The sequence below is a fragment of the Vulpes lagopus genome, chromosome 15 (assembly GCF_018345385.1).
Source record: "Vulpes lagopus strain Blue_001 chromosome 15, ASM1834538v1, whole genome shotgun sequence".
NCBI lineage: Eukaryota > Metazoa > Chordata > Mammalia > Carnivora > Canidae > Vulpes > Vulpes lagopus.
The window spans coordinates 28912403-29410249 of record NC_054838.1 but is presented as its reverse complement, the minus strand read 5'-3'; the positions used below and the strand labels follow the sequence as shown (position 1 = coordinate 29410249).

General features: G+C 40.6%; 6 protein-coding genes, 1 long non-coding RNA gene and 2 pseudogenes across 18 annotated transcripts in view; 5 read left to right on the top strand and 4 right to left on the bottom strand.

Moving 5' to 3' along the window:
* The first annotated feature begins 21161 nt into the window (after window positions 1–21161).
* On the top strand, window positions 21162–143932 carry NARS2 (asparaginyl-tRNA synthetase 2, mitochondrial). Of its 8 annotated transcripts, XM_041730378.1 has the most exons (16): window positions 21162–21240; window positions 21513–21604; window positions 21953–22134; window positions 25398–25507; window positions 26555–26675; window positions 28990–29130; window positions 35431–35511; window positions 78136–78230; window positions 105403–105535; window positions 109458–109556; window positions 109664–109701; window positions 120243–120309; window positions 121958–122095; window positions 135419–135516; window positions 138024–138050; window positions 141782–143927. In XM_041730378.1, exons 5-16 carry the CDS (start codon window positions 26625–26627, stop codon window positions 141924–141926), a joined length of 1113 nt encoding a protein of 370 aa, XP_041586312.1. In that variant the 5' UTR covers window positions 21162–21240; window positions 21513–21604; window positions 21953–22134; window positions 25398–25507; window positions 26555–26624; the 3' UTR covers window positions 141927–143927. The 8 variants fall into 8 exon arrangements, with proteins under 8 accessions (XP_041586312.1, XP_041586311.1, XP_041586308.1 ...); XM_041730377.1 differs by lacking the exon at window positions 21953–22134; XM_041730380.1 differs by lacking the exon at window positions 21953–22134 and having other exon boundaries at window positions 21180–21210; window positions 141782–143929.
* On the bottom strand, window positions 29750–29837 carry LOC121476734 (annotated as a pseudogene).
* An 11203-nt stretch (window positions 143933–155135) lies between the features above and the next one.
* On the bottom strand, window positions 155136–161193 carry LOC121476391. Of its 3 annotated transcripts, XR_005983937.1 has the most exons (3): window positions 160472–161193; window positions 160018–160262; window positions 155136–158018 (listed from the first exon to the last, which is right to left on the bottom strand). It is a non-coding gene; the product is annotated as an uncharacterized LOC121476391 (long non-coding RNA). The 3 variants fall into 3 exon arrangements; XR_005983936.1 differs by lacking the exon at window positions 160472–161193 and having other exon boundaries at window positions 160018–160461; XR_005983938.1 differs by lacking the exon at window positions 160472–161193 and having other exon boundaries at window positions 155136–157982; window positions 160018–160461.
* On the top strand, window positions 159023–351886 carry GAB2 (GRB2 associated binding protein 2). Its single transcript, XM_041730373.1, has 10 exons — window positions 159023–159301; window positions 295432–295732; window positions 324623–324866; window positions 341588–342180; window positions 343427–343521; window positions 344594–344858; window positions 346132–346222; window positions 346455–346557; window positions 348012–348137; window positions 348733–351886. Exons 1-10 carry the CDS (start codon window positions 159227–159229, stop codon window positions 348874–348876), a joined length of 2037 nt encoding a protein of 678 aa, XP_041586307.1. The 5' UTR covers window positions 159023–159226; the 3' UTR covers window positions 348877–351886.
* Window positions 351887–352424: 538 nt separating this feature from the next.
* On the bottom strand, window positions 352425–405294 carry USP35 (ubiquitin specific peptidase 35). The gene is made up of 11 exons (XM_041729684.1): window positions 404874–405294; window positions 398429–399110; window positions 396966–397098; window positions 395236–395365; window positions 394731–394832; window positions 393043–393201; window positions 388372–388565; window positions 357461–357554; window positions 356443–356549; window positions 354651–355911; window positions 352425–353794 (listed from the first exon to the last, which is right to left on the bottom strand). Exons 2-11 carry the CDS (start codon window positions 399099–399101, stop codon window positions 353627–353629), a joined length of 3021 nt encoding a protein of 1006 aa, XP_041585618.1. The 5' UTR covers window positions 399102–399110; window positions 404874–405294; the 3' UTR covers window positions 352425–353626.
* Window positions 405295–405441: 147 nt separating this feature from the next.
* Window positions 405442–420935, top strand: KCTD21 (potassium channel tetramerization domain containing 21). Of its 2 annotated transcripts, none has more exons than XM_041730744.1 (2): window positions 405442–405487; window positions 417794–420935. In XM_041730744.1, the coding sequence occupies exon 2, from the start codon at window positions 417824–417826 to the stop codon at window positions 418604–418606; it is 783 nt and encodes a 260-aa protein (XP_041586678.1). In that variant the 5' UTR covers window positions 405442–405487; window positions 417794–417823; the 3' UTR covers window positions 418607–420935. The 2 variants fall into 2 exon arrangements, with proteins under 2 accessions (XP_041586678.1, XP_041586677.1); XM_041730743.1 differs by having other exon boundaries at window positions 405451–405529.
* A 26327-nt stretch (window positions 420936–447262) lies between these two features.
* On the top strand, window positions 447263–472909 carry ALG8 (ALG8 alpha-1,3-glucosyltransferase). Of its 2 annotated transcripts, none has more exons than XM_041730645.1 (13): window positions 447263–447399; window positions 450871–450949; window positions 454841–455034; window positions 457333–457442; window positions 458868–458935; window positions 461896–462022; window positions 462273–462376; window positions 463345–463465; window positions 466958–467097; window positions 468578–468717; window positions 470217–470314; window positions 470640–470712; window positions 472464–472909. In XM_041730645.1, the coding sequence occupies exons 1-13, from the start codon at window positions 447305–447307 to the stop codon at window positions 472693–472695; spliced, it is 1581 nt and encodes a 526-aa protein (XP_041586579.1). In that variant the 5' UTR covers window positions 447263–447304; the 3' UTR covers window positions 472696–472909. The 2 variants fall into 2 exon arrangements, with proteins under 2 accessions (XP_041586579.1, XP_041586580.1); XM_041730646.1 differs by lacking the exon at window positions 447263–447399 and adding an exon at window positions 447412–449614.
* LOC121476551 lies at window positions 464950–465865 on the bottom strand (annotated as a pseudogene).
* A 17789-nt stretch (window positions 472910–490698) lies between the features above and the next one.
* The window catches only part of NDUFC2 (NADH:ubiquinone oxidoreductase subunit C2), a 9585-nt gene continuing 2436 nt past the window's right edge, over window positions 490699–497847 (top strand). The window contains exons 1-2 of the mRNA XM_041730422.1: window positions 490699–491039; window positions 497552–497695. Of these exons, the coding sequence (XP_041586356.1) occupies window positions 490871–491039; window positions 497552–497695 (313 nt within the window). The 5' untranslated portion in view covers window positions 490699–490870. The remainder of the gene's footprint in view (window positions 491040–497551; window positions 497696–497847) is intronic.

Genomic DNA, 497847 nt, shown 5'->3' with positions numbered 1-497847 from the left:
TGCTCATTCTCTCTCTCTCTCTCTCAAATAAATAAATCTTTTTTAAAAGAATCAAATTTAAGTTTTATTTGTTATATATTTGTAATAATGCTTCAGATAGTACTCTATATATGCATAAATTTTCTGCTGCATGACATCAGGAGGCTTATAATGTCTCATTGCCACATTTTTAGTGATGCTAGGGTTAATCAGTGATTTCAGAGCTGTCAGCCTGATCCATTCTTTACAAAGTTCCCTCACAATATTTCTCCTGTTTTAGCACCCATTGATGCTTGTCTAGATATTTCATTAGAGAGTATAAAATAATTATTTTCCAATTCTATAATTCCCTTTGCACTTTTTAGTTGGAATTCTTCAACACAGAATAACTTTTCCCTTATTAATAATTTGATTACCTTGAAACACAGTTCAGAAAAGTCAGGACAATTGCTTCTTTATTTCTTGTTCTTTACCAATTTTCAGAATAATAAATTGGTGTCCTAACAATCTCCAGAGGTGGCCAATAGGGCTTTGGGGAATGTTTGTTGTTGCTTTTTTTTTTCTTTTAACATATATGATGTTTATGATTACTTGGAGATTTATGCATTTGGTGTGTTTCCAAAAATTTATTTTTGATGCACAAAGTGTCCCAACTTTGGGAGCCCCTGAAAATTGTTTTCCTTTTTTTTTTTAAAAAAGATTTTATTTATTCATTCATGAGAGATACAGAGAGAGAGAGAAGGGCAGAGACACAGGCAGAGGGAGAAGCAGGCTCCATGCAGGGAGCCCAACATGGGACTCGATCCCAGTTCTCCAGGATCACATCCTGGGCTGAAGGCCACGCTAAACTGCTGAGCCACCCGGGCTGCCCTGAAAGTTGTTTTCTGTACTCTTTTGACAAGACCTCATCAGTGTTTGATAGCTTCATTGCTCTTTTGGCACAACAAGCCATCCCATTCTGTATATTTCCTGCCTCAGCCCTGGAACTGATAATTTTTCCAAGAAGTCATAGTTCTATTGATGGTTCCAATCAGGTTTTGCCACCTCCATCCCCCTCACATAGCTTGTCAATGTCACCAAAGTCTCCATATTTCTTAAATCCAATAGTCATTTATCAGTTCCCATCTGACCTGACCTATCTGGCTTCTGATATGGTTAGTAACTCCCTACTTCTGAAAATGATTTTTTTAAAGATTTTATTGATTTATTCATGGGAGAGAGAGAGAGGCAGAGACAGAGAGAAAGGAAGAAACAGGCCCCATGCAGGGAGCCTGATGTGGGACTCAATCCTGAAACTCTGGGATCACACCCTGAGCTGAAGGCAGACACTCTGCTGAGCCACCCAGGTGCCCCATGAAAATTGTTTTTTTACTTGGTTTCCAAAAACATTACACTCTCCTGATCTTTTCTCTCTTCTGTATGGCCCTCTACTCAGTCCCCTTTGCTGGTTCTTCTTCCTTTCCCCAACCTCTCAATATTGGCTGCCCCAGTGCTCAGTCCTTGAAACAGTTTTTGTTTTTACCTACACTGACTTTCTTTGAGTAGTTATCATTTTATGATTTTAGATATACCTATGTGCCAGTTATCCCCAAAGTTATCTGCAACCTAAATGAATTCCCTGAATTCCAGACTTACATGTCCAACTGTCTACTAAAGATCTCTCATACTTAACATATCTAAAAGCAAGCTCCTAATCTTGCCAACTCCCACCCCAACAAGAACCTACTTCTCCCACAGTCTTCTTCATCTTGCTACATGGCAACTTTATCATTCCCTCACTCAGTTCAAATTCTGGATGTTGTCCTTAACACCTTCCTCACACCCCACATCCAGATAGATACCTCAGGAAATCCTGTCAGCTCACTTCAAAATATATCCAGAATCAGAACACTTCTTAAGACCTCTGCTACAACCCTGTGCAAACCACTATTATTTCCCTTCTGGATTACTGCAGTAACCTCCTAACTGCTCTTTCAGTCACTGCCCTTGCCCCTCCCCCTTTGACCTATTTTCAATACAGTAGCCATTTGGTTTTGCTTATATGTAAGTCAAATGATGTTACCCTCCCTGTTGAAAACCTTCAGATAGTTCCCCAACTTACCCAGAGTAAAAACAAAAGTCCATCTTTCAACTTACAAATCCCTATGTCTCATGGCTCCTGATTAGCTTTCTGGCCTCATATCTCTCTTTCTGCTCACCTCACTCCAGCTCCTGTTTGTTGTGCTTTGAGCCCACCAGGCATGCTCCCTGCACTTGCTTTTCCCTCTACCTAGAAACTTCTTCCTTCAAATATCCTCAGAGCTTACTCCTCATCTTCTTCAGATATTACCTTCTCAACAAGATCTTATTCCCTGGCCACTCTATTTAAAATGTAATTCTCCTTCAATATTCCCTGTCTCCTTTCCCTGATTTCATTCTTCTATATGGCACTAAAATAATCTAACACATCATATGATTTACTTTGTTATATGTTTACTGTCTGTCTCTACTACTAGAAGGTATGCTTTATGAAGGCAGGGATTTTTGTCTAGTTTGTTTACTGCTGCATCCATAGTACCTGTAAGAGTGCCTGGCTCATAATATCTTGCAAATAAGTGGGTGGATAGCATTGTTGAGAGGATTAAGTGAGATAATACATCTAAACCCATTCGCACAATAAATTGTACCTATTGGTTTTAACATTATTATAATGAACCATTCTATTTATTGTGTATGAATCCACTTATTTAAATCAAGTGACTTTTCAGAAAAGGAGAAAGGGTCAGTATAGGACTATAAGACTATTTCTTTCTGGGCTACACATTTGTAGCTCAACATCTATACCTCTTGCATGTGTTATTATGAGGATACTTAATAGGCTCTTTCAGAGAGCTTTAGTTTTTCTAAAGAAGGCTGTCCAGGGGGAGTGTTAAGATGGAAGAGTAATAGAGGGAACATGAGTTTACCTCGTCCCTTGAACACAGCTAGATTAATATCAAATCATTTTTGAATAACTAGAAAATTGATTGGAGGATTAAGAAAATAATCTGCACATTTGGAGGGAGAGAACATGGCAGATGCAAGGTTCAGAGATGTGAATTGGGGGAGAGAAAACCTGGGATGCCTCAAAGGGGAGGGAACCCTTTTTGTAGAGTGAAGTCAGGGAGAAGAGGGAGAGAGTGGGAGAGGGAGCAATGCACAAGGTTTGTGCAAGACACCATGGTGTGAAGATCCCCTGGGTCACACTAGGAGAGAACAAATGTTTCCCTTCCTGGAGTACATTTGGAAGAGGGTATATTGCCTCTCCAGGGGCAAAAGGCCCACTGGGTGTCATTGAGTGACTGCTCAACAGCAGAGGACAGAAGCGCACACAGAAGACAAATAACCTGGTTGCAGCTTTTTCCTGCGCTTCATCATAAACTCTGGGCACTAATGCAGGTGTGTGATTGTTTTCCTGGAACAGAATGGTGCTAGGCACAGTGCTTCAAGGTTCTCCTCTGGGGGAAAGGAGCAGGTCTGTGTCTTGCGATGTCCTTTAAAAGGATTTGGAGTTTTGAATCCCAACTACCAGCCAGAGATAAAACACAGGAGAACTGTGGTTCCAGACATGAGGATGGCTTGGTCACAGGTTGAGGGCAGGGATCTGATGAAAGCCTGGGACACAGGAGGGGAGATTATTCACTTTTCCATGAGGGCATCCTAAACATCAGTGACCAGGAGTTCTCATACCCGCAGAGAGAGGGTGCGGTGGTGTCACCCCATCTTCCATGCACACTGCCCCCTGCCCACCCACTCCCACCAGCACAGTGGGACTACAAAAAGAAACACAGTGCCTTCAGTGGAGGCTGGAGTCCCTTACACCAAACCCCACCCCCCCGTGCCTGGCAGGGACATTTTTACTACGGCAGGTGTGAGCCAGTGAGACAGGCCTTTCCTTCAGAAGACCAACACAAGCCCCCAAATGTACCAAGTCTACTGATCACAAAGTGCTCCAGCACCAGCTTCAATTCTGCTTCAGTTCTGGTGGAAACAGGACCAGGCTTTCTTTTCTTTTTTATCTTCTCTTCTTTTTTTCTTTGGAATCAGGCTTATAGGTTTTTGTTTATTTCCTTCTCTCATTTTTTGGATCAAGTTTCTTTTTTTCTTTTCTTTTTTTCCTCCTTTCTTTTTCTTTGGAATCAGACTTATGGTTTTTTGTTGATCTGCTTGCTTTTTTTCTTTTCCTTAATGGATCAACTTTTTTTTTTTTTTTAAATCATGCTTGTCTTAACAAATAAAGCAAAATTAGTTAAAGGTCCAAACACTCCTCACTGCAAGCAAGGAGGAACTCTACAAGGACTGACCTATGGGAACGAGCAGTGAAAATACAACAGCAGAATGCACATAGCATACACCAGAAATACTGCCCAAAGCAACAGGCCCTGGATGGTGTATGATGACTACTACTTCTACTTCTACTACTATTTCTTCTTCTTCTTCTCTCCTCCTTATCCTTCTCCTCCTCCTCCTCCTCCTTCTCCTCCCCCTAACCATCTCTCCTTTTTTTTTTTTTAAAGATTTATTTATTTATTCATGAGAGACACAGAGAGAGAGACACAGACAGAGGGAGAAACAGGCTCCATGCAGGCTCCATGCAGGGAGCCCGACGTGGGATTCAATCCTGGGTCTCTGGGATCATGCCCCGGGCTGAAGGTGGTGCTAAACTGCTGAGCCACCGGGGCTGCCCCCACCCCTTCTTCTTAATGGCATCATCTTTATTTATTTTTTTGGGGGGGGGTATTTTATTTATTTATTTATTTAGGAGACCAGGAGTGTGTGTGTGTGATTGGAGGGGAGCAGTAGCAGAGGGAGAGGGAGAGAGAGAATCTTAAGCAGGCTCCACACCCAGCACGGAGCCCAGCACGGAGCCCAGCACGGAGCCCAGCACGGAGCCCAGCATGGCTTGATCTCACGCCCCTGAGATCATGTCCTGAGCTGAAATCAAGAGTCAGATGCTTAACTGAAATATCCCTTCTTAATATAGTATTACACTCAGGAGCAGGAAACATAACAAGCTTTCATAACATACAAAAGACAGAAACCTCAACATAATGACAAGATGGAGGAATTCTCCCCCAAAAGAAGGATCAAGACGAAATCACATCCAGAGATTTGCTCAAAACAGATATCTCTAATATATCTTAAAAATAATTTAGAACAACAGTCATAAGAATACTAGCTGGGCAGGCACCTGGGTGGCTCAGTCAGTTAAGCATCTGCCTTCAGCTTGAGTCATGATCCCACGGTCCTGGGATCCAGTCTCACATTGGGCTCCCTTCTCAGCAGGGAGTCAGCTTCTCCCTCTGCCCCCTCTCCCCACTCATGCTCTTTTCTTTGTTCATCTCTCTCTCTCTCTCAAACAAATAAATAAAATCTAAAAAAAAAATATATTGGGCTTGAACAATGCATAGAAGACACCAAAGAAATGCTGGCTGATGAGATACAAGACCTAGAAACTAATCAGGCCAAAATAAAAATGCTATAACTGAGATGCAAAACTGACTAGATGTAATCACAATAAGGACAGAAGAAGCAGGGGATTGAATACGTGATATAGAAGATGAAATTATGGAAAATAGTGAAGCCAAAAAGAAGGAAAAAAGAACTGTTAGATCACGAATGTAGACTTAGGGAGCTCAGCAATTCCACAAAGCACAATGATATCCATACCACAGGAGTCCCAGAAGAAAAAGAGCAGGAAAAAGGACAGAAGATTCAACTGAACAAAGTATAGCTGAGAACTTCCCTGATCTAGGGAAAGAAATAGAAATTCAAGTCCAAAAGGCACAGGGAACTCTTCTCAAAACCAACAGAAACATGTCAGCACCAAGGCATATCATAGTGAAACTTGTACAATACAAAAATAAAGAGAATTCTGAAAGCAGCTAAGGACCAAAGGTTCTTAACCTACAAGTGTAGACACATAAGGTTAGCAGCAGACCTATCCACAGAAACTTGACAAGCCAGAAAGCAGAGGCATGATATATACAACACACTGGGAAAAATATGCAGCCAAGAATACTATATTCAGCAAGGCTGTCATTCAGAATAGAAAGAGAGATAGTTTCCAAGATAACCAAAAACTAAAGGAGTTTATGACCACTGAACCAGCTCTGGAAGAAATATTAAAGGGGAACTTTGAGCAGTAAAGAGATACCAAAAACTACAAAGACTAGAAAGGAACAAAGACAATCTATAGGAACAGCAACTTTACAGGTAATACAATGGCACTAAATTCAAATCTACCAATAATTACTCTGAATGTAAATGGACTAAATGGTCCAATCAGAAGACATAGGTTATCAGAATGGATTAAAAAAAAAAAAAAGACCCATCAATATGCTGCTTACAAGAGACTCCTTTGAGACCCAAAGACACCTGCAGGTTAAAAATGAGAGGGTGGGGAACCATCTTTCATGCTAGTGGACATCGAAAGAAAGCTAGAGTAGCCATACTTTTGTCAGACAAACTAGATTTTAAACCAAAGACTGTAATAAGAGATGAAGAAGGGCATCATCTCTTAATAAAGGGGTCTATCCAATAAGAAGATCTAACAATTGTATATATTTATGCCCCCAACTTGGAAGCAGCCAAATATATGAATCAATTAATAACAAACTGAACTCAATGATAATAACACAATAATAGTAGGGGACTTTAACACCCCACTTACAGCAATGGACAGATCATCTCAACGGAAGATCAACAAGGAAACAAGGGCTTTGATTGACACACTGGACCAGATGGACTTCACAGATATTCAGAGCATGTCACCCTAAAGTGGCAGAATACAAATTCTTTTCAAATGTACATGGGACATTCTCCAGAATTGATCACATACTGGGTCACATATCAGGCTTCAACATGTACAAAAAGGTTGAGACCATACCATGCATATTTTCAGAACACAATGCTATGAAACTTGAAGTAAACCACAAAAAAAAAAAATTGGAAAGACCATAGATGCATGGAGGTTAAAGAACATACTACTAACAAATAAATGGGTTAACCAGGAAATTAGAGAAAAAATTTTAAAAAATACATGGAAGTAAATGAAAATGAAGACACAACAGTCCAAAACTTTTGGGATGCAGCAGAGGCACTCCTAAGGGGGAAGTATATAGCAATACAGGCTAACCTCAAGAAGCAAGGAAAGTCTCAAATACACAATCTAATCTTACACCTAAAGGAGCTGGAAAAAGAAGAGCAAATGGAGCCTTAAGCCAGCAAAAGAAAGGAAATAATTAAGATTAGAGAAGTAAATGACATAGAAATTTTTAAAAACCAGAACATATTAACAAAACTAGAACCTGATATTTTGAAAGAATTAACAAAATTGATAAACTCCTAGCCAGACTTTTCCAAAAGAAAAGAAAAAGGACCCAAATATATAAAATCACAAATGAAAGAGGAGAGATCACAACCAACACCAGATCACAACAGAAATACAAACAATTATAAGAGAATATTATGAGCAATTATATGCCAATAGATTGGGAAATCTGGAAAAAATGGATAAATTCCTAGAAACAAGAAGAAATACAAAATTTGAACAGACATAACCAGCAAAGAAATTGAATCAGTAATGAAAATAATTTCCCAAAAAACAACAACAGCCCAAGGCCAGATGGCTTCCCAGTGCAATTTTATGAAACATTTAAAGAATTAATATTCTTCTGAAGCTGTTCCAAAAAATAGAAGTGGAAGGAAAACTTCAAGGCCAGCATTATCTTGATCCCAAAACCAAAGACCCCACTAAAAAGGAGAATTACAGACTAATATCCTTGATAAAAATGGATGCAAAAGTTCTCAACAAAATATTAGCTAACCAAATCTAACAGTACATTAAAGAGATTATTCACCATGATCAAGTGGGATTTACCCCTGGGCCACAGGGGTTCAATATCCACAAATCAATCAACATGATACACCACATTAATAAAAGAAAGGAGAAGAACCATATGATCCTCTCAGTAGATGCAGAAAAAGCATTTGACAAAATACAGCATCCTTTCTTGAAAAAAACCCTCAAGAAAGTAGGGATAGGAGGAACGTACCTCAATGTCATAAAGGCCATATACAAAAGACCCACAACTAATATCCTCAGCGGGGAAAAACTGAGAGCTTTTCCCCTAAGGTCAGGAACACAACACGGATGTCCACTTTCATGACTGTTGAGTCCCACCCTCAACAATTAGACATTGAAAAGAAATAAAGGCACCCAAATCAGGAAAAAAGAAGTCAAACTTTCACTCTTACCAGATGACAGGGTCTGTACAGAAAACCTGAAAGACTCCACCAAAAAAAATTGCTAGAACTGATACATGAATTCAGCAAAGTTGTGGGATATAAAATTAATGTACAGAAATCTGTTGCATTTCTATATACTAAAAATGAAGCAGCAGAAAGAGAAATGAAGGAATGGATTCCATTTACATCTGCACCCCAAACCATAATATACCTAGGAATAAACCAAACCAAAGAGGTAGAAAATCTGTGCTCTGATACAACACTTATGAAAGAAATTGAAGAAGACACAAAGAAATGGAAAAAGATGCCATTCTCATGGATTAGAAGAACAAATATTGTTAAAATGTCTGTACCACCCGAAGCAATCTACACATTCAATACAATCCTGATCAAATAACACCAGCATTTTTCACAGACCTAGAACGAACAATCCTAAAATTTGCATAGAATCAGAAAAGACCCCAAATGCCAAAGTAATGTTGAAAAAGAAAAGAAAAGCATAAAGCATCACAATCCCAGACATCAAGCTGTATACAAAGCTGTAATCATCGAGACAGTATGGTACTGAGACAAAAACAGACACATAGATCAGTGGGATCAGAATAGAGAACACAGAACACAGAAATGGATCCACAACACTATGGTCAACTAAACTTTGACAGAGCAGTAAAGAATATTCAATGGAGAAAAGACACTCTCTTCAACAAATGGTGTTGGGAAAACTGGACAGCTACCTAGGGAAGAATGAAACTGGACCACTTTCTTACACTGCATATAAAAATAAATTCAAAATGAATGAAAGACCTAAATGTAAGGCAGGAAACCATCATCAAAATCCTAGAGGGGAACACAGGCAACAACCTCTTTGACCTCAGCTGCAGCAACTTCTTACTAGACATGTCTCCCAAGGCAAGGGAAACAAGAACAAAAATGAACTATTGGGACTTCATCGAGATAAAAGCTTCGCACAGTGAAAGAAACAATCAACAAAATTAAAAGACAACTGATGGAATGGCAGAAGATATTTGCAAATGACATATCAGATAAAGGGCTAGTATCCAGAATCTATAAAGAATTCATCAAAATCAACAACCAAAAAATAAATAATCCAGTTAAGAAATAAGCAGAAGGCATAAACAGACATTTATCCAAAGAAGACATCCAGATGGCCAACAGACACATGAAAATATGCTCAGCATCACTCATCATTAGGGAATTACAAATCAAAACCACAATGATACCACCTCACACCTGTCAGAATGGTTAAAATTAACAACTCAGGAAACAACAAATGTTGATGAGGATGTGGAGAAAGGGGAGTTGCTGGGAATGGAAACTGGTGCAACCACCCTGGAAAATAGTATGGAAATCCCTCAAAAAATTTAAAAATAGAGCTACCCTATGATCCAGCAATTGCACTCTAGGTATTCATCCAAAGGATACAAAAATGCTGATTCAAAGGAGCACATGCACCTCAGTGTCTACGCAGCTAAGCATTATATATATATATATATATATATATATATATATATATATATATATATATATATATATATATATATATATATATATATATATATATATATATATATATATATATATATATATATATATATATATATATATATATATATATATATATATATATATATATATATATATATATATATATATATATATATATATATATATATATATATATATATATATATATATATATATATATATATATATATATATATATATATATATATATATATATATATATATATATATATATATATATATATATATATATATATATATATATATATATATATATATATATATATATATATATATATATATATATATATATATATATATATATATATATATATATATATATATATATATATATATATATATATATATATATATATATATATATATATATATATATATATATATATATATATATATATATATATATATATATATATATATATATATATATATTTGATTTAAAGTTAAAAAAATTAAATTAAAAAGAAGACCATCCAGAGAATAATCTTTTTAAAATCTTTAAATGTTATTACAAAGTCTCCTTTCCCAGGATGCTTGGCTCAGTGGGAAGAGCATGCAACTCTTGATCTCAGGATTGTTGAGTTTGAGCCTCACATTGGGTATGGAGATTAGTTAAAAAAACAAATAAACTTAAAAAAAAAGATGCAAACAACAACAAAATCTCCTTTCCCCAAGTTTTTAATAGATAAAAAAGTGAGAACAAGACTTTCCTCAAGCTCATATTTTATTTGTTAACTTCTAGCCTCTCAGTGGGATGAAAGTTCATTAATTGCAATTCTGTTTCTGCTACAGAAAGCGGGGAGCACATAATAAGTAGTCCTTTCAGGTTCTACTGGTTTCCTAATGAGGAAAAGATGATGAATGCTAACCTGGATTTCTTTTTTTATTTTGTTTTTAAGGATATTTTTTGTTGCCAATGTGTTACATTTCGGCTAAATTGTAGGTTAAATTGGCTTTGTTTTTTATCAACTTTTTAAAATTAATTGACATATAATATTGCGTCAGTTTTAGGTGTACAGCATAATGGTTTGATGAATATACATGTTGCGAAATGGTTACAATAAGTTTAGTTAACATCCATCACTGCATGTAGGTACAATTTCTTTCTTGTGATAAGAACTTTTAAGACTTACTCTCTTAGCTACTTTCAAATACACAATATAGTATTGTTAACTATAGTCGTCATGTGCATGTTACATCCCTAGGATTTATTTATCTTACAGCAGAAGGGGTTAACATTTAAATTGGTGGAATAAGAAAAGCAAATGGCTGTCTCCAATGTGAGTAGGCATTATCCAATCCATTCAGGGCTTGAATAGAACAAAAAGGCAGAGGAAGGCTGAATTGCTTCTCTGCCTGACTGAATGAGCTGGGACATCCATCTTCTCCTGCCCTCCTGCGCTCCTGGTTCTCAGGCCTTGAGACCTGGACTGGTATCTACACCATAGGGTCTCTGGCTGTTAGATTTCCAAATTATACCACTGATCTTCCTTGGTCTCCAGCTTGAAGAGGACAGATCATGGGACTTCTCAGGATCCATATTTACATGAGCTACTGTATATATATATATACACATTATATATACATATACATTATATATACATATACATTATATATATATATATATAATATGTAAAAACTCACTAACTCATTCACTCACTAAGTAATTCACTAATTCATTCAAGGTTCTCTAGAGAAATAACAAATAGAAAACATCTATCCTATCACAGTAATACAGTAGTGCTAACTACGGGCAGGATGCCTCAGTTCCTTGGCATGTGGTCATCTTTATAGAGCTAGTTGAGTATCTTTATGACATAGTACCTGGTAGCCCCTAGAGCAATTGATCCAAGAGAAAAAGCTGGAAGAGATGGGTGTTTTTTATGATTTACCTTCAGAAGTCACACACTAAGATTTTTGCTGTATTCTTTTGGTTATATGGACAAATCTTGTGTGACTAAAGTGGAGAGGACTCTACAATGGAGGTGAGGTCATTGGGGCCGTTTTAGAGACTGGCAACCACAACCAGTCACTCAAAATGTAAACTAAACTATGTAATTTTACTGGATTCCAACCAAATTGATACATAATAACTGTTTTTTTTTTTTGAAAGTAGGCTCCGCACCCAGTGTAGGGCTTGAACTCATAACCCTGAGATTAAGGGTTACATGCTCTACCAAATGAGCCAGCCAAGTGTCACAAATATTAAACACTTTAAATGGGGACGGCATCAACAGCTTTTTTGTTTTAACATTTTACTCATTTATTTGAGAGAGAGAGAGAGCACGAGCTAGGCGGGGAGGGATAAGCAGCCTCCATGCTGAGTGCAGAGCCCAATGTGGGGCTCTATTCTAGAACCCCAAGATCATGATCTGAGGCAATATCAAGAGTTGGATGTTTAATCAACCAAGCTACCCAGGTGTCCTGAATCAACAGCTTTCTAATGTAATTTGTGATTAATGTGTGTGTACACACACACCGTGTATGAATATATGCACATATATATCTCATACTCCTTTGATATATATTATGCTCTAGTAAGGAATGTTAAATTGCTTAATCTAATATATTGGAAAATAAATTTTACATTTTTATATCTGTCAATGCACATGATTCTGAAAATAAACCCTGAGAAGAGAAAAATAAATCAGTTCTGAGTAAAAGTTATATCATTAGTCTTCTTGCTACTGTTCATAGGGGGTGGTGGAGCTCGAGAAAGTTTTGCTGGAAATCTATGAAAGGAAATATCCAGGTCCCTGAATGTTCATGCATTACTATTCTTGGGGTATAGTCTACTTGCCATCCTAGTTTTAACACACATTTCACAAGCCCCTTTTATCGGGAGTACAAAACAGTTTACCATGGCATCAATATATTTTTTTTTCCTGTTTGAAAAGCCAGGGCATAAGCACATCTCCTTTTGGGGTCTTTAAGTGTTTACATAAATATTCATTTTAGACCAATGGTGAGTGCTGATTCTCCTACGAATTCCAGGAACACATCTCTTCCAGACTCTTTATCGTAAGGAAAAAAATTTCCTTAGAATTTGCATTTTTTAAGCAGAGCTATTCTTTTCCAAAGAGATCACTCTTTATTCATGACATTATGTACCTATATCTATCTGACCATAGATCCTGGGGTGGCAGGGTAGTAATCCCTCAGAAGCCTCAGGGAGCTTTCTTAAATGAAAAAGTATTTCTCAGAAGTCTATAGAAAATATCATGCTTAATATCAACAGCATACAAAGGGTGGGGCAGTGGGAGTGATCTGCCCAAGGTGCAAGCACTTAGGAGGTGTACACTATAGAAAATTTAAAAACAATAGTAAAATGCACCAAAAACCCATTTGCTTTTTATTTTCAGTTATAAACCAAAACTATCCATGATAAGGCACTCCTCTGTGGGAAAAAAAAAAAAACAAAAAACTAAACATTTGTGGAGTTTTACTCTTTGGAAACATTTATTCTTCATATGTAACATATTTGGAAACTTTGGAGGGGAAATTGCCCATTCTTTTCACTCTCACTTCATCAGTGGAAAGTGCTGCAAAAATGTAGGCACAAATGTAGGTATTGGCTGTGAAAAATGTTCCCAGACAAGATGGAGTGCTCATTATGAAGCTGTGTGGGCATTAAAGAAATTTTGAAAAGCTAACTTCATTCTTTGAAGTTCTGTGTGATCAAAGAGAAAATATGAGTATAGGAGGATCAGCTCAGATTGTATTGTCTCCTACGTGTAATTTTTCTTTTCTGAGTCATCTGGTTTTCTGGCGTGAAACCTTAGAGGTTGATTATGCACAAAAATATTTGCAAGCAGCCAGAATCAGCTTCAAACAATTTAAAGTGGAGTTCCTAGCCTTAAGGTTGTTCCCTTAAGATTACCACATAGAGATGTGTAGAAAAGGCCATTAACCATAAACCAAAAAATAAAAGGGATAGGGTGGGGGGGGCAGGGTATATAAAGAAAATAAACATTTGAATTTTTAAAAAATCATTTTTAAAGAAGAACAGTAACAAGAATGACAAAAGATGTTGGTCTTACATTGCCCAAATAAATCAAAAGGGTAATTTCGAGTGTCAATAATTTTCATCAAGAACTAGACACAATTTCTAAAGCAAAGGATCAAATAATGTCAAGGTTTGCTATCATTCAGCCATTTCTTCACAATATACCATGGTATAGGCAACCCACAGAGTGAGTGAAGATATTTGCAATACTTATAACTGAGAAGAGCTTATATCTAAATTATATATGTAAGAACTTGTATAGATTAATTGGAAAATAAATGACAAAAAAAAGGCTAATCCATAGAAAAACAGACCAAAGATTTAGTGAATTCACTAAAGAAAACCCAGTTAAAATAAACATTGAAAGATGCTTGACAAGGAATGATAATTGAGGAGATGCAAAGCAAATTGCGAGGAGAGATTAGTACACCTCCACCAATGCAGCTAAATTTAAAAGTCTGATGAGAGGGATGCCTGGGTGGCTCAGTGGTTGAGCATCTGCCTTTGGTTCAGGGTGTGATCCTGGGGTCCTAGGATTGAGTCTTGCATCAGGCTCCCCACAGGGAACCTACTTCTCCTGCTGCCTCTCTGTATGTCTCTCATGGATAAATAAAATCTTTTTAAAAATGTAAAAAAAAAAAAAACACAACCAAAAATCCATCAACAGAATGGATAAATAATTGTGTTATAGTCATAAAATGGGATATCATACAATAATGAAAATGAACAGTTTATAGGCAATGACATAGCTGATTCTCACAAAAATAGTAGTAAGCAAAAGAGTTCATAAACTAACACATACTGCGTGATTCTGTTTACATGAAGTTCAAAAACAGAGGAAACTAAATTATAATGTCCAGACTGAATACTGAGGTGGTGGTAAAATTATAAAGAAAACCAAAGCAAAGATTACCAAGGTCAGGAGAGTAGGAAACTTGTGCTTGCCAAGGGGTATGGACTGGGCTAGAAGAGTCCTAGGAATGTTCTTTTTCTTGATCTGGATGGTGGGTTAGATAGGCATTCATTTTATAATCATTCATTAACTACACATTTACATTTTATATATTTTTCTGTTTTTTGCATCATAACTAAAAACATTTTTTTAAAGATTTATTTATTCATGAGAGACACAGAGAGACGCAGAGACACAGGCAGAGGGAGAATTAGGCTTCTCACAGGGAGCCTGGTGCGGGACTCCATCCTGGATCCTGGGATCAGGCCCTGAGCTGAAGGCAGATGCTCAACGGCTGAGCCACCCAGGCATCCCATCACAAAAACAAAACATTTTTTAAGTCTCCTTTTATCCTCAGCAATGAGAACTCAGGCTATTACTACATACCAAATTGCCAAATAATAAGACATAAAAATTTGTATGCTTTACACATTAACCTCTTTGCAGAGGATGTTACAATTTATTTTCAAGCCCAATTTCAGAAATGCAAACATTTACCAATAAGCCAACCAATTAACAAGTATCAAACTCCAGAAGTAATTTTAAAATAATTAAAATTTGTAGTAACCTATCTAGTAGCCAATTGTGTCCAGTCTCTCCTAAATCTAAATTTTAACGGGTGGTAAAAACCTTGGCCACTCCTGAGAATAAGTATGTTTTCTTTCATCTGCGGTATAGTCACAAAGCATTATAGAAATCTATTTTCTAAAGTTTCCAGATTTTTCCAAACATACAGACACTAAAACCAGGTGGACGAGATCGAGATCCGTATCTCAAAATGAGCATGAGGAAAAGCAGCTAGGTACAAAAAATAACATTAAAGATATTTTTGAAACAAATTGTTGGTCTTATTTCTAGGAATTTATTCTGCAGGTATGAATTCCTGCATACATAATATGTGAATAAAATAGTCAGTGTAGATTGCATTGATGCCCCCAGCAGAGCCAGCTGAGGAAGAAGCTCCTTCTTCAATCCTGGGGTCATGCTCCAGCCACTGCGCACCGGTGCCTCCCAACCCTAAATGTGGAAGATGGCTTGGACTGCAGGTGGTTTTGTTACAGTTTCTTTGAAAATACATTGGGAGTTTAATAATAGTAGAGCAGTAGTAGTGCAGCATAAGGAAAGAAGTTCAAGTCTCAGAGGGCTTCCTGAAAGCAAAAGGAAGAAACCAGGGAAAGGATGAGACCCAACTATGAAGCCAGAAGTGTTTTTCAAAGTGATTCTGAGTCATCAGACAGGAGACCCAGGAATTTGCATTTTAATAAGACAGCTGGGGATTCTGATACATTGAAGAATTGCACCTAAAAGAAATGTATACAAAATAGGAATCGTCTTGAGCCTTCTACTTTGGGAATTAAAGAGAATGGGCTGGTAACATTTAGTGGATTCCTTAATTCTAAAACTCATAAATGATGAGGAGCATTCAGTCAGATATGACACTCATTTCTCTACCACAGAATTCACAAGACGCTACAGTTAATAGTGTTAACAGCCCTGTGAAGGAAGTCTAGAGTTTAAGTGACTTTCTAAAGATTCCACAGTTAGGCGGCCACAGATGAGATTTAAACTAGGACTGCTGATTGCCAGGCGAGTGCTCTTTTCCACTATGTTATTGACAATGATGGGTGTTACGGTCAAAATGGAATTTTGAGGAAAAGAGGAAAAAGAATAAAGAACATACAATCTTTAAAAACACTGAGATACTCTTTCTTACCCAACATTGGTAAAAATTCAAAAGTCTGAGTCTCTCCGTTGTCACTAAAGGTATGGAACTCTGAGAATCCTTGTAAGCTTGTTGGAGGATGTATAAATTACAATCTTCAGCTGGGAGAACATTTTGTCAGTACCCAGCAAAGCTGAAGATGTGTAGCTTCTGTACCTGAGGCATATGATGCAGAGAGACTTTGATGTGTCCAGTCTACTTTTTGCAGTAGTCTTATAATGAAGGGCTGATCCAGTTCTGTGGGTCTTGAAGCTTATTATAATAATATAGGAGGTTTTTTTTAAAGAAAATAATAAAGAATTACAAATATTAAGGTAAATATTTACTTAGAATGAGAGAAGTTACAAGAAATTTCTAGAACTTTGGAAATTCATGCCCCTCTCTTCTGAGTTCCTTAAGAAATGCTTCCTGATTGCTTCCCTTCTTATTTTACAACTCCCAGCAGTGTCTCGCATTGGGGGGGGAGGTAGGGGCCAGGGACAGGGAGACACATAAATGCAAATAAGGGGCTCTGAGTTTACCTTTCATTAGCTTCATGGTAAATCCACCACTGTTTATAATAGAAAAACGTTGAAAGCAGCCCAAATAACCATTAGAATGAGAATGAATTAATTGTGGTATAGTCATATAACAGAATATTACAAAGAATGAACTGCAGCTACATGGATATATGTCAAAAAGTAAATTTGAGTTGCAGAATAATTTATAGAGTAAGACACCATTAACTTAAAATTTAAAATATGCAAAACAATACAAGAGACTATAGATATATGCATATTATATATACATATATGTATGTGTACATATGTGTGTATTATATATAATTGTGTGTGTATAACTAAAGTATAAAAACATGGAAAGAAACGAAAAACATTGAATTCTGGATAGTGGTTACCTCCACCCAAGATGAAAAGAGGGGAATGGGATTGTAGAGAAGTACAAAGGAGATCCATTTCCTGGAACGAGAAAGATCTCTAAGAGGACAAAATATTAAGCTTTGATACAACAAACCTAGACGTTAGCTACCAGGTTTTATTGCATTATTTTCTAAACGCTTCTATATGTAGGAAATAGTTCACATGTTTTATGAGCAAAAAAAGTCTCTGTACTAACCAGGGAAATATAATGCTTTAATTCTAGCAGCAGACTTGATGCCTCTATTTTAATATTTAATTTATATTTTTATTGAGGTATATGTAAGTAAAATGCACAAATCTTAAGTTTACAGCTCAAGGAATGTTTACATATCTGGTACAGGTAAGGCCACCAAGATCACGATAGAGAATATTGCCAACTCTCTTTAGGACATGCAATTCCCCTTTCCCTGGCTAATATTCATCCTCTGGCTTCAGCTTAGATGTCACTTCCTCCAGGAAAACTGCCTTACTCCCCCAGCGTTTGGTTACTACTGCTCTTCTGTGCTTTTTCCTTTACCTGACCACTTACTTGTCATCTTTTCTTTCTAGATTATGAGCTGCTTTTCCGAAGGTTCCAAAGTACACATGCAATTTCTTGTTCTGTTTTGTGCCTTCGCCTTTCCATTTTTCAAGTTAAATTGTACTCACCAACTTTAGCTTCTTCAGAGAAACTCAGGATCCTTTACAATATTCACCCATTCCCTGTCTACACCAAATATCTCCATAATTTCTGCATCAGGTACTATGTTCCTCTATGTTTTGAGGTCATAACCTTGGTATCAAGTTTTGGGTGTTGAGAGTTTCATGAGTGGACTCAAGCGTAATGAAAACCCTGAACACAGAGTTGTATTTTATGACCACATGGAGTATCAGAGTAATGCCTGCCTTTTAGAAGCCAGGAAGCTTTGCAAGTGAAGCTGAAACCTGTCGTGCTGAGCCTGATTAAAACCTTCTCTAAAGCTGACAACTAATGCTAACGGTGTTCATCGCCTAGACCTGTATTATCAAAAGGTAACAATAAGGACGGTTCACTTCTGTTCCTCACTCCAGGGTGCCTCAGGGGACTCCCAGAATCATAGACTGGTAGGCATGCTGAAGAAGGCAAGTCCTCTCTATGTTGTAGGGGGAGCAAGTGAAGAGTACTTTAATCGCTGGAGTAATAAGTGGAGAAGAAAATGGACTCTGGTGCCAGACTGCCAGTGTAACTTGGAACCAGCTCAAAACCTCTCCAAGCTTCAGTTTCTCCTTTGGAAATGGAGGGTGGTGATGCTAACCCTACTTCAGAGGGCTATTGTGAAGATTGAGTTAATACATGAAAACTTCCTGGCATGGAGTAAGCATTCTACAGCACTAGCAACCATTAGTACCAACATAGTAATGTATTAATTGTGAAAAGATTACTCTGGCTACTGTCTAATGAATCTAAAAAGTGTCATTCCAACATTGAAAACAAAAACAAGAAAACGTAATTTGATATAGCACAAGATACATGGAGTGTTTTGGAACTTAGCACCAGAGGCACAAATGCTATAGTCAACTTGCATTGTATTCATTTTTAATGAACTACTGCTAGTTTTCAGTTTCACCCACTGGTTTCCCTTATCTTCATCAAACTAGTGGACACTGGTCCCCTGCTTAAAAATTAATTAACACTTTGGCTTAAACCAGCTGTAGATGAGAGAGTAAAGGAAGTCAGGATCACTGTGGTAAGGACCACAGTTCTTAAAATACACATTGAGGGGAAAGGAGTGGTGAAAGAAGGCAAGACAGAAAAACAGCCTGGGCAGGAAGTGAGCCAATTGGTCACCATTTTTCATCCCTTCGACAAGGTAGGCATAGTCAACACATTAATGCTGTGATCATTCCTTCCCAGATTTTGTAGCCAATACAGAAAAGTCATACTTATTTTTTTGTTGTTGTTAAAGTCCCAAAGCTACATAATTCTGAAGGTATTTGGACATTCCCATATTTTTAAAAATTTTATTTAAGTAATCTCTATCCCCTATGTGGAGCTCGAACTCATGACCCCAAGATCAAGAGTTGCATGATCCTATTGAGCCAGCCAGGTGCCCCTCCATATTTCTCTTTGAGAGTTTCAAGAAGTGCCCGAGAACTATGGTATTTTAGTGGGAGATATTTTTTAGTCTATCTTGAGAACAATTTTACAATGCTTCCAGGCTGTTTGCCCTCCTAGTAACCTTTCCTGCTCACCCCCTCATAGGAAATACTCTTTTTTACATCCCAGCACTGCAAAATTCTGAGCTTCCTCAAAAACTCCGTTTATTTCCTTCCCTAGACTACTACTTCACTTGGCTCATCTATTTATGTGTACTTACTGGTTTATTTTTTTTTTTAAGATTTGATTTATTTATTCATGAGAGACACACAGAGAGAGGGGGGGGGAGAAGGCAGAGGCAGAAGGAAGCTCCATGCAGGGAGCCCAACGCAGGAACCCCAGGATCAGGCCCTGAGCTGAAGGCGGCGCTAAACCTCTGAGCCACCCAGGCTGCCCAACTTACTGGTTTATGTTGCATTAATCTGTTTTGTTGTCATTCCCCATGTCTAGACAACGAGCTTCTTGGTGGAAGGGATCATGATTTTACTTCCCACCTTGAGATACTCTATAACATTACAGTTTAGTGGATGGAGCCAGAATTTCTGAGGTTAAATATCACATTTATAGGTTGTATTGTATCTTCTTGAACAAGTCATTTCACTTTCCTGTGCCCAACTTCCTGTATCTGTAAAATGGGCATAATAGTAGCAGCAACTTTAAGTTGCTAGATGGAAAAACCTTTTCCTGATTGTCAGTGAATTACAGGATCTTTTTTTTTTTTTTTTTTCGATTTGGGAGGGAGTGGTGGATACATTTAAAAGGGTCATTGTTTCCAGGTCAAACCAAAGCAGGTAACTGTGTTGGAAAAAAAGAAAGACTTGAAGATTCCAACAGGCAATGCCCAACATTCCCTTCAGTGTCTCTCCAACATCTTCTCATTGCAGTGCCTTCCCCGATTTGCATATACAAAGACTCTTCAGGGGTCAGAGGGCTCCCTTCTCAGCAAGCCATCTCTGGCATCCCACGTTGAGGCTCCGCCAGAGAACTGATCACCCTTTCATGCACTTGTCTGTTTAGATCCCGTATGACTATGACGAGCAAGGGCCTCTGTCTTGTCTTTCCTTGCGCTCAGAACTCAGGAATGACTAACATCCTCAGGCTCCTGTTCTCAACAACTAAGCCTCCTGGAGGCTTTCCTTCAGCATCAGCCACTCCTTACCTCTCAGCGTCTCTCGGCATCACCTGGAAGCGTTAGACATTAAGACCTCTTAGGGGATCCCTGGGCGGCTCGGTGGCTTAGCGCCTGCCTTTGGCCCGGGGAGCGATCCTGGAGTCCTGGGATCGAGTCCCACGCCAGGCTCCCTGCATGGAGCCTGCTTCTCTCTCTGCCTGTGTCTCTGCCTCTCTCTCTCTATCATGAATAAATAAATAAAATCTTAAAAAAAAAACACTAAGACCTCTTAGACCGGGTCCCTCGCGCGCTCCCCTTTTGCCCCCGCGAGAACGCTTAGAGCCCGAACGCCTTAGCTCCGCCCCCTCTGGGCCTCAGGCCCCGCCCCCTCCGCCCTCGGCCCGCCCCTCCGCCCTCGGCCCGCCCCCGTCTCTGGCCCGCCTTCTCCAGAAACCGGAGTCCCCAGTGCGCACGCTCCTTCTCAACCCGCTCGTGGCGTGATGACGTGGACGTTGGCGTGTGACGTAGCGGGGCGGCCGCGCGTGTTTCGGCTCGGGGAGGCGGTCGCGGCTGTGGGTTCCGAGCCCAGGCGCGACCGTGAGGTGTCCTGGCGCGCGTGGGGCTCTCGGGCGCGCGCCGCTGTGCTCTCACTCGGCCCCGTCCGGGGAGGGGGGCGGAGGGGGAGCTGGAGCCGCGGAAGGGGAAGGGAGCCGCGGGGGGTGGGGGGCGTGGGGCGCCCTGAGCGCAGGCTGCAGCGGGGACCCCGGGAGGTTCGCGGTAGGCAAGGTCGGCGCCCGCCGGGAGAGGCCCGGGGGCGGCCGCGCGATGTTCGGGGCGCGGTTCCTGGCCCGAGCCCTGCGCTCCTGTTCCTCAGCTCCCTGCCCGGGACACGGACCTCCGGCGCGGCTGAGCGTGCGGGACGCCCTCGGCGCCCAGAGCACGAGTGGGGAGCGCGTTAAGGTCCAGGTTGGTGTTCGGGAAGGGGGTGGGGCTTCCTTCTTTAGTGACTTAACGGCACCTGCAGGGTCAGACAGAATGACAGGCAGGGGAAGGAGAAAACGTAGGAAAAAAGAAAAATTCTGTAATTCACTGACCATCATGGGAAGGTTTGCCATCTAGCAGCTTAAAGTTGCTGCTGCTGCTGCTGCTATGCCCATTTTACAGATGCAGGAAGTGGGCACAGGGAAGTGCAATGACTTGCTCAGGGATGTACAGACGGTCGCGTACGTTCACGTTGGTCTCCCTTCCTTGCCTACCTTACTTTTTTCTTTTCTTTTTTCTTTTTTCTTTTCTTTTTTTTTTTTTTTGCAAAAGTGTCGGGATGCCTGTGAAGTGCTGGAACTTTGCCTTCACGGTACCGGGACATCGCCTGTGAGCTCGTTGGTCGTACAGCGGAGTAGACGTACGGGCCTCTGTGCCTGTATCCCTCATAATGAAGGTCCACAGTCAGCAGTGGCTGCTTTGACACTGTTTGGTCCGACTCGGTATTCACACAGGTCTGCCTGACAGTAAATGTTTGTTCAACCGAACAACGGATTTTATTCCACTTTTGACCATCCCAAGGCCTAAAAATGGGGGTTTGCATATAATGTACGTTTAATGAGTTAGGAGACAAAAGTAGAGTGTAGTAGTTTGAAACTCCGGAGTCAGGCTGCCTGGATTCAAATCTGGCCCTTAGTGCCTCCTCATTAATACAAGGCGTGTCTCCTATGTGTTCTGAACCTGTTTCCTTCTTGTAGCATAAAGCTTTAGCCTTAAACGCAGAGAGTCCTGAAGATTAAATGAGATGATAGGTATGAAGACATTCAGGACAGTGGCCCGCAGTCAATAAGTGTGGGCTGCTATTACTTCTCTTGCTATTATCATTTGGAACAGCTCCACATAGAAGATTTTCCCTCAACGGAGTAGACTAGCCAAGGTGATGTGATCATTTCTTACAGGTTGCTGAGACACTGATGAAGTCATTTTCTTGTCCTTGGATATCCTTGATTTTTAGCAGTAGGACACCTCTGTGTTTCTTTTGAGTTTGATTTTTTTTTCCATGATCCAAATCAAAAACTTTTCTTGCATTCACCTATTCATTTGACATATATACATTACTAATCCCTGCTGAGTGGTAATCTAGAAAGGATTCAAAGATAAAAACCTACTGCTCAGGGTAGAGGCTTTCATTTTAATACTGTGCAGTCTAAGACGGTAGCTACCTGCCGTTTGTGGTGCTGAGCCCTTGAAATGCAGCTAGTCTAAATTGAAGGGTAACTGTAAATGTAAAATACACCAATTTTGGAAAACAAAAGAATATAAAATACCTCAATATATATTTATGCTTATTATCTGTAGATAATATTTGGGGCATAGTGGGTTAAATAAAATATTAAAATTAATTTTACCTGTTTACTTTTAGTGTGACCCCTAAAACTTGGAAAATTACATATGTGTCTCACATTCTACTTGTGGGTCAGTCCTGGTCTAATGGCTAAGACAAGTAATTGGGGCAATGTGATACGTATTGGTGGTATAAAAAATTCTGAGAAAATAGAGATGTCCTTTACTATGTCAGGTCAAGGAAGACTGCTTGTATTATGTGACGTTTCACTTGAGTCCTGAGGACTGGGGATGGGGTGAAGATAGTGTTTCCTAGAAGTTTGATAATAATATAACCTTTGAGCTAAGAACTATATTCGAGGGGGATCCCTGGGTGGCTCAGGGGTTTGGCGCCTGCTTTTGGCCCAGGGCACGATCCTGGAGTCCCGGGATCGAGTCCCGTGTCGGGCTCCCAGCATGGAGCCTGCTTCTCCCTCCTCCTGTGTCTCTGCCTCTCTCTCTCTCTCTATGTCTATCATAAATAAATAAATCTTTAAAAAAAAAAAAAGAATTATATTTGAATTCTAGCTCTACTACTTGGGAACTGTGATTTTAATTATTTAGAGAGGTTATCTTAACTTCTCTAAATATATTCTTCATCTCTAAAATGGTAATCACTTCATTAAGTTCTTGTGAGAAATAAGTAGTAAAATATTTATAAAGGGCTTAGAACAAAAGCACATTTTTAAACAGTGCTTCACAAATGTTACTTTTTACCAACAAGTGAAAAGACAGTGATGCCTTAGGAATTACTGTTGGTTGAACAGCTGCCTTCAGGGAAGTGTGGGGAGATGAAACCAGAAAGATGGGCACACTTGTGCCCATACAGTTGTGAAAGGCCCTGTATAGGAGACTGAGGCAATTACACTTTATTCAGTGTAGCCCTAGAAAAAGTTCAAGGGTTTTCTGGTAGACTTGGTTTCAAATGGGACTTTATGGTAACCAGCAGTGTGACCTTCAACAAATTACTTAACTTCTCTGAGTCCAGGTTCTTGTAAGGCAGGTTATAATGATAATCCACTGAGCTGTTGTGAGGAAGGGATGAGAGATTATATGAAAAAGGTAGTAAAACACTTGTCCCATAGTAGATTTCTAGTGCATTGTAGATATTCCTTTCACTGAAAAACATTAATGGACTATTTGCTGTGTGCTTGACAATGGCCTTCAAAGCAACTAAAGCATAGTTCCTAAACTTTGAAATTATTATGGACATGCAAGGAAGTAATAGAAGAGTTTCACTAGCATTGTCTGTAGGGTATGGTGGGAACACACAGGGTCAATATAGTTTTTCCAAGTAGAATCCTCTCCCTTTTCCCAAGTGTGTCTGATAGTTAATCAGACACCATCAGTTGTTTCACAGTTGTTCACTGTTTGCTAGAAGTATATTCTCTCTTCTGTGCTAGTTTAAGTTGGATCTGATCTGTGAGAACTGGTTTTAGGTCTACCAGAAGACCTCTCATTTGTACTCACACATACCTGTCATTTAAACTCAGTGTCTTCAAAAGCTTATTTACTATTTAATACATATTCACAATGAAAAACTTCTTGAGAACTGTGTGATGCATTGTAAAAGGGGGAAAATCCCATAAAGATGTTTCTAGTCTATAACTACATAATTTCCATTCTGGGAATTTTATATAAAAGGAGATGGGGGCCAAAATATGTGCCCTGTTATTTGTTATGATGAGGAAAATGAGCAAGAGGCAGGAAGAAATACCTGAAATAGCCAATACTGGGGGAAATTGATGATGTGAATTAGTCTCATCACCTAGTGGAAAGTTAGGCATCTATTCAGAATGATGAGTTTTGTGGCACCTGGGTGGCTCAGTCAGTTAAGCATCTGCCTTTGGCTTGGGTCATGATCCCAGAGTTCTGGGATGGAGGCCCTCCTCAGACTCTGCTCAGCAGGGAGCCTACTTTTCCCTCTCCTTCTGCCTGCCTTCCTGCCTATTTGTGCTGTCCCCTCTCTGTGTCAAATAAATAAAATCTTAAAAAAAAATGATGAGTTTTATTAACAAAACAAAAAGATGTGATGCCAGAAGTGTATCTCACTGCAATAAGAATCCTTGAATTTTATAAATATATGGTGAACTAAAAGCAATTGATTTATTAAGGCAGGACTGAGGACATCTTTTTTTAAAGATTTTATTTATTCATGAGAGACACAGAGAGAGAGGCAGAGAGATAAGCAGGCTCCATGCAAGGAGCCTAATGTGGGACTTGATCCTGGGACTCCAGGATGATGCCCTGGGCCAAAGGCAGACACTTAACCACTGAGCCACCCAGGTATCCCAAGGACTTTTTTTTTTTCCCTTAGGCTTGTGTGTGAGTGTATAATGAAAATGTAAAATGTTAATGTGTTTTAAACTCACATTTAGAAATTTCTCTTCATTAGGGATGGATTCGTTCAGTCCGATCGCAGAAGGAAGTCTTGTTCCTGCATATAAACGATGGATCCTCTTTGGAAAGCCTTCAGGTTGTAGCAGATTCAAGCTTTGACAATAGGTGAGTTCTTTTTTAACGAAAGAATCCTTTTTTTCCCTTTCATCTCCTCTACTCCCCATTTCCCTAATCCAATGTTCATATTGCCCCCTGAGTGATCTTTTTCTTTTTCTTTCTTTTTTTTTTTTTTTTTTTAAAGATTTTTGTTTATTTCTTCATGAGCGACAGAGAGAGAGAGAGAGAGAGAGAGAGAGAGAGACATAGGCAGAGGGAGAAGCAGGCTCCATGCAGGGAGCCTGAGTGATCTTTCTAAACAAACCTACTTTTCAAAGCTTTGAGGCTCAAGTCCAAATATTTGGAATCAAAATCCTTCAAGCTCAGGCCTTTCTTTTTCTTTTCTTTTCTTTTTTTCTCTTTCTCTTTTATTTATTTTTAATTTTTTTTTTTACTATTTTTAAAATTTAAATTCAATTAACATACAGCGTATTCTTGGTTTTAGAGGTGGATGTCTGTGATTCATTAGTCTTATGTAACACACAGTGCTCATGATATCAGGTGCCCTTGTTAAGGCCCATCACCCATTTATTCCATTCCCTCAACCCCTCCCATCCAGCAACCCTGAGTTTGTTTCTTTTTTTTTTTTTTTTTTTTTTAATTTTTTTTTTTTCTGAGTTTGTTTCTTACGATTAAGAGTCTCTTGTGGTTTGTCTTCCTCTCCAATTTCATCTTGTTTTATTTCTCCCACCTTTCCCCTATGCTTTCCTTTCCTTCCCCTGTGCCCCTATGTTTTACTTCTTAAATTCCACATATGAATGAAATCATATGATAATTGTCTTTCTCTGACTGACTTATTCACATAGCATAATACCCTCAAGTTCCATCCACATCGTTGCAAATGGCAAGATTTCTTTTTCTTTTTCTTTTTTTTTTTTTTTGGTGGAGGCTTTTCTTTTTCTACCATTTTCACATAGTCTCTCTTAATTATTTGCTGCCCAAAGAAGGGTAAAACTTCTATCATTAAATATTGGAATGTTCTGATAGCAAGGTTTGTATTAAAATGGGGGTTCCATATAATGATATCTTGTTTATGCTTAATTTTTGTTATTGTAGAGAACTGGCTTTTGGGAGTTCTGTGGAAGTTCAAGGGCAGCTGGTAAAAAGTCCATCCAAAAAGCAAAATATGGAACTGAAGGCAGAAAAAATTGAAGTTGTTGGAAATTGTGATGCCACGGTACGCTTTTTCATACTTTAATGGAGACTATTTAGGCTTAATTTAAAACATTAGCAGTCGGTTTTAAGTGTGATTATTGGGAAGATGGCACTTAGAACTTGTTTCAGTTGTGACTTTGCAAATTATTAAAACAGGCTATAGAGCTTGAGTAATGTAGAGAGTATAGCAAGAAGTATATGGATGGCTGAGTTTAAAGAGTGAAAGTAAAGTATTAATTTATGCATCTTTGGACAACTGTCACAATTGAAACTTGCTGCTTTTACAAGGATGCCCCTGTTAGCCCCAGAGACATACAGGGGCAGACCATGTTCTTAGAAAATCCCTGCCTAATAATGACTTTTGCAGGATCTAGAACTGTGTTGTTCTATACAGTAGCCACTAACCACCTGTACATATTTCATATCAATGAATTTAATACTAAATCAATCAAAATTAAATTACTTCCTCAGTGGCATTAGCCACATTTCAAGGGTTCAGTCATAACCTGCAGCTGCTGGCTATCATAGTGGGTAGCACGGATACAGAACATTTCCATTTATCACAGAAAATTCTATGGGACAGCACTGGAGTGCTGTAATTACTGGGCTGAGCAAAGATAAGAAATTCTACGTTGAGACGTGTATGGAGTGCCTGGGTGGTGCAGTTGGTTAAGCATCTGATTCTTGGTTTCAGCTTAGGTCGTGATCTCAGGATCTTGAGATCAAGGCCCCCATTGGGCCCTGTGTTCACTCTGCTTGGTTTTCTCTCTCCCCCTCCTGCTCATGTGCACATGCTTTTTCTCAAATAAATCTTAAAAATTTTTTTTCTTTTCTTTATGCCTATTTTTGCAAGACTCTTTGCTAGTAGCTTTTATTTATCACCTGATAAAGAAGTTAGAGGATATAAAATCATAGGTTATCAACCCAGTTTCTGAATTGGAGAAAATGAGACCCAATCAGGTGACATGATTTGCATAACATTATATTGCTGACTAGTGCCACAGCTGAAATTGATGTACTAGCCATTTGACTATCCTGTAGTTTTGCTATACTTGTTTTCAAGTACTTAATGAATAAAAAATGAGGAAGTATAGGGAAATTGCATCATTTTCATTTTTATTTCTTTTGGATAATTGAAGGAAAATAAATACACAGAAATAGAAAGAAAGTAGGCAACTTGTAAAAAAAAGTCATTCAGAATAATTTTTAAAGAAATACAAATACTAATTGACAAGTAAAATCAGGAATCTGGTTTTAAGATTTCTGAAAAGTAGATGGTGAAAATAATTTGAAACTAAGAGAGGCATTGTAGAGGTAACTACTTTTGGTTTTGCATTTTTAGAGGAGTATAATGATTATTAAAATTTGCCATGTGTTTTACTCTTCTTAAATTTTTCTCACTTGGCTTCTATCGTTGTCATTCATCTTCCCCTTGATTTCAGGTTCATTTTTAAGTGTTCAGACATTAGAGAATTCTGATCCCCAGGTAGTCCCCAAACTCCTATTAATGTAAGCATATTTTGACTTTAGTAGATGTAGTACTTCTTTCTATTATGAAATAGATTAACGTGTACACTAAAAGAAATAGATAAGACTAAATGAAATAAGCTATCAATTTGGCTTTTTTACTTAGCTTTTCTGTTACCTTTTTATTGAAACTTTGGTTTTGGTCTGAAGGTTTGTTTGTTTCTTAATCTTAAAAAGTGAGGGTGGGCAGAGTGTAATATTTCTATGTAGACTCATAATTTGAAATTTTTGTAAATATACACTACTCCTCTGCCAGATGACAGAAAGCTGTTGACCCTCCCTTATGTTCTTAGACATGTTGATAAACAGTGAAAAACAGTGCTGATTGATTATAAACGATTGTGGGCTTTCAAGACATTTGGGTGATTTTAAAATTGAACACCAGCTGTGTGTACACAGCTGTAGAAAACATAATCTTTAATATCTACAATATTCTGAATTCTTATGTGCCAAACAGTAGACTATTTTACATAATTATATCCTAATCTCTCTATTTGTAAGTAGTGACTGATACAAACTAATGGATAGAAATTTGATAAATAACACATTAGCCTCAGTAATATTAACCTTGCCTGAGGTTCTACAGATAATAAGTAGTAGAGCTGAATTCAAACCCACATCTCTGATTCCACCTACCATTCTACTAATTTGGAACTAATGTGGACTATATTCACTTATATTAAGAAAAATAAAAGGAAAACATTTTAATTTTGTTCTGAAGCATTACTATTTAACAAGTGTCATAGAAACTGATTTTATAGAACATTATCTTTTTTAGCTTTTAATTTGTTTTTTCCATTTATTGGCAGGCGTTCCCTTTTAAGTATAAAGAGAGGCATCCTCTGGAGTATCTGAGACAATATCCTCACCTTCGGTGCAGAACTAATGCTCTGGGCTCTATACTGAGGGTTCGCAGTGAGGCCACAGCTGCTATTCATTCTTTCTTTAAGGTAAAGTGCTTTGTGTGCTTTTAGTTCTTTTTTGTTGTTGTTTTTTTCCACCCCCCTTGGCTATTCTTTCTTGTGAAGAAGTTGAATAATTGCAATCTTGGAGTAGTATTCTGAAAATTCTGTTAGTTACCATATTTATTCCAAGCATTCTTTACTTGTATGATACTTTTTTCTTTGGTTGCTTTAAAATTGTCTATCACTGGTCTTGAGCAATTAGATTGTGATGTGTCTTAGTGCAGTTTTCTTTGTTTCTTTCGTTTAGACCTTGTAAAGTTTCTTGGATCTATGTGTTTTAATTTTCAGCAAGTTTTTCAGCCATTATTTCTTCAAATATTTTTTATGTTACCTCCCCACTTTGGAGACTTCAATTGCCCATATATATGAAGTCACTTAATGATAGCTGCATAGCACACTGATGTTCTTTTCTTTTGTTAAATTCCTTTTTCCCTGTGTGTTTTTTTAGGGGGTAGTTTCTATTGCTATGCCTTCAAGCTTATTGATCTTTTCTTTTTCAACGACTAATTTGTAGTTATTTCAATCTAATGCATTTTCCATCTCACATTGTGGGTTTCATATCTAGATGTTTGATTCAGGCCTTTGTTTTTTTCCTTCTGTGTGGAAAAATATGGAACGTTTCATGAATTTGTATGTCATCCTTGCACAGGGGACACCCTCATCCAACTTTAGCATACTTGCTGCTGAAGCAAGCGCAATTTGGGCCTTTAAAAAAAAATATCTTCCATATCTCTGCTTAACTTTGTTAACATATACAATACAGTTGTTTTTTTAAAAGATGTATTTATTTATTCCTGAGAGACACAGAGAGAGAGAGGCAGAGACATAGGCAGAAGGAGAAGCAGGTTCCCCGCAGGGAGCCTAATGTGGGACTCCATCCCAGATCCCAGGATCTCACACCCTGAGCCGAAGATCCTCAACCACTGAGCCACCCAGGTGTCCCTATATCATACAGTTTTAATTAAAATTATTTACAGTTTTAATAGTTGTTTAATAACTATGTCTTCCTCATTATTCTAACATGTCAGTTATTTAAGTCCTTTTTGATTGATTTGTTAGTCTCCTCATTACAGGTTATGATTTCTTACCTCTTCACCTATGTGCTAATCTTTGGTTAGATGCCGGACCTAGAGAATTTTACTATGTTGGATATTAATAAGCTTTGTTTTGGTGTGAGGTTAAGCTTCTTGGAAACTGGTCCTTTTGGGCCTTGCTTTTATGGTTTGGTAAGTAGGTCTGGAGCAGTGCTCAGTCTAGGACTAGTTAATTTCTGCTACTGAGCACTTTACCTAGTGCCTTGTGAATTTTGAGTTTTTCCAATCTGGTTTGTGGGAACAGGTACTGTTTGCAGCCACATGCGAGTACCAAGCATTGTTTCCTCTAGTCTGTTTTGGATGTTTGTTTCCTTGGCCTTTGGTAGTTTCCCCACATGTATGTGCTTATGATTCTTCTACTTAATACTCCAAAGTGACCCTCTGTACATCTCTGGAGTTCTCTCTGCAACTCTGTCCTCTCTGATGTACTCTCCTATGAATTCTAGCCACTTTTGCCCTCAGACTCTCTACTCAGGAAGTCTGCTGGGCTACACTTTATTTCCCCCCTCTTCCTCCAAAGGCTTGGACAATTTCAAGGTAGTAAGCTGGACTGTTGAGAGGGTTCAACAAAGTTTATTTCCCACCTCAAGGATCACTGTCTGATATCCATTGTCTTGAAAATCATCCTTTAATGTGCTTTTGAGGGGTAAGGAATAGTTGGTTTCTATTGTTTTTGGTTGTTTCAAGGGGGATTTTTTTCCATCTTGATCATAGACATATTTTATATGTAGTAGGCACTACTTTTAAAGAACTATTGGTGTTAATCAAGTAGATTGGTACACAACTAAAGGCATTTTGTCTTATTTAGTGTTGCTTGTCAGCTACTTGCCTCTGTCTGTGAAAGCCATAGGGCAATATAGTTGTTAAGTTGATCAGGTGAATGAAAGAATGTGGATGAGAGAGCCCCAAAGCCCAGGATTGGCACAGCAGATAAAGTTCAGTATTGTTCTGGAGCTCTTCCTATCCCATTTCTACAGATCCAGCTGATTGGCAGAGTTTGTCAAACATGCTACCTTTCCCTTGGAGGCGTCCAAATTCATGCAGGCCCAGCCCTATTGTAGTTTACAAGGATAGTTCTTGCTGTTTGAAAAGCTTCTGCAGAGTTAATTGCTGGTGAAACAGCTAAAGAACATCAAGTGCTTCGATACAGAAACTTTTATAGATTTCTGACCACTAGGTGGTGATATTGGCAGTCCATTGACAAGTGAGCTTTACCTACTTGCTACATTTATTATGGGAAGCTTTTACAAAAATGTAAACAATTTAAAAAATAAACTAGGAAAATATTAAATAAAAAAGCAAAATAACATTTTAAGTGGTTGAAAATAATGAATTTTAGCACTATTGGTTATAATTATAAAGGCAGGTAATTTTGAGTGTTATAAATTCACTTTTTAATTGTGAAGCCCTAGAAAATATAATCCTGATAATTCTATAATGTTACCCATTTGTATGTATAACAGCATTGAATTGAAATCACAGGGTATTATAGTGCATATTAAATAATAGTTATATGTTATTTGTATTTGGTACTGTTTCTGTGACTTAATACTTTTGGCTCCCTGAAAGATGTTAAGACTTAAAATCTAAGTAAGAGTTTCATACGTTAAAATATCCGAACTTAAATATCCTAGCAACTTTTTTGCTGCTATTTTTTTCTAATATTTCTATATTAGAAAGGCATTTTTTTGTTTTGAGTATCAAAAATGTTTTGTATTTAAGTTGGGGGATCCCTGGGTGGCGCAGCGGTTTGGCGCCTGCCTTTGGCCCAGGGCGCGATCCTGGAGACCGGGATCGAATCCCACGTCGGGCTCCCGGTGCATGGAGCCTGCTTCTCCCTCTGCCTGTGTCTCTGCCTCTCTCCCTCTCTCTCTGTGTGACTATCATAAATAAAGGAAAATTAAAAAAATATATATATTAAGTTGGTTTATGCATAAAATTGACAAATTTGCTATGTTCTAAAACTTGGTAGAATCCTCAAGGAATGAATTATTTAGAAGAGCTGAGTTTCTCCCATAACAATTATTTTGTTAGGCACTATTTTTTCCAATTTCCAGTGGAAGTTATCCTAAAATATATTGCATATTTCCCTGGCTTCCTAATTGAGCCCATTGAAGAGTTTGCCCTTTCTGGATGAGTCCAGGTTCTTCCCTTGAGTATCAGATAGTTCCCTCTTCTGTATGAGAAAGTCTTAAAAAGCCTGTCAGGGTGTATTCTTTGCCCCTCTGTTGAACAACCCCAGACTATTGTGTCTTTGCGTCCCTATGACTGCTTTTTATGGATTTCTTTTTTTTTTTTTTGTCTTTTTGCTGTCATTTTCTGTTGTCATTGGCTAGCAATTATTGTCATGTTTCTTTGCTATTGATTCTGATTAAATAATGATGCATGCTTTGTGTAAGTGTAAAAGAAAAATACAGTCCAGGAGTCTTTGGTATGCATGGGCCTTAGTATGTGAATTTTATAATTTTCAGATACTCAGTGCCATATAAAATATCTAGTTCTAAAGTGTGTATCAAAAAAAAAAGTGTGTATCAAAAATACTTAGAGATTCAGAGGTGGTGGGTGGAAGCAGAAAAATTGAGTGAGTAGGGGTGCCTGGGTGGCTCAGTCAGTTAAGTGTCTGCTTTTGGCTCAGGTCGTGATCCAGGGTTTTGGGATCGAGCTTCACATCACTGGCAGGTCCCTCCTCAGCTACAGTTTCCTTCTCCCTCTCCTTCTGCCCCTTGCCCTGCTTGTGCTTTCCCCCTCTCTCTCTCAAATAAATAAATAAATCTTTTTCTTTTTTTTAATAAAAAAATCTTAAGAGGGGAAAAAAAAACCCTGGGTAAATGTGTACTTTTATTTTTGGCCCCTTCTCTGGTCTTCCTATCTCTAATTAGGAACCCCTTTGCTGAATGTAGGATGGGATAAATACCTGACACTGTTACCCTGGTGGAGGCAAACAGTACTCCTCCACTCCTTGCTGTTTATTTTCCTTTTTATTCTGCTATGTCCCTGTCTACTTGCTGTCTTGAATTTTGTTCTCTGTGCTTTCTTATTCTTTCTTTGAACTCTGTTCTTTATAGCTTTTGGCGGGAATGTTATAGACTTTGATAAAAGCCTTCTAGCAGTATTAAGACTTAAAAAGCTAGTGACACGTTTTGAAAGGTTTAGCACTAATTGAGTATTAAGAATAATTCCCACTACTTGAGTGATTTTTTTAACCCATATAATTATTTCCATAAGATTTGCAGTTTTGTTTCTTGTGGCAATTGACCAGTTCGTTCTAACTTTGGCAATTACATTTAGCCGTTAAATTTTCTCCTCCCTCTCCCCCTCCCTCTCACCACCCTCGTTTCCTTTGGATTTTTCACTTCCTTTCTTTGTTTACTGCACGCCTGCTCATAGTTGCCTGCATTCATGTGGAATAAATGATTCATGTCCATAATTCTGGTTCCTAGAAGATAAAAATTTTATGCAGTAATGTTATTGATTATATTTCATTCATTCTTATAATGTGCTTTGTGTGGCACCTCTAGGCATGTAGCTCCAGGTTAAGTATATATTTGAATATTTTCTAAGACTCCTAATTTATAGCTTGAATATTTAATCAGTCTACATCATTAGACAAGTTGTTAATTGGGCATTTTTGTATCATAGCCAGAATAGTTAAATTCACCCTTTTTAGAAAGGGAGGGGCAAATTTGGGAGGTCCCTGGTGTAATGCACTGAGACACATTCTACCAGTGATAGACACAATTTGGCAGAGATTAAATATGCACGTATGAATTCATTGTATTGATTTCAAGACCAAAACTTTTGTGTGAAACACATACTATTCTGCCTCTGCAGAGTAAGTTCACTTGAACTGCCTCTACACCCACCTGCAACATTTACACAGAATGTAACCTTTTGCCTACATCCATAGTCAAAATGAAAGAAGCATAACCTTGAAGTTGCTGGGTTATTTCGATCCTACTAGCAAACAGCTTTTGTGGTTCACTAATGGAAATAGCTCAGACTTTGGAGCGGAAGAATTGCAGTTGGGCGCCTCAGTAATGGATGGATTTGCTGCTCAGAATCTTCCTTGAGGCAAAGGAAATGCACTGCCTCTGCCATGTGTAGTGTACCGTGCCATCAACTGAATGACAGATTACCTAAAAATCATTTCTGCTTTTGTTGCTATTTATTTATTCAGTCCCTATTTGTCAACTTTAATTTTTCTCCTTTTTTGGTAGTTTGTGATAATTGGGGGTCTCTTCCCCAAATACCAAACTTCACGTTGATCACTTTGTAAACAGCAAAGGCAACATCATTATGTACTAGCCTTGAGTGAGTGAGTGAGTGTGTGTGTGTGTGTGTGTGTGTGTGTGTGTGTATTGAGTCACTACCAGTGTGTGAGAGAAGTGGGAATTAAAAATACACTAGAGAGATCCCAAAGGCCTAGGTTCCAGTACTGGCTGTCTTTGCGACCGACTAGTTGTGTGAATTTGTCATTAAATCTCTCTGGGGGGGATCCCTGGGTGGCTCAGCAGTTTGGTGCCTGCCTTTGGTCCAGGGCGTGGTCTTGGGATCTGGGATCAAGTCCCACGTTTGGCTCCCAGCATGGAGCCTGCTTCTCCCTCTGCCTGTGTCTCCGCCTCTCCCTCTCTCTCTGTGTCTATCATGGATGAATAAATAAAATCTTTAAAAAAAAAAATCTCTTTGGGCCTCAATTTCCTTATCTTTGAAATCACATTGGACTAGAAAGTATCTAAGTCAGTTCTTGATTTAAAATTATTTGTGGAAAAAAAAAATAAATAAAATAAAATTAATAATAAAATAAAATAAAATTCTTTGTGGGGATCCCTGGGTGGCTCAGCAGTTTAGCGCCTGCCTTCCGTCCAGGGTGTGATCCCGGGATCAAGTCCCACATCAGGCTCCCTGCATGGAGCCTGCTTCTCCCTCTGCCTGTGTCTCTGCCTCTCTCTCTCTCTCAGTCTGTGTCTCTCATGAATAAATAAATAAAATATTTAAAATAAAATTAAATTCTTTGTGCCTCTCTGCATAGTAAAATACTCACCTTGATACCTCAATAGTTATACTTTGGGGGTTATAGATTTGATATGGCATTCTTTTAGTGCTCTTTTAGTAGTATAATAAATAGTGTGTTCTTAAAATTGTTTTGTATACAAATATGCTAAAGAAAGGTGGGTTTTTTCTTTTCTTCCAGGACAATGGCTTTGTGCATATTCATACTCCAATAATCACATCCAATGACTGTGAGGGAGCTGGAGAACTGTTTCAAGTTGAAGTAAGTTGTGCTTCCCATCTTGAGGAATAGGTTGCTCTTTGATATTTTTCTTCTGTGGGTTTGCTTTAAATTTAGTAACAGTTGTGTGGATAGACCATAAGTAGAACCTGAAGTTTTGTCAATAGTAATCCTTAAAAAAATATATATAGAAAATTCAAACTTCTCTGATTTCCTGACCTACTGGCTGTATTACTGACATTGTGATTGAAAGGAATGAATTTTTAATTCAGTACTCCATTTGTTCTCCTTGTATAACTGTGAATTGATGAACTAGAGAAACTTGAAGAGATTATAATGAAGATTTTTAAGATCTCTTTCATGGACATTCAACCCGCAATTAATATTTTGGGATTTAAGTCATATTTTAAAAGATAAAATAAGAAAATACAAATGTAGATATTTTCTTTTCCAAAATCTTTAAGAAACACATTTATTTTATAAGAAATTATTTATGCTCTATGTACCTCATGAAAGCTCTGATTTTAGTTCTTTGTTCAGCAATAATTTTTTGAACTCCTAGTATATTCCAGGCATTGTCAGCTTGCCCTTGTTATACATTATTTAAAAGTTACTAGTTTTTTTTTTACTTGAAGGCAGTTGAAAGCCTTTCATTTACCAATTTCACAAGCTATTTAACATCATTGGCCAGTAGTATAATAATGGACAGAGAGAAATGGATGTTGATAAATGGTGCTTTCTGTATTTCTTTCATTTATTCAGTGATTTAAATAAGTCAAGATTCTTATTTATACATCTGGGTGATTCTATCAAATGACAAGACCTGTATATAACTGCTCTACTCTGGTTCAGTACTTTGGACTCCTGATAATGATGCTTTCCTTCTTGTTATAACAAAGTATTCATTGGGAGAAGTTGTCCTGTTATGTTGAAGTCATTATTCAAAATGATAATCAAATGCTGTCTATATTCATACATAGTTCAAAGAAATCTAGATAGCCTCTGCAAAAAGCAGAATAAAAATGCTTCATTTAACATTTAAACTGGGAGTGTTAGCATCTATAAATGTGAGTTCAAAGAAGGCAGGCAAATGATAAAATAACAATACATAAATTGTGAAAAACATTCTCCTCTAGGCGTTTATATTGTTTATTTTCTCTTTGCACCTTACTAGTCTGCTGACTGTTGAAGTGAAGAATTACCCACCTTAAATACATTTCATAATCCCTTAATGTAAACCACTGAATATTAAAAACAAAATGACAGGGAAGGAAAGTTATAATTTAAAGAGTTTTGCAAATAAGCAAGTAATTATTAAAGAGACCCAAATTAAGCAAGTAAAAAAAATATATATAACAAACTGAAATAGTGATACATTTGAAGATAACTCCTTTGCTACCAGAGAAATCCCATAAACAAGTTTGAATGATTACAGTATGTGTATTTTGGCCTAATTTAAACAACACAAGGCAAGTTACCAGATAAGTACAAATACAGAGGAAGGGAAAAACACATTTTTCTGATATTAAACAATGAGAAGTGTTTTATGTTTGTAGCATTTCAGGGCCAGGTGGAGGAATTTCACATAGTAGAATTAGACTTTCCTGTTCAGGGTACCAGAAAGAAATGCTTTTGAATTTGTTGGTCCTAGGCTCCTGCAGTAAGGCTCTAGATCTAGGTTTCAGCAATTTGTGGCTTTTTTGCTATGACCTACTGTCTTTGTTGCTTTCAGAAGTTTGGTTTTTAAGACTTGTCTTCTGCCCTTGCTCACCCTCTAAACTTTGAAAGTAGAACCTTTTTATTCACACCTCACACACCTCTGTCTAGTACTTCTGATCTTCATTGTGTTAATATTGTCCTGACTGTATGTAAAGGTGTTGGGGTTTGAATCTTGGCACCCTACTGTTAGGAGAAAGTTGAGTTTCATATTTAAATTCTTCCTTCTCTTGTGGTGTGTGAGTGGCTCAGTTGGTTAAGCAGGTTAAGCCATAGACTCTTGATTTCTACTCAGGTTATGATCTCAGGGTCATGAGACCAAGCCCTATATCGGGCTCCACACTGGGTGTGGAGCCTACTTAAAAAAAAAAAAAGGAAAAGAAAAGAAAAGTATGCCTAGTGCACACCCAGATTTGAGGACAGCAATAAAAAGCCACCTTGAAATAAACAGTGAAAACATACACTTCTCTAATACACTGTTGAGAAATGATAAATGTCCCATCATTTTAGTTTCCTTTTTCTTCCTTTCTGTTTCCTGTTTTAAGACTTTGGATATTTAAAAAAAAAAAAAAAAAAGACTTTGGATATTTGTTAAGGCTTGGGTACTACTGAACACGTATGTAGGAAGTTGCATTAAGACATGCATATGTTATTCAGTAGACATTTGTACCATCTGTGTTTAAGATGCTAGCTTGTCTCTGAGAAGATAAAAGAGATTAAAGGCAAGAATTAGAGATTATGGCAAAAATTAGCTATTAATGGGACATAAGATAAAACTGCTTTATGTATATATTTGGGATTACAGTCTTAACAATTGCAAGTGGTATGGACTTTAGAAGAAAATTCGGTCAATGAGGAATTGACTTGGTCAGGAAAATATTCAAAATAAATTTGTGACTGGAGTGAAATCTAGGGAGAATATTCCCAGTAGGGGAACAATGTGAGCAGAGTCAAGCAATGGATCCAGAATGAACAAAGTTGAAGGTTCATATTGGTAATATAGGAAATAAAGTTGGGTGGCTATAGGAACAAAATGATGGAGCAGGTTTTTAAAGACACAACTTTATTGAGAAATATTTTATATACCATAAAATTTACTCACTTAAAAATACAGTTCCATGGTTTTTAGTATATTCACAAGATTGTGCAGCCATCAATCACTACAATCTAATTTCAGAGCCTTTTCATCACCCCTAAGTGAAACCTAGTACCCAACAGTTGTCCCTTACCATTCCTACCCTCAGTTCTAGGTAACCACTAAAGTACCTTCTATAGATTTGCCTTTTGGAGAGCATTTCAAATAAATGGAATCATACAACATATGGTCTTTTGTGTTTGGCTGTTACTTCTTAGCACATTTTTGGTTTTTTGTTGTTGTTGTTTTTGTTTTATTTATGATAATCACAGAGGAGAGAGAGAGAGAGAGAGAGAGGCAGAGACATAGGCAGAGGGAGAAGCAGGCTCCATGCACCAGGAGCCCGACGTGGGATTCGATCCCGGGTCTCCAGGATCGCGCCCTGGGCCAAAGGCAGGCGCTAAACTGCTGCGCCACCCAGGGATCCCCTTAGCACATTTTTGAGGTGCGTTCGTGTTATAGCATTTATCAGTACTTCATTCCCTTTTATATTCATAAATATTGTATAGATGTACAATATTTTGTTTATCCATTTGGCAGTTGATGGATATTTGGATTGTTTCTATCTTCTGGTTATTATTAATAATGCTACTATGAACATTTATGAAAACATTTCAATAAGCAAATGATTTCATGTCTCTTGGGTCATATTGCTGAGTCATATAGCAACTCTGTGTCTAATATTTTGAGAAGCTGCCAAACCATTTTCCAAGGTGGATGTACCATTTTATAATCCTATCAGCAATGCATGAGTGTTCCTGTTTCCCCACATCATTGCCAACCTTTGTTATTGCCCTTCTTTTTTTTTTTTTTTTTTATTATAGCCATACCTAGAGGATATGAAATTTTATCTTACTGGGTTTGCTTTTTGCTTTTGGACATTCCACAATTTATATGTAAATGTGTAATTCATATCTGAGCTTTTAAAATTACAATTCTGTTATGCCAAAGTGTGATAGATAAATGGTCACACATCATAAAATTAAATTAGGCTGAGAAAACCTAAGAAAAGTACTTCATATAATAGGAACATTGTTCAAGCCTAGAATTTATACATTTAAATACCTTTTAAAGCTAAGAATGAACTGAAAGTATAAGCCTGTTAAATGAAACCCAGAAGACGTGTAATTTTGTATCTGAATCTCATACTGTGAAGAGTGTCATACTAAGATTTTCATGCTGCATCTCATACTGCGTGTTGAAGTTTGGCATTAGGTGTGTTTGTGTGTGTGTGTGTGTGTAGTTATATATGTTACATAAAATAACCATTTTAACCATTTTTAAGTGTACAGTTCACTACCACTAATTGTTATTATTATTTTTTAATATGGACATTTATTTTAATGAATATTTTTTTATTGGAGTTCGATTTGTCAACATATAACACCCAGTGCTCAATCCATCAAGTGCTCCCCTCAGTGCCCATCACCCACTCACCCCATCTCCCACCCACCTCCCCTTCCACTACCCCTTTCTCGTTTCCCAGAGTTAGGAATCTCTCATGTTGTCACCCTCTCTGATATTTCCCACTCATTTTCTCTCCTTTCCCCTATAATCCCTTTCACTATTTTTTATAATCTCCAAATGAGACAATATAATGATTGTCCTTCTCCGACTGACTTATTTCACTCAGCATAATACCCTCCAGTTCTATCCATGTCGAAGCAAATGGTGGGTATTCATCGTTTCTAATGGCTGGGTAATATTCCATTGTATACATAAACCACATCTTCTTTATCCATTCATCTTTCGATGGACAACGAGGCTCCTTCCACAGTTTGGCTATTGCCATTAATTATATTTACCATTACTACTGTCTATTTTTTAAAACTTTTTCATCACTTCAACTGAAACTCTATAGCAAAAGCTCTCCATTCCCCTTACCTAGCTCCTTATAACCTCTGATCTACTTTTTGGCTCTGTGGATTTCTCGTTATGGATATTTCATATCAATGGAATCATACAATATGTGTGTGGCCTTTTGCGTCTGGCTTCTGTTGTAGCATTTTTCAGAATTTCATTTCTTTTTATTACTAAATAATATTATATTGTGTGAATATACCATATTTTGTTTAACCATTCATTGATGGGCATTCAGTTTCCACCTTTTGGCTATTATGGATAATGCTGCTATAAACATTTGTGTCCAAGTTTTTGTTTGAATACTTGTTTTCAGTTTCTTTTGAGTGTATACCTGGGAGTGGAATTGCTGGGTTATATGGTTGTTCTTGTTTAAGTTATTGAGAAAGTGCCATATTATTCTCCACAGTAGCTGCACCATATTATATCCCCACTAGCAATGTTTAAGGGTTCCACTTCCATTTTATTTTTTTTAAGATATTATTTATTTATTTGAGAGAGAGAGAGAGCGCATGCACAAGTTGGGGAAGGGAGAAGGAGAGAGAGAGTATCTCCCGCAGACACTGCTGAGCACAGAGCCTGATAGGGGCCTCAATCCCACCAACCTGAGATCTTGAGCTGATCTGAATCAGGAGTCTGATGCTAATTGAGCCATGCTAGTGCCCTGAGGGTTCCATTCTTACTTCATCCTTGCCAGTGCTTGTTATTTTCAGTTTCTGATTATAGCCATTGAAATGGTGCAGTATCTTATTGTGAGTTTGATTTGCACTTCCTTAACAAAGGATGTTGAATATTTTTTTGTATGCTTTTTGGCCATTTGTATATCCTTAAAGAAATATCTATTTAAATCCTTTGTCAATTTTTTAATTGGCTTATTTGTCTTTTTTGTTGTTGAGTTATAGGAGTTTTTTTTCTATCTTAGAAACAAGTCTGTCCCCTCATCCCCCTAGAGTGTGAAGCCTCTGAATATGCCCTGGTTAACACAGCTTTGGGTATGCCTACAATCATCTAGAGATGGCATTGATTCTGGCCAGACTCTCTTTAGCTGTCTCTTTCCCAGACCACACCCAGCTCTGAAACTCCACAAAATTCCAGGCTGATTGCTCTATTTTTTCAGCATTATTCACAGACTGATCCAGTCAAATTCAGGCTCCTTTAAAGGTATGCTTCCCAAAGTCAATGTTTGAAATTTATCCTGGGCCCAAAAAGTCTCCTCCCTGCTCTCAATTTCTCTCCAGCAAATTAGCAGGTCTACAGTTTAACCTTTATCTCCAGTGTCCATAACCTCCCATTTGCCTTTCAGCATGACCTTTTTTATTTTTATTTTTTTGAAAAGAACCCTTAGGTTTGAACTTCTATACACTCTGTTGCAAATGAAGTCCGCTCCTTTTAAAAAAGAGATTTGGGGAAGTATTTTATGCTCTGCTTCTATCCCCAGGGGAAATCTCTGAACAAGGCTGTAATGCTCGAGGCTGGGACAATGGACACATCTAAGTGACATTCTGATACAGGAACCAAGCTCAGTGGAGTGGGTGGCTGCAGCTCCAGGTCTCCCAGACTTGCCTGGCCCACCTTGTGAGCCTGGGTAAGAGAATCAGGGCCTTGGAGTCTTAGTGCCTTGCTCAAGATAAAGCCTCCTGACCAGCAGCCCCTGGGCAGAAGGGAGCCTCCACTTCTTGGCCATGCTCACGTAGGACTTAGCTTCAGCAGCAGGTAGCCATGGGCAAGGTGAGAAATGCTGACATGCTGCCCCTCCTGCTAAGGTTAGTCCTCTGACTGGGAGCTGGGGTTCAAAAGAGCCCTTGTCTTTGTCTTCTCAGTCTGGAGTGGAATTTCTGTCCTGCTGAGCTGTGATAGGGAAAGGAGGGAGAGTGGGTTGTCATTCAAACACCACTTGTCCTTACCAAGCTTTAGTAGATTTTCTTGAGTAGATGGTTCTTCATCTGCTGTATGTCCTTAGGACCATTTCCAGGGACTTCAAATGGCTAGGGTAGGGGTATGGTTTGTTTTTTTTATTTTTTATTTTATAATTTTCATCAGTTTCACTGAGGAGTGGGTCTGCAGAACCACCCCCCCCCCCTCATGCCAAAAGTGAGAGTTTTAAAAAAGGAGGAAAAAAAAAAAGGCTGGTTACTTTGGACTACTTTTTACTACCACATTCTTCGATCTCCTCATTTGTAAACTGTGATTAACACAATGATTATAGGTTGTAAGGATTAAGTGAGATGACACATATGAAAACTTAAAATTGCTATTCAAAAATAAAGAAAACTTAATATGCAGGAGCAGATTGATGTAAGCACCAAAACTTTCTCTTTTCCAAATTGTTGTGCATTCTAAAAATGGTAATAAGTTACTGGACCTCAGGAATTTGGGTGCTTGTAAGTTTTAATGGCTAAACTATGGCACACGTCATTTTGATTCTGCTTGATGTTTGCACTTTTTAATATTCTTACCTGTTTCTTTTAAACTTTTTAGATGGTATGAGGACTAACCCAGGTCAAACTTCTTATCAAAATAGCTTTTTTAGCTGCCATTAAGGTTTTCCTTCTTCTAAGTCCTTGTGTTCAGTTGATATAGCTTCTTTGGACATTCACTTGTTCTTGACATCTATTTTATTTCCTCATCTAGATTGCAAGTTTCTTATAGGGAACTACCTGACAGTGGTGGGACACTTGGATACTTGTTGATTAATATTTTCTGTGGGCTCTTTTAGCTTTGCAGAACTTTCAGCCTTAAGATTAGTCTTTTTCTGTTGATGTTTATTTCTGTTAAGAAGGCCTAGTTTCTGCATGTGAAAAATGCCTAGGACATATCTAGGAAAATAGATAAGAACTCAACACTAGTGTTTGCCTGGGGCATGGGGCCTTCTGGTCTGTATGCTTTGAATTTTTAATCATCTGCTTGTATTGCTTAAAAACAAAAATTATATGGAAAAGTTACACTGTTCAAAAGTTACAAAGAGTGTAAAGTAAAAAGTTTGTTTCCCTCCTACTCCTGACTTCCAGCTACCCCAGTTCTCCTTGCCATAGACAGCCACTGTTAACTTTTTCTCTAGAGAGTTTGTACCAACTTTTATTTCTGTCAGTAATATGTGTGGGTGCTTTTTCATGAATCATCTGTCAGAGTGTATTACCAAATCTTTTAACTTTTCTTCTCCAGTTTTAACCAGATATATTACTTTTTCAATGAAAAAACTAAAGAGGAAAAGGAAAGCAAATGCCACACTAGATTAAGAGAAGCAAATCTGTTTTCAAGGGCACTGAGAAGAGAACTGACTCAATACCGTGTTTTTTGCTGCTTCTAGTGTGAAATGATGATTTTGTGAATCAACACCTTGGTTTGAAAAAAAAAAATCCCTCAGACTATGAACCAATACAGCCTACTACTAGATCTTATTCAGAAGACTGAGCTATTTCTTCCATCCTACATACAGCATCCACCAAGTGGTGTGCATTCTTAAAATGATCTAATCCCATCAGCCACACAACTGAACTAAAATTGCACTATTTGCTTCATCCTGTAAATATTTGTTAATCCTCCTTTCTTGTGAAAAGTACTGTGCTAGTGCTATTTGACTTACAGTTATTTCCGTTTTGCCTCTCAGCAACATGAATTTGCAAGATATTTTTAAATGGGAAAAACAAAATCCTACAATAATAAATCCCACCAAAATAATGTGACTTTGAAAGCTAGCCATATTAAAAGAAAATTGCAGATATTACAAGGATACATTTTAAGTCAAATCTTTAAAAATATAAAAACACTGTGAATCTGAATCCAATAATGCTTGGGTTCATAATTTTAAAATAGTTTTGCTTTGATTCAGGTGCCAGCATTTTCATTTGATGATAGATAAGACTGATAACATCTAATGTTTGTAAAATATGTTAAGTCAGCTAATATTTGTATAGTACTTTACTATCATAGATGTTATTTCACTGATGTTTTTTGTAATGTTAGACCACTAGACAGGGCTCTAAAAGGAGTAATCCCATTTTAGTAGCTTGAAATAATCCAAGGAAAAAAAGAAAGAGAAAAAAACATTTATTGAATATCAAGTAGATTTCAGGCACCATTTCAAATTCCTTTATATTATATAATATTTTCAGCAACCCTTTGAAATAGGAATTAATTTGCTTTTGGAAGAGCAGAAACCATGTATTTGTTTCTTGTACATTGTTGTAGAATACCTGGCACATTCTCTGGCACATGGTAGGTGTTCCATAAATGCTTGTTGAATAAATTATCTTTTATTTTTACATGAGGAAACCAGGCTCAAATTAAAAACAAACAAACTTACCAGAGCCACACAGTAAGGGACAGAGTTGTAGTTGAAACAAGATCTGTTTGGCTGTAATGTAAATGCTGTTTGTACATACCACATTGACTCCTAAAGTTGGCTTTTGAGAAAAGATACCAAAACTTTAGTTTTGAGGTTAAAGGTTCTTTATTAGATAGTAGACTACTGTTAAAGATGAATACCACACTAAAGTAAAGCATCCTTGCCTTTTCTTTTTGGCTGCTCTTCAAAGACAAACTTTTATTTTCCTGGGGGAAGGACAAATAATAGCATATACTGATAACTTACTGTTGATAAGAACTTGAAGTACTGCTCTTTTTTGTATAAGTAACCTGTTAGTAATGCTTAATTAATTTAATTTTATTTTTTAAAGATTTTATTTCTTTATTCATGAGATGCACACACAGAGAGAGGCAGAGACACAGGCAGAGGGAGAAGCAGGCTCCAAGCAGGGTGTCTGATGTGGACTTGATCCTGGGACTCAATCCGAGGACTCGAGGCTCACACTGTAAGCCAAAGCCAAATGCTCAGCCAATGAGCCACCCAGGTGTTCTACTTAGTTCATTTTATTAAATATCACATAGATACCAAATAATAAAAGCTATATAGACAGTATAGAAGGTACACCTGTATTCACTACTAAACTTAAGAACTAGAACATTATTAGTACCTTTGATCTCCCACTTTGTACTTTCCCCATTCCATCTCCCTCTTGGTCCACTGTGCCAATTATTTTTGTGTGTGCTTTTAAAAAAAATTAGTTTTATCACATGTGTGCCTGTAAGCAAAATGTTGTTTCCTTTTGCATGGTTTTTAGCTAATACAATGGAATCATACTATTCTACGGTGAGTTGGGGTTTGGGTTTGGGTTTGGGTTTTTCTGGTGGGTTCTTTTTTTCCCCCTCAGTGTCATGTTCCAATTCAGTCCAAATCTCTGGGAAATAAGGTTCAAGCATTAGTATTTTTTAAGGCTCTCTGGGTGATTCCAATATGACTTTGAGAGTATATACAAAATAGTGCAAGTGCATGTTTATAACTTCAATTGTGCTACATAAATCCAGATTTTTACTGTAAAGAATGAATTTAAACTCCCACCAGTAGGGTGTGCTGTTCCACATCCTTGCCAACACTTGATATTTTTGGTCTTCTAAATTTTTAAGGATCTCATGGATATAGAATGGGATAAAATGAGATCTTGAGGTGATTTCAATTTGCTTTTCTCTAACAAATATTGAGATTGGAAATCTTTTCTTATAGTTATTGGCCACTCATTTCCTCTTCTATATTTTCTATCGTGTTGTCTTTTCATATCAGTGTTTTTACATTCTGGATAATATTTACCCTTTGTTGAGTGTATTATTATAGATGTTTTCTCTTAGTTTGTGGCTAAGTTTTGTAGTTTATTTACACTGTTTTTTAATAAACAGTTCTTAATTTTAATGTTGACAAGTTTCAGTCCTTTTTTATGGTTTGTGTTTTTGAATCTTGTTTAAGAAATCCTTTATTATCTCCTAAAAATTTTATAATTTGTACATTACATATATATGGCTTTAACTAGACGAGTTCTGATTATAATGTAAGAGTCCAATTTTTTTAATGGATAACTATTTCAATAGTTCGTTGAATAGTTAATTCCTCTTCAAGTGATCACAGTTGCCAGCTTTATATAAATCAAGTTTCCATATATATGTGTGTGTTTGTATATTTTATTCCAGTGATTTATCTATATGCCAGTGCTTCATTCTCTTTATTGCTGTAGCTCTTGGAGACACTTTTTTTTTTTTTTTAAGATTTTATTTATTCATGAGAAACAGAGAAAAAGAGAGAGGCAGAGGCAGAGACACAGGTAGAGGGAGAAGCAGGCTCCATGCAGGGAGCCCGATGTGGGACTCGATCTCGGGTCTCCAGGATCAGGCCCTGGGCTGAAGGTGGCGCTAAACTGCTGAGCTGAGAAATCTTACTTTGTGGAAGACACATTCTACCTTTTTAAGGAGTCTCTTGGCTATTCATGATCCTTTTCTCCTCCATCTAAACTAATCAATCATCTTGACAGGCTCAAAAAAAAAATCCCTATTTGGCCTTTATTTGGGATAACACTGATTCTGTAGGTCAGTTAAAAACTGGTGTCTTCACAGTATTGAGTTCCTATCCCTGGACATAGTATATATCACTCTGTATATTTAGGAGTTTTTCAGATCTTTTCAATAGAGTTTAATCATTTTCTTTGTAAAGATCATGAGTACCTTTTTATGTTTATTCCTGGGCACTTTATATTTTTTGTAGTATTATAAATGTTCTGTTTATCTTTGGAAAGTATATTTTTCAAGTTACTGCATTCAGTGTTCAAAATATAGATGTTAGAACAAGATTATTAAATTATGCAGATATATAATATGCTTATTGATATTTAATATACTTTATCTGCCATTTACTGATATTTTTAAACCCTCTGTTCCATTTTTTCTTATAATTTTTGTTTTATATGTTTTTCAGGCCATGTTATTGGGTATACACAAATTTAGAACTACTTGTTGACGAAATCAGTCTTCTTTCTAGCTTTGTTTCTTGCCTTATTATCTATTTTGTTTGATAGTAATTTAACCATACCAACTTGGTTATGATCAGTATTTTTCTGGTATGCTTTTTACTGTTATTCATCCTTTTACTGCTAACCTTTTTTTTTTTTTTTTTTTTTGGTCCGATGTTTAAAATATGTATCTTGGAGATAGCATACAGAATAGGTTTCTAAAAACATTTAATTGCTTAGTCTTTGCCCTTTTCCTGTTTACTTTTGTCCACTAATGTTTATTGTGATTGCTCTGCATTTGGATTTTTGTAAACATTTTGGGCCTTTGTCATTTTTTTCTTTAAAAAGTCCCTCCCTGGGGATCCCTGGGTGGCGCAGCGGTTTAGCGCCTGCCTTTGGCCCAGGGCACGATCCTGGAGACCCAGGATCGAATCCCACGTCGGGCTCCCGGTGCGTGGAGCCTGCTTCTCCCTCTGCCTATGTCTCTGCCTCTCTCTCTCTTTCTCTATCATAAATAAAAATTTTTTAAAAATCCCTCCCCTTTTTAACCTTCTTTTGAAAAAAAATAAATGTTTTTTTCCATATTTTTTATGCTGTTTATTTAGAAGAGACTAATGAGGTACAAGAGAAGGGAGAATTTAAGGTAGTGATTCTCAATCTTGACTGCATATTTAATTCACCTAGAAACATTAAAAAATATGAATGCCTTGGCTCTTCTCCCCAGAAATTCAAATTAATTGGTCTGAGATATAACCTGGCATGGGGAATTTTTAAAGCTTACCAGGTGCTGTCAATATTGAAAGCTCCTGCCTCCGGAGAAACTCTTAAATATATGACACTAAATGTAGACATAAGCTTAAAAAGCTGGGTGATTATGACCAACATCCTTTTCTCCCTATAGCTCTTTTGCCTCTACCAACTAGGAGAATTCACTAGCTAGTTCATTTTTTTTTTCTGTTATGTTCTAGTATGCACAGATTTACATTGTGTCACGTGTTGAGAATTACTTATTAAAATTTGTTTTTTAAATTAAAATGAGCTGAGAAGCACCTGGCTGGCTCAGTGGAGCATGTGACTCTTGCCCAATCTTGGGATCAAGCCCTACATTGGGTGTAGAGATTACTTAAAAATAAAATCTTAAGAAGTAAAATAAAATTAGCTGGTCCTGAAATCATTCTTTATCCAGAAGATTAAACTGGCACATGAAACTGTAGGCAGAATAACTAAATGTTGAATTGGATTTTCTAGGAGAATTACATAGAATAATTTGTACAGAATTATTAAATGTCAGATTTGCTTCTCATTTTATTTTATAAGGTTACGAGGGGAGTTCTCTGTCAAGGAGAAATTAGGTGCTAGAGTGATCAGAGATGTCTTCAGGATAAAGTAGGCAATTTGTGATCCTTTTTGATATTTCTGTCTTTGATTTTTGCTCCCAACTTTGTCTTTCACTTTTTGCTCACCAAAGAACCCAGATTCATCTCAGGTCCCCTTCCAGAAAGTTAAATTGGTAGGAGTTTGGAGAAGGGAGAGAAGCCTATAGTGAGAAACAAGCCTGTTATTGAGTGAATATAAGGTGATGCATATCACTTACTTAACGCAATAATTAATTCTTTTCCTCAACTAATATTGAGTACATAACATGTGCAAGGAATATTAGTGGTGAAAAAGTACACAGAAGTTTTTTTCCTCAAGAATGTATGTATACTTGTATAAAGGGAACCACAGTAAGCAAAATAATGTAGTGTATTAGGTATTGTAGTAACCGTCTAAACATAGCTCCCTAGTGTACTCTGCTTCCCAATGTTAAAACCCTTCTGTTGTCCCTTCCCACACTTCATTTGGGCTATTTCTGTGTAACCAGTGGAGCAAGATAGAAATGAAGCTTCCTTGGCTAGGTCAAAACCTCACAGTTTCTGCCTTTGGTCTTTTGAAATATTTGCCCTGGGGGATGCCAGCATCTGTATAAAAAGACTGAGACTACCACGAGACCATCATGCTTTGAGCTAGCCTTGGGGCCTGTCCCAAGTTGGTTGGCAGGCGGGTTGCTGCGTCCTGTTTGCACAAGGGCGTCCCTGCGCCCCATTGACGCCGCGGCGAGAGGCCCTCTAGTGGGGACAGGTGGCACTGCGCGCCCCTGCCTCTGGCCACCGTGCTGCCCCTCAGGACGCCAAGCTCGTCGTGGACACCCCACCCCACCCCCAGGAGGCCAGAGAAGTGAGGAGGGGGCCTCCTGGGGTGCCCCGAGCGCGGTGATGGGGACACGTCGGGCCACCCCCGTGCCAGGCCTGGACAGCACGTGCAGGTGATGTGCCGTGTCCTTCGCCGAGAGCAGAGGCTTTCTGAGGATGCTCACCTGTCTTGTCGAGTGGATGCTGGTTGGTGAGGCCGTCGTCTTGCAAAGTTGCTCTTGAGCGGGACCAGCAGAGTGGCGCTGCCCGGTGGTCACGCGTGGTCGGGGCGGCTGGGGGCACGGGCACATGCCAGGGGGCCCCCCCTGCCCTGCCGTCAGTCCCCCGTCCCGCGCTGTGCGGTCTGCGGGGCCCCTGCTCACACTGGGGTTTGGATAATTCTCTACCTTTTTTTTGTAATTGCAGAATCATAAAATATTTTAATTTCAAGGTTTAAAAAAAAAAAAAAAAACCACTACACTAGTACACTAGTCATGTGAGAAAGCTAAGTGGTAAGATAAAGATTTCTTGGCCAGCCCCCAGCTGTTTGAACCATCCCAGCTAAGGTACCAGCCTTGCAGTTGAAGAAGTCATCTTGGATATCTAGCCCAGTTGAGCCTTCAGATTACTTCAGTCCCAGCAGCCATTTGGCAATAACCACATTAGACACCCTAAGCAAGAACCACCCAGATAGACCTAGGTAACCCATATAATCATGAAAAATAGCAATAGGTATTTATTTTAAGTTACTAAGGTTGAGAGTGCTATGTTACTCAGCAGTAATCAGAACAGATGGTGATTTATACTGTGGAATAAATTAAAGTCGGAGGAAAAAAGGTTAGGAAGTTGTGGGGGAATTCAAGTTTAAATTGAGTGATCAGAAAAAAACTCAGAAGATACTCAAACAAAAACACCATGGATGTGAGGGAGTGAGTAATGTTCTTCCCTGGGGGAAGAACATCCTCCAGTCAGAAGGAACAGCAAGTACAAAGGTCCTGTGCCTGAAGCTGCCTAAAGTTTTCAAGAAAAAAACATGAAGGCCAATGTAGATGTAGTGAATGAGGGGACAAAGAGCAGGAGATGAGAGCAGACTGATGTAGTAGGTTGGGAATCATCACAGATTATATAACGCTGTGATGATGTACTTTATGAGGTATAGCACTCTTCTTCATAACAAATATATTGTAATAATCCCTTTTCTCTCCTGAAGTGAAACATAGATAGTAGAGCTTTTCATGCACTTAATTTTTAAAAGAAAACAATTCAGTGTTCCCAACTTCCTTATAAAGAAGACATAAGATGAAAGTAATATAGTTTGCATATTTTGTTATATGAATGCTGTGGTATGACAAGTCTAGAATACAAGTAGCCATTATATAGAGTTGCTGACCTTGAGAGCTGTAAATTAGGACTTAAAGAGGTATGTTACAATAGTGACTCAAATGCCATGAAAAGTATTGCTAATGGTGGTAGGATTTTGTGATGTAGTAAATAATTTTTTCATTTTTTAGGGAGAGAAAGAAAGTGGGCAGGTGCTTGGGGTGGGAGGGGCAGAAGGAGAGGGAGAGGGAATCTTAAGGAGGCTCTATACTCAGCACAGAGCATGACGTGGGGCTCAATCCTATGACCCTGAGATAATGACCTGAGCTGAAATCAAGAGTCAGACACTTGACTGAGCAACTCAGGTGCCCCTATAGTGAATAATTCTTGATAGAATCCTATACCAGATGAAGCACAGATTTCCCTTGGAGGAACACATCAATTAACATGGAGGGTGCATTCTAGAAAATTTAGAGTATATTTAAAGAACAAAATTCACATAATGCACGAGTGTGCCATGGGATATTTGAAACTCTGGTAGTAACCTCTAAACTCCAATACCTCTCCCTAATCATTGTGATAATCAGTAGCATTCCCACTAGAAACCTCAGATATAAGGCTTTACAGGCCATTGTAAGAACTTTAACTATGAGTGAGAAAAGTCATTTCAGAATTCTAAGCAAAGAAGTAACATAAATCACTTAAGTATTAATGAAATCATTCTGGCTGCTGTATGGAGAATAAACAGTAGGTGGATAAGTACAGAAGAAGAAAAACCAGTTAAGAATCTAATGCAATAATCCAGATGGACAGATGATAGGGGTGTAGACCAGAGCTGAAATGGTGGATCCTAAAATGTGGTTGAATTCTGGATATATTTAGAAAGTAGTTTATGCATGTCAGTACCAGGCACATTTTCTTTTGTTTTTTTATCATCTCTATTCCTGGCCTATATTTTCCCAGTTAGTTGGGTTGGCTAGTTCACATCTCCTAGAGACCTTTAAACTTTTAATATGGAGATTGGGTTTTTTTTCTACAAATGGTTGTTTCCATTGCTAATTTTGTTTTTATTATTTTAATCTTTTTCATCATGTTAAGTATACTGTTTAATCCCTATCCCTTATTGCCCCCACCATCCCACCCACCTCCCTTCTAGTAAACATCAGTTCTCAGTGCAAGTCTGCTTGAGATTCTCTCTCTCCCTCTCCCTCTGTCCCTCCCCGCTGCTCTCTCTCTCTCTCTCTCAAGTAAATAAATAAAACCTTTTTAAAAATTAAATAATTAAAGTATAATTCTCCTTTTCTGGATTTTCCTTTTTTCTTTCCTTTTCTTTTTTTTTTAACATTGAACTTTAATGTTGCTAGTCCAGACATTAGAATTTAGTTAGTTCTTAACTAAAAGGAAAAGGAAAAGGTCAACTTCCAGTCATAAATGGAAGGAAAAGGTCAGCTTCGTAAATACTAGAAACCCTTTTGGTTTTATTCTCTTTAGGGCCATGGCCATTTAATTGTTTTGAGGAATGGGTTTTTGTTGAAAATCAGACACTTATTTTATGGATGCCATCCTTGAAGGAAGCATTCTTTGACATTGTTGACTTGAAATACTTTGATCCCCAAAAGTGATATAAATCTTTCTGTGATAATGTTTGAATAGCACCAAAATGATGAAATTTATATTAATACACCTTTTAATAGTTTATTCTTAAGCACCACAGCCAGCGTTAAAGGACAGCCAAGCCCTTCTGTCCCAAGTATCGTTATCTTGCTTTGTTCTACACAGGAACTGAAGGAAAATATGTTGTCTTGGGATACCTAGATGGCTCAGTGGTTGAGCATCTGCCTTCGGCTCAGGGCATGGTCCCAGAGTCCTGGGATAGAGTCCCACATCAGGCTCTTTGTGGGGAGCCTGCTTCTCCCTCTGCCTGTGTCTCTGCCCCTCTCTCTCTGTCTCATGAGTAAATAAATAAAATCCTTAAAAAAAAAAATGTTGTCTTTTAATTGTTGATTGGATTCTGTTTTTATACTGGGAGGAGGTATGGGACATAAGGGACTAGCTTTCATAGATATTTGATAAGGATTCAGGATGCTTGGTGCAATTTTATTTTATGAAGATTTGAGTGCCTATTATGATTAGTGGTAGCCAAGTACTTTAGGAGAGACAAAAGAAATACAATATAGTCCCTACCAAGAAGGAGCTAGGGAGGAGATGGGTATGTCATTGACCTAAAACCTAGGTACAAAGTCATATGCACAAGATCTTGATGGCAGTGGTAAACATGGAAAGGAGAGAGCAAAGAAAAGGTGGGTTTTTTTGTTTTTTTTTTTTTAAGAGAATGAGAACAAAGTTGGGAGTGTTGCGGGGGGGGAAGGGAGAAGCAGAAGCAGACTCGCTGCTGAGTAGGGAGCCCAATGGAGGCTTATTCTCAGGCCTTGAGATCATCACCGAGCTGAAGACAGCTGCTTAACCTACTGAGCCACCCAGGCCCTTGAAAGAAAAGTTTTTAAGTGTTAAAGATGAAGAAAAGGTTTGGAACCAATGCTTTTATGATCAGAAAGAACTAAAAGGCAATGTTTCTGATAAGCAATATTCCAGATTTGCATTTACTGCTTGAATATTTTCCTCTCACCTCTTCCTCCTCAGATTCTCACTTTTTCCCTTGTCTCAGTAAGTTGAGGGGGTGGGGAATGCTCATTTACTTGGTATGTACAAGTGGCTTAGGGACTTAACTCTGGACAGATTTCCCTTCTTTTGCAGAGGCTAGAAGATGGGATGAGAGTATAGTTAAGGAGCTATGTGCATGTCATATCCATCTTTACAGCACCAGCCTGACAACTAATATGCCAAAATTAATATTTTTTCAGTGATAATGGACAAAATGATTGGTACATTTTCCCTGACCCTTTCATATTTGGGAGCAAATTTGACTTTTGGCAATTAGCATTGTTTCTATTGGGAAAGAAAAAAAAGTAAGGCAGCATTCACCTTTTGTTTTGCCCCAGCCTCACCCTCTGATCTTACAGACATCAGGCCCCTTTCTAGATTCTGTGTTCTTTTTCTCAGACTGCTCAGCAGGAAAGCAGACTGTTTACAAACAGTCTGAGCTAACAATTTCCTTTTCTGCTGATCAAATAGTTGCCAAAGTAAAACCTTTCTCAGGGCTGAGGGTGGGTGTTCTAGTTAGTGGGTGTTCTGGAATGTAAATGGATCTTTATTTTAAGAAAGATTATTTTTATACCAGAAGTTCAGTGTACACCAAGATACAGATTCGTAGCAATCGGAAAGTATGGAAACATGAACTGGACTTACTGAAGATTATTAGATCATTGAAATGACTATTTACATGGCTTGTTAATAGCAGGAGCCTCTCAAAACTACCATGACCAGCAAAGTAGAATGCTACTTATTGAGCCTGTTTCTCTTGGCTTTAGTTTTTATAGATGAGATGCAGTCTATGGCATGTCAGGGCAATTCCTATAGCATGATAGCAGCCCCCTTTGAGACACAGCTTGACAGGAACATAAAACTACTAAACCACCAATCTTTGGGGACTATGTGACAGACTTAGTCTCTGTGTTTTGTTTTATGTAATCAGAATTCCATACTTAGGAGAGGTTTACATACTTTTTTAAAAAACATCTTGAATCCTATTGTGTTGTTTCTTTTTTTTAAAAAAAAAAAGATTTTATTTATTTATTAGAGACACAGAGAATGAGAGAGAGAGAGAGAGAGAGAGAGAGACAGGCAGAGGGAGAAGCAGGCTCCATGCAGGGAGCCCGACGTGGGACTTGATCCCAGGTCTCCCAGGATCACACCCTGGGCTAAAGGCCGGCGCTAAACCGCTAAGCCACCGGGGCTGCCCTGTTGTGTTGTTTCTACTGCACAGGAGAAAAAATAGGGAAGCATCCTAGTATATTAGAAAGATAATCATACTAGAAGCTAAGAAATCTGGATTTTACCACAAGTCTTGCCAAAAACTGGTTTGGTATGACATTCGACTTAACATTTAACACAACATTTTTAAGCATTAGGGTCTTTTTTTTTTAATTGAAGAGAAGTTATATTAAGGTCTCACTTGACTCAAAGATTCTTTGATTATTTATTATCTGTACCGCTAAAGGCATAGCCTCTCAATAAACCCTTAGGGTAAAGAAAGAAAATAGAATATTCACTGGTTTCATGGAGTGTATAGATGGCTAAGTACTCTTTTCCCTTCATGCTCTTTAAAGGAAATTGCAGATTAGGGTAAACAGGGCAGGGGCATGCTGTTTTGATTTTAGACCTTTTAGGTTTCTGTGCCATGCTTCATCTTTATACATTCTGTTCTTGACTTTTCCTCCCTGAGATTATGGGTAAACGAAATGGGGGGAAATGTGGGGGTGGAAGAGGGGAGAACAAACTAGAAGACAAAAAGGGTAAAAGGAAGTAAAATAGGATGTGGGTGCTTCAGTAACTTGGAGACTAAATAAATTTTCCATTGTTGATTACATTATTTTCCACTATTCAGTTTACTGCTCCTTACTCTCTCCTTGCTACGTATTTTACATGGAGGCAGAGTCAGATTTGTGTGGGTTTTTCTCTTTCATTCCCTTGAGATTTTGAAACTCCTCAGCTATATTTGTTCTGCTATGAGAACAGATAGCGAGAGGGCAATTTGAAATACTTATTTAATATTTTCTTGGAAATCTTCAAAGAAACAAATTTAGACCCCCATAATATGAAACTCCCTGGAATACTCGCATTTAAAAACTTTGGTAGTTCTTGGTTTCTCTCTTCTAGCACAAGAAAATTTTCTGTTGTGCGGGATAGAGAAAGGTGGGTTACATTGTGTTGCACTAATAAACGTTATGTGACCAGGCAAAATTAGTTGAATCACAGCCTATTTGAGTGGGAATAACTTTAAAATCATCTATTGTGATTCCCACATGTTTTTGCTCAGAAGTTGTTTCCAAATAAAATCTTATACCATGACCCAATATGTAAACTTAGATAAAAGTAATAACTGTTTATCAGGCAGCTCAAATCTTTATTGTTTGGTCATTTTACACCGACCACCTATATGAATATCTAGCAGAAAGTTGAGAGATTGCCAGAAAAGTCTATTACGTAGGAGTCTGTACATACTCCAGGACAACTTTGACTCTTGTCTACTAAATCCCCCTAGAAGTTTCCAAAATATTTGCTAGGAAACATCATCACCATTGAGAGGCACAAATCCATGATCTCTCCTCCAGTAATCTTACCCAGTTTCAAGGCTTTTTGTACTGTCTGAATGCTGATGATCACTGTTATTTCCAGTCCTACCCTCTCTTCGCTCCAGATTTATAGAAACAACTGCCTACCTAATGTTTTTCCTATGATGTCTAGTGTACACTCAAACAAAATGTGTCTTAAATATAACTCTTGATTTCTTCTCTCCAAAGCCTCTTCCTCTTCTAGTCTTTTCCATTTCAGTAAAAAATGAAGTTGCTTATTAAGTAAACAACCTAGAAATGAAACTTAATTTGTGCTTCTCCTGCCTGCCTGTCTTCCTCAACCCCCCATCTAATGTATCAGGAGATTCTGTTGATTTACCTCAAAGTCAATTCTCATTCTCTCCATTTCTATTTCCAATGTTACCTAATTCAAGGTACTGTCCTTTCTTGCCTGTGATTAGTCTCTCCATTTACACTTATTCTTTTGTTATCTGTACTCCTCTCAGACACTAGTATAATCTTAATACACATCATGCCAAAACCCTGCTTAAAATATTTCAGTAGTTACTCTGTGTTCTTAAAATAAAATCGTAACTTCTTATCATGATTTATGAAGGCACTACAGTGATCTCACTCCTGCCTGCCTCTCCAACTGAATCTTTTAACACTCTCTAATCCTTAATCTTCTCAAGCTACAGTAACCTGCCTTCTATTCCTCAAATATAGGAAGCCCTTTCCTAATTCCTGAATTCTCTCCACTGGCTGTTCTCTATGCCTAGAATATTCCTGTAGAGTACATTCTCATCCATGGATATCAGTTCCCTGCTGGTATGTTGCTGCTTCATGGCACTGCCCTCTCCACCCCCATCCCTGACTCATTTATCCCAACTTGTAGTTATCTTGAATCTTTATTAGTTTACATGCTCATTTTCTTTCTTCCTCATAAACAATGTAAGCTCTCAGAGAGGGCTCTTTTATTCATTGCCTTGTCTTTTGTCTAGCACAGTGCCTCGATAATGACTAGTTTTTACAAGTTATTGTGGAAAGTACATAGGAGGGTCCTCTTCCTAGCCTAGGCTTCAGAGTGGGCATTAGGGGTGGCTGTTAGTAGTAAGAAGTTTTGATGGGCAAATGATTTATGAGCTGAATCTTGAAGGACAAGTAAATTAATCCAGTTAGAACATCTGGGTAGGGGGAGCAATGTACTGTGTACAAAGACCTAGAGATTAGCAAGGACATTTGCAATTAAACTTGACTAGAGTGTACAGAGTAAGTACAAATTAGAACAAGAAAACTTTAGAAGGTCAATGGCAGAGAAGGAAGTTTCTTTTCTTTGCATTTTTTTTATAAGGAAGTTTCTTTTATGCTACTTCAAGGGAGGCTTTGGGGAGCCATCAAAGGATTTTTGTATTGTTTTCAGAGTAATCAAAATTTCAGTTTTATGAAGATTATTCTGGCAGGAAGTTTGAGGTTTGATTGGAAGTTTTCAATATTGGAGACTGTGAGACTTCTGCCTGTAATTCCTTTTGGACATCTTCTATTTATTAAAGCTTTCTTTTAGACCTTGATTGTGTTTAAAAAACTCACTTTGTTTCCTGTTAATGGCGACAAATTGTCTTTGTATAGCATTCCCTAGACCCCCTTTATGCTAAAAAGTTACAGAGGATCCTGACAAGCTTTTATTTATGTGAGTTATATTCTATTGATATTTGTCACATTAGAAATCAAAGCTGAGAATAATTTTTTAATTATTTATTTATTTATTAAAGATTTATTTATTTATTCATGATAGACACAGAGAGAGAGAGAGAGAGAGAGATTGAGGCAGAGACACAAGAGGAGGGAGAAGCAAGCTCCATGCCGGGATCCCAATGTGGAACTCGATCCCGGGACTCCAGGATCACACCCTGGGCCAAAGGCAGGTGCCAAACTGCTGAGCCTCCAAGGGATCCCTGAGAAATCAAAGCTGAGAATAATTTTAAAACTTTATTATTTCATTTAAAGTTAATAGACTCCTATTTTAGCATAAATATTGTCTATGAAAGTACACTATTTTCTAAAACAAAAAGAATTTGTAAAAATATTTAGATATTTGCACATCTCATTAATGCCTGACTAATAGAAGATGTCTGGATTCTCTTATTTGTGTCTGCTTTCATTCTGTTGTAATGTGTTGTTTTAGTTGAAATATATTGAGAAAATCTAGCCTCATGTAGATACATAATTGGAAAAGGAGTATTCTAATCCCTTTTCAGATTATTAGGGTTATTCTTCTTTGACAACAAATGGTAATTTTTTGAAGATTAGTTATATCATAGAATCTTTACTGATATTATAATGTACTGATGTCTTTCCTGGCTTTCACTTGTGCCTGGAATACTCTTCCTAGTTCATACTACATGCATACCTCAGAGACACTGCAGGTTCAGTTCCAGACCACTGCAATAAGATGAGTATCACAATAAAGCAAGTCAAATGAACTTTTTGGTTTCCCGTGCATGTAAAAATTATGTTATTACTCTATTGTAGTTTATTAAGTGTGCATTAGTATTATATCTAAGAAAACCATATATACACCTTAATTTAAAAATAGTTTATTGCTGGGACACCTGGGTGGCATAGTCCTTTAAGCATTAGACTCATGATCTCAGCTTAGGTCTTGATTTCAGGGTTGTGAGTTATTTTTTTTTTATTTTTATTTATTTATGATAGTCACACAGAGAGAGAGAGAGAGAGAGAGAGAGAGGCAGAGACACAGGCAGAGGGAGAAGCAGGCTCCATGCACCGGGAGCCCGACGTGGGATTCGATCCCGGGTCTCCAGGATCGCGCCCTGGGCCAAAGGCAGGCGCCAAACCACTGCGCCACCCAGGGATCCCCTCAGGGTTGTGAGTTAAAGCGGAGCATTGGCTCCACACTCGCTGTGGAGCCTACTTTAAAAACAAAACAAAACCCACTTTATTGTTAAAAAAAATGCTAATCATTATCTGAGCTTTCAGTGAATCGTAATCTTTTTTTGCTAGTGAAGGGTCTTGCCTTGATGTTGGCAACTGCTTACTAATCGTGGTGGCTGCTGAAGGTTGGGGTGGCTGTAATAATTTCTTAAACTGCTGCATCAGTTGACTCTTCCTTTCGTGAACAAGTTCTATATAACGTGCAATACTGTTACTAACTTTTTTCCCCTCTGTAGAACTTCTTCAAAATTGGAGTCAATCTTCCAAAACTGCTGCTGCTTTATCAAATAAGTTTATGTCATATTCTATATCCTTTGTGGTCATTTCAACAATCCTCATAGCATCTTCACCAGGAGTAGATTCTATCTCAAAAAATCACTTTCTTTTCTCATCCATGAGAAACCACTTCTCATCTGCTCAAGTTTTATAAGATTGCAGCAATTTAGTCACATCTTCAGGCTCTGCTTATAATTCTAGTTCCCTTGCTATTTCTACCACCTCTGCAGTTACTGCCTCCACTGAGGTCTTGAACCCTCTCAATCAGCCATGAGAATTGGAATCCACTTCTTCCAAATTCCTGTTCATGTTGATATTTTGAATTGTTCCCATGAATCAGAAATGTTCTTCATGGCATCTGGAATAGTGAATCCTTTCCAGAAGGTTTTCTGTTTACTCTGCTCAGATTCATCCAAGGAATCACTATCTATGGTTAAGTATAGCCTTATGAAATGTCTTTCTTACATAATAAGACTTGAAAATCAAAGTGACTCCTTGCCTACAGAACAGATGTTGTGTTAGCATGCAGGAAAACAACATTCATTTTGTTATGCATCTGTATCAGAGCTCTTGGGTGACCAGGTGCATTGTCAATGAGCAGTAATATTTTGAAAGGACTCTGTTTTTCTGAGCAGTAGATCTCAACAGTGGGTTTAAAATACTCAGGAAACCATGTTGTAAACAGATGTGCTGTCATACAGGCTTTGTTGTTCCATTTATAGAGCACAGACACAGTAGATTTAGCATAATTCTTAAGGGCCCTAGGATTTTAGGAATGGTAAGTGAGCCCTGGCTTCAACTTCAAGTCACCAGCTGCATTAGTCCCTAACAGGAGAGTCAGTCTGTCCTTTGAAGCTTTGAAGCCAGGCACTGACTTCTCTCTAGCTGTAGAAGTCCTAGATAGCATCTTCTTCCAATAGAAGGGTTATTTTATCTGCATTGGAAATTTATAGTGTAGTGACCATCATGATTTATCTTAGCTAGATCTTCTGGATAAGTTGCTGCAGCTTCTCCATAAGCACTTGCTGCTTCACCTTGCATTTTTATGTTGTAGAGACAGCTTTTTTTCCTTAAACCTCATGAACCAACCTCTTCACACTTTTCTTGTGCAACTTCCTCACCTCTTAGCCATCATAGAATTAAAGAGAGTTAGAGCTTCCTCTGGATTAGGGTTTGGCTTCTGGGAATTTTGTGGCTGGTTTGATCTTCTATCCAGACCACTCAAGCTTTCTCCATACCAGTAATAAGGCTGTTTGGCTTTCCTATCATTTATGTGTTCACTGAAGTAGCACTTTTAATTTCTTTCAAGTACTTTTCCTTTGCACACAAAGACTAACCTGATTAGTTAGGAGGCCTGATTTGAATGGACACCAGTTGTATTATCCATTTTTACTGCACTGTCAGAATATCAACAGAATGACAAAGACAAATAACTCATTACTATTATTATGACAGTAGTTTTGACCTCATGAGTCTCCTGAAAGGATCGTGGGAAGCCCCATGTGAGCACAGACTATCCACTGAGAATATCGATATAATGCAGTATGAAATATTATACACTGCTGGTGGCAAAAGACATTGGTGTAACTAACTCCTTTGGAAAACAGTTTGGCCTAATCTGCTAGTGTTAAAGATAGGCATACCCAATAACTCAACAGTTCTCCATACAAATGCATATCACTAGACATATAGAAATGTACATAACAGTATTATTCATATTAGCTTCAGAAAGTGAAAGCAGTTCAAATGTATATGAACAGCAGAATAAATTGTCATAAAATTAAACAATGGAATACCCTACAAAAATAAAAATTAATGAATTTCAGCAAAACACATAACAACATGGGTAAGTCTTACAAGTATAATTCGGAGTGAAGAAGTCAAACATACTTTGTGACTGCTGTTATATTAAGTCAGAAACAGAAAAGTAATAGAAAGGTTTTTCTTAACTTTACTGACATATAATTGATCTGATATACTTACACACTATGAAAGGATTCCCCCATCAGGTTAATTAGTACATCTACCTAACCTTGCCTATTTACCTTTTTTGGTGGGGAGAACATTTAAGTTCTCTTCTCTTAGTAAATTTCAATGATATAAAATGATGTTCTCAATTACAGTAATCATATTATGCATTAGATCCTCAGAACTTACTTATCTTGTAGCTGAAAGTTGTACCCTTTTACCAACCTATACCTATTTTCCCCACTTGCTAGCCATCACTTTTCTACTTTTTGTTTCTATGAGTTTGGGTTTTTATTTTTGTTTTTGTCTTTAAGATTCCACATTTAAGTGATACCATGAGATATTTGTCTTTGTCTGGCTTTTTCCCTTAGCATATTGCCTTCCAGATTCATCCATGTTGTTGCACGTGACAGAATTTCCTTCTTTTTTTTTTTAACACTCAATAATATTCCTCTGTGTGTGCATGTGTGTGTGTACATGTATAAATATACACATCTCACATTTTCTTTACCTGCTATCTGTTGACAGACACATAGATTATTTGCAGACCTTGTCTATTGTGAATAATACTGTTGTGAACATGAGGATATAGATATCTCTTTGAGGTGATGATTCCATATCCTTTGGATATAGACTCAGAAGTGGGATTATTGTATCATAGGGTAGTTATATTTTTAATTTCTTGAGGTGTTTCCATACTGTTTTCTAGAGAGGCCTTGCCAGTTTACATTCCCACCATCAAATGTAGGAAACAAGGGTTTCCTTTACTCCACATCTTCCCTGGCATTTGTTCTTTGTTACCTTTTTGATAATAGAATCCTAACAGATATGAGGTGGTATTTCACTGTGGTTTTGGTTTGTATTTCCTTGATGATTAATGATGTTGAACACCTTTTCCTGTACATGTTGGCCATTTGTATATCTTCTTTAGAACAATGTCTCCCTAGGTCCTTTGCCCATTTTTTTAATCGAGTTATTTATTTTATTTATTTTGCTATTGAATTATATTGAATTCCTTGTATATTTTGGATGTTAATCCATTATCAGATATGTGATTTGCAAGTATTTTCTCCCATCTCATGGGTTTCCTTTTCATCTTGTTGATGGTTTCCTTTGCTGTGCAGAAGCCTTTTAGTTTGATGTCAAATCAAAAAATCATTGTAATGACCAGTGTCAAGGAGTTTACCCCTGTGTTGAAGTTCTAGGAGTTTTATGATTTCAGGTCTGATGTTCAAGTCGTCAGTCCATTTTGAGTTGATTTTTGTGTGTGGTGTAAGATAGTGGTCCAGTTTCATTCTTTTGCATGTGACTGTCCAGTTTTCCTAACACAATTTATTGAAGGAGACCATCCTTTTTCCACTGTATATTCTTGACTCCTTTGTTATAAATTATTGACCATTTATACATTAGTTTACTTCTGGACTCTATTTTGTTCCATTTACCTATGTGTTTTTCTGCCTATAGCATACTGTTTTGATAGTTTTGTAATAGTTTGAAATCAGGAAGTTTGATGCCTCCAACTTTGCTTTTCTTTCTCAAGATTGCTTTGGCTATTCAGAGTCTTTTGTAGTTCTATATAAATGTTGGTATTGCTTTCTCTATTTCTGTGAAAATGCCATCGGAATTTTGATAGGGATTGCACTGAATCTGTAGACCACTTTAGGTAGTATAGACATTTAAAAAATTTAATCCGGGCAGCCCCAGTGGCTCAGCGGTTTAGCGCCGCCTGCAGCCCAAGGTGTGATCTGGAGACCCTGAATCGAGTCCCACGTCAGGCTCCCTGTGTGAAGCCTGCTTCTCCCTCTGCCTGTGTCTCTGCCTCACTCTCCTCTCTGTGTATTCTCATGAATAAATAAATAAAATCTTTTAAAAATATATTAATCCTTCTGATCCTTGAGCATGGAATACTTCTTATTTGTGTCTTCCTCAGTTTCTTTCATCAGTGTCTTTTCATTGTGCAGATCTTTTACCTCCATGGTTAAATTTTACTTCTTTCTTTCCAGTTTGAATGCCATTTCTTTCTTTCTTTCTTTCTTTCTTCCTTCCTTCCTTCCTTCCTTCTTTTCTTTCTTTTCTTTCTTCTTTCTTTTCTTTCTTTCCTTTTTTTCTCCTTTCTCTTCTTTTTCTTTTCTTTTCTTTTCTTTTCTTTTCTTTTCTTTCTTTTCTTTTCTTTCTTTCTTTTTCTTCTTTTCTTTCCTGCTCTGGCTAGAACTTCCAGTACTATGTTGTTTAAAAGTGGTGAGAGTGAGCTTTCTTATCTTTATCTTCAGTTAGAGGAAAGACTTTCCACATTTCATCGAGTATGATGTTAGCTGTGGGTTTGCAATAGATGGCCTTGTGTTGAAGTACATTCCTTCCAAGTTATTGAGAGTTTTTAACATGAAAGAATGGTGAATTTTGTCAAGTGGTTTTTCTGCATCAGTTGAGATGATCATATAATTTTTGTCCTTTGTTTTGATCATGTGGTGTATCACATTGATGCATTTGTGGTTATTAAACCATCTTTGCATTCCTGGAAGAAATCCCACTTGATCATAGTGTATGACCTTTTAAAGCAATGTTGAATTTGGTTTGCTAACATTTTGTTAAGTATTTTTATATCCATGTTCATCAGGAATATTGGCCTATTGTTTTCTTCTAGTGTCCATGCCTGGCTTTGGCATTATTGGGGTAATGCTGCCCTTGTAAAATGAGTTTGGATATATTCCTTCTCCTCATTTTTTGGGTGAGTTTGAGAAGGATTGGTATTCTTTAATTGTGTGGTACAATTCATCAGTGAAACCCTCTGGTCCCGGACTTTTATTTTTTGGAAGGTTTTTGATTACTTTTCTTCAGGGTAGGTGTATGTTATTAGGAATTTATCTATTCTTCTAGGTTGTTCAATTAATTGTTCATGGTCATCTTATAATCCTTTTTATTTATGTGTTACCAGTTGTAATATCTCCTTTCATTTACAGTTTTATTTGTGGAGCCCTCTTTTATTCTTGGTTAAGTTGAGCTAATGGTTTGTTGATTTTGTTAATATTTTCAAAAAACTAGCTCTTAGTTTTATTGATATTTTCTGTTTTCTTTTTAGTTTCTATTTCATTTATTTCCGCACTGATCCATTGTTATTTCCTTCCTTCCACTAACTTTGGGCTTCATTTGTTTTTCTTTTTTTTTTTTTTGTTTTGTTTTGTTTCTTTTTTTTTTTTCCTTTTTTTTTTTCATTTGTTTTTCTTAGAAAAGTAATATAATGTTTTGATGATCAGGTTAACAGTTTGGGGAGGAAAGATGAATTATTGGAAACAGGGTTACTAGAGTTTTATCATATGTTGTTACTGTTTTGTGTTCTGGACAGTAATCACCAAGGCATATATTTTGTGATAAATCGAGCTGTACTTTTCAAACATGTGTTTTGTGTGTTGCAATAGAATATTTAAAGAAAAAAAGATTAGTAGGTTTTTAGTGTTCTTTCAGCAAATACTTTTAGTAGAAACATGCTATTTTTGTTTCATAATTAAATTATTACCAATTTTTGAATGCATTAAACCATGCTATCCCAAGCATCTTCTCTAAAGCTTTAACATGCTTACAAATTTTTTTTGTTGTTTTTTTCAAGTGAGATTATATTCCTTATTGACAATATAGGAAGCTTAAAAATTCCTAAAGGGGAATGTTTTAAGTAATGAGGTGATAATTCAGTTCTGTTCCTCTGTATTTATTTAATTAATGGTTTTATCACCTAATTCTGAAACCTCTGGGCACATTTACAAAGTGTAAAAAAATAAACACATTCCTATTTCTGAATCTTATCTTTGTGATAAAGAAACCAGAGTAAAGATCAAGATGTGCCCTATATGAATACAGACAACCTCCTCAGCTCCCTGGTGCTGCATGTATTCTGTGTGAGTACTTTATCTCTTTCTTGTTTACATTTGCTGAGACTGATAGAAATGAGACCATTTCTCTTGGCAGATGAAGTATATAGCATGTTGATCAGAGAGATCCATGCATTGATGGAGTTTTTTTTAAATGGTCTTTCCTTTTTAGAAACCTTTAAGATTGAAAGCAAAATTGAGCAAAGACACAAATACTTCCTATAAACTCCCTGCCCTACACATACATAGCCTCCCCCTTATCAGTGTCCCCCACCAGAGTGGTACATTTGTTAAATTGTTGACTCTGTATTGACACATCATTATTCCCGAAGTCCTTAGTTTACTTTAGGATTCATTCTTTGTGTTGTACCTCGTGTTTGGACAAATGCATAATGATGTATAGCTACCATTATAGTATCATTCAGAGTAGTTTCAGTGCTTTAAAAAATCTTCTGCATTGTACCTATTCATCCCTCTCCCCATCCTTCCCCCTGGCAACCACTGATCTTTTTTATTGCCTCCATGGTTTTGCCTTTCCAGAATACCATACAGTTGGAATCATACAGTATGCAGCCTTTTTATATTGACTTTTTTCACTTAGTAATATGCATTTGTAATACGACTTTGCATGGCTTGATAGCTCATTTCTTCTTAGCTGAATAATATTCTGTTATCAGGATATACTACAGTTTATCCATTCAGCTAGGGTGTCTTGGTTGCTTCCAAGTTTTGACGATTGTGAATAAAGCTGCTGTAAACATAATGTGTGCAGGTTTTGATGCAAGTTTTCAACTCCTTTGGGCAGGTATCAAGCAGTGCAATTGCTCACGTTTACTTAGTTTTGTAAGAAACCACCAAACTATCCTCCAAAGTGACTGTGCCATATTGTATTCCCAACAGCAATGAGTGAGAATTCCTGTTAATCTCTATCTTTGCCAGCATTTGGTGGTGTTAGTGTTAGGATTTTGGTCATTCTAATAGATACGTAGTGGTATTGACTGGCTTTTCAGCATGCTTGGCCAAGATGCTGCTTGTGAGTCATTTTCTGTGGATCATGTGACTTGTATACCCCCCACCCTCGGCCATTAAAATGAGCAGCAGTTTGTTTTTCAGCAATCTATGAGCCAGGTTTTGTTCTGTTTTGTAATTTTGGACACCTTAAAGAATAAGAAACTTGGGGAAAGTTCTGTAAGTTCCTTTGGGATTTTAGGCCAATTGATAAATGAGTGAATAAAGTAGGACTTTGTAGATGTAACCTCCAGACATATTCACAAGTTACCAAAGATCAAGGTTAGTGCTTCACATTAAATAACTTCTGTTTCACAGTGTTAACCTGCAAAATTGAAAAATATTGGGGTTCCTCAGGGATCTTTTCTCTAATTCACTATTGTATCCCTGCATTTAGTCTAATACCTGGCACATAGTAATCATTCTGTAAGTATTTGTTCAATTGAAAAATGACTTGAAGTAGGGCCTGAAAATACGGGCAATATCTATATTTGAGCTGAGATACACATTTATTTTTCAATGGAGAGACCTTGGAAAAGGCTTCATTCATGTTAATGCTAAGGAATACAGTGATCAAAAATGGTAGGCTATAGCAACTTCTTTCTAGATAGGTATCCTGAGGCAAGGTGATAGGGATTAAGGAGTACAACTTGTGATGAGCACTGGTTGACATATGGAAGTGTTGAGTTACTACATACTACTACACCTGAAACTAATATTACACTGTTAACTAATTGGAATTTAAACAAAAACTTAAAAAATAAAGTTTTTAAAATTGTGGAATAACCAGAAACTTAAATATGCTATAAAGCCTCTAGATTAAAATAGTGTGTTATGCAAGCCTGGGTGGCTTAGTCGGTTGAGCGGCCAGCTCTTGATTTCAGCTCAGGTCATGATCTCAGGGTCCTGGAATTGTCCTGCACCTGTTGGGGAGTCTGCTTAAGGACTCTCTCTCCCCTTCACTACCCCCCACACCCTGCCCCCACCCCCGCTTTCTCTCATGCTCACTCACATGCTCTCACTCTCTCTGTAAAAACATAAGTCTTAATTTCATTTTTTAAAAAATAGTGTTATTGGTACATAAATAAGCCAGAGGATAGAACTTAAAGCTCAGAAATAGACCCAAGTTATATTACAAAGAGAGTATCTCAAATCATTGAAGAAGAGGCACTAGGTCAACTTTGTAATCATATAATTGTATCAACCAGAAATGAGTTGCAGAATTTCACTTACATTGTGGCAGATGGTGTGATGTAGATATATGTTCTCCCCCCACCCGCCCCAAGAATTTTGGGATAATAATGCTGTGGTAATTTCTAGTTTTGCAGCACATCAGTAATAATTTCAATGATCCTAAGAATTATGGTACATAATTCATCTATTCTTAACCTACCTCAAACATATTTCTTTCAACCTCTTGAGTATTTTATTTGGGAGAAATAATAAAATATAAGAGAATATAAAGAATAATATTTTTAAAAATATTTATATAGTTTTAAAATTTTTTCAGGTAGGCTCCACACCTATGTGCACCCCAGGGTGGAGCTCAAATTCACAACTCTGAGATCTAGACCTGAGCAGAGATCGAATCAGACAAAAGAACATAAAGACACTTTTTAAAGTACTTGTACATGAAACACATTTTTAGAATCAGAACATTCATTCATTGTGAAAAATATTTCTGAACATAAACTAGGAAGAGTGCTTGGTATCTTGTCACTTGCCTCATACTTACTGATTTTTGCTATTGTGCTTTTTTAAAAATTTTATTTATTTTTTTAAAAATTTTTAATTGGAGTTCAATTTGCCAACATATAGCATAACACCCAGTGTTCATCCCGCCAAGTGCCCCCCTCAGTGCCCATCACCCAGTTACCCCAATCCCCCGCCCAACTCCCTTTCCATTACCCCTTGTGCTATTGTGTTTTGATAGTGCATAAAGTAGTTTCTGTTTTATTTCTTTAATTACATTTTAGTTATTTTGTTTTCTTTTTTTAGAATACAGCAGAAACATAATATTCAGAGATTTAGAAAGTTTATTTTTAAGATAGCTATTTGGATCTTAGAGCTTATTTTCCCTCACAGAAATAGGTAATAATTATATTCACAGGACAGCCATAAGACTATTTAGTGCATCATGTGGGTAAAATACTGTAACTTTTAGTGACAACTTACAAAACACTGGTAATTAAGCAAAACAAAAATGGTAAAATTGAATAAGAAACTATTTTATGCTTGAGGAAAATTGGAGAATGTGAAGTATTGACATAGAGATCATACAGTCATATGCTGGACATTTTTAAGAGTTGTAAATATTGATCTTTGGTTTTTTATAATTCTAAACATACAGGAGAAGCACAGAAAATAACAACCAAATGTCACCCAGCTCAGTATTTTGCTTCAGAAACTTAAAAATAAATAAAACCTGAAGCTTTTAGTATTAGGCTTAATTTTTATTTTAAACCTTAGCACTCTCATAGTGCTTGACGTAAATTTGGGCAATTTTAAGACTTGCAAGCATAAAGAAAGGAGAAAATAAGGAAGTTGTCCCAGAGGTAACTGGGGTGATTTGTTTAGGGAGAGTAAAGGTTATATAAGAGAGTATATAGATATATACCTTCTCTGGAACTGAGTGAGCCACATCCATCAGAATGCAGAAACAGATGAAGTTGAGATTTTTTTTTTTTTCAGTTATCAGAAGATTATATTGATGGTAGTATCTTGTCCTTTCCAAATTTGTCTGTTTGATGTCAGATGTTTGAAAGGTGGGTGAGAGAGTACATGTCTTTTCATATTTAGCCAAAAATGATATTTAATTATATAGGATGTCTGTAAAGTATGTGTTTGTGAGTGGGAGTGGATAGGAAGAAGAGTCATAGTAGGCACACAGTTTATTTCTGTGCAGAAAATGAAAATTTTTCTCTAAGCTACTTTAAACTTAAAATCATATACTCAAAATACATTCTCTACCTTTTGTATTTTTAAACATTCTTGTAGATGTTAAGACGATGGTGACATTAAAGAAACAATAAACACCTATTTTACAGGTCTACTAGGAAAGTAACAGTATTAATTATAAGCAGTGTAGTTATAAGAATTAAGATAAGAAACTTCCTGCAAAACTATATGCTTATCAGTACCTATATTGGAAAACAAACATACCACCAAAAGTGCACTAAAGCTATCTTTTAGACCAGCAAAGCTATGACATTGCTGCTAGAAGCTTTTATGGCTAAATGTGTCACATACGCTTTTTGTGCTTTCCTTGCTTCTTTATCAGACTTTGTCTCTTCTGACTTCTGATGGCTAACTCCCTCTATTCACACTTGACTCACTCTTGGTCAAAAAGCATTTATGGAACAATTACTTATCCCTGGCACTGTGATAGGTACTTAGCATACCAAGGTATATAAACTCATTCCCTCCTCAAAGAACTCGGTGATCATTTGGCCTTCTCTTCTCTTGGCCCTCCCCCAACTGTGTTTTTATTACAGATAGTACAATAGAACCACCTATATTCTCCTGGTATTTGATTTTGTTCCATGCTTTGTTCTTGGTTTTAAATTTTTTATTGGTGCTGATCAAAGGAATCTGTGCCACCATAGGACAAAAGATAAAATCATTTGTGTTTATGTGATAAAGAATGCACAGGGAATGGAGCACCTGCCTAGCACATTCAGTAGAGCATGTAACTCTTGATTTCAGGGTCGTTGAGTGCAAGCCCCATGTTGGGCATAAAGCTTACTTTAAAAAAAAAATTATAATAATAAATGAAATCTGCTTGTATCAAAAAACAAATAAAAAAAAGAATACATGGGATAAACCCATATACCATTTGAGTACCTAATAGTACCTAAGATTACCTAAGATTATACTTTTTAAAAATATTATTTTAAGTATCTTTTTTGAATGGATAATATAGTTCATGGTTCACAGGTGCTAATTTAAAAGTACAAAAGGATTCTATCCCACCTTTGTTCCCCAATGATCTACATTCCTTCCCCTGAATCAACCATTGTTATTTCTTGTGAATCCTGAAAATATTTTGTGGCACTATCACATTGTAGTTAAAGATAGAGATTCTGGCCAGACCACTTTGATTCATATTGTGCCTCACATTAGGCAAGTTAAATTAATAACTTCTTTGTCTCATTTTCTCCTCTGTAAATGGGAATACTAGTACTTTTTTAGGTTGCTTGTAAACTCTTTAGCACAGTACATGGCACATGGTGTTTAGAGCATATTGGCTATAGTTAGTTTCTGTAAATATGTATATATCTGAATGTGTATTCTTTTAATCTCAGGAAGACAAAGTTGAAATAAAAACAATTTTCATTCATGGTATACTGTTGTTATTGGTCTTGGAAAGGCACTTCTATTATATTAACTGTGTAACAAAACCATTTATTCTTTCCCATTAAGTCTACAGGTCATTTGGGTGATTCTGATCCCTGTTACAATTGGTTAGCTGTTGGTTTGGTGGGGAGCAGGCCATTTGAGGATAGCCTCACATGTCTCTTAAATTTCTCTATCATGTTAATCAGGGCATGATCTCTTTGGTGGTCTAGGTCCAAGAAAGAATATGGAAATGCACAGGCATCTTTCTCAAGCCACTATTTTTGTCAATTTTTGTTACCATGTCATTGATCAAAATAAGTCACATGGCCAAACTCAGATTTAGTGTGCAACAATTTTCCAAGGGGTGCTGATACAGAGAGGTGTGATAAATTGAAGTCACTAATGCATTTAATCTAATCTAATTACTCTGTAGTAATTGCAGTCCAGCATTTGGTGGTTATCTTAGAGCAAGATAGTAATACAGAAGACAAGCTAGAAACTAGAGATCACTGAGGACCTCAGTATATGTGTGTCACTGTGTCAGACTGCCACAATCTTCTGAGAGTCATGACTTCAGCTTTAGTTTCTCCTCTCAGATCTTTTGTGGGTTTTTTGTTTGTTTTTTAAAGATTTTTATTTATTTATTCATGAGAGACACACAGAGAGAGGCAGAGACCCAGGCAGAGGGATTAGCAGGCTCCCTGCAGGGAGTTCTTGCAGGACTCCATCCCAGGACCCCAGGACCCTGACCTCAACCACTGAGCGACCCAGGTGCCCCACCTCTCAGATCTTTTGCACATTCCTAACAACAGATGGCCAACCATAACCTGGAACCAAGCAGGAAACTTAGTCCTCCATTCCAATGGGAACAATAATGCCACGCCAACAAAGCACAAATTCAGCATAGACCCTTTCTTGTTTTATTTATTCCTCTTTATCCCAGTCTCTGCTCCCATTCTTTTTTGTCTGTCTCAGAGGTACGCACTTTAATGTAGTTGCTATATCATCTTTTATTATGTATATAGCCTCATAAAATAGGAATGATCTTTTGTATGTGATTTTAGTTCACATTAATAATAATGCATTATGTGTCTTTTCTGTTTCCTATTTTACCTGTTTAACTCTGTTGAAATTCTATGTAGGTATATTTATTTGTTGCTTCTCGTTGCTACAAAATATCCAGTGGTATTTGCTGTATTTTACTTATTCTTCCAGTTAAGGATTCTTAGGGTGTCCAGTTCTAAATTACCCCCAGAAAAAAAGTAATTAGATAGTCTTCAACATATTCCCTAATGGACTTGTGTAAAAATTTCTCTGGAATATATATCCAGGAATTCCCAGGTCATAGGGCATATATATTCTTAACTTCATGAACTTCTCTGGAATAGTAGTACCAGTTTACACCATATGGACCTTATGAGAAGGTTCCAGTTTTCCTATGAATTAGTTTTTTATGACCTTGTAACAAATTGACTCAAACCCAGTGACATAAAACAACACCCTTGATTACTCAGTTCTGTGTACCATTAGTCCGTGATGTTGTAGCTGGGTTTTCCACTCAGGATCTTACAAGGCTGAAACCAGTGTGTGTACCAGTTGCATTGTCTGTTGGAATTTGACATTTTCTTTGAAAATCATTTATTCTATCAGCCAAATTCAGTTCCTTGCATTCTAGGACTGAAATTCCCATCTTGTTGGTGACTATTGGCTAGTTTGCTCTCAGCTCCTAGGGACTGTCCTAAGTACCTTTGCCTGTGGCCTTCTCCATCTTCAAGCCAGTGACAATCTTTTGAATTCTCCTGCTTCAAATCTCTGACTTCCTTTTCTGCAACCAGCTGTAGAAAACATTTCTGCTTTTAAAGGGTTCATGTGGTTCGGTCAGGAATATCCAGAAAAAATCTCCAAATCTTGAGGCCATCTGATTTGGAATTTTATTTTTTCACTTTTGGATCTTTTAGTAAATGAACTGTAAGGCAGAACAAATAAATATCTTTTTATTTTTTTGCTCATTTCTTTATTCTTTTCATCATGGTAAGTGTGCTCTTTAATCCCCAACCCCTATTTCACCCATCTCCCCACCTGTCTCCCCTCTAGTAACCATCAGTTTATTCTCTAGAGTTAGGAATCTGTTTCTTGATTTGCCTCTCTTCCTTTTTTTCTTTTCCTTTGTTTGTTTTGTTTCTTAAATTCTGCATATGAGTGAGATCATATGGTATTTGTCTTTCTCTGACTTATTTCACTTAGCATTATACTCTGTAGCTCTGTCCATGTTGTTGCAAATAGCAAGATTTCATTCTTTTTTACGACTGTATAATTTTCCATTACATATATGTGTATATATATGATGTATGTGTGTGTGTGTGTGTGTGTATACACACATATCTCCCACATTTTCTTTATTCATTTCATCTGTTGATGGACATGTGGGCTGCTTCCATAGTTTGGCTATTGTAAAGCTGCAATAAACATAGGGTTGCATGTATCCCTTTGAATTAGTATTTTTTGTGTGTGTTTTGGGAGTAAATGCCTGGTAGCCCAATTGCTGCACTGTAGGGTAGCTCTGTTTTTCATTTTTTGAAGAACTTCCATACTATTTTCCACAGTGGCTGCACTAGTTTACATTCCCACCAACACTGCAAGAAAAGGTTTCCTTTTTTTTTTCCACATCCTCACCAACACCTGTTGTTGCTTGTGGTTTTTATTTTATCCGTTTTGACAGGTGTGAGGTGATACCTCATTGTGATTTTTTTTTAAAGATTTTATTTATTTATTCATGAGAGACAGAGAGAGGCAGAGAGGCAGAGACACGGGCAGAGGGAGAAGCAGGCTCCATGCAGGGAGCCTGATGCAGGACTCAATCCTGGGACTCCATCCTGGGACTCCATCCCGGGACTCCAGGATCACACCCTGGGTGCTAAAATGCTGAGCCACCCAGGGATCCCCTCATTGTGATTTTGATTTGCATTTCCTTGATGATGAGTAATGCTGAGCATCTTTTCATGTGTCCGTTGGCTACCTGAAAGTTTTCTTTGAAGAAGTGTCTGTTCGTTTCTTTTGCCCATTTTTGAATTGCGTTATTCATTTTTTGGGTGTTGAGTTGTATAAGTCCTCAATATGTTTTGGATACTAAGCCTCTATTGGATATGTCGTTTGCAATTATCTTCTCCCATTTAGTAGATTGCCTTTTAATTTTGTGTTTCCTTCAGTGTTCAGAAGCTTTTTATTCTCATGTAGTCCCAATTTATTTCTGCTTCTTTCCTTTGCCTTAAGAGACATATGTAGAAAAATGTTATACAGCTGATGTCAGAGAGATTACTGCCTGTGGTCACTGATTTGGACTTTTATTTTATTTTTTTTAAGATTTTTATTTATTTATTCATTCATTCATAGAGACACAGAGAGAGGCAGAGACACAGGCAGAGGGAGAAGCAGGCACCATGCAGAGAGCCCAACGCGGGACTCGATCCAGGGTCTCCAGGATCATGCCCTGGGCCACAGGCGACGCTAAACTGCTGCGCCACCTGGGCTGCCCTGATTTGGAGTTTTAATTACAAAATCCCTTCATGACAGTACCTGGCTTAGCGGTTGATTGAATAAACCAGGGACTGAGAATCTTGGGCACGTCTAAGATATCTTCCTACCATACTCTTGAGTCTACAACTACACTTGACATTAAACAACTTTCTAATCTTTGTCATTCTGGTATATATAGTGAATTCTTTTTAAAATGCCTTATTTTCATTTGCATTTCTTTAATTTGTAGGAAATTTGAGTGTTTCCTCCTACATCTTAGCCATTTGAATTTTTCTTTTTGTAAATTTCTTTTCATGTCCCTTGCCCATTTGGGGAACAGCTTATTTTCTTTCTTGTTTTCTTGTCAGTAGGTCCTTGTTTGCCCTGTCCATTAATCACTTGTCAATCTTAGATGCTGAAAATATATTTTTTAAGGTTTTGTTTTTAATAATCTCTACACTCAACGTGGGGCTCAAACTCTCTATCCTGAGATCAGGAGTCACATTATCTACTGACTGAGCCAGCCAGGCACCCTGAAAATATTTTCTTCTTAATAAGTCATTCTTTTGACTTTGCCTATACCTTCCTTTATTAAACAGAAATCTTTAATTTTAATGTTAAATTTGTCCATTTTTCAGTTTATCATTTGCAGTTTGGGGATCTTGTTAAAGAGAAATCCTACCCACAAAATTAGATGCATAATTTTTTTCTTTCTTCATTGCTACAAAGTATTTAAGTTTACAAATCTTAAATTTGCAATCCTATGTAGGTTTTGACCCTGTCAAATCCAATAGCTACTTATATATATGCTCTTTTAAAAATTGAGGTGAAATTTATATAGCATAAAATTAACCATTTTGAAGAGTACAGTTTGTGGCAGTTAGTGCATTTATCATGTTATACAACTACCTACCTATATCAAGTTCTAAAACATTTTCATTGTCCCAAAACAAACCCCATGCCCCATTCCCATTTCTCCTTCTCCCTCCAGACCCATGGCTCTCACCATCAGTGTCTGTGGATTTACTTCATTTAGACATTTCATATAAATGGGATCATATAAGATATGGCCTTTTATTTTTTTTTCTTAATTTTTATTTATTTATGATAGTCACAGAGAGAGAGAGAGAGAGAGAGAGAGAGGCAGAGACACAGGCAGAAGGAGAAGCAGGCTCCATGCACCAGAAGCCCAATGTGGGACTCGATCCCGGGTCTCCAGGACCGCGCCCTGGGCCAAAGGCAGGTGCTAAACCGCTGCACCACCCAAGGATCCCAAGATGTGGCCTTTTATGTCTTACTTTCACTTAGCATAATGTGTTCAAGGTTTAGCCATATTTTAATGTATATAGAAGTACTTCATCTTATGGCTGAATATCATTCCATTGTTTATATTATATTACATTTTTTTAATCTGTTAATGGACATTTGAATTGTTTCTGCCTTTGGCTACTGTGAACAGTGCTTTTATGAATTGAAGGTACATATATGTATTTGAGTGCCTGGTTTTAATTCTTTCAGATATATACCTAGGAGCAGAATTGGTAGGTTGCATAGTAATTCTTTGTTTTACTTTTTAAAAGACCATCAAACTGTTTTCCTAAGCAACTGCACCATTTAATGTTTCTAGTTTCATTCTATTACAGGTAAATAAAAGAACTTTTATGATTTCAGTCTTTTTTAACATTGAATTTGTCTTATGTTGTAACATATGGTCTATCCTGATTAATATTTCATGTGTGCTTGAGACAGTGTGCCGTCTGTTGTTGGTGGTGGAGTCTATCATTTTTAAGTTTCCTCTCTTGATTCAGCATTTGTTTGGTTGCTATAAACCTTTGACTGTTTACCAGAGTCCCCACAGTTGATTTTGATGGTTTTTACAAATTCTTTTCAGTTTTTCTTTGGAGAAACAGTGCTTCAGAGCTGCCTATCCCTCCATGTTTGCTGACACTACCCTCAACAATTACTTTTTTTTTTTTTTTTTTTTAAGATTTTACTTATTTATTCATGAGAGACAGAGAGAGAGAGAGGCAGAGAGGCAGGTAGAGGGAGAAGCAGGCTCCATGCAGGGAGCCTGATGCGGCACTCAATCCTTGGGTCTCCAGGATCACACCCCAGGCTGCAGGCGGCGCTAAACCGCTGCGCCACCGGGGCTGCCCCAACAATTACTTTTTTTTTTTTTAATTTTTATTTATTTATGATAGTCACACACACACACACACACACACACACACACAGACATAGGCAACATAGGCAGAGAGAGAAGCAGGCTCCATGCACCGGGAACCCGACGTGGGATTCGATCCCGGGTCTCCAGGATCGCGCCCTGGGCCAAAGGCAGGCGCCAAACCGCTGCGCCACCCAGGGATCCCAACAATTACTTTTTAAAATATTTCATAATGTTCCTTTAATAATTCTGAAATAAAATGTATAGATAATATAACTTAATTCATACAGAGGTTTTAAAAAATCAATGTGATGCATAAGTTGTAATAAAAAGGAGAAATAAAAGGAAGTAATTTTTTAAAATGTAATACGAATTTCAGTATGTAAATATGTATAACACTGGAAGGCATGATTAAGTGGTGATATGTTTATATGTATTTAAATAAGTTGGATTTAAGAGATGTAAGAGGATTAGATTCCATTTTGTCCAAATGCTAATAAATGAAAGAGTAAAGTATAGTCATAAAAACTAGACTTTTTGGGTAGCCCGGGTGGCTCAGCGGTCTAGCGCCACCTTCAGCCCAGGGCATGATCCTGGGGACTGAGGATCAAGTCCCACGTCTCCCTGCATGGAGCCTGCTTCTCCCTCTGCCTGTGTCTCTGCCTCTCTCTCTCTCTCTCTCTCTCTCTCTCTGTGTGTGTGTGTGTTTCTCATGAACAAATAAATAAAATCTTAAAAAAAAAAACTAGACTTTTTTATATGCACATAAAATGAGAGAAATCACTGTGTAGAAGTCGAGATATAACACCAATACAAATTATAGATTAAAGAGGTAAAGGAAAGGAGAAAATATAATATTCTAATAAATGTGTTGGGCCTTACTTGAAACCTAATTATTTAGTAAATAGGAATTGTAAAGAGCATATTTTTTTATTTTGGAAATCGTAACATATATCAGGGCAAATATTTTTAGTCTTGAGTACTTAAGTCCTTAGAAACAGAATCCTCTCAGTGAATATGGGATTCAAAGATGGCTTTTAAAAAGCAGTGATAGGACGTGTAAGACCAGTATCAAAGTAAGTTTGAAAAATAACAGGCAGTTACAAAATAAATGAGTGATTTCAACTGGTAAGTTTTACACTAGATTTCTTACTCATATATGCCTGTATATGATATGCAATATTTTTAGAACCAGTTGAATTAAATAAAATGCCTTCATTTCATGTGTTTCTATAATTCAGTATTTGATACTAAGTCTTTTAAAAGGAGACTCACATTCTCTATTGCATATTTAAAATTGACTTTGTTGCTTTTATAGTAACTGCACTATTATACTAAAAAACTTTCAAATAAATGCACAATTTGAAATAACAAGAGTAGGGAAGTTAACTTTCTTCGCAAAAAGTAAGTATAATAGTTATACTTCGATCCAGAAACTTTCTTAATTATACTATTTAAATTGCATTTAGGAAAAAAACATAATAAATAAATAAATTGCATTTAGGGGGCACCTAGGTGGCTCTGTTGGTTAAGCCTCTGCCTTCAGCTTGGGGTCATGATGATCCAGGGGTCTTGGGATCTGCTGGCTTCTGGCTCCCTGCTCAGTGGGGAGTCTGCTTCTCCCTCCCCCTCTGCTGCTCCTGCTTGTGCTCTCTCTTTCTGTCAAATAAATAAATAATCTTTTTTTAGAATGTAAAGTAAGTAATATTTGACCCCCAAATAATTTTTTAGCTTGCGATAAATGCTGACTGGCTTGTTTCCTACCTGTTTCAAATGAAATAATCACCTTATCTATATTGTAAATTTATAAAAATCTTAAATAACTCTCAGTACCTTTTAAAGATAGGATTCTGCTCTTCTGAGTTATGGTGGGAGTTAATGTATGTAAAAGCTTATAATGTGTTTATAAGAATCTGCATTTAAAAGCATTAAGAAAAATTTAATAATATGACAACACATGTTCTAGAGGCTATTCCCTTCAGAAAATCAAATCTCAATCATAGGTCAGAATTTTAAGAGGTTAGGTAATTTTTCACATTAAAAATTTTTAATCTATAATCTTTCCTTGACTTGTCTCTCAATCAGAATCACTTTTTAGGGAGAAGTATATCTTGTGACAAAAGTACTATGTCCTTTAGTTGTATGTTTTGAAAATATGGAGTAAATGTCTTTGACCTTAACTGTTTCTAAGCAGGCATTTTCTCTTTTAGGAGTGTACGGAGAACTGCATTTATTTTCATGAAAATGACCTGTCCTCACATATATTTAATTGCATTGTGATTTTTAGTTGTGGCATGTATGTGAATGTGAAAGCAGAGCAGAATACCTCATAGCTTTTTGTGGCTCATGTTTTTCATTTGCAGCCTTCAAGCAAAATTAAGATGCCTGAGGAGAATTTCTTCAATGTTCCTGCATTCTTAACTGTTTCAGGACAACTTCACCTAGAAGTGATGTCAGGGTACAGAATTTTCTTTTTTCTTTTGCTTTAATGGACTACTGATTATGGGTTGGGTGAGAGTGAAGTAATGCATTTTTTCTCCAATGCTAAAATCTAAAAATTGAAATTAGTGTTTACTGTTAGTCCATTTGAATTCACTGAAGTATATTTAGGTTTGACAATAACCAAGTTTCTTCCTTAAATCACATTTGTTTAGACTTTTGGTTTTAGTGAAAAATGTGACACTGGAAAGAGGTTGTGATTTTTTTTTTTCTTTTTGCTAATTTTTTTTTCATTAAATCTCCTAGTATGTAATCAGAATGTAAGTGTAATTAATCATCTTTTTGAAAATAAAGGCAATTATAGTTCACATCCAAGCCAGGTATCAGCCCCTTTCATTAAAAAAAAAGGGGAGGGAGATCCCTGGGTGGCTCAGCGGTTTAGCACCTGCCTTTGGCCCAGGGTGTGATGCTAGAGTCCCAGGATCGAGTCCCACATCAGGCTCCCTGTATGGAGCCTGCTTCTCCCTCTGCCAGTGTCTCTGCCTCTGTGTGTGTGTGTGTGTGTGTGTGTGTCTATCATGAATAAATAAATAATATCATAAATAAATAAATAAATAAATAAATAAATAAATAAATAAATAAAATGATTTTTAAAAAGGTACCCAGAACAAATGGAAGAAAAAATGTTTTAAATCATCAGTTTATGGATCCCTGGGTGGCGCAGCGGTTTGGCGCCTGCCTTTGGCCCAGGGCGCGATCCTGGAGACCCGGGATCGAATCCCACATCAGGCTCCCGGTGCATGGAGCCTGCTTCTCCCTCTGCCTGTGTCTCTGCCTCTCTCTCTCTCTCTCTCTCTCTCTCTCTCTCTATGTGACTATTATAAATAAAAATAAAAAAAAAATTAAAAAAAAATAAATAAATCATCAGTTTATAAAGAAAACTAGCCTACAAAAGTACCATCAGGAGCGACATGTAACTTTAGAAAGTCTTAGAAGTCAGATTACATGGTCTTCAAAATAACATAAACTTTACTTAGCTTCTTTTCTGATTTATCTTTGAGATAAAGTGTTATTTGATCATTCCAATAACAAGATAATTGACAATGTTATCAGAATACTGTACAGAAAACTTATCATCGTAATAGCCCTGTGAGACTGTAGGATTTGCAGAGCAGTGTGTAGAAAAGGTCATGTCAGGCATGTCATGGAAAGTTCCTTAATGCCTTTGAAGGCATAATTTTAAAAAATTAAAATCATGACTCATACAAATATGAAGAAACATGTATCAAATATTTTATTCATTAATTACTAATGGAACAAGTAAAGTAGTAAGGCTAGTTAAGAGAGTGAAGAGCTGTGTATTCACAGGCAATCTAATAAAGGAATTTTAGAATAAGATGCTAGGTTAGTTACAAACTGGTTAATGTCCTACAGACCAATAAGCCTTAACATTTGGCATTTTCTTTTCTACCTGACAGAAATGATTTGCACTCTACTAGACAGAAATCTACAAGTTAACATGTAACTTTACTTAATCTGAGATATTTAATTCAATAGTAAATAGAATCGTGCAACAAAGTACTTCCTTTTTTTTTTTTCAGGATTTATTTATTTGAGATGGAGAAATCATGAGCAGGGGGAGGGGCCCAGGGAGAAGCAGACTCCCCGTGAGCAGAGAGCCCATAGCCTCCATCCCAGGACCCTGAGATCAGGACTAGAACAAAGGCAGACACTTAACTGACTGAGCCACCCAGATGCCCCTAGAGCAATGTACATTCTGATAAGTAATTGAATAACCTTTGAATGAGTCTGTGTCCTCAGATTCCATTGAAAGGGCATACTGATCTTTTGGCCTTATAAGGATATATCCAAGTTTTAGATAACCTTTCTTAAATTTTTGGTATTCATTTTTTTAGTCTATGAAGTTAGAGGCAAAGTACCTTCCCCTCAGAAGTGTCATAAATATGTGAAAGGTGTAAATTTACGAGGTTTGCCATTATACTACTAGTAGTGGATTAAATATATTCCTTCTTTACCAGTAAAGTTCAGTGAACCACAGAACACAGTGTACAGTAAAACTTGACAGATTAAATTGGCAGTATTTCAGGTTCTGTATTTTTTAATGTGTTTTGAAGTATTTCTATTAATGTCAGTCAAATGTATCTAATTGAATATGCATAGTTCTAGGACTATTAATATGCAGTACCTCATGTTTCAGATTAATGCCTGATTTAATCTCCAATAAGAAATTGTTAGTCTTCCCTCAGCCTTTAATTTTATTTAACATACTTTCAAAATGGGGTAAATGATAGTTAAATTAGAAGTTTAATATTTTCCAAAAGGATATCTATGTTGGTTTAGTGGTTTCATGGCTCCATTTTTAAGTTCAATTTTGTAGTTATTGTTGTTTTTAATAAACTTTCTATTTTTGAGTAATTTTTAAATATATAAAAGTTGCAAAGACAGTGCAGACTTTTTGTATACACCTTTTGCCCAGTTTCCCCCATTATAAATATCATATATTGCTATGGTACATTTTGTCAAAACTAAGAACCTGTTGTTAGTACATTACTGTTAACTACATTCCAGACTTTATTTGGATTTCACTTTTCCATTATACCTTCTTTCTTCTCCCAGGATCCAGTTCAGGGTGCCACATTACATTTAGGTGTCATATTTCCCCAATCTCTTCTAATCTGTAGGAATTTCTCAGTCTTTCCTTGTTTTTCATGACTTGTAGAATGTATCCCAATCTGCATTTGGCCAATGTTTTTTCTCATGTTTCAACTGGAATCATATGGGGTTTTGGAAGGAATACCATAGAGGTGAAGTGCTCTTACCATCATCAGGGAGTTTGTGATATCCATATGGTGACATTAACCTTTATGACTTGAATTAGACAGTGTTTGCTGGTTTTCTCCACTGAAGATGTACTATTTTTCCCTTTCTTTGTCCTTTGGAAGTCAGTTATTAGATCTAGCCCACCCTTATTGGAGGTGGGAGTGAGGGGTTGGGAAGTAGGAGATAGAATTAAGCATCACCTCCTGAATGTAATGTCGTTAGAATCATATTCGTATGTAACCTTTTCAGATTGGTTTCTTTAGTTTAGCATAATATACATTTAAGGTTCCTCCACAACTTGTCATGGCTTGGTAGCTCATTTCTGAATATTCCATTATCTGGATGTGCCAGTTTATCCATTCACCTACTGAGGAACACCTTGGTTTGCTTCCAAGTTTTGGCAGTTTATCCTAGGCTTTTCATTTTCCCTCCTGTGGCCCTTGAAGCAACCATTTCTCCAGAGAGATGTGGTTCCTTTTATTGGAAAATGTTATTTAGAAACCAAGATTTAGTCCTTGAGTATCTTGCTGCTCTTGGGGGATTATTGCTTCTAAACCCTCTGGGCAGACAGAGCTATAAATAATTTTTTTTAAGATTTTTTATTTATTTATTAGAGACATAGAGAGAGAGAGAGAGAGAGAGAGAGAGAGAGGGGCGGGGGAGGGGGGGCAGAGGGAGAAGCAGGCTCCATGCTGGGAGCCTGACGTGGGACTCAATCCCAGTTCTCCAGGATCACACCCTGGGTTGAAGGCCGTGCTAAACCTCTAAGCCACTGGGGCTGCCCAATACATTTTTTAAACAAGAGAAAGCTAAGTGTTTTCATTATATTTTGCCTATAAATACAATTTGTAAGTGATGTATTCTGAGAGAATTGAAGTATACTAAGTTGCAAAACCTATATTCAAAAATGTCACATAATAAAATTCTCCATTTCTTGTCAGAACCAGAATTGGAGGAAGGTTCAGCCTAATGTATTTGAAAGAGTGTTTGATTATTATTGTTTTTTTTTGTTGTTGTTGGTTTTGCTTTGCTTTGCTTTTGGTGTTTTGTTAACAGGTGTTTTTTCCTTATTATTATTTTTTTTAATAAGCTATGAAGGTAAGCATATTTAACAATAAAACATGCTTTCATCTTGAACATTGCTGTTGGAAATATAAATTGGTACAGCTTTTCTAGAGAAATACCTTTTACCAAGAATCTCATTTCTAGGAATTTTTATTGAGGGAATGATCTTACAACTCTGTAAAAGTGTATAAACAAAAATGTTGAAAGCAACTTTGCTTATACTAGGGAATAAATACTAACGATCTAAATGTCCATTTAGGAAGATAGATTAACCATCAGTGTACCAAGAAAACAGTCATCATCATTTACCATCTAGGTATAATGGACCTTATTTTTAATAAATATTTTTAAGCAATCTTAATAATTTGCAGAGGTAAAAATAAGGGGTTAGTGAAAATCAACATTTTTAGAATTTTAATAAGAACATACACATGCAAACCCAGATTTTTGAAAGCTGCTTTATTGAGAGAGAATTTATTTACCATAAAATTCGTCAATTTAAAGAATACAGTTCAGTGGATTTCAGTATATTTTCACAGTTCAAATATCACCATAATCTAATTTAAGAATATTTCTATCAGGGGTACCTGGGTGGCTCAATTGGTTAAGCATCTGCCTTCTGCTCAGGGTCCTGGGATCAAGTGCCATGTTGGGCTCCCTGCTCAGCGAGGAGTCTGCTTCTCCCTCTGCTCTTTCCCCCAATGATTCCCAACCAATGATTAAATTACTTATTTTTGTCATTTTTACATTTTCTTCCAGACACTTTTGTATACATACTTGCCTTCAGCCTTTGTTCACTTTTAACCTATCAAATAACCTCTGGTGCAAAATGTAGATGATAAAAGAATATTGTCACATATCCTTTCAGCAGACTGGTGTGATCCAAGTTCTTATTGCATGTTATTGCATGATAAAGTCCTAACTGTAGAATAACTAATTGAATAAAAAATATCATATTTCCTTTTTGCCCTTAGAAATATATTATTCACTTATTAGTTCTTGGGTTTGAGAAAATTCATTTAGGGTATCGTTATCTGTACGTTCACAGTCTGAGATTTCACAAATATAACCAATTTCACCATTATTATTGGAGGCTAGATTGTTACTTCTGTCTCTTTGCATTCATTTCCTGACTTGGCTAATATTTATGAAGCATCTTTGTCATTTTTCTTCTCTTTTGTCATTGTGAGTGAAAAATAAAAGATCTCAATTCTCAACTGTGTTCTTTGATAACTACAAAAAGATAACATTTGTATTCCCAGGCTTTTCTTAGAGTGTACTGTAGTAAGAAAACTGAAGATGAAATAATGGTGATGATTTCTCTCACTCTACACCTTCCTCTTATCCACTATGCATCCTAGACATCCATCATTTCTATTTTCAATGTTTCACTCTTTTTTAACTTAATTAGGAGTAACTGGTGAGTAATGATGAAATAATTTCTAGGATGATGAAATAGCAAAATGTTTAAATATACAAGAAAAATAAGATCAGTAAACACCATATATATCTTAGATTCATGAAAGGATTCAATGAGTTTTATTCTATTTGAATAAAATGCTATAAATTTCTCTGTCTTTTGGATGACCTCTGTAGTGGCTTGATTATGTCCCCACAAAGGACAGTCCCTGTGAATACAATCTTATTTGGAAAGAAGGTATTTGCAGATGTTAAAATAGTGGATTAGGGTGGGCCTAAATTCAATGACTATTATCTTTATAAAAGAATGAAGGAGATTTGGATTCAGAGACATGGAGGAGATAGGCACAGAAGGAAGGAAGACATGAAAAAGGCAGCAGAGACAGGAGTGATTCTGAGGAATGAATGCTAAGGATGCTGAGAGCCACTGGAAAGTAGTTCTTCCCTAGAACCTTAGAAGGAGCATGGCACTGCCAATACCTTGATTTCAGATTTTTGGCATTTATAGCTGTGAGATAATAAATTCCTGTGCTTTAAGCCACCCAGCTTGTGGTAATTTATTTTGGCCACCTTAGAAAATTAATATAACCTTTAGGAAAGTATAAATCATGAGATACTGATTTTAGGAAATAGTTAAAACTGCTCAACAAAAGACTCCTAACTATAGACAACAAACTGATGGTTACAGAGGGGACGTGGGTAGGGGATGGGTTAAATAGGGGGTGGGGGTTAAATGCATTTGTTATGATAAGCTCCTGGTAATGTATGGAAGTGTTGAATAACTGTTCTATACACCTGAAACTAATATATCACTATATGTTAACTATACTGGAATTAAATTTTAAAAAATTCTTTCCCTTTCAAAAAACAACAAAAATTGCTCAACAAAGAAATTTAAAAATTAAAACTGGGTATAATGGAGTGGCAATAAACTGAGGGTGAAATTAATTATGAATCGTCCAAACAATGGATTACTGTACAGCCATTAAAATTGGTGATAAATCTTTACATGTTATAAGAAAAACAGTGGTTATGAAATAGGAAGTAGAATGTGCCTCCAGGTTTTACAGTGTGTGTGTGTGGTGGGGGTAGTCTGGAAAAATATACACCAGTATTCAACTAGTAAACAGTGGCTGTCTCTACTTATATTTATTTTCTTCTTTAAACTTGTCTTTTATTCAGATTCAAAAAACTAGTATTTATTACTTTTTTAATGAGAAAAGAATTAGCTGTTTCCATGGTAGGTGGGGAGAGGGATAATCGACTTGGGCTTCAAGTTGATTTTATTCCAGTTTGATGAATTGTTTGCTTTGTGTTTGGTATGAGCAATCTTAAACTCATTCCCCTGGGTCATCTCACGAGTGCAGATGCTAAGCTCAGAAGCCATGAAACATTCATACTCAGGATGTACTTATTCTGTTAAGTGGCTTTGGTAAGAATATCAACATGTGAATCTGAGTTAGACTGAGGTATCCTTTATAACTAAGTGTGAGACTGTCTTCCAGCCTATATAACTTTCTCATTCTTCTTCCACTTGATGCTTATCTGAACTTTGTTGATTTATACTCATTTGATTTTCAAGAGTTTTACGATTATGGCTATTTTATTTGTACTGTGCATTTTCATGCACCTCTGTGTTTCTAATGCCCCTCGCTATACCATGAGAGTCCTTTTTCCATATCTCCTTCCTCCAAGGCTCAAGTGAAAGAGGGCTTTCTCCTTGATTCCTTCCATTTTTCTCAATAGAAATTATGTTACTCTTTTTCTCCTCTCTTAAAGTACTCCTCTAATCTCATGTTCTAAAGAAAAAAAGCTCCTCTTATTTTTAATGTTTAGCCAGGTCATACTTCTTTTCATGTCTATCTTACAAATTATAAACATCCTGTATATCTATGTCTTCCAGAAATAGTAGATATTTGGTACATATTGTTAAATTTGTAAAGCACAGATTCTCATTCTTCTAAACTTTCCTGTATAGTTTCTACTATAAATTTAAGCCCACAACAGAATTGAATATGTTCATCACTTTTTTAACTCTTTTCATGGAAAAAATATCACCATGAAACTTTGAGATCTTTATTTCCTGAATGAGTGTGATTAATGATCTTACTTTATGCTATTTTCTTTACAATGGGACCTTAAGACAAAGAGATTTCTTCTTTTAGTGTATTATATATGTTAAAAATTAACTATTTTGATGGAAATAAGAATTAGCAGACAATTGGTATAAAAGACTCAGGAACTTCGTTATCACTTTATCAATTTATTCATTTGTGCAGTATAGCTAGGGAATGAGCATTTCAGGCAAATTAAGCAGCAAGTGGAGAGGGTTTTTATAATGGAGAACTGTTGGTGTGAAAGTGCTAGGGTTAAAACCTGTACACATTCGAGGTAATGATCAAAGAATGGTGTTGTGAAATTCCTATCTCCAACATGAGACCTCTCTTCAGCTCCCATCTGTAAAGTGCTAGTTGTCTTCTCCAGTGGCTGTTGTATAACCATCTCAACATGCGCAAACTAAATTCATCATCATTCCCTCAGTCTGTTTTTTCCTTCTGAATTCCCTGTATCAGGAAATGTCACAACCATCTTTCCAGTTTGTCAAAGCAGCTGTGTGAATACCATCCCCAAATTTTCTTTTTCCACACTCATTTCATCTTTTCACCCATTTGTGCCTACTTCTCTTTGCTTCAACTATCCTGAACTGCTAATAAATTTCTAATAACATATAAGTGTTTCTTTGCAGAAGTTGTTTTTCTACATGGAATGCCCTTTCCCCATGCATTTGTCCAGCTAACCCATGCCCATCCATCTAAACTCAGCTTAGAAATGATCTCACTCAGAATCCGCACTTCCACCCCCACATCTTGCTTATTTAAATACCCTTCTGTTAACGCATGTTGCTTTTATTCTTTCTGTTTTATAACACTGGCATCACTTTTTTCTCTATAGCTTAGACTTAGTTTTTGGATTTAGGGACTGTTTAATTTTATAACTTTATTAATACAGAATAAAGACTTGAATACCTGTTGGGAAGGATTTCCACCAATTCTATTTATTAAAAAAATTAAAATTGTCTGCTTACACTGCTTATCTTCCTATTAGCCCTCAAATTCATCAGACTGTATCTTGTTCCTCTTTGTCTTCATAGTTTGTATTACTACCATTTGCCTGATTCAGAGCTCAAAGATCATTCTCAATTTGATTGAACATTTGTTGAGAGTGAGCTGTGTGCCAAACACTAGGTTAGGTGCTTGGTTACAAAGATGAACAAGACAGATATGATCTCAACCTTCATGACCCCATACAATCTAATGAACAAGATAGGCATTAAATAAGAAATTCACAGTGTGGTAGCTATTACACAAAAGCCTGTCCTGAGGCAAGAACAGCATATGGCAAGGGAATTTCAACCTTGTGTAGGTTGAATTGAATTTAGAAGTAACCTTATCAGTAGAATTATTACACGAGAGTGCATTTTAAAAATGTCATTTATATTTAATAATGAATGGCTGTTATATTTACTTTGGATTCTGTTACTTTTCTGTTCTTGGGATAACAGGAACCTGTTAATACAACTTTCCCTCCCTATTATAGAACATTTTATGATGTACAGTCTTTTAGTTACCCAAGTACATGTTATCTGTATTTGGTTATGGAATGTCTTTTGGTCTTTAATGTCATATTTGATACTTTATCCTTGAATGAATTATATTTAGCCAAATCATGAAAAGATAGCAGACTATCTAGCTTCTCTGTCCTGTTCCTTTACCTACTACCAAATACTTGGACTTTTTAAACTAAACTTTATATGAAAGGTTGTGATTTTGTATTCTGACTTTAGGGCAACAGCCAAAATAAGAGAGATATAGACATCATGGTCTAGAGAAATGCTCGAAAAAACTGAATAGGTTTAACATAGGAAAGACAAAGGGGAGCCATACTTTTAAATTTTCTCACATCTATTTGCTGGACTTTGGTGAGAGTCCTGGGTGCAGATGAATAAATGATTTTTTAAAGAACAGCTTTATTAAAAAAAAAAAAAAGAACAGCTTTATTGAGATGAACTGACTTACCATAAAGTTCACCCTTTAAAATGTACAGTTCAGTAGTTTTTACTATATTCACAAAATAGTGCAATTGCATTTAGGGCCCAGGGGTGCACGAGTACCTGGCTCTGAGTGTCCCAAACAGACCAGCTTTGGCCACTTGCTGCTGGCAAAACCCAAAGGCAGAAAGACAGGTTATGGTGAAACAAGAAAGGAATTTATTTCAGTGAGCCGTTCAATCCCTGGAAGATAGTGGTCTACTATACCAAAGACAATCTCCAGCGCTGAAAATACTTCCAAGTATTTATAAGGAAGATGTGGAACAGAGGTCCATGAGTGTGTGCGGGTGGGCAGTAAAGGTCAAATCAGTCATTGTCATAGGGGTCAGTCATGTGAGGGCTTGCTGATGTCAGGGCAGTTGGTGCTTCAAGGGGGTAGTTTTGGTTCTTATCACGGGATGCTTTATCCACTTGGCCTTTTGCCCAAGTGAAAAAATAAGCTGGAAAGAACATCAGTTAGAAAGTACAGTCTGAAGTAAAAATGGTGGCAGTTTAAGACACAGCTGGGTCTCCTTTCACAAACCATCACCACTATCTAATTTTATATTTTCATCACTTTAGAAAGAAATCCCTTACTCATTAGTAGTCCCCTCCCACCTTCCCTGCAGCCCTGGCAACCACTACTACTGAATCATCAGAAACAGTAGGAGTGCTGCCGAGCAGTCTGTGTCATGACAGACCTATCAGATGATAATGATGCTGAGGACTACTGCCCTAGAGAAAGACTTGCTATTCCCTGTTTGGTGGGGGCATCTGGCCACCACTGATTCTGGTGGGATGTGGAAGAAGGCTGACAGTTCCATATGCAAAATTTATCAATGAATCTCCATTTCCTCCATCTCCAGCCTCACCATGGTTCTGTTTGCAGGTCACCTTTCTGCTGCGGTGTACTTACTCTGTATTCTAGATAACGGCTTCCATACTTTGACACATTGGTCATCACTCAACCACTGTTTTCTGTCCTCCAAATATTGGTTGAGATTTCTTGTCTACTGAGGGCCCTCTCCCTCTTTCTTCCTTGTAACTTACTGTTAGTTTAAGATTGTCTCAGGAAGGAGTGAATTAAATATCTGCTTTTTTTTTTTTTGAAGATCTAATTGTATATTTTAAATGATTCATGAATTGACATTCCCCATCTAACAAGCTTCTGTAAATATCTGTGCTTAATTCACTATTTTTTTTTTTAAAGCATGCCCTGCGAAATTGGTAAGATGTCATATTTTTCTCTACTTGCATGCAACCCTTGGTTTTCTAAATGCCTATTTCTCATACTTTGCCCGTCAGCTCATTTTATTTTATTTTTTTTTTAATTTATTTATGATAGTCACAGAGAGAGAGAGGCAGAGACACAGGCGGAGGGAGAAGCAGGCTCCATGCACTGGGAGCCTGATATGGGATTCGATCCCGGGTCTCCAGGATCACGCCCTGGGCCAAAGGCAGGCGCCAAACCGCTGCGCCACCCAGGGGTCCCTAATTCACTATTTTTTTAAACGTATTTATTTATTCATGAGAGTAACAGAGAGAGAAAGAGAGAGAGAGGCAGAGACCCAGGCAGGGGGAGAAACAAGGCTCCATGCAGGAAGCGGGGAAAAGCTAGCAGACTATCTAGCTACGTGGGACCAGATCCCAGGTCTCCAGGATCACACCCTGGGCTGAAGGCAGCGCTAAACCGCTGAGCCACTGGGCTGCCCTTAATTCAATATTTGAACTTCATTTTTACTGGCTTGAGTGGTAATAGTTTGCTCTTTAAATACTAGTTAGGCTAATGTGTTATTTGCGTAATGAGTTAGTGTCTTTGATGCATTAACACTGCGGTATCTGCATACCACCTTGCAAGTCAAAACATGGGGTTCTCTGCCTGTTTCTAGTCTTGCATTCCTTTTGAGGGCAGTTACTACTTTTCTTAACTAAAAGTGTATGAGAGAATAGCCCTATTATCTCACTCAGTCTGGCTGAGCAAAATATCTGAATGATTGAATGCTTTTGAAATAAGCAGGTTTGGTGTGAGTTAAAAAAAATTACCAGTCAATCTTTTGAGGAATGATACAAATAGAACTCATTTTGTATAAAATGCAATGCCTGTTGGCATTGTCTAAAAACAAATGCAGGTTACTCTAGTAAGACACCAATTAACCCTTAGTAATTTGACCATTATGGATAGTAATTGGAGCTATAAAAAGCAAAACTGATATTGTTACTTCTTACAATTAATGTGTAATCTTGTCCAAATTCTATTTTTACTCTGGTGGGTTTAATTACTTTTTTTTAGGAAAGGGGGAAAATCTGTGTTTGTTACATGTTTGCAGAATTTAGGTTGGGTTGAGAACAGAGAAAATTTATGTCATTTTCACTTTTTTTCCCCTAGCTTGTTTTCTTCTACCTAAAAATAACTATGGGTACTCATTTATTCAGCAGTAATTTTAGTGTTCACCCAAATGGTATGTAACTGTGTTGGACACCAAAGAGGATGTTAAAAATATGGGACAGACTTGTTGATTGACATATAGAGGGTTGCCAGTGATGTTACAGAATGAAGTAGCTACTGAGATAATGTTATCCCTACCAGAAGGTGCTGAATTTGTCCAAGTAAACAGTCATATAGTTAGACTTGAATTAGAATTCACCTTCTATACATACTAAATTTATGTTTAATATCTGAGCCTCCAATTCCTAACTATAAAAATGAATAAAAATGGCCACCTTGCCAAGCCAATGTGATAATTAGATGCTATGTAAAGCCCAGCGTTTATCACAGTTTGATGCTGAAATGGTAAGTGCTGTGATGATGGTCGTCATGACAGCTGAGACCCGGAGAGCCCAGGGTGATTATAATGAAAGAAGCCAAGGTGTTGTAACCAAGAAGAATAGCTGGCAGCCAGTAATCCAGTTGTTTTACAAGAGTAGCAGCCCTGGAGTTGACACAAAGTAGAGGATTGCAACAAATAGTGAGTCTGCCAGGATTCAGATCTCGTAAGACAGAGAAGGTTAAATTTAACCAGTGCCTTGGGATGAGGGATGGAATTAGGACACAGAAATACAATACCTGTCAGAATTTGAAGACTAAATCAAAAGTAAACTCTGAGAGCAGATTAGATCATAATCTACCTTAAAGAGCTGTGATCACTTGACAGTGATCTATCACTGTGTTCTAGATGCTTTTGTTCTTTGAAGTAGATCATTGCTGTGTCCCATCTGTGTTTCCAGGAGCCTGATGTTTCATCCTTAATAATACTATAGTAAGGGTGTGATTATAATTTAAGTAATTAGGTAATAGGACAATTGAATAATTAAGCCAATGCATGAATAAGCTCTTTTTGTTATTGTTGCTTCTCAACTTTATTAAATATACTGTATATACCAAAAAAACCCACGCATTTTAAATATACAGTTCAACAAATTTTGTCAAATTTACAAGGGCTTATAACCTCTATTGTCATAAAAATAAAAAATTTATTCCCTTATTTCCCTTCACAGTCAGTCTCCCTTCCTGGTCTCAGCCATAAACAACCATCGATCTACTTTCTGTTGTCACAGATTAGAATTTTCCTTTTCCAGAATTTCATATCAGTGTTTTTTATATAATATTTTATTTAAGCTTATTAAATGTTATCATACAGTATTTACTCTTGTATCTGACTTCTTCCACTCAACATAATGCTTTTAAGATTCATCCAGTAGGCTTGTTCCTCTTTATTGCTGAATACTATTCCATTGCATCAATATACAATTTTTTAATTCATTTATCTTTTGAGGACATTTAGGTTGTTTCCAATTTGAGGCTGTTATAAATGAACTCTATGAAAATTTATGCACAAGTCTTTGTGTGCACATGTTTTCATTTCCTTTGTGTAAGTACCTAGGAATTGCTGGGTTGTATAGTAAATGTATGATTAACTTTATAAGAAACTGGCAAACAAACAAAAAAAAAAAGAAAAAAAAAGAAACTGGCAAACAGTTTTTTAGAGTACTTGTACTATTTTGTATGCCCACCAGCAAAGGATAAGAGTTCTGTTTGCTCCATGTGTTTGAGAAAAATTGGTGTTGTCAGTATTTTTTAGTTATTCTAGTAAGTATATCTCATTACAGTCTTAATTTGCTTTTCGGTGATGACTCATATTGTTGGACTTTATTTTCTCATGTGCTTATTGGCCATTTATATATCTTCTTTTGTGAACTATCTTTTTAGTTCTTTTGCCCATTGTTGTTAGGTTGTCTTTTTATTATTTAGTTATCAGAGTTCTTTATATGTTCTGGACACTAGACCTTTATTGTCTGTATTTTAGATACTTTCTTCCAGTGTGCCTTGCCTTTGCATCTTTTTTGTAGTACCTTTTGAAGACGAATTTATTTTGTTTATATATAATTTATCACTATTTAAATGTGATTCATGATTTTTATATCTTATTCAAAAGATTTTCTATTTTTTTCTCTCAGGAGTTTTGTCATCGTAGCTTGTACATTTAGATCTGTGATCTCTTCTGTTAGTCTGTATAGGCTCCTAGAAGGCAAAAGACCATGCCTGATTTATGTCTCTATTTTCCATAGTGGTTAGTAGTCTAATAAAAGTTTGTTTAAAAAAAAAAAAGTTGGGCAGTCCCGGTGGCGTAGTGGTTTGGCGCCGCCTGCAGCCCAGTGTGTGATCCTGGGGACCTGGGATCAAGTCCCACATGGGGCTCCCTGCATGGAGCCTGCTTCTCCCTCTGCCTGTGTCTCTGCCTCTCTCTCTCTCTCTGGGTCTCTATGAATAAATAAATAAAATCTTTTTTTAAAAAAAGTTTGTTTAATGAAGAAATATAAGAATATGACTCATGATAGATAATGCCAATTGTAAGATAACAAATAGTTGGCTCTAGGCTACTGTATCTATTTCAGAAAATGAATTAACAAGGGGTGCCTGGGTGGCTCAGTCAGTTTAGCATCTGCCTTCAGCTAAGGTTATAATCTCAGGGTCTTGGTATCAGGCTCCCTGCTCAGCAGCAAGTCGGCTTCTCCTTCTGCTTCTCCTGCCTCTCCCTCTGTGATCTCCCTCACTTTTGCTCTCTCTCAAATAAATAAATAAAATCTTAAAAAAAAAAAAAAAAAAAGGAAGGAAAATGCATTAACAAACTTGGAATAATAGGGCCTAGTTAGATATTTTAAAGTAACTTTATTATATGAAAGTAAAATTTCATTTTACCTTCCCATGTTGTTGGTATGAATTTCTCTTTGTATGAATTTAAGAAATTTAGTATTCTTAGAAATTTTTTAAAAATAGCCTATAAATTGCACATGAATTCTAGAAACCCCTGAAAAACTTCTATGTATTTAGCTTTAGTGAGACAGATTTGCTTCCTTTTTTACAAAATAAAAAGAAACTTCATCTTTGCTCCTGTAGAAGAAATTGATAATAAAGAAACTCAGGCACCCATGTTCTTTGCCAGTAGAAATTAGATAAGCTCAGTCACATGTTTGTTGATAATCATATTATTTTTATTTCTCTTGATATCAACCCCCACTTTATCTTCTGTGATATACCCATACACTGAAAAAATAAAACCTGTGCTTTGCCACTTGAAACAGGTGGATAGGACAGATAAACATACATATGTCACATAATCTCTACAATTTAGAGAATATGCAAAATCTGAACCAGCTGTATTTCACATTTAAGAGGCAGATTTAATGTGTGAATTATGATGGAGGTTGGGAAATAAAGATAAAAACCTGAATGTTTTTGTTTGTGAAACATCTTTTAGTGACTTTTACATAGTTTCTTCAACTGTGCAGTTATTCAACTTTCCTCATGATTCTACTTCAGGATAGTATGGTGTAAGGTTCGATGGCAACATTTTAACTCTAGGCAGACATTTGAACTCTGGGGATTACTGTACAGAGAATTATCTCAGAATTTACAAGCATACCCCTCTTAGCCAAAATATGTGTTTGATTTGATAATACTGGTATTTTATATATAGCAGAGAGTTAAGTGTGACTTGGGAATTTGAAGGCAACAGCTCAAAGTAGTTCAATCCAAAGTCTCTACCTTTTATGTAGATCATACCATAATCCATATCATTAAAAGTATTTGTTTTTAGTATTTTTACAGCACTCACTGTTTTCCTTCTGGCATTTAGCGACATATTTAAATGTGAAATAAAAAAGGGAAGAACTATCTGTTGTATCATGTATGTTTTTAATGTTCCTTCTTAGGGAGCCATTATCACTGGAGAATAATTGGTTCATCCTTATCTTTAGAAGGTGATGAATAAATTGGCTTATAAGTTGCCTACAGGATGATTTAATAGCTTATCAAAGCCTGATTCTCAGAGTTAGGCATGCACATAGATGGAAAGTTAACAGAAGCTGGAAATGTGAATTACTGAATAAGTCTTAGATTGTGTGTCAGTGCCTTTTCAGAAAGACAGCCATTTTATCAGAAGAGGGGAGCTACCCCTCAAACACAAAGAGGTAGGCCATTAGTTTTCAAAAGCAACTGATAAGAGATGAGAGGAGAACCACAGAGACTTCACATGGCAGATCAGTAGCTGTGGGAAAAATAAAATATGTATGATTAGGCACTGGAACAAATTCAGAAGCTGTACCCAGAGTTCTGTCCTCCATTGATCTCTTCCCTCATGTTGCATTGTCTGAGCACATATTTTTTACAGTTGATTATCTTCTATATGTATTGGGATTTCAACAGTCTACGTTGGTGCTGGACAGAACTTACTGCAGTTATGGAAATGTTTTGTATCTGCACTGTCCAGTATGGTAGCCACTAGCTATATGTGGCTATTTAACACTTGAAATGTGGCTAGTTTAACTGAGGAACTGAATTTGTATTTTATTTAACATAGTGTGGATTTAAGTAGCCATATTTGGCTATTAGCCATCATATTGAACAGTGCAAATTTAATTGGTCTCTTATTCAGATTGTAAAGCATTGGAGTCACCATGTCATACACTGTTAGAAGGTTTGTGTTGCCCTTAGCATAGTAATAATGCTGGGCAAATGTAGGTACACAGGGTATGTTAATATTTGTTGAGTACAATTGAATGGATAGAAGGGAAAGGTAGGAAGCATGAAGAACTGAGTGGTGTCCTGGTAAGGTGTTTTGGGCTCTGAAGCCAATGCCTAACCTTTAATTTTAGTCTAATTTTGTCATTTTATTTTTTATTGTATTCCATTGGCTTGTCCATCCTGTGTCTTTTTTGGTGTCTAAATATCACATGGACACAAAATTACTTTTCAAGCAGCTGTATATATAAAGTATAAAGAATAATGATACATTTACCACCCCTGTCTTCATAAAATATTTCTTTAGTCTCCTGTACTACTTTCCCCTTGCCTTCCCATGAGAACTAGCCTCAATTTTGTATGTATCATTTTTTTCTTTATAGTTTCTTTTTTCTTTTTAAGATTTTATTTATTCACAAGAGACAGAGAGAGAGAGGCAGAAACATTGGCAGAGGGAGAAGCAGGCTCCCTGCAAGGAGTCTGATGCAAGACTCAATCCTGGACCCTGGGATCACTCCCTTGGCCGAAGGCAGACACTCAACCACTGAACCACCCAGGCATCCCTTCTTTGTAGTTTCATCACATATATTCATAAACAATCCATTTTTTTAGTTTTATAATTTCTTGAATTTTATATGAATAGACTTATCTATATGTATTCTCTGACTTCTTTATTCATTTAACATTATATTCCTAATAGCATCGACGTTGTTACATTATGTTCATGTTGTGTAGCCTATTCATTTTCACTATCACGGGATATTCCTTTGTATGAATATGCCACAGATCATCTATTTTATTACTGATGGGTATTTTTTTCCTAGTGGTTTGCTAGTGCATTACCGTGTAGCTGTGAAATACCTGTATATGTCACTTGGTACACGTGGGAAAGACTTACTGCAGGTCCAAACTATAGAGAATAGTTTCTCTATTCTTTGTCTTCTCTTCTCCTCTCCCCCATCCTCTTCCCTGTTCCCTCCCTCTTTCTTCTTCCTCTTCTAGAATTCAGGAAAAATGAATGCTGAGAAATAGAGGGGTGTTTTTGCATTATTTCTGATAAACTAAGTACTCCTTTAAAAGCATCTTGCCTCAGTTTCTTGTCTGCCATGGTCCTTTTATACTTTTGAGTTCATGAAACAAGTTCTGATTGGGAGTCAGTCAAAAATTCCAGCAATGTCTTACTTCATTCATAGTCTGTAGCTCTTATGTAGATGGTACCTTTTGTGAAATGATACCTTTGTGTCAATTATTTGTCCCTTTTACTTTGCATTATAATTGGTAATTAGAAGATCTAGATCAGTGGTTCTCAACTCTTAGCTATCCATTAGAATGTCTTGGAGCACCTTTTTAAAAAATATGGATTCATCACATTTCAGCTCACACCCCAGAAAAACAGATTTATTTGGTCTGGGGGTGGGACTGGGCCTCATAGTTGTACATGAAGTATGTAAGTTATTTTATAAGCCACGATTGAAAACCACTATAGATCAGTTGTTCTCAAAGTGTTGTCCTTGGACCAGCAACATCAGCATCACCTAGGAACTTAGAGAAATATAAACTCTTAGGCCTACCCTAAGACCTACTGAAGTAGAAACTCTGAGTGTGGGGTCAGCAGCTGTATTTTAACAAGTCCCAGGTGAGTCTAATGCATGCTAAAGTTGTAGAACCCCTGCTGTAAGTCATTTAAGCATTTACAACGAGGCTTCCTTTTCCTCAAGTCCAGCCTTTTAGAATCCAGTATTCCACAACAGCTCTGGACCTGAGAGTAGCTAAGGGAAGTGCGGGGAAAGAAGCATGCCACAAAAGAAGTCATTTTTGGTAAATGCCTGAGCCTGAGCAAAAGGGGTCATAAAGAGAGCTATAAAGCATATTGGATGTGTTATCATTTTTTTGTAATCTAAAATGAAATGATGTCCTGATTCACCATGAATGCTTATAAATGAACATTCCCTTTCACTAAGAAGGGACGGTAGGTATAGGAAAGCATAAGATAGAAAAGGGCAGCCATAAGTAGTAGGAAGGGGCAGTTTCAGAGATTGCAAGTGGATGAAAGGTGAGTCAGAAACAGCCACCAAGAATAAGATGACCTTATTATACAGTGTTTTGTGGGGGTAGCAAGGATAAAATTAAACATATGAAGTGCCTCAATTCATTTCCAATAAACTTTAGAGATCTTTTTTATTGTGATAAAATGCACATAACCAGAAGTTTACTATTAGTGACATGGTGCAACCAACACCACTATCTAGTTCCAGAACATTTTTATCACCACAAAATGAAATCCCATACCCCCACAGCAGTCACTATTCCTCCTCCCTAGCCCTTCACTCTTTTGCTTCTGTCTCTATATTTTTGCCTGTTCTGTATATTTCAGAGATATGAAATCATACAATATATGGCTTTTTGTGTCTGCCTCCTTTAATTTCAGCATAATATTTTCAAGATTTATCTGTATTGTGGAGGTATAATTAGTACTTTATTCTTCTTTCTGGCTGAATAGTATTCCATTATATGGATATATCTCATTTGTTTTTCCATTAGTCTGTTAACATATATTTGAGGTTTTTTTCTACTTTTTGGCTACTATGAATAATGCTGCTCTGAACATTCGTGTACAAGGTTTTGCTTGAACACCATTTTCATTTCTTTGGAGTATGTACTCAGAGGTAGAATTGCTGGTCATATGATAGTTCTATATTTAACTTTTTGAAGGATCACCAAACTTTTCCACAGGCTGCACAATTTTACATTCCCACTAGCAGGGTGTGAGGAGTTTCTCCATGTCCTCACCAACACACATTACTGTTCATTTAAAACTTTTGGTTATCAAGGGACTTTCTGAAAGGGATATTGATTAGGGAATCTAAACATCTTTTTAGAGTAGTGATTCCTAATAAGGGGTTCACATAATAATTACTTATGGAACTTTTAAATATACTTAATGGTCCGTACCTTCCCTAGATTTTCTGAATGGGGGTTTCCAGAGGTAACGCCCAGAATTAATACTTCTCGTTAAGAACCATTGCCTGAGATAGTGGTTCTCAAAGCTTGGTCTGGGAATCCCTGAGGCCTCCTGAATCCTTTCAGGGGAGTTATTTGGGATTAAAACTGTTTTCATAACAATATTAAGATAGTATTTGCCTTTTGCATTCTCATTTTCTCATGAGTGCACATAGAAGTTTTCCAGAGTCTTCATGACATATGATAGCATAGCCGATTGAATGCATAAGCAGGTATGAGAATCCAGCTGCCTTCTATTAGGCCAGATATGAAAGAGATTTACAAAAATGTGAAACAGTACCACTCTTACGAATTCTTAAAAATTCTTCTTTATGACTTATAATGGGTTTATCATTGTTTTTAAATCAGCTAATACAGTTTTTTAAATTTCTCAGTTTTAATGGTACACACTGGTAGACATAACCTACGTAAATGAAATCTCTTTGAAATCTTCAGTAATTGAAAGTATAGGGACGTCTGGGTGGCTTAGCAGTTGGGCTTCTGCCTTCAGCTTGGGGGCATGATCCAGGGGCCCTGGGATCTAGTCCTGCATTGGACTCCCTATGGGGAGCCTGCTTCTCCCTCTGCCTGTGTCTGTGCCTCTCCCTCTGTGTCTTTCATGAATAAGTAAATAAAATCTTAAAAAAAAAAAAAGTATAAAGGTCTGGAGACCAGCCAAATGAGAACTATAGACCTTTGAGGGGACAAAAGAAAAAGAAACACTATTATACATTTGTTGGGCACTTACCGTTTAGTTAATATTAGTAAGCTTTTCATATATTTTGTTTCATTTTATCATTTTATCTTTTTGTTTTAATTCATGAGAGACAGAGAGAGAGAGAAGAGACATAGGCAGAAGAAAAAGCAGGCTCCCTGCAGGGAGCCCGATAGAGGACTCAATCGCAGGACCCTGGGATCATGACCCAAGCCAAAGGCAGACGCTCAAACACTGAGCCACCCAGGTACCCCTATCATTTTATCTTTATAACAACTCCATGACATATGTGTATTTAACCTCATTTTCAGATGGAGAAATTTAGTCTCAGAGAAGTTAACTTGACTAGTTTATAAGTGAAAGAGCCAGGATTTCAATTTAAATCTTTAGAGTACATGTTCTTAATCATTACCATAACTTAAAAAAATGGTCATCTGTACAGGAAATGGTTGATAGTTCAATGCCATGATGACTCATCCACCTCTAGCATCAGGCCTCAAAAAGATAACCTTTGAAATCTTTGTAGATTTAAATAATATATAAATACCATGTGGTGCACGTACTGACATATTGTTCTCTTTAGTGATCCTCATTATAAGGACTGTTAAATATGAGAAGTATAAGAGAAATGATCTAGACATGAATAGATGCAGTTGACAAAATGGTAATCTCTTTTGGAAAAGTGATTTAACGTCTTATTAAAACATGAGGATAGATATTCAGTTAGAACAGTCCACAAATTGTGACCCTTTACAAAAACCTTATTTTTCTAAGATATCCTATCCAGTCAGTCCTCTGAAGAGCCCATCATTGCAGGAATGATGAAGTGGAGTAACTGCTTTAATTTGTTAGTATCCTCTCTCACAAAAGCCAGAAACTTAGGTGCTGCTTTGTTTATATAGAGTAAGACTTAGGGTAATTTTTTTCATGTGATAATATTTCGATTCATCAAGAAATAAAATCTTTGCTAATTAGAGAAGTTCACAGGTCTAGTCCTTTTCAAAAATTTGCTTGCTGCCTACAGAGTAAAAACTCCTATGTGGGCAGTCGCTTTTCAAAAAACTGATTCTCTATCTCATTGTGTCTTCTGTGAAAAATTATTTCAGAGAATAGCAGATTTTTTTGCTTAGTAATTTGCATTCTGTTACTGTCTTCCTCTTACTCCTCTATCCTCGCCCTCCATTCCAATGCTGTTTCAGAAATCAGTTTGTGGATCAGCATATTTTATAAAAAATAAGTTATTTGCTTATTTGACAAATAGTACTTGTCTAGTGTGTGTTGGGCACTGGGATAAGGCTAAGGATACTAAAATATAGATAAAGTCATGAAATCTACAGTTTAGTGAAGGAGATGGACAGACGTTAAACAAATGATCACATCTATACATTTCTTCATTTTAATTTTTTTATTTTATTTATTTATTTTTTAATTTTAAAAGGTGCTATGAACAATAGTATGTAGTGTTATTGAAAAGAGCCTGAAAGGCTCAGGTCTTGATCCCAGAGTCCTGGGATGGAGCCCAGTGGCAGGCTTCCTGCTCAGTGGGGAGTCTGCTTCTCCCTCTCCCTATGCCCCTCCTCCTGCTCCCCCCCCCCCCCCCGCCCTTTCTCTTTCTCTTGCTCTCTCTCAAATAAATAAATGAAATATTTAGGGGGAAAAAAAAAAAGCCTCATGGGAGGATTGACCTCAGAAATTTGGAAGAAGACTGAAGCCAAAGTGGGGATAGGGGAAGGCATGAGTTCCATTTGTGACAAGTGAAAGGATCAATGGAATAGATGATACATGCTTTTGGAGCTTAGAGAAGACATCTAGGCAGGAGATATAAATGTGTGAATTGTGTACCAGTAGGTAGTTAATTGAAATTGTTGGCTGAGGTGAGATCATTTAGAGAGAATGTATACAGTGAGAAAAGAAGAGGGCCTAGGCAGTAAGTTTTGAGGAATTCTAGTGTTTACCTAACACAGTAGAATGTAGAAGAAGCCAGAGATGGATATCAAATAAATAGGAGGAAAACTAGGATTTTAACAACAGTGTTAAATGTTTCAAGAGGAGAGAATCTTCCAAGGAGAATCAAAGGAAATCAAAGATTCATGGTAATAATAGGGTTATTACCATGGCTTACAAGGAGTACCCTAATAATCCCTTCCCACCTCATTGACCTCTGACCATTCACCTTAATGCTGACCTACTTTTGTTCTTCAAACATGTCAGGTTCATTCCTACCCTAGAGCCTGTGTGCTTCTTATTCCCTGTTCTGAAATGTCTTTCCCCCGGTTCACATTTTATCTTCTCAGAGAAGAGTAGCCAAGCCTCCACTCCTTTAGCAGGATTGTTGTCAGACTCTATTAATCTTCAAATCTCATTATACAGTTAAGATAAAATTTTGTTTGGGCCTCAAACTCCATGTTCCAGGTTAAATATTTAGACCATGTTAAAAAAAATTAATTTTTCAGAAATGCTGAGCAATGATGGTAGAGAATAAGTTTTAGATTGTAGATGTATCCTCCTTAAGGCATTTTGACATGAATTGTTGAAATGGTGAGAGCTATCCCCTTCCACCAAGCATTTGTAGGATGGTTAGAGGAATAGGGAAGAGCCAAAAAGGAGATGCCTGGAGTCTGCTTTATAGAAATAATGACAAGTATGTGACAGTATTGATAATCCAGTGGATTCAAAGCAGTGGGAAAAAAATGATTATTTTCCAAAAGATGAGAATGCCACTGGACAAAGACTGTTTCAAAAGGTAGTTTAGAGCTGTGAGTTCAATTGAGTTCAGCGAATGTTTACTGAACTGACAGCAGAGGAGTGATAGGAAGTTGGGAGTGAGGGCCTTAGGGAAAGTTGCTGATCCACCTTATGCTGAGTAAGTTCTTCTCCAGCTAAAGAACCGTAAGTAATTCCTTTACTCTTTCAAAATAGAAAGATTAGCTCTTGAATTTAAGGGCCAGAAAGAATAAATGGCCAATCAGTGACCATTTTATAGTAATCCATTTGCCAGTTTAGAGCTTCATAAAACTCCACTGAAGGGATAAAATGACCTTTGTAGAACTTTTGGGTGGGAGTAACTTTATTTATTTTAAAAAGCCATTTTTGTAATTAACTTGGTTGATGTGTGTTGAATGTACTTTTGTTATCTTAAACATCAACTCCAAGCTCATGGACTTTCCTTATATAGTTTGCCTCTCTCCATAATCTGGCACAAGAATGCTTTTAAGTGCTGAGTGTTTTCTTTTTCTGCTGGTTGCTTCTCACAGCAGTACTGGCCTTTCACCTGGTTTTCTATCTTATTTTAGAAGTGGCCTTGTTCTCAGATCTTATTTTAAGTATTGGTTAGTCCAAGCCTTGCTGCAAATGGCTTTCATGTCTGTGGAAGACAGAAAAGAAGTCAGCATAAATTAAAATAAGAACGATTTCACATGGGCCTACAAACAAAATTGTTGTAAAAGACACTAGAGATTAATGCCAAGCTGCCCTCGTCTTCCACTCATGTAAGAATTTGAAAACCAGAAAGGCTAAGTGACTCGCTCAAGGTTATAAAATATTGGTGAAAATTTATCATTCTCATTATTTACATGAAGGCAGTATACCCTTAGTAAGCTATAATTTTAACACATAAAACAAATAAGCTATTCATAAAGAAGGTAATTATGCCCTATCTTTGAGAACGGTGGAAGGTACATTACAAAGTATTCTTTCTAATTCCCCAGTTTTGTCAGTGTTCAGTTATGAACATCAGTATTTTCATATCATAATAAAGACTGTGACCACTAGAGTAAGATCTGGATTTGAATATGGCCGCTACACTTACTGGGCTGTGACTCTGTACCTTGGGGGAAGAAAACTTCTTAACCTCTTTGCATTTCCATGTCTTAGCCTGAGAAATAGAAGTAACAATACATACTTAATTGAATTAACTTTAAAGGAGTTAACTTTGAGGTTCTCACAACTGATGCCTGGCGCATGAGGAGCACTTCTGATGGAGTGACCATCTCTGCTACTACAAATGCTATCTCTGCTTTATCATAGAATACTGGGCACTGGCATACGATGTTCATTATCAGATCCTTTAAATATTCATCTGTTTAAAGACCAGATGCTGAATTAGGAATGTTTTTAACATACTTTTCAGTTCGTTTTATCTTTTTATTAATTCAGAGGAAGCACCATGGCCTTCAGTTTTTACTTATCCTATTACAATAATACTTAACTCTTGGATACCTCAGTCAGAGCCCAATTCTTAAAATGAAAATCTCTGACCCTCATTATTTTATACTAGAGAGCTTACCTTGCATTGCTAGAAACAATTAATTACTCATTGTGAAAGTAAACATCCCTATTGCTACTCATCTTTGAGCACCCTACAAAGAATGGCCATGTGAGAAGCAGATGGCTTTGTGACTTGAATTTATAGTTCTTTTTAAAAACCACTGTTTTCTCTGTAACTGGTTTCTTAATATAAATATCTCTTTTGAACAGCAGGCTCATTGGCTTTCCTTGTATTTCAGGAAGATCACTGTCCATTTCTTGAAAGCCTCCCTCAGAGCCCCCTAAGTAAATTTCACCTATGCCCCCCTAGTTTCTGATTTTGCCCAGGAAAATCTCAATAAAAATATCCTTGTTGTTAGTGAACATCTGTATATACAAGTTTTTGTAATGCAGTCCCAGAAATGTCAATTCATTTATGTAGATATACTATTGCCAACCTACCTAAAGATAGCATAGTCACAGATTGGAAGCTCAGGCCTTATAATTTTTTAATTTATTGTTTGGGACAGGCGTAGGTTATATGACCTATTTTAGGTTCTAAGTAACAGCTACCGTAAAACATATCTGAGTATTTTTTCTGTACATTATTTGTAATGTTACTGTTTGTGAGGATGCTGTACTTTTCCAGTTTACAACTGAGGAAGCCTGTCATCATCATTAGTACTCATTCATTCAGCATGAGCACCTGTTTTATCTTAGGCACTGGAGATCTAAGTATGAATAAAACATGATTCCTGCTCTGGAAAATTTCATAGTTTATGGGGGGGGGGGCGGAGAAAGATACAGACGTATATAATTGCATTTCAAAGTGATACAGAATATATAATGAATATACGAACAAAATGTCAGAGTCATAAAGGAGAGAACAGTAAATTTGGGGGTGTATGGTAAGGTTACAAAAAGAAGATGGCATTTGAGCCAAGTCTTGAAGGATAGATGAGAATTTGCCATTTGGAGAGAGAGAGAAGCTAGGAATGGTCATTAGAGGCAAGGAGCAGCCTAGCAAAGGCCTAAAGGCTTATCCTGGCAAGCTGTGTGAGGGGAGTATCTTCAGTGTAACTAGAGAAATATGAAGGAAAGTGAGTCAAAGTTAGGAGTTTGAAGTTTATCATTTGAGCAGTAGGAAGTCATTGAAGACTTTTGAATTATGGCTGATAAAATCAGACTTGAGTTTAAAAACTATTAATAGTTTAGGGCTAGAGGAAGAAAGACAAGTGGCAGGCACCAGGTAAAAAGTTGCTGTAGTTCTCTAAGCAAAACACAAGAGTTTACAGTAAGACCGTACTTGTATAGATTAAAAAAAAAAAATCTCTAGATTTGAGAGAGTTTTCCTATGTGTAAACAATATGATTTTGTGATCAACATGATATGGAAAGTGTGAGCAGTGGAAGACCTGGTTTGGGTGATGGCATAGCATAACTGAATATAATAGAACTGGGAAAAAATGAAAAAGGAAAAGAAGGATTGTTTCTTGTTTTGTTTTTTATTTGTTTTGGGAGCAGACTAGGGTTTTCATTCTGCATAACGTAGGGTCAGTGTTTTCAGGAACATTCTAGCAGACATGTCTGGATCTGAATCTCAGCAGAGAAGTTACCATAGTAATATTTTTGAGTTCATATTGTTTATTTTTCCATTAAAAACTAAAGTTCTCAGAGGTTAACTGATTATAGTCTCAGGAAGGTGGCTGTAGAACCAAAGCATAAATTCCTAAGCTTCTTACCAACTAGGCCTTAACTAAAATAGCCTTTTGAAAGAAAAAACAAATCTCTTGATTTCCACTATCATTGTTTTACTGTTTCATTTCCCAAAGTATCTTTACTTAACAACAATATAAAGCCCAACTGGTATATATATCCACAATCTGTTTTCTGCACTGTTTTCTGATCTTAATGTAATTTGACTGATGCCAGTCAAATGAAGAGTGCTCAGGATAATAGCTCAGGAGCCCCAAACCTCTTGTTTTGTTCTAACAAAACCTTAAAATTCAAAGATTAGATAGTCCTCAGGAAATACTCATTATTTCATTTATGTTTGATCTAATCCCAGTTGGTGCCCTGATTCCAAAGGAGGGAGATGGTAAGTGTTCAAGAACAAAGATGTGGTATCTGCTTTTCTGCAGAAATTGAAAAGTAAGATTTTCCTCCACTATTTGGATTGTAGAACTATGAGCTATTCTCTTGAACACCACAGAATAAAGTAGACAGTTCTTCAAAATCCATCCTCACCTCCAAGTTTCAGGGGTCATTCAGCATTCATTAAAACACTTGGGTGGTTGTGAAGGACTCAAGTAGGCTTCAAACAAGGCAAATCATCATACACATCTGACACTCCTTTCCCACATATTTAAAAAAAATAATTAACATACTCTATCCATGTGAAATTCTAGTTTTAACTGTTACTGTATAGATTCTCTGTGAAGCTTGTTGGGCTGTGGTATTTTTCCCTTACTTTGTTCTTGATTGCTGTGAAATGTAGTTGCCTGCTGTTTAAGGCAGCTGCAGTAGAGTGCACCCAGAAGTGGTTATAATTCTATATTTAGTAAGCCATAGGGTTTGTAAAGCATTTGCAAATTCCTTTGGGATAAAATGGTTTCTATAAATGTAACATTTTTAATGAAACTATTATTATCACCCATTAGAGAAATATAGCAGCTAATATGTGCAGATTTGTGGACAAGACAAAGGCACAAAACTTTTTTTTTCCTTAGGAGTATACTGAGTTTTAAATACTTAAAGTTAATCATGTGAATCCTATTTTTATATTTTAATCTTGAATTGCAGAGCTTTTACTCAAGTGTTTACCTTTGGTCCAACATTTCGAGCAGAGAATTCTCAGAGCCGGAGACACCTGGCAGAGTTTTATATGGTTGAAGCAGAGATTTCTTTTGTTGAGAGTCTTCAAGATCTCATGCAGGTAGGTACATAATACTGTCATAACAGATATCTATGACATTAAAATGCTTCTGTATACATTTTTACCTTGGACATCTGTGCGTTACAGGTGTTAGTAGAGTGAAGAAGATGGAGAACTACTTAATGTGATAAACATCTACTGAATCCCTTTAAAGTATAAGAGTCAGATAGATTTAAATTCATATCCCAACTCTGCCATTACTTTTGTTTGGGTGTTACTGAATATTGGTGATCTTTAGCTTTCTCAACTATAAAATTAAAATAATAGTAACTATTTTATAAGATTATTGGGAGGAGTAAATGAAATAATGTATGTATAATGTAAAGCATCTACTATTGGGCCTGGCATATAGCAAGCTCAGTAAATAGTAGCTCTTATAATTTGTTATGCAAATAAATGAAACATCTTTATAGTTAGAGAAACATCTACATAGCTATAGAATCTACAGGAACCATCAGAGTTCTGTTTTGGAGGCAAGAAGTAAGGCCAGAAAGATAGTCAAGAGTCAGATCTTGAAAGAAAGACTTTGTAAATGTCATGCTAAGTAGTTCAGAAAGTAAAAGAGTTCTCAGTTGGGAAAGACTATGCTTGATTATAGTTTAAAAACATCTCTCTAGTAACAATATAAAAAATGATTCAGAGGGGGATAAAAATAGAGTGAGAATCCTTTGGGAAGCTGGGGCCATAATCCAGATAGAGCACAGAAACTCTGAAGTTGGATGGACCAGGAATTTTTTAGCTTCACCAGTTATTTGCTATGTGACCTCAGACAAGGAAAATAAGAATAATAATTACTACTTTATAGAGTAGTTCAGAGGATTATACAGAATATATATATGTATATATGTATATTACATATACATATACATATATATATTTTATAAGATTATTGGGAGATTATTGCTATAAATGTATATGTATGTATGTGTATATATATATATGGCACAAAGAACAGTTTATGGCACTTTGTACCCAGAAATTATTGGCTGTTATTAGGAATTCTCCATCCAGTACCATTAATATCTTAGTTTGTGTTTGAATCACAGGATGTTTATTTTAACAATTTTCATCACCTCTCACTTCTCTTCCTTTTGTATCTTTCTACTCTTACCTGGTAAATGACCCAATTCCACTTAAAACATAAATACCACATATATCATCAACTAGAATGGACTTACTATTTTATTATCCTGTCTTGGTTGGATATCCTAGTAAACAAACTCTAAAGCAGAGATTTGGGGGTTGGGGGGATTATTGGGGAATTCTCTAGAGAATAACATCTGTAAGGAAAGGAAGAAAGCAGCACTGATAGAAAAGTTGAACTATGATGAACGTACAGAGGCCTTAGCTCATTCTTTGAGGAATTTTGGATCTGGAATGGTCCTTCATCGTTGTCCCATAGAAAGACAAGGGGGAAAGGGGAAGGTCTTTGTTCTTCCCCCAGCAAGCAGTTACCTGACATGGGCCAGCCTTGGGAAGAGGCATATTCTTGGGTAAGATAGCACTCTTGGCCTGGCCACTTCCTGAAGAGGGACTCAATCAGGAGCCATCAGCAATTAATATTCCCAGTGGATAAAGCTCTTGGTCCTGAAAGGGTGTTCTGACCACACACTACAGTTTGCATTTATATACCCCTTTAACATCTCCCCCTGATTATTCTAGATCAGTGTCCCCCAGGGGGCATTTTTGGTTGTCCCAACTAGGAAGTGGATGGAGGAGAGGGGAGAGTGGTTGCTACTAGCATCTAGTGGGTAAAGACTAGGGATGCTTTCAATATGCTAAAATGCACAGGTCCCTCCCCCCTCAACAAAGAGTTATTCGGCCAAAAATGACAATAGTAACACTGTCAAGTAATTCTTTTCTAAAATGTGGGGATTCAGGATCTGAGCCTCACAAGGAGTTAGTAAAATTCCTTAAGCAGCTTTTGGTACCAGCCCACCATCCAGTTCAATATTACTCATTCACTTAGGCAATGAACCACACCCTTTACCTTCCTGTTTCTGCCTTGACCCTGTCTCTCCCGCCCCAAGGTAAATACCAGAGAAAAGTTCCAAAGACACAAATTATGTTAGAATTTATTAAACATTATAATTACATATTCTATAACTAAATAATTTGTATTTAGTATTCCATCGAGTGGTACTCAGCATATACTGTTCAATGATTTTTAATTAATTGAATTAAACTTTTTCTTAAAGGCAGAAAAAAGGTATGCTCTCCCCCAAAAGTAATCTGCTTCTCTTAATTTTCTCCCTTCTATAAATTACATTCTGTGGAAATTATTATCTTGATGAAAATATTAAATCAGAATCTTATGACAAAGTATTTTTCTCCTAACATATAAACACTTAAATATTACTATTTTAGTGCCATTGAGTAATATATTTTTTTAAAACATCTGAAGGTTATGCTAACCCTTCAGTTAAGTTTCTGGTTTCTTCAAATATATTTATAGAGCATAGTCTAAAAGTCAAGGTTAGAGAAGCCAATGATTTTCTTCTTCAAATGGAAATTTACTGTTCATATGAAAGATACCAGTTTAACAAGCCCAGTGGTCAAAGTCTTCATCTTACAGATAGGTGTGGTGTGCCCCTAAACAGTGCCGGCTTAGTATCCAATCTTCTTGTTTTTGTTTGCTCCCCAAATGTGTCAGCTTTTTTTAGTGATTGAGGATATGACCCTTCATAAATCATTCAGTTATTTAGTGATTTGTCTCATAACTCTCAGATCAAAGGTAATATAACCTCGAGGTAAAAGATTTTTTGGCCTCCTTTTGCTCTTGTTTCATCAGGTTATTCCTTCTACACAAAATATATATGTGAATATGAAAATACAAAATATATAAAAATAGATATAAATACTATATGTGTGTGTGTGTGTGTGTGTGTGTATATATGTATACACACACACACACACATACACACACACACAAATGTGCCTGGATGTTCCTTGGTAATTAAGTACATTGCTGTATCTAGTTATACTAAGTTAGTGCAGTAGATGCTTGCGCTCCACCCTGTGTCTCCAGACTTGATAGGGTACACCAGGAATGCAGGAGAGGAAGGGAAAACCCCTGCCTCTGGGGCAGCTTGTACTTACCGAGTGTGTCTATCTTTCTGAGTACAATATTTAGGAGGGCCTAAGAGGATCTCACTGACTTCAAACCAAAAATTTTGGTTTTGATTAGAAATATTTTCCATTCCAATCACTTACTTTCTTCTAACAAGTTTTTTTTGTTTTGTTTTGTTTTTTTTTGTGGGTTGTGTATGGATAACCCCTGGTAGAATGCATTCTTGCATACTGATTTGTGTTGGATCATGATTTGTGTAATATTTTACTGTATGCTTTAGCAAAGCAAAAATATACATATTTAGATGTAGATCTATCTCATTGCTCCTTTAATTTTAAAGTCAACTTTCATTTAAGCACTTTTCAAAGTGTCTCATTCTTTGCAACAGCTAATGTTTGTTGTGTCCTGGTCTGAGCCAGGTACTAAAGCTAAGTCTTATACATGGATTATCTCATTTAATTATCACAACAGTCCTGGGAAGCTAGGGACTGTTATTGTCCTGATTCTACAAGTGAGTATATTGCAGTTTTGAGAGGCATTAGTCAGTTTTGGCTGTTTATTTAACATCCCACTTCAGTACTATTATTGAAACTATTAACAACAGATTCGTACATTTTTCTTTCTTTCTTTCTTTCTTTTTTTTTTACCCACTCTGGGAAGAAGATGCACTGCCTCCCCTAATCAATCTGGAAAACTGAACTAACTTGCAGCAGTATATTTGGAGATTAAGAGGCCTAATGGATTTATAGCTGCTAAAACCTGGAGAGCAGTCCTTACAAGACTCTAAATAGGTTTTTCTAAAACCTAAAATAAAATAGCTTACTAGTCAGACAATTCTCTCATTTCTCTTAGGTTATGGAGGGGCTCTTTAAGACTGCAACAATGATGGTTCTCTCAAACTGTCCTGAAGATGTTGAACTCTGTCACAAGTTCATAGCTCCTGGCCAAAAGGTAATTAGTTTGGTGGGTAAAGTCCAATACATATACTCTTTAAATATGTTAGTTACATATAATAAATATAATTACATTTAATAATTTTTTTCTCTTTTCTTACCAAGGAAAGATTAGAACATATGCTAAAAAACAACTTTTTAATGTAAGTAGATATTATACTTTCTCTGAATTTTATTCATACTTTATCATAGTATTTATCACACTGTATTAAATTTTGTTTATGTATCTACTTATCACAAAGAAGGCCCATGTTTTAAGTATTTTTTAGCTCTTATATCTATACACAGTGGATAATCAATGTTTTGTGAATAAATAAATGAATAAATCATAGCAAGATAAATGAATACAGTAATTATTAACTGAAGCAATACAATTCAAACTAATATTAACTTTAGTTATAAAAATTTGGCTCGATTAAAATACTTAGTTTGAGGTGTCTGGGTGGCTCAGTCAGTTAAGCATCTGACTGTTGGTTTCAGCTCAGGTCATGTCAGGATTCTGAGATCAAGCCCTGCCTCGAGTTCCAAGTTCAGTGCAGAGTCCGCTTGTCCCTCTCCCTCCCCGTCTGCCTGCCCCTTGTCTGCTCACACTGGCTCACATACTTACACTCTCTCTTAAATAAATCAAATCTTTTTTAAAAAACTTTTAAATCCAGTATAATTAACATAGGGTGTTATATTAGTTTTAGGTGTACAATATAGTGATTCAACAATGCTATATGTTAGTCAATGTTTATCATGGTAAGTGGACTCTTAATCTCCTTCACTTATTTAAACCTCCCCCTTACCTCTCTTCTGGTTGTTCTCTGTAGTTAAGAGCCTTGTTATTTTTTATTCATCTGTTTTTTTCTTTTCTTTTTTCTTTTCTGTTCTTTTCTTTTTTCTTTTCTTTTCTTTTCTTATTCTACATATAAGTGAAATCATAGGTTGTCTTTCTCTGACATTTCACTTAAGATTATACTCTAGATTCCATCCATGTTGTTGCAAATGGCAAGATTTAATTCTTTCTTATGGCTGAATAATATTCCATTGTGTATATGTACCACATTTCCTTTCCATTCATCGATCAGTGGACACTTGGGCTGCTTCCATAGTTTGGCTATGGTAAATAATGCTGTAATAAACATATAGAGGTACATCTATTCTTCTCAGATGAGTTTTTTTGTATTTTTTTGGGTAAATACCCAGTAGTAGAATTACTGGCTCATATGGTAGTTCTATGTTTAATTTTTTGAGGAACCTTCATGCTGTTTTCCACAGTGGCTGCACCAGTTTGCATTCCCACCAGTAGTGCATGAGGGTTCCTTTTTCACCACATCCTTACAACACTTGTTGTTTCTTGTGTTTTTTATTTTAGCCATTCTGACAGATGTAAGATGATAGCTCATTGTAGTTTTGATTTGCATTTCCCTGATTAGTGATTTGAGCATCTTTTCATGTGTCTGTTGGCCATCTGAATGTCTTCTTTGGAGAATTGTCTGTTCATGCCCATTTTTAAATTTTTTTGGGGTATTGAGTTGTATCAGTTCTTTATATATTATAGATACTAACCCTTTATCAGATATGTCATGTGCAAATATCTTCTCCCATTCAGTAGGTTCTCTTTCAGTTTTGTTGATTGCTTCTTTTGCTGTGCAGAAGCTTTTTATTTTGGTTTTATCCCAATAGTTTATTTTTGTTGTTTCCCTTGCCTCAGGAGACATATCTAAAAAAGTGTTACTGTGGCTGAGGTGAAAGAAATTACCTCTGTGTTCTCTTCTAGGATTTTCATGGTTTTAGGCCTTACATTTAGGTTCTTAATCCATTTTGAGTTATTTTATGTATAGTGTAAGAATATGATCCACTTTCATTCTTTTGCATGTAGCTGTCTAATTTTCTCAACACCATTTGTTGAAGAGACTGTCTTTTTTCTAGGAGATAGTCTTTCCTGCTTTTTCAGAGATTAATTGACCATACTATTGTGTGTTTATTTCTGGGCTCTCTTCTGTTCCATTGATCCATGTGTCTATTTTTGTGCCAGTACTATACATTTTGATTACTACAGCTTTGTAGTCTATCTTGAAATCTAGGATTGTGATACCTCCAATTTTGTTCGTCTTTTCAAGATTGCTTTGGCTATTTGGGGTTTTTTGTAGTTCCATACAAATTTTAGGATTGTTTGCTCTAGTTCTGCTATTGGTATTTTAATAAGGATTACATTAAATCTGTAGCTTTCTTTGGGTAGTGTGGACATTTTAACAGTATTTGTTTTTCCAATCCATGAGCATGGAATATCTTTCCATTCGTTGTGTCATCTAAAAAACAAACATCTAAAAATACATATGTGTAATGTCTGCCTGTCAGTTTCTCTGTTTCAGTCTTCTTTTTATTAACCTTCAGTTGTTCAAGTCTCATAAGATATTCTAAACTGTTTTTTAGCCACTTTTTAAAATCTAAAGACCTGTATTTTAAGTATAACACATATGTTGTCCCTTCATTTCCACTATAATCCTATACAAGTAGTACTTGATATTGGACTGGTTATTCTACTAACCGTACTAATCAGATAAGGCATTCTATTTTATTGCTTATTGTTTATTATAAAACAAACACATACTTGATATGGAAAAAGAACAATAAGCAGTCTTTCCATAAATAGTACAATTTATATAAGGCTTGATGTATTTACAGCGAGTAAAGGAGGTAAGTTTGATACTAAGAAGAATAGAAAAATTATTTCTGAACATAATTTGGTATCATTCTTCACTTACTGTCATTAAGTTTAGGAAGTTTTTGTTCTAGGACAATTAAGAATTCAACCTGTCCTCGAGGAGGGTAATAATACAAATTTGGCAGACTTGACCAAGCTGAGTTTCAGAAATCAGTGTAGACCTTCAGGCTACAAGTTAAAAGTGATGAGTCATTGAGCATAGCAAGGCAACAGATGTGAGATCAGAAAAAGAGGAAATGGGAGCCCTATGATAGAGAATCAAAAAGCAATGAAGTACAACTAAAGGCTTTTGAGGTTTTTTTCCTTTCACTTACATGTGTATTGAGTATGCTAACTGAAATTTAAATAAAAACTTGAAAAAAAGAAAAAAAAGTGTATATTGAATACACACAATGTGCCAAGCTTGTTCTAGAATCTTAAAAAAAATAAAATAAAATAAATAAATAAACTGTCTTAAAGCAAAAACAAAGCAAATAAAATTCCCTGCCTTCATTGAGCTTACATGGGGGTGGGGGGGATGAGTGATAATAAGAAACAGAATAATAAATAAAACCTATAGTCTGTGAGAATGAGTTGTATTAAGGGGTAAGAAACCCATAAAAGAGAAAGAAGATGAGACAAAAGAGTGAGGAAGTAGAAGTTTTATTTTATTTTATTTTTTTATTTTTAAGATTTTATTTATTTATTCATGAGAGACAGAGAGAGACAGAGAGAGAGAGAGAGAGAGAAGCAGAGACACAGGCAGAGGGAGAAGCAGGCTCCACGCAGGGAGCCCGATGCAGGACTCGATCCCGGGTCCCCAGGACCATGCCCTGGGCCGAGGGCAGGCACCAAACTGCCAAGCCATCCAGGGATCCCCTAAGTAGAAGTTTTAGATAGTGTGACAGAGAAGATCTCCCTAAGATGATTTTTGAATAAAGATTTAAAGACAGTTAAGAGAACTAGCTGTATGGTTATGTGGGAAAAGAATATTTTAGGCAGAGGTAATAGCAAGTACAAGGGCCTCGAATTTGGAGCTGCCTGGTATGTTCAGGTAATAGTGAGGAGTGAAAAAGGGAAAAGGAAAATAGAAGTTGAAGAAAGGAGGTGGAAGGTGGGAAAATCATGTAGGGCCTTGCAGGTCACTGTGAAGAATTTGGGGTTTTGCTTGAGTGACGTAGGGAAGCCACTGAGGGGCTCTGTAGAGGACTGATAAGATCTCAATTAGATTTAAGAGGATCACTCTGGCTGGTAGTTGAGAACAGGCTTTAGAATGAGAGCAGGCACAAGAGTGAAAGCAGAAAATCAACCCAGGACATCATTTCAATCATCTGGGTGAGAGTTAGCAATTTTTTGGACCATGTATTAGATTTATACAGAGAAACAGAACCTACATGATGTATATAGAGAAAGATCTATTTTTAAGGAACCATCTCACAATGTGGAGACTTCTTGAGTTCAAAATTTGATGGTGTAGTCAGCCGGCTAGAGACTCAGGGAAGAGTTGGCAGCTGGAATGAAGGCATTCTGCTGGCAGAGTTCCCTCTTTCTTAGGAGAGGCCAGTCTTTGTCCTATTAAGGCCTCCAACTGATTAGATGTGGCCCACTCACATTATGGAAGGTAACATACTCTACTCAGAGTCCCTGATTTAAATGTCAGTCTCATCCAGAAACACCTTCACAGAAACTTCTTGAATGTTTGAACAGACACCTGAGTACCATAGCCCAGCCAAGCTGACACATAAAATTAACTGTTGTAGGCCAGGATGGTGGCAGTAGAGGTAGAAAGAAGTTGTTCTATTCTAGATATATTTTAAATATAGAGCAAACAGGATTTGCTGAGAATGGGAAAGAGAGAGAAGTCAAGTGTGACTTTAAGCTTTTGTCTTAATACAGCTATAAAAATGGAGTTGGCCATTAATTGAACTTGGGAAAGCCATTAGAATAGCAAGAGGTCTGGGGGCAAATGAGATGGCATCAGGATCATCAACCTCACGTATTATGTTAAGATTCAGACATCCAGTTGTAGATGTTGAGTAGGCAGCTTCAGTGTACAGATAGATCTAGAATTTATGGAAAAGTTCTGGACATTGCACATTGATAAAAGTAGTAAGCAGGGAAGGAAAGAATTAATTTGGGGGTCCTAAGGAATCTGTGCTAGTGACAGAAAACCAAGGAAAACATCTTAAGAGAAGTTATCCATATCCTATCTAGTGAATAAGATGGAAGATGGGAAAAAATATCTATCATTTATTAAATATTTGCTTATGTGCTAGACAGTGATAAACTTTACATCATAGTTCATTGTATCTTTACAACTCTGTGAGTAGTTATCATTGCTCTTCTGTGGAATAAGAATCAAAGAGATTAAGCGAGTAAAAGATGAAATGGGAATTCAAACTCACTTATCTGATTTCAAAGCTCATGCTTTTGACCACTGTGCTTCAAAAGGGCACTGCAATTAATGCTAGAGCAGTTATAGCTCTTCGTTGTCCTTATGACCCTCACATATCACTTGTGCTTTGAAGTCCAGGTCTGTGAAATACTGAGGTTGGGAAATGAATTCATGGGCTGTGCCACACTGGTCATTGCTGGCATCATCGTCCATTCCACAATGCAAATCATAGTTGTGGGTGGTGGTTTTTTTTTTTTTTTTAAAGATTTTATTTATTCATGAGAGACACACAGAGAGAGGCAGAGACATAGGCAGAGGCAAACAGCTCCCTGCAGGGAGCCTGATGCAGGACTCGATCCCAGGACTCTGGGATCACGACCTGAGCCAAAGGGAGTTGGTCAACCACTGAGCCACCCAGGTGCCCCCATAGTTGTCATTTAAATGTATACCTGTAATGATTTGTTTAGTGTTTGTCACCTCTGTGTGATATGGGACTTGTTTATTTTGTTTATTGTTAACACTCCCAGTGCTTAGTACTGGGAGCTCGGTAAATATTTATTGAATAACTGAATGAATGAGTAAATGACATTTGAGTAGCCACGGGGGTGGGAGTATTCTCCTTAGGTTAGGTCCTCTCCCTGAGGTTTCCTGTTAATTCCTATCACTGTTTACTTTGGGCACTGAGTGTAGTGAGCCTGGATTCTAGTTCTAGCTATACTCCTTATCAGCCATTAATGAATGTCTTAGTTTTTTTTTTCACCAAACTATCTACTATGAGTTAGGCACTGTGCTAGTCACAGTCACTGATGATCCATGATATAGGCATGGATTAGTTCTTTTATGGAATTTAAAATCTAGAGAAAAAGATGAATAGTTAACTTTTTACATGAATGATTGATTACAACTATAAACTTGATTAATAGTAAATTTTTAACCTTTCTAAACTTGCACTTCCTCATCTATAAATTTGTAACTTGTCTGTCATTTTGTTGAAAAGTTCAAATGACCAAACTGCTTAAGCAATGTGCCAGACTAGATAACTAAAATAACATTCCTGCTGCAAAACATCTAAAAATGGTTGTTAAAAATTATAAAAATTTGTTTAAATACATTGTTGAGTCACTAGAAAGTAAGAGAAGTTCCAGGAGCTACAAATAAAGAGGGAACTGAGTACCAGAGGGAGATACATAAATGGCATGGTGCAGAGGTTTCTCGAGATGGTGAGGGCAACCTGGGTGGCTCAGCAGTTTAGTGCCGCCTTCTGCCCAGGGCGTGATCCTGGACACCCGGGATCGAGTCCCACGTCAGGTTCCCTGCATGGAGTCTCCTTCTCCCTCTGCCTGTGTCTCTGCCTCTCTCTCTGTGTCTCTCATGAATAAATAAATAAAATCTAAAAAAAAAAAAAAAAAAAAAGATGATGAGGGGAAGGGTTAGTTGCCGATCTTTGAAACCAGAGATTTTAACAACCATAAGACATGAAAGTAAACCTAAGTGTGATGAATTAGAAGGGAGATACTCGGGATCCGCCTGCCTTTGGCCCAGGGCGCGATCCTGGAGACCCGGGATCGAATCCCACGTCAGGCTCCCAGTGCATGGAGCCTGCTTCTTCCTCTGCCTGTGTCTCTGCCTCTCTCTCTCTCTCTCTCTCTCTCTCTCTCTCTCTATCATAAATAAATAAAAAAATTTAAAAAAAAAAGAAGGGAGATACTCCCTGAAGTACACATATGCATACACACGCACGCGCGCACACGCGCATGTATGTACATGAGATACCACGTGACTTGTATTCCTTTGCATAAATAGATTTCATTGTATTCTTGACTACTTATAATTGTTTTATATGAAAGTAAATTATGTAAAGGACTTGTGTAGTAATTGAATTTAGTCTTTACTAAGGAGAAATAGAATTCAATTATTTATTGTCTCCTTTATAGCATTAAGGTTTTTAAAATGTAGAGTACTTACCTTCTTTTGCTCTTCATGTATCTGTGAATTTGAGTCAAAGAATGCCAATAATTGTAGCTAAGCAGTTTTAATCCAACAGCTTCAGAATAATTTCCTTAAATCATAAAAAAATTTAAATCTGAAGGTAGTTTGGTACTGCATCAAGCAATATCACTATGTCTCTTCCTTCTTTCCTCAAAGTACTTTAGAAATAGCTTCTGGGAAGAAGAGATATTATTCTCTGTACATATCAAAAGAAATTAGGAGAGTTGATAAAGGCCATTAAGGATATCCAGTGTCAGAACTGTAATTTGAGCTGAAAAGCTCTGCTTCAACTTAAGCTGTGGGAGTAAGGCAGGAGATCCAGAATAACAAGAGATACTTAGAAAGTCATTTTTTAGAATAATGTAGCAAACATATCCATGGACAAAATCCCTGTGCTTCCCACTTTGACTGCTCTTATATTTCTCAGTATAATGAGTAGATCGTATCAAGTAATTGATGGAATAGAACAATAGAATGTCAAAGCAGAAAAGAACTTGAGATAGCATAGTCCAATCTCCTTATTTTACAAGTACAAATACTTATTTTTAAATGTTTATATAAAACATTACACAAATTTATAAAATGCTTTCATTAAGTTGAAGTGATTTACATAGTAGCCAATAAGGGGTAGCATCAGAGGGAGAACTCAGAGCGCCCATCTGTCTTTGTTTTGATTGAGTATATTAAACTCCAAGTGTTTTAGGCACTATCTTAGTAGTTAAAAGCTGAGGCTGTGGAGTCAACACATCAGGCTTACTACTTTACATGAGTGATTTTGGGCAAGTTACTGTCCCCTGTAACCTTCCTTTTCCCTTCTGTAAAATGCTTGTTTAAATATGATTACTACCCCCAACACCACTTTCATTCTTGCCTTAGAAATTGTGATGTAATACTAGATTCTAATTTGAATAAAATTTTCATCTTGGGAAAATATCACTCAAAACATAGCTTTGGAGGCTTTTTTTGTACTATATACACAACTCCTTCCAATTAATTGTTATAGGTTTGAATTTAATTTTTCCTTCATAGAATAAATTTCTGTTGAGTAACTTATTTTTTGAGTTTTTTTTTTTTTTAAGGTTTTATTTATTTATTCATGAAAGACACAGAGAAAGAGGCAGAGCCATAGGCAGGCTCCTCACAGGGAACCCGACGCAGGACTTGATCCCCAGACTCCGGGATCATGCCCTGAGCCAAAGGTAAATGCTCAACCACTGAGCCACCCAGGCGTCCCTATTTTTTGAGTTTGCTTTTTTTTTTTTTTTTTTAAGATTTATTTATTTATTTATTCGTGATAGACCTAGAGAGAGAAGCAGAGACACAGGAGGAGGGAGAGGCAGGCTCCATGCCGGGAGCCCGACACGGGACTTGATCCCGGGACTCCAGGATCGCACCGTGGGCTAAAGGCAGCTTCCAAACCACTGAGCCACCCAGGGACCCCCTATTTTTTGAGTTTAAAGACTTCAGGAAGTTTATAGACTTTTGGATCTTGTTTGTTTTGTTTTGGGGTTTTGGTGGGGAATTGAGGGGAGATTTTTGGACGTTATTTATTGTAGATTTTTGTTTTTAATCATCCAAAGTACTGTTACAAGGGCTCCTGGGTGACTCAGTTAGCTAAGCATCTGCCTTGGCTCAGGTCATGACCCCTACATCAGGCTCCCTGTTTAGCAGGAAGTGTGCTTCCCCTTCTTTCTCCCTGCCTCCCCCCCCCCCATGCTCTCTGTCTCACTCTAATGAATAAAATCTTTAAAAAAATGTTCAAAGTAATATTGCAAAGGGCATATGGAAACTGACATTTTCATATACTACCAGTGGACATAGATTAGTATAACACTATCAAAGGGAAGCAGTATCTTTAGCAGTATCAAAATATCTAAAAACTGTAAACATAAATACACTTCAATCCAACAATTCTATTTTTTCCATATGCAAAATTCATGTGAATCATTTGTGACAGATGTATGTAGTCATGATTTATAATAGCAAAAGATTAGAAACAGCTGAAATATCCATCAATAGATGAATGAGTAAACTATGTTATAGTCACAAAATAGAATATTATATGATAGTTCAAAAAATGGAGAAGCTTATATATGGATATGAAAAGATCTGCAAGGTATATTACTGAGTAAGAAAAGATGTGAAAGAACGTATATGGCATTTATACTATGGCTGCCATCTATTAAACAAAGGAGATTATATGTTAATACTTGCTTATAGATGTATAAAACCTGGAAGGATACACAAAAAACCAGTAACAGTGATTGTATGTGAAGAGAGGAGCTATGGGCAGGCGGCTAACTGGGCAGCTATGGGACAGGATGAAGGGAAATAGATGCTTTTATACCTTTTCTTTTTTTTTACTATGTTCATATATTACCTATTCAGTTAAATTCAAACAAATGTGTGCGTGGCTTGCTTTAGATATGAGTGTTTCTTACTGAGGTGTAATAACTAATGATTTTTTTCCTAAACAGTCTTACAATGCTTAGCATATATTACAGAGCCCTGACCGTGGCCTGAAAGAATCCATAAGATCTGACCTCTGACTATCTTTCTTATTTGATTTCCTGGCATTCTTCCCCTTGTACAGTGTGCTACAGGCACATTGACCTTTTTGTTCCTTGAATGAGCCAAACTGTTCCTTCACTTCAGGCCTTTGTACTTACTGTTCCTTTTGCCTGGAATACTTACCCTCAGATATTTATATGGTTTATTTCCTTATTTCACATATCCCCAAGTCATTGAGTCCTTTCTTGACCGTCGTATCTAAAATTACACCACCAAACACCCTATGTCTTCTTCCCTTGCTTTATTTTTCTTACAGCATGGAAGATTTCTGGCTTTATATTCTGTTTGTCTATTCTCGAACCCCAAATCCCAGCACTCATACACAGATGCACACACACAAATATCAGTTCCATAAAGGCTTTGTTTTGTCTCTCCAGTGTCTAGAATAATGCCTAGCACATAGTAGGTGTTCAATAAATGTGTTATGAATTAATGAATAGGGATCCCTGGGTGGCGCAGCGATTTGGTGCCTGCCTTTGGCCCAGGGCGCTGTCCTGAAGACGCAGGATCGAATCCCACGTCAGGCTCCTGGTGCATGGAGCCTGCTTCTCCCTCTACCTGTGTCTCTGCCTCTCTCTCTCTCTGTGTGACTATCATAAATAAATAAAAATAAAAAAAACAAAAACAAAAAAAATGAATTAATGAATAAATGATGACTTTGTGAAAAGATTTTTACTCTTTCAGCCTCACTATTTCACACCTTTTATTAGGGCATTGGCGTAACATGAATTCAGAGAAAATCTTTACTTGCTTAAATGACAAGGTTCTCTGTATACACTGCAAGTAGGTCAAGAATGGGACTACTGAATGACCACTTTTCATCATACTGATCAGTTCTCATACAATTAGGTCAGCCTTAATTCCTGATTACTTAGTGATGATTTATTTACAATTATTCCTGATAGCTCAATAATCATTTAGTACTCCTTTGTGATCTCAAAAATTATATGAGAATAGACCCTTTGTAGTTTTTCAGATGAAGTAATTAACAACATGCCATTATATTGACCTTTCTCTGCTTTTACTTTCTTTCTTTCCAGCATTTCTTATACTGAAGCAGTAGAGATCTTAAAGCAGTCATCTCAGAACTTCACCTTCACTCCAGAGGTAGTATTTATATTTGTATTTTCCCCTCTTGTCCGTATCGTATTTCATTGAGAATCCTGGGGCACCGAGCTGGCTCATTCAGTAGACCATGCAACTTCTGATTTAATTGTTGTGAGTTCCAGTCCCACGTTGGGCATAGAACTTACCTTAAAAAAAAAAAAAAAAGAAGAAGAAGAAGAAGAAAGAAAGAAACTTAAAATAATCTTATTTTTCTGGGGTGCCTGGGTGGCTTAGTCAGTTAAGCATCTGATTCTTGGTTTTGGCTCAGGTCATGATCTCAAGATCCTGAGATTGAGCCCAGCCTCAAGCTCTGCACTCAGCACAGTCTGCTTCTCCCTCTCTCTCTACCTCTCCCCCTGCCTCTCCCCACGGAATAAATAAATAAAAGTAAATAATCTTACTTTTCTTATTAGCATTGTTTAATATTTGCCCATCTTTAGATTGTCTTTTTTGATGTTTGCTCAACCTTGTTAAAATATTTAGAGTAAATAATTTTGAAGTAGAGTCATATCATTTTTAATAGCAGTGACTAAAGATTATAAAGAAGTTTATAATCTTTAAACTATCTTCCTAAACCTTCTGGAAGGATAGGAAGATGAAAATCCTTTAAAAGAATGGTAATATGTCCAGAGAGGCCACATGATTTCTCATTGGGCATACACATAATATTAGAAACAAGTCTCCTCATTCCTATGCTAGGGCCTTTAACCTAAAATTAACATATTGGCAGACAGGTAGGGATAATATAATGTTAGGAATGTACTGTGATTACTTTGTCTTCAAACTATTCTATTCACCAGTCCTATCCCCAATTAAGTCAGATCTTCTTATGAGTTATAGTAGTTGTGCTTGTTACATTTATAATCAGTTAATTTGTATAATTTTTTATTTAATATTTGTCTCCTACCCTGGAAGCTTCATGAAGTCAGGAGTTCTATTTTTCTTACCACTGTGTTCAGTACCTAGCATGGTACTGGGATTTTTTTTTTTTTTTAAATTTTTTTTTTAATTTTTTATTTATTTATGATAGTCACAGAGAGAGAGAGAGAGGCAGAGACACAGGCGGAGGGAGAAGCAGGCTCCATGCACCGGGAGCCTGATGTGGGATGTTAGTATTTGTTGAATAAATAACAGTGTTATTAAATATTCATCAGAGCATCTGATATATGAATTGACTTTCTTATTAAAAAAAAATCACTGAAAGAAGCCATCTAGCCAGAGAGAGACTCAATATTAGGAATATTATCTTTCATCATTTAATTTCCTGCGACTTAGGAACAGTAACCATAGAAGAAGCTCTAGGCAATATTAATAAAAACTATGATTTTGAAGCCAGCTTTTATACACTGTGGGAAGGGTACTTTGTTTTCCTGCAGATGCGATTCATCTGCTAAATGCTGCTTCGCAAGATATGGGGGACAGAAAGCATAATGTTTATCTACTCGTTTCAGCTTTCATCTTTCCAGGCCTTCAGATGTTCTTGTAACACACCTCTCTGGCTTAGTTATCTGAGTAACCTTAGCAGACAGCTCCACACATCACTGATCTCAGAGGAAGCCCTTGGAACTGATAGAGGTTATTTTTAGATACTGCATTGTATATTTCTGCTCTTTCTTCTCCTTTGATAATTTCATTTTTCTCATTACAGTGGGGTGTTGATCTACACACTGAACATGAAAAGTACTTGGTGAAGCACTGTGGCAACATACCAGTCTTTGTCATTAATTATCCATTAGCACTCAAGCCTTTCTACATGAGGGATAATGAAGATGGCCCTCAGCACACAGTAAGAAAAATCACTAAGTAAATCAGGGTTGGTGGTCTCAGAATCTTGAGTTTTTCCCCTTGACTTAATTTCATTTATCCTTTGGCATATTTTTAAAAATTATATCCATCACACTTTACATTTCTTAAAATGATAAACTTTTTTTTTAATAATAAACTTTCTAAAAGGTATCTCTTTTTAAAATAGTGTTCCTAAATAAGATCCTGATGTTCTCTAAACACACCTATCACATGGTGTCCTGCTTAGTTTAGCAGATGCAAATATAAACGTGTTTTTTTTTTTCCTTTTGTTTTTTAAATAATTGAGAGGAAGTGGCCCAGAACACTGTTTAGCAGTGCCTGGTCTACTATCAGCTGAAATACTGGTAAGGAGACTGAGGGACTGGTGTATGCTGGGCAAGAAAGGAAAGCAGTGGCAGGATCAGACAAAGCAGGAGGCTCAGAGTACTTTGGTTTTGTTGTCATATAAAAATTGTGAGAGGAGGGGATAGAGGGATCTGAGAGGTCTGGGCAGATTCTCCTGTCCCTTCTCTTCTGACTATTTCTTCTTGTCTATCTTGTCTCTGTCTTTCGGTCTCTCTCTCTCTCTGTTCTCTTTTGCCTCCCTTATGCTCTGTCCTTTTTTCACACTTTGTTGCTTTTTTAATTCTTCTAGTTTACTTTTTCCTTTTTTCTTCTTTTGTCTCTTCTTTCACTTTGACAAAATTAGCGGTAATATAAAATAATATATTTGACTCTTTAAATATTAATTGAATAGTTATATCCTTAACATCATTAATGTAAAAATCTGTGAGACAAATATATTATATTTATCTCACAAAGGGTCCAAAAACAAAACTTTGCTTTCTGATGTTTTTCAGTTGTCTCTAGATAAACATCAGTGGAAAAATGTAGATCAGGGCCTACCAGTAAATAAAATATCTCCATCTTAGGTATACAAGGTACCTCTTTGAATATATTTCCTGTTTTCTCTGTATATTATAGTATTACTAAAATGGTATTAGCCATCAGTTAGTAGATTCCTATAAAGCAAGCACTATCATTTCATCTCTAAGTCCTGGAAAAATCTTGCCAAGAAACTTACTGTTTCTCCCATTTTACAGATGGGAAGCTAGGGTTTAAGGACACTGGTTGCACTTCCCAAGCTCACATAGGTAGTGAATGACAGTTAGTGAGGGACCTTACTCCCTCTGGTTCTGAAATCTGTATTCTTCTGCTTCAAAGCCATAAATACAAAGCTACATTGATTTAACACATCCCAACTTTTTACACAGTGTTATCCAGAACCAATGAGCAGCATGGTTGATTTATGATTCTTATTTCCTTTTTTTCCTACCAACCCTCTGGTATAATTGATTATAAGAAAGGAATTGACCCATAGGTTGGCAGCAAAAAAACAGGAGAAACTAGGGCATAGATTATCCAGTCCTTAATAATTCAGTGTTGAACCTACATCACAAAACAGGACTGCATCCATATCTCTTGGCTTTTTTTTTGATCACTTTACCTTATACCACTTCCACCTCCCCCTCACCACACATACACACACACACACCATGTAGTCTTTGCATGTAATTTCCCAGCATTCAGCACTTTTCAGTCATTCGGTTTTGTACTTCTTAAATACACCCCTTAAAGCTCTCCGTCTTTCTCTTATAATGTTGTATGGTGACAAATGGTGACTACACTTACTGTGGTGAGCTTCAAGTGGTGTATAGAATTGTTGAGTCACTGTGTTGTACACCTGAAATTAATAAAAACATTGTCAACTACAAGAGTTTGAAAATTAATTTTTAGTTTAATTAATTTTAATTTTTTTTAATTAAAAACTTTGCCTCTCTGTAGACTTTCCTGGGTTACCTAGTCACCTTGATTCTTCCTTTCTGGATTTCTACAGCATTTAAAGAATTAGTAAAACTGGTAGCATTGGGTCTATTTTTTGTGCTATATAGGTGTTGCTTTCTCAAATAAAAGAAACTCTTAACTTCTTCAGGATGGGAATGACTTTTTTATAGCCACAATGGCTTCTACTGCGCATCCCTCATTCCCTCTAATATGACTTCCACCCCTGTCGTACCACTGAAGCACCTCTTTGTAGGATGAGTAATAATTATCATGTTATTAAATCCAGCAGACTTTTTTTTTTTTTAACTTCTCAACATTACTCAGCACAATTAATGACTTTCTTGTTCTAAAAACTGTCTCCTGGCTCCTGTGACATGGTATTCTTCTCTGTTCTCAGAGATTATTCCTTCTTAGTCTTCTAGACAAGTTCATCCTCTTCTACTAATCCAGTAGATGTTGGGATTCCTCAGGGTTCCATCACAGATCTTTTCTCTCCTCAAAGTGATGTCATCTGGACTCACAGCTTACTATTTATTTTCAGACTCGACAGTCACATCTCTAATCCTTACTTTTGCTCAGAGCTCTTACTGCCATTTATATATCTCAAAGGCATCTTAGAATAATCTAAAACTGAACCCATCCGTGATTTCTGCTCTTCTCCCCTCTTCTTACCAAATTTGATCTTCTTTCAACGTTCCCTGTCCATCTAATTGTGCAAACCATATCCTAGACTCATCTTTGAAATCTTCCTTACTCCCTATATCCAAGTTGTGACTAAGTTGGCATTTTTATATGTTTATATAAATATCAAATCTAGCTACTTATCTTCATTTCCACTTTTACCTTTTTATTTTTTTTATTTTTTTTAATTTTATTTATTTATTTATGATAGTCACAGAGAGAGAGAGAGAGGCAGAGACATAGGCAGAGGGAGAAGCAGGCTCCATGCACTGGGAGCCCGACGTGGGATTCGATCCCGGGTCTCCAGGATCGCGCCCTGGGCCAAAGGCAGGCGCCAAACCGCTGCGCCACCCAGGGATCCCCTACTTTTACCTTTTTAGATTAAGATACCATCATCTCTTGCCTGGATTACTTTAATAGCTTCCTGACTGGTCCTGCTGTATCTGCTCTTTCCTCCTCTGAGTCACTTCTCCCCACTTCAGCATAAGCTTTTAGAAAATGTAAATCTGTTCATGTTATCTCTCCTTTTAAAACCATTCCATGGCGGAGTGCCTGGGTGGTTCAGTTGGTTAAGCATTTGCCTTTGACTCAGGTCATCATCCTAGGGCCTTGGGATCGAGCCCTGCATCAGGCTTTGAGCTCAGTCGAGAGCCTGCTTCTCCTTCTGCCTCTGCTGCCCCCCATCCCCCGCACTTGTGTGAGCTTGCATGCTTACTTTCTCCCTCTCTCTCTCAAATAAATAAACGTTTTTTTTTTTTTAATTAAAGTGAAAAATTAAATTAAAAAAAAGCATTCAGTGGCCTCCCATTGCTTTAGTATCCAAGTCAGAATCCTTGATCTGGCCTCTAGGCCCCAGTGACATCTGTCTGCCTGTGTCTCTCTTACCTGATGCACTGTGCTGCTTCTCTTTGCTGTCTCTGCTCCATTCATATCATGTCACCCTTACCTGTCTTCAGACATTCACTGCTTTCTCTCACCATCGTATCTTTAGACATTGTGTTCCTTCAATCTAGGACACTCTTCTTTACCTAAGTAATTTTACTATTTCTCCAAATCTCTATTCAGCCATCATTTCCCTGGAGAAACCTTCCATGACCCTCTAGATTGAGTCAGAGACCCCTGTTAGACACTAAAATATTACCATGTTAAATTTCAGACCCAGAACTACTAACTCGTAATTCATTATACTCCTTATCACAGTTGTAGTTTTACATTTATTTTTATGACTATTTAATTAATGACTCTCCTCTTTGCCACAGGACTTGAGGACTTTCCTTTTCACTTGTTGTATCCATAATGTCTAGCATAGTGCCTGGAATATAGGAGGCACCTAATATCTATTTGGCAATAGGTAGGGGATTGGACAGATGGATGAATCCAACTCTACATAGTTGTAGACACACAATGGACAAGTAGTGAGTGAGTGACTTGATTTGCTAAGGAAATTTCTGGGATGTTAAAAAACAGCTTTTACTCCAATTTTTTTTTGAGTGATAGTAACATAGTATAAAGGAAAGTCCAGTAGCTTTAGAATCAGACACTCTTGGGTTCAAGTCCCAGGTCTGTGTGTTAGAGACCATGTGATCTTAGCCAGCTAATGTCTTTGTCTTACTTTCCCAGTCTGTAAAAATAAGTTTATAATCTTATCTCAGAGTTGTGAAGATTAAATTAGATAGTATATGAAAAATATATATAGCACAGTGTTTGGGGTGATAGGTAGTTGATAAGTATAAAGCCCTCTTTCTTTCTAAATTGTGATGAAGTCTTTATTATGATAAAGCACAGTAATGTTAAAATATGTTTGTGTTTTACAGCATCAAACATACTGTTACACAAGATTCTTTAAAAGGCAATTCCTTCATAGACTGCAGTCACAAACATTTTTTATCTTTAGAAGTACAAGGAGGCCTTCTTTATGACAAGTCTCAAGTAATGTGGTCTCACAGCTTGAAACCTGAAAGCATTATAATGGTACTTTAATGTACTCATATATTTTATACAGTACTATAATATATAGCTTCTCAGAGATAAATTATTAAAATATCATTTATTTAAACTGCATATATTAGACGTAGGTTATAACATTGATTCATTAACACCTAGATTTCTTTTCAACCCACTTGTATAGAGTGCCTGCTTCTACTTATTTTTTTCAATGGGGAATGAACAGGCTTTGGGCCAAATAACTATTTCTTTCAGAAGGACTATAATAACAGGTTGTGAGTAGGGTTGCAAGAGTTTCTGCAATTGGTGCAATGCAATCTAAAGAATTAAGACAAATACGTTTCATAAATGCCTTCCCTAGGGATCAAGAGAAGGGTAGAGAAATTTTTAACCTACACTTGTACCATTGGGCTGGAGGTCATAAGTACTAAAATGGCACATTTTTAGAGCTACTATACCTTTTTCTTTCTTTCTGCCCTCCCCCACCACCCCCTCCAAAAAAAAAAAATTGAAGGTATGCAGTATATTATAATGAAAAGCATACTGGACTAAGGAGTTAATAGTGCCAGGTTTGAAATCCATCTTTCTTACTAGTTAGCTATATATATGACCTAATCAAGTCCAATCACTAAGCCTCAGTTTCTCTTTCTGTAAAATCAGAGAGTTGGATTGGATGACTTCCATAGTACTAAAAAGCTCTAAGATTCTCTGATTTCAAGTTTTTCTGCCTAAGTTTTTCCCCACTTGGATATATAAGAATAACTTATAAATTAGCAAACATATTTGATAATTTGAAGATGACAGATCATGGGCCTAAATAAAGTGAATCTAAGCAAACATTCAAAATACTATATGCTCCTGAGTCTAGGTCCCTTAGTAACTCCCTCAAAAGCAGGTGCCAAGTATTCAGCTAGGGAAATGGCTTTGCAAAGAAGAATATTCATTCATCCTATCCATTGTGATTAGGAAAAAGTGACTGCCAACATCACCAGATAATATCGTAATTTTTAAAAAATTATATCAGTATTACTTAGCAAATCATAAGAATTTAAGCATTAGTGGGCATTCAGTAAAGTATCACTATGAAGTCAACTTGGAAGGAATAATACCCAACCAAGGGATATCTAATGAATTTCCCTGTCTGGTACTAAGTAACCAGCCTGCATCAAACTAACAGAAAATAGTAATGAAGGGAATGGTAATTTTTCCTACAACTAGGACTAATGACTATCCTAGGAATTTATGTTATAGTTGAAAGTATGCATGTCAGTTCATCTACAGTGTTCTCAGACTAACCATTTACTAGCCAAAGTTCATTTTTAGCCATTGCTATCTGCAGCCCATTTGAATCTTTACACTCTCATGTCCGGAAGGTTCTCTTTCCTACCTGTGCCTCATTGTTTTTAGGGGCAAAATATTGTCTGTCAGCAGTAAGAGCAAAAGCTCAGAGAGATTGAAACCACAAACATGTTTCCTGTGGTTTGTGGAACATTCTTCTTCTCTTGATAATAATACGTAATGTTGCTCCATTGTTGGTAGCAGCCTGTCAGAAACTGAATAGGGAGGTGTTCAGTTTGTGTTTTTCATTAATACTTAAAAATACTGAGGTAGGAAGAGAAGGTGGAAGAAGAGACATTCAACTTTTTCCTCTCTGAAGTTAGCATAGAAAAGTTTTTTTTTTTTTTTTTAAGGTAATGTATTAAAGGCCTTGTTCCTTTCCAATCTATTTGTTTTTCAATTCAAGGTTTGCATTTTATTTTCAGTACATTGAGTGGAATCAAAGAGTAAGAGTCAAAAATGAGTGTCATAAGTAAAGAAAGACCAGGGCTTTTTGAGCTTGAATACCAACACAGACTATTTCTAGACAGCATGCCACCGCAGCTATGTGATTTAAACAAAATAAAAACACACACAGTAGAGGAAGATGTGCATTCTGGCCTAGAAGATATGCCCAAAGTGGAATGAATTTTACTTAAGACTAAGGGAGTTAGCAAAGACTGTAGTACAATTACTTGTAGCCTTCATTGTTATCTGTGTAGAAGAGTGAAAGGACAGCAGAACTAAAATCTTTCCACTTCTTTCAAGTCTTCCAAAGATGCGTAGGAACATACAGGAGATTGTAGCTACAGAAGTGCTTAAATTTGATCAAACTTGGGAGGTAAGGGGACATTTTATAATCCAGCCTGTGAATTTTAACTTTCCCGAATGAAGGGCAGGATTGCTCAGCCCTAGCTCTTTAAGCGAGCCTCAGACTCCCATAAACCACAGATCTGCCAACCCATAAGGGCAAATTGTAATGATGAGCTCATGTTCTATCTAGGCCACTTGCCTGTTTCCAGCCTCTTTGCACTCTTAACTTCTCACCACCTGTCACTGGGCAAACACACAGCCATGTTTGTCTCATTAGTTCTTAGATTTGTGTGATTCTGTCCATGTTTCACATTTTGTGCACCTTTGTTTCATGGTTTGTACTCTCTTATGTCTGTATGTACTCTCTACCTCTACTTGAGCCCCAGAAAGAGTAATAGGTTCTGTAGTAATTAGCTCAGCAGTTATCAGGGGGAGACACAACATAGAAGAATCCTGTTGGAAATTTCAACTCTCACTTTAAAAGGTATGGAAATTTGAAGGAGCTGTGTCAGTAATCTTCAGGGAGTGCGGTGTTTTCTGTGTCATATCAGAGGAAGTGCAGCTCTCTGTTTATCAAATGTAAATGTCTTCATTTATAGTTGAGGAATAGTTTGCTATATTATAGCTGCTCAGGAAGTGTGCAGAATCCGTAGAGAGATTAGAGGATATCGTAGTAAAAGGAAAGCAGGAAGTATAACTAATAGAGTGGAAAAGAGATGCAACCTAAAGAACAAGAGAAGAGAAGAAGATGACATGGAGAAAGAAGGGAAAACAAAGCCTTCATGGGCCTTTCTTCAAAAGAGATAAATCTGTCCTTGATAAAAAAGAAACAATATTGCTTTGGTCATAGAACATTTATGAGGCACCGTGAAGGAATGTCTTACTCAAAGGATCAATCTCTCTCAAAAGGAGAAGCAACTTTACTCTTTGTCAAGAAAAGATACATGAATTCGTGCACCTGAAAGTGTGAGTTTTCAGGCCATCCAGACAAAGAAAGGACATAGATGATGTGTGTATTCCTTCTGCTTGTCACAAAATTAAGAGTGATATATGGGACTTTATCTGGATGTCTTCTAAAATTTTTATTCAACTAAAATAGCTATTTTGTTCGGTTCTTTTCTATTTTGGTAAGTTCTTTACTTCTTTTCCTTTTCTAACCCCCTCTCCCAGAGTACAGAGGAAGAAATAGGAGAACTATTCTGACCTTAATTCTCTAATTAACAATGAGGATTTGGTTGGGAGAGTGGAAGTGAAAGATTCCATGTCAGTTCGGGAGAGGGGAGGCTACATAGTAAACTGCTGTACTCTACATAAATAGTGGCCACTACTCTCTCAGAGGAGATTATATTTTCCTGCCGCATCAACATCCGTTTAGTGACTCACATGTGACTTGTATTGGCCAAAGAATAGTTAGCAAGTGTGACCTATATCCATTACTCCTGGACAAATGTTTTTAGTACATACTTGTCTGTGTTCTTTTTTTTCTGTCTGCCAAATCAGCAGTACCTCACAAAGCGGCTTTTTTTATCAGCCTCAAGCCAGGATGGACATGTAGCATAAGTTTTAAAAAGCCAATTCATTGTGGTAAAGCAGAAGTTGTCAGTCATGTACTACTTTGTGTCCTCTGCCTCCCCATCCTGCCTCCTCACCTCCACTCCTATGCTGGAGACATTTAGCAGTATCTGATGACATTTTTGGTTGTCACAACTAGGGCATTGAAACTGGCATCTGGTGGTAGAGGCCAGGTATACTGCTAAATATCCCACGATGCACAGGACAGACCCTCACAACAAAATTATCTGGCCAAAAATGTCACTAATGCTGAGATTGAGAAGCCTGTTATAAGCTTCTGGGATTGTTTATAACTGGGTTATTAGGATAATGTAACCTATCCTGACTAATACAGCAACTACCACAATTAATTTTATGATAATTAATGTAGAAATAACTGGGCTTAACCATCTTAATGTCTTGGTTATTAGGAAAACAGGTTTGAAAGAAATCCAGAAGAAAAAATGTAGATATCGTACTATAGCATAAGGTTTTAAAGGTGACTCAGATGGCTCAGTCGGTTGAGCATCTGACTCTTGATTTCAGTGCAGGTCATGATCTCAGAGTTGTAAGATGGAGCCCCAAATTGGACTCCATGCTGGGCATAGAGCCAGCTTAAGATTATCTCTCCCTCTCCTGCTCTCTCTCTCTCTCTTTCTCTCTCAAATAAAAAAATAAAAATAAAATAAAAAAGATTTTGAAGGTTACTGAAAAGATTCAGAAGCTATCAGTCCCACAACTGTTACTGTGCAGTTGCAAATATTCCAGATAAATAAAAACTAAATAGGTCTAAAACCAGTATGGTTGTACATTGAATTCCCCAGGGAGCTCACATATTAAAATAAAGAAGGTTTGTAATCAAAGATAAATATGCATCTTTCATGGTCCTCTAAAAATAGCATTAAAAAAAAAAAAACCTAAGTTCAAAATTAACATAATTGAGACCTACAGAAAATGCTAAGATCTCCAAAGGGCTTTGTGCTTGTTTTAGTTGTATTAGCAGCAAACCAAGCAAGAAATGTGTCTCTTATTGGATTCTTATGAACTTATACAGACAGCAAAACAACACATTCCCTTGTGGCCCCAGCTGGGGATTACCTGTTTCCTGTTCTTCCATGATAGCTGATTCTCCAACATCTGTTTTTGAGGCAGTGAACTTTTATAAACTTTGCCTATACTTACAGTAGCAGAGGCAATTACTGCTCACCTTTGTGGCTTGGAATTGCCTCAACTTCCAAAGCTTAGAAATGATAGATTTTGGATATACCTGTCCCTTCTTAATAGAACTACACAAAGATGGAATGCTATACTTCAGGGATAGTGATTTTCAGTCGTTAAATGTTTTCAGGCAAAGCTCAGAGAGCCACTTGGTGTCTCTTCTTTTCTAATCCAGATGGCCTGTAATTCTAAATTTAAAACTCTGGATTAAGGTTAAGAACAGATTTTTGATCAGGTGTCTCTCAACTTCTAATATATGTTAGCCATATCTAAAAGCAAGATACTAAGAAATAAAGATGCCAGTCATTCAGGAGCTCAGTCAATTAAGGATCTGCCTTTGGCTCAGGTCATGATCTCTGGGTCCTGGGATCAAAGCTCTTGTTGGACTCCTTGCTCAGCGAGGAGTCTATTTATTTATTTATTTCTCCCTCTCCCATTGCCCCTCCCTTCTGCTCATGTTCTCTCTTTCTCTTTCAAATAAGTGAATACAATATTAAAAAAAAAAAAAAACACCTCTCCCTTGAAACTTCTTTCTCTGAGAATAGGAAGGGTAACTGCAGGGTCCTGGTCAGAGTCCAACTCTATTAATTGTGTAGCCTGTGAGAATTTCCTCTCAAGGCTGTCTTGTCCACCTGTCCAAAGCTGTGTGTTTCATTCCCTCTCATCATATCTGAGTCACCAAATCCACATTCCGAATTATCTGCTTATTCATTATAGTTTCCCCAAGTTCACAGAAGAATTACTAAGATGTGGTCAACAAGCAGTGTTAGTGTGACAAAATCTGTTTGTACATTTACTTCTCACCAGCTGAGCAAGTGGTAGGAAATTTAGTAAAAGTAGAAGCTATTAGTGAATTTCTGTTTTCTCTCGCTGTAATTCACACCAAATCATATCTGATGTTTTCTTTTTTAGTGATATAATGAAGATGAGGCATACAGTATTTGGGGTGCACTCTTGAATTATTACAGTTTTATTAATTTCAATTATTTATAAGAGGTACCTCAGTCAAAAGTTCTGAAATCAAAACAGGGCAATGGCTTTATAGTAAAATAAGGCTATAAGTAAGGCAGTGTTTAAGAAAAGAGTTTATAATGTAATGTGACATTTAATTAAATGTGAGGGGCCCCTGGCTGGCCTCAGTCAGTAGAACATGCAACTCTTTTTTTTCTTTTTTTTAAAGAGGAAATTTATTTTATTTTTTTATTCATTTATGACAGTCACAGAGAGAGAGAGGCAGAGACACAGGCAGAGGGAGAAGCAGGCTCCATGCACCGGGAGCCCGACGTGGGATTTGATCCCAGGTCTCCAGGATCGCGCCCTGGGCCAAAGGCAGGCGCCAAACCGCTGCGCCACCCAGGGATCCCTTTTATTTATTTATTTATTTCAAGATTTATTTATTTTAGAGAGTGAGAGCATGCCCATACTGGCATGCCCTCGACTGGGGAGAGGGACAGAGGGAGAGACTCTCCAGCAGACCCTGGCCAATGGGAGAGCTGGAGGTGGGGCTTGGTCTCACAATCCATGAGGTCATGACCTGAGCCGAAATCTGGAGTCAGTTGCTTAACAAATTGAGCCACTCAAACACCCTAGAACGTGCAACCCTTGATCTTGGGGTCGTGAGTTTGAGTCCCACATTGGGTATAGAGCTTACTTTAAAATTTTTTTAATTGAAGATTAAAATATATTTTATGAATTTCTGATTTTTCATTTGTTGTAATATATATTTCTTAGTTTTATCTTCTTTTTTAATTTTTTTTAAAAGATTTTATTTTTAGAGCACAAACAGGGAGAAGGGAAGAAAGAGAGGAAGGGGGAAAGAATCCCAAACAGATTCCCCACACAGATCCTGGGCAGAGGGCCTCCATCTCATGACCCCCAGATCATGACCTGGGTAGAACCAAGTTGGACACTCAACCAGCCGATCCACCCAAGCACCTCAGTTTTGTGCCTTCTTAATAATGCTTGCTACCTGCCCCACAAAAAAGAATCACCAAGTCACAGAATAATACAGATAGCAAATAAACATAAAAGTTAAATATTACTAGTAACTGAAAAAATAGAAATTAAAATATAAAGCTACTATTTTCCTTTATTGAAAGTTTTTTGTTGTTTTCTTAGTATAAAAGTGTAAAACACATCTTCATTGTAGAAAGTAAGAAAATACCAGACAGAGAACAGAAGACATCATAGTGGCAGCATAATTAACATCTCATGTAGATGCCAATCTTTTTTAATTCATGTCTAAGATTTTTTATCCATGTTTAACAGTTGTCTCCTATTGACACGACTTGAATTTTTGTTATTTTAGGTAATGCTGCAATAAAGACCCTGTGTGGTAATCTTTTTTGGTTTGGGGGTTGTTGGTTTTTTTGTTTTGTTTTGTTTTTTGCATCTCTGGCAGTTCCTGGTTGGTAGAATTGCCAAGGCTGGGTCAAAGCATGTAGCATTTTTAAGGGTTTTGATGATCTTTCCCCAAGTTACTGACCAGAAAGGTTCTATCAGATATAAGAGAATACTGGCTTATGCAACTTCTAATCCATGTTGTTTGTGTTGTTTTCTTACTTTTATATTTTGATAACTCCAAAATGCTATCTCATTCAGTTTTTACTTTTTTGATTAATAATCAGAACATTTTCTTTTTTTTTTTTTAAAGTAGGCTCCATGCCCAGTGTGGAGCCCATTGTGGAGCTTGGACCCATTACCCTGAGATCAAGACCTGAGCTGAGATCAAGAATGGGACAGTCAACTGAGTCACCTAGGTGCCCCAATAATCAGGACATATTTTACATGTCCTACCAAAATACTATAAGTTAAAGAAAAATCTTCATTGCCAAATTATTTACAAGAAAACAAACAAAAGACACACACTAAAATGCTCAACAAGAGAAAAGCAGTTAGATAAAAACTGTTACTTTTAAACAATAAACTATGCAGGTATTAAAACATTCAGTATTGGGCTGCCTGGCTGGCTCAGTCAGTGGCATATGTGACTCTTGATCTCAGGGTTTTAAGTTCTAGTCCCATGTTGGGTAGAGAGATTTTTATTTTTTTTAATTAAGTATGCAAAGTATACTAACATCGGAAAAAAATTTATAATACTAAATAAAACATTAGAATGGTAAATTTTTAAATTCTTTTTTTTTTTTAATTATTTATTTATTTATGATAGTCACAGAGAGAGAGAGAAAGAGAGAGGCAGAGACACAAGCAGAGGGAGAAGCAGGCTCCATGCACCAGGAGCCCGATGTGGGACTTGATCCCGGGTCTCCAGGATCGCGCCCTGGGCCAAAGGCAGGCGCCAAACCGCTGCACCACCCAGGGATCCCTAGAATGGTAAATTTTTATGTGTAATTTGATCTACTGTACTCCATAAACATGGAAGAAAAAAAATCAGAAAGAAAATATGCCAAAATGCAATTGCTTCTGCATGGTGATAGATGACTTTTAATATCTCATAATTTTTAATACTTGCCACATTTTTTATAATTAACATACCACATTTGTAAAGAAAACACATTTCTGGGGGCACCTGGGTGTCTCAGTGGTTGAATGTTTGCCCTGGGCTCAGGTTGTGATCCCGGGGTCCTGGGATCGAGTCCTGCATGAGGCTCCACACAGGGAGCCTGCTTCTCCCTCTGCCTATGTCTCTGCCTCTCTCTCTGTGTCTCTCATGAATAAATAAATAAAATCTTAAAAAAAAACATATTTCTGTTAAATATACTGCATATATGGTGCAAGAGAGGAAACTGTCCATCTGTAATTTGTGTATCATGTATTCTAAAAATAATACAAAATATTTGATTTTGAAACAGATAACATAAACAAGATTCTGGTAAGCAGTTAAATAGCCACTTGTTAAAATGTTAAAAGTTCCACTTCCTTGAGATGCTGACAATTGTTGGAATCCCCTGAAAATGTAAAATGTGAAATTGTTCATGACGTTTTTCCTTTTTAGGTTGCTGCTGTTGATCTTCTGGTTCCTGGAGTTGGAGAGCTCTTTGGAGGAAGCCTCAGAGAGGAACGGTACCATTTCTTAGAGCAGCGACTGGCCAGGTATTGATCAGACATAAACAAAATTCAAAAATTGAAGATGGGGCACTCGAAGGCAGTCTTGGCAGAGTCACAAAGAACAGCAAATGGGCCTCAGTGCCTGACTGACCTGAATCTCAGACTCTCTGTGGCCTTGAGCAAGTTGTCATGTGACTTCCCTGAGCTCCCCTTTCTTAAAGATTGGAACTGCTATGTGAAATAAGGCCACAGTGACATGTGCCCACTATTTGGTGCATATTTCTCCCTATGGAAATTGCTTTTTAAAAAGTTAATGGTAAAAGTTAATGGTAGTTAAGGTAGAAAACCTTAAAGGTTTTCCTTCATTTTCCCCCTTCTTTCTGTTCTTTTTTATTTACTCTAAATTATGATTGGGAACATAAACTAAGACTCCTTTAGAGCCATAAAGAAAAGACAGACTCTGAACCAGAGAAAGGATAAAGATGGAGAAAGAAAGATACTAAAAATATCCACTAAACTAACATTTAGAATAAGCAGTTTTTCCTTCCTCAGGTTTTCTGCTATGTAAGGGTCTTGATTAAGCTATTTGAATAACTCATTTTAACTTGCTGCTTGAGACCTAGGAAACGAATCCATAAACACACAGAAAATGTTTTGGAGATGAGAAGTAGGGAATCGTGTTTCTAATTGAACTACCACTCCTATGTATGCACGGTCTGCCAACAAACCACAATGACTTCCTAAACTAACCAAGGTTATAAACCTCTGTTTTCCATGGTTTCCACTTTTGCTATGCCAGACTTTTAAAAAAAAAGGTTTTTCCCATGTTGAAGGCTTAATCCCACTCTCCTACTCTCCAGATAATACTGGATTTCGTAGAAACCTGGAAAAGCCTTAATAGTTTGAAAATATCCTTTTAAAATAGCCATTTATAAGGCCTTCTTTTCCTAATGGAGAAATGCTAAAAGTTTATGCTTTTCCACAATCCCAACCTATAAATTTATTGGGTAACTTGGCTTTGTAATCCAATCATTTGAACTGCTCTATTTGATTAGGGTCCAGAAGAAGAAAGGAAATAAATATGTTCTGAGAGGCCTCTATTTAGTTAGATTACTAACTCCTTACTATTACTATACTGTTAAGAAAGTCCTGGGAAAATCATGAAAATGAAGTAAAGGTCAAACTCCTTAGATGGAAAGAATTTGAAGATTCTCTGGGTTTTTTTGAAGCACAATAAAAATCACACATGGCAAGAAACCTCATCTGTTGAAAGATTAATTGGTCTGTTTTCTTTGCTTGCTTCCTTCCTTCAGGAAACCTTTCCTCATAACATTACATGTTTACCCAATATCTGATAATATCCAAATTTATCTTTCCTAATGAAATAGTTCTATGTGTTTCCCTGTCTCAGGGATCTATCTGTGACTTCGGTTCATGTTTTCTGTATATCTGATTTTTTCATAGTCCTTATCACTTCAGGTGTACTGTGATCCTAAATACTTTTAAAGGGCTGAAATTAATTTTTTATAACATTTTATTTTTATTTTTAAGTAATCTGTACACCCGATGTGGGGCTGAAACTTACAACCCTGAGATCAAGAGTTGCACACTATACCAAGTGAGCCAGCTAGGTGTTAAAGGGCTGCAATTAATTTTAATGAGTATTAAGGGCTTAAAATTTTATTAACATTTTTCACATTGGCAAAACAAAAACCAATTTACAACCATATTTTGAAGGCAGAATCTATATTATTAATGCTATAGAATGAAATGTGTTTTTATGTCCCTTGTGTGTACCTCCCAGCAACCTTAAGTAACAGTAAGCTTTTCTTATGTCATAGAACAAGAAGCTCATCTGAAATGAACCTCTTCTTTGGGCTCTGGACTATACTTTCTTTCTATAACATTTATTGTCTGTACCACTTACTTGATTATACCTAGGGCTATTGGTTAACTTACCTTTCTTCACCATACTGAATGGTCAGCCTCTCAATCATATTGTATGTTCTTTGAGAGCATAGGTTCACTTCTTTATTTTTTTTTTTAATTTTTTGGGGGGAATGCCTGGGTGGATCAGTGGTTGGGTGTCTGCCATTGACTCAGGGCATGATCCAGAAGTCCCAGGATTGAGTCCCACATCAGACTCCCTACATGGAGCCTGCTTCTCCCTCTGCCTGTGTCTCTGCCTCTCTCTCTCTCTCTCTCTCTCTCTCTCTCATGAATAAATAAATAAATAATCTTTAAAAAAAAATTTGGGGGGGAAAGATTTATGTATTAGAGACAGCGAGTGCACACCTGAGCAGAGGGAAGGACAGAGAGAGGGGAAGAAGCAAACCCCACTGAGTGGGAAGCCCAACGTGGGGCTCGATCCCAGGACTCCAGGACCATGACCTGAGCTGAAGGCAGACGTTTAACCGACTCAGCCACCCAGGCATTCCTGTGTCTACTTCTTTATAAAGAACACTGCACACAACCCAGGATAAATGTTTGGTGGTTGGTATCTTCGTTTTATTGCCATTGTTTGAAAGAATTTTGTTTCTTTCATCTTACAGATCAGGACTAACAGAAACCTACCAATGGTAAGAATGTGGCCCTTAATCATTCTTATTCCAGCTATTGGTCTGATTGTTATGTAGGTTTTATATGTATTCCCTAAGCACTGTGGAAGAGTATTAAGAATGAATAGGTAGGTTCTCAGAAGATTACTTATTCCCTTTTAGTGCTGGAAAAATAGATAATATAGGCTGCCTTTTATTTATTACTTATTGTGTGCCATATAACTGTGTTAAAATTTTAATGTATTTTTTAAAAGATTTACTGATTTATTTGAGAGAAAGAGAGAACGCAAACCAGGAGAGAGGCAGAGGGAGAGAGAGAATCCCAAGCAGCCTCCCCACTGAGCATGGAGCCGGATGAGGGGCTCAGTCCCAGGACCCTGAGATCATAACCTGAGCCAAAATCAAGAGCCAGACCCTCAACCAAGTGAGCCGTCCAGGCACCCCTGAACGTATATTTTCTTACGTAATTATTATAACACCTTGTGAGTTAGGTACCATTTTCATCTCTTTTTTTATTACCCCTCCAGACCTAAGGCTGAGAGATATTAACTAACTTAAAACCACACAGAAGCATAAAGCTGAGGCTTTGTTCCTATCTTTTTAGCTTCAGTTTCTCTCTGTGTGAAACTGGGGTTTGAGCTAAGTGATCCCTAAAATCTATAGAAATCTAAGCTGCATAGGGAAGATCACTTGTCTGTATTCATACATTTACATCTCCAAAATTGTTCTGATTTTCTTTCTGCAGACCCTTTCTTCAAGTACTTTTCAATATATACAAATTACGTAATTATATTTTTATAGTAGCATTCCTTCATATTAATTATTAGTATTCTTAATTTGTTTGCTATCCTCAGAAGAAGGAAGAGTCAAATTACACACCCTACTTTTGGTAATGGAAGAGCTAGATTATAGAAATGCCAAAGCCTAAAATTACGTTCAGGTCATGACCCTTGAATGCCTTATTATATACCAGTAGTGACCTTAGGCATACTTAAATCTCTCCAAGTCTTGGTTTTCTTGGCTGTGAAATGGAATAATAGTATCTACTTAACAGGATTATTGTGAGGATAAAATGAAACAATGTAGGTTAAGTATCTACCTAGAATGGAACCTCAGTTTCTTTTCAGTTTCTTTTCCTTTTCTTTCTTTTATTCTCAGCCTTATTAGGTAGATGAACCTAGCCAAGCAAGCTTATGCATTTGCCTGTTTTTGTCTGTCTACAAGATAATCTTCATAGTGGGGAAAAACTAGCTAGATCACAAATTCTAATTGTTGGTTAAATAAGTTTAGGCCTTTTTAATCTTTATTAACCATCCCAATACTATTCTTGTCCCAGCTAAAGTTTTCAAACTTTTAAAATTTCTTTTTTTTTTTAAAGATTTTATTTATTTATTCATAGAGACACACAGAGAGAGAGAGGCAGAGGCACAGGCAGAGGGAGAAGCAGGCTCCATGCAGGGAGCCCGACATGGGACTTGATCCAGGGTCCCCAGGATCAAACCCCGGGCTGCAGGCAGCGCTAAACCGCTGCGCCACTGGGGCTGCCCACTTTTAAAATTTCTAAATAAAAATATCTAGTATTTGAATCTGCTTCCCTTTATCTGGTAATCATATAATATTTTAAAGGTGGAAGGGATTTAGAAATCTTCAAGTTTGTAGTCTCTACTAGTGTTCCATTCCACTGTGAGTAGCCACCCCAAGTGTCAGAAAATTTACTCACTTCCTATTTCTACATGCCAAATGTAAGTCACATTTATAACTAGTTCCACAAATTTCATACCATCTCCTCTACAGTCTGGCTACCCTAGAATCAATTTAACAACAATCAAAAATAAAAAAATCCAACAAATGCGTACTTGTTCGAAAACTTGTTTTTTATAAGTGGATTCGTCTATATATCAAAGCAAAGGCAAGAAAAATGCTATAGACTGAATCCATCTGCTGAATTCATTTTCTAGACATGTATGCCCATGTATGCATTGACGTATGAGAAATTTAGAGATAGCTAAAGCTATTGTTGGACTTCTAGCAGCCAGCCCAGATCCTGCAGATATTTATGGCAGGTGGTTTGATAGGCCTTTCATCTCATTTTCTCAGTAAATGAAAGTATATCCTGTCCTCATGCCTTATAAACTTAAAGTTAATTCAACTACAAAATATTTCATTCACTCAAGATTGTGCTTCTTCCATTATTCCTGATAGTTCTTAATAATCTGAAGTTTTATACTAGATATCCTATTTATTGATCCCTCACTTAATTGTAATTCACCTTGTTGCAATTCATCTTTTAGAAAGATAAGTATTCAGTCTTAACTGTCTAAAATACTGATACATGTGGTCATTATTATTAATAGTGGGGAAATAAGTGATAGTCTTTTTTTTTAATTTTATTTATTTATTTATTTATTTATTTATTTATTTATTTATTTATTTATTTATTTATTTAAGAGAGTGAGAGCACGAGGGGGAACAGAGAAAGAGAAGCAGACTCCTTATTGAGCATAAAGACCCCCAGCGCAGGGCTTAATCCCAGAACCCCCATATCATGACCCTAGACAAAGATAGACGCTTAGCCCACTGAGCCACCAAGGCAACCCATGATAGTTTTTATTCTTAAAAAGCATATGAGTACTAGCTATGGCACTTAAGTTTTATTCTAGAACTGATTTTACAAATTATTCAAGAAGCTATAACTGGGACGCCTGGGTGGCTCAGTGGTTGAGAATCTGCCTTCGGCTAAAGGCGTGATCCTGGAATCAGGATTGAGTCCCCCATTGGGTTCCCAGCAGGGAACCTGCTTCTCCCCCTGCCTATCTCTCTGCCTCTGTCTCTCTGTGTCTCTCATGAATAAATAAATAAATCTTTAAAAAAAGAAAAAGGAAGAAGCCATAACTTGCTTTTAATCAATATTGTATAACTAAAGAATTCCCCCACCAAATGACATAGTAAAAATACTTACAAGGTCTTCCTCCTCTTCCTTTAGTAAAATAAATTTATTACAGGATGGTGTGTTGAATTCTGAATTCAAATCATGACTGCACCATTGTCTAGCCATGGGATCTCAAATGGGAATTGAATGAGTATAGACAAAGCTTCAGAGCCTATCTAGCCTTCCAGGAAAATGACTCTGGACTTATTCTACTAGGTTTGAAGCACAGAACTGGAAATTTCACTCTAGCATTCAAGAGTATATTTTTGTGCCTTCAAACAATAAATCGTCATAGAGTTAGTAAAGCATCTACTCTAGAGCAGACCCTGGAGATAAAAGGTTGAATAGGGCACAGTTCCTGCCCTTTATAGAGCTTATAGTCTAATCAAGTAGGGGCATCTTTTTATGATTTATCAGGCAAAACCCTTCACTCTCCTATGTGTGTTAAACAACATGATTTTAGTAAGAAAAAAGCATTAACATATTAAGACATAGAAGTAGAATGCATTTTCAAGAAAATTAACATTTTTTGTAACTTTGTGAGGCAGGTTTTCTATATGTAAGTCCATAAATGACTTAAAAAGGATCAAGTGACCAAAGCCCATTAATGCATGACAGAATTTGCTGCTGTTTGAGTAAACCTTCAACAGATCATTTTAATTTTTCTGTGTCCTTCACCTGTCCTTGGAAGGAAAAGATTCGTTTACCACAATGATGTGAATAATAACAAATGTTTGCAGAATACTTTTGAAACAAAATCCTGTCACGACGTCTGATTCAGCACAGCATGTATAGATGAGGATTCTCTGTTTTTCAAAATCAGGTACCTGGACCTCCGTCGATTTGGATCTGTTCCCCATGGAGGTTTTGGGATGGGATTTGAACGCTATCTGCAGTGCATCTTGGGAATTGACAATATCAAAGATGTTATCCCTTTTCCAAGATTTACTCATTCATGTATTTTATAGCCGGAAGACTGGTTAAGGAAAATTACCCTGTGCCAGACGTACTGCATGTGAATATGCATACAGGAGAATGCATGTTTGAATTTTAGAAATGCAGAAGCTTTCAGTATGTAATTGTCATGCCATAAGATAGAGCATATGAAAAATAGAACTGATCATAATTTTCCTAGAAAGTTGAGAGCATTTCATGAGAAGATGAACTCCCTCAAGAAGAGGTACTTGTAGCAGGTAGCATCTCAAATCTATTATGTGAAGTAAGAAGAAATGAAGAGACTGAACCATAGTCTGAAAGGTCCTTTCAAACTCTCAAGACATGATGAGATGGTATTTTAATTTGTCTTTAATCATTAGATCACTGCCCTCTGTGACCTTTGAGAAACACTTGTAGCTAAAAAGAATGTTTTTTGGATCATTTCTCACGTGCCATTTAACCTATGATAAATGCCCATCTTATTTTCATCAACTTACTAGACATCACAGAAAAAGATATTCCTTTCGGGGTCCTTAAGTTACTATTCTGAATTGAAACCTTCTTTCATCAGACTGGGTGAAAACAGTCACATTTAATAACTGTTGATCTTTAATTATAAAAATGAATGAGATGTATTAATTATCTAAACTAACGACTGTTGTTATAATTTGTTTATAATAGATGTTTATAACTTCCCTGATAATAAAATAGATTTTTGATACCTATGAAAGAAAAATACAGTTAAATTTTAAAATTCCACTTGGCCTTTTCCCAATGAAATTTGGAAGAAAAGTATTTTCATTGCAAGATAATGATACAAATATAGCTAAACCTAAAGGATGGGTAATTTGGGATTCAATAAGTTAACACTGTCAGGACGCCTGGGTGGCTCAGCAGTTTAGCGCCTGCCTTCAGCCCAGGGTGTGATCCTGGAGTCCTGCGATCGAGTCCCATATTGGGCTCCCTGCGTGGAGCCTGCTTCTCCCTCTGCCTATGTCTTTGTCTCTTTCTCTGTGTATCACATGAATAAATAAATAAAATCTTTAAAAAAAAAAAGTAACATTGTCTATTAGAGTTATTGAGAGGATTGCTGATTTGGGAGTTGAGACCTGACAATTGTAGCACTTTATGTGTATGTTTTTGGACAAGCCACTTACTCTGTATGAGCTCATACATCATTTTTCTCAGAGTTGATATAACAATTACATGAAAGTGTGTGTATATGTGTGTTTAAAACTGTGAAGTGCTACACAAATTATTTTTAACTCTTTTAGTCCTTATTGAGTTACATACCTGTGGACTTACAGCAAAGTTGTATACTCAGTAGAGTTTGTATGTATCAAATCATGGTAAACGGCAGGCATACCTGAATAATCAATTTTCTCTATCTCATTAGATAAATTTATCTTAGGTTATTTCCTAATGACTTTGTATGTGTACTTTATTTTATTCTAACTCAAAGCAAACAACTGAAAAGTTCAACTGGAGAACCTTAGAGCTGGAAATCACAGAAGTTACTGAGATGTTCTCATGACCAAACTTCTGCCTGATGCAGAGAGATCCTGTACACCTGGGCAGCCTCTTCTTGGCAAAATGCTCAGTGTCCCACAAACTAGCTCATTCCATTTCTGCATCTCTCTAATTGGTAGCTTTTCCTGAGCTAAAATCTACTTTCCTAAAACTTTAATCCCCTAGGCTTAGATACCAAGTTTAGGATAGTACAAAGAGGTAATTAGGGCTTTCATAAGGCTTGCCTCAATCATGAGTTAAAGATAAATTCATTTGTTTTTTTGACAAATATTATTTGAGCTTATTCTATATGCCAACAATGGCTGGATGCTAAATAAATGATAATGAACAAAACAGAAATGACCCTTGCCTTCATGGAGTTTACATTCTATTAGAGAAGATACACAATCAGTAAGCAAACAAATATTTTATTTCAAAATATGATGTAAGCTATAAAATTTTATAAAGAGCAGGGCAGGCACAGATAAGGTTGCTAGAGATGACATCTCTGAACAGGTGATCTTTTTTTTTTTTAATTTTTATTTATTTATGATAGTCACACAGGGAGAGAGAGAGAGAGGCAGAGACACAGGCAGAGGGAGAAGCAGGCTCCATGCACTGGGAGCCCAACGTGGGATTTGATCCCGGGTCTCCAGGATCGCGCCCTGGGCCAAATGCAGGTGCCAAACCGCTGCGCCACCCAGGGATTCCCCATGAACAGGTGATCTTTAACCTTAGACCTGGGAGATAAATGCAAAAGCCATTCTAAAACATTTGCAGGATCAATCAGTATTGATTTGACATTCAGGTCTTGATGCTGTATTAATTTTGTGGCATGAGAATCACAAACACTCACAGGTCCCCAACCTGGAGGCACTAATATTTTCTGAGGCTATCAGGAATCATGTCTCCAGTGATTCTTGAGGAACCAGATAGAATTCTAATGTTAACATTACATCCTAAGTAACAGTGATATAAAGAATCATGAATCAGAGAAACCCCAGGTTCCCATCTCAGTGCCACCATTGATGTCACTGTGTAGCACTAATCAGGCGGGGTCATCTTTGTGCCCTCCATTTATGTCACCTGCAGAATTGTTGTTTCCAAGTGCATCAACTCTAAGGATTCTTCTTCTGTCTCTTGATCTTTCAGGAATTTGTGCTACAGATAGTCACTAATAATAATTGATTTAGAGCCTAACCTTTACATTTTTAGTACCCACTACATCTCCCAAAAATGGACAGTGAAGTTAAATCACTGAAAGTTTTATGATAGACTCCAGTATGTTCATTGTATATGTATGGGGTGGGATGAGAGAAGGTCCTTCTCAAATAAACGTTGTTCCTCGCCTTTTCCATAGTTTTCAGGAGTATATTTCCCAACTTTCATACTTACTTATTCTTTTCCTCTGCATTTGATCACAGAACAGGTATCTGGTTGAAGCCAAACACTTGCCACTCATAACAAGCCTCAAAATTTGCATCTTTGGCTCAATACTTTTATTTTACCAGTAATTGAACAACAAATACCAGTATTAGACAAAGATGAAAATGCCAGAACTAAGCAGCAACAGCAGGAAAGAAACTTTAAAATGTCCATCTGTCAACTGGTGTATATAAATATCCAAATTCTACAGATAAACAGCATCATATAATTCTGTATAATGAATAGAAGTATAGATTTAATAGTTGAAGACTGCCTCTACTATAATATTCTTAAAGGACTTTGTGAGAGAAAAGGTGATTTGAGGGTGTCTTTATTTGAATAACCAGTTTCCAATGAGGGAAAAATGAGATTCTGTTTTCCCAAGATTTCCAAACATCACCTCAAAATAGTAACCCCAGCCACCAAAGAAAGAGAGTATTTTGAAACTTTGAGATGGTTTTTCCATCATTAATTTCCATTCTCATTTCAAATTTTGAAGTAGGTGGAGAAAAATAGTTACTTTCCATCTGGCTGTCCTCTTGCCTGGGGAAGTTGTGCTGTCTTTTTTTTTTTTTTTTTTTTTTTTTTCTTTTTTGGTCTGACAAGAACTTAATTGTGTGAGTGATCCATTCCAGATCTAGACATAACTCTCCCACCCTCTGACCCAGCCCAGAGACTAACTGTCACAGAACAGCAAAGGAACTGTTTGACCTTTTGTCCCTCTCAGACAGGATCTGCCAGAAGCACCCCTCTACAATGTTATACATTCATACTCTCTATAAATTGAATCTAGACATTCAGGCATGACTGAACAGGCATTGAAGATGCAATTGGTGAGATGGATTAACTCTACTCTTCTTTAAACCTCTTGTTTCAGATAATTATAGATGAAAGATGCTTATTTGGATTGGATTGCTATTTATTCATATATTTATTTTAGTAAGTGGTGAGGCAAGAACATAAAAATGCAGAGTTGAAAGACAGATTGGCCTGGATTGAATTGATAAGAAATGTGTGGGGCTTTTTGGCTTCTGATCAATATTTGTATTCAGTCTGCAATCTAAAGTATGTGTAATAAAAAGAAAACAGGTGGGAGTAATATCTGATGGTAGTTTCTTCCCAGTGTAGAGTCCAAATTAAAAGAAAAAGCACTAAGGACAAAAAATAATCTTAACCTACACCAAAATGATTAATAGGACTTCCATAAGACGGATCTTGTTAGATCATAGTCAACACACCTCCAGAAACCCTAGACTTTTTGCCATTACCAGGAGCCCTGGATTACCCCTATGAGTAGCTAAGGCCCCAGTTAGCTCTTAGTCTGATTTGGAGTCCAGTGAATTTACAGCCATTATTAGCACACTGTGTGGGAGTTTCTAGAGGAACTTTGTAAAGAAGGCAGGAGTTTTTGTGTTTCTTAAACTGTCATTCAGGCAGCTGTTGAATTAACATAGCTCCTGACTGTTCAGTAACTTTATGCTGCCTCCTTTATTGTTCATAATTGTTATCATTTGAACATCGCTCTACAGTTTACAAAATGTTTTAATGTATTCACAGTGTATTCTGGATTTTGTTCTTTTGTAGCTTACCATGCTTCAAATTCATTTGATTTAATAAAAGATTAGTTTATTTGTTATGAGGATTGGTTATTAGGGATTCCTGGTATCTGAGAAGAGTAAGACTGCAAATAAAGCTCACCACTCTTAGCCTGCAGAGAAACTGAAAGCCCAGAGCTCTGTAGTAACCAAAGAATTTTGTATCTTTGGCCCCAGAGTTTAGTGGACATGTTGCAAAACACACACTTTGGCCTCTGATTTCCTTGTTTTACACAAGATTTAAGAGTGTGCTGGGAAATGACAATTGAGTTCAAATGCATTCTAGTAAAGAGAAACACTGACAATGTAATAAAAGGTCCTGGACCCAGCAGTGTGCTAAAGCTTGCTATGTCTCATTTTTTAAAATGAATGTATTTATTTCTGCAAAATACAGCTAGAACTGTATTTTTCAGAATGTGGGCCATTTGCAGCTTTGACTCTTTGACTTACAATCTCTGCACGCTGGCTGAATAGTAACTGCTTTGCTGTTTTTGTAGGATCCTGGATTTGAAAAATCTCTTAGAGATCTTTCTTCCCCTTGTCTATGATGTGTAACCTATCCTCCCCTGTATTTTCCCAGCTCCTGGTAGTTTACCCACTCACTATCCCTTCAATGAGTAGGGGCTTTCTACCTAAGACAGAACTTTTTCTATGCTTGGAGAACTCTGACCTAATAGTACAGAAACCTGCCTGTCTATAGCAAGTGTAGAAAGCCAGAAACACAGCAACACTGTTTCTTCTTCCCAGCCTTCTGTTCTCCAGGATAGAATCTCTGTAACTGCTCAGATGGACAATCTGCCCTCCTCTGAAGGACTGTACCCCCACTAGATTATTCATCAGGCATTGTTATCCTTAAAATGGGCCTTTTTCTTGGCAGAGGAATGCTTCCCTCCGCTGTCCACCCAGCTGCTACCCAAGTACGGTCTGATACCAGTTTTGGTATTAGAAGAGCTTCAAAGTCTCCAATGCCTCCTTGCCAGCTGTCTTGCAGCCTGTAGTAACGTTCTTCTGCCTGTATGTGTAATAATTGCTGACGAATCCTAATTGCAGCCTCACAGTGTTCAGGGCAGTCCCAGCCCCTTCCATTTGAAGATTGCAGTAATGGATTTGGGTTATACGCACATTTGTTGTTGAAGAACAGTAAGTTTTTTCACTGAAGACTTCCATTAATATGCAATTTCTTTGCATTGCCCAAAAGGCAGGAGCTCATTCCTGTTAAGATATAGCTGACCGATGATCCCTTTCCGTCTTTCACATTCTGTGTAATTTCCGTCTTTCACATTCTGCACTACAGGTTTTACATCAGGAAACTGTTGGGTCAAGTTCCTGCCAGAAAATGTGGTGCATGTTCAGTGTCTTGGAAAGCACATTAGAGAGGGAGAGAGGACTCTGATTTAAGTGTTGACGTTCTACTTTTGAACAGTGGGACCTTGAGCAAGTTATTTTACCTGTGGGTTTGGATAGGCATCTGCAGGATGAGGGTAGTCCTTATCTTACAAACTGCTGTGAGAAACAATGAAGGCATGTAGAAGGGTTTCATAAACTGCACTAATGGGCAGCCCTGGTGGCTCAGCTGTTTAGCGCCACCTTCAGCCCAGGGCATGATCCTGGAGACCTGGGATCGAGTCCCACATCAGGCTCCCTGCATGGAGCCTGCTTCTCCCTCTGCCTGTGTCTCTGCCTCTCTCTCTCTCTCTCTTTCTCTCTCTCACTGATGAATAAATAAAATCTTTTTTTAAAATTTTTATTTATTTATGATAGTCACAGAGAGAGAGAGGCAGAGACATAGGCAGAGGGAGAAGCAGGCTCCATGCACCGGGAGCCCGATGTGGGATTCGATCCCGGGTCTCCAGGATCGCGCCCTGGGCCAAAGGCAGGCGCCAAACCGCTGCGCCACCCAGGGCTCCCAGAATAAATAAAATCTTTAAAAAATAATAAGAATAAACTGCACAAACTTCATAAGATCTCCTAAGGGGGAAACCTTTTCAAAACTCAAAAAAATCTGTATGAACTAAGATGTTTATTGCATGTTGAATGAAATATTTATAGCCATTAAAAATTATAGGAGACGGGATCCCTGGGTGGTGCAGCGGTTTGGCGCCTGCCTTTGGCCCAGGGCGCGATCCTGGAGACCCGGGATCGAATCGCACGTCGGGCTCCCGGTGCATGGAGCCTGCTTCTCCCTCTGCTTGTGTCTCTGCCTCTCTCTCGCTGTGTGTGTGACTATCATAAATAAAAAATAAAAAATAAATTATAGGAGAAAATATGTTGAAAAAATGTCAAATTGTAGTTTGTAACTACAATAGTGTAAAATCTGTATACATGGACAAAAAGCGTATGGGGAAAAAATGAGATCAACTGTTTCAGAGCATTGGAACTGAGCAACTTTTTTTTTTTTTTCCAAAACCTCGTTGGTATATTCAGTTCAGTTCAATAAACTTACTGAGCACTCACTGTGCCCAGGTCCAGTGCAGGATTGCATATACAGAGATAAATAGGACATGCTTCTTGCCTTAGGGACTCCAGTCTTTGCCAGAGTTTACTGTGAATAGGAATCACAGGGGGAGCTTATTAAAAAATTCAGATTACCTGTCCTACCCTAGGAAGTCGGATTCAGTAGATGGAATGGCCCACAGTTTGTACTTCCCAAATAGTGACCCTGCGTGATCCTAATGTAGGCGGCTTATTTCCATACTGTGAGAAAGCTTCAGTGACACTTTAAAATTTTTACAGTAAAAGATAATAATTGCACAAATATGCTCACTAAGGAACATACTGTGTTTCTGCCCGCACCTTTGAGCTGGTTTTTATCCCTCTGTACCAAGGAGGGAAAGCCAGCTCACAGAGTGATATTACTCTTAAACCCATGTAGCATGAAGCCTACCACACCTCTTGACCTAGATCTCTTCCTCCCTTTTTTGTCCACTACCTCACCCATGTTTGGTTTTTTTCTCCATGCATGTGTTTCTCTGCCACTCTGATTCCTCCTATACCCAGTAATATATCAACATCCAGATTCTTCCTCTTCCTTTCTCCAGCTGACCCCCCAACCGGGTATGTCCATTTTATTGAAACAAGCATATCTGCTTCACTAATTTGTTCTGGAAGGCTCTTATGTATGGTTAATGTTTCTCAAAAAACTCAGTAGTGGTCTTTTCATTGATCAAGAACTACAAAATTATCATATGTGGAAACTTTGGTGTTTTGGTGCTTGATTGACTGTCATTTAGCTCTTGATTAACTTTCTTCCAGTGAGTTAGCAGCACTCAACAGATTCCTGTCCTGCCAGTGGAATTAGAGTACACCCTGCATTCTGACACAGCACTACTTGTCTCGACATGCCTGTGAATGGGTTTGGGTAGCTTTCTCAGTCTGCACACCTGTCACCTCTTAGTCACCCAGAATCAAAGTATTACAACCCTGATCACACTGTCTGAGATTATGAGGCTTTATTTCAAGAAGAGTGACACTCTAAAATGCAGCTAGGATTTCTACATTTTCACGTTTATATTACTTGTACTTCAAGATACCAGTGGTTGGACAATGGCTGCCAGGCTCTCTTCATTATGCTCCCTCAGCACGATATGCAAATACTGGCCATCTTAAACTGTCATTTGTCTTCTCTGCCAGAACAAGAGCTCTGTAACACAGAGGAGACTGCATCCATCTTTGTATCTGCAGTACCTTGGAGAGTATCAGGCATATAGTGGGTACTCACCAAATAACTCTTGAATGAATTAACTGTCATTGAGGTGTCCCCCAAAAAAAGAGGAAATATGTTCATCAGACCAAAGGAAAATATTCCTTAAAAAGTAATTCCTCAGCTGTCTTTTCCCTCTTTATGTGTCTGAAATATTTCATAAATTTTTAAACCTGCCCTTTCAGCATAAAAATCCAACTCTGGATCCACTGCCTGAATAGAAACAAAGAGTCAGGAGTCAAAAGTATGTGAGTTCAGCTAGTAATTTGTCCTTAGGAGCTATTACTGAAGCTGAACTTCTAGGGCACCTCTCCTGGCATTGCTTCTGGAGTATGGTAACTTAATAGACTTCTCAAGAACCTTGCTCTACAGGTGCTCAGTAAATGATGAATGATGTATTTGATTGATAGAAGAAATTCAGAAGCAAGTCCCAGATGAACTTACAGTTGCTCAGATTTTCAGTTCATGTTCTCTGCCTTGCTCTCCAAATCTAGACAAGCTTCTTGCCTCCAAATTGAAGTAGCTTACATCATTAGTTCAGCAAATGTGAATTAATGGTAACTCTGTGCATCCCTCTGGGGCACCCCAAAACAACCAAAACCTAAGATCTTACAGTATCGGTTCCTGCTGGCTGAAATTTCAAATGATAGGTACTGGCTATGTCCTGAAAGGACCAAGATTGGTTTTCATGCCTCTTAAATACTTCTCGAGGTGTCAACTTAGTTATCAAACCAATTCCTCCTCTGAGAATTCCCCCCATCCCATCTTAGCCAGTGGATCCCCAGCAGACAGACGGGGGACAGGAGCTTCCCTTCCTGACTGGATAAGGGGTGGACACCTGGCCCAAAATGGGCCAGTTTCATTTTCTCTTGGAAAAATGGGGTTGAGAACACTAGAGAATCTGGACTGGTTGCTTGAGCCAGGAATATGTAAATTTACAAGATGTAGGGCAACCATGTGCCTCAAGAGACAGAGAAGGCAGTCTGCAGAGAGAAAGAAATGAAGGCACATGTTCAGAGATGAAAAACCATATGGCCTGTGAAAGAGACAGACACACACATACAAACTGGCGGCCTAGTTTTTGCTATATATAGTTTTCGATTGCCAGCCTTCCTGAGGCCAGATTATTCAACTTTTTCTTGGGTTCTATGGGATATAATTCATTTTTCTTACCAATAAATTTCCTATTTGGGCTTAAGCAAATTTAAAACTGCCTTTACCACTGAAAAGAAAACATACACTATCTGACTTATAGAAAGAATTCTCATTACTCTTTTTGTTTTGTAGTCTGAGCATCTTTTAGTCATATCCATATATTCCTGAGAAATTTCTAAGAAATAAGATGCCATAGGAGGGTGAATGACTGCTTTTCAAGTTTCTTGATACCCGAAGTCACAAAAACAGAAAAATGAATGGAGGCTTATTTACAGAGGGGATTGGACAAATATCAGACCTTTTTTGAACTACCAAATTGGATTAGAGTGGTTTTGAAGAACCAATACATTTGGCAGCTTTGCAAGACATCTATTTCTGAAGATTCTTTCCAGAACTGTGTTAAGAATGGCTTTTGTCATGAGCCTTTGCTGTGCTTCAGACTAGCCAAAACTGAAAACTGTAAGAGACTAAATAAAAAAAAAAGCGTGTGTGCCTAGAGCAACCTAGACCCTGCTACTGGCTGGCCATAAACAATGAAAGTAAGATTCCGTATTTTGCCCTTCAGAAACAGTTCCAAATGTGTGTAGAGCTTTGTATGTACCACATTCATTCAGCCCTGGCATGCCGCACCCTGAATTGAGTCCTCGCTCACAATCATCATTTTGAAAACATGCATGGAAAACAGGGAACTGTGGACTGCTAGAATCATCATTTGGTTCAGGAAAATGTTTTTGAAGAAAATCTTAGGGCTTTTTCCTAGAATGTAACGACAATGTTAAGTTACAATGATTACTGCTAACATATTTCTAATCACTCTAGGAAAAGAAAACGCCAACAAATAACTTTCCAGCTCTTTTCCAGTCAACACCCTGGACCTTGAAGAAGCTTGCATGTAATTTGACTGCAACTGACTTTCCTTTTTTAGTTAATTGTGTTAAATGCGCCTCATAACTCCTAATCCCAGTGGGGCTGTCATTTAGAAGGGGCTGGGGGCGGGGGGGGGGGGGGGGGGGAGCCATTTTAATTCTGGCTTTTGTTTCAGCCACTAAGTGTAATAGCACATGATTGTTGACCCAACAGTAATCCAGTTAAAAAACAGTCTTCAGAGTCACTGCATCATCAAAATTAACCCTGATTACATCAAATTATGTTGAAACAGACCACAGCTGTTTGCCCTGTTGAAGCAACTGCTTGAGAGCTCATCCAGAAGATCTATCTGGGTGTCAGGAAGATACATTTTGTTTTTTATTTTTGTTTCTCAACACAAATGTAGGAGGGAAACACTCTGTTCTTCCCAGAGTGCCTGGTGGGAGTTGAAAACTTTGTGATACTCCAGATACTCAAAAATCTTATTAATTGCAAAATAGAAGAAAACCTCAGACATTTTAAGGTTTTGGTTTTCTATAGGAAGGATGTAAGAAGAAGGAAACGTAAATCTATTGAGTATTGCTCTTGTCAGCAAAAAAGAAGTGGAACTTACTACTACAGAGAAGGATGGTGGGACTTTCTGTGGTAGGCTGTACACGGATGCTAAGACTGGCTCATACTAGCCCATGAGAACAAATTGTGGTGAAAAATTCTGCAAGCTTGTTAAATAAAAGGGGGCATTATTAAAATAATTTAAAATGGAAATTAACAAGTATTGGAGAAGATGAAGACAAATTGGAACTTTCATACATTGCTGGTTATGTAAAATGGTGTAACCCACCGTGGGAAACAGTTCAGCAGTTCCTTAAAAAGTTAAACACAGGAGCCCTGGCTGTCAGTTAGTAGAACATGTGACTCTTGATTTCAGGGTCACGGGTGTGAGTCCCACGTTGGGTGCAGAGATTACTTTAAAAATGAAAGTTAAACACAGACTCAACCCATGTTCCAGCAGTTTGACTCCCAGGTATATATATATATATATGTATGAAAACACAGGTCCACACAGAAACTCATACAGGTATGAATGTTCACAGCAACATTATTCATGGTAGCCAAAAAGTGGAAATAATGGAAATATCCAACTGAAGAATGAATAAAATGTATATTCAGTCATTGGGGTATTATTCAGCTAAAAAAAGGAAGAACTGATGTATTCTACAACACAGATGAACATTGAAAACATTATAGGAAGTGAAAGAAGTCAGACGCAAGAGGCCATATATAATTGGAATCATATGGAATGTCCAGCAGAATTGCAAATCCATAGAGACAAGGTAGATGAGTGGCTGCCAGGGGTTGGGATTCGGGGAATGAGGAGTGACTGCTAATGAATATGGAGTTACTTTTGGGGGTAATGAAAATGGTCTGAAATTAGATAGCAATGATGGTTGCACAACTCCGTGAATATACTGGAAACCACTGAGATGCACACTTTAAAAGGTGACTGTTATGGCATATGAATGATAGGTTACTAAGAAATTAACTCATAAACTTACAATAAGTAAGTTACACTAAAAACAAGGGAATAAATAACCAAAATTCACCAGTTACTAATTATTTTACTACACTTCACTGCTATCTCTGCTCTTGGCGTTTTTGTCTATTGTATATGTTGGAAGTACTAAACAATGATGGATTACTTAGCATCTCTTAATTGTGTTTTACACATAAAGTTCATAGCTTGAAATTGGTCAGGGAGGTGAGGAGGGTAGCGTTTGCACCCTCAAAATTGTCGCATACTACAAATCGAGGCCACTGCCGCCGCCGCCGCCGCCACCACCACCACCACCACCATGTCACTGGCTGTATGGGTCAGACAGCCATTTGGGATAGCTCTGGTAGTTAAATGAGATGGTCTCCTATGGCCTTTGGATCCCCAACAAAACAAAAACTAGCAAATCTGCAAAGCCACTCTGCATGCATTTGGTGCAGAAGAATATGGCATTTCTGGTCACCTGTTGGAAGAAACCCACTTTGACTCAGGGAACACAATTTCTCCTGCTTTGCTACTTTGTGTGTGGGTACAAAGAGCTAAGTGATACGCCCCTATAGGACTTGTCAGAATGAGGCCAGATATCAGACCACAAATGATTTAATTCTTAGTCCCCGAAAGGAGAGCATCTGGGGAGCCTGCCCAGCAGTGTCAGGGTTAACAGTTAACCTCTCTGGAACCCAGAGATAGAAGTCAAAAGGTCTAAGGAGCCGTTGTTTTAGAAACGACCCAACAATTTCAACCACCTCTAAAAGTGAAACCATGTAGGATTACCTCCACTTGCTCAACCCATCCCACGGGCCAATCCCTGTGGATTTAAACACTCCAGCTGGCTTGTAACTATCTTCACAGGTATTGTTTTCTGGTGTGGATGGATCAGAGACTTCTGGATGCTCCAGGAGTCCACAGCTTCCACGTGCCATCCTTTAAAGGTTGGGTTTTTGTCATCTCACAACATTCAGTGGGCATTGTGTGCCTGTCACCATGCAGGGAGGCTTCAGGGATACAAAAGTGAGGATGATACAACCCTGCCCAAGTATTTGCAGTATAGCGTGATAACAATTTATACAGGTGCAATGTGAATTCAGAAAAATATGAGCAACTCTGCTGAGGAGTGGGGATGGTGAGTTTTAAGGAAAGCAATCTTGACATATGTTCGAGATCTAATTCAAGGTAGGACTTTTCTCTGAAGGGAGTAAGGGGCCATCACGGAAAGTATGGTCTGGAGTACCAGGGCCCTTTGTCAGGGACGTGACAAATCTTTGTTCTTGGGAGAATATGGTAACTGTGCGGCATGATCTGTGAACGCAATGAAGGTCCATCCTCACCAGTGTTAGCAAAAATGTCCCAGAAGTCTAGCTGGCCCAAAGCAGTTAGCACAGGTTCTAGTTTCTTACAAAGGAGAAATTGGGAAATTGGACTTGCTCAAACTTTTCCCCATAAGAAAGTTTATTTCCAAAATATCTTCCACTGGGTATAATGTCAAATAACTCAGATTTTTAGCAGCTGCAGACAGGGAGGAAACCCAATAAGGTCTTCAGCCACCCCGCAAGGCCACTTTCAGATCTCAGTCCCATTCAGATGCCTCAAATTGATTTGAGTAGGTCACAGTAATTTGATGGAACCAAATGGGCTCAAAGCGTCCAGGGGTTAAAGAGGCACACACCTCAACATTCATGAAAGTCCAGTGTCCTGAAAGTCACCAGCTGAGGTGGCTCAGCTGGCCACACTGACCTTGGCAAGCAGCACTCAGCTCTGAAATTAACCTGTCAACTAAATTGAAGGGGAGAAAAGGCAGCATGACTAGGACACAAACATCCATCCCCCACCCCCGTTCCAATCACTGACGTCAAGCCTGGCGTGGGTGGTATTAATCATGCCAGCCTGGTGTGCAGTTGAGGACAGCTCTCCTTCCAGCCCTTCCAACCCGTTCCTGGGACTGTTCCATCAGCCATGCACCTGCCGCTGGCCACAAACCCTCAACTCCCAGACAGGCACGGATGCAGGGTGTTGCCGATGACACTCAAAGCCAGAGTGCACCCTTTAGAACCCAGGCTTGGGGGGAGTGGGGGAGCCTTGTTGCTCATGTTTTCTTCCCAGGTATACAGTTCTCTAATCTCTGCAATGCTTCCTCCAGAGAAGCTCTTGCCATAAGATGGCCATTTCCTGAGGATTTAATGAGAATATAGAATTAATGGCCCAAAACTCTCTTTGCAGCCGGTCATTAATTCCCCTCAGGAAATACCCGTGATCTTTCATCAAAATTGCCTAAATTATAGACTAGTGATGCATGTCCTCACAGGTTTGGGGGGCTGGGGTTGGGGGGCTGTCATCCCTACTGGTTCCGATAGATGGCGCCTATCTTCGTGTAAATAAATCACTCCTAAATCATTTTCCATTTCCCACCAGCGAAAACCAGAGGGTATTAAAACAAACAAACAAAAAAAAAAACCCAGCAGGGAGTGGAGAGGACTCAGTAAAGGCCCAAACAGGGACGTTCTGTCCAAGGGCTGTTCCCAGGCCTGGCACACACCTCAGGCTCAGACTGAGCCACAACACCAGGGTGCAGCCAGGGACCTCAGCAGCACTCCTGCCTCCTATGTGCAGCCTGATCTGGGTGCTGGCAGCTAAGTCACGAGAAAGGTGGGGTGGGGGGCAAGAGAGCACCAAGAAGAGAGCCTTTTTTTCTAACTTTTGGGAAAGGAATGGTATGTTCAGAGAAGACTTCCTGAAGCTGATACAAGTTTCCCCCACTATCCAAAAGTTCGCCTTATGCCCTTTCACTTTTACAAAAGACCTACATTACTACTTGTTTTTGCCCACCAAAAGAAATTTAAGGAGGACTTTCACTTTTAGGAGATGTTAATTGCTTCTTCGCTGTACCCCATTTCAGCTTACTGAGAAGTTTCATGGGCACGCACCGCTTTTGGATTGCCAGGAAGACCTGTACTCTCTGTCGTCTTTCAGGCCCCTCCTGTCATTGGCCCAAAACATCAAACTTTTCTGTTTCCACATGGATTTATAAATAACAGGGAGAAGAGAGTCTTTCGAAAAACAACGTAAGACGCTCAAGAGCTTCTTCTGGCAGGATGCAGCCCAACCACCAACTAACCACTTCTGAACTGGCTCCCAGTTTGTCTTAAATCATACAATCATCAAAGGGTCTGTATTAGAAGACTACTCTTCTAAGGAAAGATAAGGACATGGATGCCTGACTTGCATCATACACCTCAGCTGCAAACCAACCATGCAGATCTCTCCGACTGCAATCACTGAGACTTGGCACCATGACTCAGATGTGAATGAAGTCAGAAAGGTTGCTTTATTTTGGTTGGGAGTCAACCTCTTGATTGATTTGGCAGACTTGAATATTTTGATATTTGTCTCACAGGGTTTCAAAATACTTAAAGCCAGAGGTTAAAATGGCCATAATTCTAGGAGTGCCCCTCCGCCCCCCCCCCCTTTAAATTGGAAGGCTAAGGGAGCTCTGGTCCCAGCTATATCCTGACAGTTCTGGCTTTACATTCATTGGAGCAGCACACTGGATACTGAAGAAAGTCAATGAAACGATGGGTGCAGGGGAGCTGATCTCGACCTCTCAGGACGCTTAGAAAAGCTAAGCACATAGTAAAGGATTAGCTTTTACAAACTGAAGAGAGTGAACTTTCTCCAACCCAGGCAAGATCTGTAAAACCAGAACAGTGTCCAACAGCTTGGAAACAACTAGCTTTGCTGCACAGAGGCAGGAAAAATGAACAAAATAGCCTCCGTCTCAAGTTGTATGGGAAGTGTGAGACGCTGTTTCTCCCACTCATCTGCCCCACAGCACAGTTCCCTATGATGAAATGGGAGACTATCCAATTCTCAGAGAAACTGGGGTAGGACCTACCTTTGAATGCCGCTCCTGAAGATACTTAGTGAACTAAAGAGGGCCCCGGCCAAAGGTGGGGTATTGTTTCCCCTCTACCCTCCCCCTGAAGTACTGAGGTTCTCAAGTGTGTGCTTATACATACTGTATTTCAGTGAAACCGCCTCACAACGCGGCGAGAGAAGTATCACTGGATTCCAATTTCCGTAGGAGCCCCAAGGAAGCTTTATGACCTGTGTCAGCGAGTTGGGACTCGGGGGAGTTTTGGCCGCGGTTCCTCGTTCTGCACCACCTTGCCTTCCAGATCACTATGAATACACTGACTCATTTTTGCTTCGATTCTTTACATCACACGAATTTTCTTCTCCTGAATTCTTCTTCCCAGAGGCAATGCGGGGAGCCAGCTGGACTTATTTCCTGGTAGTAAGAGGCCCCCACGTCGATGTGTAGACACTAAAGCAATTATCCCACTTTAAATAGCAGATGAGCAAGCCCACCCCCCAGCCCCAGCCCCAGCCCCAGCCCCAGCCCCAGCCCCAGCCCCAGCCCCAGCCCCAGCCCCAGCCCCAGCCCCAGGCCCAGCCCCAGCCCCAGCCCCAGCCCCAGCCCCAGCCCCAGGCCCAGCCCCAGGCCCAGCCCCAGCCCCAGCCCCAGCCCCAGCCCCAGGCCCAGCCTAGAAGCTCGCCCCTGCGTTGCGCGGGCTCTGGGGCCGACTGGGCCGCCTGCACGGCGGGGACACCGCGGCGGGCCCAACTCCTGGGTTCGCGGGCACAACCGCGTACCCAGGCGTGTCGAGGCGCCGGCACCTGACCGTGTGTTTTCTCCTCTGCTTCTCCCGCCCAAGGGGGTGCGAGAGTTCACGAAACTCTTGCTGGGAAGCGGATCGCTCGTGTCTGCCAGAACCGGGCCCGCTGAAACCTGAGACTCGGGATGGAGGGGAGACGCCAGCGGCCCCGGGGTCCCCCGCCTGCCCGCCCCCGGCCCCGCCCCGCCCCCTCCCCGCCCACCCCCCGGGGCGCGGCCGCCTCGCGGGCTGGCGGGGCTCGGGGCCGAGGGGAAGCCGGACCCCGGGGCGCGGCGGGCGGCGGGCGGCGGCGGAGCACACCCGGGCCTCGCGGGCCCCAGCGGCGGGCGGCGTCGGCGTCCCCGGGGCGGCCCGCAGGGGGGCGCGGCGGCCGGGGGCGTGGCGAGCGCGCGCCGCCCTCTTCCCTCTGCGGCGGGGGCGCGCGGGGCGGGGGCGCGCGGGGCGGGCAGGAGCGCGCGGGGCGGCCGGGCGGGGGCGCGCGGGGGCCGGGAGCGCGCGGGGCGGGCAGGAGCGCGCGGGGCGGCCGGGCGGGGGCGCGCGGGGGCCGGGAGCGCGCGGGGCGGGCAGGAGCGCGCGGGGCGGGCAGGAGCGCGCGGGGCAGCCGGGCCCGCGCCGCGCCGCCTCGTCCTCGCCCTCGCCCTCGCCCTCGCCCTCGCTCCGCGGCCGCCGAGCGCCCCTCCCGTCCCCTCCCCTCCCCTCCCGTCCCCCGCCGTCCCCCGCCGCCCCGCCCCGCCCCGCCCCTCCCCGGCCCTCCCCTCCCCTCCCCGGAGCTGCGCGCCGCCGCCCGGCTGACCCAGCGGCCCGCGCCCGCGCCCTTGTCCGGCCGACCCCGCGGCGGGCTCCAGGCGGCGGCAGCATGAGCGGCGGCGGCGACGTGGTGTGCACCGGCTGGCTGAGGAAGTCGCCCCCCGAGAAGAAGTTGAGGCGCTACGTGAGTGCGAGCGGGGGGCGCGGGGGGCGCGGGGGGCGCGGGGGCGGGGGGCGGGGGCGGCCTGGCGGGGGCGGGGCGGGGGCCGGGGGCTCCGGGCGGGGCGGGGGGCCCGGGCTGTCGGGGTGGGGGGCGGGCGCGCCCCGCGGCCGGGGCTGCGCGGGGCACCTGCACACCTGTCACAGGTGCGCCGCCGAGGGGCGGGGCGGGCGGCCGGGCAGGTGGAGGCTGCGGCTCCTTCTCCGCCGGGCGGGCGGGCGGCGGCACCTCCCCAGCCGGCCTCCCCGCGAGCTAAACACGGTATTGAAGTTTGCATCGATTGTTTTCGGAGACCGGGAGAGTTGGTTCCCGGGGCTGGGGCCGGAGCAAGCCCGGCGGCTTGGGCCTGCGGGGACGGGGCGCGGGCGGGGCGGGCGGCCCCCCACGGGCGCGGCGCCCCGCACCGTGTCCCCCCCGCCCCCCCGCCCCTCCCGCCTCTCCCGGGGCGCCTGCTTCCTCCCGGTGCACAGCCTCCGCATCACGGGCAGCGTCAGCGGCATGTGCAGCTCCCGTATTAAGTGACTCACTCGTCTGTCCCCCGCTTTCCCTCCGTCCTGCGTGTCCCTCACATACCCCCCACCCCACGGGGTGACACTGCACTTTGGCCTGGTGCAAGGGGCCCGGGGTCGGGAGGAGCCAAGGCGCTCGCTTGCCAGGTGGCGTTAACCGACGGTGTTTACCGGAATTGCTGGGACAGCCTCTCCCTCCTGGGGGAGAACCTGGCGACGTCCGAGGGAAGGCGGCGTGCGGTCGGGAGCGGACGGTGGGAGGCCGGGCCAGCCACCCCGCTCCCCGGGCGGCGCCTCCTGGGGTCCAGGTGCAGGACGGTGCTGATTACAGATCTGCCCTGGGCTGCTTGCAGGCGTTTGGAAATGGAAGGTCGGTAAAAGGTGTCAAGGTCTCTCCTGGGCGCCCTCTCCACTTCCTAGGAAATGCCCTTGTTTCCAGCGACTCTGGGTGCTGGACTCCCAGGGATCATTCCCACAGCATGAAAGTGAGCTGTGGCCTTCCAGCTGCAGTGCATCAAGGGAGCTGGGGGAGACCCTGCCCTGCCCTGCCCTGCCCTGCCCTCCCCTCCCTCCCCTCGGTCAGCTGCACCGGGGGCTGTCCGTGGGGGGAGAGGCAGAAGCTTACCAGAGTTTCCTGTCTTGGCTCCCCAGATCAGAACGGAGGGACTTCTGGCCTCTGGATTGAGGAAGTGACATTCTGTTTTTCAAAGGAAGTGTTGTTGGGGAGTGCAAATGTGTGTGTGTGTAAATGAAAGCAGGCTCTTATTTAAATCACTTGCTGAGAAGACTCTTAAGAATTTAACAATGACTTTTGAAAGTGGACCGAGATTCAAAACGCAGCACGGAGGAGGCAGTCAAGTGTTCACCCCAGTTCTAAAGCCCACTTTTCAGGGATGCCTGGGAAGCCGAACTCCGTATGATTACTAAGAAAGAGACTTTTTCCCCTTTTCACAGTCATCTCAGCTCATTAGGAAACGTGAATTTTTATATAATGTTAAGGATGAGTAATTTGCTATTAATGTTTTTATAAATATATATATATATATTTTTCTTTAAATGAAACAAATCTTTGATCCCAAAGAGCTTCTGAAAACTATTAGCAAAAGTGTACTAACCTACCGACTGGTGGAATAGAGTATCCAGTGAAAATGTGACTGTTAATTTTCAAGTTAGAACACTACCCTAAAGAACCTTGAAACTTTGTTTTTGATACAGTTTGCAAACTGTTTGACACCTTATCTGTGTTCAATGACTACTCCAACTCTATCACCCAGACTCTTTTTTTTAATATATTTTTTTAATTTTTCTTTATTTATGATAGACATAGATAGAGAGAGAGAGAGGCAGATACACAGGTAGAGGAACAAGCAGGCTCCATGCACCAGGAGCCCGATATAGGATTCGATCCCGGGTCTCCAGGATCGTGCCCTGGGCCAAAGGCAGGCGCCAAACCGCTGCGCCACCCAGGGATCCCCACCCAGACTCTTTATGACCCATTTGTTTGGTATTTTTGTTCTCGAGCAACTTACCTCAGGAAAAAAAACACAAACAAACAAAAAACAAGTTTGGAGGCTTTGGAGTCAAGCATCTTTTTCACCCATCTGCAGTACTTGACACCCTACAGTCATAGGATGACCTCAGCCTCTTTCCCATCCTCCTTATGGCTCCAGCCCATAGACATCTGATCAAGCTAGTTACAGCTTTTCTTAGGCTTCGGGGTGATGTGTTCTATTGGTATGCCTGGAAGTCTCCCCTACTGTGGTAGTTCAATTCTCTTAGTTGAAACTGAGCTGATCTATCTAACCCCAGACTCGCGGGGTTAGAGTCTACCCTTACATCTTATTTTCTTTTTACGAGTGGAGAATTTTTGCACCTTGTTTTAAGTTAGAACTTTGCCAGTTCCCTGTGTTCATTTAGAGACCCAGATTCATTAGAATCAATCCAGGAGGCAAGTAATTTCCAGCTCTGTTGCTAAACACACACCCCAAAATAGCTGCTTATTCTCATGTATACCATAGGCATGTGGTATTATGGATCAATAAGTCTTCATTATAAGAATATGTCAACCATCAGAGGTAAAGACAAAAGAAGCTGATGAAATGGATTGCAGCTACTTATAGTTAATGTTAAAAACTTCTCTCGAATGTGAGGAGAAGGTAGGTTTAAGGGGGAAAACCATTTAAAAGAAGCTATGGCAAATATTACCTGGGATCAGGTTTAGAGATTTTTTTCATCTTTTTTTTCAATCAATTATAAGAAAATGTAAGGATCTATTCAGTATTGCTCTGAACATTGGGGTAATTACAAAAAGTGACCTCTGGGAAGTGGTGAGTATTGCCTCTGGGCCATCGTGATACCTTTGCAGTGCAAGGCCAGCAGAAGGAACAGCCCTCCCATCGTGCTGTAGTATGCCTATATATGAGTGTGTGTGCATACACACACACACACACACACACAAGGCTGAAGCCAGATTTTCTCAGAGAAAAACATTTTATGACCTACACTGCTCTGTAATTTTCTGTTAGTTTCAATAGATTTAGGGGAAAAGATTGGTAGTAACACTGCCCTCTAGTGACTGTTTGGAGAAAATTGTGTATTGGTTCTAATGAACAACTGCACCGAGGAGACTTTATTTTTATTAAATAAATTTATTTATTAAATGTCTCTCAGACACTGGATTAGATGCTGGGGATAAAAATTAAGCCATCCTGTCAGTCTTAGCACATGACCTTGCCTTCTCCACAAAGATCATTGAAGCTATCAGAGAGCGGCTATATGCACATACCACAACCATATTTCCAAATATACCTGTATCTGCATGGTTCCTTTACTTTTTCCCTCTTCTTAGAGTAGGTGAAGTGTCGTTATCTTTTTTAAGATTTTATTTATTTGAGCGCAGGAGTAGAGGGAAGGGCAGAGGGACAAGCGACTCCTCAGAGAGCCTGAATGAGGGTGAGGGTTATTGTTGCTGAGAGAATGACTGAACTGAAGTCAGACACTTATCTGACTGAGCCACTCAAGTGCCCTGATGAGATGTCCCTTCTAACTGAGCAATGCTGCTGCCTGTGCTTTGGATCATATCCTATCCCATCTATTCGGATCATTATTACGTTTTCTATCGTGAATCTTCTGTCTTAGCGTTTACGTGTTCTTTTCTATTAACGTGTCAGTATGCTTCCCTTTAACAAAATCCTCCCTCATATTATATCTCTTCCTTCTCACGATGCTTTTTCCTTTTCTTCAGGGCTAAACTTATTCATGGTGGTTTACACTGTCTCCATTTCTCCGGCCTTGTCATTTGGCTCCAATCTGAAACCTACTTTGTCATTTCACTACAGCTGTTCTCTGAAAGACACCAGTGACACCCAGGTCATTAAACTCAGAGGTCTGTTTTTTCATTTTAATTTCTTCACTCATTATTCATAGCAGATCACTCTTTCTTGAAGCACCTTTCTCTGAAGTGATACAATAAATGCCCCACTTATCCCCCTTTTTTGGCCACTCTAAGTCTCTTTTGCTAAAATGACCCTCTTTACCCAATCCTTCAAGTTGGAAGCTCAATTATCATTGCATACTTGTCATTATCAAGTTAAATTTCCATCCCGGAGTTGTGTTTTGAACTCCAGACGTGCAAATATGGTTGTTAACTGGACATCTCTACTTGAAGGCCTCTCAATCATCACAAACTCATGACACTCAAAACTATTCTTCATCCCCCATCTTCTCAGTAAATGGTGCCACTGACTATCCACTTGGGACTCAATCTTCACTCCCTGTCATCCACTACCGCACATCTAATCTTTTATAAAACCCATAGTAGTGCTATCATCTTAATATCCTTTTCTCTATACTTCTCCATCCCCACTGCCATGACTCCTAAGATTGTCATTTTAATAGTCATCTGTTGAAGACTTAGTCTGTACCAGGCACTGTGCCTAGACCATTGATCTCTTCATCTTTTTAGCCCTAGGAGAAAAGATGTGACTTGTCCGATGTCTCCTGGTTTTGTCCCAAAGCCTATGCTTTTTAAAAAAATTATTAAACTTCCTACTCTGACATAATCTGAGATGCACATGTATTTGTAAAAATAGGAAAGAGAGATGTTTGTTTACTCTTTACCCAGTTTCTCTTGATGGTAGCACTTTGCAAAACTAGAGTGATACCACCATCAGGATATTGATAACGATAGAGTCCAGATACAGAACATTGCCATCACCACATAACCCTTCAAGTTGTCCTTTTACAGTCACACCCACTGTCATCCTATTCCCACCATATCCTTAACCCGTGACAACTACTAATCTGTTCTACATTTTTATATTTTGTTTTTTCAAGAGTGTTATGTAAATGGGCTCGTATAGTTTGTAATGTTTTGGGATTGGCTTTTTTCATTCATCATGATTCTCTGGAGATTCATCCAAGTTGTTGTATGTATCATTAGTTCATTCTTTTTTTTAACTACCAAGTACTAGTCCATGGTATACGTGTACTGTAATTCATTTGTTAAACTGTTCACTTATTGGTTTTATTTTTTTTTTAAGATTATTTATTTTTTTGGGACAGGGAGTGGGCAGAGGGAGAGGAGCACAAGCAGACTCCCCACTGAGCAGGGAGCCTGATGTGAGGCTCAGTCCTAGGACCCCAAGATCATGACCTGAGCTGAAATCAAGAGTCTAACACTGAACCAACTGAGCCACCTTAGAACCCCTCACTTATGGTTTTAATTTATATTTCCCTATGGCTAATGATGTTGAACATCTTTTCAGATGATTATTTGCCATCTGTATGTCGTCTTTGGTCCTATGTCTCTTTCAGTCTTTTGTCCATTTTCTTTACAAATTGTTTTTTTAATTTTTTGAGTTTTGTGTTTTTTTAAGTTTTTTTTTTTAAAGATTTAATTAATTTATTCATGAGACACACAGAGAAAGAGAGAGAGGCACAGACACAGGCAGAGGGAGAAGCAGGCTCCATTCCATGCAGGGAGCCTGATGACTCGATCTCCGGTCTCCAGAACCACACCCTGAGCTGAAGGCGGCGCTAAACCACTAAGTCACCTGGGCTGCCCTTTTTTTTAAAGTTTTTATTTAAGTAATCTCTACACCTCAGGTAGGGCTCGAACTCATGACCTTGAGTTCAAGAGTTGCATGCTTCTCTGACTGAGCCAGCCAGGTGCTCCTGGACTGTTTTGTTTTGTTTCGTTTTTTTTAACTGCTGAATTATGAGCATTGTTTATATGCTCAAGATACTAAGCCTTGTAAAAAAAAAAAATATGGCTTGCAAATATTTTCTTCCAGTCTCTTTTCATCCATTAGGGTCTTTAACAGAGCAAAACTTTAAAAAACCAAACAACAGCAACAACAACAACAACAAAAAAAAAGAGCAAAAGTTTTTGATTTGGATGAGATCCAGCTATCAGTTTTTTCTTTTATGGGCCATACTTTCTTTTGGTCAAGTCTAAGAACTCTTTGCTAAGCTGTAGGTTGCAGAACTTTTCTCCCTCTTTTCCCTAAACATGTTTTAGTTTTAAGTCCAGTGATCCGTTTTGACTTCGTTTTTGCATTAGGTGTGAAACTTACATTGTTGTTGTTGTTTATTTTTGGCATTGGATGCCCAATTGTTTCAGCACCATTTGTTGGCAAGGCCACGCTTCCTTTATTGAATTGCTTTTGCACCTTTGTCATAAATCAGTCGGGAGTATCTGTGTGGGTCAATTTTCTATTCTCCATCATTCTGTATTTCTACCCTAATACCAATACCCTGTAATCTTGATAACTTGAGCTATAAGGTAAGTCTTAAAATCTGGTAGACTGATTTCTCTACTTTATTCCTGATCAGATTAATCTTAATTTTTTTTTAAGGTAAACTTGAAAAGTCAGCTCATCATTAGAAAATGTGAACAGTGAGACGCCTAGGTGGCTCAGCAGTTGAGCGTCTGCCTTTGGCTTAGGGCGTGATCCCAGTTCAGGGATCAAGCCCCACATCAGGCTCCCTTTGAGGAACCTGCTTCTCCCTCTGCCTATGTCTCTGCCTCTCTCTCTGTCTCTCATGAATAAATAAATAAAATCTTAAAAAAATGTGAATAGTAGTAAAGTATAAATAAAAATTATAATCCCATTGGTCTTGAATTTTTCTTTAAACTCATCTTTTCAACACAGAATGTGAGTGGAGCAAATATATTTAATAATTTACCAAGCAGCTATTACATGCCATGCATCCAAGTTCTGGGACTACAAAGAAGAAGGAAACCTTCCTGGAGAGGTAGCCAGAACTAGAAGCCAAGAGAAGAAAGTCTTCCATCCAGCCAGGCTGCTCACAGTGAAGCCCGTGGCAAGGAACTGCAGAGTATGTGTAGGGGTGCTAAACAGAGTGTGGTGTTGCTGGACCACCTGCAGGATGATGAAGATAGTGGGCTGTGAGACTTAAGAGGTAGACAAGAAAGAACATGTGGCTTGGTAAGAACAAGGGAGAGGAATATATGGCCAACAGGTACATGAAAGGGTGCTCAACATCGTTAATCATCAGGGAAATGCAAATCAAAACCACAATGAGCTATCAGCTCACACCTGTCAGAATGGCTGTAATTAAAAAGAAAACAGTAGGGAACTTCCTCAAAAAAATAAAAATAGAACTATCATATGATCCAGCAGTGCCATTCTGAGTATATATCCAAAGGAAATGAAAACAGGATGTTGAAGAGACATCTGCACTCCATGTTCATTGCAGCATTATTCATAATAGCCAAGATATGGAAACAACCTAAGCATCTTTCAGTGGATAAATGGATAAAGAAGGTGTGTGTGTGTGTGTGTGTGTGTGTGTGTGTGTGTGCGCGCGCGCGCCGTGCTTGGTGTTTTCTGAATATTCTTCACCTGTGAGAAGGAAGGAACTCCTGCCATTTGCAGCAACATGGATGGACATGATGCTTGAGGACATTATGCTAAGTGAAATAAGTCCGAGAAAGAAAAATACTGTGTGATCTCACTTATATGTGGAATCTAAAAAAGCTGAACTCATAGGAGTGCCTGGCTGGCTTAGTTGGAGGAACACGTGACTCTTGATCTTGGGATTCTGGGTCAAGCCCCACACTGGGTGTAGAGATTACTTAAGTAAATAAAACTTTAAATAATAATAAGCAAGATGAACTGATAGAAGTAGTAGAATGGTGGTTACTGGAAGTTGGAGAGCATGGGGGAAATGAGAAGATGTTAGTCAAAGGGTACAAACTTCCAGTTAAAACATGAATTAAGTTCTGAAGATCTAACACACAGCACTGTGATTGTAGTTAAAGTGTACCATATTGTATACTCGAAAATTACTAAGAGAGTAGATCTTAAATGTTCCCATTAGAAAAAAAAAATGCTAGGGATGCATGGGTGGCTCAGCGGTTAGGTGCCTTCGGCCCAGGGCGTGATCCTGGAGTCCTGGGATCAAGTCCCACATCAGGCTCCCTGCATGGAGCCTGCTTCTCCCTCTGCCTGTGTCTCTGCTTCTCTCTCTCTCTCTCTCTCTTTCATATGAGTAAATAAGTAAAAAAAAGAAAAATGCTAATTATGTGATGTAATAGAGGTGTTCGCTAATGCTGTGGTGGTAATCATGTTGCAATATATAAGTGTATCAAGACTTTGTTATACACCTTAAACTTATACAATGTTTTGTATCAATTAGATCTCAATAAACCAAAGGGGGGGTGGGGGGGGGGGGACAAGGAAGAAGAAGGTCTTCAGAAACAAGCGAATTTAAGATTTGTTTCTAAGCCATCCTAAGAAGGCAAGACTCTTACAACAGACTATTGGAATATTTAAATAAAATTTATGTCTGGCCCAAATTCCTGGGACAGATAATCAGGTGGACATTCCTTTAGTAGTTTTCTGTTCTGTGGTCCTAATCACTGGATTGATTTTTTGATAGTGTTTGTAACATCAAAGAGACTGCTCTAACCCAGGGCCAGTTACTGAGCTTCTTATCACTAGCACTGGATCAAAGTTCCTCATTTGGAATCAACCACATGTCTATCAACAGATAAATGAACAAATATATTTTACAGAAATATATACAATGGAATATTATTCAGCACTAAAAAGGAAGTTCTGACATGCTACAGCATGGATGAATCTTAGTGACATTTTGTTAAGTAAAATCATTCACAAGAGGATAAAAGCTCTGTGACTCCACTAATGTGTGACACCTGAAGGGGTCAGATTCATAGAGATGGAAAGTAGAATGGTGGTTGCAGGAGAGGAGAATGGGGAGCTATTGTTTAACGACTACAGAGTTTCAGTTTGGCAAAATAAAAAGTTCTGGGGATGGCTGGTAGTGATGATAACACAATAATATGAATACTGAATGCCAGTGAACTGTACACTTATAAACGGTTAAGATAAATGCTATGATTTGTGCACTTTACCACAGTTTACAAAGAACACAACTCCTCATTTGCTAAGATTTGGTACGTGGCCCAGCTAATACTTCTAATCCAAGGGAAAAGACAGGCTAGAATCTCCATAGCCTTGAATGAGTATGGAATGTTCTCTCAGGGATATCTGAGGACCAGAGGCAGTAAAATTGTACAAAGCAGGAATGCACGCCTGCAGCTTTGCTTAATGAAATGACTTTGAAGTTGCTTTCTATTTCTCATTGGCCTTTCTCTAGCTAGAAGGGAATAGTGGAATATGGTAACCTCAAGCTTACAGGAAATGCTGAGAAACAAAGGGTCCTAAGCAGGCTATTGCCTGTATCCAAGTAATATTCAGCAGGACTTAGAGAATATGTTTTGTGTCCTTTGTCTTCCTAAAGGAATAAATCAACATTCAACCCTGGCTTCAAGGAACCAGGTGCCCAGGGAGACCAGAAGTACACATGCAAAACAGAGAAATACCATTATATAGAGATATACGGTCCAGGTATCATGTTCATGAAGGCAGGAGCTATGGAGATAGAAAAAACTGGAAGGGCTTCCTGGACTAGGAGGTGGGGATATGAGTTGGACTCAGAAGATTGGGGCCCAGGAAGGAAGATAGCGATTGAAGTGGAAAATCCCCACACTGTGCATGGGTTGGGGGGCAGTGAATTTCCATCCAAGGTGGAGTCTATAGTAGAAATCAAAAAGGTTTGAAAAGTAAGTGGAGAGCTGTGGGGGAGAGTCTATAAGGCCTTAGATGATAGAACATTTATTAATAAACAGCATCACTCTAACCAGGGGCTTTTCAGCCCCTCCTTCACTGTGAAATGTCAGTGGCATGTTGACATTGTTTGGCTTCAGAAGATCTCTCAGTATTTCAAAGGCCTTTGGGTCCCTGAGCAAATGACTTGATTCTCTGAGCCTATTTCCTTGTCTATAAAACTGGTGTAATATTGCTTCACAGGGTTTAAGAATTTACTAGATTAACAAATGAAAAAAAAATCTTAATGCAGTGTCTAGCCCAGAGGAGGTATTTAATCTTAGAGGATGTGGCAGTCGGGGCCAGTGTTGATGTATAATTGTTAACCCTCTCATAAGAACTCTGAACATGAGCATGAGTGTCTTCACATCCTTTTCAAATTTGGGCCAGACCTGAGTTTTGTAACATCAAAATGCAAGTGGAATTCCCAAGCTAGATACTACATCAAGTTCTAGGAAGTCAAGTTTTTCCTGAAAGGAACATCTCAAGGGTCTTCTGACCTCACAGAAGGGAGATAAAACCATATGGGGGTTTGTCTGAAGCTATAACTTTGGCCAGTGTCTGGGAAACTTGTGTGTACTAGGGGATACAAAGATCAATGTGTGAGATTGTGAAGCCCATGTTCAAAAATGTTGAGAAAACTTCCCAGTAAGTGGTAACGCCTTAAGCCTACATTTGCCCCTTATCCTCTAGGCTCCTCCAAAGTGAACCCACTTCCTGGCTTGTTTCCATGGCATTTTGCCACCTGTAGTTCGGCATTCTCACATCAGGCTTGTATCTGTCTCCCTTTGCTAGATTATGAGCACTTTATGTGATGGTGTAAGTATCTCACTTAGAGCCTGGTGCAGGCATGAAGCCACTTGAGCAGTACCAGCTGCAAGGAAGGCAAAGTTGTTGTCATTTATCATTAACAACCTCTTCCCCTGTAGCACCCCCCCCCCCCAGCTTTATATTTGCTTCCTATTGTTTGTCTGCCAATTGTGAAAATAGTGAGCAGGTTCCTTAGGATTCTTCAAAGTAATTAATTAGAGCATTTTTTAGAGCATTTTTTAATATCATTATAAGCTCCCAAATTTAAATACATCTGATGTGTTTGAATCTTTTCCAGTTCTTTTTTTTTTTTTTTTAATTTTTTAAAGATTTGATTTTTAAGTAATCTCTATACTGAACATGGGACTCAAACTCTCATAATCCCAAGATCAGGAGTCACATGCTTTACCGACTGAGCCAGCCAGGCACCCCTAGTTGTTATTCTAATGGATGCTCATGTTGTAATATCTTTAGCCAGTGGCTAAAATATCTTGGGTCTTCTGAGTCCTCTGACATGCCCTTACTAGTATTTGATAGTTTCTTTGTTATCTGGTATGACAAGATGTTTCAGGTTTGTCTTGTACATTTTTTTGATCCAGACCTAGGATTAGCCATTTGCTTGAAGTATCCTTTTCTTTGAGTAAAAGTGTTATCTAGAAACCCACATGGGTATTAAGGGGTTCTTACTGCTCTGGGTTGGTCATATATATGATTTTACATGGTTATAAGCAACATGAACTATCGGTTTTATGCTGCTTTTTTTTTTTTTTCACAATCCACCACTGTGAATATTTTCACTTCTGCATAATATTTTTCCAGTTGTTAGTTATGAAAAACTTCAATCATACACAGAAGGAGAGAAAATGGTCTAATGAACACCAATTCACACGGTTTCAAATCTATCAAGATTTTATCACATTTGCTTTATCCTTTTTACTCTTCCTTTGTGAGAATATTTGAAAGCAGATCCTGAACGTGTTCATAAGTTTTAAAAATAGCACACAAGTGAACATACCATGCTTTACGTACACATGTCCTTTGGTTAGACATATATGTTACTTCCAGTTATTCACTGTTACATACTGTACACACCTCCTCTGCTATATAGGTAGGACTTATGAGAATTTCACCCCTGCTAATAAGACATAGCATTTAGGTATCATACAATATCACTGCCGCTAGCTAGGAAAATTTTCTTGGACAGGCTATCACTGTGTCTTTCCTTAGCTTGCCTTGGAAGAGTGTTCTGGTTAGAGCTCTGCTGGCTTGCAAAAACTCAGGGAAAGTGCTAAGTTTTATATATATAGTAGACTGATTTCCTTGTAAGGATTATAGGAATGAATCTGTTGCTCTGATCTTTTGGTACATCTTTCTAGAGGAAAAAATTGATATAGGCTGGGTGTATGTCTATATTTTTTGAGTATCAGCATAGGCTACAGTTTGTGGAGTTTAATGCCCTTTAGAAATCTTCCTGAAGACACTCTCATTAACAAATAATAAGAGTCTACAAAGTACATAGTATTCCCCTCCAAGTTCATAATCTTGCTGGGGAACATGCTTGAATTATAATGGCAGGCAGTACACCTGGCAAAGACCAGTGCTGTAGGAACCCAGGAGACATCGGACTAGTGTGGTCAGCCAGTTCAGTTTCACATGACCCATGTTTGTATTTTACTTGCTGGGTAATCTTCAGTTTCACATTTCTACACTTATTTCCTGATACATTCTTAGGACTCACTTCACATTTTTTGTTTTTAAGATTTTTTGTTTATTCATGAGAGAGACAGAGAGAAAGGCAGAGACATAGGCAGAAGGAGAGGCAGGCTCCCTGAAGGGAGCCCAACACAGGACCCAATCCAGGAACTCTAGGATCACAACCTGAGTGGAAGGCAGATGTTCAACCACTGAGCTACCCAGGTGTTCCTCACTTCACGTTTCGTTTTGTGGTAACCTTTGATCTTGCCCTCTGCATCAGAAAGGATTTTAGAACCTCTTCTCCTGTCTCTTGTGTTATGATGCCTTAGTACCATGGACTAACTTTTGGTTTAGCTTCTAGAGTGCGCCACATTTTTGTTCACCATTGTAGCTCTGGTATCTAAAGCACAGTGAATTATTGCTTGGCTAGTACTTTATATGCTTTTAAGTTTTGATAAATTTTACTTTGGGATTGGTTACTTTTTTTTTTTTTTTTTGGTTACATTTCTTTGGAGAAAAAAGAGCTCAAGCTAGAACTGGATTGAAAACTTTTTTTTTTTTAAGCAACAAGTTTAGGGAATTTCTGTGGGATAGGCTATTAAAAAGTTAATTTTTTGTAATACTTAAATTTCACTCTTATGATAAAGTTATTGGAAACAGAAGATTATAAAAAAACAACATGAATAAGGAGCACCTGTAATACACCTCCCATGGCAGAAACAATGTTAACATTTTAGTGTGTTCCTTGGTCTTTTTTTTCTATATTTCAATGTGCTTTGTATGTTTATAAAGAATAAGACTGTATCACCTTTTGTATGCTTTAATATATTGAAAATATTTCCTGTGTTATAAAATAGTCTTCTAAGACATAGCTTTAATGTCTGCTGAAGCAGAATAACATAACACAGAGCTTCTCAAGTATATGTAATATAGAGACACTTTAAACATTTTTACACGTTTTTGATGTTGAATTAAATTCTCTTTATTATTATGTTACCAAATTGTATAAACAAAAACTGTGAGATATAAATATGTACTTTGAGCTCTTCTACAATTGTAAAACCAAAACAGATTAACGAATTTAATGTAAACCTTCAGAACCAATATAATTCAGGTGAACAAGAATAGATACTTTGCTGAAACTAGATTGCTCCTTGAAATGTGAATATGGCCTACTCCTGTGAAGCCTGTCTTCTCTCCCACTGCATTTCTATGTTTGAGCTATAGTGAAACTGGTTTGTTTGGCAAGCCAAATACTTTTAATTGATATGACCACATTTATATACTGTCACCTCTGGCTTTTCTCATTAGTCATTAGTGTATAAAAGTGAAAGAACTTAGTACATGATATTAATAAGATTATAAATGCAAGTGCTGATAATCAAGAAGCAGCATTCCCTCATAAGATGATCATTCAGATGATCCAGAATATATGTTTTAAAATCACCTTTAAGGCAGCCTGGGTGGCTCAGCGGTTTGTCACTGCCTTTGGCCTGAGGTGTGATCCTGTAGACCCAGGATCAAGTCCCATGTCAGGCTCCCTGCATGGAGCCTGCTTCTCCCTCTGGCTGTGTCTCTGCCTCTCTCTCTCTCTCTCTCTGTGTCTCTGTCTCTCATGAATAAATAAATAAAATCTTTTTAAAAAATAAATAAAATCACCTTAAAGTGAAAACTCAGTATTGAAAAAATGTTTGAAATGCATCTGCAGATCCCTGGGAATATGCCTTTGGGCCCTATATTGAAAAAATCCTGGTGTACTGTAAAAGGTGTGGGCTCTGAGGTCAGCCCTGGGTTAGTTAGAAGCCAAACCGAGCCTCCCACATTCTTTGTGATCTTGAGCAAATTTCCTTATTTCAGGACTTTGATTCCCTAATTTGTGAAGTGGAGATAATGGTAAGTTTAACTAGTTAATTGAATAATGCTAACTCAGAGAAGAGTAAACATGAATGCTTTTATCTTTGTTCAGTCAGAAGTCCCACTTGTGCTTTGTCAAAATCTTCTCTACAGATCTCTTGATACCTTTGGCAGAGATCATCGCCGTTTGGTCACTCTGGGTTCTTGAAAGTCCTCGGTCTTTTAAAATTGTAGTATACCATTTTAAAATTGTAGTATACCCAATCAAAAGCTTTTCCTACTCCTATTAATGACCAGACTTGTGGTTCTGGTGATATGAAGTGGAAGAAGGTAGATTTGGCTTATTTGTATACTCCTATTCTCCGTTCCTCATTTCAGAGAGTATAGGGATGGGGAACAGATAGTCTGTCTGGCATACTTCTCCTGTGCCTGTTCTAGGCCCCAGTTGTTCTGTTGTGTAGGGACAGGCTAGAGGAAGAGGGACAGGGATAAGTGTCTCATAAATGGCTACTGTTGGGTCCTCCTTGATGGCATTTACTGTTGCCTAACTGGCACTGCCTGTGTGTATGCTCCCTACACTGGGAGGGTAGATTTTCCCACTGAGTGGTCTCTAGACTTGCAGAGGAAACTGGTGGTGTTAAGTCCTTTTAACTCCTTTCAGGCCATCCCCCCCTTCATGTATCTCACAGCTGGGCTCCACTTGCTCATTTGATAGCCCTCTTGGGGAGAGAGGGGTATCTGATAAGAGAGCTCAAGACCAGCAATTTCCATGGGACTGCTTGACCCAGGGGACTCACTCCATGCCAAACAATGAGGGCATTGATGCCCTTTCTCCACTTCCCCTTTCTTTGTCCAGAATGGTGCAGGATAGATCTGTAAGTTTATTGCCTGAGCAGATATTCATTAGGCATTATAATTAAAAAAAATTCTTGTCCCAAATCATTTTTTTTTTGGCACATCTAATCTCTGTAATGGATTCTCTTAGAAGAACCCTCCATAGGGTACAGCACTATCCACCAGGGTGGGATCCATGGTTACCCCTCCTCATCTCTGTTCTTCCTTTGCATAGTGGGGAGGGAGAGAGGCAGTGTGGAGGCCAGGTGATGATTACCTTTGAAGGTCTAATATTATAGCTTCTTCATAAATTCTTAAATTGGCCCAGCCTAGTTATTGACTGCTCTGTTTACCTTGTGGGAAAACTTACCTCCTCTCTAATCTTAGCTGTGGGTTCTCTTTACCACTTTTGGGGTGACTGGAAAAGTTTCACTCAACATTCACTTCTATAACTGCCTTATAGATTGCTGTGGTATTAAATGTGCTAATGCCAGGCACATGGTAAACATTCTATAAATGGTAACTGTTACACTCATTGCAAAGCCAAATTTATTTGACTATTCTATGTTTGACATTTAGGTAGTTTACTATTTTCTGCTATTTTAAATAATGCTGTGGTGATCTTTATAGCAAAGACTTATACTCTTAGAATGATCCCTGTAAATGGAATTTCTAATTCAAAGAGTACAGTTATGGGGCATCTGGCTGGCTCAGTCTATTAAGCATCCGCCTTCGGCTTGGGTTGTGATCCTGGAGCCCCTCAGATCTCCCTGCTCAGCAGGGAGGCTGCTTTTCCCTTTCCCCCTATTCATGCTCTCGTTCTCACTCTCTCTCTCTCCCAAATAAAATCTTCTAAATAATTGTACTCTTTATTTTTTTTAAGTTTCTGATATACCAAATTGCTACTCAGAAAGGATGAAGTTTTGGTTTCCCTGATTCTTTTCTGATGCAGACAGTATAATTTTTGAAAATACTTGACAATTTGACAGGTTAAAAAGTAGTTCCATGTTTTAATTTTTATTTCTTTGCTACTTGTTTGAATACATTTTTACCTGTTATTGACACTTTTTTTAAATGAGTTGCTTCTTCAAACGATAGGTACTTTCTGTTATAAATAGTTGATGTACCTGGAAAGGAAGACTGAGTGGCTTTGGGTATGGTAAAAAGGGAACTTGGAATAACCTGAGCAGGGAATCTCCAGCAGTGGGGAGGGAGAGATTGACCAGACTTAACCAAACGTTCCTCTTATTTAGTGGTTCCCTTCTTAGACCCTGTTAGCTCTGATTCCATAGATTCCCCACCCACCCCACCCTGCCCGCCATGCAGCCTTCTGATCTTAATTTGGTTTCAAGGCCTACCTCAGATGTCACCTACTTCGTGCCACTTCCTAAATTCCTTCTGATGGAGATTGTCTTCCCACATCATCTCATTATATCTCTGTACAGCTCTTATGACATTGCTATATGACTGTTTTTAGATCTCTTTCTCTCTCCTTAATTAGGTGCGTTCCTCAAAGGCAGTGATTTTTCTTTTTTGACCTAGTGTTTGGCACATAGGCACTCAAACAGGAGATAAGATGATGAATAGGAATCATCCTTACTGTCTGGTAACCCACAGTTTATCACGGAGAATAGACATCTAAACTTATTAAATATAGTGAAGAGTATTCTCCTATGCCAGAGGCTGAGGAAAGTATTGCAGAAGAGTGGAGTACAGTGATTGATTCCACTTGGAGTGGAACAATAAGAGGGAAGGCTCAGGGAAAATGACACTTGAGGTAGGGTTTTGAAGAATGAGTAGGAGTTCATCCAGCAGATGGGAAAAGAACATTTAAAGTAATGAGAAAAACTTAACGAAAGATATGAGAGCGTGAATGTTGAGGGAAAGTGTTTGGGGGAAAGAATGAGGTTCAGGTGGCCTACTTAATTCTCTCCAGAACTCCAACTTTATCCTTTACTCATCATGAGCTCTTTGCTTTGTCTAGAATTTCTTCTTTCTCCCCTGACTTGTCAGACCCTATCAGTCATTCTGGAATATTGCCAAATACCTATCATGTATCATCTGCCAAGGGAAAGAGGCAAAACTGAGTTCATAGACAGCTCTGAATGGCATTATGGCAATGTTAGCCCCATATCAAAAAGGTAGACAAGAGAATGGTGTCTTACCAAATTCTTAGATGGCCCAGATTATAGCTGCTGTAGATAAAATAGGTATCTTTTTTTTTAATTTTATGATTTATTTTGAGAGAGAGAGAGCACACGTACATGAGTGGGGAGAGGGGCAGAGGAAGAGGGAGAATTACAAGCAAACTGTACACTGAATATGGAGCCTGATGTACGGCTCCATCTCACTACTCTGAGATCACGACCTGAGCTGAAATCAAAGGTCGCACGTTTAACAGACTGAGCCACACAGGTGCCCCAATAAAATAGATATTCTTAATAATAAAAAGAGTGTTACAATTTATTTAGTTTCCTATGATGAGATAAAAGTTTATCTCAAACCAGGCTTAGAGAAAATAGAGCTGCTGCCTTTTTTTTTTTTTTTTTAACTGATCTGTATCAGTTCCCATCTTCTGTTCCAGTTACTTTTGCTTCATGGTAAATTTTTGGATGTGATAAAGCATGCCCAAAACTTAGTGGCATAAAATAACCATTTTGTTTTGCTCATAGATTCAGTGGGTTTCGAATTCAGACAGGCACGGCAGGAACTTGTTTCTGTTCCCCAGTGTCTGGGGCTTCATCTGGGAAGATTTGGATGGCACAGGTGCCTCGGCTATCAGGAACTAGAGTCATCTGAATGTGTCTTCACTCACATAATTGCCACTAGGGCTGGGATGACTCAGAGACTGTACCCAGCTGGAGCTGCTGTCTGGAGCACCTATGAGTAGCCTCTCCATGCAGCCTCCAGGTAATCAGACTTTTTACCTAATTTCTCAGGGGCTCCAAAATTGAATGTCTTAGAGGCACAGATGGAGACTTCGTAGCTTTTTTTTTAATGAACCAGCCTTAGAAGTTATGCAGTGTTCCTTTTGTCATAGTCCAGTGGTCAAAGGAGTCACAAGCCCACTCCCATTCAAAGAAAGGTGAATAGACTCACAGCCTCTTGCTAGACAGAATGTCAAAGAATCTGTGGCCATTTTTAAGTCTGTCATGATAATATCTTAATTTTTTAGGATGAAGTCTCCCTCGAATCTTTTCAAAATTCAACTTCCTAAGAAGTGCTCTTTGAGTAAAGACTCCATCTCTCAGAGTTCCGCCCACTTTCCTTTCCCCACCCTAAAATCTAGTTTGGTCAGGGCAGGGACTTCACATCATGTATCTCCAAAATCCTTATCAGCCTGGAACAGTGTATGGCAAACAATCGATGCCTAACATCTGTTAGTGACTGTTTAAGAAGAAAGCTCACCATGTCTTCTTTGTGTGAGTTAGACGAGAATCCATGTGGATAGCTGCATTGATATCTGTGTGGGGTTTCTCTGCTTCATTGTCTGGTTTGGAATATATCCTGGAGTTGTTTGCTGAGTGGTATCTAATTCTGTTTGTCCTTTGGATGTGATGTGCAGAAATGCACGATAGAGGTGGCGGTGTGCCGTCTCAAAGTTTCTGTACATGGAGAACGCTTTGCTTTAACAACAGACCTCCACTGGTCCAGCAGTCTCTTAGTAACTCCTGAATGCCCAGCATGCCATTCTTGGGCTTTAGGGAGTGAGCAGTGCTGCCCCAAGCTCATCTTTGTCCTCCTCCTCCTGCTATATCCAAGCCTTTGCTCTCATACCATACATATATTAGCGGTATATATGAACAATGACCTTGAGCAACCTGAAGCCCACCCCATGTGATGTCTGGGATTCCGGAGTCTTGATATTCCTGAAACTCCACTGCTCCCTGAGTTGAACCTGCTTTGATGAGAAGGAGTGTGTATGTGGGGAGCAGGCCTATGAATGGAGATTATGTACTTATTTCTCCTACCCCTTTCCTTCCCCATAGAGCCAGAAGGGACAGGCAGGCTTCTCTTTTACTTCCCCTTCCATGGCCAGAGCTTCTCCTGTATCACATCCTCCTTTCTAGCTCAAGCTTAGCTGCTAATTTAGGAGGCACGTTATAGATGGTGTACATGAAGAGAAACTGCTCTGTCAACAAGAGGACACAAGTTAGGAAACATTGCAAAGATATTGAAGTCCAAGTAAAATGATATTATATTGAAGTGCAAGTAAAATTACTTAAAAAATTGGTTATAGACTTGTTTCCTTTCCCTAAACCACATTTTCACAACTTCAGTACCATGAGGGAGTTTGGAAACTTTATACCAGGAAGATGTAGAGCATCGTCAGGACTCTGAAGTGTTGCCCTGTCCTTGCTGCTGACTTTAAAGGGTGAATTCTTAAGCCTCCGTTTCCTCTTCAGTAAAATTAGGATATACTGCCACTCTTCTGATTGACAGCTATAACAAGTTTAACATGATTGTTCAATGAATACTTGGACGATTTGCAGGGAAACCAGTTTCCATCCCATTCTTCCTAAAAGTTCCTAACCCTGAGTGTTTCCAGTTGATCTGGAGAGCTTTAAAAAATTCAGATGCCAGCCTGTTGTGGTCTTAAGTAAATCAGAACCTCTGAGGGTTGGGGCCCAGGGGTGTGTTAAAAAGTTAATTCGTGTGACTCTTAGACGAATTCTCTTTGTGTGTACCCACAATTAAAAACCTCTGCCAAAAATAAAAAGATTAAAAATAACAACATGCTGACATTCTGAGAGTCTTTTTATGAGATTGTCATATGTTTAAGTTGGACTTGACCAAGTTAGAAATCATTTATTTATAGCTTGCTCTTGTAGCCTCCAAAGTAGTAATAGCCTTGCCAAACCCGATTTCATTTATTCCAAACTCTTTGTAAACCAAGAGGGCAGATGCAAAGTGCCTTCCTTATTTACATGAACATTCATATCAGAGTTTTCTGTTAACTGGATTTGTGATCGATAAGCTTTCAGCTGTATGCCTGTAAGTGCTGTATGCTTTTGGTATTATACTTGGTGTGTGTGGTGTTAATGAAAACAGTGCCACTAAAGTTGCTTGATCCTGAACTAATGAATTTGTGTGGTGGTGGATACAACAGGATCTATATTATCCTGAAGGGAACAGAACAGTATTCTCTTATCCTTGTACAAAGGTAACGTGCAACAAGTGCCTAAAGTACCTCCTATGTGCAAGGACCTCCGCTGGGCATTGTGAAGAACCAGGGTGTTCTAACAAGGAGTCCTACTAAGCTGATAACGTTGGTAACCACTGGGGATTTGGGTAGGAGGGACAGTCAGAGGGGCTACAACTTTATAGTGTCTAGGGTTTTTTTTTTTTTTCCACTAGCAGATTTATTTGAGATAAAATTCAGATACCATAAAATTTACTATTTTGAAGTGTATGATTCATTGTTTTCAGTATATCCAAAAAGTTGTAAAACCATCACCACTGTTTAATTCTAGAACATTCTCATCCCAAAAGGAAACTTCATACTGAATAAGCCGTCACTCTCCATTCCCTCCTCCCCAAAGCCCACAACAACCACTCTTCTGTTCTCCGTCTATACAGATTTGCCTATTCTGGATATTCCTTATAAATGGAATCATATAATACGTAGTCTTTTGTGACTGGCTTCTTTTACTTAGCATAATGGTTTCCAGGTTCATCAACGATGTCGTGTATATATATTTCATTCCTTTTTACATCTGAATGATGTTCCACTGTGTTAATATATTGCACTTTATTTAATAAGGTTATTATGATTGTTAAATGAATGCTTGGATAATTTGCATGGAAACCAGTTTCCCATCCCATTCTTCCTAAAGGACCCAGTGGAATTGCTAGGTCATATGGTAAGTCTATGTTTAACTTTTCAAGAAGCTGCCAAACTATTTGTCTCAGTTTTTTAAAATAATAATATATTCATGTGCTATTTTTGGACTTACAAATCCATTTTAAATTACTTTTAAAATAGAACAGTAAGTATTATAGGGAATGCTAAGAGTATATACCCAGTTCTGATAGTATTCTCTGGAACTTGCCAAGTTCTGTTGCCTTTATAAAAAATTAAAGTCCAAGAATCAAAACAGTAGAAGATCTACTCCCCTGCTATTAGAGTCTCTAAAAGAAAAGAGAGGGAAGAACATGGGCTTGATGTCAATCTTAGATGTTTTCCCCACAGTAAAATGTTATCTTCTCTGTTCTGATCTCAGAGCATGTTGATTGAAACTCTGTCCTGGCACGTAGGACATTCTGCCCAGGAGCTAGTAGCTTTAATCCTGCTAGATTATGAGGAATTTGAGAGCAAAGACGGTCATGGGCTCATTCATACATATAGTACCTGTAAAGCATATGCTTAATATATACCCATTAAAATTAACCTGAACTTTATTAACATCCTTAGACTTTTCAGGTTGATCTTAAGAGGAAAATTCTTTTCTGATGAAGATATCCATAGTTCACTTCTCTGTTAAGTGGAGTTTCTCATTCTTCTGTTTCTACCCAGAGGTATGGTTTAAGGCAAACTAAGAGTTAACTATTGTTTTCTTTTTTTTTTTAAGAAAAGAAATGTAAACAAGACCGGTGGTAAGAATAAGATCGTTACATATAAAACTATGTTCTCTCAGGATATCCATAGCTCTGAGGGCAAAAAGTTGGTAAAGAACATTTGAGTGAAGATAAGAGAAATTCCTTTTTAAGAATATATTGTAAGACAAACACAGACACACTTGTGTATATGGACTTGCCTATTTGTATAGGTAGATTTGTGTATTCATACACAACACATAGACACACACAAACTCATGTATTATCTCAATCTTCACAGCAACTGTAAGAGATAGGCACTTTTATTTACCCTGTTTCATGGATAAGGAACTGAAGAACAGGGAATTTAGGAGACTTAGTAAGATTTCTCCATTAGGAAAGAAAAGATAGATTTTGACTCCAAACTATTTTCCCCTAGTGCCTGGCTGGCTTCTCTATGTAAAATAAGCACATGTTCTTGTCAGACAAATCTGAGTCTGAATCTTAGCTCTACTATTTAATAAGAATATGACCTTGGACAAGTGATCTAATCTCTTTCCACCTCCTTTCCGCATGGGGTAGTTGGCACGTTGTGCGTCAAGTTCCTCCTTCTGTTTTAATTCCCTCTGCCAGGTCTTTGTGGTCTGTCTTTGCTGTCATCACTGCTCAACATGTCCTCTTCTGGTACGTTGACAGACCATCATCTCACCTCACTGATAGACCATCATTATTGTGGACTTAATTCTGACCCAGTGAGAAATACCTTGGTAATATGAACTTGATGAGAGCTTGGGAATGTGATAGCCAATTTAGTTTGCTATCAGTGAAGAGAGAATATTGTACCCCAGACTTTAGGAATGCATATTTCAGAAAGTGGGTAGCTTAAGGTCTTGACCAATGCTAGTACATCTGGAAAAAGACAATCAAGGGCTCATGTGGGAACCAGGTCAAAAAAGGAGTAGTTGGAGCCTCAGAGCCCTTTTGGTGTGAGGGAAAGGAAAAGAAGTAGATTTATTTTCTTCTAGCTATAATATTTCTTGTGCTTCAGTATTTGGGTTTATGAATTCTGTATCTTATTCTTACTTCCCATGGAAATAGTAGTATGACCTTCTGCCTTTGCTGGAAGCCTATTTATAAAGTGAGACCAATGTTCCATTAAACGTGAGAAACATTAGAGAGTCTGAGAGAAAACTTTCACTATGAGTAGAAGAACCACAGCTCATAACCACTAGTTTTGATCTCATACCATTGATCCTATTGGAATTCCTGATTATTAGTAGACACACAAATAAAATGAATGTTTTCTACTCTTAAATCTGTATTAGAACTGCATGAACAGTATTTTCCAGTGTTTTGAGCTGTTAGAAGAATAGATTTTATCATGGCTAAATCTAGGAGGCGTTCATGATTGCAACTGGCTGTGAAAAGATAGGAGTTGATCTCCATGTATGGCGACTTGGCTTTGCGTAGGGAACTGTGCATTACACAGATATATCAATGCTGTTCTTAAAAAATCCTTTAGGCATAAAATATAAGTACTCCTCTTGTTAATTGTGCTAGGGAGAAAAAAGGCATGACTCAAGTCTTCCTTTTTGTGCATTCAGGGATATGGAAGCCCTGGCAGAAGAGGACTAAGGAAATATAGCTTTTACTGAATACCTTCAGGATGCCTTTCACTGAGGATGTAAATGATACAGTCTTTGGTTTTCAGGAGCCTAGATTAGAAGGAAATCGATCAGTCAATCAATAGCTAACTGAGACCCACTGAGAAAAAGTGCTGCAGCACAGACATAAAGTGCTGTGAGAACACATGGGAGGGTACAACTAATTGAGTGGGAAAGATTGGAGAAGGCTTTAGTGAGGTCTTGTATGAACCACATCCAGAAGGACCTGGGGCAATCCAGCCAGAGAGAACACCTTGTGAAACTGGCCCCTGCCATGATCAGAATGGAGCTGATGGGAGCGGGAGGGAGGATTGAAGGTAAATGGCCCCAAGTTATAAAGATTCTTGTATGTTATGCGAAGGAGTTAGAGTTTTTATTCTTTAAGAACAGGGAATGATGAAGATTTGTGCATAGATTTTGACCTGAGACATCTGGTGCAGCAACCTTTGGTTTTATGGTCAAATAATTTGGGAAACATTTCATACTATATTTCTCTTTCTTGGAGATTTTATGTACATAAGCAGATTGAACGCTCTGAAATGTCATTTGTTTAAAACTCAATCAAATGTGTTCAAAAGTGGAATTCTTTTAGTTTTCAGTTATCATGGTTAAGACATCTGATATAGGAAAAAAGACACCTGATATAGGGAAAGGAGGAGGAGGAACAACAGGTTTCTAGAAAAAGAGGAAACTTGCTCACTAATCTATCAGTATTTGGGGACAGGGTGGCCATTAGGGAAGGGGAATCACTTCTCTTTTTTTTTTTCAGTTAAAAAAATTTTTTTTGAATTTTATTTATTTATTTGAGAGAGCAAGAATACAAGTGGGGGGAGGTGGTTAGAGAGAAGGAGAAAGCAGACTCCCTGCTGAGCCTGATGCAGGGCTTTGATCCCAGGACCAAGGGATCATGACCTGAGCCAAAGACAGATGCTTAACCAGTTGAGCCACCCTGATATCCCTAGTTTTTTAAAGTTTAACTTAAAATCAAGTTAGTTGGGATGCCTGGGTGGCTCAGCAGTTGAGCGTCTGCCTTCAGCTCAGGGTGTGATCCCGGGATCCGGGATCGAGTCCAATATCAGGCTCCCTTCAAGGAGCCTGCTTCTCCCTCTGCCTGTGTCTCTGCCTCTCTGCGTGTGTCTCTCATGAATAAATAAATAATTTTTTTAAAAAAATCAAGTTAGTTAACATATAATGTAGTGTAGTATTGGTTTCAGGGGTACACTTTAGTAATTCATATAACACCCAGTGCTCATCCCAGCAAGTGCCCTCCTTAATGCCCATCACCCATATAGCACATCCCCCCCTACCCACCTCCCCTCCAGTAGCCTTAAGTTTGTTTTCTATAGTTAAGAATCTCTTCTGGTTTACCTTCCTCTCTGTTTTTATCTTAATTTTCGTTCCTTTCCCTATGTTCATCTGTTTTATTTCTTAAATTCTGCATAGGAGTATAATCATGATATTTGTCTTTGACTGGTTTCACTTAGAATAATTCACTCTAGTTCCATCCACGTTGTTGCAAATGACAAGATTTAATTCTTTTTGATGGCTGGGTAATACTGCATTGTATATTTACCACGTCTTCTTTATCTATTCATCAGTCAGTGGACATTTGGACTCTTTCCATGATTTGGCTATTATTGATAGTGCTGCTATAAACATTGGGGTGCTCCTTCAAATGAACATTCTTGAATGTATGTATCCTTTGAATAAGTACCTAGTAGTCCAATTGCTGGGTAGCTGTATTTTTTACTTTTTGAGGAACCTCCATACCGTTTTCCAGAGTGGCTGCACCAGTTTGCATTCCCAGCAACAGTGTAAGAAGGCTCCCCTTTCTCCATATCCTCACCAGCATCTGTTGTTTCCTGAGTTGTTAATTTTAGCCGTTCTGACAGGTGTGAGGTGGTATCTCATTGTGGTTTCGATTTGTAATTCCCTAATGATGAGTGATGCTGAGCATATTTTCATGTGTCTGTTGGGCATCTGGATGTCGTCTTTGGATAAATGTCTGTTCATGTCTTTTGCCCATTTCTTTACTGGATTATTTATTTTTTGGTTGTTGATTTTGATGTGTTCTTTATAAATTCTGGCTACTAGCCCTTTATCTGATGTCATTTGCAAATATCTTCTGCCATTCCATCAGTTGCCTTTTAGTTTTGTTGTTTCCTTCACTGTGCAGAAGTTTTTTTTTATCTTGATGAGGTCCCAGTAGTTCATTTGTGCTTTTGTTTTCCTTGCTTCTTGAGACGAGTCTAATAAGTTGCTGCAGCCGAGGTCAAAGAGGTTGATGCCTGTGTTTTCCTCTAAGATTTTGATGGTTTTCTGCCTCACATTTAGGTCTTTCATCCATTTTGAATTTATTTTTGTGTATGGTATAAGAAAGTGGTCCAGTTTCATTCTTCCCCATGTAGCTGTTCAATTTTCCCAATACCATTTGTTGAAGAGACTGTCTTTTCTCCATTGGATATTCTTTCCTGCTCTGTTGAAGATTCGTTGACTATAGAGTCGTGGGTCCATTTCTGTGTTCTCTCTTCTGATCCACTGATCTATGTGTCTATTTTTGTATCAGTACCATACTGTTTCAATGATTACAGCTTTATATATAGCTTGAAGTCTGGGATTGTGATGCCTGATGCTTTGCTTTTCTTTTTCAACATTACTTTGGTTACTTGGGGTCTTTTCTGATTCTGTACAAATTTTAGGATTGTTTGTTCAAAGTCTGTGAAAAATACTGGTGTTATTTTTATCAGGATTGCATGGAATGTGTAGATTGCTTTGGGCAGTATATTTTAACAATATTTGTTCTTCTAATCCATGAGCATGGCATGTTTTTCCATTTCTTTGTGTCTTATTCAGTTTCTTTCATAAGTGTTTTATAGTTTTCAGAGTACAGATCTTTTTACCCGTTTGTTAGATTTATTCCTAGGTGGGTTTTGGTACAATTATAAACGGGATTGATTCCTTGATTTCTCTTTCTGCTGCTTCATTATTGCTGTATAGAAATGCAATAGATTTCTGTATCTTGGTTTTATATGCTTTGGCTTTGCTGAATTCCTGTATCAGTTCTAGCAATTTTTTTGGTGGAGTCTTTCGAGTTTTCTATGTAGAATATCATGTCATCTGTTTAGAGAGAGTTTGATTTCTTTGCCAATTTGGATGCCTTTTATTTCTTTTTGTTGTCGGATTGCTGAGACTAGGAATTCCAGTACTATGTTGAACAACAGTGGTGAGAGTGGATATCCCTGTCATATTCCTGACCTTAGGGGGAAAGTTCTCAGTTTTTCCCCATTGAAGATGATATTAGCTGTAGGTCTTTGTATATGGCCTTTATAATGTTGAGATATGTTCCTTCTATCCCTACTTTCTTGAGGATTTTTAATCAAGAAAGATGCTGTATTTTGTCAGATGCTTTTTCTGCATCTATTGAAGGCATCATGTGGTTCTTATCCTTTATCCTTTATTAATGTTGTGTATCACGTTGATTGATTTGTGGATATTGAACCACCTCTGCAGCCCAGAGATAAATCCCACTTGATCATGGCTAATAATCCTTTAATGTACTGTTGGATTCGATCAGCGAGTATCTTGGTGAGAATCTTTGCATCCATGTTCATTTGGGATGTTGGTCTATAATTCTCTTTTCTAGTGGGGTCTTTGTCTGGTTTGGGCATCAAGGTAATGCTGGACTCATAGAATGAGTTTGGAAGTTTTCCTTTCATTTCTGTTTTTTGGAACAATTACAGAAGAATAGGTATAGGGTCTTCTTTAAATGTTTAATAGAGGGGCAGTCCGGGTGGCTCAGTGGTTTAGTGCCGCCTTCAGCCCAGGACCTGATCCTGGAGACCCGGGATCGAGTCCTGCATTGGGCTCCCTGCATGCAGCCTGCTTCTCCCTCTGTCTGTGTCTCTGCCTCTCTTTCTCTCTCTGTGTGTGTCTCTCATGAATAAATAAATAAAATCTTTAAAAAAAATGTTTGGTAGAATTCTCCTAGGAAAGGGGAGCCATTTCTTAAACATAAAGAGAGCCCTGCACTGAGTATGAGGTGCTCTTGGTTCTTATCCTGGCTTTGCTGTGAAATAAGCTGAGTGTCCTTGGCCAGTTCATTGTTTTGATTCTGAAGTCACAGACAATGCTGCCTGACCACAATTAATTGGAAAGTATATTAAGCACTTCGCATGCATTAGCTCGTTAAATCCTCAAAGCAAACCTAAACTTAGATTCCCATTTCTGAGATGAGGAATTAAGGGATTGAAAGGGTGATTCAAGGTCACCTTTCTAGTAAATGAAGGTTCTGGAGTCTGTGGGGGACAGGGCATTTTCAGTGAAATAAACCATGTAAAGGCACAGAGGGAAAAAGGGGCAGGCAGTCTTCAAGGAACCACATATGTTATAATCTAGTGTATAGCCTATTTGGAAAAATGGTAGGAAACAAGAAGGGAAAGGTAAGTTTAGGTCAGGTCATAGAGGGCCTTTGAATGCTATGGAGTTTTTTGTTTTGGTTTGGTTTTTGGTTTTTAAGCAAACTCTACACCTAAAATGGGGCTTAAACTCATGACCCCAAGATCAAGAGTCAAATGCCCTACCAACTGAGCCAGCCAGGCACCCCATGAATGTAAAATGTAAAAACATTTTTTGGCCATTACAGCGTCTTTCTCATCCCAGTTTCCAAATGAGGCCTTACGAAGGCTTTACTTTTCATTCCGTGTTCATTGACTCTAAGATGGTATATATGTAAACATTCACAGTTATTTTATATACCACTAAGACAGAAAAAAGTGCCTTATTGAAAGAGTGCTCTTAGAGTTACTTGGACATGAATCTATGGTTGTCGCCTATGTCTCTGCCTCTTTCTCTCTTTCTGTGTCTCTCACAAATAAAGAAATCTTAAAAAAAAAAAAAAAAAACTTCTTGACACTTGATTCCAACCTTGAATCACTTTCTGACTCATTTTCCACATTTTTCTGCTTTTTTTTCCTCTATGCCATCAAGAGCACTGATAGTGCAACATTTCTTTAAAAAGTTCCATTTTCCTCCTCCTTTTCTTCTAAGTCACTGACACATACTCTTTAGGTTTCAGTGCTGGCACTTTCTTGATATTTCCAGAAGATCTTAACAAAAAGTCTTCTCACAGCAACTGGGATTTGTATTTCTCTCTGAAAGGGACCTTGAATTATTTATTCTGGGTTTACTTGAGCAGTCACCACCAGAAATGACAACCAGGTACATCCTTGTTGACATCTATGTCCTGACTGTGGCTTGAATGTAGGAAACATTCTGATTTTGATGTTGAAATAGCCAAGAAAAAAAGAAAAGGGTTTTAGAATTAATGAAATATGGTAGCCTATTCACAGTCACATATTGGTAGAAGTAGCTGGGCCAGTATTCAGAAGTAAGGAATATGGATCCAGGAGACCCTCCACTTAGAAGCTCTGCGACATTGGGCAGGTTTTTCCACCTCTCTGAGTCTATTTCCTCTCCTGTAAAATTAGGATAGTAACACTTGCCTTCTAGAGTTGTTGAGAGGAAAAACTACAAAGTGCTTGGAATAGTGCCTGGTACTTATTAAGCACTCTCTCTGTATACCTCTTATATTCTGCTGTTAATAACATTTATATTTGACAGAACAAATCAATATCCATGGAGCATTTAAGTTTATCTTCAGTGCTTAATCTTTGGGCCTATTTAGTAGATGGAGAAACTTGAGACTCAGATCAGCTCCTTCACATCCTCACAGCTAGTCAGTGGCAGACCTGGACTTCTGGTTTTATGTGGTGCTCTTTCCATTGTTCTATTCTGTCTCCCTTCCTACTGGTTATATCAGAAGCATGGATACTGGATTAGATCCTTTGCATGGCTTTGTAGTGAGTGCTAGCCAGTGGTCAGCGTGAATAGTGCTCTTAGAAAAGACATTCACAAGCGCCCCTTTGCAGTCATGGAGGAATTAATACCTTTGGCTGCCAGATAGGTATGTTTGCAGTTTATGTTTATCTAGACATCTTAGGGCATCAGAATAATTCTTTCTCCAGCTCTGTCTATAAGATTGGATCTGCTCTGTGTTCTTGAGGATCACTAGATTTCTGAAGTGAGGGTAATGTACGGGCATTATCCACCTAGTGTGGATGTCTTCTGATGTTAAAAATGTAGCAGAAAAGCCTAATCTGGCATGCCAGACCAAGACTTGGATGCTGTGACCTGAAGGATGGGACATGTCAGAGCCTATCTCCTCCCTGAAGAGGCCACTATAGCTTGCTCTCAGTGTCAAGCATGTCTAAGGTCTCCATGTCTGCAGTGATGTCTCAGAGACTATTTGTCAGTATTTCTGCCATGTCTTGTCTTTGGGAAGAGGTAAAGACAAAGTCCCTAGAAAAGCAAGATACAAAGAAGAGCTCTTCTCTCTTTCTTTCTTTCCCCCAGGCTCGGATCTTCCACAAATAATCTGATCCTCTTGCCATCTCTCTTTTCCACCGCATCGCTGGGGCTATAGGATATAATAAGTTATCTGGGGGCCATGTCTTTCTCCATTTGTTACATTTGGCTCTTTAGTGTCCCTTTTTTCACCAGCACCCTGGGTCACTAGTTGCCTGACAATGAGATAGAGGACACAGTCAGTACAAGATACCAGGGCTCAACTGAGGCCCTGAGAGCAACCTCCCTTAACAAGAAAATGATGGCAAATATATGAGTCTAAAATACAGATTCTGTTTCAGAACCAAAGGGCCAGATAAAGACAGGAAACAAACAAGAGACCTTGGCTTTGCTGGTCAGAGCCAGGTTCAAAGACAAGGTATTCCTGACCTGAGGTCCCACAGCACATAGCATTTCTCTCTAAATTGCTTTTCTCAGCAGAACCTCAGAAACCTAGATGCATCTTCTCTTTATAGCCAGATGTTTTTCTAGAAAGGTAGAAGCTTATTTTGGACAGGTGATTATATTTAGCTTAACTGGATGTCATGCGTTGTTGTGGCTGAAAGACTGAGCCTCAGTCAGACCCAACTGTGTTTAATCCTGGCTGTTCTACCTAATAGCTATGTACCTTAGGAAAATGTACTCAATCTGTTAAGCTTTGCTTTCCACAGCTACAAAATGGGAAGGAAAATAATACCTATCACAGGACTGTTGTATTAAGAAATAGTATAATCTAAGGTCAATATAAGGCATTTAGCTCAGCCTCTGACTTACAGTAAGCAATCAAAGAAACTATTTGATATGGCTTTTACTGCCTCCCCAATTCTATCTCACATCACACTGCCGTCTTGTTCCCTGTCAATCAGCTACAGTGACCCCTTTCCTCCTCTTTGAAAGAGGAGGAAAGTTCTTCCCCCACTTCAGGGCCTTTGCACTTGCTTCTCCTTCTGCCTGGAATGTCTCACCGTCCCTTGTGCCCATCCACATGTCTGGCTCCTTCTCACCTTCCTGGTGTCAGCTAGTATCTTCAAGGTACATAGCAAGGTGGGTAAGAGCATAGACTCAGGATTGAAATCCTGGTTGTCCGATATTCTGACTGTATTCTTGAGTGAATGACTTCTTTGCATTCCAATTTTTTCAACTATAAAATGTAGTAATAATATATATTTCATTAGGTTGTTGTGAGGATTAAGTGAATTATTATATGTGTAACACTTAGAAAACTACATGGCATGTAGTAAATAAATCTCTGTAGAAGTGACTGCTATTACTATAACGTGTCACTATCTCAGAGAGATCTTCCTTGACCAGTTTATCTAGAGCTTACCCCAAACCACTGTTACTTGTTGTGATCACTGACATATTTGGGTATATTTTTGCTATGGTACTTTATGCTATTTATCCTGCTTTTTGTCCCCCCTCCCTTCCATTGGATTCATCTGGTTTCTTTCCCCCATGGTTTGGAATTCACACATTTCTATTATTTCTATTTCTATTTCTATTTCTATTATTTTAATAAATGGGCTTGCATTTTTTTATACAATTTCCTTACTTGAAGCCAAAGTAAAACATCTTTCTCCTCCCTAAAATTCAAGATCCTTAGAAATTTTTGCTTTAATTCTGCTTGCTCCTTTTATGCTCATATTTATTATTGTCTAGTCATTTATTTCCAATGTATTTTTCCACTCCACAAATTAGTTGTCATTCTTATTTTACACTGTCAGTGTCTTAGATACCTAGATTTATCAATTTCTTTTGTTATATTAGGCATGTTGGTTGGAAGAATAAATGACCATAGTCGTGGAAGGTAAGAGTATAAATCAGAAATGCAGTATCTTCTTAGCAAAACCTCTATATTCAATGCCACTGGTGAAGACTGAGGAATCATAAAACATATCTGGTTGTCACATGATATTAAGTGATGTCTTATAGCTGATCATGTTATATTAATTCAGCAAATAGTTATGCCCCACTGTGTTTATAGCATCAATAGGATGTACTAGTGATGCAGCAGAGGATGTCTCTTCCTTTGAAGAAGCTTGTACTTTATATGTGAATAATATACACTAGTATCTATTCATGGTAGGTAGTTTACTCATAGTAAACACTCTATGAGGCTGTATCCTGAATAAGAGAGACAAGGTGCCTGGTGGTGGTGCTTACATTCGGGGTGGGGGTTGTGCAGTGAAGGCAAAATTATAGCACAGAAGGGGATTAGGAACTGTGTATGTACAGAGTACAGGTTCAAGAAATATAGGAAAGATCTCTGAGAAACTGACTTTTGAGTAAAAACTGAAAGGAGGTGAGAGAGGAGCCATGTCATTGTCTGAACAGGAATTTCAGAAAGAAGGAACTGCAGAGCAAAAGCTCTGAGTCCAAAGATCATTTGGACAGACCCAGTAAGAGGAAGTATTGTAGGAGATGTAGCCAAAGAAGTGATGGGGAAATAGAAAACTTGGGCCATTGTGAGGAATTTCATATTAGCTAAGTGAGGCAAGGGTGAAATAAGTGAAATAAGGCAAGAGTGAAGTAAGCATTGTGACAGAGTTAAGTGGTTAGCTAATTGAATAAAATCTCAATATTCAATAAGTATATTGATTATATATTCAATATATAATATACATTCAATAATACATTGAATATATATATTCACTAAATATGTAAACAAAATACTCAATATTCAATCACATGTCTATAACACTTTTTCTTCATACTGTTTTTTGTATGTCTGGATTGAAGATGGTTTATCTCCATGATTTTGGAGTTTTTCATCCTTAAATTTTGAGGTGGGAGAAGTTCCAGTTTCAGTAATGGTGAAGTCACTTTTATCAGATTAAATCCGCAGAAAAAAAGTTATAAGCTCTTGGCAAAATAAATGATTATCTGAAGCCACTGAAGAGCAAGCAGGGCAGGCAAAAAGTAGACAGGGTTTGACTTGTAAAATAAGGGATAGACATTGGATAACATCTACAGTTATGTGGCTTTTATTCCTCAGTCGGCCCAAGGCAGATGGCTGGAACTCAAATAGAAAGCTATACTCTTGACCTGAAAAGTTTGGGGTTGATTAAAAAAAAAAAAAAAAAAAAACAACTGGAGATGGAGAGGGAAAGTCCTGGGAGAGGGGAGCAACAGAGCCTGTGTATAAACACCCCTCAAATATTTGGTTGACCTCTGAATTGTATGTGGTTGTGTGAGACCTTCAGGGCCCCAGGAGGAAACAACAGCTGGAAGGCAGAATCTGCTGATCTGAGATTTCAGCTGCTGCCCAGCAGGGAGATCGATTTTATAGTCAGAGACCTGCTGGGTTGGAAGGGTGTAGGTAAACACCTCAAGTTTTCATTGAGACTTTGGAAGGCCCACAACTTGAAGTTACAGATGCTATCCCCAGACAAGAGAGGGAAACACCCTACAACTAAGGGCAAAACCAAAACACACCTGTTCCGACAAAGCACAAAATAAAACCTCCACAAGTTGAGGTTCTCCTTTAGTAAATCAACTGCCTGCCAAACAAAACTACTCTTCAGAGAAAGATAATGGACTCCAGGATCTCTTCAGTGTATCATCCACATAAAAAAAAAAAGAAAGAAAGAAAGAAAGAAAGAAAGAAAGAAAGAAAGAAAGAAAGAAAGAAAGAAAGAAAGAAAGAAAGAAAGAAAGAAAGAAAGAAAAGAAAAGAAAAGAAAAGAAAAGAAAAGAAAAGAAAAGAAAAGAAACAATAGATGACTGAACATGTGAGAGAACTGGAAAATATGTCCATACTTGAGGGAAAAATCAGTTTTTAGAGACCTACAAACAGCTTAGGTGTTGGAATTAGGGGACAGAAGCTTTAAATAAACTATGGTGGGGCGCCTGGCTGGCTCAGTTGGTAGAGCATATGATTCTTTTTTCTTTTTTCTTTCTTTTCTTTTCTTTTTTTTTTTTTTTTTTAGAGTATGTGATTATTTTTTTTTAAGATTTTATTTATTTATTCATGAGAGACACACACAGAGAGAGAGAGGCAGAGACACAGGCAGAGGGAGAAGCAGGCTCCATGCAGGGAGCCTGATGTGGGACTGGATCCCGGGTCTTCAGGATCACACCCTAGCCTGAAGGCAGGTGTTAAACCGCTGAGCCACCCAGGGATCCCCTAGAGAATGTGATTCTTGATTGAAAGAATAAAGAGGAGAAACAAAGTCTACTTAAACCCAACTATATCAATAAATATATTGAATATAAAGAGCTAAGCTAATATAAATGAACTAAACTAATTATGGAGATTAAGAGACCCACGTTGGTTGGAGTGTTTACTTTAAAAAATAAATAGGGGATCCCTGGGTGGCTCAGCAGTTTAGCGCCTGCCTTCGGCCCAAGGCATGATCCTGGAGCCCCGGGATTGAGTTCTACATCAGGCTCCCTGCATGGAGGCTGCTTCTCCCTCTGCCTATGTCTCTGCCTCTCTCTCTCTCTTTATGTGTCTCTCTCTCTCTCTCTCCCTCTCTCTCTGTCTCTCATGAATAAATAAATAAAATCTTAAAGTAAAAAATAAGATGGGGAAAAAAGAAATTATGATAAACATATTTATGTGGATGGCAAAAAAATGGACATAGGTGAATAGGTTGGGAATTTCAGTAAAGATTTGGAGATTGAGGGTGGGAGACCAAATGGAAATTCTGGAACTAAAACAGATAATGTGAAATAAATTAGTGGGATTAACTGAACATTGGGGGGGAAAAAAACAGGAGAAATGACATCAGTTCAAGATAAATTATTCAAACTGAAGTACAGGAGAAAAAAAGATTTAATAGAGAATGGATAGAAGCTCAGTGACTTCTGGGATAATATCAAGAAATCTAACTTATGTATAATTGGAGTTCCAGAGAAGGAGGAAGATGAAGAGGTGGAGGGGGAGACTAGAGCAGAAAAAATATTTGAGGGAATATTAGCTGAAATTATGCCAAATTTGACCAAAAATAGCAACCCACAAATCCTGGAAGCTCAGCTAATTCCAAGCAGAAAAAAAACACAAAGACATATGTAGGCATGTCATGGTCAAACTACTATAAAAATAATAATAATATTTTTAAGAATATTAAAAATAACCCAAGGTGGGAAACACACACACACACACACACACACACACACACACACACACACACATTACCAGAATGACAGCCAACTTTTATCAGAAATAGTGGAGGCTGGATGATAATGCAGTAACACCTCCACAGTCCTGGAAGAACACTATCATCTTTGACTCTATACCTAAGGAAACCTTATTTTTTATATATATAAGGGCAAAATAAAAACATTGTCAGATTAAAACAAAAACACAAATAAAACATTTGTTACCAGATGGCTCACACTATAAAAAAAATGCTAGAAGAAATAATCCAGGATGAAGGAAATTAGTACTGAATGGAAAATTAATTCTCTAGAAAAGGAAGACAAGTGGGCCAAAGAAATGATATATATGTGACTAAACTAAAAAAAATTATTTTTGTCAATTTTTAAAAGTCAATTAGCTTTTATTTATTTTTTATTTTTTATTTTTTTTTTGTCAATTAGCTTTTAAACCAAGACTAACAACAGTGTATTTTGGGATTTGTAACATAGATAGAAGTAAAATGTATGACAGAAAAATATATGTATATATGATAGCACAAAGGAGGGAATGGTTTTATGTTTTTTTTTTTTTTTGAAGATTTTATTTATTTATTCATGAGACACAGAGAGAGAGAGAGAGGCAGAGACACAGGCAGAGGGAGAAACAGGCTTCATGAAGGGAGCCCAACATGGGACTCGATCCGGGTCTCCAGGAATACGCCCTGGGCTGAAGGCGGCCCTAAATTGCTGAGCCACCCAGGCTGCCCTTGAATGGGTTTTAAACAGAATTTGAAGTTTCTTGCATTACAATCTAAAGTGATATAATATTTTAGCTCTACTGTTATTAATTCAGGATGCATATTATAATCTTCAGAACTGGCACTAAAGAGAGGAGAAGAGGGGGATACAGAGCTTTAAAACTCGATTGAAACAAGGAAAAACAAAGTCTACTGAAACCCAACAATATCAATAAATATATTGAATATAAATGAGCTAAACTAATTAAATGACCATGATTGTTACATTGGATAAAAATCCAAGACTCAACTATAGTTGTATATCTCAATTTGAAAAGAAAAAAAGGCTTTTGTAAGAATGTTTATAGTAATCTTATTCATAGTTGTCAAAAACTGGAAACTCCCGATATTCCACTGGCACTGTATTCCACAACTGCAGAATTCATTTTCAATTATTCAGTAATACATTGTTCAGGTAATACATGTATCTAATCAGCCAAATGAGATAGACTGTGTAAGACTTTGTGTAAGTCAGGAAACAAGGCTCAGAGGAAGACTGATCTCGTCCAAAATGGCAATCATGATGAGAAGTGGACATGTCTCACCATGAAGATAAACAGTGAACATCTGTTCAACTTGAAAATTGTTCTTTCGACTCGAGTTTTAAGAGTGGGTTAGAATGTTGGATCTAGAAGCCAAGTCTCCTGAATCTTAGTCTAGAACTAGAAATTTATGTTACCTTCTTAACACTCTCTACCAGAAATTTTTGTAAAAAACCATCTGCTCACTATTGTCATTCCAACCAGTAAGAATCGGTTTTATTGGTCAGCTGGGTGATAAAACCATTTCCTAACAGAAAGTCTTCCCTCTTTTATTTTCCCTTTTTTTGAGTTTATGCTTACTAAGGAGGAAGCCAAAGCAAGGAGATAGCCAAGAACATTTTAATTGAGTCAAGTGGGGCATGCTTTAATCAAGTCTTCAGTGTTATAACTTCTGGAAAGTGCCTTGCAATCTCTTATTAATCTTGCCAAATCAGCATTTCAGTTTGGTACTCAACAAATGTTTAGAGAATCATTGATGAACTAACTAGCTTTCCTGTGGAGAATAGTTGAAACCTCTGGAGGACAGCAGTCTTAAATTAGACTGAAGAAGTGTAGGGTCACATTAGAAAATAATATGAACTTAGGGAGTTATTAATTGATGGTTCAGAAATCTAGATAATCTTAAAAACTTGTTTATTCCAGATTTCCTTTTGGGTATACAGTGAACAGTTGTTGATTGTTTCCCCTATATCCACTGTCTCCTTTCTCCTTTTTGGAGTGCCTTTATTTCTGTTAAGACATCTGTGTGGTTCTCGGGGAAGGTGGCTCCATCTACCCTTAAGATTTGGCCAGTCAGCCCATTCTACTCCATGATTATTTTGAATTAGGTGTATGGCCAAAAGCAGGTACAACCTGGGTAAACTCTGATTGAGGTAGTATGTGGTTATGATTTGGTTGATATAAGAAGCAACTATGAGGGGAAGCCCGGGTGGCTCAGCAGTTTAGCGCCACCTTCAGTCCAGGGTGTGATCCTGGAGTCCCGGGATCGAGTCCCACGTCAAGCTTCTTGCATGGAGCCTGCTTCTCCCTCTGCCCGTGTCTCTGCTTCTCTGTGTGTGTGTCTCTCATGAATAAATAAATAAATAAATCTTTAAAAAAAAAAAAAACAACTATGAGTGGTGACTCTGGGCTTTTTTTTTTTTTTAAGATTTATTTATTTATTTATTCATGAGAAACACACAGAGAGAGAGGCAGAGACACGGGCAGAGGGAGAAGCAGGCTCCATGCAAGGAGCCTGATGTGGGACTCAATCCCGGGTCTCCAGGATCACACCCTGGGCTGCAGGTGGTGCTAAACCGCTGCACCACCGGGGCTGCCCTGACTCTGGGCTTGTAAGAGGATTCACACTATGTGGATGTGCAGTTGGAGGGAAGGGGGTAAGAGAACCAGGGCCTTGCCATCAGGGCTGCTTTGATGGTTGAATGGGATCTTGTCCATAAAGCACCTTGCAGAAAGTCTGGCATGAAATATAAATTCATGTTTTAAGGACTTCTGAGTTACTAATGACAGAAACTACCTCAGACAAATTTAAGCAAGAAATAGAAATGTAGGGATGCCTGGGTGGCTCAGAAGTTGAGCACCTGCCTTTGGCTCAGGTCATGATCCTGGAGTCCTGGTATTGAGTCCTGCATTGGGCTCCCTGTATGGAGCCTACTTCTTCCCTCTGCCTATGTCCCTCATGAATAAATAAATAAAATCTTTAATAAATAAAAAAAAGAAATAGAAATGTTTTGGGACAGTATTAAGGAAGGTCTGAAAATTGAAGAAAATGTTCTAGATACTTGGACAAGTCCAAGGACTTTGACCCAGAATTATATTTCAGTACCCCCCAATACTCTCCTTGTGTCTCATCACTGCCTGTCTATGGTAGGATTTCTTTTCTCAGAGAGGTGATAAGAAAGTCACCAGCAGCCCCCAGTCTTCCCATCTTTGTGATCCAAAAGGCAAGGACCTTACTCCTAGAACTCCAGAGTGAAAAATCTTGGGAAAGGATGCTGATGCCTTTGGTCATACTTACACACCTGGACCAATGGGTATGGCCAGGGATTGGACAACTAGATAGGTTAGAGCAGGGTTACATGTGCTCCACCTGACACTCCCTAGGAAGGTGCAGGGGGGCTGCGAGTGTTAGCCTCACCCAGAATCATGTTTGCATTGCATAAAAAACTATTTCTCCTAAAATGGTGCTGAATAGTAAAACAAGTATCCATAGTTATTCAGTATTGCTTTTCTTTCTAAACAGATGCCTCTTCCTTATCTCTCTAATGGGGGCCAGGTGGGAAAAATGGGAAGAAGAGGTAGCTAAGTGTGGATTTTATTGTTCACTCACTATGTAGTAAGAAACTTTTGCATGTATTATTAGCCCATTACATCTCATTTAATCTGCAATACTGTATGGTAGATAATGCTGCCATTTTGGCCAGAAACAAGCTCAGGCTAAGTAAATATCCCAGGACCACAAAAATATACATGTAATAGAGCCAGAAGCTGAAGCAGGGCACACTTGCCTCCCGAGTGTACCATGCTCCTCAGAATGAAGTAAGCCATACTTACCTGATCAACCCTAGTCACTCTCGCCCACCCTCCCCATCACGAGCCTGCATTAGAACTTGAAACTTGGGTTTCTCCACACTTATAAGGGCATTGTTGTCTCATCCATCACAGACAAAGGATGTGTTCCTCATTTTATAAACTGAAGTGCTTGTGTGTTGACCTAAAACTGGAGAACACATTTCTGAAAATAACTTTTTACTTATAGTGAAAAATTTGTTGCAAGATCTATGTGGCCTGTATTTGAATCCCATTACTTACTGTCTAGGCAGTGTATTCTGTGCCTCCATTTGCTCATCCATAATGTGAGACTAGTGAATATTAAATGAATTGATACATAAAGTGCTTAGAACAAAGTCTAGTATACAGCAAGTGATATATCAGTGTTAACTCTCAATTAGAAGTATTACTGTTGGGGCACCTGGCTGGCTCAGAGTGTGCAGCTCTTGATCTTGGGCTCATGAATTTGAGCCCCACATTGGGTATAAAGATTACTTAAATAAAAATTTTTTAAAGTATTACTGAATATTACTTATCATTAATGCAACTCTTCTGATTAATGACAAAACAGGCAACCTTTTTACTTAAGCAGTCTTCATTTTGCTACTTGGGATCACATATATGATGTATGCACTTGGCTCTCAAAGGAGTTAAAACCCATCTTACTATAAGCCAAGGTAGAAATTATTTATGATACAGGAAATACAGTTCTAAGAGGGGAAGCAGTCTCCTGACTAGTCCTGTTCATGTACCTCTTATTAATGTTTCCCCCATATATCCCCTAATCATAGCTACATGCTGATCTCTGAACATACAAGTTTAAATAAACTTACCTCTGTCAGATCATTCAAACTATGGGAAACACGTGAGTCTGGAGTGCATAAAGTTACTGCCTCTAAGGGATTTGGGAGAAGTGTGGTGTAGAGTGGGAAGGTCTGAGCTTATGTGGTAGGGGCTTGAATACCAGAGGAAGTCTGTATGTAGCTTCTGAATGAAGTGGAATACGATTTCCTCAATGAAGAGCTAGGACCACACGGCGGAATTTCAGGGTTACAAGACCCCCAGAGAGAATTTGAAGAGCACTGTGTGTGACACATCAATCATGGAGTCAAAGAAGGAAATAGAAGACTTATTACTCTCTCTATGTAAACTTGACAGGTTTAGGGATGGCCCAGTGTTAGGGCCCTTTCTCTGTCTCTCTCTAGCTCAATTCAGATTAGCACCTCATTCAGGGATTGGCTCTGAGTCATCTGTAATTGATAAATCTCAACATTCTGCCTCTACTTTCTCAGCAAAACTGAGAATTACGCCTCCATATGTTGTTAAGCTGTTCAGTGATTGCTCTGGTCTGTTTATAAAGCTTTGTAATTTTGCCATGTATTTGCTATAAAGTTAAATGATTTTTCCATGTTAAATATTGACAACAAAAATTCACACACACCCCCCCCAATGTCTCTGCAATTGAAAAGACATTTTATACAGAGGCAGAGCTTTGGATTTTTCAAACTGTATCTGGATCAAAAGTGATCCTACTTCAACATCAAAGTGAATACTTGTAGCCTTTATTTTAAAAAGCTCATAGGATGGACAAGGATATTTTGTAATATTAGTTTAATTCAAATACCTTAATATTGCAAAGTGTGCAGTATGTGGTCTTGCCTTGGTTGCAAATATCCCTGTGTATGAAATAGAATTTTCTTTATAGCAGTTAAAACAATATTTGAATACATTTGGTGCTGTTCTTGCACCATGAGATCCAGCTTAGCAACTGCATTCTGGCATTTGTTCCCCTTCTCACCCCTCTGCTTGTTGTATGCACAGAATTCATAAACCCCTAGTGTGTTCTTTCTTAGTTCTTAGTTCCCAGATGTGTCTATCCACCCATTTAGAGAGAATAATGGGTGTCCTCTTTATACTTCTGTAGAACTATGTATATCCTCATGTTACAGTACTTACCACATTGCATAACATTTATATATGATCTTCTCCCACTCTAGTAGAATATCACAGTCTTAAAGATAGTAGTAATATTCTCATTCATCCTTGCATTTTTGGTATTCAGCACAATGCCTAGCACATAATAGGCATTCAGCAAATATTTGGATGAATCATCATTTTATACATAAAGAAATGGATGATTAGTGAGGTTCAATGACTTTGGCAAGTCAATGCAGGACTAGAAATAGAACCCCTGCCTTGTCCTGGGTCTTGCCATTATAGTAGGTGGTTTTTGGACATGGGAAGTACACACTAAGTCCTATAAAGATGTAATTTTATAATGAGTTCAGAAATGGCACAACAAAAGCCAAACCTGTGACAAATACAAGTTTGTTTGTATTATGAAGCCTGGTCTTTAATTTTTTACTTTTCTTTGAGAGTTGGGATGAGGTCATGAGATCAGAGAGACACAGTAGTCAAGTGTATGGAAAATCTTTATTGAGGAAGTGGTATTTTTGAATTACAAAACTCAAAACTAAATTGGGATCAACTTGACTTTTTAAGTCACTTGTGTTGGAATGTGTGACTACACTTGGTCTGTTGATCATGTGTTCTTGTACAGTATTAGCTCAGTTAGACCTTCTGATTTGTCAGATCTTTGCCAAGTAGTCTCACAGAAGTCTCACTGAGACCCTAGGACTGGACTGTTTCACTTAACAAAGGCATGTCCCTCAACAAGCATGTGTTGATACCAGCTGTGTGGCAGGCACTGTGCTAGGGTGGAGCAACAAAGAAGCTCCTTACATCAGAGGAGCTATTTAGTCTGTTTTCTCCCTAAATTGAACTACGGCACAAAGTTGTAAATTCTGTTACAGAGTTATATATGTAGATAATCTAACAACAAAGGAGCTGAGGGTGGAGAGGAGCTGGTCAATAATAATAACAATAATGGCTACATTGATTATCATGTCAGCACTGATTGAAGCAATTTTGTACACATTACTTAAGTATTTGCTTATGTTTTTGGACACTTTCCTTGTCTTGGGCCCCTTTGATATATTAAAGGATTTTTATCTGCATTCAGAACCTTTGACCTTCTTTGTTTATGACTAGGGCTGTCTTATGGATGAGAGAGAGTCATTTCAACCACCTGGCAGCTTTAGAGTTGGCTGTTTACAAGCTATATATCACAGGGAAACATGTCACTATTAACTGTTTTCCCCCCTACTTTCTCCCTAGCTTCCAAGGTGCACAGACTCGTGCTTTCTGTGTCTTCTCCCAGGAGTCTACTTTAATAGGTTAAATAGAGTGAAAATGTCAAAATTAGGAAGATGCGCAATCTCCATAATAGAGAACTGGTAGACAAAGAAGAAAGAGTGCAGATGGACAACTGGGTTTTGAAGGTTGGGGGGCAGGGTAGGTTAGTGAGTGAGGGATCCTTGAATAACTGTAGTAATTGGTGAGAAGATAAAATGTGTGGGTTATAAGTTTGATTGCTTTTGATACCCATTGAGAGATTGCAAGTAAAGACTAGAATTTCTTTTCTGTTTTTTTTTTTGGGAGGGGGGGGTGGCGGGGTGTTGTTTTTTTACCGTGGATTGCTGGAATGATGGCTTCAAATGCCATTCTGCTCAGGACTAAAGCGCTTAGATTGCTGGGGTTTATTCAGGTTACATATATACTGTCTCTCCACTTTAGCTGGCTTTTTGTCCCTTTCTGTACTTAATAGTTTCTCTCTTTAGGAAAGTAACTGATAAATGAGGAATTCTTACATTCTTTTCAAGAGTTTTTCCTGAAAGGAAAAGTTTTAGAGTGAGCCTAGGGAATAACAGAAGCCTTAAGTATCTGCTATTGCATCTTAAGGGGCTGGTGGCATTTATTTGAAATACTGTTATTTTTTTACCGTAGGACCAACTAAGACTTGGATATCTTTCTTATTGATTGCATTTGTGGATGCAACAGTCCACTTCTGTTCCAGAGGCCGCAGAAGCTCTTAATATCTCAGCAGCTCTAATGGGTATCTCTGACAGGTCTGAAGGAAAGGCAGGAGAATAAGAACTGAAAGAAAGAAGCTGGTATGAAAGCACTTTGTAAACTTTCAAAGAACGGTATTTTGTACGAAGCCTGGCATATAGCTGGCATTCAGCAATAGTATTGTTGAATGAAGAGGGGAAGAAAACCAGATACTGCTTTTCTGATCCTTCCACCACTACCCTCACCATCATCACCACCAAAAAAAAAAAAAAAAAAAAAAAGTCCTTCTATTAACTTGGGACATCTGCCAAAGAGTTGCCAAATCACCCTAACTGGTGATTTTCCTGTGTATGTATGTATGTATGTATGTATTACCCACATTGTGGGCCACCATTCAGTAAATTAGAATTGTGTTTCATTGCTACTAAGAAAAACTTAGCTATAGTGTCTTAAACATGCAGGGGTTATTCTGTCACATAAAAGAAGTTCAGAGATTAGAATCCAGGTTGGTATGATGGATCTAAGGAGTCTTCAGAAACCTAGGCCACTTCTGTCTTTGCTGCTGAGGACTTTCATCCTTAGCTGGGAAAGCTCTTTTCCCTTTCTGTTGCTACCTGGCATGTAGAAATAATGGTGGTGCTCCAAAAGTCAACTTGTACCAAAAGGTCCCAAACACAGAATGAACTGTTGCTGAACCTATTCTATCTCTGCTGTCCATGTAATGTTTAACAACAACACTAATGCTGAGGGAAATCCATGTTCTGGAAGATCCCTGTACTATTTCAAAGCAGTGTCTTTTTCCTAGAGAGAGAAATAGGCCATTTATTCTCTCTGGCTGTAAGTAATCAGAAAAGAAAGAAGCAACAACTTAAAAGGTGCTGTTCTCAGGGCTCAGGCGTCCTCCTCTTGGAGCCTCCTGGGTACTGTATTATGTCCCTCAAATGAATAAGAGAACCTTCTATCCCAGTGGAAGGAAACTGTCATTTCTATATGTCCCTTATGTGGTTTGAATGGTCTCCTTCCAGCCTAAAAGTACCTTTAGGAATTTGGAAAATGATGAGGCCTCTCAAAACACAGGAGCTGTGGAACTGAGCAACCTTTGTCAGAGTTAAGCGTGTAAGGGGGTTAAGAGTGCCCTACGGCATAGATTAACACCATACCAGTCATCATTTATATTACTTCAGTCCTTAAAATATTCTTTAAGAGGTAGTAGAATCCCTATTTTATATTTAAGGGAACTAAAGTTTTAGAGGGTTTGTATCAGTTGCCCAAATGTACTGTGTAGTAAGGGATGGAACTGATATTGAAATGCAAATCTACCTTTGCTTTTTCTTCCCCCTCCACCTTTCTGGCCAGAACAATTGTTAGACTAAATTAAGGAAGACTCATGGCTCTCTCAAGTGACTTTACTAATAGTCATATGAAAAGGGATCTCCCCTAAGAATTGGTGTTTGGAGTTTTGGTACATTCATCAAATGTGTGCTCAGGCTCACTTATGAACATGAGCTGTGCTATAATAAGCACCAGAGGGGGGCATGAAAGAATCAATAACCTTCTCCTCAAGAGGCTCCCAGTGAGTTATCATAGTATAAATAATCCTGTGCAGAATTAAGTTAGTGTAGTCTGAGGTCTCCTGGTGGAGCATGAAGGGCATTGAATGAGGGAAAAGAATCAGCCTCTCTGGTCTAACAGGCAGAGCTATGTTTGTCAGAGGATGCCTAGCATCCCTCTTAGCCACCTGGGCTCGTTTAATCTCCACAGTAGCCATGAAGTATCCCATAGCCCAATTACATGGATGAGCAACCTGCCCAAAGTTTCCTAGCAAGTACTAGGTGGATAGGAGTCTCAAACTCAGAACTGTCTTGCTCCAAGTCTCTGCCCTTTGCATTAGGCCACTAAGAATAGGCTGTATTTTTTCTAATATTTCAAAAAAAATAATACATACATGTTGGTGAGAGTTTCCTATACACAAGCATATGTATTGTATGGGACTTAGTACATGTACCCAGATTCCCTTGTTCTCCCTGACCCTCAGGCCTTAGTTGGCTTGCAAAATGGCAAGTCTCAGCTGCTGCTGCTTTGGCCTTACTCCCTAACACCACTGGCTATCTCAGCCTTTCTCTGAGTGAGGGCTGGGCTTTGGTATGGCCTCTGCTATGCCCACTGTGGAAAGAGCCACAGCTCAGAGACCTAGGTTCCATCCCACCAGGCCCAAAAGGCCTCTGTCTGCTCCTACCACTTCCAGATTCTAAGGTAGAGCCTGTGCTTCCCCCAGTGAACGTCCAGAGGGGCTAGGGAGCACAGCCTGGAGGTAGGGGTAGCTAGTACCTCTGACCAAAGAGTTGGAAGCTAGGGAAGGGAAGGAGCCAGCAGGCAAATTGCTCACCTTCTGCTTTTCTCCACCTTCCTTCCCCGTTTCCTACATATGCTATTCTCAGGTACAGAAGCTCTGTACAGTCTTTTTTTTTTTCTTTTTTTCTTTTCTTTTCTTTTCTTTTCTTTTTTTTTTAATTGAGAGAGTATGGCATGGAGTGGGATAGGGGGAGAGAATCTTAAGCAGGCTCTGAGCCAAAATCAAGAGTAGGATGCTTAACTGACTGAGCCACCCAGGCAATTTTTCTCTGAAAAATTCTTTTTTTTTAAATTTTATTTATTTATTCATGAGAGACACAGAGCACAGAGAGAGAGAGGCAGAGACATAGACAGAGGGAGAAGCAGGCTCCATGCAGGAAGCCTGATGTGGGACTCAATTCCAGGACTCCAGGGTCATGCCCTGAGCCAAAGGTGGACACTCAACCACTGAGCCACCCAGGTGTCTCTTCTCTGAAAAATTCTTAAATGATCTTGCAATTGATTATGTTTTCATATTAAGCTATAGTCAGGTTATCAATGCAGAACCTTGTGTTTCCTTTCCTTCCTACTCTGCCTTGCTAGTGTTTATTCCCTCTCTGCTCTGAAATTTCAACACCTGAATAAAGCAGGTAAGTTTTGCCATAGGCTCTGTTTTCTAGGGAACCTGAAAAGGGTGAAGGGTTCAATGAAAAATTTATATCTTTCCCATGTCAGAACCTTGTCCAGTTTACCCTATTTTGTGCCTTGTTATTCTTCAGTATATTTAACAGTATAATAGTAGATAATATTTGAATGCTTATGTACCAGACTTTAAGCACCATAACTCTATAAGATAAAATAAACCATGGAGATAGTTCCATATGAGAATGTACAGATTTGCATTTGTTTAATTTTTTGAAGGAATGATTATCACTGTTAAAATAATATATGTTCATTATAAATTGAAAAATGGTGAAGAATTCAAAGAAGCAAAAATTCACCCACACTTGACCACAAGTAGCCAGTAAATAAGATTCCATGAAGTTCTCATGAACCTCAAGGTTTCATGGCAACTATATAGTATACCACAAGTGTAAATGCCTTTGTTATTTCCATAATTTGCTGACAAATAAAGCGTGTTATCCCCTCTAACCCCAAAATCATACCCGGGATATTACCTGTGTCAAATACACCTGTAACACCAGTGAAAGTCTCTGAGCCAAAACAAAAGGTAATCAAAGCAAGATGAACTGTGATTTCTCTGAGGAGAATGAGAATACAAAATATCACAGAGATACAAGTTTCACATCCTAGAGTTGTAGTAACCAAAACAAGCCATAGGCCACACACATAGCTGACCAGAAGTATATGTGGAGTTATTCCATTGCATTTCAGATTTAAATTTTGCTACAGTAAGTCATGGCTCAAAAGTAATACAGGCACTGATTTATCATTAAGATCGTGGACACTGCAAAACCACCCCAGTTAAAGGGCAACAGAACCCTGTTTTGAAGGCAGGGGTGACTCAGTTTCTAATGTAGTGAGTGCCAGTGATTAAGAGAATCATCTGGAGATCAACAGGGATGATGAGTTTTCCTGGCCCTGAGGATGAACTACCTGACTTTGAAGATGATTTTCTAGGGTCTGAGGTTGAAGAATAAAATTTATACAATTTTTTTCTTATTTTTTATTCATTATCATGCTGTATAGTTCTACCTATAGGTATATAATATTCATATCCATTTAAATACCAGCTTCTATTAGAGTGCATTGTTTCTTCCCTCACTTGCTATGTTTGAATAGTGACGTTCTTTATATAATATGCTTTGTTACAATTATTATGGAAGTATTTGCTTATATTGTGGCTACCTGTATAGTAATTTGTGTACATTTATTTTATATTGTAGCTTGCTTTTTAATCACTGGTATCCTATTTCAGTGACTTCTAGGCAAATGTAATTTAGCTGTAGGATCAGTTTCTAGTAGAATTGGAGTTGAAGAGAAAATGGGTGAAAATATCAGTGAGGGTGACAAAACATGAGAAACACTTAACTCTGGGAAATGAACAAGGGGTAGTAGAAAGGGAGGTGGGCAGGGGGTTAGAGTGACTGGGTGATGGGCACTGAGGGGGGCACTTGGCGGGATGAGCACTGGGTATTATGCTATATGTTGGCAAATTGAATTCCAATTAAAAAAAGTTTAAAAAATTTAATTTTAATGAAAACAGAAAAAAAAAGCATGTACATTTAAATTTTGATAGACATTTTCAACTTACATTTGAAAGAAGTAATGAGAAATAAGGAGGATGGACTGGGTTCACTTTTCCCATATATTTTTAAGTTTTTTGTTGTTTTGTTTTTTTGCCTACAATAATAGACATAAAGTCTCTGCTTTGAGGATTTGAGATGACAGAACTTTTCTGAATATCTTTCCAGATAGCAAGCCTTTTGTAGAGCAGATGGGTGCTAATCTGTTGATCAGAGAAACCAGCAAGGCAGCTGCTTAGATAGTATTGCTGTTTGTAGACTTTCTGGTTGAAAAAAAGAGGTCTTGCCATTTTTAGCAAGGGAAGTACTTACGCAGGTGTTCACAGGTCAGTGTAGCCAGTAAGTACTGTGAGAAACAATGAGAGAATTAAGAATAAGAATATTCTAGAGTATTTTCTGAAGGAGGCCTTCACCTCCTTGATGCTGGCTCAGACCTACTTAGCTGAAACTGGTTCCTCCTCAAGTCCTGTAGCATTTAGTTTATGACACTTATATATAGTGACTATGTCTCTAAACCAGAAGTCATAGGATACACGTTCCAAGACAGAGGTCTTAGCTGGTATCTCTGGCCTGAAATCTATTTACAGAATGTTTTTCTTTGCCTATAGAGTTTTAAACAGTTTTAATCAGTGATACATTATTAGAAGCACAGAGATTTTACATAAAATTTCCAGTGTCCAGATCTGAGAACACTGGGCCTGAATTTTTGCTTTGCAGTGATTAGTTAGAGGTGGGTGGCCACTGCTCACTTTAGCCAAAGGATAGGATTTTCTAATACATTGTATACTCTCCCCTCTCCCGCCATTGGATCACACATGTATATACCAGCTTGGCTCTTGGTTCTACACCTGTTGAACGTATGTCCTGTGAAGGCAGGATTCTTGTGTTCACTCCTTTTTCCTGATGACCAGAATGTTGTCTGGCATATAGGTTAAAGAATATTGTTTAATGGAAAGAATGAATTTTGACTCTTGGTCTAACTTTATGGGGGGAGGGGAATGAGGCAAAATTTTTTACTTTAAACTCTTCCAGAGAGGGTTAATGTTCCCCTTTACCCTTGAGGCATTGTAGATGGCTTAGCATTATAATTTTAATCTATGACTTATTTCCTCTTTTGGATAGTAGACTCATTGGAGTCAGAGACCTGCCTTGTAATATTTTGTATACTAAGTAATACCTTGCACATAATAGATGCTTAAATATTCTTTGAATGATTGGCAGAATTTTTAAATTTCTCATGAAAAAGAACTTTGTGAATAAAGGCAGGGAGATGTTAATGAATATGTTCTAGTGAGGAATCATGGAATGGCCCATGTGAATTTCTTCTGCAGCTATATTTTTTCCAGACCCTCAGCCCCAATTATATTCTGTTCACTATCAGGGAGGTTTTGGACAGTCCTACCCCTATTCTGTAGTGGCAGGACAAATTTATGTATACTCTTTATATATACTCTTAGTACTTCTACTCTACTGGAGATCTTGTCTCCTAATACCAGTCTGTGATTTGCACACAGGTAAGAATTCTGTTTGGTTTATTTTTGTATATCCAAACAGCTAATTTTTGTGCACCAACTCTGAATAAGCACTGTTCTTGGAATTCAGTAAATGTTTGAATTTAGCTGTATTGATATTAGTTGAATTAAAGCTTTTACACAACTTCATAGAACATTTCTATATCATCTCATTTGATCTTGAAATCAACTCTGAGAACTACAAATGACAAAATCAAAGCCAGAGAAAACTGTGACTAGTATAGAGTCACATGGCAGGAATACTGAACATTCAGGCTACATTTTTGCCAGTCAGTGGCTGAACATTTGCTAAATTATGGTGCCTAAATAGGAAGGGATAGAATTGTGGAAGACTTGTCATTCTTGGCTGAGCAGTTTGGACCTGTGTCTTGAAACAAGAGAAAGGGAAATGTTTCTTGATAACTTATTTTTGGATGAGGGCTCTTTGCCATCCAAGGCTTTATCCCCTCAATCTGGACGACAATAGCATTCCTTAGGGGGGTGAGAACGATGATGAGTATTCATTAGTTTGCTTGCCTCACCCAGATTCCATTCCTACCTCCCAGAATTTTCCCTGTTTCCACCCAGCTCTTCAGTAACAATCAATTCCAATCAGTGGCTGTACTCCCCTTTTTGGATCAAGGAATACCCCTCCCTTCTCCGTCTTCCTCCTTAGGGCTTTGGATAGGAGCCCTTTAATTGCTGTTGACTAAAGAACTGGAGGCCAGCCCCTGCATACCGGGAATGCCAGTGGCTTTGTTAGCTGCTGGGGTACTGCATTAGCACTGCCTGCTAAATCCCAGAGCAGGTGGAGGAAATCTAATTAGCACTTAGTAAGCTAAGGCCCCTTGGAGAATTTCTGATAAAGAAAAGGTCAGTGCAAATGAGAAGGAACACTGATAGAGAGACTTCGTTTTCCTAGTGGGAACTTTCTGAAATGCACTGGGAATCGAATGAGTTAGATTCTAATCTTTGCCTTACCCGTGGCTTTTTGGCGCCTGGCAAGTCCCTCTATTTATCTGAGGTTTCATTTTTCTTGTCTGTGTCTACTCCTTTGCTAAATCTTCTTTCCTAAACCAATACTTGTTTTGTAAGAGTGGAAGAACCTCAGATCATCAATTCACTACCACCTGAGAAGTTTTCCCCAGCATTCACATATTCACATCTCATCCTGTATTCTCATAAATTCAGTAGGCACATAGTATATATGAATGGTTTGACAAATTTACCAGGAAAATTTGATAATATCCTTGGTTTATCTTTTTGCAGAATTTAGCCATGAACAGCAAGCTTGAGCCTAGCACAGTGTTTCCTCTGCACACAGTAGTTGCTCAGCAATATTTGGATGGGGCTTTTCCTGGGCTGTCAAGTGGGGAGCTAGAAGTGGCATTCCAATTAGGAGAAACAACAGAGAGAATCACATTATAAACCATCCCAAGCATTAATGGGATGCTTTTATAAAGCATTTTTATAATTTTATAAAATTATAAAATGGGGTTTTATAAAATGGGGTTGAGAGTTATGGGATATGAAGTCAGCAGTAGTGATTTGTGACTAGCATTCTTCTAAACTGAAACAGAATAGAGAATATGGTTACATCTCTGTTCTAATTATAGAGAATAACACTCATTGTATCCCGTAAAGACATCTAATGAAACTTTTTTTTTTTTTGGCATCCCTGGGTGGGCACGAAGACATCTAATGAGACTTAAAAAAAAAATCTTTTTTTTTTTTTTTTTGAGAGAAAGAGAGCTAGCAAACAGGTGAGCAGGTGGGGAGAGACAAAGGGAGAGGAGAGAGAATCTGAAGTAGGCTCCACACTCAGCTCAGTGCAGAACCTGACACAGGCCTTGATCCCATGACTGTGAGATCATGATCTGAGCCAAAAACCAAGAGTCGGATGCTTAGCTGATTGAGCCCCAGATGCCCTCATCTAATGAAATTTTTAAATTTATGAGTACTGTGCTATGATTTTAAAAGAATTCCTTGTCAGATTGTGGTCAAAAGCCATCGATCTAGACAGGTATCTATCTACTCTTGGGGAAAGGAGTGTTGAGAAGCCATGTGAAAAAACACTAGGAATGTAAGTTCTGATCTTTACCCAACTGTTTGACTTTGAGCAAATCATATTTTCTCCTGAATTTCTTTCTCATTGCCCTGAATATCCTCTGCCTGACTTCACCCTCACATCTACTTGACAAGACTTAATTTAAATGTCCCTTCTCTAACACCTGCCTGATTCTGAAATACAGTAGGCACTTAGAAATAAATGTTAAATATCTGAGAACTTTCCCCTCAAATCTCCAGGCACTTTGTTAGGAAGGATGTGTCCACTCAAACCTCCATTTATAGCTTTTTAAAAGATATATTTCTGTTTCTCTTCTACTGGAGAATAGACACTGTTTTATTCATGTGTATATTGGTAGCACTTAACATGTTGCCTGGTATGTAACAGGTGCTTCATAAATGTTGGAATGAATAGTATCTTTAAAAGGGGTGTGTGATAGATGATTCAATCAAACATTGAGCACTTATTATATATACTGGGCATATGGTAGGTGCTAGGGATAAATGCAAAAATGTATAAAAGATCATTTTCCCTTGGGGATAGATGCAAAAATGTATAAAAGATCATTTTCCCTTAGAGATTAAGAAATTGAAAGCATAAGCACATAGAGCTGCTGACAAAGCCATTAGTATTAATATCTGGCTGTAATGGTCACTGTGCAGATAATGTATAACTTCCCATTTCTGCATTTGTATACTGACCACCAAAACCAGACAGGAAGCATGTTTCTCCATTCTGACTTATTTTCTCAGGAAGTAACTGAGAGAACTTGTTTCCAATATGGTGATCTATCAGTTCCAAAGTCTGTTAATATGAGGAGGCAAAAGGAGCCTCATCCTTTTTATATCGATTACTGGGAGGCTGTTTAAAATCTCCCATTGTGATAATGGATTTGTCAGTGGTAGTAATTCTTGCAGTGATAGCAATTCTTATTTTATATATTTTGAGGCCATATTTCAGACTTCTATATCTTCTGGACGTTTGAACCCCTTGTTTTCGTAAAGTGACCCCTTTGCCTTAATATAAGTCATATAGCTATAACACCATTCATCTGAGTAGTATTTATGCCCCATGTAATTTTTTCTATCCTTTGAAATTCAACCTACCTGTGCATTTGTATTTTGGGTATCTCTTTTAAGAATGGTGTGTAGCTAGATTTTGTTTTTGTTTAACCTGAAAGTTTTTGTCTTTTAACTGAAAAGTTTAGGTAATTGATGATTATTATGGTTAATACAGTGAGACTGTCTTTGTCTTTTAACTGAATTTAATTGATTTACATTTATTGTAATTATGGAACTATTTAGATTTATTAAACATTTTTCCTCCTGTGTCTTCTTGCCTTTTGGATTGAGTATTTTCCTTTTTTTCATTTTATTTTTTTTCCTCTACTAATTTGGAAGTTATACTCTGTTTACTTTCTTAACAGATATTCTATTATGCATACTTACTAAATTTTTTTTAAAGATTTTATTTATTTTAGAGAGAGAGGGGTGCCAGGTGGCTCACTCAGTTAAGCATCTGCCTTTGGCTCAGGTCATGATTCCCAGGGTCCTGGGATCCAGCTGGGCTCCCAGCTCAGTGGAGAGCCTGCTTCTCCCTCTCCCTCTGCCCCTTCCCTCGCCTTCCCACGCCTTCGTGTGCTCACTTGCACACTCTCTCTTTATCTCTCTCTCTCTCTCTTGCTCTCACTCTTGCTCTGTCTCAAATAAATAAAATCTTTGAAAAGAGAGATCTTTTTGATCTTTCTGATTGAGCACCATCTGCTCAATTCCAATCCGTGTGTGTGTATGTTGGCCTATATATTTCAACATAGATTATAAATATTGATGCAAATATGTGTTCTCTTTATTTCAAGGAAATGGCAACATAAGGTACAACTTTTTCCATGTTTAACATTTTTCAGTTAATAGTTTATCTTGATACTCTTTACATACTGGTACATGAAGACTTACCTCCCTTTTTAATAGCCAACTGGTATTACATCAGTTAATGGAAACATAACAAATGTCTTTGTGGATGGACATTTACATTTGTTTTCCATCTTATTCTTATAAACAGATCTGCAAAAATATTAATTTGTCTGTAGGTAAATTTTTAGAAAGAAATTTCTTGGTTAAAGGATAAGTACTATTAAAATTTTAATATATTACATGTAATTTTGCCACAATACCCTCCAGAGGGTTTGTAATTATTTCTACCCCCACCAGCACTGTATAAAAGTGTCTGTTTTCCCACTGTCTTGCCCACATAGCTATCAAACTTCTGGATTTTTGCCCATCTAATGGAAGTAGTATTTTTGTTTAGTTTTAATTTGTATTTCTCTTTTGGTAAGCAATCTGCTCATATGCTTTGTTTATTTTTTCCACTGAGTTGCTAGTCTTACTGATTTGTTGGGACTCTTTAAGAAATTAGCCCTTTATAATAGAAATTGCAGTTTTTAGCACAATATTTATGACTTCCAACCCAGTTTATCATCCTTTTTTTGCTTTCCTTGTTTTGTATGTATGTGTATGTGCACTTGTGTGTTTGTGTGTGCACATGCACTTGTGTGCTTATTTATGCTGCCATGCAGGATTTGTAGATTTTTGTGTAGCTACTCTAATAATTTTTCTTTTTTATGGCTTCTAGAGATCATGTATGAGTTTCCCATTCAGAAGTATAAAACAAATTGTACTATGCTTTATTCTTTTACTTTTATAGTTTCATTTAATATTATGGTTAAATCTCTGTTCTATTTGAAATGTATTCTAATCTATGCTTAGAGGGACAGATTCAACTTTGTCACAGTGTCATTTAAATCTCAAATACCATCTCAAATCTTTTTCACACACTTTGAGATGTAACTTCTATCATAACCTAAGTATTTTATACACCTAGTACCCATTTGTGGACTTAAAATAAATTCCAATAGTTGGTCTGTCTATATATATGGCAAAAACATATAATAAGGGTCTGTCTATATATATATGGCAAAAACATATAATAAGGGTTTTTTTTAAGATTTTATTTATTTATTCATGAGACACACACACACACACACAGAGAGAGAGAGAGAGAGAGAGAGAGAGAGAGAGGCAGAGACACAGGCAGAGAAAGAAGCAGGCTCCATGCAGGGAGCCCGACATAGGACTCGATCCTGGGTCTCCAGGATCACACCCTGGGCCAAAGGCTACGCTAAACCACTGAACCACCCAGGCTGCTCCATAATAAGGTTTTATGGTATTTTTTTAATATTTTATTTATTCATGAGAGACACAGAGAGAGGGAGAGGCAGAGACACAGGCAGAGGGAGAAGCAGGCTCCATGCTGGGAGCCCGACGTGGGACTCGATCCCTGGTCTCCAAGATCACATATGGTATGTTTTTATCCTGTAATTGCCTAGGTCTTCCCTCACTGCTGTTCTCTTTTATTTTTCCATATGAACCTTACAGCTACCTTTCCTATTTAAAAGAAAAAAGATCATTTTTACTGAGTTCATGCTAAATTTATAAATCCTCTTAGGGAGGCTTGAACTCTTTTATTAGCACATACATTTTCATTTGGCCTAAACTAATAGTCTTTCTGTATTGGTTTCCTATGGTTACTGTATAAAATTACTACACATCTGTTGGCTTAAGACAACACAAATTTAATTTCTCACAGTTGTGGAGGCCAGTCCAAAACAAGGTGTCAAAGGGCTGTGCTCCCTCTGCAGACTCTAGAGACAGACATTCATTTCTGTGCCTCTCTTAGTTTCTAGTGGCTCTGGATGCTTGGCTTTTAGTTGTATCATTCCATTCAGTGTGTCTATAATCACATTGTCTATTCCTCTTCTTCTTTTTTTTTAAGATTTTATTTATTCATGAGAGAGAGAGAAAAAGAGAGAGAGAGGCAGAGACATAGGCAGAGGGAGAAGAGGGTCCATGCAGGGAGCCTGATACGCAACTCCATCCTGGTCCCCAGGATCACACCCTGGACGGCACTAAACTGCTGAGCCACCCAGGCTGCCCTGTCTACTCCTCTTCTGTGTCTTCTCCTTTATATGTCTATTCTCCCTCTATCTCTCCTTCAAAAGAATACATATGATTGCATTTAGAGCCCACCTGGATTGTTCAGGATACATGCCTCCTCTCACGATCTTTAACATAGTCACATCTTTTGCAATGTAATATTCACAGATTCCAGGGATTAGGATGTGGACATAGATTTTAGGAAAGCCATGATTCAACACTCTCCTTCTGAATTATATAATAATTCAAATAATATTTAAACTCCCACCACTTCTCTTGTGTTATTGTTACCTACTATTTTAGTTCTATCTTGTTTCTTTATAACCACACAAATTAAGTAGTATTCTTGTTTCACACTGGCAGTGTGCAGATTTCCCACAAACTTATCAATATCTTTGCTCATCTTTGTTTCCTTTTAGTTCAGACATTCCATATGGAATCAGTTTCCTTCTTCCTCTGGTACATCCTTTAGGATTGCTTTTAGTGACAGTCTATGTGGTAGTCTCTTTGTTTCCTCTGAAAATGGTTTTATCTTCCTTTCATTGTTGAAAGAGTTTCACTAGCTATAGACTTCTGCACAGACAGTAAATATTTTTAAGATTTTATTTTTTAGAGAAATTTTGGGTACACAGCAAAATTGAGGGGGAGGTACAGAGATTTCCCATATAACCTCTACCCCACACATGTATACACTCCCCCATTATCATCATCCCCCACCAGAATGGTACATTTTTTTAAATTGCTGATCCTAAAAAAAGAAAAAAAAAATTGCTGATCCTGCATTGATATATCATGATCACACAAAGTACATAGCGTATTATGTACTCACTCTTGGTGTTGTACATTCTGTGAATTTGAACAGATGTATAATGACATGTATCCATCATTATGATATCAAACAGAATATTTTCACTGCCCTGAAAATTCTCTGTGCTTCACCTATTCGTCTCTTCCTCCTCCCTGCTCCCCAACCTCTGACAACCATTGATCTCTTTACTGTCTCCATAGTTTTGTTTTTTCCAGGATGTCATAGTTGAAATCACACAGTACATAGCCTTTTCAGATTGGCTTCCTGCACTTACTAATATGCATTTAAGATTCCTCAGTCTTTTCATGGCTTGAGAGTTCATTTTATTTTTTTATTGAGTTATATTTGACATAACAACATTGTATAAGTTTAAGGTGTACAACTTTGTAATCTGATAGGTTTATTTGCAATTTCATTGCCATAGTAGCATTAGCTGACACATCTATCATATATAATTATCATTTCTCCTAGTGTTGGGAATAGTTCATGTCTTTTAAATGCTGAGTAGTATTTCACTGTCTGAAAGTACCATAATTTATCCATTCACCTGCTGAAGAACATCTTGAATAAAGCTGCTATATATATCAGTGTGCAAGTTTTTCTATGGACATAAGTTTCCAGCTCTTTGGGGTAAATTACAAGAAGCATGATAACTGAATCATATACTAAAAGTATGTTTAACTTCATAAGAAACCACCAAACTCTTTTCCAAAATAGCTTACCATTTTTGCATTCTCAGAGTCATTGGTACCATTGGTACCATTGGTACCATTCTGCATCCTGTGGTTAGTGGTACCATGTACCATTTTGCATTCCCACCAACATTGAATGAAAATTCCGGCATTCGTTGTTGTCAGTGTTCTGGATTTCGGCATTTGTAGTAGATGTGTAGTGTTATCTTATTTTAATTTTGCACTTCTCTGATGACATATGTTGTGGAACATCTTGTCATATGCTTATTTGCTAATTGTATATCTTCTTTAGTAAGGTATATGTTAAGGTCTTGGCCCATTTTTTTTTAAAGATTTTATTTATTTATTCATGAGAGACACACACACACAGAGAGAGAGAGAGTCAGAGACACAGGCAGAGGGAGAAGCAGGCTCCATGCAGGGAGCCTGATGTGGGACTTGATCCTGGGTCTCCAGGATCACGCCCTGGACTGAAGGTGGCGCTTAAACCGCTCAGCCACCGGGGCTGCCCTTTGGCCCATTTTTTAAATCGGCGTATTTATTTTCTTACTGTTGAGTTGTCTTATTTTTATTTTAAGTTTTTAAATTTTAATCCCAGTATAGTTACCATACAGTGTTATATTAGTTTCAAGTGTGCATTATAGTGATTCAGCAGTTCTATCCCTTACTCACTGCTCATCATGATAAATGTATTCTTTAATCTCCATCACCTATTTCACCCATCTTCCCCACCACCACCACCAACCTCCTTTTGGGTAACCATCAGTTTGTTCTCTATAGATTAGTGTCTGCTTCTTGGTTCACTTCTCTCTCCTTTTTTATCCTCTGTGCTCATTTGTTTTGTTTCTTAAATTCCACATATGAGTGAAATCATTGGCCGTTTGTCTTTCTATGATTTATTTCTCTTAACATTATATTTCCTATCTATGTTGTTGCAAATGACAGGATTTCATTCTTTTTTATGGCTGAATAACATTCCATTGTGTGTGTTATATATATATATATATATATATATATATATACATATATATATATATATATATATATATATGCCACATCTTTATTTCTTCGTCAATCGATGGATACGTGGCCTGCTTCCATAATTTGGTTATTGTAAATAATGCTGCAGTAAACATAGGGGTACATGTATCCTTTTGAATTAGTGCTTTTTTACTCTTGGGTAAATACCCAATAGTGGGATTACTGGATTATAGGGTAGTTCTATTTTTAAATTTTGAGGAACCTCCATACTATTTTCCATGGTGGCTGCACCATTTGCATTTCCACCAACAGTGGAAGAGGATTTCTTTTTCTGCCTATCATCCCCCACCATTTGTTTCTTATGTTTTTCATTTTAGCCATTCTGATAGGTGTGAGGTGATATCTCATTGTAGTTTTGATTTGCATTTCCCTGATGATGAGGGTTGTTGAGCATCTTTTCATGTGTATTTTGGCCACCTGTCTGCTTTGGAGAAATGTCTGTTTATGTTTTCTGCCCATTTTTAATTTGGATTGTTTGTTCTTTTGGTGTTGAGCTGTATGAGTTCTTTATTTATATATTTTGGATACTAATCCTTATTGAATATGTCATTTGCAAATGTCTTCTCTCATTCCATAGGTTGTCTTTTAGTTTTGTTGGTTGTTGCCAGATATTGAATCCTTGTCTTACATGTTTTTTTTTTCCTTTTATTATTTTAAATATGTCTTCTCACTGCCTCTGGCCTCTGTGATTTCTGGTGATAAATCAGCTATTAATCATATTGAATATCCTTTGTTTACAATGAGTCTCTCGACAGTTTGATTTTAATGTGTCTCAATTGGATCTTTTTTTTCTTTTGCAGTGCTAATTTTTTTACGTAGTCCCAATATTTTACAGTTTATTTTCACTCCTTGCCTCAGGAAATGTATCTACAAAGGTACTGCTATGACCAGTGTCAGAGAAATTATTGCCTATGCTCTCTTCTAGGATTTCTATGGTTTCAGGTCTCACATTTAGGTCCTTAATCCATTTTGAATTTATTTTTGTGCATGGTATAAGAAAGTGGTTCAGTTTCATTCTGTGCATGTGGCTGTCCAGATTTCCCAACACTATTTATTGAAAAGACGGGTTTTTCCCATTGCATATTCTCTCCTCCTTTGTTGAAAATTAATTGACCATATGATTGTGCATTATTGTTGAGTTTCAAGAGTTCTGTTGTATATTTATCAGACGTGTGCATTCCAAATATTTTCTCCCAGTCTGTGACTTGTCTTCTCATTCTCTTGACAGTCTTTTCATTCTTTTTTTCTTAGCACATTGAAAATATTATTCTATGGTCTTCTAGATCTTGCTGTTGAAAAGTCAGCTGATAGTCTAATTGCTGGTGATCTCTCTGCTTTTTTAATATCTTCATTTTTGTCTTTAATGTTCTTAAGTTTCATCACAATATGTTGTTTTGTTTCTATTTATCCTGCTTGATGTTTGCTGAACTTCCTTGATATGAAGTTTGGTGTCCTATCAATGACTCTGGAAAAAATCTCAGCCATTAGCTATTTGAATAATGCTTTTGTCCTTCCTCTCTAATCTCATTCTTGAACTTCATTTAAAAGATTATATATATTTTAGACCCTCTTACTATATCATACACGTCTTTTAAACTCTCATATTTTTCATCTTTATTTCTTGGTCACCTTCTATGGAATTTTTTTGGATCACTCTTCCAGTTTACTAATTACTTTTTTGGCTGTGTCTGATTTGTTTAACCTAGCCATTGACTTTTTCATTTTAATTATAATTTCATTTCTGGAAGTTCTGTTTGGTTTGTTTTCAAATGCACTTGGTTCTTTTTTTATACTCTCTTATCACTACTTTTTTCAAGCCTTTCTTTTAAATCTTAAAATATAATAACCACAGACATTTTATATTCCATCTCTAATTCCAATATCCAGAGCCTTTGAGGATCTGATTTTGCTGTGTTTTCCCTGGTTACCATTCATGTGCTTATTTCTGTGTGTGTGTGGGGGGGGGGTTGGGGGTGTGTTTAAGATCTAATGTTTAAGACTATACCTGTAGAAATTGTATAAGGTCTGAGTTAAGTTTTTATTCCACCAGAAAGGATGAGGAGTTGCTTCTGCCAACAGCCTGAAGACATTACTAACTGAACTACTTTTAGATCTTCACTTGAGTTTGTGTGGATTTGGTCACAAATTAGTATTTAGTTAGCAGTTCCAAGGAAATACATTTTCCTTCTCTATTGGTTAAAAGAGGGCAGTTTCTTTGTGGTCCCTTTCAGTGCTACAGGTTTATTTGTGGTTCATCTCTGCACTGAAGGTATAGTCCATTGGTATCCCAAGTGTATAAGGGGCTTCATATAAGATTGTAGGTCCCAGGCTTTACCTTCTGTTATCTATACTCAAGCAGCCATTGCAGTGATCACCAATGTTTGTTACATAGCCAAAGGGAAAAGACTGTCTTAATGTTCTCTTTCCATGATTTCTGCTTTCATGTAATTCCATTTTATTGTGGTAAAATATATAAAACATAAACTGTACCATCTAAAGTTGAAATGTGCAATTCAGTGACATTAGATACATTCACATCGTTGTGTAACTGTCACCACCATCCATCTTCAGAACTTTTTTAACTCAACCTGAAATTGTATACCCATTTAACAATAGTGTCCCTTATCCCAGCCCCCAGAAACTACCATTCTACTTTTGGTCTCTATGATTTTGACTACTCTAGGTACTCCATATAAGTGGAATCATAGAGAATTTGCTTTTATGTCTGGCTTATGTCAATTAGTATAATGTTTTCAAAGTTCATCCATGTTGTATCATATGTCAGAACTGCCTTTCTTAATGTGGCTGAATAATCTACTGTGTATTAATCATATTTTCTTTATACTTTAATTGTTGATGGACACCTGGCTTGTTCCTACCTGCTTTCATTTCATTTAATTTTCGTTTTGCAAAGATTCTTTACTTTCTTGACAGCTCAGCATAATGCATTTTAAAAATAATTTTTAGGAGTATTTTATTCAGCTTTTTAAATTTTCTTTGGGAGGGTTCATCTAGATTATCTAGACCACCTTACTCCTAAAAACTAAAGTCTCATCCCTTATGTGTGAAGACCAGAAGACAACTGCAGAGAACACATTTTTTACATTTTGTCTTTTGGGGGACTAGAGAAGACAAATTCTGAGATATGAAACAAATTAATACATAGTTTTATATGTTTAATTTCCTTCCTTGAGGTCTGTTAGGTAATTTTTTTCCTTTTCTGTGAGAAAACCTTTAGACTATCATACGAAAACCCATCTCTTTCTTGTAGGATTTGGCATTCTTAAAATGCTGTTTGTGCCAACCTCCACCCACTCCTGCATGCTACAATATCCAGTAGTAGTATTTGAAATTTGTACAAAGATACCAAAATCATAGACTGCTTGAACTAAGAGGATCTAATTCTAATCCCTCTCTTCACCATAGTGTCTTGAAGATGAGTTCATCAAGGTTAAGTGACTGACTAAGGGTCACAGGAGGAGTCTATGATAGCTAGAATTTTGATTGCCTTGCTTCTGTCTCAGCATACTGTGTGCTTCTGTGGCCTTTCTCTCTTTGGGGAGACTTTCTATGATCTATTAATGAATTCTGAGCTTGATCTTTTGAAAAGTTGCTGTGGATGTTGACGAAGATGATCTGACACTAAAACATGGGTCAGAGTGGAGGCAAAAGTCCTCAGCTAATTAACTGAAGACCAAATAGAGGTGACTTTACAAATTTACTCCAGTCTTGTCTCCCCTATTCATGGAGTCTTTTTAGATAATAGAATGTTAGAGCAAAGAACTCATGTGATCAGTTCAATCCCAAATTGCCTAAAGTGGCATTTGAGGATCCTCTGCCTGGAGCTTTGCTGTTACAGATGAGAAACTGAAACCTAAAACATGCAAATGATTTCCCCAAGGAACCCCAAGGTGTTCATAGCAAAGCTAGAGCTATTCCCAGGTGTCCTAATTTCTATTCCAGTGGAGGATTTTTTTTTTAAGATTTTATTTATTTATTCATGAGAAACACATAGAGAGAGAGAGGCAGAGACACAGGCAGAGGGAGAAGCAGGCTCCATGTACCAGGAGCCCGACGTGGGACTCGATCTCGGGTCTCCAGGATCGCGCCCTGGGCCAAAGGCAGGTGCCAAACCGCTGCGCCATCCAGGGATCCCTGATTACCTCCTCAGAATCATCAGGTGGCACCCTGCATGTTTCAGAAGAGGTGCACAGAAAGGTTAAGTATTTGTCCAAGGCACTAGGGCCTATTTCTTATTCTTCTGTATTTAAAAATATTATCTCATAAATTGTTTAGATCTAAGCATATCTGTAGAAGAGTGTGCATAAATATGCACATATGTATTTTATATTTTACATAATTACATAGATAATACGTAACTTACATATAATAATATTTTACATATACATATATATACTAGTACAGAAATGTTGAAAACTAAAATATTCAAGAGTGAAAAAGACTTGACATCATAACAGTGGTATGAAAGACAACAGTCCTGATAATCTGGACAGGGACTATACCTTCTCAAATAATACCGCATAGGAAACCATCTACGCCAAAGACCTGGCTGGGCCAGCAATGCAGCTTTCAAGCATGAATGGGAAAGGCAAGAATCAAGGACAAACACACAGGGGACTTTCCTGAAAGGTCAAAAAAGCAACAATAAATACCATGCCCAGAAAAGCTTTTAAATCTGACCTTTCCCTCTGCTGAAGCCATTCGCCTTCCAGCATCTTCAATCTAATAGACTGAAGTAGGCTGAAATGGCTCTTAGGAGAGAGCTGGGCTAGTCTTTTCTTGAATGCGCCTCTCCACCACTACTCCAGAAGCATTACTGGTAATTACATCATTATACCATAATGGAACACATGTGGTGCAAGTGAAACAGCCCAGCAGCTCCCTAGTTGGGGAGAGGAGGAAAGGGCTCCCACTTCATGGTTCAATTTCTATTAACCCTTCAGGTTCTGGCTTATTATCAGAGGCAAACCACCTCAGGACATTTCACAATCTTAAAACACAGACCATGAAAGTGGAGCACAGTTGAAGATCAGGAGTGAAGTTAAACTCCTTAATGTGATGGAAATCCTCCACTAGAGGGACAAGTGGGTGGCTCAGTGATTGAGTGTCTGCCTTCCGCCCAGGGCACGGTCCTGGAGTCCCGGGATCGAGTCCCACATTGGGCTCCCTTCATGGAGCCTGCTTCTCCCTCTGCCTGTGTTTCTTTCTCTCTCTCTCTCTCTCTCTCTCTCTCTGTATGACTATCATAAAAAAAAAAAAAAAAAAAACGATTCTGAGGAGGTAATCATGGTCTTGGAAACATAATAGACTCTTTTCCAAAGTTTTTCTCTTTGAGGAGTAGCCATTATTCTTTCAGTAATATCATGTACCTGCTGGACCCAAGGCACTGAGCTGGTGTATACTATGGGACATACATAATCAGAAGATTTTAGCTCCTGTCAAGAACTTTGCTTTTTTTGTTTATTTGATGAGGATAAAGGAAAACACTAATTAGAATTGTAGAAAAGTGACTTTGCTATAGGTTATAGGAATGCACAAAAAAGTTTTGCTTACTTCATTGCTTCTCAAAGTGCTATCCCTGGATCAGTAGCATCAGCATCATATAGGTACCTACTAGAAGTGCAAATTCTCATGCCCTAAGGTAGGCCTACTGAACCATACATTCCAGGGATTGGTGCCTACAATCTAGTGATTCTGATGCATACTGAAGTTTGAGAACCACTGCTTATTTTATGGCTTAATACTAGGAACCATTTGATAATGTGAAACCCTTATGTTTATGTTTACCCTGTGTCCAATACAGTAGCCACTAGCCACAGGTGATTATATAAATTTAAATAAATTGAGTAAAGTTATAAATCCAGTTTCTTGGCTTCACTAGCCACACTACAAGTGCTCAGTAGACACATGTGTGTGTGTCTACCACACTGGACAGTGCAGATACAAATATTTCTATCATTACAGTAATAATGCTGAGCTCAGGGCAATGGACATCAAATGATAGCATGAATCAAATCACTTGGAGAACTTAGTAAAACACAAATTGCTCAGGGCACCTGGGTGGCTCAGTCCATGGAGCATGCAACTCTTGTTCTCAGGTTTGTGAGTTTCATGTCGGGTGTATAGATTACTTAAAAAACTAATTTTAAAAACTTAAAAAAAAAAGCTAACAAAACACTAATTGCTGGAGTCCATTGAAAGAATTTCTGAAAAAAAAAAAAAAAAAAAGAAAGAATTTCTGATCTGGTAGGTCTGGGTTTAGGCCAGAGAAACTATCCTTTTAACAAGTTTCCAAGTCATGCTGATGCTCCTGGTCCAGAGAGCACACTTTGAGAACTGATGATCTACAGTAAGGATTACAGGTTTACCTGAAACCTGTAAACCTCCAAAAATTGAAGGCAAAATGTTGCATATATCCATATAATAAAAGTTATAAGATATAGGGCTAGTAATTTTAATCTGCTTTCAAATGAGTCAGCAGATCAGTCAGGAAAAATTTCTAGCTGCATTTAACAAAAATCTGAGTAGTAGTGACTTAAATGACAAGGACATTGATGTTCATTTAGCAAAATAAGAGGGAGAGGAAGTTTCAGGGTTCCTTCATTGATTTAAGCATGTCACCAAGAAAATCAGGCCTTTTCCCTCCTCTTTAGGGAATTCCTTTTTTTTTTTTTTTTTTTTATCAGAACTGGATTAGCTGTCCACCCCAGCAAAAGGAAATTGGTTTGCATAATTGCTTTAGACCAATTGTGATTCAACCCCTGGGACTGAGGATCAGAGGGTTTACCTTCTCTTCACCCTCCCACCCCGCTGACCGTGGAGCCTCTACCAATTCTCTGAATAAAATATCAGTTCTATAACAAGATATGAAGAGAAATGGCTCTTGAGTTGATAGGGATTTGTGTCTATCTCTGCAAGTGACTTGGAAAACATAAGGAACATCTGTTCTGCATCTTTTCAGCTCATCATAGGTTTTCAGCTTTGCTAGACGCAAGTAGTGCCTGGACATGCTCAACTGTGAAGATTTACTTGGCTCTGTCCTCTCATACCTCAGGATAGGTCTGCAGTTTTGCTTCTAATGGGGGTGAAGTGGGGTAGGATTTAAAAACCCAATCCAGACCTCTGGGAATCAGCATGAAGTCAGCCTGCAGGCTAATACCCCTTTGACCTTGGCCCCCAATTCTAAGAAGAGTTCTCGCCTTGTTCCATTTAGTTAAGTCCCTACCTTGTGCTTAGATTCTTGAGAGATTCCCATTATTCTTTCTTTCACTACTCCTTTGAGGACTAGAGTGCTATCCTAAATTTTGGGACCAAACACTTGGATTCTGCTGCCAGGCTGTCTGCATGTCTGGATTCCTGCTTGTCTCCTTTCATCACTATGCTTCAAATGCTCTGCTATGGAAAGAGATCATGTCTTAAAATGTACAATTTGAGTCTTCCATATAGAAATGATAAGCAAAACCCTGGGATTTAATGAGATTATTGAAGGAGATATAAGAGAGGAGGAAAAAAAAGACTGAGAACACCTACCGCAGCCTACTGAATGAAATTACGGGCATGGTCATCTGTGTTTTTACCTATGAACTCTACAAATCAATAGACCTATCAGTCACACACAAACCAACACACATTCATAGACCTAATAGTGTTCATTGTGGGCTTGGGAATCCAAACAAAGGTTCCTTTTTTTTCTCTCTTTTAAGATTTTATTTGTTTATTCATAAAACACACACTGAGGCAGAGACAAGGCAGAGGGAGAAGCAGGCTCCCTGCAGGGAGCCTGATATAGGGCTAGATCCCAGGACCCCAGGATCATGACTTGAGCCAAAGGCAGACGTTCAACCACTGAGTCACTCAGGTGCCCCGAACAGGTTCCTGATGAAAGAGATGATGGCAACTGAGCTGGCAAAGCTCTCCCTCAATGTCCCTCACCCTTAGAGCAGTTCTGCTTTAATTTATTTTTTTGTATTATGGGGTTCTGCATGTTTTGTATGTAAAAAAGGGTTCCACCTCTTTAAAAGAGGGGGAGGGGGCACACACTGACTAATCACAGACAAGTTGCCTTCCAACATAGACATTGAGCTCCAAAGCTGGAAGCTAGAAACAGGTACTAAGCTGTAAACATGTGAAGCAGAAGTATTGTACTTCACTGTTTTAGGAGCAGGAACTCTGACCCCTTTATTCTCCCATGGTTTTGAGCTGACAGTTGCCTCAGTCAACAGCTGGATACAGTACTCAATTGTTTGCAACAAAAGTCCTGCAAGTCTGTTTCCTCTAAAAGCTTCTTCCGTAACTTCCCTGCCCCCATCCTCCCAGGACAGAAGTGGGCACAAGGGGAGAATGTTTCAGTTCCCCTGCTGGGTTGTGGGTCTTCCTTTCACGCTCTGTCCAGAACGTCTAGGGAATTTTTACTTTCCAGAGTTGCTTACCAGAAACAACTTGGCAGAGTGTAGTTTGGGGGAGGATGCTCCAGTTAAAAGAGCACAAAAGCACATGTCCCTGTGACTTCTTAACGTGTGTGAAGGGGGAGCCAAGGAGCTTTAGTAAAATTGCAGTTCAAGCCAAATCAGGAAAGGAAATGAAGAAAACCCAAAACACTACAGTTTGCATTTAGGGCATTTAATCCCTGACTCTCAATAACACACCCTTTAGGATTATGACAGAATTTCAGTATATGTTTGTATATCCTTTCTTAAAGTTCTTACTTGGTATTATACTATACTCATACACCGAAGTCAACTGTTTTTATAATAAAGTATGAACTTCAGAAAGTGAACTTTGGCTGCTGGAGATTATACAGGCAGCAGAACAATTCTCAAAGAGGAAATGCATGAGAATCTGAGGGTTTAGGGGGAAGATTATTTTTGGTTATAAATGGAGGGCCTTTGTTTAAAGTTGAAAAACATGATCAGTCCAATCTTACGAGGCTCAGAGAGGGGCACTTACCTGACAGAAACTCAAAGTTGATTATACAAAGTTAATCCCATAACCTGAGTCTCTTTCCTCTCTGTCCATACAGTCGGTCCCCATCTTGAGTTGGTCCTGTCCAGACCCTGGTTTCCCAGGGCCCATTTTCTGCAGCTCAAGTCACCTTCTAGATCTGTTGGCCTGGCTTCAGGGGAGATGGGCTACAGCTGGTCTGAGATAGGAAGACTGTGAATTTATTTAAACTTTCAGCATGACCCATTTGCTTCACTTTTTCCACTGTGATGAATGAAAATAGAGACAAGAAAATGTTTCACAAGATGGGCAACTCAAAGAGAATAAGGAAAATGCAGAATAAGGAAGTGTGCGATTTGTTTTTGCTTTTAAAAAGAAGCATATTTACAGAACTTCTTGATTTTTTTTTTTTTTTACCTCTGTCATCTGTGACCCATTCGCCTGTTCAGCCAAGATATTTTGGCTTTTTTTCCCTGGGAAACCAGTGGGTGGGTGAATATGGAGGAGCCAAGAGTTAACAAAATACCAGCAGATGCTGGAGCCGAGTGAGAGGATTCTCTCCGGCCTCCCAAGCAGAGGCATACCCCATTTCTCATCCTCCCAGCATCCCTTGAAAAACATGGCTAAAACTCCCCTTCTTGAGAGGATTTCCTACCCTTCACAAGGAAATCTTCATAACACTTCTGTCTCTGGGTAATCTTGGCTTTGCCTTTCGAAGGATGCCCTAAGCACTGTAGGAAATAATAGCATTGTCTTTGAAGTCAAGCTTACTGTTTGGAGTCCAGATCCATCATTGAATCCAAATCTACCATTTGCATCTGGGTGGCTTTTTTTGATAAATTTATTACTTTCTGAACCTGTTTTCTCATCTGTAAAAGAGATATAGTGCCTATCTCATCAGATTTGCTAGATTTAAATTAGATAATCTGCATAAAGTGTCTCACACATTGCCAAACACCTGATTAATCTCACTAAATTACAAAGCTTTTGCAATACCACACCTTTATGTACAGCTTCCTGTTTTCCCTGTAACTAAGAAGTGGACAATAGTAGCCCCCCCTTTTTTTTAAAGAGAGAGAAAGGGGGGCACCTGGGTGGCTCAGTGGTTGAGCATTGGCTCCGGGCATGATCCTGAGATCCTGGGATCAAGTCTCAGTTCAGGCCCCCGCTTCTCCCTCTGCCTATGTCTCTGCTTCTCTCTGTGTGTCTCTCATGAATAAATAAACACAAAAAAATCTAAAAAAGAGAGACAGAGAGTGTGCATGAACATGGAGGGGTGTAGGGGAGAGGCAGAAGGAGAGAGAGAATCCTAAGCAGGCTGCGTGCTCAACATGGAGATCGATTCAGGGCTCAGTTGCTTAGGACCCTGAGATCATGACCTAAACTGAAATCAAGAGTTGGACACTTAACCAACTGAGCCACCCAGGCGCCCCAATAGTAGCTTTTAACTTGATTCTAGTGGCAGTAGGAGAAGCAAAGTGAATTAAATGTTTTTCCTTATCAATGTTAAGGAATAATGTACACACAATAAATCTGTTTAAATTCAATGAGTTTGTCAGTTGCTTATGCCCATGAAATAGTCAAGATACGGAACATTTCTCTTAGTCCCGAAAGCTTCCTCTTGTTCCTTTCCTGTCTGTCCCTTCTTTTGCCTTCAGCCTCAGGCAAACATTCATCTGTTGTCAGAGGAGTTTGCATTTTATATAAATAGAATTATACAACATGCACACTTTTGGTCTGGCTTCTTTGAGCATCACAATTTTTAGATGTGTCCATATTGGTTCATAGATCTTTTTAATCACTGAGTAGGATTCCATTGTATGGATATACTACCAATTGGTGGACTTGGTATTTTTTTCCCAATTTCTGGCTATTTTATTTCTTTAATTTATTTATTTGGGTGGGGGGCAAAAGGAGAAGGGGAGAGAGAATCTTGAGCAGACTCCTTACTGAGCATGGAACCTGACATGGGGCTCAATCTCATGACCGTGAGCGAGATCATGGCCTGAGCCAAAATCAAAAGTCGGCACTTAACCAACTGAGCCACCCAGGTGCCCCAAGTATCTGGCTGTTTTAAATAAAGCTCATATGAACATTTTATTTGCAAATCGTTGTGTGGATGTATGTTTTCATTTCTTTTGTGTAAATACCAAGAAGTCAAATGGCTGGGTCATATGGTACTTGTTTGTTAAGCTTTTTAAGAAATGCCAACTTCTTTTCAAAACATGCTGCCCCATTTTACATTCCCAGCATCACTGTGTGCAATTTTCCCTTGCTCTGCTTTCTCATCAATACTTAGTATGGTCACTCTTTTTTTTTTTTTCCTGTTTTTACTTTTATTTGCATTTACTTTATGCAGAATTTACTCCTAGGCCATAAGTTTTTGTTTCTTTGGTTTCTTCTGGGAGATCATTTCCTTCTGTGCAACCTCCTCTTCTGCTCTTTTCAGTAAGGAGCATCTCCGTGTGGGAGGAAGAACTCATGAGTGGGTGAATCCAACCATGAGCCCTGTAAGTTCTACTCCACTCTTGATGGCTCTGTTCAACTGGATGTGTTCAATGATCTGAGAATCTACAACTAAACTCTTAAGCTTAGCGTTACTCTCTACATTTTTAAGCATGTGCAGTAAAAATTCAGCACTCTTTTTGGGCCACCAATCCTGTGTGCAGCCCCACTGTTTGGCCTGGGCACACCTACCAACTCCACCATTGTAGCGACAGAATGGCACATATTGCTTCTGTAAAGTGACATTTCTCACATACTTGGTGGCTTTTCAGAGATGCATACCCTTGATGGTCTGGTCAGTTTCATGTGCATTCTTAAAGTCAACACGAAGATTTGAACCTCTCGATTTGCATGATTCTGTAGGGTTTTCTGGGTCAAGTAAATAGTGACCCATTTTCAGAGATCACCTTAGGCTGTTTACAGGAAGAGCAGAGTTGTAAGAATTTTTTAAATAGTCTGGATACCAGCTTTTTATAAGGTAGAAATATCTGTAATTTTTCTGCGAGTCTGTGAAAACATGTATTTTCTTCTAGTCAGGCTTGCCTTTTCATTTTCTTTAATGGTGCCATTTGAGGAGCAAGAGCTTTGAATTTTGATGATCTGTTTATCGTATTTTTCTTTTATGCTAATTTTTGGGGGGTTTTTTTGCTTCAAGGTCACAAAGACTTTTCTCATATTTTTTTCTAGGAGCTGTTTAGCTTTTACACTTAGATCTATGATCTATTTCAGATTAATTTTTGTGTATGATGTAAGTGTTAATATGGAAATGATCTTTGCAGAATCTCTATTTAATTCTCAGTACGTAAGTATTCTCAGGCAGATAATTATCCCTCATTTTAATGATTTGGAATATATATCTCAGAAAGATTAACTTGTTCAAATCATACAACCAGGATTCACACCCATGATGGCCCAACATCCCATACTCTTTCTACCCTATAACATTGGCATTTTGTTTTCAACATTGAATAAGAATCTATATTTTAAAAGCTCAGTTGTAACCTGTGAAAGGATGTAAAAATATGGGATGGCATTGCCATTGTCAGGACACTCTTAATGCCAGAGCACAAGCTTATGACATTAACTGTAGCAAGGATGTTGGATCTGGGGCCTGGGGCTCCTTGTCAGGTCATTTGCTTAGGTCTGTATTTCAGAAGCTATAAATATGTCTTGGTGGTGTCTTTTTTTTTTATTTTTTTTATTTATTTATGATAGAGAGAGAGAGAGAGAGGCAGAGACACAGGCAGAGGGAGAAGCAGGCTCCATGCACCGGGAGCCCAATGTGGGATTCGATCCCGGGTCTCCAGGATCGCGCCCCGGGCCAAAGGCAGGCGCCAAACCGCTGCGCCACCCAGGGATCCCTTCTTGGTGGTGTCTTGACAAGAAGCCTTCTTCCTAGTTCTTCTTCCATTTTACAGCTGGTTCATCAGAAATATGAAGTTAAATGCCTGGCCACACACACAGTTAATCCTTAAGAGCACTCAGCTGGATAGCTGAATCTCACTGTGTTTTGCTTGAGTTTTTATATTTGGAAAACAAACAGTGAGTCAGTGTCCCTTCTCTCTCTCTCTTTCTCATTCTCTCTCTCTCTCTCTCTCTCTTCTTTACCACCCCTTCTGGATTCTCTTAGATGCTGTGGTCACAATAGGTAAATATCTTTGCCCTAAAACATCCTTTGAGCCATGACAGAATCATGTGAAAGAAGTCCCCTGCATCAGAGAAGATGCCCCCTCTTCCCCTTTGAAAGAAAGGTCTATTTAAGACTATTCACTTTTGTCCTTAGAAGAGTCTTGAGTCTTGAGTTTATTCAGAAGGATCATATTGTTTCTTTAAAAAAATGGGAGAGATTGTAAAGATAACAGCTACATCTCTGTGTCCTTGCTTTTCAACAATGTAGCTTTGGTAAATTCATTCCTTTTTCTTCCTTTCTTTCTGTGAGGCTGTATGGTGTAGGGGGGAGAGCAAAAAGTTTGTAGGTGAATCCCAGCTCCAGTATTTACATAGTCAGTAAATCACTCAGTCTCTAAGAAGTTAAACTTCCTTTTTCTTGTCTATAAAATGGGCATAACAAGTACCCTATGGATTTGTTGCAGAATGTCTATACAGGGGATCCCTGGGTGGCGCAGCGGTTTGGCACCTGCCTTTGGCCCAGGGCGCGATCCTGGAGACCCGGGATCGAATCCCACGTCGGGCTCCCGGTGCATGGAGCCTGCTTCTCCCTCTGCCTGTGTCTCTGCCTCTCTCTCTATCTCTCTGTGACTATCATAAATAAATAAAAATTAAAAAAAAAAAAGAATGTCTATACAGTGTCTGGCAAATTGTATGCTATATTATCCCCTCCCATTCTCTTCTGTTAGATCACTTTCCAAAGAATAAAGACCATTTTTATTGGCTATTTATAAAAAATCCAAAGTAGGGGTGTTTGAGACTTATAAAGAATGTTTTTGGAGTACAGAGCCTTATTTAAAGGTACGTTAACAAATATACTGCTCTCTTTGGCTGAGCTGGGCAGTCTTATTTCAAAGTCCAGTCATGGAAGATGAGGCATTGTAGTCAATTCTACTTGGTTGTTTTCTCCCTTGAGGCTGCTAAGTAGATTGTCCTGGATCTCTAGAAGCAAACTCTGCTGTCTGTGATGTTATTGTTTGCTAGTGAAAAGCTTATTTTCTGGACAGAAGTATAAGCTCAGAGAAGAATGGAGAAGAAAAGGTAGTCTATCTGGATAAAACAGAGAGGATGAAGTATAGGCTGATAGGAGAAAGAAGGGAACTCAGTTTACACATTTGGAAGCTATACCTCCATCTTCTGAAATATAGCCCTAAAAAACATCAATCTCTGGGTCAATATGGGATGAGGACAAGTCAGTGTCTCTCAGTAACTTCTATCTACCACACCTTGAAAGTGGCTTCATTTTTCCTCTCTTACTTGAGAGCCTCCTTTGCATTTTCAGTCTGGGGCTGGCCCTTTGCCCATTAAGGAGTCTGTGGTCTCCCTAATCACCATTTCAAACCTGTACATCCTTTGAGATACAGTTCAGGGCTTTGCTCTTCCAAAAAGATTTCTTTAGCTACAATGTCAAGTTGGATGGTTCCTTGGCCATCCTACATCATTCAAGTAGCTTTGAGAATTTAAATCTGTGAATATTTAATAAGTACAAACTGCATATTGGAGAAGGGAGATTGATTACAGAGATAGATCAGACGTAGTACCAGTGGCACTTACACTTGACTATTTGTTGTACCACTTGTGTCTCCTCAGCTGGATTCCCAAGCCTCTCAGAAGTCTGGTGATTATTTATCTTTAACCTAAATCTCTCCTAATACATTTCATTTGCCCAGACTTCTTACTGTCTGCAGTTTTGGATACAGTTTATTTCACTTAACATTATAAGTCTAAAAATGCTTATTATAAATTTTGAAGATAATTTAATGACTTCAGTGTGACTCACTCATTAGACCACTTTGTAATACCAGAGTATTAGAGCCTTAATGTTCCTGGATAAAGAAATGGGCATCCTTGAATCATTAGAGCCCTTTAGTTATTTGTCTTTTGCAACTTAACCACTTACACCAAAAATTCTGTTTTTTCCCTCCCTAGCCGTATATAGAATATTTTGATTCTCTAACAAGTAAGATGAGAAGGTTAGTTCCTTCCTATCTCAAGGCATGTATTATATGGCTAAGTAACATTTACATTCAGATCTATAAATTAAAGAAGTCTTAAATTTCACCTGTGGGTTGATTCTAAGAATTAAAACTAATAAATATCTTTCTTTAGTGATATTACAATTATGTAAATATATACAGCAGATCAGAGTTGCATAATTTGACTCATAAGAAGAAAATAAAGTTCTATGATACTAAATCTGTGATACTTAAAGGAGACTATTCCAAACGTCAAGATCAAATAGATTCTCTTTCTATATTCCATCACTTGCCACATTTTCTTTGCTTCATATTTATACCTTGTCCTCGTTTTTTGTTTTCTTTGGAGTTTTGCATTGCCTTTTTTTCCTGACTAAAGAAAGAAGCCCCTGACTTTACCTTATGACTAATATCACTTGGCTTCCTAATCACGCTGTTTGTTTTAGGGAAATACTTTTCATCTTGACATATTCTTCTCTCAGTCCACAGAGTTCCTATTCGAATCTCAAAGCTTACTATCATTTCACTGAAGTTCTGGGTTAAATCTGCTTTCTCGCATGCCATGCCACCTCTTTCTTAGAATTCTTTTTAACTTTGTTGTAAAACATCCTTGGTAATTTTTCAGAAAGAATGTATAGAAGTTAAACTTTCTAAGTTCTTGCATATCTAAAATGTTTCTGCCCACTGGTTCTTGAGACATTTATTCAATTAATCACTTTGATTTCTGCTCCTTTTCACCTCACTTTCCTTATTCTCTCATTCTGTGATACCAATTATAATAGCTACTAGTCACAAGTGAGCCTTTGAGCCCTCGAAATCTGTTTCATCTGAATTAAGTGTCAAATACACACCAGATTTCAAAGAACAAAAAAACAAGATAGGAAAAGATCTCATTTTTACATTGATTATATGTTGAAATGATAATACTTTGGATATACTATTAAAATCTATTTTATGTTTCTTTTTACTTTTTAAATGTAAAAAGAAATTTCAAAATTACATATGTGGCTCATATTACATTTCTATTGGACAGTAACATTGGCTACTACATGCAGCTGTTTTCAATGTTCCTTTACCTGGCTTTCTTCACTTGGAATGAAAATATATCTACATTGTAGTACGTCTACCAATGCAATTCCATCTACTTGCCATCTTTTGAAAAGTGTTAAAAATTTCTGGTCTGGGGATGCCTGGCTGACTCAGTCAGTAGTACATGCAACTCTTGATCTCGGGGTTGTGAATTCGAATGCCACATTGGATCTAGAGATTACTTAAAAAATTATAATAAAATGCATTTCAAATAAATATTCTGGTCTGCTCCTTTTCTTCCTTGATTCTTCTTTCCCACCCTAGGCACAGGTATTAATTTATTCATCCTTGTACTACTTTGTCATGTCTTTGGGATTTGGGAGGGAGGAGAAGTAAACATATTTTCAGTCTTTCAATTGGGAAAAGGAAGATCTTACTGATCCTGTCATTATTTTGAGCAATAGTACAATGGTCATCTTTATGCATAAGTCTATATGCATCTCTGGATATTAAGAAATTCTGGAAGTAGACATATACAAGCTTAGATTGTATGATTTTTTTATGACTCTTGATAGACATAACAAATTTACCAAAAGTACAACTTATGTTCTCATTTGATTATTAGGTAAAAGAAAGCTGTTATCCAAGAAGTACCCAGATTTAATCTCAGTCCTCTTTTTTATTTTTAAAGATTTTATTTATTTATTTATTCATGAGAGACACAGAGAGAGAGAGAGGCAGACACACAGGCAGAGGGAGAAGCAGGCTCCATGTAGGGAGCCTGACGTGGGACTCGATCCCGGGTCTCCAGGATCATGTCCCAGGCTGAAGGCAGCACTAAACCGCTGAGCCACCCTGGCTGCCCAGTCTCAGTTCTCTTATATGAGTCTTTTAGCTCAGCTTTTGTGGAAAGCATGGTCTGTTTTTCGAATCACTTAAATTTTATAGCCTTCATTTTCTTATTCGTAAAGTAGAGATAATCATGCCCTGGAGTAATGTATATAAATGCTCATTGCAAGTAATATGTTCATTGATTTATTTCAGCAAGTGTTTGAGAGCTTCCTACTTGGGCTAAATACATATGCTACACTAGGAACCATGGGAAATGTCCAAATGATATAGACCCTGGCTTCAAAACTAATCTTTTATGGAGAGAATAGAGTGGAAATCAAGACCTATTCATAAGAAACTATCTAACAAGTCTTTTTGTGATTTGTAAGAAAAAGTACAGACAAGGTGTTAAAGGGGTTTAGATGAGAAGGTTTCATATTCCACTTAAAAATTAAAGGAAACAGGGGGGCTGAGGGGCTCAGTCAGTTAAGGGTCTGTTCAGGTCATGATCCTAGAGTCCTGGGATTGAACCCTGGGTCAAGCTCCATGCTGGGCAGGGATCCTGCTTCTCCCTCTTCCTCTGCTCCTCCCCCCCTGCTTGTGCCTTCTGTCTCTCAAATAAATAAAATCTTTTTTAAAATATCATAGGAAACAACCTAGAGGAGGTGGCACTGGAGGTAGTCCTTGAAGGAGGAGTATAATTTCAACATGGTTGGGGAGACATGAGATATGAAAATGAACTGTAGCAAAGGCACAAAGGTGAGTTCTAGGCAGATCAGTTGATAGTGTTCACTCCAGTGTAGGCAGAAGGCAAGGAAAAATTGTGGGTATAAGTGTTTTTCTGAGTATACTTATTTGCATATGTCACAGAATGAGGTACTCCCTATATTTATTTCTGCTGTGCCTTGATAGAGAAGGCAGAGAAATCATTTTACTCTGCTTTGGCTCTGACCAGAATTGAGTAGGCAAAGTCCATCTTGTCCATAGGGACAAGAACACAATATATTTACACTGGCCTTTCTCTCACACAGAAATTAGAAATTCTGAGACATTTAAAAACAGTTCTAAGGCTATGACACATTACACTTATCCAATCAAATGATAATTTGCATCAGAAATTTTGAGATCAGAGGAAAAAGATCCTTGAGAATAATTGAGACAAGGAAAAGATGGCAATATATATAAAGAGAGTAGTGAAGGAATTAGACCTTTGGTATTATCATGAAATGGTTAAGAGTTTCATGAAACAAAGGCAAAGATTCTGCTTTCTTTCCATCTTTCTGGCCCTCTCCCTTCTGGGAGTTCACTGTCCTTCAACTGCTGTTTGGTAACTTCAGGCTGTTCTCTGACAATCTAGAACCATTTTGATATTACCCATCTGCCCCCTACCATCATGCTCATGATGTTTTCATCCTCAGCAACATTCAGGATTCTCTTTCTTGTTACCCTGTAAAATGAAGTCAAGTTCCTATGCCTAGTATTCGGAGCTCCCTCAGCCCATCTGGCAGCTCCAGCTTGTATTTACCATCTTACTTTACATTGTACTCCACTACTCTAATCTTGAGTCTCTGACTTAACATCTTTTATCCACCTCTTCCAATAGAAGTGTCTAGTTCATTTATTTACTCACCAAACATTTATTGAATGCCAATTATGTATTATTTCTTCAGTTAACTTTTGTTAAGCAACTGCTGTGTCTAGACCTTATTTTAGAGCCTGTGAATAGAGAAATAGGAAAGGGGATAATGGTGGTAAATGGAAAAAGACCCTGAGATATAATTGGGGAATCTGTATGGCATATAAAATTTAGATGTGACAGGAGATACCCATGTAGTCTCCTCGAATAATCATTGCCTTTAGCCATACTGAGCTATATCCCTGTTACACACTGAGATCAAGGCTCCTGTAATATTCAGATTCAATTTGAATATATTGCCAAATGGAAATGATCAAAGAAGTAGCTATCCTGATCCTGAACTAGAGTCATCAACATCAGAACTAACTACTAATGGTTTCTTAAAAGACATCATTTATTCTTGATACATCTTGTCAGAATGATCAACAATTCCACTGTGTTTACACCTAGTAGCACTGTTGGGATCTGTGTCAAGGGGCCCTTTTTTTTCACTGGTGACTCCCAAAGAGCAGATACTCAGAAGCTGCTACACACTCACCCACCATATTGACTCCATTCTCATTCCCTAAATGAGCCTTGTTCTTTCCTGCCTCCATGCCACTACTCATCAGTTTGGTGAGGAAAGAGAGGATTTAGAGCTATATCTGGGTTTGAGACCTACGTTCACCTCTTGTTTGTTCTGTAGCCTGGGGCAAATTTTTTAAATTGGTAAAAAGCTTTGAGAGAATAATAATATGTGCCTTTCCCAGTGTCATCTGTTATAAGGTTTTGGTTTTTTTTTTTTTTAATGTAAACATGTCTTTATTTTGACTTTAATTTGAGGACTAATTTGCTGAATATAGAATTATTGGCTGATTTTTATTGTCAGCACATTCGATATGTCATTCCATGTCTTTTGACATCAATATTGTTGGGATTTTTTGTTTGTTTTTTGTTTTTAAAAATATTTTATTTAAATTCAATTTGCAAACATATGGTATAACACCCAGTGCTTATCCCGTCAAGTGCCCCCCTCAGTGCCCATCTTCCAGTCACCCTATCCCCTCCCACCTCCCCTTCTACAACTCTTTGTTTTTTTTTCCCCAAGTGTTATAAGATATTGATGAAGATTTATGTGAAAGTACTTACCATAGTTTCTGTCACATGGCAAGTACTTTTTCTTTTCTTCTCTTCCTAGGGAGCTTTTCCTTCTTCCCCCGTCTGTATTTATTAAAATTCTGTCACATCCCTTATTGAGCTCTTATATCTCTAGTAAAACTTTTCTAATATTCTCAGATGCAAGAGATATGGGCTTTCTGTTTTGTCTGTGCTTTGTTTGTAGGATTTTAGACTTTGGAAGAAGGAGTTCTTTTTTTGTTTTTTTTTTTTTTAAGATTTTATTTATTTATTCATGAGCAACACACGGGAGTGGGGGAGAAGGGGGAGCCCGATGTGGGACTCGATCCCGGGTCTCCAGGATCACGCCCTGCACTGAAGGCAGATGCTCAACCGCTGAGCCACCCAGCATTCCCTGGAAGAAGTAGTTTAGACAGAATGGCACAGGAGAGGGTATATGTCTGAACAAAATAGCACTGTATTTGGAAGAAGGAAAAATAAAGGTCAGTGAGAGATGATGTGCAAATGGTATAAATAAGGGTGTCTTGTCATTCAATGCAAAGTGACTGATTCTCTGCCCATCTCATTCCAGTGGGCCAGAGGCGAAGATTATCTCCAGTTCCTAGTATTAACCACAGAAAAGGGGCCACTCACTCCTCTTTATTCAGTGAGAGCCAGCTACCAATCACCCAGATAACCCTGAGCTTTTAAAATTTGGTGCAGTGTCTTGATTAGAACTGGACAGTCTGTAGATTTTTCTAGGAGAACCAAGCTTGGTCAACAGAATAGGAAGCATCCAGAATGACATCAGTCTCACAAGCTTTGAAGGGATCAACCAAAGGTGGCCAACACAACTGCCTGTTCTTTTATTTATCATTTTACACCTGGTGTAGTCAGGAAGCTACATTTAAAAAACAATTTTCTTTAAAACAAAACAAAACAAGAAACCCTGTAGTCAAAAAAGCACTCATTTGCTGTAAATCTGGAAGGATTCATTCATTGGAGCTGATTGTTCACATTTGTAGAATTTAGAATTTTGTAGATGGAAGGGGCCTTAGAGTTGAATAGGGTCTTCAGAAGGAAACAAAAGGCTCTTGCTTTCTGGATGAACAGAGTTCATTCACTAGACAGTTTTTCTTGATCTATGAGGAGTGATTTCAGACAATTAGCTAATTGGTTGAAGGAGGTGACCTGTCAGCTTTGCAGAGAGGATGTCTGCTTTTAGGGATCCACACAGAGAACACATCTTAAGCTTTCCATGACAGCCAAAAGCAAGCCCATTAATCCTCCTATGTAATGGCCAGTTATAACCACAGATAAGTGCATTTCACTGGAGAGTGAAGCCATGAAAACCCAACCAGCTGCCAACAGCTGATCACTGTGCCATTTCAGCTCAATGTTGTTTTAGGCTTTGAAATATTTCTGAACAATCTTCCAATTTGCTCTATTGTAAAGAGATAAGTGACCCTTCAGAAACAGTGTACTGTTTATTTTTAAGTGTTATCAGAGGCTTAGTTTGCTGAAATGACACTTGCCTATTGTATAGAAAACAAGGACAGAACTCATCTGTGGCCATCTTGAAAGTCCAAATGGGTACAAAAATAAATAAATAAATAAAGGGGAAATGGAAAGCTTCTGTAGGGAAATGTTAAATTTTTCTGGATTTCAATGTGAAAGAAATTCAGAACAGAAGAAGAGGATCATGGACTCCCAAGAAGAGAATCTTAGAAGATAACTGATATAAGTCAATAAACTGAATCTCTTTGCCCCTAGTCTGAGAGCCAGTGAAATTGGTGTCATTGTTTTTTTGGAACATATTATTAAGATGTATCCAGGACATGCAGTTTTATGATTAGAATGGCTATGACCATCGTAGGATGAGTAGTACCTCCAAACAAAACAAGCACAGGACTAGTCATTAAGACACTAGAGTTTTAATAGCACATATGCACCCTTGTTGTTAGCATAGTGGTTAAGAATCAGGGTTTTGAATCTGTCAGACATAAGCTTGAATTGTTTCTGTCACCTACCTACTCTATAACCTTGGTTAAACACATGGTAAGTATTTATATCAGGAATATTTATAATTTATTAAGCTGAGAATGATTTAAATAGCATACCACATTACAAGAAGTCTATAAAAGCAGTTGCTGTTTATTCTTTGTATCTTACCATTCAACTTTCCATAGTGTTGGCATTTTACTTCATGGTAACAGGAAGAGCTTTCCCATGAGTCCCCCGCAGATTTCTGCTTATATTTTTATTGTTTAGAACTGTGGCACATGGATGCCTCCAGTTAGAAGGAAGGCTAGAAGAAAAGGAAATATTCTGCTTCTCTAGACTCTGTAATGAAGGCAAATGAGGAAGACAGAGATTGTGAATGGATATGACATTATCCAGCCAATACTGCTATGTCTGGCATAGCATTTGGTTCACGTTAAATGTTGTGATGGTGATGATAGTAACAGATAACCCACCTCATGCTCTTCTGCAGATTCCAGTGATAGGATATTAAATATTTTATATTTTATGAGGTACTTTTACTTACTGAGGAGTTTCTTGATGGTATTGTTATTGCATGTTTGGAAGTTCCTTGATGATTGATTCAGAGAAGATGTCGACCAGGAAGGATAGGGTAATCCAGGCCTTCACATTGACCTGGCCCAGCTCCAGGTGAGTTGCTTTCAGAGCCTTTCTAGACCACCCAGAACCACAGCAGTTGCTTACCACTCTAAACTCCTAACATCACTTATGACATAATGTTTATTTGCTGCTTTGTAGTTTTTAAATACAGATAGCTTCTTAGCTAGATTTGGAGCTCCTTAATTTCAGGGTCTGCACAGAATGTGCCCTCTGGAATGTAGGGCAGAACTCGATTGCTATTCATTTATTTACAAAACATTTTCTATTTCTCACCATTACCTGAATTTGGGGTAGTGTGGGATTGGGGAGTGATTAGAATGATGGTTTTCTGTTGGGGAGGAATTTATTTTCTCTTGCTCACATCTCCACCATTTTCCCCTTTAACATCCCCCCTTCTTGCTCTTGTCCTCCTAAGAGAGTAATATGGATTCTCAGGGGATAGAATAAATCATTCCATCTTGTATACTCTGTAGTCTCTTCTTAAGTAAGTCTCAACTTTGCCTTGGCTATAAGGGATTTTGCCCTACTAGAAAGTAGGGCAAATATTCCTGCCTCCTTACTGCCATCTGTAAGACTGTAGCTATGCAGCTTCTTTCGTGATTTTTGTACACTTTAGCACTGCTGCTGTATATTTTTGGAGAGTTGACTTAAGAGGCAAGGAGTATTGGGCAAGGAAATCAAACCCATTGAAATCTACAATAAAGTGTAAATGATTATCTGATCTTTTGCTGAGACCAAATGCTAAGAATGTCTAGGGATCTTGGAGCTTGAGGATATTAGATGAACATCTAGCAAAGAGTATTTAGTAGCAAAGCCATTTGGATAACCCTACTGCCCAGTCCAGGGTTCTTGTAACATTTCTCTGCTAGTGCTTTAGTCTTTAGAAGTCCATAGTGGAATATAGATGCCAGAGTAAAACATAGCCAGATTTCTGAGCACTTGAATCCAGAGGAGTTCTTCTGTTTACCATGACACTGCTGCAATTTTAGAAATAGAGATGAGAGTAGTTGTTAACATATTTTAGTTTAATTTATATCACTTCCTAAGTCACTAATACAATTTGTTTATTTTGTTTCTAACTGCACAAAATCCAAGAATTTCCAAACATCATGTTTGTCATATTCTTTGGCTAATTTTCCTATACTTTTTATTCCTGACTGATAATGGTGGTGGTTTAAGCATAGCAAATGAAATGACAGATGTGGTACCTATATGTCCCATGTTCTAAAATAAACTTAATGTGCAGACATCCATAGACAAAACACAAAATCCTTATTATTATCTATTTATATTATGAAGCATTTCATCAGAGCTTGGAGATTTGGGGGTGCCAGTTACTTATCCTTCCCATTCTTCTGATATAGAAGGAGCCAAATGGAGAAGGTGTATCAACTCTACTTGTGGATGCTTAATAGCTCCTAAGGTATAGTCTGCAGATGTAGATTTAGGACTACTCTGTGCAATGAGAGAAATCTAAATCACTAAGAAGTCTATTCAGTAAGAAAAGAGGAAGCTGAGGATCATAGACCTTAAAAGGATCCCCATGATGACTGAAAAGGAGCACAGAAGTGTAGGAAGTTATGGTGTCAGATAATCCAAAGGATTTAGGAGCAGCTTTCAGGAAAGGAGTACTTGGCTGCCTCCAATGCTGCCAGAAATCAGTGAAGGTAGGAGCAGCAATAATAAATGTATCCATAGAATTTTACAACAAAGGAAGTCTCAGATCATCCTTGTTTATTAAAAATAAAAAAGAAAGAACAAAAAAAGCTGTTTTCCCAGCCCTGCCTCCCTAGACTGTAATCACATAGGACCACCTACGTTTTGTTTTCCAATGTACCTGCACATCTGGCTCCCATTGGGTATAAAAATATGATATTGAAGGATATTTGGCCTCATATCATTTCGGATAAACCTGGAAGAAGAACTTAGTGTATGTGTCTGTGTTTAAAGGATGATTGCGGGACATCTGGGTGGCTCAGTGATTGAGCGTCTGCCTTTGGCTCAGGGTGTGATCCTAGAGTGCCAGGATCAAGTCCCACATCAAGCTCCCTGCATGGAGCCTGCTTCTCCCTCTGCTTGTGTCTCTGCCTCTCTCTCTCTCTCTCTCTCTCTCTCTCTCTTTCTCTCTCTCTCTGTCTCTCATGAATAAATAAAAATATTTTTTAAAAAATAAAGGATAATTACTGATAAGACTTTCCTTTGTAATCAAGGTTCCAAATTTCTGTGTATGAGGACTTGTAAATCACTCGACTAGGAGGAGAGTCCTCATAAAGTAGCAGGGTGATGAGCTCTCTTCAAAAGAATGGCACGTCCTAGGCAGCCCAGCCTTGTTGTCCTCCCTTCTGTTATTTGTAGGACCCGTCTTTCCTACCAGACTCTGAGGTTCTTGATCCATTGTTGTTCAGTGCTGTGGGCTAGGGTGGGGGTTACACCATTGTTGGGGCTTAATGTTTGGCAGAATTCGATTTCTGGAAGTATAAGAGAAGGGGAAGATGCAGCCTCTGGAAAGCAAACTCCATCTTCACATTTCTGCCCTGGCCCTGGGGTATAGAGGGAACTCCATGGACCTGCTTCTGCTTCTAAGCACCTACCTGCCTCCATGCATCTTTCTCAAAATCAAAGGACACTCCCTTAAAGCTACCTGTTGGTCTGCTAGTGTTGCATGTTAGTTTCCCTGCTCTTCAAGCCACGCTTTGATCTGTCATTACAGATGACTTCAAGGGCAAATCAATTTCCTGCATTCCAGTGCCAACCTCTGTGCAGGTTTTCCAGCCTTTTAGATCTTACTAACTCCTAAATTTTGGGGGTTTATGACTTGCTAATCAAAATTCACTTAAACATAGAATAGCATTTGTACAATCGCGCTACTTGCCTCATCATTTGTGTCAAGCCATGTGTCTAAGGCAGCGGGGCTCTTATCTTCCATGCTATAAGGATTTACGTGACTAGAGAGCCTAGAACTCAGTGCATACTTGATGAATGTTAAATTGAAATTTTAATCACACCAGGTGCCTGATGTGCTTTTTTGGGAAATAAAGCCAATGCTAAGGTGATCTCACTAGGTTTGAGGGCAAGCATGGTGGCTTCCTCAGACACTTCTTGAAGAACGGGGAGCTTTCCCACTAGCATCCAATAGCCTGTGTATTTTTAGTCCTCGCTTTTCATGTAAGTTTCCCGTTAACTGCTTGCAGGAAATCTTTTCTTGGACATAATCTGCCCATTTCCTGAAGTCTTCCTCTCCACATTGTGTCAGTTTGGGGATGAATCAAGTCAGCAGTTTTGGAGAGTGTGTATTCTCTTCCCTGCCACAACCTCCCCCTTTTGTGGGATACCAGAAAGCTGCCTTTCTTGCCTGTTTCTGGGGGTGAAGAGAGGAGGGGCGAGCCCTTGGTGTGTGTCAGCCTCTTAGGCTGCCTGACACAAATGTCCTTTTGTATGTGGAGGGGGCATGTGTGTGTTTTTCCCCTTCCCAATGGACACTTTCATTTATTAGGTCCGGATGGTGTCCTCTGAGCTGTACACAATGGTGTAGGAGATAAAGAGCTGCCTTAGTGAGGAGGCTGTGGAGGCAGCAACTGGTTTTTCTTCTCTGTCCCCCACTCCCTTTGTCCATTGTGAGTCTGGTCTGATTTGAGCCAGGCTAGGATCTCTGTGATCCCTTTCTAGGGCTGGAGCAGCATGGACACTGTTGCTTTTACCTCAAAGACTTCAAATTTGGAGAAAGAAGTTTTCTGTGATAAGGATAACAAACCCTCATGTTTTTACAACATTAGTTTTTAAGCATGTTACAGCTTTTGAGGAAATGAGATTCTGGCTTTGGTATCCCTTAAGAATGTAGGATTGGGATCAAAAGACAGGAGTTTGAGAGCTGACCATGCTATTTAATAACTATGAGACCTCAGGCAAGTTATAGTGCTAATAACAGTCTCCACCTCAGAGAGTGTTCCAAAGTTTAAATCAAAAAACATATGTGAAAGCCTGCCACGTAGGAAGCACCCAAAAGTTAATCTGAAAAAAGAGCTGGTAGGTAGAGATGTCAGATGAGATTATGGAGATGAATACGCTATGTGTGAAATGCTAAACATTTTAATTACTCTTTGCTTTGAGGTCTGAGAGTAAGCATTTTCTCTCTCCTCTAAAGCTCCCCCTTCACCTGGATTCTCATTCCTTCCTGCTGTCAGTCATTAATCGCTATGGGTTCCTCTTTCACATATTGGCATGGATCTTCTCTCTCTGAAAGCAAATCGCTGGCTCTCGAGGCCAGCCCAGTGTTTGGCACAAAGCAGGTTTCAACAGTTGCTTCAATAGATCCTCATTGTTAGACACTCCAAAATCCAGTCCTTTTCCCAATCACAGGGGCCTGCCCTTAATCACTCAAACTTGTTTGGTTTTGTTTGTTTGTTTGTTTGTTTGTTTGTTTTCTTTTGTACTCAGGGATTAGTGCAAGAGATGAAAACCATTCCAGATACTTTGAACAGGAAAGAATTTAATAACAGGAATTAGTTGCTTCCCAAATGGTATGAAGAACTAAAGCTGTGTGTTCTGGTCTAGAACTCCTCGAATGCTACTCCTCCTTACCCCCACTACCACTACAGCGATCAATCTAACACCCCACTCCCCCGAAGTGGCAGTGAACTATGATTGGAAGGTCAGACTTGAGATGCCCCTGCTACAATGGCCCCACGGTACTCAGGATGCTGGAACATGCCCCCACTGTGTAAAACCCTTTCCTATCCATACCCTTGCAGCCAAGAGCACAGAAAAATGGTCTTCCTTTCTCTTTCATTTTACCAGGTTTATATAAATGGCAAATAACTGGCAGATTTACTGCAAGCAAATCTGGAAAAGTTTATCTTTTAGTTTTCCAGAATTTCCAACTGGAAGGAGGGTGGATTGGAGGTTGAGGGAGTCAGCCTACCATATATTCCACACCAGCTTCATCTCAAGAGTATTTCAGGTAGTGATATGACAGGATAAAAGCTAGATAAGAAAATACAAACAACTCCTTCTGAATCGACATGTTACCTTCCGAGTACAGAGCCGCTTTCCACAGAATGTGTTCTGGATCATGTGTCTCTATGGGAATTCTTCACCTTTCCTTGGCCTTAAAAAGAGCTGGCCCCAGCTACCTCTTCTTGGTAACCAGTGGGTTGTGCTCAACAAATGTTTGAATGAAAGCCTTCTGTATTTGTCAGACACTGTGCTATGCAAGGGGGACACAAAGTCAAAAAAGTAAAATCAGGCTCTGCCTTCAAGGAGTTCTAGGAGGATGATCAGAGATGAATTGTAAGTACTAACCTGAGGGTATTCTCCAGAATAGAGATGAGAGGTCCACAAATCAGGAGATAAATGAGGATAAATACTGAAAAGCTATCTGTATTCATGTAAAGAGTTTAAATGTAATTTTTATCAATAAGAGCCCACAAGCCTGGCTTTATAAGCTTAAATATAATTTCTTTTTCTCCTAATTACTGAACCCAGACCTAAGACCTCAAAATGTTCCTATTTTTCTCAATATTTGTTAATGAAAAAATTTCAAACACATAGCAAAGTTGAAAGAATTTTACAGTGTATGCCCATAAATTCACCATCTTAATTCTGCCATTAGTATTTTACTATATTTGCAGTATCACATCTTATCCATCTATCCATCCCTTTGTCCATTCATTATCGATCTTATTTTTAAAAACATTTGGAGTAAATTACAGACAGTATAGTTCTCCCTAAATATTTCAGCATGCATATCATGAACTCACTTACTAGAGTCTAGTATTTGTTTAATATTTTTCTGTAAGATAAAACTTACATAGAATGAAAGCTGAAGTCATAAGTGAGCATACTCTAAGATTTGACAAATGCATGGACCTACTTAACTTAGGTGCCTATCAAGCTATAAAACATTACCAGCATCCCAGAAAGTTTCCTCATGATCCTTCCCAGACAGTTTCCACAGGCAACCACCATTCTAATTTTGTCTACACCACAGATTATTTTTGCCAGTTTTAGAATTTCATATAAATGGAACCTTATATGTGCTTTTTAAAAAAAGTTTTATTTATTTATTTGAAAGAACATGAGTTGAGGGAAGGGGCAGAGGGAGAAGGAGAAGCAGGCTTCCTAAGTGGCGAGCCCAACATGGGGCTTGATCCCAGGACCCCAGAATCATGACCTGAGTCAAAGGCAGATGCCCAACCGACTAAGGCAACCAGATACCCCTAGTATGTGCTGTTTTGTGTAAGACTTGTTTCTTATTTCTGAGCATAATACTTTGAGACCCAATCATGTTATAAGTTGTATTAATAGCTCATTTTTTTATTGTTGAGTAGTATTCCATTGCATGAATATACCACAGTTTGTTTATCCATTGTCCTATGGGTGGATACTTGGATTGTTTCCAGTTTGGGGCTGTAATGAATAAATCCACTCTGAACCTATCATGTCTTTTTCTTTTAAATACTTTTATTTCTTCAAACTGTTTTAGGTTTACAGAAAAATTAAGAATATAATATAGAGTGTACCCATTTACCCCACAACCAGTTTCCCCTCTTATTAACATCTTAAGCTTAAGATGTTTTTTAAGTATTTTAAGTAAGGTCTTTTTTTTTTTTAAGACCCCCTTTGGCTTAGTGTTTTTGGCTGACTACTTAATGGATTGCTATTTGGGGAAAATGCAAGTGCAGTGCTGCCAGTAAATAACCTGTAGCAGGAAATCACTTTTATCATCCTATTATTGACACAGGACCTGTGTCAATAATCAACTAAATTGGATCTGTGTCAATTTACCAACTAAATGGGAATCATGAACACCTAGGGGTTGATATGTATATCCATACCTGAGAGTCTTACTCATGGAATAGTTCAGGGTCAGGTCTTTGGGTTCTTGGGTTTGTAGGTAAGGGTCATAGGTCTGTGTCTTCATGTGTACTAGCAAATGAGCATTCCACCACCACACTCTCTGTCTTCCACTTCTAGACTTTCTTCTTACTTCCTAACAAATCCTCAACAAGGTTGTAAGATTTTTTTTCTGAAAGCAGTTTATATTGCATTTGCCAGTTTATAAAGATCTTTAACATCCATTTTATTCTTCATTCTATCTAGTAAAGTATCTATTATACTCCCAGAGGAAGTATTAAAAGTCAAAGAGATTAAATTACTTCTCTAGAGTCACACTGCTAGTGATTAAGAGTTTAAGATATAAGTCCAACTCTACCTTGCTCTTAAATCCTGATTTTTTTTTTCTTAATATCACATTATTTCTATTCAGAATTTTGGGGCTTTGACATTCTTTTTCAAGGCAAACCATTAGTAGATCATGTAAGACCCTCTGTGATTGAGACTTGACCTACTTTTTATCATTCTCATCTTTTCCTGGGCTCCCCATACAGTCACTTGTATGTTGTTTCCTGAACACTTTATGAATATTGCTACCTCCATGCATTTTGATGATGAGATCTTCCCCCTTATATTCAGAATGTTTTTTCTTCCTTCCATTTTTTGTCTCTTATTACCAGAATTTGTCTTGGGGAGTAGATTTCATCCTTTAAGACCCATCTTGAATATTATTACTTTTCCACAAAGCATCCCTGACCAGTCAGTTCCCTCCATCATTCCCTCCCTACCACTGCCAGTTCCCAGCATGAGGTACATGGTCCCCTATTTGCTCATATAATAGACTTTGAGGGCCCAGTAGCTCTATTCCATATTCAGATACAAAGATGATTAAAACATGATCCCTTGAAGTTATTTACAGTCTGTTAGGGCAATTAGACAGGCACAGAAGTGATGATAAATTATCATAGGGATTAGAAGTTGACCCAGATATAGATTTATTGAATTCCCGCTGTTTATCCAGCACAGATGCTCAGTATATATTTGTAGAATTGCATTGAATAATAGACACATGTATTTGGGCTAAGTAGGAATGACCTTGAACATAGGCAGAGGTGGTGGCTTATTTGCTAGACTAAAGATCAGAGAAGGGGTCTGTGCCCAAATTTCTGTTCAACTTCTCCTTAGTCTCCATCCCACAATGTCAGAATGATGTCTTCTTTGGACATATTTGAGGATAGTAAACTGATGACTTAAACATTTTCTATAATATCATTTTATCTATTCAACAAAAGTCAGTGAGTTCCTAGTCTATGTTGTATCTTTGTCTATGTCTGACGATACAGGGATGAACAAAATGTTTCCCTCAAGAAGCTTAAGTAACTCATAGCAAAATATAGATAACTTTACAGACAAATCATAATAAATAATATGAATCTTTTTAGAATAAGAACTAATTATTTTTAAGTTTTTATTTAAATTCCAGTTAAATAAAAAAAAATAAAAAAAATTCCAGTTAAATATAGTATAATATTACTTTCAGGTGTACAGTATAGTGACTCAACACTTTCATACAACATCCGGTGCTCATCACCACAAGTGTGCTTCTTAATCCTCACCATCTATGTAATCCATCCTCCCACCCACCTCCCTGCCTGTAACCATCAGTTTGTGCTCTGTAGTTAAGAGTCTGTTCCTTGGTTTGCCTCTCTCTATCTCTTCTGTTTTGTTTTTTTCCTTTTGCTCATTTGTTTTGTTGGAATAAGAAGTAATTTAAAGTAACAGTTTCTTTCCTTATAGGAAAGCCCTTCAAAGTTCTTTCACAACCATAATTTCAGTTATTTGCTCTTCATTTAGCCTTTTTTTTTGAGAACCTACAGAAAAAGATTAGTACACATATGATTCAATAGAATTCACTATTCTTACTGACCTATGATCACAATATATCATTTGGTTTTATGAGGAAAAGCAAAGAAATACAAAAACAAAATTTTATCAAAATGAACTTAAGTAATTTTCACATTTGGATGGTGTTTGTGTCTGCTAGTCCTCCTCTGGCATCAAGTTGTGATGATTTTAAGTAAGACATTTATCTGAAAATATCACCTTTTCTATCTCACAAAGTTGGAAGCATCTTCCATAAAAACTAATGGACTTCTTTAGATATTGATATGGAATAAGCTCCTAGATAGAATTTGAGTGGAAAAAGTGAGCCCCATTTATGCTATACTGTATAATAATTTGTATACAATATTTACTATTGCATACATAAAATTTCTCTGAAATGAAACACAAGAAACTTACAACAACTTATTTCCATAAAGCAGAACAGAATGGCTGGGTTAGGGTGCAAGGAGACTTTTTACTGTTTGCCATTTTATACTTCTTGATTCCTGAGCTGTATTACTTCTTCAAAAATACAGTAAACAGAAATGGTTTGGGGATACTTTATTATGAAAGTTCATAGTAATAGACTATTGTGAATATTCTTCTTTATTCATGGTATTACTCATTTCGTTTCTTCTGGTAAAAGCCTCCTTTGGGTATAATCTCTAGATCTTTTGACTACTGATACAGTAGTGGTTGTCAGGATGTTCCTAAGTCATGTAAGATTCTTAGAAATCACACACTTTAAGTTGATAGTAGTTTCTGTGGTCAGGAAGAAGGCACGTAAAAGCATAGATAGGGTTCTTAGAAACCTAGCCTTATAGACTTTCAGGGCTAAAATAACCAGTTCATTCAAGTCCACCCCTTTTTCTGTGTCTGCATGCCCTCTGCAACATTCCTGCTTAATGGTCATTGTCACTATGTTGTTGCCCAATATTATTAATAGAAATGCTAGCTAATCCAGAGAGCCTCAAGTGTATGATCTCTGTACTACCCTGGAAAGATCACTGGATTAGAAGTTAGCTTATTGAACTTCTAGCCTCAGCTTTGTCCCTGATTCACTATGTGGCTTCAGTCAAATAACATTCTCTCTCTGGGTTTCTGTTTCTCCATTTCTAAAACTAGAGCATTAGACCATGTCAGGCAGGTACATGGCATGGCTGCTTCCAGTTCTCCCTCCTTACCTATGACAGACATCACTATGACAGACATCACTTCACAGTTCTGGTAGGTTCTTAATGAAGTATCAAACTCCTCAGCATGCACAGACTTCCAGACAACCAGACCAATAAGTGGAACTTGAATGGGACTTGGCAAGTGAGCTGAAAGTCATTCCCTTCCATTTTTAGGGTTCTCAGTAGCATGCTAGTAAGTGTTTAACAACAGCTTCTCTGGGGAAAAAAAGAAGATGCTCTGCTCTGCAGCATCTACAGTTTCCATGATGTAAATACCCTCACCATGGCTGATTTCAAATTACTAAGGTGAGGTCAGTTGGGTTGCAAAATTCCTGAAAATTTAACAATCCACTTTCATGAGCTGATAGAAGCTGACTCTCACACATCAGTTAAAATCAACGATTTAGGATTAACTGGGCATAGTCATAAGTTGGGGGTGGAAATGACTATTTTCCCTAGAGGCATAATCCTTACCTTATCGCCTTTTGGCTCTGGAAATACTTGAGTGTTGTGAGACCTTGGTGAAATTATTTTACTCCCATAAAGCTCAGTTACACCGTCTGTAAACTGGGACTAAAGATTCCTATCTCATTGGATCACAGTCAGTAATGAGAGACTGCATATAGGGCACCCCGAGTGGCTCAGCGGTTTAGAGCCACCTTCAACCCAGGGCATGATCCTGGAGACCCGGGATTGAGTCCCATGTCGAGCTCCCTGCATGGAGCCTGCTTCTCCCTCTGCCTGTGGCTCTGCCTCTCTCTCTCTCTCTCTCTCTCTCTCTCTCTCTCTGTGTCTCATGAATAAATAAATAAAATCTTTTTTTTAAAAAAAAGAGAGAGACTGCATATAAAGTACCTCGCACAGTGCCTGGAACATCATCTAACCTCTCAAATATTCACCTCCCCTTACCAGTGTGGGGGGCTGTTATATTAGATTGTGTTTATCTTCTCCTAACTCACAAAAGGCAAGCCATTGCTTTCCCTCCAGCCCTTCTCTTTTTCTAACTGTTGTACTCCCTTGGCAATCCCTTTTCCTCTGTCCCACCTGCTCCAGTGTATTTAATTTTCTTTCTGAACAGAATACAAATATTTAACCTTATGTATTCTTAACATTTTATCTGTATTTATCTTCTCTCCAGTCCTCTCTTACTAATCCATGCTGCCAAAGATTACAGATGCACTTGTGGGTAGAGACCAGCCTTGTGTAAGTCTCTTGGATTATCCTGCATCACTACACCATAAGTAAATAAGTGCTAATAAGTCACTACTCTTCGGATCAAACTTGTAACAAGGCTGTTGCCAAAAGGAGCTTTTCTTGCATGAGTACCAGAGGAGGCTGCTGAAGATCAGTCCAGAGTTTAGTTGGCAGACACCAAGTTATGTGCTCATGACCAAAGAGCTGAAAGCAGGTGGAAGTAATTTCACAATTTAAGGACATATCATTTTTTTCTGCAAGTGGAATACTTCTGAAAAGTTGTCCAGAAACAAAAGTCTAAGTAAAACATACATTGAGCTGTCTCCCTCCTCCAGTATAATGTCCATAAGACAAGAGGTGTTAGAGGAAATGTGGTATCATCTGTGTTGGCAACTGCCAATTTAGAGCATCAATTCCCCTAATACTAAACACACATACTATACCCCAGATTCTGCTGTGGGCTGGGAGGAAGAAGATGTGAGACATAGTTGTGCCTGCAAGGAACTTACAATCTATAAGCAAGAGATAAGCCAGCCAACAAGTCTGGCATAGGGTGGGGAGTGCAAGCAGTCACAGAGGCAGTACACGTAGTGATTGCCATTAACCTAGGATTGTGCAAAGGCACCCTGGGAGAAATATTCTGAGAAAACTCTTTTCTCTTTCTGTGCTCTCTCATAATGCTTAGTACTGTGCTAGACTCAATAAATCCTCAATACAAGTGTGGTCATATCTGCACCCATTGCCTAAATTACCATCCATATATAATGATGGTTTCCAAATCTTTAACTCCAGTCTGTCTGTGCGCTGAGAGGGCCAAATACTTGGCTTACAGTTCAGCCCGACAAGAATGTCTTGAAGACTCTCCATTTCTAGATCTTTGAAATTGAACTGAATGTGATCTGCCCTGTACCACATTTCCTCATGCTCCAGGAAACCTTCATTAGTAGATGTCACAGCTTTCTCAAGCCTGAAGCCTTGAAGCCATTCTTCTGTTTGTCACTCCCCACATTCCAGCAACCGTTAAGTTGGTTCTAGCTATTAAATATCTCTTTCTCATTACCATCCCTCTCTCTCCACTGCTCCATCATTGCCTAAGCCATCAGCATTTCTCACTGGGACTATAATAGCCTCCCAGTGGATGTGCCTGACCCCAGTCTTGCTCTTCTCCAACTTTTCACACGACAATCTGTGATTTTTCCAGAACACAGATTCCATCATAGCACTCCCCATTTAAAAACTCCAGTGTTTTCTGTGGTCCTTAGGATGAAGTCCAAATTCCTTAAGTTCTCCCCACTGGCTTTTTCTGACCCCTTTAATAAGGATAAGATCCTCTTGCTGTTCATTCCACTAGCACACCAGATCTCCCTTTATCATAATATTGATCAGTTTCATTATAATTACTTCTTATTGATACCTCTGATTAGATACTAGTCTTTGAGGTCAAGGGCCATGTATGTATTGTCTACTGCTATAACCCTCAGCCCCTAGCACAGTACCTGGAACATGATACAAAACTGAATGTGTAAACAAGTTCATTATTTTACATGAATTTTTAACTAATTACTTGTTACCCTGTAAAATGAATAGAAAGCGTCTGATAGAACTCATTGGTAAGTTTGGTTAGTCATGTAGTGAATTTACTTACAGCAAGCCTTTTTAAGTTGTGTACTCAGGTGAGACATTGTACTTTCTGTCATCATATCTGGTTCTTTTTTTTTTTAACTTTATGGAGCTTTTATAATGTGTCAAGTACGATTTTCATTACTTTATGGGTTTTTTTTTCAAAGACTCCATTCATTTATTCATGAGAGACACAGAGGCAGAGACATAGGCAGAGGGAGAAGCAGGCTCCCCATGGGGGGCTCAATGTGGCATCGATCCCAGGACCCTGAGATAACTACTTGAGCCAAAGGCAGACGCCCAACCACTGAACCACCCAGGTGCACATATCTGATTCTTTCGAGAGCCATAGAGATGAGCATCACAAAGCCTAAGGGAGAGTTAAAGGGGGAAACATGGGAGGAAAAAAGTCTGAAGAACAGAAACTACCACCTTTTTTTTTCCTTGTAGTACTGTAGATATATGCTTCATGCATATATCATTTTTTTCTTTCCTTTGAATTATCAGTGACTTGCCAGAAATTACTGGGTAAAAGGGGCTGAACATTTTTAAGGCTCTTGAAATACTGCCAGATTGTTTCCCAAACACATTATATCAACAAATAGCTTTGAGCAATGGATGAGGGTGTCTGCTTAATCACATTCTTACCACCACTGGGAAATGTCATTAAAATCTCTTTTGCTAGTTTAATAGCAGGGGGACATGGTCTTCCCCATTCCTTTTATTTAGTGTTTGGTCTTTTCAATCTGATTCTTCACGCAGCTCCTCCTGAAGGAGCATCCTGCCCCTCAAAGACTTGTTCAGAGGCTGTGGGGCTCACCACCTCAGCAGCCTCTGGGGCACAGCATCTCCATTGTGCCATGGGCCAGGGGAGAGGGTGGGAGGGAGAGGAGCTGTGAGGGAGGGAAAACATAACACAAACCACACCATTGTGAGGGGATGAGGTCGCTGGGATAATGCTGTTAGAAGAGATGAAAAGGACGATTCTCCATTCTTGATTGTTGTGATTTCCAAGGATGAGCCAACAGCTCCAGCACGGGAAGGGATGGGTCTTTACTGCAGCCAGATGCTCCTTTTTCCAGTGCTGCCTTCCATTATCTCTGGTGAGAAGGGGTGGGGGGTAGCCTAGCAGCTGAAACAGATTAACTTTTATGCCAGTTTCCTCCCTTTGAGTGATTACCCTGGACCTGGGGACATTCAGAATTAGTCAGAAACTGTTTAGAAATAAGAACATGGCTCAAGGTTCATGGTGTATAAGAGCCAACCTTCTGGAGTTTGTGTATCATTCCTGCCTTTATCCATGGGAGCTGTGTGAAGCAAATAGAGCTTTCTTTCCTCTCCTTCCCCACTGCCACAGCTTGCGTTCAAGCCCTCATCCTGTTTTGTCTGAGCCATGGCAAGAGCTTCCTGTTTCCCTTAATCTAGCCTCTACACTATTACCAAAGTGAGATTTCTACCATGCACGTGGGATCTTGTCACTCTCCAGTTTCTACGGTCACTGCTTCACCCACTGCCTTCAGGGTAAAAGCCAAGCTCCTTCCCCCAGCTTTCTGGGCATTTAGCAACCAGATTGCAAACTGCTTTTCCAGACTGGCTTCCACCTCTCCTCAGGACTGTGCTCTGCCTTGTGTCTTCAGTCTTTATAAGATGCTCCCTTGTGTTGGTCTCCTGCCCTGCTTGCCCTTCCATCTTTGTCCTACCTGATTGACTCCTCTCATTCCCTCACATCTCTCCTCAAAAAGCAAGCCCCATCAGTTATCACCACTTTGGTGGATTTTTCCCGGGGTTCCCCTGGCAGCTAATCACTCTCTTCCTATAACCATGGAGTAGTACTTAAATGTAGATCATGATCTCTGTGTTTGCTCCTCCTGAATCAGGAATTATCACCTTTTTCTTTATTGGTGTTTGTGAATCCTCAGCCCCTACCACAATATTTTGCACATAATAAGTGCTCAAAAATGTTTCCTTCCTGTCCTTTCTACTAGCCTATTCTTAATCTCTCTTTAATTCTCAATGTGTGTTTTAGAGCTGAAAGGGAATATAATATAGCTTAATCTCCCCCCCTCCTTTTTTTAAGTGGTTGAAATAAGCAAAGCCCGGTGAGGGAGGGAATTCACTCTGGGATGCACAGCCAGATTTAATGGCAGAAATGGGGAGCTCTAATGGTTGAGGCTGAGCTCCTTGGATGAATTGAAAAGAACCTTGAAATAAAGGGTTATGTCAGAGGAAAGGATGGAGCTAAGGTACATTGCTAAGTTTTTTTGCTGAGGGCTTGATATATATTACCTTATTTTTTTTTAATTTTGGAAATTACTCCTTTTTTCAAGTTGTGGTGAAATACACATAACATAAAATTTGCCATCTTGATCATTTTTAAGTGTACACTTCAGTGGCATTAAGTGCATCCAAATTGTCATATAGCCACAACCACCATCCACCTCCAAAACACTTTTCTTAAAAACAAACAAACGCTTTTCTTCTTGCAAAATTAAAACTCCACTCGCTTAACCTAAGTCCCTATTTCCTGTCCTCCAGCTGCTGGCCACCACCATTCTACTTTTCCAGGTCTACACTTTTTACTACACTAGGTACTTCATAGAAGTACAATCAGAACTTGTCTTTTATGATTGGCTTATTTTACTAAGTATATAGTCCTCAAGGTTCAGCCACATTTTTGCATGTCAGAATTTCCCTCCTTTTTGAGGCTGAATACATTCCACTGTATGTATAAACTGCACTTTATTACTCCATTCATCTGTTGATGGACAGAGTTGCTTCCACATTTTGGCTCTTGTAAATAATGCTGCTAATACCTGTTCAAGACCATGCTTTCAGTTCTTTTTAATATATACCCAGAAGTGGAATTGCAAGGTCATATAGTAATTCAATTTTTAATCTTTGAGGGAACTGCCACACTGTTTTCTGTAGCAACTGCACCATTTTATGGTCTCAACAGTGCACAAGGATTCTGGTTTTTCTCTATATCCTCAGAAACATTTAGTATTTTCTGCTTTTTGTGATAGTGAGCCACCTTATGAGGTGGTATCTCATTGTGATTTTTATTGTCATTTCACTAATGACTAGTAACGTTTGACATTTTTGAATTTTTTTTTTTTTAAATTTTATTTATTTATGATAGTCACACAGTGAGAGAGAGAGAAGCAGAGACATAGGCAGAGGGAGAAGCAGGCTCCATGCACCGGGAGCCCGACGTGGGACTCGATCCCGGGTCTCCAGGATCGCGCCCCGGGCCAAAGACAGGCGCCAAACCGCTGCGCCACCCAGGGATCCCATGTTTGACATTTTTGTGTGTAACATTTGTATGTCATCCTCGAAGAAATGTCTGTTCAAGCCCTTGGCTCATTTTTAAATCAGGTTATTTTGTTACTGTTTTAGGAGTTCTTCATGGCTATTAATCCCTTATCAGATAAATGATTTGCAGATATTTTCTCCCATTCCATGGGTTGTCTTTTCACTTTGTTGTGTCCTATGATTCACAGAAGTGTTAAATTTTGATGCAGTCCAATTTCTTTTTTTTCTTTTGTTGCCTGTACTTTTGGTGTCTTATCCAAGAATTTATTGCCAAATTCAGTATCATGAAGATTTTTATCTGTGTTTTCTTCTAAGAGTTCTATAGTTTTAGGTTTTATGTCTAAGTTTTTTATCCATTTTAATTTTTGTGCATGATATAAGGGTCCAGGTTCATTTCTTTACATGTAACATGCAGTTTTCTCAGCACCTTTGTTGAAAAGATATATGTTGCCTCATTTTATGCATGATAATCCTGGGATGTATTAAAAACTATTTTATGGATGAGAAAAGAGAAGTTAAAATATCCCCGAGGACACCCTAAAAGCTGCCTCCTTTGTAACCTCGGTGTGCCAAAGACATAAAAGAAGAAGGGGGGAAAAACCAATTATGGTAGGTGAGAAGAGGATAATGGAGAGAAAAGGGGGGAAATTTGCAGCTAGCCCTAAGCAGAGCCATGAGATGTGTTTAGGGTTCACTTAAGAGTCCTTCTCCTTCTGGCCTTCTCTCCTCCATCCTCCTCTGTCTGTGCTTCTCTGACCCTTTCAAGGTGACTCTGTGCTGTCTCTTTTTTTTTTTTTTTTTTTAAGATTTTATTTATTTATCCATGGTAGACAGAGAGAGACGCAGAAACACAGACAGAGGGAGAAGCAGGCTCCACGCCGGGAGCCCGACTCGGGACTCGATCCCGGGACTCAGGATCGCGCCCTGGGCCAAAGGCAGGCACCGAACCCCTGAGCCACTCAGGGATCCCGTGTGCTGTTTCTTTTGATGTTCTTTTAAGAGGGTTGTTTAGTTTTTCCACAGTCTGTCCCCAACCTGTTTTCTCAGGCTTACCTAGTGTCACTCCCTTCCTGTCACTGTGAACATGTATTTGAGCTGCTCCAGGAGCGTGCCTTGCCTTGACACACCATCGGCATTTTATTCATGCTATCGCTAGTGCATTTCATTATAATGATATGCATATTTGTACTGATACCATATACTCATTCATAATGATTATGAATGTGTAATATTCAGCATATGCAATATAGTCTTACTTGTAGGGATTTTAAAAGACTAGTGACTTTACATACACTTACTTGACTGTTCTTTATAACATGTAGTCCTTGCAGCATTCATGAGTGGCCAGAAGGATTGGTTTTACCTCCGTTTTACTTGTAGGCCACTAAAGGACAGCCACGTTGAGGGGTTTGGCTGACGTCACCTAGGTAGAAGATTGAGGTAGGACTTGAAGTTGGGTGACTGACTTCAGGCAAGAGGCTCAGCCACTTTAAGCAACTCCATTTTGTCACCTATAACATGAAGATAGTAGTGTCCACTTCCTAAGTGGTTGTGTGAGTATCGAAAATCAGCACACACGAATAAAGAATTTAGCACAAAACTGGCACATTGTGTAGGAGCTCAAATGCTGGCAATTATTTGTCTCTCTATCTGGGGGTATTGTCCCTGTTGTAACATACTGTATTACTTTGGAAAAAAGGCTTGACAAAGTACCATCTCAATGATTTTGCCTTCAGTTGTTGGGAATATTATTAGCCACCCCTGATTAATGTGTGAGTCCTGTGCAAAGCACCTCACGTGATTCCTGTCTGACTCAGGTGCTCAGTGAATGGTTCCTTTACTTTTCCTTCCTGGCTCTGTGCTTTTATGGCTGAATTACATGGTACTCGATACTTCCAAGTACAGAGGCTAAGGAATTAACCTGGCTAGGAAGAGAACATAGAACCCTCTCATATTTTTCAGACAGTGAGCTCCTCTCAGTTACTCTTTCTGCAGCTTGTATTCCCTGCACCTTTCTTGTGGTAGGTAGATTGAAGTTGGTAGGATCCCCAAAGTATACTAGAAGCTAATCTGTCCCAATGTCCTATTTTCTGTTTGTAGAGGCCCCAGGGCACTTGTATGATAAACAGTGCTGTGTAAATTAAGATGCAACTAAGGGTCTCTTCAGTGTTTCTTGAATTAAGTTTATTATGTGGGGTAATTTGCTCCTAGAGGCTTTTGTTGTTATTTGTTGTAGTGACTGTGGCAGTAATGAGCCTGCTCCCAGCCTAGCTTGGCACGTGCGGCATAGACAGTTTATTTGCATTTGGCAGGACTCCATGGTGTACCCTGAACAAATGAATCAGCCTTTAGGGGGGATGGGGAAACTGAATCATAGGGAGATTTGGGTCTTGCTCAGGATCCCAATGATCCTGAGATGAGGGAATACCAGAGAGTTCTGTGTTCTCTTCCTAACGGGATTAATTCCTTAGCCTGTGGAATATCAAGTCCTTTATAACTCAGCCAAGCACAGTGCCAGGAAGAAGTAAAGGAACAATTCACTGAGTGCCTGAGTCAGACAGGAATCACATGAGGTGCTTTACACAGGACTCACATGTAAAGCAGGAGTGGCTAATAATAGTTCAACAATCCAGGATTGTGATTCAGTCTCAGGACTATCTGCTTTATTGTAATAAACACTTTATCTGGCAGCATTGACCCAAACCATTTGAACAACTTTAAAAAGTGGGGGGGGGACCTGTCAGAGTGCCCCCAAAGCTAATACACTAAAGCTTATACACATCTGATTCTCATAAACAACATCATAAGATAAACAGAGCAGGTGATACTCCATGAATCAGAAAGGTCATGGATCTTTCTGGGGTCATGTAATAAATAGCAGATTGAGGATTGAACCCAGATTTTCTGATAGATCACCACTCAGGTTTCTCTAAGATTTCATGTGAAATCGTATGTCACATTGTAATCTCATATTTTCAGCTCCGGTGCCCACATTCCTTGTTGAGCCTTCATATGTCAGACCTGGAAAGTTGCAGAAATTCCTGACTGGGAAATGTAATGCAAGTCTGAGTTAAAGAGGGAAGCCAGGGCACCTGAGTGGCTCAGTCAGTTAAATGTCTGCCTCTGGCTCAGGTCATGATCTCAGGGTCCTGGGATTGAGCTCCACATGGGACTCTCTGCTCAGTGGTGAGTTTGCTTCTCCTTTTCCCTCTGTGATCTCTCTGGCTCTCATTCTCTTTCAAATAAATAAATTAAATCTTAAAAAATAATAATAATAAAGAGAGGAAGCCTCAGTTAGCCAAAGGAGCCTAGAAGATAGAGCATGAAGTCCTTCCTTTGTCACTTCATAGTTTTATATCTACAATTAAGTAACTTAGCTGCTTTATGCCCAATTTCTTCATCTTTAAGATAGGATAATCATAGTAACTATTCAAAGAATAGTTGTAAGGATGAAATGAGTCAATATATGTAAAGTGCTTTGTTCAGTGCCTTGCACACAGTAAATGTATTTAGTTTTTATTGTTATGGTAAATACCACACAGCTTGTGGAAACCACAAAAAGTAATCTCCTTCTTGCTTTCTCCATACTTTCTCATTGAAGAATTACAGGGAAATAATCTATCTGTTCTTCAACTTCCTCCTCCTCCTCCCCCTGCTCTTCCTCCTTCCCTGCTCTTCTTCCTGTCTTCCTCCTCCTCCTCCCCCTGCTCCTCCTCCTTATCTCCCACCCCTCCCATCCCCCTGCTTTTCCTCCTTCCCTCCCCCTCTCCCCTCCTCCTCCCCTTCCTCCTCCTCCTGCCCCTCCTCCTTCTCTTCCCCTTCTTCCATAGGTCAGCCTGGCTCAGAGCTTACAGTAAATACCAGGGGCATTCATTTGGTTCAGGGCATCTTATATAACGTTCTGCCTTGTGACATAGGCATGGAAACAGAATTGTTTTTTCCAGGCCTAGAATTGGGAGCGAGGTTGTTTTCCCTTGTGTCTCCCACCCCAGGTCAGGACCCTCATTTGTCTGGCCTCCCCATGACCTGGCCTGACTGAACTCCTAGGAGGTACCTCTTTCAGAGCCCACTATCCTCATCTGATTGCCACCTGAGTCCAGCTGCCTTAATGTTTCTGGGTGTCTGGTTACTCTGACAAACTAATTGCATCTTAGGTATTTGTGGAAAGCATTAATGAATAAACAAATATATTGAGGCAACATAAAAGCAATGTAATAGCAGTATCAAGTTATTAACATCCTCCAACTGACCCAGGGCCTGGCACAAGGCAGAGGCTCAACAAAAATTTGTTGAATAAATTATGACTTTTGGTGTGAAATACATTTACTATCCTAACCATGTGTTTGAAGCCTAGTTCAAATACTTCCTTTTTGTAAAGCTATTCTCATATCAGATATAAATTCTCCCATTTCTGTACTCTAATAGAACTTTGTGGGATCCCTGGGTGGCGCAGCGGTTTGGCGCCTGCCTTTGGCCCAGGGCGCGATCCTGGAGACCCGGGATCAAATCCCACATCAGGCTCCCGGTGCATGGAGCCTGCTTCTCCCTCTGCCTATGTCTCTGCCTCTCTCTCTGTCTCTCTGTGACTATCATAAATAAATAAAAATTAAAAAAAAAAAACAAACAGAAGTTCTAAAAAAAAAAAAAGAACTTTGTGAGAAAGTTTGTTTAAAGTTTATATTATATTATTATGTTTATATTATTTGTATTTTATATACAAATATAAACTTTACATAAACATATTTTAATATTATTTTTATATAAACATATTATATATGTTTAAGTTATATTATATTCTTTAGGGAAAGGAAAAACCGACCTTTCACTTCTAATTCTCATATGAACTGTGTCAAGATTATCATCTTCATTTTATAGTTGAAGAAACAGAGGCTTAAGTGGTAAGAAAGATCCTGAGTTTATACCATTCATAAGTAGCAAAGCTGACCCCAACACTTACTTTCAGCTATTAAATCATTTCTTTTTTTTTAAGAATTTATTTATTTGTTCATGAGACACAGAGAGTGAGAGGCAGAGACACAGGCAGAGGGAGACGCAGGCTCCATTTAGGGAGCCCGACTTGGGACTCCATCCTGGGTCCCCAGGATCACGCCCTGAGCCAAAGGCAGATGCTCAACCACTGAGCCACCCAGGCATTCCTCTATTAAGTGATTTCTGTTGGAATATATTATACAGGTGAATGTGTACTTTATGTTGTGTGCATGTTTTAATTTCACCACAAGAAGAGAAGCTCCTTATAATCTAAGCGCTGTCTCTATCTCTTATGTTTGACTATGTTCCCCAGGGCTGTACACATAAGTGTTTGAAAGTGCCGGGGTTTGTTGTTGTTGTTGTTGTTTTTTTGGTTTTTGTTTTTGTTTTTTAAAGATTTTATTTATTTATTCATGAGAGACACACAGAGAGAGGCAGAGACAGGCAGAAGGAGAAGCAGACTCCATGCAGGGAGCCCGACGTGGGACTCGATCCCGGGACTCCAGGATCATGCCTGGGGCCGAAGGCAGCACTAAACCGCTGAGCCACCCAGGCTGCCCAAATTGCCGGTTTTAACAAGGTTCTTCAACATTACAATCAAAGGGGTGACCCATGGCAGAATTTCAGACAGAATAAGTGCAGAAGAGAGAAAAAAAGTTCTAGGGAGAAGACAGACCTCTTTCTCTGTGTAGAGCTCCCTGATGGCACTTCTTAACTTTTTTAATTGGGCTGTAGAGTGTACCCCTATGGGTCCTCTTTCTGACGGTTTATACTCTGCCTGTGGATTGTGCCACTAAGCAGAGCCCTTTTTGCTCTCTTGTACCTGAAATCACAGCTCTGACACATGGCATAGCCTCGAGAGCAGTGATGGTCCGGCACTACCAGTCCTGGCCAAGGTCCTCCAGGGCTAACTGAGACTCAGCACTATTAATATCGGAGTTTCTATTAATACCCTCTTTTCACTGTGAGCTAATTTAAATCTTCTGTTCTCTAAGCTATTCTTAGCTAAATGTTCTTGGGCCTAGGCCTGGTTCCCAATTACAGATCATAACTCTCCATTTTGGTTTCTTCGTGTTTGCAGAAATAAAAGGGATGCTGCCCCTGTTGATTCTCAGAGGGGAGGTGGGGCTCTGTTGGAATTTTGGGTAGGAGAGTTCTTTCTTATGCAGAACTGTACCTGTCCTGTCATGCCTGTAGTGGTCCCCAGGCCCTGGAACAACTTATCACTCGCCTAGCGCACATACACATTTCCAAACCCTTGGAGAGTGGACAGTCCTGTCACTGGTTGAAATCCACTATAACCTGATGCCTACTTCTTTCACCTTGATTCATGTTGACTGGAGTCCCTATCCAGAGTAGAACTAGGAATGGCGATGTTCCTCTCTACATTTTGAGAAGAGGTTTTCAGCTTCTCCAGAGCTTCTGGCTTTGGGCAAATTAAGGCTCTGGAATAGGATCTCCTCAAGGTTTGGGGGGCTGAGATCATTACTCTGTCAAGACAGATTTTTTTAAAAACTATATTTTAAAGATTTTATTTATTTATGAGAGAGAGAAAGAGACAGAGACACAGGCAGAGGGAGAAGCAGGCTCCATGCAGGGAGCCCGATGTGGGACTCGATCCTGGGTCTCCAAGATTACGCCCGGAGCTGAAGGCGGCGTTAAACCTCTGAGCCACTGGGGCTGCCCTCAAGACAGGTTTTAACCATACATTGGGACAAGGTGATGACAATAGGTAGGGAATGAGAGGTGACTGCTAATGAGTAAATGAGTGTGGGATTTCTTTTGGGTTGAGGAGAATTAAGGTAGAATTAGGTGCTGGTGATGGTTGCACAACCTTGTAAATATATAAAAGCCTCTGAATTGTATGCTTTAAAGACTGAGCTTTATAGGTTGGGAATCACATCTTAATTTTTAAGAATGCATGAGCCTGCTCTTAGTATTTTCCCCACCTATCACCCAGTTTGTCAAGCTTGAAACTTAACAAATCTTATAGTCACTTTTGACACTTGCCTTTCCCTTAGTTTCCATTTCCAGTAGGTCATAAGACCTAACTTCTAAGTCATTCTCAATCCCCTTTTCCTCTCTCTGACTCTGTCACCAGTGACTACTCTCAGTCTCTCTTCCCTTGCCTGTACTGTTGTGACCAACTTAGTTTATAATCTTGTCTCTAGACTCTGCCCACCCTCATCACCTTTCCAGGATCCTTCTAACATTTTAATGTGAAATATAATACACATAAAAAAATGTGTGAAACATACAGTACAGGGAACACTTGTATTACTACTACTCAGGTCAAAGAAATTGACAGCACCTCTTGATTAGGACACATTCGCCTTCACTCCTGCCCTCTCCCCCTGCCCAAGTGTGGTGGCTTTTGTGCTTTTGCTTATAACTTTACCATAAGTTTATGTATCCCTAAGCAGTAGTGTTAGTTTTGTCCATTTTTGAACTTTATATAAATGAAGTCACATTTTCAGTCTTGCTTCCTTCTTTTAAGATTCTTCCATGTTGTCTGTAGCTCAGTTATGTATTTTTTAAAGTATGTATATATGTATTTATGTATTTTAAAGAGAGAGCATACACAAACAGTGAGGGGCAGAGGGAGAAAGAGAGAATCTGAAGCAGACTTTCTGCTGAGCATGGAGCCAACACAGGGCTCAATCTTGTGACCCCGAGATCATGACCTGAGCCGAAACTAAGAGTCAGACACTCAACAGATTGAGCCACCTAGGCGCCTCTCAGTTATAGATCTGATCCTGTTTCTTCCAATCACCTAGATGGTAAGTCCATGCTGTTTGCTGTGGCAACATTCATGGCTTTCCATGATCCGATCTTAACCTGCCTCCCAAGCCTCATGTGACCTCTCCCCCTACATCATTTCTTCTAATCACACAAAGAACTTGCCATTCCCAGAAGATGCCATGTATTTCTGTGACTCCCATCTCAAGGTACAATAAAGCAGTCTCTTTCCTGTGTTCCATAATTCTTTATTGCCTCCTCTCCTTTTAACAACAATATGTCTGAATTAGGATAACAGATAATGGTTATTGAGCACATAGAGTTGGCCAGGAGCTGAGATTGGATTGGAACTAAGTAGATGCTCAATAAATGTTACTTTCTTCCTCACTTTGCATGGGGATGCTCAATCCTATAGTTGAATTCTTTGAGTGTGACATCATTCCATCTTTACATCAGCAGCATAGGATATTGTAAACTACTTTCTCTACTCAGGGGCAACCTTCCCTAATGGTCAGATTTCTGGCTGATGTGAACAATCTCTCAGATATCTGGAGCTTCCAAGATACTTACTTAAAACCTTGACAATGAATTTTTTTTAATTAATTTTTATTGGTGTTCAATTTACCAACATACAGAAAAACACCCAGTGCTCATCCCGTCAAGTGTCCACCTCAGTGCCCGTCACCCATTCCCCTCCAACACCCGCCCTCCTCCCCCCTTCCACCACCCCTAGTTCGTTTCCCCGAGTTAGGAGTCTTTATGTTCTGTCTCCCTTCCTGATATTTCCCACACATTTCTTCTCCCTTCCTTTATATTACCTTTCACTATTATTTATATTCCCCAAATGAATGAGAACATACACTGCTTTGACAATGAATTTTATTGCACTTTTAAACATTAGTTACTTACAGACTTGTTTAAATTCTCTCAATATAACTGCAGTTATAAGTTTAATATTGCTGTTTCTCTTGAATACTCCAAAAACCTTAAAATAGTAGAAAAGACATATACAAATATAGTGATTACAAATCCTGTATGTATATTTATGCTTAATCTTACCCTAAAACATTAATTTCATTACTTTCATCTTTGTTTGCATGTTCTCCTCTGGCATCGCTATATTTATTTTGATATCATCCCAAGACTTAAGTTACAATTTTGACTTTCCCAGAGAAATAAAAGAAAATAATCTAACTGGAATGAAAAGTAAAAAGAACACCTTTTAAAATTGGCAAAGTCCTGGTGTCTGGTGACAGACTAATTGAATTTGATAGAGGCAAGTGGCTTGGTTACTTTCTCAGTGTTGTAGATCTGCCACTGGTTATGAAGCTGAGCTTTCTTTTTCTATACGAACTTCAGCTACATTAATGTGACATGAGCTAATGACTTTCATATATGTTTTACTTTCTTATATTTTAATTTCTGAAATGAAGAATTTCATGAAATGAAGAATTTTTTAGTCTCTTGCTTGGCCAGAGTTACAAAATGCTGTCTTATAATTATGACCTGAATGTTAGCCTTATTCAGAACTTAATTATGCCTCAATATTATGTCATTGTAGTTAATGATGTATCTAGGGGAGTGGTTTTCAAAGTGTGATTCTAGGACCAGCAGCATCAGCATCTTCTGGAGAGTTTTAAATGCAAATTTTCAGACCCTCCCCCCCCCCACTCTAGACCTTCTCAATTAGAAACTCTGGGAATGGGGCCCAGAAATCTGTATTTTAATCTGCACGTCCTCTAGGTAATGCTAATGCATTTTTTTCTTTTCCTGATGCATGTTAAAGTTTGAGAAGCCCTGCTAGGAGATGAGAGAATATGAGTTCATGGAGTCAGCTATCTTTTGCAGGCTGAAGTATTATCTCAAAATGTACCATTGCATACTCATTCTACCTGGTCAGGGTGCATGATCACTAGGACTTTTTAAAAATTAGTCCCCTCTGCCTATTGTTAGCTATCTGTGTGACCACCAATGCTGATCTATTGTCCCTGTTATTTGTATAATTTCTACTTTTTCTTGTACTTCTTAGTACCTTGTAGTTTCCTAATTGATTCTTTCTCTTATGCAGATAGAAATAGATATGCCTCTATACTTTACATCACATATACTGCTCAATAGAAGAGAGGAAATGTCTGAGGTATGGACTCCCTTCTTATGAAACTCAACAAAAATACCAAACAAATCCTATAATAGTTGCCTATCTTTTATATCCTTAAAAAAAACCTTTGTACACTTTATTCCTTTGAATATCGTAAACTCATATTTTCACAGGCTCAACTGTTAAAAGGTTATGACTTGGACACTAGGAATCACTTTAAATCTGATCCTTCTGATTTTCTACAGTCCTTAATGTTTTTTTCTCTGTACATTGTTTTTTAGAGATTTATTTATTTTAGAGAGAGAGAGTGAGCGAGTGAGGAGAGGGGCAGAGAAAGAATCCCAAACAGACTCTGTGCTGAGCACAGCAGATCCCACAACCCCAAGATCATGACCTGAACTGAAATCAAGAGTTAGAACTCAACCAGCTGAGCCATCAGGCGTCCTTCTCTGTATATTTTAAGGCAGCCCTTGCTTTTATTATTAAATAAGCAGCACCTACAGACCTATCTCTTTTTTTTTTTTAAGATTTATTTATTTATTTATTCATGAGAGAAAGAGAGAGAGGCAGAGACACAGGCAGAGGGAGAAACAGGCTCCAGGCAGGGAGCCTGACATGGGACTCAGGTTCTTTTTTTATTCCATGGAATCAACTCACTCAGTGAGGAGTCTGCTTCTCTCTTCTCTCTCTCCCTTTGCTGCTTCCCCCGTTTGTGTGCGTGCTCTCTCTCACTTTTTCAAATAAATAAATAAATAAATAAATAAATAAATAAATAAAATCTAAAAAAAAAACAAACAAACCAAAGCAAAACCATATATATCTTGCCTTATTCTTTCCTCTCTATAACCATGTGAAGTAGGTGGAATTTGTTCTGTTTTACAGATAAGGAAACTAAGGCTCATAGAGGTTAAGTGACTCATTAGGGTCATACAGCTAGTAAGTGATATCTGGATTTGAACCACAGTTTCAAATTCTAAATCCTGCTTATTTTCCATTGTCCCACGCATTACCATGCATCTTTTCCGTCTTTTGTTTTTAAGAATTTTACAAAAACACTTGTGCATCTGAAATAACATAAATAACACTTAAAATGAAACTTGGGGCTATAAGCAAGAACTGCTTACACATGAAATCTCTACTTATCCTTTTAGAGAAATTTTCTATTCTAATTTTGCACTACATTGATTGCTTTAGAAAGTGGATAGGTTTGGATTTGGTTAGGTTTGATTAATGCAGATTAATAAATCATGTTATATTCTGGTTTTGGGAAACCTCATTTCAGTTTGGAGTACAGTAAAGTGGAAGGTTCTTACAAAAATAAAGTACCAAATTTCTAAGTATGAGTCAAGCATGGTGAAGAGATATATATAGTAAATATAGGGGTATGCATTCTAGAGATTAAACTGCTGGAATCAATTCTGTATTTTGTACTGCTGCAGTGTAACATTTTTTAATCAAATAAGGGCTAAGGTCAGAAATGATTTGTTTCAGTCAAAGAATTTTGGTTAGAAAATCACCGAGATTGAGCCTGGGAGATACTTGACTTTTCCTTGAGGAAGCCATAAGACCTCAATTGGAATCTGCAACCTTTTGCTCTGAAGTCTTGGAAGAAATTGGAACCTTGGGAAAGTTTCTAGAGCCCCAAAGGATACCATGCCACAGAGTCAGGGTGCCTCAAGATGGAAAAATTGTCTAAAAACTGAGTCCGTAGTCTAGTATTTATTCAGCTTTATTGTTCACTCAGGTGAATTGGGTGCCTAGAAATGAAAGGATTAGGTGGTTTTTACTTAAAATGGGAGGTTCTGTTACTTCTGCTTACTGAAGTGGTCAGTACTAACTCCACAGAGACAACTCTGAATCAGCTAAGAGACTGCCATTAGACTATGCTGTTATAAGTAGGCTTTTTTAAAAAATTTTTTTAAGATTTTATTTATTTATTCATGAGAGACACAGAGAGAGAGAGAGAGAGAGAGAGAGAGGCAGAGACACAGGCAGAGGGAGAAGCAGGCTCCATGCAGGGCTCAATCCCAGGACTCTGGGATCACGACCTGAGCCAAAGGCAGGTGCTCAACCGTTGAGTCACCCAGGCATCCCCTATAAGCAGGCTTTAAGGCACCCAGAGCTCTAGTGTGCCACTTCTTCTCTGTCAGATCTTCTCTTCCACATTCAGGATTCATTCCTATCCTCAACCCCAATATCCAACCTGTGATTGTTCTAAAGTACACATAAGTCATTGTTGACCACTGCTAGGAAACTTGGGGAACTTAAAAGATAGGTTGTATATGTATATCAAATCACCATGATATATACTTTGAATATCTTGCAATTTTTTATGTCATTTATACCTCAGTAAAGCTGAAAAAAATAAATTCCCCCAAATTAAGAAAATATATATGGGACCCATTTTATAATAAAAGATTTTGGGTCCTATCTTAAAAAAAATACTGGTATATTGATAAGTGGCATGGCAATAAGGAGAGTTGGATTCTTGTTCCAGCTCTCTATGGAACTTACATGTATGAGGTTATTAGTAGGTCATTCCTATTTTCTGGATGAATGTTCCCTTGATTTACAAAATGATGATAATCCCTTTCTTGCTTTTTCATAAAACACTTTCTCTTTTTTTAAGATTTTTAATTTATTTATTCATGAGACACACAGAGAGAGAGAGAGAGAGGCAGAGACACAGGCAAAGGGAGAAGCAGGCTCCATGCACAATGTGGAACTTGATCCCGGGTCTCCAGAATCACGCCCTGGGCTGAAGGCAGTGCTAAACCACTGAGCCACCGGGGTTGCCCCATCTGAGTAAATTTAATAATTTATATGCAATTGACAAATTTCATGAAAGACAAAGCTGATACAGAAGAAAGTAAAACTCGAAATAGCTCTTTAATCTATCAAATAACTTAAATTCTAATTAAAAACCTCCCCCCAAAAAAACTCCAAGCTTGACAACTTCTCTGGTAAATTTTATCAAACGCTTAAGGAAGAAATGATACCATGCCATTTTTCTCCAAATTGATCTCTAGATTTAATGCAATTCCAGTCAACACCCCAGCACTATGGAGTGTTCTGGTTTGGGTTTGGTTGGTTTTTTTTTTTTTTTTGGTAGAAACTTACAATTCTAAAATCTAGAAATCATATGGAAATGGAAAGAAACTAGAATAGCCAAAACGATTTTGAAGAAGAGCAAAGTTGGAGGACTCACATTACCTAATTTCAAAACTTACTGCAAAACTACAGTAATGAAGACAATATGATATTGGCATATTGATAGAGAGAGAGAGAGAGAGAGAGAGAAGTTGAATATAGTAGAGAATCCTGAAATAGACCTACATATATTTGGTCATTGATTTGCAACAAAAAGGCCAAGCCAATCTCTTATGGTAAGGATATTTCTTTTTTTTTTTTTTTTGGAACACTGCTGGAACAGCTGGATATCCATTTGAAAAACACAGACTGGGCAGCCCCGGTGGTGCAGCGGTTTAGTGCTGCCTGCAGCCCAGGGCATGATCCTGGAGGCCCCGGAATCGAATCCCACGTCAGGCTCCCTGCGTGGAGCCTGCTTCTCCCTCTGCCTGTGTTTCTGCCTTCTCTGCCTCTCTCTCTGTGTGTCTCTATGAATAAATAAAATAAAATAAAAAGTCTTAAAAGAAAAGAAAAACACAGACCATGATTTTTACCTCACAGCCTGCACCAAGATGGAACATAAAAACTGAAACTATAAAACTTCTAAGAAAAAGCAAAGCAGAAAAGCTTTTTGACCTTGGAGTAGAAAGGAATTTTTTAGATAAGAAATAGAAGAATGAAAAAAAAAAAGCCTGAGCAATTTAAAAATGATAAATTTGATCTCTTCAAAATTAAAGATACTTGCTCTTAAAAGATACTATTTTAAAAAATGAAAAAGCAAGCCACAGACTGGGAGAAATATTCTCAGTACACATATCTGACAAAAGACAGTACCCAGAAATATGTAAAGAACTCTTACTTTCGGGGGCACCTGTATGGCTCATTAGTTGAGCATCTGCCTTTGGCTTGGGTCATGATCCTGGTGTCCTGGGATTGAGTCCCACATCAGGCTTCCCACAGGAAGTCTGCTTCTCCCTCTGCCTATGTCTATGGGTCTCTCATGAATAAATAAATAAAAATCTTTTTAAAAAAGAACTCTTACTATTCAATAATAAGGCAAAACAAACAAATGAACAAAAAAACCCTCAACTTAAAAATTGGCAAAAGATTCAAACAGACACATCATAAAAGAATATCAATGACCAATAAGAACCTGGAAAGTTGCTCAACATCATTAGTCAGCAGGAAAACATAAATTAAAAACATAGTGAGATACCACTACATACCCACTAGACTAGCTATAATGGCAAAGTGTTTTTGGAGAAACTGGAATTCTCCTAAGTTTTTGGGAGAAGCTCAAAAATTGATAACCACTTTGGAAAAAAGTGTGGCAGTTTTCTTACAATAGCAGATATATACTTACCATGTGACTCAGCCGTTTCATTTCTAGATATTTACCTAACAGAAATTAAAACATGTTCAGAAAAAGACATGTACGTGAATATTCCATGGCTACTTTATTCATAATAGCCCAAAACTGGAAACAGCTCAATTGTCCATCAATAAGTGGATAAAGAAATTATGGTACCTTCATAAAATGATATACGATTAGTAATTTAAAAACTACTGATGCATGCAACAATATGGATGAATCATAAAACTTTATGTTGTATGTCCAGCCACAAAAGAATATATGATGTGTGATTCCATTTCTGTGATATTCTTGAAAAGACCAATCTAATTTATAATGATAGAAAGTAGATCAGTGATTGCCTAGGGTAGAGACTGATCTGGAAATGGGACAATGGGAACCCTTTAGGGTGTTGGAACTATTCTGTCTTGATTGTGGTGGTGGTTATATAATACACACATTTGTCAAAGTTCATACACCTTAACTCTTTAAATGGGTGAATTTTGTTGTATATAAACTATACCTCTATAATGTTGATTTAAAAAAAAATACAAGGGGAAAAGAAAAGCATTAGCCCAGAGATTATTCTTCTAATGCTGTATAAAGACTTACAAATTAAATGAAACCCTTGGGGTACTGGGGTGGCTCAGTCAGTTAAGCATCCAACTCTTGGTTTCAGCTCAGGCTGTGATTTCATGGATCTTGAGATTGAGCCCCAGGTAGGGCTCCACGCTCAGCAGGTGTCTGCTTGAAGTGTCTTTCCCTCTACCCCCAACCTTCTACACACACACTTGCTTATGTCCTCTCTCTCTCTCTCTTATATTAAAATAAATAAATCTTTAAAAAAAAAAAACCCTTTAAAATAGATCATAATAGAGGCCATAGAATAGTCTCTATATGGGAATGTGTTTCAGATATACATACTTCAGGCAGCCAGATTGATGTAAATTAGGGCTTCCAGGAGGCAAGCAGGGCATTTATTTATCACCTGAGTTAATCTTCACAATTAGTCATAGTTTCTCCTTTCATCTTTTGTTTTTGGTGTCTTTTTAAAAAGATTTTCTTTTCTTTCTTTCTTTCTTTCTTTCTTTCTTTCTTTCTTTCTTTCAGAAGGAAAGAGAGCACAAGCAGGGGGAGTGGTGGGCAAAGGTAGAGGGAGAAGCAGGCTCCCCATGGAGCAAGGACCCCAGTGTGGACTCAATCCCAGGATCATGACCTGAACTGAAGGCAGACACCTCACCAACTGAGCCACCCAGGCACCTTCCTTCCATCCTTTGAATTACTTCCCTGCAAATATATTGGTAGTTTGATTAGGGAAGAGAAAGCCACCTTCCAGAAGAGCCTCGTGTTCATCCTGTACCTTAGAAATAGGTTTTCACAAAATTCACTCATGACTGGCAAATTCCAGAAAGCACTGGATTCTGTGTTCTTTTTCATGTATATCTACAATCTGAGTACTTTGGGAGATTATGTCTAGTATGGTGGGGAAGGAAGCTCTAGTGACATTGCCAACACTTTGTCTTTTCCTGTGGCTTAAAATGTCAAAACTATGGACCATAGCAGTAATGTTCTCCCCCACACCTGGGTTCACATGCCAAGTTAACTGACCAGAAACAGAACTGGAAGTACAACCCAGATCTCCATGATCCGCTTGTTCTCCCAGGACAGTTCACTAAATTGTAACCACATTTTATCAACCATTATTAATAATGCAGTTCATTGTTTCTCCAAATGGGATTCTTGGACATTTTGTAGTATCGCTGGACCCCAAGTAAGTCTCAATCTCTATTGGTCCTGGGACCTGGGAATATCTGCATTTGAACATAAGTTTCAGAAATTCTGTTACATACTCGGGTTTTGAGTACTGCTGTTGAAGCAAGAGAGTCACACAGTCAGGTATGTGTTTAAGGAAGTATGAAACCAGATCTTTAGGGAAGCCAAAAACCCAGGCGTCTTCTATTCTCCCAGTACTTGAAGTGGGATAGTCTGATGACAGAAACCTTTGTCCTAAAGGAAAGGAACAGTTTAACTGTATTTATTGATGGACATTATTTGTCATCCTTCCTCCAACTTTGCCCTGTTTTTTTCTGGTAACCTTTACTTAATTTAGAGCTTTAAATACAACTTAGATCGGAGCATTCAAGGACATGAAAGGGAGGTTCCTCAATGGAATGACCTTTGTTTCTCCGAAACACAAAGGGTTGGCAACAACTCATTTGTTGTATTGTCAGTGGGAGAGGTAATTCCATTAATGGATTCCCTGAGTCCTCTACAGAAAAATCGACTTGGTCTTTGGGGAATCAATCTCATAGAATTTACTCAGTGTAATCACTCATACAACGCTCTTTGGTTCCCAGATGTGACCCTCGTTCTCTCACACATGTCAAATTCATTTTACTCCTTCGTTTTTGATGCATTCAAGGCAAAGAATGGGCAGAGCACATTGTGATAGGTTTGTCAGAGAGATGTGGCTGTAGTTCTCACTGTAAGTCATGACACAGCCCAACTATTTGCTCAGGCAGGAAATCTTGGGAGTCTGTCTTTATTCTTCCTCCCATATCTCCTATATCCTCTCATATCCCCCATATTGCCAAGGTTAGTCATTTCAGTCTCTGGGATATACTTGGATATATATGTCCTTTGCCACTGGTCCAAATAGCCATTATTTCTTAAACAGCTCTCTGCTCTCCTCATTCCATTTCCACAAGTCCTTGAAAACATGTACACACACAATACAATTCACTTATGCACCAAATTTACAAGTATTTATACTTTTTAAAAAATGTAGACATGGTAATCAATAAATGAGTTAATGAATTCATAGGAGTTTTTATTTATTAGCTAATAAATACTGTAAGTCACTTTGTGGGGGAATTCTCAAAATTTAAATTTTACATTAATACTTAATACCAAGAATGATTGACCTATACACCCAAAACTAATATAGCATCGAGTGTCAACTACAACGTTAAAAAAAAGTGATTGACCTACAGAAAAAAAGCGTGAAACTCAACATGTGAAGCTTTTAAAATAATTCCACACCACTTTTCCAGCCTTCCTTTCAGTGATTTCCTTTCCACACAGTTTTTTGTCATCCTTTCTTCAGCTTTACCAAACTTAGCTTTATTATTTGAACACACCAAGCTTTTCCATATATAGTTGTTCCTCCTAATCACAGGTGTCAGATTCTGCATTAGAAAATTCACCTACTTGCTAAAATTGATTTGTGACCCCCAAAGCAAAACCCACAGTGCTTTCCTTCATGATTTCTTTACACACACGTGTAGTGCAGTGAAAAATTTCAGTACCTCAGCTGGGAAACTCTGCTCATCCACCAAGACCCAATCCAAATGTTGCTTGTTCTCTGCAGCCTTCCCTGACTCATCCCAGCAGAGTGCTTCTCTGTTCAACCACTAGTAGAGCAGTGACCTCAGAGTACTGAGTTACCTGTGTCCTTACCATAGATTGTGAGGTCCTAAAAGACCTGACACTGATAGGTTTGATAACTGCTGACTGAATGATTGGAAGGAGGTGAGGGACTAAAAAAGGAGTGGAAAAGGAACTGGAAGTGAAGGATACTTCAAAGTGCATTGGATAACCAGTATGATAAGAGCCTCTGGGAAGGACCCCTGAGTTACTCTTGTGATAGCAAACAGTTCTGGGTCTCAGTATGGGATTCATGCTTAAAACCTGTGCTGACTAGATAGTGACCTCAAGTGCCTTAAATGAGGAAAGAGTTTAAGTCACCTAAGCCAAAAAGGAGGAAACCTGGCTGCAGGATCAGCTTGATTTAGGACTTACATTTCATCAGGATCCATCTTTATAACTCAGCATTCTCTGGATTAGCTGTCATCAGACTCCAAATGGTGGTCACTACAACGTCAGGCTCATATTGTTACAACTTTCTGTCCAGTGAAAGAGAGAGCCCACCTTGAGACACACTGAAGTCCTGATGTGGAATCTTAACAACTGTTCAAGCTGGCTTTGATCCTTTGCCCATAGCTGAACTAACTAGCCTAACCTAGGATCCCATAATTTTTACCCCCAAAGCTTAGAGCTAGAATCAGTTTCACATAAAAGATCACACAGAAGTGATCTTTTGTGTTCATGGTGTCTGTGTACCATCTCTCCCAGGATAGAAATGGTTAGAATCCTGGAAGTGTTACATTAGCAGGTCATCTGACTAAAAGGTTTTGTTTCTTTTTTACCTCTTCTTTTCCTGTGCTTTTATTGAAGAGTCCTAAAGCACATAACATGTACCAAGTACTTTCCTAATGCTAGAGGTACAAAAGCTCTCTGACTTCACAATGTAACAGTCTTGTAGTGAGAGATAAGGTTTATTCTCTTCCCCAGGAACAAATAAGGTTAACTGGAATCAGAGGAAAACTTTATTACTGAGATGAATGAGTCAAGAGCATGTAATTATGCTTCCCTCTCTTAGGGGATTTGGATTTGAGGAGTGGAAATAATTCTGGACTAGGAGCTGAGACCTGCACTCTAATCCTTCTATTGCTATTGCCAACTATGAACTTGATCTTTCATAGACACTCTGGCCAGTGTGTCTCAAAGTGTAGTCAGCAGTCTATCTGTATTAGCTTCTCAAGTTCTTTCTGGACCCTAGCTCGAAGCTCTGGGGTTGTGATCTCTGCCAGTTGTATAACCTCAATGAAACTCATTTTTCTGGTCTGTAAAAAAAGGGGATCATATATGCCTTGCAGCATTGGTTTGGATTAAAATGTGATAATGGATACAAAGCATGTGATATGTAGCAGGAGCTCAGCAAGTGCCTTTTTTCCCCCTCCCTCGGAGTGTAAAGTCACTGTGGTCTACAGTAGTTGAAGGATTCCTAGAGTAAGAATAGCAAGTCCTTCCTCACTTAGGAAGAGTTCCTCCCGAGATATGTGACCGTTACGTGATCCACTGGACTCTCTTATTGTTTGTTCTTAACTGTTATGGCACATAAGATGGGCCTTGCATACTTCATGCTGCACTGTATTGGGGTATGGCTGTGCCTCACATACTAAGCCAAGCACATTCTTCTACATCTTTGAAAGTGAATGAGAGCATGCGTGTGTGTGTGCATTTGTGATATTGATGAATTTTTTTTACGTATAAAACGAACTTTTGGATGATGAAAATATTATGTTTCTAATATCCCTAACAAGGTCAGTCAGTTGATAACATCTAGTAACCTTAGATTCTGAGGTTATAACTAACTATTATCTTCACTTGACAGGATTCTCCTGGTTTATTGGCAGTTTTGGGCTTTACCCTCATCAGAAAGAGGGAAGTTCAAAAGACACACCCATTTCTAGGAGTTACACAAAACCCTCTTCCAAGAAATGCCTTGACCTTTCTACAATTTTAACCACAAGGCATGTGAGATTTGGTATCTAGAAAGATGATATGAGGCTCTAAGTCCTTAGTCATCAAAGAAAAGTTCTGTTATCTTTGGTATAATACCTAAGGCAGGGCAGGAGATTCTGGAGTTTTAGAAATATTTTCAGCTGTTAAAGTTGCAAGTACAAGGGGATTCTAATTAATAGTGGGTTATTTAGAAGCACACATCCCTCTGTTTTAAGACTGAATAATCCGATTGAATGAGATGTTACCATATTAGATTTTCTTGGCTAAAAATACATAAGATTCTCAAAATTGAAAGAGACCTTCATCCCTAGTCTATCTACTGATCCACTGCTTGAGCCCCCTTTCAGTCTCCTGCCCCACCCCTAGCCTAAGCCAAGGGTTGGCAAACAGATCTTGCCCAATATCTCTTTCTCTACATAGTTTTTCTTGTGTTTTTTTTTTTTTTTAAGATTTTTTATTTATTGGGCAGCCTGGGTGGCTCAGTGGTTTAGCGCTGCCTTCAGCCTGGGGCGTGATCCTGGAGACCCGGGATCGAGTCCCACGTTGGGCTCCCTGCATGGAGCCTGCTTTATCTTTCATAAATAAAATCTTTAAAAAAAGATTTTTTATTTATTTATGAGAGACACATAGAGAGAGAGAGAGGCAGAGATACAGGTAGAGGAAGAAGCAGGTTCCATGCAGGGAGCCCGACGTGGGACTCGATCCTGGGAATCTAGGATCACGCCCTGGGTAGAAGACAGGGGCTAAACCTCTGAGCCACCCAGAGATCCCTTCTTTTTCTACATAGTTTTAAACACAGCCATTCTCATTTGCTTACAAATTATCCATGGCTTCTTCCCTGCCACTATGGATTTGAGTAATTGTGACAGACTATACTATGTGCAAAGCCTAAAATATTTACTCTCTGCACTTTATAGAACAAGTTTGCTGACCCCTGGCCTGGGCGGTCTCCTCTTCAGTGTCTTCAATGCTGAGTAGTTCTCCAGTTTCCAAGGGCCCTGCTTTGGACCACTCTTTCAAAAAATTCTTACCAACACTCTCAGCAAAAATCTGCTTTTCAGTAGTCTGTGCCTGCTGGCACTAGTTCAACTTTGGTATATGGGATCACCCAAAATAAATCAAATTGCTCTTCCACATGTTAGCCCCTTATGTCTTAGAACACTATAATCGTGACTCCAGGCAGAACCTAACTGAATCCTAGTAACATAGGATTTAAAGTCTCGTTATCACCACCAGAAATGAACACAACATCCTGTGTGTTATGGCCCGTGTAAAGCTAAATTGAGGCCCGCCTGAGTTTTCATAGGTGCCAAAAGCAATAGGAAGACGTCATGGCCTCATGCTACATGCTACCTTGGAACCTAAAGAACAAATTCCTGTGGAACATGCACTCTCTGCTCAGAAGCAAGGCATGATGCAATTTCCAGGTCATACATACCCATGGTACGTGTCTGTGGTCTGAATGGTTGTGAAATGGTTTGGTTTTTTTTTTTACTGGATTTGGGTACAAAAAGAAGACAGTCACTTCTGTTTCATCAGAGAAGATGGTGGCATTCTCTTAATCACAGACACAAATGGAAAGTTCTTTTCTGAGAGTAGACCCCCCCACCATATACTTCTTTAAGCCCCATTGTTGAATAAAGTGACTTACATTGTCTTTTCCTTTCTGTCTTCTTGCTGTCTTCTTTCAAGATTGCAGATTACTATAATAACTTTCTAAATAGTTTTATTGACCTCTTATTTTTCCTTTCTCTGATTCATTATCATCATTCTGCCAGATAATAGCCCAGCAACAACAGTCATGTCTCTACTGAGCTATACTCTTTGGTGGCTCCCCATTACCAATAAGAGAAAGGCAAAATTTCTTAGCATGATGTTCAAGTCTTTCTAGAACTACCAAGCTCTTCCTTTTCTCCATTTCCACATTTAAAAGAGACTTTTCCATATTCGTTGAACTTGTCTTACATTTTCACATCCCCAGGCCTTGGTCATACTGTGTACTCTATAAGAAATGTACATTTCTCTTTCCTTCCCTAAACCATATATTATACCCTATCTTCGTCATTGTTCATATTCATTCATATTTCTCTTTCTCTCTCCCTGCTTCCCCCACTCAATTTGATTTCCCTGCTTCAGTGGCCTAACTGGTCTAACAGCATATTAGTCTCTTTTTATGGTAGTTCTAAAAATTTGCTTTTTTTTTTTTAATTAAGTAGGCTCCACATGCAAAATAGGGTTTGAACTGAAGGACCCTGAGATCAAGTGTCACATACTCTACCAACTGAGCCAGCCAGGTTCCCCCAAATTTGCTTTTTATTTTAGGGACATATGTTCATTTCTTTTGTTCCTGCAACATTGTTAAACACATAAATTACTTGAAAGGAGTGGTTAGATTTTTCCTCTTCTGTATCCCTCAAAACACCTAGCAGAATTGGCTTGTTTTCCTGAATACTGTAAAAGGACCTTGTTGATTTGGCATGAGCAGTGAAGTAGCAGGAAGAACTGAGTGGAAGTAGATGATTCTTGTACCTGAAAGACTGAAAGGATAGTCACACGTTTGACCCAGAAAGGCAAAACTCAGAGGAGTTGCTGATGTATGATACAGGGCAAGAAGAAGGAAAAAAAATACTGGCTTCTTAATGATGAAGTAGAAAGAACAATGAGTGGGGAATGTGAGGATCTGTTATAATGATAACTCTTTTGCCAATTTCGTGATTTCAGAATCTCCCTGGACTGCTTTAGATTCAGGAACTATGTTTTTGGCACTACCATGCCAAGTTTAGTTCTTTTTTTTTTTTTTTAAGATTTTATTTATTCATGAGAGAGACAGAGAGAGAGGCAGAGACAGAGGCAGAGGGAGAAGCAGGCTCCATGTAAGGAGCCTGACATGGGACTCAAACCTGGGTCTCCAGGATCAGGCCCTGGGCTGAAGGCGGCGCTAAACCGCTGAGCCACCAGGGCTCCCCGCCAAGTTTAGTTCTATCTAGATGCTTTGATGGTTTTGAATTTTACTTTATTACACTGTGTAATCATATCAGCTTTGTATTTTCCCTTTTTATATGTGTGGTTATTGAGGCTTGGGAAAATTAAAAATTTGTCCAAGTTTATAAGCAGAACCAGGACTATAATTCAGGTCTTTTCACTCTGGCCTGAAGGTTTTCTCCTCCTACTCTGCAGCATCTCCCTCATTCTGCTCTCCATATTTCTCTGCCTTTGTGCCTTGTTGCTTTGAGTTTTTGTTGATCTGAATAAATAGTGTTTCTTCTGCCTGGCTGGGTTACACCAGGAATTAGGTAGAAAGTGATATCCTGTAACTCTTCATATTGTCTACTTGGCATTTTTAAGTGACTTAATATAGTTTATTATTGAAAACAGGAAAAAGGGGCAACCCCGGTGGCTCAGCGGTTTAAGCGCCTGCCTTCAGCCCAGGGCGTGATCCTGGAGACCTGGGATCAAGTCCCACGTCGGGCTCCCTGCGTGGAGCCTGCTTCTGTCTCTGCCTACGTCTCTGCCTCTCTCTCTCTCCCTCTCTCTCTCTCTCTCTCTGTGTGTGTGTGTGTCTATCATGAATAAATAAATAAAATCTTTAAAAAAAAGAAAACAGGAAAAAGTTTCATGAGATATTTAAGCATAAATATGTAGACTTGTGTTTTAATGAGATTTAGCTACTTTGAGTAGTTCTATAAATAAGAGTACTTATGTACTGAAAGAAGGCCCTGTGTGAGGATCTGGGGAAGACGAAGACCAGAACCTCTATTCTGAAAAGAGCTCTACATGTTGGAACCTTGGGCGAAGGATGATCAAAAATGATGACATTATAGGGTAGCATTGAAATATAAGCAAAACTTTGGAGAATTTAGAAAAGAAGGAAGATTGGGAGTCTTTTCAGACATAACGAAATTGAGAGTGTGGAGGTGAAAATGTATGTCCAAGAAGCAGTGAAAATTCAACTTGATTTTAATAGTTACAGTGTATGTGTATATAGATATGTGTGTGTGTATATATAACAAAGTATAAATAAAGGAGTAGAAATTAGTTGGAAAAGTAGGTTTGAGCTAAGTTATAAAGGCCCTAAAACTGAGCCACAGAACCCAAGAGTCCATCAACAGATGGAATGGATAAACACAATGTGACATATACGCACAACGGAATATTATTCAGCCTTAAAAGGGAATGAAATTCTGACACATGCTACAACATGGATTAACATTGAGGACCTCATGCTAAGTGAAATAAGCCAGTCACAAAAGGACAAATATTGTATAATTCCACATATTTGAGTAGTCAAATCCCTAGAGACAGAAAGTTTAATGGTGGTTTTTAGGGACTGAGTAGAATTACTGGGAATACTGAGTTTAGTAGTTAGTGGACTCAAAGTGTCAGTTGGGGAAGATGAAAAAGTTCTGAGGTAGGATGGTGTTGATGGCTCTGCAACAGTGTGAATTTACTTAATGCCACAGAACTGTACACTTAAAATAGTTAAAAGGATAAATTTTCTGTTCAGTATATTTTAACACATTAAAAATAAGCTTTAAAAATTTTAATTGAAAAAAAAAAAAAAACCCTAAGCTACAGAAACTGAACTTTGCTGTGAAGATGATGGAGAGTCATGAAAATTTTGGAGATTTTCAAAACTTCAAGATTAAACTGGACACATTTATAAGTATTTTATTAGGATAACTAGTTAGGAAAGTATGGCAATAGTCCCGACTATCCACAATAAGTGTTTGAAATGGAGCAGAAAGGCAAGCATGATATAGTACATGTATTTTGGTGGATATATGTACATAATTACTAGGAGTAGAATTGTGGGGTCCTGGGATGCATGTTCAGCTGTAGAAGATACTGCCATAGTTTCCCAAAGTGTTTATACCAATTTACACTCTTACTAATAGGGTAGGAGAGTTTTAGTTTCTCCATATTCTTCCCAGTGCTTATGATGATTATCAGTCTTTGTTGTTATAACCATTCAGGTGGTTGTGTAGTGGTGTTAATTTGCATTTCCCCAGTGACTAATGAAATCAAGATCTTTTTATATGCTTATTGCCTTTTGAATTTCTTCTTTTGTATAGCGGCTATTCAGATCTTTTGCCCATTTTTCTATCAAGGGGTCTTTCTCTTGCTAATATGTAGGAGGGTTTTTTTAATATATATTTTGAATTTGAGTCCTTCATTGGATATTTGTATGGCAAGTATCTCCTCTTACGCACTTGGCTTTTCATCCTCTTGATGGGGCCAGACACTAAGTTTAATGTAGTACCATTGATTCCTTTTTCTCTTGTGTTAGTAACTTTTGAATATTCAAGAAAGCTTTGCCTACCCCAAAGTCATGAAGACATTTTCCTCTAAATGCTTTATTGTTGTATCTTTCACATTTGGATTTATAATGATCTGAAATTAATTTTCACATATGGCATGAAATAAGGATTAAGAATCTTTCCCCATAATTATCAAATGACCGCTCACTGTTTATTAAAAAGACCATTCTTTTCTCTAAAGCAGTATCACCTTTTTCTTTTCTTTTTTTTTTCTTTAAAGATTTTATTTATTTATTCATGAGAGACACAGAGAGAGAGAGAGTCAGCGACACAGGCAGAGGGAGAAGCAGGCTTCATGCAGGGAGCCTGACGTGGGTCTCGATCCTAGGTCTCCAGGATCAGGCCCTGGGCTGAAGGCAACACTAAACCACTGAGCCACCCAGAATGCCCCACCTTTTTCTTTTTTTTTTTTAATAAATTTATTTTTTTATTGGTGTTCATGCCCCACCTTTTTCATAAAAATAGTGACAAAGTATGTGTGGATCTGTTTCTGGATTCTTCTGTTCCATCGGCCTATTAGTCTACCTTTTAGGCTCTGCTTTTAGTTTTCTAAATACACAAGGCTTTCTTCTCATTGGTTACCTTTGGTTATACCCACCTAGCCCTGGAAATGGAAAGTAGAATGTACCGTTATCTATAGCAGCATAACAAATTAAAGCTTACCAGCTTAAAACAACAATACTTAATATTTCTTTTTTTTAATACTTAATATTTCATATGGTTTCTGTGAGTCAGGAATTCAGGAGCACTTTAGCTTGGTGGATTTGGTTCAAGGTCTCTCATGAAATTGCTGTCAGAGAGTTGCCTACAGCTGCAGGCATCTGAAGGCTTGACTGGGGCTGAAGTACATGCTTCTAAGAAGGGCTCATCTATACGGCTAGCAGGAGGCGGTAGGTCTTTACCATGTGCACTCCTCCTCAGTACTGTTTGAGTATCCTTACAAAATGGCAGCCAATCCAAAGGAGAACAGGAAAGAAGCTGTCATGTCTTTAATTACTTAGCCTTCAAAGTCACACACTGTCATTTATGCAATATCCTGTTGGTCATCCTTATTCAGCATGAGAAGGGACCACATAAGGCTGTACTAGGAAGTGGATATCTCGGAGAGTGGCTACTACACAGAAAAACAAGAGAATCTAGCTGGCATCTTATGTATATTTTTATTGTCTATCTGGGAACTTTTATTCTCTAAAGCCAAAAATCATGCCCTGTCTTTATAATACAAGAATCCCTAGTGTTGGTATGTAGTTGGGAAAGTTGAGAAATACCAGTGACTCTTAGTCTACTACAGTTTGTGTCCCCCTGTTCAGAAGCCCAGACTCTGAAGTTTATTCACATTTTCACATTGTGATTTCCTGAGATCCTACCCCCATCCCTGAGTGGGAAAGATTGAGGACAGCTGGATCTGGTCATGGTCATTAGCCAGCTATTAACAACCTTTCTCTCCATGATGTTTACTTTTCTTCTCTGAGAAATAGTCATTTCCTCCTTATGGTTTTCTTCAAATACATTTCCTATGAACATTCTTTTCTCTTTTTTTTTAAGATTTTATTTATTTTAGAGAGAGAAAGCACAAATGGGAGGAGTAGAGGGAGAGGGAGAATCTCTAGTAGACTCTATACCGAGTGCAGAGCCGGTCATGGGCACATGATCCTGAGATCACAACCTGAGCTGAAACCAAGACTCGGACACTTAACCAACTGCACCACCCAGGCACCCTCCACCCCATCTATGAACATTCTAATTCTCTTATAGAACAGTTTCTTTTTAATTAAGCTTTATTTTGAGATAATTTTAGTTTCTTAGGTACTTGTAAAAATAACACAGAGACCCCACTCGCCTTCTGCTGGTGACTCCCCAGTGGTAATATCTTCTGAAACTATACTACAGTATTACAACAAGAATGTTGGTATGAATACAGTCTATATCCAGAACATTTCCATCACCATAAGAATCTCTCATACTTCTCTTCTATTACCATTCTCACATCTGTCCTACTCTTAAGCCCCTCCTTAACCACTGACCTCTGCTAATCTTTTGTCCATTCCTAAATTCTGCCATTTCAAAAATGATAGGTAAGTGCAGTTATGCAGTATGTAGCCTTTATATAGCCTTTTGGGATTGGCTTTGTTGACTCAGCATAACTCTCTGGAGATGAATTCAAATTGTGTGTCAATACTTTGTTCTTTCTTTCTTTTTTTTTTTTTTTTTTTATTATTCCTGAATAGTATTCTATGGTATGGATGTACCACAATTTATTTAACCATTCACCCACTGTGAAAGACATTTAGATTGTTTCAATTTGGAGCGATTATAAATGAAACTTAAATAAACATTCATGTACAAGTTTTGTATGAAATCCACTGTATGGATTATTTCTCTGGGATGAATACCCAGGAGAGCAATTGCTGAGGTATATAGTAGTTGCATGTTTAGAAACGGCCAAACTAGGGGTGCCAGGGTGGCTCAACTGGTTAAGTGTCAACTCTTGATTTCGGCTGAGGTTATGATTTCAGAGTCATGAGATCAAGCCCTGTGTCAGAAAGCCCTCTCTCTCTTGAAAAATAAAACAAAGGGCAGCCCAGGTGGCTCAGTGGTTTAGCGCCACCTTCAGGCCAGGGTGTGATCCTGGAGACCCCAGATCGAGTCCCACGTCAGGCTTCCTGTGTGGAGCCTGTTTCTCCCTCTGCCTCTGTCTCTGCCCCCCTCTCTCTCTCTGTGTCTCTCATGAATAAATAAATAAAATATTTAAAAAAAGAAACAACAGAAAAACAGAAAAAAATGACCAAACTATTTTCCAGAGAGGCTATATCAGTTTAGATTATTACCAACGATGTTTGAGTGACCCATTTTCTCTGCCTGGTTGCCAGCATTTTGTGTTGTTAACAGTTTTTTATTTTAACCATTCTGTTAGGTCTGCAATAATATCTCATTGTGTTTTAATTTGTGTTTTCAGAATGACGAAAGCTGTTGAGCATCTTTCTATGTGCTTATTTACCATCTGTATATTCTTTCAGTGAAATATCTTTTCATGTCTTTTGCCCTTGTCCTAATTGGATTGCTTGCCTCTTTTAACTGTTAAGTGTTGAGAGTTCTTTATATGTTCTAGATATTATTCTTGAATATGTGGTTTGCAAATATCTTCTCCCACTCTTCAACTTGTCTTTTTATCTTCTTTTTAAAAGTTTTTATTAAGTATACTTGATATACAATATTATTAGTTTGAGGTGTATAACATAGTGATTTGACAGTTCTATACATTATGCAACATTCATTATGATAGTATAGTTACCATTTGTCATCATACAACATTATTACAGTATTACTGACTATATTCCCTAGCCTGTACTTTTCATCTCTGTGGTTTATTTATTTTATGACTGGGAGTTTATATATCTTCAACCCCTTCAACTACTTCTCACATTATCCCCAACTCCCATCCCTCTGGTGACTACCAGTTTGTTTTCTACATTTATGAATCTGTTTCTGGTCTTTTATTGTTGTTTGCTTGTTTTGATTTTTAGATTCTACTAGTAAAAGAAATCATGTGGTATTTATCTTTCTCTGACTTATTTCATTTAGCAGAATACCTTGTAGCACCATACATGTTGTCACAAATAGCAAGATTTCACTGTTTTAATGGGTGAGTGACATTCGTGTGTATGTGGGTGTGCACACCACATCTTTATTCATTTAAGTGTTGGCTATTGTAAATAATGCTGAAATGAATATAGAGGTACATATATCTTTTCAAATTAGTGTTTTTGGGGGCTTTTTTTTGCAGGGGTGGATAAATACTCAGGAGTAGAATTCCTAGTTCATGTGGTAGTTGTATTTTTAATTTCTTGAAGAACTGCCATACTGTTTTCCACAGTGATTACACCAATTTACATTTTCACCAACAGTGCACATCCCTTTTCTCCACATCCTCACCAGCGCTTGTTATTTCTTTTAATTAATAATCATTCTGACTAGTATGAGGTGATAATTCATTATGGTTTTGATTTGGATTTCCCTGATGATTAGTGATGTTGAGCATGTTTTCATTTGTCTGTTAGCTATCCGTATGTCTTCTTTGGGAAAATGTCTACTCAGGTCCCTGTTTTTTTGGCCATTGAGTTGCATAACTTCTTTATATACTTTTTATATTAACCCTTTATTAGATAAATAATTTGGAAATATCTTCTCCCACCCAGTAGGTTGTTTTTTTGTTTTGTTGATGGTTTTCTTAACTGTGCAAAAGCTTTTTATTTTGATTTAGTCCTGCTTGTTTATTTTTGCTTTTGTTTCCTTTGCCTAAGGAAAAATATCCATAAATAATATGGCTAAGGCTGATATTCAGGACACTACTGCCTATGTTTTTGTTTAGGAGTTTTATGATTTCAGATCTCATATTTAGGTCTTTAATCCATTTTGAGTTCGTTTTTGTGTATGGTGTAAGAAATTTCATTCTTTTGCATGTAGCTGACCAGTTCTCCCAATACCATTGAAGAGAATGTCTTTTCCCCATTGTATATGCTTGCCTCCTTTTTCATAGATTAATTGACCATATAAGCATGAGATTTTTTTTCTGGGCTCTCTATCCTGCTCGATTATCTATGTGCTTATTTTTGTGCCAGTACCATACTGTTTTGAATACTATAGCTTTGTAGTATATCTTAAAATCTGCGGCTGTGATGCCTCCAGCTTTGTTCTTTCTCAGATTGCTTTGGCTATTCAAGATCTTTTTTTTTTAAGATTTTATTTATTTATTCATGAGAGACACACAGAGAGAGGCGGAAACACAGGCAGAGAGAGAAGCAGGCTCCATGCAGGGAACCCAATGTGGGACTTGATCCTGGGACTCCAGGATCACGCCCTGGGCCAAAGGCAGGCACTCAACCACTGAGCCACCCAGGCTCCCTATTCAGGGTCTTTTGTAGTAACATCCAAATTTTAGTATTATTATTCTAATTTGTGAAAAATCTTTTTGGAATTTTGATAGGGATTGCATTGAATCTGTCATTTGCTTTGAGTAGTATGGACATATTAACAATAATAATGTTTCCAGTTTGTGAACATGATGTATCTTTCCATTTGTTTTTATCATCTTCAGTTTCTTCCATTAATTTCTGATAGTTTTCCAAGTATAGGTCTTTTGCCTCCTTAGTTAAGTTTATTCCTAGGTATTTTATTTTTCTTGGGTAATTGTAAATGGAGTTGTTTCTCAATTTCTCTTCCTGCTACTTCATTATTACTGCATAGAAATACAGCAGATTTCTGTATATTAAATTTTTTATCCTATAACTTTACTGAATTCATTTATCAATTCTAATAGTATTTTGGTAAATTCTTTAGGGTCTTCTACACATCGTATCATATCATCTGCAAAAAGTGAAAGTTTTACTTCTTCCTTATCAATTTGGATACCTTTTATTTTTCTTATCTGCTTCTAGTACCGAATTGAGTAAAAGTGATAAGAGTGGACATCTTTGTCTTTTTTCGGTCTTAAAGGAAAAGCATTCAGTTTTTCACCATTGATATGATGTTAGCTCTGGGTTTTTTATCTGTGGCTTTTATTATGTGGAGGTATGTTCCCTCTAAACCAACTTTGTTAAGAGTTTTTACCATGAAAATGGATGTTGAATTTTACTGGGTGCCTTCTTTGCATCTTTTGAGATGACTATATGATTTTTATCCTTCATTTTGTTAATGTGATATATCACGTTGGTTGATTTCTGGATATTGAACCATCCTTGCATCCCTGGAATAAATGCCACTTGATTGTGATGAATAATCCTTCTTTTCCCTCACTGCCTTTGATCAGATCTTTATTCAAAATTAGCTGTCCAAAATGATTTGACTTTTATCAAGTAAGTTTTTATGTTTTTTTTTTATTTTAATTTTTTTTTTTTTTTTTTAGTTTTTATGTTTTTAAAAACAAAGTCAAGTTTTTCTGCAGTAGGCTTCTTTTCTTCTGTGGTAGGTTTCTTTTCGGCAGGCTTCTTCTTGGTTGCTGGTTTCTTGGCAGCTGCACCAAAGGTTTCTTCTGCTTCTTAACACCAACAACTTTCTTTCCTTTCTTTTCTACCACAGGCTTCTTGCCTGGAACCCCCTTCTCATGTGATTTGACTTTTAGGGCTTTTTGCTCCCTTATCTACCTGGAGTTTGTGATTCTTAGCCTAGCAAAGAATGGTGCTCCAGCACCATGGTCTTTGCATATGGGTTTAACTTCAACATGATTGTCAGGTTTTTCAGTGGATTCTTCTTCAGGACTCTGTGATGAATCTTCTTGCATGGTTCGTGGAGGGCTCTTTGGATCGCTGGGCTTTTCAAGATTCTGCTAAGGTCTGTATGAAGCATCTTATGCATTGGAAGGTTGTAGTTACTCTTCAGGGACACAGGCTTACACCACGTGCCATATACATCATCGAACTTGCAGAATGCACTTTCAGTCCAAATACAGAAATGTGCCACATGCTCACCAGGAGCAAGTTTCAAAAATGTTCAGTTTGCTTACATTAAGTAAAGTAATTCTAGAGATGTTTCTTAAGGTCTTGATGAGACCATTCTCATTATAAATGATGCAGGGTCCCCTGGGCTGAATATGATGACAGTTTCTCATTTTGCCCTTGCTAGCTCTCATTCACTTGAGAGGCAAAACCTTTTTTTTTTTTTTAAGATTTTATTTATTCATGACAGAGACAGAGAGAGAGGCAGAGACATAGGCAGAGGGAGAAGCAGGCTCCCTGCAGAAAGCCTGATGCAGGACTCAACCTCAAGACCACGGAATCATGACCTGAGCTAAAGGCAGATGCTCAACCACTGAGCCACCCACATGCCCCGAGGCATAGACCTTTTTGACATAATTCCAGGTTTTAAGTTTTGTAAGAAGCAAAAACGCCAGCTTCCTTGGTCTTCCTGTAGCCTTCGATGCTATCTTCAGCCAGCAAAGTAAGTTCAGGAACTTCCTCAATACAATGACCTTTAGACATGAACAGTCTGGTAAGGCTGAGGCAGCCAGTGCAGAGCAGATGGCATATCGCTTCTGTGTTGTGTTCACTCTGTGGTGCCAAGAGCACCACGTTTTGGTTGGTGCAGCATACGGCCCCAACAACACGCATTTCCAAGAGCACTCTCGCCAGAATGGTAGGTCTCACTGCCTTGGATTCTGGGAATTTGAACCATGGTTTCACCAGTACAAGACTCAGCACTGGATTGATGACCTGCTAATTCAGTTACAATATATGGCTGTCTGTTGTTTTTGTGCAATAACAGGCCAAATGGGAGATTTGAACACAGCAGGCAAGTAATATTTTTGCTATATGATTCCCCTTTTTGGAGTACACTTATATCAGGATGAGTATATACCATCTCAGGGAGAGGACAGGATCATGCCCCTCTCCACCCTGTGGCTCTTATGGGAAAAGTATGAATGATCCTTTTATTTTTTATTTTTTTGAATGATCCTTTTAATGCATTGTTGAATTTGGTGTGTTGATGTTTTGTTGAGGATTTTTGCATTTATGTTCATGAGAGATATTAGCCTGTAGTTTTGTTTTGTTTTATCTTTTTCTGGTTTTGGTATCAGGGTAATGCTCATCTTCTAGAATGAATCGGAAGCTTTCCTTTCTTTTCTATTTTTGGAATAGTTTGAGGCAAATAGGTATTTACTTTCCTTTAATATTTGGTAAAGTTCACATGTGAAGCCATTTTGGCCTGGACTTTTGTTTGTGAGAGTTTATTATTATTATTATTTTGTTACTAGTAATTGAGATATTCTGACTTTATATTTCTTCTTGATTCAGTTTTGGAAGATTGTGTGTTTCTAGAAATTTATCCATTGCTTCTAGGCAATTGTTTGTCCAGTTTGTTGGCATATAATTTTCTGTAGTAGTCTTTTACAATCTTTTGTATTTGTATGGTACCGATTGTTATTTCTCCTCCTTCATTTCTAGTTTTGAGTCCTCTCTCTCTCTCTCTCTTTTTTTTTTTTTTTTTTTTTTTTGGTGAGTCTGACTGAAAGTTTATCAGTTTCGTTTATCTTTTCAAAGAACCAACTCATGGTTTCATTCATATTTCCTACTATTTTTTCTCTCCACTTCACTTAATCTCTGCTATGGTATTTATTATTTTCTTCCATTTACTAATATTGAGCTTTATTTGTTCTTCTTTTTCTAGTTCCTTTAAATGTAAAGTGAGATCATTTATTTGAGATTTTTCTTATTTCTTGAAGTAGATCTGTAATGCTATAAACTTTCCTCTTAGAACTGCTTTCACTGTGTCCCAAAGATCTTGGGCCATTGTATTTTCATTTTTGTTTGTCTCCATATGTTTTTTTACTTCGTTTTTTATTTCTTTGTAAACCCATTGGTTATTTAGTAGTATGTTGTTTAGCTTCCATGTGTTTGTGGTTTTTCTAGTGTTTTGCTTTTTATAAGTAGGTTCCATACCCAGCATGGAGCCCAGTGTGGGGCTGGAACTTAACACCCTGAGATTAAGACCTGAGGTGAGATCAAGAGTTGGACACTTAATCAACTGAGCCATCCAGGCACCTCTATTTTATTTTTTATTGTAGTTAGTGTCTAGTTTCCTACTGTTGTGGTCAGAAAAGATACTTGATATGATTTTAGTCTTTTTAAATTTATTGAGACTTTTTTGTGTCCTATCATACAAATTTTCTTTAAGAAAGTTCCATGTGCACTTGAAAAGAATGTGTCTTCTTCTGTTTTTTGATAGTATATTGTGTACATATCAGTTAAGTCCATCAGGTCTCTTGTGCATTCAAAGGCACTGTTTCCATATTGATTTTCTCTCTGCATAATCTATTTATTGATGTAAGTGGGATGTTAAAGTCCCTTACCATTATTTTATTATTATCAATTTCTCCCTTTATGTCTGTTAGTGGTTGCTTTCTGTGTTTAGGTGCTCCTATGTTCGGTGCATAAATATTTATAATTGTTTTATCTTCTTTTTGGATTAATTACTTTATGTAATACTCTGTTGTCCCTTGTTACTGTCTATTTTAAAATCTATTTTGTCTGATACAAGTATTGCCATCCTGGCTCTTTTTTTTTCACTTCCATTTGCATGGATTATCTTTCTTCATCCCTTCATTTTCAGTCTGTGTCTTTTTGTTATCTTACAAATACTTTTGCAGAGCAAAATTTTTGCATTTCATTGAAATCTAATTTATAAGCATGTCCTTTGATGGATTATGCTTTTGGTGTCAAGTCTAAGAACTCTTGCTTAGCCCTAGATCTGATAGATTTCCTCCATTTTTTTTCCTAAATGTTTTAAAGTTTTACATTTAATTCATGATTCATTTTAAGTTAGTTCTTGTGTAAGAGATGAGATTTAAATTGAGGTTCATTTATTTCTTTATGGATGCCCAATTGCTTCAACATTATTTATTGAAAAGACCATCTTTCCTCCACTGAGGAAATTGCTTTTTCACCTTCATCAGAAATCAGTTGGGCATATTTGTGTGGATCTGTTCTTGGGTTCTCTGTTCTATTCTTTTGTTCTATGTGTGTGTCCTTCTGCCAACACCACATTCATTTTGAGAACTATAGGTATATGATAATTCTTGGAATCTAATGAATTAACTTCTCTTTTATCTTCCTTTTCAAAATTGTTTTAGCTATTGCATTTTCTTTGCCTTCCCATATACATTTTAGAGTAATTTTGTCTACATCTATAAAAAACTCTTGCTGAGACTTTGATAGAAATTGTGTCAAATCTGAGTATCAGTTTGGGGATATGTACTATGTTGAGTCTTCTAATCCATAAACATGGTATGCTTCTCCATTTGTTTTTTTTCTTCTTTCATCAGCATTGTATAGCCACCACCATACATGTCCTATACATATTTTGTTAGATTTATACCTATTTCATTTTAAAAAATAGACTATGAATGGCATTTTATTTTTATTCTCTCTTCTCACATGTTCATTGCTAGTCTGCAAAAGCAACCTGATTTTTATATGTTCATCTTGTATCCTGTGACTCTAATGGGCTCACTTAGTACCAGGAGTTTTTTGAATATATTTTTTCTAAATTCCTTGAGATTTTCTATGTGGAAAATTATGTTATCTGCAAATAGGGACAATGTTTTTCTTACTTTTTAATCTGTATGCCTTTTATGTCTATTTCATTATTGCCCTGACTAGGACTTTCAGCGCTGTGTTGAGTAAGAGTGGTGCTTTTTTCTGCATCAACTGATAAGACCATGTATTTTTTCTTTCTTTTTTAAAAATTTTATTTATTTATTCATGAGAGACAGAGAGAGAGGCAGAGACATAGGCAGAGGAAGAAGCAGGCTCTGTGCAGGGAGCCTGATGTGGGACTCAATCCTAGGACCCCAGGATCACAACATGAGCCAAAGGCAGATGCTCAGCCATTGAGCCTCCCAGGTCCCAACTATGTGTTTTTTCCTTAGCCTATTAATGTGGTAGGTTTCACTGATTAATTTTTGAATATTGAATTAGTTTTACATCGCTGGGATAAACCCTACTTGCTTATGTTATATAATGCTTTTTTTTTTTTTTTTAAGAAAGGATAGGGTCACCTCTCACTACCATGAATTTTATTTTATTTTTCAAGATTTTATTCATTTGGGAGAGAGAGAGAGCACAAGCAAGGGGTAAGGGCAGAAAAAAAGGGAGAAGCAGACTCCCTGATGAGCAGGGAGCCCGATGCAGGACTCGATCCCAGAACCCTGAGATCATGACCTGAGCCAAAGGCAGAAGCTTAACTGACTGAACCACCCAGGCACCCAATGTTCTATAATTCTTTTTATATCTTGCTGAATTCTCTCTATATTTTCTATTTAAGTCCATGATCCATTTGACTTAATTTTTATGAGATTTTGTATAGATAAAAGAGCAGTCCTGAAAGAGCTTTCTTCTTAACATTAACATATTCAAGACTCATGTTCTCATGTTCTTCTTGCATTACGTGTCAGTAATCCAACAGTAATTTTTCATTTCTGTATCATGGGACACTTTAAAGCTGAAAGTCCCAGATTTCATTATAAATATTTATTACATGGCCACTATTCTTATGATAATGAAGGGAATAAGATGCTAAAGAACTCACATCATAAAGAATCCACAGTATAGCTTTATGTTTCTTAATCTCTTTGCTGTAATTCTCTTGCTGTCCTCCTTTCCTGCTTCCTACCATGAAAGTTTATATATTAAAATTGCATTTATTAGTTTGAGTAAATTAATGTATTTATAGAATGAAGAAAGTCAACAGATCTTTACTGAATTCTCATATAGGATAAGTATTTTGCCAAGTAAGTTTTGATAACATGGGACCCTAGCCTCAAGATGTTCAGAGCTTAAAGGGGAAGAAGATACATAAACAATTGAAATGCCAAAGTTGAGGGAAGAAATGCCAAAGAAAGCACAAGTTATTAACGGAATATAAGATAGGAGCACCAGCTCTATCTAGCTGGGGAAGTTAGTGAAGACCTTCCAGGAAAAGTGACACATAAGCTGCCACTGAGGGGACATAGGAATTTTCTAAATAGACAGAGTGAGGTGAAAGTCATTCTAGGAAGATGCAGTAGTTTGTGCAAAAGCACGAAGTCATGCAATTATTTGGCATATTTGGAGAATAGTATATAATTTGTTACACACCCATAGTAAGTTCTGTGAGACCAGGAATTTAAGCTGTATCCTCAGCATCTAGAATAATGCCTGTAAGCACTAAAATATTTTTTGGTTGGATAAATGGAAAGAAGGAGGGAAGGAAGCATAAATGAGGCCAGAGAGAAGAATGTTTCAGCAATAAAAACCCTTGCTTAGTAACGTTTCGCAAATGCCTACCATAAAGATTCATAGAAGAATAGATGTTCATAATCTACTTGTAAAGAAACAACAAATACCAAAATATCTGTAATATGTTGTAAAAAATGACAGATTGTAAAAAGTACATAAAAAGTGTATGAAGGTTCAGAGGAAGTAGAGGTCCATTTTGGCTTAGAGGATCAGGGAAGTCATTGGAGCTAGACTTTTTGGAGTTGATTTTATGTGGTTCTCAATTGTTTGATTTTTTTTTAATTTGCATAGACTTGGAGAGAAAATGGTGTGGCAGAGGCGGGATGTGAGTTTCAGACTAGATTAGACAGTCTTGCCTGCTCTGTCATAAATTTATCAGTATTTTATAAGCAGTCATTTATCAGCCTGCACCACTTCCTTGGAAGCAAAACCTAACAGGCTCCGATGTTATCTGTAGCAAACACCTTTGACTTGTTTATGAGGGTGTGTCTGTGTATGTTTATGCTTGCACCTGCACACGAGTGATTTGGAGACAGCTCTTTCTACAGAGACAGGCACTGAAAGGGAACACGTGAACTGAAACACAAGTTAAACTATTAGCAATACATTTTTTTAAAATGCCCCTTGCTACCCACACACTTGTATATGCATGCTTCTGCTGCATTCACCTGCACACAAGCACACATAGAGTTCTATAAGCAGTAGCCTGGGCAAGATTTTAGGTGACTATAAATAAATACTGCTTATTTTTTTAATTTTCCTCAGCTCTATACTATCTGTCTATATCTTTATTTAATTCTGAGGCTTGTTAGGCACTATTTATATCCCTGTAACCTACTAGATGCTGTAAAGAGTTCATGTAAGAAAATGAGTAGTCAATTAATTAATCCAGCACATATTTATTAATAACCAGCTACATGTCAGGCACTATTCTAAACATTGAAGATGCAGCATGGAATAAAAAGAACCAATCCTTGCCCTGGTGCTTACATTTCGGGAGGTAGATACAGAAAATCAACAAAAATGTGATATTTTAGATAAGTAATAGTAAGACCAGTATTACAGAGTAAGGAGGAAAGAGAGTCTTAGAGTTGGGTTCCCCCTCCCCTCCCAATGATGGACATTTGAATAGAGACTTGAAGGGAAGATGTCTGGGGGAGGAGTATTCCACACAGAAGGAACACCTAGAGCAAACACCTAGAGGCAGAAGTATGCACCAGTGTGGCAGGAGATGGCATAAGAGATGTAGGATGGGAGAGAGATGACTGTCCTGGCAGACCCACTGGCCATTTTGCAGACTTTGGTTTTTACTCTAAGATGGAAAGCCTTTGGGGATTTTGTACAGAGAAGTAACATGATCTGATTTATATCAGCTTCCATGTTGAGTCTTTATTGCAGGATAGGTGGAAGCAGGAAGACTACAAAATGGTGGTTTAGACCAAGTGAATAACTGTGGAGATGCAAAGGGACCAGAGTGTAGATATATTTTGAACTGTTTGAACAGACAGGATTTGCTGCTGCTGGATTAGATGTAGAATGTGAAAAGGAGTCAATGATGACATCAAGATTTTTGGTCTGAGCACCTGGAAGGCTGGAGTTGCTGTGAACTAAGACAGGAAGAACTGCAGGAAGAACAGGCTTGGAGGGTATCAGGAGTTTTGAGCACATTGGGTTTAAGATGCCTATTAGTGAAGAGTTGGATTGTAAGACTTTCTGAATTCAATAGATGGATCTGGGCGGGAGGAATAAATTTGGGAATTACAGCAAGTAGATGGTTTTTAAAGCTGTGAAACTGAATCAAATAACCTAGGGAATGGGTGTAGAGAGAAAAGAGAAAGAGTCTGAGAATTGAGCATGGGAGCATTCCAATATTTAGAGGTCAGGGAGATGAGAAGGAAGCAGCACTGGAGTCTGTAAAAGAGAAGCCAGGGGAGTAGGGGAATTGAGGTTGAGTTCTGAAGCCAAGGGAAGAAGGTGCTTCAAAGAGAACAGAATAAACCGTTATCAGGTGTTGCTGAGAGATCAAGTTAAACTCAAGATTTGCTTTAGCAGCCTTGAAGTCTTTGAGACCTTTGTTGAGTTATGTCAGTGGCAGGGGTGGGCAGCCTGACTAGATTGCTTTCCCAAAAAGAATGGGAAGAGAGGAAATAAAGATCCAGTAGTATAGAGAACTCTTTGAAGTTTTACTGTAAGGTGGCTCAGAAAATAGAGCCAGAGCTGGAGGGGAATGTGGCTTCAAGTCAAGCTTTAAGTTTGTTTTCCCAGCATGGGGGATGTTTCCTAGCAAGTCCTGATGGGAATGATTTAGGAGAAAGGAGAGATGCGGTGATTTCGGGGAATGAGAGGATGATACAGTGGAGTCTTCTTATAGGTGAGAGGGGGTTCACAAATGGAAGGATGTTGGCTTTAGATCAGATGGACTGTGCATGCTCCCAAGTAACAGGCTACTACTTTGCTTTAGACGCAGGCAGGTCAGTAAATTTGGTGCTGGAGCATGTGTAAATTCTCATAATTGCTTCTATTTTCTCACGAAACAAGAGTAGACATGTTGGGGGTTTATTAAAGAGAGAGAGAGAGAGAGAGAGAAGTTCAGAGACTGTTGCCAAAAAAGCAAGAGAAAATCATAGGATAGGTGATGGTAGTAGGATTTTTGCATCTCGGGGCCCATTTGCAATCCAGTAATCCAGTCCTTGGCATTTGTATTGCTTCAGGCCCTTGTACAAAGTGCTCTCTAAGTGCATTTGCATGATGAAGAACCCTGGCAGGCAGGTAGGGCAGATAGTGATGATGTTGATTTTCATCCTACACATGAAGCAAGCCCCAAAGTAAATGACTTAATCTGCAGATCGTACAGTGGTTAAACATAGACTCACCCCAAAGCTCCCTTTTCCACGTAACATCTTTTTACTACTTTGTAATGGCGTCTGCTCACAGATTAGGCAGTCTTGTTGCAGAGATGGAATGCAGAAGACAACATTGGAGAATATGTAATTAAGTGTTAAATTCCCTCATGTGGAATGATACAAGGAGTTTATCTACTCAGTGATACATATTGAGTGCTTAATATGTGGAAGGCCCTATTGTAAATACTTGGGCTATCGCAGAGAGAGAGAGATAGTGAAAAAAGTCCTAAATTTAGGTGCTTCAGAGAAGTTTTAGAAGGCTTTCTATGTGATTCTTCCAAGGCATCATATTTGGTAAAAAGCACAATATACTAAAAATTAGAAGACTTGTTTTTCTGCTATTTGCTGTGGTGTGACATTGCTTCAACTCACTGTGCCTCGGTGGGGTCCCTGTCCATATACTGAAATGCTGTGGTTTTGCAAGTTCCACTTAACTAAAGTACTGGGAGTTTGGGTCTGTATTCTAGCCTAAGGAATAACTGCTCTGAAATGTTTTAGTCTCTATCTAACTTCTTGATCTGAAAAATGGGAATGCCACATCTCATTTCACAGTGATAAGACCTTGTTTCCAATGTGATGATCCCCAAGATCACAACGTGAGCCAAAACCAAGAGTCGGATACTCAACCAACTGAGCCACCCACACACTCTGATTAGCCAACTTTTTTAACTAACCTTTAAGTTGCAGAAATGCTCTCTGATATTTGTTTGGGCTCATCTCCAACTAGGGCATGATTGAGAAACAGGTTTCTTCTGAGGCAGGTGGAGAGCCTAAATCAGTAGTTCTTAAACCTGGTTGCATGACAGAACTAAAAAGAAGGAAATGTGAAATATTGCACTAACATGCATTCTAAAACCATCCTCCATTTTTTAAACTCCGGAGAAGTATTAAAGAGAGGGGCCATGTTAGGCCTGCAGGTACAGCAGTCTCCATCCTTAATCTGGTGATTTCTGAGCACCTGTGAGAAGCTTTGAAAAACTAATGACCTTTTCCCTCTTTTCTTCCTCCTCCTCATCCAGGCCTGGAAGAAACGCTGGTTTATCCTGCGGAGTGGCCGGATGAGCGGTGACCCAGATGTTCTGGAATACTACAAGAATGATCACTCCAAGAAGCCCTTGAGAATCATCAACCTGAACTTCTGTGAGCAGGTGGATGCAGGCCTAACCTTCAACAAGAAGGAGCTGCAGGATAGTTTTGTATTTGACATCAAGACCAGTGAGCGCACCTTTTATCTGGTGGCTGAGACAGAGGAGGACATGAATAAGTGGGTCCAGAGCATCTGCCAGATCTGTGGCTTCAATCAGGCTGAGGAGAGCACAGGTAGGAGAACAAACATGAACCTTTCTCCCAAGGGGCAGGATGCTTCCTGGAGGGGGCTAAGCACTTGGGGCTAAGATGAAGGCCTTCAGATCCTTGAGCAAGGATAGCAGACTGTAGCTAAAGGCTCTCCTCTTTGGCCACTCTAGGTCCAGAGGGATCCCTGGCCCTAATTACATTTAAATGGGAGTCTGAGATGCGTTGAAGTTATAATGAAGCTAAAGGTACTTGGTGGTATTTCTTCGGGTACCTTAACACCCCCCACTTTGTCAGCCCTGCACCTTCCACCCCTCTCCTCAGCTTTCTAGCACTCTGTGCTCTCACCTATCGCTCAACCCATAGGCGGCTCACACCTCGATTCCTTCCTGGTCCACCTCTGTCTGGTGGATTTCAGACCATCAGACCATCCTGCCCAGTTACTTGCCACTTTTTTTTCCTTTGGTTTGAGGTCCTCTGTGATTGTTCTTGATATCTAACCCAGTGTTCTTCTGTATTCACTTGAAAGGAGACAGGTGGAAGGGGGAAATACGGATTTATGTTTCAGTTTTGTTAACTTTCACAACACAGTAGCCCAACTTTTTATTTATTTATTTGAGAGAGAGAGAGAGAGAGAGAGAGCGCACGTGTGTGAGCATAAGCAGGGGTGGGGGCAGAGGAAGAAGTAGAGAGAGCCCCAAGCAGATCCCCTGCCACATGCAGGACTGGACATGGGGTTCCACTCAGGGCTCATCGTGGGGCTCAATCCCATGACCCCAAGCTCACAACGTGAGCCAAAACCAAGAGTTGGATACTCAACCAACTGAGCCACCCACGCACTCTGAGTAGCCAACTTTTTAAACTAACCTTTAAGTTGCAGAAATGCTCTCTGATATTTGTTTGGGCTCATCTCCAACTAGGGCATGATTGAGAAACAGGTTTCTTCTGAGGCAGGTGGAGAGCCTAAATCAGTAGTTCTTAAACCTGGTTGCATGACAGAACTGAAGAGAAGCATTTTTTAAATGTTGATGCCAAAGATCCATGCCAAGTCAGCTCTCTAGGAATCTCATGGGTGGACCTAGGCGTGATTGTCTTTTCACAACTTCATTCTGAGTAGCGAAGGTCCAAGGCACCCTTGCTTATTTTTTATTGCTGAATAATATTACATGTATAAAATTTTCTTTATCCATTCATCCGTTAGTGGACACAGGTTGTTGCATGTCTTGGCTATTGTAAGTAATGTTTCAATGAACATGAGGGTGTGGATATCTCTTCAAGATAATGATTTCAGTTTCTGCAGATTATATACCCAGAAGTAGACTTGCTGGATCATATGGTAGTTCTATTTTTAATTTTTTGAGGAACCACTATACTGTTTTCCATACTACCTATACCAGTGTATATTCCCACCAGTAGCGTACAAGGGTTTTCCTTTCTCTGCATCCCTGCTAGCACTCCATATCTTTTTGATAATGGACAGTTAACAGGTATGAGGTGATCGCTCATTGCAGTTTTGATTTGATTTACACTTCCCTGGTGATTAATGATGATGTGCACCTTTTCAGGTAACTTGTCCATATGAATGTCTTCCCTGGAAAGATGTCTATTCAGATCCTATGGACATTTTTTAACTGGGTTATTTGTTCTTGTTTTCGTTTTCGTTCTTGGGTTGTGGAAATTCCTTATGTATTTTGGATATTAACCCCTTATCAGATATGTGGCTTGAAAATACATATTTCCTTCCATTTCTTTGGTTGCTTTTCATCTTGTTGTTACTTTTGCTGCACAGAAGCTTTTTAGGTTAATGTAGTTCCATTTATTTGTTCTTGTCTTGTTTGTGCTTTTGATGTCATATCCAAAAAAACTCATTGCCAAGACCATTGTCAAGGAATATTTTTTGTTTTCTTTTAGGAGTTTTATGGTTTCAGGTCTTACGTTTAAATCTTTAACCCAGGGATGCCTGAGTGGCTCAGTGGTTGAGCAGCTGCCTTTGGCTCAGGGTGTGATCCTGGGGTCCCAGTATGGAGTCCCACATCAGGCTCCCTGCAGACAGCCTGCTTCTCCCTCGGCCTATGTCTCAGGCTCTCTCTGTGTCTCTCATGAATAAATAAATGCAATCTTTAAAAATAAAATAAATCTTTAACCCATTTTGAGTTAGTTTTTGTGATTGGTATAAGATAGGAGCCCAGTTTCTTTTCTTTTTTAGCATATGAATACCCAGTTTTCCTAGCACCATATTTTGAAGACACTATCTATTATCTTTTCTCCATTGAATATGCTTAGCAACCTTGTCAAATATTAGTTGTCATACATGTGAGGCTCTCTATTGTGTTCCATTGAGCTGTGTGTCAGTTTTTCTGTCATACCATATTGTTTTGATTACAATAGCTTTGTGATATAGTTTGAAGTCAGGAAGTGTAATGCCTCCAACTTTGGTATTCTTTCTCAGGATTGCTTTGGCTACTTGGAATCTTGTGGTTCTATAAGAATTTTAGGATTATTTTTTCTACTATTGTAAAAAATGCCATTGAAATCTTTATTGAGATTTCACTGAATCTGTAAATGGTTTTGGGTAGTGTGGACATTTTAACAATGGTAATTTTTCCAATCCACAAACATGAGATATCTTTCAATATTATTTATGTCAAAGTTCTTAATTTTTTAATAAGGGGATACATTTTCAGTTTGCACTAGGCCCTTGAAATTATGTAGTCTATTGTGCCTGGATTGGTGTCCTCTCCAGGAATTCTCTGATTTTCATCTTCCTTGCAGAAGGATTATTAGTCCCCATTTTACCCTTAAATCTTTGGTATAATCTTTGTTTCCTGTATAGAATTTCCTGTTTTCCCCAAATCTTTGTCATTTATAGGCTTCATGGACTTTGGTTTTCCCTTCATTTTATTCCTGATGAAGGAATAAAAGCTCATTGCATGCAAGAAGAAACAGACAAGGAGGGGGAGAATAAAAAAGGAATCAAAGGACCATAAATGTGAGAGAGAGGTCCAAAGAATATCTCAGCTTTTTAGAAAATAGGTATAATTGGGAGGAAAGTAATCAGAAAGCAAACTATTTTTAAGTCTTTTAATTCCAGTATGGTTAACATACAGTGTTTTTTTTTTTAAGATTTATTTATTTATTCATGAGAGACACAGAGAGAGAGGCAGAGACATAGGCAGAGGGAGAAGCAGGCTCCATGCAGGAAGCCCGACATGGGACTCAATCCTAGGTCTCCAGGACCACGCCCTGAGCCAAAGGCAGACACTCAACTGGTAAGCCACCCAGGCGTCCCAACATACATTGTTATATTAGTTTTAGGAATACAATATAGTGATCCAGCAATTCTCTATATTATTCAGTGCTCATCATTATAAGTGTACTCCTTAATCCCCATCATCTGTTTCACCCATCCCTCACTCCTCTCCCCTCTGGTAACCATCAGTTTGTTCTCTGTAGTTAAGAGTATTTCTTGATTTGTCTCTTTTTTCCTTTGCTTATTTGTTTCTTAATTCTACATATGAGTAAAAACATAAGGTATTTGTCTTTCTCTGACTGACTTGTTTCGTTTAGCATTATACCCTCTAGATCCATCCGTGTTGTTGATGTTATTGCAAATGGCAAGATCTCATTCCCTTATAACATATATATACATATATATATATATATATTCCTACACACACACATACACACCACATCTTCCTTATCCATTCATCTTTAGATGGACACTTGGGCTGCTTCTATAATTTGGCTACTGTAAATAATGCTGCAATAAATATAGGAGTGCATGTAGCCCTTTGTATTAGTGTTTTTGTATTTTGGTGGTAAATACCCAGTAGTGTGTGGTAGGGTAGTTCTATTTTTAACTTTTTGAGGAACCCTTATCCTGTTTTACGCAGTGGCTGCATCGGTTTGCCTTCCCACCAACAGTGCACAAGGGTTCCTTTTTCTCCACATCCGCACCAACACCTGTTGTTTCTTGTGTTTTTGATTTTAGCCATTGTGACAGGTGTGAAGTGATATCTCATTGTGGTTTTGATTTGCATTTGCCTGATGATCTGTGGTGTTGAGCATCTTTTCATGTGTCTGTTGCCCATCTGTATGTCTTATTTGGAGAAATGTCTGTTCATGTCTTCTGCCTATTTTTTAACTGGATTGTTTGGTTTTGGGGTGTTGCATTGTATCAGTTCTTTATATATTTTGAATACTAACCCTTTATCAGCTATGTCATTTGCAAATATCTTCTCCCATTCAGTAAGTTGCCTTTAGTTTAGTTTTTGTGACATGTATCCTTTGCTCTGCAGAAGCGTTTTATTTTGAAAATGTCCCAATAGTTTATTTTTGCTTGTTTCCCTTGCCTCAGGAGACCTATCTAGAAAAAAGTTGCTACAGTCAATGTCAGAGAAATTACTGCCTGTGTACTCTTCTAGGATTTTTATGACTTCAAGTCTCACATTTACATCTTTATTGTGAGTTTATTTTTTATGTATGGTGTGAGAAAGTGGTCTAGTTTCACTCTTTTTGCATGTAACTATGTAGTTTTCCCCAGTACCATTTGTTGAAGAGATTGTGTTTTTCCCATTGCATATTATTTCCTCCTTTACCAAAGATTAATTGACCCTATAATTGTGGGTATATTTCTGGGTTTTCTATTCTGTCCCATTGATCTATATGAGCAAATTGCTTTTTTTTAAGATTTTATTTATTTATTCATGAGAGAGACAGAGAGAGGCAGAGGCAGAGACATAGGCAGAGGCAGAGACATAGTCCCGAAGCAGGACTTAACCCTGGGACTCTAGGATCATTCGCCCTGAGCCAAAGGCAAATGCTCAACCACTGAGCCACCCAGGGGCTTTTAATTTTTTTTTTCAGGGGCTTTTAATTTTACTATTTCCTTTTGGGATTAGAGGTATTCCTACCAAGAGAAACATCCTTGAGATGTTACAAAAATTACTCTCGGTGCAAATATATTTTTAATCATGTATTTAAAAAATAATTATTGTTTGAATCCTTACTTTTACTGTATAGGAGGTAAGTACAATTCAAATACAAATGTGTGGAACCACAGTATCTGGGCTTGCTTTCTTTGGTAGAAAGATTCATTCACCCATTCACACATTTTTTATTCAATTATTCATCCAGCAAACCTTTATGGAACATCTGTCTTGTGACAGTTCTTATCACAACCACTGAGGCTACAAAGATGACCAGTAGGGTTCCAGTGCTCGGATATCATAGTCTAGTGGAAGGGACAGACTGCTAACCAGGCAATCACAGGGAAGTGCTATAACAGGCATCACCACAGGTGGAGACCCTAGCCCATGCACCACCAGCTCAATGAGGGGGGAAAGTATTAAGGAAGTAACAAAAGATCAAGTCCGTATTTTTTCACCAGCTTTGTCTAGTAAAAAAATGTATCCCTTAAACCTTTGACATATTTATTTAAGGGGATTATTTTGTTAGTTGCCAGGTGGTTTCTTTACCAGAGCAAGGATGTTTGTCTGCGACAGAAGTTTAGGATTCTTTGTGAGATCTTTCTGAGGGAGATAGTAGGCTTTTTTTTCCCTCTTATAGGAGAATCTGGTGTGTCAAAAGATTCAGCCACATAATGGGTTATGTTTTAATTTAGGACTTTCTTAAAAATGGATTCTATCTATAAAGATATACAGAATTAAAAGCTTAATCGCCCAATTCAGTGGGAATTATTTAGCTGAGAGTCAGGATCAAAGACAAAGCAGGAAGGAAATTAACATTTGACTACCTGCTTTCACTCATTTAATCACTTTTATCATCTGTGCTTCCATTTTTTTTTTTTTTTCAAATAAGGAGACTGAGTGCTTCTTCTTCACTGCTTAGCACTCCAGGACTCCAGCTTTTCTGTCCTTACACCCACTTTGGCCAGATTCACATGGCCTATGCAACTGTCATCTGTCCCTGAGGCTTCCTTAACACAACACTGCTCTCATTTTGCTGGGCTTTACTGAGAACAATCCAGTCTCTGAGGTGCCTACATCAGCATCCACCTTGTGTGGAAAGAACCCTGTACTGACACCTAAACCCCAGTGGCCACAAAACAGTAGGAGCTATATATATTCAGCATCTATTCTACTGCATAAATTTTCACTAAAAATTCATAGGAATCCTTTGCGGTAGGAGCAGTTTTGATTCAAAATAGATAGCTAGAAAATGACAGAGCCAGGAGTGTAGTCTAACCCAGATCTGACCTTGCATTATCATATGCTCTTTGCCTCTGACCTCTTGGTTCTGACATCTGCCAGAACCAAGCCCAAGCATTTTTGCTCCCATGGACACTATGTGTTGGACTGGAAGCACATTCTGACTCCTTCCAGCCAGTTCAGGTTTCCCTTCTCACCAACCCGTATTGCTCAAATCCTTCGGCTGGAATATTCCAAGAATTTAGTAACTTCTGGGACTTTAATCCACCCATCACACTCTATCAGTAAATCTGTAAGCTGGAGGTGAGGACACCTGAGTTCAGATCACAGCTCTGGAATTAGATGAACAGGTCACATGATTAAAGTCTCAGTTTCCCTTTGTTGAATAGAGATAAAATTATCTTCTTGCCCAATGATTCTGCTTCTCCAATCCATAGATTCACCAAGACAGAGCCCAGACCCCCAGCAGCCTCTGGAGTTCCGTATTTCCCAGAGGAGTATTTGCATCGTATTCTCTGTAGAGCTATCTCCTGAAGGTGTGCAATGCAGTATCCCTGCTCGCAACTTGGACCTGGAGAAATTTCTTCCTCCGGAAAGCCTCCTTCAAGCACACACTATTTTTCTTTCTTTATGTAAGAGTTGTGATGGGACCCAGAAAAAGAAAAAAGAGGAAAAAAAACTTCTGTTTTTCACTTTCATCTGGAAGAGGTTCTGTGGCAGATGGAGCCTTTTCTTTTAAAGCCTTCTTGCCACCCCCAGCTTCTGGATACTGCCACCCTCCAATTCCTCTCACAGTCTAGCCAGAAGCGTCTAGGATCAAGAACAGACCAGGAGTGAAACTGAATCTGAATATTGACATAAGGGTGGAAAAAACAACCTCTTGATAGAGAACTCTAAACAAAAGGAAATCAGGGATGAGCTCAGGAAGAAAAAACAATTCCAAGAATAAGAAGGTTTCATATCACATGTGTGGAGTTTAGTGTTTGTTTGTGGGGCTTGGGGGAAGGGCAGTGTGCACACCAAGCACAGGAGCAAAAATAAGAACCCCATATTCCTCTGGGAATCAAAATAGCCTTCAGTCCCCAGAGTAAGGGAGCAGAAAGCTCTAAGCTGTGTTTATGAGCAGGCGGGTCCAAGTCCTCACATTTGTGGCCCAGTGGTGGGCAGCTGTCCCTGACCAGATGCACTGCACACAAAAAGAACCAGCTCTCAGCACAGAGCTTTGATGAATTATTCATGGACTCAGGAGCCATGCACTGTTAGGAAGCCCTCATGCCTTTGAGTCCTCTGAGCTGAGGACTCCTCCTTCCCTTTGTCCCCTCCCTCCCTTATGTATTCAGAAACTACTCTGTCCACTCCCACATGGACTCTGAAAGGCACACTAGCTGTGCTTGAGCCCCAGCCCTGCAATTTTTTTGCTCTTTGGTACTGAATAAGTAACTTTATCTCTTTGAGGTTTTGTCATCTATAAAGTGGAGGTGGTGCTCCCTATCAGTTTTTGGGAGGAAGGTAAGAAATGGCTAGGTGCACAATGTGAATGCTAGCTGCATGGTTCACTGTTTTCCCTGTAGTGGTTGTGGCGGTGATGATTTTTCTATTTCTAGGTCAGGATGAGCAGGACATGATTTAACTATCTGGTGTTCTTAGAGGAATTTACAGACAACAAAACACTACTGCAGTCTCATTTGAGTGTAAAGAAGCAAACAAAATAAGAGAGGGCAGCAACATTATTCCTCTTGCACAGGTATGGATGCTAAGGGTTAAACAGTACAGAAAGAGTGTTGCCGGGGCTCCAGGCCAAGGCTTTAACTCCGTCTGTAGGCTGTGCACTCTAACTCCTCATTAGTCCTAGCTCTGCTTCACAGACCTGTTTATCACAGCTGTTGTAAGTCACAAAATAGCCAGCAGGAGGGAAAAGCAGAAAGTTTCTAAGTCACCAACAACAGACCATTTAGAAAGTAAAGCACCATCTATACATTAATATTAACCTTTTGAGGGCTAAATTAGCAAGGTAGCATGATCCATTTTAGTTTTTAAGATTTATTTTAATTCAGATATGGTTAACATACAGTGTTATTTTAGTTTTGGGTGTACAATATAGTGATTCAATACTTTTATATAACACCCAGTGCTCATCAGAACAAGTGCACTTCTTAATCCCCAATACCTGTTTCACCCATCTCCCCTCTGGTGACCATCAGTTTGTTCTCTATGGTTAAGAGTCTGTTTCTTGGGGCACCTGGGTGGCTCAGTTAGTTAAACATCTGCCTTCAGCTCAGATCATGATCTCAGGGTCCTGGGATTGAGCCCCACATCAGGCTCCCCACTCAACGGGGAATCTGCTTCTCCCTCTGCCAGTCTCCCTACTCATCCTCTCTCTCTCTCTCTCTTTCTCTCTCCCTCTCTCTCAAGTAAATAATTTTTTTAAAAAAGAGTCTATTTCTTGGTTTCTCTTTTCTTTCCTTTGCTCATTTTTTGTGTTTCTTAAATTCCACATATGTGTGAAATCATATGGTATTTGTCTCTCTCTAACTTATTTCACTTAGCATTATACTCTGTAGCTCCATCCATGTCATTGCAAATGGCAAGATTTCATTCTTTTTTATGACTGAACAATATTTCATTACACACACACACAAGATCATCTTTATCCATTGTCAGTCGATGGACACTTGGACTGCTTCCATAATTTGGCTATTATAAATAGTGCTGCTATAACATAGGGGTCATGTATCTCTTTGAATTAGTGTTTTTGTATTTTGAGGGTAAATATCCAGTAATGCAATTACTGAATCACAGGGTGGTTCTGTTTTTAACTTTTTGAGAAGCCTCCATACTGTTTTCCACAGTGGCTACACAAGTTTTCATCCCCACCAACAGTGTAAGAGGGTTCCTTTTTCTCCACATCCTTGCCAACACTTGTTGTTTAGCATGATCCATCTTAGAGTAGCCAACTACTGTGAATTAAAGCTCAGGGAGTATAGTTAGTAATTCTTGAAGATCTTGAAGTGAGGCCAGAGCCTCCCCCGTACCCTGGGTATTATTTTAGCATCTTCCTTTCTTCTGAGCTCCTTGGCAAGAGTCTCACAGTAGTCGCATATCTAACTCTGTAAAATGAGGACTTCCCAGAGTTCCAACCAACTGTTATCTCCTCCCCACTTTCTCTCTACCACAATTTTGGGTATGGCTGCCCCACTGATAAGTATTTTGTAAATACTGAACTTCTAATAATCCATGAGTTTCCTCAGTAACCCAAGAGTAGAAATGTTTTAAGTCCTGAGTCCCTTTGGGGACCCAGAGGAATGCTTTTGGGGAATCTTCAACCTCCAGTGGTAGAATATTATCAGGGTTGAGGGGTGGGGATAGTCTTCAAACAGCTCTTTCCTCTCTAGAAAGAAGAATTGGTGCCTTAAATGTCAGTACCGGGCCCCTTTTTCCAGCTGGAAATCTGACAGTAGGCAGGGCTGTGGTGGAGCCACGCAGTCCATCCAGATGCCTTCTGGTTGACCTTGGTCCTTTCCCCCAGACACAGTGAGTGGGAGAGCCAGGGGAGAAGCTGGGAGGGGAGGTGGTGGGGAGGAAAGAGGCCTTTCTCAGAGACCTCACCCTTTCTCTCTTGGGAGGACCATCTCCTTCCTTGTTCCCTCCCCTACCTTTTGCTTTTTGGTTTCTTTGACTGAGCTCAGATCTCTCAGCTCCTCTGGGAGATCCTTATTGGAAGTTTAGAGCAAATGTGGGAGGTAAAATGCAGCTTCTCCCCATGCTGACACAAGTCCCTTGAGGAGCAAAGAACAGACTGGAGACTGACCCGGGCCCCAGCCCAGAGGCGGAGGCTGCTGTCTGAATCACTCACCCTTTTTTTTTTCCACTGAGACAATGAGAAAAATAAACATCCAGACCAGTTTCCAGCCAGATCTGAAATCCTCATGCCTTTTTAAAAAGAGAAATGTTATTCTAAATAACCCTGAAATATCAGGCCATCCTCTTCAATCTTTTGTTTGTTTGTTGTCTTTTGTCTTCAGCTGGATCTGGTCACCCCAAGGATAGGCTTTGAGTTGGGACATGAACTCCATAAAACCCCCAACAGACACCCCTGCATCATCCCAGAGCAGGCTCCAGCCTTGGCCTGCAGGAAAGCCCAGACCCCTCTGGAGGAGAAGGTGACAGGGAGAAACCCGACCCTCCTCTCTTCATTCTAAGCTTTGATCTCTCTTTCTGCTTTCCCTGTTATACCAGACACTCCCCCCACCACCAAACCCAGGCAGCCAGCATGGATCAGGTCTAGTGTTACCTGCCAAAACCCACAGACTGCTAGAGAGGAGAGCGTCTCATCCTGATTCTTCAACCCCAGGAGCCATCGACAGCTCGAAAACATCTCTTGAGATGTCCCTCCCCCACTTTCTTGTTCTTTGAGTGCTTCTGATTATCTCTGGAGAAGGAAGGTAATAAAGTATTGTTGAATTGGTCCCAGACCAGATTCCAAAGCCTACTCTAATTCTAATTTTTCAATAGAGGTAGAATTAGGACTTTGACTTTAGGGGTAAGGTCACCTTGGACCTCAAGAGATCTTGATTATGATTAAACATCCACTTACATACGGCTCTGGGTAGGATTATGAGCTTAACAAAATCAAGAGATATGGTCATCTCTGTCTAGGATCTGAATTGGGAATCAAAGGCCCAGTTTTAAATTTCAGCTTTGTTACTGATCCACTGTGTTGATCTCAGTTTTTTCAACTGTCAACTAAAATTTGAGGACCAAAATGGTAATTTTCAAACTCTTTTCTTTACATTGTTAACTATATCGCACATGGAACATAATACATGAAATAGGTGAGAGGAAGCCAGCTTGAAGAGTGCAGGGGAGAGAAAGTCAAGTGCTGCCAGCCGGAGCCGCACCCTGGCTTCGCCCTCTCCCGTGGTGGCCTGGGAAGGCTGAAACCTGAGGTGAAAATACGGATCTGCCGCCAATATTTCAGAAGACGGAATGCAGATCAGGGCTGAGCTATGGAAATTTTCCTTTGTCCACAATAAACATGAAAAACATGAGGAAGATGTAGTCAGTTTCATAAAACTAAATGTAATCAGATTTTAAAATTTCCCTTCATTCTGAGATTCTCTTTGCATGGGTGCACACTTCTGTTCAAGTATTCGTGTGTGTGTCTGTGTGTGTGTGTGTGTGTGTGTGTGTGTGTGTGTGTCTGTGTGTGAGAAAGAGAGAGAGAGAGGGAAGGAGGGAGAAAGAGAGAAATGACCACCATAGTAAATAATAATTTTTCCATATTTGACATAATTAAAAATGGTTAGCCCTGTGTGTTCATTTTTAGAAATAAACAAAACAAAGAGGCAGTGCTTTAACTCATTCATAAAACAGAAAAGTCTGGGAAAGGGTGCTCTAGAGGGGACACTGGTGTCAAACCTCCAACCCCCTAGCCTCTGTCTACGCTCATGGCCAGGGGCCTTTGAACTCTGCCTTTTTCAAGTGCAGGCCCTCAGCGCACTTCAGCATAAAGTGGGCGCTCTGGGATCCTGTGTCACTTTTGCTCAGTTTTCACCCTGATATTGTGTGTAAGCTGAGGTTGACCCAGGGATCTTGCCTGCTTTGCCAGCTCTTGAGTCACTTGCCTGTTAACCTGCTTGTGGTTTCTAATTCCACCCAGGATTGGATCCTATCCTTTTTTTTTTTTTTACTTAGCCCCTCTCAGAGACGACAGGGTCACCCAAACCCTTAAACCAGAGGCTGGAGCCCCACTGCCCAGTGGCAGACTGCTGGCTTACTGGTGGTCTGTCTGCCTGAATTTCTGAAGAAAATCTGCTTCTGCTTTCCCGCACATGCTTCCTCCTCCTTGTGGGCTCTGCTGTCCACGTTTCTAGGTGATGCCCAGTTTCTATTTCTGTTCTCTCATTCCACCTGGTCCTGTTGTAGGGACAGGTGCCCGGGGGGAGCCTGAGATGCGGAGCAGGAGTTCTCTGGGAACTCTTGAGCCTTGCCATTTTCTCTCATGATGTTCTTTCCTCCACACTACCCTGGGAACTCTTCCCAGGGATGGCCTGCCTCCTCTATAAGCAGTTCCTGGTCCCAGGACCCCCCAGTGTGCACCAAGACTTACCTGCTTTCAACTGAACCGTGCCTGGCTATGTGCCGAGATATGTTTAGCAGAAAAAAAAATTTGAGGTTAACCTCAAGTGTGGGAAAAAAAAAACTTTTTTAATTTCTGAATTTAACTTCATTATCAAGCCCCCCATCTAGCCAGTGATGAAGATTGAAGTTTTAATCAACCTTGGATAAAACATCAATACAGGATTTTCTCATTTCAGATTTCTCTCTCACACACTCTCTCTCTCTCTCTTCTCTCTCTCTCTCTCTCTCTCTCTCTCTCTCTCTCTCTCTCTCCCTCTCTCCATAAATAGAATTATACATACCGGGGCAGCCCCAGTGGCTCAGCAGTTTAGTGCCACCTTTAGCCCAGGGCCTGATCCTGGAGACCCAGGATCGAGTCCCACGTCAGGCTCCTTGCATAGAGCCTGCTTCTCCCTCTGCCTGAGTCTCTGCCTCTCTCTCTCTCTCTCTCTCTCTCTCTCTCTCTCTCTCTCTCTGTATGTCTCTCATGAATAAATAAATAAAATCTTTTTTATAAAAGAATTATACATACCAGGTTTTTTTTCCCCAGCTTTCAAGGTGTAATTGGCAAACTGTGTCTATTTAAAGCATACATAGTGATGACTTGATACCAGCATACATTGTAAAGTGATTACCACAATCAGGTTGATTAACACAACCATCACCTCAGAAGTCAGGTTTCTCTTGCTTTCTCCAGGGGCTGCTGTTCAAGTTCCCAGAGGCTTGAGGAGCTAGAAATGGTTCTTTGAGGCCAGAACACAGACTTTAGGAATGAGGGAGGGGATGTGTGAAAGGCTTGAGGGTGAAAATGGCTCTTTCATCTTTCTGACTACACATTCTAGAGACACATGGTAGCTGCCCAGGGAATATTCAAATGATCTGGTTGCTGTTTGGTTATGACTTTGTAAATAGTTACACACAATTACTTTGAAAAACTCCAACTTATTTGTAAATATTGTTGTTTTGAGAAATTCACTGTTGTGGGGGGTGGGAAGGAAGCTTCAAAAACATTCTAACCTTATTTACAGAACATAGAGAATAAAATTCCCTTTATGGAAACAATGCTATAAAGTACAACCATAAACAAAAATAAAGAAACAAAAAAGAAAAACTCAAGATGAATTATGTACTAACTAGGCTGAAGAGACAGGGTGTGCCAATGATCTAAACTTCATTTTATGTATCTATCATTTGTTTATTGTTTGCTTTTATTCCCCACCTCCTTACCCCTTTTGTGGATGAAGTCAGTGAACAAAATTTCTCATGGCTGGTGAATCATATTAGCCAAAACACTCAGCCAAGACAGAGAAGGAAATACATTTTGTAGAAAGAGAAAATTCTAGAATTTGAGGTCTTGAAATGCTCTGAGAGGAAGTTTAGTTCCAAACTCCTCAAATAACAGAGTATCTGGAGGTCAAAGGAGGGGAGCTAATTTGCTCAAGATCATACAGCTAACTGGCAAGGCTAGAATTGGCACCTGGGTTTCTTGGCTTCCAGCTAGTGTTCCAGACGATGTTGATGGTGATACCGTCTTGAATTTACATGAGGCCATATGATTTATAAAATGCTTTTATATATACACTGGTTTAGAAGGCCAGTTTAGTACAAAGAGCATAGGTCTTAGCATCATGTAAATACATGAACCCACAACATTGATGAGTTCAATCTAAACATGGGTGAGTCAACTTACTTTTCTAAGCCTCAATTTCTGCCTCAGTAAAATAGAAACAAGATCTTCACAAGATCATTATGAAGATTAGATAAGGGCCCACTTCAGTTACATGGAACAGTGTTTGATATATGTTAAGTGCACACTGAATATCACCTAAATGTATGGCCCAGAAATTGTCTCTGCCTTCCCAGTTATCTTCACGGCAGCCCTTTGAGTAGATGGACCAGGCTCTTCTGTCCTCCAAACTGAAACATCCGTTTCAGTCTCTGTTTTACCCAAACTCAAGAACATTTTTTACCATGTGTGATTAGTATGTTTATCAAATAAACCTTGTTGACTTGCTTGGTTTGAGATACATTACACTTAATTTATTGAGGTGCTCAAAAACAAAGGTGTCTCTTTAAATATACCACTGCTAATAATAAAAGCTAATATTTACGTAGAGCTTACTGTGTACAAGGCAGCATTCTCAGCATTTCACAGATCTTCACTCCTGTGATCCTACAAGGTAGATGACTACTAGTATTTTCATTTTACAGAGGAGGAAACTGGGGCACAAAGAGGTTCGGTAACTTTCCAAGTTCATACAACTAGAAAGTAGAGGAGTTGGGAATCAGACCCAGACAGTCTGGTCCCAGCATCCATGCTCTTCACTATTTAATCATATTCTGAAATTCTAGATGTAGTTCCTGCCTGAAGTCCTCACATTGCCTATGCAAGATCTTTGGCACATGCACAAAGACATGGGCGAGACTTGCTGCCACTTTCGCCCTCTCGTGATGACCATCTCTGGCCCTGCCAGGGTAGGTACTCTCCTCAGAGTCCTTTCAGAGGGTATCACACAGAGTTCTTGCTGCTTCTAACTTAAACATAAGCCAGATTTTCTTCACTGACCTAACCCATAGCTTCAGTTTTCTCTGAATCTAAGGCAGATGTTCTTACACCCACTAAAGTCCACATAATTATAAACAGAGCTGAGAAGCCAGCTGTGGGGCTTGGCCATTAGTGAATCATTTTCCCTTCAAAGTCATCAGACCAGCAGCCTCCTAGACACAGGCATCAAGGACATATTTTTCAGGTGATAGGTGATCAGAGTGTAAAGGGCCTTGGACGGAGGGACCAGAGACCTGAGTTCTAGTTCTGGGTCTGTGGTCTGCTTGCCAGTGTGAACCTGGGCCCACCATTTGGTCATTAAGCACTGTTTCAGACCATGAGTATGTGAGCTCAGGTTCCCTGAGAAGCATCCATAGGATGAGTTAAGACCTGCAAGAGATTTATTGGGTGAGACCCCTGTGAGGGATGATGAGAAGGAGCCAGAGAAGTGGCAAAGCCTTCAGTGGAATGCAGGGCTGACACCTGTGATGGAAAGAAGGCAGAAAGGAGGATTAGACTGCAGTGCAGTTCTAGGACAGTTTCTGCCACATTGGTGAAGGTTCTTGAGACCCATTAAAGGGGTCCCATGTCTCACAAGAACAGGCCTGTTATTAGTAGTCCTACCTTTTCTTTGACATTGGATGAGAACAGCCAGGGTAGTTGAGGGAATCAGAAGGCCAGCAGCTGGGGCTGTCTTCTGTTATGCTACCTACAGCAGGAGACCGAGAAGCAGATTTTTACAGCCAGGCCACTGAAGCATCAGTGGTGAACACAACATGTGAGGTTCAAACTCTTAAAGGCTTGACCGTCAAGTGGGAAGAGACAGGTGAAAAAGTGTTTAAGTGGTAGCAATAAGTAAGCACTGTGATGAAGAGAAGACAAAGCAACATGATAGGAAGTGACCAGAAACCCGGTTAGGTCATGTGATCAGGAAAGGCCTCTCTGGTCCTTGGTCTCCTTATTAGTCCTATCAAAATAGCTTTCTTTTTTTCATTCCATTGGATATTTGTATAGTACTTATAATTTATAAGTAGCAAGTATATGCACCTCATCTACCCTCAGTTAGAGGTGCACAATATAATGATCCTTCAGCGTGGTGTGAAAAAGACTTGAGTTTGAGTCCTGGTTGGGGCATTTCCTAAGAGCTCTATAACACTGAAGTCCTTTTATTTCTCTAAGTCTTAGTCTCTTATGTGAGATGAATCTGGAAAGATCACTGCCCTGCCAACTTTTCAGGGCTGTTTTAAATGTCAGAGTTGTTGAGAACAGCCTACAATTGGAAATCAAAATAAAAACTTCTTTTACAAAAATAAAAACACTTAGGAAACTATTTAACAAAAAACATACAAGATCTCTATACAGACAATGGCAAAACGTTGCCAGGAGAAATTCAAGAAGACCCCGTAAAGGGAGAGAGAGATCGAGAGAGAGATCGTGTTGTAAAGTGGAACATTCAATTTTGTTACTATGTTATTTCTCCCTAGATTTATCTATAGATTTGGTCCAGTCTTTGTCATGATCCCAGCATGGTTTTTTTTTTTAATTATACTAAAGCCAATTAAAAGGTACTGTATACACATATGAAAACAGTACTGTTTTATCAAAGAATATGTCAATAGTAATTCTCTTTCCAGCCATAATGTTGGACTTTATTGAGAACTTCAGGGAATGGTGTCAGGTTATTAAATGAAAGCTCTTTTCACTTTCCTTAGAAGTTGAAAAGTACACTCGAGCTTATACTGTTTATTGTTCTTCCAATTTGATGTATTACTAGAAGAAACATTGAAGTGAAAAACAAGAGACTGACATTCTTGCTCAGGTCTACAAATCAGTCACTGGTAAGAAAATCACTTGGTCTCTCTAGACCTTAGATTTCTTATCAGTAAAATAAAATATTGAACTAAATGATCCCTTGGTCATTTCCAGAACTGTGCATCTGTGATACGGAAGAAGAATGAATCATTACGGATCAGCAAGGACAATCAGGCGATTTCTTCCAAGCCTGGTTCAATACAAGTTTATCATGTTACTCTCTGAATCTTTTCATTCCATAAGTTAAATAGCAGTCAGCACGTTGTTTGTGACAAGACATCCTAAAACGAAAACGAATATGATTTCTTATAATAATACTAATGCACTCTCCAAACTGGATTTTCTTATGATTCCTCCTCTTTATTATTTTTTTTTGTGGGTGATGGGTTATGGAGGGAGAGAAAGAAATTTTTTTAAAGATTTATTTATTTATTTTAGAGAGAGAGAGCATACACAAGTGGGGAGAAGGGCAAAAGGAGAGGGAGAGAATCCCAAGCAGACTCACTGAGAAGCATGGAGCCCTACAGAGGGCTTGATCCCACAACCCATGAGATCGAGTTGGACATTTAACCAACTGAGCCACGGGGCACTTTGGGAGACAGAGAATCTTAAACAGGCTCCATACCCAGTGTGGAGACCTACTCAGGACTCAGTCTCACAGCTCTGAGATCATGACCCAAGCTGAAATCAAGAGTCAGACACTTAACCAACTGAGCCACCCAGGGGTGCCCCTCTTCTTGATTTTTTTAATGCATAAGTTTGGTATTCATTGGTCTTGTTTTCAGTTTCTGTCTCCTTAATGATGAACTTAAATTAGATTGTAATATTTTGAAAGAGGACATGATTATGCAAACCAAAATGAGAACTTCTAGTCCAGGAATTGGCAAACTTCCTCTGTAAAAGGCCAGACAGTAAATATTTTAGGTTTTACCACCCTTCTCTTCTCTCATAAGTACTCAACTTCACTGTTGTACCATATAAGCAACCATAAACAGTATGTAATTGACATAGCTGTGTCCCAATAAAACTTTATTTATAAAAACAGCCAGTGGACCCAATTTGACTTATGGTCCACAGTGTGCCACCCACTGTTCTAGTGTAAGAGTATATTCTCAGTGGGCATTCCAAGACAATGTTCATGTGGCCCTTCTAGAAAGGCCAGTTAAAAAGACAGCACTTCTTTTTGGATGCTAGCAGAAAAAACCTAGAGTTGCTGAGGCATCAAGATACAAAGCTAGAAGATGAGTAGGAAAATACACTTACGAAGCCAGGAGACTGATGTGATGCCAGGACAGGAGAAGCAGCTAAAAAAGAGCTGCCCATTAGAAGTTGGTCCTGCCCGGCTCTTTGCCTTTAGGATCTTCTGCTCATGATGCAAAGGCCAACTGAGTCCATTTGCACTCTCTGGTACCAGTCCTGGCTCTGAGCAAACCCTGAAGGTCTGTGAACACAAAGCTTAAGCTCTCCTCCCACATCAGGTCACCTCCCACAGTGGAGTGCTGAGGGAGAACTTCCCTCTGTGGAGCACTCTGTGCAGGGCCTGGGACATCTCTTGACTCCCCAGGACAAACCCTATAGGTTGCTGTTCCACAAACCATACAAATTAGGACTCTTAGATTCACATATCATCCTTAGGTTCCATAGCTGGTAAGCTGAGATTCAGATTTTAAAATCCGTGTTCCTCCACGGATCCATTTGGATCCTCCACCATGCTACCTCTCCTAAAGACAAAGTTCTGCTTCACAGAGTACTCAGATCTCATAATTCCCTCAGCAAGCTGGGGCTCCAACAGTCCCAGCCTCCCCACCCAGAATAGAACAGTTTCAAGTGATATTCTGGTGATTTTTGCAGCTGCTAATGATTCTTTTTTTTTTTTATTCTTAAGGAATCTCTACACCCAGTGTGGGGCTCAAACTCACAACCCCAAGATTAAGAGGCGACTTGATCTTGAGCCAGCCAGGCATCCCACTGATGATTCTTGATAAACTCCTTCCATTTTAGCATCTGACACTTGTGTTTCCAATTGTTTGCCAGTTATCTCTTAAATGAAAGTCGATGCTAAAGAAGGCAGGGGAAGTTCACCTCTTATGAAGTTGGTTAGCTTAAAAATACAGTGATATATTTTTTATATTTTCGTGGGAGGGTCACAGGAGTCAAATGCATCATTGCCACATGAGCTTAGAGTACCTACTGGATTGATTGATTCCTATGGGAATACTGTTAGGTTCCCAAAGTTCCTTGGGAGAAGGGAGAAGTGCTGCTCTGAGGAAAAACATGGTCTTTCTAACTGCAGTATGAACTCCCAGAGCAAGGACACGATCCATTCTTTCTGATGGGCCTGCAGCTCCTGGCATAGTACCTACTGTCAGTCCTCATGACTGTATGTAAATGACAAGAGTACTTCCTCCCAAATATGAATTTACTTTAAGAGGGACCACCAGCCAACCCAGCCTCACCCAAAGGAGCAGTAGTTCCATCACAACTAAGGTGCACTGCAGTGCAGTAGGTAAGGGGAGAACCAAACGTGTAAATTAATCTTTCTAAAATGGACAGGATGAGGCATGACTAAATATAGACTGGCTATCCTAAAACAGATACACACAACCCAGAAAACCTCACAAAAGGATAACAGTGTCTCCCACCCTTCAAGAACAGTTTACATTTGGATCCTGGAGCTATTCGTTTACTGTTCTGACTCAGGGAGGAATAACCTACCCCTGTGGTATGTGTACTGAACACCTTGTTCGCAACCAGACCTTTACTGGGCACAGAACATCACACTAAACACTGTCAGAGAAACAGAAGGGCCAGATCCTGGCTTCTATCAGCTCATAGTCCACTTCTGTGGGACAGATTTGTGGACTCCCAATATAGAAGCAGCAGCAGAATGAGGTACTGTGAATGGTTAAGAGGAAGGCGTTGAGGGCAGCCCAGGTGGCTCAGCGGTTTAGCACCGCCTTCAGTCCAGGCTGTGATCCTGGAGACCTGGGATCGAGTCCCACATCAGGCTCCCTGCATGGAGCCTTCTTCTCCCTCTGCCTGTGTCTCTGCCTCTCTCTCTCTCTCTCTCTCTCTCTCTCTCGAATAAGTAAGTAAAAAAAAAAAAAAAAAGAGGAAGGCATTATTAATTCTAACTGGAGGGGCACCTGCATGGCTCAGTGGTTGAGCATCTGCCTTTGCCTCAGGTTGTGATCCCGGGTCCTGGGATCGAGTCCTGCATCATGCTCCCCACAGGGAGCCTGCTTCTCCCTTTGCCTATGTCTCTGCCTCTCTCATGAATAAATAAATAAGATCTATAAAAAATAATTATAATTCTAACTGGAGACTTATGGTAAAGCCTGGCATTTGCTCTAAAGTGAGGTGCCGGGCAGCCCTGGTGGCCCAGCGGTTTAGCGCCGCCTTCAGCCCAGGTTCCTGGAGACCTGGGATCGAGTCCCATGTCGGGCTCCCTGCATGGAGCCTGCTTCTCCCTCTGCCTGTGTCTCTGCCTCTCTCTCTCTCTCTCTCTCTCTCTCTCTCTCTGCCTCTCATGAATAAATAAATAAAATCTTTTAAAAAAATAAAGTGAGGTGCCCCGGGGCAGAGAGAAGGTTATGTAAGGGTGTGTGACCAGAGACTGTGACATGCCTCTCAGCTATAGTCACTCTCTTTCCCCTGCACCCTTCACAAAATCGATTTCTGCTAAAGTATACCGAAAGATCCTCTGTGTCAAGGTCAGGATGTTCTGACTTAGCTCTCAGAGCCCCCCACCCCCACCCTGGGAGAGGTGCAGGGAGGGTGTTCTTTCTCAGATCCTTCCCTGGAAGGGGGATGCTTGGGCAGCCTAGTGCCTAAAGGTCTCTCAGGGTCTCATGTTACTGCCTGTCTCTGCCTCCCCTTGTTTCGTCCTCTGCTTTATAGATTTTATAAACACAAGCACTATATTTTTGAGCTTGGAGAATTATTTATACTAGTCTTTAGTAGTTTGATCCAGGGAGTGTTTACTTACCATGCAAATGTAACATAATAAACTCGAAACAAAATAACGGCCCTACTGGGTAGTGTCCTGGTGATCAGATGCCCTGACTTGATTGCCACTCCCCACCCCACCTCCACATTACACAGACTATGTCTTTGTTCACACTGATATGTACTGATATATCTTTCTCGCGGTGCGGTGGAAGGACCCCAACACAAGGAGATCTGAAATCTTATTCTAGGATTCAGGTCTGACCTGCTGTGTGGCCTTGGACAGTAGCCTCACCTTCCTGGGCCAGTTTCTCCAACCAGAAACAAGAGCTTTGGGAGCATGGGAAGGACAGTGGTGATAAATGAACCATTAGTCTCCAAAGCTCCTTCCAGTTGCCATATTATATGAGTTCTTATGTAGAGTGAAGTGATTTTGTGTTTTGCTTTAAATTTGTGAATAATTCCTCTAATTATGATGTGTCAGATGATTTTAAGGATTATTCATTCTTAATTTTTTTTATTTTTAAAGATTTTATTTATTTATTCCTGAGAGACACAGAGAAAGGCAGAGACACAGGCAGAGGGAGAAGCAGACTCCCTGCAGGGAGCCCGATGTAGGACTTGATCCTGGGATTCCAGGATCACGCCCTGGGCTGAAGGCAGATGCTCAACCACTGAGCCACCAGGGCATCCCCATTTTTAAAAAAATTTCTTGTGATTGCAAGTTAAAATGATCTGGAGCTCTCCATCCAGTCTTGCCCTCAGCCCTTGTCAACATGCTTTTGTTTTTCGAACTCTTCACCCTCTAGTTGTTTCTTGGACAGGTTTTTGCAGGGACCACTCACCCCATAGAGTCATACACTGTTCAGTATTTTTTCACTGATAATCTTCTCTCCATTGGAACCCTTAGAATTTTACTGCCATTCTACTTTTGGGTGTCAAGCCAACAAGCATTTATTGAATATTTAATAATTATTGTTTACCCATATTCCATCTCATCAGATCTTCAAAAGAATCTTGTAAGGTGGATGTTCTCTTTGGCGTTTGACAGCTTGATAAAGGAGGTATGGAGAGATTAAATCTTTGGCATAAGGCCTTGTAGTAGAATAGTGTCAGAACCCATGTTTCTGAACCCATGTCAGGGCTCTGTCTGTTACACATTGTACCTTTTGGAGTTGGCCATAGACAGATGGTATGAAAAGCCAGTGAGAACAAGGGTGGTTTCCAATTTGTAATTTTGAGATCCAAAAAATGATTTGGGGAAGAATTTGTTTGTTCATTTGGCTTTTCAAGCTTGCTTTACCCCTGATTTTTCAGCTGACCCCATCTGTTCTACCTCTGCCCTGGGATTAAGAACCAGAGATTGTTAAAAGCCAAACCAGTGGATCTTATCTAAATCCCTGTGTAAATGACTCATTAGGTCTTATATGGAACAGCTCTCTTATGTTTCCCAAAGATGGCTTTGATATGTATCCCCAATTTCATCCAAGTTCCTTTTTTGAATAGAGAAAATGAGGTCCAGGAAGGTGATATGGCATTCCTAAGGTCACTCAGCCAGTTGACAGCAGAGCTTGGCCTAGACCCTCATTCTGTCATTTGACTCTGCCTCTCATAAAGCTAATACCAGGGATCCCTGGGTGGCGCAGCGGTTTGGCGCCTGCCTTTGGCCCAGGGCGCGATCCTGGAGACCCGGGATCGAATCCCACATCGGGCTCCCGGTGCATGGAGCCTGCTTCTTCCTCTGCCTGTGTCTCTGCCCCTCTCTCTCTCTCTGTGACTATCATAAATAAATAAAAATTTAAAAAAAAAAAATAAAGCTAATACCATTCACCACATAGGGATCTTGTGGGAACTCTTTACGTGGATGAAAAGAATTGGTTTTCAAAAAAGTAAGATCTGTTTCAGATAGACTCTGCTACTTTCTAGCTGTGTGACCACAGAGCTCATTATTAACTTCTCTGAGCTTCAGTTTCTTCATCCAAAAAAGAAGAGGAAAGGGTGGAAATAACACCTGCCTCACAGAGTAGACTAGAGGCATGTAATAGGTGCTTCACAAATAGCAGCTGGGATTTCTTTCTTTTTTTTTTTTTTTTTAAAGCATTCTTTTTTTTTTTTTTAATCTTTATTTATTTATGATAGTCATACAGAGAGAAAGAGAGAGGCAGAGACACAGGCGGAGGGAGAAGCAGGCTCCATGCGCCGGGAGCCTGATGTGGGATTCGATCCCGGGTCTCCAGGATCGCGCCCTGGGCCAAAGGCAGGCACCAAACCGCTGCGCCACCCAGGGATCCCCTCTTTCTTTTTTTTTTTAAGATTTTATTTATTTATTCATGAGAGACAGAAAGAGAGAGAGGCAGAGACACAGGCAGAGGGAGAAGCAGGTTCCATGCAGGGAGCCTGATGTGGGATTCGATTCCCGGTCCCCAGGATCAGGCCCTGGGCTGAAGGCGGCGCTAAACCACTGAGCCACCAGGGCTGCCCTGGGATTTCTTTCTTAAAGATTTTATTTACTGGGATCCCTGGGTGGCACAGCGGTTTAGCGCCTGCCTTTGGCCCAGGGCGCGATCCTGGAGACCCGGGATCGAATCCCACGTCGGGCTCCCGGTGCATGGAGCCTGCTTCTCCCTCTGCCTATGTCTCTGCCTCTCTCTCTCTCTCTGTGTGTGTGTGACTATCATAAATAAATAAAAATTTTAAAAAAAGATTTTATTTACTTATTCATGAGAGAGAGAGAGGCAGAGACACAGGTAGAGGGAGAAGCAGGCTCCATGCAGGGAGCCCAACATGGAACTTGATTCCAGGACTCCAGGATCACACCCTGGGCTGAAGGCAACGCTAAACCACTGAGCCATTCAGGCATACCAGCAGCTGGGATTATTATAGTTAATGTTGTCCTTTTTGTTCTCCTTCCACATATACCATCATAGAGGGTGTATAGTTGGGACTAAAACAGAGACAACAGTTACCTTCCAAGCATTTACTGTTGCTTAGAAAGCAACTCTGTACCTCTTGGCTAATTTCAAGGTCTCAGTAGTTCTATGTATACTAAGGAATGGGAACAGTAAGAACAGCAGGCACTATGCTAAATGTTTTATATGTATGATCTCAAACCTCACAGCAGCCCTAGAAAATTATGTATTTTCCCTGTTGAACAGGTGAGGATCAAAGAGGTTTATGTAACCTCTCCAAGGCCATCAAGCGAGGAGTTAGCAGAACCAGGTTTTGAGTCCAGCCTGGGCTACAGCATATGCTTGGGTCTCCCACTTCATGGGTTCTGACACCCACTGAGGCTTGGGGTGGGGATTGGGGGAGGGGGGGAAGGATAAAGATAAAAAGGGCATTGAGATAAGGGAACCAGTCATTATTTGGCTAGTCATCTTTTCCAGAAACTCCCGCCAACCGCCCCTTTCCTGCTCCTGTTATCACTAGCCAGTTGATGGCTGGGCTGGGTTGGGCCCCTCTACTAAAATCCTTCAGAGCTTTCCTGTTCTAGAATTTTGCAAGAAGGTGGGCGGAGTGTTTGTGTGCTGGGCAGGCTTCCCAGGGGTGATTGTGGAAAGGAAGGGGAGTGATTTTTAGGGCCTAAAAAAAAGCCAGGGAGAAGAGGAAAAAATAAAACCCTGTTTAAAAGAAAACAAATTTGACTCAAGCATTTTCTGGCATTATCTTTAGTCTAGACTTGGAGATGGAAGTCCAGGCCAGAAGTCTGGAAACGTCCATTTTCTTCTAGCTGTATAACCGCCCTTCCTAATGACCCAAGACACATCATTACAACAGCCTTATGGCCACATACCAAAAACAGCCCAGCCACACATCGCATAATGTCCCTTATCATTCTTGTCTTTCCTCAAGGGGTACCCAGGCAATAAAAACAAATCCTATGCACGTTTTATGCAAGTGTGCAGATTTGTTTTCACACCAGTATCTCATTCAACCCAAAAGACATTGGGTCTTTTGACCCCAAAGAGTTCTTGCTGTTTTGTTTTGCTGAAATTCCCACTGCCTTGCTATGATTGTGCAGTAAAGGCCTGAGCCAGTGGAGTTGGAGGAGGTGCAGGGAACTGAAGGTAGGAAAAGGAGAATGTCTCTTACTCGGTCTACTTTAGCAAGGGCTTGGTATTTACTGAGTGTTTGGTATTCTCTTCAGAGAGAGAATAAGCTAAAGGTCAGGTATATTTAATTAGACCATTAATCTCTTGCACATAATACTTCAAATGCTGCAGAAGTGTTTGTGCATGTGTATATGTATGTTTTTTTTAAATTCAGTTACCATATATCACCTATTTAAAGTGTACAAGTCATTGGTTTTTAGTATATTCACAGGGTTTGCAACCATCACCACCATTGAATGTTGGAACGTTTTCATTACCTCAGAAAGAAACCCTATACTCATCTGCAGTCACTGCCCGTTCCTACTCCATCCCACCCCCATCCCTGAGCAACCACTGGTCTACTTGCTATCTTTTTGGATATGCCAATTCTAGACATTTCACATAAATAAAATCATTACAACCAATAGTCTTTTATCACTGCCTTCTTTCACTTAGCATAGTGTTTTGAAGATCCATCCATGCTGTAGCATGTATCTGTACTTCATTCATTATGTGGCTGAATCATATTCCATTATATAGCTACATCACATTTTCCTTATCCAGTCTCTGTGTCTGTTATCACATGATGTTCTCCCTAAATGTCTGTCTGTTTGCTGTTCTTATAAGTATCACCACCAGTGAATTAGGACCTACCCTAATCCAGTAGGACTTCATTTTAACTAATTAGATCTGCAAAGACCGTTTTCAAACAAGGACACATTCTGAGGTTCCATGTAGACAGGAGTTTCGCAGGAACACTTCAATCCAGTGTAGACCCTAAGGAATAATCACCTACATTCAAGTAGAAATCTTTTAAAGTAGCAAGCAGAAGTGAGATTTTGGCAAGATTGAGCACCAAAACAGCTTTTTTTTTTTTTTTTTTTTTTTTTTTTTAATTTTATGATAGTCACAGAGAGAGAGAGAGAGGCAGAGACACAGGCAGAGGGAGAAGCAGGCTCCATGCACCGGGAGCCCGACGTGGGATTCGATCCCAGGTCTCCAGGATCGCGCCCTGGGCCAAAGGCAGGCGCCAAACCGCTGCACCACCCAGGAACCCCCCAAAACAGCTCTGAAAGAATTTTTCTGAGGCTGCAGCTCATTATGGAGCTGACTGATTTCATAGACATGGCTTCAGATTTATAGAATGGAATTCCAAGTGGACCCAACTCATCATAACCCCTACTTCATCTTCTTAGCAGACCTTGAAAGCCCCTCTTATTTTGACCACAAGAAACAAGGATATTTGGTTTTCTGCTAGTGAAAACTCTTTTATTCATTCTGCTAGTATATATTCAATACACACAGTGAGCCGAGACTGCTTTAGGCTCCAAGACTACAGAAGTGACTAAAACACATTTTGAGTACTTAACAGTGTGCCAGATTGTCTCGACCCTTTATGCATTTCATCCTCCTGACCACCCTATGTCAGCTTATAAATAAGGAAACAGACTCAGAGAGTTGAAGGGATTCCTCTGACTCTGCAAGAAACAGCCTGGGTCATAGATGTGTCTCCATAGCCTGAGCAGAGGGCCCTGCTTGAACCAGCCATGAGAACAGGTCACTCCTCTCTTAGACCCACAGCCCAAAGCATGCAGCCTAGGGGGGCATGTGGGATGTATGAAGTGATAAGCTGGGTAAGGAGATTGTGACAGAATGGCCTTTCTTGTCAGACTGGAGAACCTAGACTTTGTTCTGAAGGCAGTGAGGAATCAGTGAGCAGTATTGAGGAAGTACACTTCATGCTGTGTACTTCATTTGTTTAATCAACACATATTTTGGAGTTATGTAACACAATGTGTCTGATGCTAGAGAGAAGACTTAGAGAAGAAGCAGTATCTCTGCCCTCACTGAGTTTACAGCCAGAAGTATGGAGTGATTAGAGAAAAAGGTTACTGTCTTCCTAAAATTCTGTTTGAAACACAAGGAAAGCCTGGTCAGAAACAAGGTTGAAGAAATAAACAGGAAAACAGTTTTAAAAAGAGAGAGCTTTGTAGGCCATCCTGAGGATAACAGGGAGCCACTGAAGAATCTGAGGCAGAGCAGTGACATAACGACATGACATGGTTGTTGAGAAAGAGAAGAGTCACAGATAATGCCTAGGTTTCTGGCTCAGGACCAATCGGATGGTGGTGTTGATGTACTTCATGGAGTGGGAGAGCATAGGAGGAGGATCCCTGAGCTTGACCTACATGTGGGACGTCTGAATGGTGATGCCCAGCAGGCAGAGGCCTATAGGACAAGAGCCCAGGATAGAGAACTGGGCTAAAGATTGATTTTTGAGAGTTGTTATCACCAGCTGGAGAAGATTACCCCGGGGGAGTCTCATGAGTTAAGTGAAGCTATAGGAGGGTCTGGAGTGGAACCCTGAAAAACGCCCCCACTGAAGGGGTGGCAGAGAGGGAGGAGTCCAAAAAGACCATGGGGAAGGTGGAATTGCTCCAGAGGCTTTTTCTTTGCACCTTCCCTGTGTCTTCTCTGGCAGCAGCTGTGTTCATCCCTGGCGCCATGGCTACTCCATCCGCTAGCATAAACCTTCCCCCTCTGCCATTAGAGAGTTCATCTTGCAAATCTAATGGAGTAATGAAGCCATTGATTCTGTTAACAAACATCCAGTTCACTACAAGACCTGTAATGGGAATTCATTTTGGAGGTCAATACAGCTGTCGATGGAACAGTTTTTCCCCAGAGGCCTGGGGCTTTTTCTGTTGTACACTGGCAGAAGTTGTTCTGCTAGCATCAGAGAAGACCAGAGAGTAATTAATGCAATGGAGCACTAATGAGCGGGTGACCCTGTTTAGGGCCATGAGAAGGGCCCTAAAATAGGTCAGATAACAGGAAGTAGGAACAGGAGTGTGTCTCCTCCGAAAAGATTCGAATAGCCCCAGCAAGCCACCATGCCACCACTGCAACATCATACCCCACTAGCTGTCACATCGCCAGAAGTTAGATCTTTAGCCCTTTATTTCGTTTGAACATGAAATTTCACTGTGGAATTATTATATGCTGAATGAACATTTTTACTTGTTCTACAAATACGGACTAAAAACTTTGTGTCCCTGGCCTTTATTGAGTAAATCCTGGGACTGTAGGTGTTAGGGCACCGGTCACTATCTCCGAAACTCATGGGCTGGGTAAGGAGGCACAGAGACAGTGGATCTAACAAAGCATGGGCCAAGTGCTGTTTGGCAGCCAGAAAAAGGGCCGTGTCCAGGAAGGTTTCAGAGAGAATATGGTATCTGTGTAGGGTCTTAAAGTCTGCATATGAGTGCCAGTAGAGTAGAAGTGAAATCCAGGCGGAAGGAACAGCAGAGGCCGTAAGACAGAGCTGTAAAAGGGGCTGGTGTGCCTGGGGATTGATGAAGCTTCCGAATGCCTCGGGTCCGGGAGGAGAGAGGCAGGAAGTAGGTCAGACTGTAAAAGGCCTTGTATGTTAGGCTCAGGAACTTGGACTAAGCTTAGAGAACCAGCCAAATGAGTAATCTTTGGCTTGGGGTGGGGTGGGGGTGGCACTGTCAGCTGTGATCTGTCTTTAATACCTTGCTGCTTTTCTAGCACAACAGAGGGGAGTTTAAGATGAGAGTTAAGAGAAAGAAAAAAAAAAAAAAAGACCAATCAACACAGAGTGTGGGCACAAGAGTTGAAGAATGGGGAACATCATTGTCCTGAAGAAGACTTGGAAGGGCAGCCAGGAGGAGCTGGGACCAGTCTTACAAGACAGTCTGCTCCAAATACATTTGTGCTTTTATCATTAATACAGCAAGGCACAGTCTAGGGTCTGGCTTAATGGTTTTCAGGAAGCAAAGCTCATTTAGCAAAGCCAGCCTTAGTTTTGATGGAGCTGATGACAGCTGGAGCCTCCAAAGAAGAGGAAGGCAGTAGCACTTACTGCTCCAAGGGCTGGCCTCGCCTGAGGGCTAGAGGCACACTCCGGAGCTGTAGGCAGCCACACCCCCTGGGAGCTGGGCAAACACCATCAAGGTTGTGACAAGGAGTGGCCTCCAGGCGACTCCAGGAGCAGCACAGAGGGACAGGGCATCTCCTTTTCCAGCAGGAGGCCACAGCCCTCCTCTCCGGGAGGCAGAGGAGGAGCAGGTGTGTGCGGGGGAGAGAAGGCTGCTGCTGGACCGTTGCCTTGGCTCTTAATATCTCTTCTTCCTCTGACAGCCTACTTTGGGGTGACGACACCTCTCTTTCCATTTCCAGTCACAGAGCTCCTTCTTTTGTTTCACAGACTCCCTGAGAAACCTCTCCTCGGCCAGTCACGGCCCCCGCTCCTCTCCAGCAGAGCTCAGCAGCTCCAGTCAGCACCTTCTCCGGGAACGGAAGTCCTCAGCCCCATCACACTCCAGCCACCCAACCTTGTTCACCTTTGAACCCCCAGTGTCGAACCACATGCAGCCCGCCTTGTCCACCAGTGCGCCTCAGGAGTATCTCTACTTGCACCAGTGCATAAGCCGGAGAGCGGAGAACGCAAGGTAGGAGACTGCCCTGAGCAGTGCTGGGTCCGACGCCCACTCACAGGACCTAGGAGTAACTTTCAGCCCAAATGTTTTTAATTGTAAAGACAAAGAAGTAAAATATTTTATCTTCTCAGGCAAACAGATATATTTAGTAACAAAGCATCATTCTTTCACCCCGGTAACCTTCACATTTTATTGGTATCAGCTATGTTGCTCTACAGTGATAATTAGATTCCGGAGAAACCTCCTGTTATCAAAAATCATACTATAAAAATGTTTTGTTTAATCTGGGTGAAAAAAAGGCATTAGGGGCTAAGGTTTCAGATTTGGAAAAAACACATCAATTTTTGGCAATAAGAATATAGCTATAAAGTCTTAAATGCTTGAACCAATTCTTCACTTTTGCTCTAGAGCTGCACTGTTCTGTATGGGAATTAACTATCCACATGTGGCTATTTAAATTCGAATGGATTCAAATAAGATAAATCTTAAAATTAAGATCCTCAGTTGCACTGGCCACCTTTCAAGTGCTTAGTAGTCACATGTGACTAGTGGCTCCCATAGCAGACAGCACAAATAAGGAAACCTGTCATCACCACCGAAAGTTCTAGAGCAAGGACTCCCTGCTCTAGAATAACAGTCTTTGTATTTCTAACACCACTAGCTCTCTCACAGGTGTGGAGCTTGCACATATTTTTATTACCTTTTATTCCCATCATTTGGGGAAACAAAAGCACAGAGGTGATAGGCTTTGCCAGAGCTATTTCCTAGTTGTTACCATGGCCAGCAGACTACAAATCATGTTTCTTAATTAATTTAGAAATACCTAATTTGTGTTATAAAAACTAAGGCAATTAGATCACTGACTGTATTGCTGTATCACATCATAGAACGTTTTCAAGCATAATCTTATCTAACCAGTCAAATGTACTGAGAGATAGCCAATATAGATAATTTCTCTCCATCTCATAGATAAAGAAAATGAAGCTCACAGCGAAAGTGACAGAGGCAGGACTAGACCCCAGGTCTGCTCGGTTCTGGTCCTGTATTCCACACTATGCTACCCTGCTTCTGAGTGTCCAAGTCATTTACCATCACACAACAGGGATTCCAGCACTCTGTCTTAATTTTCCCAGAAGTAGCAGGTTTCATTTGTGAACTTTTACTAGTCTAAACTCCATCAACTTAGACATGAACTGCTGAGCTCTAAAACAAAGGTAGGATGAGTGAGGCGACATCACTAAACTAGTTAGTGGCAGCGCTGTAAATAGTACCAATGCTCCTGAATCACGCACAGAGACAGGCAGTGTTCTGTACTGAAAACATATTACAGGCTTTGGGGTTGGTCGTATATGGGTCCAAATTTAGCTTCCGCCACTTTCTTTGTGATCTTGTGCCACTTATCGAACATACTTGAGTTTCCGTTTCCTTATCTGCAGAATGGAAAGAACTAATTCTGAGGCTTACTGATGAGCATAAAGCGACAGAACAAATAGACCCAGCGGCACATCCTCAGTACATATGACCATTTGTTCTTGTGCCCCATCCCCCTCTACTACTACGCATGTTGTTGTCTGAGAGTAGAGAAGGTGAAGTCTTAAAATCACTGTTCTCTTGAAAGCATACTTTCTGTTAATGCCTCTCGACTTTAAGTGCATATGAAATACCTGGGGATCTGGTTAAAAGGCGGATTCTGATCCAGTAGGCCTGCCGTGGGTCCTGAGATCCTGCCTTTCTGCTAAATGCCAGAGGATGCCAGTGCAGCTTGTCTGTAGATCACACCTTAAGAAGAAGGCTTAACGTAATACTAACAACTATCACCACTTCCACTGCCATGATGCTGCAAGAGCAACAGAGAGCAGATATGTAAATACCTCTGCTTGAATTAACACTTTGGGCCCACTCTCTCCACCCCTCTCCCCCGCCACCATAAAACCTTGGTTAATTTTCCTAGCTGAAATCTGCCACTTCTCTGAATGCCTACAACAAATTTTTATTCTCTCTCCCACAGCATTTGGAGCTTCTGCTTCATAGTATGGATATTTATATCAATATATTACTGCACTTTGAAGATAGTACCAAAGGCATATAGTAGGTACATAAAAAAAATATCCAAACAAATCTGTATTATAGAGAGAAAACCTAAAAGGGGAGACAAAGCTTATTTGCAGTTGGGAAAGCAGCTTTATTGTGTGGTCCTGAGAAAGCTGTGCTTTTCTCTGTGTCTTTGCGTTTACTTGCATGGGTGTGGGAGCAAGACAGTGATGAACAGGATCTCGGAGATTTTTTGGAAAAAAATAAGTTCAAACAACATTAACAGAATTCCCAAGTAATGGAGGGTGGGAAGGAAGCTTTCTTTGGTCAAGAAACACCATATAATTTCTGGAAGTAATGGAATAGTTTGCATGATACTAAACATACTGTAACAATTAAAAACTCTGGACATATTATAAAAAAACAACTGTTTGAAGGCACTGAAGAGCAGCCAAAAAGCAGGCAGAAGTTGAAAGAGATGTAACTCTTAAAAGGAACTAGCAGTGGGGGCACCTGGATGGCTCAGTTGGTTGAGCATCCAACTCTTGATTTCAGCTCAAGTCATGATCTCAGTGTCATCAGATTGAGCCCCGAGTCAGGCTCTACTCTGGGTGTGGGGTCTGCTTAGGATTCCCTCTCCCTCTGCCTCTGCCCCTTCCCTGTTTGTGTTGCATTCTCTCTCTCTCAAAAAAAAAAAAAGAGTTAACAGCGTACAAAGGCATTAGGTGTCTAATTGCTAATTGCTTTAATTTGTGATGTTAAGAGGTGGGGCTGGACATACTGAAGAGATGGTGAAATTTAGGAGAGAGATAGAAACTAAAGAATAACTGGGGAGTGCCAGTCACGGTATGATGGCAGAAGCATTACAGGCTACCTCTCTCACTGACCACAAGTAAAAATTGTGGACAAAATACAATTACCCTGTAATCAGTCTGATTCTATAAAAATAAAATGAGGCAAATTATAAAGGGAAACAGGGCAGCCCGGGTGGCTCAGCGGTTTAGCGCCGCCTTCAGCCCAGGTTGTGATCCTGGAGACCCGGGATCAAGTCCCACATTGGGCTCCCTGCATGGAGCCTGCTTCTCCCTCTGCATGTGTTTCTGCCTCTCTCACGTGCACTCTGTGTCATGAATGAATAAATAAAATATTTTAAGAAATAAAAAAAATAAAGGGGAGCAAAACTTGGAGATAGCAGCTACATAGAGGTGAATCTTTATCTCATGGAATTACCCCAAGGGTGGACCTATTCACACAGCTGCACATTGGGGCAGACAGCTGGAACTGTGGTAGAAACCCCATCTTTCTTAGTAGAGGAACCTTGAAAGAGGAGCCCTTTAGAGACTGGAAAGGAATGGAATACCCAGAGAGAAGATTGCTGGAGAAGAGATTTCCTAATTCTGGGTATGAAACCACATAAGTCTCAGGCCTACTGTGAGCCGCACATGGGTAGGATGGACCAAACCAGCAGAACACAGGCTTTGTGAACTACACAGAGATCCACACCACCACAGACCAAAGGAGAGACGGAACTTGCAGCTTGAATCTAATAACCACAGTGATTGCCTGCAAAACAAAAACCTCAGTGTTCTCCAGAAGATTATAACAGAACCCAGCATCTACACAACATAATATCATAACACTAAAGATATAATCCAAAATTTCTCAGCATACAGAGAACCAGCAAAATGTAACCAGTTCTGAAGGGAAAGCACAGATGCCAACCCCAACATAACCTAGATTGTTGGAATTATCAGACAAATTTAAAAGCCTGTATTATAACAATATTCCATAAAAATTAATGGAGAGAAAAGAAAAACTATGAACCCACAAATTAATATCCTGAAAAAATTAATATCCTGAAAAATTATCCTTTAGGAATGAAAACAAAATCAAGAGATTGTCAGATGAAAGAAAAGAATTTCCAAGAGATCTGATTTAAAGAAATGATAAGGAAGGTCTTCTGGCTGAAGCAAAATAATACCAGAAAAAAACTAAAATCTTCAGGAATGAAGGAAGAGCAGCAGAAATAGTAAATATCTGCATAATTTTCCCTCCCACATTCGTTAAAGTATGTGAGTGTTGAAAGCAAATATTAAATGTTGTCTAGTGTGGTTTTCAGCTGGTTTTCTCTTCAACCTGAAGAGCCTAGTTTATCATTTCTTACCATAAGAGTCCCCTTGTGACAGGTTTTCCCAGTTTTCATTTATCTGGAAATATCTGTATTTCACCTTCCTTGTTAAAAAAAAGATTTATTTGAGAGAGAGTGTGCTCATGTGTGGAGCGGAGAGGCAAAGGGAGAGGGAGAGAGAATCTCAAGTGGACTCCCCACTGAGTGCAGAACCCAGTGCAGAGCTCAGTCTCACAACCCCGAGATCCTGACCTGAGCCCAAACCAGTCAGCCACTTAACCACCTGTGCCACCCAGGAGCCCCTCACCTTCATTTCTGAGAGATATTTTGCTGAATATAAAATTCTGGAATGATGGTTTTATTTTCTTTTGGCATTTTAAAGAATGTAATTCTATAGTCTTTTGCCCTTCATTGGAAGGTCAGCTGTTATTTTTATTGTTAGAATCCTATATGTAATGTATCTTTCTCCTAATGGGGTTTTTTCCTCCTTTATATAAAAATTGTGGTGAAATACACATAACGTAAAATTCATCATCTTAGTTTATTTTTAAGTGTCCAGGTCAGTAAGTGGTAAGTACTTCCACATTGTTATGCAACCAATCTCCAGAACTCTTCTCATCTTACAAAACTGAAACTCTCCCCAAGTTAAAAATTCTCCATTTCACCTTTCCCCTGCTTCCCAACACCCCCCTTTCTACTGTCTGTATGAATTTGACTTCTCCAGGTAACTCACATAAATGCAATCATATAGTACTTGTCTTTTCGCGAGTGGGTTTTTGCACTTAGGATAATGTCTTTAAGGTTCATCCATGTTAAAACACATGTCAGAATTTCCTTCCTTTTTATGGCTGAATAATATTTCATTGGCTATTTATGCCACATATGTTTATTTCATCCATCAGTAGACACCTTGGTTGCTTCCACCTTTTGGCTGTTGTGGTTAATGCTGCCGTGAACCTGGATGTACAAGTACTCTTCCAGGACTCAGCTTTCAATTCTTTAGGGTATATATCCAGAAGTAGAATTGCTGGATACTCTGGTAATCCTGTTTTCAATCTTTTGAGAAACTCCCATACTGTTTTTTCATTATGGCTGCACCATTTTACAACCGTGCACAAGGGTTACAGTTTCTCCACATCTTTGCCAATATTTGTAATTTTTTAGTAGACCATCCTAATGGCTGTGAGGTAGTATCTCACTATGGTTTAGAATGGGGGGAGTGAGCTTCGAGTTTGTTTGGTTTGGGTTTGTTTGTTTGTTTGTTTGTCTGTTTTAGAGGGGGAGGGGCAGAAGGAGAGAGAGAGAATCCAAAGCAGGTTCCATGCCCAGTGCAGAGCCCAATGCAGGGCTTGATCTCGCAACCCTGAGATCATGACCTGAGCTGAAATCAAGAGTTTAATGCTTAACCAACTGAGCTACCCAGGCACTCCTCACTATGGTTTTATTTATATTTCTATAATGATTAGTGATGTTCAGCATCTTTTCATGTGTTTGTTGGCTATTTGTATATCTTTAGAGAAATGTCTATGTAGGTCTCTGCCCATTTTTTTTTTAATCTGGTTGGTTTGTTATTGTTGTTGTTGCTGTTAGGTTGTAGAAGTTCTTTTTATATTCTGGATGTTAACACCTTGCCAAATATGATTTACAGATCTTTCCCCCATTCTGTAGATTGCCTTTCATTCTGCTGATTGTGTCCTTTGGTGCAGTTCAATTTATCTATTTTTAATTTTGTTCCCTGTGCTTTTGGTGTCATGTATTTTAAAAAAATCATTGTCAAATCCAATGTCTGGAAGCTTTTTCTCCAGTGTTTTCTTCTCAGAGTTTATAGTTTTAGCTCTGAGGTCTTTTTGTTAATTTTTTATATATGGTGTCAGGTAAAGCTCTAACTTCCATTTTTGTGCATATGGATATCTAATTCTCCCAGCACCATTTGTTGAAAATATTGTCCTTTTTCCCATTGAATGGTCTGAGCACCTGTGCTGAAAATCACTAGATCATATACGTGAAGGTTATTTCTGGGCTCTGTATTCTATTCTATTGGTGTAGATGTCTATCTTTGCGCCAGTACCACATTTTTAATAACCATAGCTTTGTAATAATATGTTTTGAAATCAGGAAGTACGAGGCCTCTCACTTTGATCTTTGTTTGCAAGATTATTTGGCTCTTTGGGCTTCTGTCTGTTTGATGACTTTTTTTTTCTTTGTTTTTTTAGCAATTTGACTATGATTGTTTCATAAAACATCCCTTGAGATGTTTTTATTTGCTTTCTGATTCTATTTGTTGTTCTTTTTGATCTAGTACAGCAAAATTTCTACCAATATTTTTTCAAGTTTTTTTTTCTGCCCCATTCTATCTCTGCTTTCCTTCTATTCCTCACATTAGACCACTTGATACTGACCCATACATCACTGATACTGTAGTATCAATGATACTATTCATTTTTTAAAAATCTGATTTCCTCTCTGTGCTCATTTTGGATAATTTTTTAATTGATTTTTCAGTTCTAGAATCCTCCCCCTTTTCACCTACCCCACAATTTTACTTACCTTTTTTAAAAAATAATTTTTGAGGGGATCCCTGGGTGGCTCAGTGGTTTGGCGCCTGCCTTTGGCCCAAGACGTAATTCTGGGGTCCCGGGATCAAGTCCCACGTCAGGCTTCTGCATGGAGCCTGCTTCTCCCTGTGCCTGTGTCTCTGCACCCCCCCCCCCTCTGTGTGTCTCATGAATAAATAAATAAAATCTTTTAAAAATAATAATAATTTTTGAGAGGTATTTGAAGTACAATGTGAATATACATCAAGTTTCCTCATGCCCCTTGGTAATCCATACTTTCTTCTACCTCATTCCTCAGGGACCACTGACAATATTTCTATCACTACATTAGTTATCATTTTCTAGAATTTTGCTTGAGTGGAATCATATAGTATTTACTATTTTCCTTATTTCTTTCACTCAACACGATGCTTTTGGGATTCATCCATGTTGTTACATGTATCATTAGTTGTTCCTTTTTATTGCTGAGTAGTAATTCATTGTACCTTTATATCACAATTTACTGATCCATTCTTGGGCACTTGGATTTAGTTTTAGCTATTACAAATTAGATACATTTGTACATAAATAGTCACTAACAAGTGTAGACATTTGCTTCATTTCTCTTGGGTAAATCTACAAAACCAGGCCTAAGTGGTTTTATTGGTAAATTCTATCAAACAGGGTAACACAAATATTACCCAAATTCTTTCAGAAAACATAAGAGGGGATCCTTTTGCAACTCATTTTTTTTAAGGTGCAACTCATTTTTTGACACAAAATAACCCTACTACCAAAACCTGACAAAGATTACAGGAAAGAAAATCAGAAGGTAATATTCCCTGTGGATATAGATGCAGAAATCTTTTCTTTTAAAAAAAAATTAGTAATCAAATCCAACTTAAAAATATATATTTAATATGTATATGTGTTCCCTAATATGTATTTAAATATAGTAGGGAATGTATGTGTGTATATACATCATTAGGGATAATAGTTCATGATAAAGTAGTGTTCATCCTAGGAATGCAAGATTGGTTTTACATTAAGAAACCAACCAGTGTAATTAATCACATCAAGATCATAAGGAGATCATAATGCCTGGGTGGCTCAATCAGCTAAGTGTCAAGTGTCTTACTCTTGATTTCCACTCAGGTCATGATCTCAGGATTGTGAGATCGAGCCCCGAGTTAGGCTCTGCATTGGGCATAGAGCCTGGTTTACATTCTCTCTCTCCCTCTCTCTTTCCCTCTCCTTCTGCCCCTCCTCCCTCCCTTTCTCCTTCTCCCCCCTTCTCTCTCTATCCCTCTCTCTTCTATCCCCCACCTCTCTTTTTAAAAAAGGAGAGAAAATAAGGAGAAAAACAATGTAATCATCACATTAGTAGGTGCAGAAAAAGCATTTATCAAAACTCAATGCTTCTTCATAAAAATTTTCTTAGCAAACTGTAAATAGAGGAGAACTCCTTCAAATTAATAGCAGACTGCTAAGGATAACCTACAGCTAATATTATACCTAACAGAGAAATATTAAACATATTCTCATAATACTAATGACAAGGACAGAATACCTGCTCTCACTTCTGCTCAACATTGTACAGAGGGGATGCCTGGCTGGCTCAGTGGTTGAGTATCTGTCTTTGGCTCAGGGTGTGATCCCGGGTCCGGGTATAAGTCCCACATTGCGCTTCCCTGCATGGGGCCTGCTTCTCCCTCTGCCTTTCTCTCTCGAATAAATAAATAAAATCTTAAAAAAAAAAAACATTGTACAGGGGTTATAGCCTGTCCAATAAAGAGACAAAAAATGTAAGAGGCACAAAGATGAGAAGGGAAGACATAACACTGTCTCTACTTGCAGGTAACTTGATTGTTTATATAAAAATGTTAAAGAATCTAGAAAACAACTATTATAATGAAGAAGTGAATTTAGCAAGGTCACAGGATAAAGGATTATTATATACAAATTAATTTTTACATACTAGCAGCAAACATTTGGAAAATGGACTTTAAAAAAATTCTCCATATAATGATGCCAAAAAAACATGGAGTGCTTAGGAATAAAAAAAGATACACAAGACCTCATCACCGAAATCACTATCAAACACTTCTGAGGGAAACTAAAGACTTAAATATGGAGAGTGATATGCTATAGTTATGAATTGGAAGACCCAATATTATTAAAATGGCAGATCTTCCCAAATTGATCTATAGCTCCAGTGCAGTCCAAATAAAAATCCCAGCTAAGCTTTTTCATAGAAATTCTCATAGAAATTGAGAAGCTAACTCTAAAGTTGATATGCCACTCCAAACAACTTAGAATAACCAAAATGATTTTTTTAAAGAACATGATGAAGTTGCAGGATTTATACTACCTGATTTCAAGACTTGCAAACAACCAAACTTTGTCTTTCTTTGTCTTTCTTCTTCAAGACCATGTTGTATTGATGAAAAGGTAAACATACAGAGCTCACTAGAACAGAATAATGAGGTATGTGTGTGTGCACACACACATGCATGTGTTGACAAAGGTGCCAATAGGGACTGAAAGGCTTTTCAACAAATGGTGCTGGAACAGCTGGATATCCATATAGGAATTAAGAAAAAAAAAAAAAAACTTTATTGTTACCACACTACTCAAAATTAAATGTGTTTAGAGACCTAAATCTGATTCTATGAAATGTCTAGAAAACATCTTTGTGATCTTCGGGTAAGCAAAGATTTTTATCATAGGATACAAAGGAATCATAAAGGAAAATAAATTGATAAAGTGCTGAACAAAATTAAAACTTTTGTTCTTAAAAAAAAACTTTTGTTCTTCAAAAAGCCCCATTAAGAAAACAAAATGCCAAGTCACAAAATATGAGAAAATACTCAAAACAAATATATCTGACAAAGGATTTATTTCTAGAAAATATAAAGCACTATTATAACTTAAGACAAACAACCCAATTTTTTTTTTTAATGATAGTCACACACACAGAGAGAGAGAGGCAGAGACATAGGCAGAGGGAGAAGCAGGCTCCATGCACCGGGAGCCCGATATGGGATTCGATCCCAGGTCTCCAGGATCGCGCCCTGAGCCAAAGGCAGGCACCAAACCGCTGCACCACCCAGGGATCCCCAATTTTTTTTTAATGGGCAGAAGATTTGAATAGACATTTCACCAAGAAAAGATACAGAAATGGCAAATGCAAGGATGTCAAATCAGCAGGGAAATGTAAATTAAAACCTCTGAGTTTTGCTTCATCTCCACCAGAATGGGTAAAATAAAAAAGACTGACAATGCCAAATGTTGACAAATAGTGTGGCCATACTGCTTCTGACATTCACGTTACATAGGTGCTCTGGAAAAAAGGAATAATGCTTTACAGTTTACAAAACACTATCATGTTAGTTACCTCATGAGATCTTTGAAATAATCTCATAGAGCTACATCTTTAAAAAAAAAAAGATTGATTGATTGATTGATTGATTGATTGATTGATTTTAGAGAAAGCACAAGCAAGGGGAAAGGGAGAGGGAGAAGCAGACTCCCTACTGAGCAGGGAGCTGTATGCAGGCTGGATCCCAGGACCCTGAGATCACAACCTGAGCCAAAGGCTGATGCTTAACTGACTGAGACATCCAAGAACCTTTTTTCTTTCTTTCTTTCTTTTTTTTTTTTTTTAATTTTTAAGTAATCACACCCAACATGGGGCTCAAACGCACAATCCCAAGATCAAGAGCCACATGCTCCACTGACTGAGCCAGCCAGGTGCCCCTCATAGAATTACTTCTGAGTGAGGACTTGGGAGAGAGAACCATCATCTCTGCCTAGCATAGACATAAAGATGTCTGTTTGGATTACTATCATGAAAGAGTATTTACTGAGGCTAATAATAATCAATCTTTTATCTATTCCTTTTTTCATTTTTGGGGGAACCTCTCATATTGTACAATAAATTAAGCACTTCAGAGATTAAACTAGGAATTATTTATTTTTTACTGTAGTTGCAGCCACTGTTCTTCCTTCAAGTACTGGATATGCATTCTGGCTAAAATGACTACAGTTCTCAAAATCTGGCTTTTCCACTGAGCAAAAATAAGTAACTCCTCAAAGTAGTAACTATTGCCAAGGAAGGAGTTTTGAACTGACACCGTCAAGATGAGCAAAGTCCTTTTTGTCTTTGGGGACCAGTTAGCTTCCCTGGATTTATTTTTGCCCTCCAGCTTTTAGGGCCTCATTTCAGATTCCAGACCTTCTCTGTCTTCCTATTTCAAGGAGGCTGTTAAACCTGCAACAGGTGATACATTGTGGTGAGTCACATGCCTCCAAAAGCCGTAATTCTGGGGAAGGGTGGGGGGCAGGGGAAGTGAAGTGTCAAGTGATGAGATTCCAGACTCAGTGCATCACTGACCCTGCAGCGATACTCTGCAGAAAGATGGTGGGTAGAAAGTAAAATCAGAAATGGCAAAAGAGAACTTACCTTTGATTAGTCATTTGTAAGAGGTCTTAGCAACTCATTCACCCAGTAGCTTTGATTGACCAGAGACAGAGAATATTACAACTTCTAGTTTCACTCATTTCATATATATAACTTTGCTCCAAAACCACAACGAGAAGGCAAGCTCAAACTTGCAGCCAGAAGGCCTTGAGATGCAAAGATCACCTCACCTCTTAGAGATTAGGAGACAGTATTTTCTGCATTTTCTTCCCTCACTGGAAGGATCCCTGTGGAATGGGTTAAATGCAGAAGGATGGTCCACATGACCTCTTAAGATTGCCAGTGACAGTTACAGAGCTAAATGGTGGTTAATTTACTTACAACCATTTGTGTATTCGCTTTCTTTAAATAGGAACAGATCCATTAAAATCAAACTGGGCTCTTCATCATGAAGGTACTAGGAGTAGGGTGGAAAAGAGTGAAATGTGGTGTCATGTGGTACATTAAACTATATGGAAAAATGCCAAAGAGCTATTGCCAAATAAAGTGATGAGGAAAACTAGGAAAGCATTCCTTTAATTTAATTTTATTTACATTTGTTTTTATTTAAGTTTGCCAACATGTAGTATAACACCCAGAGTTCATCCCGTCAAGTGCCCTCCTCAGTGCCTGTCACCCAGTTACCCCAACCCTCCTGCCCACCTTCCCTTCTGCTACCCTTTGTTTGTTTCCCAGAGTTAGGTATCTCTCATTGTTTGTCTTCCTAATTTTTCCCACTCAGTTCCCCTCCTTTTCCTTATACCTTTCACTATTCCTTATATTCCACATATGGTTTGAAACCATATGTTTGTCCTTCTCCGGCTGACTTACTTCACTCAGCATAACACCCTCCAGTTCCATCCACGTTGAAGCAAATGCGTATTCGTCCTTTCTGATGGCTGAGTGATAGCCCATTCTATACATAGACCACATCTTCTTATCCATTCATCTGTCAATGGGCACCGAGGCTCCTTCCACAGTTTGGCTATTGTGGACATTGCTGCTAGAAGATAAGGGAGAGGTTTCTGGTCCGGGTGAAGATGGGAGTGCCAGCAAGAGGTGATGTGCTGGCGCCCCCACCAGCTGGCGTTCCCTGGCGTGGGAACGAGAGGCAGGGGCTGCTGGCTGGAGGGAGCGCCTTCTCTCACTCGCCGCCTCCGCGTCCTCCAAGGAGCTCCCCTGCTCACTGTGCAGCATCTCCCCGCACAGCTCAGCTCGTCCATTTGCTGTTTTTCTCGTGTGATGTGTGAGGGTCATACCTGTCTCTCAGAACCACAAAGGGGATTCAAAATGACCTTGTGTGTGGTGCGCCCAGCACAGTCCCGTGCTGCTTTTATGAGGCCTCTGGCCAACCCCAGCCTGCAAGAGAAGCCTCTCTCTCTCAGGATCCACCCCTTTCAGGTATTCGTCTCAGGAAAGCGGCTCAGGACACCATGGTGACATAGACCTCGGTAAAGGTGGACACGGAAATGGTAAAGGCCACAGAACTCACGAGTGTCAGAATTCCACTCGGGATCACTGCTAAAGAGGGGGCACACCGTAGCAACGGCTTTGAGCCGAGCCAGTTCTACTGCCATCTGTCTGTCTGAGTGCATGGCTTTTGGCAATGGTTTCCCTTGTGTAACTCCTTTCAGCTCATTCTTGAAGCAGCAGCCCACGCCCCTCCACACAGGGCACGACACCGTGCCAGGGCACTGGAAGGGTTCCCTGCCCCCTAGGGGCGCAGGGCCGGGTGGAAGTGCTGGACCCAGGCCCCGACAGCTCTAACGCGAGGCAGAGCAAGTGTTTTGGTGGAAGCACAGCCTGCGGTGGGAGCAAAGGGAAAGGAGGAGGCCTGTAACAACTTTGTGGAGCTAAAAGGCTTTTTTTGATATTTTGTGTAAAATTCTGATGCCTCAGTGAAGCATTCCAGAGGAAGGTAAATAAGACAGGTCCAGCCAAAGACCAGGTGGGACACATTTAGGGATGAGTGAGTAGCTCCGGGAGCTCAAGAGGAGGATGCCAGGGCAGCATGACGTCGGAATGTGAGCTGGTGGGTCCCTAAGGGGAAGGATTTCAATCTACTGACCAGAGCATAGGCCAAGCTCAGGAAACAGGATGGCAGCACCGACACTTTATTTATTCATTTATTTATACATTAATTTGTTTGTCCACTCAACAAACCTTTATTCATCATTCTCCATGTGACAGCACTAGTCCAGGTGCCAGGGAGAGAACAGTGATAAGACAGTGTCTTTCCTGGAGGAAATCTCGGTCTGGGCGGGAAGACAAGTGCTGGTGGGATATGACACAGATAACACTTGCTCCCTGCTTCAAGTTGAGCAAGTGATTGATTACGCTTGGAGGTGGAGGAGGGTGAGAAACAGCTTTAGAAGATGTGCTGGGGTACCTGGGTGGCTCAGTTGGTTAAGCATCTGCCTTTGGCTCAGGTCACAATCTCAGGGTACTGGGATCAAGCCCCATGTTGGGCTCCCTGCTCAGTGCGGAGCCTGCTTCTCCCTCTGCTGCTCCCGCTGCTCACATTCTCTCTCTCTCTCTCAAAATCTTTTTTTTTTTTTAGATTTTATTTATTTATTCATGAGAGAGAGAGAGGCAGAGACACAGGCAGAGGGAGAAGCAGGCTCCATGCAGGGACTCTGGGTCTCCAGGATCACACCCTGGGCTGAAGGCGGCGCTAAACCACTGAGCCACCTGGGCTGCCCTCAAATAAAATCTTTAAGGAGAAAAAAGATACACCTTTTGTGCTGAGTTTGAAGGACAAATAGGAGCAGGAGCTTGCCACATTGAAGTAGGAAGCCTTTCAGACAGCATGAACAATGTGACAGAGAGCCTGGAGGCTTAACTGCAAGGGGCTCACTGGGAACAAGAGAAGTTTGGCTGAGTGGATCCAGGAATGGGGAGGGGAACAGGGACAAGAGATTGGGGAGGTGAGTTAGAGCCGGAATACAGCTCAGGCCTAAAGGCAGTGGGACAGTGTTGACAAAGTGTGAGCTGGCCAGTCAGGAAAGTAAATGTCTGTAGGACGTAGAGGGGATCAGAGAGGTCCTGGTGGGTGGTAGGCAGACTAGGGACCAGCCCTTTGATTTATGCAGAAGAAAAACCAGGAGGACCTCAACTGGGATGGATTCAATAGGCCCTGAAAGGATTATCGAGTGAAAGATTATAATGTGGGTAACTCCCAGGTTCCCGGCTTGAGTGACTGGTGCATTCCCAAGACAGGGAGAGTCAAGAAGAGGATGAGTTCATCCCTGAATCAGGTTAAGGTTTGAATAAAATTACGTGAAACGTGAAACGTTGAGCAGGGTTTAAGGTTACTATTCTCCCCATCCCACCTTAAGACCTCCAGGCGCTCCCCAGCTCCCAGCAGCCCCAGCCTGGCCCCTCCACCGCCCCCTCTTCAGTCTTGTGTCCTAATGGACCCAGCCCGAGCAGCTTGCAGTCCCTTTCCCTCACTGTGTTGTGCCCCTTCTTTGTTCCTCTAACTAAAACATGTTTTCCCTCCTCTTGCCTTGTGCCTGGCCAATTTTGAGACTCACTCAAAGGTAAGATCTTTGAAGAAGCCTTCCGTGACATTCTGTACCACCACCGCCAGGGAGGGTTCATATAAATCTGTCAAGAGCTGAGTACTTACCCACTTGATTGTCATGATTTGTATGTGTGTCATCTCCTCCACCACTATGTCCCCCAGGGCAGGAGGCATCTGTGTTATCCATTGTGCCTGGCCCAGATGGAAAATAGGACATCAGTAAACATTTGTTAAATGAACAGGTCTCCATGGAGATGTCCAACCTTAAATGTGCCATTGGCTCTCCCATCCTTTTTCCCAAGCACTCCATTATCTAAAGGATCTAGGTCCGTGGTGCTTGGCTTGGTTGTGAGTGTGAAATAGAAAAGAAAAGGAGAAAGAACACAGAAGCCTACAGAGGAGGGCCACTGAAGGTTTGGGAACTGAAATGGAACTCCCCAATGGTCAAGAATGCAAGTTTACCAGAGAGCCTGGTCTAGACACCTGTTTCCCTTCCTCTTTCTAAACTACTGGGCCCTATTTTCTATCACCATCTGGTGGCCGCATCCATAAATAACAAGCTCCCCAGGAGCTAAAAGAACTTGTTTAAGGCAGAAGTTCCAACAGATTGGCCTCAGGGGGCTACAAGCTCCTCACCTGTCCCAGCTGCAGCATGAAAATTTGTATGTATACAAGATTTGCCTCATACTAGTAAGAAGTGCCAAGAACTTTTCATCAGATTCTTGAAGAAGCTTATAGTTTCCAGAAGGCTGAGAATCACTACTATAAAGGATTGTTCTAGAACAGTGATTCTTTTTTTCCTCAGGTGAAATCCTGTGAAGACTCATAAAGTGAGAGAGAGAAAAGCTTATCTGCATCCTTAGTTGCTCAGAACCTCACCTTCCACAGCACCTACCTACACACAACACAGAATCCAGTTTGAAAACCACGTTCATAAGGCCAGTGACTTCTGGAGCTTCAAAGCCAGATGAACCCCAGAGAGCCAATGAGTCCCATCAGGCCATGCCTTCTGGTGGGGGCTGAGTGAAGGTCATAGAGATGTTCGTAGTGGTAATGGAGCTCACACAAATCCTTCCAGTCCCGGGTCTTTTTTTACTCTTGAGTCTTGCCTTATTTCCCAAAAATCTACATTTTAAAACAGTAATAATCAAAACTTTTTCTGTCTATAACATAGTTCCCAAACAGGAAACCATTTTTTAAAAGATTTTATTTATTCATGAGAGGCACAGAGAGAGGCAGAGACATAGGCAGAGGGAGAAGCAGGCTCCCTGCAGGGAGCCCGATGTGGGATCACGCCTTGAGCCAAAGGTAGACGGTCAACCACTTAGCCACCCACGTGCCCCCAAACAGGAAAATATTTTTCCTATAAAATTTTAGTCTTCTGGAAAGAGATATTTCCCCCTGCTACCTGTGTCTCAACAAACCATAATACCAGACAGAAAATAAATGTATAGTTTACATTTGAACAGCTCTTTACAACTTACAACATCCACAGCTGGTAGCTAATTTATTTTACAGTGGGGAAACTGACGCTCGGGTAAAATGAGCCAGTTGCTAGCTTGGGACACCAGTTCAAAGGTTCTTTCCGCTGTCTCACAGCCTTCATGTACAAACGTGTACATTCTGTGGTACCTAGAGCAACGAACAGGCAGGTGCTATGGCTGCTGTGCTTGTTTATATGGAGGGGTGAGGGGTGAGGGCAACGTCTGCTAATCACAGCTCTCTGGGGGTGAGGGAAGATAAAGGCTAACACTGATTGAACATCTATATATTGGATATACTGGAGTCTCATTTCTAAACAACATTCAAAGTATGTTTTTTATCACCGTTTTTGCAAATGCATTAACTAAAACTCGGAAAGAGAAAGTGGCTCGTGCAATGTCACACAGCTAGTAAACCAAGATAAAGCTCAGGCCTGCCGGCCTCCTTGGCCTGGTTTTTTACACCAACCAGCCACATGGGGCTTTGAACATGCCAGCTTGCCTCCCTGGGTGGGCAGTCCTGGCCCCCTCTAACCTGTTCCATCCTTCTTCCCCTTCTTCTCTCTCTCAGGAGTGCCAGCTTCTCTCAGGGCACCAGGGCCTCCTTTCTCATGAGGAGTGACACAGCTGTACAGAAACTTGCCCAGGGCAACGGACACTGTGTCAACGGGGTCAGTGGTCAAGTCCATGGCTTCTATAGCCTCCCCAAGCCGAGCCGGCACAATACGGAATTCAGAGACAGTACCTACGACCTGCCCCGGAGCCTGGCCTCCCACGGCCACACCAAGGGCAGCCTCACCGGCTCGGAGACAGATAACGAGGATGTATACACCTTCAAGACACCCAGCAACACCCTGTGTCGGGAGTTCGGGGACCTCCTGGTGGACAATATGGAAGTGCCAGCCACCCCACTCTCAGCCTACCAGATCCCTAGGACATTCACGCTGGACAAGAACCACAATGCCATGGCGGTGGCCACTCCTGGGGAATCGGCCATAGCTCCCCCGCCCCGGCCTCCGAAGCCAAGTCAGGCAGAAACTCCTCGGTGGGGCAGCCCTCAACAGAGACCTCCAATCAGCGAAAGCAGCAGATCTGTCTCTGCCGCGGCCACCATCCCCAGGCGCAACACCCTCCCAGCCATGGACAACAGCCGACTGCACCGAGGTTGGTATAAGCCCCAGCTGTGACCCTGAGGGGCAGCTTGGGAGCGCTCAGTAATTTGCCAGTCCTGGGTCATCCATGCCAAGGAGACGTGAGGCCCACCCGGGTCACTGATACTCGGAGGCATCTGGTACCCAAACCTGGTACTAGCTGGTCCTCCAGCACCGGAGGCTGTCAGCACATGCCCACGGTGCAAGAGTGTAGCAGACCCAGCCTGAGAGGGATTGCTGTTCTACTCAGGGAGAAAGAATATTCTCGGTTAACCACAACACAGCTTCTTATGGGTTTGGAAGTCCAAATCCTAGCATTTGATTCATTTTTATATAAATCAAACCAAAGACTGAAAAAATAAACTGAGAGGACCAGTTCGAACTGGAGCCAAACCTATGTGAACTAGCAGACTATTAAAACAAATTTTAAGCTACTAAATATTTTCTAAGCCACAAATGAATCTCTTTGGCTTAAATCTGGACTTCTCTCTGAAGTGTATAAATTTATTGTCACTAATTTCCCCTGAGCAAGTTCCAACCTTGATAAGCCTCCTCTGTTTGATGAAAAAGTACAGTAATATTAATTCCTTTCATCTTGCTTCGTGCAGTATAGCTCGCAAAGTCTGCTCCTACCCATTCTGTTGTCTAAGTCATGTAGTGACCCTGAGAGTGTGGTGGGACAGAGAGATCCTCGTTGTGTCCATTTCACACGAGGCCCATGGTTAAGAGACATATTCAGGGTTGCAGAGTCAGTCAGGGGCAGAGATGGGACTGGGACCTGGGACCTGAGTCTTGGCTCAGTACTCTTTCAGTCCATCAACTATTGGATCAGTGACCTTGTGCTTTGGAATTGAAATGATACCGACATACATGAAACATGTCCTTACCCTTCAGAGAGCTCACATCTAGTTGGAAAAATAAAACCAATATATGTAAATTAGTCAAGTGTCAGTATTCCTGTCGTGTTTGTATAAGCTCTGGCAGGGATGAGTGGGACAGGCGTTGAGTGCCATAGGAGTTAGAGGAGAGAGGGGTACAAGGGAAGAGTAATTACAGAGGGATCCTCCGTAGATGCCAACACTGGAGGCAGAACTAGGAGCCTGGGAGGAAGTTTCAAACTGAGGAATGAAGTGATAAAAGTAATACTTTATCAGTTGGGGTTGAGAGTAGCGTCTTCTGGAGTATCTATCAGACCCTGAGCAACACTGCTGAGGGTTTGGGGAAGTATTAGCACATGGATCTTCTCTCCTCTCTCCTAGCTTCTTCCTGTGAGTCCTATGAGTACCCCCAGCGTGGTGGAGACAGTGCCGGCCGGTCTGCCGAGTCCATGAGTGATGCGGTCAGTGCTTTCCTGGTGAGTGGGGGTGAGCCAGGGGTCCTCAGGCCAGCCCAGGTGGTTAAAGGTCACACCCCAGAGAGTGAAAAGTACAGAGTGATGGCATCTCCCTCTTAGGCCCCTGCCTAGTTTCTGGTCTCTGTCCAGATGCCTGGGTTGGGTTTTCAGAAAGTAAGATACCACTGGGGTCTGGGGTGAAGAAGAGAGGGGAGCTAGACCACAAGGCTCTCCACGTTGGTAGGTTAGTCGAACGGGTCTAGAATGCAGAGGACCCAGGCTCTGGGATGGGGAACTGAGGCAGCATGCTTTCTCCCTGAGGCTCCACCCGGAGGAGGGCCGCGGTGTGGGACTCCCAGTAGGGGCGGTGCTCAGAGGCAGTCTTGGTGGCAGAAATCCGGTTGCGTTCAGAATCCCAGGCTGCCCTCTGCAAGGGGCTGACCATGCTCTCCAAGCCAATTAGAGCCTGGCATCACGCCTACTGGGATGACCAAAATTGGGTAACCAAAGCAGAGGCAGCTTCCTTGGATGTGTGGACAGACAGGGCAGGAGCTGGAGCAAGGCTGTGGCCACGGTGACTGTATTCTACAACTTGGTGGCAGGTCCACCTGCAGCTGGTGATCACCCTGAAAGCTGGACTAGGGGAACATGCTGGCCCACCCCACTAGCCAGGGCTGAGGCTTCTCCAGGGCTCCCTGCCCTGCTCAGGCTTCAGATGCCAACCCACTAATGCTAACCCCTGAGGTGAGGTGCGGGTCCTAAATCAAACCCATGCCATCTGTGGCCTGTGCCACCCCCAGCCTGGTCAGGCCCCCAGAAATCCTTGTGGGCCCAGCCACCAGGGGTATTTTATACTAGAGGATTATTGTAAACTTCAGGTGGGCCCCAAGGGATCACCAAAACTAGAAGGGACCCACAGACCTTGTTTCTCTCTGCCTCCCCCTGTGCTTCCTTGCTTGGGTTTCTCAGGGCCTGCCTTAGTAGCTTCCCAGGGCAGCTGACCCCGATATAACTCTCCTCGCCCTGCATACAGATTCTCCCCGCCTTCCTGCTGCTTGTTAGTTACTGCTGTATTTCCTCCTCTCCCTCCCAGCCAGGGAAAACAGTTGTGGGCCGCTCAGAGAGCTCCAATTCTGAGGACAACTACGTGCCCATGAATCCGGGGTCCTCCACCCTGCTGGCCACAGAGCGAGCAGGTGACAATTCCCAGAGTGTCTACATCCCCATGAGTCCAGGACCCCATCACTTTGAGGGACTTAGCTACCCCTCCACAGCCCTTTCTATGCACCGGGGCTCCAGCCGAGGGAGCGAGATCCAGCCACCCCCTGTCAACCGCAACCTCAAGCCTGACCGGAAAGGTAAGTCTCCTCTTTCCCCTGTCCCATGTCTGGATGGGGTACAGGAACTGTTTGCATTCATGTAGGGAACTTTCCTTGCAGGGAAGTGTTAGCCTCTGGAGCCTAAGCACCCCAAACTCTCACACACGTGCACGCACACTCAGATTCACTCCAGTGGCCAAGCAGCCTAGGGACTGGCAGCTGGAGTGGCCTGGATGGGCAGGAGTGCAGGTAGACATCAGAAGGACAGGACATAGTCAGGTTCCGGCTCTGCCACCCGGGATTAGAAGCAAACCATTCTGTGTTTGAGCCTTGGTTCTCATCTGAGAAACCAGATGCCTCACAGAGCACTGAAGAACACAGATGATGTGTCTAAACGTGCCTTGTGAGGTCTAACATGCTTCTGGAAGACACTGGGTGAGTTTAGAGTGGGGCCGGGCCAGAACGGACAGAGTGGTCTACTAGAAGGTATGCTACGCCCTGATAGAAAGGCGTGAGCTCTCAAACCAGGTACCTGTGTGTTAGAATCCTTACTCAGCACCTCCTAGGGTGGGACCTTGGATAAATCACTTCAGTTTCTCAGGTTTTTTAACCTGTGAAATGGGCATAGGTTTATTTAGGGTTTATTGAGGAAGAAAGCGTCTAGGACACTGCCTCTGCCACGCAGTAGGTGTTCAGGAAAGTTAGACCCATGCCCCCTGCACTTAGACCAGGAAGCAGTGCTGCAGTTCGAACTCCAGGTCCGCTGGGCCTCCCTAGGGACTGGCTGCGGGCCGGGGCCTGGGGCAGGAATTCAAAGGGAGAAGTAGAGTGATCAGGCAGGATGAGCACCCCTGACCCCTAGGTCTGATCAACAGAGAATTCAGATTTGAATTTGAAATGAAGCCTTTAGGGCCTTGATCTTCCTCCACTGCAGGCTCAACAGCCCTGGTCCAGGAGTGGCAGGGATAGGCATCGTGACCTTCTCCACTTCAATTATCGTCTCTTGTTTTTATATATAGTCACACATCTGGGAGAACAATCTGTTGTCAGACTCTGTGTCCCCATTTTGGATTCTGAAAATACAATTATTCCAGAAAATGCTTGGAAAGAACATACCATTCAGAATCTGAAGCCGTGACATCAAAGCCTGTCAACAGAGGCAGAGATCACAGAACCTGCTAGACCTCAGTTTCCCTGTGTAAAAGTGGGAATACAAATGCCTCTATGAATATACTTGTGTGTTACGTGTGTGTGTGGGGGGGGGGGCATTATCATCTGTGGCTGAGCATTTGACTTTCTCTTCCTGCTCCAGTAAAGCCAACACCACTTGACCTGAGAAACAACACTGTCATCGATGAGCTCCCCTTCAAGTCACCTGTTACCAAGTCTTGGTCTAGGGCCATGTGAGTGTCCATGTGGGGAAGTGGGAGCTTGGAACAGGGTTGTCAGGGCTGAGGTGGGAGAGCTGCGTCCTGACACGAATGCTGTCAGTAACTGAGCGGTCTCTTGGTGCTTGGTGTCCTTGTCTGTGAGGAGGCATTGACTGCACCTGGCCCGTATCAGATCTGACAGTGGAGAGTGGTGCTCCGAGGGCGGGTGTGAGGAGCCTGAGTTCACTGTCTTCTCTCCCCACAGCCACACCTTCAACTGCAGCCCTTCCCAGTACTGCCGCCCCATCTCCACCCAGAGCATCACCAGCACGGACTCCGGAGACAGCGAAGAGAACTACGTCCCTATGGTGAGTCCACAGGTGTGACTCCCACCAGAGCACCCAGGGGCCACCTCAGGTCCCCACTGGTTGTAATTCCTTTGCTTCTGCAATCCTTCTCACACACACGTGGGTCAAGCACTGTGGAGCTGTCATCAGAGGCAAGGGAGACCTGGTCCCTGCCCCCAAGCAGGCCACAGGTGGAAAGGGCCATGGAGGCCTGCCTCTCACGACTGTGACATGGTGGAGAGGCAGTGCTGTGGGGACACACTGGCAGGATGGGCAGTCAGACCAGGCTGGGGCAGATGGAGGCGGGCATGTACAGGAGGAGGAGGCATATTTTGCTAGGGCTGCAGGTGGAAGCTGGGCTGGATCCAGATCACAAATGACCCGAAATACTGACTTAGGGAGTTTGGACTTTCCCTGGGGACCACAGGGGGCCACTTAGATGGGTGCCTTAGAATCATCACTGGGAGCCTATAGAGAATGATTAGAGCAGCCTTCAAAGTTATAAAAGACCTCTTCATTTCTTACTGTGCTATTCCCATGACCACAAGCAAGAATGTGAGTGTAAGCATTTATTGAGTTATGTCCTCAGTGGTGGGGGCACATGTAACACAGCGCGCGGTGGCAGAGGCCATGAGAGAGGTATAAATACAATCAGCACATGAGTTTCTTCCTTGAGATTTCCATTGAAAAGGGAGTAGCTGGGCAGCCCAGTGGCTCAGCAATTTAGCTCTGCCTGCAGCCCAGGGTGTGATCCTGGAGACCAGGGATCAAATCCCACGTCGGGCACCCTGCATGGAGCCTGCTTCTCCCTCTGCCTGTGTCTCTGCCCCTCTCTCTTTCTCCCTGTCTCTCTCATGAATAAATAAATAAAAAAAGAAAGAAAAAGAAGAGGGAGTAGCCGCCCAGCACCTGGTAGTTGCTGCATCAATAATGAAAGAAGGAACCAACCCAACAGTAAGCAGCCGAAAAACAGAACATAGGACTGTTGCCATTCACATCAGAATAGGAGTGCTGGAAAATTCTAGACAAGTTGGTCTTGATGCCTGGATGGAGACAGGACCTAGAGTGTATCCCTTGAAGAGGTGCTTCCATGTGACTGCCCCACTGGAGGCCAGGGAAGGGAGGTGCAGAGAAGCAGGTTTGGTGCAACCGAGACTTTCCAGCACCGGGCATAACGGAAATGTACAGCAGGACACCACAGGTTTGGGAGTCTGAAAACAGATCTGGTTTCCCATCCCTGCTCACTGGCTCTACACCCCAAGGCAAGTCAGCTCACTTCTCTGAACCACAGTTTTTGCTTTAAAAAATAAGAATAAAAAACAAGAATAGTAATCCTACCTCCATCCCAGGATTGTTACAAGGGTTTCATGAGAACCTGGAAGTCCGTGGCCCAACACACTCCCAGAAGTGTCTGTTTTTCCAAGGGTTAGTCCGTTTCCTAAACGTACTAATGGTTTTTCCCTCCTCTGTCATAGCAAAATCCAGTGTCTGCGTCTCCCATTCCCAGTGGCACCAACAGTCCAGCCCCGAAGAAGAGCACGGGCAGTGTTGATTACCTGGCCCTGGATTTCCAGCCAAGCTCCCCCAGCCCCCACCGCAAGGTACGGGGTGGGGTGGGGGTGTCTGAGCACTCGGCCTCGTACCGCTTGACCACTTTTCAGTTAGTGTGGTTCTTACAGGGCTCACATGCCTCCTCTCAACGCACAGGCCTCGAGGTCTGTCGGACCTTCCCAGCCAGTCCCTCCTCCTTGTGCAAATGAGCAAATGGAGCTACCCCAGGAGCCATGGCCCACTCAGGGTTACAGAATGAATCAGTGACAGATCCGAGACTCAGGAATCCCTTGTCCCAGGCCTGAGCTTCTCTTCGAGATCACTGTCTAGGGGCCTCAACTGCCTTTGGGCCAGTCTAGACAGCGGGGCACTGCGAGTGCTCCCCTCTGACTGGCACTTGTTGGCACCCAGCAAATCCTTCACAGGGAGGTGGGTGGAGGCAGAGATGAAGGCCTGGGTCCCCTTGGAGCTGGGAACTCAGGAGTTGACCAAGGCTGTTGCAAAGCCAGGAAGATGGTGCAGTTTGGGCTTTAATAGCCACTTTCAGAAACAGGACACAGGCTCCTGAGGCAGCTCAGAAAGAGCCCCCACACCTGCCCCCCACCTTACTGATAACTCACAGCCACCTCCTCATTCTGTCCTCAGCCATCCACGTCATCTGTCACTTCCGATGAGAAGGTGGACTACGTTCAGGTGGACAAAGAGAAAACGCAGGCCCTGCAGAACACCATGCAGGAGTGGACAGATGTGCGGCAGTCCTCGGAACCTTCCAAGGGCGCTAAGCTGTGACGCAGTGGCCCCTGAGCCTGGGGAGGGGCCCGGAGGCAGCATCTCCAAAGCTGGCTCCTCCCATCTACCCGCCCCCTTCTCCCCTCCCGTTGCGCCCTCTACTCTGCCACTCTGGCCTTCAAAGCACTTGATGTCAGGGACCCTGAACCCTTCTCCTGAGAGGCGAGGGCCTGATTGAGGACTCCCTCTGCCCACTCGGGCCCACCTTCGATTTTTATCAGTAATGGCCATGCCTCTACCCACCTTAGTTAGAGCTATTGCCAAAAAGCATCCTTCAGCCTCTTCCTGTCCTTTAGACCAGAATACCTACTAGGCGTGGAGAGGGGCTGGGGTTCTGAGCCAGATTCCACACCTAACATCCCGTCATGGCCCCCTTCCCTCCAGCTACTGGGCTACCTCTCCTTCAATCCCAGAAGATGCCACGTCGTCTCGCTGACCCAGGGAGCCCAGGACCAGCAGACCAAAGTGGACATGGACTTATTCCTCCTTGGCATTCTTGGTAGGGGAGAGGCAAGGCCTGGAAGATGGGAGTTGAGAAGGTTAGCGATGGTCTTGAGGGACACAGGAAAGAGGTCCCAGGTGCACAAGGCGGGCGATCTGGGCAGTGCTCCCCCCTCCCATCACAGTGTAGCTGTTGGAGGTTGAAAGAAGCAGGAGGGGGATGGGTACCCACAAACCAGGAGCGGGGGTGACCAGGGCCCCCAGAACTATGGAGCATACAGGCCCTCCTCCAGGGCGCACCCCGCCAGAGGCGGCTGGGCTAGGTGATGTAGGTGCAGTCGGGAGGCGGGTGCCGAGGGCAGGCAGTGCAGGTGGACTGGAGGGTTGTAGGGCTGTGGTGCGGAGGGTGCGGGAAGTGCGTGTCTGCGAGACAGGCAGCTGGGGGGCAGGCAGATAATCGATGGGCGGGAGGCAGGATAGAGACCATGGAGGCGGCCTGGCGGCACCTGGGGCTACAGACTGGAGGCTGGATGGGAAAGTGAAGGAGCAGTGAGCATGAGGGATGGCGGGGAAAGCAGTGCGGCCCAGTGGAATTGGGAGAGGGCCAGGGCTTCTGCCAGGAAGAGTGTGCTCCCAGGAGCCCACCGTGTTTTCCCAGCTCATCTTACATCTGCTGCTCCCTGGTTGGACTCAGATCTGGGGCAGGGTCATCACCTCAGCTGCGCCCTCCCCCACCAGGCACTTTGTACTGGGGGGGGGGGGGGGGTCGAATCTCTTATGTTGATGGTTCTTGCCCAAATCCTCCAGGGTTGCAGGGGTTTCATCCAACCCTGGGGTGAACAGACCACCATCCTTCAACCAAAAAAACCCTTCCCAGCACGTCTGAGGGAGGGGACTACAGCTCGCCTTTGGGCTCCTCAGAGCACACACCTGGCCATGTCATCTCCAAAGCCGCACTCTGGCAGAGATGATTTTCTCGACAGTAGCCCTCTCGCAATCAGCTGAGCTCAACTCAACCAGCATTTAGTAGTGGCTGCCGGGGCCCCGTTCTGGGAACACGGAAATTAATTAGTAATTAATCCGTGTGCCCGTGCACTTGAGAAGGTAGGGGCATGGGATGTTGGTGATGGCTGAGAGAGACCGGAAGTGAGGCTGCTTAGGAAGTTGGTGCAGATCAGGGGAAGGTGGGGTCTGGGGAAAGGAGATGCTGAGATAGGCCTTAGAGGCAGGAAGATGGAGTGGTTTTCCAGGGAAGGAGAGCGGGCTGGGGTCCAGTGGAGGAAGGACTGGGGCTGAGGGCAGTGGTCGACATCATGTCCCTTTAAGGCCCTCTCGGAAGGGTCTCTGGGGCCAAGCTTTGGTGCCACCCCCAGCCCCAGTACACCCCGAGAGTGTCCGCACTTCTTGAAAGTTCCACAAGGTGAATGAAACTGGTTGGAGTCTTTAGAAAGTGTGTTCAAATCTAACGTCCAAGGAGGTCTCGTTCCAGCTTTTGATTCCTGCAGCTCCCAAGCACTTAGGGTGGAGGTGGAAGGAAGCGCGAGGAAACTGGCCTATTAGAGGTAGAGACAGGCTCACAGGCTTCAAACTACTCGGTGGTCAGGTCAGTTTTAAAAACTGATCAAGGTCCCCCCCGCTCCCTGGTGGCCTGGCAGGGGCAGAAACCCCAGACCAGGGCTGCCTTCCCAGCCGACGTGGCTCCTGTGAGGACTCACGGTGCCTGGGCCCGCAGGAGCCAACACCTGTGAAAGGGGGGTTAGGTGGGCTCTGCGGCCTCCGTGCGGAGGCTGAGCTGGTGGGCAGAAGTCCCTCTCTCCTGAGGGTCTGGCTCACCAGGGATGGGCAGCACCCAGAGCATTAGTTAACCCAGTCCCCTCCCCGAGCCTGACTTTTTGAAACCCTTCAAGAAGCACAACCCTTCCCATTCTGGAGTGAGTGGAACAAGGGCTGGCCCCAAGCCCTGGCTGGTCCCCCCACCCCCCCCCCTTGACAAGAGCTCTGGATGCAGACAGGACAGAGGCAAGTTAGCACTTTGTCTGCAACCTGTGGGGGGGCGGGGGGCGGGCACCTGAGCGCTGAAGCTCCCTCCTCCTCACATTGTGAGGGGGCCGACATTGTGGGACCTTCCAAGGTCTCTGCCTGCCCGCTGGGGGGGCCCCCTTGAGAGTCAGGCTGTCATGTGATAGTTGGTGGTGTGTATTCTTGTGTGTTGGTTATACGTGTCTTGAAATCTAGCATCCTTTCGCACAGAATTGTCTATATGTCGGGGAGAAAATGGGCCAGCAGCCCAGTCTTAGGTTCTCGCCCTGTGATACCATTTAAAATTGACATTTAATTTTTCAAATCACTGTTGGTGCCTAATCACTTAAGTTATTAATTTATTCTGTTTTCTTTTAAAAAAAAATTTGTAACATGTATTTATCCTGTGAGTAGGTCTGGGGTGGGGGTGGGAACGTGTTGCAGTGGGTCCTGTTTTTGCTGTGGTGACACATGGTACAGGCCTGGAGCTTGCAGGTCCCTTTTTACTGTGGTGTCGGAGCGGGACAACAATAAAGTCCATTAGAAGTGACCAGAGAAGGCTGCTGGAGCCTCTGTCGTCTAAGGGGCTGGGGTGGGCGGGGAACCCACCTGCACATTCACATGGGCTTAAACACGCACTTCCGGCAGGGCCCCAGGCTGTGCCCTTTCATTTTAATAGGAAGTAACCAGGCTCTTCTCCCCACTGGGAGCAAGGGTGGATCCCCCTTACCTCGGGATTTGTGTTCCTGATATAGGATGTAGAAATTGTACCTTCTGCCCATTCATCTTAGAAGGCACGCGGGGTGTAGAGAGCTGAGCTGGACAGGGTCTGTGACAGTTGGGCCGAAACCCAACTCCTCCCCCTACAGCCCGGGCCGGCAGCCCTTGCAGCCCCCGGCCCAACACCACTGCCTTGCTGCCTGCCCCCCACCTGCTTTGCTCCCCCAGATGTACAGGCTTGGTGCCTCACAAGCTCCAGCCATGGGATGGCGCCCAGGGGGGTTGCTTCCTGCCCAAGTCTGTCCCAGGAGGGGCCACACCCCGGCCAGGTTCTCCCAGGGCAGAAAGAAGGAATGTGGGAGCGCCGGTATCCAGTTCTGGGGAGTCCCCCTGACACTCTCCCATCGGGCAGCCCTGAGCCTGGGCGCCTGCCTCTCAGAATGAGAGTGCTCTGCCCTCTGGGTCCTCCCAGTCCTCACCTTTAACATGGGGTGTACCCGCCTCACTGTCCAGACACGGCAAGAAACAGAGGGCATGGCTGACCTCACAGCCACTGAGGCAGGAAGAATGACCTCTTTAAAAGCTTCGGAGAACCTATTTTTATTTCCGGTTGAGACCCTGAGTCTCTTCTCTCCATGTAGAAGGGTACAGCAGTGTCAGGGCACAATGAGGTCAGTATCTGCTCCTCACCAAACCACCCCCACCGGCCACTGGGCCACCGCTCTAATGCCAACTGATGAGCTGAGCCAGCCAGCTTTCCTCAGGACGGACAATGGCTTCATGAGAAACACAAACATATTCGCAGTAAAATAAGGAGTCTCTATCTTAACCAGAAAGGGGGTGCAAATGGTGGCATCTCAGGCACTGAGGCAGGCGAGGGGAGATGGGGTTTGAGGATTAAGGGTCTCCCGCGGTGTGTGGGGGGGCTGTCCTCCCCTCTCTGCATTGACAGTATCTGATCCCGGCCAGGCTGCTTCCCACCTACTCTCCTCTCGAAGTACCGAGGGTGCAGGTACCTCTGAAACCCCTTCAGAGAGCCCAGAAGGTGGCCACACATCTGACACACAGGCCCCAGATCCTGCTCTGCTTTTTCTACTAGAGAGCAACAGGATTGTCTGAAAGGAGCTAGGAGGGAAATGCTACTTGATGGCAAAACACTAGAGCTGTGGAGTTCCACCCCGTCAGGTAGCCAGTGGGGGAACACAGGGGACAAGGCCCAGAGAGTGTCCGTGGAAGCTGCTTCAAGTTGACCAGGACACTTGGGTGTAAAATCTTAATGGGGCTGATCCCAGTGTCAGCGGCTTGGCTCGGCTCTCACCTCTGAATCTGAGTCTCTGCACACCCTTCAGGCTGAGGGCCGGCATCCCAGAAGCTTCCTCTCCACCTATCCTGCCCTTGGAAAGGCCTGTCTTCAGGGCTGGACCTGCCTCCACAGCCCCCCTCAGACCCCACTGGGCAAAGTGCCTCTGCCTCAGTCCCCACCCAGGCCCCAGAAGGAAAGGGTTAGGGCCTCCCCTGAGGCTGGCGGGGGCACCCCCACGGGTGGGAGCAGGCTGGGGCAGGCTCCATGTTAGAAGACCAGTCTGTGGAAGTCACCACCGTTGCCACCTGCGGGATTGCAGCCGCCCGGAGAGCCTTCGTCCTCATCCTTGTCTTCGTCGAAGCCCCTGCCCCAGTGCGGGGACGCGGGGAGTGCAGAGATGTAGGCCGCCCTGCTTCGTGCCTCCTTCTCCTGCTCCTAGAACACACATGTGGGTGGGGAAGGAAGCTTAAAATTCAGGCTCTGAAACCAGAGTCTTCCCTTCGCTGGCCCGCACCCCCACCCCAGTGCCACCCAGCACAGCATTTCTGAGCGTCTCCCATGGCACAGAGGAGCCACAGCTTCTGCCCTCTGGGTGTGCCAGCCCATGGGAGGATGGCTGGGGTGCACCCATCCTTCTACCTCGTATCTACTCTTCAAGCTCATTCTTCCCATAGAAACTCCCAGCCCCTCGAAAGACTTAATAACTGACAAGGGCCTGACGTGGCACCAGGGAGCAGGAGGGGCAGGGACTACAAGGATCACACCACACCACACAGGGGCCACTCTGGTGTCCTGACACGGCTGTGCAGCTCACTGCCCCTCAGGCCAGCCTCACAGAGGCTCCTTATCCGCAGCCCCACCTCTGCCTGGACAGCCCAGCAGAAATGAAAAAGCAGGCCTGGTGTCCCCCCACACACGCCAACTCCAGGCACTGCTGTCCACGGTCCTGGTGTGACTACGCTGCAGGTCAGAGAGGAGGTTCTGGGCAGGGGGGGCCCCTGGGTCCCGCTGGAAGCCCGGACTTCACCACCCAACCCCATGGTGCCCCTTCACACACTCAGGACAAGTATTAATGAACAACTGGTAATTACGGAACGTCTGTTCCTCTGCAGTAAGGGTTACGTCTGTCTAGTCCACCAACAGTCCCAGCATGAAGTGGCCAGTGAAAGGGTAGCAGAACGAGGAGGAGACAGACACAGAGTTGCTAGCTCAGCGCTAAGCCGGCGGCTGCGCAGGCCTGGACAGCCCCCCGCCCCGGGAGATCACTGAGAGGCCCAGTGGGTCCGCTCACCTGCAGGTACAGGATGTTGTCTTTGGAAATGGCCTCCATCAAGTCTTTGTGGAGGGTGGGCTCCGTCCGGCCTCTGGGGGAGCTGGGCTCAGCCTCGGGCACCTCCCCAGGCCGCTGCCGGTAAAAAAGCACATAGGCCGTGTCCTTGGGGAAGAAGGAGGTGACGTTGCTGACAGACTCGAAGGAGGAGAAGGACACCCGAGTGTCGTTGAACAGATACCACTGGTTCTCAGGCTCGGGCCTGTCGGCAGCGCCCAGAGAGGGGGCCGGGCGGGCAGCGCCCTCACGGGCATAGCAGTAGTAGTGGCCGCTCTCGGAGGACACTCCCGAGTGCACGACCACGCTGCAGAGGTCATAGGCCTGGCCGCGGCCCCCTGCCAGCGGCAGGCGCAGCAGCAAGGGGATGGAGACGTCGTCCAGGATCTTGCGACGCCGCATGGTGCGCAGGTCAAAGGAGAAGCGCAGCAGGGTCAGGATGAGGTAGCGTGGCCCCTGGCTCAGCTCCACCGCCTTCTCGGCATCCTGCAGCGAGGCACAGGGCTCGCAGTAGTAGCGGTTCTCCGCCGTCAGCCTCTCGGGGGAAAGGAAATAGTTGACCAGGTCCAGGACAGAGCGGGAGCCCTCTGCGGCGGGGGCGGCACCCCGGTGGGACCCCAGCCCCGAGCTGTCCTCTTCTTTCTCCTTCGTGGTCTCGACCTCTTTCTCCTTCTCTGCCTTTTCTTCCTCCTCCTCCTCCTTCTCCTTCTCTTTTTCCTTCTTCTCCTCTTCCTCCTCCTCCTCCTCCCGGGTCCTTTCCTCCTCCTGTGCTTCCTCCTCCCTCTCCACCTTCTCCTCCCCACTGCTCTGTGTCCCAGGTCCCTGGGGGCCCAGGCTTTCAATGTCCAGGACAGTAGCAGGGGCATCCCCTGTGACACAATGTTTCCTTTGCCTCCGAGGACCCACCCTGCTTGGAACCTGGGCTTGGGATGGTGGGGGGGGGTCCTGGACCCCGACATCCTCTGCAGGGAGCATCACTGAGCCCAGGCGGCGGCGGCGACAGCGCTCAGTAGGGGGGAATGCAAGGGACAGGTCTGTGAAGGCCTCCTCTCTAGAGGAGACATTGAGGCAGCGGAGACAGCGTATCCGAGTCACGATCTTGCCTCCGAACATCTTCTCCACAGAGGTGGGACTGGGGCTGGGAGGCTCCTCGGGAGGGGAGGGTGAGCTGGACTGCTTGAGCTTTTGGCAGATCCTTGTCCCAGTTTTCTCCTCTTCGTGTAGCCTGGAGCAGAGAGCACAGGGCCTTCACACATATGCACGGATCCATTCCCAGTGCTCAGGCCTGATGGTGCCATCTATCTTATATGGGGGCCACACCTTCACCCGTGTGTGTGTGGGTATGCATACAGTCTACACATACATGTGCAAAATGATGTCCATGCAAATGCACTCACAAGCCAAACACACGTGCCACATACCACCTTCGTGCAGGCACACAACCCTGCCACGTGAAGATGCGCCCTATCTACATGCACGTGCCCCCAGAGCTGTGCTGAACGTGCACACATGCACACTCAGGTAAGCACAGCACATGGGTACACATGCACTAACCCCTCCCCAGTCACGGCGCAGATCAGGATCTCCGGGACTTCCCTCACATGCAGCCCCTGCCTACCCCTCATGACACACATCTCCGTGCCTTTCCCAAATGCTTTCCAGGGAGAGGCAATACAGCCAGACAGATGAGCTTTCTCACAGGAGCCCCTGTCCAGCTCTGAAGCCCCCCCACAGAGCTGGGTCTGACCTCCCTTACCGATCCAGCAGGTACTTCAGGTACTCTGAGCAGTCCTGCTGGGTGCCGGGGCTGAACCAGGGTGTCCAGGATGCAGAAAGGAAGTTTTCTGGAGAGATGGCAGGCCGCTAGAACCAAGGCAGGTGAGAGGCAGGGTCAGGAGCAGAGGGCCACTCACTAACCAGCTCTGCTGCATGCTACGCCAGAGGGTATCTGGGGACTGTCTGTCCCACGCTTCCTAGTGTCTTCCCTAACATCCTCACCCTCCTAGTTGTCCCTGACCCATCTTATCCCACCAAGTCCATGTAGCCCATGAGCCTGGCATTAGGTTCATGAAGATGAATCCATCCTCTAGAATCTGCTCTTCCCCAACACACCTCCCATTTCTTTCCAGGCTCTTATTCATTGCCATATCCTCTGCCTAGAACACCTTTCCTCCTCAAAAGCTTAAAGAACTCAAGACCCAGATGCATGGATACCTGTTCCATGAGGTGTTCCCACCCCCATCATAATCAGCTTTCCCCTCCCCTGCACGCACACAACACTGCATTTCCCTCTGTTCAAGCATTACAATTGTTATCTGCAGATCCACCTTCCCACCAGACTATGAGCTCCATGAAGGCAAGAACTGCTGCTTACTCATCTCCGTGGCCCCCACGGGGCCTTGCATAATACTCGGTGGCCAAGGGTTTTAGGTTCCATGAGGGCAGAGACATTGAACAAAACAAACAAAGCCCTCAGGGTGTCGAGCAATGCAAGTGCTCAAAAATGACAGATGAGCAAAGCAACACCTAATGCAAGGGTGTAAATCACTGACGGGAGAGATCTGGGCATCGGGACACAGAGGGGACTCAAGGAGATATACCCTCTCCCAGCCCATAAGGCACTAAATCAGCCATGAACCCATGCCAGCCCCAACTTGGAGCTTCCTTACACCAGGAAGGAGGGCCCTATAGCCAGATGCAGACAGATCCCTGGGAATGGAAGGGTGCCAGACCAGAGCCTCCTGTCCTCAGACCCCAACTTCCCTTGCACTCACCTGGCTATGCTCCAGGAAGGCAAAGAGCCACTGCAGCTTGGTCATAAGAGGCTGTGAGTTGTTCTCAGTCAATCGGAGTACACAGTGTCTGAAGCTTCAAAATAAAGCAAAAGCATCCAGGGTAAGCCAAGGGCATCCAAGGAGCCTCTTTACTCACCCACAGCACAGGCAACGAGAGCATCCAGCCTAAAGGCAGAACGGCCACTTAAAGCTCAAGCCTGGGCCAAAGGCCAGGGAAGAAGAACAGGGGAACACAGCCTGGACAATGAAGTGACCCCTGCAGTTCATTCCAGTTCAGACAGCCCATGACTCTAAGATTCAAAGATTCAAACATGCTGAGGTCCCACAATCTCCAAATTTTAAGGCTGGAACTCTCTGGCATGTACGCGTCTATCAACATCACCAGCCACTGCAGCCATTCATACCCATCTCTTCTTTCCCTGGGAAATGGTGTTCAGACCCACTCGGAGCAGCAGGCCTTGCTCCAACCTTGACCCTCCAAGTCTATTCTCAGGGCCCCCGCACCATGGCCCTACAGCCAACCCAGAGTGGTTCCCTTGCCTTTGAATGAGGGAGGCAGGGGTCAGTGTGAAGAATGTGCTGAACAAAGAGGACATGGCAGGGACAGACTGGCTCCCAGCAATGGGGTCTGATCCTGTGAGAGACAGGAAGGAGCCCCTGCTGACACCCGTGTTGCTTGGAACAAGCTAATTCTTCCCAGGCCTCACCTTAGCTCCTGTTCTCACAAGCAGCTCTGCAGGGCCAAGTCAGGCATCTTTCCAACCTGAGCCCACGGCAAAGAACAGCATTACCAAAATGTGGTCTACCTAGCCATCTGTCACAAAGTTTAGGTTCAGGAACAAGTGAGCAGTCCAGAACATGTACAGCACTCTGACCTCACTATGACCATATAAACACTTGGTCATTCTTCTGATAAGTCGTTTGACTATATTTCACAAAATTTAACAGTCTGCAGCAGACTATCAACTGGAATAACTAGACCTTCACCAGGTCTGAGAAGCACACACATTAGGAAGTGCTAAAGATTAGCTCCAACCTCCCCTTCCTGGACCTGAAGCTCAGAGACGAGAAACCTACTTGAGGTCACACCATAAGCCACGGCAAAGAGTACCTGCACTGTTACTTTCTAAAAAAGCTGTCTAAGTATGGTGTTGATGAAAGAAGAGTAAAGTGGATCAATAGAATATAACAGAGAGCCCAGAAATAGTCAACCCCAAAAATATAGTCAACTGACCTTTGACAAAGGAGCAAAGGCAAAACAATGAAGCAAAAGACAGTATCATCAACAAATGGTGCTGAAACATTTGGACATCCACATTAAAAACACATACACCTAGACACACCTCACACTCATCACAAAAAAATTAACTCAAAATGGATCAGAGAGCTAAATATAAAATGTAGAATTATAAAATTTTCAGAAGGCAACACAGGAGAAAACCTCAATGACCTCTGAACCTCTGGTATGGTGATACCTTTTTAGATATAACACCAAAGAGAAAATCTGTGAAAATAATTGATAAGCTGGGTTTCCTTAACAATAAAATCTTCTGTTCTGGGAGATAAAATATCCTGAGAATTAAAAGACAAGCCAGAGACTAGGAAAAAATATTTGCAAAAGACCCCATCCATAAAGGAAGGTTACCCAAAATATACAAAGAATCCTTAAAACTCAACAATAAGAAAACCAACAATCAATTTAAAAATGAGCCAAATATAGGGGGAGTGAGGATCCAGGTTGGTGGCACAGTAAGATCCAGAACTCCCGACACACCCAATCTACAGCTACCTATGGATCAGTTCCCTCTGAAAAAGACCTGAAAAATAAAGGCACTGCTTTTCCACAACAAAGGATAGAAGGACCACCCAGAGATGGCTAGGAGGGGCAGAGAGAGGGTCTGGCAAAAAAAAACCCACCCCAAGGGCAAAGACACTCAGCAGGGAGGGTGTTCACTAGACAGGTCCTTCTGCCAGGGGATGGAAGAATTGATGCCTCACATCTGGCACCCCAGACCCTGGGATCTGCACTGGACAGAGATGAGCCTCGAACATGTGACTGGGAAAACCAGGGGTCCCCAGGGGCTCTAATAAACTGAGCTTCCCCCCTTGGAGGGTTTGGCTCGGGATCCAGTCAAAAAACAGTAGTTTGCAAAGTGCCTAAACTGTAGGTCAGATAAATGTATTTGCTGATCTGGAGACACCAGGAGCAGGGCAGAGCTGAGAAGCTCCCTGGTGATGGAGGTCCTCATACCTCTGCCACCTAGCTAGGACAGAGAGGAACAAGCAGGATCATGGCATTTGCTGCGGAGAGCACAGGTGGTGGCAACATTCTGACCCTGGCGGAGACATAGAGAAGCACGTATCTTCACGGAGTTCTCTGGCTCCCTAGCTAAAAATCTCCTAGTGCGGGTGGCTGCAACAGTCCCCTACCTCCCAAAGCTGGTACGTGTAGACAGATGAGACACTCTCCCACTGCACTGCTGAAGCCCAAGGGTATATGCAGTCATGACATTTTTCTGGTCTCTTTCTGAAGTCAGCACACAAGTGCAACCCCTACACTCCCTGGCTGCCTTGCTAAATTAAAGCAAGTGGGTCCATGCAGCAGATACTCCTCGATGTGATTGGCTCTGGCAGCCTGAGAGGGCTGGTGTTAGTGAGCTCCACAGAGAGGTAACAGACAGAAAGACAGCTCTTGTCAGGCTACCACTCCCAGTGCACTGCACAGACAACAGACTGAAACACAACCCAATTCTTCCTGTGAAAAAGACCAAATACTTAGCCCAAAGCACCAGCCTGAGGGACAGGCTTCCGGTTTCCCACCTGTCTAGAGGCTAAAGAAAGCACTCTCAGGAAACAGAAGCAAGGAGACAGGATCCTGGCACACATCCTTTGCCTCACTCCAGCTGGATGAAGCTTCCCAGAAAGGAGCATATACACTTGTCTGGCACCCTGATTTTTAAAACTGCTGTCCAGGGGACACCTCCAGATCTAGTCTAGAGGCCAGCAAGGATTACTATTGTAGCAACACAGGACCAAATATATTCACATACTTGAAAAGCTATTGCCTGAGAGTCTGGTTTCCCATCACCTGAAACTTCTTCCAGAAAACCTTCCTTGACTATGCTTCATGACTGGATGGGGTCCCTGACATCTTTCCTAGTAGCTCTTTTTTATCTTTTATAGAAGCTTAAAAAGTCTTTAACCCCGGGCCAAAGGCAGGCGCCAAACCGCTGCGCCACCCAGGGATCCCTAAAATGTTATTTTAAATGAGATTTTTATTTTAAATGAGATCCATCCCCTTGGATCACTGACAGATCTTGGCACATGATCCTATAGGGCCATAGCAATAGGGGCATACAAAAAATAAAGCAGGTCATTTAGAAAAATCACAGAAGTTCAAGAGACACCAAGAACTAGGACAAGGGTGAATAAGAATCACTACCTACAAAAGGCCACACTTTAAAGACAGAGAGGTGGCTGTTCTGTCTAATGCGTAGAAACACAGAGAGAGTCCAGCAAAATGAGGATACAGAACAGTGCTCCAAACAAAAGAACAAGACAAAACCTCAGAAAAAGACCTTAAAGATATGGAGAGGGATCCCTGGGTGGCGCAGCGGTTTGGCGCCTGCCTTTGGCCCAGGGCACAATCCTGGAGACCCGGGATCGAATCCCACATCGGGCTCCCGATGCATGGAGCCTGCTTCTCCCTCTGCCTATGTGTCTCTGCCTCTCTCTCTCTCTCTCTCTGTGACTATCATAAATAAATAAAAATTAAAAAAAAAAGATATGGAGATAAGTAATCTACCTGATAAAGAATTCAAATGAAGAGTATAAAGATTTTCACCAAACTTGGGGGAGGACAGGTGGAGGCCAACTGGATGAACACAGTGAGAAATTCAGTAACAACAAAAAAATAGGGTGGTAAGAAGGTACCAAGCAGAAGTCACAGAGCTGAAGATTCTCACCCTCTTCCTCTCCCTTCCCACCCCACCTTTGTTTGCACACATGTGCCCTCTAGCTTGCTCAGTCTCAAAAAGCAAAAACATGAAACTAGGGAGGGAGTAAAAATGTACTCTTTAAATGTCTTCAGCCATTAGTTGCTACCAACTTAAAAACAATGTTATGGGCAGCCCCAGTGGCCCAGCGATTTAGCGCCGCCTTCAGCCTGGGGTGTGATATTGGAGAGCCAGGATCCAGTCCCACGTCAGCCCCCTGCATGGAGCCTGCTTCTCCCTCTGCCTGTGTCTCTGCCTCCCTCTCTTTCTGTGTCTGTCATGAATAAATAAATAAAATATTTTAAAAATGTTATTATATAAATAGGATGATGTCTGTAAATATCACAGTAACCACAAACCAAAACTTAGAGTAAATACCCAAAGAAAATGAAGCAGGAATCTAACATACTATTTTAAAAAGTCATAAAACCAAAAGAGAGAGAGAAAAAGAAGAACTACACACACAGGCAGAAAACAATTAACAGGGCAGCCCGGGTGGCTCAGTGGTTTAGCACCACCTTCAGCCCAGGGCGTGATCCTGGAGACCCGGGATCGAGTCCCACATCGGGCTCCCTGCATGGAGCCTGCTTCTCCTTCTACCTGTATCTCTGCCCTTCTCTCTGTGTCTCTCATAAATAATAAACAAAATATTTTAAAAATTAAAAAAAAGAAAACAATTAACAAAATGGCAATACATACCTCTTAATAATTACTTCAAATGTAAATGGACTAAATTCTTCAATCAAAAGTGTGGCTGAACAGATAAAAAAACAATTTGCATCCATATACTGCCTACAAGAGACTCACTTTAGAAGTAAAGACATACAGACTAAAAGTGAAGGCATAAAGAAAAAAAAGATATTCCATTCAAATGTAAATAAAAGAAAGCTGGTGAAAGTGTACTCACATCAAACAAAATGGAATTTATAACAAGAACTATAATAAAAGACATGGATGCCTGGGTGGGTGGCTCAGTGGTTGAGCATCTGCCTTTGGCTCAGGGTGTGATCCCACAGTCCCAGGATCAAGTCCCACCACATTAGGCTCCCCGCATCGAGCCTGCTTCTCCTTCTGCCTCTGCCTCTCTGTCTCTCATGAATAAATACATAAAATCTTTAAAAAAAAAAAAAAAAAAAAAAAAGAACGGCACTACATAGTGATAGAACGGTTGATCCAGTAAGAAGATGTAATATTTATAGATATCTATGCACCTAAAATAGGAGCACCAGAATATATAAAGCAAATATTAACACACTTAATGGGAGAAAATGAGAACAATACAATAGTAAGGGATTTTAGCACTTTACTTACATCAATGGATCAATCATCCAGACAGAAAATCAATAAGGAAACATCAGCCTTCAACAATGCATTAGACCAGATGAATTTAACAGATAAATACAGAATATTCCATCCAAAAAACAGAAGAATATACATTCTTCTCAAATGCACATGGTAATATTTGCAGGATCTATCACACTTTAGGCCACAAAAGAAGTCTCAATAAATTCAGGAAGAAAAATAAATAAATAAATAAATTCAGGAAGACTGAAAGCATACCAAGCATCATCTCCGAACCACAATGGTATAAAGCCAGAAATCATTTACAAGAAGGAAAATGGGAAAAACCACAAATATGTGGAGATTAAACAATGTATTAAAACCAAACAACTACTACATCATAGAAGAAATCAAAGAAGACATTTTAAAAGTACCTAGAGATAGGGACGCCTGGGTGGCTCAGTGGTTAAGAATCTGCCTTCGGCTCAGGGCGTGATCCTGGAGACCCAGGATCAAGTCCCATATCAGGCTCCCTGCATGAAGCCTTCTCCCTCTGCCTATATCTCTGCCTCTCTCTTTCTATGTCTCTCGTGAATAAATAAAATCTTAAAAAAAAAAAAAAACCTAGAGATAAATTAAAACAAATACAACACACCAAAATCAAGGAGATGTAGCAAAATAAGTTCTAAGGGGGAAGCTCAGAGCAATACAGGCCTACTACCTCAAGAAATAAGTAGAAATAAATCTCAAACCATTTAACTTAACACCTTAAGGACCTAGAAAAAGAAAAAAGCCCACAGTTTTTTAAAAAAGGAAATAATATAAATCAGTACATAAATAAATGAAATAGAAACTTAAAGTGCAACAGAAATGATCAATGAAACAGAGCTGGTTCTTTGAAAACAAAACTGACAAACCTTTAGCTACACTAAAAAAAAAAAAAAAGAGGGCTCAAATAAAATAAAAAATGAAAAAGTTACAATTGATAGAAATACAAATGATCATAGGATACTACTATGAACTATTAAAACAAATTGGGCAACCCAAAAGAAATGGATAAATTCCTTTTTTTTTTTTTTGAAATGGATAAATTCCTAGAAATTTACATTATTCCTAGATGGAATCATGAAGAAATAGAAAATCTAAATATACTGATGACTAGAGTAAGGAGACGGAATCAGTAATCAAAAAAGTCCCAAAAAACTGAAGTCCAGGACCAGACACTTCATTGGTGAATTCCACCAAAAAACTCAAAAGAATATTAAAATTCAATGTCTAGCCTTTTCAAGTTCTTCCAAAAAACTGAAGAGGAGGGAAAGCTTCCAAATTCATTTTATGAAGCCAGCATTACGCTGATACCAAAACCAGAAAAGACCACCACCACACACAAAAAAGAAAGTTACGGGCCAATATTCCTGATGAATACAGATGCAAAATTTCTCAACAAAACATTAGCAAACTGAGTTCAACAATGCATTGAAAGGATCATATACCATGGCCAAGTGGGGTTTATTCCAGAGATTCCAGGATACATGATCCATTAGGATACATGATCCATTAAAATGATACATCACTCTGACTAAATGTAAATTTCGGATGATAATCTCAACACTGAAAAAGATTTTGACAAAATTCAATATCCATTTATGAAAAAAATCTCAACATAATAAAAGCCACATATGACAAACCCATAGCTGACATCATACTCAGTGGTGAAATGCTTAAAGTTTTTCCTCTAAGAAACAAGATAAGGATACTCAAAATCCCCACTTTTACTCAACACAATACTAGAAGTCCTGGCACAGCAACTAGACAGGAAAACAAACAAAAAGCATACAAATTGGAAAGAAGTAAAGCTGTCATTTGCAGAGGATGTGATACTACATATAAAAAACTCTAGCAACTCCACCAAAAACTGTTAGAATACATGAATTCAGTAAAGCTACGCAAAAAATTAAAATACAGAAATCTACCACGTTTCTAAACACAAATGTCAAAAAGAAGCATCAAGAAAATAATCCCATTTATAAGTGTATCAAAAAGGGGGTGCCTGGGTGGCTTAGCTGGATAAGTGACCAACTCTTGGTTTCGGCTCAGGTCCTGACCTCATGGGTTGTGAGATCAAGTCCTGCGCCAGGCTCTGCACTAAGCAGGAATCTACTTGGATATTCTCTACCTCAGTGCCTTCTTTCACTCATGCACATGCATGCACTCTGTCTCTCAAATAAATAAAATCTTTTTTAAAATGTGTATCAAGGGCAGCCCTGGTGGTGCAGCAGTTTAGTGCCGCCTGCAGCCCAGGGCATGATCCTGGAGACCCTGGATCGAGTCCCACGTCAGGCTCCCTGCATGGAGCCTGCTTCTCCCTCAGCCTGTGTCTCTGCCTCTCATTCTCTCTCTGTGTCTCTATGAATAAATAAATAAAAATCTTTAAAAAAAAATGTGTATCAAAAAATATGTAATACCTAGGAATAAATTCAACCAAGGAGGTAAAAAACCTGTATCCTAAAAGCTATAGGACACTGATGAAAAACAGAAGACACAAATAAATGGAAAGATATTCAGTGCTCATGGATTGGAAGAAAACTGTTAAAATTTCCTAGATACTACCCAAAGCAATCTATAGATTCAATGAAATCTCTATAAAAATTCCAGAATTAGAATAAATAGTAATATCTGCATGAAACTACAAAAGACCCTGAATAGCCAAAACAATCTTGAGAAAAAAAAAAAAAAAAAAGCCAAAGGTAGCATGCTTGGAATTTCAAACTATACTATAAAGCTATAGTAATCAAAGCAGTAGGGTATTGGCATTAAAACAGACACATAGATCAATGTAACTTAATTAAGAGCCCAGAAATAAACCCACATATATACAGTCAATTAATGTATGACAAAGGAGCCAGAATATACAATGAGGAAAGAACAGTCTCTTCAATAAATGGCCCTGGGAAAAATGGGCAGCTACAAGCAAAAGAATGAAACTAGACTTTATACAAAAACCAACTCAAAGTGGATTAAACACTTGCATATAATATTGGAAGCCATAAAACTCCAATGGAGTTGGAAGAAGAAAACACAGGTGATAAAACTCCTTGATACCTGTCTTGGTGATAATTTTTTGGAGCTGACTCAAGAGGCAAGGGAAACAGAAGCAAAAATATTACATCAAGCTAACCATCTGTACAGTAAAGGAAATCATCAAAATATGAAAAGGCAACCTACTAGACAGAAGAAATTTATAAATGATAGATCTGATATAAAGAACTCATGACTCACTATTTAAAAAATCCAACTAAAACATGAACAGAGGATGTGAACAGACATTGTTTCACAGAAGACATACAAATGGCCAACAGGTACCTAAAAAAGGTGCTCAACATCACTCATCATCAGGGAAATGCAAATGAAGAAGAGCACAATGAGAACTTTATACCTGTCAGAATGGTCAAAATAAAAAAGATAAGAGATAAAAGTACTGGCAAGGATGCAGGAGAAAAGGGAACCTTCATGCATTGTTGTTGGGGATGTAAACTAGTGCTGCCACTGTGGAAAACAATATGGAGGTTCCTCAAAAAGTTAAAAATAGAATTATTAAATGATCCAGCAATTCCACTACTTGGTATCTATCTGAAGAAAACAAAAACAAAAACACTAATTTGAAAAGTCATATGCACCCCATGTTAGTTGCAACATTTTTTTTTTTAAGATTTTATTTATCTATTCATGAGAGACACAGAGAGAGAGGCAGAGACAGAGGCAGAGGGAGAAGCAGGCTCCATGCAGGGAGGCCGATGTGGGACTTGATCCTGGGTCTCCAGGATCATGCCCTGGGCCGAAGGCAGGCACTAAACCCCTGAGCCACCCAGGGATCCCCAGTTGCAGCATTTTTTCCACAATAGTCAAGATATAGAAACGACCCAAGTGTCCAAAAACAGATGAATGGATAAAAAAAGATGTGTATGTGTGTGTGTGTGTAGCCAGAGGTAGCATGCACACATGGAACACTACTCAATCATTAAAACAAAATAATAAAATAAAACAAGTTTAAAAAATAGAGGCACCTGGGTGGCTCCATCAGTTAAGCATCTGACTTGATTTCAGCTCAGCTTATGATCTCAAGTTCATGAGATCAAGCCCCACACTGGCTCCATGCTCTGCAAGGAGTTTGTTTGAGAAGCTTTCCTTCTCCCTCAGCCACCCCACTCAAATAAGTAAATAAATGTTTAAAAAAAAAAATAAAGTAGAAAAACAAAATCATGCCTTTCTGACATGGCTGGACCTTAAGGGTATTAAAGCTAAGTGAAATAGGACAGAAAGAACAAATACAGCACGATTTCACTTCTATGTGGAATCCAAAAAGCAAAACAAAACAAGACCCACAGGATACAGAGACAGACTGGTGGTTGCCAGTCAGAGTGTTGGTAGGGGCGAAATGGTGAAGGGAATTAAGAAGTACAAACCTCCAGTTAAACAGAAGTCATGAGCCTGGGGAGTCTAGTCAGTAATATCGTATTAACACTGTGAAGTGACAGATGGTACCTAGATTTCTTGTAGTGATCATTTCCCAATGTACACGAATGTTGGGTCACTGTGTTGTACACCTGAGACGTAATATTGTATGTTAATTTTAATTCCATTTTTAAAAGGGCCAAACAGGAGCCCCTATGTGGTTCTGTCAGTTAGGTGTCTGCCTTCGCTCAGGTCATGATCCCTGGTTCCTGGGATTGAGCCCCATGTTGGGCTCCCTGCTCAGCAGGGAGCCTGTTTCTCCCTCTTCCTCAGCCCCTCTCCTTATTCATGCTCATGTTCTCTCTCTAATAAATAAAATCTTTGAAAAATAAAAAGATCCAAACATCTTAACAGACACCTCACCAAAGATATACAGATGCCAAATAAGCACATCAAAAGATATTCCACATCACAGGACATCAAAAAATGCAAATGAAAACAAGATAGGTTCTGGTCCAAGGCGGCGATGCAGGAAGACCAAGCGCTCACATTCTCCAGACACACCCAAACTACGCCTATTTATAGAGCAATTCCTCCTGGAGAACTACAGGCTGGCTGAATAGCTTCTGCACAATAGAGAAACCATACAGAGAATACCACGGATGTTAGAGACACAGAAACCAGGGTTTGAAACCCCCACCACCAACACTGCGTACTGCAGTGGGGAGGAGACTTGTCTGCCCTGAGATACAGGGGGGAAAAAAAAGCAACTAGAATATAAAGGAACCAGCCTCAGAACCCTGCCAAATAGAGGGGGAAGCTGCTGGAACTCTTTCCAGATGGAGGGGCTAGAGAGCACCCCAGTTTATAGTTCCCCTCCACCTTGGTGGCACCAATGAGAGAAGGATGCAGGCACCATAGTGGGCTTCCCACTTCAGTGAGCCCCAGGCCCCTGGCCCACACCAGGGGTGAATCCCCTCACCAAGGCAGCCCCAGGGCAGCACACACCCCGCCACCCCTGGTCAGCCTGTTACAGCTCAGCCATCTCGCCAAGGAGACACAGTCACAAAGGACCCTGGAACACACCAGGCCCACACACTTTGGCCCCAGACGGCTTGCTAGGGCACCCCAAGCTCAGAGCACTCCAGGACTTCCCAGCGCACACCTGCTTTGGGAAGCGCACACCTGCTCGTCAAGAATGCCCACCAGGGCACCCGCTACGTGGAGTGTCCCAGGACACTATAGCCTGCACCCTGCCTCAGCTCCAGCTGCCCCACAAGGGCACCCCACTTGCAGAGCATCCCAGACACCACAGCTTGCAACCACTTCAGCTTCACTGTCCTGCCAGGGCACCCTCTGTGCAGAGCACTCTGGAATGCCCTGGCCCACCCCCTGCCTCTACTCTAGCCACCCCAAGGTATCCCTTGTATGAAGCACCTGGATAGCCTGGCCCACAGAGGCTAAAGCTCCAACCACCCCATCAGGATGCCCTCTGCACTGAGCACCCTGGGGCCACCCTGGCTTGCACCCACTTCAGTTACAGCTACCCTGCTAGGGTCTGAAGTGAGTCTCCCATAGGCAGCATCTAGGTGGTCTTTTTGTTTTTGTTTTAGGGAGAAGGAGAGAGAGAATCTTAAAGAGGCTCCACGCCTAGTGCAGAAACCAATGCAGGACTTGATCCCATGACCCTGAGATCATGACCTGAGCTGAAATTGAGTCCAAGGTTCCTGGGTTTTGTTTTATTTTATCCATTTCACCACCTTATGTCTTCTGACTGCAGCATTTAGAACAGGTACATTTAAAGTAATTACTGAGGGCACCTGAGAGGCTCAGTCAGTTAAGCATCTGCCTTCACCTCAGGTCATGATCCCGGGGTCCTGGGATAAAGCCCTACATTGGGCTCCGTGCTCAGCAAGAGTCTGCTCCTCCCTCTCCTTCTGCCTGTCACTCCCCATGCTTGTGTGCGGGTCCTCTCTCTCACTCTGTCAAATAAATAAAATCTTTAAAATTTTTTTAAAAAAGTATTGAGCGGTACATACCTTCTGCCATTTTTTGTATTGTTTCTGGTTATTTTTATCCTTCTTCTCCATTCCTTTCTTCTCCTGTATTCCTTTACTGTGACTGATGATTTTCCTAAATGTTAAGCTTTGCTTTCTATTTTTTGTCTATTACAGGTTTGGGGTTTGTGGTAACCATCAGGTTCATATATAACATCCTAAGTATACAGATAGCAGTCTATATTAAGTTGATGGTCACTTAAGTTCAAACATATTCTGAAAGAACTTTTTATTCCCATTATGTTTTATGTATATGTTGACATATACATTTTTTCTCACAATTTTCTCACTTCTAATTATAGCCTTTTTCTTCCCACTTTAAAGAAATCTTTTTAATATTTCTTGTAAGGCAGCTTTTGTGGTAATGAACTCCTAACAACTTTGCCTGGGAAACTCTCTCCTTCAATTCTAAATGATAATCTTGCCAGGTAGAGTATTCTTTATTGTAGGTTTTTTCCATTCACCACTTTAAAAGGAAGTCATGCCGCTCCCTCGAGGCCTGCAAAGAAGGTATCCTGGCAGGACAGATGAAGCTCAAATACATGTAAGCCGAGATCTGGGGTGCTCAGTGCAGGGGAAGCCCTGGTGGTGCTGTCCGTAGCTGAGGCCAGTGAGGCTGGAGTGTCCCAGGGTGATCCATGCAAACAAGCGAGCGAGCAAACAAAAAGTGGGATTAACAATACTCAGAAAGGGACGCCTGGGTGCCTCAGTGGTTGAATGTCTGCCTTTGGCTCAGGTCATGATCCTGGGATGGGATCAAATCGAATCTCACATCAGGCTCCCTGCAGGGAGCCTGCTTCTCCCTCTGCCTGTGTCTCTCATGAATAAATAAAATCTTAAAAAAAAAAAAAAAAAAACTCAAACTTTAAGACATAAACTGTGACAAGAAAAAGAAAGGCATTACATAATGATACAAATATCAACAAGAGGATATAACAACTTAAAAACATCTATGCAGCCAACACTGGAGCAGCTAAACAACATGCTACTAAAACACCAACAGGTCAATAGAGAAATTAAACAGGAAATTTAAAAAAATACATAGAGACAGATGAAAGCATAACAGTACGAAATCTTTTGGATGCAGTAAACATCAATTCTAAAAGAAGTTTATACTGATACAGGCCAACCTCAGAAAACAAAAACTTAAACAAACCTTACACCTTAAGGAACTAGGAAAAGAACAAAGCTCAAGGTTAGTAAATGGAAAGAAATAATAAATATCACAGCAGAAATAAATGAAAAAGAGACTAAAAATTATATATCCATGAAATCAAGAACTGGTTCTTTAAAAAGATTTTTAAAATTGGTAATTCTTTATCCAGACTCGTCAAGAAAAAAAAGATGTCTCAACTAAAATAATCAGAAACAAGAGAACAAGTGACACCACAGAAATACAAAGGATTATGTGAGATTACAAAAAATTATATGCCAACAAACTGGACAACCTAGAAGAAATGGATAAATTCGAAGAAACACATCTTTCAAAACTGAATCAAAAAGAAACAGAACATCTAAACAGACCAATTAACTCAAAATAAAACTGAATCAGTAATCAAATAACTACCAACAAAAATCCAAGACCAGACAGATTCACAGGTGAATTCTACCAAATATTTAAAGAGATAATACCGATTTCTCTTCAAACTATTCCCAAAAATATAAGAGGAAGGAAAGCTTCCAAATATATATAACTCTCCAAATATATATATTATATATAAAAATATATGTGATAAAACAATGAAAAAACAAATGTATTCTGTAACGCCAGTATTATCGATACCAAACCCAGTCAAAGACCCTACAAAAAAACCCCATGACGATATTCTTGATGAACACAGATGCAAAAATCTTCAACCAAGTATTAGGAAACCAAATTTAACAGAATGTATTACAAAGATCATTCGCCACAATAAAGTGGGATTTATTCCAGGATGCACAAATGGCACAATACTCACAAATCAACCAAAGTGATACATATTAACAAAACAAAGGATAAAAACCTTATGATCATCTCAATAGATGCAGAAAAAGCATTTGAGAAACTTCAACATCTGTTCATGGTAAAAAAAAAAAAAAAAAAAACATGTTAGAACATACCTCAACATAATAAAGATCATATATGAAAAACCCAGAGCTAACATCATAACCAATGATGAAAAACAGAGCTCTACCCATAAGATCAGGAACGAGACAAGGATGTGCACTCTCAACACTTATTATTCAACATGAAACTGAAAATCTAGCCACAATAATCAGATAAGAAATAAAAGGCATCCAAGTTGGTAAAAAGTTAAACTGTCGCTATTTGTAAGTAACACACTACACATAGAAAAGAGATAAAGATCCCACCTTTTCAAAACTATCAGAATAAACTAATTCAGTAAAGTTGCAGAATACAAAATTAGTACGCAGAAATCCATTGCATTTCTATATGCTAATAACAAAGTAGCAGAAAAACAAATTAAGCAAATAATTCCATTTATAATTGCACCAAAAGAATAAAATACCTAGGAATAAACTTAATCAAGAAGGTAAAAGACCTGGGGGATCCCTGGGTGGCGCAGTGGTTTAGCGCCTGCCTTTGGCCCAGGGCGCGATCCTGGAGACCCGGGATCAAATCCCATGTCGGGCTCCCGGTGCATGGAGCCTGCTTCTCCCTCTGCCTGTGTCTCTGCCTGTGTGTGTGTGTTACTATCATAAATAAATAAAAATTTAAAAAAAAAAAGAAGGTAAAAGACCTATACTCTGAAACAATAAAACAACTCATGAAGAGGACACAAATTGAAAGATATTCTATGTTCATGGATTCAAAGAATCAACATACCACCCAAAACAATTTACAGACCCAATGAAATCCCTATCAAAATACCAAAATACTATTTGTCACAGAACTAGTACAAAGAATCCTAAAATTTATATGGTACCACAAAAGACCCTGAATAGCCAAAGTAATCTTGAGAAAAAAAGCAAAGCTGGAGGCATCACAAGCCCAGATTTCAAGATATCTATAGTAACCTAAACAGAATGACAGCAGCACAATAATAGACATCTAGAGCAATGAAGCAGAATAGAGATCCCAGAAATAACCCCATAATTATATGGTCAATTCACCTACAACAAAGGAGGCAAGAACATACAATGGGGAAAAAAGTCTTTTCACCAACTAGTGCTAGAAAAACTGGACAGCTGCATACAAAAGAATGAAACTGGATCAATTTCTTATACTATACACAAAAATAAATTCAAAATGGATTAAAGACCTAAATGTGAAACATGAAACCATAAAACTAGAAGAAAGCACAGACAAGTAATTTTTTTTGACATCAGCCTTAGTAACATAATTTTAGATAGGTCTCCTCAGGCAAGGGAACAAAAAGTATAAACTACTGGGAGCACACCAAAGTGAAAAGCTTTTGCACAGCAAAGAAAGCCATCAACAAAACAAAAAGACAACGTACTGAATAGAAGATATTTTCAAACTCTATAGTCAATAAAGGATTAATACAGGAGAAAGGATTATTATATAAATATATAAAGAACCTGTACAACACCAAAAAAATAACCCAATTTAAAAATGAGATGGCCTAGGGATGCCTGGGTGGCTCAGTGGTTGAGCATCTGTCTGCCTTTGGCTCAGGGAGTGATCCTGGAGTCCCGGGATGGAGTCCCACACCAGGCTCCCCATGGGGTAACCCTCTAAGTCTCTGGCTCTCTCTTATGAATAAATACAATCTTTAAAAAATAAAAATATAAATGAAAATGAAATGGCCTAAATAGACATTCTTCCAAAGAAGACATGGATGGTCAAAAGGCACATTAAAAGATGCTCAATATCACTCATCATCGGAGAAATGCAAATCAAAACCATAAAGAGATATCACCTCACACCTGTCAGAATGGTAGAATCAAAAAGACAAGAAATAATCATCAGCGAGGATGTGGAGAAAACAGAAACCTGATGCACTGCTGGTGGGAATGCAAGCTGGTGCAGCCTATATGGAAAACAGCATGGAGATTCCTCAAAAAATTAAAAATTAAAAAACAACTTCCATACAATCCAGTAATTCCACTATTGGGTATTTACCCAAAGAAAACAAAAATACTAACTTGAAAACATATATGCACCCCTATGTTTATTGCAACATTATTTACAATAGCCAAGATATGGAAGCAACTCAAGTGTCCATCCAGATTAATGAAGAAGATATGGTATATATACATATGATGGAATACTACTCAGCCATAAAGAACGAGACCTTGCCATTTACAACATGGATGGACCTAGAGGGTATTATGCTAAGAGAAATAAGAAAGACAAATACCATATGATTTCACTTATATGTGGAATCTAGAAAACAAATGAACAAACAAAAGCAGAAAGAGACTCATAAATACTAAGAACAAACTAATGGTTCCGAGGAGGGGTGTGAAGGGATGGGAAAAATGGGTAAAGGGACATGATAGATACAGGCCTCCAGTTACGGAATAAAAAAGTTACAGGGATAAAAGGGAATATAATCAATGTATCGTAACAGTGTTATACGATGACAGATGGTAGCTACATTGGTTGTAGACTTGTCAAATAAGTACTTTCTACAACATGGTGTGTCAATTCTATTTCAATAAATAGGGCAGCCCCAGTGGCTCAGCGGTTTAGCACTGCCTCTGGTCCAGGGCGTGATCCTGGAGACCTGGGATCAAGTCCCACGACAGGCTCTCTGCATGGAGCCTGCTCCTCCCTCTGCCTGTGTCTCTGCCTCTCTCTCTCTTCTCTCTCTCTCTCTCTCTGTCCCTCATGAATAAATAAATAAAATCTTTTAAAAAATAATATACAGAACAGTCAAATTCATAAAGACAGATAACAAGAACAGTAGTTGACACAGGCACAGAGTTTTAGTTATGCTAGGAAAAAGTCTAGAGATCGACTTATAAAAACAATGAGACACTACTACATACCTATTATTAGAATAGTCAAAATTCAGAACACAGAAAACACCAAATAGTGGCAAGGATGTAAAAAAACAGGAATTCTCATTCATTGCTGGTGGGAATGCAAAATGGTATAGCCACTTCAGGAAAACACTTTGACAGGTATTTTTTTTCCCCTTTTTCTTTTTTTTTTTTTTTTTAAAGCAATTTCTTACAAAACTAAACATACTATTACCATCTGATCTAGCTATCATGCCTTTTGTTATTTACCCAACAAGTTGAACCGTCATGTCCACACAAAAATCCCTACATGGATGTTTACAGCTACTTTATTCTTAATTGCCAAAACCTGGAAGCAACAAATATGACCCTCGGTATGTGAATGGACACTCTGTGGTACATCCAGACAATGGAATGCTAGTTGGCACTAAAAAGAAATGAACTCCCAAGCCATGAAAAGAAATGGAAGAAACTTAGATGCATATTGCTAAGAGAAAGAAACCAATCTGAAAAGTACTAACCAATATGAAGCTGTAGGAGTCCAATCTGATATTTTGGAAAAGGTAAGACTATGGAAAACATGAAAAGATCAGCAATTGCCAGGAATTGGAGGAGATAAATAGGTACAGAGCACAGTGGATTTTTAAGGCAATGAAAATATTCTCTATGATACCAGAGTGATGGTTACATGTCCTAACACATTTGTCCAAACCAACACAATGTACAAGAGTGAACATAAACTATGGACTTTGGGGGATCATGATGCATCAACCTAGGTTCATCCTTGATTAAAATAAAAAAAAAAAAAAGGTGTACTATTCTGGTGAGTGATGCTGATAAAGGGAGAGGTAATGCAAGTATGAGGACCGAAAGTGTATATATGGTAAATCTTATTATCTTCCTCTCAGTTTTTTTGTAAACCTAAAATTGCTCTTAAAAAAAATGAATAAAAAGTCTTAAAATAAGGAGGAGGAGAGATTCTGGGAAGATGGCAGAGTAGTAAATACCAGGAAGCAGCATCCCCACCTAGACAACAATTGCACTGGCACAATCTAATGCTGACTATTTGAAAACTCTGGAGTACCTCTGAAAGCTTGCAACTTGGCAGGGAAGGCTTTCACTGTAAGCTGTCATCAATTTCACCTCTTAGCACAGTAGCAGTTATCCATTCCCCCACTCCCAGCCAAATGGCAGGCAGCTGTGTACATGTTTCTAAAATAGTTTACACATAGCCTACAGGAGGTAGGGTGGGTAAAACGTACTCTATCTCCCAAATATTGGGGGTCTATGCTCTGAGTGCTGCTTTTTTTTTTTTTTAACATTTTATTTATTTACTCATAAGAGACACACAGAGAGAGGCAGAGACATAGGCAGAGGGAGAAGCAAGCCCCCCGCAGGGAGCCCAAAAGCAACACTCAATCCCAGGACTCCGGGATCAGGACCCGAGCCAAAGGCAGCTGCTGAGCCTCTGAGCCACCCAGGTGCCCCCTCTGAGTGCTGCTTCTGATCATGAAGGTGCAAAGAGGCAGGCAGCCACTGCTGCTGCACACACACACATACATCCCCACCACTGTCATAAGCCCCTCTCAACCTTAAGCTAAAGTGACCACCAGGAGATTTAAAGGGCCAGTGCTCCTCTGCCCTTCTTTCCTTTTTTAACGTTTCACACTTCAGAAGCCAGACATTAAAGACTATTCAGAAACTTGCATACACCAGGAAAATTTTAAAATGATTGCACATGCCCAAGGAAAGGTTAAGAAAGAAGACATTTTGTTAACACCTCAGGCTGATCTTCAACAGAGACAGCCTACAACAATCAAAAAACAAAAAACTAAGCCACAGCAAATAGTGGGAGAGGAAGAAAATCTGATTTCCAGAATTACCACATTATTAAAATCAAATGTCCAAAGTTCAACAAAGATGACACATACAAAGAAACAGGAAAGTGTGGCCCATTCCAAGGAAAAAAACGTAATCCAACAAAACCTGTCCCCAAGAAAGATTTAAGGGCCAATGAATCAAAAACCTTTAAGTTATCAGTCCTAAAGATGATTAAAGATCTAAATGAAGGAAGGGGCGCGTGGGTGGCTCAGTCAGTTAAACGTCTAACTTTTGATTTAGGCTCAGGTCACGATGATCTCAGGGTCATGACTGGGCCTCAGGCTCTGGGCTGGGCATGGAGCCTACCTGGGATTCTCTCATTCCCTCTCCCACTGTCCCTCTCCCTTCACTTCCTTAGAAAAAAAGATGATTAAAGAACTAAAGGAAGGTGTGAAGAAAGTCAAGGAGACCATGTAAACGAAATGAAAATGTCAATGAAGAGACAGAAATAGAAACAAACAAACAGAAACAAACAAATAGAAACAAACAAACAAAATCTGAGTCTGAAAAGAATAGTAACTGAAATGAAAAATTCACTAGAAGGATTCAAAGGCAGATCTGACCAGGCAAAAAAGCAACTGAATTTGAAGACAGAACATGGAAATAATCACAGTTATGGAACAGAAAAAAAAAAAAAAAGACTGACAAAACGTTAAGAGAACCTAGAAGACCTGTAAGGCACCATCAAAAGTACCAACATCTACATTGTGGGAGTCCTAGAAAAAGAAAAGAGGAAAAAAAGCAGGCAGAGAGAATATTAACAAATAATGACTGAAAATTATCCAAATTTGATTAAAACCATAAATGAGCCAAGAAGCTCAACAAATTCAAAGTAAGATGAATTCAGAGACACACATTATAATCAAATAGACAATAGGAAAAAGAAAACAAGACAACAGACTAATCAACAGACAGAATTAATCTTCAAAGCAGTGAGACAAATAAATCAACACATACAAGGGGTCATTAATAATAATTATGCAAATAGCTATTTGCAGATTTTTTTTTTTTTTATGATAGTCATACAGAGAGAGAGAGAGAGGCAGAGACATAGGCAGAGGGAGAAGCAGGCTCCATGCACCAGGAGCCTGATGTGGGATTCGATCCCGGGTCTCCAGGTTCGTGCCCTGGGCCAAAGGCAGGCGCCAAACCGCTGTGCCACCCAGGGATACCCATATTTGCAGATTTCTTATCAGAAACTTTGGAGGCCAAAAGACAGTGGACATTCAAAGTGCTCAAAGAAAAAAAACTGTTAACCAAGAATCCTAAATGTGGCAAAACTGTCCTTCAAAAGTGAGGGAGAAATCAAGACATTTCCAGATAAACACTGAGAGACTCTGTACACTAGCTCTCTGCTGCAGGAATATTCAAGGGAGTCCTGTAGGGTGAAAGGAAAAAACACTAGACAATACCCTGAAGCCATATGCAGAAATAGAAATCTCAACAAAGGCAAATCCATGAGCAATTATAAAAGCTACTGTTGTTATAACAATGGTTTGTAACTATTTCTTAACTGTACTTTTTGTTTGACATTATTTAGAAGTGATAAAAAATTTATGCTGAGTGAAATAAGTCAATCGGAGGACATTTTATGGTCTCATTCATTTGGGGAATATAAAAAATAGTGAAAGGGAGTAAAGGGGAAAGGAGAAAAAATGAGGGGAAAATATCAGAAAGGGAGACAGAATATGAGACCCCTAACTCTGGGAAACGAACTAGGGGTGGTAGAAGAAGGGGTGGGCGGGGGGTGGGGGTGACCGGGTGACGGACACTGAGGGGGGCACTTGATGGGATGAGCACTGGGTGTTATTCTATATGTTGGCAAATTGAACACCAATAAAAAATAAATTTATTTAAAAAAATTATTAACATAATAGCTAAGAATTACTCTAACTCTGGTTTGTCTCTTCACCTTCTTTTCTACCTTATTTAGGTGACTAATACATTTTTTTAAATTACTGATTTAGGGGCTCCTAAGTGGCTCAATCAGTTAAGTAACTGCCTTCAGCTCAGGTCATGTACCCAGAGTTCTGGGATCCTCTAGCTCCCTCCTCAGCGGGGCGCCTGTTTCTCCCTCTTCCTCTGCCCCTCCCCCCAGCTCATGCTCTCTTCTACTTGCTCTCACTCACTTGCTCACTCACTCTCTAACAAATAAAATCTTTTAGAAAAAAAGGAATTACTGATTTATGTTTTTTGGGCATACAGAGTATGAAGAAGTAATTTTGCAACATCAACAGCCAAAACAGGTGTGATGGAGCTGTAAAGGAGCAGTTTTTAATGTTATTGAAATTAAGGTGCTATAAATTAAAATTAGAATGTTCTAAATTTAGAATGTTAAATGTAATCTCCATAGTAACAAAGAAAACAACTACACAATACACACACAAAGAAATTAATAATTTCAACATTTCACTATGAAAAATCAACCGGACACAGAAGATAAAGGAATGCAGGATATTAGAGGCAAAAAGTTATAGGGTATGTAAAAGCCAAACAGCACAGTGACAGAAGTCCCTCCTATTCAATAATTGCTGTAAAAGCAAATAGATTAAACTCTCCAATCAAAAAACAAAGATTGGCAAGATGGATAAAAATACACAATCTGACTCTATGCTGTCTGCGAGGGGCTTACTTGCAATCCAAAAACAAAAACAAATGGAAAGTGAAAGGATGAAAAAGGATATTCCATGCAGATAAAAACCAGAACGGGGTAGAGGTGGCTGTACTAGTATCAGACAAAACAGACTTTAAATCAAGAAAGCTTACAAGAGACAGAAAAGGCATTATATATTAAGAAGCTCAATACAGCAAAAAGTAACAATTATAATAATTTACAAATGACAGACCATCAAAATAGATGATACAAAAACAGAGAATTTAAAGGGAGAAATTGACATTTCTAACAATTGGAAACCTCAAGACCTCACCTGCAAACACAGACCAGAAATAGAGGACTTAACACAACCACCTAGATCTAACAGAAACATACAGAACACTCCACCCAAAAGCAGAATACACATTTTTCTCAAGTGCATGTGAGACATTTCCTAAAAAGACTAAATTAGGCCACCAATTAACCCTCAGATTTAAAAGATAAATATCAAAGTATCCTCTCTGACCACACTTGGATAAACAGAATTCAGTAACATAAAGAAAACTAGAAAATTCACAAAATTGTGAAAATTAAACAACACATCTTTTTTTTTATTTTTTTAAACAGGTGGAGAGAAAGAGAGAGAGAAGCAGAAGGGGGAAAATCTGAAGCAGGCTCCACGCCCAGCAGGAGCCCGACGTAGGGCTTGATCTCACAACCCTGAAATCATGATCTGAGCTGAATTCAAGAGTTGGACACTTAACCAACTATGCCACCCAGGTGCCCCTAAACAACACACTTTTTAACAACCAAAGATCAAAGAAAAAAATCACAAGGAAAATTAGAAACTACTTAGATACAAATAAAAACAACACAACACACCAAAGTTTATGGGATACAGCAAAAACAAGGATAAGCCACACATGCTCATATTAAAAAAACAAGAAAGATCTCTAATCAACAACCTATATTCACAACTTAAAGAACTAGAAAAAGAACAAACTAAACCTAAAGCTAGAAGGAAGAAATAAAGGATTAGAGCAGAGAAAATTAAAACAGAAAACAGAAAAATAGGGATTAAAAAATAATAAAAGTTGGTTCTTCAAAAAAAGCAACAAAATTAACAAAAATTTAGATAGATAAACTAAGGGAAAAAAGACTCAAATTACTAAAATCAGAAATTAATATGGGGCCATCAGTATCAACTCAAGAGAAATAAAAAGGATAATAAGAGAACAGTATGAAGAGTAGTCTGAATAGACCTAAAACTAGTAAGGAGATAGAATATTTTCAAGGTGAAATGTACTATTAAAAAACCAAATAGGGATCCCTGGGTGGCGCAGCGGTTTAGCGCCTGCCTTTGGCCCAGGGTGCGATCCTGGAGACCCGGGATCGAATCCCACGTCGGGCTCCCGGTGCGTGGAGCCTGCTTCTCCCTCTGCCTATGTCTCTGCCTCTCTCTCTCTCTCTCTCTCTCTCTCCCTCCCTCCCTGTGACTATCATAAATTTTTTAAAAAATTTTTTAAACCAAATAAAAATAATAATAAAAGCAGTATATACCATGACCAAGTAGCATTTAATCCTGGGAAACAAGGATGGTTCAACATACAAAACAATTAATCAATGTACTATATATATACACACATCACCAAAATAAAGAACCACATGCTCACTTTAACTGATACAGGAAAGCATTTGACAAAATTCAACACACTTTTATGATAAAAACATTCTACACAATAGAAATTATGGAAATTACCTCTACATAATAAAAACCATATATTAAAAATTTACCCATAGCAAACATAACATTCAGTAGTGAGTGTCTAAAAGCTTTTCCTGGGACTCCTGGGTGGCTTAGGTCATGATCCCAGGATCCTGGGATGAAGTGCTACATCAGGCCTCCCCACAGGGAGCTTGCTTCTCCCTCTGCCTATGCCTAATTTCATCCCTTCTGATCAAAACAGGACTAGAAGGTCTAGCCAGAGCAACCAGGCAAAAAATAAACAGAAGTAAAATTATCTGTTCATAGAGAATATAATGTAGAAAATCCTAAAGACTACAGAAAAAGCTGTTGGAACTAATAATTCAGCAAAGTAGCAAGATACAAAGTCAACACACAAGAACCATTTGCATTTTTATACCCCAACAATGAATGATCCAAAAAGAAAATTACAAAAACAAATCCAACTACATAGCACCAAAAAGAGGAAAATAATTAGGAATTAGCCAAGGAGGTAAAAACTGCACAATGAAAACTATAAAACACTGAGAGAATTAGAGACACACAAGTAAATGGAAACACATTCCACGTTCATGGATTAGAAGAGTTAATATTGCCAAAATGTCATTATTTCCCAAAGTGATCTACAGATTCAATGTAATCCCTAGGAAAATCCAAAGACGTTTTTTTGCAGAAAAACATACTAAAATTCATATGGAATCCCAAAGGCTCACAAACAACGAAAATCTTGAAAAAAGATGAACAAAACTGGAGGACCCCCAATTCTTGATGGTAAAACCTACTACACAAAGCTACAGTAATTGAAACAATGAAACAATAAAGACAGACATGGAGACCAATGCAATAGAATACAAAGCCTGGAAATAAACCTTCATGTACACAAGATAACAATTTTTGACAAGGTGCCAAGATCATTCAATAGGTGAAAGGATAGGCTTTTCAAGAAATGGCGCCAGGCAAACGAAATATCCATAAGCAGAAGAATGAAGTCAGACCCTCACCTAACACCATGTACAAAAATTAACTTAGAATGGATTAAGGACCTCAATTTACAATCCAAAACAACAAAACTCTTGGAAGAAAACATGGCACAAAAGCTTTACCTTGGATTTGGCAATGATCTAACATAAGACACCAAAGCACAAACAACAAAATTACACAAACTGGACCTCATGAAAATTTAAAAATTTGTACATAAAGAGACCATTCAGGGTTTCACTTCAAGATAAAAGGATCCTGAACTCGACTCCTCTCACAGACATACTAAACATACAGCTACAAAAAAAACAAAAAAACAAAAAACCATACAGCTACATATGGAACAATTCCCTTTGAAAGAAATCTAAAAACTAGTTGAACTCCTACACATCAGGCAAATGAGAACAAACACACTGAATGGGTAGAAGTGAAGAGACAATTTCAACAGAAACCCCAGCCCCAGTATGGTGACCCACAATCAAGAGGGAAATCACAACTACCAGCTTTTCCCTAAGTAGGGAAGGGTCTGATTCCCACATCTGTTACCCTAATTTTTAAGACCCACACCTGAAGGATGAGCCCCAAAGCATCTACCTTTGAAAGTCAAGAGGTTTAATGTCCCCAAGACCAACAATGCTATAGCAAACTGAGAAACAGTACTTAAACGGCTTGCATGGACCCACTATGGCTAATACCCTACGAGCCAGCACAGAGGCAGCTGAGTGAATCACCCAGTCTGTGAAAAAGGTCCATTTGTCTATCTTAAAAGCTCAGCTTGAGGCATGGGCTTCTAATTTAACATACATCTAGGACCAACTGAAATACTTTTCAAAGACTGCAGAAGCTAACAGGTGTCATCTTTGCATTCTCCCTCTACCTCACTCTAGGCTGCCAGTGTCTCCCAGAAAGGAGTTTATGCACCTATTTGCAATCCTGGTTTTTGCAGCTGACACCCAGGGAACAACCCTTGAATGTCCAGCTCTGGTGAAGTTTACACTTGCAGATGACATAGGACCGTAACAAATAGAAAACAGTTGGGCTACCGTACCAGGGAACTGCAGAGTGGCAGTAGACAGAAATGCAGAGTCTTTCTAAGAGGACTATTAGGTTATCTTCACAGATGCAGATATCCATCTCCTAGTCTTCCCCTGAAAGAGGTATATTTGCATACTTTAAAAACTGCTCTGACATTCTGGCTTTCAAAAAGTCCAGCATCTAGCTGCTGCCTGAAATCCTCCCCTTGAGGACACTGACAGGTCCTGGGTGCAGTCTGAACTACTGAGAGCCACTAAGAGGAAAGTAGGCTGCTTGGGCAATCACAATGGTTTGAGACAGCCAAAAGCAAGGGCAATGATGAACAAAAGGTTCATCTACACACGACCGCTTCTTCAAGACTGGGAGAAGTCATTTTATCTAATACATGCAAATCAACACAGAGTCAAGGACAAAGAAGAAACAGAAAAGTATATTCCAAATGAAAGAACAAGATAAAACATAAGAAAAAGATTTTAACAAAATGGAGACAAGTGATTTACCAGATAGAAAGTTCAAAACAACAGTCATAAAGATGCTCACCAAAACAAGGAGAATAGTGCACGAGCCAAGCTGAACCAAGAGAAAGAAAATATAAGAAAGTACCAAGCAGAAATCACAAAATTGAAGAACACAATAAATGTACTGAAAAATACAACAGAAGGATTCAAAATCAGATTAGACCAAGCAGAAATCACTAGCAAACTTGAAGACAAGGCAGTACAATTCATCCAATCAGAGTAGTTAAAAAAGAATGAACAGGAGTGAAGATAGCCTAAAGGACTTCTGGGACAAAACTAAGCAGACCAATATTTATAATATAAGTGACCCAGGGACACCTAGGTGGCTCAGCAGTTGAGCATCTGTCTATGGCTTTAGCACGTGATCCCAGGGTTCCAGGACTGGGTCCCACATCAGGCTCCCTGTTGGGGGTCTGCTTCTCCCTCTGCCTATGTCTCTGACTCTCTGTCTCTCATGAATAAATAAATAAAATCGTTTAAAAAATAATAAGTGACACAGAAGGAAAAGAGAGAGAAAGATATAAAATTGGTTGATGAAATAATAGCTGAAAACTTCCTTAATCTGGGGAAGGCAACAGACATCCAGATCGGGGAATGAAGAATGTTCCAAATAAGATGAGAGACTTAACACTCTATAACTGTCAAAAGGACAAAATGAGAACCTTAAGAGCATCTGGAAGAAAACAACTTGTTACATATGAGGGAACCTTCAGAAGAGTATCAGTATATTTTCTGCAAAAAGTTTGCAGACTAGAAAGGACTGGCATGGCTGAAACAAAAAAACTTCCGACCAAGAATACTCTGCCCAACAACATATTAGAACAGATGAATAGAACAGTCATTTACAGAATATTCTAGCCAAAAGCAACAGAATACACATTCTGCTCAAGCTCGCATGGTACATTCTCTAGAACAGATCACGTAACAGGCCACAAGTTTTAATAAACTCAAAAAGACGGAAATCATATCAAGCATCTTTTCTGACCACAATAGTATGAAACTAGCAATGACTTACAAGGAAAAAAAAAAAGAAAATTCACAAATATGTGGTGACTAAATAACATACTACTAAACACCAAAGGGTCAAAGAAGAAAATCAAAAGAAAAATGAAAAAATACCCCGAGACAAAGGAAAATGTAAATACAGCATACTAAATACTATAGGATGCAGGAAAAGCTATTCTAAAAGGGAAAATCATAGTGACAAATGCTTAAATTAAGACACGAGGGGGACACCTGGGTGGCTCAGCGGTTAAATGCCTGCCTTTGCCTCAGGGCATGATCCTGGGGTCCCGGGATCAAGTCCTGCATTGGGCTCCCAGCATGGAGCCTGCTTCTCCCTCTGCCTTGGTCTCTCTTTCTCTCTCTCTCTCTCTCTCTCATGAATAAATAAATAAAATCTTTAAAAAAAAAAAAAAAGACACAAGAAAGATCTTAAATGAACGATTTTTACATTACAAGTTACTAGAAAAGAACTAAGCCCAAAAACAGAATATAAGACCAGAACAAAAATAAATGAAACGGAGACTAAAAATAGAAAAGATCAATAAAGCTAACTTTTCGAAAGATAAATAAAATAGACAAACCCTTAACTACACTCATCAAGAAAACATGAGAGACACAAAATCAGAAGTGAAAGAGACATTACAACTAATATCACACAAACATAAAGGATCATAAAATATTACTATGAACAATTATACTCCCAACAAATTGGACAACCTGGAAGAAACGGAGAAATTCTTAGAAAGATAAAAACGGTCAAGACTAAATCATAAAGAAGTAGAAAATCTGAACACACTGATTACTAGTAAAGAGACTGAATCAGTAATTAAAAATCTCCCAATAAACAAAAGACCAGGACCAGATGACTTCACTAGTGAATTCCCCCCAACATTCAAAGAAGAATACCAAGTCTTTTCAAATTCTTCCAAAAAGCAGAAGAAAGAATACTTTAAAACTCATTTTGTAAGGCCAGCATTACCCTAATACCACAATCAGACAATGACATAAGAAAATTGCAGGCTAATATTCCTAATGAACACAGATACAAAAATCCTCAACAAAATACTAGCAAGCCAAATTCAACAATAATGAAAGGGGGCAGCCTGGGTGGCTCGGCCATTTAGTGCTGCCTTCAGCCCAGGGCCTGATCCTGGAGACCTGGGATCGAGTCCCATGTCAGGCTACCTGCATGGAGCCTGCTTCTCCCTCTGCCTGTCTCTGCCTCTGTGTGTGTGTGTCTCATGAGTAAATGAATAGAATCTTTAAAAAAAAAAATACATGAAAGGTTCATACAACAGATCAAGTGGGATTTGCAGGAGGGATGCAAAGATGATTCAGTATCCACAAAACAATAAATGTAGTACATACTCCATAGCAAAATGAAGGATAAAAATTGTATGATCTAGGACTCCTAGGTGGTTTAGTGGTTGAGCATCTGCCTCCGGCTCAGGGAGTGATCCCCGAGTACTGGAATTGAGTCCCGCATCAGGCTCCTTGTGCGGGGGTCTGCTTCTCCCTCTGCCTATGTCTCTGCCCCTCTCTCTGTGTCTCTCATGAATGAATAAATAAAATCTTTTTTTAAAAATCATATGATCATCTCAATAGATGCATAAAACTCAATAACCACTTATGTTTAATAAAAACTCTCAAAAATAAAAAAATAAAAAATAAATAAAAATTAAAAAAAAACTCAAAAATAGTAGGTATAGAAGAAACATACCTCAACATAACAAAGGCTATCTATGACAAGCCCACAGCTAATGACCTACTCAGCAGTGAAAACCTGAAAGCTTTTCCTCTAAGACAACAAGTTAAGGGTGTCTACTCTCATCACTTTTTTTCCAACATAGTACTAGAAATCTTAGCTAGTAATTAGGCAAGAAAAACAAAAAGGACAGCTAGGTGGTTTAGTGGTTGAGCATCTACTTTCAGCTCAGGGTGGAATTCCGGGTTCCCAGGATCAAGGCCTGCATCAGGGTCCCCACAGGAGCCTGCTTCTCCCTCTCCCTAGGTTTCTGCCTCTCTCATGTGTTTCTGTGTCTCTCATGAATAAATAAAATCTTAAAAAAAAAAAAAACCAAGAAGGTTAAAAGACCAGCAGTCCCCACTTACCTGCAAGAGATACGTTCAAAGACTCCCAATGGATGTCCGAAACCAGATAGTACCAAATCCTATGTATATTGTTTTTTCCTATATATACACCTATGATTTAAGTTTGTTTTATAAATAAAGCACTGTAACATATTAACAATAATAAACTATAACATACTCTAATAAAAGTAACATCAACATGATCTCTCTCAAAATATCTTGTACTATATTTACCCTTCTTCCTATACTGAAGTGAGATGATATAAATACCTATGTGATGGGATGAGGCAAACTGAATGAGTTAGGCATTGTGACGTAGTGTTAGGCTACTACCCTGGTTTTCCAACATGTCAGAATGAGGATCATTGATGAAATTAAAGACACAAATAAATGGAAAGGTATTCTGTGTTCATGAACCAGAATACTGTTAAAATATCCATAGTACCCAAAGCAATCTAAAATTCAATTCAATCCTTATCTAAATTCCAATGATATTTTTCACTGAAATAGAAGAAACTACCCTAAAATTTGTATGGAACTACAAAAGACCTCAAATAGCCAAACCAATTTTCAAAAAGAAAAACAAAAAGAAATAAAAACAAAGCTGGAGGCATCATGATTCCCAATTTCAAACATTACAAAACTATAGTAATCAAAACCAATATGGTGCCAGCATAAAAAGATAAACAGATTGATACAACAGAGGAGAGTGCCCCAAAATGAACCCATGCTTATACAATCAATTAATATACGATAAAGGAGCCAAGAATATATAATGGGAAAAGGACAGTCTCTTCAATAAATGGTGTTGGGAAAACTGGATAGCCAAATGCAAGAGAATGAAAGTGAACCACTTCCTTACACTACACACAAAAATCAACCCAAAGTGGATTAAGACTTGAACATTATACCTGAAACCATATAACTCCTAATAAGAAAACAGTCTGTAAGCTCTTTAACATCATCTTGGCAATGAGTTTTTCGATCTGACACTAAAAATAAAGATGACAAAAGCAAAATAAACAGTTGGGAGTACATCAAACTGAAAAGCTCTTGCAAATCAAAGGAAACCATCAGCAAAATGAAAAGGCATCCTTCAAAATGAGAGAAAATATTTGCACATCACATTTCTGATAAGGGGTTAATAATATCCAAAATATATAAAGAACTTCTACAACTATTAGGAAAAAAGCAATCCTACTAAAAAATAGGCAGAGGATCTCAACAGACCATTTTTCAAAGAAGATGATGGCCAACAGGTACATGAAAAGCTGGTCAACATCACCATCATTAGGGAAATCAGAATTAGAATGGCTATATCAAAGACCAGAAATAACAAGTGTTGGCAAAGACTGGGAACAAAAGGAATCTTTACACACACTGCTGATAGGATTATAAACTGGTATACTCTAGAAAACAGTATGGAGATTCTTCAAAAAATTAAAAATAGAGAACTACCTTATGATCCAGCATTTCCACTTCACAGTATTTATCCAAAGAAAATGGAAACACTGGGACGCCTGGGTGGCTCAGTGGTTCAGCGTCTGCCTTTGGCTCAGGGCGTGATCCCAGGATTCCAGGATCAAGTCCCATATGAGGCTCCCGCATGGAACCTGCTTCTCCCTCTGCCTATGTCTCTGCCTCTCTCTCTGTGTCTCCCATGAATAAATAAATAAAACCTTTAAAAAAAAAAAAATGGAAAACACTAACTTGAAAAGATATATGCACCCCCACATTCATTGCAACATTTACAACAGCCAAGATACGGAACCTAAGTGTCCACTGACAAGTGAATGGCTAAATAAAAAATATATTTTATGTTATGTGCGTTTTAACATACACACACAAAAAAAAAAAATTAGGGGAAAAAAGATGTCTACTTCCGTGACTGAAATCTTGTTGGATTTTTAAGCAAGCCTTAAGGTGGATAGGTAGCCACTGACAATAAATATTTTATTTTAGTAAAGGGGACAGGGAATGTCTAATACCAGGGTGAGTGGAAAACACAATTCATCCCTATGAACCCCAGGGGAAAAATCAATGATGTTGAGCAACCCAGAGCAGACCTCCTTCCCACTACAGCCCAGCCCCTGAAGTCCCATCTCAAATTCCCATCCAGCCTTGACCTACTACCTTATCAATGGCCTGGAGCTCTCCCAGACCTCTCACCTTCATGTACCCACAGACCTCAGGGAATTATGCCATCAATGCAAAGCACGACCTGCCATCTCCAACACCCCATCTACCCTCTCCAATCCCTCATCCCCTCCCCATACACCCGGGAGCCCAAAGGAGAGGAGGGGCAGGAAATTCAAAAGCAGCACCTACTCAGAAGCCATGAATAAGGCCTGAAGGACGCTGTTCACGTAGCATGTGTTGCCCAAATTGATTAAACCAATCTTGCCCGTGTCTGACTTGGCCATGAGCCGAGGGTAGAAACCAGCCAGCTCACTCTTCTGCGAGGTCCAGGCATCCTGCCCCAGCAGCTGCTTGATGCGGTCCTCATTGGGAACATGGAGGTCCTGAGGAGGAAACAAGCCAGCAGGACAGTGGGGATTATGGTCAGCTCTCAAAAGATCACTTCCTCTGGGAAGCCTTCTTGGACCACAGTCCACCCCACCCCCACCCAAGCACAATGTCCCACAAATATTCTAGATATACATGTTAATAGCCTTCTGCTTCCAAACTTATTCTAGGTTTTCATTTTGACACGCGGGCTTTCTATATCACCTTTCATGTCACAACTGCCTCAGGAAGGTATAAAATTCCCACTTCATAAATGGAAAAACTATGACTCCAAGAAAAGAATTTTCCAGGGACATCCAGACAACAAATGAAGAATCTGTATATTCTTAGAGGAGCCCAAGGTATGACAGACTCTAAGCAATGACAACACAGGCCCAGATTCAACAATGTTAAGATCTCAGCCCTAGTCCTGACTCCTGTCCTAACTAACTGCCTGGCAATGATCAAGTGAGCCTCTCTGACTCAATTTCCTCATCTGTCACATGAGGCTACTTCTACCTGATATCAGTTTGGTACTCCATACTCTCACAGCACTTGCACACAATGATGTTCCCACTGCCCTTCTACTTTTAGGTTTGCCATCAGCTTTAATTAGTCACCACCCCCTAGCATGATCCCATAGACAGGATAATGTGGAGAGGGAGGCGGTCCTGGGGTACTACTATGGGTCCTTGGTCAAGAGCTCAGGAATTAGCATGCTTTCTTACTTATTCTCCTTTTTAACAGTAAAAAAAGATGCACCTAAAATAACATTACCCAGCATGGGTTCTAATCTATTTTAAAGAAAAACATTTAAGAATACAGAGTTACAGAACAGATTTAAGTGACATTCCTCTAGGCCCTATAAAATCCTGAGCACAGACCCCAGATTTGTCCAAGCCTCCAGAGTTTCAAACCAGCTTAGCACTGAAAGCCCTGGTCTCCCCAGCATGCATCGTCTGGCCACTAGAGAAGGTCAAGCTCAAGCAGTGGTTTAACACTTCTACTCACTCATTTCCCAGGAACATTTATCAGATCAGTCACCTCTCACAGATGATAAAAAATATAGGAGCTACCAAAGGCAACATAAAAAGATACAGACTTGGGGCACCTGGAGGGCACGGTTGGTTAAGTATCAGACTCTTGATTTCAAGAGGTCATGATCTCAGGGTCATGAGACTGAGCCCCATTTAAGATTCTCTCACCCTCTCCCTCTCCCCATCTCTAAATTTAAACACACACACACACACACACACACACACACACACACATCTTAGTCTCCCTTTTTCTCTTCCTATCATCCCCTATCCAATCCTCACCCCAACATGCACAACATGCACAAACAGGTACAAAAAAGCTGAAAGACAGAATCTCATGCACACACACGATTCAAAATTATCCACACTAGAAAAAAATGCCATCTTTCTCAAAGAAGGTAACTTGGTACTCTCACAAAAAGAAAACAAAATTATGAAGTTTCAAGCTCCTAATGTTACAAAAAATGGGTCCCTTACCAAGTACCACAGCTCCCAGAGAAACTGCCTGAGAGAACTTTCCAGAATTTATTTATAAAGGAGCCTCAAAGAAGGATGTGCTCATAGAAAACATGTGAAAGAATTTGATAAACAAAAAAAAAATCCTATGGATACTTTGCTGCTTTGCCTCTCAAACTGGCTCATACCTAGAGGTATTCAAAGCCACAGAACAAATGTAGCACACCTTCCTGGGGTTATAGGCTCTAATATTCAGGGAAGAAAAATGTTTACATTAAAAACAATGTTTATAATTATGAAATACATACTTGAATCTCTGAGATGAGATTTTAGAAACGCGGAGCTTTTTGTGTCAGGCTGCTTCAGCAAGCAGCCCTTGCCTGGGCTCAAGGACTTTGGAGAAAAGGTTTGAGAAGCCCAGATCTGCTAGATTAAGCAGTCAGTCCAGTGTAAGGTCCTCCCGTCTAGATCTTTCCAATGTCCCTTTCATGCAGCTGACAAACTCCCACTCCCAACACCTTTCCCTCTGATGCATCTGGAGGTGCCTCATCCTGCTAGTCCCTATCCCTCAAGACCTAACTTCTATATCCCATCCCCTCTCTTGGAGACTTCCCAGGATCTTCTCAAGTGGGGTACATGTGTGATTTATATCTATCTTATAAAGCTTAGCTGGCTGCACTTAGTGGTACTGGTATTTATAGCTTCACTGTCCTCTGGATCAGACCGGAGCCCCTAGTGGGAAAAGCCTGAGTTTCACTCAGTATGGGTCTCCCTCAGTGCCCAGTGCAGCCTTCCTCTTTGTTCATGGCTCCATGAGAGTATTCTTCACAGTACAGTCACAGATTATTTGCTGGGCACAGAAATCCTCACATGGTCCTTGCCCACCAGAAAGAAGCTCACAAGCTAGCAGGAAATAATAATCACTTCTAACAAGTCAAAGCCCTGCCTCCTCTGCTCATCTACCTCCAGTGACAGGCAGCTCATGATCTAGCAAGGTAGCTGCTTCTTTTGTAGGTTGGCTCCACTAAAAAAAAAAAATTCATTCTGAGCTTGGGTGGCTCAGTGGTTCAGCATCTGCCTTTGACTCAAGGTATGATCCCAGGGTCCGAGATCGAGTCCCACATCAGGCTACTGTGGAGAGCCTGCTTCTCCCTCTGCCGGTGTCTCTGTCTCTTTCTCCCTCTGTCTCTCATGATAAACAAAATCTTTAAAAAAAAAATTCATTATATTAAGCTGGAAAAACTGAGAAGACTCAAATAAATGCTGGAGGTTTTATTTAAAGTATCGACTAAGTCTCACTCAAGATGGATTGTTCCCTTGTGTGTTTTGTAATTTTCGGATTATAAACTTACCTTTAGCAGAATTTTATCTTTGTGACTTGAAAGCACTTTTTTCTGTTTCTATAGGGTAACTCTTGGGTTTGTGTTACAAGTTCATACTACTTTTAATGTGAGTACCCAAGCTTAGGGGCCTCATAACCCCAAAGACAATGAGAACTTGAACCCCTAAACCCACATAAGAGCAGGCCAATGATTAACAATTTCATTTTTCCCAGAGTACAGATCAAGCCAGAAAAGTTTCCTTGACATTTGAGACCATGTATATATTTTTTTTTCTAGACCACTCTTTTACTAACAGTAAAGCCTTTTTGGGTCCTGACTTACATAGGCCTCTTAGTGCTAATGCCTTAGTGAGAGCAAGCCCTAAGCATCACCTCCTGTCCCTATAAGCTCAAGTGGCTTAGTGACTATGGTTACACCTTCCCTCCTTCCCTGCCCACGACAGATAAAAAAGGGCATCATCTTTCACCATTCTGAATTCCACTTCTTTCTTTCTTTTTGGCCCCTGGGAATTCCCCATTAATTTCTTGCAAGCTCAGCTAAGTACTTTAAAAAAGTCTGTTATATTTTAACAAGCATATCTAGGTGTTCTGTAGTGGATTGCTTTTCAGGCTATCTATCTGCTGCACTACAGAAGTGGAAGGCAGAGCAGAGGTTCTTTAAGAGCCATCACCTACCCAGACATCTTTCACCCATGCTCAGACCTGCCCTCCCTATCAGGCAATAGGAATGGGCTCAGCAAGCAAGCACTGTGCCTGCGTCTCTCACTACCTCCATGACTGCGCAAGTCATCAAGCCTCTCCAGTCTCACTCCCTTCATCTATGAAATTCAGGTAACAACACTACCTCTCATTTCTTTTGTCTTGTGAGCATTAAGAAACAAAATATATGGAACACACTGTCAAATGTGGCATCACCTGTAAATGCTATTGTCCTAGCAAACTAGCAAGCCCAGGTCAGAAGCCCCTTCATCCTTGTAGCCTCCTCCTCGGACTGGAGATAATCCTTCCCTTCTCCTCACAGGAATTTCCTAAGCCACTTACATCAGAGTTACTTCTGTGCAAGCCTGTCACCCGCTAGGCTGCAAACTCCTCAGCGGAAGAGACTTGGTCTGCTGGTGCCTGTATCCCCAGTTCCCAGCCTGGGTCTGGCACAAAGCAAGGAGAGGATCAGTAAAGCTATGTGAACACTTACAGATAATCCCTGCTCTGGAGTCCTCTGGCTGGTGGGAGACACAGTGACAACACATGACAAAGGGATGTGGGAATTGTGGGAGCCCAGACAAGCCCTGACCCAGCCTGGGGCAGGGAGGAGGTATCAAGAGTTATCAGGGGAGGCTTTCTGAGAGAGCTAACACTTGAGTGGAGGCTTAACGGAGAAGATTCAATGGGAATATGAGCTATCCAGGCAGAACAAGAGAAGGGTTTAGTCAGAATGTCACAGGCAAAGACTTGGAACAATCATGAGTGGTGACCCATCTGGGGCAATGGCTGGTAGCTCAGTGTGCCTGAAGCACAGGATGGGTCACGGGAGGTGATGGGAGACAGGCAGAGACCAAATGATGGGGGACTGCCACTAATCCGTATTACGGCCTTGAGCAAGGCCCAAATGGGCACCCTTTTTGGAGCAAGGCAAGGAATCAATGGGAGATTGTCACTCACCTTAATGGCCTCCATGACAGGCTCATACAGATCCGGGAAGCCTGGGAACCGGAAGACCATGCAGTGGACCAGTTCTGCCAGTTGCTCCAGGCAGCTGGTCCCAGAGTTGGAGTCCTCCTTGACCAGAGAGGCCACCATTGGGGGGATGTGAGGGAGGAGCTGTGAGAGCAGAGCAGGATTAGACTTGGTACCATTTACCACCAGAGGCAGGGGTTGGTGGTCAGGGCTGAAAACACTCAGAGCTCCTTAAGGCAAGGAGGTCTGGCCACTGTCCCCCTTTCCTACACAGAGCTCTGTGCTATGTAGGCAATAACTTTTTACAAGATAGATGACCTTGGATATTCTGCCTCAGTCTCTTCATCTGTTAAACCAAATAAACAATTCTCTCCTCACAGTTGAGGGGTGGCCAGGGCCCAAGCCCCAGCTGATAGGCCTTAGCTAACTGGCTTGCCAGGAGAGCCTGAGGCCTTAGTGACAAGGGCTACTCTTCCTTCTACCATCATTCTTTCACCAAACATTTATGTGTCAAACACTTCACCCTCACAATGATTGTATTTAGCAATTACTATTCCCATCTTATAGATGAAGAAATTGAAGTTGGAGATATTATGTAATTCACCAAGAACTTCCCCCACATATTACAGAAAAAGCTGATATCTCAACCAAAGGCCATTTTTTTCCTCTGTGCTATGCAGTACTAACTTTCAAACCCATGGGGGTATTCTATTATACGGTCCCAGGGATGGACAGAGTCAGCCCACAGGAACTGGAGGGAGGGCGCCCAGGAGAAGGATGGGAAGAAACAAGTTATCTATCCAGTCCCTAGTATGCAGCAGGCTCTTGACAAATATCACCTCATCTAACCCTCTCCCACCATCCTCAGGGCTTACCCTGTTCCAAGCCCTGAGACATAAGCACCCGTCCAAGGTCACCACATCTAGCAAATGATGGAGACAAGACTCAACCCCAAGTCCCCCAATCCCTGGTTCTGTGCCTTTCCCACTGTAGCAAATTGGAAAGCATGAAATTTCTGCCCTGACCAGGAGCCATCAGAATCTAGGGCCCCATCTCCAGGTCTGGGGAAAGGAAGACAGGAGAGTAGCCCTGCCTCCCCCACACCAACCAAGGACTACAGGTGTCCTTCCCAAGGGATGGCCCCAAGGATAACAGAAAGGGCCATGAGCGGGAGGCCAGGCCACCTGGGTGCTGGTTGGCCACAGGGTATATTGGAAGGACACTGGGGCAGAAGTCAGATCACCTTAGTTAGAATCTTCCCTATATTGCTCACTAGCTGTGTATCTGGGACAAGTGACTTAACCTCCCTATAATTTCCTCAGCTGAAAAGTGGAAAAAATGATAGAATGCTCCCTCTGAGGGCTCTCCTGAGAGTTAATACATGTACTGTCTTTAGTACTGTGCCTGGCATACATCAAGCACCTAAGCAACATTAGCTGTCATCATTCTAGGGCTGTCACTCTACTGTGGGCCTATGGGGAAGTCAAATTCTCTGGCCTTAGTCCCCTATCCATAAAATGGAGTTTTAAGTCTCCTCCAGTCCTAATGTCCAGAACTTCAAGGTCTTAAGCTTCAAAACCCCAGCCCCAATAGAGACAGCATGTCTGGACTCCAGCCAAACCAGTGGAGGATGGAGAACTGCCCATCCTCAGGGTAGCACATAGGGTTCTTACCAGGTGGAAGGCCTCATGGGAGTGCTGGAAGGTCAGGAGCATGTACTTGAGGACAGACAAGGCAGCTCCCCGGACAATGGGGTATAGAAGCTTGGAGAAAACCTGGAAGAGAGTCCTTGATCAAGAGTCCCCCACGCCTAGGCCCCAGAGGACAAGTACAGTCACAGACCTGAGAGGTGGTCAGAGATACCAGAGTTGGAGCAGCAGACACATGCAGGACCAAGAACATAGACATGCTCACAGATCTAGGTTGATGGACAGATGGATAGTAAGACAGATACCCAATGGGAGAGAAGGATGGATAGACCAAAAGTGACAAACATTCTTGAATGAATAGAGAAATAAATGGGGCAAATCTGAAGCCCAGGGAGGTACAATGAATTGTTCCAGGTCACAGTGAGCTTGGGTTGGAGCCCCAGTGCTCTGCCTCCCAGACCCACACAGTCTCTTGCAAGAGATAAGTGGTAAAAGCCATAACCCAGAACTTGGACAGGGGCCCACCAACCTTTTCAATTTTGGCAAGTGAAACCTCAATCAAGATGCTGAACTTCTTAACAGCTGCCAGGCCCTTCAACAATGCAATGATCCACTTGTCAATGTTTTTCCCCAAAGGCCATGACACCCAGTCGATCATCCTGTAGAGGGGAGTGACAATGACACAAGAACCAGGGAGGCCCAAATGCCTGGGTGGGGCAGCCCAGAGACAAGCTATAATGTCCTGCGACCCTACACTGACCCACATGTGCACAGAGCAGCCCTGGGGTCCATGGGATGGACAAGTCACCTCTGAGAACTGCAAATGAGCCCAGTACAGGCATCTGGTAGAACCTGGGGCTCCCAGCCCAGCAGGAGGGGAACGACCCTCTCAACACTCCAAACCTCACCCCACACACTAGGCTACAGTCGCAGAATGGGGCTTTCGATGGTCTCTGCCTGGACCATGAGGCTCAGCAGCAGGAGGAGCACTTCCTACCCCCCATTCTGACCCCCTGCCACACTGGAAGCTTTGGCTCCTGCAAACCCTTGCTTGTGACCTAGAACAAGTCACTTTCTCTAGCCTCAGTTCTCTCCTCTGTAAAATGGGGACGATAGCTTACCTACATGCAACCTTACAGAGTTGCATGAATTAAAAAATGTGACAATAGCTAACTCTCATAGTATTCACTCTGCACCAAGCACTACTCCATCTGTCTTACATTTATAAACACACCTGACCCCCAAGATAATGTTTCTGTGCACAGGGCATGAAACTGCCATATAGCAGGTGCTCAGGAAAGTGTCACTATATCATTACCTTTAGACTCATAAGACTAAAAAAAATAAAATAAATAAATAGACTCATAAGACTATGCTATAAACAGAACGAGAAAAAAATAAAAATAATAAACAGAATGAGAAAGCAAAGTAATAGTAATTACAATGACAATAGCTACCATCAGTGCTCTAAACACTTTATGTGTATCATCTTGTTTTATCTGATCCTTGCAACAACCTGGTAAGATGGATTCAATTACACTATTTTATAAATGAGAAAGCAGAGACCTACAGTCATGGAGTAACTTGCCCAAAGTCACACAGGCAAGAGGTAGAAGAGCCAGGATTTGCACCCAAGCAGCTTACCTCTAGAGCCCATACTCTTACCCACTAAAGACAAGAAATCTAAGAAGCCTAATGGAGATGGGAGATCTGCATACGGGTATGGAAAGCATGGTGAGGGAGGCCTGCCAGATGAATGGGATCTACAGAGCCAAAGGCCTATAGGCAGGAAGGTAGGCAGCATATTCTGGGATCACTGGATAGGCAGGTGTGGTGACACCTCAAACAAAGTGGAGAATGTGCAAAAGCTGTGAACTAAAGCACCCAAATTCCATGTATCAAACCTGTCAAACTCAAAAAGTACTTTGTAACGGATCTTCGGCTTCTAGTATAACCCGGTAGAAATGTGACAACTTCTCATACCATCTTTACTATTACTGAGGGAGAAACGAAGGCTCAGAGAGTTTATTGACTTGTCCGGGATCACATAGTTGGCACCCAACCCGAGAGCATCACCAGGGAAAGGTTCTCTGCATCTCCCACATCCAGCCCTGGGCCAGGCACAAAGCAAGGCTCAAGAAAGGATGGATGAATGAAAAAATCAGAGTTCCTGGACCTTCCCACACTAAATCTAGCCCAGCAACCCTACCCAGTGGAAGGAGGGAAAGAGATCTAATCACCACTCAGCCCTCAGCCCACCTGCTAATCGCAGTCAGCATCTGAGAGTCTGTCACACTGTCATCATTGCTGAGGTTCCGGACGACACCATCCATAAGCTCCAATGGTAGGTGCTGGACCACGCTGGCCAGGGCACTGGACGGTGGCTCTTCCTCTGGAATGGTGAGGGGGCTGGGATGAGCTAAGCAAGGCAGGTAGGCCCCTCACCTCCCCAATACCTCATGGGCTCATGCTGCCAAGGAAGACTAGGCTTCTTAAAGAACACATCAGGGCCACTTCCTACAACAGCACAGCCTCCGATCCCACCTTAGTTTATTCGCTCAACAAACCTTCACTGGCATGGTTTGGGGCCCAGCCCTGTACTGGGCACAGACAAAAACCCCTGACACCCCCCACCCAAACTGTGCCTATCCTATAGGCAAGGTCTATAAGAAAGGATAACACTGGACGGGCAAGAACAGAGAGAAAGGCTGTGTGACTTGAGGGGAGAGAAGACATTCCAGGTGGAACCATACAAAGGCCTAAAGGTGAAAAAGACCACTTAGTTATCAAAATCTGTTCTCCAATTGGATAAGTGCTTATACTTCTGGGCTTGGTTCTTTCTCCTGCCAGGTGAATTCTCTTCCTTTCAACTGAATAGCCCTATCATCAGGAGAGGCACAGATCTTATTTCACCCATTTAAAGTGTAGTTCAAGTGCCACAGCTGACAATGGAGGACCAAGAGTTTACATTTCAGAGTTGAGATATACAGGCTCTACCGCACGTCCTCAGCCTGGCCTCGGCCTGCCCTGAACACCTTGCCCCTGCTGCTGACCAGCTACCTCTCAAAACTTGAATCAAAAGTCATAATTTCGGGCAGCCCGGGTGGCTCAGCGGTTTAGCGCCGCCTTTGGCCCTCTGCCTCTCTCCCTTATGAATAAATAAATAAAATCTTTAAAAAAAAAAAAAAGGGGATCCCCTGGGTGGCGCAGCGGTTTGGCGCCTGCCTTTGGCCCAGGGCGCGATCCTGGAGACCCGGGATCGAGTCCCACGTCGGGCTCCCGGTGCATGGAGCCTGCTTCTCCCTCTGCCTGTGTCTCTGCCCCTCTCTCTGTGACTATCATAAATAAATAAAGAAAAAAAATAAAAATTTAAAAAAATAACCAGAGCTTCCCACCCTTGATATCTTAGCACCCTCCATATCTGATAGGATTCCTCATCCTTCATCATTTAAAAAAAAAAAAAAAAAAAAAAAAAAAGTCATCACTTCTACGAAACCCACCTGACCCAACGGGCATGATGACGTCCCCGCGCCCCCTTCTGTTGTCTCACTCACCGGTCCTCCTCCTGCCCAGCTTAATCTGGGCCCAGCACCCACCCCAGGAGAGGCCCAGAGCAGGAGCTCAGGGCAGCCCTGCTACTAAGGGCAGGCACGCTGCGTCTCCCCACCTGGGAAGTAGCCCCTGACGCGCACCTGCCACGCCACGCACCAGCCCCCACGCACCTGTGCAGGAGATGACGGCGAACAGCTCCTTCAGGCAGGGTAGGATGGCGGCGGGCTGGGCGCGCCACAACTGCGCCAGGAGCCCGCTCACCTGCTGGGCCTGCTCCAGGAACTCCACGGCGCCCTCCTCGCCCTCCGCGGGGCAGCGGAAGCGGCCGAGGCAGCGCACCAGCTGCTGGCAGAAGAGCAGGCGGTGAGGCCCGTCGGGGACGCAGCGCGGGTGCCGCGCCAGCAGCCGCGCCACCTGCGCGCAGGCCGCCGGCCCCGGGCGCTCGCACACGGTGCGCAGCACCTCCCGCCGCAGCAGCGCGAACACCTCGTCGGCCGCCGGCCCCTCGGGCAACAGCTGCAGGCCCAGCTGCACGCAGGCGAGCGCGCGGGCGCCCGGGGGGCCGGCGCCGCCCTGCAGCAGGCGCAGCACGCGGCGCGCGCTGAAGAACTCGGCGAAGACGTCGGGGTGGTGGCGGCCGGCCACGTGCAGCAGCTGGCAGCCCACGCGGCGGGGCAGCTCGTCCGCGCCGCCCACGTAGAGGCGCGCGCCCAGCGCCAGCAGCGCCAGGCACTGCTCGCGCTCCAGCGGCTGCCGCGCCGCCTCCAGCACGCGCCGCACCAGCCCCTGCTTCACGCTCGCCGGGTACGAGGACGTCACCACCGCCTCCAGGATCTTGTCCATGGTGCCACGCTGCAGGCGACAGGGAGCAGGGTCACACTCTGCCCAGCAGGTCCCGTTCCCCAAGGGATCCCCCTGCGCTACGACTTGGGGCGAGCAACCGGCCACCTTTCTGGGCCTCCGTGTCATCACCTGTGGAATGGGGCGAGGATACCTCACTGGGAGGTACTGCATGAAGCTAAGCGCGATGCCTGGCATGTGACGAGCCCCAGGGGGTTGTAGTTATTGCTGATGAGCGCCTTGCCATGGCAGTATCTGAACCTTCCACCCGACTCTTTTGCCCTTCTCTCCCCAGGCCTCGCTGGTGACCTCATCCACTCTTGAGGCCAGTAGGAGCTGGATATAAAAGCTGTTGTCCCGTATCTTGGCCAAGCCCTGTCCTGTTGGGGAAGATGAGCAGGGACACACACAAAAATCACACCTCCAGGGAGGGAGAGCAGTCCTAGGGCCCCAAGGAAGAACCAACGGGGAGATCCCTGCATACTTTATTCTGCCCCAAAACAACTTCTTGTTGTATCTCAAGTGACCTACGCCTTTCCAAGGCTCCACTTCTTTGTGTATGCTGTGCCTTTTGCCTGAAACATCCTATCTCTCAAGACCACCACCACCACCACCACACACTCACACAGCCAAACTCCTGTTTTCCTTCGAAGCTTACCTCAGACACCCTGTCTTCAATTAAGAATATCCCTGGACCTCCATTCCTACACCCACCTGTCGCTTATTCCTCCATTATAGCTGGGATCACATAATTCCCTCCAATGAAGCACAGCATATCATGTCTGTGGCCTGGCCCCACCTCCAGGCCTTGCCCCATAGCCTTGCACACTCAAGGCCCTGCCTGCCCCTCCCCAGCCTCAGCCCACACCAGTCTCTCACTCTTACCTCACTGTGTTCTCCCTGTTGCTGGGCCCTTCGCCTAACTCCTCCCTCCCCTCCTTACTTGACTCACCCTGCAGACTTTAGCCCAAACTCACTTCTTCAAGGTAGCCTTGCCTAACCTCTTTGGGTCAAACACGACTGTTAACAATTTCAGAGCACCTTGTCCTCCTTTACAGCAATTATCATAACTCCTTAGTTGGAGTCAGCCTCCTCCACCATACGATACAGGTTCCTGAGGGCAGGAACCATGTCTGTTTTGTTCCCTCACCTAGGCCAGTGCCTGGCACATAGTCGGCATTTGTCAAAGAAGCAAAGATGTAAAATACAGTGTTACTACTGCTACTTATGCCTCTGAGCAGAAGTAGCCTTCCCTTTGCCTTTCCTCTTCCTTTGGGCAGTTTCCTGGAAGCCTGTCTCCCAAGCTGACCCACTTTTATTTCCGATTCTCATGCTGGTTCACAAAGATAAAGCTTTTTCTCCTAATATCCAACTTTCAACTCCTAGAAGACAGGGCCATTTCTTTGCTTCTTTATATAATCCCACTCTAGGCAGGACATGAGATAAGGTTCAGCATACAGTAAGCGTTTAAACTTACTGGCTAGTAAAAACTTCTTGAGACCTGACGTTAGTGTGAAGATAAGCCAGACATTCACTAAATGAGGCGCCAGAAACCTTTATTCAGAACCACAGATACTGTGGACCTGGACACTGTGCTAGGCCCTATGGAGACGCTCCTTTCACTGTCCTAGCTCTTGGCTGAAGCCAAGCTTCCATTATTGCATGTGTTAAATGCAATGGGCCCATTTGTCTCTTTCTCTCTCTCACCAGGCTGTGAGGTCCTCAATGGCTGGCATCTCTGAGATTACTGTGGGTAAAGCCAGAGTACAGATCAGTGGTTCCCAAACACTGGCTTGGCTGCCTCCGAACCACCTGGTAACTTAGTACAGATTCATACACCCAGAGCCCACTCCAAGCCTCCTCGAATAGTGTGTTAAACTCTTTTTACTCTGAATGAGATTCATCTGGAAATGAAGTCCGCTTCCCATCCCTGTTACTTACACTTTCTCAGTCTGTTTCCACCCTTCAGGACTGTTGTTAAATATAAAGTCCTCAGCATGATGCTGAGCACAGGGAAGTGCTCAATAAATCAGCCCCCTTCCCTTTAGAAGCAAAGTCCTCGCCCTTAGGAACCTCCAGTCTGGTGGCAGAGGCAGATATGTTGGTAAAGAGTGCCAACACAAGGCATAATCTCAAAGGCCTTTACCGGGTCTTTAAAAACTGGTCTCGCTTCATCCCGGTCTTCTCTTTCCTAGGCAGTGCTTGTGACCAACCTCCCAGGTAAACTAACCCTGCAAAACCCTACCCCTGCCCTCCAGGCCAGTGGACTTAATATGCTTTCAACCCAGGATGCCAAGAAATCCTATTATTCAGGCAGCCAAGAAGAAACCCTAATCGATGAGATATTGACCTCATATGTGGAGGAAGAGGACCTGGGAGCAGGCAGAAATGGAGTTCTGGGGCTACAGAAGGTTCTGGAAGTGGAAAGAGACTAGGAATGACGAGTCCTACATTCTAATGTGACCTTGAGCAAATTTTATTCTAGTCTTGCAACTCATTATGTGACCCTGAGCAAATTGCATCATGATCCTCTTTTAGTCTTCTGTAAAATGGGGATAAGTGATATCAGGCTGAACCACATGAAAGCAAAGGAGCAGATGTTGGCAATTTCATACCATTCTACCGGATACCTTTGCACCTGGCAGCTGGAAACCCGTTTGTGGTGCCATTCTGTGAGGGCTGTGATCTCTGGGGCCAGCCGTGCAGCCTCTGTGCAGTCTGTGGCCTGGCCACTCCAAACAAGCCGTGCCTACCTGCCCCCACTCCCACACAGGCAGTCTGAGATCAGCTGTCACCATAGTCACCAACTAAACCCACTCAATGTCTTGAGTGCATTCATGCAAAAGGGTTTTAGAGGCTTGGAGCTCACCTGACCTCACCACAGGCCACAGAAGAGAGGCAGGACAAGGCCTGATTTCCCTAGGGCACCCATGGGAAAGTGGAGGATCACCATGTGAGAGGGACACAGCCTTGGCGGGGTGGGATAAAAACCTGCACTTGGTCTTCCTAGGGGAGGAAGCAGCAGACCGCCAGCATTACTCAGGAGAGGTTGGATTACTCCTCTAGGCTCTGGACAAGGAGATGGCCTGTCCACACTGGCTCTGACCCAAGAGACAGCTGCCCCGCACCAAACTCAGCGGCACGCAGCAGCCATATCCTCCCTCAGAAGAGCCAGCATAAAAAGCATGCGACCCAGGTTCTCTGCTTCTGAATTACCAGGTGACCTTGGGTGAATCCCTGCCAGGCTCCTCAGCTCTTTCACCTGGAGAATGGAGACCATTTAAGCCCTAACAGGGAAGGGGACAAGGTATAAAAAAGAAGAGGGCCAGAGCAGTCATAAGTCTATTCTTGGGCCATCTGACACCCAGTGGGGAAACAGACACACACTCCTGATCTTGCTGATTCTACCAGGAAATTCCCTCACTGCCAACTAAGCATTTCCACTATCTCCTTCGGAGCTCCTGCAGCACCCAAGATCAGCTTCTCTTTACTTCTTGCTTGGACTAGTGCAGTAGTCTTCTAACCCCCATCTCCTCATTCCCTCCTTCGATCCATCCTCCAATAGCGGTATGTGTTGTGCAGAAGAGTCCAAGCCTTCGAATCTAGCCCTGGCACTATGCCCCATGGTGCCCATGGCCTTGAGGGAGGTGCTCTTTCACCATTCTGAGCCTCTGAACCCCAAAATGGGAGATGACCGCCTGACCACCTCTTACCCTTTCCCAACCAGTGCTGCTGCTCTTCCCCCAGGCCCTTGGCTTATACCTCTCATTGCTGGTGTGATAGCCTGAGGGTCCCAGCAAAACCCAGTTGGCTCCAGTGCAGATAGTAAGCATACAGGAACCTCACAATCCCTCCCCTAGAAGGCCCAGATCCCTTTATCTGTCCCTTTTGGATGACACTCCACATTTCCATTGTGTATTGACAGGTCTCCATTCCTGTATGGTGAAGCCTGACTCATCTCTACCAACCTCAAAGCACGGTACCGTGTCTGTGTGTGTGTACACACAATGCCCTGCCCTTCCCCCATACCCTGGGCCCCAATTCAGCCTTCCTCATCCCTCCCAGGTCTCTGTGACCCACCCTGCAAATATCATCAGATTAATCTCATTAGATGATAAGCTCCATCTTGCCATACCCTGCTCAGAACTCTCAAGGCTCCCCAGCCCCTTCAGCGTAAGATCCAAACTCCTGAGCTTGACATTCAAGCCCTTTCTGTGACAACTGACTGATGGAGGGCAGGGGTGGACATGAACTTGACAAACACTGCTTGGTGACAAATCTGAAGGACTATGGTCAGTGGGCTTTTCCTGATGGCCACCTTTTGGTGATGTCCTCTCTGCTGGGAAAGACTTCTCCCTCTTCTGGCAAATTCTGACTCATCCTCCAAGGCCCAGGTCACATGCGCGCCCCCCCCCCACCCCGGGAAGCCTTTCCTAACCCCCCTATAGTCCAAGTCTCTGAGCTTCTCAAGGCCATCTTTGCTTTTCTCATCCCTCAGCAGTGTCACTGGATTCAATGTCTATCTCCCTCAGCAGGCTGGGATCTCCTCTGGAAGGCGGTCCCATCCCTCATCTGTGCCCCGTGCCCAGCGCAGGACCAGGCACAGAGGGGAAGGAGTGCTAAATAACAGGTATGGTCCTGCATTTCCATAACCCTGAGACTCAAACATCAGCCAAGAAAGTCCCTACAGGGGTCCCTGGACAAGACTGAGCCATGTAGAAATGACTCAAACAACCAAAACTGAAGAAAAAGAAAAGAAAAAAACTGTTCCTGGTTTGCCCTCAGGTCAAAAGCTCACAAAATCTCATAGGCCAGGGAGCGGGTTTCAGAAAGGTCTCATTCAGCGTCTCCCTTCCCCCAGACCACTGCTGACCCTCCAAGCCCCAACTCAGCACCTAAAAGCTGAGACGCCCATTTCTTCTCTTCTCTGACCCTCACATCCACTCTTCCTCCTCTGATTCCTCCGGGGTGCTAGAGCTGGTGAGGAGCACCCCACTCACCCACCCACCCAGGTCTCTGGACAACAGTATCTACCTCTGAATTTTGCTTCTACCCAAGGCAGCCCTGGGAAGGATCCCCCTAGCCCTCCTACTGGGAGGCCCTTGTCTGGGCCACCAAACTGTCTCCTAGAAAGAAAGAAAGGGTTTTACTGGTAAAAAGCAACTACTCTTTAACTGATGGGGAATGGGAGGAGAGGGAGCATATATTCCCTTCTCAGGGACCCACCACAATCACCCATCCCTGCTGGGGCCACCCCTCACATACTTAAGATAGCCACGTCCCCACCCCCACACCAGGCTTTCTGGAAGGGCGGGCACCAGGCTAACACAAGGAGTCTCAAGTCTTGTAGGGAGAAGTACGCCCGGGAGAGGATGCTGAGAAGAGCAGAAGCCCACGCCAGGCGCCAGGCGGTTGCAACCTCTGAGCTCCCCAGTTTGCGCCCAGTGTTAGCCCCACCCCTCCCTCCAGTTATACCGGCGCACCGGCGTCCAGCCCAGGCTGGGGCTGCGGACCCCACGAAAGGCCAGTGAGCTTCATTGTATTAGGGGAGAGGACCGGATCACCTCCAAACACAATTGATGAAGGAGGCTGAAGCCCAGAGAGGGGCAGCTACTCGCCCAAGGTCACACAGCGAGGCCCAAGATGCACCTAGACCTCCCTACTCCCAGCCCCAAACTCTCAGAGCCCTTCGCGCGTGCCCACCAGGGCTCTCGAGCCGCCGGGGTGCAGACACTCCCTCCCCACAACCTGCACACACGCCCCCGGCCCCCTTACCTCTGGGACCCCGGTGGCCCCTGCCTCAGAGCAGGCTCCTGGGCGGGGCGCTCAGGCCTGGCAGGACTAGGCTAGGCCAGCCTAGGTCAGGGCGAGTCCTCTGCTCCCCCTGGAGTGGGGACGCCCTCCGCCAAGTCCCAGCCGGCAGGGATGCTGCTTTCACTGCAAAGTCCAAACTCCCCACCCAGCTCTGTACAAGCTTGTACCCAGGGAGCCCGAGTCAGCCGCGCCGCTGCGGGGCTGCGGGGCTGCGGGAAGAAGCGTGGGGAGGGGCGAGGTGCGGGAAACAGGGAGGAGCCGGAGCGGGGGCCACCCCGCGAACCGCCACTCAGGCCGCGTCCCCTTTAAGGCCAGCCGGTCTGAGCTCTGGCGGGGGCGAGGAGGGGAGATGGAGGGCTCACTGCAATGCCTCCTGGGAGATGGAGTTTGCGCTAGGCGTGCCGTGCCGCACAGAGCCCTTGGAGAACTACAAGTCCCGGAGTACTGCGCGCGGCTCCCGCGCCGCCACGCCCCTGGGCTGGGGCTGGGCTCCGGCCCTCCTCCCCCGCCCCCCCCCCCCTTGCAAAGCTGCGCTGGCCGCCCGCGGAGGGGAGGCTGCAGAGCGAGGGCAGGAGGTGGGTGCGGCGCGGCCGGGGACGCGGGCGCAGAGACAGCCGGTGAGGGGACGTGGGCCCACCTGGCACCTGCCCTACTATGAGAGGTCATCTTTCCTACCTTAGCCTCGCCATTCTCATCTGTGCAATGGGGATGGCATCGCCAGAGGCTGCGGGGGAGGGGGCGATAATTGGGGAGAGGGGGCGGAGCTGGTGGAAGGAGTCTGGATGATGGGGAAGGTTGGAAAAGCCCGGATAAAGAGGGTCGAGACTGTGGGAGGAGTCTGGTGGGGGGGGCAAGGCTGGGCGGAGTCTCTAGGTGTGGAGGAGAACTCGGGTGAGGTCGGAGAGGCGGTTGCCCAGGGCTCGGAGTCAGTGCTGAGAAAGCCGATAAGCCAAGCCTAGGCTAGACTGGTTGGAATGGGCCAGAAAGCACTGGAGGAGGGGCGGAGACACAAAGATGGAAAGATCCTTCCCGGCCGCGGAAAGCCCAGGGTCGGCCGCGCGCTGGCTGGGTTTGGGTACGGGAGACGCCGAGTGGGCAGACCCCGTGAGTGCACAGAACACCTTCCTTCCCTTTCTTTATAGAAATAAAGAGCCCATTTCTTGAACCCAGTGCGTCACACACATGATCTCGTTCAACTCGCATACCCTGGAGAGGCATCACCATTATCTGTTTACAGGAGTAAAGAGAAATGAAGTTGGCCAAAGCCACCTAGGGACTCCTTACTCCAAAGGACCCTGCTTTATTTCCTGCAGTCCAAGGAGGCAGAGGTTTGATCTGGAGTGGATGGCAGGGAAGAAACAAAAGTTTAGATGACCCGCCCTATGCAGGTTGCGTGACAGGGCCAACCTGTAAGGCAACCCTCCTACGGATATTGTGAAGATGAAATGAGAAGCTGCATTTGAATTGTATAAATTATAATGGTTGTCAGGTGCAGGAAGACCCTAAGGAAGAGAGTGATTGAAATGGAGTGCTTGTGCCTGAGGAAAACCACAAGATGAAGCTTAAGAGTAAGCAGAGAGGATGAAGGAAAATTCTGGAAGAGGATGGGGGGATGGTGGTGGTTGTTGGGCATCTCTGCCACTAAAGAGAATGCAAATGGGGAAGTTGGGTTGCCAGGTCAGGTGGCCTCCCGCCTCCAGCTCACCTTTCCCTATGCTGTGCCCTGCTAGGCAACTCACTGCAGGTTCTGTGTGTGTTACCTGAGTGTAGACAGCACTGTTTCCCACTACAGTGTGGGTTGTGGGGTAATGGAGCAGCCTGTGGGCTTCTTAGAGATATGAACTGGACAGAACAGGGCTGAAGATACAGCTGTTGAGCGTGGGGTGGCCAGGAAGGGGAGGTGAAGGGCAGTGCTCCCATATGGACCTTAGGGCTGTGAGCCAGTCTTTTATTGTGGTGGACTGAGTAAGGGGGTGGGTGGGTGGAGGGAGTCTGATCTGGTTTACTGAGAGACACTTTACTCACTCTGAGTATTGTCACCCTTGAAATTTACCCAGCCACGGTCAATCTCTCTCCTACACAGTAGGAATTCCTACATTTACTTCCAGGTGGTCACCTGGGCCTTCCTTAGATTCCAAGCAGGAAACTTCAAGGAAGTGTTTTAAAATAAAAAATGTTTTAAAATTCAGGAAATGGTAATAAACCTCCCTATTGGTAGATCTCAGTCTGGGGTGAGGAAAATGGATCTGACTAAGCAGGGGAAGAAATTTCCCCTTCTGATAGTCTGCCTGCTTCAGGGAATTGAGAGGGGCGAGATCCCAGCCTCAGCAGGCTAGCCAGGCACCCAGCTACTCAGGTAAAGCAGCTTCTGTAAGGGGTGAAGATAAAATGCTCTGGCAGTGTAGAGAAGGAAGGAAGGAATCCCTGTTGAAGGGCCTGGCAGATGAATGGGATTTTCCTTCAAATCGCAGGCAGAAGGGATGCCAGATACCAAATTGCAGAGAAAGTAGAGGGCCTGGCATGGTTGGTCTCTATGGGAGGGATAATAATAGTATCTACTTCATCTATGAAATCAGCAGACATAAAGTGCCTAGCATAGGAAAAATCGCTTAATAAATGTCAGCCATTGTCATTACTGCTATAGTTACAGTCCCCACCTATCCGGCAATCGACCCAGGCCCACACAGCTAGCCTGATTCACACACAGGCCCAGGTGATGTCAAAGCCCCTCCAGTTCTTTTTGCCTATCCACAACATTTCTGAGGCCCAGGATGGGCCCCCCTTTGTGAACATTTCTCAGTGAGCTATAACAGGAGTTTCTTTCTTGTGGTAACAGAACCTCTGGGTTCTGGAGGAGGCAGGGGGAGCAAGTCAATCAACAACCACCTGTCCCAGCCTGGATCCTAACACAGAGACAGGCAGTCCTCGCGTTATGGTTTCTCTGAGTGGTGGTTCTATGTAAAGAGACCGGTCAGGTTTAAATTCTGTCTCCTCCACCAACTGTGGACTCTTTTAGCTTCACTCTGGTTGGCTACCTCATCCTCCAAGAAACAGCAGCAATGGGACGCCTGGGTGGCTCCGTTGAGCGTCTGCCTTTAGCTCAGGGCATGATCCTGGGATCCAGGATTGAGTCCCACATCAGGCTCCTTGCAGGGAGCCTGCTTCTCCCTCTGCCTCTCTGTGTCTTTCATGAATAAATAAGTAAAATTAAAAATAAATAAAATTTTTAAAAAAACCAGCAGCACATGGAGAGGAAAAGACTAGGTTGTAATGCTTCTTGGGAGTAGTAATAACAAGCCTGTGTACTGAACCTGGCTGTTTATTGTGGTCGGGCACTCTGACTGGAATTTTACATCTGGAGTCCCTAAGAGGGAAGCATTCTTTTCTTTCCCCTTTCAAAATAAAAATATTTTTAGAACTTTCAAGGCTACAGAAAAGTTCAAAGAATGGCCTTTCACCTAGCTGCACCAATGTCACCCTTTGCTGATTTTCCTTTCACCACACAGACACGCCTTTTTGCTGAACTATGTAAAAGTTACAGATGTCTTGACACCTGTCCCCTAAATTCTTCAGCATGTATCTCCTAATTACAAAATTCTCCAACATGACCATAATACTATTCTCATACCTAAGAAAATTTGAAAGAAGTCTAATAAACAGTGGATGCTCAAATTTCTCCAACTGCCAAAAAATATCTTCTGTAGGTTATTTTTTTTATTATTGGAGTTCAATTTGCCAACATATAGCATAACACCCAGTGCTCATCCCATCAAGTGCCCCCCTCAGTGCCCATCACCCAGTTACCCTGTAGGTTATTTTTTTTATCAGATGTCATCAAGATTCATGCATGATAGTCCTATCTCTTTAATCATCTCATTTCATCTAGATAAGCCTCCTCCACCTGTGTGAATTTGTGTTTGATTCTTTTATCAGTGATTAGTCAGGGTTCTTTTTTCTTTCTAACGATGCTGTGTCCTTACTGCATCACATCGGGAAGTGTGTGATACCAGGGTCCTACCATCCCTGAGTGCTAAATTCGATTGTTGGTTAAGGCTGTGATTGCCTGATCTCTCCATTTTTGTAATTTTTCCCTTTAATTAGTCTTTGCAGTGGTTCTTTGAGACTGTCCAAATTGTGTGCTCCCCGTTCTCACTACATCCATTGGTGATCCTTGCCCAAATTGCAACATTGAGCGTTTCAAAATGGTGATTTTTCTAAGTATGCCATTCTTTCTGTATTTATTGGCTGGTATTCTTTGTTATAGAATCATTTTTTCCTCTGTGTGTGTCTTTCTCTCTTCTTCCCATCTCTCTTTTTTTTTTTTTCTTTTTGGAATAACATAGACTCATAGTTTTGGGGTGTTTTTGTTTTGTTTTAAAGATTTTATTCACTTAAGAGAGACACACACAGAGAGAGAGAGAGAGAGGCAGAGACATAGGCAGAGGGCAGGGAGCCCAAATGTGGGACTCGATCCCAGGACCCCGGGATCACGCCCTGAGCCGAAGGCACACGCTAAACCGCTGAGCCACCACCTGGACGTCCCTCATGATTTTTTTTTAATTCAATGTGTGATATATATAGCCCATTATCATCATTAATCTTTTTTGGTACTCAAATTATTCCAAATTTGGCCAAGGAGAGTCCTTCAGGCTAGCTCCTCTGTTGTGTTTTGGTATCATTGAGATATAAATCACATGTAACGATTTGATATATGTATATATTGTGAAATGATTACCATGATAAGTTTAGTTACCATCCATCACAATGCAGAGTTATAAAAATATTATTTTTCTTTGATAAGAACTTTTAAGATCTCCTCTGTTCTTTGGACAGGATCTCATTAATCTTTGATTGTTTCTTTGCTATCTGGCAAGAGATGTTCCAGGCTCACCTTGCATTTTTTTCTGTCAAAGTCCTGTAATCATCAATTTCCCCAGGAAACCCTGGTTTCTTTTTGTAGGAGATAACATTTAGAAACCAAGGACTGGGGCCAGGTGTGCTCATTGTTACTGGAATATCATTTCTAGGCTGTTTGAGCAGAGCTAAGAAATGAATAAATGGATGAATGGGCAGGCAGATGAATAATTATCAGTAGATTTACTATTGTTGCAACTGGTCCTTACTGTGTAGAAAGAATAGGTTGCATAGCAAGTAGTTTCATTATGGAAGCTCAGCGGACAGTAATGTAGGAAATTGCATAGAAAGCCCAGGCCTATTGCAGGACTTCATGAGTGGACAGACTATTATCTAAAACCTATGTGGCTGGCTTCAGTCTTTTGCTCAAAACCTAGACTAGAGAAGACACCAGGCTGCCTCCAAAGGACTGGTTCTCTGAGGAAAATGCCCAAGCCCAGAACCTCCTCCAGGTCATGACTCAGAAATCAAGAATGCAGATGAAGCCCTGGACCAGGGATTTATTTGCTCTGCATTGGTGAAATAAGAATAATGTAATCTGTCCTACCGGGATCCCAGAGTTGTTGTAAGAATATATATATATATATTTTTTTAATTACCAACCAGTCTTTTCAACAGACATATTACAAAATTCCTTCTCTTTTTTATTGTTTTAATACTATAGTTTGAAATGTCATTGCATTATAGTGCTATTTAATACATTACTAGTAGTTACTAGTTATCTTAACTAGCATCTAAGGTAATTATTTTTCTTCAGATATTTTCAGGTTATCACTCATCAATTTCTCCAAAGTAAAATTTTAATCTTTTTTTTAATCCTTTGAAAAAATACTCTTGGGATTTGGACAAGGATAGCGTAACAACTGTAGTTGATTTTAGAAGAACTTTAAGATATTTCATCTCTCTCAGAAGTATTATAAGTCTCTATTCAAATCCTATTTATGCTCCTTAATAAAACATAATGGCTTATATTACTGGAGGGGGCACAAGCTTTGGAGAAAGACCTCATTTGGAATTCTAGTCTGCTGCCTCTAACTGTGTGATCTTAAGCAGCTGTCCTCGTTACTCTGTGCTTCAATTTTATAACCCTAAAAATTGGGATGATACTTATACCTACCTCACAGCATCAGTGTGGTATTTTAATGAAACAATCTATAAGAAAATGCCTCACATAGCTCAGGGCATGTCCTCAGTTCTCAGGAAATTTTGATTCTCTATGCCCTGGTCTTTATGTAGGTCAGAATCAAATTGAGATGGCAAGTATAAGAGCACCTGGTAAGAGATAGGAGGGGCACGAGTGCCAGATCTCTCCAACAGCCATTGCTCACAGCACAGACTTTGCAGTTAGACGGGCCTAGACTTGAATTCTGGGACTACCACTGTTTGGGGCAGGTTCCTACCTCTTAGAGCCTGAGGTTCTCATTTGTAAAGTGGAGATAATACTTTTCCTTGAAGGAGTATTGAATGAGCTAATACGTGTAACACAACTAGTGCAGGTATGGTACACAGCCGGTACTTAACAAGTATTAATTCTATCCTTCATGAGCATTGCAGGAACAGGTGGGTTCCAGGACAGAGTTTTAAAGTAGGACTCTTGAGCAATGCCTTGGCTGCCCTTCCTTACAGGACATCTGCTCTCAAAGAATTCTATTTTCTGTGGCACAGAAAGTAGAGGTTGCAACCGGGTGATTTTCAGGCCCCAGACTAGAATTGCCCTTCACATGGCACCCAGAGGGGCCTTAAGATTCCCTCTCATTTGGGTCACAGACCCATTTCAGGGAGGACAGAATTCCAGCAGCAACTCCCAAGTCCCCAGGTCCCCTGGCCTTCCTAACCCAGTCAGATGGCCTGAGGATCCGCAGGGCATAATTTCCTGGTTTGACACCAGTCATTTTCTCCAAGAGGTAAATAGGGCTGAGCTTTTTTCTTGGTTCTTTTCAAGTTGCAAGGCAGACTTAGAAAGTCTCCTGCTTCAGAAAAAATTACTCATTCAGAAGCAGTGGTGGGATTTCTTTTATCTATTTCCTGATTCGGTTTGCATTCTCATCCATCTTTCTTTTTTATTTTTCAGATTTTATTTATTTATTTGAGAGAGAGAGCACCAGGCAGGGGGTAGGGGCAGAGGTAGAGGGAGAAGCAGAGTCCCTGCTGAACGAGCTCACTGCAGGGCTCAATCCCAGGACCCTGAGACCATGACCTGAGCTGAAGGTTGACGTTTAACCAACTGAGCCACCCAGGCTCCCTTTTCATCCATCTTTTCTACTCTGGCTTTGAAAAACCTGGCTTTTCCACTGCTTTGTCATTAGACATCATCAGCTGCTGTTGAAATAGAAGGGCTTGGGCCTCTCAGTGGACTTGCCCTGTGTCAGCCATAGAGGCATTCTGGGCCATCTCCAGGTCCTGTCCCCACGTTCTTTGATGGGAGGGGCAGAGCCAGGCTGCCAGTGGACTAGCCACCCAAGGACCCTACCCATCTGGTCTAGACAAAAAATAAGGGAGTGTGCATCTCTCAACTCACGTTGAGGAAGGATGAATGATCAAAGGTGTTGGACCCACACAGAACTAGATTCAGATCCAAGCTCCTCCACTGACTCTTCAACTTTCTGAGCCTCAGCTTCCTCATATCTCACAGGGTGCTTATAAAGACATTGAATGAGAAAATGCATGTACAGCATTTAACACAATGCTATCATATTTTTCTCTATGTTTTTGTTACAAATAAAATGCCACTAAGTGTTACATGAAGCTACTCAGGTAGTGAGAACAGGTGAGCACTCAGTAAATGGTAGCTATCTTGTCAAGAAGGACAGTATTTTTAAAGGATCCTTTGGAGATTCTTAAATTTGTTTGAAGCTATTACAGCTTTTTGTCACTATTACAACTCTTCGCAGCCTGAGAGGGCTGAGGATGGGCTCTCTGCTAGCTGGCTGTGTGTCCTGAGCAAATCATTAGTCTCTCTGAGTCCCATTTTCCTATCTGCCAGATGGAGAATATTGCTTACTTTTAGGGTTGCTATAAGAATTTAAAAAGCTGGTGACTGTGAAGGCCTTGGAAGTAGTAAAATGCTCAGTAAACGTTCATTCCTTTTCTGTCTCAGTCTCTCCATGCTGCCCTCCTCCCATCCCCATGTCACCAGCATTGGTTATGTGCTAGGCAGTGCCCATGCAGGGACATGAGATGTGTCATTGCTCTCAAGGAGATTACAACTTAAGCAGTGGTTTTCAAAAATACGTTTTATCACAACCCCCCAGTATGAAGATATATTTTATATCACAATCCAGTTCATATACAAACTGAAACAAAAGTTTCCCAATAATATATGTAGCCAGTTACAACCCATTGTATTGCTTTCCTGACATGATCACAATCTTGATTCATTTTCCAGTTTATGAAGTCATTTACACATAGTAAAATTTACCCTTTTGAGGTATACAATTACATAAATTTTGTAACCTTTATAACAGTCATTTGACTACCACTACATTGAGAGATAGACTATATCTATCACTCCAAAATATTCCCTCTTGCCTCTTTGTATTCAGTCTCTTCCCCAGTCCAGGCCTGAGCAATCACATATCTGATTTCTCTCTCTACAATTTTGCCTTTTTCAAAATGTTCTATAAAAAAAAAAATGTTCTATAAATAGGATCACCTGCCGGGATGCCTGGGTGGCTCAGCAGTTGAGCATCTGCCTTTGGCTCAGAGCATGATCCCATAGTCCCGGGATTGAGTCCTACATTGGGATCCTCATGGGGAGCCTGCTTCTCCCTCTGCCTATGTCTCTGCCTCTCTCTCTCTCTCTTTCATCTTAAAAAAAGATTTTATTTATTTATTCTTATTTATTTATTCATGAGACACACACAGAGAGAGGTAGAGATATAGCAGGGGGAGAAGCAGGCTCTCTGTGAGGAGCCTGATGTGGGACTCGATCCTGGAACCCTGGGATCACATCCTGAGCCAAAGGCAGACGCTCAACCACTGGGCCACCCAGGCGTCCCATAAATAAAATCTTTAAAAAAAAAAAATAGGATCACCTGCCATGTAACCTTTTGAGGCCAGCTTTCTTTTACTTCACATAATGCTTTTGAAATTCTTCTGTTGTGGTATAAGTCAGTAGCTCGTCCCTTAGTATTCCTGAGTCATTCCCTTGTATGGTTGTACCACAGTTTGTTTATCATTTACATTTCAGTTGTTTCCAGGTTTGGGCAATTATGAATAAGGCTGCTATAAATACTCAGGTACACGTTTTTGCATGGATGTATGTCTTCATTTCTATGGGTACATAACTAGGAGTAGGATTGCTGGGTCATGTGGAAACCAAATGCCAAACTGCTTTCCACAGTGATTGTACCACTTTGCATTCTCACCAGCAATGCATGAGAGTTTCCATTGCTCTGTGTAGTCAGCAGCATTTGGTGCTATCGGATTTTTTTATTGGAGCCATTTTAATAGGCATCTAATGGTCTCTAATTCTAGTTTTAATTTTCGTGTCCCTCATGACTACTGCTCTTGAGCATTTTCTCATGTGTTTATTTGTCTATATGCCTTCTTTGGTGAAGTATTTGTTTAGATTGTCTGCCTGGTTTTTCATTAGGTTGTCTGTTTTCTTCTGAGTTTTAAGAGTTCTTTATATATTCTGGTTAACAATCCTTTATCAGATCTATGTTTTGCAAATATTTTCTCCCAGTTTGTCTTATTTTCATTTTCTTAACAGTATCTTTTGAAGAGAATTTTTTCCTTTGGATAAAGTCTAGTTTGTCGATTTTGTTTTGTTTTGTTTTTATGATTTGTGCCTTTTGGGTCCCAGCCAAGAAATCTTGGCCCAACCCAAAGTCATAAAGGTTTTCTCCTGGAAGTTTTATAGTTTTCAAAAGATTTTATGTTTAGGTCTATGATCTGTTTGGAGTTAATTTTTCCTACATGGTCCAAGATATGGGTTGAGATTCTTTTTTTGCATGTGGATTTCCAGTGAGCTGCATCTTGATAAAGCCAGGGAGGAAGACCATGATCATAACATGATGGATTGGTGGGCACTGCCAGGGGGACTGTGCAAAGGGCCAGGAAGCCCAGGTACTAGGCTCAGGCAGTTGCGTGGCTGGGAAGAATTCACTGTACCTTCAGGGAAAGAGAAATTCTGTATTAGGCCATCTGGTAGCCATGGAACATCCAGTTGGAGATGTCCAGCAGACAGCTGAGTGCACCCCAGGGGCTGTAGCTCAGTGAGGATGGTTCATCTCCACCTGACCACAAGCCCCCCACCAACACCCCGGAGATGCCAGTTCCTGTCTTCATGTGTAATGGTGCCTTTTACACCGGGCGGGGCCTGTGCATCCGTGATGGTGGACACAGTGGTACTGCCCCTAGAAAATAGGGTGTTAAAGGACTGAGCTTTGTGACTTGTGGGCATGGGGAGAATACCACAGAGCGGGGGCAAGGTGGTCAGAAAACATGGCACCTAACTAGTCTCTTCCCCATCTGCCTGCCCCGCCCTCTCCTCAGATGATGACAGAAGCCACATGGCTGGGAGGCAGAGGCAGGAAAGCAGCTCTCCTGCCTTTGCAAGCAGAGAAATAGGAGTTTGGGTATCTACCCAAGAGCCCCCAGATATGCCCTGGGGCTCCTGACTGCCTCCCCCACCCACAGTGCTCTTTAGTACTCTTCAGCACTAAATTCAATGGAGATATGGGGTCTGGCCCACAGAACCACGGGGAAAGATAGCCCAGCCTCTCCGATGGCTGAGTCTGCTCTTTCCATTGGAGCTAAGCCACTTTGCAGAGCCTGGCCCTTAAGTCAAGGAGAGAGACTGACAACTAAAATATGCAAATTACTATCTAGAAAGAAAGGGAGATCCTGGAATAAGGAAGGGGGCAGCCCTGGCTCCTGGGTCCATCGCCTCCTGGGCCCTCTGGAGACCAAACTGACCAGACCCAGCCCCGAGCCGGAGCACCTCCCCCCAGCTGCAGGGCTCTGCACAGCCCCTCGCCCCACCCCTTCTGTTGGACTTCCCCACTGTCTAGCAGCCCATCTGCTCCAGGCTTCTGCTGCCGATTTTGCAACTTCATCATGGCTTGTTTCTCTTCAGGCACTCCAGATGGTTAATGCCTTTCTGCAATATCAAAATGCCCCATGAGATGGGGAAGGAATTATGAGGGGACTGCCTCCCCGCCCCCGACAGTTGGGTGGGGCCGCTCCATCTACCAGCATGGCCTCCATCTTCTGGCAGGGGTCTCCATCCTCTGGAGTAAGGGGGCCTTGGTATAACCAGCCTCAGAAGGCAAGTGTGGTGAGGGTGAGAAGTGCTCTGGCCTGCTCGCCACACTTGCTGGATGACTTTGGAGGAAGTCCTGCCTGAGACTTCTGTTTTTCCATCTGAACAGTAAGCATGACAGGACTCATTCCTGACCCACTCCCACAGCTCTTGGCCCATCCCCCTCACCACTGCACCCTCACTACCTCGTGTCTTGGTGTCCTCGCCAGCTGGGCTCTTCTTTTGAGCAGAACTGGAGCTAATTCTACCCTATGCCCCTCAGGCCCAGCCTCAGGGAAGCATTGCCTAATCTGTTCCACAGGTGGGATCTTGGGAAAGTATCATGTGAGAAGCTGCAAGGGTACATCCCCTGCTTTCTAGAACCTTAAAGAGAAGTTAGACTCCAAGACTTCAGGTTGAAGGAGACTCGCCAGCCTTAGACGCTAGAGGCTGCAAGGTGGCAGGGAAGGGGGGATTTGTTAAGAATCGGGTAAAGTTTCAGTTTGCACTGAAACTTAAGGTTTCAGAGGAGGCTGGGGTGTCTTCATGATGGGAAAGGGCAGGCCACCAGGAGCCAAGAGCATCTTCATAGCAGGGCAAGTTGTTAAAGGAGGATGAGATTCCAAGAAAGGCTATCAGAGCCCAGAGGTCTGAGTGGCCCATTGTAAGCCTGGGAAATAGATGGAAATGGCACTACTCATAGCCAGTCATTATGAATGCTTTGAGATAGAAAAATAATAAGACGTCGTGGGTACAGCAGCAGGGGTGCCATGCTTGGAGACATAAATCTCAGAACATTTGCTAGGTACTTAGAATGTACCAGTGTTTGGCTGGTAAGCATGTACATATTTTTGTCTCTCATATAAAGGGACCTGGGTTTGAATCCTGGCACAGCCAGCCCTTCATCTCTCTGAGCATGGGGAATGAATCCTGGCAGTGTTCTTCATCTACATGATAGGAATGGATGGTAGTAGTATCTATGTCAAAAGATGTATGTAAGCAGATTCTGTAAGAGCGGGTAACAGAGCATCCATCCAGTCCAAGCACATTTTCTTTTGTTCCTTAGAACAGTGGTTCTCTGTCTTAACATTTTGAATCACCAAGGGTGCTTTTAAAAAACACCAGTTCTGGGGTATTAAAGACCACTTACAATGATCTCTGGAGGGTAAGACCCATACTTTGTTTTTTCTCTTTTTTTTTTTTTAAACCCCCTAGTGAGCCTAATGTGCTTTAGATGGTGTGGTTATTATCAACCATCCATTTGTTCATCAAGCATTCATTCATTTCAAGCTCTAGGACTGTAGACTTGATCTATAATAAGCAGTTGAGAACTATGCGTACATAGATGTTATGGACTGAATGCTTGTGTCTCCCTAAATTCTGTGTTGAAATCCTAATCTCCAGTGTGATGGTATAAGGAGTTAGGACCTTTGGGAGGTGATTAGGCCATAGGAGTTGAACCCTCATGAACAGGATTAGTGCCTTTATAAAAGAGACTCCAGAGAGTTCTATTGCCCCTTCTGTTACAAGAGGACACAGAGAGATGGTCATTACCAGACACCAAATCTGCCTACACCTTAATCTTGAGCTTTCCAGCCTCCAAAACTGTGAGAGATAAATACTTAAGCCAACTAGTCTATGGTATTCTTTTATACCAACCCCCAACAGACTTAAGACAGCAGATATGGTTGGGTAATTTCTCACTTTTCTCCCTGTCTAGAACCACTTTCCAACACCCCAGCCTCCTGCCATGTCTGACCCCATCACACTGAATGTCGGGGGGAAGCTTTACACAACCTCACTGGCAACCTTGACCAGCTTCCCTGACTCCATGCTGGGTGCCATGTTCAGTGGGAAGATGCCCACCAAGAGGGACAGCCAGGGCAACTGCTTCATTGACCGCGATGGCAAAGTGTTCCGCTACATCCTCAACTTCCTGCGGACCTCCCACTTGGACCTGCCTGAGGACTTCCAAGAGATGGGCCTGCTCCGAAGAGAGGCTGACTTCTACCAGGTGCAGCCCTTGATTGAGGCACTGCAAGAGAAGGAGGTGGAGCTCTCCAAGGCCGAGAAGAATGCCATGCTCAACATCACCCTGAACCAGCGTGTGCAGACAGTCCACTTCACTGTGCGGGAGGCACCTCAGATCTATAGCCTCTCCTCCTCCAGCATGGAGGTCTTCAACGCCAACATCTTTAGTACCTCTTGCCTCTTCCTTAAGCTCCTTGGCTCCAAGCTCTTCTACTGCTCCAATGGCAATCTCTCCTCCATCACCAGCCACCTGCAGGACCCCAACCACCTGACTCTGGACTGGGTGGCCAATGTGGAGGGCCTGCCAGAGGAGGAGTACACCAAGCAGAACCTCAAGAGGCTCTGGGTGGTGCCAGCCAACAAGCAAATCAACAGCTTTCAGGTCTTCGTGGAAGAGGTGCTGAAAATTGCTCTGAGTGATGGCTTCTGCATTGATTCTTCTCACCCACATGCTGTCGATTTTATGAACAATAAGATTATTCGATTAATACGGTACAGGTAAAAGGACCCCAGCAACCCTGGTGGGGGGCTCCCAAGAAGCTCCACATCAGCCAAGATCTTGGAGAGTGTCTCACCAGTGGTGTGAGGCAGGGCGCTATACTAATCTGTATTAATCGCATAGCAGGACTTGATTCACCCCACAGTGCAGTCTACCTATAGGAATCCATGTGTCCTCTCAACGGAGCCACCTTTTTTCCTTGCCACTTTGAGCTAGAGATGGGCAGTTTGTCATGACAAATGAAGTATCTGCCAATGTGTCCTAAAGGCCACAGGAGGGCTTTCTGGCTACAGAGGAATGGCTGGTTCTTCATGGGTACCAGCTCTCTCTGTATCACTAGGCAGTGCCTCTCTCAGCCCTCTGTGAAAGGAGCCCCTCGTGGAAGGGAGGGGGTGAAAACAGGGAGCTCCCTTCAGTTCCCCAGGACGTAAAGTCACCAGATAGTCCCACTCCTCCTGCTCCTCTGTCCCTAGGATGCAGCCGGGACCTTGGACTTGTTCACCCAGCAGCAGCCATGTTTGGCTGGCTCAGAAATGCAGAAGGATTTCAGAGCTGCGTTCTTGACCGACCCACACCGTGGCGGGGAGAGATTTGAGCTGTGGCATGGCCCAGACGAGGGAGTGTCCAGCCAGGGTTCAGAAGATGGGGATATCCCTCCTGACTGAGTCAAATGTAGTAGACATTTGGGGATTTCTCACTTCAGAGATGAGTTGTTGTCCCTACAAAGATTTTAAAGTATCTGGAGCCAGTGCAATGAAAGGCATTTCATGATGTGGACTGTTACATGATTTTTGTAATCCTTTTCCCAAGAATTTGAAGTATCATTGAAACAGGTCATTTTAAACAAATAATATTATGGACTCTCAGGGTTGGAAAAGAATCCAGGCATCACTTAGTCCTCCCCAGCTCCCAGCACACCCCAACTCATGTGGGGCTGAGTGCCTCTCCCCAGGACCTTCAAAGTGATCATATATCCCTGCTTGCATACCTCCAGCAAAGGGAAGCTCATCATGCCCAAGGCAGTCCCTGCCATGACTGGCCAGAGCTGGCTATTAAAAAGCTCTTCCTTCCATCGAACCAAAATCTGTCTTTCCACTCCCATTTTCTAGTCTTGGTTCTAGACCTGCCTTCTCACCCACACGTATACTTTCTCTTTCAAAATAGCCACCTTAAGAAGCCAGACACTTAATCCTGACCATATTACTACTTTGGAATTAGGTTCCCCACTAGCATTTGTCTTCAGAACCAAGGTCAGCCCATCCTCCACCCACACACCCCCTACACCCACCATCCATTGTAAGTCAGTCCCATTTTGTGATGGCTTTGCTTTGTTTGTGACCACAATTTCACCCATCTTCTCACCAGCCATGGCTCCGCATAGCTTTTGACCACTTCCTGTTGGAGAATGAAGATTTGTCCTCTCAAGAAAGTGTTGCCAGAGGAAGGAGCCCAGGGGCTTCTAGGACAGGGTGCAGCAAGGAGCCCAGGAGTGGGCTGGACACTCTTAGAGTATCCTGTCCTACGACACTGCTCTGAAAGACACAGCCTTCCACTGTGGCACTGTTTCCTCCTTGAGGGAAGGTCTAGGGCAAGACACCCCAAGCCACCACTTCCCAGGGGGTGATGAACAGTGCAGGCCTCAGATCTGCACATTATGATTCATCCCTGGAAATGGCCTTGGAAGTTCCACAATTTTCCCCATTGGGCAGAGACCCTCAGACAAAACCAGGGAAGCCTAGTGACATAGTCACCCACAGGAGATGGGCTGAAGAAGGGGCGTCTTGTAGTTACAGCCTGGGGATAGGGAGCCGGTATGCTAGGCCGTGGGTAAAGGCTGCATCTGTTAGGTAATAAAGGCCTCTTCCTCCTACAGGGGGACCCAGGAGTCTCTGACAGCTGTCCCAGGCCACCAGGTCAATGGTACTCAAGAAAGTCACTCAGGGGAATCCAGATTAGAACAGGTTAGAACAAAAAAAAAAAAAAAAAAAAAAAGAACAGGTTAGAACAGGTCGCAGAAGCTGTGACCACAACAGTTGAAGGAAGAAGTCTAGTAAATCACTGCTACCCATTTCTCCTCCATAAAAAGTCTCTTTCTCCATCTTTTCGGTGCTTCTTAATTCACACAGCTTGATGTTAGAGAAAGTAAAGGACCTGTGAAGTCACTAATGTGCTATGTGACTTTGTGCAAGTCACTCACCTCACTGAGCCACCTCCATTTCTGCATCTGTGAAATGGGCATAACAATAATACATAACCCTACCTACCTCACAGGGCTGTTGTGAGGATCAAATGAAATAACGTATATGAGAATCCAATATACATGATAAATGGTGTTGCTATTTTGTGTCTGCTTATAAGGGTTGAAAAAAAAACCTGGCCTTGGAGTCAAGCTGACCTGAATCTGAATTCTGGCTCCTTTCCTCACTGTGTGACCTGGGATAGGTCACCAGGCCGCTCTGAAATGTTTCCTCCTGGGGTAACAACCCCATCTCCCAGTGTTATGTGACTTAAATGAGCTGTGAAAAATTCCTAGCTAGGCCTGGCACATAGGAACCCCATAAATGCTTGTTCCTTCAGGAAATAATCGTGATGCACTGCTGTGAGTACAGTTCAACAAGCCTATGTGGAGCACTTGGGGTGTGAGCCCCAAGGATGCAAACAGCCACAGTAAGTTCAATCTTGAAAGGCTCAGAGGACCACAAAATGTGCTGTGGGAACTTGGAGAAGGCAAATTCAGTTTTTAGCAAGGGCTTGATGGACGGCCAAGTTGGGCCTTTAAGGGTAGGTTGGGTTGTGACAGCTAAACAGGGTACCACTAGTACAGGACACAGCAGGAGCAGAGACCGGGGAGGTGAGCAGGAAGGGGGAGCCCTCACAGCTCCAGCGCCAGGGGAGCAACAGGTGGTGCACTGAGCACACTCACTCTGCATCCCTCTCCAGTAAGTGCAGCCATCTGCCTGGCAAAACAGAGCATGGAGCGGTTCAGGGAGCAGCATTCCAGAGGAGAGTGAGTTGGAGTGAGCAGGCACTGGGAGGTGGAGGTGTGCATCTTGTGAGCCCTTCCCTGCCCTGAAGAAGACCTAATGCTGATCAGTGAGCTCAACCAGACTCAGTTTAGCCTTTCGCACAGCTAAGAGCTTTGTCCCAACTGAAGGGACAATACCAGGCACATGTGAGTTTGTTGACTCTCTCTTCCTGCCCCAGGTGTGGTGCCACGCATGCAGAGGGATGGTCAGGAAGGGTGCTGGACAGAAGCCTAAGGCACCTTGGTGTTACCACTTCGTGAGGCCAGTCACCACATAGGGCCCTTGCATGTTTGAAGGCCACCTCAGGCACTCCTTCCTGTGATCTTCCTGTGACCTCATAGCCTCAGAGTCACCTAAAGCCCTTTGCCCTCTTATGAAGGACAAGCCTTGAACCTTTCTGTTCTGCCTTCAGGCCAGAGCTCCCTGTGCAGAGGGAGCCATGGTATACTCCTGCCCTCCTCCCACCCCTGCCTGCATATATGCCAGTGCCCAATACAGCTTCACTGGCCAGGATGCAGTCACTCTGCTTCTTAAACAGACGTATGGTCTCAAACCTAGCACTTTTGTAACTGCCCCTTGGTTCACCCAAAACGTCGAGGTTTCTTTTACAAATTACTCCTGAAACAGGCTACTATGACTGTGGCTGGGCCAAGGTCAGCCTGAGACCAGTTTCTCAGCTCACCTATCTAGATAACCAGCCCATCTGTCTACGGCCATACTACCCTGAACACGTCAGATCTCATCTGATAACCAGCCCATTCCTTTTCTGTGGTTTCTGCACTGACCCCAAGTCTGCCTGGGCAGGGATGGGGGGTGGAGGGTGCAGGGCTGATGGGGGAGTGTTGGCAGAGAAAGGAGGCCCTGTGATCCTCTTGCAGAGCAAAATAACCTTGATAACCAGCCTATCAAAGGGAAGGGCTGGGCTTTTTTTACAGGTCCTGTGGGCTCCTGGATGACAGCTCCATCTGCCTAGACAGCCTAGTGACCTTAGTCTCCTTTAGAATCTTCAGGATAGCATGGCACCAAGCAAGGAACCATGGAGTCAGTCTGATGCCACGTGGGTTCACCCCTGTCTGGAGCATGGGACCAAGGGGGCCCTGAGGAGAGAAGTCAGCCTATGGAAGCCAGAGGTTCACTGAGCAAGCCACAGCACCCAGAACCCCATCCAATACAAAAGACAACAAAACAAGCCCTGTGGTGCCACTTTTGGCTTTGATTTCTGGGCAGGAAGTGCTTGTCTGACCCTCACTTACCCTGGTCCTATTTCCTACCAACTTCCTTGGTCCTCCCACCCCAATATACAAGGCATTTCAAAGCCTTTGTCAACATTTCCCAGTTAGCTGGCAGCCCTAGAGTGTTCTAGTCCGTTCTCATGCCAGGTCCCTTCCCAGAGCCTAGGTTCCTTTTTACTGAGGTTTTGGGTAAAGGCCCAGTTGAGTCACATTGGAAATCCTCTAGAGATCCTGCCAGCTAAAGACAAAGGTTAATGTGTTGTGACATGGGTACTCCTTCCCCAGCCCTAATTAGTTCACTTTATAAGCCCAATATTGGTAATAAACACCTTTTGTTGGGTACCTCATAGGTTCCCAAGCTCCTTCACATCTATAGTGTCCTTTCACAGAACTCTAAATATGCCATGCTGTTCCACACCTCTGCCTGAGCTGGCCTTTCCTGCCATCTTCATAGCAAACATCTGCTCATCCTTCGGTGCTCTGCATGAGCCTTGCCTCCTTGGCTCACTGCACAGTTAGTCCCAACCCCCTTTGCCACCCTACAGCTGGTGAGGACTTTTGCCATCATACTGCAGCTGCTCAGAGTGCTGAGCTGCTCAGTGTGTGTCAACCAGCCCTCAGAGTAAAGCCCTGATTTATAGCGTTGGCCAATTTCCATGGTGCAAATACTCTCACTGTAGTCAATTTCAAGTTACCAAAGTGATGTCACTGGTCATCAGGAAAAAGATGCATGCAATGGGCTCTGGAGAGCTGGGGGAGCCTGCCGCAGAACAAGAATTGCACGCTTGTGAGGGCAGGAGCTCTGTCTTGCTACTTGTATCACCAGTGCCCAGCACACATAAGGTGCTCAATATGTTTGAAGGACCTCCGCCACCTGCAAAAGAAGACATTCTCACCCCCATGATGTCCTCTTCTGGCTCAAAAATCCCTCTTGTTCCAAAGTCCAGCTCAAACATTTTCCTATAGCATAAGTAAAAGTCCAAAGTTCCTAGCTCTTTACAGACCAGCTTCAACCTACTTTAAGAGCATAGATTCTGCAGTCAGACTGCCTGGAGTCAAATCCTGACTTTGCCACTTCATGGCTATGTAACCTTGGGCAAGTTCCTTAACCTCTCCATTTTCTTGTCTCTAAAGTGGAGGTAATAATGCCCACATCATAGGGTTGTTACAAGGATTTAATGAGAATTATATCTATAGCTTTTTGAATAGTGCCTGGAGTTAGAGTAAATGCTATACATACTACATTACTTATTACTATTACCATTATCATCATCATCACTTTCTGTCCTCATTTTCCTTCTGTCTTACCTGCCCACTCTCTCAGTGTCTCCTGAATAATCCACATGGATTTCCATCTCCTGACCTTTGCCCGAGCCACTCCCACTGCTTAGAGTGTCCCGCCCTCTCCTCTGCAGTGAACCCAAACGCTGCCCATCCACAGTGGACACCATTCTCACCCTCCGCCACCCTCCCACTGAGCCCTTCCTCTTCTGGTCTTCTGGTGCCCTTCTGGTTGGCATCTCCATGGGTCATCACGTGTTCTGTTTATTCATATACTCTGTTAAGCACCTACCACATTCCAAACCCAGGGCTAGGCTCTGGGAAATCAAAGATGAACCCAAACATTCCTCTCTCAGGGAGTTCAGTGGGAGAGAGGTAAACAAATTCCAATATTGTGGGCAGTGCTAAGGCAGACTGGACCACAAATGGGATGCCCAGCTTTAGCTACAACTCCCCAATGTATACACCACTTTACAGGGTACAAAGCACTTTGCTTCCTTTTTCTCAATCCTCACAGCACATTCTGAGAGGCAGCATAGGAGGGTTTTTTTTCAAAGATAAAACATAAGTACAGAGAGAGGAAATGACTGTCCTGTGACCACACTGTGTGTAAGTACATGCCTGGCACATAGTAGGCCCTTGGCTATTGAATTAACTGTCATTAAATTCAAGTTAAGTAGCCAAGTGGAGGTGAGAACCCAGTCTGAATCCTCCTTCAGGATTATTTCTACTCAACTGTGAGGTCAAGAACAAAATTGGGTTTCCAAGAGGCAGGACTCTGATCCAGGCTTTTCTACCAATGTTCTAGGTGTCATTGGGCAAATCCTGTCACTGTCTTGGCCTGAAAGCTTTCTTGGCAAAATGCAGGAAGGTGAAGTTCAGCTCTACCAGCTAGCGATCTCTTCTAGCCAAAGCTGGATAGAAAAACGATCCTCCTAGCTCTCGAACTATATGAACAGAGACCAGAAGTCCCTTGATGGGGCTGCCAAGAGGGCTTCAGGCACAGGACTGGCCCTACCTATCTTCTCCTAGCCTTTCATCCTGTGAACATGATACTCGGGTGATGGAGCAGTCCTGGGATTTTCATACTTCCCAATGTGAAACAATGGACTCTACTAAGTGCTGCTAGGGCTAAAACCACCAGGCAAATTGAAGTCACTCAAATGACATGTCACACTTACTGGCACTCCCATGAGTGAAGTCCGAAAGCTTTTGTGAGGGTGTGGCTCATTCCCCTGAAACCCTCACCTCCTTAGAAGAAGTTGGTTAGACAGGCTGAGTGCCCATCATCACTCCTGAGTGGAGAGAAGGCCTCCCTTCCTGAGAGGACTGTCAGAACACGATACCCATTGTCTATTTTTTGGCATAGAACCTGTGTTGTTCTAGAAGGAAACATAGCTGGCCATGAAAGGCAAAGAGGAAAGAATGAGCCTTCAGTCAAGCAGACCAGTCCAAATCCTGGCTGTGACATGTGACCCTGGCCAGCACCATCCTCTCTCTGTCTGAGTGACTTCATCTACCAAGTGGTGATAAAAATATCTATAATACCTACCTGATGGAGTGATTATAAGGCTTAGTGGAAAAAATGCATGGAATGTACCTGGCTCCCTCCTCTTTCCTTCCTCTCTGTACTCCTTGCTCTCCACAAACTCTCCTAAAGCAGGGACTACCTCTCACACCCCTATATTCTTAGCTTTCAGCAGACTGCCCCCAAGGGGAGCACGTCAGTTTGTGTTTGTTGAATGAATGAGTGACTCCACTGCTTTCCCTGTGAGGAAACAGGTCCCAGAGTGGTGGAGGAATTTGTCCCAGTTACATTGCCAGGGAGGGCTCCAGAAAACCTGGTTCCCAGCCCTCTCTTCATACAATACCTTGTGTATGCCATGCTTAGCAAAACTCTCTCTGCACACCAGACTCTTCCTTTTTTTTTTTTTTATTTTATTCATTTATTCATGAGAGACACAAAGAGAGAGGCAGAAACATAGGCACAGGGAGAACCAGGCTCCCCAGGGTGGAGCCTGATGCAGAACTTGACCCCAGGACCCCAGGTTCACAACCTTAGCCAAAGGCAGACGCTCAACCACTGAGCCACCCAGGTGCCCCCAGACTCTTCTTTCAACCTCTTGGTTGGTGAGTAACAGCCTTGGAACCAAAACCCAGATCTATTGGGCTCCAAAGCCATGAGCTTGTTCCACAAGGCCCACCAAAAGCTCAAGTGGGGCATAAGCAGGATTTTAGACCTGTTTCCTAGGCATGGGTTTAGCTAGTACTGCAAGTGATGAGCCTCAGTTGGGATGATGCCTCACCACCTACTTCCCTGCATAAATCTGACATTGGACAACAGCCAAAATCTGAGGCTGAAGGCCAAGTGGCCTTACCTGTTCCCCTTTGCCAGATCCTCATTGCCAAAAGCAAAGAAAAAGGACATACTCTCTTTCATCATTTCTAAGACATTTTTTTCAAATTCCAGAGTCCCTGAAACCGGATGAGACTTGACCATAGATAGTATTTTACAATTATAATTGGCAGCATTTACTCTAATGTGGTGGGACGTAAAATAAATTTGTGTCTTGAAATTATCTTAGATAAAGAAAGATCCAGGCTGAGCTGCCCAGGCCAGTGTCACTGTAGATCTGTGTGCAGTTCCTTTCCCCTGGGCTATCTGGAGCCTGGAGGCTCACTTTCCTCTGGCTCTGCCCCTTGGCACCCTCCAATAGCGAAAGTGGCCAGGGCCACAAAACTGGTCAGTGGCAGGGCTAGGTCAGCTTCCTGTGGGCTGGACCTGCTCCTCCTCCCTTCTCTCCCCAGTGCCCAGCATAGGGCCTCCTCATTCAATGCCAAGAAATATGATTGACAACAATAAGGGCTGACACTATTGAGCCAGCAACATTCCAGGTATTTTATCATCATGAATATTCTTTTTTTAAAATATTTTATTTATTTATTCATGAGAAACACAGAGAGAGAGGCAGAGACACAGGCAGAGGGAGAAGCAAGCTCCGTGCAGGGAACCTTAAGTGGAACTCAATCCCAGGTCTCCAGGATCAGGCCCTGGACTGAAGGCAGCGCTAAACCGCTGAGCCACCCGGGCTGCCCTCATCATGAATATTCTTAATCCTCACCAGAGCCCTGTGAGGTAGGAACAATTATTGCTATATCCGTTTTATAGGTGAGTGGTATGGGATGTTGACATTGTAACGCCCAGTACCTAAGAATGTAACTATTTGGAGAGTCTTTAAAGAGGTAATTAAGTTAAATGATGTCATTAGGGTGGACTATAATCCAATATGACTTGTGTCTTTATAAAAAGAGGAAATTTGGACACAGACACAGAAGGAAGGACCCTGTGAAGACACAAGGAGATGTCTGCCATTTGCAAGCCACAGAGGGAGGCCTCGGAAGAAAATGACCCTTGCCAGCACCTTGAACCCATGCTCTGAACCACCACCTCCACCCCAGGGGAGGAAGGCCTCATGGCTCCAGCCCAGAGCAATGCCACTACCTAGGCTTTGACTGCTTTTCAGCCCTGCCAGCCTGGATAGGCTCCTGGTAACCCCTCTGTCTGGGGTTCCTCCAGCTGAATGGGGTTAACACTGGCATGGGCCTGGGGCAGAGATGAGAAGATGGGCCACAATGGTAGGGCTGAGAACAGAAAACACGCATACACATACACACACACACACACACACACACACACACACACCACCTTGTCTCCAGGGTCCTTGTCTCCTAGAGTCCTGTTCTTCTGTCTCTTCACACTGCCTTGGAATTACACCATAACAAATAGTCTGATGTTCAACTCTGGTATGTATCCTGGCATTAAAAATCCGTGCCAAGCACCAACTACCACTGGCCAGGCATCAACAGGAGTGTTACCTGTATGATCTCATTTAATCTTAACAACAATCTGAGAGGTCATTATCACAGCACTCACTTACAAGTGAAGACACTGAGGCCCTAATAGATTAAGTGGCCTGAAGGAACAGTAGGCAGAAAGGGGCAGAACTAAGATTTGAGACCAAGTCTATCTGACACAGAGACTCAGAGCCACCACGTCACACAACTCCAGGGGGTTCAATGTGACCACTGCTCCTGGGAGTTGTGCAGTGCCCAGCCTCATAAGCCTCCCCTGTTCCCAGCCTCATCATGTTTCTAAGGATGTAGAGACCTAAGGATGTAGAGACCATTTCCTAGGGTCTGGGGGCATAGATATGAGCCTATTTTCCTGGCTGACAGTACCCATCAGGGAATACAGGCAGGGAAACAAATTATTTCTACCCATTGAGATTCCTGTTTTCTTAAGAAGGCAGAGATGAGAGGGGTGAGAGAGCTAAGAGAACCTGGGACCACACTGGAGAGGAAACAAGATGAAATGCTTCACCAAGGAGAACATCCTTGTGATGAGTATTGAAGGACAAGTAAAAGTTTCATAAGCAGACAAGCCAAGGAAGGGCCATTTAGCCATAAAGGACATCATGTGCAAATAATAATAATAATAATAATAGCTAAAATGGATTAAGCATTCCTTAGGTATCAGTCACAATGTTGGGCACCCTAATTGCATTATCTCATTCATTCCTCACAACCTATACAATAGGTACTACAATTAGTTTTACAGATAACAAAACTGAGGCTCAGAGAGGGTGACTAACTTGTTCAAAGTCACACAGCTTGGAAGTAGTAGGACAAGGATTCCTACCCTGATCTGCTGTCCCAAAGCCTGTGCGCTCATCACTGCCATGATACTGTGTTTGTACAGAAAACTGGAGTTGAGAGTTAGTAAAAGAACTTTAATGTTTCCTTAATAATTTCTCTGATTCTTCCAACCATGATTAATGGTGACCAGCTCTTCCTCTGGCCTTTTCTGACCAGAGAGTGGGGGCGGTTTCACATCCAGGGACACAGTGGACTAAAATTTGGCAGGGAGATGGGGCAGGATGGGGCAGGGTAGAGCTTGTTTGTTTGGAAGCCTCTAGGACCTTGTGAAATGTTCAATATTTTTTGCTTTGCCTTAAAGAAAATCCAAACAAAGTAGAAAACATTTCCTCTCTAAACACCCCATCATTTTAAGAAAAGGGAGGAAGATCCATTTAGTGAATTCCATCCAAGTTGATTTGGTGCCCTGCTGGCCAGAGGCCCCAGCTCAAGTTTTGAGGGTTTTGTTCTGCTGTTTTTGAGGACTGGGTCAGCAAAATACAACCCAGGATTGTTTGTCTATTTTTCCCTGTTGTCCCATGACTCCCAGACAAGACTTGCCAAAACTCACTCTCCCACCAGCACTCTCAAAGAGGCCATTTTTGGGGTGAAATGTAAGAGAGAATTAAGAAAGGCTCAAAGCTGCAGAAAGGCTTGTCCAAACTTTCCAAGCACAGATGAGGTAGTTGTGTATTAGAACAGGGCTGGGAGTCAGGAGTCCTGGGGTCTGGCCTTGGCTCTTTCTCTCACTTGTTTTGTGATGTGGAGTCCCTTGGCCTCCCTGGATTTGTTTCCTTGTGTGTGAAATAGTGGGGTCAGTTACTCATTCAACTAACACAAAGGACCTTCACTTACAGGCGTTATGCTGAGGATTTGGTGGATAAACAGACTATAGTAGAGGCTGTGAGTTGCCCCCTCAGTATCCATCTCTCCTTACTTCTTTCTGTAATAAGAACTCATGAATTTTAGCCAGGACTTGTCCACCTAAAAGGAAGACCATATTTCCCTGCCTCCCTTGCAGTTAGAAATGGCCACATGACTAAAATCTTACCAATAGGATGTGGATGTGGGCTACTTCTGAAGTGTGTCTCTAAGTCGAGGTAGTATGCCCCTCTTTGTCTCTTTCTCTCCCTTTTGTATGCTGGTTGGAATAGCAGACATGTGGCAGGAGTAACCATCATGGACCATGACAGGAAGGCCATATGCTGAGGGTGGTAGAGCCACAATAGAGAAGGAACCTGGGCCACTGACATCACAGAGTACTGTATCTGCCCAGGACTGATGACTTCCACGATTCTATGAAAGGATGTCAGCCTTAGCAGCCCATTGTTTCTTTTCACATGTAACCAAACCTAATGAAAACAAATACTCCCACCTTATTCATACAAAAGAAACTCATAAATGAGATGGTAAGGGATCATTTCAGTACACTAAGCCAAGCTGAAATTGGTCTCACTGTCCCAAGGCTAGTCCAGTGAGCCTACAAGGAGCTCTGATGTCCAGGATCCCCCTATCCCTGGGTTGGTTCAGTTCTGCCAGGAGCCAAAGCTTTGTCTGAACCCCAGCTTCCTTGCCTGGGTCCAGAAAACCATTTAGCTCTGTCAGTCTTTTGGTCTGGCCCCTGGACCCGTCTCTCCAGGTTATAGATTGATACTCTGCTTCATAAGGACAATTTCCCTGGAACAAAGATGTTTCTTGCCACCTGCTATGATATGGGCATCGCAATTGAGAGGTTTTCAGTACAAATTGGGGAAGCTTTTTGACATGGCCTGCTAATGTGTTGCCTAAGGAGTCCAAGTTCTCCTGGCAAATCTGGCATTAGGTAGTTAAAGCCTCCATTACCTGCATTTTCCCACATATTAAATAGGCAGACTACTGGGGACCTCAGATTGATCCTCAACTGTCCCACACCTTACATTCAGGATTTATGTAATCATGGTGTTCATATGATAGAGGAAGACTCCCAACTCTTCCCACAATGTGTGAAGCAGCCTGGTTCCAGCTGGGAATTTTCAGTGTTCATAAACTTCATAGGAAAGGGCATAAGATGCCAAAGGCTCATGGAATAAGATGCACTAACAATCGGGGCACCTGGGTGGCTCAGTGGTTGACTGTCTGCCTTTGGCTCAGGTCGTGATCCTGCGGTTCTGGGACCGAGTCCTGCATCAGGCTCCTAACAGGGAGTCTGCTTTGCCCATTACGTATGTCTCTGCTTCTCTCTATGTGTCTCATGAATAAATAAATAAAGTATTTTTAAAAAAAGATGCAATAACAATCATCTCCAAAGGGGCTGGAACAGGGGAAACATTAGCAAGCTCTGGTCTCCATTTTCTTTACAATATGCCTATCATAGGATGTGGGTTGTCATGGCAATGAAGGATTGGCAGTTGGACACTGGAAGAAGACTGTATCATGTCGCAAGGGAAAATGAAATATTTGAGACATAGACAATTTGATTGAAATATACCTCACTGAGCTCAGAGCTTGTTCCTATGATGTCATTAAGTATCATGAGCCCACTATAATACATGGTGTTTCCTCATGCTATCCTCAAGACCCCAAGGGGTCAAGTCCTCAAAAGGGGCTTTTCATGAGGGAAAACATTCCCACTGCAGACTCCTACAACTGCACCCAGCCCCATGCTCTAATTTGGTCCCACTGTAGGTGGGACAATAGTCACTGTAGGTCCCATTCAGGTGAGGACTAGTATGTTCTACAGCAGAACTTTCCTGTGTGAACCCTGCCCTCCTCTCTACCCTGGCTTACTAATGAAGCCTCGGCATGTCTTCTGGTCAGGTCTAGGAAGCTATAAGAGAGCCTTACATATCTGTTCTCCTTATTCATTCTGGTGTGCCAAATCTTCCCAATTCTTTAAACTCTAGTTCAAATGGCCCCTCCTCCAGGAAGCTTTCTTTAGTTCACCCCCTAAGCTCCTATTGCTGTTACTAACAATAATAATAATTCATTAAGTCCTTACAAAGAGCCAGGCACCATGCTGTTATTTACAAACATAATCATTCGATTAAGTCCTCACAATGACCTCTGAGATAAGTGTTATTACCTATAACACTATAGATGGGAAACTGAGGCTGAGGGAAATGAAGTGTTGTGCCCAAGATAAGTGATTGAATCTGGGTTTGAGCCCTGGTGTATCTACTAATAACCACTGCAGTATATTGTCTCTCACACTTCTTGGAATTGCTCTGGCTGTTTCCTACATGTGTACCCTCTCTTAGAATATGATAATTTCCGATCCACTCCAGTTTGGCAGCCTTGGATTCTGGGATCATTAGAGAGAGCAGTGAAGGAGACCCGGGGTCTTTTTGGTGGCTCTCTAGGAAGCACCACCAGTGCCTCTGTTGCTGGTTTCATTTCTAAAAGAGTCTCGTCGTCCCTTCCCCCACCCCAACCTCAGCCCTTTATGCTGGGTGCAACGTTAGAATTCCTGGACTCAGCTTCTGAATATTGATTGTTTGCAGGAGCTAGTCAGCAATTTGTGGTTTCCCGACAATGGCTCTGTGTTTTATAATAGAACTGGGCTTGTTTGCGTTTCTATCATCAGGCAGGGCACAGGCCTGGGGTCTGGCCTGCCCTTTTGCCTGGTGACCTGGAGTTATTCTGTCATCTGCTCCAACCCCTCAGAGTGGTGGACACAGCACAGGGCAGAAGGCTGAGCTCTGCTATCCGAAAGCTAAAACCCAAACAAAACTGCAGCTCTTGCCCAGAGAAGGGATTGTTATAATGCCTGTTCTTTTAAATAGGTACTTTAAAAGAAAAAAAAGTGGGTTCAGATTCAGGATGGCTATGTTGATAAGGGGGTAGGGAAGCAAGCACCTTCATGTGCTATTGGTGGGATATAAATTAGTGGGATTTCTTTGAAGGACTAGTTAGTACCATTTATTGACATTTAAAATGTGCAAACTCTTAAATGCAGCACTTCTAGTTCTATAAATTTATCTTACAGATGTTCTTGTACATTACAAAAAGATAGATATATATATCTTTTGTATATATATTTATATATAGATGTTTATTCCTGTCTTATTTATAACAGTGAAAAACATTAGGAATCTAAATGACCATCATTTAGATGGAGGACTTATAATAAATAAATAGTTGTTTAACCACACAATGGAACATTTTACAGCCATTTTTTAAAAGAAGTACATTTGAGGGTACCTGGGTGGCTCAGTTGCTTAAATGTCTAACTCTTGATATTAGCTCAGGTCTCAGGGTTGTGAATTCAAGCCCCACGTTGGGCTCCATGCTGGGCAGGCAGCCTACTTAAAGAAATAAATAAAAAACCAAATAAGTACATTTGTATGTAAAGAAATGGAACATTCTCTAAGATATACTGCTAAATTAAAACAGCAAGATTCTTGGCAGGGGCAGGAGGGTGTGGGGAAACTGGGTGTGAAAAAACGTGTGTGTGTGAAAAAGGTGTGTGTGTGTGCGTGCGCGCACATGCATGTGTATGTCTATACATATAGAACAAAATCAAGGAGACATTAGGAAACGATCAACATTGATTACTTCTGAGTCAAAGGTCTGACCTCCTGGGGTAGGAGGGAAACTAACTTTTCAGTGACTACTAATTTGCATTGGTTTGATTTTTTCCTCATGTACTTACATTACTTCTACTTAAAAAGCATCCAGGTTGGAAAAATATATTCTTATTCAAACCAAATCCTGCTCTTTTAAACTGTTGCCAAGTCCTTTTCACTTATACCCATAAACTGAGCTGCTCCTGCATCAAGCACTGTGCTCTGCTTTACATAAAGTTCTGCTTTATGTATATTTTCATGTACAAGGTAGGTAGGGGTCAGTATCTCAATTTATAGCTGAGAAAACACGGAAATTAAGTAAATTCCTGTGATGGTTAGTTCTAGTGCCGATTTGGCTATATTATAGTGCCCAGTTTAATAAAACATGGAATCAAATCTAAGTGTTGCTGTCAAGTTTTAGATGTGGTTAGTATCTACAGTCAGTTGACTTTTAGATAATGGAGATTATCCTCAGAATCTGGATAGACTTCATTCAATCAGTTAAAAAGGCCTTACAAGCAAAACTGAGGTTTCCTTGAAGAGGAAGAAATTCACCTCTGGCCTGCTCCTTTGGTACCTACCTGAGAATTTCCAGCCTGCTAGTCTGCCCTTCGATTCCAGACTTGCCATCACCCATAATCCAAAAAGGCAGTTCCTTGTAATAAGTCAATCTCTCCCTCTCCCTCCCCACGCCCCTCTCTCTATATATACATATATTCTCCTTCAGGTTCTAGTTCTCTGTTAGAATCCTGACTGATATACTTCCTGACATCACAGAGCTAATAAACAGATGGGGTTTGAATCTATATCCATCTGTCTTCGGAGTATTTGTCTCCCCACCAGATGCCAGAGCAAGCTTGACAAAACACAGATGGGTTCTTGTCACCAGCCCATGGGAATCCTTTCACTGATTCCATCACCTACAAGATAAAATAAAAATGCCTAGCATGACTGTGTCCAAGCTATTTTGGTTGCATGTGGCAGAAGATACAACTTAAACTGGCTTGAGAAAGCTTAAGTCAGCCAGAGAGAAATTCTGAGTGATGGTGTTGGCCAATTAATGAGCATTATGAGAGGAGGGGGGGTGTGGACTTACTGCCTTTCATACTGGAGAAGTTAAGAGGGGCTGATTTTTATCAGAACTAGTTTCTCTCTCTCCATCACTCAGCTTTGCTTTCTTTCCTTTTTTAATTTGTAATCTCTTTCTTGGTAATGCTGTCCGTTAATACTGGCAAGATGGTTGCTGCTGCTATAGCCTGCACACTCCTGGGTCCAGTAGAAAAAGGGAACTCACTTCTCCCATATCAAAAGTAGAAGGTGGGACATCTGGGTGGTTCAGCAGTTAAGCATCTGCCTTTGGCTCAGGGTGTGATCCTGGGAGTCCCAGGATCAAGTCCCACATCGGTCTTCTGCAGGAAGCCTGCTTCTCCCTCTGCCTGTGTCTCTGCCTCTCTCTCTTTGTCTCTCATGAATAAATTAATAAAATCTTTAAAAAAAAAGAAAAGAAAAGAAAGTAGAAGGTGTAGCTCAAAAAAATTGAGCTGTCGGGGCTCTAATTGGTCTGCTGTGGACATGTGTCACTGTTAGCAGTGATGTGTTACTCATCAGTTGGTCTGGGTCTGCACTGTATGTATGGATGAGGACTGCCCTACCCAACCAACATGGGCTGAGAATAAGGTAGAGTAGATCTCCAAAGGAAATCAGGAGTTGTTACTGGAAGTAACTGGATAAATGCTGCACATTCTACAATGTCCACTGCAGTGCCATCCAAGGCTGAAAATTGCCTCATCCTTACCCAACTCCTTCTCCTTCCCCATACAACTTACACTCAGGCTTTTCTTGGTCACTTGCCATTCCTTGAACCAACCTCAAAGCCTCCTTCCTCTATGTCTTTTTCCTGCTATTCTTTGTGCCTAGAATGGCATTCCTTCCTATCCTCCTCCTAAAAAAGATTACCTTTCTTTCAAGACCATCTCAAATAATAATCACTTCAGGAAACCTTAGTGGATGTCTTAAAACAAATTACCCCTTCCCTCCCTCTTCTTTGTTCTTTTTTTTTTTTTAATGATTTTACTTATTTATTCATGAGAGACACACAGAGAGAGGCAGTGACACAGGCAGAGGGAGAAGCAGGCTCCCTGCAAGGAGCCTGATGTGGGACTCGATCCCAAATCGCAGGATTAGGACCTGAGCCGAAGGCAGATGCTCAACCGCTGAGCCACCCAGGCTTCCCTCTTCTTTGTTCTTACAGACAGGTTGGTTGGTTTGTTTTAGAGAGAGACAGACAGACAGACAGACAGAGACCATGTACACAAAGGGGGGGGGTAGTTGCAGAGGGAGAGGGAGAGAGAGAAAATTTCAAGCAGGGTCCATGCCCAGCACAGAGCCCCAGCACAGGGCTCAATCTCATGACCCTGAGATCATGACCTGTGCCAAATGACAGAGCCACCCAGGTGCCCCCAGATAGTTTTGTTTTTACATAGAAACATTAGCACATTCTTCCTGATACTATGATGACTTAAGTACCTGACTGGTGTCTCCTAGTCTGTAAGCTCCATGAAGGCAAGGACAACACATTAATCCCATTTGTAACCTACACAGTGACTATCATAGTATATTGAATATATTTGTTTGAGCAAATGTTTATAAGGCATCTATTCTTTGGTAGGTTCTGTGTCAGGTTTTGGAGAAAACACTACATAAAAACACAACTGGGGTGCCAAGGTGGCTCAATCCGTTAAGTGTCTGCCTTCAGCTTAGGTCATGATCTCAGGGTCCTGGGATTGTCAGGCTCCCTGCTCAGTGGGGAGCCTGCATCTCCATTGTCCTCTTCCCTTCTCCTGATTGTGTACTCTTTCTCTTACTTGCTCTCTCTCTCAAATAAATAAAATTTTAAACACACACACACACACACACACACACACACACAACTGGACCATATTTGCTTCTATTTCAAATGGAATGGCAATTCCTTTCAGGAGCCACTTAGGTAGGCACGGCAGTAGTAAACAATAGCAATGAATCCAGAATTTGAACACAGACAGTCTGACACTAGAGTGTACAATCTTAACCATCTTTCTGCATTTACTATATTCCAATGGTTAGAGCATAGTGGAATATGGAATCCCACAAATCTGGGTTCCATTCCTGACTCTACCAGTTCCTAGGGTATGACCTCAGGCAAGCTGTTACTTTCTTCCAAAACTACAATGTCCTCCATCTATAAAGTGGGCATCACCTTTATATTTACCTCATGAGACTGTTGTGAGAATTAAATGAGTTAATAATCCACATAAGTCATTTAGCACAGTGTCTGGTACAGAGTCAGAGCTATGTAAATGTTTCTATTATTACATTCCTCAGGAACTTGAAGCCCTTCAGGTATATACTAAACAGAGATAATATGAAGTAAGAATTAGATTTGAGGTCAGGGAGAAGAGAGAAAAAGAAGAAGGGTGTTAAGGAACTGAGCAACAGAGAGGGGACTCCAAGGAAAAAGTCAGCCAGAAAGAAATTCTGAGTGATGGTGTTGGCCAATTAATGAGCATTATGATGATAATCGCCGTTACAAAGTGCTTATCATGTACCAGGAGGTTCTGCTTTGCACAGAGTAACTCAGTTCTCAAGACAATACTATGAGATACATGCCATCCTTTCCTCATTTATAAAGAAACTGAGCCGCAGAGAAGTTCAACCACTTGCCCAAAGTTCAACAGCTAGTGAACTGGTAAAGAAAGATGTCCCATCTCAGTATCATTTACTGAACACCAGCTATATGCCAAGAGCTGCTCTTGGTGTTTATACGTATCACTTAATCCTCACAAAAAACTTAGGAGATAGGAACTGTCATCCCCATTTTTTGATGATGAATTTGAAATTAAGTAATTTACCCAGGGCTACAGAGTAAGCAGAACCAAGACTGGAACTCAAGTACATCTGCCTCTAAAACCCTCACTCCTGCCCTTACAGCAAAATTTGGAAACAACTTAAATACCCAATAACAGAAGAACAGTTAAGAAGATTTGGCTCTATCTACTTGTACAAATTAAGCTACTAAAACTTAGAATTTTAATATCTTGGGTTACTGGGGCCCCTGGGTGGCTCAGTCAGTTAAGCATCTGCCTTTGGCTCAGCTCATGATCCCAGAACCGAGTCCCAATAGAACCCAGCTTCAGGGTCCCTGCTCAGTGAAAAGTCTGCTTCTCCCCCTCCCCCTCCCCCTCCCCCTTCCCCTGCCCCTTCTCTCTCTCTCTCTCTCTCTCCCTCTCAAGTAAATAAATAAAATCTTCAAAAAAAATAGCATGGGAAAATTTTCACATACTAAGTGAATTTTTTTGAAGATTTTATTTATTTGACAGAAAGATCCAGAGAATATAAGTAGTGGGGAATGGCAGAGGGAATAGGAGAAGCAGGCCCCACACCAAGCAGGGAGCCTGACACGGGGCTAGATCCCAGGACCTTGAGATCATGATCTGAGCTCAGTAAGTGAATGTTTTAAGTGAACAGATAAAATTGAATTTATAGTGTGACCTCAGCTAGGTTAAAATACAAATTTTTTAAAAAGATTGAAAGAAAATATGCCAGTTGCCTCTGGGTAGTATAATATGGGTGATTAATTTCTTCCATGTCTTTATAAATTTTGTACAATGAACATGTATTTTCATAATCAGAAACTAATAAAGGAATGTTTTTTAAAACTAGGCTCCAGGGCAGCCCTGGTGGCTCAGAGGGTTTAGCGCCACCTCCAGCCCAGGACGTGATCCTGGAAACCCAGGATCGAGTCCCACATTGGGTTTCCTGCATGGAGCCTGCTTCTCCCTCTGCCTGTGTCTCTGCCTCTGTGTGTGTGTGTGTGTCTCTGTGAATAAATAAATAAAGATGTTTTTTTACAAAAAAGAATCTATAAAAAAAAACTAGGCTGCATGTTTTATTTTTCACAGCCTTTCTCAGTATGGCACTGGTGGCAGAGCTGCAAAGGAGATTGCATGCACAACCTCTATAGTCTCCACTATAACACTCAAGAGTGTGCCAATGCCAGAGTCCCACTAGAAAAGGAACAGAATCCTAATGCCTGAGATAGGGATGTCTTAGCCGAGAAACTTCAGACCCTGAAATTCCAGATTCTCCTTAATTCTCTGTTGCAGCAGGAGCAGCCCATTTCCTCTTGTGAGAAGAAAGCAGTCTGCTCTTACCTGGAGATGCTATGAGAGCCTGAACTAAGGCAAGTACTTGATAAGATGACACTTGCCCTACTCAATATCTAACCCATTGGCCCATTGGCTGCCAGGCTAATTGTCAGAATCAGGACTGGCCTGGGCTAGAAAAGAAGCATCTCTGTCCTGGAAGGAGATGACTTCTACACCAAATGTATTGTAGACCCTAACTGATGTGTGCTGGAAGGAAGCAGGGGAGCCTATGTGGAGATTGATCCTGAAAGTATTAGACATAAGGGAATAGATGGAATACAAGGTTGGATAGGGGGAAAAAACTCTCTCAGGATTGTTGGTGACCAATCCTGTTGGTGACCAAGTGACCAATCAGTGTGAGCAGACACTGATTATACCAGGGGCCCCAAAACATCATTACAGGCCTCTGGTTACAATGAGGAATTTATTTATTTTTATTTTTTTATTTTTTTATTTTTTTTTAAAAATATTTATTTATTTATGATAGTCACAGAGAGAGAGAGAGAGAGGCAGAGACACAGGCGGAGGGAGAAGCAGGCTCCATGCACCGGGAGCCCGATATGGGATTCGATCCCGGGTCTCCAGGATCGCGCCCTGGGCCAAAGGCAGGCGCCAAACCGCTGCGCCACCCAGGGATCCCTATTTTTTTATTTTTAAAAAAGATTTTATTTATTTATTCATGACAGACACACACACACACACAAACACACACACACACAGAGGCAGAGACATAGGCAGAGGAATAAGCAGGCTCCATGCAGGGAGCCGACGTGGGACTTGATCCTGGGTCTCCAGGATTACACCCTAGGCTGAAGCCAGCACTAAACTGCTGGGCCACCAGGGCTGCCCTACAATGAGGAATTTAGAAGCCAAATGATAAAAGGACTTCTAGCCCAAACCCATTTCACAATGGTGAAATACATTCATAGACCTACCCTGTGGTTAATCCCCCAATTTTTGAGAGCACAGATTGATATATATTTAGCAGATATCAGATTCTTTATCTTAGTTTCCTGATCTTTATAGTAGAAAGTGCCAAATGGAAACTCCTTGATATTACCTGGCCAGCCCACTGCTGCAGCCAGCCCAGAGGATAAATGAGAAGCAACACTGCACCCACAAGGAATTACAGAGATTAGTACTATCATAAAAAGACTTAAAGGGAGCAAGAGTGTTCATCCCATTATATCCCTATTCAAATCACCTCTGTGGCCTCTGCAAAAAGCAAATAGGACCTGACAGGTCCTATTGATGATGGTGAACTATCATAAACCTAACCAACTTGTAACCTTAACTGTAGCTGCCATGCTGAATGTGGTATCCTAACTATAAGGCAACCTCTAGCACTTGAAAGGTAACTACTGATCTGACAAACATGTTCTTCACCATTGCTAAAGAGGATCAAAATCAGCTTACCTAGGGTGTCTTGCTGGCTCAGTTGGAAGAGCATGTGACTCTTGATCTCAGGGTTGTAAGTTTGAGACCCACACTGTGTATAGAGCTTACATACACACATACATAAATAAATAATCTTTTTAAAAAATTTTAATTTTTTATCTGAGGCCGAGAGAGAGGGCACAAGCAAGAAGGAAAGGCAGAGGGAGAGGCATAAGAAGACTCCTTACTGAGCAGGGAGCCTAACATGGGGCTCGATCTCAGGACCCTGAGATCGTGACCTGAGCCAAAGGCAGTCACTTAACCAACTAAGCCACCCAGGCGCCCTTATAAACAAATAAACTTTTTAAAAAAAAGTCTACCTTTATCTGAAAAGGCTACAAAACTTTCATTTACTTTCTTGTCCCAGGTCCATGTCAACTCTCTTGCTCTGTCACAGAGTGGTCTATAGACCCCTTGATCATCTTCTCATTCCAGAAAACATCAACAGTGGTCCACTAGAATGATGATATCATGCTAGCAGTCTGGTAGGCAGGAAAGTACCTTAGGTGCCCCCAAAAGACATGAGTGTTCCAGAGGCTGGGAGATAAATTCCCATGAAGATTCAAGGGCTTGCCATGTTAGAGAAGTTTTCAGTGATTCAATGGCTAGGGTATGTAGAATATCCCATCTAAGGTAAAGGACAAGTTATTGCACAAGCATTCCTATCACTGAGAAATAGCCACAATGCTTGGTAGATTTTGGAGGCAGCATATCTTAGACTACAAATGCTGCTCTATTTATCTGAATGCTTTAAAGGCTGCCAGTTCCATTTGGAGCTCAGAGCAAGAGGGTTCTACAGAAGATTCAGTCTGTAGTGTAAGTTACACTGATACTAAGGCATGTGACTCAGATCTGTGGGGCATAAGGATGCTGTGTAGCATCTTTGAAAAACTCTATAAGGAGAGTTGCAGGCTTAGAGTTCTGGGGCAAGACCATGCCTTCTGTGGCAGAGAGCCACTCATTTAAAAACAGATTGTAGCATGCTACAGGGCCATAGTAGAGAGTAATTGCTTGACCATGGGATACCATATTTGTAGGCTGAATAGTGGACTTCCAAAAGATATCTATGTCTTATTCCCTGGAACCTGTGAATTCCACCTTACATGGCAAAACAGAGTTTTCAGATGTGATTAAGTTATGCATCTCGGGGTACCTGAGTGGCTCCGTGGTTGAACATCTGCCTTTGGCTCAGGTTGTGATCCCAGGGTCCTGGGACTGAGTCCCACATCAGGCTCCCTATTGGGAGCCTGCTTCTCCTTCTGCCTATGCCTCTGCCTCTCTCTGTGTGTCTCTCATGAAAAAAATAAAATCTTTTTAAAAAAGCATGTTGATATGGGGGAGATTATTCTAGGCTATTCAAGTGGACCCTAAATGCAATCACATGTATCCTTATGAGAGAGAAGCAGAAAGAGATCTGACATGCAGAGAAGGAAAGAAGGCATGTGACCATGGAGGCAGAGACTGAAATAATGCATCCACAAGTCAAGAAATGCTAGCAGGCACCAGAGGCTGAAGAGGCAGGGAACAGATTCCTCCCCTTGAGCTTCCAGAGGGAGCATAGCCTGTTGAGACCTTGATGTCAGCCCAATGAAACTGATTTTGAACTTCTGGTCTCCAGAATCGTGAGACAATGCATTTCCATGGTTTTAAGCCACTGAGTTTGTGGTAATTTGTTACAGCAGTCACAGGAAACTAATACATCAAGTTACTATACAATTGGAGCTGCCCGTTATGAGTATTCTCAGATCCACCAAGCCATAAGGACTGCAACAGCAATCCACTGTAGGTTGGAAAAGGCACACTTGGTATTGGGCAACAGGTCCAGAAAGCATAGTTACAATAGGCTCAGATTCCCATGTCACTTACCTCTAATGCACTAACATCTCTTCCTGAACTCATACCTATATAGCCTTTGTGGAGAGGGGGGTCAGCCCACATAACATATTGACAGAGAAGGAAAAAATTCAAACCTATTTGAGAGATGGGTTGGTGCAACTTGTTGGTACTAGTCAAAAATGGACAGCTGCCTCATGACTCAGGGATGACTGTAAAGGTTAGTGGTTAAGGAAAATCTTACCAAGGGACATAGGCAGAAGAAGAAGCCGGATTCCTACAGGAAGCCAATGCAGGACTAGGACCCTGGAATCATGACCTGAGCCAAAGGCAGATGCTCAACCACTGAGACACTCAGGAACCCCTACAATCAATAATATTCTTGATTAATCACTTTAGGAGGACAGAAAAGTAGCCTGAGGTACAGTTCTACATTTCTCCTGAGCAATAGTAAATAACTTGAAGTGGGTGATTAGAGACTTGGAAGAAACAATATTGGAAGATTGGATTAAAGAAATCTGGGGAAGAGATATGTGGATAATAGACCTGTGGGAGTCAGTATATACGTCTCTGTATCTGAAGTTACAGCTTTGGGACCAACTGCAGCCACAGGAATTGAGACTTGTTTCACTAATTCTCTTAGGTTATCAAGTGATTGCAGCCAGCAGCCACCCAAGAGGACTCTATGATCAACTTGACCTAGAGGAAGGCATAAAGTGGGACTGAATGGTGCTAGGTTGCGGGGGGTGTTGTGTCTCATTTCTTAATCCGGCCATTGTGCACAATGTCTACCTTCACACAGGTGCAACCTCACAGTGCCTGGCCCAGGCCCACCACATGCCTCTCATTTCCAGCCTCCCAGCCCCTTTGAGCTGCCACAAGGGATAAATATGGGAGTCATTAACAGTCATTTACAAGGCAACTAAATGTTCCATAGGGCCACTCTTGACCAATGGGAGATAGACGTTGATGGATAAATATTTCTCTTTCTTCCCTGAGCAAGATGGTCTTTTTTTTTTTTTAAAGATGGTCTTTAAATGCATTTCACAGGGATCCCTGGGTGGCGCAGCGGTTTGGCGCCTGCCTTTGGCCCAGGGCGCGATCCTGGAGATCCGGGATCGAATCCCACGTCACAGAGCTTCTCAGAAGGTCTCCCATATTTGAGAAACTAGTTGCCCTTAATGGTAGTAAGTCAACAACTCATCCTTGTATTTGCTCTGTTTCATTCTTTTTCCTTTGCTCCTGTTTCCAGGAGCATAACCATATCAAATTAAACTCCTCACATATAAATCCATCTCAAGCTCTGCTTTCAGGAGAATCTAGGCTAAGACAAATGTTTTAAGGCTTTAATCAGAATTGGGAGGCTATTCTGGACTTCTGTCTTCAGTGGCAGGGGATTGGAGTCACATGTCCTCCATTGTGTGCCAACATTAAACAATGTTATTGTTCATAAAACGTCATAAATGTTTTCTTGCAATGAAATCAGGTCACCTGGTGACAATCAGCAATCCTTATGCTCTTAGAATAGTCTGCTTTCATCTTTCTGCCGCTTGATATCCAGGGTAAATATTAATATAATATTAATATTGGTCTCATCTTCTGATGTTGATAAGGGAAAGGATCCAAACATCAAGATGCTCAATGACATCTGGATTCTTCTGGGCTTATGGACAGAGTGCCACAAAGCATAGAACACTCATGAAGACAATGTTGGAAGAGACCCCATGGCAAACACTTCCAAGTCAAGGTCAAAGCACTAGGGGCTAGTACAGAAGAGATTTTTTTCTCTTCCCTATATAATTCTTCAAAATATCAAATTGGCAGCTAGGAGAGAAAAGTAGCGTAGTGCTTAAGAATTCAGGTACCAACACCAGATGGACTGGTGTGAATTCCAGCTCCATCACCCACCAGCCATGGATACCCAAATAAATTTTGCTTCTTGTTTTTTAAGATTTTATTTTTAGGTAATCTCTATACCCAATGTGGAGCTCAAACTTACAACACTGAGATCAAGAGTTTCATGCTCTACAGATTGAGCCAGCCAGGTGCCCCACCTGAGCAAGTTTCTCAAACTGTCCAAAGTTGTCTGCCCATAATGTTTACATAAATGAGATGTCTTTTGTGTCACATTTAGCTCATTGTTTAGCATAGGTAAATTTACGCTAATAGTTGGATAATTTTTATTAATCACATCCTAGTTCACATGGAGCTGGGCTCCAATCAAATATTCTAAAATTCTGTGCGTTATACCTGTTTTTGCCTTTAAGTTATCCCAGAACCCCTAAAAGCAAAGATGACTGAAATAGGGATCCTGGCAGCAGCAACAAAATCCATTATAGGAAACAACCCACTGGATACCCTTCAGATCTCAAAAATATAGGTTGTTGGCACAGTGGCTTAGTGATATCAATGAACTAAGAATAAATGAAAACTAATCATCTAGCTCTCACAAACTCTTGCCTCTGAGGACTCATGATAGGTAGCTCAAGTTGTTCTCTCCCAAACAGGGAGAAGTAGCTGTGACCGAAACTTTACCAAGAATACGACATGGGGTCCTCAGTTCCTTCAAAAATCCTACAGGTGAGGCACCTGGGTGGTGCAGTCAGTTAAGCGTCCAACTCTTGATTCCAGCTCAGGTCATGATCTCAGGGTTGTGAGATCAGTGTGGAGCCTGCTTAAGATTCTCTCTATATATAAAACTAAAAGAAAAAAAATGAAATCCTACAGAACTTTTCAGGAAATTTCATAGACAATAAACCTGGTTAAGGAAGTAGGTATGTGCACTTGCATGCAGGATGTATGTGTGCACATGCACACACACACACACACACACACACACACACACAGCTGCTTGAGAGCTGAGTATGGGAAAAGACTGATGGGGGATCCCTGGGTGGCGCAGCGGTTTGGCGCCTGCCTTTGGCCCAGGGCGCGATCCTGGAGACCTGGGATTGAATCCCACGTCGGGCTCCCGGTGCATGGAGCCTGCTTCTCCCTCTGCCTCTCTCTCTCTCTCTCTGTGACTATCATAAATAAATAAAAAAAATTTAAAAAATTTTTAAAAAAGGAAAAGACTGTTGGGATTTGATACATAAAGTTGGTGAGGGATAAAAGGCAGCTCACTCAACATCCAGCTTGCTGAGGCATTAGGGGAGGGTAAGGAACAAGCAGGTGGAGAAACCTGGCATTGCTGAATAATAGGCTAGAACAATTTCAGGTTGGCCCTCTGCTTTGAATCACTTCTTGTGCAGTGGCAGTATGTAGCCAATGAAGTTCATCTGAGGAGTAGTAATGGCTAACTGAAAACTTTCCCCAATACCCCCAATAACCTCCCCCACCCCGCTGTAATGATTTGAAAGCACTTCTTAGCCATCAAATCAAATTCAAGACAACTGTCTCTTTAAACAGGAAAACGTTTCCCAAACCATCCCTCACCCCCAGCAGATTCCTGCTGGTCTTCCCAGACAGAACTGTGTCATTAGGCCTAGCTTCCAGAGAAGCTGAAAGATCAACTATTTAACTTTTCCATTCTCTTTAGAAAAAGTGGAAAAGGGAGAAGGGGATTGGGCATGGAGGTTGAGATAGTCAATTCACAGTGAGTTTGCAGGTACAGGGTTAGAGAGGTGAACAATTGGATAGTGGATTTCACTGCAACATTATGAGTTCAGTGTGAGATTTATTGAGCTTGAGGCAGATGGTAAACTGAATCCCTGGAACCTGTGAATCTTACTGTATATGGAAAAAAGGGACTTTGCAGAAATGATTACATATTGGGATGGGGAGATTATCTTGGATTATCCAGGTGAGCCCTAGATTGAATCACATATGTCCTTATAAGAGGGACACACAGGGAGACATGACTCCAGAAAAGCAATAGATGTGACAATAGAACAAAGAGGTTACAGTTATGTAAGGAAAGGGCCAGGGAATGCAGACAACTTCTAGAAGCTGAAAAAGAAAACAGATTCTCCCCTCAGAGTCTCCAGAAGGAACGAAACCTAATTACATCATGACTTTAGCCTACTGAGACTGATTTAAGACTTCTGAATTCCAGAACTGTAAGAGTATAAATTTGTACTGTTTTAAGCCTACACTTTGTTTGTAGGAATGTGTTACAACAGGAATAGGAAAATGCAAGTTGCCTTTAAAACATCTAAGAGATGGCACCCGGGGGGCTCAGCAGTTGAGCATCTGCCTTCAGCTCAGGGCATGATCCCGAGGTCCTGGGATTGAGTGAGTCCTGCATCAGGCCCCCCTGGGGAGTCTGCTTCTCCCTCTGTCTGTGTCTCTGCCTCTCTCTGTGTGTCTCTCATGAATAAATAAATAATCTAAAAAAAAAAAATCTAAAAATAAATAAATAAATAAAAATAAATAAAAAATTAAAAAAACATCTAAGATAGATCAGTTAGATGCATATAAGGGTCTGGAGGTGCAAGAAGAGGGCTGGGCTTGAGATATACATTTTAGTGTCATATTTAGATGGGTAGTATTTGAAGATGTAAGAGGGCATAAGCTCCTGTGAAGAGAGTTGAGTGTCCCCTACATGCTATGCTGTCCATCTTTCAGCCCGAAAAGGATGACTTAACTTCTCTGAAACATTATTTATTGAATCTCTCTTCTGTCCCGGCATCCTATCAAGCTATTTATGTGCAGTCTCATTTAATCCTCACAACCACCTTATGAGGTATCTCCTATTTACAGAAAAGGAAACCGAGGCTTGGAGAGATTAGTCGTGTCCAAGATCAGACGGTGCATCATGCAGACTAAGTCCATCCCTCTGCGTTGGCCCTTAGGGCCCATGCACCAGCAGCACTGGCACGATCTAAGAGTTTGTTAGGCCTCCTGAATCAGAACCTGAATCTTTACAAGATCCCCAAGTTATGTATACACTGTGTGACAGGCCCGAGACTCAAGCCTGCCTCCAGAATGGATGGGTCCCCGTCGGGCAGGTGCTGCACCAAGAGCCTAGCTCTGAGTCCGAGAAGCACCAGACGTTTTCACCTCTGTATCTTAGCTCCCATCATTGTCTCCGTTCTGGTGCCAGATTAGGCACCTCCAGAACTCTCAGGTGCTTTCGTCTCCTGTAACTCTTGGGTCCCTGCGCCGTCTCCTCCACTTCTTCCTCGCCTGGGTACCCCATTCTGCAAGGCACATGCAGGAAACGCCAGAGCAGGCGTGTGCAGCAACTATTCCAGAGGAAGTATGAAGTAGCTGACGAAACTTAGCCTGCCATCGTAAGAGACCTGCGCTGACGCAGCCCTTCCAAGCCGAGCCCCAGCGAGAGGCTGGACAGTGGGGGGAAAAAACGGGCCAGCGGGAGATTTAAACGCCGGAGCTCTGGCGTCCCGCGGGCGGACGGGCTGGGCGCATGCGCGGAGCGGCCGGGCGCCCGCTCAGAAGGCCCTCCCCGCATGCGCGGGAGCCCGGATGCGGATCCGATTGGTTCGAAGCGCGCGACGCTGCGGCAATGGCTGCCCGCGGAGTTGCGGCGGGTGGTGGAAATTGGTTCTCGGCTCTGGCGCTCGGCGTGACTCTCCTCAAATGCCTTCTCATCCCCACCTAGTAAGGGACCCGCACCGCGGTTGGTCAGAGCGGGAATGAGGAGCGTGGACGCCCGTGGGTGGGAGGAGGAAAGGGGACTTGGAAGTCGGGCGCTGTGCTTCCCATGCCGCGGATTGATCGTTACATTTTTTGTTGTTGTTTTTAAGATTTTATTTATTTATTCATGACAGACACTGAGAGAGAGAGAGACAGAGACAGAGACACGGGCAGAGGGAGAAGCAGGCTCCACGCAGGAAGCCCGACGCGGGACCCGATCCCGGGTCTCCAGGGTCACGCCCTGGGCCGAAGGCGGCGACAAACCGCTGAGCCGCCCGGATTGATCGTCACTTGACCTGGGAACTAGATCACAGCCCTGGTCGCTGGCTTCGGTGTTTCTAAGCCTTGGGTCCTCATCTTAGTGTGCAGGTTAAGGACACCCGCCTCCGTCGTTCACTCAGCGGTAGTTCGCAGTGGCCCGGTGGCGAGGCACCAAGTCCTGGAGGTGCTGTGAGGGGAAAGACGTTTCCGGGTTCTGCCCTCGATAGAATTCGTGGGGGCAGATGGACAGAAACGATAGTGTTAGGATCTGTGAAGGAAATAGAGTCACTACGGGTCTTTTCTCCTTGAGGAGGTGATGTTTAAGTTAAAATTCGAAGGATGAAGGAAGCAATGTAAAAAAGCAGCTGAGTCACAGGAGAGAATAAATGTGAAGGAGGCCTTTGTGGTAGGAAAGAACTCAGCGTTCTGGGAACAGCAAGTACCCATTGTTGCTGAAGAGCAATATGGCAGGAGGAGAGTGGCACAGGATGAGGTGGGCAGTGGCCAGATCACACAAGGTTAGGCCATTTGAAAAATGGAGGGGCAAGTCTGAAAGCATGGAAACCAGTGAGGAAGCAACCACCAAGTAATGCGTATTCTGCGGGAACTCAATATTTGTTAATATTAGCTTCCACCATTTGTTCTTCCTTCCTAAATCTTATGCAGTGATTTCTCCCTTCCTCTAGGTCTCCCTACCCTTTCCCAGTTTAGGTTTTGGTTTACTGATAATGTTTGCTTCAGTTCTTGGTGATAACCTGTTGGGTATGGAAGGAAGAGTTGTATGTATAGAGTGTGCATTCACACTGATGTGTATACGTGCTTATATAAGCAATGAAGTGTGTGTAGGTTTAGACTTACACTTAGGAAAAGGAGGAGTTGGCCAAACTTTCTGCATCACTGAAAGGAAATAAACTTCTTTCCATTTTAAAGGCAAATTGGAAAGACCCTTCTAAAATGTGAGAAATTCCTTTCAAATCAGAGTGAAAGGGAATTTTTGCATATAAAGTGATGTTTTTTGCTTTAGTTACTTAAGCCTAGAGATGGGTCTTCAGGGTTGTTTCTTTGGTCCAGGATTAAGAATGTATGTAGTTGTAGTTAATGCTCTGCTTCTCAAATTGTAAAACTCGGGGATGTGAGAGGGAAGCTACAGGATAAATGTAAATATAGTCAGCAAAGTGTTAACTGCTTTTTACATACCAGGTATTGTGGGTAGGCACTACAGGGGAGGACAGAATGGATGTGATCACTAACCCTGTAAAGAGTGTAGTTTTGTGGGATAACAGTTCCAGACACAAATCAACACAAATATGTAATTACATAACTATACTTGTGTTAAAAGCATTACAAAGGAAAAGAATGGGATTCTATAAGGGGACTAACCCGGGGGACTTACTTTAGATTGGGTGTCAGGGAAAGTCTCTGAGGAATTGACATGTAGTTGAAGGCCTGAAGATAGGCCCAGTACATATCTTTTGATAAACATGGGTAAATGCATTTCTGTTGAGTACTGTATATACTTAGAAATGGAATTGCTAAGTCGTGGCTATCAATTTTGAATTGTGATTTTGAGGCATCTGAGGAAAATTTCAGTGTCAGCAGAAATTTGGGGATGTCTGTCTCTAGAACTCAGAAAAGAGATCAAACTTGTATTGTGGTATGGGAGTCATTGTACAGTTGATAATGGACGCAATAAGTATGAATAAGATCGTCCAGAGTGGAGTAAGTTCCATAAAAAGAGGACCAAGAACTGAACTTACGGGAACACCAGCATTTACCTGGTGAATACTGAAATGGAAAGCCATGGAACAGACATAGAAGGGGTTGGCTAGGAAACTCAGGAGAGTTGTCACTGGAAAGATTGTATGAAACTTTGAGAAGTGTTCATCGGGTTTTGCTGCGGAATTCATAGTTGACTTTGGTGAGTAGTTAACTCAGCAAGAATGTATTGAGCCCATCCACATATCAGGGGCTCTTCAAGATGTGGAGGGGAAGTACAGCAGTGGACAAACAGAAAAAAAATTATTCTAAAGAGGGAAAAGGGTATAGAATATTCCACCCCAAAATAAGGCTCTTTGGCATAAGGATTATTGGGGGCTGATTATTTGGAGAAACTGCAGACACAGGAAAAGCTCTGAAAGCAGAGTAGAAGTTGCCCTTTTATAAAGAAAATTTACAGTAGCAAGGGGGCCTGTATTGGGAAAGGAGCTGTTACCAGAGATCCCTTTTTCACCTGAGAGACTTATCTGCTGGCAGGGCAACCTTTGTGCACCAAACATCCTCTTCTGGCTTCTAGTAAATTGCCGCATCCCCATTGGAAAGCCCAGGCCCCTATCCCTTTCCTCAGCTTAGGGTGGTATATGAGCCTCAATCATTTGGCTGCCTTCTAAATCTCCTATCTTTCTCTGTTCTTTTGGGGCTTTCATACATACATGTATTATTAAAATTGGCTTTTTTTTCTCCTATTAATCTGTTTTATGGCAGTTTAATTCTTTGGCCAGTTACAGAATTTACAAGGGTAGAAGAGAACCTGTTTCTTTCCCTGCAGTGGAGATGCTTGACTGTATTTATGTATAGTGAGGAATTTGGAGACATGGGAAAGGCATGGCAGCAGCCTTTTCCACCTTTGCTTTCTGATGAACTCCTACTTATCCCTGAAGATCTAGTTGGTGTGTGAAGCATTTTCCAGATAATGAATTTTGTTAGAATTCTTTATGAACAAGAGTAAGTTACTTCTGAGCAAGAATAGCCAGAGGACTTCCGTTATTTAAGTAGGACTTTTGGTCAGCCCTTCAGATAACTCTAAGAACCTTTTCACTTTTATATAGATCTCCAACTTTTCCAGAAGGCCAGATAAGTGCAGTGTTTCAGGATTATGTAATGCCTGTTTGTGTTTTTATAGGATCATGAATATCACTATACAGGAGTGTTTGTCCATTTAAAAGTATAATTTTAGAAATGTGAAATGGAGGGGCCCCTGGGTGGCTCAGCCGGTTGAGTATCCAAATTTTAATCTCAGCTGGGGTCTTGATCTCACGGTCATGAGTTTAAGCCTCCAGCTGGGCACTACACCAGGTGTGGTATCTACTGTTAAAAAAAAAAAAAAAAAAAAGAAAGAAATGTAAAATTAATAAATGTGACAAAATCTCATTTCACTCATCCGATTGTTTTGAATAGCCATTCCACGGATTTTGAAGTACACCGAAACTGGCTTGCTATCACTCACAGTTTGCCAATATCACAGTGGTATTATGAGGTAAGTTTTAATTTTCACTTTTTCGGTGGCTTATCTATTATGGTGATAATGTGGTATCATATAAATACTACTGATGTTAAAACAGCTTTCCAGGAGAAAAAGTTTTCCATGTAATTATAAGTCTAATTAATCTTCATAAAAATTGTCTTTTTTACTCCATTCTGTCCTCTGGCACTATTAGGGAACCCTATTACTTCAAAGTGAGTTTCCCAAACTATAAATTGGGAATTATAATATTCACCACACTCTTTTTGAAAGAATTTGGGATTAAGAGGAAAAATTGGATTCTAGGCCTGGCTCTGCCATAGCATAGAAAATATATTTCATTTCTCTGAGCCTTAGTTTCTCATCTGGCACATAAGGATTTGGAATGAATTATTTCTAAGATCTATTCCCTATATTTAGTGATTTATGAGAAAAGGAATAGTCAAATGTGATATGCAGGCTTCTGGTAATATACAAAGCATTCTCTTCTATTATTTATAAAACCTATGTATTTTTGTTTCTGGTATGAATAACTAAGCTGCAAATGGTATTTCATGAAAAACAGACATCACTTCAGAAGTGTCTTCATCAAAAACAGCACTCTGCTGCAGGGAGATTTTTCTTTTAAGACAATCTAAAGTTTTCTGTGAATATGTTCTTGCTTTGGAGGGGGTTTTTTTTGGCCAGATCAGAACAATCCTTAATAGCTTAAGAACAATGAGTAAGACTCAGTTCTGGGTAAGGCTTGAATACATGTGAGAAGAGGCTCACAGTAGGAGATAAGGCTGAAGAGGTACATTCAGTCAGGTCTGGAAGGGTCTCTCTGCCATACTAAAGGGAGTAAACATGTGAACAGTGGACTGCTTAACTGTGACTTCTAACCTGCCTTTCTGCTCTGGCTTTGGTTAAATTGATTGGTCAACTGATTGGGAAAGACACCCAAAATACCCATAGTAAATATTTACAGATGAACACAGTTGTTTTGAATCTTCGTATGAAGAGGTTGGATGTTTCTGTATTTGAAGATACAGCTCTTGGAGAGAGCAAGATAAGAGTCCCTCACGTACAGCAGTGTGGTAGCAGCCAAGGGCGTTACAGCTCAGACCAGATATCATGAAACCAGCACAGACTGACGACAGCCAGAACTGATAACCAGCAGAACCAGAAGAAGCCTGCAAAGACCCAAGACTGATTAGACTCCTTTAAAAGGGGATGACTTTTTCAGCAAACTGTTAGGCTCTTCAGACGCTGACCTTTTCACTGCATTCAACCTCTGGAGAGTGACAATTTGCAGCAAAAGTCTTCCCCTTTTAAAGGAGTCTAATCAGTCTTGGGTCTTTGCAGGCTTCTTCTGGTTCTGCTGGTTATCAGTTCTGGCTGTTGTCAGTCTGTGCTGGTTTCATGATATCTGGTCTGAGCTGTAACGCCCTTGGCTGCTACCACACTGCTGTACATGAGTCCTTGCTTGACGTGAGTGACTCCATCTTGATTTCTACAGCTCTGTTGTAGTGGCTTACTGAGCTAATGGATTTGGAGTCAGGAGACCCCAGATCTGAGTTCCAGCTCTACCAGCACTACCAGGTATTAGTTAAGTGATGGAACTGTTCACTTGGGAGAAAATGATAGCTAGTAGCTTCACAGGCTTCCAAACTCTTTAAGTAAAAAAATGGCCCCAGATGGAAATCTTTGAGATCAAGAGAACCTTCTGGGTTAGATTTGGAAATTTGGCAGCACTTGTCCCTCCCAATTTTTTTCTGTGCTTCCTGGTCCTTGTTTTAAAGTAATAAACGTGTGAATAAGATAAAGTAAGAGAAAACCTCATAGATGTTCTATAGAGTAAATAGCTTTTTAAGCATAGAGTGAACTCTAACATGGAAAACTGTAGCTGGGAACTGCAGATGTTATTGAAGTCAAAGTTAATGATGACTTCCTTGGAATTACATGGAGTTTTAATTTCTAAACTTGTTTCTTAAGTATCTATACCCTAGTAAAACATTGTTGATCATTTGCTATTCAATGTGAGTTTATTTATAAATTATGCAAATACTGCTTTATTAATAAACTGTTAAAAATAGGCACTAAAAAGGATGAGATTAAAAAATAGAATTTCTGATTTTTCTATCTACAGTTTAATAGCTCATCTTGTTCACAGTCCACATTGGAAACTTGGAATTAGGGAAGGAAACTTCTTATGAGGGAAAGCTTAATGGGTATGTTCTTAGCTTGAGTGCCCTAGGAGAGCCTCTGGGTTTGCCTCTTCTAAGGCTTCTACATTTTTATATCTGCAGGGGGAGTAGCTAGGCTACATCTGATCTGGACCTAAAGTTGTCATTTATCCTTACCATGAACAAAGAGCTGACAAATAGTTTGTCTGAGCCTCTATTACCTCATTTTATACCACAGAATGACCCTAAATAGTAGTCCTGTGGGCACCCAGTTAGTACCCAGTGAACCCTCAGTGCAATTCCAGGAGAGGGCTTTTCCATTGAAAAGAGCAACAAACACAGAATAGGGAGATTATTAGGTCTGAGCTCTTAGAGGTGCAAGGTCCAAGTTTAGTTTCAGGGACAGTCTATGGTGAGAATATGATTTTTTAAGTGGTAGTGAATAATGTTTATTGATACTGGTTCAATGCTATATAAACAGTATTTTGTATATGTATATAAAATTTAATACAGTAACCCATAAAGTATGTACTACTATCTCTGTTGTTTGGATGAGGAAACAGACTTAGAGAAATCTAAAAAAATAATATCCTGAAATTACATACTTCATTTTCATTTACTCTACATTTCATATGATCTGCATTTATATTTACTTGTTAGTAACTGTCATTCACTTAACTAATGATTAATAATATATCAGGTACTTACTAAATGTTCAGAATACAGAAATGGCAAAGAGTGGCTTTTGCTCTCTTCAGTATCTCATAACCTATTGGAACAAAAGGTAAATAGCATTTGTCTTTCTTTTTTTTTTTTAAGATTTTATTTATTTATTCATGAGAGAGACAGAGACACAGGCAGAGGGAGAAGCAGGCTCTATGTAGGGAGCCGGATGCGGAACTCGATCCCGGGTCTCCAGGATCATTCCTTAGGCCGAAGGCGGCGCTAAACCGTTGAGCCACCCAGGCTGCCCCTAGCATTTGTCTTTCATTTTGACATTTATAACTGTATTTCATATGTATTATATCAACTAACCCTTACAATATGTATTTTACAAATAGGAAAATTGAGTCTGAGTTAGAACTTGAACCCAAGCTAGTGAATCATTTGTTATGCTATAGCTCCCTTTTTATATTTAGATAGGCAGTATTGTATCATAACCAGGTTTATTACTGCAAGTTTCATTAATTTCCTTTTGAAATATTGTTGATTCTAGTTAAGGAAATTGAAGGCCATATTAGGGGATCCCTGGGTGGCTCAGCGGTTTAGCGCCACCTTTGGCCCAGGGCGCGATCCTGGAGTCCCGGGATCGAGTTCCATGTCCGGCTCCCAGCATGGAGCCTGCTTCTCCCTCCTCCTGTGTCTCTGCCTCTCTCTCTCTCTCTCATAAATAAATCTTTAAAAAAAATGAAGACCATATTAAATAACTTAGGAACCAGGTGTTGGTGTTCTGCTCAGTCTTCCATAGGAATTACTCTATTAATTTAGGTCTTTTTGTTGTTGTTGTTTGTTCATTTATTTGGGGTAATCTCCAACCCGAACATGGAGCTCAAACTCACAACCCCCAAATCAAGAGTCACATGTCTTCCAACTGAGCCAGTCATGCACCATAGGTCATATCTTAAATGGGATTTCATTTCATGTGTTTTCTTAAAGACTAGAGAATGAAGATTTTTAATCTTATATCCACTTTGTTTATTGAGTTATTTAGGACATGTTCTATCTTTGATTTTTACCACAGGCAACTTCAGAGTGGACCTTGGATTACCCTCCTTTTTTTGCATGGTTTGAATATGCCTTATCACATGTTGCCAAATATTTTGATCAAGAGATGCTGAATATCCATAATCTGAATTACTCCAGCTCAAGGACCTTGCTTTTCCAGAGATTTTCTGTCATCTTTACAGATGCAGTCTTTGTGTATGCTGTCCACGAGTAAGTCTGAGAATGTCATTTTGTATGGAAGGTGTTGAGGACATAATATAGTATTAAGTAGCATTAACTGGTTCCTCATTTGGGGAAAACTAAGTTCATATAATGGCAACTACTAGAACAGTCTCGAACTCTGTATTTATGTTTTAAATGATACAGTGAGTAATTACAGTAAACAGTCTCACTGAATCTTGTGGAAGAAAATGTGGGTTAAGGTAGAATTATAAGACCGAGGTGAAACAAGAAATTGTGAACATTGTGAAAGTGGTCCCAAATAGAGTTCTGTCCCCATTTCTCCTGCATAGAATGGCTCTGTATGCTTTTCCTTCCGTTCTTGTGGCCGGCCCCCAGAGTCTTCTGCGACATACCCTACTCTTTAGGATACACATCCATACATACAGCACACACACATGCATTGTGCTGACCGCCAGTGGAATTTCCATTCTAGTAAACTCAGGAAATCTTACTGAGTATTTTTATTTGTTGTTTCTGGATTCTTTCCTTTATGAAGACCCTTTGCTAATTTTAAGTTATGTTTATATTTTATATTTTTATGTTTTGAATCTTCTGTTATAAATTAATTTTTAGTTGAATACACATATATACAACATCTTGTACAATGACTTCCAGGTAGTAAGTTCTCAGTTAATGTTAGTTTCTATTCTGTCCTTACTCCTGCAGATACAGTTGTGACAGAGCACTAACTATGTCCCTTCAGTGAGCCTTATCACAAATGGATCATTTCTCTTTTGAGGCCCTGAACCCTTGCCCCATTCAGGAAAGAATTCCCGTGGGAATGCTTTAACCTCTGCTCTTTATCATGGAGTATTTCCTGTTTGACCCCTCACTTTCAATCTTTTTGTGACCTGGGAAGAGTGGGAAGGGAAGGCTATTTGTAATATACGCCTTTAAACTCAAAACATTTGAATTCAAGCTCCCAGGGAGAGCATATATATAGGCAGAAAGAGGAGGGAGTAGAATTTATTTTCATTTGCAATGTTGAGGGAGCAGTTAAGATATAAATTGTTGAGACCTTATGTGCCAGCTCCCAGAATCAGACACCAACTATAGATAGTAACTTACTTAATTTTCTCAATTATCCTGTAAGGTTACTGTCTCTCTTGATGAGGGAACAACAGGCTCCATGGAGGAAAAGCAGGTTACCTTTTGGTAACCCCCTTTTCACTGCATCTTTATTGTCTATTTCTTTTGGCTTAGATTCCTGTTTTTAGGATTTGCCAATATTCAAGTGAAACACATTTTTAAGAATCTTTTTATAGGATTATACACCTGTGTCAAAATTTTGGAAAACAGAAAATGACAAATACACATAAGGTAAAAAATTACCCATACTTTTCCACTCAAAGCTATCACTATCAATATTTTGTGTTTTTTTTTTTTAAGATTTTATTTATTTATTCATAGAAACACAGAGAGAGAATGACAGGCAGAGACACAGGCAGAGGGAGAAGCAGGCTCCATGCAGAGAGCCCGACGTGGGACTTGATCCAGGGTCTCCAGGATCACGCCCTGGGCTGCAGGCGGCGCTAAACCGCTGTGCCACCGGGGCTGCCCACTGTCAATATTTTGATACATACTATTTCACCCTCTCTTCTGTATCTGAATATAATTTTTGTAAAATAAAGATAGGACAATAATTTTTTGTCACCTTTTTGTTTTTTAAGATTTTATTTATTTACTCATGAGAGACACACTGAGAGAGAGAGAGAGAGGCAGAGGGAGAGGCAGGCTCCATGCAGGGAGCCTGATGTGAGACTCGATCCCAGGACTCCAGGATCACACCCTGAGCCAAAGGCAGACGCTCAACTGCTGAGCCACCCAGGCATCCCTCATGGCTCTATTTTTAATTTGGCTGGTATGATATATAATTTAGAGTGCTGTATCATCTCAGTATGCTTTTTTTTTTTTAGTATAGTTGACATACAGTGTTATGTTGTTATATTAGTCTCAGATATGGTCTGCATTTTTTACTCAAGGCTGATACAGTGTGTGCCCTCTCAATTTTCAAAATCCTTTTGAGTTTATGGTGGTTGTTTTTTAATTTTTCATTTTATTAAATGAAGACTTTGTTTCAAATCATCATAGCTGAGAAAGAGACATGGAACTGTCCCTGAGTTCTTTGCTTCTGCTGTCACCTTTGTAAACAGTCAAGAACAGCCTGGATAGTTTATCAGGAACAGCTAATAAAATGTATCTGAGTGTATCAGAGTATACTCTGTACTAGTCTTGTGATATTCTAATGAAGATGAAAGTTGTTTCTGCTTCCTTCCTGCTCTATAGGTGCTGTAAATGCATTGATGGGAAAAAAGCAGGTAAAGAACTTACAGAGAAGCCAAAGTTTATCCTATCAGTGTTACTGCTGTGGAACTTCGGGTTGTTAATTGTGGACCGTATCCTTAACATTTTCTATACTATTCTCTTACTTATTCTGTTATATGTTAAGTATAAGATTATTTCTACAATGATGATTCTGAAATGTGAGCTGCTATTGAAAATGGGTCAGTAGGTTCCCCAAACCTACTGGTTTCTTTGGGTTCTCCAATTATACCAGACTGATTGTTAGCACATTTTGTCTCTGAAAAGTTAATGATGTTCAAGAACCAGTTAAAGCACTAGTAAGTAAAGCAGTATGCTGGGGTTTGTTAACTGTCTTTAATCATATATCTTAAATAGTTTTATAATATGTTATTCTAAATACCTTTCCTAGGAAAGGGCCTACCTTAGTGTTGTTTGTGGGAACAGATAGGCCTTCATGCTTTTCCACCATCTTGTCGTACCACAAATTAACAGGCAAAGTTCTTTTTTTTTTTTTTTTAAATTTTATTTATATATATATTATTTATTCAGGAGAGACAGAGAGAGAAGCAGAGACACAGGCAGAGGGAGATGCAGGCTCCATGCAGGGAGCCTGACGTAGGACTCGATCCTGGGTCTCCAGATTATGCCCTGGGCCAAAGGTGGCACTAAACCACTGAGCTACCCAGGCTGCCCAACAGGCAAAGTTCTTAAATCCAGAAGATTGAGTGAAAATCTCAATGGTAAAAGCCTAATATTCACAATTTTCATAAAGGTAACCACGTATGAGGAAAACACCCAGACTTTGGTTGAAGTCTGACCTGGCCTCATCTCTTAGCTATGGCATTGCAGTAGCTTTAGGCCACATGTGGATTAATGGCTCTGAGCTCTAACTTCCTCACAGGTTCATTGTGAGGCTTACTAAGTAAGATTGTGTATTGATACTCTATACAAGGTGCTACATGCTAGTGGCCTTAAGTAGCTGTTAGGTCCCTTACCTTCTCATCCCCCCCCCTTTTTTTTAAAAAGATTTTATTTATTTATTCATAGACACACACACAGAGCGGCAGAGACACAAGCAGGCTCCACGCAGGGAGCCCGACATGGGACTCGATCCCAGGTCCCCAGGATCACACCCCAGGCTGCAGGCGGCGCCAAACCGCTGGGCCACGGAGCTGCCCACCTTCTCATCCCTTAATCTAAAAAACAAAACCAAAAAATTTGCCCCATAGCTACTGGGTCTTTAAGGTAGAAAAAACATGGGAAAGTTTCCTGGTTTTCTTCTTAAACACAATTTTTTTATGCCCTATATAATCCTTGACAATGTATACACTTTAATAGAGTTTGTCTGATTTGATTCTGTTTACAGAAAACACATTTATGAGACGTCCAAACTGGAAGGAATATTTTTGTCTTTAGTTTGCTCATTAGGAAAGCGTTTACATTTTTATACCCAGTCTGCTAACACAGTTCAATTTAAATTTGATATCCTCTGTTGTCTTTCCTTAACCTAAGTCCAGATATTCATTTCCAGTACAATGGTTTTTTATTTGGATTAATGTTACTCTCCATTGCACGATTGTTTCAGGTAAATACAAAATAGGCTGATGAGATTTTTTCCCCTTAGGTCTGAGTTAGTGCTTATAAAGGCAGCAGTATAATGAGTGATAGGCAGACTTATTTGACCAACTGTTTTGAATTGCCAAGCACTGTAGACACTTGCATTGAGTGTTTCTCTCAAATTCTGTCTTCTCTTTTGATAATAATTTTCTTCTTTTTATGCATAGACTCTAAAAACTTGTTAGAGGGTGGCTGGCCTGAAATATACTTGAGGTGCTGTATTTGGTTCAAATCATTTATCTACAATGAAATATTTAGTTTTTACAATAGAATAACTGATAGTAGGGTTTCCCCATCAGAAGCAGGTAGCATGGTAACAGAAAGTATGGGATTTGAAATCAGAAGACTTGAGCTGAAATCCTGACTGACCCTAATAAACTGTATGACTCAGTGCTCACACAAATGCACTGGCTACTTTGGGTTAGGTACATTATATTATATATAATATTGAGTAAACCTCACAACTATTCTGTGAAGTTGTAATTATTGTATTGTAATTATTACCCTTCTCTTTATAGAGGAAGAAATCAGAAGTTCGGATTTCTGGGGCACCCCTCTGTATGCTGGCTCAGAATCCTTAGCATCAGGGTTTCAGGCTCTACAGAGAATTTTGATTCACAGTCATGTTTGGGAATCATTAACCCAAACAAATCATTTAACCCCTCAGCCTCAGTTTTTGCATCTATAAAATGAAGTGTACCATTTGTTACATTCTTATTTGTAAAATGAGACTCCCTACTTGGGCGCCTGGGTGGCTCAGTTGGTTGAGCATCCAACTCTTGATCTCAGCTCAGGTCTTGATCTAAGGGTTGTGAGTTCAAGCCCTGCGATGGGCTCTATTAGTGGGTGCAGAGCCTACTTAAAATGGGGCTTCCTACCTCACAAGGACTTTGGAAAGATCAAATTTGATAATTTGTTTTAAAGTTCTTTGTCAACTATAAATGTCTAGTTTTTTTCTTCTAACCATAAAAAGCCACATAGTACTTAGAACGTAATTGGCATTCAATGATTGTTGAACAAAAGTTAGCTATAGAACCAGCTAGACTTTCTCTGAATCTCAAATAAATTATAAAATGGGTGACAAGAGATCTGAAACCCCCCATTCTCTTTCCTCATCATTCCTCATTCATCTATTCTAGACCACACCCAATGAGACAGTGAGAGAAGGAACTTGGCATTTCATGGTCCCTTTGGCAGTTTCCTTGCTGGACCACAGGAACATTATCTCATTTGATCCCCAGATTCCTGTGAGGTAGGTAGAATTCAGATTTATTTAGTTAAGTCAACTTGGGATTTTTTTTTATTTGCTTTAAATCAGATTACCTTTAGTTTAGTAGGGTCAAGTACTGTAGTTGGTGCCTTCAGCCTGATAGTACTATATGTTACCTTACCTGTAACAGAAGATTTAAATGGTTCTCTGGTAGCATAACATCATATGTATTCTTTCGTACCCTCATTCCCAGCTCCTCCATGGAAATCAGCTCCAGCTGTTGTAAAACTGTAAAGGGGGGAAGGGTGATTGAATTCTCTGGGCTGTAGATCTTTAAAGAGAATTTGTAATGTGTTGTTATGATGTGTCCTGTACCTCAGCATCAAGCTTAGTATTGAGTAAATACTTTTTGCAGAAATGAACTAGGCTCAGTATAAAAACTAATGAATCACTTGCCTGTTTTCATCTTAGCTTGCATGTAGAATATTTGCCTGAGGGATCCCTGGGTGGCACAGCGGTTTGGCGCCGGCCTTTGGCCCAGGGCGCGATCCTGGAGACCCGGATCGAATCCCACATCAGGCTCCCGGTGCATGGAGCCTGCTTCTCCCTCTGCCTATGTCTCTGCCTCTCTCTCTCTCTCTCTCTCTGTGACTATCATAATTAAAAAAAAAAAAAAAGAATATTTGCCTGAATTTTAAAAATGTTTTATTATAGCAAATCTAAATCATATACAAAAGTAGAGAAAATACTACAGTGATCTACATACATGCACATACACACATCCCAGACATAGTATTTCATTAACTAGTTCAGAATATATATTTTAAAAATGTATTTTTAGTTATAGTAAAATACACATAAAATTAACTATCTTAACCATTTTTGAGTGTATAGTCCAGTATTGTTAAGTATATTCACATTGTCATGTAACCGATCTCCAGTGGGTTTTTTTTAAGGAATTTAATTTTTTTTTTAAGATTTTATTTATTTATTCATGAGAGACACAGAGGCAGAGACACAGACAGAGGGAGAAGCAGGCTCCATGCAGGGAGCCTGACGTGGGACTTGATCCTGGGACTCCAGGATCATGTCCTGGGCTGAAGGCAGGCGCTAAACTGCCAAGCCACCGGTGCTGCCAGGAATTTAATTTTTATAAATAGTTTTAGATTTATGGAAAAGTTGCAAAGATAGTGCAGAGTTCCTGTAGCCCTCACCCATTTTCCCCTAATGGTTACCGTCTTCTATGAAACTATGATACTGGGCAGCTCTGGTGGCTCAGCGGTTTAGCGCCACCTTCGGCCTAGAGCGTGATCCTGGAGACCTGGGATCGAGTCCCTCGTCGGGCTCCCTGCAGGGAGCCTGCTTCTCCCTCTGCCTGTGTCTCTGCCTCTCTCTCTCTCTCTCTCTCTCCTTTCTGTGTATGCTCATGAATAAATAAATGAAATCTTAAAAAAAAAAAAAAAAACTATGATACTTTCATCAAGACTAAGAAACCATGCTACACATCTGAAACTAATACAACACTGTATGTTAACTAACTGGCATTAAAATTAAAACTTTTTAAAAAAAGACTGAAAAACTGACATTGGTGCATTCAGATTTCACCAGTGTTTCCACTAATGTTCTTTCTTCTATTCCAAGATCCAACCTGGATACTGTATTACTACATTTAGTTTACCCTGAATTTTAAAGTGATGTTTCCCTTTTAAATCTCCTAGAAAAGGCATATGGAAGGAGCATTGCTCTTTGCTGTTCTTCTACATTTCAAGCACATCTACCTCTATGTAGCACCAGCTTATGGTATATACCTGCTGCGGTCTTACTGTTTCACTGCAAATAAACCAGGTAAGTTTCAGTGATAATACCAAAACCTTTATTTTATTTTTGCTTGGCTTGGTAGCTTGCTTCATGAGAGGATTTTATAGATACCTCTCAGCTAGTGATCCTACAAACCCTTTGCCCATTCTGACTTTTCTGTGCCCTTGCCACATAGTAGATATTAGCGTACTATCAGGGGACGCTTCTGGTTTTAGCACATTGTATAAGTTATGGTTTTCCATACTCCTAGAGTAATGGTAATGTTCCTTTTCTGTAGATGGGTCCATCCGATGGAACAGTTTCAGCTTTATCCGTCTTATTTCCCTGGGACTAATTGTTTTCCTAGTTTCTGCTCTTTCGTTGGGTCCTTTTCTAGCCTTGGTAAGTCTTATTTTCTTAATAAAGTAATACGTGTTTTTTGTTGTTGCTGATATTGTTGTTTAGAAAAAATAATAAAACCAAGAATGTATAAAATAAACAAAACTACCTTTTTCTTAGTCTTCCCCAGTGTGACTCCCCAAAGATAGGATGGTATTCTTTCTGACATTTTTGTTGATATTGTTGTTTAGAAAAAATAATAAAACCAAGAATGTATAAAATAAACAAAACTACCTTTTTCTTAGTCTTCCCCAGTGTGACTCCCCAAAGATAGGATGGTATTCTTTCTGACATTTTTGTTAATATTCAAACATGTATGTGTATATTTATATGTTTTACTCATGTCTTGCACACACAGGCACACACAGAATCGATGATCACTGTTCACAGATTTCCATATTTGCTAATTTGCCTACCTACTATAATTTATTTGTAACCCCAAAATCAGTACTCAGGGTGCTTTCACAGTCATTCACTGACAGCAAACATTCAAAGTACCTAAAATATTACACATGTTCAATAGATATTTTTCCCTTCTTCCCACACCCTGAATTCAAGTAATTAATTTTAATTCCGGCTAAAACTGAAAAGCATCACATCTTTTGTAAAGTCTTCCTTGGGGCCACCTTCTCTTCAGTAGACTTGAATAAGCTGCACTCTTTGTCCTCCTTTGCACCTCATAAATTCTTCTCTTATTATACTTCTCCCATAACAGTACTGGACTGGTATTCAGTGTATCTTGTCCCCCTAACAGATGAGAAGGTTAGACAAGAGGAGTTTGTGACAGTTGCTCAGCATCACACAACTACTCAAAGGAACAAAGACTGCAACTTATAACTTTCCACACACCACGTCACAGATAGTTCCTTAGTTCTCTTACTGTTTTTTGTTGTTGTTGTTGTTGTTGTTGTTTAGTTTTCTTTTCGAATCTGGAAAAGATTGATCATCACTGTTGAATCTCGTTTCTACAGAACCAACTGCCTCAAGTCTTGTCCCGACTCTTCCCTTTCAAGAGGGGCCTCTGCCATGCATATTGGGCTCCAAACTTCTGGGCTTTGTACAATGCTTTGGACAAAGTGCTCTCCGTCATCGGTATAGTAGCAAGCCTTCTTACTTAGATGATGAATTTGGAAAGGATGAGTCACATTGAGAAATGGAAAACAGTGCTTTGTGCTTTGAATGGGCCTGAACTATTTGTCTAGCCATACATTCCAGCTTTCAGCTCTAGGAACTCAGGCTTCAGTGCAGTAGACAAACTGTGCTCCTTACGAAAGCAGTCTGTGGCCATGAGCTTGTTGATCCTTTCCTGGGGGAAAATAGAAAATATTTAGACATTCTTAAAGTAATTTTTGCCTTAAGACACTATTCAGCAGGGAAACGTAGTCTAGCCTGGGTGGCTCAGTGGTTGAGCATCTACCTTTGGCTCAGGGCATGATCCCAGTTTGGAGATCGAGTCCCACATCGGGCTACCTGCATGGAGCCTGCTTCTCCCTCTGCCTATGTTTCTGCCTCTGTGTGTGTCTCATGAATAAATAAATACAATCTTTTAAAAAAAAAAGTTTGGGTAGTGATAAAAATATATATATATCTTGAGATCGTCCTACTGAAAATAATTCATTCTGGAATAATTCTCAGTAGTTTGTGAATATAGCCTAACTTGATGGGAAATGGTGGGATCAAGAGAAAGAGAGGTCTGCAAATTCTGTCTCTAACGGGCCAGATAGTAAATAGCTTAGGCTTTGCAGACCACATAGTGTTTTTGTTTGTTTGCTTTATAACTTTGGAAAATATAAAAAACTCTTTGTAGCTTTAGGGCTATACCAAAATAAGGGGATTGCTCACAGGCTGGGGATTTAGCCCTCAGGCTAGATTTTGCCAACCCCTGATCTAGAGTCTGATGACTTGGTTGGAGGTCCACCTGCATAAATTAATGGCTGTGTGGCATTGACCAAGTCACTTGATCTTCTAGCAATTATAATAAAGGGCTAATATAAGTACTGTACCTGTGCAGCATGTTGTAAGAAACACACAATAATAAAGAAATACCGGGTTGCTGGTAGCAGGGGCTTTGGAGCCAGACGGACCTGGGTTTAATTCTACCACTTATCCCTTGTGTGACTTTGGACGACAACTTACACATCCCTCTGTGCCTTCGCGGCCTGAAAGTAATGGCTACAAAACTCTTGGTACATAATAGCTGTTCTTACTATTTTTGGTGCATACTTTGTAGGAAATAATAATGTGATATTCTCCCTCACCCACTATGAATCCAGCCTTGATGTTCATGGATCCTTACAAGGAATTTCTTAACATTTATATTTCAGAAACCTTAAACAACCAGCATGGTTATGAGATTCAAGGGCCACTTTCCTTGTCTGACTCAGGAAGCTACCCTGTACATTATCTTATTTATCCGTCTCCTCAGAGATGTCTTACCTGGAAAGTCAGTGGCAGGGAAATCATTACTAGCTTTAAGAGTGAATCATCAGACTGAAGAGAAAAAAGGAAAGAGGTTTAATGAATACAAAATATTTTGGTAGTCTGCACCTTGCTGCATTTCACTGATTTTTTTTTTTTAATGGATCAGTTTAATTAGGTTCTTTGTAAGAAATTTAGAACACCAATTTGTGAGGGTAAACTCCATTTGTGAGAGAAAACACAGAGCGGAGGTAGCCCTGAATCTGAGGAACAGCTTTGATTTTTGGCAGAATTTGCGAGTCCACAGCTTTCTGATCAACCTTGCACTGCTCTGTAATCTCATATTTCTCCTTCTCTGTGTCAAAAATCTCCCCTTCCTGGTGTCTGGGTTTACGCAGCTTCTTCTTCTTGAAATAAGCATCAGTGAGATGTTTGGGGATTTTCACACTGCTTATATCAATTTTGGTGGAAGTGGCAATGACAAATTTCTGGTGTGTTCTACGCAGAGGAACTCGGTTGAGGGCCAGAGGTCCAGTTACAAGTAGCAAGCCACTGCTCAGTTGCTTCAGGAAAACTACCCTCTTGCCTCTGTGGCACCCAGTAAGGATGATCAAAATGGTCCCAGGATGTCTTGTTAGCTCGCAACTGTCTCACATGCTGACTGAAAGGTTTTTTTGCCATGGCTCAACAGCTTGCGAGGCACATCTTCAGTAGATAATACCTAGGCATTTTGCGAAGTTTAACCACTCAGGTACCACCATTCTTGTCACCACCAACTGGTTTTGTTACGGTAGCAAGAACCTTCTCCTTTTTCTTTTCAACCCTGGATTTAGCTGCCAAATACTTCCTCTTGTACATGGCTTTTCTGGAATACATAGCCGATCGGGAATATCTGCCAGTTCCTCTGACTAGGACAGGGTTTCAGCTGCTGTGGGGCTTCCCCTTCTTTGGCGTTTTAGCCTTGAGGTTACCCTTCTTTGCCTTGCCACCAGCATTAACCTTCTTGGCTTCAGGTTTCTTCTCCTTAGTATCTGGCTTCTCGGCTTTTTCGCCCGCCATCTTGCAAGATGGAAAAGAGCCATTTCACTGATTTTTAATGGCATTAGGCCCATGCAGGTGCTCAGATTGTCTGTTCTATTAGCTTGTTTGCGATAGGGTTTGCTTCATCATCCTCAGACTTGGCTCATTTAATAAGTATTCCTTGAACCCCTAAGTGCTGGGGTTGGAAATGAACTAATCATCATTTCTGCCTTTAAGAAACCCAATTGTAGTGGAGAAGTAAGTCCATAAACAGATAACAGAGACATGTACAAGGTCCATAGATACATATGTGTATCTAGCCCACAAGAAAATCAGTTCTACTTTTTTATTTAAAACCTTTCTCAGGGATCCCTGGGTGGCTCAGTGATTTAGCGCCGCCTTTGGCCAGGGCGTGATTCTGGAGACCGGGGATCAAATCCCACATCAGGCTCCCTGCATGGAGCCTGCTTCTCCCTCTGCCTGTGTCTCTGCCTCTCTCTCTCTCTCTCTCTCTCTCTCTCTCTCTCTCTCCCCCTCTCCCTCTCCCTCTCCCTCTCCCTCTCTGTGTTTCTCATGAATAAATAAATAAAATCTTTAAAAAAATAAATAAATAAAACCTTTCTCAGATAAGGGGGTGAATTAGGAGTTAACTTTGCAAAGTGAGTAGGCCATTCTAAGCAAAGGAGAGTGCTATGTCAATCGGTAGTGGCCACACCACATTTAATAAGTGTAGGAAATGAAGCTGGAATGGTAGGAAGGAGCTAGATCATGGAAGATACTCTATGCCATGCTTGAGAATATGGATTTTACTCTGTAGGCAATGAAGGATTCCAAGTTGGGGTGTGATGTGATCAGACCTACATTTTAAAAGCCTGCTTTATTTTCAAGGTGACACCAGATTGCTCTTCATGCCACCTGCAAGCAAAGATCCTTTTAAGCTGCATGCATTCCCTATTCCAATGCAAACACTTCTTTGCATTGTATAATCTCAAGACCGGGGCATTTTAAGTAGAGTAGTACAGAATTGAGTTAATATATCCTGACCTTGAAGCAGCAATAAGATTTAGTAGCTTTTTCTTCCTCAAGTTGTTGGTAAAATATGGTGTGCTATTGATGAAAATTAAACAATCTCTACGTATTCTGTAGGTTTGGAATTGAAACTGCTTGATCCCAACAAAATTCCCAAGGCTTCAATGACAAGTGGTTTGGTTCAGCAGTTCCAACACACAGTCCTTCCTTCAGTGACCCCCTTGGCCACCCTCATCTGTACTCTGATGGCCATATTGGTAAGAATTCACCCACAGTACTCATTTCTTGAGTTTTCTCTGCTTCTCTCTTGTGTGGCTGGTTAATTTCAGCTTTCCAGTTTTTCCAGCTGTAGGACAAATACCATGATCCTGCTGCAAATGGAGGTATTTCATAGCAATTCTTAGAGTAACTTTGAACACCTGAAGGAAAGATTACTAGTAAAACCCCTTTGAGAAAGATCCTCATTGCAGCTGTCAGATCATCTGTTCACCCTCCAATGAGGAAAAAGGAAAAGCCCAGTGAGGAGGGGGCAAGGAATTGCACTGTGGAGAAAGAAGGAAATGTGTGTAGTGGGGACATCCAGGTTTCTGTTGTTTGTTTTCATCCATGCTAACTAGTCAAAAATCCACAGTTGTCTGGACTGCATGGATATTTTTGTTTTGATGACGACTGCAGGTTAGAATCAGCAATGGCTATTTGAGCATCAAACATTGAATCTCACATGAGTCAGATGCTGATAGAGGCTTCATTCATCGCTTTTTTTTGTTAGCAATCACAGTGCTCTCGATTTCATGATATAATTTTAGCAACATTCAATATAAACTCAACCTTACCAACAATTATACTCAGCTTTAATTTTAGTTTCTAAAAGACCAAGCCTCAAAAGACATCTGACCCCCACTTAATTAAGTGGCAGTACTAGTAGGTAACTAAGCTCTGCTGGCCTATTTGTTCCCATGTTCTAAGGTAAAAAACTTTTATTTATCTTTATGTATTTTTTTAAGCTTTTTAAAAATCTCAGCCTCATAAGCTGCATATGGCAGGCCATAGTTTTATTATAAAATACAGTCTAGGGGCAGCTGGGTGGCTCAGTGATTGAGTGTCTGTCTTTGGGTCAGGTCGTGATCCCCGGGTCCTGGGATTGAGTCTTGTGTCAGGCTCCCATAGGGAGCCTGCTTCTCCCTCTGCCTGTGTCTCTGCCTCTTTCTGTGTGTCTCTCATGAATAAATAAATAAAATCATAAATAAATAAAAACACTCCAGGCCACAAAGCTGGGTATGTGTTTATTAACATAGCAAAATCTAATTTATTAAAAAAAATAATCTAATTTATTATTAGCCCCAGAATATTGATGAACTTTTGTAGTTTAGCCTAATAGGTTCAGTGACTACTAATTAACTAGTTCTGAAGGTATAATAAAGGGTTTTATTGGATATCCTAGAACTTAATTTTGTCATTTATCTTAATTAATTTTATCATTTATTATTATTATTATTATTATTATTATTATTATTATTACTTTAATGAGTTAAATATTTCCAAAAGCCTTTTTTCTCTGAGTGGTTTTTTTATAACTTCTGGTGGAGTGTTAAAGTGATGAATTATCCCAGTTTAATGGAGAATAGTCTAAGATCTATGGTTTTTGAGAGATGATATAAATTGTATTTGCCTGAACAATGTTTCTGTAAAGCCTGTTTTAAATGATATTGAAGTTTTACCTTTGCCTGTTGTTTCTAGCCCTCTGTTTTCTGTCTTTGGTTTAAACCTCAAGGGCCTAGAGGCTTTCTCCGATGTCTAATTCTTTGTGCCTTGAGCTCCTTCCTGTTTGGGTGGCACGTCCATGAAAAAGCCATACTCCTCGCAGTTCTCCCAATGAGGTAAGCATGTAACTCAGCTGGCATTTCTGGCATATTTCACAATTGACCCTCTTGTTTTCTATTTGATCTGTTCCTTCTAGACATGTTCAGTGGGATGGGCAAAGGCAAAGATGTACAGGAACAGATTTATACCAGGACAGGACAGGGACGCTTAACTTGGGATCCCTGGACCTGTGAAATTGCATGTATAGTTTCTGCACTTTTTTTGTTAAGAGGTACTGTAGTGATTAAGAACCATGGTGCCAGGCTATTAGATCTGGATATTGAATGGCAGCATAGTATAGAAAAGTGTGGGCTTTGGTGTCATCACATCTGAGGAAATAAGGTTCCACAGTTTCTTCTTCTTCTTCTTCTTCTTTTTTTTTTTTTTTTAAAGATTGTATTTATTTATTCATGAGAGAGACAGAGAGGGAGAGAGAGAGGCAGTGACACAGGCAGAGGGAGAAGCAGGTTCCTTGCAGGGAGCCTCTATCCCAGGTCTCCAGGATCAGGCCCTGGGCCAAAGGTGGCGCTAAACCGCTGAGCCACCCGGGCTGCCCTCCACAGTTTCTTCTTAAGTATTGTTAGTCAAAGTAAGGATTGAGTCCATTGTGGAATAAAATCTAACTTTTGTATAGCACTTCACATTTTGCAGAACTCTTCTTGGGGTATCGGTAGGGGTCGTTTTATTTTTTACATGTTTTTTTCTTTTTGAGCCTCACAACAACCTTTAACGTAATTAGGATAAATGGATATCATCCCGTCTTAACATCTACAGAAACTGGGGCTCAGAGAGTTTCAGTGACTTAATCCAAAGCCATACAACTACCAGGTAGCACAGTTAGGACTTAAACCGGATGTTATGATGCTGATTCCTATAATCTTTTCATTGTACCATGCTTGAAAAAAAATAAGTGCAATAGTATCCATTTTGTATAAAATTAAAATTAAAACCTGATAGATAGATAGATAGATAGTAATAGAATTAGCCTTTTTTTTTTTTCTTGATGTTTTTCTTAAATCCTGAGAGAAATCATTTAAGGTTTGAAGGAACCTTAAGCAAATTTGTCACATCAGTATATGGCTTATTTAGATTCATTCAGCAATTTGGAGTTTCCAAAATAAGAAATAGAGCAAAAGTTCTAATGTCTTTAGTTAGAATTCATACCAAGCATCTTCAGGCACATTAAACATTAAACTACCAAGTTCTGTTTCCCTGGCTACCACCACTAGGCAGCTCCCAATCCCACAACATCCCTTTCTCTGGAGAAGGCAGTTCTTCAGGGAAGCAGGACTCTTTTTGACTACTCCCGGTCTGCGTGGTACATTCTTTTATGAGCTGCTAAATTTCCCCACTAAATTAATATTCTCAATTGAATTGTACTTGTAGCAAAGATCAGTATGCTATCTTATGCTTAAGCCAGTTCTAGAAATAATAATAATTACAGTTTATTCAAGCTTTCTCAGTGTAAGTTTCAGTTGTTACTTTAAGGAATTATTATAAGAATTTTTATTTTTAGCCTTCTGTCTGTGGGAAAAGCAGGAGATGCTTCAATTTTTCTGATTCTGACCACAACAGGACATTATTCCCTCTTCCCTCTGCTCTTCACTGCACCAGGTAAACAGCTTTTTTTTTTCTTTTTAAGAGAAAGAGATTTGATTGCCATGCCCTATGCCCTTTTCATCAGGGCCTAGAGATCAATACTGAGTTAAAACCTTAAAATCTCTTGGAAGGAAAGAGTTCATCCACTGTCTTAAATAAAACTCCTAATTTGTCCCTAATCCTCATTATCTTTAGGTTTTACAAAAATGCACAGGTAAGCTGAAAAAGCATTGCTAACACTATATAGCTGCATCAGTGTGTTTATATCGCCTTAAGTATCACAAATCTTTTTCTTGTCAATTGGATTATCATCTGTATTTTTTTTTTATTCTTTTAACAGAACTTCCCATTAAAATTTTACTCATGTTACTGTTTACCATCTATAGTATTTCCTCACTGAAGACTCTATTCAGGTAATCCAAAAGAGTACAGTTAAAATTATGTTTGCTCTTGTGAAATGTTTATTGCTAAATGGTCAGCTAAGCCTTTTAAGAATATTTTTTACGTTATGACAGTAATAGAACATTTACAAATTGGCAAATTTTTTAAGGGAGAAATTACCCATAATCCTGTCATTCTGACATAACAACATAGTTCATGTCTTTATTTTGAGGGAGTATTTGAGAAGGGACTACCAGCTTAAATTAAAACCTTATATGAAAAAATTGGAATGTAAAATATGAATTCTGAGTAAAACCACATAAATATAGATGCATAAAGCTAAAATATATATAAAAATTCTTGCCATAGAATTATGGGTGGAATTTCTTTCTCTTTTAAACTTAATATAACATTATCTGTATAATTTTTTTTTTTAAGATTTTATTTATTATCTGAGGGATGCCTGGGTGGCTGAGCAGTTGAACATCTGCTTTTGGCTCAGAGGGTTATCCTGGGATCCAGGATCCAGTCCCGCATTGGGCTCCTTGTGGAGAGCCTGGTTCTTCCTCTGCCTGTGTCTCTGCCTCTCTCTCAAATAAATAAATAAAATCTTTAACTTTTTTTAATTAAAAGATTTTATTTATTATTTTAGAGAGAAACTGTGTACATGAGCAAGGAATGGGGTAGAAGGGCAGGGAGAGAATCCCAGACTGACTCCCCCCGATGCAGGGCTCGATCCCATGACCCTGAGATCATGACTGGAGTGGAAACCAAGAGTCAGAGCTTAACCGACTGAGCCTCCCAGGCAACTCTATAATTTTTTATTAAAGTTTCCCTATGATTTATATCTAATTGTGTCCAAGAGCTTTTTTACTTCATTATATTAAAACTCATTTATAACCATGGGACCTAGCAATTTGACTCTGAGGTATATACCCAAAAAGAACTGAAGACAGGGACTCGAACAGATCCATGTACACCAGTGCTCATTGCAGCATTATCCACAGTAGCCGAAAAGATGGAAACAACTCAAGTGTCTATCAGCCAGAGAATGGATAAAGAGAATGTGGTGTGTACATGCAGTGGAATACTGGCCACCTGAGAGGGGAATGAAGCACTGACACATTAGAACATGGATGAACCCTGAAAAACCTAGGCTAAGTGAGCTAAGCCAGACTCAAAAGGACAAAGATTGTATAAAATATCCAAAATAGGCAAATTCATAGAGACAAAGTAAATTAGAAGGTACAGAGTAGGGATGGGGGAAGAGGAATGTGGAGTGGATTATTGCTTAATATTTCCAGAGGTTCTTTTGGGGTGATAAAAATGTTTTAAAAATGGGTAGTAGTGATTGTAGCATCATTGTCAGTATACTCAATGGTACTGAAATTCACACTTAAAAATGGTTAAATAGCAAATTATGTTATTTTACCAAAACAAACATTTTAAAAACCATCAATTATGTATCATTTACCATATCTTACTCCATTATCACAGCATCTAGCTGCCTTTCCGCTTCCAGACACATAGCTGATTCTCCTGGCGGCTTCAGCCAGGGGACGGTGTAGGTAGATAACAATTGGGTAAATTTGGATTGTTTGAGATAATGCAATGGCGTATCATTATCAATTTTTCCTAAATGTGGAATTGAATGCACTCTTTTGACTATGGCTTTGACTGTTCCTCAGGTCAGGACAGTGCAGATGGGAAGCTTTAGCTGAGAAATGTTTGCTAAACCAGAATGACTCATTTAAAATAGACTTTTCTCTCCTTTCTTCTTCAGAAAAGAAAAGACTCTTTTTAATTGGATGGAAACTTTCTACCTTCTCGGCCTGGCACCTCTGGAAATCTTCTGTGAATTTGTATTCCCTTTCACTTCCTGGAAGCTGAAGTACCCCTTTATCCCTTTGTTACTGACCTCAGTGTATTGTGCAGTGGGCATCACATATGCTTGGTTCAGACTGTATGTTTCAGTATTGACTGACCCTCCTGTCGGCAAGACAAAGAAACAATGAATAAAGGAACTGCTGGGATGTATTCCAAGCAATTATTTCATGGGAAATTAATCAGAACTTGAAGAAAGTTGCTGGTGGCATGAGCCATTCATTTCATTTGTTCTGTTTGGAGGACCATTCTTCTAAACTTGGCCTTGCCCAGCCTAGCAACCTGATTGTCACCATGGTGAGAAGCCACTTGTCCTCCAAAAGCAATAAAACACATTTGAAACAAGTCTCGCCTTGCCCTGTTAAAATTGTCTGAGATTGCGAGGTTCCCGTGCTTGCTCAAGGCAAGCAGGAAGTCTACCAACAGTATGATTATTTGTAGCCTGTGATGGCCATTGTCATTATAAAGCATAATTAGAATCATGTGCTAAGGGAAATATAAATAAAATGCCTTTTTGTATTTCTGAACAAAAATGTTTTGGATCATTACCAACTCCTACTCTTTTCCTATTGGCGTGCACACAAGCAGATGGTGTACTGTCCCCACTCTATACACCTTGTTCCAGGAGATTTTTTTTTTTTCATTGAAATTACACAATGACAATATTCACAAAGCCAAGGAGGGGGAATATTTAATGAACTGGTTTGGCCTGTCAGCAGAAGCTGTAAACCACATCTACACTTGCATTGAGTTAGGGACATCTTGTACAGTTCATTTATTCTAACAGCAAGTTCTACAGTTTTGATAAGGTTGCCACTTAAACTTTCCTCATGTGAACAAATTTAAGTGGTTTTTGCAGCCTGGCCTTCCATAAGTGAACTTTACGGAAGTACTCTTTCTATCCAGAACCACAGTTAGCCGAATATCTGCTGCACATTCAAATTCTGCCAACATTTTTCTGGCCAACACCAGGACCTTTCACACATTGTATTTACTCATCTCCTAAAAAGATCAGAGCCCAAAGTCAGTGGCATCCTGGGGTGCTAATCTAGCTATTGCATCCCTTAAATTCACTTCCTGAGACTTCTTTTCAATTTCATTGCAGAAATAAAAATGGGAATTTTGCCAACGGGAGAGAAGCATAGCCCCTCTGGCCTATTTCTTACCACAGTCCCCTTTGTACTTTGGGTTCCAGCTGTCCTAACAACTGAAAATTGCCAGAGTGCCATGCTATTTTGTACCTCTGCTTTCTTTTATTCATTCTGCTGCTTCTCTCTCTGTTGGCCAGCTTTTCCACCCTGTCATCTGATTGTAAGGACTTCTTCAAGATCAAACTTACCCGCTACCATATCTGTGAATATACAGGTAGTAAAGTGTAGTGATTAAGAGTAGGGGTCCTAGAGTCACACAGCCTGATTTGATTTGTTTTTTTTAAGATTTTATTTATTCATTCATGAGAGGCACAGAGAGAGAGAGAGAGAGAGGCAGAGACACAGGCAGAGGGAGAAGCAGGCTCCATGCAAGGAGCCCGATGTGGGACTCGATCCCAGGACTCCAGGATCACATGCTGAGCCGAAGGCAGACGCTTAACCGTTGCACCACCCAGGCCGTCCCACACAGCCTGATTTAAAATCCTGCCTCCCTTTTCTATCTGTAGCCAAGCTTTTTGTTGTTTTTTAAGATTTTATTTACTGAGAGACAGAGAGAGGCAGAGAAACAGGCAAGAGGGAGAAGCAGACTCCATGCAGGGAGCCTGATGACGGGACTCAATCCCGGGTCTCCTGGCTCAGGTCCTGGGCTGAAGGCAGGTGCTAAACCACTGAGCCACCCAGGGATCCCCGAGCCTCTCTATCCTTGTCTCTAAATTGATCGCAAAAAAACTTAAAACCTTGCCTGACACATGAACATTCAATAAATATCACTTGATATTTTTATGACTCCTTTCCTCTTCCTCTCCCTCCTGTCCTCCTCTCCCAGAATTGAGTACCCTCACCATGTGTGCTCCCATGCTGTGGAGTCTCCTTCTACCATTAACTTGTTTATCCGTTCCCCAGGAGACACTAGCAGTTTGAGAGCAGAAACCATACATGTCCTAATAGCCTCAGTTTTTGGCACAGTTGAATGAATGAAACATAGCAGATAGGCCATGATTAAAATCTAAGTGTTTACTAATACCAATACTCAATGTAGTTCACATCTTGGCCAACTGGTGTGCAAGCCAAAAAAATTAGAAGTTGAATTTCAACCCTTTTGAGGACCATTTGAATGGTAAATGGTTCTCCAACATTTCATTTTCAGGCTGTAGGTGTCCTTAGGTCTAAAATGAGTCTCCTGTAGACAGCAAATAGATGGTCTTGCTTATTTATCCAGTCCGAAACCCTATGTCTTTTGATGGGATCATTTAGCCCATTCACGTCCAGAGTAACTATTGAAAGATATGAATTTAGTATCATTGTAATACCTATTCAGTCCCTGTTTTTGTGGATTATTTCTTTGGGCTTCCTCTTTCTTTTACAGGGTCCCCCTTAATATTTCTTGCAGAGCTGGTTTGTGGTCACATATTCTTTCATCTCCACAAGGCTAAATTTAATTGTACTTTGTACATTATTCTGTGAGGTCAGAACTGGAAGAACTTATCTGGTGCAGAAACTTCCAGAATGTTCTGCAGAGCCTGGAATGTTCTTGAAAGTTGTCTTAGAGCCTCTGGGCCCTGTCCCATCTTCTACCAAAGTAAGTATGCTTTGATCTATGTCATATATTGGGCTTCACATAAATTTTTGTTTAACCAAAGAGTTCAAAGTCCAAATATATTCTCTTTTTAATTTTTTTTTTTTTTATGATAGTCGCACAGAGAGAGAGAGAGAGAGAGGCAGAGACACAGGCAGAGGGAGAAGCAGGCTCCATGCACCGGGAGCCCAACGTGGGATTCGATCCCGGGTCTCCAGGATTGCACCCTGGGCCAAAGGCAGGCGCTAAACCGCTGCGCCACCCAGGGATCCCCCAAATATATTCTCTTTAAAGCAATTTAACCTCTTATGTTATCAAGAGGGAAATGGCTCCAGAGTCAGAAATAGCTTGTTGGTGCCAACCAGACTAGAACCCAGACCTCTGCATACGTCCCATGGCTTTCCCAAATCCTATACATTGTATTCACATATTTAGACTTTGTGAGATGTGGAGGGTTTTCAACAACAAATTCCTAGGTTCCAGCAGTTGCTAAATAACATAAGGAAGTTTTAAAAAAATATTTTTTTATTCATTCATGAGAGAATTATTTTTGGAGTTTTAAAAAATATTTTACTTTGGGAGTTTTAAAGAATTTGGGGGGGGGGGAGTTTTAAAAAAATATTTTATTTATTCATTCATGAGAGACACAGAGAGAGGCAGAGGGAGAAGCAGGCTCCCCAGGGGGAGCCTGATGTGGTACTCAATCCCAGGACCCCGAGATCACAACCTGAGCTGAAGGCAGATGCCCAACCACTGAGCCACCCAGGTGCCCCAAGGTACTGTTTCAAAATGTTCTGAAATCTAGAATTAAGCAATGTCAGGAACAAGCTAAGGTTAACTATCAAAATTTAAATAAAATGTATAAATAACTCATTTTCCCCTGCTGTTTATATGCAGTGTGCCAAGATTTAACAACATAAAGGAAAAGTAAGTGGGAGAGACTTGGTATTCTTGGTGTGCTTGCTCACCTCCAGTGAGAGGGGTGGAGCCAGAACTGGAAGGGAGCGACCAGGAAGATGCACTGCCTTTCCAGCCTGAAACTGGTATGCCTTTCCTTGTTAATGACTTCCACCTGAAAGCTGCTCCGTGTCAGAGAACTGGCCCCCTACATATAGTCCATGTGGCTGTTTGCAGTTAATGGGACAGAAAATCATTCCAATAAAATACGGCCTTTGGAAAAGATGTTTTACTCAAGTAGTTTGAAAAAATTACATTTCCAGCATGATTGTGGCAAAAAGCAAATCTTTTGACCCCTTTATCCCCTTTCTTGTGTTCCAAAAAAACGGGCTACTATGCTAATGGCAGCTGAAATTAGAACGAACTTAAAAACCTCAAAAATTTGTATCAATACAGTCATTAGTATCTCACCATCAAGTTCCATATTCAGCATTCTCTGAAAGGATATAGAAAGGTCAATAAATGTACCAATTTTTTGTTTTTGTCTCAGAAGTCAGAAACAAAAACAATATGCTAGTACATATAAACAACTATGAAAGGGACAGGACTCAAAGTATACCTGTGTAGAGAGAATCACAGAACTTTAGAAGCCTTGAGAGGCTCTCAGAAGATCACTCCAAGGTGCATTCATTTTTTACAGTTTTCCTGACAGAATAAATAAGTAGTGTGGTGGTGTTCACCACTTCATAAAACAGCCCCTCCCATGTTTCTTAAGGCATTTAATGCTGAGGTCTCTCACAGGCTGCAGTCAAGGTGTCACTTGGAGCTGTGTTTTCATCCCAAGGTTTGCCTGGGGACAAAATGTGGGACAGATGTGCTTTCCTGCTCATACAGTTGGCAGAATGCAGTTCACTGTGAGTTGTAGAACCAATGCCCTCAGGTTCTTGCTATTGGGTGGAGGCTACCCTCAGCCCCCTGCCATGTATGCCTTTCCATGGGGGTAACTCACAACAGAGCAGCAGGCTTCATCAAAGTATGCAAGAGAAAAAAAAAAAAAGTATGCAAGAGAGAGAGTCTGCTAGCAAGACAAATGTACATTATCTTACATGATGTAATCATGGAAGTGACATCCAGTCACCTTTGCCCCATTCTGTATATTGGAAGGAAATCACGTCAAACCCACACCAAAGGGGAGGGGATTACAGTTGGCATGAGTACCAGGAGGTAGAGATAATTGGGGGCCATTTTAGAATCTGTCCATTAAGGTATCCATTGTATAACTGGACCATAATTTATTTAACAAGTTTTCTCTTAATGGACCTTTTAGTTGTTTCCAGTATATTTGCTAGTATAAATACTGCAATAAATATTGATATTCATTCTGCACATGTGCTAGGGTTGCATATGTGATAGGATTAAATTTCTAGAAGTAGTTTCTAGGTTGAAAGCTATGTGCATTTAAAATTTGATTGAATATTTGTTTCTGCCAAATTAGTCATAGAAAGCATGCCGGAAAAAAAAAAAAAAAGAAAGAAAAGAAAGCATACCGGTCTGGCTCAATTGGTAGAGCATGTGACTCTTGATCTCAGGATCATGAGTTCAAACCCCATGTTGGACGGAGTTAACTTAAAAAAAAAAAAAAAGAAAGGAAGGAAGAAAGAGAGATGAGAAAAGGAAAGAAAAGGAATTGTACCAGTTCATGTTCCATAGGCAATGCATGAGGATGGCAGTTTCCCCCACAAACCTGCTAACTTCGTGTATCACCAATCTTTTACATCTTTGCCAATAATGTCTGAGTCATTTTCATTTGCAGTTCTCTTACTGGAGTGATTAGAATATTTTGTATTTTCTCTTCTGAAAACTATATTCTTTGCCACTTTTTCTATTAGTTTTTTTAACCTTTTCTTATTAACTAGTAGGTTGATATATATATATATATTTTTTTTTTTTTAACTCATTGCACTTTGTGAAGAATTATCTGGGTACAAGACTATGGAGTCTGATAGAAGAGTGGTGGCAGTGTGAGGAGAAGCAGATGGGCTTGGAGTTGGAATTGACAGAGGTTGGAAATGGAAATGGATTCAATGTAGGGCTTGAGGGTAAAGACAGGCCCCTATGACCTCTGTATTTTGGGTGTTGCATCTGGATAGTTGTTGGCACCATTTGCTGAGATGGGGAAAATGCAAGAAGCAGGAAGATGGGAAGGTGGTACATGGGCTTTGTTTTGGAAACTGTAAAAAGAAAAACTAGAAACTTGGTTTGGAAAGATTTTTATTTTTTTTAAGATTTTATTTATTTATTTGAGAGACAGAGTGAGTGAGAGCGAGAGAGAGAGGGAGAGAAGAGAGAGAGAGAGCATGAGCAGGGGGAGGGGCAAAGAGAGAGGGAAGGGGAGACCAGATTCTCCGCTGAGCAGGGAGCCCACTGTGGGACTCCATCCCCATCCCAGAACCCTGGGATTATGACCTGAGCTAAAGGCAGACGCTTAATCAACTGAGCCAGCAGGCACCCGGGAAAATGCAGAGCTTGTCTTCTAGTTCAAGGAAGACACGTGATGCCTGAATAAACAAGACCATAGCAGACAGTGGCAAGTGTCACTCGGATCGCTAGCTACACGGAGTGATGGCATAGAAGGTGTCTGGTTGGCCACACTGGACAGAAATGAATTCTAAGGAGCCAGACAAGGAGCTTCGGAGTGATCGCTCGCAGAGGGAGGGACTAGCTTGGCTGGCCTTACGTGAGAACACATGTGGCGTGTATTCAAGTACTCAAAGGAAAGCCAGGGTGGCCGGAGCAGCTTTGCACCTGCAGCCTCTCAATGAGTGATCGGCGTTTGGACAGCAGCAGAGGCCTCGTCGTGTCCTGGTTATTGGTCAGCCTGAGCAAGCCCCAACCTCACAAGGGCCCTCTCAGCTAGAATGGCAGTTGCTGGATACGGGAACAGCGGAAGTTGTGTGACTCGTCCTTCCGTTAACATTTTTTAGCAGACATCTATTATTTTTTCTTCTAATTATAAAAGTAATATATGTTTATTATTAAAAAAAAAAAAAAAAAAAACCCGGGAAAAGTTTTTTTTTTTTTTTACAACACAAAACAATACATAAAGAAGGTTAGATTGATAAATTTTACTACATCAGAATTTTAACTGTGACTTCTGTGTAATAGACAGCCTTATAAACAAAGTTAAAACACAAACAGGGATGCCTGGGTGGCTTAGCATTTGAGCTTCTGCCTTCAGCTCAGGGCATGATCCCGGGATCCAGGATCTGGGATCAAGTCCCACACTGGGCTCCTTGCAGGGAGCCTGTTTCTCCCTTTGCCTGTACCTCTGCCTCTCTGCCTCTCATGAATAAATAAATAAAATCTTGAGAAAAAAAAAAAAAGATGAACAACAGATTAGGAGAGAGTATTTTATAATATATAAAACAAAGGATTCATATTACCTCAAACAAGAGGTTTCTACAAATCAGTTTTAAAAAGATAGCTCTAGGGATCCCTGGGTGGCTCAGTGGTTTAGCGCCTGCCTTTGGCCCAGGGTGAGATCCTGGAGTCCCGGGATCAAGTCCCACGTCGGGCTCCCGGCATGGAGCCTGCTTTTCCCTCCTCCTGTGTCTCTGCCTCTCTCTCCTTTCTCTCTCTCTCTCTCATGGATAAATAAATAAATCTTTAAAAAAATAAAAAAAATTAAAAGATAGCTCTAAAGAAGATAAGCAAAGTATATGACTAGGCAACCAAACAGCAGGAAACCGAATTGGAACCCAAATGGAAAATAACTATTTTCACTTGATAATAGGGAAATGCAAATTATTTTTTTTAAGTTTTTATTTATTCATGAGAGACACAGAGAGAGGCAGAGACAGCAGAGGGAGAAGCAGGCTCCATGCAGGGACCCCAATGCAGGACTTGATCCCAGGACTCCAGGATCATGCCCTGAGCTGAAGGCAGACACTTAACCACTGAGTCACCCAGGCATCCCTTGTTCCTTATACTTGAAAATTTGTTTTAAAATTTTTCAGTGTGAATAAGACTTATTTTTGGACATACTTAATTTGAGATGTTTGTAAGATATCTTGACAGAGATTCGAAGCAAGAGAAGAGACGTATCTTTTAAGCTCTGAAAAGAGTTTGGGCTAGAGTAATAAATCTTGGAGTCATCAGTATATACATGATAATGAAGGCCAATGGAGTAGATATGTCACCTAGGGAAAGAGAATAGTAGTAAAGAGAAGAGGACCCAGGACAAGTCTTAAGGAAATCTAACATTTGCAAGCTGAGAAGAAAAAGAGGAGGCATTAAAGTAAACTGATAAACTGAAGCCAGTGAAGCAAGAGAAAAATTAGGAGTGCATGGTGTCCTGGAAGCTAAAGAGAGTGTTCACTGAAAGGATGGAAAAGAGATTGTGTCTAATGCTGCTAAGACGTTGAGTAAAGTTGTTACCAATGGGTGTGGTTAACATGGAGGTCACTGGTATTCTGGTTAGGGTAATGTAATCGAAAGTGAGAACAGAAAGACTTGTCATGGGTGAACAATGTTTCTCAGACAAGACACACAAAACACAATCACAATGGGGGAAAATGAATAAACCTGACTACACAAAAGCAGTAAATTTCATTCGTGTTGAGAGTATCTTTGGAATTACTAGAGATCAGGGCAGCCTGGGTGGCTCAGCGGTTTGGCGCCGCCTTCAGCCCAGGGCGTGATCCTGGAGACCCAGGATGGAGTCCCACGTCAGGCTCCCTGCATGGGGCCTGCTTCTCCCTCTGCCTGTGTCTGTGCCTCTCTCTCTGTCTGTGTCTCTCATGAATAAATAAACAAAATCTTAAAAAAAAAAAAAAAAGAATTACTAGAGATCACCGAGTTAAAAAAAAAAAAGATGATACAAAAGAAAAATAAGTAAAAGATAACAGTCAACTAATTCACAGAAGAGGAAACTGGAATAGTCAATAAATATGAAAAAATATTCAACTTTACTGATAATCAAGGTACAGCAAAAGAGTAATGATACTGCATTTCTACCAGTAGTTTGGCAAAATCAAAGTTTGGCAATGGCATCAGGCAAGGGTTGCCAAGGATGTGGGGAAACGACAGAATCAAGTAAGAAACTATTGAAACTAATAGGAGTTTAACAAGATGCTGGACATAAGAGCAACATCCTAATTAACAATTTTAAAAGGTAATAAAATATATGCGATCATTCCCAACAGCAACAGAAACTATACATACCTAAAGACAAACTAAAAAAAAAATGTGTAATAATTTTATGGAGAAAATTATAATGTTTTAATGAGGGATATATCCCTCATTAAGGAAAACTTGAGGGGTGCCTAGATGGCTCAGTTGGTTCAGCGTCCACCTTTGGCTCAGGTCATGATCCTGGAGGTCTTAGGATCAGGCACCCTGCTCAGTGGGGAGTCTGCTTCTCTGACCCTAACCCCTGCTCATGCTCATGCTCACTCTCTCCCAAGTGAATAAATTGCAAATCTTAAAAAAAAAAAAAAAAAGAAAACTTGGATAAATGGAGAAATATTTACAGTGTCCATGCATGAGAAGGCTCAGCAATTTTTTTAAGATTTTATTTTTCATTTGAGAGAGAGAGCCCACACAAGGAGGGGGGTGAGCAGTGGGAGAGGGAAGGGGACAAGCAGTCTCCACGTGGAGCATGGAGCCCATCAGGGGGCTCGATCTGACCACCCTAACATCATAACTTGAGCCAAAATCAAGAGTCCAATGCTTTTTTAAAAAAAATATTTTTATTTATTTATTCATGAGAGACAGAGAGAGAGAGGCAGAGACACAGGCTGAGGGAGAAGCAGGCTCCATGCAGGGAGCCTGATGCAGGACTTGATCCTGGGACTCCAGGATCAGGCTCTGGGATAAAGGTGGCACTAAACTGCTGGGCCACCCAGGCTGCCCAAGAGTCCAATGCTTAACCAATGAGCCACCCAGGTGCCCCTCAGCATTTAAAATACATTGATTCTGGGACACCTGGGTGGTTCATTCAGTTAAGTGTCTGCCTTCAGCTCAGGTAATGATCTCAGGGTCCTGAGATCCGGCCCTGTGGGGTTCCCTGCTCCCCAAGAAGCCTGCTTCTCCGTCTCCCTTTGCCTGCTGCTCTGCCTGTTTGTGCACATGCTCTCTCTCTGTCAGATAAATAAATAAAATAAATAAAAATCTTAAAATATATATATATATATTGGGGCACCTGGGTGGCTCAGTGGTTGAGCGTCTACCTTTGGCTCAGGTCATGATCCCTCGGTCCTAGGATTGAGTCCTGCATCGGGCTCCCTGCAGGAGCCTGCTTCTTCCTCTGCCTGTGTCTCTGCCTCTCTCTCTCTTTCACTCATGAATAAATAAATAAAATCTTTAAAAAAATAAAAATTAAAATAAAATACATTGATTCTCCTCACATTAGTTATAAATTCATTACAGTTCCAACCAGTATCCCCAATGAGATTTTCCAGGGAATCTGACAAGGTGATTTTAAAATCATGAGGAATAATAGAGTTGTGCAAATAATAATAATAACTGCTAACATTTACTGTGAGCTAGCTTTTGAAAAAAATTGGGTGCACACCCTACCAAATATAAACAAATATTACAAAGCTATAGTTATTAGTGTGATATAGGTACAGTAATTGACAAAGGCAGTAATAGGCAAAATACTTGGCAACAAAATAGAGTTCAGAAATAGACCATGGTTGTTAACTAACCCTTCTGTAGTAATCATTTCACAATATACATGTGTATCAAATCATCACATTTTACACCTTCAATTTGTATATGTTATATTGCAATAATATCACAACAATGCTGGAGTTTTTTTTTTTAAGAAAAATAAATAGACCACAGCGTTTCTGAGGGCATGATGTATATTAGAGTTGGAATTGATTATTGGTGGGGGAATGATGAACTATTTGATACATGGTGTTGGGTCAGTTCTTATATGTAACATCCCACACACTCAACACAAAAATAAAATCCAAATGGATTAAAGACTTAAACATGAAAACCTAAAACTTGGGAAGAAAATATAGGATCGGGATCCCTGGGTGGCCCAGCGGTTTAGCGCCTGCCTTTGGCCCAGGGCGCGATCCTGGGGACCCGGGATCGAATCCCACGTCGGGCTCCCTGGTGCATGGAGCCTGCTTCTCCCTCTGCCTGTGTCTCTACCTCTCTCTCTCTCTCTCTCTCTCTCTGTGAATATCATAAATAAATTAAAAAAATATATATAGGATCATGTCTGTCTAATCACAGAGTAAAGGTTTCTTTTTTTTTTTTTTTTAAGACTTTAAGATTTTATTTGTTTATTCATGAGAGACACAGAGAAAGACACAGGGAGGAGCAGGCTCCCTGCAGGGAACCTGATGCAGGACTCCATCCCAGGATGCCAGGATCACAACCTGAGCCAAAGACAGATGCTCAACCACTGAACCACCCAGGTGCCCCAGAATAAAGGCTTCTTAAACAATATGAAAAACACAGACCATAAGAAAAAGATTGATAAATTTGAGTAACTCAGTACTTTAAACCGCTGTATTGGGATCCCTGGGTGGCTCAGCAGTTAAGCGCCTGCCTTTGGCTCAGGGCATGATCCTGGAGTCCCAGGATCAAGTCCCACAACAGTCTCCCTGCATGGAGCCTGCTTCTCCCTCTGCCTGTGTCTCTGCCTCAGTCTCTCTCTCTCTCTCTCATGAATATATAAATAAAATCTTAAAAAAAAAAGACAACACTGTATTACAAAAAAAAATCATCCATAAATAATGTTCAAAAGCAAGCAACAGATTTGGAAAAGACATGTCACATATATAACAAGGGCTTAGCATCAGAATATATAAAGAATTTCTACACATCAATAAATAAGAGACAATTCCAAAGAAAAAACGTGGGCAGCCCGGGTGGCTCAGCGGTTTAGCGCCGCCTTCAGCCCAGGGCATGATCCTGGAGACCCTAGATTGAGTCCCACGTCAGGCTCCCTGCATGGAGCCTGTTTCTCCCTCAGCCTGTGTCTGCGCCTCTGTGTGTGTGTGTGTGTGATGAATAAATAAATAAGATCTTAAAAAAAAAAAAAAGAAAAGAAAAAAATGGGCCAAGGATAAAACCCTGCAATTTGCTGAAGAAAAGACCCAGATGATCAATAAACATATGAAAGACTTCTCATAACCTCTCTAATCATCATATTTACATTAAAATGAGAAATTTTTCTTCTTGGGATACCACATATTTGGTATAGAGATTACTTAAATAAATTAAAATTTTTATAAAAATGTATTTAGGGGGAAAAGAGGGGGTGCCTGGGTGGCTCAGTTGGTTAAGTATCTGACTCTTGATCTAGCTCAGGTCTTGACTCTGGGTCATGAGCTCAAGCCCCACATCGGGCTCCGTGCTGGGCATAGAGCCTACATTTTAAAAAGAAGGAACAAAAAAGAAAACAAAGGAAAAAAATGTTTTATTGACCCCACATTGCCAAAATAATCTTTAAAAAGAAAGCTGGAAACCTCACACTTTCTGATTTCAAACCACATTACAAAATAATAGTAATCAAGATGGTGTGGTACTGGCATACAGACAGATATACACAAATGGAACAAAACAGAGAGCCCGAAATAAACCCTTGCGTATATGGCCAAATGATCTTTGACAAGGGTGACAAGACTGCACACTGGGAAAAGGACAGTCTCTTCAACAAATGGTTTTGGAGGGAAAACTGGATATCCATATGCAAAAGAATGCAATTGGTCCCTAACCTGACAACCATATACAAAAAAATAACTCAAAATGGATGAAACACCAAAATGTAAGTCCTAAAACTATAAAACTAGAAGAAAACAGGTAAAAAGCTTCAGGACATTAGATGTGTCAGTGATTTTCCGCTATGACATCAAAAACACAGGCAACAAAAGCAAAAATAGACAAATGAGACTACATCAGACTTAAAATCTTCTGCATACTGGGCACCTGGCTGGCTCAGTCAGTGAAGTGTGTGACTCTCAATCTCAGGGTTATGAGTTCCAGCCCCATATTGGGTGTAGAGATTACTTAAAAATAAAATACTGGGGGTGCCTGGGTGGCACAGTTGTTTGAGCATCTGATCTTGGTTTTGGCTCAAGTCATGATCTCAGGATCATGAGATCAAGCCCCACTTTGGGTGCTGAGCTCAGTGTGGAGTCTGCCTTGGACTGTCTGTCCTCTCCTTCTATCACCCCACCCCCACACCCACCCCCCACAGAGTGCTCGCTTTCTCTCTCTCTCTCAATCAATAAATAAAATATTTTAAAAAGCAACTTCTGCATATCAAAGGAAACAATCCACCTAGTGGAAAGGCAACCTATGGAATGGAGAAAATATTTGAAAATCTGTATCTGGTAAGGGATTGATGTCTAGAATGTATAAGGAATTTCCACAATTCAACAACAAAAAGAACCAAATAGGGATGCCTGAGTGGCTCAGCGGTTGAGCATCTACCTTCCGTTGGGGTCATGATCCTGCAGTCCCGGGATGGAGTCCCACATTGGGCTCCCTGCATGGAGGCTGCTTCTCCCTCTGCTTCTGTCTCTGCCTCTCTCTGTGTGTCTCTCATGAATAAATAATTTAAAAAAAAAAGAACCAAATAACCTGATTTTTAAATGGCCAAAGGACTTGAATAGACAATTCTCCAAAGAAGATATACATCCGGGGATCCCTGGTTGACGCAGTGGTTTAGCACCTGCCTTTGGCCCAGGGCGCGATCCTGGAGACCCGGGATCGAATCCCACGTTGGGCTCCCGGTGCATGGAGCCTGCTTCTCCCTCTGCCTGTGTCTCTGCCTCTGTCTCTCTCTCTGTGTGACTATCATAAATAAATAAAAATTTAAAAAAAAAGAAGATATACATCCGGCCAACATGCTGGTATATGAAAATAGGCTCAACATCACTAATCATAAGAGAAATGCAAATCAAAACCACTATGATATAACATCTCACACTTTAATAGAATGGCCATATCAAAAGAACAGAAAACAGCAAGCATTGGCAAGGATGTGGAGAACTTGGAATCCTTAGGCACTGTGAGAATATAAAATGGTGCAGCCATTATGGAAAAAGGTATAGAGTTTCCTCAGAAAAATTAAAAATAGAATTACCATATGATTCAAATCCCACAATCCCACTTCTGGGTATATATCTAAAAGAATTCAAGGCAGAATCTTGGGATATTTGCATACCTGTTTTCATTGTGGCGCTATTCATAGTAGTTAAGAGGTGGAAGCAACCTAAATGTCCATTGACAGGGCAGCCCCGGTGGCGCAGCGGTTTGGCGCCTCCTGCAGCCTGGGGTGTGATCCTGGAGACCCGGGATCGAGTCCCACATTGGGCTTCCTGCATGGAGCCTGCTTCTCCCTCTGCCTGTGTCTCTGCCTTTTTCTCTCTCTCTCTCTCTGAATAAATAAATAAATCTTAAAAAAATTATTTTAAAAATGTCCATTGACAGATGAATGGATAAAGAAAATGTAGGGCACACCTGAGTTAAGCCTTAGACTCTAGATTTCAGCTCAGGTCATGATGTCAAAGTCTTGAGATCAAGCCTCGTGTGGGGCTCCACACTCAGCGGGGAATCTGCTTCTCTCCTATCTCTGCCCCTCTCCCCACTCATGCACGCACTCACTTGTGCGCTCTCTTTCTCAAATAAATAAATCTTTAAAAAAAGAAAAGAAAAGAAAATGTAGGGGCACCTGGGTAGCTCAGATGGTTAAGTGTCTGCCTTCGGCTCAGGTCATGATCTCTAAGTCCTGGGTTCAAGCCCCGAGTTGTGTTCCAAGATCAGCAAGGAGTCTGCTTCTCCTTCTCCCTCTGCTTCTCCCCCTGTTCATGCTTTCTTTTTTTTCTCTCTCTCTCTCTCTCAAATGAACAAATAAAATCTTTAAAAAAAAAAAAGACTTTTATTTATTTATTCATGAGAGACACAGATATAGAGAGAGGCAGAGATATAGGCTGAGGGAGCCTGATGTGGGACTCAATCCTGATCCCAGGATCATGCCCTGGGCCAAAGGCAGACGCTCAACCGCTGAGCCACCCAGGCATCCCTAAAATTGTTTTTTAAAAAGGAATACGTAGTATATGTATTTTGTGATGGAATATTATGCAACCTCAAAAAGGAAGAAAATTCCATCACATGCAACAACATGTATTAACCTCAAGGACATTATAGTAAGTGAAATAAGCCAGTCACAAAAGGACAAATATTGTAAAATTCCATACATATGAAGTATCTACAGAAGTCAGAATCATAAAAACAGAGAGTAGAAGGGTGGTTGCCAAAGCTTGGGGGAGGAAGGGAAAGGAATTAGTGTTTAAAGGGTATAGAATTTCAGTTTTGCAGGATGAAGAAGTTCTGGAGGTATGTTGCACTACAATGTGAATATACTTAACACTATTGACTATGCCCTTTTTTTAAAATTTATTTATTTATGATAGTCACAGAGAGAGAGAGAGAGAGAGGCAGAGACACAGGCAGAGGGAGAAGCAGGCTCCATGCACCGGGAGCCTGATGTGGGATTCGATCCCGGGTCTCCAGGATCGTGCCCTGAGCCAAAGGCAGGCGCCAAACCGCTGCGCCACCCAGGGATCCGACTATGCCCTTAAGAATGGTTAGGTTGGTATATTTGTTATGTATTTTTTACCATAATAAAAAGTTAAAGTTTTAATTTAGCAATATAAATTTACATTACATTAAAGTTATCATAAAATCCAAAAGTATGTAAAATGCATATTAAAGTTAAAAATAGTCAAATGTACACCAATAAACCCACCACACAGCTTAGAATAGTATTAATACCTTAAAGGCCTTCTGTGTGCTTTTCTTCTCCCAGAGGTAACTATTCTGAACATTGATGTTAATCCTTGTCTTGCTTTTCTTTCCAGTTTTACCACTAATATGTGTATCTCTAAGCAATATATTTTTACATACTTTTGAACTTTATATAAATGGAATTATATATTCCCCTGTAACTTATCTCTTTTTTTAAAAAAAGATTTTATTTATTTGTTCATGAGAGAGAGACACACACAGAGAGAGGCAGAGATATAGGCAGAGGGAGAAGCAGGCTCCCTGCTGGGAGCCTGATTGGGGCACTTGATCCCAGGACCCCAGGATCACAACCTGAGCCAAAGGCAGATGCTCAACCACTGAGCCACCCAGGTGCCCCTGTAACTTATCTCTTATTCCCTTAATCTTTATTCTCTTTTTAAACATCACTCTCTTTTTTAAGATTCATCATACTAATGCATAGATATACCTTTCTAAGAAAACATCACAGTTTATTTTCTGTTCTGTTTTAATGGACATTTAGGATATTTCCAGTTTGGGAGTATTATAAATGGCTATTACTCCTGTGAATATTCTTGTACATATCCTAGTCCTGGTATACATATGCAAAAATTTCTCTGGACACTAGATAATAGGCTTAGAGTATAGACTTCCAAGGAATTGTAAACAATCTAAATATCAACAAAAGGAAAAAAATAAATATCAACAAAAGGGTAATGAATAAATAAAATGTGACATATTTATACAATAGAATATTATATAGTAGTCAAAAGGAATGCATCATTACATGGAATGTTAAAGTGAGGGAAAAGAAGAACAATGAATTTTTTTAAAAGATTTTATTTATTTCTTCATGAGAGACACAAAGAGAGAGACAGAGGCAGAGACACAGGCAGAGGGAGAAGCAGGCTCCATGCAGGGAGCCCGATGTGGGACTCGATCCCAGAACTCTAGGATCATACCCTGGGCTGAAGGCAGGTGCTAAAACACTGAGTCACCCAGGGATCCCCAAAAGTGAGAGAAAAGAAGAACAATGAATTTATACTATTCAGGTAGAAAAATTTAAAAACACATAACACAATATTAAATATATCTAAAAATATAAAAAGTGAATTGGAAGTATATACACTAATCTCATAGTGGTTCTCTGGGAAAGAAAGGAGAGGGGACTTTGGCTTTATGTATAGTGTTTTATTTCCTTTAAAAGAAAAGGTTAGGACTTGCTTGGGTGGCTCAGCGGTTGAGCGTCTGCCTTTGGCCCAGGGCGTGATCCTGGAGAGCCGGGATCAAGTCCCACATCAGGGTTCCTGCATGGAGCCTGCTTCTCCCTCTGCCTATGTCTCTGCTTCTCTCTCTGTGTCTCTCATGAATAAATAAATAAAATCTTTTAAAAAAAGAAAGAAAGAAAGAAAGAAAGAAAGAAAGAAAGAAAGAAAGAAAGAAAGAAAGAAAGAAAGAAAGAAAGAAAGAAAGAAAAGGTTAGGGGCACCAGAAGATATTGCTTCCTCCGCCTCCCTCCCCGCCCTCAAAACCCCTGCGTCCCCAATTACCTCTCCCTCCCCTGACCCTGAATGGTCCTTCGGCCAGAATTCATCTTTGTATCTTATCAAACTCCCACAGGTACGCTTGATCATAGTTCTAATTCATCAAAATCTCATAAAAGCTAGTTTGCTGGGTCTCCTGTCGTTTACAGGCACACCTTCCAGAACCCAAAATTAAGGTCCAGGCAGCAACAAAGAATCCAGAGAACACCAGGACTGGATCATTTAACCAAACTCTTGAAATTTAGCCTGGGTGGCAGTGGCAGGATCCTAAAATTTTTCACCTCTGGGTCTCCAGGTCCTTGCACATGACTGAAAGAAAAACTGTTCCCTAAAGGTTTGAGGAATGAAAGGAAGAAGGAATTTATAATATTCGGCCAAGTAATGGTCCAATCTCTGCTTACCTGCCTCCAGTAATGGGGAGCTTCTACCTTTGAACAGCTCTCTTTAAAAAACTCTTTCTAATGTGAATGAAAATGTCTTCTTTTCGTATTCATTCGTTAGTGAGATCAACCTTTTTCCTAGATGAATGCTGATTAAACCAGAGGTTAAGGCAACAACAGGGCTGGGAATCTGTCCTATGAAAATAGCATGACATATTAAAAAAAAAAAAAAAAAGCTGTTTTGCAATTAAGAAAAAAAAAAAAACCTCAGAATTTTTATTTTAAAATCACATCAAAAGAAGGAAAGCCACTAAAAAATTTTCCCCAGCAAGACTATGTAAATTTTCAAAACTAGATGAACTCTTAGGCAAACACTTAAAAATGTTTAAATAATGTTTACACATTCTTCTCCCACACATTCTTCTGAATCCAACTTGGGACTTTTTTTAAAAACAAGACTTAAAAGGAGAAAAATTACAAAGAACAAGAAAACAAATACCCATATCCTACCGTCCAGAAGTAACAACCGTTAATATTTTGTCATAAATTGTTTTTAACCTTTTTATTTTTATCCCGGAACTCCGGGATCAGGGCCTGGGCCAAAGGTAGATGCTCGGCCACTGAGCCCCCAGGTGCCCCCCTGCCGGCCTCCCCGTCTTGCTCGTTTCCTGTCCCCACGACCCGGGTACCAAGGCCCAGAAAGCCCCGCCCGGAGCCAGAATAGCGCGGGCAGGAACCGGAGCCGGGCGAGGTGGGGCATTTAGTATCCCGGAACCTCCTGCGCGGGCCCCGGCCGCAGCGTGCGCGGGGAAGCGTTTGCGGCCTGCACCGCCCTGCGCCATGCCCTTCAGCCGCGCTCGCGGAGGTGAAAGCGCCCGGCGTGCGCCCCGGCAGTGGTCCTGGTGGGTGTCTTTGTAGCTGGGGACGGAGGCCAGGCCTCAAGCGGGGACGGCGTCACCATGATGAGCGGACGGCCGGGCCGAGTGCCCTTACAGTTCCTGCCGGATGAGGCGCGCAGCCTTCCCCCGCCCAAGCTGACCGACCCGCGGCTCGCCTACATGGGCTTCTTGGGCTACTGCTCCGGCTTGCTCGATAACGCCATCCGGAGGAGGCCGGTGCTGTCCGCCGGTGAGGGCTGCTCGCGCGCGGCGGGGCGGCGGGCGGGTTCCTCGCCGTCCGTGGGCTGCCCCAAGTGCTTTGGCTTTCCCCGGCCCTCTCACCCTGGCAGCCTCCGCCTCGCCTGCTTGGGGCATCCGCGGCCTCGGAACGCAGTAGGGCAGAGTGCCCTTTGGCACGTAGGGAGGCCGAGGTCATCAGAAGCCACGAGCTCACGGCGAGCCCGTGAGAGAACCCGGGGCCGGGCTGCCAGCCCTTTGCCCTTTGCCCTTTGCCGCTGGGCCGTGCGTGCGTTGCGGCCCGGCTCCTCAAGGTGCTGTGTGGGGAAGCGTGAGCCGCGGTGAAGAGAGACGTGGAGGGCCAACGCCTCTCACCCGAGGGCGCCCGGTGGTGGAGTAGCCAGCCTGCGCTTAGGCCTCACGGCTACGTTGGACGCCCGCGCTTCTCACACTTACGTGCGGAGGCGTACGGGTAGCCTGGGCGTCTTGTTAAAATGAGGATTCCCATTCCGTTGGTCAGAGGCGAAGCCTGTTGTTAACAAACTCCCAGGTACTGCTGGCCTGGCGCCCGCCTTTGAGGAAGAGAGGCCCAACCACTGGGCTGTCTTCTCTCGAAGAATGTGAGGGGCCGCCTGTCAGATAAAGGGCCGTCGTGGTAGCTGTGCTAAGGCCGATGGCTTTCCAAAGGGAAGAGAGGAAGGGAGCTTCGGAAGACGGGTCTTTGAGCTTAGCTTTGATTTATCAGGCAGATACTAGGACACAGCCAGCCTCCCAGGCCCATGGGAGGCCAGGGAAGTAAATGGAGGCAAGGGCCGCTCAGCCAGGAAGAGTCTGACGACTGAGTGTGCAGGGTGGTAGGGTGTTAAGGCTAAGAAGGAGACTTAGGTAGATGATGACCACTTATTCTCCAGGCAGACAGGAACCTTTTTAGGTTTTGAGAGCCGTGGTGGGGGAGCGGAGTGGAGAGATGCAGTAATCAGGCCTTGTGGGTTTTTTTGCTTGTTTTTGTGAGTCGGCTCCATGCCCACCGTGGGACTTGAACTCACCACCCTGAGATCAAGTGAACTCACCACCCTGAGATCAAGAATCAGATGCTCTACCAACTGGACCAGCTAGGTGCCCCAGGCCTTATGTTTGTTTGTTTGTTTGTTTATTTATTTATTTATGTATTTATTTTTAGAGAGAGCCACCCCTGAGATCATGACCTGAGCCAAAATCAAGTATCAGACACTTAGCTGACTGGGCCACCAAGGCACCTATGTGCCTTGTGTTTTACTTATATTTTTAGTTTATTTATTCATTCATGAGAGACACAGAGAAGCAGGCTCCACGCAGGGAGCCTGATGTGGGACTCGATCCCAGGTTCCCAGGACCAGGCCCTGGTTTGAAGGCAGCTAAACCGCTGAGCTCCCCCCCATCCCCAGCCCCACCCCCCGGCTGCCCTGTACCTTGTGTCTTATTATTATTATTATTATATATTTTTTTTATGATAGTCACAGAGAGAGAGAGAGAGAGAGAGGCAGAGACAGGCAGAGGGAGAAGCAGGCTCCATGCACCGGGAGCCCGACGTGGGATTCGATCCCGGGTCTCCAGGATCACGCCCTGGGCCAAAGGCAGGCGCCAAACCGCTGCGCCACCCAGGGATCCCTGTACCTTGTGTTTTAAAAGGAAGGTCAGCTTGGGATGCCTGAGTGGCTCACTCCATTGAGGGCCGGCTCTTGATTTCTACTCAGATTGTGATCTCAGGGTCCTGAGATCTAGCCCAGCCTGGCTCCTTGCCCAGTGAGGAGTCTGCTTAAGATTCTCTTTCCCTTTATCATTGTCATTGTATCCCCACCCCACATGCACGTTCTCTCAAATTAATGAATCTTAAGGACCCCTGGATGGCACAGCAGTTGAGTGTCTGCCTTCCGTCTCAGGTCCTAATCCTGGGATCGAGTCCCATGTCAGGCTCCCTGCATGGAGCCTGCTTCTCCCTCTGCCTGTGTCTCTGCCTCTGTGTGTGTGTGTGTGTGTGTGTGTGTGTGTGTGTGTGTGTCTCATGAATGAATAAATAAATAAAATATTTTTTAAAAAGTAAATTAATAAATCTTTAAAAAGGGGGAGGGGGAATCAGCTTTGTCAATGCAAGGCACAGATTGGAGCCAAGAAGTTCAGTTAAGAAGAAAGCTAATAGAGTGGTTCAGGTATCCAGTAATCACATCGCTCCTGCCTCTTTTTGCCACTTTCCCGCTTAATGTCCTGCCTGAAGGCTAGCTCCCAGATCACCAAATCTCAGCATTTCCAGTGCTCAAATAGTTCTGAAGTTCCATCTTCCTTGAATATGACCCCTCTCCACAAAGATTTTTGTCTATTTCTGTCTTTAGGGAGATGAGGTTTTTCTCCCTTTTCATTACCACTCCACATTTGCCCAAGCCTGTCGTTTATTGTAATGGAAAGAACTCCACTCTGGAACTAAATAGCCTTACTCCACTGTCTTCTGTCAGCTTGAGTAAGTTACTTGGTAGAGCTGTTCAGAGGCAAAGTTTCTTCACCTATAAAATGAGAATATTGGGGTCTGGGTAGCACAGTTGGTTAAGCATCTGACTCTTGGTTTCAGCTCAGGTCATGATCTCAGGGTTGTGAGATGGAGGCTGTGTGGGACAGAGTGTGTTTAAGACTATCTCTTCGTCTACCCTCCCCCCACACTCGCTTGCCTGCTCTCTCTCTCAAATAAATAAATCTGTTAAATAAAATAAGAATAATTATCTTTGCATATTTGTTGTGAGAATTAAGTGAGATTCTGTAGATAAAATGCCTGGCACACAGAAGTTGCTGGCCAGAGTTTCCATTCCTTAGCTGTGGTTATGCAAACAGTTTACCATATATTTGTTTGATCGGCTTTTTTTTTTTTTTAAGGACTCTTTTTTTTTTTTTTTTTTTTTTTTAGATTTTATTTATTTACTCATGAGAGACACAGAAAGAGAGAGAGACACAGAGACACAGGCAGAGGGAGAAGCAAGCTCCACACAGGGAGCCTGATGTGGGACTCGATCCCGGGACTCCAGGATCACACCCTGGGCCAAAGGCAGGCGCTAAACTGCTGAACCACACAGGGATCCCCCGTTTGATCAGCTTTTACTGAACTTTTCCTCTGTACCAGGCAGTGTTACATCCTGGGTATATGGGGTAAAGAATACCATCCCTGTACTTGAAGAGCTCCTAATCAAGTTGGAGAACAAGTAAACAGTCCATTATGGGTCTAGGCATGGCAGAGAGTGTGTTTTCATCAAAGTAGATGAGCAGTGAGCACTTTGGGAACACAAAGGAGGTACAGATTGAAGAGAAACTATTCCAGAGGAAGAGCATAATGGTCAAGAGCACATGATTTTGCATTTGACACCACCTCCATTCTACTAGCCTTTTGATTCTGGGGAAGTTATTTATCTTCATGAGCTTTAGTTTCCTTAGCTACAAAACAGGAATACTATCTACCTCTGTGTGGCTGTGAGAACTAGAAGAGATGATATATAAAGCCCTTAATCTAGGGGTAAGAATCAGAGTTCTTGAGTTCTCTGGTTTTCCCTAGGTTACTTTGGAAAATTTAGGTCTTGAGGACTATTAAAATGGTTCTCAGCAGTATTTATTGAAGCATATTGTGTTTTCTAGTTTAATGACTGTCATATAATAGTATTCAGCAAGTATTTATTGAATAAATATATGTAGATTACAAGGAAGTCTAAAACATGGTCCCAGCCCCCCAAAGGTTTACAAATCAGACAAGCATATCCATTTAAAAGACATTGTGGGGATCCCACCACCCCGCGCAGTGGTTTGGCGCGCCTGCCTTTGGCCCAGGGCGTGATCCTGGAGACCCGGGATCGAATCCCACGTCGGGCTCCCGGTGCATGGAGCCTGCTTCTCCCTCTGCCTGTCTCTGCCTCTCTCTCTCTCTCTCTCTCTCTCTGTGACTATCATAAATAAATAAAAATTAAAAAAAAAAAGACATTGTGGTAAAAGTTTAGGCACGTAGGGTAACAAGTGTGACAGAAGAGCAGGGAAGGAGAAAGATATGGTAGATTTTCAAACTACAGCCATGGAGAGTACCTGGCATTTTGTGGGTACTGTTGGAACCCAAATTTTGCACATCTTTTTCAGGTTAGCATAAACTATTAAATAGAATTTTTTCTTAAGCTTCTCTCCCATCTGGAGTTCTAAACCCCTGTTGCTAGTTAACACTTACCTGCCCTAATTTTTTTTTTAATTTTTATTTATTTATGATAGAGAGAGAGAGAGAAAGGCAGAGACACAGGCAGAGGGAGAAGCAGGCTCCATGCACCGGGAGCCCGATGTGGGATTCGATCCCGGGTCTCCAGGATCGCGCCCTGGGCCAAAGGCAGGTGCCAAACTGCTATGCCACCCAGGGATCCCTACCTGCCCTAAATTTATAGTTAGTTGGTATCTAAGTGTAGTCCACAAGTTAAATATATGTATTGATTTCTAGTTTAATATACAGTAATTTATGGTGTTCCTGGAAAGGGTACTGTAGCTTCCAAGTTTAGATTCACTTAACGAAAAGGAAAATGATTGTGGAGGGGTGCACGTGGTGGGAGGGAGACCACTGCTGAGAAGTAGAGAAAAGGTTAGGGAAAGGACACGGGAAGAGGCCACGTCAAAGGGCTACATCATGTCTTTAGGACTAGAACACTGACGTCGTCATCCAAAACATTCAGGGAGTCTTTTTCTCTGGGGGATATGGGTAAGCATAGAGAGTCTGGGTTTTTGGGTCTGTGTAGTCCAGTGGCACACAGTAGAACCCAGCACACTTTGGTTTGCTATATTGCAGGTGGCCCATTAGGGAAAACAATGGCTCTTTGGGGCAAGAGAGAATGCAAAAGAGTCTGGGCCCTATCCAGTCCCAAATCATAGTAATACTTTGCATTTTTATTGTTTTACATATTTTTTCCAAAATATTTTTACATATATTTTCTTTGGGTTTATATAATACTGCTGTAAGAATGGTAGGATAGGTATTATCTTTGTTTTAGAGGTAGTAAATTGACTTGCCCAAGGCCATGTATCTGTTTATTAGATATTAAGTGCTCTCTGTGTGCTAGTACAGAGAGATGAATTAAGCATTGGTTTTGCATGGAAGTAGATGGAAATAATTTCTATAGCAGAAATAGAGTTCACTTTGTTAACCTCACTAAGGAAAGTTCTGGGAAGACTTCTTAGAAGTGATGTCTGAATTGAGTCTTGAAGGATGAGGAGGTGTCTGGGCAGAGAAATTATGAGTGAGAGATGAGTTCTCTGAAGTGAGGCAAGGGAAATATAAGGAAGAACTGGCAGGACTCTGACTAGATGGGTGGGGGGAAGAGGGTTAAAAAAAAAAAAAGGTTGATTACTGTGTTTATTACCCAGGACTTTATTTCCTGGGTGAATGGTCTTATTCTCTGAATTAAGAGGATGAGGTATGAATAGGAAAGAAGTTCATTTGGTGGTATTCAGGTGAACGTACTGTCAGACATTTGGATATACATGTTATTCAGCATGGGTATCTGAGTTGGACACACTCAAGGTCACCAGTATGTGGACAGTAGATAAAACCTGTAGAAACAAACAAGTTCTTCAGAGGAATATGTGTGGGATAAGAAGAGGGATAGAATCCTGGGACATAGCTAGGAAATCAAACCTGCAGTTACCCTTTTTTTTTTTTTTTTTTAAGATTTTAATTATTTATTCATGAGAGACACACAGAGAGAGGCAGAGAGAGAAGCAGGCTCCATCCAGGGAGCCTGACGTGGGACTCGATCCCAGGACTCCAGGATCACACCCTGGGCCAAAGGCAGACACTCAACAGCTAAGCCACCCAGGCATCCCTGCAGTTAGCCTTTTTAAAAAGATACTTCTGTGTGTAAAGTTCAGACCTTTGGATCTCCCCTTCAGAATTTATATTTTGGCTTTCCCTACATCACATGAGTTGATCCTCCCCAGTCTCATTATTGTAGGATGATTTTTTTATAAATATAGCTTTTGAATAGGTAATTCATGCACATGGTACAAAATTTAGAAGGTAAAAAAGAGAATTGATAACATTATTTGTAGAGTAGCTGGCTACTTTGGTAACCAATAAATATGCAAATATAAATTAGTATATGGAGACAAACCAAATTGCTTTTCGAGCATTTGTAAAGGACTTCATCTCTGTCACATCACATCTTGAACAGGTTCTGGAATACAAGTTAGTTTAGATCTTCAGGATTTTGTACTAATCCACCTTTTCTCCTGAAGAAATTTGTAAAAGCTGAATTTTAAAAATCTTGGGTTCTATTAATAGTTATGCCTATAGATTTAATGTTGCTTTTCATAATTGCCAGATTTCTTTAGGAAGATATATCAAGGTCAAGACTGTTTTTTCAAAAACGCCATAGAAAAGCCTTTTTTTTTTTTAAGAGAATGATGAAAGATGTATGTCTGAACCACAAAACTATGATTTTAAATATACATTGATTTTTGCTTTCTTTGGGATTTTTTGTTTGATTTTAGGTTTGCATCGTCAGCTCCTGTATGTTACTTCCTTTGTCTTTATTGGATATTATCTTTTAAGACGTCAAGACTGTATGTATGCCCTGAGGGACCATGATATGTTTGCCTATATAAAATCACATCCAGAGGATTTTCCTGAAAAAGGTATTTATTTGACAGAATGAGAGAGTGTGCACAAGGGTGGGGAGGGAGGCGGGGGAAGGAGAGAAGCAGACCTTCCACTGAGCACAGAGCCCAAAGTGGGGCTTGATCCCACGACTCTGAGATCATGACCTGAGCCAAAATCAACTGGGGGA

What these genes read in the sequence shown, in the direction of transcription:
- NARS2 (XM_041730374.1), top strand. Translation starts at nt 21,464, where the DNA reads ATGTTCGGGGCGCGGTTCCTGGCCCGAGCCCTGCGCTCCTGTTCCTCA. An exon ending in TCATAGCTCCTGGCCAAAAG is followed by an intron (nt 109,557 to 109,663) that starts GTAATTAGTTTG and finishes TTTCTTACCAAG; the next exon opens with GAAAGATTAGAACATATGCT. An exon ending in ACTTCACCTTCACTCCAGAG is followed by an intron (nt 120,310 to 121,957) that starts GTAGTATTTATA and finishes TTCTCATTACAG; the next exon opens with TGGGGTGTTGATCTACACAC.
- GAB2 (XM_041730373.1), top strand. Translation starts at nt 159,227, where the DNA reads ATGAGCGGCGGCGGCGACGTGGTGTGCACCGGCTGGCTGAGGAAGTCG. An exon ending in CCTCAAGCCTGACCGGAAAG is followed by an intron (nt 344,859 to 346,131) that starts GTAAGTCTCCTC and finishes TTCCTGCTCCAG; the next exon opens with TAAAGCCAACACCACTTGAC. An exon ending in AAGTCTTGGTCTAGGGCCAT is followed by an intron (nt 346,223 to 346,454) that starts GTGAGTGTCCAT and finishes CTCTCCCCACAG; the next exon opens with CCACACCTTCAACTGCAGCC.
- ALG8 (XM_041730645.1), top strand. Translation starts at nt 447,305, where the DNA reads ATGGCTGCCCGCGGAGTTGCGGCGGGTGGTGGAAATTGGTTCTCGGCT. An exon ending in CGGGTTGTTAATTGTGGACC is followed by an intron (nt 457,443 to 458,867) that starts GTATCCTTAACA and finishes ACCTAAGTCCAG; the next exon opens with ATATTCATTTCCAGTACAAT. An exon ending in CCATTGCACGATTGTTTCAG is followed by an intron (nt 458,936 to 461,895) that starts GTAAATACAAAA and finishes TAAATCTCCTAG; the next exon opens with AAAAGGCATATGGAAGGAGC.
- KCTD21 (XM_041730744.1), top strand. Translation starts at nt 417,824, where the DNA reads ATGTCTGACCCCATCACACTGAATGTCGGGGGGAAGCTTTACACAACC.
- USP35 (XM_041729684.1), bottom strand. Translation starts at nt 399,101, where the DNA reads ATGGACAAGATCCTGGAGGCGGTGGTGACGTCCTCGTACCCGGCGAGC. An exon ending in CGCCGTCATCTCCTGCACAG is followed by an intron (nt 397,099 to 398,428) that starts GTGCGTGGGGGC and finishes TCACCATTCCAG; the next exon opens with AGGAAGAGCCACCGTCCAGT. An exon ending in CCCATGAGGCCTTCCACCTG is followed by an intron (nt 393,202 to 394,730) that starts GTAAGAACCCTA and finishes CTGCTCTCACAG; the next exon opens with CTCCTCCCTCACATCCCCCC.